The 576,716-nt window shown below is 41.1% G+C and overlaps 4 protein-coding genes, 7 long non-coding RNA genes and 1 other non-coding gene across 36 annotated transcripts in view; 5 read left to right on the top strand and 7 right to left on the bottom strand.

Annotated features, from left to right (window-relative positions):
- ST7 (suppression of tumorigenicity 7) overlaps window positions 1–189,730 on the top strand; it is a 241,685-nt gene extending 51,955 nt beyond the window's left edge. For 4 of the 18 annotated variants that reach the window (XM_072783321.1, XM_072783331.1, XM_072783332.1 and 1 more), the window contains exons 2-16: window positions 69,689–69,771; window positions 82,855–83,014; window positions 92,840–92,894; window positions 93,549–93,664; window positions 95,168–95,243; window positions 97,404–97,472; window positions 99,410–99,564; window positions 101,824–101,921; window positions 130,545–130,659; window positions 150,224–150,296; window positions 151,759–151,861; window positions 169,677–169,827; window positions 179,938–180,030; window positions 181,922–182,061; window positions 183,016–183,966. In XM_072783321.1, the coding sequence (XP_072639422.1) occupies window positions 69,689–69,771; window positions 82,855–83,014; window positions 92,840–92,894; window positions 93,549–93,664; window positions 95,168–95,243; window positions 97,404–97,472; window positions 99,410–99,564; window positions 101,824–101,921; window positions 130,545–130,659; window positions 150,224–150,296; window positions 151,759–151,861; window positions 169,677–169,827; window positions 179,938–180,030; window positions 181,922–182,061; window positions 183,016–183,135 (1,607 nt within the window). In that variant the 3' untranslated portion in view covers window positions 183,136–183,966. Of the gene's footprint in view, window positions 1–1,222; window positions 1,297–51,678; window positions 51,816–64,003; window positions 64,768–69,688; window positions 69,772–82,854; window positions 83,015–92,839; window positions 92,895–93,548; window positions 93,665–95,167; window positions 95,244–97,403; window positions 97,473–99,409; window positions 99,565–101,823; window positions 101,922–130,544; window positions 130,660–150,223; window positions 150,297–151,065; window positions 151,202–151,758; window positions 151,862–169,676; window positions 169,828–179,937; window positions 180,031–181,921; window positions 182,062–183,015; window positions 183,970–189,378 lie in introns of those variants that run through there. The other 14 variants (XM_072783323.1, XM_072783333.1, XR_012010577.1 and 11 more) reach the window with 13 other exon arrangements.
- On the bottom strand, window positions 47,168–62,577 carry LOC140608596 (uncharacterized). Its single transcript, XR_012010578.1, has 2 exons — window positions 62,388–62,577; window positions 47,168–52,142 (listed from the first exon to the last, which is right to left on the bottom strand). It is a non-coding gene; the product is annotated as an uncharacterized lncRNA (long non-coding RNA).
- Window positions 189,731–197,866: 8,136 nt separating the features above from the next.
- Window positions 197,867–205,231, bottom strand: LOC140609430 (uncharacterized). 2 transcript variants are annotated; one of them, XR_012011262.1, is made up of 3 exons: window positions 204,388–205,231; window positions 200,285–200,474; window positions 197,867–198,214 (listed from the first exon to the last, which is right to left on the bottom strand). It is a non-coding gene; the product is annotated as an uncharacterized lncRNA (long non-coding RNA). The 2 variants fall into 2 exon arrangements; XR_012011263.1 differs by lacking the exon at window positions 204,388–205,231 and adding an exon at window positions 201,421–201,817.
- Window positions 205,232–208,170: 2,939 nt separating this feature from the next.
- LOC140609661 (U6 spliceosomal RNA) lies at window positions 208,171–208,273 on the bottom strand. Its single transcript, XR_012011411.1, has one exon. It is a non-coding gene; the product is annotated as a U6 spliceosomal RNA (small nuclear RNA).
- Window positions 208,274–220,907: 12,634 nt separating this feature from the next.
- Window positions 220,908–269,748, bottom strand: WNT2 (Wnt family member 2). Of its 2 annotated transcripts, none has more exons than XM_072783319.1 (5): window positions 269,396–269,748; window positions 264,787–265,013; window positions 259,470–259,747; window positions 242,487–242,751; window positions 220,908–225,247 (listed from the first exon to the last, which is right to left on the bottom strand). In XM_072783319.1, the coding sequence occupies exons 1-5, from the start codon at window positions 269,596–269,598 to the stop codon at window positions 225,018–225,020; spliced, it is 1,203 nt and encodes a 400-aa protein (XP_072639420.1). In that variant the 5' UTR covers window positions 269,599–269,748; the 3' UTR covers window positions 220,908–225,017. The 2 variants fall into 2 exon arrangements, with proteins under 2 accessions (XP_072639420.1, XP_072639421.1); XM_072783320.1 differs by lacking the exon at window positions 269,396–269,748 and adding an exon at window positions 267,671–267,889.
- LOC140608592 (uncharacterized) lies at window positions 267,626–285,969 on the top strand. Of its 2 annotated transcripts, XR_012010575.1 has the most exons (4): window positions 267,626–267,778; window positions 269,418–269,521; window positions 278,122–278,179; window positions 285,728–285,969. It is a non-coding gene; the product is annotated as an uncharacterized lncRNA (long non-coding RNA). The 2 variants fall into 2 exon arrangements; XR_012010576.1 differs by lacking the exon at window positions 269,418–269,521.
- A 7,630-nt stretch (window positions 285,970–293,599) lies between these two features.
- Window positions 293,600–345,780, bottom strand: ASZ1 (ankyrin repeat, SAM and basic leucine zipper domain containing 1). The gene is made up of 13 exons (XM_072783318.1): window positions 345,665–345,780; window positions 344,912–345,011; window positions 342,489–342,611; window positions 340,360–340,471; window positions 306,874–306,985; window positions 306,202–306,336; window positions 304,940–305,064; window positions 304,113–304,188; window positions 303,064–303,120; window positions 301,982–302,091; window positions 298,369–298,474; window positions 297,390–297,503; window positions 293,600–294,126 (listed from the first exon to the last, which is right to left on the bottom strand). Exons 1-13 carry the CDS (start codon window positions 345,767–345,769, stop codon window positions 293,974–293,976), a joined length of 1,428 nt encoding a protein of 475 aa, XP_072639419.1. The 5' UTR covers window positions 345,770–345,780; the 3' UTR covers window positions 293,600–293,973.
- Window positions 345,781–347,022: 1,242 nt separating this feature from the next.
- On the top strand, window positions 347,023–358,084 carry LOC140608590 (uncharacterized). The gene is made up of 4 exons (XR_012010574.1): window positions 347,023–347,691; window positions 354,582–354,644; window positions 355,155–355,309; window positions 357,919–358,084. It is a non-coding gene; the product is annotated as an uncharacterized lncRNA (long non-coding RNA).
- Window positions 358,085–359,216: 1,132 nt separating this feature from the next.
- Window positions 359,217–380,275, top strand: LOC140608588 (uncharacterized). Of its 3 annotated transcripts, XR_012010571.1 has the most exons (7): window positions 359,217–359,262; window positions 364,910–364,957; window positions 365,680–365,795; window positions 367,346–367,454; window positions 369,812–369,879; window positions 374,161–374,240; window positions 378,894–380,275. It is a non-coding gene; the product is annotated as an uncharacterized lncRNA (long non-coding RNA). The 3 variants fall into 3 exon arrangements; XR_012010573.1 differs by lacking the exons at window positions 374,161–374,240; window positions 378,894–380,275 and adding an exon at window positions 372,136–373,107; XR_012010572.1 differs by lacking the exons at window positions 369,812–369,879; window positions 374,161–374,240; window positions 378,894–380,275 and adding an exon at window positions 367,623–368,417.
- Window positions 379,601–385,049, bottom strand: LOC140608587 (uncharacterized). The gene is made up of 4 exons (XR_012010570.1): window positions 384,782–385,049; window positions 384,056–384,229; window positions 381,403–381,540; window positions 379,601–380,084 (listed from the first exon to the last, which is right to left on the bottom strand). It is a non-coding gene; the product is annotated as an uncharacterized lncRNA (long non-coding RNA).
- A 1,000-nt stretch (window positions 385,050–386,049) lies between these two features.
- Window positions 386,050–550,101, top strand: CFTR (CF transmembrane conductance regulator). Its single transcript, XM_072783316.1, has 27 exons — window positions 386,050–386,188; window positions 413,268–413,378; window positions 417,163–417,271; window positions 432,233–432,448; window positions 436,231–436,320; window positions 437,425–437,588; window positions 438,435–438,560; window positions 442,352–442,598; window positions 444,516–444,608; window positions 450,685–450,867; window positions 456,317–456,508; window positions 476,205–476,299; window positions 479,383–479,469; window positions 481,152–481,878; window positions 483,887–484,015; window positions 491,796–491,833; window positions 492,297–492,547; window positions 494,079–494,158; window positions 499,827–499,977; window positions 500,914–501,141; window positions 503,495–503,595; window positions 512,799–513,053; window positions 528,754–528,909; window positions 537,809–537,898; window positions 546,076–546,248; window positions 547,070–547,175; window positions 548,430–550,101. The coding sequence occupies exons 1-27, from the start codon at window positions 386,136–386,138 to the stop codon at window positions 548,628–548,630; spliced, it is 4,452 nt and encodes a 1,483-aa protein (XP_072639417.1). The 5' UTR covers window positions 386,050–386,135; the 3' UTR covers window positions 548,631–550,101.
- Window positions 438,597–446,262, bottom strand: LOC140608586 (uncharacterized). Of its 3 annotated transcripts, none has more exons than XR_012010567.1 (3): window positions 446,157–446,262; window positions 444,993–445,137; window positions 438,597–438,790 (listed from the first exon to the last, which is right to left on the bottom strand). It is a non-coding gene; the product is annotated as an uncharacterized lncRNA (long non-coding RNA). The 3 variants fall into 3 exon arrangements; XR_012010569.1 differs by lacking the exon at window positions 438,597–438,790 and adding an exon at window positions 439,826–441,389; XR_012010568.1 differs by lacking the exon at window positions 438,597–438,790 and adding an exon at window positions 439,826–440,842.
- Window positions 550,102–576,716: the final 26,615 nt, after the last annotated feature.

Here is a 576,716-nt window from a genome sequence, read left to right as displayed (position 1 = left end):
AGTAGATTACAGAGAATGGTGTTGGTCCTGTACACCCACTGACACACTGGTGTATACACAGGTGTGTGCACACAGCTTTGAAATGACTGGGTTGCCCTGGAAAAGCACAGGAGTTCTCACAAGGCAAAACAAAGATAAGGCAAAAAGAACGGGATGAGAGAAATATATGTGGATAATATGTTCCTGGAGCTTCTCAGAAGGCAAAATGAATATAAGGCAAAAAGAATGGGATGAGAGAAATATATGTCAATAGTATGTTCCTAGAGCTTCTCACAAGGCAAAATGAAAATAAGGCAAAAACGATGGGATGAGAGAAATATATGTCGATCATATGTTCCTGGAGCTTCTCACAAGGCAAAATGAAATAAGGCAAAGAGAATGGGATGAGAGCAATACATGCCGATCATATGTTCCTCGAGCTGTGTTTCCCACATTGGAATAGTCGTTGCAGCATAATAGTGTGTCATCGGTGACATTCGAGTGCTCAGCCGTGCCCTAAGCACTCACGCTGTTATTCTCGCTGTTCATAGATGGGCGTCTGTGAGGGCATATTCCCGAGCCCGGCATGCGTGTGCAACCCTGTGCATATTTTCCCATACCTTCCGATGGAGCATGTAGCCCTTGATTTGTCAGCCAGAAACGGAAAAAAAAAAAAAAACAACAAAAAAAACCACCCGAGCTCCGCAGTCCTTTTTTTGCAAAGGCGGCTTATTTTCCCCCTTGCCCATATTCCTAATTCCCTGGAAAAGTTTGACTCGCTGCACGAAGGCGAGAGCCGAGGTCTGCGCGCTGTGCCGGTCGTTGCGGGGGGGGGGGGGGGGGCGCGTGCGTGCCCTTGAGGTCGCTCCGGGGGCGGGCGGGGGCGCAGCGCCGCAGCCGGGAGCCCCCCCGCCCCCCAGCCCCCGGGCCCGGCGCGGCCGGGCGGTGCAGAGCCTGTGACGTCAGCGCCGCCTGCACGAGCCCCGCTATTGTCTGGCTGCCTCGCGGGGCCGGGACTGCAGCCGCCGCCGCCGCCGCCCCGCCCGCGCCCCGCGCCCCGCGCCCCGCAGCCCCGGCGGCCGCTCCCGGGGCTCGAGCGGGGAGAGCGGCCCCGCAGCCCGCAGCCCGCGGCCCCAGCAGGCCGGCCCCGCCGCGCCCCCGCGACCCCGCCGCCCTCCCTCCGCTCGAGCCCTCCTGCTCCTCTGCCCTCCTGCTCTCTCCTCCCCCCGCCTCCTTTCTTCTAATCCCCCCCCCCTTTTTTTTTTTTTAAAAAAAAGCAGCCTCTGGAGCCAGCCATGTTTGGCACTGAATCTTCATGTAAGTAGACGCACCCCACTCCTGCGCTCCTTAGAAATCTGGCCGCTGCTGTCACGCTTCCCTGGCTCGGGCTCCTGTCGCTTTGCCTCGGGTGCTGAGCAGCCCTGGGTGCTCTGGGGGCTCTGACTGCGAAGGGATGGGCCCCCCACCCCCACCCCATCCCCACCCCACCCCGGGGAAGGGACTCGTCCTTAACGGGGTGTGTGTGTTCACCCTCCAGGGCCAGGGAGGTCGGGGCGCTCAAAACCAGGCCTCGGAGGGAGGGAGCCGGGGATCCAGGCAGTCCCCGCAGACCGTGCCCAGTGATGCCCTCGGGTCTGTCGCTGATCGCTGGTCGCTGGTGGGTTCCAGAACGGTCCTTAAGCCCCAGGCGGGAACTGGGAGGACCTGAGATGACAGTGCTGATTACAAAGGGGAAAAAAAAAAAAAAAAAAAGGTTTGCAGTCTTTACCTAAAAGGAGAAAAAGGTGTCATGACATCCTCTTCCTCCATATTTTTACAAAAGCTCGGGGACAGACATGATGTGGATGATGTACAGAAGATGGACATTCTGTAGATGTAGAGAAGAAGAAATAAGTCTTATGGTAGAGATTTCTTTCTTTTTTCTTCTTCTTCTTCTTCTTTTTTTTTTTAACACAATGGTTTCAATGTGGGTATGCTGGCTAGCGTCTCGGTCCAGCAGCTCCAGCCGCTCCAGCAGCATCGTATCTGTCTTAAAACTTGTACAGTGGAATCGCTTTGGTGCAGAGCAGGCCCTGCACAATGGGCTGGGCTGGACAGCACTTGTGGACAGCCACCATGGGTAGGTACAGCCTGGTGACCAGCCTGACTAGTCTGAGTACTATTTAACATTGAACGTAGAATAACACAACTAACCCATGCAGCCATACAGGCTCTGCAGAATATTTTGTCATTATTCATAAGCAAGGGTGACAGTTAAGTATTTCTTGAAGAGACTCAACCTGCTGGCCTAGAACATGAAAAACTGGCAAGATACCATCTTTGTGGGGAGAAGGGGGTTAGGGCAGGAATTTAGGAAATGCATTTCCTAAGAATTTATAATCTGACCTTTTCTCTCTGATCTAAGGTAATCAGTGTGCCTATTTGTGTGCAGCTCTCGATTATTCTAGAATAGTTGTGTTTCAAGAGAGCTTATAACCTTCAGGGTTTTTGTTTGTTTGTTTGTTTGTTTCCTGATTGGTTTTTTTAAAGGATTGATTATTTTTGTTGTTTCACATGGAAGCTTCTCACGGCTGAAATTAACCACTCTGACTAATGGAGGTCAACATATTATAACAGTGAGACGTGTTGTTCCATTCAGCATATGACAGCATTATTTTCCAATAATTTAAAAATATGTTTTTGAATTCACTTCATGGTGCATCTGGAATTATTGTTACCCCAGAAGTAGGAACAGATTATTGGAGTGACAAGGACTTACTACAGTTTCATTTTACTCATGGGGTTTTGTTTATGTAGGAACCTAGGTATGGACAGAGATATTTATCTACTAAAGGAAAATTAGTGTTACTACTTTGTTTAGCTAAAAATAGAAGCTGAAACTCAGTGTGGGAGTCTTTGGGCTCTTGGACTAGGGACTCTAACCCAACAATGTCTGGCCAGGTTTACTAAGCAGACACAACCTTTCTTGATTATCAAATCTGGTCTCTTAATAATGTCACCCGTGTGCTGTGTGGTATGTTTGAAAACTGCTGGTTGCTTTTGGTCTCCGTAGCTACCGGATTACTGAACAGACAAGAATCCCATTCAGAACACCATCATGCAGATTTTTGCTTTTTTTTTTTTTTTTTTACTTGATTGAGTATTAAGTATGCCTCTTGCTTATCCCTAGAAGACTATAGATAGGATTGTATTGTCAGTGATCATTAAGTGTTGAGAATGGACTGCCTCCTTTTGATAAGGAGATGCCTTAAATCTATACTCAGAGCTGAGACAGATGTATTTTTTTTTCTGTTTTGAGGCATAGCTTCCTAGGCCTCTAATTTCTGCCTTTTGGAGCCTTTAGAGGCTGAAACTGTCTATATTTAGGATGTTCAGGAAAATAAGTCATATTTGAAGTTCTAATTAGTTCAGAAGGGATCTTGACAACCAACTAAGGCATTCTCACTAAATTTTTATAATAAATACTTGTTCATCCACCCTGTGTACAATGCTATGCTAGATCCTGGAAAGGTTGGTTTTTTTTTTTTTTTTTTTCTTTTCCTAACATTTCTGATTTCATTATTCTTATTTTTGATTTTTGGTTGTATTACTTTGCTAGTATTGGATGCTTTTATTTTTTGAATTGAAGTATGGTTTACGTAGGATAAAATGTGTAAGTCCAAGTATGCAGCTCTATAAATTTCTGCCTATGTTTATTGCCATGGAACCACGCCCCAGATTAAGATACAGAATATTTATATTACTGGAGAAAAGTTCCTTTGTGACAACCTTTCCCAGTCAAAAGGAAATCACTATCCTGACTTCTTTTGCTTGTAGAGTCACATGTAAATGGCTCTGTAAATTTTCTCTCTCCCTTGCTCTTTGCCTGTAAGAGAGGGAAATGTCAATGTCCTCATTTTCAAGTACTAGAGTAAGTTGATTTTATGTTTCAGACCTTTGTAAGTCAGGAATTTTTAGTAGCTGGTATCACGTTATAACGTGTTCTGTGTCACTAAAATAGTATCGCTTGATTTAAATACCAAAAAGACCCTCCCTCCAACTACAAAAGCCTCGAAAGTGACAAAAAATTCACCTGGGAGAGTTGACCCTTCCTTGTTCTTCAAAGTTAAAGACCGACATAGCTACCCAGCAGAATTAATAAATGCCCTGTATTACCTTGTTTTGTGAGTATCTTCCGATAGCATTCTGGGGAGTGGCTTTAACAGCGCCAGTCTCCCTGTTCCTGACTCAGTGGGTCTGAATCTCCTTGGTTGTGTAGATTGGCCACCGTCTCTTTTAGGCCCGCTTGGAATGCGGGTGTCCTATGTCGTAGGTGGATTAATCCTTACAAAGCAGGAGGTGTAGCTTCTGGAGCTCTGTAACGTCTTGAAGTATTTCACAGAGTTTTTCCTTGACTGAAGTTTCCCACGTCTGAAACTGGGACCAGTATGTCTGCTCTTTATCTGCCTTGAGGAAATGCAATTTTAGTTTCTATCCTCGGAATAATTAAGTCTTTGGAGAAAAATACCACCAGTAAAGAGAATTGTTGAGGAGAGTAGTCATGAAAATTCATATCTTTGGTACTTCATTTGATTCAATGATATTTTGAAATCAAGTTGAATCCCACAAAAATTTGAAAATTCTACTTTTAAAATTTTATAAAGGGACAGAAAAAGGTCATCTTTTCTTCCGGTAGAATAAAGAAAACTAGTTTTGTACTACTGCCCTTTGATTACATCCTTCTTGATAAAGCTACTCATTCTCCAAAGTGTAAATACTTCAAGTACAATGAACGTTTATTCAATTAACATTTATCTGGCTCAGTCCTCCTCCTGTCTCCCCTCCCATGTTTAACTTTTTCAGGCCTCAAGGGTACCATTTAAGGTGTGCTGTGGTGGGAATTGTGCCTGGCTTAATACATTAATATGTCTTCCAAAGAACCTGCCTCATTAGTCCAGTGAAGAGAGCATCATCTTGCCTTTTGAGAAGCAGCATGCCTCTGGACAAATAATGTCGTTTAATCCTTCCTCCCCAAATTTTGTTGTAGTTGTAATAAATTGAAAAGAACATCTAGTGCATCTGTGAAAGGGAAAAATAAATTACTAACGTGCCAATAAAGCGGTAGGATTTAGTGAGCTCAGTGGTAATGGGGAAATGGTGGAGGTGGGTGTCAGTGTCAGCCCTCTTCAGCTCTGGTGTGGCTGGCCCTGCCCTTGTCTGGCTGCCCATATCACCTTGAGTAGGTAGCCGGATGCTGGCAAGGATTTGGGGTCCATGTGATGCGCCACGTGATCTCTTTGATGGGCACCAGAAGTTCAGCTGTCGCCTTTTGTTTTCGTTACTGATGAATGCATTAAGTTGCAACTGACAGCTTCTCAGTTCTAATGGTGAGTATGGTACCATGTTTCTAAGAATAATGTAATTATCTCAAATTTTGAGCCATTGTGTAGGGATAGTCAAAAGAATATACTCTAGCAATATTAGGTCACCAAGAAACTGTACAGTTAAACAGGCATCTCTTTGATAGAGAAACAAAAGAGTCACACTCCTTTCTTTACACGCGTTTCAGGGCCATTCTTGACAGCCAGTCATACGTGAGATTAAACTTGGGTCTATTGTTTTGCTGTAATTTCTGTGAATCAGTTGAGATGTTAATAGTTACCACGTTCATTCAAAAATGGCTATTTACAACTGGACCATTTTTCAATATAAGTCCTAGTTCTTATTACATGATTAGGTCGGAGTGCTGTTTTTGCTGTTAGTATGTTTGACATTCTAGTACACTATATTTTGTTTTCCCCTTTATTAGTTATTGTCATATGGAACAAGGTAATTTAGGAAGGCAGCCATTTCCCTTTCCTACAGCTTTAACTGGCTTTTAGTATTTAGCTGTATTGGATTTTAGATGCTTTCATCTTACTTAAGGCAAAAGTACAAATATGTGTACACAAAAAACTTACTTCTAAGTCAAGCAGTGAATGTAAAAGAAAAATATTATTCTACATGACTTCAGATAAGTAGAATGCCACAGATTGCTAATGTCACAAATTTGGGAAAATGATTATAGATAACAGAAATTTATGTTGGGACATGGTCATACAGCAGCCCGGGAAGCTAAATAAAGCTCATGTAGCATTTGACTAGTTTTGCTGCATCATCTTTTCTTTCCTTCTGACAATGTAAGTTCTGATGTGAAATTTCCTTTGGGTTTCTTGCCTGTTGAATAGTTGACATTATAATTTTTAGTATCAAGAAAATATTTTGAACTAAATAAGATAGAAAAATATTTTTCTTCTGAATATTTATATACTTTGTTAGTACAGAAATGGAATAAAAATACCTAGTGGTTATTTATAAATACTCAGATTACTTATTTTCACTTGAGTATTGGTTTCCCTAATTGTTAGTCTATAGTTTGTTTAGCAGAAATTACACATAAGTTTTCAGTGATCTGTTGTTTTCATTGTCACAATGGGCCAGATTCATATCCTGTATAAACCATGGGGAGTCTATGGGGAAAAATGACCATATATGGAAACTTTCCCCGTAGACTCCCTATGGAGTTACACAGGATGTGAATAGGATTCATTGTTGTTATGGATTCTGAGTTGGAAAAGTCACTGCTAATATGTATTTTTAACAATAATAATAGTCATTGCATTAATTTATGTTCAAATACTATTAAAATTTCAATATAGACTGTGGAGTAAGACAATATGAATTATCACTTAAAATTTTTTCCAAAGAGTGTTGCTATCCCATCATTTTCTCCTAATAAATATAAAGCATTTATTAACATGTTTATTAATGTGTTAATTAGGAAATGCACAAATTTTGAATTATTTACAGGTCCTGTGATGTAGTCATAATTGCTATGCTAGAATAGTTAATTATAATATTTTCCGCATGGAGATTTTGCTTGTGTTAATTGTGGATTCATGTAACTGTGAACTAAAAGACAAAGATACAGTTTAATACATGTTGTAGAAATGGCAGCAAGCATGTGTCAGGTTTAGTGACTAAGTGCAGATACTCTGGTGTTCGATTGCCTGGATTTCAAATCTTGGCTTTACCACATTGTACCAGAGTTTGGCCACCTATCATCATCTAAGCTCTCCTGGCCCAACATATGGCTTATCCAGTGAACTCTTGATGTTAGGGAATCTCAGTATTGAGGGAATCTCTTTTTTTTTGGGCCAGGACCTTTGTACCAAGGTGGCGCTTAGCAGGGGTTATCTGTGGAGAGTAGACTCCAGCAGTGGGAAAGACTGGCTAAAGAAAGGGAAATGTCACTTTCTAAAACTGGGTGGAAATTCTTTCATGGAAGTCTTTGAAGGGACTTAGCGGGAGATCTGAAGAGAGGAGACTGCTGAAACTGGATGAAACTGGTTAGAGTTGGCCAATGCCCAGGTATTTCTCACTACTGGTCACCCCCTACGGTAGGCATCACTAACTGGTCAAGCACTCCTGTAGGATTGGATTAAGCCACTAAAGTTTGGACTGTTTTCCTCTTTTTTTTTTTTTTTAGGATTTTACTTACTGATTCATAAGACACACACAGAGAGAGGCAGAGACATAGGCAGAGGGAGGAGCAGGCTTCTTGTGGGGAACCCAGTGCTGGACTTGATTGATCCCAGGACCCTGGGATCATGACCTGAGTCCAAAGCAGATGCTCAACCACTGAGCCACCTAGGTGCCCCTGGAATGATTTCCTCTTAAACCACTTTATCCGTATAAGTCTTTTCTACATTAGTGTGAATCATAGCCACATAAATAAATATTTAATCTTGCAAATAATTACTGAATTAAGAAAAAAATTAGGAATCTTAAGAGTTCTAGTAATATCCCTTTAGATATAAAATAAACACACCATCCTGTGACATACCATGGTTCTCTGAGATATCAGTAGGTCAATAATTCAGAGCCACCCTGGTCTCTTTTGAATGAAATTTATATCAATCAAAGACCTATCTCGCCAGAGTATGGCAGGGTACTTATCATGTACTAAGCACTCATTCTTCAAAATTTGAATCTGCTGTGGCTTAAGATAATATTATTGAAAATATGCTGTGTGGGCTTTACAGGATGTTCATATGGAGTTTATTTTTTATTTTTTATTTTTTTATTTATTTATTTATTTATTTATTTTTTTTTTAAATTTTTTTTTTAATTTTATTTATTTATGATAGTCACAGAGAGAGAGAGAGGCAGAGACACAGGCAGAGGGAGAAGCAGGCTCCATGCACCGGGAGCCTGATGTGGGATTCGATCCCGGGTCTCCAGGATCGTGCCCTGGGCCAAAGGCAGGCGCCAAACCACTGCGCCACCCAGGGATCCCCTATTTTTTTATTTATTTATGATAGTCACACACAGAGAGAGAGAGAGAGGCGGAGACACAGGCAGAGGGAGAAGCAGGCTCCATGCACCGGGAGCCCGATGTGGGATTCGATCCCGGGTCTCCAGGATCGCGCCCTGGGCCAAAGGCAGGCGCCAAACCGCTGCGCCACCCAGGGATCCCTCATATGGAGTTTAATTAAATATTCTAGAGCAAGGAGTATATTACACATAACTGGCACATATCAGAAACATCCAAGTGAATGACTCTTACCTGTCACCCTTTGGAACAGGAGCAGGTGACACAAGCAGAACAGCATGTGGATTTTTATTATTAAGCCCATATTTGTTATAGGTAAACTGTTATATACTGATACTTAGCCATATATTGATAATTGACTATGTTTCATCTAACTTCATTTATCAAGTTTTTAAGATTATTAAGTAAATATAATGAAGTATTATGATCACCAGTTTATTTACAGTATGGAAACTAAGAATTGTCTCTTTACCAATCCTGATATAATTTTAGCAATTGGAAAAATCATTTTCCTTTTTTTTTTTTTTTTTTTGAGAGTTTCAGACTTAAGATTCAGGCTTATTGGCATATTTTGAGGAGTACTGAGCCTCATTAGAGTGCATATAGATTAGGAAATCACAGTGATTCTGTTAGAGTATTATTTACTACTTGTCTCCTTCATTCTTAACTACTTCTAGAACACCGAGGGTTAGCAGGAGGCTCTGGTAGGGTTTGCTTTGGTGCTATGCATGGGCTTGAATCAGGAATCTGGAATTACTCATCTGAAACTTTCCTAGATTTGTTTTAGTATAATGGCGTTTCAGTTATCTTCTGCTGTATAACAAAGTACCCCAAAATGTAGTGGCTTAATATAATCATTTATTATCCTATTTCACAGTTCTATGGGTTGGCGGTACCCAGGGGTAGTTCTCTTGCGGAGCTCTCTAATGCAGCTGCAGTCAGATGTCTGCTGGGGCACAGTCATCTAAAGTCGTATCTGAACTGGAGGTCCAGGCTAGCTCTCCTACATGGATATCAGTTGAAGCCCGCTGTAGACTTGGGGCTCAGCTGGGGTTGTAGACAGTGTGCCTATACTTGGCTTCTCCATGAGCTTCGAGTTTCTCACAACATGGTGCTAGGTTCTCAGAGGAAGCATCCTATGATGGAGAATTCTAAGAATCCTAGGAGGAAGCTGCAAGGTTTCTTATGACCTAGTAGTCTTAGAAGTCTCAGGAGCCACATGTACCAAATTGTATTCATGAAGCAAGTCACCAGGACAAGCCCAGATTCACAGGGAAGGGAATTAGACTCCTCCTGGTGAGAGAGTGGTAAGGTCGCATTGCAGAAGAACAAGTAGGATGGAAAATATTGTGGTGGCCATCTTTGTAAAATGCAGTTTGCTATAAATAGTTTTTTTTTTTTAAAGATTTTATTTATTTATTCATGAGAGAGAGAGAGAGAGAGAGGCAGAGACACAGGCAGACAGAGAAGCAAGCTGCATGCAAGGAGCCTGATGTGGGACTTGAACCTGGGAATCCAGGATCACACATTGAGCCAAAGGCAAGCACTCAACCGCTGAGCCACCCAGGCGTCCCTATAAATAGTTTCTAAACTCTATCCCATGAGGTTGGTTCCCAAGAGTGCTGCTGGGATTCTCTAAGTCAGGGGTCCGCCATTTTTTTTTTCTGAAATGGGCCAAAGAGTGAATATTTTAGACTTGTGGACTATACAGTCGTTTTTGCAACTCTTCAACTCAGCCATTGTGGCAAATAAACAGCCATAGACAAAGGAGTATGGCTGTATTCCAGTAAAACTTTATTTATGAACACAGAAATTTGAATTTCATATAATTTTCACATACCAAAAGATGCTGTTTTTATTTTTTCCCCGACCACTTAAAAATTTAAAAACAAAACAAAATATTGTTAGATCGAGGGCTATAAAAAACCAGGTGGTAGGCAGGCCAGCCCCTGGGCCTTAGTTCAATGACCCCTGCTCTTAATATTTGATCTGAATTTCCTTTTTAAGAACTGCAAAACTAAAAGAGAAAGATATATTCACATATTAAAAATAACTACTTTTGACATCTGAGTCAAAAGTATGAGTACTACCGGTAGATGAACTTATGTTCTCATTGTTGATTGTTATTATTAAATGTTATAAATTTGAACTTATAAATGTAGTCTGTTTTACACATTGGGCCCCTGAACAGTAAATATTTTGTTTGAAAAAAGATTGTGTTAAAACTAAGTGAGAGAAAAAATAATAAAATAGACAAAATCCTGTGACATTTGAAGGCTTTATAAAATATTTTAGTTTGTTATCAGAATAACATTAGGTGACAAAAGACAGGATATAGAGACTGTGTGATTCAGTTTCACAAATACTTATTGAATGCAGAGGAGTAGCTTATGATATGAAATAAGAGCAAAAAGCTTTCAAGAAATTGAAAGTTCAACTGGATATGGAGGGTGAAGCAGTGAGAGAGGGAGAAGAGAGAGGTTAATAATACTAAAATTTTGTTTCTCATTTAGTTAAAACGGTGTAGATTTTTGATACCAGTGCCTATGAGTCAAAAAAATTGGTTCTTACTGGAATTGGCATTGCATAATATGCTGAATATGATAGGGAAAACAATGTTTTCTTTACATAATTTTATTGAAGAACAATTTACATATAATAAAATGTACCCATTTAAAGTGAACAGTTTGATGAATTTTGGCAAATATATACATATATGTAACCATCCTTATCATTACAATCAAGATAGATAACATTTCTATAACCCTAAAAAGTTCTCTCTTGTGTCCCTTTGCAGTCAATTTCCAAATCTCTAGAATTTCATTTAAATGGGAGCATACAATGTCTACTAGTTTTGTGTATAGCTTCTTTTGTTCAGTATAATGTTTTCAGCAGTGTTTGTGGCAGTTGGTCGCCATATCATAATTGGCTCAAACATATGCCTATTGATACCGAGTTGTTACCTGTTTTGAGTTCTTATGAATAAAGTTGCTATAATTGTAGAATTATCTGAGTGGACATATGGTTTCCTTTCTCTTGAGTAAAGATCTAGAAAGGCAAGTGTTGAGAAACTTCCAAACTGTTTTCCAAAATGATTATACTTTTTTACATTCCTTTCAGCAATGTGTGGGAGTTTAGTTGCTTTATATCCTTGTCTACACTTGGTATTGTCAGTCTTTTTAATTTTAGCTAATTTAGTGGATATGTAGTGATAAGATTTTGTGATACAATTTTAATTTGCATTTTCCTCATCCTTAAAGATGCTGAACATCTTTGCATGTGCTTATTGGCTGTTGGTATATCTTCACTGATGAAGTGTCTGTACTTTGCCAATTTTAAAAATTGGGTATTTGTCTTACTGAGTGTTAAGAGTTCTTTATATATTTTGATACAAGTACTTTGTTAGATATATGTATTGACAATGTTTTCTCAAAGTTTATAGCTTTTAGTTTTATTAATGATACTGTTTTGCATTTTGATAAGGTCCAGGTTTTCAATTTCTTGAGTTAGATATAAGAAATTTTTGCCTACCGAAGATTGTAAAGATTTTTTCCTTACATTTTCTCTTAAATGTTTTATATGTTTTGCTTCTCTGTGTATTATGATCTGTTTTGAGTAAAGTTTCATATATAGTTTGAAGTAAAGGTGGATATTCATCTTTTCCACCAAAATTCATTTGTTTCAGCACCATTTCTTTAAAAAAAAAACAATCCTTTCCCCATAGAATTTTATAAAATTTTAATGTATTTTTTATAAAATACTTCGTAAATATTTTTTTTATAATTTTTTTTAATAAAATACTGTGTGTGTTTATTCTCATGCCAATAGCATAGTTTTGATTGCTATGACTTTACCATCATTTTTGAAATCAGGTAGTGTAAGCCCTCCAGGTCAGTTCTTTATCAAAATTGCTTTGGTTATACTTGCTCCTTCCATATCCATAGCAATTTAAAAATTTGCTTGTCAATTTCTGCAAAAAGCCCTGATGGGATTTTGATTGAAAGTGTGTTTAATCTAGCAAGCCGCTTGGGTATAATTGACATTTTAACAATATTGGGCATTCCAGTTCATAAACATGGTATATCTATCCCTTCATATAATTTCTCCCAGCAATGTTAAAATGAGTTATGAAATTAAAAGGATAGGTGCTTTTTTTAACTGATAAAAGAATGCTTATCTGGAGTAGAGGAACTTATTGCACCCACTGAATATAAATAAGTTCCTTGGGAAAGTAGAGTAAAATGTAAAAGAGGTGGTATTTGTAAAATGCCGTTAATTTGAGTTTGGAGACTGGTTTGAACTTCTGAAAACATCTTACATAGCCGAAAACAAATATGGCCATCAAGAAGTTTTTTGGAGGTGTTTTAATAAGCAGGAATGGTTTGTTCCTAGAACACTTAAAATTATGTTCATGTAAAATGTTTTTATAGCCTCCAAAATGTTTGTTCTCTCAATAAGATAAATTATATCTTTCTTCCTCTTGTTTTTTATATCTTAGGAAATTACTTTATTATATTTTAGAAGTAATTTCACTTCAATTTTTGCCGAAATACCCACATTTCTTGAGTTAGAAGGATCTGAACTTACACATTTTTATATTTGGAAACAGGATCCCCCTTCTTATGAAACTGGTTCTGTAGTCTTGTTGAGTTATCAACCTTTTTATGAATCTGATAAATCTATGGATTCTTATGATTTCAAGAGATTTAAACTAGCCTTTTTCTAAAAACAGATTCAGGTTGGCATTTGTCATCTTTAAAAATTAAACTGAACTTAAATTGACTTTATTTAAGAACTTTTGTTTTTAAAAAAAGATTTTATTTATTTATTCATGAGAGACACAGAGAAAGAGGCAGAGAGACACAGGCACAGGGAGAAGCAGGCTCCCTGTGGGGAGCCTTATGCGGGACTTGATCCCAGGACCCCGGGGTCACACCCTGAGCCAAAGGCAAAGTGCTCAACCACTGAGCCACCCAGGTGCCCCTTAAGAACCTTTTCTAATTATTTGACAGTAGTTGTGATCATTTCCAAGTCTTTAAACTTAATAAAGCCAGATTCGATAGAGATTGAACTGATTAAAAATAGCATGCTAGATATATGTTTTATAAATATGAATCTATAAACATTTATCTGGTATCTAAAGTGACTAACATCAAGTCCTCCCACCCTCTTTTAGGTGGCTTATAAAATGACAGTCCTGTAATAACCCCCAGTTAACTAATGTCGTCTTTGAAAGCTGTGCAAATGTATGTACTTACTGGGTTAGGAGTTCAACTTGCTGACTTTCTCACCCTTTTTCTGTGTTGGTCCCAAGTATCCCTGTCTTGTTATTTTTGGTGTAAGTACCTAGTACAGTGCTTAAGAAGTAGGCTTTGAGATAAACAGACAAAAACATAGTTTTACTGTGTTTCCTTGGGCATCTTCTTTTTCAGCCTCAGTTTATTCATGTTAAAATGGGGATAATAGATTACCTCATGGCATTGTTGTAATGCTCAAATGAAATAGGTAGGTAGGATGACAAACCTTTAATGGCACATCATAAGTAATTGGTAGTTATTTTAAAAGTTTTCATGGCCAGAAACACTAGACAGTGCATGAATATTTGATATAAGATAGAGTATAATCGGGGATATATGATAACATCAAATGCATAGAAATTGAAAATAATGAGGAAAAATTGTTTTAAATGGAAAAACTTTTAAGTTTGGTCCCTGCCATCTGGCAGTCTACATTCTAAAGGGACAAGATGAATGAAATTGTTATTCATGCATATATACTTTATTTACATTGATATTGATTTATAGAAATGTTTTTACCCATGCACATATACACGTGAGCTGTCCTCTTCTTGCTTCTCTTTGCATCCACGGTCTTCTCACTTCTAGTATTATTCTCTTGGGTTTCTTTAATAGTCACCTTAACTTGTCTTCTTAGCTCCCCTTATTCTATACCTAGGCCATTCTACAGGTGGCTTTTTTGGCCTTTAAAAAAATTGAGATCTGGGGATCCCTGGATGGCTCAGCGGTTTAGTGCCTGCCTTCGGCCCAGGACATGATCCTGGAGTCCCGGGATCGAGTCCCACGTCGGGCTTCCTGCATGGAACCTGCTTCTCCCTCTGCCTGTGTCTCTGCCTCTCTCTCTCTCTCTCTCTCTCTCTGTGTGTTTCTCATGAATAAATAAATAAATAAAATCTTTAAAAAAATTGAGATCTAACTACTGTACAATAAAATACACAGATACTAAGTGTTCAACTCTATGAGTTTTGACAATTTCACACACTCCTGTAAGCACCACTCACATAAGATACAGAGCACTATCACTTTAGAAAGTTCCCTTGTGCCCCATCCAGTTTCCCTCTTTATGAGGCAATCAGTTTTTGATTTGTATTGTTTAGGATTACTTTTACTTTGGACTTCATATATATGTAATTATGCTATTTCTATTATTTTTATGCCAGTAGCTTTTCAGTTCCCAACACCTGTTCAAAGCACTCTCAAAGAACTCTTCATTGCTTTTAGAACTAAATAGAAACTTTTGCTCAGGTGTTCAAAGCTAGCCACCATGTGGTCCCTACTTTCCTTTCCCGGCTTAACTCCTGATACTACCCTGAGTGTATTACTTGCTTTTTCCTGTCTGCCTCTTCTCTTGGAAGGCCTTCTATTTGGATCTTACCCTTATTTCCAGCTATTCAAATCTCAGCCACTCTTCACTTTTTGAAGTTCATCTCACCAGTTACTCTATGACTTTCCCTGGTTCTTCTAATGTGATTCTCAACTACTTTTAAAAAAGTCATCCCTTGATCATCATAGACAATCCTTTTATATACAGAACAGTTGTTCTCAACTCCTTTTCCAAAGTCATCGTTTCCCTCTTCCCCCCTCTCCTGCCCCACCCTTGTAATCACTGCTCCCGACTGAAAAGCACCACACATTTTTGAATACCTTGTTGTACTTTTCTAAGATTTTATTTTTAAGTAATCTCTACACCCAACATGGGGCTCGAACTCATAACCCCGAGATCAAGAGTTGTGCACTGTACTGACTGAGCCAGCCAGGCGCCCCACCTTGTTGCACTTTCTAACACAAGTTGCATGGTTCCTGGTTTGCATGCTTTGGAGTCTGGCTTTCTGGGCTGGAATCCTCACTTTTGCAGCTTTGTGACCTTGGGTAGTTAACTAACTTCTCTTTATCTCAGGGTATTCTCTACAATGAGCGTATGTATAATACTGTTTTGAGTTTTAAATGCTGTAAAATGCTTATTACCTAGTAAAGGCTCAATGAATGTTACCTTTCACTAGAGTCTTTGATGTTATTGCCTTATCTTTCCAATTGCATTGTATTTCCCTAGGACTTGGGAAGTTTACTCACAAACTAAGTATTAAAAGTAATTTGTTCACTTAATAGTTTTTTTATGATAGTCTCTGATGTGTTGGGAGGAGCTATTTAAAGACAGAACATTGGTAGTTCTGGGTTTTATGCTTGCTTCACCTAATACCTGTGTTTAATCTCATTTCTCAGTGTCGTGCTTATTACATACAATAATGTCAGTATCTATCTCTTTATTGAGGAAAATGTGGAGTTCCTATCTGTGTAGTGGAACCATATTTAAACTTACCTCAGGGCAGTCCGGGTGGGCTTAGCGCTGGTTTAGCGGTTTAGTGCCGCCTTCGGCCCAGGGTGTGATCCTGGAGACCCGGGATCGAGTCCTACGTCGGGCTCCCTGCATGGAGCCTGCTTCTCCATCTGCCTGGGTCTCTGCCTTGCTCTCTGTCTCTGTGTCTCTCATGAATAAATAAATAAATAATCTAAAAAAAAAAAAAAACCCAAAACATCTCAAGCTTGATGTTTAAGGAGAATCTTTTAGATACAAATAATATTCCCCAATTTATTTGGTTTGTGTGTTTGTATTTTTGTTAGATTTTCTAAAAGTCCTATAATTCTTTCTTTTAGAGCATTATGATACTTTGATGTAGTTGCTGCAGCAAGCTATGCATTATTTAATCTCATTTAATTGGGTTAAATGGCATTTGATCAAGTCATCTTGATTCTCACATGGGGTGCACAGAATTATCACTATTTAAGGAGGAATAATAGGCAAACAAAAAGACTTATGAATTTACTTTTGAATTTATTTCCTTTAGGTTCTATACCAGCATGTTTCAGAGATGTTTTTGTTTGGCTAAGAAGAGGCAGGAGCATTCCCACTATACCCAGTAGTATGTGTCCATATTATGAAAGACTTTTACTGTGTTGTTGCAGCATGCCTTGTTTTCCTTCAAGCTTTCTCTAAGCAAAGACTCTGTGCCTACGTTTGATTCCATGCAGACGACTGGAGAGTTGGGGCTTTTGGATATAAAATACCTGGGTCTCTGAGTCCTTGGGTCTTCATCTGCTGGGTTGTCACCAGCTGCACACCTGACTATAGTCCATTTGTTTTCAATATTAAATTGACCTTTTCCAGGCTCTCTTGTTGAGGAAGTTGGAGTCTGCATAACACCAGCTGTGTGTGGTGTGAGAATGGAACAATAAGTCAGGGATGCAGAGTATGCCTCGCCTTTGTTTCCTGAAATTGTGCATTGATTTCTTTGGTTAGTAGAATATTTCAAATGAATGAAAGCAACATTTTCTATTTTTAGGGTTTCTTTTTTTGGGAGGGGGAGACCTCTTTAAAAAGCAAATCAGGGCACCTGGGTGGCTCAGCGGTTGAGTGTCTACCTTCAGCTCAGGGCTTGATCCCGGAGTTCCCAGATTGAGTCCCACATTGGGCTCCCTGCGTGGAGCCTGCTTCTCCCTCTGCCTGTGTCTCTGCCTCTCTCTCTCTGTGTCTCTCATGAATAAATAAATAAAATAAAAAAAAAGCAAATAATTTGTCTGAAAATTCAAATTTTATTCACTATGTCTAATTTGCTTAAAGTAAAACACACATATAGAGAACTTTTAACTTCAGTTTCATCACTTTCAAACCCTTTCACTTCACAGCAACTTGATTATTTAAAGTTGTTTTTTAGGCTTTTTCTTTTTTAATAAAGGAAATATCTTTATTTTAACCATTGCTGCCAGCATGAGAATAGCTTTTTCATAAATATTTTCAGAATTTTCTCTACTTGACAATTTTAAGCAGGATAAAACTCGACTGTGTACATAGAGTTAATTTTTCCTTACCTTTGGTACTGATTGAACTCTAACTTGTATCTTCAAAAAAAATTACGATTAGCTTTTGAGTAAATTCTTTGTAGAATAAACAATCCTTAAGGAATTTGCTAGTTCAGGATCTAATATGAACAACCAGATGATTGGAAATTTTTGAGATAACATACAAAGAAATATATAGCATCATGCCTGTTTTCATAAATCATTCTGGAGGTTTCTTAGGATATTAGCATTGAAAGCCTGAGATACTGATTTTTCTTTTTCTGACCTGGACTGCATTTGTGGAGGTCCCATGCTGACAAGTAAAATAGTTACTTTCTATTTAAGAAATCTCTCTGGGAATTGTTTATTATGGCTTGGGAAGCTCATTCCACACATTAAGGCTTGACTTCCCTGTGTTTTATTAGACCTCCTTACTCCTGAGGCACTAAAATTTCTGTTTTGCCTTCAGGCAGTGAGCCACCTCCCTAAGAGTGAAGGAGCGCTCTGTGACAGTCCACGTCACTGTGATCCATGATCGGCTGTCAGGCCAAATGATGCAGCATATTTTATCATTTGTATTGTATGGGGCCCCCCAAGATGTCATGTCTGGAACGAGGGACAGTGTGATATTTATTATGAATCCGTAGAATCTGGATAGGAGATTACTGGGTATTTTACTTATTTTGGTGACTGGACTTTATTTTTTTTTTTGCTTTGAAAAATTGGTAGAAATAAGGCTAAAGTAGCAGCTGTGCTAGGTTTCCTTAGTTTCCTTCCCAGCCACTGTGAAAATGAGATAATCATTTAAGCTGCCTTTTCTGAGAATCCTGTTGAAACAGAAAAAGGAAGTGGGGCCAGGAGTTTTTAGGTGGCAGTTATGTCTTTTCCTGGGGCAACCGTATATCATATTCATACCCTTTTGGGTTTGGATGCCTACTTTGTATTCTGAAATAGTAATTGTGTAATAGTAACATGCCCTGTATTGGGTGGGAAAGCCCCAGTTGCTTGAAACTTCCAATCCAATCTCAATTTAAAATCCCTTTCTACTTTCATGGTGTCAGGCTTTTTTTTCATTCCAGTGTTTAGCACTTTAGCCTAAAGGCCTGTTACACTCTTACAAAATTCAGTAGGTTGCTTTGTTTTAAGTTTCTTCCTTCTTCTAACCAGATTTCAAAGCTTTCGGTTGGACCCAGGACTCTGGCTCTAGGAAGGCTGGCAATACAGAGAGGAGAGAGCAGTGCTGCCCTGAACAGCTGCCACGGAAGCCGCATGGGCAGCAGAGCAATTGGCTGTGCCATGGTTTATGAGGCAGCTTCCCCCCAACATTGGTGTTTTATGCTGGTGATTAGAAGAGTTTGGCATTTGGGAGCAAGGTCCTGTGACCTTGTGTTTTGTATGCAAATACACAGCATTGCCTTTTTATGTTCTCCATACCCTTAATGTACAGTACTACCACAAAAGCTTCCTGAGCAGAGCCAATTTTAAGATGAAGAGGAAAAGATTTTATGATGCCATTTAAACTGAGCAAAGCACTCAGATGTGATGGATTAGAATGGACGGAAAACAGATAATCCTGTGGCAAAAGACTGATCCAGAAAAGTTCATCCTAGCCTCTGACCATCACCTCTTGCGTCAACTGGACCTGAGTTACCAATAGACAGTCTCTTTCAGAATCAAGATAATCAAGTGCTATCATCTTTTCAAATTCTCCTCTTGGAGATGGAAGGAATATTTTATTCCATTTTCATTATCTATTACATGTTCAGCGTACTGCGTTGCACTTAAAGATTGTTTTTAAGGAGTTTTAAAAAATTCATTAGAGAGAGAGAGAAAGAGAGAGAGAGAGAGAGACAGAGTACAAGCAAGAGGTGAGGCAGAGGCAGAGGGAGAAGCAGACTTCCCGCTGAGCTGGGAGCCCCATGTGGGGCTCAGTCCCAGGACAGGACCTGGAGATCATGACCTGACCCAAAGGCAGACACTTACCATCTGAGCCACGCAGGTGCCCCAACTTAAAGATTTTTTTAAAAAAAATCGTCCATATGTTCCCTACGAGTTTGTACTGCCAGCCTCTGCTTCTGAACGTGTGATGGAGAGATCACATGAGACTTTTAATTATATGGCAAGTAGCATAATCTTGAATTTCATGAAATTATTTCTAGTTGACGCCAATATCTGATATTAGACTTTAGCTCATCACTGCCCAACATTTAAGTTGTCAAGTTGGTGGTAAGTGGTTGCTTTGAGAAATAACTTACTGCAGTAGGCTTCTGGGGGACATTAGTCTATATAGGAGTGAGAATGACCCCAGAGCGCATTGAAATAGTTATTTCAGATCTTGTGGTTAGTGTGTGGAGATTTTGAGGGGAGATATTTTTTATAAAAATACTTAGTGCCCTATGTACTTTAAGGGAGGGGGACAATGGTGGGAGAGAAGAGCCACTATAGCTTTAAGTGGAAAATACTTGATAGATGCTAGGTGCTAAAAAGTACATGTAATGTGAGACCCTCTCTGTAGTTTACATGGAGTCCTCTTCATTGCCCATGATGATTCCTTAGCTACTTGGAAAAGACTTCTAATACACCAACTAGAGGGGCCCACGCAGATGGTAGGGTTTGGCAGTTGCTGTTGCTGAAAAAGACTTGCTCACTTGGGTTCCCGTATTAATCTTTGCTGACCAGCTTTAATCTTCCTTATAAATTAGACTTTCCTCTAGTGAGTATTGATTGATACCTAATGACATTTTTATTTCTCAAAGTTAGAGTGAGAGCTTTTTGAAAACATGAAACAATTGTAATCTTTTTGCATCTAAGATAACATGCTGTTTGCAGTAACACACCAGAGGTCATTTTCATCGTAGACATTTTAAGTCCTACAAATAGTGAGAAAAGGGAGGGAGAAGAGAAAGGAGGCTCTGAAGTTTAGAGTCCGTTAGATTTGGGATTGAATTTTTGTTCTGCCTATTACTGGGCAGGTAAGTTTGTGACCTTTCAGTTGAGGACAACACCCAGCCCATGCTGAAAGGGTGTATGCAAATGGTTTAAAACCCTGCTCCACATATACTAAGTGTTGAATGGGTAGTTATACAAGTATAAATACAAATAAACATGTACTGATTGGGCACGTATAGGGCATGTACTGAGAGGTTAATCTGTACATAGATTTATGTATATAAATCCCATACATATATATCTAGAGGGCTGTGTGTGTGTGTGTGTGTGTGTGTAAAATCTAGTGAACATTTCCAACTCTGTCTTTAAGGCGTTTAATAAGATCTCAAATCCTTCCACTTAGTGATAACTTATCTTAATCTGCTTTAACATAAAATAGTCTTTGAGTAATATGTATAAAAGGATGTCATTTGGGAAGCCCGGTTGGCTCAGCGGTTTAGCGCCTGCCTTTGGCCCAGGGTCCTGGGATTGAATCCCACATCGGGCTCCCTGCATGGAGCCTGCTTCTCCCTCTGCCTGTGTCCCTGCCTCTCTCTCTCCTGTGTCTCTCATGAATAAATAAATAAAATCTTAAAAAAAAAAAAAAAAGGATGTCATTTTGTAGGTAATACTTTGCAGTCTGCTTTTTTTTTCAATTAACAATATTTTATTTTGCCACCATAATTTTTTTTAAAGATTTATTTATTTGTGAGAGAGAGAGAAAGAGAGAGGGAGAAAGAGAGGGAGAATGCGTTCAAGCAGAGGGAGGGGAGAGGCAGAGGGACAGGGGAGAGAGAATCCTCAAGCCCTCTCTGTGCTTAGCCAGGAGCCCAATGCTGGGCTTGATCCCAGGTCCCTGAGGTCATGACAAGAGCTGAAATCCAGTCAGCTGCTTAATCGGAGCCACCCAGTGCTTCATATTTTGCTACAGAATTTTAATGGCATTTTGCCACAATACCAAATTTAACAGCCACAGATTATTTTGTTGTAGGTTGAAACATATTTTTAAACTAATCCTTTAGTAATGGTTATTTAGTATTTTTTTCTCCTATAAACAGATAAAATAAACATTCTTGTGGTTGAGTCATTGCACATAGCCATGCTTTTTACCTTAGGATGAATTCCTAGGAATAGAATTGGAGGACAAAAGGTATGAAAAGTTTAAAATATATAGATCCTATTACCTGATTACCTTGGGAATTTATTCCTTTCTTTGGTGTTTATTTAAAAATATTTGGGGGATCCCTGGGTGGAGCAGTGGTTTAGCGCCTGCCTTTGGCCCAGGGCACGATCCTGGAGACCCGGGATCGAATCCCACGTCGGGCTCCCGGTGCATGGAGCCTGCTTCTCCCTCTGCCTGTGTCTCTGCCTCTCTCTCTCACTGTGTGCCTATCATAAATAAATAATAAAAAAAAAATTAAAAAAAAATATCTGTGTAAATTCAGAAGTTATAAGGCCATGGAGGAATGCAATAATACTTTCTATCTTTTGTATAAGAGAAAAGAGAGCTTTTCATTTTATTTTTAAAAATTAATTTGTGTGTGTGTGTGTGTGTAAAGGAAAGGTGACTGAAATGAATCTCTCCTCCCTGTTCCCACCTGTGCAGACACCAGGGTGCTTGGGGCCTTTGGTTAGGCTGTAATCCTGGTGAGTTGGGCCTGTGTTCAGTTTGGGCCAGTTGACCCTCCTCTTTATGGTCATGGACCACACTGCTTAGTCCTACGAATCATCCTGCAAAGTTTGGACAGTGGTCCTAAGGGAAATAACTGGCCATGGGAGCTATACGAGAACCCAAGAAGTTTCATCCGTAACATGCTTGCATGTGGAAACCAGTTCATTTTAAGAACTTCAGACATGGTCAGTTGGTGGGGAAGTATATGTTTCCTCTGCACAGAAAATCCCCTCTCTGCATTGTGTAAACTGAACAGGTTGCTTCACAGTAAGTCTTTAGGGAATGGTTGGTTGTTGGTGACTTTATTTTAAAGATTAGAATCTTAATCTGCCGATCTAGTTCGTGTATTTACCAGTGGGTCTGGGTTTTTCACTATGGAGTGCTGATAGGTACCAGTTACCTTTTGGGAAACCATCACTGGTAGAAAATGTTGCTGATCTATATATATAGACTTTCACATTTGCACTTGATAGAGCTTGTGCAGTAATACTGTTGTCAAAAGGATCTGCAAATAACTGAATTAATCTAGTGACCTGAAGAATATTTTTCTCTAGTTTCATTCTATAAAACTTAATTCATGGAATTATATACACATACCCCATCAAACCTTCTTATTATTCATCTTTTTTTCCTCTCCTCTTCTTCCCGCTTCCCTCCACCATCTACTCCCTTTTGTCTGGATTGAAGCAGAGTTATCTTCAATAGAGGATGCTTTCTGGAATAATCAAAGACTTCTCAGGGGAAGTCTTCAGGGGCTGCGTCTGACTCGTGGTGTGAAGCCTCTTAACATGAGTAAGGAAGCCTGGGTGATGAGTGTGCAGATGTATTAGGTGATTTTCATTTAAAGGGCTTAGAAATGTGTCATCTTGAAATACAGGATTGAATTTCTGCTGCATATTCATTTATTTCTACATTGAGGATGAATGTAATTTTAATAGGTGAGGAAACAGATTGGTTACTCATTGCAGATTCTGCTGTTGCTGGAGTGTTGAGCTTTTCTCCTCCCGTGAAGCTTAGGGATGTTTATGTGCCAAGGATTCATGTTACAGTCACTAAATTAGCCAGAGCTGTAGAACAGTAGTATGGACACTTTAAAAGAATTCATATTAGCAAAAAAGGAAGGTCTGCAAAATGTTTGCTACTGGAAGAATTTGATTAATGCTTGGTGCTAGCCAGAATGTTCTCTTTTCCATACAGTTTTCTATACGTTGTTCCTCATTGCATTATTACTCTCTCTCCAACTATTTCCTCTTTTAAAAAGATCCTTTTTCTCATATATATAAATGCTCCTTCTGTCTGCATGCATACATATGTTCCCATTTTCCTAAAATAACTGGCTAGGCTATTTCAGCAAAGCATCTTTTGCCTTAAAGAAAAATAAGAAAATACTTTTCCCTAAACTGCATGCTCTTGCCTGTGGTAAGCAGAATAATGATCTCTAAAGATGTCCATGTCCTAATCTCTAGAACCTATAGATATACTTTAAATGACAGTGGGAAATTTTTAAGGTATTAGATGGAATTAGGGTTGCGAATAAGGTGACTTTAAACTATGGATTATCCTGGATTATCTAGGTGGCCCTAGTGTAATCACAAAGGTCCTTAAATGTGGAACACCACTGGAGCATTAGGGTGGGTCAGTTGGTTAAGTGAGTGACTCTTGATTTCAGCTCAGGTCATGATCTCAGGGTTGTGAAATCGAGCCACACGTTGGGGTTTGTGCTGAGCGTAGAGCCTTCTTAAGACTTTATCTCCCAGGGATCCCTGGGTGGCTCAGCGGTTGAGCAGCTGCCTTCAGCTCAGGGCATGATCCTGGAGTCCCAGGATCAAATCCCACATCAGGCTCCCTGCATGGAGCCTGCTTCTCCCTCTGCCTGTGTCTCTGCCTCTCTGTCTCTCTCTCTTTCATAAATAAAATCTTAAAAAAAAAAAAAAAAAAGACTTTCTCTCCCACTCCCTCATCTCCCCTCCTCTCCTGGTGCTCATTCTCTTTCTCTCTAATAAAATTTTTAAAAATGTGGAAGAGGAAGGCAGAAGAGGCCAGGATAATGCAATATGAGAACAACTCAACCTGCTGTTGCTGGCTTTGTAGATGGAGGAAGAGGGCTCTGAGCCAAGGAATGTGGGTGGCCATATGTAACCTTTCAGAAATATTCTTGCATAATAAATGCGTGTATATATTTTCTCTTTCTTTTACACAAATGGGAGCTTTTTAGCCATACTTTTATATTCCTTGAGTTATTGCTTTTTTGATCAATCAAGTGTTGAAAAAAAGGTGTAGAGACTTGCCATTTATGTTGATTGCATTCTTTTTATAAAACAGCTTTTTGAAAAAAATTCCTTTATATGACTGTACCCATTTTAAACTCCCCTGTTGATGGACTATTAAGTTGTCTACGGGTCTGGCTAACTGTAAGTTGTCTTAACCCATTTGGGTTGCTGTGTCAAAATGTTATAGACCTGGGTGGCTTATAAACAACAGAAATTTGTTTCTCGCATTTCTGGAGGCTGCACAGTCCAAGATCAAGGCACTGGCATGGATGGATTCTGGAGAGGACCTGCTTCCTGGTTCCTAGATGCCATCTTCTTGCCGTGTCCTCACATGGCACAGGGCAAGGGCACTTTTCGGGGGTCTCTTATAGAAGGCCATTAGTCCCATTCGTGAGGGTCCTGCCTTCATCAACTCATCACTTTTCAAAGGTGCTAACTCCAAATACCATAATTTTGGGCATTAGGACCCAACATTATCAATTTTTCTAGAGGGGATGCCAACATTGAGTTTCTGGTACAAGTCTTTGTGAACATGCACGAGTATATTTGCCATAAATTGTTCAAAGTGGTAAGAACGGGTAAGTTCATGAATTCAAAATCTTTTTTTTTTTTTTTTTTAAGATTTTATTTATTCTTGAGAGACCGAGAGAGAGAGAGAGAGAGGCAGAGACACAGGCAGAGGGAGGAGCAGGCTCCATGCAGGGAGCCCGACGTGGGACTTGATCCCAGTACTCCAGGATCACACCTTGGGCCTAAGGGAGGTGCTAAACCGCTGAACCCCCCGGGCTGCCCATGAATTCAAAATCTTGATCCGTGTTTCTGAATTCCTCTTCAAATGGGCCATCCAAGGTGTACTCTGTTTTTGTCTGGGCTGGATGGTACCTTGATTTTTAATCACGATAAAGTGGAAGGCGTAAGACACTAAGAGAGAGAGATCAGACCCACTGTTGCTCTCCCTTTATTCCCTGTTAAATACAACCCCGAGCATTGTTTTCTGATTGCCAGGCCTGAGTTTCGCCCATGCTCTGGGTCTTGGAGCCAGTGTAGTTCCTTTGGCAGTAACGAGAGCCTCGCGTGCGAGATGACCGAGCAGGCCTCAGCAGAGGAGAGGGAAGGTCTTGCGTTTTCCCTCTTTATGGGGGGTGCGGATGGACCCGAGAGCACAGTACTTAGCGAGCCTATGAGTCCTGCAGGTGGTTCTTCTGTATCAGAAATATATAGCCCATCTCTAGGAGAGGCACAAGACTTTGGTATATTATAATTTTTCAACAATAGATAAGCTATTGTCTCGTGAGCAGGAAAAATCATGTAGCACTTTCAGGGGCTATGCATATGAAATATATGATATTTTTCCCCGAGTCTTTCTCTGTCTCTCTGTCTCTCCAAAAAATCATCAACAATCATATGTGAAGATACGTGTTCACTTCACTTTCACCAGGGCTGCGTATGAACAAGCTTTAAAAAATGACCGTTCTCCCACTTTCTGTGATGTTAGATTACGTAATTTTCTTACCTATACAATAAAGGTAATAGTTCCTAGGAAGCATAATAATTTTATATAATTATCTTTGTCAGCCTGATGGGTAAAAATAATATCTCATTTAACTATGTTTAATGAATGAGGTTGAACATTGTTAAATGTATATAAAATCGGTTTTTAATTGATGGATAATTGTTTCTTTTATATTAAGAAAGTTAATATGATGCCATTTATTTTTCAAATAAAACTTTCCAGCTTGTCATTTGTCTTTCTTTTGTGTTTATTCATGGCATTCTTCTCTCATGCAGATATTTTAAATATTAATGTAGTCAGGCTTACAAATTTTTTTGTTTATGGCTCTTGTTTTGTGTCTTGCCTTCAAAGGCCTTCCCTTCTGCAAGATTTAAAAAAGATTATTAAAACCTCCCATATTGTCTCCTAGGACTTTCACACTTTTCTCGTTTGCTTTTGAATCTTTGATCCAAATGGATATTTTTCTCTTTTTGAGGAAAAATTTGTGTAGTTAAATATTAAAATGTGATTTGGCATAATTTATTGGGCCTTTATGTTGAATATATATTTTAGGCTGGTGGTTCCGCTCTGTATATATTCTTTTATGAATGATGGTAATTAATAATAATTGTTTTTGGAGTTTTCAGTATAACTGTTAAGGGTGGGATAAATAATGTTGTGAACCATCATTGCAACATGCAAAACAATTCACCTTTTTGTTTTAGAAGTATCATTGTAATCCATAAAAAAACTGGACATTCAAGAATGAGGTTTTTTTTCATTTTTTTTATTGGAGTTCAATTTGCCAACATATAGCATAACACCCAGTGCTCATCCCATCAAGTGCCCCCCTCAGTGCCCGTCACCCAGTCACCCCCATCCCCTGCCCACCTCCCCTTCCACCACCCCTTGTTCGTTTCCCAGAGTTAGGAGTCTCTCATGTTCTGTCTCCCTTTCTGATATTTCCCATTCATTTTTTTTATATAAAAAATAGTGAAAGGGAATAAAGGGGAAAGGAGAAAAAAATGAAAGAATGAGTTATCTTAAAAACATCACGAAACGCATGCCATTAATAATCAATCTTTGGAACACCTTGCTGTTGTCTCACTCTACTTCCTCATGTCTGATTATAGCAATTTGGGGGAGGAAATGTATTCAGCCTTAGTAATTTTTTATTTTGACTTAAGCTTCCCAGTGGGGGAAATAAAGATGAATTATTTAGCTCTATAGTTTTAGAGTTGTTGTTTAAAAATGGTGTTGATAAAAATAGTGACTAATGAAGCAAGCATTGGTATGCGTTGCTGGGGTGTTGGAGACTCTTCCTTTTCAGTTTTTCCACTGTGGCCTAACAAAATTCTGTTCTACTTGAAGAAGTCATATGTTTAAGACAAATTCTAAGGTCAAGAAACATCTTGATTAAACATGTATTACTTCCGTGATAACTGCCTCGTGTTACCAGGTTAACAGGACGTCTCAGAGAAGCCAGGGAGTTTCCTGTGTAAGTCAGTGAAGGCTTGTCGTGAGTGGGTTCTGACGGGGGCCTCAGGGCACCTCCAAGATGAGGAAGTGATCGTCTACACCATCCTAATACATAGATTTGCTATGCATTAAAGTCACTTAGAATATTTTGCCAATTTTATTTTAGTTCTTCAGATTTTAATGTTAATACTCTTTAAGTCAAAATCTTGCAAGTAGCACCACCACAGCCCTGTGCTATAGCAGATACTATTCTCTACACAGTTGTGGAGATTCCAGTCTAGTGAGCATTAGCTCCTGTTTCGCCTGGGATGTGTTTACTGAGTTTCTAGCCAGTTTTGCTTCATTACATTTTCATTTCTGAGGGTCAGAGAGGCTTTGAGAGGACAATAGAAAACCAAGGTCTTATCAGTGAGGGCTTCAACTCTGAAGAAAGTACATTGTCATACTCTGCCTCTGGACCACCCCTGCTTCTTGTCATTATTTAGTTTAGTTTTTGTTTTCGTTTTTTAAAGGTTCCATTTATTTATTCATGAGAGCCACAGAGAGAGAAAGAGGCAGAGACACAGGCAGAGGGAGAAGCAGGCTCCCTGCAGGGAGCCCGGTGTGGGACTCGATAATGGGACTCCGGGATCACATAGTTTTCAATATATATATATTTCTTTCTTTTTTTTTTTGAGTGCACAGCCCTGGGGTGGGTGCTTAAAGGGTGCTGCCTTTCCCCTTTTCTTCTCCCTTAGATGTCTCCTTTACTTGGCTTCATAAGGAGAAGAAAGGGGATTGTTGCCGTTTTGATTTATGTGTCTGATAGAACTTTCTGTTTTAGGGGGAGGGATTAGCAGGCCTAGGGGAGGTGGAAGAAATGAAAGAGGGAGAGAAGAACCTTTCTTTCTAATAAAACAAGTTGGATAAAACCACTCATTAGCTGAAAAACTGATGAACCCATACCATTTGAGAGCTTGACATGGACCAGGCACCATTTAGGTGCTTTGTGTTCTTAATTCACTTAATTCCAGAGGTAGGTTTTATTGTCCCATTGCACACAGGAGGAAATGAATTCAGAGAAGTGTTTTTGTTTTTATTTTTGTTTGTTTATTTATTTTTTTTTTGGAGAGGGAGGGTGAGTAGGGTAGGGGTAGAGGGAGAGAGAGAATCTTAAGCAGGCTCCATGCCCAGCACAGAACGCGACGTAGGGCTTGATCTCACAACCCTGAGTTTATGACCTTAGCCTAAATCAAGAGTCGGTTGCTCTTTGGGCTGAGCTACCCAAGAACCCAATGCAGAGAAGTTTTAAAGAAGCTGGTCTAAGGTCACACAGTGTCGGAGCCAAGAATCAAATCCAGAACTCTGTGACTCCCAAGTTAATGTTGGTTTACTCATCTATTTCTTATATCTCTAACTACAAATTTCCCAAGTTGTATCTCTAGATCTCTAGACTTGACCTGGACCTCTCTAGTTTAGACCTCTAGTCTAGTCTAGACTTCTCTGAACACTAGACCTGTTCATCCTGTGGCTTCTCAGCATCTCCACTGGGGTGGCACATAAATACATCAAACTCAATACATACCCAAATTCCTCATTTCTAGGGCCTCTTCCACCTACTACTCTCCCATCTGTTTCCTTCTCATCTCAAAACTGCTCCATCCTTTCTGTTGCTCAGGGCAAAAATGTCTTGAAGTCATCCATGACCCCTTTATATTCTTACTCTTCACACTGTCCACAAATCTTGTTGACTTTACCATCACAATTTCTGATACCATTTTCTGCCTGGATTACTGAAAAGGTTTCCTGGCTGGTGACCTCGCTTTCCACCCTCGCTTCCCAAATCTATTCTGAACACATCAGCTTGAGAGGGTCTTTTCAAACAATAGTCAGACGTCTCTCCTGCCAGCCCCCCGCCCCACCAGTTTCCTCACCCTCAGAGTAAAAGTCTTATGGGATCTGGTCCTGTTACCTCTCTGATCTTACCCTCCATCACATTCCTTCTCGCGGGCCACACGGGACTTCTCACTGTCCCTTTAACACACCAGGCACACAGCTGCCTTAGGATTTTTGCACTTCCTATTCTTTCTGGAATGTTCTCCCTCTAGATATCTACATGGCTTACTCCCTCTTTTCCTTCAAGTGTTTGAGCAAGTGGTACCCTCTCAGGGAGGCCTACCCTGACCACTCTTGCTGGCACTCCCCATCTCCTTACCCTGCTTGAATTTCTTCCGCTGTACTTATCACCTTCTAATAGAGTTTATCATTTCCTTATTACTGTGTATTGTCCGTTTCCCCTACCTTCTGATAGCCTCCCAACTGAAAGCTTCATAAAGGCAGGGATTGTTTTGGGGATGGGGGGCAGAGTCTGCACATGGTTAATTTTGTGTGCCTAACAATTCATGTCAAGGTCTGGCACGTCGTCGATGTTCAATAAAATCTCTGGAGTGATTACATTTATTCACAAACAGAGATGAAGCTCTGTGTGAAGAGTGAGGAATATAGGGACCTCCCGGCTCTCAGACTTTTAATTGATTACACTCACTTGATATTTCTACCTGTCAGTTTAAGGGAAATCAAGTTCTAGAGAGGTTGTAACTCCCAGTGGTGAAGGGAAGCCGGGCATGTTCAGGAGTTGCTTTGTGTCAGATATTTCATAGAGATACGAAGAACGCACTCATTCACACCCCCCAGCACCTCCACGAGAGCAATGTTATCTGGGTTTTGCAGGAAGGGGTTCAGGGATATTATGCATTCCACTTCAAGACTCAGGTCTTTTCCAGCTTGCCACGTTGCCTCTGTGCCTGGGCCCTGTCACCTGTGGGACGGGCCCTCTTGCCTGAGCATGGCATTAGAAGACTCTTTCTGTCTGCCTTTGGCCTGTCTGATGAGCCTTAGTTTTCTTCCTCTGTCCTCCGGACACTGTCAACTCCAGCTTCTCTTTAAAGTCTTGCTTTTTACCTAATAGGTCACATGCTTACAGTTTCACACTTCAGCGAAGTGCTTTTTCACTAACTGAAATGCTTTTTCTTCCCTTTTCTGCCTGGCAAACCAATGCTTGCCCGTAGAATCCCAGCTTTCGTGTTACGTCCTCCACGAAGCCTGTTTTAGCTTCTCTTGGGGAGGTAGTTGGTCACTGTACACTGCGTCCCAGAATGCTGCCCATCATGTGGTCGTTACTTCTCCTTTCCACGATGTTCCAGTTAGTCCCCAGGGATGGAGCTTTCTTCTGTTCTTCATAGTAGGACAGGGCCTACACACTTAATGGGGAAATGGAAGCTGGGATTTTGAATTAAAAAACAGAAGAACAACAGTTATAATCTGAGAAAAGTCTAGAAGACACCTCAGAAGTGTTCCATGGATGAAGCATTCATTCATATATTCATTGCTTTTGGGTAGTTATTAAGTACATGGACTTAATGGGTTCAGTATCTAGCTCAGCACTTACTTCAGGCGTAACCTTGTGAAGTTACTTATTTCTCTGAACCTCCACTTGATCTATGAAGTGGGGCATAACATTGGTGCCTACCTGTTAGTATTGCTAGGAGGATTTGATGCCATATATATATATACACACACACACATATATATGGACTATCATATATTAAGCACTAATATAAAGCAACAAAGTTTTCTGGAGTAGTTAATATATTTACTATATGGTCTTAGATTAAATTGCATTGAGTAGATTGAGCAAAATGCTAAACTAAGGACATCAGTCATGAAAAAAGTGTAAGCCAATTGTTTTTTGTGTTACCTTATGGGTTTGTCTTTCAGAATTATTTCTGAAACTCATCTTTTTTCTGCATAGAGTCCTTGTTTGAAGTGATAAATTGAACATTTTAAACATTAAAGTGGAAATAGAGCTTTTTTTTTTTAGTTTACGTAAATTAAATGAAAATTTTAAGAAATAATGCCACCCCTCTTCCCACTTTAAATGAAGGGGGTTTTGAAATGGTCCTTAAGACAGGGGAAGCAATTGGAACCTGAGAGTTGTGTGTTTCATCAGAACAATTTAATTACAGGCATATGGTAATCTTAGTGTTGTTTATGAGATGAGTTAGGGAGAAGTCTTTACCAAGCAGAGCATTTGATTGCAAGAACTGAAGCTCTCAGAATCTGCGTAGGTGGGCCTTGTGATACGGTGTCCATATGATAGAATTATGTTTAGAGTCTTCTATGAAAAATTTAAAACCATGCAAATGTGCATGTCCAGCTGCAATTTGATTTTACATTGATTTACTGTCTGGCACTTTTTACTTTTCTGTGCATTGTCAGAAAACTTCCTAGGCTGGCAATAATTAAAGGATTTGGATTAAACAGATGTAATGTGAAGTCTGTGACATCTGAGAGTAGGTTAGCCAGCTTAATACCAGGTGTTTGGAGGCGGGGGATATTTTTCATGGTTATGTTTCCAAGTCAAATTTTTATTCCAGAAATTGGCCTGGGAGGGTGTGCTTTGGATACAAACGCAGAAGTAAACAATGACTTAAGAAATTGGCTGGGGGGATCCCTGGGTGGCTCAGCGGTTTAGCGCCTGCCTTTGGCCCAAGGCGCGATCCTGGAGACCCGGGATCGAATCCCACATCGGGCTTCCGGTGCATGGAGCCTGCTTCTCCCTCTGCCTATGTCTCTGCCTCTCTCTCTCTCTCTCTCTCTCTCTCTCTCTCTCTCACTGTGTGCCTATCATAAATAAATAAAATTAAAAAAAAATCAAAAAAGAAGAGCTATTTTTAAAAAAAAAAAAAAAAGAAAAAAGAAATTGGCTGGGAAGTCAGGGATTTATTTTCTGTGTCCCACTCTGATACAGTTCTAGTAATACCACAACTATGGATAAACTATTCTTCAATTCTTATAACATATTGTGTTTGGCTACTAGAGATAGAAGAGTGAACAAGATGGAAATGGCCTGTACCCTCTCATGGAGCTTATAGTTTTATGGATAAGGCGGGCATCAAACAAATACCTAGCACATCCATATTTATCAGGAGGCGGGGGAGGATAATCAGGCTCTGACTGTGAGAAGGTGGTCAGGAAAAGCCTGAGGACTTGAAAGTTACAGTGCAGAATTCCAGAAAGTCAGCCTTTTGAAGGAAGGACCTTTCAGGCAGGGGCTTGGCTCACGCAAGAGCTCTGAGGAGGGAAGGAGCATGGGTCTTGCCGGGACAGGAGAGAGGCCAGTGGGGCTGCAGAGGTGGAGTGTGAGTGGAAGCAAGAGGCCCACCAGGAGGCCCACCAGGAGGCATGTGGGAGATGGGAGGTGATGGTGGCAAGGATCAGGGTGGGCGGGGTAGAGTGATGGTGTGTTCGGGATATAGATGCAGCGTAGAACTCGTGAGGCCTGTTGAGTTGGCCAAGGGGAGTGAGGTGGATGGAGAGATCGGGATGCTCCCAAGTCTCGCTTGAGGACCTGAATGGATGCGAGCGTCAGTAACCGACAGAGGGCATCATCTGAAGGGAACAGAGAAGAGCCCACAACAAAGGCCAAAGGAAATATGAAGGTTGGCAACCCTTAGTAGAGTCTAGCCACCCACATGTTTTTATTCCCATTCTCTTGCTTTTTACCAAAATAAAAGCTTTTCATCTGCTGCAGACTCTTTGAACACAGTGCAGTCTCTGTGTCATCAATAATTTATGCAGAGTTCTCAAGTAAAAGCATTAGTGTCCAAGGCCTTGTGATTCTGATCTAGTTTCCCAGAATATTTCACAGGGCAGATATGAAAGGGAAGATCTAAAAACAAAAAAATGCCATCATTTATTAGTATGACACAATTTAAAGGGCCATCATTAAATTTTATCCAGGGCCACTCTCCTTTTTGTAGGTGTGTAATTTAACTATAAAGGTTATCATTCTCCCAGGACCTGTTGTGCTAACATCTGCAACCTTATCTGTAGGAAACTAAACAGGTTGATTGGAATGTTTTGCTTTCAGCTGATTTTTCCCCCCATAACTACCAGAAAGGTTTTTGGACATACGGCTTTGTTACCTTCCATCTGACACTGACAGTTGTTTTTTCAGGGAATTCTTCTCATCTGTTCTTATTCTTTTCATAATAAATAAGTTTTTATATTATAAATAAACTGTCTTCATTGTAAATAGTTTGGAAAGTACTAAAAGTTGTACAATCACTTGTAATCCCATACCGAGAAGTAATTTTTTTCCAGTTTTTTTTTCTTACCAGCGTGATGCTCCACACTCTGTGTACAGTTTTGTATTCTCCATTTTTTCACTTACCATTTTATTATGACTCTTTTCTAGATCTCATTAACTGTTATTCAAAGATGACATTTTAAATGGCTGTGTACTATTTTATGGCATGGAGCGTTTAATCATTTCCTTATGTTAAGCATTTTTAGGTTATTTGCTGTTTTTCATAGAGAAGTTTTAATCGAAGGAAAAAAGTCAGTTTTCACAGAACACAGTGTTTTAACGAGAGAACCAACCCTGTACTCAAACCCAAATAATTGGTAAAGCCACAGTCTTCTCCAGGCAGCTTTAGAAGAATGACTGGGGCATCCGAACAATAGCAGTGACAGCCCTGGTCTGCTGGGCTCTCAGCTCTTGCAGTGCTTTTCTGTGTCCTGCGAGGTATGGGAGCTACACACAGGCTCCCTTTGCTAAGCTCCTCAACACCGTTACTCACTAGGATCTTTGCCCTGGTCCTTTGAAGCCTGTCTGTATTTCCATTAATGTCTGGCGCCCCTACATCTTGTTTGAGGCACTGGCTGGAATTAGGGAGAGATAGGCACAAGCCTCTTACCGCCGTTCTGGCCTGCTAAGTTGGCGCTGCTTCATCCACAGCCCAGTCCTCTTGTGTGTAGTCCCTCGGGTCTCAGCAGGTTACCTCCTTCTAGCCATCCAGCCACTTAACAACTGTTTACTGAGCACCTATTAAGTTCCAGGAATTGGGCTAGATATTGGGGATATGGTGGTCAGACAGAGACAGCTGCCTTCTAGTTTATGCGTGGTGGGAAGTAACTGCATGGGAGGGGGTAGAGATTGTTTCATAGGATTCGGGAGAGTGATGCACCCCTAGAGTGTTCTAGATAGTTCTGACCTTAGCAAGCTTTTCCATGCACACCGCACACCAACCACTTGGTACAGTTTATATTTTAAAACCTACACACCCATCCCTTTAGGTATGTGCTGCATGTGTCAAAACTATGAGACAGAAGAACACCATCAGTGGAGGAGAGGCATTGCTTGGTAATATCGTGTCTCTGCTGGCCTCTTGCGTGTTTGGGATTGCCAGGCTCTGTCTGGCTCAGGTGCTGCAGTGCAAGTCTGCTACAGTCATTTGAGGGTACGGAACTACTCTTGGCTGCTGTGCTTGCGACAGGATGCATGCCTGTGCTAACGGTGGAGGTGGTGGGCCTCGGCCTCAATCCTTCCAGGGTCAGCCTGGAAGGGGATGTTTTTTTCTTGGTGTGTTTCTCTCCTCTTCTTAAAAGTACACCATGAACACGGAGCATAGGTGAATTTTGCCTTTGGTCGTTCCTTTATTACACTCGCTCAGTACCTAGGTGTGCTGTGCTAGCCGGCAGGGTACCATGTTGTGTTTTTTTGTTTGTTTGCTTTGGTTTATTTGGTAAGTTGGCAAATACGTATTCATGGGTGAGGAACAGAACAGTTTCACCTGCCAGTTAAGTTCTGTGTGAGCAGTTTCCCAGCGCATTGATAAGTTTTTAAAAACAACCAGTACTTTTGATGGATGTAACTGCTATGGAATTCTCTGCTGGATATAGCAGGGACGTGTAGCAGACAACTACATTTGGATTTTAGCAATATGTCCATCTCAGGATACTCCTTTGCAAAGATGAAGACATACGGGCTAGATATAAGGAAAAGGAGATGAATTAGGAACATGAGCCATTGTATTGAGTGATGATGTGGTATGAGGAGCCCTTAGACACACATTCATTGCTTCTGAGTTGACGTTTTTACTTCACCTCTTCTTTGTCACGTGGCCTTGGACAGTTTAATAGTAATGATCATAGTTACGCATAACATAATTTAGTAATTGCTCAATTTCTAAAAAGTAATTCACTGTACTAAGGAGTAGATTTGATTGATTTAATTCTCTGAGTTGTAGGTACTGTTATTATTATTTTAAGATTTTATTTATTTATTCATGAGAGACACACAGAGAGAGAGAGAGAGGCAGAGACACAAGCAGGAGAAGCAGGCTCCATGCAGGGAGCCCAATGTGGGACTCGATCCCAGGACCCTGGGGTCACAACCTGAGCCAAAAGCAGACGCTCAACCGCTGAGCCACCCAGGCGTCCCTGTAGGATTATTCCCCGATTTGTATGTGAAGAAACTGAGGTGCAGATAAATTGAATGAAGAATCCCAGATCATATAGTTTGCTCTTGCTGGATCTGGGCTTTGTGCAGTACCTAACGTACCTAAGTCCCAATTTGCCCATTGGGGCAGTGGGAATTTATTTACCTGATAAAGTATGAGGTCCTGTTGACGTTCATATTTTGATCAATTCAAAGTCTCCACCTTTCTGGTACTCTTCCTGCTGTATGTTCAAATTGGCAGTTGGGAGTTTTTGTTCCAGCTTAACAAACCAGATGAGATGGGAATGTTGATTTGCATCAGGTGAAAAAAGGATTTCGGTGCATTACTGAAGAGTATGTTTCTTGCTCAGAGTTGTGAGACTTACATGAGATTAAGTGAGATAAAGTAGAAGAAAGTGTAAATTGGAATGAACTTTGCAAATATAAGGGATTCTTTTACATCAGAATCACCCTGGGGGAAGATTGCAGAGTCCTAACTTCAGTCCTGTCCATTTCAACATTGTGTCAGCATCTGGAATGAAGAAAATAAAGGGGATGCTTGTCATTGGCTTGTGGATGACCTAAAGCTGTAGATTTAGTTTTCATTGATTCCTTGTATTTTATTTTCTCTAATAATTTGAAAGGTACACTATTTAAGATATGATGATTTTGAACTCTGACGGGTTTAAAGCTTTTCGTAAATATACTTAGTGCTATACTGCACTAATTTATCTTGTTACATTTTCATTCATTCTTTTTAGAAATTGAAGTATAATTGACATAAAACATATGAGATTTAGGTATACAACATAATGATTCTATATATGTACATTCATTCTTAATATGTCTGAAAGTGCCTTTATTATGTCCTATGTATGAATAATAAATGCCCCAGGATAAAACGGAAACTAGAATTTTAAATTTGTTAGGCCAAGGACTGTTTTTGTTTTTGTTTTTGTTTTTACTTCTCTGGGTTTCATATAGTCCTCAACATTATGTTTTGGATATAACTGATGTTTTTTCCGTGGTGTTGATTTGATGTGAATTTTTTAAAGTTAAGCACTAGGCCTTAGGGAATTGCGAGATGTTTGTTTACATGCTTTGAGTTAGGGCTTCTCCTAAGAGGAGATTGTTTGAATGAATTATATACTAACACGTCTGTGCTTGATTAGTTGGCTTCAAATGCCTAAACATAGCAAAATAATGGCCCAGTTGAAGACCTCGAACATCAACTAGTTATTATGTTATTTCAGACCCATACTAAATCTTGAATTTGAATATAGTACAAGGAATGTCTTTATTAGGACTTATTTTTTCCTTTTAACAGAAGACTTTGAAAAAAGATAGTGATGTAGTAGAAAGAGTCAAGGCACCAGAGTTTTGTCACTGTGTAGTATGTGAACATGGGCCTGTCACTTTAATTTGTTGGGACCAACAATTTGTGCTATAAATATAAAGTTAAGAGGGTTAAAAATCAAGATCCCTTCCGATTCTTTTTCGGTCCTATTACCATCTGTAGAGTCTGGCAGCCATAGTAATCCTATCAAAGTGGGATGTTTTGCAGAGTCTCAGTTGGTTTGAGGCAGTGCCTGTGACTACACTGACTTAGGTTAACAGCTGTTTCTTGTGTGTGGGCTACAGATTCCAGGATTTATATAAGCTGTCATTGGGAAGCAAGCTCGTTTTTCCTTAGTTTTTATCTTTTTAATTCTTTATTATTATATTTGCAAGTGGGTGTCAAGAGTATCAGGAGTATTGACTAACTTGTGTGAGTGAGTGGTTGGAATCACATCTGCTTTTGCTTTTTTGAGAACAGATTATTCTTTAGCCAGTCAGGTTATCTAAGTAAGACAGGCAAATCGGTAACACATTTTGTTTTTGCAGAAGAGCAGTTATTTCCCAGAAGGTTTTGCATTTGTATTTTTTGTTTTTATTTCCTGGTAAAACCTAAGTGTTCAACTTTCTTTAGCTTTGTCCGTCTTCAGAAATTAATGAAGTCAATTTCCTAAGAAACAGTTAACATGGAAAACTTAAAATGTTTTTTTTTTTTAATTTTTAAGGATTTTATTTATTTATTCATGAGAATACACAGAGAGGAGAGAGAGAGAGAGAGAGAGAGAGAGAGAGAGAGGCAGAGACACACAGGCAGAGGGAGAAGCAGGCTCCATGCGGGGAGCCTGATGTGGGACTCAATCCTGGGTCTCCAGGATCATGCCCTGGGCTGAAGGCTGCGCTAAACTGCTGAGCCACCCGGGCTGCCCAAAATATATTTCATTTAATACCAGTTTGTGTTGTACATCTTTTTTGTTGGTTGTTAGTAGAAACCTCTTTTTCATGAAGACACATTGTTCTTATTTACTTGAAGCTAAATGTGCTTTGATTTCTTGGTTCATTGTGATGAAATTGAGTATCATAATTCTTTAAGAGGAAGTCAGGTATCAACAAATGCTTAAAAATTATAAATCCTATTTTCAAAAAAAAATCCTATTTTCATATCTATCCTGTATTTTATGAGACATTACAATATAAAAAAATTTTAACTCAGCTTTTAAGTCAATTGGCCATATTTATGCAACTGCTGTGTGATTGGTGTCATTATATGTGATTAGCACATATAATTCCTGCTCTTGAATAGATTCTTATCTAAAGGGAAAAGAGAAAGTGGTTTGTTTTTTTTTAAAGATTTTATTTATTTATTCATGAGAGACACAGGCAGAGGGAGAAGCAGGCTCCTTGCTTGATGTGGGACTTGATCCCGGGACCCCGGGGTCACGGCCTGAGCCAAAGGGAGATGCTCAACCACTGAACCACCCAGGCATCCTGAGAAAATGTTTAAGTCAAAAAGTGTTTATTTGCCTAACATGGGCTAGAATCAACACAGATCATGGTAAAGTTTCACTTGTGTATTTGTGTGTGTGCATTTAGTATTTTTGGTGTGTGTATATAAATATATATATATGAAGTTCATGCTAATTTTAGACATACAGATCTAGATTTATTATGGAATTGATAATTATGTCATTACTCAGACAATTTCATGGACGTTAGCGGCTCTGGTCAGAAGTACTGTGGATTATACTTTTGATATTGAATCGAATTCTTACAAACCAACTGATTGTTAGTTATATTTTAATTTATTTCTGACTGTGGGACTTAAGCTTCCACTAATTTCCATAATTTGTTTCATTACATGTTAAAATTTAGTTTTGCTATTTCATATTCATTTGATTAGTATGACCAGTTGATGCATGTGCAATGGGATTATTTGGTGTGAAGATCTAGGGGTAGCAGACAACCTGGACAGGGTAGGTTGGGTCCAGTAGAGAGAGACCGTAGGTGGAGCTAGATGCTGGCTGGTTAAAGAAGAGCCTGTGCGTAGTGGAGGTCAAAATGAGTCTGGAGGCTTTGGAATTGGGTGAAGCTGGAAATGCAAACAAGGCAAGCAGGCTGTCAGGTAACTCATGACTGCAACACCAGTGTAATTAAGGAAAGGTTTCTCATTACACTGCTAGAGCTGATTTCCCTCTAACTCTTTCATGATTCCAGCTGGAAACCTTGCCTCTTTCCAGGTGTTTTGTAGCTGGAAGAGATGGTGGGCCATCATGTATGTTCTGAAGTGAGGAAAGGTAGGCCATGAAAATAGAATTATAGAGAGTTTGTAATATCCAACAGAAGTCTCAGAAATGAGCATAAAGCTTCTTCACCCTGAAACTAAAAACAATATTAGAAAGCCAAAGCATTCCATGTGTATGCAGCATTTTAATTTGTAAATCCAACCCCATGACTTTGAAAGCTAATTTATGCATGTAGTACCAGTTCAGCCAAAATATTCTGGGATTTTGAGGGGGAACTTGAAAGGATGATCTAATGGAAAAATAAACACGGGAGCTTCCCAAGAAACTTTCCAAAAAGAAGAGCAATGAGTAATAATGATTATAAAGTACAAACAGAGATCTGTGGAACAATATTTGAGGCTAGAAATAGATTCAACAATATATAAATAATATAATAAAATATTTTCTCCAAAAAAGGCATGATTGTAGTGGTATTGGGAAACTGAGTAGCAGTTTTTAGAAAGGTCATTACATCAGTGTCCTTTGCTGTATACCGATACAAATTTAAAATAAATTAGTGAACTTGATGAATTAATGAAAATAATGAAAAGAATCATTTTCTAGAAGGACCAAAAGAAAATAGAATAGAATATATAATAGAACTATGAAAGGATTTTTTAAAAAGATTTATTTATTCATGATAGAGAGAGAGAGAGAGAGAGAGACAGGCAGAGGGAGAAGCAGGCTCCATGCTGGGAACCTGACACGGCACTCGATCCTGGGACTCCAGGATCACGCCCTGGGTCAAAGGCAGGCGCTGAACCACTGAGCCACCCAGGGATCCCCTGTTTTGTTTTTTTTTTTTAATATATTTATTTTTAGAGAGAGAGATTGTGCACAGGGAGGGACAGTGTGGAGAGGGAGAGGGAGAGAATCCTAAGCAGACTCCATGCTCAGCAAGGAACCCAGTGCAGTGGGGCTTGATCTGACCACCCTGAGATCATGACCTGATCTGAAACCAAGAGTCGGTTGCTCAACAGACTGAACCACCCAGGCACCCTTGAATTTCTTTTTTTTTTTTTTTTCTTTTGGTTTTAAAAGAATAGGAGAGGGACAACTGGTTGGCTCAGTTGGTTAAGCATCTGCCTTTGGCTAAGGTCATAATCTTGGGGTGCTGGAATCAAGCCCTGTGTCAGGCTCTCTGCTCAGGGGGGCATCTGCTTCTCCCTCTCCCTCAATGTTCTTCTTCCCTCACTCTCTCTCAGATAAATAAATAAAATATTTTTTATTTTATTTTATTTTTTTTAAAGATTTATTTTTTTTATTTGTTCATAGAGATACAGAGAGAAAGAGAGAGAGAGAGAGAGAGGCAGAGACACAGGCAGAGGGAGAAGCAGGCTCCATGCAGAGAGCCTGACATGGGACTCGATCCAGGGTCTCCAGGATCACACCCTGGGCTGCAGGCGGTACTAAACTGCTGCGCCAGCGGTGCTGCCCTAAATAAAATATTTTTTAAAAAATAAAATAATAGAATAAAGAAAAAGATAGATTTGAAAAATATTTAAAATATATGCTATCATCCAAGTATTAACTGGCCTGACCCTGCTTAGCTTCTGAGATTAGACAAGATCGAGCACTTGAGGGTGGTATGGCCGTACATATACACAATGGAATACTACTCAGCCATCAAAAGAGCAAATAGCAATGATGTGGATAGAACTAGAGGATATTACACTAAGTGAAATAAGTCAATCAGAGAAGGACAATTATGTGATCTCATTCATATGGGGGGATTTAAGAAACAAAACAACAAAACCAGAGGATCATAGAGGAAGAGAGGAAAGAATAAAACAAGATGAAATCAGAGAGGAAGACAAACTGTAAGAGATTCTTAATCATAGGAAACAAACAGGATCGCTGGAGGGGAAGGGGGTAGGGTAACTGAGTGATGGACATTAAGGAGGGCATGTGATATAATGAGCACTGGGTGTTATTTAAGACTGATGAATCACTGACCTCTACCTCTGAAACCAATAATACATTATATGTTAATTATTGGAGTTTAAATAAAAAAAATATGCTCAATGATAATAGACTTTTCAATAGGATAGTAGCAAAGTGGGAAGATAGATTTGTACCAATATGACTGAAAAAGAATATAAATTATAAAATGATTATTTATTTTCATCCCACAAACACTGAGACTTTTATAGATGAATGGCCCAAACAAATAATTAACACAAAGGGAAAAACAATTAATAAGGTGGACATGAAAAAATATTTATCGTAATTCATAATCAAAGATCACACTAAAGTTATAGCACATAGATATTTTATAATTGTTGAGGTCATCTCCCCCTCCCAAGAAAGAGAAGAGAACATCTTATGTAGGCAGACTTTCAGTAAATTTGCACAGCCCTTTTTGGCAAAAAAAAAATTCAAACCATAGGAAAAGTGAAAATGTTTTTCAAACCCTTTGGTTTAGTAATTCCATCTCTAGAAATCTTTCTTGTTTTAAAGGTTTTATTTATTCATGAGAGACACACAGAGAGAGAGAGGCAGAGACATAGGCAGAGGGAGAAGCAGGCTCCATGCAGGGAGCCCGATGTGGGACTCAATCCCAGGACCCTGGGATCACGACCTAAGCTGAAGGCAGATGCTCAACAACTGAGCCACCTACGTGCTCCCATCTCTAGGAATCCACCCCAAAGAAATATGTGTACATACCATGATTAGACCTTATGGTTTTCCATAAATAGCAGATAGATTGGAAATAACCTCAATGTTTATAGAAAAGGAATGGATGTATTATGTATTATGATGTTACATCAACATAATAAAATCTCATCGACTCATTACAATGAAAAGTATAAAGACTGAATACGTGACAAATACGTCTAAGGTGCAATATGTTGAATAGAATCTATAATATGATTTCAAGACAGGATAGTAAGTATGTGTGAAAGCTAAATAGGTAATAATGAAAATAATTCCATTTAAATGATGGTTTATAGGATATTTTAAAACAATTATAGTAATTTTTAAAGTAATATTGCCTTTCCAATAAACAAATAGGAAAAGGAATCTAATTCCTGCCCTTGTGAAGCATCATGAAATTGAAATTCCAGGATATGGAGTCTCAGGTCCTGAGGTGGATGGGTGGTAGGAATTAGACAGATGACCAGGTTTTTGTCCTGTAGTCCCAGTCACACAATTCAGCTCTGAAGACTCCTTCAGTAACAAGAGGAAATAGGGAGGGCAGGTTTCACAAGAATCAGGCTCATTAGCCCAAGCTTTTTTTACTGGCCAAATTGATGATTTATTTGAATTTTACTTTCTACAATTTGTGTATGTGTGTGTGTTGGGGGGGGGGAAGTGAGGGGATAGAAGTAACCTGTGATACTTTTTTAAAAAAAGATTTTATTTATTTATTTGAGAGAGAGTGAGAATGAGAGAGTGAGAGATTGAGAGAATGAGTGGGGGAAGGGGAGAGGGAGAAGCAGACTCCCTGCAGAGCAGGGATCCTGACACCTGGCTCAGTCCCCGGACCCTGGGATCATGACCTGAGCTGGAGGCAGATGCTTAACCTACTGAACCACCCAGGTGCCCACTTATGATGCTTTTACAAGTTGCTTGGTGCCAATGATTTATGTAATATAATTAGATACCCAAATAACATCTTCTATAAATGATCCTGAATCTCAGATTTACAGTTAAGAAAAAATAGATATAAACACTCTAGTTTCAGAAAACATCAGTCAGTGAGTTTGAATTTTACTTCTATGAAGGTACAGAGGAAGAATAGAAGTTGAGGTAGTACTACTGTAAATGGCAGGTCTGCAGCCATTGCTCTGCCAGAGAAGAAAATAAACAATAGTTACACTAGTTGTCATTTAGAAAATTGGTCTGCAGGACAGAGCTTAAAAATCCAAGCACATTTTCAGACCGTATTCTTAGTTTGTTTTCTATTCAGAAGGTAACCTTGTTTGTCATTGATTTGGTCGTGAGTATAGTCACCTTGGGTTGCCGTAACAAAATGTCATAGACTGCATGGCTTAAACAAGAGAATTTTTTTTTCTCAGTCTGAAGGTTGGAAATTCCAAGTTCAGAGTGCTTCACTTCCACGATGAGTGCTCTCTTCTGGTTTTCAGACGACGTCCTTCTTGCTGTCTCTTCACGTGGCAGAGAGAGAGACGGGGGTGAAAGCTGCAAGATACCTCTTTTTCTAAGGGCACTAATCCCATCAGGAAGCCTCCATTTTTATGACCTCATCTAAACGTGATTACCTCTCCAAAGCCCCATCTTTAAATATTATCACACTGGGGATAAGAGCTTTAACATATGAATTTTAGGGGGACACTATTCAGTCCATAGCAGATGTTAAGTACTCTTGCCTACAAGGACCTGTCTTAGACTTTCTTTAGCCTCTAAGCGGGGAGCTCGTTCTAATGATACATGTGCTGCATGGAGATCAGAATCAGTACTGGTTCATTAAAGGTGGTAGCTTGTTGGGGGTGCCTGGTGGCTCAGTCCGTGAAATGTCTGCCTCCGGCTCAGGTTATGATCCTGGAGTCCCGAGATGAAGCCCTGCATTGGGCTCCCTGCTCAGTTGGGGGGAGCTTCTCCCCCTGCCCGTCCCCCAACCTGTTCTCTCCATCTCTCTCTCTCTCTCCCAAATAAATAAATAAAATCTTTTAAAAATAGGTGGTAGCTTGTTAATCTTTTGTTCGTTGTGATATGAAATTGAATCACACTTTCATAGTAATCTATGGGATTTTGTCATTGGGTTGTCCTTTTGTTAGAATGCTAATAAGCAACAGTAGCAGTTCAGTTTATGCATTTATTCTCTTTTCCTTTTCTAGAACATTAACATTTAGTGTATGCTAAACTTTCTAGGATATGATAAATTTGTGAGATCTCCTCAAAATCTATAATTGCACTAGTTTATCATAGGTTAATGAAGTAAGTTCAGATTTTTTTTGCAGGGAAAAAGTGAATGTTTTTGTACTCTGTACATCAAACATTGAATAGATGTCAGGACCAGAGACAAAGGAAGAAATGGCATATCCTGAGGTTGGCCAGCACTCCTTATAACCAACCTCCTTTGTTTTTTCTGTGCCAAAATAGTGGGTTAGTTGAGTAACTTCAGTTAGAGAGTTTGGTGCCTTAATCCCCCCACATAGGCAGTCAGGTAGAGTGGAGCACAGAATGGTGGGAACTTTCTTTGAGGGTTTTTTTTTTTTTTTTACATCTTTCAAGAAGAAAAGAAAAAGTTAAGCAATCCCTTGGCTTTGACTTTGTTGAAACTCTAATGAATCTATGTATAATGATATTTCAAAGTACTGATTTTTTTTTAAGCATGCTATGATAGGGACATTGTCCTGAAAATGGAAAAATATCTCAAATAAAAATAAAGAATAACTGGAAGTAGAATCTTAAAGTCTTTGTTTTTGTTCTTGTTTTTGAATTTCACTCCGTGCTCTTTTGAGGTTCTAGACCATTAAATAAGAAAGAAAATGTGGGTGATAAGGTTCTTTTTATAATACGAGTGGTGATGTGATGAAAATGATAAAATACAACTCCAATTTGTTTTTCTTACGTTAAGCCTCGGACAAAGATAAAAAGTTTTCACAATGATAAAGCTTGTATTTCCGTTCATTGTGTTTTTCATTAAATTGAGAGGCAAGAAGATTTTTATTTTTGCATTTGTATAGTTACATCTGCTCCTTTCTTGGTTTCTTTCTGTATAGGAGCATAGTTTACTAAACACTAATTCAGAAAAAAAGCCATTATCCTTCGGTGTCTCCTTTACCCATGAGACATAATTTTATGCCAGTGTATGCCAGTTACAGCGACTTCTAATAGGTATTATTTATAATAATCTATATCACTGTCTGTCTGTAAGATTTGAAGTACACTCATTTTCAGAACACGAAATCCCTATTCAGGGAAAGAATTCGATTTCTTCATATTTACTTAATAATTAATATAGCTATGACAATATACTGTGGCATTTATTTAAAGATGTTTTTTGGTTGGCTACCTTGGCTTTTTAATGTGGTCTGTTACTAAACTGTAAAATAAAATTTATCTGGTTCTGTTGAAGATAAAAATTTATGGGATGATGTAAATGGGAAAGTTCTTTATTTTAGTTTATTTTTTTATTATCTGGTTCAACATACTGGTAAATAAACACATACACGTTTGCTTTTCCTAATTAACACTTTCTTAGGACATTTTTAAGAAGAAACGTGATGTAATTATCATAAAAAGCCAGCAAAAACATTAATGGAGTATCAAGGTAATTAAAAAACTACTTTCCTATAGGCTTCTGTCAGGGGCTTGCAGGAGAGTCTCCGAAGAATGCGCTTTTCCTCACAGCTACTTAATTAACTGGAGAAAAGTCCCAAGTGCCCCCTTAATACAAATATGCTTCACCAAAGGTGGTGGCTGGGCCGTGAGCAGGGGTGTCTCCGCCGGGGGCGCGCCCGGGCCTGGGTTTTTCAGGGGCGCCTCGTTGAGGATTCACGGAGCCGGCTCCGGGCCGGGCCACTCGCCCGTGCCGCCTGCTCCTGCGGGCGTGGGGGGCACCCGGGGCGCCCGCGGGGTTTCGGGGCGCCGGCCGGGGCGCAGGAGCGCGGGGTCTCGGTCTTGAAGGCCGTCTTTGTCTCAGGGGGCCCCGCAGGCGGCTCTGCCCTCAGGTCGTGACCCTCAGCTGCCTGAGCCTTCCCGGCGCGTGCCCTTGCCTCAGGGCGGCCTCCTCTAACCTGTTGGCCGAAGCCTCCTGATTTCTTTTGTAAATATTTTATTTCTGAGAGACACACACAGGGAGGGACAGTGGGGAGCGGTGGGACACCCACCCCGTTCCAGATCACTCGCTCCATTGCTGTACTTGTACGTCACCCGCTGTATTTATGTAGGCCTTGCAGTGTGGGGGTGCGAGTTTCCTGGCTTTTTTTTTTTTTTTTAATATTTTATATATTTATTCCTAAGAGACACAGAGAGAGGCAGAGACCCAGGCAGAGGGCGAAGCAGGCCCCCTGCGCGCAGCCCGAGGCGGGCCTCGATCCCGGGCCCCGGGGTCATGCCCTGGGCCGAAGGCGTTGCTCAGCCGCTGGGCCCGGCCGCCCGAAGCCGGAGCCGAAGCCGCCTTGGTTTGTTCGCAGCCTCCCTGGCTCCTGGCGCTTCGGGTTTGCTGTTCGCTCGGGGCCCGCGCCGCCGCCCTGCTGGCAGATGAGGCGGCGAGTGTGGGTCCAGCCCAGGCCGCCTCCTCGAGGCTCCGAGGCCTAGGGCCTAGGGCCCGGGGCCCAGTCTGTGGAGTTTTATATTCCCAGGCCCGGCGCGGCGCGGGCCCTCAGCACCTGGACCCACTGACCCCTCGTGGTGACCTGTCCTCACAGGAGCGTTCGGGAGATGCAGTTGACATACGTAAAATCCGCCCTTTCAAAGGGCGCAATTCAGTGGTTCTTCGTATTTCCAGAGTGGTGCAAGCTTCACCACTGTCTAATTTTAGAATGTTTGCATCACTCCTAAGAGAAAGCCTGCGCCCATTAACAGTCACTTCTCATTTCCCCCTTCCCCGTTCCCTGGAAACCACTAATCTACTTTCTGTCTCTGTGGATTTTCTTATTCTGGAAATTTCATGTAAATAGAATCACACGACATATGGCCTTTTGTGACTGGCTTTTTTTTTTCACTTAGCATAATCTTTTCAAGGTCCACCCATGTGATGGCATGTGGCAGCGCTCCATTTTTTTCCCCCTATGATTCTCTTATACGGCTGGAAATACTGCGTATCATTTATCCATTCATCACTTGATGGGGGATTTGAGTTGTGTCTACTCTTTGGCTTTAGGAACCACAGTGCTGTGGACGTTTGTGTACAGGCGTTCGTGAACATGTATGTTTTCAGTTCTCACGGGTGTAGACGTAGGAGTGGAATTGCTGGGCCTGCGGTCACTCTAACAGTTTGAAGAACTGACAAGCTGTTTTCCAGAGTGGCACAGTGACTCAGACCTGTCAAAGAAGCCCAGAGCTGGAGAGTAGTGAAAGGAGTAAAAACAAACTTTATTCAGAGCGGTAATGGAAGGAGACCTCACTGTACAAGTGAGCTCAATCCTGAACCCAACAAGGAAAAGGGGGGATTTATAGCCAAGGAGCAGGGCAGGGGTAAGGGGCGGAATCAGTGGTCGGAAAATCACTGGGAGGGCAGGGTTCTCTTTGCTGAACTGATGTAAGAGAATTCTTGGCTGAAGGCAGGCCAGGGTGAAATTACTTGGGGGATGGTGGATCTGATCAGATATCAAGGCTCAGGGACTCTGGCTAAACCTCCTTAACAGGATTCTTGCTAAAATTGGGCAATGCAAAGGCGGACACGAAAGTCCAAAAGTGAAGGCTTCGTGGGGAAGAGGATTCAGAGGAACCTGATTAAAATCTGGTCAAAGAGAGACTTGTCAGACCCTGAACAGATAATTCATGTTTTATCCCTCTAGTGTTTTTCCTCCACTGTATCACTAAGGAGGCTTCCAATAAAGTCTCTTAAATTCTACACAGTGACATTTCATTCAGGATCCAACAGATTTTTATTGACATGGTGTTGGCTGAGCTGGGATATGAGCGTATGAGTATTTTTTTTTTAACTGATAAAGCTGCTCAAATTTTTTATTCCATGTTTACACATTAGTATCTTTGTTGTGTTTTTAGATCTATATGGGAAGATTTGGCAAGTATGATGGTTTAGGCCTGTTTGGACATCTCACTTATGCTGGAAAGAGTGAAAGAGTGATAGCTGTACACACATCATCTATTATTGCAGGGTTCACGGTTTAGGACACTGGTCTCTTTTAAGTAAATTACTGTTCCCACCATAAATGCACATTTTAAGCATAAGGAATGTCTTTTCTTTCTTCCTTTTCCCTGTTTTACTATTCTTTCCTTTTATAAAAAAGCATTTTCTTCCTATGCCTCAGGGTGGGTAGTGGCTCTGATTCAGTACCAAGTCATTTTTTATTACTGTTATTATTTTATCCCACTCAATGCAACATGGTTGGAGTAGGTTGTTTATAAATTAACGAGCAGTTGCTAAGAATGGTTTTGACGTTCTCCTAAACTGTTTCATCCTGTGTTTTCCTGCTTTACCATCACTCATCTACAACGTGTCCCATATCTTCAATTAATGCAAATTCAGATTTCTTCTGAGACGTTAGCAGTGCTCCTGAAAATAACCATTGGCTGTCTTGGGCCGTTGGGAGTCCAGAGTTGTCACTCAATTAGAAAAATGAAGGCCTCCTCTGAGTGAGTAAAGCAGAGCTTCCTAACCTTCACCAAGGTTAACTGGAGCCTTTTCTGTGCGGTACGTAGCTGGTCTGTGCCAGCTCCCATTGTGATGATTATAATTGCTTGGGTTACATTAATATTCATGGCACATGCCTCGCACCTTATGTGGTGCTCATTCTCTGTGTCTTTGACTAATGTACCATTTTGCCTTTCACTTTGGCATGGGGAACCATGATTTTAGAGGATGTGAAGCAGAGAGCAGCTGAGGGAAGAATGAATACCCAGAACCCAGTGCCAGGATTAACATACTGATGTAGATATTCAGAGAAGGGATCTTTTGAGTCAGGTTAAAGGAAATGCCAAGTGGAGCTGAAGCCGACCTTGCCCTGGCACGTGATGTTAATCAAGGAGGTGCTTGGCTTCACTGTGCTACATTTTGTTCTCGGGTTGCCAGCTGCCTCGAGCCAGCTGCTTAGGCATAGCTAAAATAAAGGCAGGAAAATTTTCACTATATATTTCACATTTGAGAATCTGCCGGTGATTTCTAAAGCTTAGATTGTTGGCAGTGGCATATGAATGAAAGCTAATATCTTCAAGATCTGGAAGAAAAATAGCTTATCCTTCTTGCCTCTGCAGAATTATTTTTTAAAGGCTGCTCTTTGGAAAATTTTTAGGAGAAAGGGGGAAAACATGTTTCATTTTTACTCTTGTGTAATGTGATTACATATAACTGAATTTTAGTAAGTATATTGCTAAGATGAATGGGCAGTGTGGCTAGGCAAAGTTTCGTGGATTTAGAATCACAGGAAGAAGTAGCTACTGGAATTGAAATGCCATCCCACAGTGGACCTTCCAAGTAGAAACTTGATGTGTACCAGCTTCCCCATTTTATCCTAAACTTGGTGTCTGGCAACAGACAGTACCACTCCTTTTTGTGTTCTTTTGGTTGATTATTATTATTGGAAGGCTTCCCAACTTGTTCCTTCTCTGGAGCCTTTGGATGCTTATTGAGAAACACCGGCCTAGAAGAGCATCAGAATTGGCGTGAACCCCCCTGGTGCATGTGAAAGTAGTTTGGTTCATGGGTTTTCAGGGTGCCCCTCCCGAACTGGGTCCTACAGTAGATTTTAGGCTCTCCCCCTCAGTGCATGTTTTTTTGTCAGATGCTCTAGAGACAGATACTGGAATGGAGGCCCTAGGCAGATGGGGCCACAGGCCAAAGCTCACTGTAAAACAGAGTCCCCTTGAAGTCCTGTTAGGTTAATTTTGCAGCCTGCCTGTTAGTATATGCAGATTATTTTAGTATCAAAATATGTAATTGTCATTTAATCATCAAAATTGATGCTCCAGGAATGTATGGCATTTTTAAATCGGCGCTTCCCCATGTTACAGGTGGCCCAGTTTGGAGAATTGTGGCCTCAGTGTGACTTTGGGAAAATTTTTACCCAATACTTAGTCCTTTATTTGAAACGGACCTGGTACATAGCAGATATTTTCAGAGCCTGTGGTGGTAGAATTTGGGTAATTATTAACCTATTTCACCTGTCTATTCATACTGTTATGAAAAGAGGTCATACCAAAAGTCCAGAAGTCTGAGTTCTAGATTTGGCTCACTATTAACTTGTGACCTTGGGTAGGCCCATTTTCTCATCAATAAAATGAGGGGGTGAACTATCAGAGATAAGGCAGTATTTTCCAAAGTATATTTTGTGGATAATTACTTTCTAAAGATATTTTAAGGGTGGTTGCCAGGGGCCGGGAGGAGGGGGGCAATGGGGAGTTGTGGTTTAATGGGCTTGGAGTTCCGGTTTCGCAAGATGAAAAGTTCTGGTGATTGGTTGCACAACAGCGTGAACATACTTCATGCTATTGAACTATACACTTAAAAATGGTTAAGATGATACATTTTTGTTTGTATTTTACCGCAATTGAAAAAGTATTCTAAGAGCTCCACCCTTAAATAAACATAAATAATTGTAGTAAATTCCCTTTTTGGAGAGTTACCGTGCATCCAGAAGCTTCTGAGACATCTTGGACTGAAAACCAATCTACTTAACTTCCACCCAGTGTTTCTCGAATTGTTCTCCCCCAAGTAAACTAACATCTCTTAGCAGCCTGTGAAACTTGGATTTGGAAGAGTCCCCTTTGGGAAGTGGTGATCTGAGGTCTTTCCCAGCTCAGACATGTTACCGTTCTTCGAAGACGTCATATGATAATCTGGGCTATTTCAAAGTAGGGCCGAGGTAGCACAATTGAAAACGTTTAATTCGGGGTTTCCCAACCTTTTCCACATCGTGGCAGGCGTAGAAAGTAAGAATATTCGAATGACACAGCAGAGTAAACATAAGGTGGCTCAGAGCTGGGAGTTAACCCAATTGGCACACCAGTTGGATAAAGATCTAGTAATCAGACCTGTAAAAAGTTACGCTGAGCATGAAATGTCTTGTTCTTCAGATGTCATGTTCAGCCTGTGGAAGAGGCAGTAGAGACAAAATATACTAAATTGTGTTCCAGTTGCTTTTTCCTTGGCAACAAGTTTCCACTGTAGGTAAACTAGACACTCACCTGGCCTTTAGACCTAACTGGAAATCTCCAGTGGTGTGTGAGAGTGAGGGTAGCAGGTTTCTAGCAGGATAATACAGTTAATTTAATACACGTAAGTGAGTAATTCAACAGCCTCTTATTTTTAAAGTGAGAGCATATGTACTAATGTCATAAGCAGAATAATTTTCATTAACGGGAGACATTTTTTTCAACCTCACATTTCCTAGAGGAATAATTATCTGGAGCAGTGATATGGATTGGATATGGGGAAGAAAATCATATTTATATTAGTGCATTCTTAAATATGGTATAGCTCAGTGGGTGAAAGCAACCCTTCACATGAAGACCTCTTAACTAAAGTCATCCTTAGGCTTCACCCTTGACCCTCTTCCCCTCAGTTGCCATTATTCTAGCTTCTGAATGACTTACTTAAAAATTATAGACTGAAGGAAAAAACCAAGAGAACAGGTTAGATTTATAATCAACCCTCATCATTGTTCATTTTATGTTTCTATTCAGCTCACCTAGAAACAAAGATTGGTCAGGATCTACTTAGTAATAGATGTTTGATTTCAGGTCTTCTCTAGATTATCTTTTGCATTCATCGCCATTTTTCCCCTTAGAACAACTCTTATTTTTGTCTTTAACCACTCTTTACCATTTTTTCTAAGAATCCTGTTGGAGAAAGTTTTAAGTTTTAAAACTAAACATAAAATTACATCTTTGCTTACTGGCAGGGATCTACTGAGAAATCCCATTGACAATCCCTTCTGGACTTTGGAGGCAGGAGTTTAATTACTACCTATTGATCGTGTTTGAATTTGCACTTCTTGGGACCCAGGCAGGCAGAGCTAATTCCTTCTAGCAGAGCAAGGTAGGTGCACAAGAGCCAGAATTGGGAAAGAGATGCAGCCAATGCAATTGGTCCAGCTTCAGGGGTGGATGAAGGAAATGAAGTGTGTCACGTAGAGTCCGGAGTCCAAAGATGTGCTCAGGCAGTAAGGCAAGTGGGAGGCTGTTGCAGAAGGGAGCTTGAGACAAAGAAAGGGGGAGCACAGCAACTAAAGATTGTAGGCTTAGGATTCTCAGAAGTCCAGGCGGGTTGTGCCGGCACCCACCAGGGAGCACTGAAGCTGGCCTTCAGTCTTTGAAGAACAGGACCGAAAATGGAAGGGAAATTAGCAGGTTACTGGAACGAGACCTGGGGGGAAAAACAGAAGAAACTCAGTCATAAACAGTGGGAGAAATCAGTAGACTGTTTAACCATATTGCTAGGCCTCCACACAGTCTCCTGCTGCGTAGCATTTTAAATGAATGATGTAGGTCTGGATGTTCTGAAATAGAAAACCATCCAAGATCTTAAGTGAAAGTGAAAATTGTAGTATATTATATAACATGTCTTTTTTGGGGGGGCAAGAAGGGGAATGTCCTATCTGAGTGATAGGAACCTGGGGAAGTGAGTGAAGGAGAACTCTGTTCAGATGAATGATACAGACACCTTAGGCATCTTTGTGGAGACAGATGTGCTTGCCCTTGGTTTTTCCTTTTTCCTGTCTCCGTGAGAATGTCCATGATTATTGAATAATAACTGCCTAGAGCCACCGAAGGTCACTGGAACTCCGTAAGAGAGGCAGCAGGTCATGGAGGGCAGCGTGTGAGTGGTTAGGGCACACACCCCAGGTGCAGGCTGCCTGGGCGTAAATCTTGCTTCTACCCCAACTACTTGTTTGACTTTGAGTAAGTCACGTCACTTCTCGGCACCTGTTCTACCATCTGCAAAATGGGGACAATGGTACTTACTTTACTCAGTAGTTACGAGGATTAAATGAGCCAACGTTTGTAAAATGCACAGGACAGTGTCTGGCCCCTAATAAGTTCAATACAAATGTCCATTACGCAGGTAAGACACATTTTTTGTTGGCTTCTCAAGATCAGTCAGGAACTAACCTCAGACTTTTCTATTTCATGAAATGTCTTTCTCTTAGGGCAGTTATTTAAGAAAGTACTCAAGCACTGTGGAAAAAATAGAATTCTTGTTAGATCATTGGATTGGATTTTTTTTTAATGTTAATCCTTCTGAAATTAAGAGAAAAAAAATCACGCTAGTTAAACTGGCTGTTTCACACATTTGCCCTCTAATGGTGTAGTATGTAGATATTATTACATGATTTCTTATATACAGTTAATCTAGTATCTAGTTTAGATGGCTGGTCTTGTTTTCCCTCATGGATAATGCTTTGGCAGTTAAGAAAAGTAAACCACACGAAAACTGCTTCTGGCCTCCTGCCTTTCCTGTATTACCTGATAGAAGATAATACAGTTTATACATTGCCAGCGGCCAGGCGCGATGAGTACATGGGAAAGAAAAGTCATTACGTACCCTGAGACTTCAAATAATGAAGTAAAGTAATAGGCTTTTGTTTTAATAAGGCTTTGAGAAATTAAACTGCCTAGATCTTTGTAATGCCATCGGGTAAGCTTAAACCAGCCCTAGATAATAAATAAATAAATAATAGTGTTCTAGTTAGAATCCCTGCAAAATTTGGAAATTCGGCTTTTCTTACGTCAGTAAGCTATCCTTAGTGACATGTTTTTTGCCAGTAAGTAGTGATGCTTTGGTGAATAATGCTCTTTTTGTACTTGTACTCTCTTTGAGTACAGATATACAATTTCATGGAGTGATTTCAAATTAATTAGTACCGCAGCAGAACTATGAGATGATATCACAATTTGGGTTATTGAGTGAATTTAATAATTCTAAGTACAGTCAGTTCATTCTCTCTAGCTTAATTCCAAGAAACTTGAACACTTTAAAAAAAATGATACTAGTGATATGCTCATGTGGTGAAAGTAATTCTTACCCCTTCCTGAGAATTTTCAGGAAAAATAAAAATGAAAATAATTACTGTAAAATACATGGCAAATCTGTTCAAATATATTCTATTCAAAAAATTACACTGACTAGATCCTTCATGTTGCTTAAGTATGTAAGAACTCATAGTTTAAAAGTTGATAATTTAAAAAATTTTTGAGTATACATTGTAATGCCCATAGAATTCATCATGGTGAGAATTTTTACCTTGCCCCATTGGCAGAAATTCTAGGAGCTCATTATTAGTGAGGTGAGTCCTTTGCAATATGAATTGCAAACTTTGTATTTTTAGCTTAAATGCTATGCTGGATTTGTTATTAGAGATTTGTCATTTGCTTAGAGTTTAAAAGGACCTCAGAGTCCAAATCCTTCAATTTATCAATGAGAAAAATTAGCTCAGAGAGACATTATGCTTTTGACTCAAGAGACAGCAAATCTGATCCCTAGATCTTTTCTAGAAAGGAAAAAGTATTCCATTTAGCTGGAAGAAATTGAGAGACAGAGGGAAGAACTTTAGTTGCAGTATGTTTATGTAATGGTTTTATACAACACTGACATAGAATCCAAAGCATAGTTTGTAGCTTCTTAATGTGGAGAAGATACAACGTGGCATTTCACTAATTTAACAGTAGAGCAGAAAAAATAAGAATTTCAAGAACTATAATTGTTCTTTTTACAATCTTAGTCTTAGGAGCATTGCTGATTAGATGTATTAATTAATCTAGCCATCTGGTGACACCAATTAATTACACTTATTGGGTTATTATATAAACATTGTGAATCCAAGTTATCATGTTACTTTCATTCTTTCTAATGGAGTTATTATGCTCTTATCAACTTCTTATCATGCAGTAACTTGTATTATTTAAACCACACTGCTTAAAGCCCTTGATGAAGCACTGACGTTCATGCCCATCTGGAAATAGCCGAATGCCAAGAAGGATGCTCTGCGTCAGGGTCATCTACTGTTATAAAGCATGAAAAAGAATGTAACAACAAAGAGTCATGGTTGTATGGATGCCTTTATGGGTGATGAAGTTTGAATTAGCATATGCAGAGCATTTTAAGACAATTAATGTCCACTCTGTTAGTTAATTGGTTGGGGTGAATTCTTTCTAGTGTTTCATTTGCCTTATAATTAGCTGTAGCTCAGCAATTAAATCATGTCACCAGCCCACTGTGATACTGAAGGATGGTGATAGTGCTTGGGTGGGTGGCACAGCTCCATACAGACTGTGCATATTAAATAAGTGTTGCTGGCTTCTTAAATGGCTCTCCTTCTTGGCTTGGGAACATTCTTTTAAGTTCTTGAATAATCTGTGTGTTATCTGTATACAATTGTAAATGCACTGAAACAGTAATTCCATATAAGATTTTGACCAGCAAGACTGTAGCACTGTAAATGTCAAAAATCGTCCTTTTGTACCATCTTTCTGAAACTGGAATTCAGATACATATAAACATATATACATTTTCCTGTTTATTTCTCTTGGAAATCTTCTTAAGAAAGGTCGGAGAGTTTTGTTGCTATCGTTGTTGCTATTAATCTGTCAACATATCCTTGAGGATCCCATTTAAACCAAAATAAATGGAAATATTCTTTTAAAATTTCTCCTAAATTGATGCTTTAAAGAATGTCTCATTCATTGAAGTAAAAAAACAAGATGTATTGGTTATTTTTAAATCTATGTGTACATTGATTGGTTACCAGAATAATACACATGTAAAAGATTTCAGACTATAGAGAATAAAAAAAGTATAAGGTGAAAGTTCCATGTAATCCCACCTCCGAGGATGACTATTTTGTAGTTTCTAATTTTATGCCATGCATTGAAAATTTTTGCTCCCCCCACCTTGCCCCTGATTAAAAAACAGCAGTGCATATAGTAGAAAATTTCAAGTCTCCAGGGAAGGGAAAAAAACAAAAACAAAAACAACCCACATGTAATTCTACCAATCAGAGGTGAGCACTATTGGGATGCTTGTCTTGTAACCTCCTTGTGTTTTTCTGTGCTTAGAAACTGTACCTACATCGATAGCAAATGTATCATCTGTGAATTTTTAAATTAAAAGTTTTATGTTCTGTCTTTTTAAAAAATTTTATTTATTTATTTGAGAGAGAGAGAGAGAGAGAGCAAGTATAAGCTGGAGGTTGGGCAGAGGGAGAGGGACAAGCAGACTCCTCGCTGAGCAGGGAACCTGACACCGAGGGATCCCAGGGAACATGACACTGAGATCATGACCTGAGCCAAAGTCAGGCACTTAACTGACTGAGCCACCCACACAGCCTATATTCTGTTTTTTATACTAAAAGATGGTGATCATTTTTTATGTCATTTATAATGTGATCTTTAATGGCTGCATACTATTCTTTCATAATGGCCATATAGTATTTAACCATTTTTCTTGTTTTATATTTACTGTTTTTTCTGCTTTTAAAATAATATACTTATAAATATATTTTGCTGAATATCTTGAGTTCCTGGATGTGTAGTGATTAAAAAAAAAAGCTACAGAAATGTGCTCAGTTCACATGTACAAAACTTCTAGGATGGACAAGTGGATGAACAAGATTTCATCATAGTTTTAGGATGATGTTAGCAACTAAATTAGCAAATTCCAAGTTTAAGGTTATTAATTTATGTAGATAATCAATCTTCTAGGTTTAAACATTCTGGATTTAGGTTCTTCAGATCTTTTAGTTGGATGTATGTGTCACCACATTTGTGCAAGGGAAGCCTTGAAAGGTGTGTTTTTTTTTTAAAGATTTTATTTATTTATTCATGAGAGACACAGAGAGAGAGAGAGAGAGGCAGAGACACAGGCAGAGGGAGAAGCAGGCTCCATGCAGGGAGCCTGACGTGGGACTTGATCCTGGGTCTCCAGGATCACACCCTGGGCTGAAGGTGGCGCTAAACCGCTGAGCCACCTGGGCTGCCCAAAAGGTGTGTTTTTAATATATTCTTGTTTATGTCCCTGAGTTTTATGTCCATTGAATGCTTGGAGCTGTGTATATCACACCAATACCTGTAGTGAAAAAGGGTCAAACACAGGATTTAGGGGATTCTCAGTAACATGTATGACAGACTTTCTTGGGTATGGTAACTTTAGGATGCTTTCAGTTTCTTTCTTGTTTTAGCAGAGCTTACTCTAGGAGGAGAAAATATATTACTTATTTTGTTTCAAAATAAAAAAAATACTTGTAACTTGAAAATATAAAAGGATACTATCTCAAGTGTTGATTAAAGCAATAATTATATGATTAGTAGAACCACAGTTTTGTGATACAGTAACTGTAATAGCTGTTGCATAAGGAGCTAATATGATTTGGTGTCCAATACTGCCCTAGGACTCTCTTGCCCCTCTAAGTAATTCTCACGGAGGCCAGGATAATGGTATATGTATGGCAGGTCTGAATACTTTGGTTTTAGACATTTGACAGTGCTGCCTCTTTCTCTGTAAACTATCTGGCCCTGATATTGTCTTGACTCACGGTGAGGTAAATGAACGACATAGAGAATAAAATAGAATATAGCACAGAATGCATCAGAATGTGCAGACATCATCCTTCATTGCTAATAATAGCCTTAAGGGCGAGTTAGTTCTTTAACATGAGGTTTGTGTGGTAACGAATGGCTCAGTAATCAGCCACCGTCCTCCCTTACCCTCCACTCAGGAGGAAGTCATTGCTGGGCCGGCATGCCCTAGACTGAGACTGTGGTTTGGGGCAGCCCCTTGCTCTCAGACCCCAGAGGGCTTCCTGAGCCCAGCCATAGGGCCTGGCTTTGGAGCAAGCACCAGATTGCTGTTTCAGAAAAGTCAGTGAGCATTGGAAACCTCAAAAAGCAAATCTGAAACTTCGACATTTCTTCTCTTAGTTTTGTCTCCCCAAATGTAGGGTCAGTTACCCAAAAAAAAGGTATGTTCCCGAGGGGAAAGAGCCCGGGCTTTGGAATTAGGCAGAGCTGTGTTCAAATTAAGGCTCAGCCCTTAATAGCTGTATGTCCTTGAGTGAGTCATTTAACCTCAGGAAGCCTTGATTTCATCCATATTACATGAGGATAATTTAACTTTGCAGGGCTGTGGTGGGAATCAAATGATTAAAAATATACATTAAGCACCCAGTACAGTGCCTGACACATAGTAGCCCTCAGTGGATGGTCAGTAACTGTTAGCCTTTCCTTCCACCGTATTTGTTGAACTGAAACAAGTATTTACAAGTATGGCCTGATAAGACTTTTTTTTTTTTTTTGGCCCTATAACAATGACTTTGGACATTTTACAGATAACGATCTAAATGCTATTGAAGGTAGTATTTTTGCAAATCACTTACTGTACTTGCTTACTGAGTAGCCACGTTAAGTATTTCTTTATGCTCTAGTCTCTACATCTTTGGCTATAGCGTTATTTTATCTTAGCGAATTATTCCGAAGAGAAGCTTAGCACTTTGCGTGTTACCATTAGCAGTGCTGTGTGTGCTAGTTTTTCTTCTTTTTTTTTTTTTTCCTCTTGGCAGCTCTGGGTTGAGAGTGGTGGTGGTATTTTTTGAAAATTTTTCTGTATTTTTTAGAATGTTGGGGAAAAACAACCTTGAACATCAATCCACATTTTTTCTTTTAAAATGGGTTTGTTTTTATAGTAACATGATGATTGGCCTTTCAATGGTAATACCGTTTATAATACAGCTAGTTAGGGCTGCCTTCTGACTTTGTGACACAGGATTTCTTGGTATGAGGTTGACTGACTCAGATCAGACCCAGGACTGTGGCCTCATTAACCTTGGGTTTTAACCAACTACTGATCCCCATGGAGGTAGCCTGCCTGGGCTCTAGGATCTGTGCATTAGACAGTTGCTAATTAAAAACATCTTTTCTTTTTTCGTCTTTCTTTCTTTCTTTCTTTCTTTCTTTCTTTCTTTCTTTCTATGAATGGGTCATTCACAGTGAGGCTTGAGAAAGTCTCAACAGATTTAAAAGGGAGAGAAACTTTTAGGGATTGGGAGCGTTTGTATTAGGGATGACAAAGGGGTTCTGGAATTTAAATGCGTCTTTTAAATACATTTTAAGAAAAACTGGCTTACTGAGTTTTGAAAATACCAGTGCTCCAGTTTCCATTTACTGTCACCTATAGACCTTATTTAGAGCTAGGTGCATTTGTGATTTACCACTTATAATTTGCTATCAGCCCTGGACCTGGGGAGATAATTTTAGGTGCCCGTTGGAATAGTAACCAGGCATTTGATGCAAATGCAAAGCCAAATCTAGTTACTGGAATTGAAAATAATGTAGCCAGCCTTTGAACAACCAGGCAGTTGGAACAGCTGAATTCTTAAAATATTAGTCTGTCTAGTGGCTTCCCCTGTGGCTTCTTATCTCTGTTGGTTAGGCATCTCATTCAGAGAGAGAGAGAGAGAGAAAGAGAGAGCGCCTTAACAGAGCTTCCAGAAGACTTGCCCTAGCTTTTCACTCAGAAGAGAAGTAAATTAGTCATTGTAGTGTTAGAGAATATGATGAAAATAAAAACCTAACTTAAAATCAGATTTCAATTTTACTACCCCATGGAATGCAGTTGCTTCTTTGGCCTAAAATATTGTCTTCCTTTGAAGCAAACTCTTCAGCTATAAATTATCAGGTTTCAAAACAAAGCAAGTAAACTATTAGAAAGTCCAAAAATCAGAATCAATAGAATAGAAAGTTTATTTTTCTTTTGTCATTTAATCTCAACTGATCAAACAGGAACATACATATGTGTAACTGTCAGGTTCAGACTTAGGTCACTTAAAGTGCTTTAACTCTAATTATTCTTTTAAGATTCATTTAAAAAGAAGAATCTCAGAGAAAGTAAACACATTTCCAATGATTAATCATATGTCTTTATAAGTTTGGTATAAAAACGAGCCAGGATTAGATTTCTCAAGGTGGATCTTGTTGCAGTGGAATAAATTTAAATTTTATTCCTAATTCACTTGCTGGTTCATATGGTGCTATTTATATTTTCTTTTAACTTAAGTCCCACTTAATGATAAATTCTCTTCTTCTCTTTCCTGCCAGACTTCCTGTAGATGTAGCCTATGCTTGTTGCCATAATTCCTTACCACTTATTTTCTGGAATCACTTGCAGTTTGACTTTGGCCCCACTTTGCCAATGTTCTCCAGACTCTCATCCTTTATGTCACATTGGTTTTTTTCCCCCCCCCAAGATTTTATTTATTTATCCATGAGAGACACAGGCAGAGGGAGAAGCAGGCTCCATGCAGGAAGCCTGATGCGGGACTCGATCCCAGGTCACACTCTGGGCCGAAGGCAGACACTCAGCCACTGAGCCCCCCAGACGCCCCGTATGTCACATTGTTAAGAGCCACGTAGTGTCGCATTTACCTCTGCAAATCTGATATGCTCAGCCTCTCACCCTGGTGGTATTACAGGAGCTCCCCTCTAAGGCAACTCACCATTTCGCCGTAACTAGATATATGTCTTACATTGCTTTTCAGGGAGTATCTTCTCACTGTGTGCAAAGCCTGATTTTCTTGCCCTGGCGTTTGAGCCAGCATCTCCCACTGCCACTCCTCGTCCTGCCAGTAGGACGCCAACCCAGTCCTTTTGTGCAGGTGCTAGCGTCTGTGTGTCATCTGGACCTTTGCTTCACTTCTCTCTAGGCTAATGATAAAAGCTTATCCTTCTTCCAAAGCCCAGAGGGAAGGACATCTCATTTATTAAGCTTTTCTGACCCGAAGTAATATTTTCTTCCTCTAGATTTTGTCTCTAACCCTCTTCTGATAAGTTTTGCATCGTGTCCTGTGTGGGCATCTTCTTTTCCCTTCTCAAGGGGAGCATCAGTCTCATCGCATCATTTTATTTCCCAACTCCAGTATCTGGTTCAGTGTCTTGTATTTTTTATAAGTGAAGTACCTTTCGGACAGGTTAGGGGACCAGTCGATGTTCATAAACGCGGAGCGTTTGCCGAGTGGGGTTTAGGAACAGAGGGGGCTGCACCTGCGTGGAGCGCGCCGTGCGCTGGCTGCGGGGCGCGGTGGCAGCGAGCGCTCCTCCGTTCCAGGCTAGAAGTGCCTGGGCCTGCACAGCCGTGTCCGTTCGAGCCTCTGTCTCCGGCAGCGTAACCGTGAGGGAGGTTTTCGCCCCTCAGAGACAGGTACCTTTATTCTTCCTGATGGTAAATAGTTTATGAGAAACAGAAAGATTCATAAGATGATCTTCGACCCGGGGCCCCTGGGTGGCTCAGCTGGTTAAGCGTCTACCTTTGGCTCAGGTCACAATCCCAGGCTCTTGGGACTGAGCCCCACATCAGGGTCCCCACTCGGCGGGGAGCCTGCTTCTCCCTCTCCTTCTGCCTGCCACTCACCCTGCTTGTGCTCACTCTCTCTCTGTCAAATAAATAAATAAAATCTTTTTTTTTTTTTTTTAAAGGGTCTTCCACCCTAAATTCAAAAGTATTTTAAAGGGCTAAAATGGTAAGACTTCTACAATCCATTCTCCTGTTCTCAGCCAGGGCAGAGTTCCGCATTATTATCCTGTCTGTAAATAAAAGTGAACAGATCATCCGAGATCTTGCTCCACCGCCCTTGAGGGCTGGCTACTGAAGTTTGTATGTGACCAGGCTTTAGGCATTCCTTCATGGTTTGATGGAAGCAAGGGACAAGCAGCCATGAAGACTGACTGCTCTGATACAGTTTCCCAGGTCACAGCTGAGAAGGGAAAGAAGGAATGTGCTCGGCTCAACTCCTCAGTAGAGCCAGATGCCCAGCAAAGCAGAAATAGAACCCCTGTAAGGTCGCCAGGGCGACCTCAAGGGTAGAGAGGAGAACAGACAGCATGATTTATGAGGATTTCTTGCTGTTGGGATGGGTCTAAAATTATATCTCCATGTCTTTTCCTCACCAGGATAAATTCCCCAGGATTTATCAAGGGAATTGTGGTGCGTAAAAGCTTGAGATGCTCTCAGGAGACTGGGGTGAAGGGCAAGGAGAGGAGAAGCAAAAGCAACAGATGAGAAAACGTGCTTATGGTGTGCTTGTAATCTTCTCTTGAACCGATGCTGTGCCCAGATGTAAAACTGATTTTTTTTGGGGGGGGGTGGGGGAGCATGCAAATGTTGTATATTTAAAGTGTGCCTAGAAAAAAAAAGAAAGTCCTTTTACTGGGGTATAAAATAGAGATGCTTGATTTCCATATTGCAAAAAATTACTCTGAGCTTCTACTTTAACACTAGTTGGTTTACAAAAGACAATTACAGATCCGCGCGTGGAATGACATGTTGTCATGGCAACAGAGGTTGAAGTTGCATTTCATTTATGAGCAGTGCAAAAGGCAGCTCTGGGGCAGATAGAATTGGCATGTCTTAACAGCCTTTGTGGACAAACTGTCGTCAGCCACAGATACCAGGTATCCACACTGATTCTCACTTTCGTGAATCACGCACGATTGCATCTGTTTTATATTGCTGCGTGACAAATTACCACACATTTATTATCTTACGGTTTCCATGGGTCTAAGCTGGGATTTTTGCTCTGGGTGTTACCAGGCCATAATCAAGGTGTCGACAAGGCTGTGATCTTACCTGCAAGCTCTACTTCCGAGTTGACTCAGTCTATTGGCAGAAATCATCGTTGTCGAGCTGAGGCCTTCAGTTTCTTCCTTGCTGCCATCCTCAGCCCCTAGAGGCTGCTTCCAGTCCATTGTTGCATAGGCCTCTCGCATGGTCACTCTCTTCATTTCACTAGCACCGAGGATCTCCAGCACGTCTGCTACTGGGAGGGTATCTTACGTATATGTTTGCTGGAAGCAAATCCCATGTCCCACATTCAGGGGGAGGGAGTTACGTAAAGACATGAGCCACCAGGAGGTAGGGATCTTTATGGGTCACTTTAGAGTTTATCCATCACAGTGTCATTGTGAGAAAAAGGGCAGGTTCTTTCATTTTAAAAAGCTGTACCATCTGGAAATCTGTTCAAAATTAGCATATGTGTAACTTAGAATATTAAAGCTTATGGTTTTCATTCTTTTGTCCTTTGGTAAATGAGGAAGAGAAGTGAGGTTGTAACGCTATTTAGTGGAATCTGACAGGAGGGAAGAGAGAGGTTAGCTGGGTTGAAAGAACAGTAAAATGAAAGAAGGGAATATTCCCTGTTCTCACACAGAAAAATGCGAGTGATGGATTAAACTATTCCTGTGTGTTCCCTGACCCACTTTGGAGGTCTGAGAAAACAGTTTGAGAGACGATTCCTGCGAGACTAGCATGTGCCTTCATGCGCTTTATGTAGACGTGGGACTCTGCGTACTTTCTGTGATTAAATCGGAAATGTTGCTTTGCATGAAATGGACGATTTTCCAGTCCATCTTCATTATCACTTGTATACCTTGGAAGGTATCATGGCCTTAATTATTTGTTCTTTGTATTTAAAACATTGGTAAACCATCATACTTTTTAGGTTCTAGTTTAGGCTTTAATACAGCATATGTTCTAGGCCACATGGGGACTTGAAGACAACTAAGGAACGGGATTGCAGGTTTCCACGTGGCCTGTGGCTGAGTTCATTGATCCCACAGCAGGGCAGGGTTAGGGGGTCCACTAATTTCTTTGCCTTCTAAAATGGCCTCTTTCAGACTCACCCTCCAGTTTTTTACCACCTCTAGCAAGTAGAATTCAGTTAAAGGGACCCTTCTAATGCCTGGCACTTCATTTATCTTGTAGGGCATCCATGTTCAGCATAGGGCAAATCACGGTGCAGGTGATTTACTTCTTGGGCTGTGGCCTGTACCCCAGTGGCTGGCACAAGAAGCAGGTGCTGCTGCTACGACTACATTGATATTAGTGCAGTCAGCTGAGCTGCTTCTGCTTCCTACAGCGGGACCAGTGTGAGATGTCACTTCACAAAAGGAAGGGTAACGTAAACGTAAATAACAATGATAAACACGTATTACTTGCGGAGGTTTACCGTGTTAGGCAGTTTATCCGCACTAGTGCATTTAGTCCTCACAGCAACCCTGCAGCAAGAGAGATGTTATTCTGGTAAATTTTGTGGACAGTGAAACAGCCTCGGAAGTACAGATTTGGGCCTGTGTTGAGATAAATGTTACTTTCTTTACGAAGAAAAGTACGCAAACCAGAGTCCACTATTCCTTAGGTGATTTTTTGTTTGTTTTTTTGTTTTTTGTTTTTTTGTTTTGTTTTAGTTGGGCCACATTGCGCATCTACTCATTGCATGCAGTTGTTCGTGAGAAGAGCTCCATAGGTCATTTGGGAGGCCAAACAGCAGAGGACACCCTTAAGTTTAGAAATCCAGTTTGGACCCAAATTGGCGGACTTCTCATCCGAGAATAGCCACTTGCTGCTAGTCAGTCTGTATCCCATGTATTGGTAATGGTATGCCAGGCACTTTAGGAAGCAGCCTCCCATACTTCGTACTGATCCCCCACCGGTGCCTCCACATGGCCGGGCAACTCCGCGGCACTCGTCCTGCCTTCCCCGTCCCTTGTCCCCTGCCTGGGCTCACACGGGCGGGCCCCGCAGCTGCAGCGCCCTGTGGAATGCTCGACAGCTCTACCTCTCACGGGCCCTGTGCCCTCCAGCTGCAGGCAACATCTGGCTAACTCCTGATTCATCCTACGAGTCTCAGACAGGAGGCTTATTCTTGGCAGAAACTTCTCCTGATGCCCTAATCCCTTTGGGCTACCCTGCGCTTTTATAATTCTCTGCGATATTTGCTTAGCCATTTCCTTGGCTCTGTCACCCGTTGGGCTGTGAGCCCGGTGGGGGCAGGAACAGTGCTTCCCAGCATCCGGCCCAGGCTTGGTACCAGGAATCGGTGCCGACGTGTGGAGAGGATGCACGTGTCCTCTGGGCCTCGGGGCAGCAGCCCCTGGGAGAGGGTGGGCCTTTCCCGGGACCTCCCCACCACCGCCGGCTTCGCAGTTGCAGACCGAGGCTCCTAACCCAGGTATCTTTCCCAGGAAAATGCTTTTTACCCAAAGTCTCTTCAGTTCTTTTTCACCGAAATAAACTAAATAGCCTGAATAAACTTTGTTTTGTTTTTAAGATTTTGTTTATTCATGAGAGACACAGAGAGAGGCAGAGACACAGGCAGAGGGAGAAGCAGGCTCCCTGTGGGGAGCCCAACGCAGGACTCGATCCCAGGACCCCGGGGTCACGCCCTGAGCCCAAGGCAGACGCTCAGCCGCTGAGCCACCCCAGCGTCCCATGAACTTATTTCTTTAACTTTTCTTTCTAGGGACTTTATTTCTAACATTTTCAATGGTTGATGATGGTTATTTTATGACTTTCTGAAGTTTTCCTGTTTCACATGCCGTATTTTAGACAGGCTTTAAGAGGGACACAGGACAGATTCTGGGGTGTTGTAGACCTTTTCACACTACTTACTCAGCTGCCTTAGTCTTTTCGTTCCAGGGCTTCTCTGTGTGAGGTAGGATGTGTCTGAGGAGACGAACACAGGGTTTTGTGTTCCCTCTGGTTTGCAGGGGTCTCTTCCAGGCGTGTGGTTTGGGAGTCGCTTGTGCTCTAAGGACTGTGAGGGGAGGCACGTATGTGCTGGGAGACGGGGCTGTGGCCGCCCGGGGCCTTCCACGCGTCCTCAGTCAGCTCTGCTCACAGGACATAGGACCGATCCTTCACTTCCCCAGCGGACTCCTCAGCTCCTCTCTTCTCTGATCCGGGAGCTCATTTCATGCTCGTTAAAAAGAGAAAGTTTTGCCTTTTTTTTTTTTTTTTTTAATGAAGTCAGCCCTCCCCGAGAGCGGGCGCCCTCGGGTGGTGCAGCTGCCCTCCGTGTCCCCAGCCTCCGACCCAGCGTCTTCGCAGGCCGCGCTGCAGCCCTTCCCGCGGGCTCGTCGGTCAGGTGGGAGGACGGAACCGGTAACGTGGAGCGTCACCAGAAGGGCCCCGATGCGGTCCGGGGGCCGCCCCGAGCACCTACTGCAGGGGCTGGGAGCGGCCCCGGGGGTGTCCTGCCGCGGCACACGCAAGGCCTTTGCTTTGTCACTTTCTGTCTCTGGGCTGAAATAGGACGTTACTGAGATTTTATGAATCTGTTCTTCACAAGGCTAGATTAGTCTTTGTCTGTTTGTTCTTGAATCTGTTTTGCCAGCCCCAGCAGGTAGGGAGGAAACGGTGACGTGTCTGGAGATTTCCAGAAAAGCCAGTTTACCTTTCAAAGCGTATCCCCCGCCGTTTTCAGCTGCAGATCTTAGGTACTGTATCAGGCAGGCCCTCCTATGTTTCGACAGGTAATTGCTAGTAGCCCTCATCGCTGGTGAAGGAACACCTAGGCAAGGTATTCCTTGCTTCAAGGTATTCAGTGTGGTCTACAGGGTTCAGCCCTCCTAATTTAGGGAGGGAGTCTCCAACCAGAGCGCCGCCCTGCCTTTCCCCCCTGGGGCTGCTGGGGCTGCACCCACCCAAGATAACATCGTAGGGAACTTGTCTTTAAAGATCTGAGGTAAATATAAGTACAGTGTTAAAAACATCCAGTCTTTTAGTCTGATTTATCTAGAGTTCTTCTCCTTTTGTAATGAAGGGCTTTCCATGTGCTGCTTTGTTCCTTCATGCTTGGTAGCAATATCTTAGGCAGCCTAGGATCCCCTGAGCCTGAACTTTGGGGCAGGACTGCTGGCGTTGCCCACCTCTCTCTGAAATAACATGAATAATAGTATTGACCTCATAGAGCTGAAGTGGGAATGAAACTCTCTAGCTTGTGAAAGTGCTTTGTTACTGGCTTTAAGTACATAGATAGATGGAAATGGCAAGTATTAAGTATCAGTATTTATGCCCAGAGTTGCCAAATGCCACGTCTTAGTAATTTTAGCCAGGATATTCAGTAAGACCCATCTCCCACTCTCTGAAATGTTTGGTTCTTCTCTATGTGTGTCTCTATTTCTTTTTATGACTTCCATGATCTCTCAACTCTAGTAGCTTTCTACAACTGGATATAACAGAGAAGCATCTTTTAATAATTAATTACCGCTGCTGTATAATCTTAAGAAAAACCAAATGGGAACACTTTAATCTCTTTAGATAACTCACATTATTTATTTTTTTTTTTACTGATCAATTCTTTTTTTAAAAAAAATTTATTTATTTGATGGGATGGGGAGAGAGAGAGTGAGCTCACAAGTAGGGGGAGCAGGAGAGGGAGAAGCAGGTTCCTTGCTGATCGAGGAGCCCATCCTGGAGCTTGATCCCAGGACTTTGGGATCATGACCTGAGCCAAACGCAGACAGTTAGCTGAGCCACCCGGGAGTCCCTAATCAATTAATTTTTGAGTCTTTTGCCTACAGTGGACTCAATGATTTTCAGGAGAAAATCTTTCCCCTCCATTGATATATGCTTTTATTGCTGAGAAGTTTTAGTAGGGCTACTAAAGCACTTCTAATTCAGGCACACATCGTTTCCTCTTTCTTTTAGAAATGGGTTTCATAGAATTTTAAACTCACTTTGCCTCCAGAAACCTACTGAAAAATATATGATACAGATATGAGAGTTCATAACTATAAAATAAAGCAAAAACTGCTTTGGTGACTTTTTAAAAAATAATGGGGAATGTGGGGTCATTTATAGTGTGACGATGTGAATTTTGAGAATTTTAGGTACTTCAGAATCAGACTGGCAGTTACGAGCTCTACTTTTGTTTGTTTAATTTTTTCCCTTTAAAAAAATCTTCCTCTTTCCACTGACTTGCTTGGAAATGACAAATCACCACATCTTTGGTGTTTTTTTTTTCCCTTCATCTTTGGGTTTTTTAATGGCCAAGCAAACCCAGCCTTAACTCAGCTGTATGTCTGCAGTCCAAGGCTGGTTGCTCCTTCTGTGCCTTTCTCTCTCTCTCCAGAAGTCCTCTTAGTCAAATTGTGACTATCAACTGAACACATTGTATTAGTTCAGACTTTTGAGATTACAAGTGATAGTCCCGCAAGTCACACTCATTTAAGAGTGGGTGCAGGGGAAGGATGCCCTGTAGCCAGGAAGGATGACATCAGCGTGCCCTTCAACGTCTGCATCTCTGCAGAGGGCCCATAGCTCAAGTTCCTAACCCCCTCAACCTGTGCAACTGTTTGGAAAGGCTGTGATCTTTTCTCAGCACCTCAAAGCAGGCCTCTTATTCTATTGACCTTGCCCTTCTGTGTGTCCCTCCTTCTGTGTGCGCTGGTCTAGTAAACTCCTGCTTATTCTCCCGGACATGTTTTCCAACCCTCAGCCTGTGGTGTGTCCCTTTTAGGTGTTCTTTATAACCTATGCTCAGGACTTGTGCATGCACTTATCCAACGTTATGGTAATGGCTTGTTTATTTGTTCATTTCCTAACTAGTCTGTGGTCTTCTAGAGGGTGGGAACTGTGTCTGATTCATGCTTCCATTCCTTGTCCATGGTCTCATTCATAAATAGAGAGAACTGTTTGTTGAATGAGTGAACATGGGCTCTACGGTCATGTTGGTGACTTTGCTTTCTGGGCTGAGCTCAGGACAAATGCCAAAGCCTTTCCCCTAATGATATCCGAGCCCAGCTTCTAACGTCCTTCATTCTAAAGCCAGACCAACGTGATCCTCTTCCACAGACTCAGTAAAGAAATGTGAATATGCATGCAAAAAGCCCGTTAGGTAGTTGTTTTGGTAATAATTAAGGTTGCATGCAATATCTAGATACAAATGATAATGACTTAAAATATCTTTATAAAGTGTGGAAGTGACCCTTACTTAATGGGCAGCCAGATCAACTATATCAACAGTTGATATGAACAGAGTGGCAGAAATTGGTCAGGAAGGTGCTTGACTGCACATTCATTTTTAGTGGTTTATTTTTCATCTTTATTCCATTGACTTCAGTTCTTTTGATGAACAGCCTAACAGCTTTTTAAGTAAGGTGAAAAACCTTTTATTAATGCATGCAAACTTTGTCAATTTGTCCTTCCTTTTCAAGAGTAATAGTATTAAAATCTTTAATAACTGCCTAATACACAGTTGATCCTTGAACAACATGGGATCGTTCCTGGGTCCACTTACACCATATAGCACTGAAAATGTATTTTCTTTTCTTTACAGTTCTCTTAACCTTTTCTCTAGCTTACTTTATTGTAAGAATACAGTATGTAGTGCAAATAATATGCAAAATATGTGTTAATTGACTCTATGTTATTGGTAAGGCTTCAGGCAATAGTAGACTATTAGTAAAGTTTTGGGAAGAGTCCAAAGTTATATGCAGATTTTTGTCTGTGTGGGGGTTTGGTGCCTCTAATACCCACACATTCAAGGATCAACTTGAATATAGTTCTTTTCCATTTGTCCCAAAGTTGAAGTTTTCCTTGTTGGTTCATTAAGACCTTTAATGTGGGACATGTGGGGGTGCTCAGTCAGTTAAGCATCTGCCTTTGGCTGAGGTCATGATCCCAGGGTTCTGGGATCAAGTTCCACATCAGGCTCCCAGCTCAGCGGGGAGTCTGCTTCTCTCTCTGCCCTCTCCCTCCCATTTGTGCGCTCTCTCTCTCATCACTAAATAAAATCTTTAAAAAAGCCTCTAATGTGTGGGTCTCACAAAATAGATAAGGGTCTTCTCCTTCTGACATTTTAGTAACCAGCTGTGATTAGACTCCTCAGTGGTATGAGTCCATGAAAACCATTCACAACAATAGCTTTGGTAGATAGAAACTAAAAAGCTGCTTTTTTTCTTTTTTATGTGGTGATTTTCTTTATAGCCCTTGACACCTAGCATTCTGAGACTTTGTGATGCTGAACCATTTTTAATGGGACTTTGTTATGGTTCTAAGAATTTTTGTCATCGGAAACAAATGGAACAGTCTGTTTTATTGACCTACTTATGCTTATGCATTCCTTATTCTTCTCCTTTTTTTTTCAGTGAGCATGTTTTTGAACACATTAACACCGAAGTTCTACGTGGCCCTGACAGGCACTTCCTCACTAATATCAGGGCTCATATTGGTAAGTGGTAGTGTCCTTCCTATTTAAAAGCATGCTGATTACTAATATGTCAATATATGTACAGGAAATAATTCTGGAAGAATATATACCAGCAGTTTACAGTGATTTATCTTGCAAGTGTATATATGTGGGGTGGTTGGACTTACAGAAGCCTTCCATTGCTCAGATTACGTATTTCTAAAATATTTTAAACAAAATTTAAATAGTCACGTGTTACTTTTGTTGAAGGGGAAGAGCAACACATAAAATGGAACATAAGGGAAGACAATTCTGTGTCAAATTCTAGTGTCTGAGATAACTGAAAAATACGTGCAACTCAGTTCAACTACAAATGTTTTTCATCATTCTTTTCAAAATGGATTATTGGCCATAATCAAGATGAGCAGAAATATAGCCCAGTTTGTTTGTTTGTTTCTTCCTTTCATTTTGTTTTTTAGATTTTATTTAAATTCAGGTTAGTTAACGTATACTATACCTTTAGTTTCAGGGTAGAATTTAGTGATTGACCATTTGCATGTGACACCCAATGCTCATTACATCAAGTGCCCTCCTTAATGCCCAATTACCCCTTCCTGCCCATCTCTCATTCAGCACCCCTCAGACTGTTCTTTATAGGTAAGAGAGTCTGTTATGGTTTTTCTCTCTCTTTTTGTCTTATTTTATTTTTCCTTCCCTTCCCCAAGTTTATCAGTTTTGTTAAATTCCAAGTGAGTGAAATCAGAGGGTATTTGTCTTTCTTTGATTGACTTATTTCACTTAGCATAACACACTCTGGCTCCATCCAGCAAGATTTCATTCTTTTTGATAGGCTGGGTAATATTCCATTGTATGTATATATACCATATCTTCTTTATCCATTTGTCCATTGATGAACATCTGGGCTCTTTCCATCTTTTGGCTATTGTGGATAGTGACATTGGAGTGCATGTGCCCCTTCCCATCACTATTTTTATATCTTTTGGGTAAATACCCAGTAATGCGATTGCTGGGTCATGGGGTAGTTCTGTTTTTAACTTTTTGGGAAACCTCCATACTGTTTCCCACAGTGGCTGCTCCAGTTGACTGACATTCCCACCAACACTGTAAGAGGGTTCCCCTTTTTCTGCATCCTTGCCAACATTTGTTGTGGCTGCTCCAGTTGACTGACATTCCCACCAACACTGTAAGAGGGTTCCCCTTTTTCTGCATCCTTGCCAACATTTGTTGTTTACTGAGTTGTTAATTTTAGCCATTCTGACTGGTTTGAGGTGTTATCTCCTTGTGGTTAGCCCAGTTTCTTTAAATGTATTGAGGTGAATGTGGCACTTCTAAGCTTTTTGGCCCTTTATCTTCTTTTCCTTCAAAATTTACATTTCCCGGGCAGCCCTGGTGGCGCAGCGGTTTAGCGCCGCCTGCAGCCCGGGGTGTGATCATGGAGACCCAGGATCAAGTCCCACATCGGGCTTCCTGCAAGGAGCCTGCTTCTCCTTCTGCCTGTGTCTCTGCCCCTCTCTCTCTCTCTCTCTGAATAAAAAACAAAAAACAAAAAACAAAAAAACCCGAAATTTACATTTCCCTATTCCTTCCTTTCAAAAATTCCCAGTAGGCAAAAGCAATGATAATCATCTCATAGCTCCATTAGTTTATGCTCTAAATAATTACAAGTGTGATAAATTATAACACCTGACATAGTTCTTTTTTTAATTTAAGTGACCTTAAAGAGAAGTTTAAGAATTTTTTTTGTGTTTTTTTTTGTCTACACATAATGCTGTAATAACTAATTTTTATAGAGAGAAGAATAAGAAAAAAAGATATCACAGAATTAATGTTAAGAGAACAGCACTAGAAATACGCAAGTTTTAGGGGAAAAGGCCACAAAAATGTGAAACAAATACATAGATGAACCTAGAACAATGGAGAGTTTCAGACGCTTGAGCTTGTAGGAAGCCAGAGTAAGCAGATAGAGCAATGTATGCAGGGCAGAAACCTACAAACAGCTTAAAGAAGTGGTGGTGGTATGGCGAGCATTTTTGTGTGTGTGAGGTCAAAGCATATTCAGGTTAAGCGTGCTCTGCTGCATCACATGGGTTACTGGACTCAAGGGAGGAGATGTTTAAAGTTGATATTACTGGGCCAATAATGTGAAGAACATCAGCAAGAACCACTCCAAGATCGTTTTATAAATGGAATCCACATGGAAAGCCCGGTACTGACTGCAGAGACCAAGCCAAGGTGAAGGGAAGCATATTAAAACTTCTCCTTGAGGATCCGTGGGTGGCTCAGCAGTTTAGCACCTGCTTTCGGCCCAGGGTGTGATCCTGAGTTCCCGGGATCAAGTCCCACATCAGGCTCCCTGCATGGAGCCTGCTTTTCCCTCTGCCTGTGTCTCTGCCTTTCTCTCTCTGTGTCTCTCATGAATAAATAAAATCTTTTAAAAAAATAAAATAAAACTTCTCCTTGAAATGAGCTGAAATAAGAGATGTATAGTAATTTGTACCCTACTGCCTCTTAAATGCAGATCTACACACCCATCTGTGTCTCTGAAGTCCTCTGTTCTGTGGGGACATGAGAAAGGCAAAGATACTAGAGAGAGTTATTCAGTTGTTTGTAAAGCTAGAAGGTGATTTGCATAAGCTCATGCTAGTTTGTGGCAGAGCCAGGCCTAAAACCTAGGTCCTCAGGTTCCCACCTTGGTATTTTTAATGGACTGATGGAACTTCAAACTTAGAAAATACTTTCGAATGCTTGGTAAATGATTAATAAGTACATGCTGAATACATGGCAGCCTTTAAGCATGTATATTTTGGGGGGACATGGAGGAGGTATTACAAGTCTTCATCCAATAATTATTTACATTTAAAATAATGTTTTGATATCTTCTTTCTAAAATATCTTTGAAATATCTTTTGATTAAACAAAAAAAAAGGGAACTTTTGGATACAATTTCGATGCAATTTCGTGCTAAAATCAATAATCCACTCTGATGCAGAAAGTAGGTTTTTGTTTGCATAATCCTCTCTCAGGGATGTTTGCTTAAGAACGTTTACCCACTTAGGTGGTGCTTACTGTGTGCCAGGCACTGATCGAAGCACTTTATGTGCTTCCTTAATGCTCACAACAGTGCGAGGAGGTAATTGCCAGAGATGTTTCCCGTTTGCCACGGCGTAGGCGCCCCATAGGTAGCCCCTGCAGGTAAGCAGCCCGCCATAGGCCACACAGGCCCCGTAGGTAGCCCCTGCGGGTAAGCAGCCCGCTGTAGGTCACACAGGCCCCGTAGGTAGCCCCTGCAGGTAAGCAGCCTGCCGTAGGCCACACAGGCCCCGTAGGTAGCCCCTGCAGGTAAGCAGCCTGCGGTAGGTCACACAGGCCCCGTAGGTAGCCCCTGCAGGTAAGCAGCCTGCCGTAGGCCACACAGGCCCCGTAGGTAGCCCCTGCAGGTAAGCAGCCCGCCGTAGGCCACACAGGCCCCGTAGGTAGCCCCTGCAGGTAAGCAGCCCACCGTAGGCCACACAGGCCCCGTAGGTAGCCCCTGCAGGTAAGCAGCCCGCCGTAGGCCACACAGGCCCTGTAGGTAGCCCCTGCAGGTAAGCAGCCTGCCGTAGGCCACACAGGCCCCGTAGGTAGCCCCTGCAGGTAAGCAGCCCGCCGTAGGCCACACAGGCCCCGTAGGTAGCCCCTGCAGGTAAGCAGCCTGCCGTAGGTCACATCGCCAGCAGATGGAGCAAAGCAGGATCTCAGCCCCGGCGGGCTGTGGCTCCGTTCAGCACCTTTTGGTTACGTTCCCTGCGGTTCTCCCAGCTTGCTGAACAAACGGCGGGTCTGGATTTTACCTTGGTGTGGGTTCGCTGGGCTATAGATTGGTTGCCAGGGCGCGGATTATTCCCTTTCACCCTGGTCGGCTAGGCCAGCAGGCCTTCACCTTCTAAGTCGGGTTGGAGGGGGGTGAGGCCCCATCTGCTTCCTCTCCTGTCCTCCCGACGAAGGATTTCGGGATTTCGGCAGAGCACCTGTCTGCGTGCCGGGCACACCTGACCTGGGAGCCACTGCCCTGCGTCTCAGGCCGTTCGCCCCGCAGCCTTGGGGTGGGGAGGAGTGCAGGGGGCACCGGATACGCCTGATGTGAGGCTTCAGGCCTCAGAAACCCTCTGATGTTTGAAGATTTTGAAAGGCCTTTCTCAGAAATGCTTGGTCTGTACCGAGGCCAAAATCACTACGAGTAGGAATAGTTCCTGACAGCATTCGGCTCCCGCCTGAGAAGTTATGGGCATTGGTTGTCCTGCCTCTGGGGACCCGGCTTTGCCCGCTCTTGAAATGCACCCCGGGTGGAGGCTTCTATTCAGCGCCTGTTCCTTTCTGCCAAGTGCATTCAGGAGAGGCAGCATTGAGGTAAAGGATCAGGTGCTTAGCGGTTTGTTTCCTGGCTCCCAGAGACAATTAGCCAACTCCTGTCCCCTGAGCGATGGAAGGAGAGCCAGGCAGTGAGTGCTGGAAGCACCGGGATGCCCCTGGGGAAATGGTTGTTTGGGGACCTCAGGATTGCTATGCTGGAGACTGAAGTTGTCATGCAGTGTGATGTCTTAGAAGAAGAGGGGTAAATACAGACAAAACACCCTGAAAAAAGTCATCTAACTAACAAATAGGCATGAAAATAAAATGTGTTTGGCAAAGGCTAGTGTCTTTTACACTAATGTGTTTAAAAGTAAATGACTAATTGATGTATATTTTAGTAGATTTCACTGCTAGTTCTTAATTTTACAGGTTGAAAGCAAGCAAAGAGTTTGGTTTTACCACCTACCTTTCACTCTTCCCTTTTGGTCCTGTGCCCACATCCCCATCTGGCCAGATCTCTCCCTTGCTTAACTCCAAGCAGCCCCTCTTCCCTCTTGGCACAAGCCTTTCCCATCTCAGTCCAGTTCCAGCCACAGGAACTGCACCTGTCATCACAGTCCAAACCCACCAATTTAGTCTTTTAGTTGCTCTGGCAAGGACAGGCCCAGACTGCTTGAAGTAGTCTCTCTGAGCAATGTTTATTTCAATGGAGAAAATTTCTGGGTTTTGTTTTTGTTTTTGAGAATGTAAGGTGGTTATGTGGAGAAAATACTCCCCTTAATTTTCTCAAAATGTTGGTAGAATGGAGAAAATGCTGTATGTTGTGTGGGACATTTATACATAGATCCCCACATCCCCATTAACATGGATATAGACATGCTTTTACGCCTACATTTTACACATGTATTAAACAGATATAAAAAAGAGATATCTGAGGCATAATTTTAACAAGTGAGAATCAAGAACTAAAAAGGGAGGAAATCCATAAATAAAAGACTTAACTTGTAGATTACATGTAAAAAAAAATATGTTTTTGGGCAAGTGTAGATGAGAGGACAACTAGGAAGGAATAAGTTGTATCAAAAGGTCCATTTATTGAATTCCTACTCTATGCCAGATATTAAGCACTTTGCATATATTACTTGATTTAATTCTCTTAAAAATTCTAAGTGGTAGATATAGATAGAACAATGGCTTTATGCTGCTGAGTAGAAGCAGACACAGATGTTAAATGATTTGAACAAGGTTATATAGTAGACAGATGCTAAAATTTGAATCTGGATCTCTCTGACCATGTCCTCCATTCCCTCCTGTTCAAAAGTAAGTGAGTCAGATGATTGTTATGAATCCTTCCAACTTTTCCTTATTCGTCTAAAGAACTTAACTTGCACTTGAGATAGTGCTTTAATTGACAGACATGTGGATCACCCAAATGATGGTGATTTTGGAGCTGAGAGTAAAAAAAAAACTCCAGGAAACTTGATTGGAAGGGCTCTTGGGGTGTGGGAAACTGCATGTAAATGTCAGGCTGTGTTGATTATGAAGCAAGTTGTCTCTTTGTCTCTAGAATGAAGAAAGAGAGATGCTGTGGGGATCTCGTGGTAGGGGACCCTGCAGAGAGTGGGAGGAAACCCAGGCTCATTCAGCTTTAATGAGATTACAGCTTATGGGGGTCACCATAAAAATTAATGATTTTCCACAGGAGACAAAGTAAAGTGCAAGGCCAGAGAGTAGACCTATGCCTGTCAGGGTCTGACTGTACACATGAGTATTTCAGTGGATCAGATTAATGATTAGACATGATACAAGTGAAGAAGGTGAACAGGCGAATGGCAGATGAAGGAACAAAACTACCCTTTTGGCTTTATCAGTTTGCATTTGAGCACAAATTGAGAGGCTTGAAAATCATGTAGTGGCAGGGCTGAGGGAAGGAACCCTTAGAAGCCATCCAGCTTCAACCAGTAAAGACTTAAAGATGAGGCATCCAGAAAGCTTGTAACTCGCTTTGGTTACTTTAGTAGGTAAGGGTGGAGTGAGGACTGGAATTTAAATTTCCACAGCTTTGCCGTAGTATCATTCTGCCTCTCATAAAGGCACTGATCAAGCAGGTGGATAGCAGAAGCATCCAACAGTCGTTGTTTTCATTTTGACAGACCCACAGAAATGGGTCAAGTAGATAAGAAAGGGGGTGGAGGGAGAGAGGGAAGAGAAAAAGATAAAAGAAAAAAGAGAAGGGTGGACACTACAACCTTTTCTGGAGGAGACATTTTTTTCCTTATCCAGTTGGCCATGGATACCTCCCACAATGTATGTTTTATTTGTGTCATCATTTATTGCCTTTGTCCTTTCTATAACGGAAGCTTTGCGAAGACTGGGACCATATCTGTGTTTTTGTATACAATAATACAGTTCCTGGGTAGACTCCTATGAAATATTTGTTGAAAGCACAGAGATCCAGGGAGTTGAATGCATTAACCGATTGTGTTAGAATTATCTGGGGAGCTTGTTTATTTTATTTTTATTTATTTTTATTTTTTAAAGATTTTATTTATTTATTCATAGAGACACAGAGAGAGAGGCAGAGACACAGGCAGAAGGAGAAGCAGGCATCATACAGAGAGCCTGATGTGGGACTCGATCCAGGGTCTCCAGGATCACGCCCTGGGCTGCAGGCGGCGCTAAACCACTGAGCCACCGGGGCTGCCCTGGGGAGCTTGTTTAAAGTGATGGATCTGACCACCAACCCAGACAACTGAATCAGAATCTCTAAGAGAGGGACCACAGCACGACACGGTGCAGGATGGCTTCTCCCAGTGTCAGTAGTCTTCATGCTTTTACCCGAGGAGAGTGACCCTCCTCTCCAAGCCATTCTCAGTAATGCTACATTGGAAAACCTCATGCTATGAACATATAGACATGGAGATAGGGGTAGATCATTGACTATTGACCCTCCTTTCTTCTCTCTTTTCTTAAAACCTTGGTGGTAGGTGGGCAGGAAAGAGGATTGTGGGACATGAATACCAGTTTTTCACACAGCCCCTCTCAACTGTTTAGGGGAACGAGGAGGGGATTGACTGAAACCAAGGGAGTGGGAAGCTAAGACCCTCTTCCATAGCACGTCAGAATTCCTAAACAAAACATAACAGGAATCAAAAGAAAAAAAAAAAAAAACAGCCTGACATGTAGAGTTGGGGTGAGGTGAGGGGACTCTGAAAGGGTCATTGGGTACAGATAGAAAGGATGTAGTTCAGAATTCCAACAAGAAACCTAAAAGATTATGGATATTATATACTCTGTGCTCACTGTCTCGATTTATGTCATTTATGCCCAGAAGGTCCCCTTTTGCCAAACAAAACAAAAACAAAGACAAAAAAAAAAAAAAAAAAAAAAAAAAAAAAAAAAAAAAAAAAAAAAAAAAACACTGTTCACCACCAGCTGTGTTTCTGAAGACTTAGAGCAGGTGTCAATTTTGCAGCCTTTGCATTTGGGAGCAGACTGCGGGAAAGTTTCATATTTCCTCTTTAGTCTCCAGCATCACTGTATCTATTCTCCTGTGATATCATTACCCACTTTAATCCTTAGGAAGCACTTAGCCAATTTCAGGCTGAGACATCATTGTGTTTCCCGTGGGTTTAGTGGAATTGGTGTGGAATTACTGAGGTGCTGCTGTATGGGAATCTTGAAGCATTTATAAGTGTGGTATAGGGTATAGAAAAGTCCCCAATTCACAAGGAGGAGTATTTTATATATAAAAACTGCAGTTCAAGAAGAAGAGGGCTTATTGGCTAGGGAAAATCTAGGCATCTTCAGGAAGGACCTAGCTTTTAGGTGTGCAGGAAAGATGGAAGGGTCTTGTTTGTTTATACCTTTGCCAGATTTTTGTTCTTTCCCTGCGGGAGAGCATGAGACAAATTTGTACGTTAGTCCAGCTCCAAGCCTAGATCTCCACCCCTAGTCCCAGTGCTTTTTGGTCATCCTCTCTGCTTCCAAGAGTATGCCAAACAGTATGGAGGAAGTCACGAGGTGTTGCTAACTGGGTTCTTGACAAATGGGTCTCTATTTTTTTTTTTAAAGATTGTATTTATTTATTCATGAGAGACAGAGAGAAGCAGAGACACAACCAAGAGGGAGAAGCAGGGTCCCTGTTAGGACCCTGGGATCATGACCTGAGCAGAAGGCAGATGCTCAACCACTGAGCCATCCAGGTGCCCCAACAAATGGGTCTCTTTTAAAGATGATCTGAGTCCCATGTAGAGTTTTTGACCCTTCTGTCCTGCAAAGTATAGATCCAAACTACTACTTCAGCTCTCACATTCCCAGTTCCATCCCCACTTTCCTTATGCTCAAAAGACAAGCCTTACCTGCATCTCCACTGAGATCAGTGTCACCCACTTTAGCCCTTTGTTGCCTTATTACCAGCGAAACAGCTCATATCACACCCTACTTTCTAAAATAGAATGTTCCCCTCTATTCATTCACCCTTCCTTTTCTTATTGTCTCAGGGCAAGAAATGGTAGGTTCCTTTTGAAGGTGGAGCGGGTGTGCTTTCTTGGCTCTTGGCATCATGCCTCTTGGTTGTTTGTACTCTTTGGCCTCTTTAATGTCGCTCTTTTCACTAGATTCTTTACTCTTCCACAAATATGTGTAAGTCTCTCTCTCTTTTTTTTTTAGTAACAAACAAAAAGAATACAAGAATTTTTGTTGGTCCTGCCTGCTCTTGATTTAGACTATTTTCCATTAAATCACTGGGCCAGGCCTTGTCATCCATCCATTTAATTGTCCAAACCAACCATCCATCCATCCATCCATCCATCCATCCATCCATCCATCCAGTCTTGTAATCATTCATCTGTGTATCCATCCAACATTAACTGAGTGCTTACTGTGACCTTATTGTGCACATTAGATAATTGAGTCCCGGAGAATGAAGAGAACCGAACATGGTCACACCGCTTAGCTATCATGAAGTATATTTGGGTTTTGACCTTTCAACTAGATAGGAGGACCACTGTTGATTTCCCAAATGCCAAATCAAATTGATGCTTTTTAGTTCTCACCTTACTTGATCTGTATAATCTTTGGGGTGGAGCATGAGTTGGAAAAAAGCACTAGAGGGATTATGCTTTTAAGACTATGAAATAGTAAATTTATATTTGAATTCTGTGGATTAAAACCTGTTTTATTCCACCGAGGCCAGCCTACTAAGCTACTAGTTTGTGCAAGGACTAATTTTAAAATCTAAATTTGTTTATGAGAGCTTTGCTGTTTACATTGTAGGTTATGCACCAGGGAAAAGAATTCAAAGTGACACCAAATATGTGTGTGTTAAATAACACCATCTGCCCATTTGGATCTGTGCAGCTATTTAAAAACACTCTGAGGTGCTGGCCCCAAAACCTGTCATGTTTCTGGGTAAAGGGCAGTTATTATGTTAACCCCAAATTAGAAGACTTAGTTTGAGGTTTAAAAAGGCTTCAAGTCCTTTCCTACCTCCTTTTGCTGGTTGTTCCTTCAATACATATTAGAGTTTCTGTGCTAGGGTATTGGGGGTATTCATATAGTACGGAGAAGGACTGTGATAGGTAAGAAGCCATCTACTGCTATGAAAAGACAGGCCTGAGAAGACCCTCTCCGCCCCCTCCCCCGAATAGCTGCGTGAATAACCCAGTCCCAGTCTTGACTGAGATCAGTTAATCCTGCATTAGAAATACTGGGTGGAAGATCTGTCCCCTATTATAATGCAAATACCTCATTAATATGAATCATTTATACTTTAGGATGAATTATCCAGTCCCACTTGATAGACTCCTTCTGGATTAATTTTGATAGCTAAGAAAGCAAAGGGACAATGGAGTCGGCAGGCAGTGGGAAATAAAGATTAGCAAAGGGCAATGGTAGGCTGCACCTGTCTGTGTTTCAGTACACAGCAGAGCTACAAAAAGATGTCTTGTTGTAGAGCCCCGACGCGATTAGTGGCACAGAACTGGGGCTTCAGGCTGAGCAGCTACTTAATTTGCTTGCTGGGTGACTTTGGTCATTCCTCCTTTATTTTTATTTTTTTTTATTTATTTTTTTTTTAAATTTATTTATTTATGATAGTCACACACAGAGAGAGAGAGAGGCAGAGACATAGGCAGAGGGAGAAGCAGGCTCCATGCACCGGGAGCCCGACGTGGGATTCGATCCCGGGTCTCCAGGATCGTGCCCTGGGCCAAAGGCAGGCGCTAAACCTCTGTGCCACCCAGGGATCCCTCATTCCTCCTTTAAGTGGACACTGTGCATGGTCCTTTGAGGTCCCTTTTAGCACTGACGTTCTGTGATCCTTCTGGAGAAACTGAGAAATCTGGAGTTCCAAGGTGTTTGTGTGCATGCATGCGCGTGTGTAGGTGTGGGTGGGTTTTGTGATGGGTATAGGCTGTGAGAGGTGCCGTGGCCTGTGGTGTGGACTGGGAGTATCAGGGGCCACGTGTGCATTTATGTAACCCTGGGGCACAGCTCTTGCTGGTGTGGAGCCCTTCCTGCTACGTGACTAAATGAATGGACGAAGGGCTGGCAGGTGCCCAGCAGCGTGATGTAGAAAGCAGAGCAAAGCTTGGGGCAACAGAGGCTCCCGCCACGCTGATTGAGAGCCGGGGCCAGTTCTGGGCCCAGCGTTCCTGGGTCGCTCGGAGCCTGCCTTCTCGTCTAATAAAGGCGAAGCCGCGAATCTCTTAAGGGCTTTGTTGGGTGGGCAGAGCCGAGTGGGGAGCGGTACCCGTTTTTCACAATGATTTCTAGGGTTTTGAGCCAACAACTTGGTAACAGACAAGAAGATGCTGTACCGGCCTGAATCCTAGACTGGCGAAGGAGGGGGGCATCAGGACGGCAGGTGAGCTGTGCACGGGAGCTGTGTGCCTCGGCACAGAATAAATGCCAGCTTTGCTGGTGCTTGTGAGAACCAAACACGCGGTGGGCGCTCAACTGGCAATTTTACACGAGGAGTCAAACTAGGTGTTTTCAACGGCTGTGAAAATCGAGGACCCTTGAGGACAAATAATGAATATCATTTCCCCTTTACGATGGAAGAAACTGGTGTTCAAAGAGATGAAATAACTTGGCTGAGCTTACAAACTCCCTGGATTCATGGTTTATAAATTTACCATTCTTGAACTTTGCTCCATGCGTCAAGCAAGATCTCTTACTCCTAGTATTCCAAACGCTATAGACCAGTTTTGTCCCTTCTTAGCTTTCATATCACATTCTCCCGTCTGCCCGGTGAAATTACTCGAATGTCTTAACACAGTGAAAATTCATATAGTCAGAAGAGGTAACTTTTTGGAATTAAAGTTTTCTTAGAATTGGAAACATTAGGTTTGATCAGTGGCTCCTATGGCCATTCATAGATGTTCTTTCTTAGAAAAGGCTTTAAAAAAAAAAAAGGGCTTTTTTTTTTTTTGGGGGGGGGTAGAGCAAAAGAGAGAAAACATTGATTTTTAAATAACAGCCCCAAGTCCATTCCAGGGTAGGTCACAAAATCTTGTTTTTAAGAAATAGGTAAGGATGAAGGTAATTCACTCTATGTTAGCTCTGCATTCTGTATATTATAAAAATACGGTACGGTTAATCCTATGCAACTCTGGGAAATACCTGATTCTTAATTTTCTTCTGTGTGATTTGTGGCTACTTAAGGAACAAATCCCAGGTGAGGCAGGGAGGAGAAGGAAGAGTGTGGGAGAGAGCAGCTGTGAACAGTGGTGGGAAAAGGATTCACTGGAGGGACTCAGGGGCCAGGGAAGGAGGCTTGGGTGGGGAGGTCGCTTGCTTTCCCAGGGCTTAGAAGTCACGATTTCAGCCTCATCACATGAGCATTACTATTTCTTTCCTTTTATTAATGAAAGTCATTTCTTTTCTCCTTTGCAATGCATGGTCCACAATAATTGGTAAACTAGTGAATGAGGAGACATTAATGGTGTTCAACAGATGCTTGTGCTTATAAAGCACTTCTTAGCAGGTGGGACTTTGCAGAGTCTCAGTAGTAGGACCATCCATACAAGAAATGGAATGCCTTTCATTCTTTCTGCGAAACCAGCATTTCTCTAAGGGAATGCTTGTTCTTAAAATAAATACAAAATTTTGCTCTCTTAAAAATTTGCTGCAGGTATGGCTTTATCACAATGTAAGGTGCCAAGAATTGGAATATTTCATAAGCCATACTTCTAAAACTTGCTTACTTGCATACATTTCTGGAGTTGTCTTTCAACCATGGTGATTTTGTTAGAATACTATGTGAATTTGGAGGAAAATAAAATGAGGAGATCCCTGGGTGGCTCAGCGGTTTGGCCCCTACCTTCAGCCCAGGGTGTGATCCTGGAGACCCGGGATCGAGTCCCACGTTGGGCCCCCTGCATGGGGCCTGCTTCTGCCTCTGCCTGTGTCTCTGCCTCTCTCTTCCTTTATTTGTGTATCTCATGAATAAATAAATAAATTTTTTTTTTGAAAAAAGAAAAGAAAATGAGCAGCTCTTAACAGTGTTCTTTTATCCATGATTATAGTTATAGATTTTTCTTTGAAAGCCGGTGTTAAGTGGAGGAAACTATATGGAGGATTTAAAATGTAATTGGTGTTTTGATTTTATTAAACTCTTCAATTTTTAGAATAAATTCAGTAACACTTTTGGAACAAAAGATTAAGTAAGGTGGAGGCAGTTAGTAAATGCAACATATTTTCTGGGTATGTGAACGAAAATCATGAACAGTCACAAGGACTATAATCACGCTTACTATTTTTCTCTTCTAGATATTTGAATGGTGGTATTTTCGCAAGTACGGAACATCATTCATTGAACAAGTCTCCGTAAGCCACTTGCGCCCCCTCCTGGGTGGGGTTGACAACAACTCCTCCAACAATTCTAACTCCAGCAATGGGGACTCCGATTCCAACAGGCAAAGTGTCTCAGGTATGGAAAGTCCTGTCGTTTGAACATGATTTGCTAACTTTTACTAAATTACTATGATTATGAGACAGTAATAATGTTGTTGTTCAAATACTAGTCTCCAGAGGAAAAAAAAAAATGCAGTGTATTTTCCCAAGGAGTTGACAGCTTCTTACCCAGGAAGTAGCATATAATTATCACAGGGAAAGGAAATCTTTGTTTTGTTTAATTTCACTTTTTCTCCATTTTGGTTTAGCTAAGGATCATTTATTTCGGTCAGTGTGCCAAGCCTGAGTTTGCAGCCTCCTTGTCCCTCGTTTCTCGAACTTTATCGAATGTGTCCATTCTCTTCCATGCTAACTGCCGAACCTTCTGTCTAACTAGATGGGATCCTATCACTCCTTTGCTTAAAAGGCTGCTTTGGTTTCCACTCCACTGAAGATAAAGCCCAGATTCCTTAGCATAGCATGAGCTGCTTTCAACCTGTCTCACCAACTTTGGCTTCAGTCACAGTCGTGTCCCTCTCCTTTTCATTTATTGTTCACCATGCCATGTTTTCTCATGGCCCTCTTCCTACAAGTCTGTCTCCCTTTCCCGTGCATTTGCCCGTCTTTCGTAACCCAGCTCCAGGGTTACCTCTTGGGAAGCCTTCTCTGGTAGGTTGTACGATATCTCGTCACCTTTGTTGACTTGTAACATTTTTATTTTAGCAACATTTGTCCAATCACACTGTAATGTTTAAGCTTACTGCTGTATTGCAGTATTTCTAGCACAGTGTCTGCTCCATCATGAAGCTCAGTGAATGAACAAATGATTGCATGCAAGGCCTGTAATTTCTCCATTCATAAAAGAAGAGGGAGGAGGAGTATCATCTCCTAGCTTGGTCTCTTTATAGGCTCAGTAAACATTTCCCAGGTCCCTAATATGAACCTGGCCTTATACAGGTTCTTATGAATATGATGATTGCAAAAAAAGACAAAGTCCTTGTCCTCATGGAACCCTCATGTCTGCTGAAGGAGACATAGTGGTAAGTGCTCTGATTACATAAGGGGGACAGAGAATGCTGTGGAGAACAAAGGAGGGGTTTCTGACCCAAAGTGGGGGGAGAAGTCTGCTTCTTGAAGGGGAAGGCACAAGTTCTGATGCTTGATGGATGAAGAGGAAGAAATTAAAGAGCTAGATTAGATCTTTTTTTTTTTTTTCTTTCTCCTAGGATAACTCAGTCACATTTCATAACCGTCTAGCCAGGTGATAAGCATCAAGGAGCATTGCACATATATTTTATTCCTGTTACTGATCTCGTGCCCTTTCATTAGGCCCTTTGCCAGCCAGCTAGCTGTGAGTGGCAGTGGGCACCACCAGGTACACATTTATTTCATCTTAAAGGGTACACGTGTGGGAGATGGTACTAAGGTAACAAAATTGTCTGGGACTTACCCATTTTGTGAAAGAAACAGAGAGCCGAGCAAAGGGAAACATTAACCGCTATGCTAACAAGCGTAGCACATTATTCTCTAGATCATTCAGTCATCATCATATAAGCAGTTGTGGATGACTGCCATCACTTTGCACCTTCTGTGAAGACCTCTTGTCTGGTTAGAGTTACTGTAGTCTTTGAATGGTATAAAACGTTGTAGGAAATGAACATATTAGAAATGGAAGCAGCCTTATTTGAGGCCATTCTTCATTGCGAGTACATTTTTATTTTCATTAAAATTCTCTACCCAATTTAAATCTCTTGACATCATTCCTTAATGCAATGAAGAGTTCTTCTAACTATCACTATTATTTTGCTCTCTCTCTTTATGGCTATCTTGAAGTCAGCCTTATGCACCATATAAAATCTTGATGCTATTCTTAGTGCTTTTATGTCAGTTTTTAAAGGGAAGGCCCTAAATCCTTTATGAAATTACATTCAAAAATAATAATCATGGAAATTCCCACTTTTATAGGGACGGAGTTTTCACCTGGCTAAGACTGTGGTTTTTTTTTTTTTAAATTTTTATTTATTTATGATAGTCACACAGAGAGAGAGAGAGAGGCAGAGACATAGGCAGAGGGAGAAGCAGGCTCCATGCACCGGGAGCACGACGTGGGATTCGATCCCGGGTCTCCAGGATCACGCCCTGGGCCAAAGGCAGGTGCCAAACCGCTGCGCCACCCAGGGATCCCAAGACTGTGTTTTTGAATATTATTATTGATTCAGTTCCACTAGTATTTGTTTAATGTCTACTACTGTGCATGCAATATTTCTGTTCACTTCCCATATAATAGATACAGCGTTTATGATCAGATCTCGTAACAATTTTCAAATAGTTACATTTAGCAAAGTGGAAATTACCGTATCTAAGTCTGTTTAGGCCTCAATTTATCCTTTGCTACTTGACAGTTGGGTTTCTAACATTTGGCTAACTCAGTTCAACAGACACGTAAGCTGGTATGGAAGTACCAGATACATGGGACTAATACTGTTTTCCATTTCTCTTTTCCTGTGGTGATTTTTAGTTTTGAATAAGAAAAATATTATTAAAGGACATTGTCTTTTATCTCTACCCTTAATCACTTTCTATCTCATAGTCCGGTTTCAACTAAGTAAAGGAGAAAGAAAGTCTGAAATTGAGAGTAATTGATAATACATTTTCTTTCTTTCTTTTTTTTTTTTTTTTTTTAAGATTTTATTTATTTATTCATGAGAGACACAGAGAGAGGCAGAGATACAGGCAGAAGGAGAAGCAGGCTCCACGCAGGGAGCCCGATGCGGGACTTGATCCCAGATCCCGGGATCACACCCTGGGCCGAAGGGAGGCACTCAACTGCTGAGCCACCCAGGCATCCCGATAATACATTTTCTTAAAGTAGAGGAATTTAACAATTCCTATTCCCTTAATAATAATAAAAAAAGAGCTGTTGCCTTATTAACAAAAGGGTGAGTCTTTTGGTTTTCTTGGAGAGTAGTAAGATAGCTTTTCGCTAAATCTTACGTGAAATACATGGCTAACAGTCCCATGGGTATTGGAAAGGCAGTTTAATTGCTTATTTGAGAAAAATCTTTGAAAAAGCTTTAGAAAAATCCCTGAAAATACCAGTTATAAACATCGATCTATATGGGACTCATAGTGTTCATAGGACTTTTCTTAAGGAATCATTTGTTTTGGTTAAAAGCTGAAAGACCATAAAAAATAAAATAAAATAAAATAAAATAAATAAAATAAAATAAAGTAAAATAAAATAAATAAAAAATAAAAAATATAATATATAATATATAATATATAATATAAAATAAAATAACTGAAAGACCTGGCCTACTTAAGGATGATTTGGGGTGGGGAATGGAAAGTGGGAGGGTTGCGACTGTCACAGGGTGGGTTGTTTACCTTGTTTAACTTTTGTTTCTGTACAAACCGGCCCGAGTGTAGACTCTTCTAAAATCTGTAATCCTTGTCTGTGGATTGGAGAAGAAATGTAGTTAATTATGCAGCTTCTTAATCTAGCCAAATTTTAGGTTGTTTGGCTTAGGTTAACATTTATGAATATTTCACTTGTTTTGCTTTATTTGGGAGCTAGCCCACCATTTTTTTTCATAAATCCTGCTGATGTATTTGCCATGTTACCATGTTTCTCACTGCGATTTCTTAATTCAACTCCGTTTATGAGCTGATAATATGTAGGGAGTTACTTATTTATTTAAAGATTTCATTTATTTATTCATGAGAGACATAGAGACGCAGAGACATAGGCAGAGGTTGCCAAAGTCAGGTTTGCCTTCCTGTCTCAAATATTTCATTTTAGTTTCACTTAGTCTTAATGTATATCTTATATATGTGCATAATAGATATGTATATATATGTAAGAAGCAGATGCTCTTATTTTTTTAAAAGACTTTTATATATTTGAGACAGGAGGAAAGAGAACACTAGCAGGGGGGGAGAAGAGGGGCAGAGGGCGAGGAAGAGGGAAAAGCAGACTCCCCCTGAGCAGGGAGCCCGATAGGGGGCTTGATCCTGGGACGCTGAGATCATGACCTGAGCCAAAGGCAGATGCCTCACTGACTGAGCCACTCAGGTGTCCTGCAGATGCTGTTATTATCTCTGTGGTGTGGTTAAGGAAGCTAAGGTACAGCAGGCAAGTTAAGTCATCTGCCCAAGGTCATTCCGAGGTCACTTGCTGGTAACCTAGGTAGTCTTACTTTGGAGTCCAGAGTCTCAAGCACCAACTAAAAAATATAGTCTGAATCCTCTGTGAGGTCCATAAACTCAATACTAATATAATTACTAAACTGGTAAATTAAGTCCTTTCATTAAAAACCAATACTACCATACATGACATTATTTCAGAAGTGGCATTAGCCAAACTTACTTACACACAGCTCAGTGGTAGGATTGCTGATGGTTGAGAGCTTAGGCTCTGGGGTCACACAGATGTGGCCCTAATCTTGGCTCCATCACTTAACAGTGTGTGACCTTGGGTGAGTCACTTAACCTTCTTCGGTATCTTAATTTGCATACATGGGAATAAAAACAGTATCTACCTCACAGAGTACTTTGAGGAATAAACGAAATAGCAAGTCAGAGGACAACCATCAGGCAGTGTCCTCCACTTTTCTATGAATATGATAGGGAAGATGGCCCAGCCCCATGGAGATACGGCTATGGGTTTAGTGAGGTTTACTCATTAGCTCAGTGATTCACTTTTATGCCGGACTTTTGCTGCTTGCATTTCAAATATATCCCTTGGCTAAACTGCAAATTGCTACATGTCCAGAACCTCTGGGATTGCTCTTTAATCGTCTCAATTAGGGGAACCCAGTTGTCCTCACCACATCGATGTATGTGTTGAAGTGATTTTCTGAGCCAATGCTTATTACATCTTTTAAAATCTTTTGCCACTAAAATATATGTTCTAGTAGAAATTTGATCTCCAGTTGAATGGTGAAAATGCCTAAAACAGTTTTAGTCCCTGGTGAACATTTATTTAATAAACTTATTTCGCCATTTCCACATTACGATCGAGTTGAATGGCTTAGGTCAGAAATGATCAATGAGAAACATATCAGAGATACAATAAATATTTAGTCATCTTAGCAATACTTGAAGAGAGTAGAGTACCATCTTGACTAGAGCAGATCAATAAAAATGGTCTTGAAACATCATTATTTATAACTATCCTCATTCTGTCAAATTTGAGGGAATAACACATTTGTTGAGTTGAAAGCTACCTACGTGTTACTTTGTGCCTTTACTACTACTATTTTTTTCAAAATAATTATTTCAAAAGTTAAGAAAACTGCTAAAGTTTGATTACTTAAGATAGTGGATATTGTTACTCTTAATGATTGTTTAAGAGCTTGTATGAAGTAGACAATTGGGTATTTATTTCTGAGATATCAAAGCCAATAAATATATGTCAGAATCATGTGTCAGACGTTGACTGGCTTGGGGTTAATCTTGATTGTCATAATACATCTGATGAAACTTTATCTAGGGCCCTTTTCTGTTGTACTTTGGAACAAAATGTTTAAAAGTATTGTTAAAAGTGCCTAACATTTGCCCAGAGGAGTTTTTGAAACTTTTTCTAATGGAAAATTTGATTGATGAAGTCATAGAATTTTTTGAAATATGATGTTGCAGGGTCAACAGGTCTGTTGCATATAGTGGATAGTTGTTGGTCAATCTGGACACCAGCCTGTAATCTCATTTATTTTGAACTATAGGGGAAATTATATAGCTTCTGTTAAAGGGGCCTCTCACTAGCTTATGTAAAGAATATAGATGACTTGAGCTTTAAAGCCTCTCGTAGAGGGACTCCTGGGTGGCTCAGAGGTTGAGCATCTGCCTTCGGCTCAGGGCGTGATCCCCAGGGTCCTGGGATCGAGTCCCACATTTGGCTCCCCTGTAGAAGCCTGCTTCTCCCTCTGCCTGTGTCTCTGCCTCTCATTCTGTGTCCCATGAATAAATAAAATCTTAAAAAAAAAAAACTGATAGACTCAATGAAGATCAGGCTAATAGCTGTTTGTAATAATATTCCCATCATTATTAGATTTTAGATTCTGGGAAGAGGTGGTAACTTTTGAGTATAACAAGTCTTCTTGGACTATGAATGAATGAATAATTCATATATTTTAAGGCCCTGGAAGTGAAGATTATATATATATAATCATATATATATATTTATATATGATATATATAAATATATATATATTTTTAATTTTAGGAAAGAAAGGTTCTCAGAGTTGAAGAAATTGGACATAGAGTAATATTTTCTTCCATGTGAATAAAAGCCCTGTGACTTTGGAGCCTCTTGGTTTTTCTGAGAATTATTTCTCTTTTTCTTTGAGGACTGTGACAAAGGGAAATCTGTGGTTCTGTCGGTGCATTATTCCTTCTACAGAGCTTCTTCGGCTGGATGCCCTTTTTATTTTTGTTCCAAAGCTATAAGACCCTCCTCCCCCAGGGTCTAGCCCCAGGTCTAATGCAAATAGCCATTCTATGTATGTTTAAACCACACAGTCCTGTGAGCAGTGTGGAAGGCATTCTAGAGGAATGGATGAGTACAAAAGGGATGAAATAACTATTACTGGGATGGCAAGTTTTAGTAGGAAATGGTGAGAGAAAAGGCTGAAGACAAGACTGGAGCTTGATTTTAAAAGTCCTTGATAGCAGTAAGCATTTTTTTTTTTTTTATGTTCTTTGTCTCCTACGTAAAAACTTATACTCATCCTATTATGAGATCCCCTGCAAAGAGGGGTATCTGTTCTGCAGACTTGGGCAACTAAACAAGTCGTATTCCAATATTTATTGCTCCTCTTACTCTTTTTTTTTTTTTTTAAAGATTTTATTTATTTATTCATGAGAATACACAGAGAGGAAGAGAGAGAGGCAGAGACACAGGCAGAGGGAGAAGCAGGCCCCATGCAGGGAGCCGGATGTGGGACTCGATCCGGGTCTCTAGGATCAGGCCCTGGGCTGAAGGCAGGCTCTAAACTGCTGAGCCACCCAGGGATCCCCGCTCCTCTTCCTCTTGAACTGCATTCTTGCATGCGTGCTGAGGTCTGAATATTTTTCTCAACATCTGTAGATAGAGACTCTTCTGTGGGCTGCCACAGAGGGAATCATAGACAGTTTATTGCACTGGGGGCATATATTTAATTGAATATTAATGTCAGCAAGCCCTTGATGGAGTCCCTGGCAACTTTTAGGTCCTCTAAAGGGCACTGAAATTGTTGGTATTAATGGAAAAGGCAAATTTCCTTTTGGATGTAAAATTTTAATTCTGACTTAAATAAAAGAATTTATTACTCAAAGACACGAATAAGATAAGAAACTGGACCTCATGTAGAAAGACTTTTACCCTCTGGATATCTGAGTTTAACTTCTTGACTTAAATCTTCACATTCTAATACCTTTGGCACTTAGAACATCTGTCCTTTTCAGAAAAGCATCAGGCAATCTGATATTTATGGGCTATGTACTCTAGAGTAATTCCAGACTGGGAGGGTTTTTGTAGTAAGGGTAAGATTAGGAAACAGAGTTGCAAAGAAGAAATTAACGTAGCTATGATGTAATTCAAGGTAAAACTTTGACGGGTTCATATTCAACCTCTAGTCACTTGTTTCTTTAAAAAAATTATTTCTGTTTTGCCCCCATTTGAAGGATATAGCTAATGAAGACATTTCTTATGTAGTCCTATGTCACATATTTTTTTCTCATCCAGAATATTTTACATCTGTTATAGTTACTTAGATCCTCATTTTTTTTTTTTTTAAGTTTCAGGGATAGTTGAAGAAATTGAACACAGACCACATGTATGACACTAATGTTAACAGTGACTTTTTTTTTAAAGTTCAGTTCCCCGTTACAAGCTATAAAAAATTTCAAAATGTTTGTGGCACCCCCTGCTGGCTACCTTGTGGCACTTCCTAACTGAAGATTCAATCTTTAGGTTCTGCTCAAAAATACTTTAGGTATCCGTACTAAAGTCTCTTTGCAGTCATTTTTATTTAGAAACAATTTCATTTGTCTCAATATATAATAGAATTAAAATTTTAATTGAAGGCATTTTGCTTTATAATTTGTCAACTGATACTTGAACAGTGCTTGTCCTTCCAGGCAAATAGAGTAATGTATTCACTGGAGACAAATTGTTTGCCATAAGCTTTTTTACTAAGATTTCAGGTAAAAATTCAACAGGGCAGAAGCATATCCCTAAATGCTTCTGTTTTATTGCCAATAATGCTGCCACGAGCATCCTTTATACATAAATATGTGTGCATATTTGTTATGTGCTAAATACGAACCTTGCAATATTCATAAAGCTTTGAAGAAGAGCACTTGGATCTTGAAAGACATCCTCTGAGAAGATGATTGGAATGATGAGGACCTAAGAGTTATAATAGCCTAAAAGGCAGCGATCATGGTTGTTTGGCTCACTGGTGTGATTCAGGCCATGATCTGGAGTTCATTAGTGACCTCTCCAAAGGCCTTTACATTTCTTTTAAAAAAAGTAATTATTTAAGAAAAGCAATGTTTATAAACATTGAGCAAATTTTAGGCGAGCTCCAGCCCTACTTTAAAGATAAATTTATCTTCTTTAAATAAAAATATGTCTTCCTGTTATGTGTATACCCTTCGTTCACTATTTTAACAAGAATATATTGAGATTACACACAGTGTTTCTCTAGTGTTTTATGTTCTTCAATCTCATGCTGTATCGTAATAGATGATTTACTTGTTTGTTTTCTCCATTGAGTGCTCTGTGCTCATTGGATGGATGAATGGATGGGTGGATGGGTGGAAGGATGGATGTTGCATATAACAGGACTGAGAATCTTAATGAATCATCCGTGGCCTTTAATGTTCTTTTGATTTCTGCAGTAATTGCTCACTTTTGCGTGTATATGTCTTTGGGTGTGTTATTTTGGCTGACTACACACAGAGAGATATTTTAAGTACTGTTAACTGATTTTATTTTCTAATAAAACATTATTCATTCAAAGAAATGTATTCTGAATCAGTAGAAAGTCTTAATCATAGGCTGTTTAAGAATTGTAGCTTATTAGTCATACACTTATAAGACAGTCTTAAAAATTAATAATTGACATTTTTAAGTCCTGTGGTTCTAAATTTCTGTGGTCTTTGTATAAGAAAGATGTATAGTCTATTAGTCCATGCTAGAATTATAATGTTAGTATAATGATTAATATCTGTATCTGTGTAAGTAAACAGTGTTAAGGCTTTAAAACACTTTATTTTCATAGCATTTCTCCCTAAAATAATAACTTTATTAATTTTCTTATTACTACTTTATGGCAATGTGAAAAGAAGTCTGGTGAATTATCACAAGTTCACTATTAACATAGACCCTAAATAAAAATCTAGGGCACTTGCATATTATACTCTAGAGCTTAAGTTAGGTTTACTTTTGAAGTTATTTTAAGATTTTTTTTTTTGAGTAATAGAAAATAGTTTTACTTCTAGCTATATCTTCTACCTGTAATTTTAGAAATAAATTCATAGATTCTGTTTAGATCTCTTGATGACTATTGAAGTTATGAATCTGTTTAGATCTCTTGATGACTATTGAAGTTATGAACTAGCTGATTTTGGCATGTACCTTGATTTAGCGAATGAGGAAGCTTGGGCCCAGAGAGATTAGGGGAAATTTTCCAAAGTCCTGGTGCCTGAGCTTTATTTCCTGATTAACCACGCAGAGTTTTTTCCATGTTGCTTCCCATGTAGAGGATAGAGAATAAAATTATCTTATCAAATGGCCAGGAAGGGTGGTTTGCTGAATTAATTAGCTTGTAGTGTCTCTGGACTATGTGTAACATTTTCATATTTCTCTTTGTTGCAGAATGCAAAGTATGGCGAAATCCACTAAATTTATTTAGGGGTGCTGAATATAATCGGTAAGCATTTTGACAGCTTGGGAAACAAATGGGTCTAGTTCAGAGAGTAAAGACAGCAGCAAATGTTTTTGCTGGTTCACTTAGGGGTCATTGTAAGAGTCTGGGGAGTGCTTCTATTTTTTGATACAGTGCTCACATGTTTTGATTTTTCTGTTTTATAAATATTTTTGGGATTGGAATTGGGATAATATGTAAAAATGTGTAGTTTTTAGAAATTTTCTATTTACAGTTACTCTTTTCATTATGCATTACACAATCAAAATATTTTGAAGCTTATCTAGAACGTAAGTGGGTATGAAGATGTCACAAAAGTTACACTGGAATTTAATTTTGCAGAGTAATTAGGCATATCAGAATTTTCATGGCTTTTGGGAAATGTCTATTTATAATATGAATCAGAGAAAGTTTTCATTAGTTAGTACTAGTAAAATTTTTAGACAAAAAAATAAAGGAAAATGTTTCCTTCTTTTCTGCTGATATACTTCCTAAAGGGAGAACAGGATGATTATTAACAAAAAACTTTGTTCATTCGTTGGCAAAACTGCCTTAGTGTTTCAGTTGATGTTTTATAGTTCAACTCCTATGCAGCTTAATATTTTGTAGCTCTTGCTTTCTTCTCCCAGAGTGTCTGACCATCTATTTCCCCTTTACCAGGTATACTTGGGTGACAGGACGAGAGCCTTTGACTTACTATGACATGAATCTCTCTGCCCAAGACCACCAGACATTCTTTACTTGTGACTCAGACCACCTGCGTCCTGCAGATGCAAGTATGGACAATCTTTTAGATAGTTGCTGAGTGGGAGGGCTTTTTGGTTTAAGTACTAAGATTACTACTTTTAGAATATCTGCTGTATAAAAACAAATGTGTAAAATATCAAATTGGAGATTGACTAATAGAACCCAGAATTATGACACTTAAATAAAGGATTTATCACAATGAAGTATCAATGTAGAAATGAGTCTTCTTTTTAAAATTTAAAATACTGTTTAGAAAAATATACTGACATTGGATTTACATTTTCAACAAATATCAATCTTATATGAAGATAATTGAATCCTTGCTTGAGGTAGGATGAAGGGTCATGTCTCTCTGATGATACTGTAATTAGAAATTGGGATTCAGTGAATGTAAATGATAAATGAATATATTGTAGTGATTTGTATGCCTATTTATAGGTTCACTAGCATTGAGTGGAAGAATGGCTTTAGCTGTTGGAATCCATATTTGTTTTCCATCCTAGAAAAGGCTTTTGTTTGGCATACATTTCACATTGTTTGAGATACAAATAATTCCACTCATATTTTTTAAATTATCAGACCTAAAATAAATAGATGAAAAAAATCTTTAAAAAGAGGTATATGTACATACACCTAAGAAACTAAGAAGATATATATATATATATATATATATATATAAAACAAATATATACATATATATAAAACAAATATGAAGACTGTCACTTTTTTTTTTTTAAAGGTACTCTTTGCCATGGTGGAACATCATAGTCCAATAAATATTCCAGACATTGACCTTTCCACTGTGTGTGTGTGTGTGTGTGTGTGTGTATAAAAACTGTTTGCTGCAAACTTTGGAAACAGACATACTAAGCAAAAGGCCAAAGCACTTTTTTTCTGACCCAACTCCTAATTCTTCAAATGGTTTTAAAATGTCCTAATACCCAGAGCCTATAGAGTTTGAGAAAATAAGCAATAGAAATTATGTTGTGTCTAAGTAGAAGGAAGAGATTATTAGCAATCTCATCTCAAAAGAGGTAAAATAATATATGTGTCTTAACAACAAATGACACTAATGAGCAAAAGAGATATTAAATCTGTCTTAGAATATCTTTTCCTTTCTTGATTAAGAAACCATAAGCAGTGTGATGAGCATAGCGTAACATATAGACTTGGAGAATCACTATGTTACACTTGAAACTACTGTAACATTGTGAATCAACTAGTACTTCAGTAAAAAAAAAAAATCTTAATCAAGATTAAATCTCTGAAATTATAGACCACAGATTAACCTATAAGATTTAGATCTGTAATTTTATGAGCGCAAGAAGGGTTTGATATCATCAACTGAAGGACACGACGAGAATAGCAAATTAGAGAGTATTTGTGTGACTTTGGAGATTTGGGCTGATCTTAGTAAGTGAAATACTGTCTTGTATTCAGGCTGAAAGCTATTTATTTAACTATTGTCCTGTGTTGAGTCTTCCAAATTATGTGTATTGATGGACTTGCTTTTTTCTCTTTTTCTAAAACAGTAATGCAGAAAGCCTGGAGAGAGAGAAACCCCCAAGCTAGGATTTCTGCAGCTCATGAAGCCTTAGAGATAAATGAGTAAGTGGGGGGAAACTCTTGCTTTTAAAAAAGAAAACCTTATCCTTTGCGGAATGTATTCATGGATGGGATACTTACATGAAATTATGCATTTGGACTTGAGAATTGTTTGGAGGGGGTTATTAATTTGTCAAAAAAATTTTTTTGATGGTGGGTTTAGTCCTCTTAGAGAGCAGTTTAGTGGCTTTGTTATGACCCTAACTTAAACAGCCTCCAAGGGCTAGCTAGCCCTTTAAGGACTACCTGTGGGATACTGTAAAAACCTAAAACAAATACGGTTCTTGACATATCTAAAACATATTGATGGGGAGACTTTTTTTCAGATGTAGAATGCTCCTCTGTGCCATCACAGTTTTTAGGTAGAGCTACTGGGGAAAAGATAACAAAAACACAAGGTGAAAAAAATTACACTTTAAAAGTATTTCAAGATCAAGACAAAGATAAGAAGAAATGCTGCCTTTAGTGTTGTCAAACATGCTTTGGGTTACCAAGGAAGCCTGAGAAATATCTTCTGGAGATCTCAGAAAATGGGAAAGGTTCTTAAAACTGGAGTCATAAAATCTCAGGGTTGGCAGAGACCTTAAAGGTCATTTAGCTCAACCACCCATCTGGTGCTTGAATCACCTCGACACTCTCCCTGCCAAATGGTCATTGTTAAACTATTTTATGATTTTTTTTTTGAAGAAGGTTACAGAATCTTCTTCGGAGGTCTTAGAAACAAGATTCACTCGAGAGTTGGAAATCCTGCCATTGTAACCTGTTGATCTATTTGGTTTCTGATTCTGTCCATACAACATATTTATTTTCCAGTTTCTTGTCATCTACAAATTTGATATGCCTGCCTTCTGTGTGTCATCCATGTTTCTGATAAACATGTCAGGATCAGGGATAGAGCCCTGTGACGTGACATACAAACTATCCTCCAGGTTCATGTCTTCATGACTCCTCATCCTTCGGTATTGTTCAACCAATTACTAAGCCACCCAAGTTGCACTGTATTCAGCTCATATTTCTGCATTTTGATCTTAAGAATGCCAGTTGTAGCTGTGGATCTTTACTGTGCAGCAAAATTCTTTAAAGTAAATTAAGCTAGCACAACCTGATTTATTTATTCTTATTGGATTGAAGCTAGCTTCTAGTGTTCACGACTCTCTTTTAAAAATGCTTGGAGCCCATCCCTTTAATAATCCATTAGAATATCTTTCCCAGTCACTGTTCTGTAGTTTGGGAAGTCTCCCTTCTTCCCTTTTTGAACATTTTTATTGCATTTGTCATCTCATTCTTCTAGCACCTGTCCATTCTTTGTGATTCCTTAACTATCCACAGAGAGCACTTCCATGGCCTGCCTATGGGGTCTGTTGGCTTCCTGGGATTTGCCCATCCCAGCACAGTATTTCATTTAAAATAGATCAGTTATTTGCTATCTTACATCTTTGTACCCACATTAGAGTTTAATTTCTTCTCCCTTTTCCAGCCTGACCATCATGCTCCTTGATAGAGAAGCCAGAGAAAAATATAGGAGTTAGAGAGTTTTGCTTTCTCTCTATTATCTGCTGCTACTAACTATAAACTTTTCTTGTTTTGATGTGGTTGTTGTGTTGTTTGTCTTTTTTGCTTATTTATTTTTGCCATGGTCGTAGAGAAATGGGGGTGGTAATAGGGCTTTAAACATAATTTAAAAACGGGGAATAGATGGTTGTCTCTGGCATGTTGTTTTGTCTTTATTTTGCTTTGCAAGCCTCAGCTAATTTGGAGTTTTAGCTCTCCTGACATTACTCTTACTAGCTCATTCCACTCTCTTGTAGTCCTTCATTACATGCCTTCTTTCCATCTTTTTTTACATGTCCTTTAAAAATCTGACCTTGTGAGAGATCTCTGTGCAGCCGTATTGGTTACTCTATTGTCACCCCTCTTTTCTTCCTGAGAGGCTCATTTGTGACTACGGTTACAGCTGGACATTTGGAAGCTGCCCAACCCTCTTACACCATTTTTTTTTTCCTTCGGAGTCTCATGCCATTGAATCATACCTCTTTTCTTTGAAGTTTTTGAAAGTCCACCTTACCCTCTTTGATTACCCTGAACTCCAAAATGACATAGTAACTCTCTCTGAATGTTCCTATCAATTTCCATTTCACCAACTATTTTTTTCTTCTTGGTCAGAATTAGGTCCAGAGTTGAAGTTCCCCTAATTGCTTCCTCTACCATCTGGGAGATAAAATTGTTACCAAAGTAAGTCAAGAACCTGTCGGGTGCCCTACTTCTAACCAAATGAGACTTCTTCTAGCAGATATCTGGATGGTTGACACCCCCATCACCATACTTTCTTGCTTCTGTATGTGTACTGTGTTGTGACAAGGATGCATCATCTATATCTTCCATCGAGCTGAGCAGTCGTTCTGTACTCCCCAACCATTAGCACTTCTATTGCTCTTTCCTTTCTCCTTCACTCACAAGCTCTTAGCATGTTTCTACCCCAGACTCATGACTTTCCACATAGATATATGTTTTCTTGGCTAGTAGTGCTACTCTGCCTCTCCTCCTAAGAATACTGTTTGAAATATAAATAAATAAAGCAAGCAACTTGCCCTAACCTGTCTTGAATTCCCAGCCCACTGACTATAATCTTACAGCTAATTCCTCTGATACTATATCTACCACTCAGTATTATAGTCTCAATTTTCACTTCATTACCCTTGACCCATATTTATATGTCAGCATCTGAAGCCTTAAATGTTGCTTCCTGATGCCTGTCCCAGTTTTCTCCAGTGAATCGCTGGGCAGTTTCTGCATCATGATTGTTCTTTCTGAGCCATATATCTGCTGCCCTCCATAGTAATTGGTTTTACAGCATTTTTCTGGGCATTGTTTCTCCCTACAGCACTACATTATGTTTAAAGCCCCATTGATCAGTCCTGCATGAAATTAGAGGGATTGACTAAAGAATTGACAAGACCCCTCCTCAAGGCTAAGATTGACTGGTAACCCCAAACCTCCCATTAGCTGTAAGTTCAGCCTCCTTTTCTAGCTGGGCTGCCGTAGTTTATGAGCAGTAAAAGTAACATTTGGTTTCACTCTCTGTTTATTTTCTCTCTTGTGGTCTGATGGAGATTCTGATAAGTAGGGAAATGACCACAAGAGAGGTGGTGGAGAAGAAGGGAAGCAAAGGGATCCGTGCAGATCGGGACCTGTATGGTCTGCCCCGGCCTCACCGTTTCCTGTTACATTCCCTTTCTTTGGCGGTTGGGTTGTTATGATATGATTGGGAAGGTTGAGATTTCCAAGAGTTCCCCTTGTTTGTTAGTTAACTGCTTATCCTTTCTGGCTTCCTACCTTAGAGGTTGTTGAAAGGATTAAATGAGACGATATATGTTAAGTGCCTGGTACAGTGCTTACCGTCTACTAAGCAACAGGTGGTAGCTCTTACTGTTAAAGGCGTGAGATGGATGAACTCTTGTTCACTGCTGAGGCGGAATCAGATTTTGAGCTCTGCAGAAATAACATTACCTGTAGGTTCTTCTAGTGTTCTCTGACCAGAAAATCAGTGCTGACTATAATGAGATGGTGAAGCGCTGGTTTTTTTTTGTTTTTGTTTTTTTTTTTAATGAGTAACTGATCTGATTTAATGAACTTATCATTCTGAAGAAATCTTTAGACTGGAAAGAATTCGTGTTTAGTAAATAGAAGGAAACTTTCTGTAGGCTCTCAAACCTTGAGAGCTGGAAGGAGATCTTCCACAACAGCTATTGTCATTGCCTGCGTCAGTTGACGCTTACTGAGTGTGGACCCCGTGCCAGCTACTGTACTAAGCACTTCACATGCATCACCTTACTTAACCTTCGCAACAACACTGTGAACAGTTAGATTCCATGTCGTGCTCCAGCAGGGAGGCAGAGTAATAACTTGCCCAAAGTGATACACTAATAAGGGGCAGAGTCCCCTTGTGAGCCCCACGTTCCTAACACTACACATCCTACCTTTCAAGCTAAAATAGAGACATTTCTTTTGTGTCATTATTTTTGTGTCAACAACTACAAACCAGGGGTGCATGAACCAGTTGGCCACTCTGCATGTTTTGGCATAACTCCTTGCCCTTCTGCATGCACTCCTACAGCTGCTACAGTGTCCTTGGATTTGTAATTGATGGTGGCTATTATCTGAATGGACAGGTGTGCGACTGCTTATATTCTCTTGGCTGAAGAGGAAGCAACGACCATTGCTGAAGCAGAAAAGCTGTTCAAGCAGGCCCTGAAGGCTGGAGACGGCTGTTATCGGCGTTCACAGCAGCTACAGCATCACGGGTCCCAGTACGAAGCCCAACATAGTAAGGCTTTCTCCAGGCTGACGTGTTGGGGGGGTCAGACTGTGACATGATTAATCGGAACGAGAGGTTCAGGCCAGTTCAAAATGTGATTCTCATAGATGAGAGTAAATACTAGTTTTTCTTTCTTTTTTTTCTTTTTCTTTCTCTTTTTCTTTCTCCTTTCTTTCTTTCTTTCTTTCTTTCTTTCTTTCTTTCTTTCTTTTTCTTTTCTTCCTTTTTCCTTTCTATTAATTTTTTTCCTTCCCATAAGAGCACATTGCATAATTAATTTATAGCTTCATTACTGTTCACATTCATTTTCAGATTCTCTTTCCTAGTCTTTAGATTCTTAACTCCAGAAATAAATGGTAATAAGCTTTGATGGTAACCTTTTTTCTCCTCAGAATTCTTATGTATTTCTGTTTATTAGTTATTTCTCTGCCTCATAAGTTAGATAAGGCCTACTTGGGAAACAGGACTTAAATTCGTGTTAATGTAATCAGAGATTTTCTCTTCCAAGTCTTCTGCAGCATGGGTTTAAATAGGACAACTAAGAAAATCACAGTTATTGGTGATTATCTCAGTATTTAGCTCATTTGTATTGGTTTCCAGAGATTAAAAAAGCTGAGTTCCTAGTTATTTATCCTTTTTATATTAAAAATAGTGACCGCTTTTATTTAAAATTCCTGTTTAAAATGAGGTCTTTCACTTTAGTAAACAGAGGATCAGTTGATATTTTGGGGGGAAGGGTATAAAAACAAGACAACAAAATCATTTCTGGAATACCTGGAGCCTCTGACTTGTCAGATTTTTGATTGTCTAAAGTAGAAATGTAATAATCCTTCCATTGTCCATTCAGACTTCAGGTTGTTTCCTTCGGGTAGAATTTCTCACCTCATTTTTCCCACCTGCATCTTGGAGAGTAGGACTACATCTCCTTCGTATTTGAGATTATAAAATTGAATTTTAGTGCTAAACTTGGATTTGGTGCAGAGACTGAGTGCATTAGTCCTTAGGAAAGATCAAGTGAGATCCTTGATCTTTGTGTATATACATGAGTATGCCCACACAACATAATAATACATGAGTTTTATTTGCATTCTGCAGTATGTATGTTAATCAAGTCTCTAATCACATCTGTATCTTGCCTTTTTTTTTTTTAAAATGAATTTTGTAGGCATTGTATAGTAATATCTATTTTGTGAACTAAATGAGAATTAACACATAAAATTACATTATCTATAACCTTAGAAATTTTCTTTATTTCTTTTCTTCTGTAAATTAAATCCTTTCAACCTATTGCCTAAATCGATCCAAAAAATATAATCACATCTTTAAAATAATTTGTAGGCACTTGGCAGATTTTCAGCACACATCTTGTTCTCATTGTTTAAAACTTGAAATGTTAGGACTTGGGTCTTAACATCTTTTAATAGCTGCATATTATACATGTACTTAATCTATAACAGGTGTGTCATATTTTTCTAAAACATGGTAATTTTATTGAGGATTAAATGCATGCATGTTCTCACTGGTCTAGAAACCTATCCAAAAAGACACATAATTAAATAAAAGATTAAGATGAGAAGTCGTTAATGTACTTTTTAAGAGCCATTTTAGTGACTATTATTATAACCAGTTAGCTTGTCAGTGCTTTCTCTAACACTAGGGTAGTTTTCATTTTGTTGCGTACTCTATTGTCATATCTGGAATGTGTTATATTGCCATCTAAAATACACTGCTTCGGGGACCTGGAGATGATTATGATGTCACTGGTGTTAGAGGAAGAATAATATAAAACAGAAGTTCAAGATGAGGCTTCTCCAGACTTTAATGTCAAGAAGGAAAAAAAATAGTTCATCAAGATGCAACCTGAGATTCACCTCTTTGCATCTCCACCAAAAGCATGCAGATTTGAAGAATATGGAATTCTTGCTTATAAACCACATTCATTGTGGGTATGTTCATTTTCCCAGCACTTTGTGGCAGATGATTTTATTTATCAAATATTCAACATCCTGATTCAAAGGCATGGATTAGGTAATCAGTCATGTGAATTGACCTTTGGAAATCTAAGCACCTTGACTACACTGTATGCATTTTACTATTAGCACAGTTACTGTCAGTGCTCCTGGCACTAAGAAAAAGCCAGAGGAGCACTCTGTTCTCTCTGAGGTTTTCCTTTAAGGGCATGGCAAATGGACCTTTGTATTTTTTCTTGCTACTCAACTGAAAGCTTTTGTATTTTTAAATTTTGGTATTTTATATTTCCTTCTTCAGGACGAGATACCAATGTCTTGGTCTACATCAAAAGAAGGCTAGCAATGTGTGCCAGAAGACTCGGGAGGACCAGGGAAGCAGTGAAAATGATGAGAGATGTGAGTTTGAATTTGTGTTTGGGAACAGTAGCAATGCACCTGACTTAGAGAGGAGGAGCTGACTGAATAGCCTTTAGCAGAGAGCACCAGTGATGGTGCAGTGGTCCTGTGGGTGCTGGAGCGGCCAGTCTGGGATTCAGCTCTAGCTCCCAGTGTATTAGATGAGTGATCTTGGTTGGGCAAGTGACTCACTGCTCTGCGCCTGCTTCCTCATCTATAAAATGGGAATAGATAGTGAGAACTTTAACAGTAACAATATTAATAACAAAAATAATGACTGCTTAGGATTGTCGTGAAGATTAAATGAGATAATATATGCAGAGCTTTCCATAGAGTGACTGGCATATTTAAGGAAGTGTCAGTACATGTCCTTGTAATAAAACCTCTGGAGCTGTAGCCAGAAGCCAAGAATGACATCAGCCATTTTAGCTAACTGACTTTTTGTGTGTGTATGGTGTTAGGAAGATTTGAATAAACTGTGGATCTAATTGCTCCCCTCAAGTTTAATAATAGTATGATCTAATCTGATTGAAGTCATTTCAAGCATTTTCCTAGATTCTTGAATCAGGATATTTTATTAGTAGTAGTCAACAGAAGAAGAGAGGAAATAGCTAAGAGTTTTAAAATGAAAGGGAACTAAGGGAGGTTATTACTCGATAAAACGGTGGTTTTTAGGCAAACCGATAGAGGAACTTTGACTTCCACATTTCCTAAAATATTTCTTATTTTTTCATAAAGAAAGGACACCAATGGGAATTGTATTTATAAACCATTTTCTTTTTAAAAACAATTTCAGAAAACTTTTGCCAACATTTCATGCATCTACTGTCTTCCCAAAGTCAGGAGACACAGGTAACCTCCTCTTATAAAATTGAAAGAACCAAGGGGCAAGATAAAAGTGGCATCTTGCCCAGTTCTCAGCTTTTGGGTTTGAGAACAGGACTGTGTAAACCTAGTGAGCCTTTTGTCAGTTTATCCCTGGAAGGGCAGTTATTCATATAAATTCCCAGTTGCTCTGGCATGGGGCGGCTGCACTCCAGGCCCACCCCTAGTTATTTCTGCAACTTACAGCGTAATGTGGAGGTCGAGTGGGATCTGTGCCTGGGTCTGGCTCCTCCATAAAGCAGCATGATACCCCCCAAACCCGAGGAGAGGAACAAGAGGAGGGAGATTTCAAGATAATTCTGTTTGACTGAAGGTGATAGATGCTTCATGGGCAAAGCCACTGCAAAGGGGTTGTCCCAGGATTAAGTTCTTTTGGTTGGAGGAAGAATTTAAAGAATGTTTGTTATATAGTATAAGTGCTAATTTTTATAAAAGGAGAGTTCTGTAGAGACATGAACTTGCTCTCAAAGCTTTTTAAGTTGCAGAGAAATTTCATCTTTTGACCTAGTGTAAAAAATCGACCAGTTTCTTTGTCTCTGAAAGAGTTGAAAATTTTATGAAGGATGGGATATTTATCTTAAACTGGCCCAGCCACATTCAGCCTTCTAACAAGGCGTTTTAAATTTACCGCCTCATCTTAACCTTGGTTTAGCTTGGGACGGGCATGCACGGAGGAGCAGATATTGGTGATTTTCTTTATTATATGCTGAAGCAATTTCATAGGAGAAGCGAATTGGGGTGATTTTAATTCCAGTTTTTTCTGTCAGTCTCATTCCGATGGTCATCAGTTGTAGTATGTGCATATACGGTTTCACATGATTAAAACCCATACAGCTAAGCTATGGTTTGACTTTTTTTTAACACTATTTTATTTTATTTTTAAAAGATTTTATTTATTTATTTATTTATTCATTTATTCATGAGAGACACACAGAGAGAGGCAGAGACATAGGCAGAGGGAGAAGCAGGCTCCACACAGGAAGCCCGACGTGGGACTCGATCCCGGGTCTCCAGGATCACACCCTGGGCCGGAGGCGGCGCTAAACCACTGAGCCATCCTGGCTGTCCTTTAACATTATTTTATATTTACAATTCCATTTATTTGACTTAGTCCAAATATAGATCTTGGGAGAAAAATCTGGGATGCAGAGAGTAAGAATAAGCGCTGGGCAGAGAGTAAGAAAACTTAGATGTGAGTCTCAGCTTTGCTCTTTACTAGCTCTGTGACCCAGGGCAACTGTCTTCTTTTACGGGCTTTTCATTTGTCTTTTGTAAATTGTGGTTAGTGACTCTTACCTAAAAGGGTAATTGATGGAAAAATGAGGAGAATGAAATAAAATAATATGAACACACTTAGCATATGATAGACAGGCTTACATTTTTTTTCCCCTATTTTTTCCTCCATTATGTAAGTATGATGTAATTTGCTTGACCATTCCCCTGATGGGCATTTTGAGATATTTCTGATTTTTTTTCTTGAATTTATCTAACAGTAAGTCAAGCAATCTCTTTTTCTCTCTGTACACACACACAGATATATGTACATGTGTATCTGTATTTATATATGTATTTCTTGGGCTACTTTCCTTAAAAAAAAATCTGTTGTGTTACTGGAATACCAATACATGTTGCCTTTTGACTGGGTGTATAGAGCATCCAGTAGGTATGGGCCCTACTCTTGTACCAGTCCTGGGAGGGACACTGTGGGACATTGTGTAGATGTGTTTCTAAGAGAAATATTCATAGTGCTCTTTTCTTTACAAACTCCTGGCACCTGAACGGAGGAGCGGAGGTTGAGGACCTCTCTGTCTATTGAAGCTGCATCTGGTTTCAACCTGGTGGGAGACAATTGATGGTCAGACCTGACTCTTCTCAGGTCAGGGGTCACACATAAATGGGAACTTCAGTGGGGGTTTACTGCCTTAATAATATGCACATAAACCATCTTGCTGCAAAGGTTTCCCCTGATAAAACACACGCTGGATTCCAGGCAGCCTTGCTGATGAAGCATTAAGGCAGGAGGATCTAATTTCTCCTTAAGACACAGTAGTCCCACCCTCTGTGCATTGGTTGAAACCTTCCTGGAGCGGATTTTAAGGTGGAACCAGAAATGGTAGAGTCAGAATGCCTTCCCTGTAGAAAGTAGACTCTTCAAAAACAATTCCCTGGAAATCCCTTCAGGAAGGGAAACTGTTAATTGGTGAGATAGCCTGAAAGAGAACGAATGGGAATTCTGGGAAGGCCAACTGTAGATGATTATGGATCTAATAAAATATTGATACTGTGAGTAAAATATTAATGAAGTGAGAACACGGAAGTTCCTTAATGTCAAGATTCATGGCTTCTCATTTTAAAAGTAGCACATTAATATAAAAAAAATAAAAACAACAGATTAATTACTTTGAAGTCTCAAGATGTTTTCTCAAAAAAAAAAAAAAAACTCTAATTAGCTTCCTTTTGCAGTCAAGAATATGGAAGCACCTTATTGAAGGAATGTTTTTGGCAGTGGGTAGAGCTGCCAGAGAGCATGCTGGCTTTTGAATTTTACTATATGGTATTATTTATTATTCAAAATGAAAAGAGTTGCATTTTCTGCTTTTTTAAGTTTAAAGAAAAGTCTTTTTGTTCTAATTTTAATCTTGCCTCTTTAACATTTGATATAGGACACAATTTCTTCTTTCTTTTTAACTTTTTACTTTTTAGCTAACCTCAACTTTTGTTGCTGTCCCCCCCCACACCACCCCCCTAGTTTTCCTGGCCCTATTTGAGTAGATTTGGAATGGAATTCATAAGGCTGACTGTTTGGCCCCTTAGCCATACCCTGTCAGAACTATCGTAGAGAAACTGGCACGGATGGGATTGCTTGCCCATAGGAAAGAACCTAAGAGCTCCTCTTGCTCCAGGTCATTTGGTCTAGAGTAGGGCTTCTCAGTCTTTGTTCGATTGACATTTTAGGCCTGTAAGTCTTTGTTGTGGATATTCTGTGCCTTGTAGGGTATTTAGCAGCATGCCTGGCCTCTACCCACCAGATACCATAGCAACCTGCCCCCTTGTTACTCTCCAGTGTGACAACTAAAAATATCCCTAGATATCTCCTGGGGGGCAAAATCATTCCTGTTAAAAACCACTGACTCGGAGAATCCTAAAGCGAGTGTATCTGTTTTGGGGCAGACATTGGGTTTTTATTCAGTCTTACTGTTGGTAGTCTGAGCTCCTACTACTGTGAGCACAGTGTTTTTGTTTTTGTCTTTTAAGATTTTATTTATTTATTCACGAGAGACACAGAGAGAGAGAGAGAGAGGCAGAGGGAGAAGCAGGCTCCCCATCGGGAGCCCGACGTGTGGGACTCGATTCCGGGACCAGGATCACGCCCTGGGCCAAAGGCAGACGCTCAACCACTGAGCCATCCAGGCGTCCCGAGCACATCATTCTAAAGCATCCCTAGAATTGATCAGTTCCTGGGACCAGGCTGGTTTGGGAGGCTGTATGTCTTAGATGGGATTACCCAAAGAGATACTCCAGGGCATGAAGAGTAAATGAACTTGAAGATTTCGGTGGGATTGTGGTTGGAGTGAGGAGAGAGAGGGGGAGAACATGAGGGCCTGAGGTGGGGTAGTGACCTTCCTTGCCCCTTGTGCATGCTTCCACACCACTTTTTGCCTCTCTTCCCTAAAATCCACAGCTCCTTTGACAATCGACCATAGGCCCTCAGACTTTATCACCTGTTTCCCCGCTCTTTTGTAGTTTTCTGCAGATCTCTGTGTCATTCTCCCTCATTCTTCTTTCACTCTTTCTGCAGCACTGCCTCTTTCAATAGGTTGGCCTCTCATTTGACACAGATCATCACAACCTTCTTGAAACATTTTATTTACTTGCTTTTTAGGAGACCAGGCTTCTCTTCGTTCTCCTAGAGTGTCACAATCCATAGGAAAGTACCCCAAACTTGGTGGCTTAAAGAACAGAAGTGTATTCTCTCACAGTCATGAAGACCAGAAAGTCTGAAACCAAGGTGTGGGCGGGGCCATACTCCCTGTAAAGGCTCTAGGAAAGAGTCCGTTCTTGCCAATCCTTGGCGTTCCTTGACGTGTAGGCATATCACTCCAATCTCTGCCTCTGTCTTCACGTGGCATTCTTTCTTGCTGTTTATCTGTGTCTTTGTGGTCAAATTTCCATCTTCTTGTAAGGACACCACTCATGTTGGATTTAGAATTGGATATATGACCTCACCTTAATTTGTTACATCCACAAAGACCCTGTTTCCGAATAAAGTCACATTCACAGAATCCAGGGGTTAGGACTTCAAAATTTCTTTTGGGAGGACATAGTGCCATCCACAATACCAGGTCATATTCTATAAAAGCAAAATATAGGTATTCTGTATATATTTTCATTCTCTCTAAAAATAGGGTAGAAATGTGGATATCAAAGAAAAAAAATCCACCTACCTAAAATTTGAGCTTAAAACAAACCTGTGACTTGTTTATTACTATGCATATACATTCCCTAGGGAAGTAACATTATTTTTAAATTAATGTAAATTAAAGTGAGTTATATTTAGAGAATTATTATAGATGTTCATTATATATCCCTTTTAGGTCATTAGTGGTATCCTATGGTGGGAGCAATTGACTTTTGAGGATTAATTTAACAGCACTAATAGTAAGAGGATGCCCTTTAGATGATTTGTGAAGAGTAGCACTTCTGTTGAAAGCATACTTTAGAAAATATACACCTCTGGGACTAATCAGAGCCTTTGGAGCATTAAGGACTGTCGATTTGCATTTTTGCCTACTTATGATCATGAAGAAAAACCTTCATAAAATCAGTGATTTGTAAAAGAGAACTACTATGCCATTCCCAAGTTGTTTTAAAATCTCATTTTAGGGAATATTCTGTAACAGAAATTCTGTTTTTATTGCATAAAACAATTTTTTGGAAAAAACTTTCTAGGAGGAAGACTTTAAATGAGTATTTTGGGAGTTAATTTCTATTCTCTTTTATCATTTTCCTCAATCTTAAATTCTAGTTTTATTCCTTTCTTTTATCTTTCTATTCAGCAAGACATTATTTCCCTCTATCAATATCCCTCTTTTTTTTTTCCCCCTTAAAAGTGTCATGAGTTACTGTGGATAACTTGGCTGATGAATAAATTTAGAAGATGGTCAGTTGATTGTTGAAAGAAGTAAAGTACCATTATGTGGGGGCGGGGCATGGGAAGAGCAGTATTTTAATACCTTCAGGCAACCAGGTTGAGCACAGTTGCTTTCAGGCTCTTAAGAGAACCAGATAAATCATTGAACTAAAAACAAATTGTACAATGAAATACGTTCATTCCTAGTGAGTGTTCCTGTGGTGATTGTTGGCATGTTTCTAGATTCTGTCTTTGCTGAACTTACAAATAAAGAAAGAAATGAATCTTGAAAGCAAATGCTGTAAATAAAAACTCATTGATCTTCAAAGTTAGACTTTACATGAACCCTTGCTTTCTATCATGACTTGTTTTTCTGGATTGGCCTGAAACGTTATCTAAGATGACTTATTTAGTAAATAATTGGCAATTAGTGATTTACATAGAAAGGAAAAGTGTTTAAGAGCAAAAATGGCTTTATTAATTATTGATTTCCCTACTTGCATCAGTAAGGATGAACCATGGTTTTATCAGCATTGTATTCTGTATTCACTCTATGAAGCGCAGATGGTAACTAGTCCCCGACGCAGATGAGAATTGTTTAGAAATAGTGTTATTTGGGGCAGCCCGGGTGGCTCAGCGGTTTAGCGCCACTTTCAGCCCACGGCGTGATCCTGGAGACCCGGGATCGAGTCCCACGTCAGGCTCCCTGCATGGAGCCTGCTTCTCCCTCTGCCTGTGTCTCTGCCTCTCTCTCTCTCTCTCTCTCTGTGTCTCATGAATAAATAAATAAAATCTTAAAAAAAAAAAAAAAAGAAATAGTGTTATTTTATTTACCATTAGCTCTTATCATTTACACGGAAGTCTTACTTGGACATAATAAATACATGACTGATACATTAACTGTCACTCTCAGGCTTTTTCATATGCTGGGTCCAGATTTTTTGAGGTAGTGAGTAGTATTTACTGCTGAGTGAAACCTTCGATATATATGGCTGGCCCATGAGCAGTTCTAGGCATGTCAGGGCCTGTCCTCCGGGAGATTGATTTAGCGTCCCTCCTCCAAACTCCTCTTCTTGACCTCCTTTCCCAGGCATTGATCTTCTGCTTCTGCTTTATAGCTATGTCTATAACCAGTTCTCTTGGAGTCCTGCTCTTCTGCATTTCACCTTCCCCGTACTCAATCCTGGTTCTATTCAGTGGCTCCATTCATGCCCACCGGATAGACATCTGGTTCCACATCTTCTCTCTTTCTTTTTTACCCTACAGACCTGGTTTATTCTTGTGATACCCAGATTGCACCGAACCATTCATCCTTTGATTCATTCAATGAAAATGTATTAAATTTCATTTCATGCCAGGTGTATAATTAGTGAAAAAACAAAGACCCCTGACCTTATGCAGTTAACATTCTAGCAGGGAGAAGAGACAAAAAACAAACAAACAAAAAAAAAACACAAAAAGACCCACAGTAATTGTATATTTTTGTAATATTTAAAAAATTGATAAATTCTGGGAAAAACAAAGCAAAGTAGGAAAAGGAGGATTAGGAAAGCTAGCGGGCAGAGAATAAGGAGGCCATGGAAGTCCCAGGTTCGATAGGATCTGGTATGTGTCATTTTGCACAGCGAGCATCCTATTTAAAAAGATGACATTTTACCAAAGACCGAAGGAGGTGCAGAATTTAGTCATGTAATGTATGCTCCAAGGCTGTGAGGCAGGAGTATGCAAAAGAGTCCTGGGTGGATGGAGGGACAGGATAGGATTTGTGGACTGTAATGGGATAGGGTTTGTGGTCTGTAGTAAGGATTTCAGCTTTTTCTCTGGCTGAAATGGGGAACTTTGCAAGGTTTTGATCAGAAGAATGACAAGGCCATTTTTAATTTTTACAGGATGCTATGTGCAAGGGAGAAGCAGGGAGATAATCAGAAGGTTCTTATATTAATCTTGGTTAGAGACAATGGCTACTCGGGCCAGAGCAGTAGCAGAGGAGGTGGCAAGAAGTGGTCAGATTCTAGATATGTTTTGAATGCAGGGCCAACAGTATTCGCTAATTGATTAATATGCCCTGTGAGAAAAAGTCAAGGATAGTCCTAAGGATTTTGTCTTGGAAAGAGAAGAGTTTTTATCAGTTAGACGTGGAAGCCTGCAGATAGAACAGTTTTGGGGCAGGGGTGAAGGGGAGGAAGGTTAAGAAGGTTAGTTTTGAATATGTTAATTCGAGAGAACATATATTCATTTTTATCTTAAATAATTGCTTCTTGATCTTTCTGTGGACCATAGCAAATTTTTGCTTGATTGAGATGAGGAAACCATTAAAAAGACAAAGAGTAATAGAACGTCTGGGTTTGATGGACTCTCTTCTATAATACAGTTGGTGAGGAACTCTCATCACAAGTACCACTCCATTTCAAAATGCCAGCAAGATACACCTGAAGTGGTTGCAGAGAAACCATAACCATAACAATCTTGTAAAATATATAATACAGTGGCATGTGTATGTTTAGTTTGCATGTGTGTAGATTTCTGTTTCTTACCATTTTCACTTAATACTGTTTTTCAGGTCCGTCCATTTTTGCTCTAGGGACCTCTAGTATATAGTTTGTAGTGGGATTGCCGGATATGACGGCATATGCGTATGGGATTTCATTTCATTATGCCCTGTCAGTGCACGTTCCAGAATGGCTGTGTCTATGACTGTTTAAATTCTCATCAGTGATACATGACTGTGCCCTTATATCTCAATACGAGGCTGTTTTAAGCACTATATATGTTATATATATTTCAAATTTATTGCATATAACTATGCATAATTATTTCATCATTTAAAAATATCATGTAGGGCACCCCCTGTGGCGCAGCGGTTTAGCGCCGCCTGCACAGGCCCAGGGTGTGATCCTGGAGGCCCAGGATCGAGTCCCACATTGGGCTCTGCATGGAGCCTGCTTCTCCCTCTGCCTGTGTCTCTGCCTCTCTCTCTCTCTGTCTCTACGAATAAATAAATAAAATCTTAAAAAAAAAATACCATGTATTTTTTTCCTCTCTTTTTAGTTTGTATTCTGTTTCTTTGCTGCTTTTTACTTTTATTTTCCCTTGTTAGGGGTGTTTCTATTTTATTAATCTTTTCAAAGAACTAGGATTGGGTTTTATTTATTTTCTCAGCCATTGGCCTTGTCAGAAAAAGACATTTTTGTCTTTATTCCAGTTTTTTTCTACACATATTTGTACTATTTTGTTCTTTCTCTTCCCTCCTTCATCCTGTGTTTATTGCCTTGTTTTTTTTTTTTTTTTTTTTTTACCAATTTTTAGGTTGAACACTTAGCACCATTGAATTTGATTGAAATTGTATTCCCTTTCAATTTCATCTTATCCCATATAGTATGTGTTTAGTTCCTTGCCATTGATTTGTGATTTTTTTTTAATGTTATGCTTAGAGAACATAGATCATACAGTACTGATTTGGAGGGAATTTATGGATGCTTTCCTTTGAGGCCTAGTATATGGCCACTTTTTATAAATGTTATATCTATTTAAAAGTCGGTATGTATTTACTAGTTTGAACTTATTATTCATGTTATTTGAATCTTCTGTATGTTAACTTATTTTGTCTGCTTGCTCTATAAGTTTCAGAGAGATAGAATTCATAGATAGATAAGATTCAGAGATAGAATATTCACCATTTTTTCTTTGCTTTTCCTACATTGCTTAGTTAATTGTTGCTTTATATATTTTGATGCTGCATTGTTAGATGCGTTCATGTTGATTATTCTGTCTTACTGACATAGCATTAAGAGTATATAATGCCCCTCTTTTTGTCTCTTACTTTTTTCCTGCCTTGATTTTCTTTTTAACTTGTACTAAAAGTGAATGTTCTAGCTTATGTGGATTTATATTTAGTTCCAATTTTTTTTAAGGTTTTATTTATTTATTTTGGAGAAAGATAGAGAGCGTGAGCAGGGGGAGGGGCCAAGGGAGAGACAGAATCTCAAGCAGACTCCATGCAGAGCACAGAGCCTGATGTGAGGCTCAATCCCAGGACCCTGAGATCATGACCTGAGCTGAAACTAAGAGTCAGATGCTTAACCAACTGAGCCACCCAGGCACCCCCCCATTTTTTTTTAAGAGTGCATGGATATTAAGGGTGGGAGGGCAGAGGGAGAGGGCAAGAGAGAATCTTAAGCAGGCTCCATGCCCAGTGTAGAGCCCAACATAAGGCTCAATCTCAGGACCCTAAGATCATGACCTGAGCCAAAAATCATGGTTGGATGCTTAACTGACTGAGCCACTCCAGTTCCAAATTTTATAATCAAATTTTCTGTGACTTTTTGATGGACCATTTGGATCTGTGAAATTTTTGCCAAATACTGTCTTTACTAATTGTAGACTTTTGTACCTTTGGTTGATATGTTTTTCCCATTTGTGTTTATTGTCATTATTATTTCGTTTAGTCATTTTTGCTGTTTTTCATGTTTTGTATCTGTCATACTTTCTGTCTTCCTTTCTTCTCTTCCACTGAATGGATCTGCTGGTTAAACATTTAAAATTTTTGTTTCATTCTTTTTGTGGTCCCTACTTACTAAAATCTATACTTATATTTATGTTTCTTGATCAATTATTAAGCTTACCAATATATATTATCTTCTCCCTAATGATACACTTAACTTAGCCTATAATTGTCCCCTCTCTAGACTCATATAGCAACCAGGAAAACTTTATCCAGCTCTTTCCTCTGTGAAGATGTACAGGAAGGACCTGTGTCTCTCTTGAATAAATAAAAATAAAATCTTAAAAAAATAAGACAGTAATATAATTGAGAATGATAGTGTGTGTGAGTATCTACAGGAAGGGCAGTATCTGTGAGATGTACAGGAAGGACCAATATCTGACTGACTGTTGGTTTGGCAGAGCTGCCTCTGACCAGAAGCCAGTGAAGCTGTTGACTTCTAGGATGGACAGAGAGACAACTATTGGAAACAGACATACTGGCTGACCTGGCCTAGCAGGAACAGAAACCATAGAGACAGTAAAGCCAGCGATGCATGTGATGACCAGAGAGGCCAATGAACTCGGTCTCTCGGGTTTCCCTTTTTAATAATCGAAGCAAAAGTATTACATATATCTCCTTCCTGGACAGTTGTCTGTCCTACTTATGAAGAGCATATACTCTGACAGCTTTCTCCCTTTCCCTGGGCCAGGGAACACTGTTTTTGTGATTCAAGAGCCCATGGGTGCACAACGGTACTTTCTGAGACCTGAGTCTCATGGAGCCCTTTAAATATAAGCTTAGTCTCTAGTAGGGCACCCTCCTAATACTCTCCCACTAGTAACATTTTTATTGCTTAAGTAGAGTCAAAAAAGTTCTCAAATACTCTAGACTCCTCTCTTTGCTTCACTTTTCACATTCAGTTAACGTGTACAGGTCTTGTAGGCTTCTCTGCCAAAATGTGTACACAGTTGTACAACTGTGCTGCTGTGATCCTCATTCAGGTCACTGTCATCTTTCATCTGAACTATGCGGTTGGTTTCCAGGATTCTGCTCCTGCCCTTGTAGAGTCCTTTCTCAGGAAGTAGTGAGATGTGTTTTAAAACTCAGATCAGAACTAGTCATGTTCCTACCTAAAAGCCTTTAGTGATTTACTCTTACATTTAGAATGAAATGCAGACTCTTTATAAGGCCTATAAGGCCCTATATAATCTACTCCCTGCTTACTCTTCCGAATTCAGTTTATGCTTTTGTTTTCCCTCATTCACTAGGCTATAGCTACATTAGGTTCTTTTTGAGTATTCCTAGTTTACTTGTTCCTTCCTTAGGCACTTTGTGCAGACACTTGTCTTTGCCTGGAGTACTCTGCTCCAGATCCTCACTGGGCTGGGTCCAACTTGTCATTTAAGCTAACCTAGAATATCACCTTAGAAGAGCTTTCCCTGATACCCAGGTGTAGGAGCACGGTGCATATTGGGCCCACACCCGCCCCACGCACACACACTCATAGATACTCACACTATCATTCTCAATCATATTACTGTTGTTTTTTTTTTTAAGATTTTATTTTTATCTATTCATGAGAGACACACACAAAGAGGCAGAGACACAAGTAGAAGGAGAAGCAGGCTCCATGCAGCAAGCCTGATGCAGGACTCAACTCTGGACCCTGGAATTATGCCCTGAGCCAAAGGCGGATGCTCAATCGCTGAGCCACCCAGGTGTCCCAACTGTCTTTTTTTTTTTTTTTATTGCCCTTCCATTTTTGAAATCTTATTTATTTGTTCACCTACTTATTGTCTACATTGCCTACCTCCACCAGAAAGTAAACGCCACAAGGACAGGAACTTTATTTTGTTCCCTGGTACATGACAGCTTCTCATTTAATTTTGTTGAACGAATGGATGGATGTATAGTTGCCTGGGTGGGGAATAGACAGGAGTACTTCCCACCTACGTCCCACCAAATGCAAAAGTGAAGACCTGACTGAGAATCACAACCCCCCCACCTTAAGAGCTCTTTTCTGTCCTGAACAAATGGAAGTTTATTAAGTTTCTTTAGCAAATGCTTGTCTGATTATAGATTAGGCAAGATTTCATTTCTGTTGCTCTCTTGGGTAGGTATGAGAAGGCTGCTCAGCCCAACTGTTATATGGCCAGGTGTTCAGTTATGTATGGTTACTGTCCGAAAACCCACTCTTGCTCTCTGTCTCTGCCACTCCCAGTGTGGAGTCTCTCTGGAGAAGAGCTGCAGCTTCCTCAGCTTTCTCTGCTATGGTTTAATCAAGTCTCATTTGTACTTTAGGGAAATTTGTCTTAGGGAAGTAGTAGTCTTAGGGAAATTTGTTAAAATCTCTCATTCAGTGGCTCTGCCAGCCACTCCTCCTATCCCTGTTGTTTTCATCACAAATACAGATTTTTCTTCTTTTGTAACACTTCCCTATCATTTTCATAGGTTTGTGGGAGGGAGAGGAGGTAGACATATTTGTTTAGTTTTTCATCTCAATTTGTAAGTTTTCATCTCAATTTGAACTTTTCCTGAGTTCTTTTACTACAGTGATGTAGGATGTATACCAGCTTCTTTTTTTTTAAGATTTTAGTTATTTATTCATGAGAGAGAGAGAGAGAGGCAGAGACACAGGCAGAGGGAGAAGCAGGCTCCATGCGGGGAGCCCGATGTGGGACTTGATCCCGGGTCTCCAGGACCACATCCTGGGCCGAAGGCGGCACTAAACTGCTGAGCCACCCGGGCTGCTCTCGTAACAGCTTCTTGTGTAGACTTGGAGTCAATGTGTCAATAAATAACTCTGTTTGCTGTTCTCTTACACCCCTGATTTCAAAAAGGGAAATTTATTTAGACTTTTCTCTAAAGAGTAAGAGTTCATTTTATGCTGCTGCATCTGACAGTATGTCCCTTTCACAAACATAGAAATGTTACTCTTGTCTGCTGTAATTTCGTTTTTCGATCTTGCCTTCTATTCTTCAGTAATAGAAACACTCACATCCAAATGCTCTGGGTTTAACTTAATGGGTCTTGGTGGAACAATCTCAGTGGATTGTAAGTCCAGTTTGAGAGATTTAAGAGGTAGAGTTGAAAGAAATTGGAAATCCATTGTAAAATTTCTTCTGTTTTTGTTTTTACGTTCAGGGCATTGGTTGTAGTGTGAGAGAGCATGCAAGAAAACTCGTGGATGACTTGAATTTCTAGCTTGGAAAACTGGAGAGGCAATGGTACCATCATGAGGATTGAGATTGTAGTATAAGTACCTGGTTTGGGGGAGGTGGGAGGACAGGAGGAATTTAGATAATGCTACTTTTGCAGTAGCAGGTCATTGCAATGGAAATATCTAGTAGGTGGTGGGATATATAGACCTTGAGCAGAGGAGACCTGGGCTGGAAGAAGTTCTGGGAATGATCATCAGCATGGAAGGTGATTAAAACCATAAATGAGGATGAGGTCATCTAGGGAAGAGTGAATAAAGTTTAAAGGAAAAAAAAAAGACTGGAGAGGAGTGCAGAATAGGTTGATGAAAGGAGACTTGAAAAGAAGTGACTAGTGAAGTAGATAGAAAATCTAGGAGAATATTCTATTATGAAAACCATAAAGAAAGGAAAATGAATATGAGTTCAGAACAATTCTTATCATCATACTTGTCATAAATAACATATTCAGTGAATATTTATCACGGAGAAAATATTTATTACATCTTACTCCAAAGAAGTGGTTGGTAATTTGGCTAAAGCAAGATCAGTGAGATGTAAAGGCTGAAAATAGATGGCATTGTATCGTCAACTGTGAGGTAAACGTCTATTGGAGATGACTCTTGCAATAGGCTTTAAATATAAAAGGAGAAGAAAGAGGTGATCATAACTAGAAGGGAACATGAACCTGAGCACGTTGAGATGTTGATGGAAAAACACCGAGAAGAAAGGGAGAAGTTGAACATATATACACAATAGAGGGGCATCGTTGATAGAGTGAAGTCCTGAGGAGTGTACAGTGTTGAATTCCAGAGCACAGGAGGGAAGGAAGAGTCTAAAGGAGGGGTTCCATGCATGGCCGGCAGGGATACACAGGTCTGGATGCAGGTGGGGATTGTAATAGAGAGATAGGGCTAAAGAATGGAGGGGGGCCCTTCCTGTTGACTGGTTTTCTTGATTCAATTAGACGACAAGATGTTCTGCTGAGAGTTAATTGGGAGGACTGTGGAGGGAGTTATGGAATGTGGGAGAGAAGTCACCAGAGACATTTACTAGAGGTGTGCTAGGCAGTCTCAGCCCCGCAGAAGTTGGAGATCATTGTATTTTAGTTCTTTCAAACCTTACAGTTGTGTTCTTCAGCCTGGATGTTGGGGCAGAAGTGATAGACATCTGGTTTGACCCAAGGTCAGGTGTTACTGGGTGAGTGAAATGGACAGGTAAGGATGTCAGGTGCTTGTGGTAAGATGATGAGCCATGGGCTCTAGGTGGGAGAGGGGGAAGGGAGGCAAGGAAGGTAAGAAGGGACGATGGATTCATTGTTTCCAAAAACAGGCGTCTGTTGGGGATCCCTGGGTGGCGCAGCGGTTTGGCGCCTGCCTTTGGCCCAGGGCGCGATCCTGGAGACCCGGGATCGAATCCCACATCAGGCTCCCGGTGCATGGAGCCTGCTTCTCCCTCTGCCTATGTCTCTGCCTCTCTCTCTCTGTCTCTCTGTGACTATCATAAATAAATAAAAATTAAAAAAAAAAAAAAAAAACAGGCGTCTGTTGAGGGCCTGCAAGGTGGTGGTCCCACTTCTAGGCACCCAGTACGTCACGGAGAACAAGACAGCCAGCAATTACAGATGCCTTGAAACAATTATTACTGAAGAGGGGACGTGGGTGATAAAGACAATCACAGACTGTGGTGAGCACTATGAAAAAAATAAAAAGGCTGCTGTGACAGAGGGTAACCAGGAGGGGCTACAGAACAACTTGTTACAGAGAAAGCTCATTCAGAGACCCTGGAAAGAATTGGACAAGAATGAAAAAGAGTCTGAGGTGAGTAAGGGGAAGGACGGAATGAGATGAACTTGAAAAGGCAGGCAGGAGCTTTGTCACTTAGGGCTTTGCAGGAAATAAGGGTTTCGATTCATTGTTAAGTATAGGGGAAACTGGTTAACATATGTAATGCAGGGCGGGTATAACCTCACTGATGTTTTTTAGCTCCATTGTTGAGAATGGAGGGCGAGGATGAGAACGGGAATCCAGGTAAGCAGTTAGAATAGCAGTCTAGGCAAACCTGATGAGGGTTTAGAATTGGGGGTGGTCATGGAGAAGTGGATGATTTTGAGATATATTTGGACATAGAATCCATAGGATTTTACTAAGGCAAATTTTATTGGCTCTACTTTCAAAATATAGATTCCTACCACTTCTTACTGTGTCCACAGCCATCCCCTTAGTAGGGCCTGAGGTTAAAAGTAAGAATATGCAGGGATGCCTGGGTGGCTCACTGGATTAAGCACCTGACTCTTGATTTCAGCTCAGGTCATGATCTCAGGGTCATGAGATCGAGCCCCAAGTTGGCTCCCTTCTCATAGGCAGTCTGCATGAGATTCTCTGTTTCCCTCTGCTCCTCCCCACCCACATGCTGTCTCTCTCTTTCAAATAAAAATAAATTTTTGAAAAAAAAAAAAAGTATGCAGCCAGGTGACCAAATCCTCAGTGTATGAGGACTTGTTACCTGATAGAAAACATGATTGAATGATGGTGGCAAGTGCTGGAGCATTATGGCATGAGTTTCAGAAGAGGAGGAACTGTCACCCAAGGGCAGGGCTGAGCAGTAATGGCCTGGGTGTGCTTTGGGGAACTAGAAGAAGCCAGCCTGACATTCTTTGTGGTAGACACAAGGTTTTTTTGGGGGGCGGGAGGAATGGGGAATTAGCTGCAAGAAAAGCAGTGAACTTAGGTTTGTGTTGCATAAATGTTTCATGGAAGAGTGGGGGGAATTTGTATATCGTGAGCTCAGGTTCCAGCAATAGAGTGGAAAGACTTGGGGAGGAAAGGGAACACCAGAAGGCAGAGTGATGACAGAGCAGTGTGGGGATTAATGTCAAAGGTTGAGGTATTGACCTTCTGCCCGTTGCTATAAAAGAATCTTTCATAATACTTGACTTTCAGCATGACCCCGTTGTGAGATCTCTGCCAGGGCGAGTATTTGTTAACTGTGCCCCGGATAACCAAATGAGTTAATCTCCTGACTAGGGTTATTTACCATTACCCATGTGAATGTGGAAGGGTGTGTGCCAAACACAGTTATTGTGGTTTTGGCATAAAAAAGTCCTCTCTGACAGTGATTGTTGGCTGGTGTGTTCAGTTGCTCGTTGAGGCCACTCCTGGAACAGGAGAGCAATGCCATGTCATCACAGAGGGAAGGATGCTTATCGTCCTGTTTTCCGTTACTGGGCCTGCTTCCAAGCCATTTGAAATATGCATTAAGTCGTTCAGATTTGTTCATGATCTCAAGGCCAGGGTACAGCCCTATTGAATCTGTTTAAGATGATAAATGTTTTACTCAAACTGTTACCTGTCAGTTTTAAGGAGGGTACAAATCATTCTCTTCCTCCAAACAGGAAACTTCTTCCTGCCCTTGTCTCCAACTTCACCCTTGCAGAAATTTTACATTCACATGATAAGGTGGATAATACAATGGTGCTATCAGAACCTTGCTTTTGGAAAGGAAAGTTCTTAGACTTCTTCAAGGGCAGTAAAGAATTGCCAGTGAGGAGGGTAGAAGTTAAAGGAGAGAATCATCTTGAAAAAGATTCCTAAATTCTTTCATTTTTAAGATTTTATTTATTTATTCACGAGAGACACAGAGAGAGAGAGAGGCAGAGACACAGGCAGAGGGAGAAGCAGACTCACCACGGGGAGCCCGATGCGGGACTCGATCCCTAGACCCCGGGATCACGACCTGAGCCAAAGGCAGATGCTCAACCACTGAGCCACCCAGGGTCCCAGATTCCTAAATTCTGACCAGGGTTATGCTTTTATCCTTATCTGATTGAGGATTAAATGCACGAGAGCATTTTATATTGGAAATATTTTTGTTAGGATCTGCATAAATGCAAAACTTGTCTTGTTCACTAGCAAATCTAAGGAAGATTTCTCTTTCAGGAATGAATGGAGTGTACTTTTGATGAGAAAAGTAGATAAGTATTTAGGTAACCTTCCAACCCTCTGAGTCACTACAGAACTATCAGATGATTTGCATCGTGCCTACAACTGTTTCTGTCCTCAGTTCAGTTATTGGTGATGCGTTTATTTACATTGTGGGCTCAGTTTCATGAAGAACTAGCTAACTGGTGATGTAATTGTCCACACAGATCATGTATTGATCATATCACTTTTCAATAGATGCAGCTTAATATTTTCCTTTAGATCAGCTCTGAAAATGACATTTTCTTATTAATATCTATCCAAGCCTCTCACGTCTGCATTTGATAGTGATCTGTGCAAATGGAACTCTCCGAGTCTCTCAGGACTCTGGTAAACAATTCGTTCTTTCCTTTCACGGCCCTTAGTGTCAGTAAAAATCACTGATGAAATAATAGCCATGCGATACAAAGTGTCTTTTCTATTTTCTGTTTATGCCTTTTTTTTTTTTGAAGCTGTAATTAAATAATGTCAAACTTGCAAACATAACAAAATAGTATCTGCTGTTTGAATATAATACAGGCCAAATTCTATAAACTTTAATTAAGTCAAGCTTGCATTGACCTCAGAAGGAATCTGGTTGAGGATCTCTTTTAATTACCTCTGCCTTAAAATATGTAAGAATTTTCACATTGCTTTTCTCACTCATAGAACAATACACGGATAGCTAAACTAATAGATACAAATCAAACTTGAAAGGTTTAAACTGTTGTTTTCATCCTGTAAGTCAGCTGAGAAAAAGCATACAGACTGCAGTTCTAAATTATGTCCATAGAGTATTTCAAATCCAGTGAATTAACTCTCCTTTTTTTTTTCTATTTGAGCTCGTAAATGTTAACCTCAGAAGTGCCTCAGATTCTTCCATTGAAATAAACTTGAACTGACAATAGCCAGATGATGTAAAATTGAAACTGAAATTCTATCCTTGGCCCATCCCATGTTCTTCCCCATAGGTATTAGAAGAATCGTAGGAGAGTTAGTGTTTTCATTGTACGTGAACTGTAATATTTGGGCAAAGCAGGGCATATAAATTACTGACTGCCAGGAGAAAGCAATTACCAGCATAGAGAAGATAGCTGGCAATAAATAAACAGAACTATGCTAGATAGTGAGTGAGTTTAAAGATTTATTTAGAATGACTTAGTTTATAGGAAACAGGCCTTTATATTTATCATATGCCTTCATTCAAGTTTCTTAATAGAAAGGCTAATTACACCACCGAAGCCATTTCTTTTTTGTTCAGTATGCTTAAAATAAAGAAATAATTGGGGATATGCTATATTGCACAACTAAAACCACAAACAAAACTAGTCACAGCAAAACAAGCAAATAGCACTTGGGAAATGCAGTGTACCTGGGTACACATTGTGTAAGGCTGACGGCTCCCATTTGTCAAGCTCCCATGTGTGTCTGAGTGTGCTGTGAGCTAGGTGTTACCCCAGTCTTGCAGATGAGACAGATCGGCTCCAGTGGTGCTAAGAAACTACTGTCCCTGAATGGGAACCCCACCCCATCCGATTACGAAGGCGGCGGCGGTGCTCTTGGCTTCTATAATGTGCCACCACCTCTCCCACGATGAAGCCTTTCCAGCAACCCCACTGCTATGTCCAATGCCTTCTTTTTTATTTTGAAAACAATGTACCATGGGAACCTTTGTAGTTCTGGTGAAGAAGCAAGGGGAAATTTTATGAGGAAAGAGTTTTCTCTCAAGGTGCTCTACCCCAACCTCCACCCCCAATGCTAAGGGTTAGAGAGGGGGGGGTAACTTACCTTACAGTAGGCTTCACTCTGAAGCATCCCTCAAGGTGAAATGACACTCTTCATACCACATCTGTCAGTGGCCCTACTTTGGAATTCAGGTGGAGGAGAATTAAGAAGTGGGACTTGACACTGTGCTTCATCTGAGATTGGATAATTATCCTGCTTTCATAGGATTCAAGTGCAGTGTATTAAAATCTATTAGATCATTATTATTTTTTTTTGGAGGAAATTTTTTGAGGAAATTCTCTAAATGTTGTTTAGCCAGATATTGACTTTTTCTTAGATGCTATCAATACTTTAAGGAACTGCAGAGTCCACCCCTAAGGGGAAGTGATTGTGCTTCAAAAGGCAGTTAGAACATAGAAAACAAAGTGTAACTGATGAAAATTGAACTGTTCTCGACTTGAAGGATTACAAGTGAAAAGGATGGCTAATGAACTTCTAGTTTCAGGAAGCAACTTTAAAATACACACACACACACACACACACACAAAATAAATAAAAAAAAAATAAAATACACACACACATAAATACAGAGAATAATAAAAATAGCATCACTGCCCAGAATTGTGTAACTAATAATAAATAGTAATAAATTAATTAAAAATTCTGTCATCTTTGTTCATCTTTTCTGAAAAGAAATGAAACATTATAATAAAACATAAAGCTGTAGCCCCCAAGTGATCACTACCCGCAGGTGGCCTCCTTTGAAGCACCAGCAACTTTGTTATTTCCATTTGCTCTCCATATATTTCCATAATGTATTCCCATAAATGACATGTAGGATTGTATGCGTTTAAATATATGCTATATTCTATAGAGTATTTCTTAACATCACTTAGTATTTTTCTGCGTTGAGATATATTAGGCTTAGTCCATTCCTTTTGCGTGCTGAACAGCATTTCATCATGTGCATATACCCTACTCGATCAGTCCGTTCTACAGGTCATAATGGTGCTCCCCATTCTGCGTGGATATCACAGAAGGCACTGCTCAGAAACTTCTGTGGATGGTTTTTAGGGAACAGAGCTGGACGCAGAAGTATTGGGTTGTAGAGTTGGCCTTTCTCATTTCTTATTTTTATTACAGTCTGCCAAATCAGGTGTGTGTAAGAGATGTTATGTTTTCCAAATGTACTATCACTATGAAACTTTTCTTATGAAGAACTTTTATTTTTTAAAATTTATTCCCGTTAACCAGGAGTTCACAAACTAGCGCCTAAAGGCCAGATCTGGCCTCCTGCCTGTTTTGGTAAGTAACTGCTTACTGCCGCTTTTGTCCTACCACGTCAGAGTTGAGCAGTTGCAAGAGAGACCGTATGGCTCACAAAGCCCAAGACATTGACTCAGTGATCTAATATTCAGCCACATGAACTGATAAATAAGAGGAATTTAGAGGGTGACAGAAACCATGGGAAATAGGCATGTGAATGGGATGACGACATTAGAGAAGGCTGAGAGCGTGCCATATGAGCTGAGACCCAGGACATGAGGCATCCATGGCTCAGAGAGGTTAAGTGGTTTGTGATGTCACATGGGGAGTAAGTGGTAGGAGTGAATTTTAAGCTCAGGATAACCCCACCTATGGGGCTCTTTCCTCTATAATACAGTTGTCTTCTAATCTTATAAATGCAGAACAAAGCAGGTAGGTAAGTATAGCAGAGAAGCATAAGCAAAATGGTTTAGTTCTCCTGGACTTGGCAGGGCAGAGACTGGGGTGCAGATGTGTTGAAATTTGGAATCGGTACTGATGACTGGGTTTGAATCATAGTCCCAGCACTAACTTTGGCTGAATCACTTAAATTTGCAGCCTTCTTCTTCTTTTTTTTTTTTAGTGGGGCGGGGGTGGAAGGGAGCTCATCTGTAAACTGAGGAGGGTGTTTGGATGATCTCCACGGGCTCTTCTGGCTCTCACTTCCTCTGATGCTGTGACTTTAGGAGGTGGCATTTGATCTGGGCTTTGGAGGGTGGGGTGATTTTGACAGCCTGCCTTATAAATGACAGGAAAAGGTATTCCAGGTGGTGAGAACAATTTGAGCAAAAACACAGTGGATAGTAACTGTGTAGTTAGGAACACTATAGGAAGAGTTCTGGGAATGGTGTACAATAGCAATAGTCTGATCTGACAAGGCTGGGGTTTGATCCTATAGAAGACAGGAGACGCAGGATGCATCTGGCACTGAGCTGGGGGAGGGTCTAAAATTATGCTTAGGATCTGGGGACTTTGTCTTGGAATTTATAGGATTTGAAAGGTCTTGGGTCTTTTCTTAAGCATCTCTGCCCATTGACTAGTCTCTGTGTGACCAGTTCCAGTGATGAAGACTTCTTTAGATCATCTGTTCCATTTTCAGACAGCTTTAAGAGTTAAGACAGTTTTTCATTACATTGAGTCATAGTTTATGAGTTCTAATGATATCTTTTCCAAGGTGTAGATAAAGGCATTGGAACATTTTAAATGGTGGAGGAACATGTTCAGGGATATGTAACCCAAGGGCCTGAAGTAGGCCTGTTGCAGCACACATATAATATGTACCCCAGAGGTAGAGATAACTTTTAAAAGCCTTTATTTAGAAAGCATTCCATTCATGAAATGTGTATGCACTTATGTTGGATCAGTCAGTGACCAAGAATCTGGTGATAAGCCAGGATTCCTATTCTCACACTCTTCCCAGACTCATGGGGAAGATGGACCAGTAGACCATTGTGACAAGGCCTCTGGGATTTGGGGCAGGAGCACTTGACCTGGCAGATAAGAGGCGAAGAGTCAAAGGGTAGGTAAGGGTTCCTGGAAGTTAAGGAGCTGTCTAGATTGATCAAGGAGGTGGAAGGGCAAGCACTCCAGGGATGGGGAGCATGGAGATAGAAATGTGAATGAATGTATCCTATTTAAGGAACTAAAAACTGTTCTGTGGTGGGACCATGTGTCTGTGTAGGGAAGTAGCTGGGAATGAGGCTGGCCTAGTAGACGGAGACCGGTTGTGAGGGGCTGTGTTGCTATGATAAGGATTTTATATTCTGAATTTGATGAGAAGCCAATATTTTTTCATATGCATATGTATATATGTGTGTACATATATATACATATACATGTGTGTATATATGTATTTGAAATATATATATGAAAATACATGTATATATATATATTTTTTTTTTTTTTGAGAAAGAGAGAGAGAAAGGGTGAATGAGCACAAGTAGGGGAAGGAGCAGAGAGAGAGAGAGAGAGTCTTAAGCAGACTCCACACCCAGCAAGGAGCCCAGCGTGGAGCCCAGTTGCACAATCCTGAGATCATGACCTCAGCAAAATCAAGAGTTGGACGCTTAACCAACTGAGCCACCTTGGCACCCCACCAATATATTTTTTAATTGAAGTATAAATGACATATAATATCTTATTAGTTTCAGGTGTATATTATAGTGATTCAATATTTTTATACTGAATGAAATGATCCCCAAGATAACTTGCTACCCTCTGTCATCGTACAAAGCTATTACAATATTATTGACTTTACTACCTATACTGTACATTACATCCCCTTGACTGACTTCTTTTATAACTGGAAGTTTGTACCCCTTAATCCCCTTCTCCTTTTTTCTCCCACCCCCAGCCCTTCCCCACTCTAGTAACCAACAATGTGTTTCTTATATCTATGAGTCTGTTTCTGTTTTATTTTGTTTATTCACTTGTGTTGTTTTTTAGATTCCACATATAAATGAGATCATAGGGTATTTGTCTTTTGTTGACTTATTTCACTTAGCATAATCTTCTAAGTGAATCCATCCACGTGATTGCAAATGGTGAGGTTTCATTCTTTTTATAGCTGAGTAATACCTCCTTTATCCATTCATCTGTCAATGGACACTGAATTGCTTCCATATCTTTGCTATGGTAAACAATGCTGCAAACCTAAGGGTTTGCATCTCTTTCGGTGGGTATTTTCATCATCTTCAGTTAAATACCTAGAAGTAGAATTGCTGGATCATATGGTAATTTTATTTAAAATTTTTTTCCATACTGTTTTCCATAGTGGCTATACCAATTTACATTTCCTCCAGCAGTACACCAGGGCACCCTTTTCTCCACATTTTCACCAAAAACATGTTGTTTTATGTATTTTTGATAATATCTGACAGGTACGAAATGATATCTCATGGTGGTTTTGATTTACATTTCTCTGGTGATTAATGATGTTGAGCATCTTTTCATGTGCCTGTTAGCCATCTGTATTATCTTCTTTGGAAAATTTCTATTCACATTCCCTGTTTATTTTTAAAGTGAGTTACTTGTTTTTTTATATTAAAAGTCAGTATTCTCTTTTTTTCACTTCTTTATCCATTTTATTCTTTTTAAAATTTTAGTTTCAGTATAGTTAATATACAATTTTACATTTGTTTCAGGTGTATAATTTAGTGATTCAACAATTTTGTGCATTACTCTGCATCATGATAAGTGTACTCTTACTCCCCATTACCTATTTCACCCATCCCCCTAGCCACTTCCCCTCTGGTAACCATCATTTGTTCTCTATACTTAAGAGTTTATTTTTGGTTTGTCTTTTTCTTCCTTTGTTCATTAGTTTTGTTTCTTAAATTCTACATATGAGTGAAATCATATGGTATTTGTCTTTCTCTGACTTATTTCATTTAGCATTATACTCTCTAGATCCATCCGTGTTGTTGCAAATAGCAAGATTTCATTCTTTTTTACAGAGTAGCCAATATTTTTAAAAATAGTTTTTCCTCTCCAATTTATAGAATGTACATATACATTCCTCTTAAAGATATTAGAACATATGGAAAACATGAAGAAATAGAAATCATCTCTAATCTCACTAATCATAAATAACCACTGTTAAAACATTTTGCCATTTTTCCAACCAAGTGTGGTTCTATGCCTAGATACAGACGAAAAGCATGATCTTATTGCAAAGTAGAGTTTGTATCCTGCCTTTTCTATTATAATGCTGTGTGTCAGCATTTCCTAGGCTGTGTCATTAAAAATTGTTTGAGAATTTAACTATTAATGTTGACATATAAAAGCCCAAAAGAGGACTGTGCCTTATAGTTGAATGCCTTATAATGGGTTAAATTTTAAGTTTCTTGCATTTTTCACTATCTTTTTAAAAGATGTATTTATTTGAGAGAGAGAGAGAGCACATGTGTGCATGTGTACATGGTGGGGGAGGGTCGGAGGGAGAGGGAGTGAGAATCTTAAGCAGACTCCCTGCATTAGGGGGGAGCCCCAAACCGGGTTTGATCCCACCACCCCCAGATCACAACTTGAGTCAAGAGTTGGCTGCTTTCACCCACTGAGCCACCCAGGCACCCTGCATATTTCCACTATTATAAATAATGTGTTTGTAAATTTGGATTCACATCTGCCTATTTCCTTGAGGCCATGTCAGTGGTTGCCCCTTAAGCAAGAGTGTGATGGACTCAAGTGTGTATAAAGCCGTCTAACAGTGGTGTGAAGCATGGACCAGAGGCAAGCAGAGAAAAGATGCTGTTTGAACAATTTAGGCCAAATATAAGGGCGTGAACTAAGTTATTGGCAGCAGGTCAGAGAAAAGAGGACATGGTAAGATTCTTCAGGTGTTTGTTGTTGTTGTTGTTGTTGTTGTTGTTGTTTTATTTTGGAAGTGAATTTATTTTTAATTAATTTATTTTTTAATAATAAATTTATTTTTTATTGGTGTTCAGTTTACCAACATACAGAATAACACAGATTCTTCAGGTGTTTGCTTGAACACGTGTGAGAGAGCTCTCTGGGAACCTGCTGGAAGCTATTAGCCTTTGGTACATATTCGTTCAGGGGTTTGGGGACCTTTAGGGTGACTGTAGTTGGTAGGGCAAAGAAAGTAGTGGAGATTCATGGCTCTCTTCTCTGAGAAAGGAAATACCAAGAGGAAAGAACAAGTTTGAGGGGTTGGCTTGGGGAGGAGAAATTTATGAGACCAGTATTAGATGCACCAGGTAAAACTGTGAGGGAGACGGTTTACAAATTGAGTTAACAGCTTAGGAGAGAGGTCAGAGCCGATGTTGAGAACATGGGAGCCATCTTCACAAAGGTGGTAATATCGAGACCCTGAACACAAGAGCAGTCCTGGATATCCGGGTGTTTATGAGAAGAGTACTGGAGCAGGGAGGCTACTTGTTCCTAAGTAGGAGACAAGGGGGAAACTAGAGAAGGAGTGAGGAGCTAAGAATAGAGGAATTCAGAAGAGAATGGTGTTGAGGAAGCCAAAAGAGACAAGAATTTCAAGGAAAAAGTCATCAAACTGTCAAATGTTGCAGAGGTCAAGCAAGGAAAGGACTGGAAGGTATCCATAGGAGCAATTTAAGTCACGTGTAAATGTGGGAGGAGCAGGTTCCGAGGAGCTGTGGGGTGGAAGCCCGAGTACAGCTGTGCAGTGAGACAAGAAGGGAGCCGAGGGAGCAGAGTGTGCGTGGCTTTTTTTCTAAGAGAGCTTGTTGTGAAGGGCTGGGGAGGGCAAGGTGATAGCTCCAGTGAGATGGGGCAGTGGAAGTTTGCTTTTCTTTTCTTTTCTTTTTTTTTTTTTTTAAAGATTTTATTTATTTATTCATGAGATACACAGAGAGAGAGAGAGAGAGAGGCAGAGGGAGAAGCAGGCTCCATGCAGGGACCCTGACACGGGACTCGATCCCGGGACTCCAGGATCACGCCCTGGGCCGAAGGCAGGCGCCAAGCCACTGAGCCACCCGGGATCCCCAAGTTTGCTTTTCCTTATTTACATTTAAACAAGGAAAGCTAGATTTCCAGATCATATGACTTTGATTAGTTCTCTGACATTTGCTCTTTGCCATGTGTAAAATCTTTTTTTTTTTTTTTTTGGTGATTATTTTTTTGGATGCTGTATACTCTTTCCAAGCTTCCAATGAGCGCACTGCTGCCCAGACTGCTAGCATCCTGCTTCAAGTTCTGCTGAAACAGGCCGAGACTCCTGTGTTCGCTCACAGAGTCTCATTGGATCTTAGTAAGACTCCCCTCTCAGTTTTTAAGCTTCACCATGCTACTATTTGGAATTACAGTTTCAAAATTACAGAACATGACGTGTGTCCTTGAAGTTTGACCTTTACCTGAAGAATTGGTCAAAAATGGTAAATGTTTAAATGTTGCAGTTTAGAGAATGTCTTTATTGTGTTGCCAAATGCTGAATGACAGGGAGCTTTAATTCTAACAAGCTCTAATTAGAGAGAGGGGGGAAAAATCAAAGGGTGATGTCAACCAGAATCAAAGTGAACCAGAACAAGAAATACTTTTATTGGTTACAGAACATTAACAATGCGTGGTGTATAGTCTTATTCACTTCCTTTACTAGCAATGAAAGTACTGCAGGCGGTCTCTAGGGGGCTCAGACAGTCTTATTGAACACATAATCATTTTGATAGTTGTTTTTCGCTGGTAACACAATGCTGTTTGGGGCTGCAGAAAATTATTTTTAGAGATAGGCTAAAGAATTCTTAGCTTTAAAAAAAACAAGGCAACATGGCAAATATTTCCAATGTAGGAAGAAGTGGACAGTCAAGGCAACATATCCACTGGTTTCCTACTTAACGGTGAATTAGCCTATTTTTTTTTTAAAGATTTTATTTATTCATGAGAGACACAGAGAAAGAGAGGCAGAGACACAGGCAGAGGGAGAAGCAGGCTCCATGCAGGGCCCCGGATGCGAGACTTGATTCTGGGATCCCAGGATCACACCCTGGGCCGAAGGCAGACGCCCAACCGCTGAGTCACCCAGGCATCCCGAGTTAGCCTATTTTTGAGTATTATTTCTCTTACTTAGAAGAATTACTTTAAGGTTATTGACGTAAAAGGAGTTAAATAAAGGATACACACACGTACAAATACTTCAGTGCACGTCGACACGGGCATGTATACCATCTAGGTGCAGGATTGTGCTGTGTAAGGAACCCGGTTCTCTTTCTCTAGGATGGAGCTTACTTTGAAATTCTTGGTCCTTTCTTCTTCCTTTGCTTCCCAGTGAAGTTCAATATTACATCTTCTAACTCCCTTTGCGACCCCTCCTGCTCCCCTTCCTGTCTAGAACCTTCAGGCCATTCCTTTAATCATTCTTTCCTCATTCTAGCCAACTCTCCTTGCTCCTTGACTTTCTACGGGATCTGATTCAACCTGCCCGGGTGCACCTCCTCATGTCATCATGTGACTGTGCCGGGGCTGCTGAGCCCTGCTAGCTAGAACTGGACAAGCATGCCAGTTGTAGCCTCCGTGAACTCATGGGCCCCAGTTGGCTAAGCCCTCAAGGAGGCCTTAGCAATCCTAGATGGGCCCCCAAGCAGTTCTTCCCGGTATGGCTACTCTGCACGTCCACCCCCATCTTTAGACTTCCTCCCTGTCACCTGTTCCCTCTGTTTCAGAAAATGATCTTGACTCCTATCTTTTTGAGGCCACCAGCAGGAATTCCCGATCGTCCCTCCTTTCTGCTACTCTCTGTCGCTGCCTACACATTTTCTCAACCCTTCTATCGCCTTCTAGTTCTTTTCCTGCTTTTTCTCCAAAACTTTGTCACCAGGCTGCTCCAAAAGAAGAGTGCCTGCTTGCTTCCCTTTCTGTTCCCTGGCTCTCATCAAACTGCTCTTGACGAAGTTAAACTGTCAACGCCTATGAGGTATAGTGTTCAACCTTTACCTAATTTGCCGCTATCGTATTTTAATATTACTGAGCGCTAACTCTAAGCATCGTGTTCGGTTTTTATGAAACCTCCTCTCTTTGGGATTTTCTTTTTTTTTTTTTTTTTTTTTTAATTTATGATAGTCACACAGAGAGAGAGAGGCAGAGACATAGACAGAGGGAGAAGCAGGCTCCATGCACCGGGAGCCCGATGTGGGATTTGATCCCAGGACTCCAGGACCACACCCTGGGCCAAAGGCAGGCGCTAAACCGCTGAGCCACCCAGGGATCCCGTGGGGTTTTCTTCCATCTTAGGTTCTCGCTACTTCAAAGCTGCCATTTTCCCAAAGTAGCAGGAAAAGATTTGAACATTTAATTCTTCACAAAATAATAATTGTTATGAATGCTTGTAATTCAGTATCACCTATCCTTCTAAAACTATACTTTTTTTGTCATATGAATATATCATAGTTTAGTACTTGTGACACTTTTAGAAAGTAAGAAATATATATTAATTATCCTTGATTTCTTCTTTCCTAGTTAATGAAGGAGTTCCCCTTGCTGAGCATGTTCAACATCCATGAAAACCTTTTAGAAGCCCTTCTGGAACTACAAGCATATGCTGATGTTCAGGCAGTCTTAGCAAAGTATGATGGTAAGTTCCTGGTATCTTTATCTACTTGAGTATTAGAGAGTATTTTTCTCTTCTTGTTGTGTTTTGTGTGATTAGATCGGAAGGATCATTTCACATAGTACAGGACTTTGATAACGATCCACTTAGAGAATTTTCACCTACAGTTTTATGATGGCATTTTATAGGATCTGAGAGTTTAATGGTTGGTTAGTGGGGCCAGAAGTGTCCCGTGGTCTGCACTACATTCCTGTCCCCCCTCCCAGTAGGTTCCCTTTCTCCTCTTCCTGTCAACAGGAGCTATTTATGCACTGCTTTAGTGCCGCCATGGTCGGGATCGCTCAGAACCTCTGCAGGCCCCACATATCCTGTTGGGACAGCCCCGACTGTTCGAGCTCCTGCTAGGACCCCACGTCGGATGACTGTGACCACTCCTGTTTGGTCATGTTGATCCTTTGAAGCAACGTAGAACAGCTAGTAGCCCTTACTACAGCCCTTGCGACAGCTCAGGAAATATTTGAAGATAAAAGTAAGGTGCCCTTCATCCCAGGTCTTCTCCTTCTTAGCCTGTCACCTGTTCCCTCTGTTTCAGAAAATGATCTTGACTCCTATCTTTTTGAGGCCACCAGGCAGGAATTCCTGATCGTCCCCCCTTTCTGCTACACCTACACGTTTTCTCAACCCGGGAATATCCTCCCACCCCCCGGCCCCCATTTCTTTATGTGAAGGGCTTTGAAGTTACTTCACCATTCAGATTACTTACCCATGAGCTTATTTCATTTTGCCAGTTCTTAATAAACCAGAAAAATAAACTGACACATCTCAGAGATTTCCAAACTCTTGTGTTATGTTGCCATTGTCTGTGAATTCACTGATGAATTGCATATGAATTATCCACATAAACTCCCTGCCATGACGTAGCTCCTGGAATCTCTGCAGAATTTTATATTATTCTACCTATTTCGTTAACTCTCTCCCCAAGATAAACATGTCTGCTTATAGAATGGATGTTAGGGGGTGATTACTTTTACCATACGCTCATTTTTTGCTTTAAAAAGTATTCTGTTTTTAGTAAGCATCTTCAGGACATTTAAAGTACTACTCAGGTCAAAATTTCCAGGAATTCCTCAGACACATAGAACAAAGGATTTTATTTTAACACACAGTTCTTCATAAGGGATCCCTGAAGCAGGTTGGAGTTGTTACCTCCTACAGTTGGGGAAACTGAGGCACTGGGCGACTTAGCTGTGTTTTGTTTTGTTTTTTTTTTTTTTTTGTTAATTCCTGCTCAAATCAGTGGAAGCTATAAGCCCGCAGCCAGTGATGGCATTACTTGGCCTGTGCAAATATAAGCACCCCGTGTAACAAGATACAGGCTACCTAGTATGGAACTGATTTTAGGAAGAGAGAAAAGTATTTGTGGCGTGCTTGACAGTAAACAAAATAAATACTGTTTGGCCTTCATGTCAGCTCACTTTTGTTCTCTGTTTACTTGCTGGGATCTCACTATTTGGCTGGTCTTGGGAATCGAAGCCAGAAGGCTACCTCATAAGCAAAATGCTCATACACCGAGGGTCTTTTGGTACGAAAGGAACCCAGCCCCGTGTACCTGGGTTCAGGTGGCCGTGCACATTTCCCAGCTGCTCCCCTGTAGCCGTTGTGCCATAGCAGTGTTCTGGTGTTCTCATCCCTCGTGCTGACCTATGCTCAACCCACTACACACCAAGGCTTAGGAAAAAAGATCTAACTGGTAGAGCCTTTGATACCTCAAGTCTTGTAAGGCTCCTCTCGCAGCGATCTCAGCTCATTACAGACATCATCAGCTTTGTGTTATAAGACTGATTGTAAAATGGAGAAATGAACTCATTTGGAGCTTTCTGTGATCTCTATCAATCCCATTGCACAGCCTCGGCTCCACAACAACCAAACGCTGATTTATTAGATTCTGATAACATATGTTCACATTATTTGTTACAACAGCCCGTCCCACCCTCCGCTAAATCTTGGCTCACACTTTGCAAAATTCCTTCGTCGCGAATGGACAAACTCACCATACCAGGGCCCTTGTGTTGAGCTTTGTTTATGTTGTGTACCTGGCAACAGAGATGATGTTCTTATTCATTATTCATGGAAAAAGAGCCTCATTAGTGGCAGGACACAAACTGTTGCTGAGATGCCTTGGTAGGAGTTTTGAGTTCAGCAGTTGTCAATAGACTGCAGATGACCTAACCCCGACTGAATTCTGGAGGGTGTTTTGGTGAGGACTTGGCCCAGGCCTGTGTCATTTACAGTAGAAATATAATGAAGTGGCTGCTGAAGTTATTGTTCTTGTAGAATGAGCAGCAGCCACACAAGACTGTTAAAAAATCCGCCTCTTGTTTCTCACCCCACACCATGGCTTTTTCAAGGCCATCCCGGCTGCTTTTCCTGGAGACCCAAAGGATCTTGACTGGGTTGTTGCCTCATTTTTCTGGCCCCGTGCAAGAAAGTGTGGGTGCTTTAGAGGGCTTGGAGTACAGACAGCAGTTAGGGGCGCCCTGTTCGTCACCCTAGTTCGGATGTCATCAGTCTTATCCACGAGATGCTGGAGACAGTACTTTGAATCCCAGCCTCTCCATCCCTCTTGATGGAGCCACACCCAGAGCAGCAAGATTATATGTTATCTTTGCAAATTGGAATGCTCTGGTTGGGTAGCTATTTCTTGGATGGTTTATGGGTACAGCGGTCCTCCTTTATTACTTTTGCTAGGTGGCCGAATTTTTCAAATAGCGTGTTGGGAAGTGACACAGTGGGATTTGTGCTGCTTCCCTGACCTTTGCAGAAAGGATTTAGAAATACGACAAGGCAGGGGGGTGGGGGGTGCGGGGAGCCAACATGTTCAAAGGAAGGAGGGAGGTAACATATATCCCTTTGCCTCATTCTTTTTGCTCTCCATCTTTTAAAAAAATTTTTTTGGCTTTGAGTTTTCAAAGTGACATTTACAAACTCCTCTTACGGTGAAGCACCTGGATCCCTAGTAGGATGGCCAGTTAATTGGTCATACCTCCTTGTAATCTGTAGTCTAATTTTGATTTTGCCCTTGAGATAACTTCTCGTGTTATATTATTCCAGCCATTAGTCTGAAGTGCTGTCTTGCTGTCCTCAGGAGTTTTTATACTCTTTTTTCAATTCACTAACCCACATTATGGGTGGGCAGTTTTTTTTTTGTTTTTTTTAATTTTTTTTTTTTATTTATTTATGATAGAGAGAGAGAGAGGCAGAGACACAGGCAGAGGGAGAAGCAGGCTCCATGCACCAGGAGCCCGATGTGGGATCCGATCCGGGGTCTCCAGGATCGCGCCTGGGCCAAAGGCAGGCACCAAACCGCTGCGCCACCCAGGGATCCCGGTGGGCAGTTTTTTATCCAGGTCCTTCATACAACAGCAGCCACAACTAGCATTATTGAGTTCTTATATTTTGCCAGGGTCGGGTATGAGTCTAAGCTCCACAGATGAACTCACTTATTCTTACCACAGGCATACGAGGCCAACACTGTTATCACTCCTGTTTTATAGCGGTGGTAACTCTACAGAGATAAGTAACTTGTTCAAATGAAGAGCCTAAGAGTCAAAGTAAAGCCATGGAGACGTTATATTGTAAGAGAAGAGAGACAAACTGAGGTCAGTTTTTGTCTAATAAGATGTGAATTCGATGAGGGAAAGAAAGCCAGAATAAAAACTGAGGTGGTCTGACTCCAGGCCCACGGTCTTGGCCGTCATGCTTCCACTGTCTCTGCTGTTGGCAGTATCTTTTTTTTTTTTTTTTTTTGGGCGGTATCCTTTTAATTGCTTTTCATTAATGCCGTTCTTGTTATTATTAGCTTCAGTTTATCAAGAACCTACCGTGTGCCAAGCAGGTTATGCATATTACCCGTAACCCTCAATAACCTTGCAAGGAGATAGTTATTCCATTTCTGCAGATGCAGAAACTGAGGCTGGTGAGTTTAAGTAACTTTCAAGACCACATTCCTTGAAAACTGCAGAACTGGGATTCAAATCCAGGTCTATCTGGCTCTGAAAGCCCATGTGTTTTCCATAAATGTAAGCCTTGCTGAAATGACTTGCTCTGCCTCTCTCGCTCCTTTTAGAAAGGCATGAATGAGGTGGGCTGGAGCTGTGGTGCACACTTTCAGTGATGCCAGATTGTCTTTTAAGATTCCTTTTTAATCATTCCTTAAGAACTTGGTGTATCTCTGTTTGCTTGTCTTTCTGAAACTGCCTTCAAAAATGGCTTTCTCTTCTCAGTCACCCTGTGCCTCATTTCTTTGTCACAAAGGGAGTTTGATGTATGGTGTTGATTTAATTTGAGTTCGTCATCTTTTTTTTTTATTTCTAGTCATACATTAGTTATAAACACAAATGTTTTTAAGATCATTAAGTCATCAGAACCTTCTTTTAGAACCATCGAGAAAGTTGTTACAAGCTTTGGGTTGCCTTTCAAAGGAGCTTATAGGCCACCTACGTTGAAAACTGAAGTCTCAAAGATTAGGGTGATAATGTGGAAAAGAATTCATGCATTTTTTATTCATTATCATTTGTGCATTTCAACGTTAGAAGAATCTTATAGAGCAAGTGGATGCGAGTGTGATTGCTGCAAGTTACCTTTGGGAGCACCTAGTTTTGTCTGTCTCAAGTTAGCAAATTTGTCACGAGAATTAAAGAAGTTAATCCATGTTAAATGTTTAGAACAGTGCGGGGTACACGTTAAGCATTCAGTAACTCTTCGCCATTATGAAGAGCCAAGAGCCCTCCTGAACTTTACCACGTTCTCAATCAGTTTTGTTCGAAAGGAAGACCACATATAAACTGTCAGTTAAAATGAGAGAATAAGAGCCCTGGCTTGTGCCCAGTGTTAAGGCCTGTTACCAAAATGAATTATGGATCTAATAGGACATGTAGATAGATAAATATTTGATAAGAATGGAAATGCTGAATTGCATCTACAAACAATTCTTAAACTTTTGGAAAGCTGAAAAAAAACAATGCCAGAGATTTTCATTCCTGATCAAAAGACAAATTGTTTCAGCCTTGGGGCAGTTTGCACCAGTGGCGATATAAATCCAAGCTCTTTTGGATATTTACTCCATTAGGTGATTTAGTGATTGCCCTTAATTTGGTGACGGAAATTTCCCTGCGAGGGACAAACTGGTCTGCTATATAGTCATGAATGTTATATAAATGCAACAACTGTATCAAGACCATTTTTACGGTGCCATCAAGCCCATCCTAAATTAGCATTATTATCTGCCATCTGGTAATGTGCAGAGGGTATACTTTCAAGAACAGGACATATTTCTAACACTGGGGGAAATACTTTCATCTCAGTAGATTGAAAACAGAGTTTCTAAAGAAAGCATTAGGGAATTACTCTATGTTGAGACTATTCAGACAATAAGCTTTTTGCTGATACCGTTTTGCAGAGTCAGCATGTAGTTATAAGTAAAAATTTCGTAAACCGTGTTCATTGCCCAAGGCCTTATAACTAACACAGGCTACTCAACTATCATCACAGTTCCTTTGAAGTGGTCACCGGATACCCTGTCTTTTCATTAGGCTATTTTCCATTTATGTTTAAGGAATAGGCACGAATAAGAGGGATTGGAGATGCCAGGAGGACCAGTGAGTAAAATCTGTTTTCAGGTCCCCAGCGTCAGGCTTTGAGCCTCACGCAGTCCAGACTTCCGAAACAGTGCTTTTCAGTCAAGTGTGTAGTTCTGAGTTACGATGCCACCGGCACAACAGCTTCTGAGATTTATCTCCTACAAAACCAGGCTGCATTTAAGAAAGAAGGTTTGAAATGCAGTCAGTCCCCAGTGACAGACTGTAAGCCTGGTCTAGCACCCTTCTCTGGGCTGGCCCTTACGGAAAGATCAAGGATACCAAGATAAATGTTGAAGAGCATCTGTAAAAGTGGGCAAATGAATCACATCACTGCTTCAAAGAAGCACATAATTAGCACTGATACTGTGGGCTATGGCTTCAGGCTGCTAAGGATGAGTCACTGAGAAATGATGGCCCCTTTATAACTTTGCACTGGGTGCCCCGCTGACTTGGAAACCAACAGGTAGATCTGTCAAGCGAACTCGGCCTTTGAAGTTAGCAACTGATTGACTATCATATCATACATGCAGCGAGCAGGAGTTCTAACAATCGATGTTATTTTAATAAAGACTATATGCACGAGAAACTTCTATTGTCTCTGATGATGGAAATCGTTTATGAATGCATACATTTGTAATTCACATAGCTGGCACATGAGCAAACCCTTGAAATTTATATTGGCTTTAGTAATCCTTATTGCTTAGTTATCATAGTTTACCAACGTGACATCCCTCCCCAGCCAGCCATTACCGTCCTATAAACTGCTGTGTTTGACTCCGGGGCACTAGGCACACAAGGGCTCTGTGACACAGACCTTCTAGGGTAATCCAATCCAAAGTTGCAAATAACATCTGGTGTTTGGCTTTGTGGCATAAGATGAATTTTTCTGGGTGTAGTTGAGTCTGTGTCGGCTGCCCCTCCCCCTGCCCCAAATTACTAAGGTCACGTAGTATTTCCCGATTGAATCATTGAACTCCCAGGTGGCACATCTTTTTGAAGTTTTGTATATCAATCCTTTTTATTTCTTCAGTGCACTTTTTCCCTTTAGTTGAAAGGGGACCTTGGATTGGCTTTTTAAAGGTGGGACAAAGAGACCTCACACTGTCTGGAACCAAAAAAAAGAAAGAAAAAGAATTCTAAGGACAGAATTCTACATTTTTATTGTTTCCTTTGTATCACATCGTGTACGGAAGTAAACTGAGAAATTGTATTGAAGAAAGCCCCTTGGAGGACAGCCTCGCATAATGGGACGGTAGTAGCACATCTAGTCCAGACACAGGTCAGGAAGGAGAAATAGGCTATATTTTTTGTTTGTTTGGTCCTTCAGGTTAGGGCTCCGAAAATCTCTGTCAAGGCCAAGTGTGGTGGATTCATATAAACTGCCAGACTGTCAGTGTGTTACCTGACCGAGGAAAAGTACTTGATACTCCGTAATCTTAAATGATTACAGGGAGTATTAGGTTAATTTCTTTCCAAATTCATTCAGCAAGGATCCATCAAATCCTTATAATGAAAATACAAACTTTTAGGTGCGTTCAGAGTCAGAGATGAATATAATCTATTCTGTGTTGCCGAGAAGCCTTCAGTCTGGTAGGGAAAGATAGAAAATGTCAACAACCACAGAAAAACCCCAGAACCACCCACAGTAAATTGAGGTGGGATGAATCGGTGCTCGGTGAATCTCTTTCCAACATGCTAAAGTGGTGCAGAGAAGCTCTTTGAGAGCAAGCCCTGTGTTCTCTTCTTCTTGGACGCTCGTGTGCGAGGGTAGACGTTCAGAGCAGCTGTCGTGAGTGCGTGGCTTCTTAGGTGGAGATGCACCAGGACACAGTGTCCTTGCTTGCGGGGTGCTTGGCTTATTAATGAGAGCTGCTACCCTTGAAAATATTGTCTTGGAATCATCGATACGAAATTGACCCTCGATTGACCAAGCTCATGCATAGGAACAGTAACGATCCTTTTAAAATCACATCTTGATTATTATGAGTGTAGATGAACAAAAGGAAATTAGGTCAAAAAGATTATCACTGATAAAACTGTTCTCTGTAAAGTGTTGCCCCATGGGTTTTTCTGAGACACATCAAATTGACAGTTTTACTCCAAATTACATAAATTTATCCCAAGATTATTACACTGAATTTCAGTTTTGCTATTAGGAGCATTTATGGCTTTTGAAAACTTAAGAGTCATTCTCCCTGAGATGACCTTTCCCTTCAGTGGCCTTGTTCCCATAACGGGTCCTAGGGAGCCAGAAGAGGTGTGGTTTGCCTTCCTTGTTTTTGGCCCCAAACCCTTCTACTTCCCTTCAACCTTGTCAGCTTGTACTCTTGCTTTCTTCCTGCCTCATTTGTAAACTCCGCTGCTGTTGCAAACAGATATCTGGCTTTAGAACCAGTACAGTGTCATCTATTTTGCTGGAATGCCATAAGCAACAATAACTGCAGTGCACATGTTTGAGAAATAACAAGTTTCTGATTCCGTGTTAGTACACCCAGCAATCCTGACCCTTTTGGCTTCCAGAAGCTAAATTAGGGGTGAGTGTTTGCATATCAAAGGTGGCCAATACCAAAGGATTTGAGATGCTAGTACATCAGCTTGAGATTTCATTCAGCAAACACATCCACCATGTTTCGGACGTTGTTTTGGGGCAAGGGAACAAAGTGATGAAGAAACACACAGCTTTAACTCCTAACACACACCATGTAAGTAGGAAAGGGAAGTAAGAAAACAATTGCTGTAAAGACTGCAATAGTAACCCAATATGGAAGGGACACCCTACCCGGGGGGAAGTAAGGGAAGTCTTCCCGGGGGAGGTGGCATCTGAGTTGAGCCAGACAGTGAAAATATTAGAGACAAAGACCATATGGAAAGGTTCAAGAGGAGGATTGACCCAGGTTCCGTGGAGTATTCCATGTATCCTACAAAGCAGGGATGGTGGAGGGCTGCGGCAAAGCGCCGAAGATGCATTGTGTGAGTTGGGTAAGGACTGGACCTCACAGAGCTTTGGACCTAATTCTACAGGCCGCGGAGAGACCAGGAGGCAGTGTTAGCAGGGATGGGGTCCATCTGACCTCAGAGTGGAGAGAGCGGCACAGTAGATTCATACTCTGCCCTTTTTTGACTCGAGGTGGTTGAGGGAAGAGCACACGGTGTAGAGGGACTAGGACAGGAAGGGCTGCAGTGCCACTGAAGGGCACTGGGGACGTGGTTTCCGACCGCAGAGAAGCAGAATTCTATCTGTTAGGGAGATATCTGGTAGGCTTTCAACCAGAAAGTATAAAAGAACCATTAGAGTTTGGTTTTCTTCTTTAAACAACAAATGGGAATCCCAGTGCAGAAACTTTTTTATTTCCTGGGTTATCAGAGCTTCCTTTTTAAAGCTCTAAGCACTTAATTTCATTTGGTTTCCAGTGATCTCTTAACTATAGGAAATTGAGGTCTGTGTAGACCTAGTGTAACTGTAGATAATCTGCCAGGGGAGTGTAACTAAGACACAGTGAGAGCCTGCCGGGACTCCTGCAGCCCATTAACACCTAGCTACTTCTGCTCAGTCCGACAGGGACACGGGGAGAAGAAAATGTGGCATGTGGGGAACAGGTGGAGTGTCCCCCTAGGCTTTACAGGTTCTGAACTTGGAGACATGCCTGCCTGGGGATGCAGATCGACGTGTCTCATTTGCTAAAAGCAAAGCATCTGATCAATTCTTGCCATGCTGACTACTTGTTCAGCTGCTACTAAAGTAGGCAAAGCCTGAGAGTCATTAATATGCCGAATTTAACTTTTACCAAACTGGAAGAACCTTAAGAGAAGGAGATCGTGTTCTCTTACAGCTCATAGTAGTAAAAGAAGGGAGCGCTAGTCGTTGCCAGATTTCCTGAATCCAAAAACAAACAAAAGCCAAAAGCTATACCCTTTCTTTAAGTCGGAGGAAAGATAAATATAAACCTCTAACTTGAGATTCAGTGAACAGCTTTGTGCTGGCACCACCGGGCATAGGAGACCGAGAGATTTTTAAGTGGAAATAGTTCAAGAGAGATGGGAGATTCTCAAAGATGACATTATAGTTATTCCCAGTGGAAAGAAAATGTAAAGGAAACACAAATGATTAAAGTGTATGAAAGGTCAGAGTGACAAATAGTTGAATAAGTGTATACAAGCGGGGTAGAAACCTGTAAGCAGGTGTTTAGGGTTGTTAATGTCCAGAAGAACCTAAAGTCTCAAGACTGCCCTCGTGAAGTTGTTTTCTTTTTTTTTTCAATAATAAATTTATTTTTTATTGGTGTTCAATTTGCAAACATACAGAATAACACCCAGTGCTCATCCCGTAAAGTGCCCCCCTCAGTGCCCGTCACCCAGTCACCCTGACCCCCCGCCCTCCTCCCCTTCCACCACCCCTACTTCGTTTCCCAGAGTTAGGAGTCTTTATGCTCTGTCTCCCTTTCTGATGTTTCCCACTTATTTTTTCTCCCTCCCCCTTTATTCCTTTTCACTATTATTTATATTCCCCAAATGAATGAGACCATATAATGTTTGTCCTTGAAGTTGTTTTCCAAGCAAAATGATGAAGAAAGTACAAGAGAATGACAATAAAGAAAACAGAAGCAAGCATCGCGTTGGCAGTACAGGATGGTGATGGGACCTGGCATTGCAAGGCCAGTTCTATCACTAACTAGTTACCCGGCTCTTAAACATACCGTTTAGCTTTTCTGATCTTGTATTTTTTTCATCTGTAAAATAAAAGATTTTTGACCTTCATGGTTGTGTGCTGCTGTCCAATTCTTTGATCTATCTTGTAGAGCTCCTGTTTGGAGAAGATAGTTAATGTGTTAATAATTGGATGAAAATATACTTTTATTCATTCTTATTTATTATTTGCCCTCAATACTTTTGATTTTTTTGGGGGGGGGGTTAGAATTTCAACAAATAACTCAATCACAGTAAAATTCTAGGAGATGATCATGTGTTTTTTTAACATTTAGGAAGGAAAGAGATGATTGAAGCTCCAACATGGATTTACAAAGGAAGTTGTGCTAAATAGAAATAGTAGACGTAAAAATATTTGTAGTCTATACAATAGTCTTTAAATGTTTCTTACTAATTTGAATGGCCATCTTCTTCATATTTCTGAATTAGAGGAATGCCATAGACATATGTATTTATTTAATTAAAATATTTGATAATGTTTTGAATGGTACCTTGTTAGGTACTGTGGAGCAATATAGTCAGATGCCAATTGTATCGTGATAAATGGTGTGATTTAATGGTACAAGAGGTACATCTAATATCTATTAAAACTATTAGGGCAGCCCCGGTGGCGCAGCAGTTTTGCGCCGCCTGCAGCCCAGGGCGTGATCCTGGAGACCCTGGTTCGAGTCCCATGTCAGGCTCTCTGTATGATGCCTGCTTCTCCCTCTGCATCTCTGCCTCTCTCTCTCTCTCTCTCTGTGATTATCATAAATAAATAAAAATTAAAACAAAGAAAAAAACTATTAATAAATGGCAAAATTTAATGGTTTAAATAGTATATGTAATACCTGTTATTACCATTAATAAATGGCTGTGCAGACCACTGCAAATTTAGGGTGATCCCTAGAATACCATTCCTGGATCCTCTCCTTGGTATTGCCATGGTCAGTATTTTTTTTTTAAGATTTTATTTATTTATTTGGGGGAGAGAGAGAGTGCAGGCAGGGGGAGAGGGAGGATGAGGGACAGAGGGGGATGCAGGCTCCCCACTGAGCAGGGAGCCCAATGTGGGACTTGTTCCCAGGACCCTGGGGTCATGACCTGAGCCAAAGGCAAGAAGCTTAATGGATTGAGCCACCAGGCGTTCCCATAGTCAGTATCTTTATAAATCAGACCTTGTAGACAACATAGCACAGTTCAAAATCATGTGTTCGTATTTGTTTTAACTATGCGATATTGGCATATTTCTTAAACCATTATATGCCTCACTTTCCCCATCTATAAAAGAGGGCTGCTGGTAAGTCCTATCTCAGAGAGTTGCTCTGAGAATTAAGTAGAATAATGTATATAAGTGACTAGCACCTGTGCCTGGCACTTATTAAGCCCTTGATAAATGTTAGCAGTAATTTAGATGATGATAATGATCATTTGGTGAGGAAGGTAGGCTTATGAACTGTATGGAACAAAGCTGTGGGTGGTAGCTTGAGTCAGAATGATGACTAATAAGCTAGAAGGATATTCTGAAACCATTAGGACTTAATGGTTTAGGTTTCATTTTGAGATTTAAAATTGAATGGAATCAAATATTAAACCCTGCTTATAGGTTCATAAATTTTCATGGCTTAAGTAAAAGAGAAAAGACTTGGCTTTGGCTGAAATCAATTTGAATAGAACCTGGGGGATTTTGTTGACGACACCGTCACGGGAACCAGTAAAGACTTGTAGCTGCTGAACACCAGGGCCATCCTAGCTGTTATTCGGAGAGGTGGCATGGCTGTGGGTCCTCAGACTATACATTTCCCCTGAGCTCTGGGGGAGGTTTCTGAGATTTAGAAGATGATTTCCACTTCTGATTCTCATATTTTGAAATCATTCATGGCTCCATGCCAAAAATAAACGAAAAGTCCTGAAGAATTTAGAAGTATTTATCCTGGAACAGATTAGGTTTAGAGGAGATAGTGTCACCGTTTTAATATTTGAAAGGCTGGTGAGAAATAATCAGGTTCTGTTTCATTACGGAAGGCAAAACTAGTAAGTAATTTTTAGATAAGGATTCATGGAAGAGGGGTAGAATGATAAAAGGCAACTGAAATGTTATGGAAGTTAGGCTGAAGTAAGAGAAGACAGCTTCAGGTGGCACAGGACTATACGTTTGTGTTTTAAAAGTTTTTTTTTTTAATTGGCGTATAAATTATATACAGTAACATGCACAAATCTAAAGTGTAGAGCGAGATGACTTTTCTCTTTAATATACACGTGTGTTATCACCACCTGGGATCGTAGAACTTTCCATCATCTCCAAAGGTTGCCTCACGCCTCCCCTTCTGGCCAATAACTGCCCTCCAATCCAGAAGTAACCGTTTTTCGGGCCTCTGTCATCATAGATCCTGCGACAAACTCCCTACAACTACTTTGGAGCGCTGTGTACCAGTTTAAACATGTATCTGTTTTCTGACTCAGCAGTTCCATTTCCAACTACATATCTATGAGGATGCTCACAACCGCCTTATTCATAACAGCCCCGAACTGGGAAACAACCCAAACAGCCCATTTGCAAGAGAAGAAACATGTCGTGGTATATCCACACAATGAACTACTTCTCAGCAATAGAAAAGGATCAAGGACTGATACTTGCTACTGTAGGGACGAATCTCAGACCCGGGCCAGACCCGAAGGAGTACGTACTCGGTGATTCCAACTACAGGACGTTCAAAATTGTAGATTTTAATGAAATACTTTCGTGACAATTTGATTTTGAATACCTGGGACAGTTGGAGAAAACTTCCCTTTCAGAAAAGGGCCTGTATGAAACAAAAGATGGCCAAGAGGTGGAAGGAGATTTAAACTGAAGCCAGGAGTTCAGCTTTGCTTAAGTGACAAACATGTATTTAGCGTTCCTTGTTTTGGAATTATATGGTATCTCCTTATTTCCTTTCTATTTCCTTATTGTATTTGAATTGTTTGTTTGGATTTATTTTATTCTTCCTGAAATTCCCCCCCCCCTTATTCTTTTATAACAGCAAATATCTGTGCCATTACCTAAGATTATTTATTCCCTTAATCATATATTCCGTGACATCTACTTTCTTTTTTAAACCGTTCTTCCTGGAGCATTCTCCCCTCCAGCTCAGATATGGTCCAGTTTCACAGCTGTTTTTAGAATGACTTCTCTGAACATATTCCTTTGCTAAGAACATTATTTTTTTTTAAGATTTTATTTATTTATTCATGAGACACAGAGAGAGGCAGAGACACAGGCAGAGGGAGAAGCAGGCTCCCCACAGGGAGCACGATGTGGGACTCGATCCCGGGACCCTGGGATCACGGCCTGAGCCCAAGAGAGACACTCAACCACTGAGCCACCCAGGCGTCCCAAGAACATTATTTTATTAGCTAACATTTTTCTCATTCTTGGTTTCTTTTTATAATTAAAAACTTTTTAATTCCAGTATAGTTAACATACTATGTTATCTTAGTTTCAGGTGTCCAAAATAGTGATTCAACAGTTTTTTACATTACTCGGAGCTCATTATGGTAACTGTACTCTTAATCTCCTTCACCTATTTCGTCCATCCACCAACCTACCTCCCCTGTGGTCACCATCAGTTTGTTCTCTATAGTTATTGTTTATTTTTTAAATTCCACATGAGTGAAACTATATGGTATTTGTCTTTCTCTGACTTATTTCACTCAGCTCTTATACTCTAGATCCATCCATGTTGTTGCAAATGTCAAGATTTCGTTCTTTTTTATGGCTGAGTAATACTCCATTGTATGTATATGCCACATCTTTATTCACCTCTCAGTGGACACTTGGGTTGCTTCCATAATTTGTCTATTGCTGATAGTACTGCAATAACCATAGGGGTGCGTCTGTCTTTTCAAATCAGTGTTTTCATGTGCTTTGGGTAAATACTCAGTGGTGGAATTATTGGATCATATGGTAATTCTATTTTTAATTTTTTGAGGAACCTCCATACTGTTTTTCATGGTGGCTGTACCATTTTATATCCCCACCAACAGTGCATGAAAGTTCCTTTTGCTCCACATCTTTTGTAACACTTGTTTCTTGTATTTTTGAATTTAGCCATTCTGACAGGTATGGTTTGCATTTCCCTGATGATTCGGATGTTGAGCATCATTTCATGTGTCTGTTGGCCATCTGGTTGTCTTATTTAGAGAAATGTCTGTTCATGTCTTCTGCCCATTTTTGGATCGGATTATTTGTTTTTGTGTGTGTGTGTATTGAGTTGCTTAAGTTCTTTATGTATTTTGGATATTAACCCTTTATCTGATATGTCATTTGCAAATATCATCTCCCATTCAGGAAGTTGTCTTTTAGTTTTGTTGATTGTTTCTTTTGCTGTACAGAAGCTTTTTCTTTTGATGTAGTCCCAGTAGTTTATTTTTGCTTTTTGTTTCCTTTGCCTGAAGAGGCATATCTGGTAAAGCATTGCTATGGCCAATGACAGAGAAATTACTGCCTGTGCTCTTTATTACGATTTCTATGGTTTTAGGTCTCATATTTAAGTCCTTAACCCATTTTAAAATTATGTTTATGCATGGTGTAAAAAAGTGGTTAATTTTCATTCTTTTGCACAAAGCTGTCCTGTTTTCCCAACACCATTTGTTGAAGAGACTGTCTGGATTCTAATTCTTAGAAGGAATTTTTAGTAATAATAGTAGCCACATGGCACAAAAGACAGGGACTGTGTAGTTGGAGCATGTTCCTACAAAATTGGACTTAGAATGATCTTGAAGTGTCTTCTTCAAAATAACATTTCTGGATAAATTACAAGCAATATTGGAAAGCAGTTGACATTTTTGTTTTTTTTCCTGCTCAAAACTTCTGATACTACTACAAAACTTTTAATCACTACTGTTAAGCCACTCTGTTTCCCTTATCATTTTATCCATTTCCCTAGTGGTAAAAGCATAAAGTCATGGCAGGCAGACAAAACTACAGAAACAGGGAGCAGATTAGTGGTCACCAGGGGATGGGTGTGGATGGGAAGAGTACAAATAAAGGGATAACATAGGAGAGCTCCTTTGGAACAGTTGTGTATTTCTTTTTATTTAAAATTTTTATTTTATTTTATTTTATTTTTTTTGAGAGGGAGAGAGAGAGAGAGAGAGAGAGAGAGAGAGAATGAGTAGGGAGAGGAGCAGAGGGAGAGGGAGGAGAAAGAATCTCAGACAGACTCCGTGCTGAGCACAGACCTGATGCAGGGCTCCGTCCCAAGACCTTGAGATCGTGACCTGAGCCCAGACAGTCAGACGCTTAACCAACTGAGCCAGCTGGGTGTCCCAGAACAGTTGTGCATTTGGATGGTGATGGTGGTTAGATGAATCTAGCCGTGGGATAAAATTGCATAGAACTACACACACATGAAGGCACAGTGGGAACTGAACAAGGTCTGTAATTTCCTTAACAGTACTGTACCAAGGTCCGTTTCTTGGGTTTTGATATTATGCTGTAGTTATGTAAGATGTCACCGTCAGGGGAAGCTGAGAGAAGCATTCACAGAACTGTGTACTATTTTCACATCTCTCTGCGAGCCTATAAGCATTTCAAAATAATAAATTTCAAATTTAAAATAGGCAACAACAACCACGTCAAAGCATTTTTTAAAGAAATGAAAGAGGTACTGCTCATGAGCGAGCAGCCCATGATCAGGAGCTCCCCCTTAAAGATAGTGTATATAGTATTTCTTAAAAATGAGCCAGAACATGCAGTACTTGCCTCGGATTTAGATGTTAGGCAGTTACGAGATTAAAACGTGGCTAAGGAGCGCACACTGCAAAAGAAACACTAGCTTTCGTGAGGGTATGTGAGTATAAGCAGATTTCTGATCTGACTTCACTTCATGTATGTCCTGCCTTTGTGCTGTCTCTGGTTCCACAAGTGTATTTGCTCATGGACTTGCTTCAAATCATTTGTAGAACAGAATTCTTCTATACAGCATTATTGTTGTCTTTTAAAAAGTCACTTATTACATGTACATCACAGGAAGCTTTAGAAATACAGATCAACAGTAGAAAAAAACTGCCTTTAATCCCACCACTCCAAAATAAATACTGTTGATATTTTCTGTCTTTAATTTCAGTCTTATTATCTCTGTACATGTAAACGCTTTTCTTTTTTTTTCTTTTTTTAGTGCTTTTAAAAACTACATGAAATCCTAATTTTGTAAACTTGTTTTACTTATTGATGTATGTGTAGCAATGTGCCATTTTCCCAGATCATTAAATACTTTTCTCCCCACATGATTTATTGATTACATAGAATTGTATCTTGTGGATGAATAGCACCTTAACTAATCCTCGTGATTGGACATGTAGGCTGTTTCCAGTTTTCCACCATTAGAAACAAGGGTTATCATCAACATCCTTAAGGCTAAATCTTCAGACACAGTCATGATTATTTCTCTTAGGAAGAAATCTCAGAAGTGGAATTGCTGGAGTAGGCAAAATGTCAAAGCTTTTTATTTTTATTGTCAAAGATAAGCATCATTTAAAAAATATGTTGTAAACGAAAACCTTATTTGAACAACAAGACGCTTTACCCACAGGGAAACTCAGGATCAGTTTCTTTAGAGTGCTTCCTCACTTCTTAGAGACAACTGCCATTACCAAATAGATGAATTGTTTTGACAGAATTAAAAGAAAAACATTGAAACTATCTAAATAAACAAGTTATGCAAGAATTTTTTGCTATTTTTTATTTTTGTTAAATGATGAGAGCAAAATAATTTACTCAAACAAAAAGAAAACAAATGAAATCAACATGCCACTAGTGGGGAATGGGGTATTTACATTTCCCCCTTTTCCCATTTGATGTTGATTAAAGTATATTTTTGGTTATTTATTTTTTAAGCATTATGACTGTGCACGCATACCACCATCTTTACGTATGATGAAGGAGTAGGGGTAAAAAAATTTTATGGGAAAAACACACTATATAGTGTGTTTGTAATGTTGCAGAATTCTGTTGCATTTTTCTAGTTGTGAGTGTCCTGTTTGTAGGCACGAGGGGACCTGGTTCTGGATTAAAGATCATATTTGATTGGGCATCTGTAGTATTTTGCTGAAACACCTCAGTTGTATGTTTTTCGGCATTTCCAACTGAGTCACTGTGTCACTTTGCTTATCTAGGTAATCATCAAAACACGGTCTCATCTTTCCCATTTGGAAGCCAAATCCTTAACCACAGGTTTTCTTTACTTTACCAAGTGAGGCTCCGTCTTGTGTGCTTCCAGCTCCAGACATTTACGTCCATTGTCTTCAGCCTCCATCTCCTTTCTTGGACTTTTCATTGGTCCCTACTTCATGGGAAGATGTGAGGTTGACGCAGAAGGAACATTAGATCACACCATGAGTAGAAATAAGGCTTGGATACTTTTTAAATAAAATGTCTGAACTTTTAAGTAGAATGGTATTATCTATAGTTTTTTATTAACCTTTCAATGACAATGAGTGGACCCTAATAAATGAGATATTGGATTCTTGGATTAATTTCCCACACTGGGACACAATTAAAGGTTTAGATGTTGGAAAGGCAACAAGACAAATCCATGAGTGTTTGACATTCTTTTGCTCTTCTTCTTAGTCATGAACACATCATTTTACACTATGCATATGGTGGTGAAATTTTGTTTGAATATAATTTATGAGATCAGGGTTACAAAGACTTTTTTCCCTTTCAGCTCTGTGTTGGTGTTTTCAATGATCATTATTATTTTTTTTATCAATGGCATTGAAATTTCCCCTCAAAGAGAAATTCCTCTTGCTGGGATTGGTGATAAATACTTATTACTGGATTAGGGATTGTTTGTCTTTTATGAACCTCTTTTCTTCCGTGGTGTCTGTTGGCTAGCTCTGGGACTTCCCTTTTCATTCTTACTGTAATGTAATTCTTTCTTTTTAGGTTTTTAAGTTCCAGTTAGTTAACATACAGTATAAGAATAGTTTCAGGTGTACAATGTGGTGATTTAACACTTCCCTACAGCACCCAGTGCTTTTCACGACAAGCGCACCACTTAATCCTCATCACCTATTTCACCCATCCTCCTACCACCTCCCCTCCGGTACCATCAGTTGGTTCCATAGTTTAGAGTCTGTTTCTTGGTTTGTGTGTGTGTCTCTCTTCCCTTTTCTCCTTGGTTTTGTTTCTTAAATTCCACCGTAATGTAATACTTTTGAAGTTGAAAATAGCCCTGTGAAGAAACTGGCAGAGCGTTCCAAGTGGTAAGAGTTTCTCGAACCTACAGTGGATTTTGCTGCGCTAGGAATGGCATATTTTTATCTGGTCCGAATTGATGGCATTTCTCTGTCCTCAGCATAAACTCGGTTCAGTATTTAGGAAATACTATTCCTGTAAAAAATAGAGTCGTAATTTAAATACAAATTTTTCCTCGAAAGGGACTACCCTCTTTGAGTTTATCTATTCTGTTGTATCCCGTACTTTTATTTCTCTTTAAACTCATTTTATGAACCTGTTACCTGCTCCCACCTCTCCACGTGAAATTTTCTGTACAAACTGAGAGGAATTGTTTCTCAGAGAAACAAATTAGGCTTCATATGAAAGGGGATCTCCCATGGATTTGAATGAGCAAAAATTATACAGCTTTCTAAAGATTTCACATAAAAAAAAATAAAAAAAATAAAGATTTCACATATATATCCTTATTAATAAAGATTTCCCACATATGTTATATATATATACACATAATAAATGTTACCTTTCAAACAAAAAACTGAATATGAGCCTCTTGAAATTTAGTGCAAAGGAAGTCTGTTTTAAATATTACCACTAAAAAATAATTTATTTACATATGTTTTTTAAAAAAAGATTCAGGTAATATTAATTCTTCATATCCGCCTGTTGAAAATTTTTTATAAGTGACATAGAATCCTATATGCCTTTTATGATATCAGGGGCATTCCTGTAATATTTAAATTCATACACTTATAGCTCTTCCCTGCTTAATTAAACTCAATATATGAAAATCCATATCTTAGAAGATGACTGCCCAAGAGTCAGGCTGGTGGATTTTACACATGAATTATTCACAAAAATATGAATTACCCTTAGTTTCACATACCACCCTGACACATAGAAACAGCTGTGTATTGTATGTATTAAAATATTCTCAATTTATCCTTTATTAGACTTACGTGATTAGAATGCCAGTGAATTAAAAGATCATTGCTCTTTATTTCTCCAAACTTATAAGAGTTTCTACTTTCTTTTTCTCTAACAGATATAAGCTTACCAAAGTCGGCAACAATATGCTATACAGCTGCCTTGCTCAAAGCAAGAGCTGTCTCTGACAAGTAAGTGAATAATGACTTGTGTGGTACTAAATGTCTGACCCGACTTAAGGAGATGTGTTGCCTCCGAGGGCTTTCTCTGGAAGTTTCTCTCAGTCTATGAGACCCCTGCTTATGAGCATGCATTTTTCTAAAACCTGCTGATCTTTTCTTTCACTACTAGAAGGAGGGAATATATATCCCCAGGTATTGTAAGGGTGTATGGGTCCCTAAAGAGGGAATTATGTGAAATTCCATACCTCTGAGGTGACTTTTTTTTTTTTTTTTTTTTTTGCCAGACAGTAGATACCGAAAGGCCTGCTTGGGACTTACACAAATGCCTTCCTTTTATTCATTTTTCTTTTTTGCGTATTCCTCTTCCTTCAGCAGTCCAAGACTGGGTAGTAGTCCTAACAAACCTGTAAGATGGCACAGGGGATGATCATCTCCCATTCTTTGACTCCTCAGTTCCACACCAACCCCCCCAACCCAGGGTCCGTTTGCTTTGAGTTGTCATTTCAGTGGGACATTTGCCCATTTTATTCAGGCAGGTGACTATGGCATAGAGAATTTCCATGAGCAGCCGAGATGACTGGCAGGTGAAAGCGAACAGTTGGCTTCACTGTTTTTGAGTTCCTAAACGCTCACGTTGCCCGATACAATCCCTCTGAAGCGTTGAAAAGCAGTTAACAGGAAAAGAAAACAGCCTCTGCTATGTCAGACAGGTTTGCTGTTAAGTGTGTGTGCACTTCAAGACCGAAGTAATTTTCTTTCATTCTTTTTTATCCTGTAGATCGCCAGTACCTACTGCAACATCTTTTCTCCCTACACAGCGACTCCAGCTTGGGAGGGCAGGGCCAGGGTTGTCACAGCTTCCCCTGTGGTGTCTGCCTGCCAAGCACAGCTCTGGAGTTAGCCCTGGGTGTGAGGTGAGAAAGAGATTGCATGGTCTGGTTTTTTTCATTCACCTGGGCAGGTGTCTGGCCCGCAGTTTGGGCACGCACACCCCCTGCCGGCACGGCCCCAAGCAGGCTCGCCTGCGGTGGAAGCTGCATCGCAGCACTGACGTTGGGTTGGGAGCCTCCTGTAAAATTATCCCCAGTTCTGTTTTTAACCAAGTACGCTCTTCTGTAACCTAGTTTTCTCTTTTTCCTACACTGTCCGCCCTCGTCAGTCTCCCCCCCCCCCCTGCCCTGACCGAAGCAGGTACCTCACAGAAAATTTAGATTAGCTATTTAGACAGAGAGACTTGACAGCTGAATTTAATTCCTGCCAAGATTAGATGCAAGCACGCTTTCTGCTTCTGCGGGGGTTTTTGTTGGCCTCGGTCTGAGGGGTCGCTCAGAGGTTCCACGTAGTGGAGGTGTGGAGAGCTCATGCCATTGGCTCGCTGTGGTTTTATGGGCCCTTGACGTGTAGACGCCTGTCCGGGTTGATGCCCGAGCAGTGGTCCCAACTGGATGGTGTTTGTCTTTCTGCTTTTCAGATTCTCTCCCGAGGCTGCATCTCGGCGGGGGCTGAGCACAGCAGAGATGAATGCAGTAGAGGCCATTCACAGAGCCGTGGAATTCAATCCTCACGTGCCAAAAGTGAGTCCGTGGGATCCCCACAGGAGCTCGTTACACTAGCTAGTGGAGAAAAGTGTTCAGTGACCACGGTGTCGTGTCTCGAATACACCCCGTGGGGAAAAAAAAATGAAGTGCAGCCAGTGAACGCTGAGGCCTCTAGCCCATGGTCATCAGCTTCAGGCTTAAGCAAAAGCCACCTTCAGAGGCCTCGGGCCGGTTTGGGGGCCTTATGTACCCTTATGTAGGGTAAATGGATAGACCTCGCTGCGGCAGGTCAGGCCAGGACGCCAGCAATTGGCAAAATAGGGAGATCCCAAGAGTGTTGTCGATGCATCTGATAGGAATTTCACACCAGTTATACTCTAACTTAGACCTGACTCGGGAAATGAACCTAGTTTTGAATATAATTGGAAAAAAAAAAATACTGATTAACGTGACGTTCTGTGTCTATAAATAAATGATAGTTAATCAGTATTGGCAGGAAAGTAGTAAGGAGAACCTCACAGTATGAAGTAGTATTTTCTTTTGACTTGTGAGTGGCATATGTAGGTGTATGTAGTAGGAAGTGTTTGTCTTAATTGTTAACCACATGATTGACCAGTTTATAAAGACCTAGTATTTCCTATGTATTTTTTCCCTGAATTTGATTTTAAGGGAGTCCTATCACGATAGAGGATATTTCTATAATCTTTTATTTAGGAGATGGGTGTGTATTTATGATTTGCCTCTATTTGAGTACCTGCTATGCAATAGGCACATGGCTGAGGGCTATTTTCAGTTTCTCGATATTATAAAGCACATTTTGACCTGGGAAAACTATTCATACAGGGTACTACAGGCATAATTTTATTTCAGATTTCTGATGAAGACTTTCACTGTTGAAAAATGACAAAGGAAGGCTTCTTTGTTTTCTCGCAGTAATGTAGCAAAAGGGTGGTGTATATGTGCATCTACGTGTGTATGTGGGGATTTGTAGAGTTACCTACTTTATTTTGTTGATCTTCAGAGTGACACAGGTAGATGACCTAACATCATTTCTGAGATCGGGAATGCTCAGGGCATGCTCATTTTCCCACAAAACAGAAAACCGAAGGATGGTACACAGTGCCACAATTGGCGGGGGATAGATTTATCCACTTTAGTTCCAGTGGATAATGACCAACATAGTGTTTATAGACTTAGGTATTGTATATAGGGCGGTATAAAATACATCTCTTTATTTATTATCTTTTCAGCTAAGTTAAAAATGTTCATTCAGATTTGAATGAAATTTAAAGCTAATCATGAAAACATTGTCCTGAATTCCAGTCAACTTAGGTCATCAATATTTATTGAATGCTGCATTCAATACAGAGTTATTCTAAGAGCACAAATAAGCTCTTCTAGAAGTAGCATTGAACAACAGAGGCCTAGACTCTGAGACAAAGACAGGTTCAAGTTCTGGCTCTGTCACTTATTGGCCATGGGTACTTGGGGTTTAGCATTTCTGAACTCAAAGTTTTCCTTCATTTTTCTTTTTTTTTTAAATTTTTTAATTTAAATTCAATTTGCCAAGATATAACACCCAGTGCTCATCCTATCAAGTACCCTCCTCAGTGCCCATCACCCAGTTACCCCAACCCTCCACCTACCTCCCCTTCCGCAACCCTTTGTTTGTTTCCCAGAGTTAGGAGTCTCTTATGTTTTGCCTCCCTCTCTAATTTTTTCACCACTCAGCGTCCCTCCTTTCCCTTATAATCCCTTTCTCTATTTCTTATATTCCACATATGAGTGAAACCATATGATGGTTGTCCTTCTCCAGTTGACTTACTTCACTCAGCCTAATACACTCCAGTTGCATCCACGTCAAAGCAAATGGTGGGTATTGATCCTTCCTGATGGCTGAGTAATATTCCATGGTGTATATAGACCACATCTTCTTTATCCAGCCATCTGTCGAAGGACATTGTGGCTCCTTCCACAGCTTGGCTACTGTGGACATTGCTGCTGTGAACATGTCCTCATTTTTCAAATGAAGATAAATATAAACCTTACCTTTTGTGATAAAGACCCAACTGAGATAATATAGTCAAAGTTCTTTGAAAAACTTGACATCCTATATTCATGAAGTATTAAAATTATTGATACTTGACTTGTTGGAGGCCCCTTCAGCCTGGAAACTTGAGTCCTAACTCTTCCAGTTATACCAGAGCTTTGTAATCTTACTGCACGAGATAGAAAACTGGTACTTGTTGGTTAGATATTTTATTTTATTTTTTTTATTTATTTTTATAAATTTTTTTTTATTGGTGTTGAATTTGCCAACATATAGAATAACACCCAGTGCTCATCCCATCAAGTGCCCCCCTCAGTGCCCGTCACCCAGTCACCCCCACCCCCGCCCTCCTCCCCTTCCACTACCCCTAGTTAGATATTTTAGTTGAAGCTGCCGTGTAATTCTGTGATAAGGATCTTACATGGTTGATTGAGCCTCTAGAAGAGCATTAAAAGCTGTAAGAAATAGTTTAAGGCCACCTTGGAAGAATTTGACTCAGCTAGCACTCTTACCTGTAAGATAGAATTCTTTTAAAAAGTGAAAGTACTTGAAATATTTGTTTTCACTCTTTTTAATTATTAACTGGAGAAAAGATAGGGTGCATAGGTAAACTGATTCCACTGAAACCACTTTGCTTTGATGGTGATTGTGCTGAGGGGAAACTTGTTTCCAGATCTTCTTCATCTGTTGACATTTCTATGAGGGAAAAGCCCTGAGTCGCTGTTCAGAATTCTGTTCAGAATTAACCACAAACCTCTGGTGCATGTGTACTATATGCAGGCTGTTACAAACACCTTTTATGCATGATTTCTTGGACTGCTTGCCAATACTTTAATAAACACACACACATACACACGGGTCCCTTTTCAAGGAGAAAGTAGCCTTAATTCTAATGAGACATCAGTGAAAGATCTAAACTCCTGGACTCCTGGTGTAGGAAGGGACCTTAGAGATCATCTAGGACACCTTCCCATTCCCAGCTTGAATCTCTCTCCATAATGATACTGTGATGATTATTTTTAATACTGGTTTTCATTACGTGTTTGCTGTGTGCCAAGTGGATTACACATACCTTCTCCTTGATCTTTCACAACAACACCGGTGAGGTGTATCAGACTGCCACCCCTGGTACACGATGAGGGAGCTGCAGGTTTGGGGAGATTAAGTGACCCGCTCCTGGTCGTACAGCTAGTAAGTGATGGAGCCTGAACTAGTTCGGGGTTCTCTAACCCTTCAACATCATCCTCCACTGCCCCCCACCATCCCACCAGGTTGCAGACCAGCCTAGACTTGAAGCCTTCAAACGATGGCAGGCGCGTGACTTCCCAAGGCGCTTGTGGACAGTAGATGTTCCTTCGAGGTATTTACCGTATCCTAAACACTTCCATGGCTTCCTTTTCTTTGTCACAGGAAGTTGTCAGTGGCCTACCACAGGAATTTTCAACCACTGCATGCCGTTTTACCCAATTATAGTCTTTCGGAAGGAGAAAAAAAAGTATCAAGTAGAGTAGCTAAGAACCATTTGGGTTGCTGAAGAGGAGGTGGGTAGGGGATGGGGTACCTGGGTGACAGGCATTAAGGAGGCATGTGACGTGATGAGCACCTGGTATTACACTCTATGTTGGCAAATTGAAAAAAAAATTAAAAACAAAAAAAGAATAGCTGACAACTGCCTTTCATGAATGTCCAGCTTCAGTCTATCTGATATTCTATTAAGCAGAAGTAATAGTTAATATTTCTTTTTTTAAATAAATTTATTTTTTATTGGTGTTCAATTTGCCAACATATAGAATAACACCCAATGCTCATCCCATCAAGTGCCCCCCCTCAGTGCCCGTCACCCATTCACCCCCACCCCCCACCCACCTCCCTTTCTACCTCCCCTAGTTCGTTTCCCAGAGTTAGGAGTCTTTATGTTCTGTCTCCCTTTTTGATCTTTCCCACTCATTTTTTTTCCTCCTTTCCCCTTTATTCCCTTTCACTATTATCTATATTCCCCAAATGAATGAGACCATATAATGTTTGTCCTTCTCCGATTGACTTATTTCACTCAACATAATACCCTCCAGTTCCATCCACGTCGAAGCAAATGGTGGGTATTTGTCGTTTCTAATGGCTGAGGAATATTAATATTTCAACATCCACTGGAAAATATCAGTTACTTACTCCAGGAGGGTTACTCTTAGGAACGCTCTTCACCTGCAAACATGCGGAGTAGGGAGTATTTCTCCTCAACACACCACAGGACCACAAAGTAAAGCAGAATGGTGAAAAGCTGTGGGGCTTGGTTCTGAAGGGAGCCTTTTAAGCAGTCAGGCATATCTAAAATACACGGGTTTCTGAAGCTTAGATTACAGCAGGTTATAAGGAGGAAGCAGCCCGTAGGCTCATTATTACAAACTGAATTGTGTTACTCCCCTCCTGAGGAGCTGCAGCTGTGTCCCTAACCCTACAAAGGAAGATCTAAACTCCTTCAGTGGTTCTTTAGGACCCTTTATGATCTGACCCCAACTTGTTTTTCACTTTTTTTCAGCTACTTCTAACAGTCTGTTCGTTGTTCCAGAAACAATCTCCTCCTCTTCTTCCCTCTTTGCTTCCTCTGAGAATATCCTACTCCTCTTTCACCCCCACCATTAAAAGTCACCACCAGGAAACCTATTCCTTCCCCACCCCAAAATCGGCCTCTCCCCTCTGTGGTCTCTCTCTACAGTGCATTGATTATGGAATTACCATTTATCCCTTTTTGAGGATGACTAGTAGTTTTAGCATCTTAATGATGCTGGGGATTTTTAAGAACTGGGTACACAGTTCAAAACGATGAAAGCTCTAAACCTTTGGAGGATGTTTTCTATTAATGGGATTAAAATAAGAGCTTTGAATTTAAAGGGAATATTTTTCATCTTTTTTTTTTTTTTCAAATTTTTTTTTATTTGTGATAGTCATAGAGAGAGAGAGAGAGAGGCAGAGACACAGGCAGAGGGAGAAGCAGGCTCCATGCACCGGGAGCCCGACGTGGGATTCGATCCCGGGTCTCCAGGATCACGCCCTGGGCCAAAGGCAGGCGCTAAACGGCTGCACCACCCAGGGATCCCTATTTTTCATCTTTTAAAGAAAATTTCAGGCAGCCCGGGTGGCTCAGCGCCACGTTCAGCGCAGGGTGTGATCCTGGAGACCCGGGATCGAGTCCCACGTCCCCACGTCAGGCTCCCTGCATGGAACCTGCTTCTCCCTCTGCCTGGGTCTCTGCCCCTCTTGCTCTCTGCATGTCTCTCATAAGTAAATTTTTTAAAAATCTTAAAAAAAAAAAAAATTCACTCATGATGCTGGACAAATGAAGGGCCACATGCTCATCTCGGTTCTATACCTTCATCTATATGTAGTTATAGTTCACTGGATTTTTAGTTTTAGCTTTTTCTTCTACTTTCCCTGCAAGTCTGCTTCCCCCCCCCTCCCCCACGCTCCATTTTGCTTCCTTTGTGGCACAGGAGTTGTTTTTATTTTGATGTGGTCCCACTTTTATTTTGCTTTTGGTGTCCTATCCAAGAAATCATTAGCAATGTCGAGATTTACGTGGGAGGATGGTGCTTTTCTGATTCATTGCACAGATTTGAGTTTTCACTAATGCTACATAGTGTGCTGTATCTACACAGCAAGTCTGTCCCTGTGAAGAGACCCCTTTTGGGTATAGAGGATGTTTCATTAACTCCTTCAGGGTGCTAAAGATAAATTTCATTTTCTGATGTCTTTTCAAAACAAGACTAACTTACTGGTTTGTTACAAGCAGCGTTAGATTTTTTCCCCCTCTGTAGCGGTGGTCTAAAAATAAATTTCTTGGGACGCCTGGGTGGCTCAGCGGTTAAGCATCTGCCTTGGGCTCAGGGTGTGATCCTGGGGTCCCGGGATCAAGTCCCCGATAGGGTTCCCCGCAGGGAGCCTGCTTCTCCCTCTGCCTGTGTTTCTGCCTCTCTTTCTCTGTGTCTCTCATGAATAAATAAATAAAATCTTTAAAATAAAATAAATTTCTGTATTAGGAAAAAGTATAAAGAAATTTTTCATAGTCCTATCATCTAATCCTATTTAAGACTATTTCTTTGTAGCCTTACTTTCCCATGTATTTTTAATACTTAGGAATCACAGTCACGTGGCATATGCATATTTTTAAAAATTAACAGGGTACTCTAAACTTGAAATTTATGGTTGGGTGTTGTAGGTATATTTATTCTTTTTGGAGTAGGATCATCGGGTTTTCATGGTTCTTTCCCCTTAAAAAGGTTATCTTCTCACTTAACATTAAAGTCCAAGCCTTTTAGCCATGTGCCTTCAAACACTCTAAAATATTCCTAGTAACAGCTTTCTAGATGATTTACTTCCTTATTTTCTGTCATAAAAAATACACACCATGAAATCTACCTTCTTAACAAATTTTTAAGTATTAGTATTGTTAACTCTATGCACGTTGTTGTTGGAACTTTTTTATCTTGCATGCCGTGAAACCCCGTACCCACTGAACCAGGACCTCTCCATTTCCCACTCCCTCAGCCCTGGGTAACCACCATGCTACCTTCTACTTCTGGGAGTTTGAATGCTTTAGATACGTCCCATTGGTGGAATCATGCAGTGTTTGTCCTGTGACTGGCTTATCTCAGCGTAATGTCCTCTAGAGTCATCCATGTCACAACCCAGGACAGGATTCCCTTATTTTTAAGGCTGAATAGTATTCCATTGTGTACCTATATGATATTTTCATTATCATTCATCCATCGATGGAAATTTAGGTTGTTAAAAAAAAAAAAAAAGAAATTTAGGTTGTTTCCACTTCTTGGTATTTTGAATAATGCTGCAATGAGCATCGAAGTGCAAATATCTCTTCAAGATCCCGTTTTCAGTTCTTTTGGATGAATACCCACAGTGGCATTGCCGGATCATGGGGCGGTACTATTTTAATTTTTTGAGGGACCTCCATGTTGTTTTCCACAGCAGCTACACCAGTTTGCATTCCCACCAGCAGTGCACAGGGGTTCTAATTCCTTCACTCTCTCACTAACACTTGTTAGCATCTTTTTTTTTTTTTTTTTTTTTTGACAATGGCCTCACACATCCTAACTTGTATGAGGTGATAGATCATTGTGGCTTTGATTCAGATTTCCTGATAATTAGTGATGTTGAGCATCTTTGTTTTTTAAGAAAGGGAGTGAGCTGGGGAGGAGCAGAGGAAGGGAGGGAGAACCTTGGAGGGGAGCTCCATCTCACAACCCTGGGGTCATGACGTGAGCCAAAATCAGGAATTGGTCGCTTAACTGACTGAGCCCAGGTGCCCGTGAGCAACTTCTCATTTACCTGTTGGGCATCTGTACGTCTTCTTTGGAGAAATGTCTGTTCAGGTCTTTTGCCTATGTATTCAGGTTGTTTTTTTGTTTGTTTACTATTAGAATTTAGGAGTTTCCTGCATATTTTGGATGTTAACCCCTTATCAAATGTATACTTTGCAAATATTTACTCCCATTCTATAGGTTATTTTTCACTCTGTTTCCTATGCTGCACAGAGGCTCTTTATTTTGATATAGTCTCACTTACCTACTTTTACTTCTGTTACCTGTGCTTTTGGTGTCCTATCCAAGAAATTGTTGCCAAGACCAATGTTACAAAGCTTCTCCCTGTGTTTATTTCAGGGGTTTTATAGTTTCAGGTCTTACATTTAAATCTTTAATGCATTTTGAGTTGCTTTTTGTGTTTCATTTAAGATAAAGGTCCAGTTTCATTCTTGTGCATGTGGAATCCAGTTTTCCTTGCATTATTTGTTGAAGAGAGTGATTTAATTCTTGAGTCCTCTATTGTAGACACCGGGTGGTCAGCTCTAATAGCAAACCTTTTGAACATAAAGATACTGTGGTCTTTATGTTATCTCCTTAGGATAGATATACAGAATGAGAATTACTGAGTAACCTATAGAAGCACTTCAGGGCTCTTACTGTTTATTGCCAAGTTGGCTTGCCAAAAAAAATTGTAGTAGTTTATACCCCCATCTGCAGGTAACTCCTTCTTTACCATTTTGTCACACCCTCACCAGCATTCAGCAGTCTGTTTAAAACAGAAAAAAAGAAAACCAAAAAGGAAAACAAAAAACGTGTATGATTTTTATTAGGTTCAAATGGAATTCTCTTCTTTAGTATGCAGTTCTTTGCCACTAATAGTAAAGTGGAGCATCGGTAGCCGTGTGTGTTTATTCTTTTCTGAATTGTCAGGCCTATCACCTGGACTTCCTATTCATACCAGGAAAGCATATTAACATAACGATAGAGCAAGGGGTAGCGACACAAGGTAGGTCTGCACCTGCACAGTGTCACTGAAAGGGTCCAGAAGTATTGGCAACAAGGATTCTCTCTACTTCCAGTCCACGGGCTAAAGGGAACTGTGGGAAGGGGGAGTTGATTAGCTCCCTCTTTGCTTTTTGATAAAATGGGGATAAAAATAGAGGCTTCATAGGTCTGATGAAAAGTGAATGGAATTACGCTGTGTAACTCATCTAGTGCATAGTAGGCACTGGATGTACGTTGGGCCTTCATCATCTTTTCCCTGGGACTTTCAGCTCTATTTTTGCACTTGCAGGCTGGGCAGCAATAGATGCTGCCTAGAAAAATGCATAAACAAGTACTTTTTGGAACATCTTAGTGAGAAGAAGGACAGCTAGAGGGTGTAACAGTGGCACTGCCGTGCCCCTGACCTTGAGTGCCCACAGGGTCCCTTTAGGTCTACAGATTCGAGGGGAGGCTCTAGCATGTCCTGGCTACAGCTGTTGCCTTCTGGAATTCCCAGTTTGTAACTGTTGGTAGGTCCTTTGCTTGTGGCTGATTAAGAGTTACCCATTTCCACCTCTGTTCCTATCTTTTTTTCTTGTTTTCTGGAATAGCCATCCCTGCTCTTTGCCACCAAAACAACAATAATGACAAGTAACTGATAATGATTTTTTTTTTAAAGCAGCGATAAGCATTTTTTCCTTCCCAATACAATCTTAAAGGAAGGCTTAATGAACAAAGCAAGTAAAAGTAGAACTGCTATGATTGAAACCAGGATGAGAAAGCAGGTAACCCAGCAACCTCAAGGAACCTGTGCATACAGTTTAGAAAAGAACAGGTGCCTCGGACCCATCACTACCACCACAGGAAAGTCCCAAGCATTTGAGGTCCCACCCATAGACCTGGAGGCCGCACACCTGTTCTGATGAGTAGCAGGGGCTGAGGGAGCCCCAGGGGGCTTGAGATGCCTGGGTGCTGTGAGTGGAGACATTGAGGGGGAAGAAAATCAAGAAAAATCACCAGCACCAGTGAGGGGAAAGTTTTCATCTTCATCTTGCCTAAAATACCAGCCCTAGTAAGCCAGGGGCTCTTCCTGCTGGTGCCCCAGTGGGAGCAGCGGGCAGTCCCTGAGCTTGTTGGGGAAGGGGTTTGCTGTGTTCCTGGAGCTCCTTTAACTGGTCCGACAGCCCGGGCCTGACACAGTATTGACGTGAAGATCCAGCCTAATAGATGCATAGTTTTAAATCTTAAGTCTTGGAGTGTGGAAAGTCATAAGAAAATAATGAGGAAAGATAAAAAATGTTATGACAGAAATGCGTTACCAATGAAAATTTGCATTTAAAAAAAAAAACTCATCTAATGTTAATCTAGAAACTCTTATTTCATGGGGATTTTGAGAAGTTTGTGGGGGAAAATATCCTGGTAATTGTATATGCTAATGGAGTATCCACAGGACCTTGTTAGAGTGATGGAAATTCTATTTCATGCAAACACGAATGCAATCCTCCCTTTATGTCTTGGTAGAGCTGATTGACAGAGTATAAAATTGCTTTTTAATCCAATTTAGGAAACAAAAAGTGTAGTGGGTTTTAGCATTTAAAAGTGCTTGAAGCATGGAAGCAGAGACTCAGAATACGCTGGCAGATTGTCGGTGATATTGTATATCAATGGTACATTTCAGAAATATTATTTCAATATAAGTTTCTTTGAATTGAGACCTATTTTGTTCCAAAGCTTTTTTGGATGAGGGTAAGGGGAATGTAGTGTGGAAATACGACCCGGAGAAGAGTGAGCAGGAACCAGTTTTTAGCTCCGTTTCTCCGGAATGGACAGCTTCTAAAAGGTCTCTTTCTTTAACAAGAAGCACTATGGCTGTTCCACCCAGGCCACGGCCACCAGGGCCGCCCCTCCCTCGGTCTCCGTCACCAGGTCCGGTGGCCTCTTGTCGGACCCCATCCTGTTTCATCCTCCTCGGCCTTCTGTCCCACTGACCGCTTTTTCAACCTTGAGGCCGTCTTGGCTCCTGTTGCCTGCACTCTGGGTCGTTCCTGCATTTCTGGGCGCCCCCCCATAGTCCCCCCCCTCCCCCGCCCATCCCTCTGGTTCTCTGGGAGCATCGTGCACTCCCCACCTTTTCCCAGGCTGTCCTGGGAGATCCGTGCTCCTGCTGCTTCTGCTCCCGCCTCTCCCTGCACCCCCACCCCCCTGTGCCCAGCTTCTCCCCCAGGCTGCTGCCCTGCACCCCGCTGCCCTCAGGCCATCATACCAAGCAGGTCAGCTGTCCTCTGGTGTCTCAGCTGACTATCTCACGTTGTTCTGGTTTGCTAAGCCAGAAATTTCCCAGCCCCCTTGAATGCCTTTTCTTGCCTTCAGATTCAGCCAGGCACCAAGTCCCAGGGAAGCCAGCCCTGGTTTTGTCACCCCCTCACTCCGACCATGACAGAAGCTTTTTAAGACTTTGCTAATTGCAGCCACTTCCCTGTCCAGTGGTTCTACACACGACTCCTCTATTTCTTTCAAAACCACCAATGGCCCCACCTCACATCCCAACTGCCTGCTACAGCAGATGTCAAGCCGTCTTCCTAGGAGCCATAAGGACTCCTCGGACCTCTCTTGGGCCCCTTCCCAGGGTCCCCCCCTCCCAGCTTTACATCAATTTCATGTATTCTGAGTTGCTCTTTTTCTTTCTAACAAATTCTGTTTCTCAAAGTTTGAAAACTGTGGACTAACTCAGAGTGGAGGTCACACTCTGGAGCATGTGATGGAAGACCCTTTGCAGTCTACTTTTCCTGCTTCCTCGGAGAGTAGCGTAAAGCCTGAATTCCTTTGCAGCGTCTGTTACGTACCATTTGTGTGACCCTGGTCAAGCTACTTAATTTCCCAAAGCCTTCAATTTTCCATCTGTAAAATAAGAATCCTGTTCCCTCATAGAGATGTAAGGAGTACCTGAGATAATACTTGACACCTGTTGGTGCTTGGTCAGTGTTGGCAATGCCTATCATGTTAGTACTTAAGCACCTCGTTATGCCCTTTGATGCTTTGCCGCCTCTGCCCAGCCTTGCAGTGGCTTTTGCCTCCCCTCATCTTTGTAGGCGAATTAATTTATTTCCTAAGACTGGCTCCCACTTCCCTCTTTCTGTGAAACCTTCTGAGAGAGAGCACCCCTCATTTGCTTCCTTAGTACTAAGTCAAGTTGACCCTTGAACAATGCAGGGGTTAAGGATGCCAACCTCCCCACACAGTTGAAGATCATCTATAACTTTTGACTCCCTAAAAACTTTACTAATAGCCTACTACTGTTAACTAGAAGACTTACCGATGACATAAAGTCGATTAATGCATATTTTGTATGTTATATGTGTTACACACTATATTCTTACCATGAAGTAAGGAGGGGGAAGAATGTTAAAATCATAAGGGAAGATACGTTTATAGTACTGTACTGCATTTGTTGAAAAACAATCTGGGGGGGCGGGGCTTGGGTGGTTGGTCATTTAAGCGTCCGACTCTTGGTTTCAGCTCAGGTCCTAATCTCAGGGTTCTGAGATCGAGCCCTGTGTCAGGCTCTGTGCTCAACGCAGAGTCTGCTTGATATCCATTCTCCCTCTCCATCTGTCCTTCCTTGCTGAGTTCTCGCTCTCTCTCTCTCTCTCTCTCAAATAAATGAATAAATCTTTTCAAAAATCTGCACGTTAGTGGGCCCACACAATTCATACCCCTATTGTTCAAGGGTCAGCTGTATATACCTCTTACTGAGGCAGTCATCATGTTGAACTTTATTGTCTGTACACACACTACTACTACTACTACTACTACTACTACTACTACTACTACTACTACAAAGACTAGGGATCATTGAGATAGGGGCCCGACCAATCCATGTCCATGCCCTTGAGATGTCCTTAAGGTATACCGTGGGGGCTGCCATAGGTGGTCATTAGAGTACACTCTGAGCCCTACCAAATCTTTTCCTGGGATGCCCTGTGGACATTCCTATGTTTTTTGAAGGAAGCAGAGTAACTGAGGAATAGCTCAGTGGACCAGCAAGCAGCGGTTACCTTGTGAGGAGGCCCCGAGTAGTACTGCAGATCTCCAGGCGTAATTTGGCCGTTCAGCTTTGCGTTGTGCTCGTTTCCAGATTGGTTAGTGACCCCCCAGTAGCGGTTCTTTCCAGCTGACCTGTCACTACTGTAAAATTGCTCAAGTATTTTACCTAAAAACAGATTCAGCTATCTGTGGGACGTACACACACAACACAAATTATCTCCGCAGTACTATAAACATTCCCTTTTTTGGTTAGTAAAAATAATGGCTATTTAGTGAACACGTATGCGCCAGGTGCTCTATGAGTGCTTTACGTTTGTCATCCTACATAGTCTTCAACAGTTAAAGTTGGCGAGACGTGTATATTTTTTATTCCAACAGATGAACGGGCTGACGTTGAAAGAAATGAACTTGTCCAAGGTCTCAGAGTGGAACAGTAGGGCTGGGCTTCAAACAGTGGGTCCAAATGACAGAGGGTCATGAGGGGAGGGGCAGGTCAGCAGTGCCCTTCATTCCCCATCACAGCAGGCCTCAGCAGAACCATGGTCACTTGTGGTATTTTTGTCCTATTCCAATGTATGTCTTACTGAGTCCAGAGAATAGGCAACATGGAGACTCAAAATATATAGCTTATCTTCCAAAATAGGACTGATTTTATCCCCTGAATTCCTTACCGATAGATATTTTTAAAGCATCCATTCTGGGCTTCCAGCCTCTTTCAGATACCCAGTTGTAGCAAAGCACTGTAAACACATAAAAGTTGCTGTCTCTGTTTTGTTTTTTGTTTTTTTTTTTCATTTGGGTAGTCGGTTTTTTGTTTTTGGTGCAAGTCTAGAAAATAGTTTTGTCTTATATATACACATACATGTGTGCATATATACATTTATTGAGAGAAATAAAAATGACTTATTACAGGAAACTTAGGAAAAAAGCACAAAAGAAATTAATCTCCTATAAAATCAAATATTTAACCACCATTAACATTTGATCCGGGACTTTCCAAAGTTTCAATGTCTACATATCTGTTTTTAATGACCCAAGTCATAATCTGTATGGTACACTTACTTTCTCTTCATTTGGTAATATATCATGAACTTTTTTGTCATGCTAATATTTCGCTACCTGATTTTTGGGGAACACCCTGATAGCCATCATCTAAATGTGCTAAAATTTACCTAAATTTAAGTAAATTTAGGTACATGTGCTAAACTAACCTGTACTTACTCATTTGTTCCCATTTTTTTCTAATGATTTTCATATGACATCTGTTGTTGATACCGAAAATCCCCCCAAAAGAGTATGAATTAATTCCTGGACATGAATATCTATGTGAAGGCTAACTTTGGGATCATTTTCACTCAAATTATTATAGAATTTTAACCCCCCCCCCCCAGGAAGAGAACTGAGCGGTCCCCTGGGGTGGCCTCTGACAGGCCAGCTCTCTCCTGATGGACGGTCAGCCTCTGCTTACATACGTCCAGAAGAAGGCACTACTCGGCTCCTCTTTCTCTGTTCTGACGTGTGTTCCTATGGACATAAGGAACCAGATTCTGACAAATAGATTTTGAAAGTTGCTTCCGAAACCTTGAGACGCCTATATACTTCAAGATCAGTGTGATTTGAGAATCTGGAAGGAAGTGAGAGGCAGGGTAGCAGGCAAGATAGCACAGAATGCTGGCTTAGCTAATAGAAGCCAAGTAATTATTACAGACAGGCAGAGAGTGTTCCCTGATTTGCGAGCTACAGTTATTCTAATTGATTTCTGCATACTTGTGGATAGGGATCTGCCCTCTTCCATTTATTTTTCTCTTGACAAGTAAGATGTGAAATGTTGTTCCATGCCTTTCTAATTTAAACGTTGCACATGTTGAGAACTGATCTTGCCAGCCATTTTTAAGCCTGGCCAAAAACATAACACATTGTTGTTATTAGCCTTCATCATCTGGTTAGAGCCAACATTTTGTTTGGAACTATACCGGCTTATAAATCTCCTTTATAGGCATAACCTATTTCTGCCATCAAGCAGACTCAGTGAGGAGGCAACCAAGTGTCCTTGGTGAGTTGCTTTGGTTGGCCTCCTGAGGCTGACTAGAGCAAGGATGCTCATTTTGAGAGCCTTCTTAGGAAGCGAGATTCATGCTCTTGAGGATCTTACGATTCAGCGGAGGGGAAAGACGCAGATAACAGCTAATATAAGGCAACGTGTGAAAAGTACATGTACACAAAGAGCTGAGAGGCAGCTTAGAGGAAAAACAGAGCATTACCTCATGGCCTGATTTTAGGGCTGTGGACGATGGTGTCCTTGAAGCCATATGCAGCACATTCAGCTTGCAAGCTGAGTAAACCATCTGTCTCACGCACGTGTGTACTATTTTCCAAGTATATTTAGATGCCCTGGTGGCCAGCAAGGCTTTTAAATGAATTCCTGTTTTATTACATTGATTGTAGCTTTTTGCCATATTGTGTATTTTCAATCAGTGCTATACTTACGTCTCTAACATTTTTCTTTTTTTTTTTTTTAAGATTTTTATTTATTTATTCATGAGAGACAGAGAAGCATAGACATAGGGAGAGGGAGAAGCAAGCCCCCTGCGGGGAGCCTGATGCAGGATTCGATCCCAGGACCCTGGGATCACACCCTGAGTTGAAGGGAGACGTTCAACCACCGAGCCACCCAGGTGCCCCATCTAACGTTTTTTCATGTTAAAAAGTGTTTTAGTTACTTGAAGATTGGAAACTTCCATCGTCTGCAGGAGTGCCGTCCTATAGAACTTTCTGTGATAACAGAAATGCCTCTGCATTGTCCAGTAAAGTAGTCCTTAACTACGTGCCTCACCTGAGGACTTGAAATATGGCTAGTGGGACTGAGAAACTGAGTCTTTAATTTTATTAGGTTTTAATTGATTTTAATTCAAAGAGTCATGTGTGGTAGAGGCTACCATATTGGATAATGCAGATCTATTATATCTATTGTAATTATAAAATTATATAGGTAATTATCTCCCCTACCTGCAAACACGTTTTCTCTGCCCCACCCCCTCTGTTTCAAGTCTACCCTCAAGTGTGGATGGCTACCAGGCCCACTTCTTCTCAGAGGCCCCTATTCCTGAAGCTTCCGTAGGCCAAGGGAAGAGTTCTCTTACAGATGCTTAATGAAGTGACTTTGAAAGACTCTCCTCATCACAGAAATAAAAGGACTTGGTAGGTTATACTTTTCTTTCAGCCACCATCTTATTCTTAGGGACTTGAAGAAGTTTCTATATACCTGGGACACATGCACTAATGGTTTTCATATTTAGTTTGTTTCAGAGTTCATACAGCACGTTCGTCCTTTAAAAATTGACTATTTGGTAGGCGGGGTAACTATAAATAAATGTTAGAGACTCAGAAATGAAGTCTAACTCTAGGGCTCTTAGTAGACAAGAAAATGTCCCTTTGTTCTCCTGATGATTAGTAAGAGTAACCAGATGATTTTTCTTCTCTTACTCTGAAACAATTAATTAATACAATTTATAGCACTTGGCAGATTATATTGTTTTTCTCAAGACTTACTGCCTTGGAGTCTTTAAAGATCATCATGGGCAACATGCCGCATTAGCAGCTTCGATTAAGGTAGCATGATCACGAGAGGATAGCCAAATCACTCTGAACATAAAATTCACCTTTATATTTATATTATGGTTGCTATTCATTATAACTGTAGTGCTGGTTGGATTACTAGGTAACTGAAAAGTATCACATTTCCCATAAGATTTTTTTGTTCTGCACTGCTTTAGAACAAGATGAAGGGGGCAGCCTGGGTGGCTCAGCAGTTTAGCGCAGCCTTTGGCCCAGGGCCTGATCCTGGAGACCCGGGATCGAGTGCCATGTCCGGTTCCCTGCATGGAGCCTGCCTCTCCCTCTGCCTGTGCCTCTGCCTCTCTCTCTGTTTCTCATTATTAAATAAATAAAATCTTAAAAAAAAAAAAAAAAAAAAGAACAAGATGAAGGAGGAAGGCAGTGACTTGTGGAATTCAAAAAAACATATGACCAGAAAGTTCCCTCGGAACCCATGCTTGAGGAGTTCCCATCAATGTCACAGGCACCTTGGGGACGAGGTCTTCCCATGGAGGCCTTTCTATCAAAGGAGGGTCTTCTAGTCCCCGCCTCCCCCACCCCACCGCCGGGTGTGGTGGCCGCATCCCTCTTCTCTGCTGCACCCTGGATAGGCTCACTCACTTTTTTGGCTCTTACTGATTTGAGGCCTGAGGCTTAGAGAATTTTGTCAGGCAAGAGACCCAGAGTGAGAAAAGTTCCCTTTGCTGAACCAAGAGGCCGGAGTATGGTCCTGGCGCGGCCTGGCAGTGCACCCTGCAGGAGGGCAAGCTCGCAGGCAGCTATCCTCAGAGTGCCCCAAGCCCGTCAGTCCACAGTGCGATGATAACCCAACACTGAGAGGTGTGTCGTGGTCTCCGTTCTGTGTATCCGGATTCTTCCATTCGTCCCCCTCTTTCATAAATTCCACGGACAGATAAATCCTCAGGCAGTTGTTTCGGACATTAAAATTTGTGAACATCTCTTCCCATGGTGCTTCCTTCTGCTGTGTTTGTCCCATTTTAGCTCAACACATGCCTCCATCATCTCTAATCTCCATCTTCACGGAGGTGCTTGGATGGATGTGATGAGGTGGCTGGTGGTGGGGCGAATGTGTGAGTGGGTGAGGAGCGAGGCCCGGGGAGAAGCCAGCCAGCTAAAAGAAGGTTACGTTTGCAAATATAGAATCCCACCCCGAATTTCCTTCCCTCTCTATTCTGTAGTAAACGCCAGCGAACCCATTCTGTCCCTGTGCTCCCACCTCCCTCATAGAGGATAGGAATGAAGAGGCCTAAGCTGAGGACTCTTCAGTCTTTGGGGAGAGGATCTAAAAGAACAGTATAGTTTGGGGTCTGTCCTGCTCCTCTCCATGGGGTCTTCATGTGCTCACGTCTCTTCCCTCCAGCGTCCGAACAGCAAGGAATGGCTCTTTTCACAGGACCAAGTCCCTCTCCTTGGTAAATCTGGATAGAAAAAAAATAATGGGCAGTACTAGTGAGTCCCAAGTCTCTCTGGTATAGTTGGTTTAGTCATAGGACTTCTTAACCTTCATGTGTCCATTTTTATGTCATTTCTGGTTACGAAATTATACCAGCTTATTATGTCTTCTAAATTTTCCTTTTTGCTCTTGGGTCTAGATGTGTCTCGTTGATTAGAGTATCTTACCCTGAAAGCCCCTGGTCTGGCCGGTAGGACTCTAGCACAAGGCCAACTGGTAGCAAACCTCGGGTCACTGGGTGTTTTAGCAGTTGCCTTCAAATGTACCAACAAGGTTGCAGGTTTGAAGAAATGCTTATGAGCGGTGGCTTTAGGGAAATCAGCCTCTGTTCTCAATATTGAATTCCAAATTACTGTGTTTTAATGCATCTGTCTCCTGCCTTTTTTATTTCAGTACCTACTAGAAATGAAAAGCTTAATCCTACCCCCAGAACATATCCTGAAGCGAGGGGACAGTGAAGCGATAGCATATGCGTTCTTTCATCTGGCACACTGGAAGAGGGTGGAAGGGGCTTTGAATCTTTTGCATTGTACGTGGGAAGGCAGTAAGTAATTTTCTTTCTTTGAAATGTTTTTTTTAAGAGCGTGAAAAGATGCTAAAAGTGTTTCTATCCTGAGTGTTCATGATGAATAATGACGATTTGCATATGTATAGCTGCTCTTCTCTGCAATGTGCCATCACTGAGCCTTGATGGTTAATTACTGAGACTCTTCAGTTCCCCAGTGGTGGTGGGTGTTACTGAGATGATGCCATTCTGTACCTCGAAAAAGAAAAAGCAAGTTTATACAATGGGCGGGATGATTCTGTGTTCCGGCAGAGGAGCACTCTGTGACCGGAAAACCCCCTTTGGAGCCCTGGACAGCTCAGCATCGTGGGAATCGTTGACATGGGTTTTGGCCTTGTGCTGGGCTCTGACTACCACTCCTGGATGGCCTCTCCAGGTGGATTAGCTAAAGAACCATGGTTACCCTCCACCGGACCTAGTTTCTTGGCCAGACAAATGAGTAGCAGTTATGCTTCACAACAAGAGCAGTGGCCACAGGACCCTCGTGTTCAGTGGCAGGTGTAGCATTCGTGTATTAGTGGATAATGTCTGTCCGATGCACGTAGAGACCCATCAGTCCTATCAGTCCCAGCCGGTCCCAGGGGAAGAGACTTTAATTGCGGGTGGGACCTGCTTCCTGTCCTGGGGAAGCATCTCATCTAGTTGGGAGGAGTAACCAGCAAGCAGCAGCTGCTTGGTGATTTTTCAGAAGGGAGAGGTCAGTGGGGTGGAGCAGTCAGGGATAACCTTATGGGTCATAGGAGGTTTGAACCAAGCCTTGAAGAACTAGGACAGGGTCACGAGCAAGGACACGGTGCTGAGGGGTGGGGCTGTTTGGAAGAATGTAAATTGAGGGAAAAGGCCCAAGAGTACAGATTATTAGACAATATGTGCGTTGACACGCTGTTATTAGTTAAGCAAAACGAGTACAACATGCAGTGTGGGGTGTTTTTGCCCCCTTCATAGGGAAACAAAACAAGCGCTAGTCTTCTGATCATTTTGTCTTAGTTTACTCCTACTCTGATCGGCCTCACACAGGAATGTCTTTTTTAATCCCTTTTACTCTGTTTATCTTTGTTGCTTCCATTTGCATTTTGATAATCTCCTGCTCTTCCCTCTTCCTGCCCTTCCCAAACCCAGGAAAGGAATCCAAATTGATGCAGGAAGGGGGGGTGGGGCCAATGGAATGGGGTAAAAGTAAGTTGATAGAGAAAGAAGGGAGTCAAGCTGATTGAAAGTTTTTTTTGTTTGTTTAGTTTTGAAAACATTTCTTTAGAGAATCTCTAGTGAGTTGACTTAGATAATTTACTATTTACAACTTGAGGGATGTCGACTCGGTTGATGCTTCCACCCCGACTCTGTTAGGTGTAATAAACTACTCCAGGTGGCCTGGCCTAGGTGAGGGCACCTTGTGCTGGGGCATGTGTGGGCGTGTGGGCGCCCCGCTGCCTTGGGCTTATTGTTGCACCTAAGGAGTTCTACCCAAAAGAGACAAAAGGAATTTTTATTTAAACACGACCGAGAGCTCAAAAAAGCTCAGCAAGATTGGGCATGAGCGGCCTCACCCAGGGTTAGTTGTGGAAAAAAACTAAATGGATAGTTTGGCTTACCAAATAAAGCCTTACTTATAAGCTAGCATTTTGGAAACCCAGCAGAAGAAGCTTACCAGTTGGGACTGATTGATAAGAAAGGTACAGTTATATGGGAAGGATCGAAACAGGGAGCCCAGAAGTGACAGAGACATGGCATTAGGAATGGCATAACCATAGAAAAAAAAAAAAAAATCCCAATGAGGAGTAACTAGAAATTTTGTTTGGGAATTAGTTACCCGTATAATCAGGTAACAATGGGGAGATGCCCTGGATCAACCGGGAAGGACAATGGGATTCGGACGAACACAAAGTGACATAGCGAGCTCCAAAATCTAGAGGGTGGCGGTGTTGGGGGAATGTAATTAATTACCTCAGGTCCGATGGGAGGAACACTACTGGAATGAAGAGAGGAGGTGCATTTTTATTTATTTTATTTTATTTTATTTTATTTTATTTTATTTTATTTATTTATTTATTTATTTATTTATTTATTTATTTATTTATTTATTTATTTTTTGAGGTGCATTTTTAGACATAAACCAGGGTAGCAAGGCAGTCGGGGGCCTCCAGGAGGGGGAAGTTCTGCGTTGGATCCTTACAGATAAATAGAAACCATTCCAGGGAAGTCACACCACCGTCCCGTTTTTGGAAAGAGAGAGCTATACCCTCAATTCTAGACAAGCACGGTGGGAGTGCTTGGTAGGAACCTACCGCCTTGGGGAGCACCGCGCACCTCGGGGAGCATGCGGGTAAGGGGGTGAGTTGCCGAGGGTTTGCACGGCCCGCCTTTCATGGACTCTTCCCGACGACGTTCTAAGTCAGGCAGGAGGCCGGTGGCCGCCTCCCTTGAGGAGAGGAACAGCGTCCCTGAGGGTCTTGCAGCACCTGTGGGCAGAGCCAGGGGTAAACCCACGTTCGCTTTCCGTCCTGCCAGCTATTTGGACCTTTCCTGGAGGGAGCAAGCATCAGAGGAGCAGCACCTCTGAAACACTTGCCTGGAAGCCTTCAGTTAACCCTGCTGCTCGCGGCTCGGGTACACTCACTCCCCTTCTAGTGTTGAGAAAGTTCATCTTTCTCTATAAAACTCTATTTCTGTAGTTGAATACTGACTTAAGCATTTAACTAGAGAATGAGCCCAATTTCATAAAAAATCTGCATATAAACAAAGGAAAGAGAGAGGAAATAAAGACATCTTTAAGTGGATTTTAAGAGATTTTCGTTTTCCCCCTCATGTGTGTATTTTTCAAATTTTCTCAGCAAGCATAGGTTTTTTACTACAGGCACAGATATGTGTGTGAATGTACGTATATATGCACATTTATAAAAATGATAAGAGTAGTACAAAGTAGTTGTCCTTTTAAAAAACAAAGCTTACAAATCTCTCATGCAATTTAGAAGAAATACCCTTTGACCTCAAACTGTCACAGGCGATCTTTGGACGTCACTTCTAGATCTGTGTCCAGCCGAAGTCACACTGAGGCATCATCGGCATTTGGGTTTTCAATCAGAAGGCTTAGATCACGATTCTGATGTGGCTCCTTACACTGGTATTGACGTAACTTACCCAGGTTTTGGAAACCGTGACTCCCTGCTGCTGCTGAACGCCCCTGGCCCACCCCGGGTTGTTGGGCTTCCCGCGGGCAGTCGTGCCAGGCCAGCCTTGGAGGTGACAGGTGCCCTCTCCCTGCAGAGGTCCCCCAGACGGCCTGCGCCTGAGCACAGGAGGCTGCGCTTCCCCCAGCGCACCGCGTGGTGGCGCCTTTTGACATCGCCAGCCCCGTCCTTTAGGTTTTGTCCTTTACTGTCTTTTTTTGTTCATTCTGAAATTTAAGGCCATCCCCCAATTCCTTTCCAACTTCCCCCTTTTCATTAGAAAGAAAATTCAGGGGAGGAATGTCACAGTACCTAATTTCACCAGTTCCCATGTTAAAAAATGAATATTCTTTTAGTTGACCTTTTGGAGATTAAAAAAAAAAATTCTTCTGTCAGAAGTGTTAGTTTAGGAGTGGGGATGGAGATATGTTTTTCTTTGCTTTTTAATGAGTTTATTATGTCGGAGCGTTAGTCATCTTGTGGAATTAAGTGAGTTTCCCACCAATCAGGCTGAAATAACTCACATTTTTGATAAAACCCCAAAGTCCAGCTGATGCATGGCAGAGATTGTTTGGGTTTGAAACATATGGTGGTTAAGAAAAAAAACTGAGTCCTCAACCACAAATACATCAGCATTTCAAAGGTTTCTAAGATGTTTGATTCATCACTGTCCCGGCCCCTGAAATTACACAATATGTTCCTCAAAGTCAAGATAATCAAGAAAGGGGACAAGTTTTAATTTACAAGATTTAAAAATACATTTCTTAGTCCATCGTACAGCTGCCACCTTATCTGAATTATGCTTATTTTAAACAGTGTAGGTTCTGGTTATCCTCACGCACACAAACACACACATTGCTGCAAACATGAGTTGAATATACAAACCTTATATAAAGGAGGATCTCATTTGAACTGGGTCTATTTACAGCAGTGTCGCGCCTTATGAGGCTCTATTTTAAATGGCACATCTTCTCTTTTACCTATGTTAAATGCTGATGTGGCCCCATCTCCCTCCTGCCTCGATCTTTTCAAGGCTCACTTTGGCGGTATTTATTTTATAAAGCAGGAGAGTCTGCTGACCGCAACTGTGACCTTTAAGATTTAATTTTCTAGTTCTATATATCAGAAGACAAGTATGCCATGGGGTAAATCACTTAGCCTTTCTTTGTTTCCAGTTTTCTTTTTCCCCTTGACCAAGTAAGACTCTTTATTTTCTTTTTGGAGACTTTCCCCCCCCAAAAGAATTCACTAAATAATGTATAAGATTTGAAGGTGGTGTTTTTTAGGGGGACTAATGCAGAGTATTTCCTTTGAGAAGAGAAAATGGCCCATTGTTGAGGCATAGGATGAAATTCTGATTCTAATTTATTCTCTTTGAACCTGATGGTAAATGCGACTTGCTGTAATGTAAGCTGTGGTCCTTGGGGCATTTCCTCTAACCAAACCTTTCTTCCAAAAGGCTGGCACCTTTTGGACTGCTAAAGAGTGATTCCCCCGCTCCTCACCCGATAGATCTAGTGCTAAATTTTGTGATTTGGGAGAAAGCACTGGTCGTCGCTAACTTCCAGTAATGGCCAGTCTCCAGGTACGGCACAGAGCCTCCCCACCGACGACCCGGTGGACCCAGCTTGTCCCTTTCACTTATTCCCCCTTGGTGACTGGCCGTGATTTGGATCCACCTGACTTTTTAAAAGGAAAACCCTGTCTCTTCCTATTGTATTCATTCACGTACCCCTTCAGTCAGTGAGCACGTATGGAGGCCCTCCTTTGTGCCAAGCCTTGTGTTGGAGATGCTGGGGCAACTAGGACTCTGAAATGGAGAGAAACACTGATGTGTGTGCACACACACGCATGCACCTCCACGCACACACACGCACGCACGCACCTCCACGCGCACACACGCACGCACCTCCATGCACACACACATACCTCCATGCACACACACGCATGCACCTCCATGCACACACACGCACCTCCATGCACACACACGCATGCACCTCCATGCACACACACGCACCTCCATGCACACACACGCATGCACCTCCATGCGCACACACACGCACCTCCATGCACACACACGCATGCACCTCCATGCACGCACCCTGCATGGAGCCTGCTTCTCCCTCTGCCTGTGTACTCACGGGCACGTAAACACACACGTCTACGTAACCCGTAGTGTGCGTACAGGCAGTACCATCACGGAGGTAGGACCAGAGTGTTAGAGTGTGGAGGGTCGCCAACAGGTTAATGAACCTGCTATAAAACTCTGGAATTTCTCTGTGGAATTGGAATGGCGCATCATTGAACCAAGGGAAAGTGATTTTCCCAGGACGACAGAGCCAGGTAGTGAAAGAATGCAGATCAGTCCCCAGGCTCGTGGCTTTAGAACTTTTAATCTTTGTGCCTAAATGCCTCGCGAAGGACGAATGGCCTGTATGGCCGGTTACCTACTTTACGCTCAAAGATGAAAATGTAAAATTCTGGAAAAAAAAAAAAAGAAAAGGAAAATGTAAAATTTGTATTTCGATGATAATTTTCTGTTCTGTTGTTTGTACTTCCAGTTGTTCATAAGCAAAGCAGCATTTTTTACTTACAAGCAAGAGTATGACCTGATCGGGAAAGTAGGAACTTTGGGTTTGGTAGAAAGGGTATATAAAGGGAAGACTGACTTTGAGCCACACACAGCCCCTGTCTCAGGTCTGTCGCATTCTCATTCTCACAGCCAAAGAGACTGGACGCAGACTATGACCCAGCCAGCCGTATGGTTTTCAGCCGGGTCAAGTTCAGCCCGTTCTTAGCTGTCACCCCACCGCTCCTCCTTTCCGTACGAACTGCACGGAGGCGCTGCCGCAGGGAGACCTTTCACGCGGGTCTTCATGATTGTTGGGTCATGTGGTTCCTGCCCGAGGCACTGAGCTCCGTCACCGCGGACGGTGCGGTGCGTGGCCCCCCCTTCTACCCCCGCTGCGTGAGGAGCGCACCTGCGTTTTGACCAGGTGGGGCTGGCACTCAGGCTCCCTCGCTGCTGTCCTAAGGGCCCCGTCTCTCCCGGCCTCTGAGATCCTCTTTGAAAAGGCAACATGGACACAATGTCAGATATCCTCTCCCTGGCTGTGGCGTGGGTAGGATGCGAGGCCGTTAGAAATCATCGGGGACGGACGCCTGCGGGGCTCAGCGGTTGAGCACGTCCCTTCGGCCCAGGGCGTGATCCTGGAGACCCGGGATCGAGTCCCACGTCGGGCTCCCTGCATGGAGCCTGCTTCTGTGTCTCTGCCTCTCTCTGTCTCTGTGTCTCTCATGAATGAATAAATAAAAAAAAAAAAAAAAACCCTTAAAAAAATAAATAAAACTAAAAAAGAAATCGTCAGGGAAACTGGGGACTTGTTTGTTCCCGTACCCACCCTTCTGTCCCCTCTCGGATGCTCGTGACCTTTCCTCCAGGGTTAGCCCAGGGTCGCCGGTGACGCAGCACTGACAGGTGTGGGGCCTAGAGCACGCGTCTGGTCGGGCAGTGACGCCCCGACTTCAGTAGCGGGCCGCCAGCTTGCTGTGCCCCTTCCGCAGCGGCCCAGCAGAAGGCAGGGGAGGCCAACGCAGACGTGCCGTTCGGGCGCCGTGCGTTCACTCGGAGCGGCCCAGCTCTTTGGGTTTTTTTAACCAAATACACATACATTTTCAGTTCCCCCTGAACCGTATGTTTTTCCAGACCAAGGTCTTTAAGAAGAGCTCTGTGGTCCTTCACGGAATAGATAAAATCGATGAAACAGAGCGCCCTTTTTTCCACTCTTATTTGCACTGTCAAATCAGTGTGTCGCTACTTGCACTTGCACAATTCCTGGACGTGCGGCTAAAGCCACGAGGTTCTTGTGGGGCAGTTTGATGGCTTTTCAGCAAGAGGGCTCAGGAGGCGGGAGGTGGAGCTGGCAGGATTTCTGCAGTGCCTCTTCCTGCTCTCGCCAGACCTCCGCTGCTTATCTCACAGTCCGCTGGACCCTGCACAGCAGGGTGGGTAAAGGATAGAATTGCAAACAGAAATCGTATTTGCTTTTGTTTGGCGATGCCAAAAAGCTTAATCTTATTTTACGAACTCGATGTAAATGACAACTGACATGAGAAAGATTTTTAAGAGCACCCTGAGCATCTCTGCAGTCCTGGAGGTTGCCATGGGGGGCCGGGGGAGGACAGTGCGGGAAGACTGTGTGTGTGTGTGTTTAAAGTTGTGTATAATCACTGTCTCCACCCTCTCCAGAAAGACCAGAACTGATTAGAAGAAAAAGACTAACTCAATGCATGGAATTCTGTATGCGTGCCAAATACTGCAGCAAGAAAGATTTGGCATCTGAGTGAAAAGACACCAACCAACCATTTGATTTCTATGGTTGAACATACCCAAGCTCTTGCGCTCCTATATTTCATTTAAAAAAAATTGCTCCCTGAAGTACAAACTGACTTCAATTTTGAATAAAATTTAGCATTCAAATTTATAGCCACTTTGAAAACTGAGGGTTTACTTCTATCACGTGAACCTGAACGGATTCTCAATTACAGCAGCCCTGTTGCACGTAGAGAGCCTGGGTTTAAAACAAAAACAACAAACCCTCCAGGTGGGTTTTCCCACATTTTGGGGGATGCTTTCATAGCAGCCTTCGTTTATGGGAAACGGTATTTAAAACCGTGCCGTATTGGGGGATCCCTGGGTGGCTCAGCGGTTTGGCGCCTGCCTTCGGCCCAGGGCACGATCCTGGGGTCCCGGGATCGAGTCCCACGTCGGGCTCCCGGCGTGGAGCCTGCTTCTCCCTCTGCCTGTGTCTCTGCCTCTCTCTCTCTCTCTCTCTCTATGATGAATAAATAAATCTTTAAAATAAATACATAAATAAAAATAAATAAATAAAACCGTGGCATATTGCAGTTTAAATTTAAGGACGCTGGGGATCCCTGGGTGGCTCAGCGGTTTAGCGCCTGCCTTCAGCGCAGGGCGTGATCCTGGAGACCCGGGATCGAGTCCCACATCGGGCTCCCGGTGGTGCATGGAGTCTGCTTCTCCCTCTGCCTGTGTCTCTGCCTCTCTCTCTCTCTCATGAATGAATGAATGAATGAATGAATGAATAAATAAATAAATAAATAAATAAATAAATAAATAAATAAATAAAATCTTTAAAAAAAATAAAAAGATAAATTTAAGGACGCTACTTCCCAGAAGAGATGTTCGGTGTCTTCCATAAAGGCGCTAAAAGGGTCTTGTTGCTGTGGTTGTTCTGTAATATCTTCTCCCCCTCGTCTTGCAAAAACCTCTTGAGAGATACTGGTTCCTTGGCGTGATCTCTGTGCGTTAGCAACCTGTGCAGAGAACGGCCCGTGCGGGCGCTCCCACGGTCGGTCGCGGGCAAAAGTCATCTTTGTTTGCACGAAAGAAAAGTCTGATTGAACCAGGGGTGAGCCTTTCATTTTAAGAAGAGTTAAAGTCTGGGGTGTTTTTAATGTTTTAATCTCTGTTTAAGAGGTTTCTGTTACAAGAGGAAAATTGATAACATTTTTACCTCAGCCAACTGCCAGCAAACTGGCTCTGCTCTAATCCCACGTTCGTGGTGATTTATATTCTCCATGGCAATGTGCTGTAACCTCGGAGTGATACCACTGTGGTGCGGATTGACTGCATTCCAAATGCTGGACTCACATACATAATGTTTTTACTTTTAAATAATATTCAGACACCAGAATAAATACCATATGTGCACGGATGCCGGTTACAATGGAACCTTGTCATGTCTTGGGAGGGAGAACATTCTTTGTCTCTGATTCCTGTTTGAAACGAGTACGCAGAAGATGAATAGCGCACACCGATGGCATTTCGAGAAGGCGTAGGTAACCAGGCCGCCAAGGATGTAGCAAGGATTCCTTGAGCGATAGCATTTAAGGCCCGCAAGATTGCTGTGGTGGCCCCCCCTCCCCCGTCTTTGACACACACGAGGGCAAGGATTGTTATCTGGCATCGCCCACGTAGGGCGTAGTTCTTACATTTTATACGTGCGGCGTGCGGCGTGCTGCAGCTACGGGACATCTGCTGGAGAAGAATCACTCCGTGAGCCCTGCGTTCCTAGCAACAGTGAGACTAACATGCTGATGACATCGTAACAGGGAGGGTAACACCCGTGATAATGGAAAAGGGACGGCTTGATTGGAAAGCCATAATTCAGCGAGAGACCTAATGTTATCTGAAGCCACAAAGGCAGAACTTAGGTGGCCTGACATCATCAAAACACAGATAATCCATCTCTCCCGATCCACTCCCCCCCCCCCCATGATATTGAAGGTTGAAAAGTTTCCAACCGAGTTGAGAAATCGCTCCTAAGTCATGCGGGATTTTAGATTTTTGTTTGTGTGCATCTTGGTTGGAATTCTCATCCACCTGGACCTGTTTTTTTTTTTTTTTTTTTTTTAAATAGACGTAGTAGAATGCCTTTCGTATTTGTACATCTGCAATGAGCTTCCGCAAGTCCCTCCACCTGTGCTTCTTGGGGAAGCGTTTCCATCCACGTTTGTGTTATTAGCATCAGTTGAGCTAGATTGAGTCAGTGCTCTTGACATTTTAATGATACTTTATAGATGAGGAAATCCCGGGCACCGAAGCGATGGCTTCCCTGCTCCTCTGCACCCCAACCCACCCAGTGCTGTGAGGTTTGCCCAGAACATATAGTGTGAGATTAAGTGTGAGTCACACATCATACTGCACCTCTGACAGCTCCTCTGGCGTGGAGCTCGGGCTTTGGGTGACTCCTGCAGCCTTCCTGGGAGTTCCTTGTAGAACTGTTTATCATTATAAAAATGCTCAAAAAATAAAAAATAAAAATGCTCAAAAACCTCTCTTTGAAACTGAGAAGTTGGGAGACAAATATCGAACCTCTAACATATTGTCTCTTGTTTTCAGCTTTTCGGATGATCCCTTATCCCTTGGAAAAGGGGCATCTGTTTTACCCTTACCCCATCTGTACAGAAACAGCAGATCGAGAGCTGCTTCCGTGTAAGTGCTCCTTGCGTCCTCCCCTCTGGGGCCAGTGAGGGGGGGGCGCCGCAGTGGGGGGATGTGGGGGGCGGTGATAAATGCCCGTAGCCTTCCTTGACTTTCATGACTCTTCTCCCAACCCCTGTCCCCACTTGATGGCATATGTGCTAAAGTGAGTTATGGGAGCGGGTCTGGCATCCTGCCCTCAAGGCTGTCCAGGTTCATCAAAGGGAAAGACCTCGGGGCCCTGCAGTGTAGATGAGGCGTCATGTGCGGGCTGGCCTGAGCACAGACACCCCGGGTTCAGGGTGGGTGTGGGGGGCTGGCCTGAGCACAGAGAGCCCGGGTTCAGGGTGGGTGTGGGGAGCTGGCCTGAGCACAGACACCCCGGGTTCAGGGTGGGTGTCGGGGGCTGGCCTGAGCACAGACACCCCGGGTTCAGGGTGGATGTGGGGGGCTGGCCTGAGCACAGACACCCCGGGTTCAGGGTGGGTGTCGGGGGCTGGCCTGAGCACAGAGACCCCGGGTTCGGAGTGGGTGTTGGGGGCCAGGTGCAGTGTGGTGCCGAGCTGCCCGGCTGCTCCAATGCAGCCTCCCCGACTGGAGCTTGTAGAGGGAGCCCCGCCTTCAGAGGCCGCCGTGCGAGTCGGGGATGGGGGGCAGCACCAGCCGCCAGCGGCATCGCCCAAGGACGGTCACTGGGGCGGGGGTGCAGCCGTGTCCCCTGTGCTGATGCAGGCCCTGGATGGCGGGGGTCCCGGGAGCACCTGGTGAGGGTCCGCGGAGAGTCGGGGTGTGTGTGCGGCAGCAGGAGGGAGCCCCAGCCCTGAACCCCAGTGATGGGGTTTTGGGGTCCCCCCGCCATCCTGCCGAGCTGTTACCACATGCTCCCACGGTGGCGGCCAGGCTCTCCGGCCCGACTCCCGCTACCTCCCTCAGCGGAAGCCCCGCAGGTTGGCGGTGCCTCCTCCCTGCCCCCCCTGCCCCGCAGGAGAGCTCCGCACGGTGCCCCCCCACCCCCCCGGAAGGCCGGCTCTGGAAAGCGCCGTTTTAAAACGCTTAAGTCCGGTTTGTGTCCGCGGGAACAGCTTCGCTGGTAGGACAGGGTCGGGCGGGTTGTCCCCGTCCCCTGCTGTCGCCCCCCCAGGGGTGCACGCGGGCCCTGCCCCCCCCACCCGGGCTGTAAGTCGTGGGAGCTGAGCCCCGGAGGAGGGGCCTTTCCTGAAGAAAGCGGGCGCTTGGGGCCTTTCGGCTGGAGCGGTGGGCCCAGCCCTTGCCCCCCGCCCCCCGCCACCACCCAGCGTGCAGGCGCCCTGGGCCCGGAGCAGGGAGTCCAGCCGCTGCCGCCGCTGCCACCTGCTTTCCGGGTCCCCCAAACCCAACCGTTGAAACTGTAAAGTCGTGAAAGGAGCTCGGAGCCCCACGTGTGTCTGTGGGGTGCTCGCCGGAGCTTGGCGGAGAGTCCGCCGGGGCCGTGCGGGCGGGGCGGCCGGTGCGCCAGGTCCCCAGGGCGCCAGGTCCCCAAGTCCCCAGGGCACCGCTCACGACGCACCGACACAGCCTCCTGACACCGCTATGAAGCTACCGGAAAACGCCAAGTCTGGGGGAAGGGGTTTTGGCCCCCGGTATATTTATTTCTGGATTTTCCGGGTTTTGTCCAAGGAACATGTATTTCGTAAGGTGAGGGCGGTGCTGCTGGGCGCTGGGCAAGGACGGTGTCGCCGGCCCGCGGGTGCGGCGTCCTCGGTCGGCCTGCGGCCTGTGCACGGGCTGGGTGCTGGGTGCTGGGTGCTGGCTGGCCCCGGGCTGCACCTGCCTGCACCTGCCTGCACCCTCGGCTCCAGGAGGCCCCCCCCCCGCCCCGGGTGCTTCCCCGGCACTCACGCGGCCCTCTCCGTCTCCCCCGCAGCTTTCCACGAAGTCTCAGTTTACCCGAAGAAGGAGCTCCCCTTCTTCATTCTCTTCACTGCCGGGTTGTGCTCCTTCACAGCCATGCTGGCCCTCCTGACGCACCAGTTCCCGGAGCTCATGGGGGTCTTCGCGAAAGCCGTGAGTACTCGCCTGGGGGGGGGGGCGGTGGGGAGGGAGGGAAGGGGGGAGGCTGAGGCGGGGAGGCCCGAGGGATGAGGCGGCGAGGAGGGAGGGAGGCCGAAGGGATGAGGCCAGTGGGGGTGAGGGAGGCCCAGGGATGAGGCGGTGGCGGGGAGAGCCCCAAGAGACCAGGTGGGGTGGGAGCCCGAGGGATGAGGCGGCGGGGTGGGGGGGCGGCGGGGGGCCTAGGGGAACGGCGTCCGGGGACAGAGCATCGTGTGGGAAAGGACGTGCTGTGCTGATGCTCTGCTCGCTGCCTGGTTTGCGCCTTGTGAGCGGAGTCCCCGGCGGGGGCAGGACAGGGCCGGGGAGGGCAGGGCCGGGGAGGGCGCCCGGGGCCTCTTAGCGCCTGGCCGCGTTTCCCGAGACAGCTCCCACGTTTCAAAACCGCGCGTAGCGGGGAAGGGTTAGCCCAAGAGGGGCGGCCCAGCCCCCGAGAACCCAAGGGAGTGTGTGCAGCGTCGCCCCACCTGAACGGCACCGTCTCTGACCTTGACGTGTGGTGGCTCTTCCTCCAACGACCGTGAGACTCACATTTCCAAAGATGATCTGAGCAAACACCGTCTTATGGGCCTAAACTTTCGGCCTCCTCGGGCCACGACCCGAGGGGACGCGCGGGCTCGCAGTTGAGGGGCACCGGCAGGCGCGTAGGGAACGGCATCGGCTAAGGGCCCGCGGGAGGCTGGGAGGGGAGCCTTGATGAGGAGGGCCGTCTACGCCGACAGCCAAGGAGCCTTAGGCTGCGCGGGCGGAGGATGCGTGGCCTGATTGCGCCGCGGCCGAGCTCCCAGCGGCAGGCGTCGGGGACGCAGCATCGGGTGCCCGGCCCTGGACCTCCCTTCTGATCTGCAGGCGAGCGGAGTCCGGAGGGACCGCTTCTAACGGGGCTGGCCCCATTTAATCCCTTTCCAGATGATTGACATGTTCTGCTCGGCAGAGCTCAGGGACTGGAATTGCCAGAGTATTTTCATGCACCTTGAAGATGACCTGGAATTGCCACCGGCACCTCAATCTCCGCATTTCCAAAACTGAACGTACTCCCGCCCCTCCCCGCCCCGCCCGGTTACTGGAGCCAGAGACACAGCAGCCCTGGAGCCCCTGTCCCCGCCCCCATCCTGCCTGCCTCGGCCTCCACAGTGGCGGCCTCCGAGCTCCAGGCCCTCAGCGGCTCCCCCCTAGTGTAGGTCTTGGTGGTTTCTTGCTTGGACTCCTCCGCAGGAGTCTTCACTGGTCTCCCTGCCTCCGGTTTCCGCCCCTGCCGTCTTCCTTCCGCACTGACACAAGAACGGGCTTTCCAGACTGCAAGTCTGAGCCTGCCACTTCCCTGCCTGAGTTTCTCCCGAGGTTTCCCGCTGACTCGGGGATAAAGCCTCAGCTCTGTAGCCACGAGGCCCCTTCTGATCTGGTCTTTGCTTGCCTCTTGAGCCTCATCTCTCCCAGCTCTTGCACAGACACCGCTCTTGGGCCACAGTGAATTACTCACCATCCCAGATGCCCAGACTCTTGGGCACCCCGGTGCCTTTGCACATGCCGTTTGCTCTGCATGGAATGCCCTTCCCCGTCACCACTCCGGCTCGTCTGCTCGACTAACTCCTCTTCGTTCTTTCTCACTCAGCTTTCTTTCCGGGTTTCTCCTAAGCTGAGTTCGAGGTCTCTCCTCTGAGATCCCACAGTATTCCATGAATACCTATTTCATCACATTTCCTGTACTATATTATAACTATTGGAAACGTGTCTGTCCCCCTTTTAGAATGTGAGCTCCTTGAGAGCAGGACCGTGTCTTCCTCGTCTCTGTATCCCCAAAGCTTTGCACAGTGCCTTGCACTTAGTAGGTTTTCAATAAATGATTGTCAAATAAATAAACGGTAGTGGTTTCTGCAGAAAGAGGCAATGTGAAGAATCAGATACAGTTTAGCATTTCTCCTCTTGTTTTTTTTTTTTTTTTTTAAGATTTTATTCATTTATTCACGAGAGACACCGAGAGAGAGAGAGAGACAGAGACCCAGGCAGAGGGAGAAGCAGGCTCCACGCAGGGAGCCCGACGTGGGACTCGATCCCGGGTCTCCAGGATCATGCCCTGGGCTGAAGGCGGCGCCAACCCGCTGGGCCATCAGGGCTGCCCTCTCCTCTTGTTTTTGCAGTTTTAATCTTAGAGTTAGAGTTCAGAGGGACCTTAACCAAACTGCCTTCGGCAGTAATGTCAGGCAGGTCACATAGACTCTTCTTGATTGCTCTGATGGGGACTCCCCTACTTAACACCAAAGCCCGTTTCGTGGTTGGATTGCTCGGAAGGCGTCTTTCTGCGATCAGATCTGCCTCCCTCCGTCTTGCACGTTCTTAGGCAGCTAAGACCTTCACGGCCCCCCCCCCAAGCCCTACCGACTCTTGGTAGAACATCCCAAATTTCCTGAAGTCTCCCGTTTGGCCCGTGATCCCGGCCCCCAGGAGCCCCCTGGTTGGATGCCCCCCAGTCTGTGGGCCTCTGCTACTCATCGTCATCCCCCCAAGCCAACCTCTGAGTAAGAACCGTCGCCAAAATCCTGACTAGAGTTCAACTTAGTAAAATGTGAAACGAATATACTTACAACGCTAGGCCGTTATTCTTCCTCCTTCAAATGTTCTTCTCTTAAAGTTTTCAAGTCTTCTCTGTCAGAGTGTGTCACTGTCCCGGTGTTCCTCGTCTAACAAGCAGAGAGCACTTGGCGGGAGTTTCGGGTCAGGATGGACCCGAGGGGACATGGATCCGTTTGGCTCCACCCCCAGAAAGTCAGAACCTTGGGTGTCGGCCACCCCGCAATCCGTGTTTTCAACAAGGATTCCAGCAGGTTCTGAAGACGGACGGGGGTTGAGGGCTACGTTTGCTTCTAAGAACACCGGCCTGGGGCCAGCTGAACTTTTTAACAGCCACTTGCCCGTCCCGGGGTGAGCTGTTGAGGCGAAAGCTTTCTAGGCATCAGGGGTTTTGCCCTGGCTGCACCTGGAAGCATCCGGGAGGCTGACGAGTGCCTGGGGGTTGCCGCCTCCCCCTGGGGGTGCTGACCTCGGGGCCTGGGGTGCGGCAGGGGCACGTGAGTTTTCAGACGCCTCCCAGGCGATCCAGGTGTGCAGCCGGGCAAGACCACCAGGCCGAGCGGGGTGACGAGCCGCCTGAAAGGGCTCCAAGGCAGGGGGACTTGGGGGGTGGTAAGTGGAGGTCACCTGGGTCTTCTTTCGAAAAGACTCCAGAATTTCAGGGCGATGTGTTCATTAGGGATCCTTTCATGTTTCCAAGGCCTCGGTTTTGAGTCCAGATCAGATGATCGGATGAAATGTCACTTTGCCTTACGGCCCCCGTGGCTTGGACCCTGCAGGCTGTGGGGGTCGGTCGGCCGCTCGCGGTCTCCAGATGCGGTGCCGTCGGTGTGCCCTTAAAGCTCTGTCTGGAAGGCCACGCTCGTCTTGCCCTTCCCGAAGGTTTCACAGCTTCCAGAATGCCTGGAGAGCCTTCGTGGGGAAGGAAGGTGGATGGTCTGCGGGGGCCAGGCCCTCCCCACCCCACCGCACCCTCCCCCAGGCTGCAGGTCACTGCGGCCACCCCCAGGCCACCCCGCGGCCACTTGTAGCTGTGAAAGGACTCCGGCCTCGCCTGGGATCCCTGGGATGATGACTTTAGGAGGTGCAGGGAGCTGGCCCATGTGTTCATATGTGGAGACGCACACAGCAAGGCGCCAGCCCCTGGATGGCAGTCAGATGAGCGGCTTCAGCTGCCCCCCCACCCCCCCACCCCCGAATCTAATCTACCTCGAGGACTTAAGGCCGAGTCGTCCTAGAATGAGATAAGGTCGGTCGCTCATAGAAATAAGTCATGGTCCCCGGCCCAGCCCCTCACAGAATGTGGGAAGGTCAGCGTTCTGACCCCGCGGGCTTTGAAGGGCTCTGGCTTTCCTCCTCGCACCCCCTCCTTCGCCCCCGGCCCCCGACTCCCGGCCTCACTTACGGGCCCTGACCCCTTTGAAGTCTGACATTGATTACAGAGAAATGTCAATTGTCTGGTCGCAGCAGGGCACCTGGCACTTCTGGAGATAAGCGGCGGCAGCGCGGGGAGCCGTGAGCTGCCTCTACCCGATGGGGTTTCGGGAAAAGGAGGAGCAGGCGATTGAAGCGTCACGCTCACGCTCCTGTGGTTAGTCCAGTTGCCGTTTGTCACCCTAAGACGCTGATGGAGTCGTGTGCGTTTCGGACCACGTATCTCTGGCCTCCGGACGGCAGTTTTGGACATTGAGCCGGACGGGCCGTTCCGGGGCTGCCTGCTGTTGCTCATCCAGACTTAACTTCTCAGGCCATGGTGTCCCAAGTGCGCAGGTGGAACCGCTGTTCCTCTGTGCCTCGGCGGAGTCGCCGGCCAAAACCCGTACTCACTGATGTCCCTACGTGCGAAGAGGTCTAGGCGGACGTCCGAGCAGGGCCTGTCCCGCAGACGCCCCCTCCGTGGCTCCCGATGGGAGCCTCTAGCCTCCGTGTGGTCCCCAAGTGGGCGGGCTCAGCAGCCCCAGACACCCGTCCCCGCACTGCCTGCCTCCCCGCGGGGAGGGATGAGGATGAGGAGGCGGGAGGTGGGCCCAGGAGGAAGGCAGCCGCCGCCGGAGAATTAGCATCTTTAGGAAAGGCCCCTGGGGATCCTTTCCCTGCTCTCTGGAGGAGCACCCCGGACGGGAGGGGGACCCGAGAACCGAGGGCGTGGGGGTGTTGGGGCCCCCTCGTCGTGCGGGCCTCACGGAGGAGGCGGGGGGCGCTGCGTGGCGCGGGGTGGGAAGGGGGGCAGTGGCCGACATGGGCCGCACACGTCCCCCTTGAATTCCGGAGGCCTCACTGTGCCTTGTGATGCAAGTCGGCTGAGGCCCCAAACTGAGGCAGCAGGCCCTGTGGGCCCCCCGGGCTGAGGCTGCCTGACGCCCCAACGGCCCGGGCCCAGCCCGTGAGCAGTGCTTGTGCCCGCCGCCCCCGGCTGCCGCGGCTCTGACTCTGCCCTGGCTCAGGTACAGGGCGTGGTGACCTCACCCCAGTACCACCGCGCTGCGGGGCGCCCCGGCATCCCGTGGGGTGGCCGCTGACCGCTACCTGCGCGCCCAGCCCCTTTCTAGAGCTAGTACACGGTGGCCACGCGCTTGGTGGCCTCTGGTGACAAACAACATCTCGGAACTAGGGTTTTACGGACGCTGTCCTAGCAGCTTGGGCAGGGATTCTTGGTTCCTGGGCCGCACGGTGAGCCTCCCCGGGGGTTCTGTGCCCACAGCGAGGGACGGTTCCAGAAGGCGACCAAAGGGCCGTCCGCGTTTGCTCGGTGCTAACGCGGTGCCTGTTTAGCTGCAGAGGCAGCGCCGCTTGGCGCCCTCCCCGCATGCTCTGGAGGCCCGGGCCTCAGCAGGGCCTCAGCCGGGTCCTCAGCGGGGCCTCAGCCGGGCCTCAGCGGGGTCTCAGCGGGGTCTCAGCCGGGCCTCAGCCGGGTCCTCAGCCGGGCCTCAGCGGGGTCCTCAGCCGGGTCTCAGCCGGGCCTCAGCAGGGTCCTCAGCCGGGTCCAGCAGGGTCCTCAGCGGGGTCCTCAGCCGGGTCTCAGCAGGGCCTCAGCCGGGCCTCAGCCATCGCTCCGGGCGGAGGGAGCTGCGCACGGCCTCGTGGTCAGACCAGTGACTGCGCACCGAGCCCGGGCCTCGCCCACTCAGGTCTCTCCCGACCGACCGTCCTTTCCCGTCCTGTGCGGTGTGACGTCCCTGCCGTCCACTGCGGCTGCTGCGCTTGCCTGACTCTAAGCTCTTCCCGCTCCTTCCAGCAGAATGGATCCTCTCCCTTCTGTGAACCCTCCCGGTGCTCTCTTTGGGCTTCTGTCTCCCATCCTGCGGCCGTCTGTCTGTGTGGGTAGGACCTCGTGGGGTGGGGGGGCCCTTAGTGGCTGCCTGTCCCTTCCCTTGGCCCTGGGCTTTGGGCCTCCTGGCACTGGGAGTTTTGCCCCGGCCTCCTCTATGGAGAGCTCATCCAGCACTTGGCCGCCTTATAGACTAAATATATTTAATTGATGTAAAAGACACACCATGGGGAAGGATCCCCAAATCTTGAGTTTCCTTGACCCTAACGGTCAAGCTGCACTTACCGGTCCAGCTGTAACGTGTCACACACCTTCCCGGTTAGGATTCTACTGGTTCTTAAAAACAACAAAGAAGGCAAGATTCTGAGGTCGGGTGAATTTCGGAGACTCTGCCTCCCGTCGCCTTGAAGATCTGGAATCCGTAGAACATAGGGGCGGTGCAGGGGCCTGTTTTAACTTCATTAAAGACCCTCCTACCTCGACCCCAGAACCATGCCCCGCTCTGCGTGCGTGTTTCTGTGCCACACTGTACGTCTGTGGGAAATCCTTGGTGGTGGAGACAGCGTTTTGCCGGGAACAAGGGACTAGGACAGACGACTCCGCAGGGTAGGACCCAGGTATCGAGCCCTGGCGGGATAATAAGGTTCTGAACACTCAGGGAGCGAGGAGAGCACCCTCGTGCGGAGCTCTGCTGGGGGGCCTCTTCTCCCCGAGGCTGGCCGGCCTGTGGGATGAAGCTGAGCCTTCACAGAACATGATCAGAACAAATTTGGGGTTAGGGGCAGTGAGCCTCAGGCGGGCACTTGGCTTCCCTGAACAGGCCTGGTTAGCGAGCATTATTCTCCACACGAAAAGCAGAAAGGAGTTTAGAAACCAGATGAAAGAGATCCTAGAGATCTCAGGGCGGCGCTTCGATGAGGCCCTGTCATCCCCGGACCGGCCAGTGGGCTGCCCCCACCCCCGGCCCCGCGACCCACTCCATGGAGCGGAGGGTTCAGAGACCAGCACGGGCACCCAGGGCACCCCGGCAGTTCACAGCCCTATAACCCGACTTCCCAAAACCCTCTCCCCCTAAAGTGAGTTGTGTACCCAGCGAGGCGGCAGGTGGTCGGGGTTGTACCGTCTTGTAGCTCCTCTGCCTACTTGTCACCCCACTGCCTGAGTCACCTGCGCGGGATCGGACGGCCTGGGACCGGCGGGCCGGCTGTCAGGAGCGGAGGGGCTTCTCCCCGCTGTGTCGCGGCCGGGGGTGGGGGCTGGAGGGCAGGTGTGGCCATCAACCTGGGTTTCCTGTAGCAGAAATATAAAACTGCACCCTTTGAGACTTGCACGGCGCCGAGGTGTGGGGTGCAGGTGCGCGCACAGGTTGGAGAGGTCCGTTTTACAGTCTTGAACGGCGTCTGTCCTGACTCTGTGCCCTTCTGGTCTCCTTGCAGTTCCTCAGCACTTTGTTTGCCCCCTTGAACTTTGTCATGGAGAAAGTGGAAAGCATCCTCCCATCCAGCCTGTGGCACCAGCTGACGCGGATCTAGGGAAGCCCGCCCGCCCTTTCACGCGCCTCGCCCAGTGGGCTGCCACCATCTCTTCGTGCCAACTCCTCGTGGACCGCAAGAAAGCATGACTTTGAAAAAGGGAAGCCATTCCGAGATTTTAAATTGTTCATGGACTGTCTGTTCCATATTAAAAGCTGTTTTTGTTGTACAAAATTCATTGATGTTCGGTTCTATTATATTTTGCCTTCAGAAAAGAAAAAAAAAATAAAAAATAAACTTTTGTGTATTGCAGCAACCAGCGTGTCTTCCTGTGTCTCCCAACCCTAAAAGTGTTGGTGTCCCAAATACACCTGTGGGTTTACATTTAATTTACCGAGGACCCAGATCCTCTGAAGGCCCCACGGTGGTTTGCTTTGCTCATGGAAGTCCTCCCAGCGGGCCCTTAGGACACCTCTAGCTGGTGACTTGGAAAGTGGACTGTCTTTGGCTTAAAAGTACCATTTTTTCAGCCCTGAACTGTTGGTTCTTATAGACCAAATACCCAGGAACAGCTTCCACAAAGGATAACAGGAGTCATGGTGGAAACAGCATGGTGCCATGACGGGCTGTTCCAGGTCAGAGGCTCTACCCATTGAATAGAACTCAGTCCTACAGCTCGGTTTTGCTTGATGAGAATTTGTGGCGAGAAGAAAAATTTGATGAGAACCTGCAGACCCAGCAGTCCGTGGGAGACCTCGCCACTCTTCAGCATTGCCGTTCTTAAAATGTTTTCTCATAGGGGTGCCTTTTTTAAAAAAAAAAAAAAAAGTTTTCGTGTCCCTGATGCTTACACGTAAGTGTTCATGGAGTTCTTTCGTGACCCGAACCCAGATGGCCATGTGTCCTGACGGCCTTCGGAAGCCTGCGATTCACACCTGCTGCACATCCGGCTTTACTTAAGCAAAAGAAGAAAAATAACGTCGGGTCCTCTATCTGAAATGAAAGGCTCCTCTATTTGAGACCTCGGCCCTGTGCTCAAACAAACGACTGTCCTTTACAGTTTGTTTCCCATTGTCTTTAGATTCCTGAAAGGTTCCCGGTGAGCGGTAAGGCAGGCAGTGGGTGGGGAAGGCGCCACCAGCGCACCTCGTCCCCCGCTGCACGCCCTGCTGGCTGCTGTCCCTCCTGCAAGAGCCACGTAAGTGGGCAGGTGACAGGTGACGTTAGGTGCACAGGAGCTTCTCCTGCTTCGGGCAAGTTTTCCCTCTCCGCTGCATCTGTGCAGAGCCCCGGAGGGGAGATGCGGCTGGATCCCGCTCTGAGGAAACTACCCTGGAAGAGGCGGACCTCCTATATCCACGCCCGCAGCGCGACTCTTGGGGGCAGTGACCGTGTCTGCCTCGTTGGCCTCTTTGCTTCTTCCCCTAACGGAAATCCTGACCTGCGGTGATGTTCAAATGACTTGTCCAGCGAGGTGATGCAATTCCTGACAGACGCGAATAAAACTTCATGCACAGTCAGAGGAGAGGGGTTGGTGCCAACCGAGAAGGCCCAAGGGAGGCTTGGAACTGTAAATTCGTGCTGGAGGAGCATGTAGTGATTATCTACTATAATTATTTGATTCAACAGAGGAGAAAACCAAAGTCCCAGAGAGATCGTGACCTGCGTTGGGACTCCCGATTGCAGGGAGCTTAAGTGAACGTTTCCAGAGCCCGGGGGCTGGAGCAAGTGGAAGTGGCCCAGGACGAGTCGTTAGAAACCTCGGTTGCAGGGGACGCAGCAAAGAAATGAAACACGAGGGATTAGAAGCACCTCGTGAATTTATAATTAGGACTTTGAAGGGGTTTCTTGGAGAGGGGAGGCAAGAGTCAGACTTCGAGGGGGCAAGGGAGTGAATGGAGAGGGAAAGGTGGGGAAAAGATGGGGAAGATGGGGAAGATGGGTCCACCGTCCGTCCGCGAGTGGAGCTAATCACGGGAGGGGGCAGGGAGGCTTCTCCAAACTTGCTGCCACCTTAATAGACCTTTTCCCTTACAACCCAGGGTTGCTCCTCAAACAGGCTGTGACCCCAGTTGCTCTTTCCTCCACATCTCTGCTCAATTCCTCTGCTCAACTCGTGGGAGCAAAGGCGTGACTCACTCTTGCCCTTCTGGTCTCCCTGGGCCTGGACACTGGGGAGGGGGGGACCTGCTGTCCTTTCAGCTCCCGCCTTGTGCTGCTGCCCCTGAAGACAAGCCTCCGGCCCTTGTTAGGGCTTCCACGCAAGTGTACGGAGAGGCGGAGCCGGAGCAGCCCCTCGGGGACAGCGAGTTAAGATGATAGTTTTTTTATGTGGTTCTTACACATTTTGGCTCAAGGTCCACGGTTCCCGTCTTCTTGTTGCGATGGCGACTGGAATCCAAGTTGCGTTCCTGCTTTCTGCTCTTATTTCTAGGTGAGGGGACATCAAAACCCATTCTGATGGGCTTTCCTCGGTGAAGATCGTTCCTCCCAGCAGAACAAGAAGAAGGAAGAAGTCCTTTAGCGTCAACTTGTGTCTCCTGGGATTACAAATGCAAAGCTTCCAAGTTAAATACTAGCAAACTGAATCCCGCAAGGTACATAGGAAGAAATAGAACGTGACCAAACGGGACTGGTCTGGAGGGTGGTTTTGTTTTTTAACTTATCAGTGCTCAGTATCAATGTCATTCTGCCTTTATAAAAAGAATTGGGGAGCTTCCCATATTTTTATATGGCCCAGAATAACTAAGCGTTGACATTACTTGCTTTTCAAAAATTAGATAAAACTCAGATGTGCAACATCTGAGTTTTGTTAACGATAGATCTTTGTTAATGACGGTAGAGCTTTGATCAACTTTTTACTATCTGCAGTGGTGATTGCTCTGTGCAGATATTCCACTTCTTATGTTTAGTTGATAATTTTTCTAGGAAATTACCATTTTCTCTAGGCACTCAAGTGTGTTACCACAGGGTAATACACACACACACACGCATATATATCTAAATTAATTATATATCATCTATTTACTACCCTTTGTATCCGTGGTTCTCTTTATTTCTCATTTCATGTATTTTCCTCTCCTTTCCCCCGCTTGAATCAGCCTCACAAAATTTAGGTAATTTACTCTTTCAAAGAACCAAGTTTTAGACTTGCTGATACATTCAACCATACTTCTCACCTTGTATTTTCATATTTTAAGCTTTTTATCTTTATTTGCTCTTCTGGATTTCCCTTGTTTAGAAGAATTATAGTTTTTCTAATTTCTTTCGACAAACATTTGGCTTATTATTTTAAGAAAGAGGTATTTAAATCTATAAATTTCCCTCTAAGTGTAGCTTTCTTGTCCCTTACATTTTGCTGTGATGTGTTCTTTGTTCTTTCCTAGAAATTTCTGCTTTGGTTCCTGCTTGTCCAGGAATGATCACAGTTGGGTATTCCCTAATAATTGGGTTTCCTTCATGGCCTTCCATGAATTTATTTTTAAGGTCACTCTGCAATATCTAACGGACACAGCAAAGGTAGTCCACCGTGTGCCCCCGAATCCAGTAAACCCTAACACCTTACACCCATGGGCTACTGAGTAAACTTTTGATCTTTCTTTCCATTATTATTATTTTTTTAAATCACATCCATCTTCAATAAGACACTCCAGGGGCTCCATCAGCATGCTTAAGACACGTCTCTGCTCCTTGCGCTCTTTGGTACTGCTCTGCTGCTTGCCCTGTGACCACGCACTTCACCAGGCGGCCACGGATCTGTGTGCTGAGTCCCTGACACCTTGGACTGTCGAAGGGGAGGGGGCTGGAGCGAGTTAGTCACGCTGCTCTGGCTTGCGAGGGTCAGGATGCTTAGGCTGGCCAGAGAGGAGCTGGCCCTGACGACAGGGCCCAGCAGGAATGCTCTGGAGCGCTGCAGAGCATCGGGGACACACCTCAGCGAGCGCCCGTGTCTCTCCCCCGCCCCCCGAGTGTATCTCTGATCTCTGGCAGGTGCAGAGAGGGCAGACACGAAGCAGGCTCCCCCCCTTTCTGCAGCCTGTATCCAGCCCAGGGCCATGGGACAACCCCTCGGGTCCTCAGCCTTGGAGCTTGCGTGGGACCAGCCTTTGGAAGAAAACCTTCAGATGGGAAAACCCCAACTGGCCCTCATGTGAAGGCCAGCCGACCTCAGGTGGTGCGTGCTTTTCCAGGGACGGGCACAGGTGACAAGCGGAGAGCATGTGCAGTGAGCATAATTAACGGAAAAAGAAACCCCACCCAATGTTTGCAACCGCCTTCCTTCTGCTCGGAGCCCCCACGGCCCAAAAACTTCATTCCCCGGCCGTGTCCTGGTGCCTCCAGCGGTGGCATCAGCTAAGGCTGCCGGCCCCGAAGTCTGGGGGCCCCTGAGCCGCAGGGCCTGAGCCCCAGCCCCGCCGGCCCGCCTGTGTCTCCCTGCTGCACCTTCGGCTCTGGGCCCCCTGGTCACCAGGCGGCGTCACCCAGCAGCTCCCGCAGGTGGCTTCTCTGGTTGCTTTCGGGGCAAGGAACCGGAAATCTGCACTCCTGCTTGAAACAATAAAAAGGGAGAATGTGGGGAGAAGATGGGAGTTACCACTGCAGTGATACCCAGCCCCTCAGATCAAGGATGACCTCCCCCACCTCTGGCCCCGTGCTCATTCCTCCCATGGCTGATGTTTCCCGAAGACCTGCTGTGTGCCAGATATGTGGCCACATTTGCCCAAGCACCCCTGGAATTGCACCCCAGAATTGTACCCCTGGAATTGCACCTAGAATTGCACCCCTGGATTGTACCCCTGGAACTGCACCTGGAATTGCACCCCTGGACTGCACCCCCGGAATTGCACTGGAACTGCAGCGTGGGTCCCACTGGTGGTCTGTCCTGCCCGCCGCGCCAGGAGGAAGCCGCTTCCGCACTGCGGCCCTCGCCTCCTGGCCTGTTACCTAGCGCTGCCTGGAGCCACCAACGCTCTAGAACCCACGGGCTGCAAAGGTTGCCAGGACGGGCGAGGGGACCCGACCCTGTGCAGGAGAAGGCGGTGCTGGAGCGCACGCGGGCGTCACTTCCCTGAAGTCCAGGGAGAAAAGGAGTAAAATGAAATACAACGTGTTCATTCCGTGGTCGGGACCGCAGCTTGATGGGAGCTTCCGGGGACCGCTGCCGCTTTGCACGTCACGGGGCACCTGGTCCCTGGCGATCCCGCGGTGCGCAGGTGAGAGGTGTCCGCGCTCGAGGGCACCGGCCTGTGGCACCTGCTGCCGCGCGGGGCCTCCGAGCCGCCTGCTCCCCCACCCCACGGCCCCGTGGCCCGGCCACCCAAGAACAGCCCAGCGGTGACCCTCGGGAACTAGCACCCCCGGGGCCACCGGGTGGGGGGGGTCACCAGCCCTAAGGCCTCTGGGCCTTGTAACTAACAAAGTATATTTTGCTTTTCTTCCCCAGCTGGTGACAACTAGGACGGTCCATCTGCGGCTAGGATGGGACGTGGGAGCCAGAGAAGCCCTGCTCCCGTGGTCCCGCCGCACACTCTGTAGGGATGAGATTTGCTCGCCTCCTGCTTTTACTTTTAAAAAGCAGTTCCCCGGTTGCAGGGTCAGGTCAGGCACCTCCCGTGGTGCCCCCAAGTGGCTCACAGGCCGCTGCAGGTGGCGGCCACCGCTGGGGCTCCCAGTCGCCGGCCGGGCCGGGTCAGGGCGGTGGGGCTCCTGCGTCCCCAAGGCCTCTTCCCGGCCGTCCCTGTCCTCCGGGAGCTGTGCCCGCGGTGAGCAGGGTCAGCCTGGAGAGACGCAGAGCATTTTTCTTTAGAGTTTTCTGGACAGTTTGGAACATGAGTGGCCACACTGGCTACGGGAGGTAGGAGACGAGGGTGTCCGAATCCGTCCAGACCGTTGACCAAAAGCCGCAACATCTTTCCTCCCGCGGCCAGCGGATCCGAAGGAGCTTCCACCCCTCGGCCCGGGGTCCTGCCTCCTGCGGCCAGGCGCTCTTAGGCGGCCCCTGTGACGTCATGGCACACAGCTGGAGAGGTGGCCCAGGACAGAGTCCTTTTAGTCCCTTCACCGCGACCGTTTGTTCCAGTTCAGGGCCCAGGCCCGGGGGCCTGATGAGCCTCCATCTCCCTCCTTTGCTTCATTCGTTCTTGCAGTCCGAGGCCTGCACCGAGTTCCACAGCGCGTGCATCCCAGTGGCCGGCAAGGGCCACAGTCCTCGGGGGGACAGGCTCGCGCGCACCTGGTGCCAGGTAACACCGCAGCTCTCTCCTCCCGTGGGGCTTTCCCAAGTGGCAAACAGACCCGGCTGGACGGCCACACTGTCCTGCCAGGCTCGTGAGATTGTCCCCGCAGGACCCAAAGGCTCTCCAAAGGTGAGCAGGTCCAGAGCCACTTCTCCCACCCAACTCGCCAGTGCCGATGCCCCGCACGCCTTCCCTCCACCGTCCCCGTCACTGCCAGCACGGTGACGAGCGCCAGGCACCTCTCTTCAAGATAACGGGGCTCTTCAGAGGAAACGTGATGCCAGGGGGCCGGGCCGAGAGCCTCTGGAGCCGCCGCCGTCTCCCCCAGCTGCGAAGAGGAGGGCCTGAGACGCTTCCGAAATGAGGATCAGATTGTGTCCAAAATACATCTCAGCCTCTTGGGGCTGCCCGAGGCCATAAAAGGAGCCGGTCGAGAGCTAGTTATCACAAAGGTTCTTGAGGGTGAAGAGAACCTACGAGGCTCTTCGATTAGCCGAGCGGTGGTGGCTCAGCCCTGATGGGCCCACAGCTGTCACCAGAAAGGGTATCGGCGTTTGGCACCGGGATTGCCATTTCCTATGCAAGGACGGCAGAGCCCCCCCTCCTCTGTACTCCTCTCCTTCGGGTATCTTTGCCCATATTTGCACATTTGTCTTGGTTTCTGGACAATGTTAGAATCTAAAAATAGCCAAAGTATAGGCAAGTCGGTATTTTAATCATCTACTTAAATCAAAGTGTCAAATGAGATTGCCCAACAATCGCGGGTCACTTTAGCCAAAGACATGTCTTAAAAGGATCATTCAGGTAATCCACCTGCTTTTCCTACATGATCCAAGTAAGAACAGTGAATGTGAGTCATGACAGCTGCCCCAGGCCCTAATTTCTCTGTCTTGCTCCACTGCAGTTATATCTACTGACAGCCTGAGACTCAAGGGGCCGGATAGCATCCACAGCAGGACTCATATTTGAATTTCAGCAAGAAATGTTCTCCACGTGTAGATTTTTCAGGACTTAAATGTATACTTGCCTTAGAAAATATCTCTAGATTCTTTTAGTTTGGGAAGGTCTCAGCAGATACTTAAAAAGCACCTTGGACTTTCAGAAATTAGGAGCTCTACGGATCCCAATTTTCTGCTGCAGGAAGGACTGGAACAAGCTTTGAGATATTTGTTTCTATTTTATGCCTCCAGGAGGTTTCTTCATCTCTCCTGTGACATATCTGAATCCTGATTTGATTTTCCCCGTCATGTATAGGAAGCTTTAAAAAACAAACAAACAAACAAAAACTCTCCCACTGTTGATGCCATTGACGGCGCTCATAACTTCTCTATCAAATGATTAACTTATTTATCTTTGTGTTCCCAATGTTTAGTGTATTGTTTGCATTGGTTGTGGGCAGCAAATGCTGAGCAAAGGAAGGAGGAAGGACTGGGTAGAGAGAGAAGTGACTAGGGTCCTCGGAGTGTTTTCCTCTCAGGCTATATCATGTGAGAACTTAGGCTCTCAGAGCTCATGGCTTGGATACTGGCCCTCTGGGTACAATGTAGTTTGGTGGTCAGAATCGAACTTTGTCTTTGAGTGTGTTCAGAGCCCATTTACGGTAGTCGCCTGAAAACTCTCTGCATATGTGAGAGGTCAAGTTCAAGAAAGGTGTGAGGAGGGCAGCCCTGGTGGCCCAGCAGTTTGGCGCTGCCTTCGGCCTGGGGTGTGATCCTGGAGACTCGGGATCGAGTCCCATGTCAGGCTCCCTGCATGCACCTGCTTCTCTCCCTCTCCCTCTCCCTCTGCCTGTCTCTCTCTCTCTCTCTCTGTCATGAATAAATAAAATATTAAAAAAAAAAAAGAAAGAGAGGTGTGAAGCTGGGACTCCTGAGAAATCCCAGATCTTCTCCTTGTTCCTATATCCTACTTAAGTCAGTGTCATAGCCCGCATCCTACTGTAGACCACAGACATCTGGAACCAGAGGACATATAGTCCAGAAGGCTAACAATGAACTATCAAAAAAGAAGTTAAGAAAATAACCCCATTTACCAAAAATAATAAAATATTTAAGAATAAACTTAACCAAGGAGATTAAAGACTTAGTATTTCAAAACATAAAACGTTGACGAAAAGAATTAAAGAAGATGCAAACAAATGGAAAGACATCTCATGTTCATAAATTGGAAGATTTAATAACATTAAAATGTTCATACTACCCAAAATGACCTATAAATTTAGTGCAATCCCTATCAAAATACCAGCGGCATTTTTTTTTTTTTTTTTTTTTTACAGAAATAGAAAAAGCAATCCTAAAAGAATCCAAATACCAAATACACTCTTGAGAAAGAAGAATAAAGCTGGAAGCATCACACTTCCTGGTATAAAAATATATTACAAAGTCACAATAAGACAGCATGGTACTGGGGCACCTGGGTGGCTCAGTTAAGCGTCTGCCGGTGGCTCAGGTCATGATCTCAGGGTCCTGGGATTGAGGCCCTCATGAGGCTTCGTGCTCAGCGGGGAGTCTGCTTCTCCCTCTCCCTCTGCCCCTCCCTGCCGCTTGTATGCACTCACGCTGTCTCTGAGAAATAAATAAATAAAATATTTTTTAAAAACATAAAAAGACAGCATAAAGACCTATATTCAATTAAACTGAATCAACCCGTGCATACACAGTCAACTGAAACTCTCGTGGGTGCCAGGAATACACAGTGGGAAGAAGGAGAGTCTCTTCAATGAGTGGGACTGAGAAAACTGGAGATACACAGACAAATGAATAAAATTGCATCCTCGTCTTAGACTGTACACAATGACCAACTCAAGATGGATCAAAGACTTAAAAGTAGGACTTGAAACTGCAAGACTCCTAGAAGACAACACAGAGGGAAAGCTTCATGACATCGGTCTTAGCAATGACCTCTTGGATATGACACCAAAACCAAAAGCAACAGATGCAAATATAGACAAGTGGGATGATATCCAACTGAAAAGCTTCTGGTCTGCACAGGAAACCGTCAACAAAGTGAACAGACAACCTGCAGAGTGACGGAAAATTCTTGCAAACCATATAACCGATAAGGGTTTAATATCCAAAATCTATAAAGAACTCATGCAAGTCAATAGCAAAAGAACAAATAACTTGATTTAAAAATGAGCAAAAGGGGGATCCCTGGGGGGCTCATTGGTTTGGCGCCTGCCTTTGGCCCAGGGCGCGATCCTGGAGTCCCAGGATCGAGTCCCATGTCCGGCTCCTGCCATGGAGACTGCTTCTCCTTCCTCCTGTGTCTCTGCCTCTCTCTTTCTCTCTCTCTCTCATAAATCAATCAATCAATCAATCAATCAATCAATCTTAAAAAAAAATGAGCAAAGGGGGCAGCCCGGGTGGCTCAGGGGTTTAGCGCCGCCTTCAGCCCAGGGCCTGATCCTGGAGACCCGGGATCGAGTCCCACATCAGGCTCCCTGCATGGAGCCTGCTTCTCCCTCTGCCTGTGTCTCTGCCTCTCTCTCTTCCTCTCTGTGTATTCTCATGAATAAATAAATAAAATCTTTTAAAAAAATAAAAATGAGCAAAGGGTTTAAACAGACATTTCTCTGAAGAAGACAGATGGCCAATGAGTATATGAGAAGGTGTTCAGTATCATCAGGGAAATGCAATTCAAAATCAATGAGACAAAAACAAAATAATAAAATAAAAACCCCAGAGAAATATTCTGTTAGGTTAGCTATTATCAAAAAAACCCCAAAAGATAAATAGTGTCAGTAAGGTGTAGAGAAATCAGAAAATCGTACAGTGTTAGTGGGAATGCAAACCGGAACAGCTGCTGTGGAGAACAGCATGGAGGCTCCTCAAAAAGTCAAAAATAGAACTACCATAGGTAGTAAATACCCAGGAATTGGGTAGTAAATACCCAGGAATTCCATGGCCGGGTATTTATTCAAAAGAATTAAAATCAGGATCTTGAAGAGGTGTCTGCACTCCTAGGTTCGCTGTTGCATTTTCACGAAGGCCTAGAGGTGGAGACAACCTCAACGTCTATCAACAGACGAACGGATAAGGAAATTGTGGTCTACGTATATAATGAACTTCTATTTAGCCTGAAATAGGAAAGGAATCTTGGCTTATGTGACAACGTGGGTGAGCCCTGGGGACATTATTCCAGGCGAAGTAAGCTGGTCAGAGCAGATGCCTTTATATGAGGATCCAGAGTAGCCTAACTCAGAGAAGCAGAGAGTAGAATGGTGGTTGTCAGGGGATAGGGAGAGGGGGAAATGGGGAGTTGCTGTTTTTTGTTTTGTTTTTAGTTTTTATTCATTTATTTGAAAGAGCAAATGAGAGAGAGCGCGAGCGAGCATGAGCAGGGGAGGGGCAGAGGGAGAAGCAGACTCCCCGCTGAGCAGAGAGCCCCATGCCGGGCTCCATCCCAGGACCCTGAGATCATGACCTGCCCCGAAGGCAGATGCTCCACTGACTGAGCCACCCAGGTGCCCCCCCCCCACAAATTGCTGTTTTTAAAAGGGTATAAAGTTTCGGTTATGCAAGATGAAGACACTCCAGAGATCTGCTCTACAACACAGCCCTTACAGTTAGCAATACTGTCCTGCGCACCCAAAAATTTGTCAAGAGAGTAAATTTCATGTTATCTTTTCTTACCACAGTAACAAAAAAAAGCGTCCCGAAGGATTTGTGGAATGCCTCCTCCTTCCTTCTCCTGTTCTTACCCCAACGGAGAAGTGTGAGTAGCCTTCGTAGAACAAAAAAGGAAGCTGTTCCCTTAGAACTGGGCTTCTTGACCTCGTCGCTGTTGACGTTGCAGGCCAGATAATTGTGGTGAGGGACGGTCCTGCGCATCATAAAATATTTAGCAACATCCCCAGCCTCTACCCACCGGATGCCAGTAGCAACCCCCATCCCACAGTTATGACAACCCAAACTGTGTCCAGAAATTGTCAAATGTCCTCCGGGCGTCCAAACCCCTCCTGATTGCGAAGGAGAAGGACTGCCTCGGGAAGCGCCCCAGCACGCTAGAGCTTTGGCACCCAACGTGGCCACGGGGGCGGGGGGAGGGGGGAGTCAGATGTGGAGCTTGGCGGTGGTGGGACCCGGAAAGCCACCTTTCTCAGGAGCGCAGCATGGCCCTGAGAGCGTGAACGTGCCCCCTGGCTTCCAGCGCCCCGGTTGGCAAAGACCCCCCAAAAGCACAGCTTGTTTTCAGTCTACTTAGTTTTCCATCCCCAACGACATTACAGGGGAAAAGCATCCTGCATTCGTTCCCTGGGCTGGTAACAAATTACCACCAACCGGGTGGCTTAAAACAATAGAAATATCTTTTTTCTGGTTCTGGAGGCCGAAGTCTGCAATCGAGGTGTCAGGGGGGCTGTGCGCCCCCTCGGGGGTCTCGGGAGAGTCCTTGCATGCCTTTTATCATTCCTGGGAAAAGTGGCTCTGGGTGTACGTTGGCCTGGGGCTGCTGCACCCCAATCTGTGTCTCCGCCTCCACCTGGCTTGTCCTCTGTGTGTCTGGGGGTCTCTTGCAAGGACGCTAGTCATCGGGCTTAGGGCCGCTCGGACAGGCCGGGGTGCCCTCGTGCGACAGCCTTAACATCACTGCAGCTGCAAAGCGCCTACAGGTTCCGCGATGTGGACAGACTTTGTTGGGGGCCCCCATTCAACCCATTACATACCCTAAAGCAATGCTCCCTTTTTTTAAACCCAGAGACTGATCTTTCTATGGTTTATGGTTTTTAAGCCTGTGAAACAAAAAAGTGCAGAGAAGTGGGGAGTGCCACCTGTCGTCTGTCTGTCCGAAGGCCCTTTCCTGAGACTTGGCTGCTGACCGGGGCCGCGTCCGCCTCCGACACCTCAGTGTGTATCTCCTGCCGACGGGACGTGCCTCTACTTAACCGCGGCGTCCTCCCCAAACCGGAGAACCCAGCAGTCCCCGGCCCTCCCCAGCGGCCGCGCTCGCGCATGTGTTCCTGGCCCAACGATCCACCGCAGCACAGTCGCGCAGCGCCGCTGCCCCCTCAGTTTTCCTCCGTGTGAAGCAGCTGCTCAGACTCCCCTGAGCGTCAAAGCCCCGACGGGCCGCAGCCTGAGGGCCGGCCTCGTGGGCTTCCCCGGGGACCCGATGGCCCAGGACAGCTCCCCGGTCACGCGTGGGCTTCCCCATCACTCGGGCGACCTGTGCCCTCCGGGTGCACAATCGCTGGCCACGGAGGTGTGACCCTGTCCCCTCCCCCGCCCCCCTAATGAGTAGGAGGGCAGGACTCTGACACCAACTTGCCGCCTTCCATCGACTTGCAATTCATTCCTGGTTTATCTGTATCTGAAGGACCCACGACCTGGTGTCACCAGGAGGAGGGAGCCCGGCAGGACCACTAGCTACACTGGCGGCCGAGGGGTGGCCCCGGGGCTGTGTCCTTTAGACGTGTCCCCGTCCCTCCGTGCTCCCTTCCTCGCCCCCTGACCCGCCAGGCCTTCTACGCTTGCCTCTGCGCCCTCGGGGGCTCCGGGCTCCTCGGGGGGATCACGCAGGCCTTGGAGGAGGAGGGTGCATGTGCCGGGCATCCTGCAGACTCGGGGCGACCGGCGGGCGCGGCCCTGTCCCCCGCGCTGCCACCCGCCGCTGCCCTGCCGCCGAGCCTCCCTGGAGCCGGCCTCTGCTGGAGGGGGGCACTAGCTGGGGGGGGGCAGGCCTGGGGATGGCCACCTGCCGCGGGGGGACACTGGGGAGACATGGGAGGAGACACAGGGCGGGGGGATGTGGGGGGGAGAGAGATATGGGGGGGGAGACACGGAGGGGAGAGACACGGGCCAGGAGAGACCTGGGGGGAGAGACCTGGGTGGGGGAAAGAGACACGGGGGGAGAGAGAGATGTGGATCGGAGAGACGGGGGGGGCAGAGACCCGGGAGGGGCAGACACCCGGCGGAGGGAGAGAGACATGGGGGGGAGAGAGACCTGGCGGTGGGGGGAGAGACCTGGTGGGGAGAGAGACGGGGGGGAGACACGGACTGGGAGAGACCTGGGGGGGAAGACCGGGGTGGGGGGGAGAGAGACATGGGGGGAGAGAGACATGGATGGGAGAGACATGGGGGCGCAGAGAGACCCGGGGGGGCAGAGACGGGGCGGGGAGAGAGATACGGGGTGGGGGAGACACGAGGCGGGGGAGACATCCCTGGGAGCTGCAACCCGCCTGGACACCTGCCCGCTGCCACCCGCCCGGTGCCAGGGTCGGTCCCTGGGTGGCGCCGCCGGCCGGGCCGGGGATCAGCAGGTGAGGAGCGAGCGGGCGAGGGAAGGCGAGGCCAGGCGACTAGGCAGGTGAGGCCACGGCCCGGAGGGGAAGCGGACGGAGAGCTTGGTGGCCTCCGGCATCTAGAAGGACGTCGGTCCGTTGAAAGCCTCGCCGCCTTTGCTGCCCGCGCGGCGATTCCGCCGGGTTTCTGGCTTCCTGGAACCCGCTGCCCCTTTTGGTGCTGTTTCCAGTGCATTTCCACTTGTTGCCCTCAGAAGAGCCTCTCGAACATTCTCGATGGTCGTGTCGCCGTGCTTCTGTCCAGGGGAGGCTGTCCTCGTGCGTCCTGGGACAAGGACACACGCCTCTCGCCTCCCGGAGGCGCCTGCAGAACTCTCGAGAAGCAGCTCCCCCTCGGCCGGGCACACGAGGGCGGGGCCCTTGCCCACCGCCGCTCACACCCACAGGCCCGGCCCTGCCCCTGCCTCCCCGTCCCACCCCCTGTCCCTCCGAAACATAATGAAAACAGCATGTGAAAAAAAAAGCTCCATGTCCCAGAGCTTAGGGGCCACTTCTCAGTGCTAATCGCATTGTGCCCTGGCTTTGACCCCCGTCCCGAAGCCTCATCCCCCAAATCTGGAGGCCTCACCTCCCTTCCTGAGGCAGCCTGGGCTCCAGGCCCTTCCTTACCTGCTCCCAGGCAGCCTGTGTCGGGTTCGTGTCCCGCCCACGGGCCGGCCGCCTGCCCCCGGCTGCCCCCCGCCTGCCCCCTGCCTGCCCCCCGCCTGCCCCCAGCTGTCCCCCGGCTGCCCCCAGCGCCCTGCCCTCGCCCTCCCTGGGCCCTTCTCCCTCCAGCCAGGTCCCACAGCCCATTTAAAAATGCGTTTCATTAACGGAGCATTAACTCCCAGGCTCGGGTGTCTCCCCCTTGGGCCCAGCCCCCCTTCGAGCCGCACTCGCTCACCTGCTCCCTCTCCCCAGGACACGACCGCACCCGTTTTTCCTCTCTCTCTGCTGCCTCCTGTCGGTGTCCTCGTCGTGGATTTCAACGCGTGGTGCAATACGTCCACAGAAGCCAGTGCCGCTCCAGCCTTCCCTCTCCCCGTGGCCACCGTTCACCATCTCCCCACCCTCTTCTTGACAGAGTTTATGCCCAACACGGTCCCACATTCCCTCTCCAACCCCCAGATGCGGTCCCCACACGTCCTACTTTTTCAAAGGAAAACGACGACTGCCCGTCCCCTAATCCCAATCTGCCCACACGGCCCCGGGAAGCCTCCTCTTGTGACCTTCATGACTCTCCTTCCCCGGCTTCTCCTTGGGCTCTCTGACCCGTTTTCCTTTGTCGCTCTCTAAATGCGGGCCTCTCCCGAGGTGCTCCTCTTGGTCCCGGGAGGCCTTCTTGCTTTGCTTCCCTCCCGGCGGCCTGTCATTCTCCCCCTCAGCCTCAGCCTCACCCACACGCCGGTCGCTCCCCCGCCCACGCTGACTCCCCCAACTCCTCTGAGCGTGGCCTACATTTCCCACCGCGAGTGGGACACCTCACTTCACACTTGGCCTGTCTCCAACTGAACTCGGAGTCTTCACCCTAAAAGTCACCCGTCTTGTGCACATGACCCTACCGACCAGCCACGTACGTAGGAACCTTAGAGGGTGACGCCCCGGGTCATCAGCAGCTCATGCTCCCGGCGGCCGCGCGGCTGGTGTCCGGTCTGTGATTCGGGGCCTACTCCCTCCCCCAGCTCCACTGCCGCCGCCATCTTCCTGGTTCGCCCACCTCTAAACTCCTCGCTTTTCGCTTAAAAACAGAGATTTGATCATCCTGTCCCTGCCTCAGAGATAGCGCTGGTTGCTCATGGTGAGCAGGGAAAGGCCCAGGCTTCTTGGGAGGCCAAAGGCCTCCGTGGTATCCCCGGCACCCTGCCCACCGCGCCGTTGGTGCCCCTCGCTCCGGCCGCGTGGGCCTCCCCGTTGTTCCTCGAACCCGTTTTTCTTTATCCCACGCCCCCACCTGCTATTCCTTCTGTCAGATATATCTCTTCACTCTCTGCCACCCCAAATGGTCCCGCGGGTCAACATTCAGGTCGACGGTCATCTTTTCTGTGAAGCCTCCTTTGATCCTCCCCGGACAGCAGTTGCTTCTCCTGTTTCTCCTTAGGGGGTAACTTCTGGCCCTAGTTACTTCTAGGGGTTTTACTTCTCCCCGAGGTCACACAGCTCGGGAAGTGGAAGAATGAGAGCATGGACCCGGGGCTGGGTTACCCCCGAGCTCAGTGTCTTTGCTCTAGACCAGTTGTTCCCAATCTTCTCTGTGCCTTGAAATCACCTGGGGAGATGATTTCAAGACTATTGGTTTGCCCAGACATCGTGGCTGAGTCGGGATGGAGCGCAGCCAGGCGTCAGGGGGCGCGTTTCATTTCTCGAGCTGCCCAGGTAGTTCTAATAGGGAGCAAAGTCTGGGAAGCGCTGCCCTAGGCCCTTCAGCATCCAGCACACAGGTGCGTTTAAATATATGTTTGCCCTAAATATTTTCTCCGAATGCTTTTCTGCTCCACTGGACACTTTATCCCTAAATTCTAAGGTTGGCCAAAATTCAAATGCAAAAACAAGCAGAGAAAGAAATGAATTATCTGGCTAAAATCTCCAATTGAAACTTTCCAAATCAATATAAAGAAATTAGCACAGGCCAAAGTTGTGTGAACCGATTGATCTTCAATTGCCTTGCTCTGGGGAGAGACCCAGCCTCCTCCTGGGCACCCTCCCGCCCTTCTTCATTGTCATCACTCAGCTGCCACGCGTTGCCATGACTTGTCTCCACAGCCCGACCCCAAGGCAGAGCCTCCCTTCTTTGGAAGAGAAGTTGAGACGGGGCAGGGAAAGCATGTATAGAAGGTGTGGACCGTGGCAACGATCAGTTCACACTCCCTGAGTCGTCGTGTTGTCCCGTGGCAGGCTGTCACAGCCACGCACTGCTCCAGAAATTGCTGGAAAAAAAAAAAATCTCACTGGGTCCGTCGCTCCCTATACTGCAATTACTATCCTTTTTGCATAATTTAAGGTTATTTTATTAGAGCCAAATTTATGGAAAAAAATTGAAAACTGTACTTTAAAATGTTTTGTCCTATTTAAGACTTATTTATGACTTTTAGTATTAGATTCTATCAATGAGGAAACGTCACCTGATAAAACTGTGCCGTGAATTTATGTGAACTTCCTGTCTAATTAGTAGGATGCACGTTCTTATCGAATCCAGTTAGAGCTTCCGTTGTGCTGTGTATAAGAGGCCAACAGGAGACCTTCCAGCATCTATGAAGGCCGAACCCTCTTCTCCGACGTCTGTTGGATTCAGGTGTTGATTATTGCTAGCAATAATCTAGAACACATGAGAGATGTAGACGTCACTTATGCTCAAAGGTTGGGGCTAATTAGATCATTCATTCCCCGGACTCGATCTGGAGTCCTCCCGAGGAGGCCGCTGGGGCGCCCGGCGTGTAGCACAGAGCTCAGTGCCCTTTGAGCCTAGCGACTCGCAGAGGAGCGTCACTTTCTAAAGATGCCTAAAGCGAAGTCACAGGGTCTCAGCTAAGTGACCTGCTTGGGTGGTGATTGAGGAGACGTTGCAGGGCCTCAGGTGGTTGAAGGCCAAGTACCTGTGGGCCAGAGGGCGGGCAGGAGAGCCCGGTGGAGGCCCTGCTCTGACTCTCGGGCCTCAGCTGCTTCGATGATAAGATGAGAGAATCAGATCAGAAATGTATCCCAAGGCCACCCCATCCGTCCTCTGTGGGGACTCTGTGGGTGTGTGAGAGTTCGCGGGGTGCGTGGCCATGCAGGCCTTCCGGCCACGAGGTGTGTGTTCACCTGGAAGCCGGGAAGCGCTGGCAAGAGGATCAGCCAGGGGCCCGCTAGGAAACAAGCAGCGTACCCGCTGTGTTAACAGAGACTCTTTAATGGGGAGAGTTCGAGACCAGGTTCTGGAGACATAAAGGGGCCTCGGAGGTATTTCAGAGGCAGGAAGTTGGGGAAAGAGCAGCAGCCCGTAGGGGGTGGGGAACCGAGAGCAAAGGTTGGATCAGAAGTTAGAACCTTGGAGAAGAGGTCCCAGAGCTGGTACAGGGGTCCTGCCAGATGGTGCTGGTGCCTCTTAGAGCCACAGCGAGGATGGGGGCGGGGGAGGACCTGCACACGGGATGAGCTCCCGCTGCAGAAGGAACTCTTGCTGGACGGCCCTACCCCTCGCGGTGTCCCTGCAGTGCCTCCTTCTGGAAGAGCTGCCAAGGAGCAGCTGGCGAAACGGAACAGGGGTGTGCAGCCTGGGTGCAGCCTGGGTCCAGCCCCCAGCCCAGCCCAGAAGGGTGGGTTTGAGACCCAGAGACAGCAGTCTAATAACCAGTCCTGGAAGGAATGGAAACAGGGTCGACTACGAGCCGGGAAAATAATTTAGGCCAAATGGTAATAATATCTACTACGTCCAAGGGGCCACTTGGTATCGTTTTGCCCACTCACTCATGAGTCCTTACTGTGGCCTTAGGCGGTGAGTTCCATGACTCACCTAGGCTAAGTACCCCACCACCACCACCACCGCGCTGGCCCAGCACGCGGGGTGGACAGGGTCTGCCCACAGGGCTGTCCGATGGCGAAGCCCTGCCCTTCCCACGATGCACAGTGTTTGCTGAAAATGTGCTTGCGCATCCAGCCAGCCGTGAGCAGCTTGACTAGGAAGGTGCAGATAGACTTGGAAAGGTGGTTCGGGCTAATTTATGGAGGGGCAAGGGATCTGGGCCTTTTAGGTAATGGGAACCAGTGAAAATTTTGGGATACGGCAGTGAAATGGAGGGTTGTTTGGAGCAAGCAAGATGATTTATAGAGAGAGGCATCTGGGCCAGCGGGGCTCAGTGTGAATTATAGTCATTTAGAAGTGAGGTGAGCAGGGCCTCGGTCTAGGTGGTGACAATGAGAAAGAAAAGGAAGGATAGAACGAATGAGAATGGATAGACACAGATCTTGCCTGAGAAGCAGAACTCAGATAATTCTGAAGTTTTGGGATGTAGAAAACTAGCAGAATAATGACGCTGCCCTTTGAAGCAGGTCTGGGGATTCTGGAACGACTTCCCGCCGCCTGGCCCGCTGCCCCACTTCCCAACAGACCGTGACAGCACAGGGCCCCCAGGCTCTGCTGTCTCATCCTGGATTATCATCAGCAAAGTTGAAAATTTAGAATTAAGAGGTAACTACTTAAGGCATAGTCAGGGAAAAAATTTGGAGATAAGGAACCCGTTACTGCTGTATATTTTACTTTTTTAAAAAAATATGGAATGCTTCACGAATTTGCACCTGATCCTCGTGCAGAGGCAGTGCCAATATGGTCTGTATTGTGCCAGTTTTAGTATCGTGATGCTGAGCACGCTGTGTATTTTACTTTGTCCAAATTAGTTAACAGTGTGGCTACGAGTTAATTGGGATAATGGATGTCAATGGTTCTCTAACTTGTTTTCATCCTAATCACCAGGAGAAGTTTTAAATAATAGCTCATCTGGGCCCATCTTCAGAGTATCTGATTCAATTCATCTGGGACAGGACCTAATTTTATTATTTTTTTTGCAGAGAGCGGGGTCCTGGTGGGGGTGGGGCCAGCCGGGGGTGGGGGGTGGGGGGGTGGCGTGGTAGAGGGTGTGGCCGGGACCTAGTATTTAAAAACTTTTTTAAAATTAGCATCTCTGGTTATCTGTTCTAATGCCCTCTCACAGACATTCTCTACTGACCCCAAGGTGTCGCCAATGCAGACCCCAGGCCCAGGGTTGTCAGTGCAAGAGGACTCACCCAGGACTAGCTTACCCCCTTAAGGGCGGTGATGAGCATCTTGTAAGATAAAGTGGCCAGAGAAAAGATCCCTGCTTACCAGTAGAGGCACAGCCTGGTAGGCATTTTAGATTTGCATGGCCTCAACCAAAAAAACACATTTAAAAAAATTTATTTATTGACGAGAGACAGAGAGAGGCAGAGACCCAGGCAGAGGGAGAAGCATGCTCCCTGTGGGGGGCTGGATGTGGGACTCGATGCCAGGACCCCGGGTCACACCCTGGGCCCAAGGCAGATGCTCAACCACTGAGCTAAAAGAAGAGCAAGAACCTATTGCTCTCTTTTTAATTTTATGTGGCTCCTGCGGGGATCTCTGAGAGGGACGGACTCTGCATGGGACTGCAATTCTTAGAAGGGCGCCCGTTATATTTCAGCGGTCCCCATTCACCCAGGGGCAGGTACGAAGGTCAGCACTTAGGGCAAAGGATAATCAAAATTACCCTTGAAATCTCCTTATAAACATAGGAAGGGGGTGGAGCTCTGCTCTCCTTTCAACAGTTTTTTCTAGTATTAAAACAGATCCCTTCTCCTCTGAGCCCGTAGGAGATGGGTTGTGTTTAAAAAGGACCATTTGTGCCTAAAAAGAGTATCTTTAATACAAACTTCACACCCAGAGGGCTGAGAGGCTCAAGTCAAGAGAGGCTGAGTGCAGAGGGCCCAGATTAGCTGTTGAGGCTGGCGTATCTGGGTGCCGTGACTAGAAGGTTCTGGAACGAAGACCCAAGTCCCTCTTGTGGGAGCAGACTCCTTTCCTTATGAGAGGAATCATTGGTGTGGCTGGGCTTAGCTATGTTAATGTAAAGGCACCAGACTCTCCTTGCCTAAGAAAAAGATGTCATAATTAAAAAATTTTTTTTTGGCTTATCAGTTTGCAAAAGGAGCTCTGGAGCCTTCTAGGGAATGAATTCAAGACCTCATGTTCTTCTTCCGGAGTTGAAATTAGGGAATCCTGTTTTTAAGAGGGTGGCACTAACAAGTCATCTGCTGGCATGAGAGGACTCCAAAGCCCCAGAGGGGAATGTCTCATGAGAGTATCTGCTGGTGATACAGGATGGGCAAAAAAAGGAAAGTTCCAGCACAACACATGGTGAGACTGAGGAACCTCCGGCCCCAGCTGCTAGGATGTGCGGTCACTCTTCGAGGGCAATGGCTGTGAGTGGAAATGAAGAGCCGGAAACTTGGAGCCCAAGCATGAACTTTGGGTTGTGCACAGATCTGGCCAAGCTAGGGTGTCCCCTGGTTTTTGAGCCAGAGTCCCTGTGACTCCACAGGATCTGTGTTTAGTGATGACACGATACTTGTAAAAGCCACGGAAGCAAGGATGCCTATAGGCCCAAGAGACTCTCCAGGAATGCAGGTGGAAGTACCGACCCAGCAGGGAGTCCCTGGGATTCTTGGATGAGTTGAGGAAGGATTCCCAAAAGAGCCCCTGGATTCCTGCTAATTAGGAATGACTAAGCGGTAAAGGGGGGGAACATGTAAAGCTGATAAAGATACGGGACAACGATTCTTTTTTTTTTTTTTTTTTTTTTTGGGACGATTCTTAGTAATGTGTTAATATTTATGTGTTTCAAGAAAACCAGCTAATGATAGGGACCTAATGATAGGGATCATTAGACATTTGAAGTCTTTTTGATCATTTATAGGAAAAGTGATCAGAATGTGAATTTCTGATGCTTTCATGGGTGGATCATGTTATCTATATATGTACATATATATTATATATAGAAATATATAGAGAAATTGAAGACTTCTTGAGCTACATCATATTGAGGGAGCTACAGAAATTATTATAGAAAGTCAGAGTTTTGTTGACTTTAAGAAGTATTTAGAAAGAAATGAGTAATGGTCTTCTACCCTTATATTTTAATGTGCGTTACTTTCATCAGATTGATACTAAGAAGTCAATGTCATCTATTCGTGACTCTCAGGAACACATGTACAGTACTTTTCCAATTGTAATCAACTCACAAAACGTCCTTGGCAAAGGGCTGGCTCGCATACTCAGACAGAGATTCAAAGTTAGATATTATTTTGACATGTACTGTGTACCAGGCTCAATGGGAGTGTTTTTGAGAATGTAAACTAGAAATTGCTTACAGAACAGTTGAATCTTCATTCTTTTATATTAAAAGAATACTAATTTATTGAATATTTGCTACCTGCCTGGTGCTCTATAATTGAACCAAGAGTGAGAAGTAAAAGGGGAGCTGGTGCAGGGAAAAGGGGGGAAGGAAGGAGAGCCTGCCTAAGGAAACAATCATAATCATCTTTGGCTGGTCTTATATTAGAATTGTAGCTTTACAGATTAATTGTAGTGAATGTTGACATTTTACCATATTAGGTCTTTCTACTGTAATCTCTCCAAAGTATCCTTTATTTTTATTACTAAGTTTTTAGGGATGCCTGGGTGACTCAACCGTTGAGCATCTGCCTTTGTCTCAGGGCATGATCCTGGTCCTGGGATCGAGTCCCCCGTCGGGCTCCCTGCATGGAGCCTGCTTCTCTCTGCCTGTGTTTCTGCCTCTCTCTCTCTCTCTCTCATGAATAAATAAATAAAATCTTTTAAAAAAATAAAGTTTTTTAGATTTTTTTCTTATAATTCTGCACAGTCATTACTGTTTATACCCAGATATTTACATTACTATTATGAGCAATGTAGTCAATAAAGCAGCAAGCAAAAATGAGGAAAATTAAATCAGGATGCTGGAGACAGGGTGTGCCAGCTATGAATTTTGGAACTTAAAAAAAAAAACCAAAACACTGAATATGAATTTTTGACATGGGTACAATCTCCATTACATTTTAGAGAAAAGGATGGAACTGACAAACACTACAAATTTTTTTTTTACTTGAGAAAGAAATTGGATCTTCTGAGTTTTACACTTTTTTTTTTTTTGGTCTTTATATGCTTAAATAATGTTGATTATAATTTAAGCTAGGAAACTAGTCAGTTTCCCTACTTTTAGTCTAAGTCCTCCTGCATCCACACCTACAAATCTATCCTCTTTTTTGATTGAAGAGTTTTAAAATCATTTTTATCTCCTTACTAAAAAGGAAATTAAATATTTTTGTTTTAAAAATTATCCTTAAAATTGTGACATGTGTACCTAACAGTGCCTAAAGTTTATAATATTTCTGCCCTTCTTCCCAACAATATAAACAAGGTTAAAATGCTTAATTTTGGTCGCTTCCTTTTTATCTTGAAATCATTACCAACACTTCATGTTACCTTGTTCTGTCACCAGAAATGAGTAATTCCTAGTTATTTTTATATGTTCATTATTGCAAATTTCACTGCATGTGTATTAATTTATTTTCTCAACTTTTCCTCTTCATTTCTTTTGGAAAATATTTGTTTTGGAGTTGCGGTAGGTAGAATCTGTTCTTGGTAGATTTTGTTTGTCTGAAATGTCTTTATCTTACGCTTGTTCTTTGGTGATATTTCAGTTGGATATAAAGTTATGGATTTATTTTTTTCCCTCCAGAGTTTTGAAAATATGATTCCAGGGCCTTCTTGTTTCCATCATTGCTCTGGAAAAGTCTGCTTTTGGTATGATTTTCTCTTCTAGGTAATTTGTCTTTTCTCTTTGGTAGCTGTTGAAATCTTCATATTCTACTCTCTGTGCTTTTGCAACAATATATTTTTGTGTGGATTTATTTAATTTTGGAACTACTTAGAACTTGTGCTCCTTGACATTGAAGATTTATATCTTTCATCCATTCTGGAAATTGCTCATCTTTCTCAATTTCTCTCTTCTTTCTGGAATTCCTGTTATAAGACATATGATGGACCTACTAATTCTACTTTCCCTGTCCCTCAACTCCATTCATATTTCCCTTTAAAAAATATCTTGGGCAGAATTCTAGGTAATTTCCTTAGATCTATCTTCCATTTCACTAAATCTCTCTTTGGCTGTATCTACTTTTCTGTTTACCACATCCAATGAATTTTTTTAAAGCCACATTTAATCAGCATCATGATCAGACTATTATATTTATCAATTAACAGTATGTGAACAACAACCAAAAACTACATTAAAACTTTTTGTTGGAATGCTTTTCATTTTTCAGAGAAAAGTGAAACTAAGTACCTGTTTAGAAACTAAAACACCTGTCATATAATTAGTCACAAATACCACCTTATTTTTTTTTCTTTCTTGTAGCAGTTAGGCTCTGCCTCTATGGTTGGCTGAGTTCACAAACCTATTGGAACCCATAGCTTTTCGGTCACTTCTCTGGCTCTCCTCTTCTGCTAACTCTTTTCTCAGCAGTATGTAAAATCTCCGCCACTGTCATGATTACTGGCATTGCTTAGACACCCATAACCACCTTAGTTTTGTGGTTTGGCAAAGTACTGGCCTTCACCACCACAAGAACCAGAAGTTTCCTTTCTTCATGGGTTCAGAGTCTGAAGATTGTTGTAATTGCCAAAGCTATTGTAGCTTCTAACACCTCCAAAACTGCTTCTGTTATTACCAAATCAATTATTGCCATCATATTCACCACCACAAAACCCATAATAACAACCCTTGAAGTTTCTTCCATGACTAAAGTTGTCATTCCCTCTAAAGTGCCCACATTTAAAGAACTCCTGTGACCTAGATGAGACACTGGCTGTCCCTTGCTTTAGCAGGGCTCTCGTTTCTTCATAGTGATAGCTATTCACAGTAACAGTATCTGAATGACAGTCTTCTCCATGGTTATGGTCACCAAAGTTTACAAAAGCAAAACTCTCTTCTTGTCACTATCCTAGTCAGTAATGATTTCAGTCACCTCAGTCTTCCCCTATTACTCAAAATAACCCCTTATATGATGTTGCTCAGTGTCTTCTCTAATGCCACCAACAAAGGTCTTTTTCATAGGTAACTGTGAGCCTGTTCTTGAAACATCTCTTGAGACACCTCTTTGGTTCTATGACTCTTCCATCCATCTTGTGTGGCCTTGCATTCATGACTGCATATGCTTGTACCACAATGGCTTATGTGAGAAGCCCAAAGCTTCTAGATGCTTGGTGTTTAGATTTTTCCATTACCATACAACCTATGAGTGTTACTCATTCTCAGTCTGCCACTGGTAATTTCATTTTATTTTACAGATTTTATTTATTTATTCAGGAGAAACACAGAGAGAGAGGCAGAGATATAGGCAGAGGGAGAAACAAGCTCCCCAGGGGGAGCCTGATACAGGACTCCATCCCAGGACCCTAGGACCATGCCCTGACCCAAAGGTAGACACTCAACCACTGAGCCACCCAGGAATCCCTGCCACTGTTATTTTAAAGTTCAAATCTTTAATGAGGAGCTTTCATAGTTCTTTTTTTTAAAGCTTTTCTTTTTTTTAAAAGATTTTATTTATTTATTCATGAGAGACACAGAGAGAGAGGCAGAGACACAGGCAGTGGGAGAAGCAGGCTCCATGCAGGGAGCCCGACGTGGGACTCGATCCTGGGTCTCCAGGATCATGAGCTGGGCCAAAGGTGGTGCTAAACCACTGAGCCACCTGGGTTGCCCATGCTTCCATAGTTCTTTGGTCTCCTTGAGAGACTCTGAATTATACACGCTGATGGCTGTAGGAAAGAATTCAACAATGCTTCCTCAGCTGTGGCCACAGGCAGAAAATCAGTTTTAGTATCAGTGGTTATATTTTTAATTACTGGATGTTGTCTTTAGTTCTTTTTCAAATACTTTTTAGCTTAATCTTTTTTCCTTGAATTACTATGTATCTTATTCATAATTATCATTCATTTTGCTTTTTAAAATCATTCCTAAACAGATTTGTTTTATAGTCTGTGTATAGTGATTTTATTATCTGATATTCTTGGGAATCTAAATGTATGGTTTTGTTTTTTTGCTATGGTTTTGTTTTCCTGCTGGCTTGTTTTGTGGTGTGTTTTGTAATTTCAAATTATCAACTCAGATTTGGTGAAGTTTTATATGTAAGAATCCTCTGTAGCCTGGTTGAAAATGTGACCCTCAAAGACATTTTGTTCTTGTATCTGCTAGTTACCTCAATCTGAACTAATTTTTTTTTTTAGGCTAATTCATTGGTGGGGCAATTTCTGAAGTGTTTAGGTTCTGTTCATTCTAACATCAAACTAAACAAAGAGAGGCTGGTAGCTGTAAATGGCCAGAGCTATAAATTTATTTTAATTAATTTTTTCCTACCCTAATGATATTTCAGAGAAATATCAACTGGAAACTAGTTCCCAGTTGATTTCCTGTGCTCAGATTTTTTTCCTTTATTGCCCTCTGATAGCAATACATTCATGTGGGAAGAGATGGGATGCTGTATCCTGATTCTAACTCCTCACTTCAAGAAAGCCCAAACCCTGTTTCCTGCCCTGCCTTGGCCTTTAATTTAAAACTCAGTCTCCTAGGGGTACCTGAGTGGCTCAGTCAGTTAAGTGCCAAACTCTTTGTTTTGGCTCAGGTCATGATCTCCAGGTCATGAGATCGAGCCCTGCATCAAGCTCCGGGATCAGTGTGGAGTCTCTTTGAGACTGTCCCTCCCCCCCTTCCCCATTGTTCATATGTGTTCTCTCTCTCTCTCTCTAATTAACTAATTAATTAAAATAAAACCCAATCTTCTAGAGAGGCAAATTAATAAACCTCCACTGGGGCACCAAGGCTTGAGTTTTTAGCATTCTCTTCATTTTTGACCTTTGAAGCTTTCCTGTGTTTAAAGATGGGAATGGGGAGAGTTCACTTATATGTTTTAAAGGATGGTTATTTTACCTATGTTAAGTTTCTAAGCATTTGCATCAGAAGGCTTCTTTTGGGGACATTTGGTCTGCCATATTACCAGAAATAGAAGTCTCATTTATTTCATTTACTTTATCCATTGCTATTTCCCTGACACTGGGGAAAATATCTGGTTGATGGTAAATTATGCCAGATATTTTTGAATAAATAATTATTGAATTTAGGAAGAGACCTGAAAAACATTTATATGTATTAAAAGAAAAATTGTGAAAGGTAAATTCTTAACCCTCAGGTGCTTTGGTTAAAGGTGAGAATTTTAGGCCCAAGTCAAGGATGATGAAAGGAAAATGACATTTGGGGATGAGTTGTTTTATAATCATACATGGTTGTCAATATAATCTGTGTAGAGATCTTATTATGCTATGATTGTTATAAGGAAAAATGCTTACATGTCCAAGAAATAGGGAAATTGCTTTTGGACATCATCTCACTCTATTTATTGCTCCAAAAGAATGAATCACATTCTGTGTGGGATTATACTCCCTAGATTTTATTTATTTATTTTAAGGACCACCATCTCCATGATCTCACATTTCTCAGCAGCCTTCTCACAAATTAAAACCCATATTTGGAGACTTTTTTTCCTGCCATGAATAAACATGCATGTAAATCTATTCCATACACTTCTAGAATAATTGTGATAAATGTTCCACCCTCTCCCCTGGCCCATCATTTAAGATTCCTTTTAGACAAAGATTCTTTCTCACTCTCCTATATTCCTCAGATATTCATATAAGGTCTTGTCTTTGGTTCCCTCTATTCTGAAGAGACTTTTCTCTTTTGCTAATTTGGCCACCACCACCAAAAAAAAAAAAAATATCCCAACTACAAGTTTGGATTAAGTAAAGAGTTGATCTAAGATCAACTGAAAGTCAGAACCAGCAACATGTATTACTCCAGCCCTGCTGGATTGTTTCCACATTAGAAGGTTGAGGAAAGATCACCTTTTGTTTCTAGAGGCATTATCTAATAATCTAGGATTATACAAATCTCAGTTTGCTTTATGGAGAGAAAGACCACCTACACTTTATGTTAAGATGAAAATATTATTAATTAATATCATATTAGTATATGCACTTTGTACCTTTAAAAATATCTTAAAATACATTGTTACATTTATTACAATTCTGAAAATTTTTTTCTTGGGTATTGTTGCTAAGGAAATTTTAACTGTCTCTCTTCCTCAGTCTAAGAGGACAAGACTATGATGAAAATTATTTTTTAAAATTATTGACATGTTAATTCAACCTGAGTAATCAAGTATTAGGTAGAGGTTTGAGGAAAACTTAAATAAATCATGATATGTACAATGTTTGAGTTGGTCCATGATATTTTCAACCATCTTTAATGGTGGGTTGAATCTCCATATGATAAGGAAAGTATATTTCTTATGACCAGAAATCTCAGATTTTCTAGGAGGATTTATTTATTTATTTATTTTTAAAGATTTTTTTTATTATTCATAGAGACACACACACACACAGAGAGGCAGAGACACAGGCAGAGGGAGAAGCAGGCAGAGAGCCTGACGTGGGACTCGATCCAGGGTCTCCAGGATCAGGCCCCGGGCTGCAGGCGGCGCTAAACCGCTGAGCCACTCGGGCTGCCCTCTAGGAGGATTTAGAAGACATTTTATTTTAAATAAAAGTGCTTTATTAAATGTATAACTAAAAGTCACTTATATTCTGGTAGAGCTTTGTTAGATGTGTATCTACATATAATTTATTCTCCGGATTGCATATACATTTGATCAGAAATCATAGAAATATTTTGGCAATCCACACATCCTAATTTTTGTTTGGAAAATGTGGTCATTGAACCAACCAAGTCATTTTCAATAGCTCATTGGACAGAATACTTATGAGTTTTAATGAGAGGATGCTCTGATATACTAGAAATGACACTGGATCAAGAGTTAGAAGACAAATATTTGAGTCCAGGCCCTGCCTCCAATTACCAAATCTCTCTGAAATCTCTCTCATTTAAAAAAAAAGAGGATAATCATTTCTATATCTAAGGGTGGTTGTAAGGACTAAGTCCAACCGCGCACTCCTAAGTGCTTATAAGGTAAGAAGTGAAGCACACGTGTTCTGTGTTAGTCCTCCCAGAAGGCTCTGAGCAAGGGCACGTTTGTCTTAGTCACTGCTGCATTTCCAGGACTGTAGCACAGCAGTTGACTCATAGGAGATGCTCAATACACACTGATTGAGTGAATAATAACTGTTCTTCCCTGAAGATGATTCAGTGTCTTGCTTATATCACAGTCTGAACCACAAAATTTCTTTTGTCTTCCCAGGAATAAGATGTGGAGGTTAGGATAAATTGTGTGCATTGTTCCTTCCAAATGTGACATTCCGTGATTCCAATGACTCCTTGCTCTCATACCCTCAGAAGTGTCATGTAACCTCATTGCTCTGTTGAAGACAGAACAACATAATTCTTAGACACCATTTAATTGCATGTCTACAATACACAAACGAGAGGGACCATCCTAACCCAATCATTCAGTCAGTTCAGAAAAAAAATGAAAGAAAATCACCAGCAAATGAATGGTTAATAGCCAGACATATTCCAATTCATTTGTCTGTACAGAATACTGAGTAATTCTTACTCCAGTTACTAAGCCCTGTAGAAGAGGGAGATTTCTCATCTGTGAATCATGATTCTAATAAATTCTCCAAGGGCTGGTGTAAATACCCACAAAACACTGGTGCTTATTATTTCCCGAGAGTCACTGAGAAGATAAGGCATTGTTTATAGTTACAGCAATATATAAGAAAATTAAACCCGTACTCCCTTCTTCTACTTGTACTCTTAGGCTGGGGATATTTGTCTTGATTAAACCTGATTCCACAATGACAACTCAGAGTTCAAGGCCTTTCATGAAGTCTTCATTACTATTGGAGAATAATGATCAAGGGGCAGATGCCAAAGTTTATTTGGGCGGGTAGATTTTTGGAGACTCCAATTCAGATTTCGTTTTCTGTATTTCCTGCTATTTGTTCGGCTGGTGTGTGACCTCCACCTGTAACATGAGGCTCTGAAACACTCACAGATGGGTTCGCCGAGCTCCCCAAGCCTCTGCTGAAATAACCAGTGTGAGCAAGCTGGCTGACTGGACACTGGATGCATCTTCATCATTTAATCATTTGAATTGGGTTTACGGGCAGTAATATGATTCCTCTCTTCTGTGGAATTTAGGAAGGCCTGCAGTGCTATTAAAATAGGATTGGGTGGACTGCCTGGGGAAATCCAGAGCCTGTGATTCAATTACAGGGGCTTTTGCAGGGTCAGTCACTACACAGAAATTACAAAATCAAGTTAAGAGTCCAAAAATAGTGTAAATGGTAAATTGATCATGTTGATCAGATTTTAATCATGCTGTATTATCTAGAACTAGATAATAGCACGAGGGAACAGATGAAGTTATTTGTTCATCCAAATGGTTTAGTCCATTCTTTATTTCCACAGGCAGCCTAAAACATAAATTCAGTTGGGCCCATGAAAGATTGTCAAGAAGAAGATTGACTTTCCATTTCCTTCTTTCAGCCAGTTGTCACCGGCCCCCGGTCCTTTATCCAGCCAGGGTTATCCTTTATTTTGTCTGTCATCCAGGCTTACTTCGTTCTCCACTCTGCCCCATGTCTCATCCAGCATGGGCTCTCCTTTTCCCACTCTTCGCTGGCACACGTTGGAGAGCACTTAGATTGCTTCACTCTCCTCAAATACCGCCCATACAAGGCTAGGGTTCACCTGCAACAGGGACAATTGGCAGCGTGTGTGTGTCTGTGTGTGTTGTGGGGGGAGGTTCAGTGATCAACCTGCAAATGATACCCACCCTGGCCTGAAACTGGAGATTCTTTTTTGCCTGAAACTCAGTCTTTTCTCTATTTTTTGGTGCTCCCTCTCTATCAGTACCCTCCTCTCTGTCCTGAGAAACTCAAAACTACTCAACTAATCTATGCAGAGCTGTAACTTTCTCACTCTTCCACCTTCTGGGCCTTATCTTGGGGCTTTTTTTTTTTTTTTTCCCCCAGTGAGCATCATGAAATTGAGTTTCTAAGATTTTTGCCTCTAGCTTTTGAAACCACACTATTGTTTCTCCTTGCTAAGCTTCCATCCTTCCTTTGACTCCCTACAGGTAAGGCTTATCTGCAAAAACACAGTAGCCTCGTGCTTTCCTACCTCCCAGGACACACAGTGAGCTTCAGGTCGGCCTGTCTTGTTCTGCCCCATGCTGCCGAGGGGTTCCTAGATTCACCCATTCCAACAGATCCCTTCCCAGTCAGTCTGATGCACTAATACCAAGACTTAATCCCATTCAATTATCACTCCCAGTGAAGTGTTCCAGATTGAAAATGGCAGACGTGTTTATGGCTTGCATTTCAATAGAGGACTTGACCCAAAATGTTACGTCAGTGGTGCTCAACTGGAAAGGTTTTCTCTTATACCTTGCTTCTTCCTTCCCTCACCAGGAACACCTGGCAGTGTCCGGGGACACTTTCGGTGGTCACACCTGGGAAGTAGGAGAGTGCCTCTGGCATCTAGTGTGTAAAGACCAGGGTTGCTTTTAAAGACCTCACAATGTGTAGACAGTCCTCTCACTCAAAAGGTGAGAGAATAGGGGAATCTCATTGATAATGTTTGGGCAAAAATTTGGGGGGAAAATGTTCTTTGAAAAATACACACAGACACATGTGTCACCTCCTCTTCTGAAGATCCTCCAAGCATGGGAGTTTCTAAAGGGGTCAAAGGAATCCTAGAGGGGCAGCAAGCAACCTGGCTATCGGGCCACCCGGGGGGTACTGGAGTGCAGAGTCAGCACCTTGCTCAGTCAGGTCACCTAAAACAATTCATCAGGGAGGAGCCGATGTTGGATGGATTTTCTTTGCGGGAGGAGAGTTTATTTCCATGTTCTGAGCTTTCTCTACTAGTGTAGAAGTAGCACCCACAATCAGGACACAGAGATCTCAAGAAAGGAGCAAGGGGTCTTGTCTGTTTCTAATCAAGCTGAAAAATTACCATTTCAGCCAAAAGCAAGCACTTACATGGAAAGTAAGAATTTGGAGAGGTCAACGGGGCTGGGCCTAGCTGCTGTGGAGTGACACTGGATTTATAAACACGGCCAAAGCGTGCTGGCACCTAGAGGGGGTAAGCTGGCATCCAGGGGAGAACACAGGGTGAAAGTGTGTGTGGAAAATAATTTCTCCATCAGGAATAGGAGTCTTCCCCATAGACTCACCAGAGTACTTATCAGTAAGGTGAGCCAACTGTCTTCCCTGAAAATCTTTGCAGACTTGAGGGACACTTCTTGATCAGCAGTCCTGAGAGAGGACAAGGACAGAGTTCCCATAACCCGCAGGGATTTCTTTTCACCAGAGGGTTTGGCAAGACTGTGACAGGTTTAAAATAACAAAGTCAACACTGAAAATTCACTTTATTATGTTTTGATTTCACAGAAAATGCAGACTTGTAAATAACAATAGTTCTTTGTAACAATCTGCGTGACACTTTTATTAGCTCATGGAAGTGGGAGGCTTGGTTAAACAGGAATCATGTGAGTATCAGGGAAAAAAAGCTATAGAGTTGGAACAACGATGATTTAGAAAAATAATAATCATGTTGGGCTTTGCAAACCACCTGTCACCTTGCTGATCCCCTGAAAAATGTAAAGAACATTCTCATGGATGAGTGAAAGTTTTCTCTGCGTAGGTAAAGGGAAGGTCAAGGTGAGCCCGCCTCTGTGAGCTTATACCAGCGGATTGTTTTTCCAGAAGGTCAGCACAGACCTGACAAAAGCGATTTACCAGCTTCGGAACTGGCGCGGTTTATTTGCGAAGAGTACACTTCTCGCTCTTCAGATAAGGAAACCCAGGTTGAAGCACAGTAAATAGACACAAGAGAATGGTTCTGGTCCACTGGGCAGCTCTCCGGGCCTGTATCTGGAGAGCAGGCAAGAGGGGACACGGATGTTCTTCAGCTGAGACCACAGCAGCCCCAGGCCAGCCTTTAATAAATGAGAAGTAATAATAAGATCTGGGCCTGGAAACGCTGGCGAGGACAAGCACACGCGGTCATGTCGCCTGTCGCCGGGGTGGGGGTGGGGGCCCTGCTTTAGGTTTTGTAGACTTGATGTAGGATTCCTTAATAAATTAATCAGGCGGAGAAATGTCAATGGGAGGCTAGATTTTTCTGACTTTAAAGCTACTCCCTCTGAAAAAAAAAAAACGTGATGCCTGATGTGGTCAGGCTTCGTGATAAACCCAATAGAAAGGAACATGGTTTCGACGATCCAGAGGCCTCTTGAAACGAAGCGTGGCAGCTGGGTATGGGGACGTGAGCGGGGCCCGCACCTCTGGGCCCCCGAGGTCCTGGGAGGGGCCGGGGAAGCCACAGCAGGAGGAAGCACGGCAGTGACCCTGCAAGAGCGGGGGAAGCCACTCTTCACCACGGCCAAGCCCAGCCCGGCGTCGCCAACGGCCACCTGGCCCCTCCCGGTCAGTCCTCTCCCGTCCTCCAGCCCGGCTCTGAATGCACGGCCGTTTGACACATCCTTCGGGGCCGCTCCTTCCACTCTGGAGAAATCCGTATTAGGCCAGGGCCCCCGTCCTGGGGGTGCCGAGAGCCCAGCTGGCCGTGCTCACGGCACTCGGGGTTTCGGGCTGGAGCTTACGTGTGAGAGGCTGCCCAAGATGCAGCCGGGATGCCCCTTGCCAAGCATGCTCACAGGATACCAAGGTCAGTCCAGTCCAGCCTTGCCAAGCGCGGCCCAAGCCAGGCAGGCCAACTGACCGAGAAGACAACTCGCTGGCTGAGACTCAGAGTCACGTGCAGATTACGTCGTTATCGTAGAAAGCTCTACTAAGTCAAGATCTTGTATTGTGTCTGAACTCTTTCAGCTATTGCAGAATCTTAATGGGCATCCTTGTGGGCCTAGAAAGCTTGGTTTTATCATAAGATTTTCATTGAGAGGGAATTTGTAGGGGATCTGAACCGAATGGATTCTTTCATTTTGTTTGGCGTAAATTGTGCTGTAACATTCCCTTACGGACTTCAGGTATCCAGAGTCTCGTGGATCTTAGAATTATGGAACGCTGATCCTCAACCAAACCCTAAAGAAAATAAGTTTGAAGTGGTCTTCACCTGTTTTTTAATTTTTAATTTTTTCAAATAGTGGAGATTTCCTCTTTCAGAAGTAAAAGCAGATAAAAATACTTCACTCTGTGATTACACCCTCCCTAACGGCCACAGCCACTGGCACTTGAGCGGGCTGTCATGGTCTCCCACAGTCTCCTTCGTGGGTTTCTGCAGGGATATGCCTCGTGCCCTTGCCCCTTATGCCTCTCAGCATGAAAGTCAGATCAAAACATCCCAGGAATTAAAAGAAATAATGACCATCTCCTTTGGAAGCTAAAGCTACTTAGAATCTGCTTGGGTTAACTCTGAGACAAACCAGATAAAGTGCTTGGCTTTCCCGACTCCTCTGCTGACGATGGAACTTGGGGGCGATGCCAGATAACTGCAGGGACCTCTGCCCCTCTTGGCCTCCGCTTTCCCCAGATGCACACGGAAGGGAGCCAAGATGCCCTCTTCGATCCTTTCCATTTCTAGAGACACCCGCAGATTTATGATGTCATAGCACATCCAGCAGGTAGGAGGGCAAGCAGGTGGCTTGGGGACCACCGTGCGAGCTCCTACATCCCCCAGAGGCGTCCACAGGCAGCTTCCACGTAACCAGGACGGCTCACCTGCTGGCCGCCCCCTCGCCCCCGAAGGCCCACGCGGAGCTCAGGGCCACTGTGTCCCGCTCCATTGTTCCCGCCCTCTGAATCTATAGACTCAAAAAGAGGAAAGAGCTACTTTGGAAAAATCAGATTAAAAATTGGAGGATTTGGGAGTGAAGGGAAGGGGATGAAATCTGCCATTTTTATGAGGGCGAGGAGGTGAGCATCAGTGATGACCAAGAACTCCAGCGGGCAGCTGTCAGAGAAGGTCGGCGTAGCCGCCCTGCCGCAGAGCAAGGACAGAGGAACTGAGGCAGGCTGTCCCCGAACGAGCGTCAGCCACTGGTCACCAGAGGCACAGAAGGAAGCATCCCATGAATAAATGGGAAGAGGCCACATGGAGAAGCAGAGCCTAATTGAACCGGGGGACGGGGTGAGAAGTATCTTCGGTTATTTTGTCCTTCTTTCGCTTACGGCAGCCTCTCCACCTCCCCTGGACGTCACCTCTGGGCCCGTAATCACCGTAATCACCGCCGGGCCCCTTAAATACAGCCTCCAAATGACGATTTGTTTGTAACATGATACACTCGGGTTGCCAACTCTCCAAGCAAGGCTGTGTGTCATTTGCAAGGGCTAGGGCATCCTGTCACCTCGTCAGCCCCGGATGAGCACAGTTCAACGTGACAGCTCTTTGAAACGTGCTCGAAGGGCGATGGGTACGAGCGGGGGCTCCTCGGCACACGCGGCCAACGCGTGCTGGGCGCCTGCTTACGGTGGAGGCCGCCCAGGCTGCTGGGTCCCCGGTCGTGTCATCCGAAACGTTTGCTTTCTCAAAGCCACTTCAACTGCAAAACTCCATGGGCCGCGTGCGTCATACCAGATATGAATTGTATTGCCCCCCTTTGTACCTCATCTGTACAGGCACGTCTTCTGATATTCCACTAACTTATTTTCCTCCATTGCCCCCTCCTTGCCCCAATAGGTACCTTATCCTGCCAGACGATCAATCTTCTTTTAAATTCCCTTCAGGTCCTAAGTAAGAAGGAAGTCTCACTCCCTAAAGCTTGATATCAAGGGGGCACAGTAAGGCAAAGCAATCACTTTCTGAGGCTCTTGCTATCGTAGGGACTCCAAACTGTACCAAAGGACAACAGTCCCATCCTGTCACATCAGATTTTAATACGACAATAAATGCCTTGAAAAATATGTGTGTTAAACCTCAAGTTCATTGAAAGCCATCCTTCTCCAGGCGTTACCAGCTGCCCCTGGGGGTGGGGGGTTGGGGTGGGGAGGGAGGGCTGTGAAAAAAAAAAATCACTTGATCAGGCAAGAGCCTTGCTTGGTCTTCTTGAGATTTAAAGTTAATTCGGTGGCAGCTGGTCCTGCTGTCTTCACCCTCCAGAGAGAAGTGCAGAATTTCTGAACTGCGAGCATTTATTGTGAGACCCAGCAAAAGCTCCTTCGGGACGCTCTTCCCCCTCTGGTCGACTGCTCTAGAGGAGGGAACGTCCAGGCGGGTGGCGATGGGGATCAGGCCCCTCCGTGCCCCTGCCCCGCGTGGCAGTGCTGACCAGGAGGAGGGGTGCACCGGGGGCCGGAAGCCGGGGAGGGGAAGGCATCTTTATGGGCAGCACGTGGCCCCAGGCCCGGGGCCCCCGGGGATGGGGGGCTTCTGTCGAGACAAAGGTCACGTGCCTTAGGACAAGTCTCCCCCAGAAAACCCAGAGGCGCCGTGTCCTTGCAGATCCAGAGGAGTCCTTGTGGGAGGGAGGGAGGGAGGGCGGCGGTGGGGCCTCCGCCCGGGTCATGTGGGAGCCGCCCAGTCAGCGCTCGTGGGGGCCTTGCACGTGTGCACGTCTAGGGCCTCCAGGCAGTCCTGACAGCGCACGGCGCAGCACCAGTGGAACTTACACTCGCACTTGGTCATCCGCGTGACGCGGGACGTGTCGTAGCCTCTCCCGCAGCACATGACCTCGCAGCTGTCCATGCCGCGGGAAGTCAGGTTGCACACGCGGCCCGCCGTCCCCGGGGAGCCTGGAAGACAAGCCAGGGAGGGGTCACTGAGCCGGTGGGCGTGGGGTACCGGGTCTGCCTCGGCAGGAGGGCAGTCCTTGGGCCAGGCCCCCCACAGCACAGCCCCAGGCCACGGCCCCCCGGGGTCTGCGGTCCCCAGGTGCCCACCGTGGCCCAGGTGGCCATCCCCAGGCCTTGGCCTCCATGGGGTCTGTGGTCCCTAGGCGCCCACCATGGCCCAGGTGGTCGTCCCCAGGCTGTACCCCGCCCCGGGTCTGCGGTCCCCAGGTACCCACCATGGCCTGGATGGTCATCCCCAGGCCTTGGCCCCCATGGGGTCTGCAATCCTCAGGTGCCCACCGTGGCCCAGGTGGTTGTCCCCAGGCTGTGGCCCCCTCGCCCCGGGGTCTGCAGTCCCCAGGTGCCCACCGTGGCCCAGGTGGCCATCCCCAGGCCTTGGCCTCCATGGGGTCTGTGGTCCCTAGGCACCCACCATGGCCCAGGTGGTCGTCCCCAGGCTGTACCCCGCCCCGGGTCTGCGGTCCCCAGGTGCCCACCATGGCCTGGATGGTCATCCCCAGGCCTTGGACTCCATGGGGTCTGCAGTCCTCAAGTGTCCACCATGGCCCGGGTGGTTGTCCCCAGGCTGTGGCCCCCTCGCCCCGGGGTCTGCAGTCCCCAGGTGCCCACCATGGCCCAGGTGGCCGTCCTCAGGCTGCGGCCCCCCCGCCCCGGGGTCTGCGGTCCCCAGGTGCCCACCATGGCCTGGGTGGCAGTCCCCAGAGGCCGAGACCAGGAGAGGTGCCGCTCCTGAGCTAGATAAATGTGTGGGCCGATCCCTACCAGCGGGGCTGGTGTGGTGCAGAATGGGCAAGGCCGGGTCCGAAAGAAAGAAGGACGTGCCCTGGCTCCCTCTCACCTGCCGCCAAACCACGTCCAGGACGCAGGGACGCGGGTGAGCGCTCCAGCATTGTCGCCGCGCGGAACCCGCAAGGGGAGGGTTCTCTCTTCCAGGCCTGACTCTGCTGCCTTCTTAGCAAGAGGAGAGGACCTGGCTGCTGGGGGGGGGGGGGGGGGGCATTGCCGCCCTCCGAGCTGCCGCCGGGGGCCACCCAGAGGTGCGAGAGGCCCCTGGGGAGGCCAGACGCCAGGCCTTCAGCCAGCAGGACTGGCACAGAAACCTCCTGGGGACGACCGGGAGCGCCTGCGTGGCAGTTCATTTTTATGTGTTTGTCCCTGAAAAAGACTCTCCGAGGTAGGATGCCTCTCCACTTGATCTAGTCCTGGGGAAGCGCTCAGAACTCCGTTGCGGGAGCTTTATCGCACCCAGAACCACGGGGAGCGGGGCCTTCGTGGAGTTTGCTCAGCTTGCAAGGATCCTTCCTGCTTCTTCCTCTGGCGCGGAAACGGGCCCCTGGCAGCCACGGTGAGCATCATCACACTGCTGTGCCACCGGCAGGTGACAGCCCGGGCGTGGGGGCACCTGGCCCATGCTGGGCCGGGCAGGGAGACTTCCCTGGGGATTTGCGGGCTTGATGGGGCCGGGCAGTGTCACCAAATACACACGTGGTAGCCGCCGGCAGCCGCACACCTGATGAAGTGTGCAGGCGAGGGGAGGCCTCCGGACAGGTAAGAATGGGGCAGGTGGGCAGAGACAGCCAGGATGACAGGGCAAGAGGATGCTGCTCCGATCTGGGGCCATCTTCCTCGAGCTGCTTCCATTGCTCCCCGAGGCCCGGCTGCATTGCAACCTTTGGGGTCCTGGACAGCCTGTATCCTTAGGTCAAATCCCCCCTTTGAGCTGACATCGCTCCAGTTTCTATTACTTGCAATCGACAATCCTAAATACTTGACAAACCAAGAGTAGCTAAACTCATTATTTAAAATAATAATAATAATAATAATAATAATAATAATAATAATAATGATAGTATGTCAGGATAGAAAAGACAGTGACTTCATTCATTTTCAGTCCCTCTATCATTTACTGAGGAATTTCTCCTGCTTCCTCACTCCTGCCTCGTGACTGTCCCTCTGTTTATCACAACCCGAACCGTGTTTCAATTATCTGCCTAAATGTCACGTTGCCCTGCGGGGCAGGAATGACCCGGGAAGCAGCCGGGCTGCAGCAGGGCGCAGGGTCGAGGAGAAGAGGGGGGCGGCCCGAGCTCGTTCTGCGTGACCAGGCCACCGAGGGCAGGAAGAGCGGCAGGGATTTCACGATGACAGGAAGGATGGCGAAGGGCTGGGGTCGGGGTGGAGGGTGGGTCAGCCAGGGGAGGCCAGGAGCCTCCCTCGTGCTACAGCGGCACGGAGCCTGAGCGGCAGCGTCGGGGCGCCCGGGAGCTCGAAACTACCGTCTGTACAAGGAGGACTCCCCACTCCCGACGGCGCCTCTTCACAGCACACCCCTTAGCTCATCCTGCAGACACGCAATCAACGCGGACAGAGATGCTGCTGTTCGGTGGCTTAGACAGTTGGGTCTAGAGTTTTGCAAGATGCGGTGGCGGCGGAGAAATGAAGTAATTAGAATTCACTTCCTATTCTCGGAGAACTCGTGATATAACGAAGGGATTAACATGTAAGGAGGCATCTCCACTCCTTGAGCCGTGCCAGTGGGGGGAAGGCCTTCCGGAACCTCAGGAGAGCTCTGTACAAAGCGCCGCTGCAGACAAAGCTCAACGACGGTGGGATGAGGTTTCCTAGAGCTTGGACAGGTCAGGGGTCAAGTCCGAGCTTTGGGGTCTAGCCCCTGGGTGACCTCGGGCACGCTATTTAATCTCATTAGGCATCAGTTCCTTACCTGGCGAAATGGGGACAAAACCAGTCCCTTCCTCACAGGGCAGGGGTGAGGAGGGGGTGAGATAATGCAGGAAAAGCAGCTGGCCTGAGAAGGCCTCAGGGGACGCGGCCCTTCCATTCCGTTAGGCAGTGTTGGGGAGGTGCCTACTACGTGCTAAGCACGCTGGGGGGCGGGGCGGGGGGGCTCGGGATGTATCAGAGCAAAGTCAAGATCCTGGCCTTTGGAGCTCGTGTTCTAGAGGGAGTGAGCCAAGCCCGTGAAAGTAATGATAACTTTGCTCTCGATAAGGCTATAGCAGCAAGCGGGGTCAGACAAGCCGCTGTTGCCAGCACAGTTTCACGGAGGTGGCATCAGAGATCGGGCGTAGGGGGTAAGCAGAAGATGTGGAGGGAAAATGGGGCGAAAGGCATCCCGGCAGGCGTCCCGAGCCCACTGGCGAGGCCGCAGAGCCCGCGTAGGAGACAGGGGCTCGGAAGGGGAGTCGGAGCGCAGGTGTCGGGCCCTCCTGCCTTGCTGCAATTGGGTTTTCGTGCCACAGTGAGTGGGGAGCCTGTTCAGGCTTTTGCTCAGCAGAAACCCCGTGGGAACGAGAAGCCCGAAACAGCTCCCTGGGGCCGGGGGTAGAGGGGGGTATCCCTGAGGGCTGGATTGGTCCAGGCGGGAGAGAGAATGAGCGTGGGATGAACACGCATGGGGTTAGAGGGGAAAATCACTAGGGCTCGGGGACTTGCTGAATTGCAGGGACGGGGTCGAGGAGGAAAAGACTGGAGAGTGTTGACTTGGCCCAACAGTAAGGAGGTCACGGGTGCCTCTGATGAGAGCCGGGGGGTCGTGGAGCGAGGGGGACGCCAGGGCAGAGAGACGCCGTTAGGGTCCCAGAGCGTGGCCGGTGTTCAAGCAGCTTGGTGACAAAGCAGAGGAAAGAAGGTGGCTGCAGGGAGCCATGAGGCCCGAGGTAGGACTTGAAGGCTATTTTAGGCTGCGAGGTTTCCTGGCGGTTTGCTACGCAGCAGCAGACATGGGGCACATGCCGGTGGGTTTTAATTACATAAAGTACAAGAGTGGGAAAAAGCAGCCTGTGCCATCCCAGGTCACCGACTTCCCTCGGGGAATAGTGACAAGGGGCATGAAGGAGGCCTCTGGAAGGCTGGTCCTTGTCGGGTCTTGGTCTGGGGAGAGATGAGAGGGGTCTGGTCACCTGAGCTGTCCGTGAGACACGTGCGCTTTCCTGCATGTGTTTTATGTTCCAGGAACGAGAAGAGGGAGGAGGCCACATACGCAAAACTGTGACATGGGAGGAGCGGGAAGGTTTTAACGCGGCTGGGACGCAGCCTTCCCAGGGATGAGTGCGAGAGGTGAGGCTGGAGACGTGGGCAGAAGCCGAGACGCGGAAGGCCCTGCGTAATAGGGGAAGGCACCGAAACTTTAACCCAAGGACCACGGGGTGCTCCTGAGGGTTTTTACACAAGGGGGTGCAGGATGGATTTACATTCACAAGGGCCTGCTGCGGGTGCTGGCGTCGGATGGATTGACCCGAGCCGGGGTAAAGGCAAGGGGCCAAGTTAGGGAGCAGTGAAGTGCCCTGGGCAGGGCCCAGGGTGACCCTGGGACAAGGACAGTGGCGGTGGGCGTGGGGGCTGGACAGGTTAAAGGGCTCGGGGAGGGTGTGGAGGAGGCAGGATGGGCAGGACGTGGAGGCTGAGCGTCAGGAAGTGCTCCCAGGCGTCTGGCTCTAGCGACTGGGTTTATGCTGGTGACCTTCCTCGGGGTGGGAGCCCTGGGGACGGGCTGGCTTTGAGCTGAGATACTGAGTTTTGTTTTCAATATGTCGACTTTGTGGTGACAGTGGGTCGTCCAGGTAGAAACTGAGTGCACCGAAAATGCTGTCTGGGACTCCGGAGAGGGGTCAGCATGGAGACGCAGAGTAGGAAATCTACCCCAGAGGTGGCCAGGGAAGCCGTGGTGCCACCGAGACAGACCCCCAGCGGATGTGCAAAAGCACTGTCACCTGCCACCTTAGAGGCTGCTCCGAATCGTCACCTTTTTGTGCTTTGTCCATAAGCCCTGCACACCCACGAGCACTCTTCGCTTCCATCAATACGCATTCGTCAAAATACGAATACATGCGACGAGAATCCTCTCTCCCCGCTGGGGCTGTGAGGTGGGCGTGGGGGGTGCCCGGGGACGGGGGTGAAGAGTCTCATTCCCAGATCAGGCTGAGGGCATCTTATCGACATCGCACCCGGGGACGTCCCCACAGGGGCCCGACGCCTACGGAGGTCCTGAGCCGGTGGTGGGTGGTGTGACCCAGCTGCAGGGATGCTTGGGGGCGGTTTCCGTCTCTCAGATGTGGAAAAACTGAACCAGACTCTGTCTGAACAGGAGGGGTGCTCAGGGAAGTGACCTCAACACTGTCAAAACTCAGAGAAAAGCGGTCAGGGTGACGGCCACGGGCAAGAGCCTAACCTAGAAGTGGTTCAGTCAAGGAAGCGAAGCGTTGAGATCTCTCCCTGGCGTGGAGATGGCAGCAGCTCAGCGTTCGGCCGCAGGATGCTGGAGAACACCGCTGATCTGAACACAGCGCTGTCCACCGGCCGCCCCGACGGGGCGGAATAGGGCCCAGGAGAAGGAAGACGGCAGGGGTTTTTGAGGGCTGGGAGCCCCTGATGTGAGAGCAGCGCTGGGGCGACAGCCTGGAGGATGAGTGGCCCCTCCGAGGGCCCAGGGCCCCCAGGACCATGCCAGCTGACAGGTGCAGGGCAGGCTCCGTCGTCTGGGGAGGGGACCGGGCTACAGGACGGTGGGCTGCGAATCGGCCCTTCCTCTGGGGTTCGGAGCTCATCAGATCTAATGACAGACCGTAGGGCAGGAGGAGGACACTTGCTGCCATTTGAACAGAATATAGAGCCATTTCATCGAAGCCCTGGAAAGAACCTTTCTAGGCTGCAGAATCTATACAAAACTCCCTGGCTTCGCTTTCCTTTTTTTTTTTCATTGCTTTCCTTTATCACAATTATTATTATTAACGATGTTAACGATAGCAGAAGGGCTCTACTACTGTCTCCCCCCTCCACCCACCGTCCTTTGCAGAACAGAAGGCGTCACCGTCATTCTTAAAATAATTATGAGCTAAGAATCAAGACTGTAAATGTGTGTGTGTGTGTGAGCGAGCTCTGTGAAAGGGACCCTCTGAGTTTTAGGATCTTCCTGCTTGTTCTAAATATTTGAGACATACGTTTTTAAATCTTTTTTTTTTTCCCCAAATACTACACCAATTCATTAATGAGCCACCCTCCCTGTCTGGGCCGCAGCAGGAAGCCCCGTGTTCACAAGGCCGGCGCCACCTGTCAGCCCGAGGCCCGTGCGGCCTTGCCTCTTTCCTCTCTTCCCCTCGTTCTTCGTGCTTCCTTCCCCTCTCTTCTTCCCCATCCCCTTTCCATCCTTCTTTTCCGAACTCTCTCTCGTTGTCCTTCCGTTCGTAATTGGAGCCAGTGTTTCTGGGGAACCGACATGGGGTAGCCCTGGGAAAAGCCTTTTGCCCCTCCTGTCTCATTCCACTCCTATAAGCTTAGAAAGTAGGTACTGTTGTCCCAGGTTTGGAAATGAGGGGACGGGCGACGGGGAGTAACTTGCTCACGATCACACACGTCACACCGCTAGCAGGCGGCAGGTCAGGATCCGAAGCCGGGCTTGCGTGAGTCGGGGGCCAGGCCCTTGACCGTCGCGACATCCGGCAGGGAGCTCCCTCCCACAGCCCCGCCTGACCCCAGGAAGCACATCCCTTCCTGCTCTTTCCCTCCGTTATTTTATCAAATGAAGAACTGGCGGCGGCCCTGACGTGTAACCTTTTGGGAAGGGACTTTTCCCCCAGCGTATGCTTGGCCACAGACAACGAGGACACCCACCGTGACGTGAGAATGAGAAAGGCTAGTTCACGTGGTGTTAGCAGCCTGCGCTGCGCTCTTCCCCCACTGGCGTCCCCGTGGGAATCCTATCACTTTCTCTAATGACCTCGCAACACCGAGACGCACATCTCCAAAGCAGGTACGTGTCCTCGAGGAGGTTTTGATTTATGCCACGGATGGGGCCGTGGCTGAAAACTGGGAAGAACTCCCGCTAAGCAGAGCTTTCTGGTCCAGAAAAGCCAGTGGTGCCCATTTGCATTTCCCCAGGATGGCGCGCCTGAGCCCGTGCACTCCCCCAGCACCACCCCCCCAGACTCTAAGATTCGCCGAGACATTTCCAAAAACCAAATCGAGGGGCAGCCTGGGTGGCTCAGCGGTTTAGCGCTGCCTTCAGCCCGGGCCCTGATCCTGGAGACCCGGGATCGAGTCCCATGTCGTGCTCCCTGCATGGAGCCTGCTTCTCCCTCTGCCTGTGTCTCTGCCTCTCTCTCTCTCTCTCTCTCTCTCTCTCTCTGTGTGTTGCTCATGAATAAATAAATAAAATCTAAAAAAAAAAAAAACCAAATCGATCTTTAGAGGTCGACTGTTCGCATCATACAGTATCTACAAAAGCATGCGTGGCTGTCTTTACGAACACGTCAGAGGAAATGTTAAAAATATTTTAAGGGGGATCCCTGGGTGGCTCAGCAGTTTAGCGCCTGCCTTCGGCCCAGGGCGTGACCCCGGGGTCCTGGGATCGAGTCCCACGTCGGGCTCCCTGCATGGAGCCTGCTTCTCCCTCTGCCTGGGTCTCTGCCTCTCTCTCTCTCTGTCTCTCATAACTAAATAAATAAAATCTTGAAAAAAATATTTTGAGGAATGCCCCTATCATTAGTTTCCCAAATTGACGTGTTAAGAGGATAGACGCATAATGAGATGCTTCCCATTTATGTATTTTAAGCATCGTTCATGGTGATGTACAGTATCTCTTACTGCACTTTGACTTACTCGGTTAGGATGAGCGGCAGGTCAGAGGCTCTTTTCCCCGACATGCGCCCTGATGTGGTACGGATCCCGTCCCCGGACAGAGGGTGGCAGACTCGGGCTCGGTGGACCCCACCTTCCTCTGTCACCTTCACACCACAGCGTTAGGAGCTCATCTGCCGAGACTCTGTGCCCAGGAGACCCAGGCAGTCTGCAAGGTCTGTGGTGTGGGAAGGTGTGAGCTCCAGCCAGGTCTTCCTTTCTCTTCCCCGCAAGGGTTGTCCTCACCCTTCAGAGTTCAAATAGGCACAGGGCGGGGGGGGGGGGTGGTGGAGCAAGGAGGAAGAAGCATCGGGGTTCCTAAATCACCTCAGTTGGGGCCATCGAGCCCACTCTCGGCGGGGCAGCGCTGCGGGAACTTTGGAGTCGAGCGTCCCTTCCCTGGAGCTATAAAATTAATAATGGAGTCAGGGCTCCCAGTGCAAAAACATTTCTGTCTCCACCGACATGCATCTTCCTGACAGCAGAGGAGGACGGAGAGCTCTGGCTAATAGTTCCCAGACCCACGCCTCTGGGACCGTGGAGGAAGGGCGCGCTCTCGAGCGCCTTCTCTGTGGATGGGCCCGTGTCTTTGGAAATTCCTGCCACTCCAGGCTGACACGAGCCCATATGTTGACCATTAGGACGGAAAGCAAGATTCACTTCAGCCCGTCATCCAATCGGCTGTTTCTCCTCCGCTTGACTTACGTGTTGTCAGTAACGACACAGATTTATCGAGGGGAGAAAAGAATGTTCGAGCCAGCGCTGGAGAGCCCGCACATTCACCTCCTCGCACGGCTTGGCCCTCGCGCAGCAAGGGCTGCAAACCCCAAACTAGGAGACGCGGCATCTCCGCCTCCGTCGGAAGAGTTCAGCCGACGACTCTGTGAGAGGCAGGAGAAGCCTCCGGGCACGGGCAAGCGGGGCCGGTAAATGAGCGAATCCTATCGTGGAACTAAAACGCTACGATCGGCCTCTTCCAGGCTTTCCATGTCTGTCACGTCTAGTCTACCCAGCTCAGTGCCCGCTGCCCCCACCTGCACCCTCTGCGGCCGCGGAACCTCCCCGAGAGCACGTCCCATTACAAGCCTGTTTCGCCCAGCTTCTGCCCGGCCTCTCTATTCCACTTCACTACGGATCCCGTTAAACCTGACAAGGCCAACTCCTCGCGGGCCCGCTGAAGTGACTCTGACGTCCCAGCTGGGTGGGCCGATTCCTCACAGGAGCTACTCTCACCTGCTGTCCTCGCCTTTCCTCCCTCCACTGGATGGAAGGTCTTCCCATTCTTCGAGACTCAGGCCCACCTCTGCACCTTCTTCCATAGAGCTCTCCTTGTTCCTGCTCCAGGCCCCCCTGCCCCCCTTCTCAAGTCCTATAATGCCTACCACGCAGGAGAGCTCCTACGCTCTTTTGACGTGTTTGAGGATTCCTCGTGCATCTTGTCTCCCCAGGGACAGAGGTTAGAGCTTGTATTTCTTCAGGGGCACTGCAGAGTGCTCAGCCGTCAACACAGAAATTCCTGATTCATTAAATATTAAATTAAAAACAATTTCCTAAAAAATGAAGAGTTTGGCAAGCGTTTCCTTGCCAAAGGAGGACATACTTCCCGGGGAGTGGTCACCGAGTCCTCAGGCCCTGTGGTGAAGAGTAAACTAACTAAGGGCCTGGTTTCGACTCGAATGATCTCACTCGATACATAGAGAACACATGCAGAGCTTGAGAAAAACAAGTTAAGGGAGTCTGTGCCATCAAGGTCAGGATCTGTGATCGCAAACTTAGAGTGAAATGAATTAACGATTCACTCATTCATTTATGGAATCATAGTAACCTTGGGAAATTTCTAGGTAAAACACTAAAGAGACCCAGAGAAGTTAATTTATCCATGGCTACTCGATAGTCATTAGAAAATTAAGAGGAAGCAACGGGTAGCACCAAGTAGCACCAAAGTCTGCTGATCCATAATGTCAGGCTTTTTCCTTAGGAATCTGAGATTTGCATAGCTTTAAAAAAAAAAAAAAGAGAGATTTACCACACTAGCACAAGATAGGTTTCATGGGGAGAGGCTATATGAAGTAAGCAAATACGTTATTTGATGATATGTTAACATCATTCTTTTGTTTGTAACATATTATTTTTTTCTATTACAAAAAAGGACAATTTGAAAGTTTTTTGTTGGTGTTATGTCAAAGACTTGGAAAATAGGAACATGAAAATTTTGTTTCCTTTTTCCAGGAAAAAAAAAGTTGTGTTTTTTTTTTTTTCAATTTTTGCAAATTCAATCTGATTGCCACTGTTGATTCAAATTAGGGCCCTTTTCAGCGTACGCTAAAAGTTCAATAATTCTAGTACATCTACATTCTGAAAGGTAAGGCCGACTTACAGATCAGACCTATAGCATACTGAAGTACTGGATGTAAGAAGTATTTTGCTTGCGTTAGCAACAAAATCAGATGAAGTAACAAGTAGTCCCACAATAGTAGTAAATGAAAAAGGCCCTGCCCGGAGTAAAAGAACTGAGAATTTGGTGGCAACTAAAAGCAATCGATATAGTCTCCTGCTGCGTAGGAACCCTCATCTCTTCCAGGACAGTGGCCAACGAGCAACGTCTTAAACTCTTTAAATGGTCCCCTAACGCACGTGAACATGAGGAAAAATTCCATTTTACATTTCCGCTTAAATGGGGATTTTCATAGGCCGTGTGTTATCACCAGTGATGAAAAAACATGCTTAATAATCACCTGTCAAAGAAACCGAGTCATCTCTAACTTAGGACACTGCACCAACATGACTAAGAATTCAGACGAGGAACATACTTCATGTTGTTTGTAACTTGCCACTCAACTCAACTCAACTCATGTCTATGTGTTAGGTGCTGGGGATCCAGTGGTGAACAGATATAGCGTGCCTGCCATCACGGGATCAGAGTCCAGTGGGACAGACAGCTAACAAATTTTAAATTAACTAAAACTCATGGTAAGAGTCAAGGAACAAGGAAGGCTTTCTGAGCTACATCCCCCCGCCCATGCATTTTAGGAGGACCTGGCGATGGGCCGATACACAAGTGACCTGCAGGTTTATGGCCTGACCAGTGGCGTGGATGGCTCTGCTTTCTGAGAAGAGGAAGCTTGAGGAAAACAAGTTTTGGGAGTGGGACAAATCAAGAGTCCAGTTTTAACAGAATCAGGTGGACAGTGACGTGAGCCACCGAGAGGAGCTGCTAGGCGGCGGGTAGGACCCAGCTGAGGCCCGAGAAGCACTTAAAACCATCATGAAGGAGGAGGCCACTCAAGGAGAAAGAGCAGAAGCAGGAGGGGAAGAGGGCCCAACTGAACCCTGCAGATCTTCAAGATCTACAAGGAGAAGAGGAGAAACTAGCAACTGAAAGTGGGGAAGACGAGCTAGCAGGGCAGGAGGTTTCAGAACGGAGGCGCAGGCCGACCGTATTACATGCCGCGAAGGCTCTGAGAAGAGGGTCCTCTGGATAGTAAGAAATATTACTTATGCAGCGCAACCGACAACGGCCCACGGAAATGCTGGCCTACAGGCCTCACCAACACATCTTTCATTTCATTCTCTCCTGGTCTAGCTCCCTTGGCGCTTTTCAGATATCAGTTCACGAATTTCTAAAATAAATCTCCATGCAGAAAGGGATGAATAAATAACCTATTCTTGAACTTTCCAAATGACAAGTGTGTGGTAAGACCTCCTAACAGAGCCGTGGCGCGAAGGCCGAAACCCAGATGGCGCCCCCTCCCTGTCTCCCTGTCTGGGCGTGAGGACACCCCCCCCGCCCCACACCTGGCCCACGGCCCGCGGCCGCCAACCACCCGACTCATCTGCAGAGACCGGGAGGCCTGGTGAAGGCCGAGGGCAAGGACCGAGTCCGCTTCCCCAGCTGTGTGTTCCGGAGGCTTACCAAACAGTCTGACACAGGAGGGGCTCAAGAAATACTTGCCCCATGAAGCAGCGAGGGGCTGGGATGTACGTGGGCATGGTGCATCTACTACGGACATGAGGCCCACCCAGTCCGACGGCTGACGCGCCCTCCCCGCGTTTTCCATCAGGTCACCGGGCGCAGAGCTTCGGCAAACCGGGCGGCGCCACGGGCCGGCTACGCTGGCGAATCCCCTAAACCTGGGAAGTGCGGCCCGGGGCTGCACGCGGTCGGCCAGGTAGGCTGCGTGGAGGAAGCAGCGCCACCCTAGCGCCTGGCCTGGCCGCTCATGGGCCGCGGCCGCCTCGGCTTACAGCAAACAATAGGTTAAACGAAGGCTGAGGCTGATCTTTTGAACTTGACTGGAGAAGAGGCGGAGGGCGGCCTGTTTCCTACAGCTGGAGAGGAGACCTCGGGGTGACCCCTGGCCCGGGGCAGCGTTTGTACATCGTAACGGGTGAAAGTGGCCTGTGATGAGGCGCATTCGCTTCTCTGGAGAGGGCAGCGGCATTCCTTGGAGATGGACTATCTCTAACTTGAGGGCCTCTCTGACTTACAGACGCCTGGGGCAACAGCCGCAGTAGATAACCACACGGCCAGGAGAAGCCGGGAAAGCCCGCGGCCCGGATCTAGGCTGCAGCGCGGCCTGCACAGTGTCACCTGCACAGCGTCCCCGAGGCCGCCCGTTAGGAATCCGGGGGGAGTCTTTAGCGATGGGTATCGGAGCGCTCGCCGCCCTCCACTGAAGGCCAGTGGAAAGTGTCTTTCGCCGCTGTTGCCATAAGAATATCTTCCCTTATCGTTTTTGAGCTCATCATTTTTTTTTTTAAGGAACAGTTAAGGCCGTCGCTGCTCTGCAAGACCCGAGCAGCCTGCAATCGCACGGGGCCTGCAGGGAACCTGCGGGAACCTGAGCCAGTGTAAGCGTGAGCGTGAGGCAGGCGTAGGGCCGAGCACCTTCACCTCCTCCCCGGGGGCCCTGCTCTGTCCCCTTCCGCTCAGATTGCAGACAGTAAAGTGATATAGTGAGAAAAGTATCAAAACTTTTGTTTTGATCTCTCTTCATTTTATTTACCAGTTACAGACCACACAGCCTCGGGCAAGTTCAGCAGCTTTTCGGAGCCTCCGTTCCCTGCTCTATAAACGGAGGGGCCTGCGGGGCAGGTCCAGAGAAGATGCCCAGAAGGTGTGTAGCGGGGTCCGGGCTCTCAGAGGAACTCCCCTATGTTCCCACCACCCTTCTCCCCATGGGGTCTGGGTCTGTCCTCACCTAGGAACACCCCAGGCTCTTGACTCCCCCTTCCACCCTTCTCGTCAGAATTCCCTCCTCCGCCTGCTATCACTCTCGCAGGACGTCACTGAAGGGCCTGATCATCTCTGTCAAGCTAATTCCAGTGAAAGCCCGGATGGCTGAAATCATTTGAGTGTGTGGACTCACAGACAGTGCAAGAGGGTTCCTGAAAATGCAGGGCCTCCATGCAGAACGACACCCACTTGCACTGGGCAGGCCAGCGTGGGGGATATTTTGGGGTGCTACTTGTCTAGAACACCTTCAGTAAAGATTTATTTTTTCCTTTGTAAGAGATTAGGTATTCCAAAGAATGTGCAGTCTCCCGGGATTTCTTCTTACCTAATATTTCTGAAAATAAATAAATAAATAAGGACCCAGGGACCGGCCTACACATTGATGCTCCCGCTGTGCTGGCTGCAGTTTGGGATGCGCACAGAACCTCCGCAACAGTCCCCTGAGATTGTGATTCGATAGTTTTCAGAAGAGGCCCTCGCTTTGGATGATAGCGGACTAGACCTGTAGCCTTCATCCGTTCCACAAACCGAAACGGACAAAACAAGCGGGATCCCTTCAGTCATATAAGGAGTTCACCTGAGCAGGAAGCAGGTGCCGCCTACCGAGAGCGAAATGACAGGCATCTGTTACCTGGCCACATTCAATCCGCTCGCCACCACTGCTGTTCTAGCGCCAACAGGGGGAAGGTACCCAATCAGTTAAATAGGAAGTGTGTGCGATAGCTTACGAAGTGAAATAAAACAGTACGGCCACAATAAAGCAGATTGGGTGGCATGAGATGTGATCTAGGGAAAGCTGAGTGCGAATTTTAATAGAGAAAACGGGGAAAAAAAAAGATAATTTGCTGTAAGTTTTACTGCAACATTCTGATCCATTTTAGGGCCTTGACACTTTTGAAGGTAACCCGGTTCAGACATGTGGGAGTTCCGCTTAGCAGAAAGCAGGCCCTTCCCAAGGCGGTGGGATTCTAGCGAAGGGAAGCGAGTCGCTTAGTGATGGGCCCACTCAGGAGCACGCACGTGCCGGGAGCTTCTTTACTACAGACCGACAGGACGCCAGCCCTGTAACCACCACCACCTTCCCTCCGGGACAGGGGTGCAGGGCTCAGAGACGAGCAACACCGTGAGTTATAGGCAGGAGGCTCCCCCCTTCTAACATCCCCCTGGCTCTGCAAACGGAGGTTAGAGGCTGCTCCAGGATGATTCTGAACCACCCAGGTCTGTTTTGACCCACTTTCTAGAATGCACACTACAGGAGTTTCTAGTAGAAAGTGGCCAGGATAGATCTTCATCTTTAGGAGGCCGTAGGTTACACAGGCCAGTGCAAGGCCCTCGGCGGCTGTGTGAGTGAAGCAGGCTTTCTCCGGGGAAATCTGCATCTCGTACATGGGGCTGTGTATACGTGGATTCAAGTATGAAGGATGCAAACTCTACTCTTTCAATAGCTGGAACTTCCGCCTACACGATAGCAAACACCACTGAATCATATTTTCCCTACGACAGTCACCTGATGGTCCATAGAATTAAAAGGAAAAGCTTTATATGGGTGACTTTGGCATTTTCTTAGGCCCAGCTATAAAAGGATATGGAGTATAGCTCAAATAAGTTGTGCATAATCTAGGAATCTTAATGGAAATCTGATTTAATACCTCGGAAGTGGCTCCTTAAAAAAAAAAAATAACAACAGGGTGACTCCTGGTTAATCAACACCAACAAGATCCAATTCACAACTTTTTAAAGCTAAAATGAGCCGAAATAGAACAGAAATAAATTAGGAGTGAATAAACTGTAAAACTTCTCTCAGAAAGTCAGCACGTGGACACCTGGGTGGCTCAGCGGTTGAACATCTGCCTTTGGCTCAGCTCGTGATCCCGAGGTCCTGGGATCGAGACCCACATCGGGCTCCCTACATGGAGCCTGCTTCTCCCTCTGCCTGTCTCTCTCTCTCTCTGTGTCTCTTGTGAATAAATAAATGAAATCTTAAAAAAAGAAAGAAAGTCAGCACCTGCCATAAGATGCCTCGTAGCAGGTGCATCTGGAGACAGAATAAAATGGTTAAAAGGATGGACAGGCTCCAGTTCAAGTCCCTGTTCAGCCTCCTAACCAACTTAGAGTTTTTGAACAAATTCTATAACCTTTTTGACAGAACCTCATCTTTTCCTCCCATAAAATGGGACAATAACATACCCATTTATAGATTCTTTGTGAGAATCCTCGACAGAAGGCAGATCACGTGTTACTGAATAGCAGGTACTGCAGATGCGTTTGCTATTTTAGGATCAAGAAACAGAACTGTTCTGTCCTAATACCAGGAGGAGAAAAAGCAAAGTGTGGAAGAGTAACTTCAGTGTCCCGAAGAGGCGACAGGGAATAAGATTCAGAGTCTCCTCTGTGGGGAAGACAAGCAAGGTCTCTGTGCCACTGACTCTCCATGAGGCAGTTAAGAGGTCATCAAGCATAATAACTGTTCACGTCCCTGTGAAAACTGCTTCAATCCAAAAGCCCAGAAAAGATGTCCTGGGGAAGCGGGTCCTCTAAGATTTGGAATGGGGGGCTGGCTTCACCGTGTCTTTTCAGAGCTAGCTAGTGACAAGTTGTGGTGTCAGGGTCAGGTGTACAGGCCAAGGGGTCAGACAGCCAGACACCCATCCCCTCCAAGACCAGTGAGAGCTTGAGCCAGTCATTCCCTTTTCTCAGCCACACAATTGAGATGATGATATCCAGGGCTGCTTATCTGATCTCAAAAGCTAAGATGTGAATTTGGTTCCTTGTTGATCAGCCAAGAGCCACTCTTTTTCTCCCCCCTCCCCTTTTTTTCCCCAGGAACTGGTTCCAATGCGCTGAGATCATTGGGTGGCTCTACGGATTAAATAAGACCATGTGTGCAATGATCTGAGCCCAGTACCTGGCACACAGGGGTCAATCCGTTGTAATTCCTAAAGTGATCAAGATGTCATCATCCCCGTGTCCTGTCTGAGGAGCCAGACACTAAACGGCTAGTTAATGGCAAAGGGAAGCCAGACTTCTGGGACATTCCTGTAGCAAAGTACAGGTTTCATGGTGATTTGGCTGAAATTTTGGCCTGACGGTAGGAGGACTCGTTAGAGGTCCCAAAGCATGTCAGGAATGCGGCAGGGCACAGCATCTGGTCCTTGGGCTCGGTACTTGTTAATCCGTAGGCTGCAGGTACAAACCCGCCCAAATGCTGTAAAGAATGCTCTCATCAAACCAGGAAGGAAATTCAACCACTCGGGGACAAAGGAGAGGCTCTGGACTTCTTGTGACGTTCCCTGGTAATTGTCCCCGGTGGTCAGTCTAGTGTTAGGAGCTGGCTGTCATCTGCACTGTTTTACTGGTTTCTTTCCAATTACTTTAGAACCAAAAACAAATTTAGAATTTAAATGCAAGGATGTTTTTCCTGGTAATGAATTCCCTTGCTTTCTACTAAGGCTGAGGAGTTGGCTCGAGCCAGGAGTTGGCTGTGTGCTCTCCATCTCCTCCTATCCACTGAGACTTGCACTCGTTCTTATTTTGTAGGACTCTTTCGCAAAGACTGTGCTAAGCCTGGAGCTCAGCGCTGCCCAGAGAGGTGAGAGGTGAGAGCGGCAGGTGCGTAAAAACCACACTGGTGGGGACGGCTACGTTGAGGCTGATGGAGCTGCTCTTTGAGTGAGTTCAAGACAGATGAAGTGCTGTCTGCAAGGGAAGGGTGTGGCTTTAATGAACAAAATGCCTCAAACACAGCTCTCATCCACTGCCCACCAACGGCCAAGCCAGTGGGGATGAATTTTCGCTTTCTAGTATTTGGCAACTTCTCAGCATAATCGAAAGAACGAGAGAGCGGGACGTATGGCAGCTCTCAAAACAGGCTAACTTTACAGCCCTGGGCCCCCCCTTCCGTGGTCACAAAGGTGGGATTTGTGACGGAGAAGGTACAGCGCGTAGCTGTACTGCTCGGGGCTGAAGGATCACAAGAAAGATGGGGGGGTGGGCGTCCAGCATACGTGCGTCCACCAGGTAGAGTTCTGTCCAGGCTGAGGGGTTTGGCTACCCTGCGCATTTGGACTCTTTGCCACGTACTTTCTTGGGTTCACCTTTCTCCAGAATCTGCACATTGTCAACCCATTTCAGCAGCTGCTTAGGAAAGCTCTCTGCGTGCTTCACGAATCATAGCACAGAACTTTGAACCTGGTAGCAGCTGGCTGCCCTTACAGAGCCGTCCGGCTGAAAACACAGAAGAACCGCGTTTGGGCTGTGGAGCACCCATCAGTGAAGGAATCAGGTGCTGTGAATCACGCGTTTCGAACTCACCTGCGTCTCGGTCCCTGATACAATAGTCTGGAGAATTCTCGAAATACACGAGGTCATTTTTGGTTGGCTTCTTGAACCTCTTGTTAGCCACCGTGAACCCCGTGCCATCCTGGTTCATGACGACCTGGATGGCCCCGTTGTACTTCCTCCAGAGATAATCGCCCGTTTTTCTGAAGTCCGCCATGGCCAGCCAGCATGTCCTCAGCGTACACGAGCCACTCACGCCGTGACACTTGCATTCCTGCTTCAAGAACCGCTTCACCGCCTGCCGGGAGAGACGGGCAAGTTCAGAGCAGGCGGACTCAAGGCCCTGACCTGGGCTACACTTTTCCTTACATCTGAGCACTCAGGAAGGGACTCTGATGGCAGAGGGGCCCGGGGCTTAGGACTGGGAGATGGTGGAGGTCCCTCTGGCCACCCCACACTGACCACAGTAGGTGGGGTCCTGGGGGGAGTCGCGGTGGGGGCAGAGCCTTGACCATGAGCGCTGTTTGGCTAAAGGGATAATGGGAACCTCACTCATTGGAATTGAAGAGGGCCGAGGGCCAGTTTGAAGATGAGAGAATGAATCCGAGTCCTCCCTAAACACACGTGGCTTTATTATATTGAGCGTGTCCAGTACGGCTCAGTAATGGCTAAGCCTGTTGCTTTCGCTAAGCTGGTAATAAAGATCGGAACTATTCAGAGGCTGCCGTCCGTGTTCCAGGCGCTGGGCTAATGCTCTCCACGCTCTAGCTCAACGACCGCAATCTTCGCGACAATCCTGTGCCACCATATTTATTTTGCAGATGACGGAGGGGCAAGTCTGAGGGAGGTCACAGCATTTGCCCAAAGTGACACGGCTGGTTTAGGGCAGAGCCTGGGTGCACCGGAAGTCAGCTGATGCCAATACATTTGGGAGATTATCGCCCAACTGTGGCCAAATTATTCCACGTAGATAACAGGGCTGAGCTTGCTCGGTCCTTTAATGGAGGTGAAGCAAAGGCAGAGGGGACAAGCCCGTCTCAGCTGGTTCGCAGCACGGGCTCCCTCTTCGTGAGGCTGTAGGCTGAGGACAGGGCCCCGCGGGCCTGGACCTGCCCAGGGACACTTCCGCGTGGGTCCTGGGATTAGCCAGCACACCTGTGCAGCCCCAGCGCAATTTTATGAGTGTTACGAGGGCCTGACCCATTTCTCCTTGGCTCGGCTAAGTGAAGAGAGTCATCAGCACCCATGGTCCCCAGAGACACCCGGAGCTACTGTTCTTCCCATTTCACAAGCGAGGAAACTAGGGATCGGGGAAAGACGATGACTGGCCCAGACTCCGAGGCCAGGATGTGGAACGGCGGATGCAAACCCAGACTCTGGAGTCCTTCCAGCTCATAATACGGACAAATACATGGATTTCCTCTAAATATTTTCTAACGGCATGTTTTCTGACTACAAACCTTTCTGTGTTCCCGTTTTCATACGATTCACTACTTTAACAATTGTCATCCTCCTTCCCCAACAGAACTAACTTCTTGTTCAACCAGTTTTTCAAATTATTATAATATTGAAAGAGCTTTTTGTTGCCCATTGTTGATCACGACTGATGATTAGGGGCTCCCCCTCCATCAAATACCCAGAGCAAGGCGACACACAGAAGGGCCGTGGGGGCAACCAGCCTTGGAGGTCTCACCAAAACCAAGCCTTTGGTCCTTGGCTCAGTCATGCAGCAGAGGAGGAGAAACCTGCCTGCCGAGGGCTCCCACCCTCTCTATTTTTGTATCCCCAAGACTGCACCTATGAGGGGTGGAAGGCCTAGGCAGGGGGGACAGTGAACTCCCTTGATGCATTATCCAAGGTCATTCCAGGAGACCAGCCTTCCAGGCTGCCTCACCAGGGTTCTTACTTTGCCCAGACCTGGTTTTGCCTTTTCTACAGATTCAGTTGCTTTTCTACCCAAGTGTGCAGAAAGGTTCTTCATTCCAGAAGGTCAGTCTCAATGAAGTTATTCTAGAGCCAAGACATGTCACGGTGTCTCTACAGTTGTGAATTCACTCACGCTCCTCCCAGGTTGGGCCTTAGCACCCTGTGTTTCCCGCGTTGCACCTCGTGGTGAACTGTGCCATATTAACATTTGAAATCTGTCCTCTGCAGCATGAGCCTGCCTCGAAGGGCAAGGACAGAGAAGTGAGCAAGAGGAATGTCCCTAGTTTGGTCTTCTGGGTCACAGGGATCTGGGGATACTAAAAGGAAGTCTTAGAATGAATTCCTTTTCTGGCACGACGCTCCCCCGGGTGCCTCCTTCCCCTTCCCGTATCTTTATATTCTGGGTATTTGGTATGAGGTTCCCTGGGTGACCTAGACAGCAGGACACAGCCACAGACGCAGCCCCAGGAGGGCCATCTTGGATCCCTGACTGCCCCATTTGGGTCCCACCTGTTCGGGAGTTTTCTATCCTAAGATCTCAATAGAGCCACACAGAACTCACTCCATGCCAAGTGCTTGGGAACTGAATATCCATTCTTCAAGGCTTGTTCCTTTTAAAGCCATGTTATTTACTCATAAACAACACTCTTAGGGATGCCTGGGTGGCTCAGTGGTTGAGCGTCAGCCTTTGGCTCAGGTTGTGATCCTGTTGTCCCAGGATTGAGTCCCACATCGGAAGTCTGCTTCTTCTTCTTCTTTTTTTTTTTTTTTTTTTGCTGCAAGGGGAGTCTGCTTCTCCCTCTGCCTGTATCTCTGCCTCTCTCTGTGTGTGTCTAATGAATAAATAAATAAAATCTTTAAAAAAAAACCCACAACACTCTTAGCTTTAAAAATGACAGGAAATATTACTGCTCTCCCTTTGTAATGCTAAGTTTCCAGGCTGTAAAGCTCAAAGCTGGTATTTTAGAGGACTAACTGAAACATCTGCGTATTAATTTAAAATTGGATCTTAAAAATACGTCTTACACATGCACCCGGCAGTGGCACACACTGCTGACCACCACCATCACTGGCAACCACCATTCCCTTCTTCCTTCCTAAGTTCTGTTCAGGTGTTGGGCAGCCAAGTGCTTCAGAACCGGCTGAGCCTCTCTCTGACCCAGAGAGGCCCAAATCAGTAATAGTAATTCCACGGTCCTGCTCCTGATTCAGCTGAGGCCGATATGTCGTTAGGTGCAATGTACAGCAGGACTTGGGCTAAAGACTTCTTTACTCCTTAAAAGAGACGTGGGAGGAGAAGCTTCTCTGTCTCTGGATGCAGCTCGCCGCAGCAGCCCCCTTGGGACACGAGGCAGCCAACTCAAGGCCAGCAATAAGCTGCTGATGGTGGTATCGAAAGATGGGAAGGACTGGGTTCTGGAGGACGTTGCTGAGCTGCTTGAGTGAATCCACCTTGGCCCGGCCCCGCCTCTGTACTTCTTGAGATCCAAGATATTAAGTTTGTGCCCCCAGGGTCTATTACTTATAACTACAAGTATTTCGACTGGAACCATGGTCAGTTTTTGATTGTGGATTAATCACAGGCTCCATCTGACAGTTAACCTTGGGGGAAAGTGAGACCTTCTCTTGATGCTGGGTTTGCTCACAGCTCCAGGCCCTGCTCTTAACACACAGCCGGTTCTGGGGTGGGGGGGTGGGGGAGACGGGGGCTCCATCACAGCTCGGGGCCACCTCCGCCTCTGGGTTTGCAGACTTGAAATTCAAACTCGAAACTGAGAGGGGGACAACACCCTGCTCAATCAGAGAGGCACAGGGAAGGGGACCTAAGCCTAGGTGGCCTGATTTAGAGAGTAGCTAACACAAGAATAAGGAATGGGACTGAGCAACTCATGGTGACTTTAGGAGCTTCCTAGTTTAGAAGAATTCCCATGATCAAGTGTTACAATACCGTTGTCACAACCGCTGCCACCGCCACTTATCTGTCACAAGTGGCTTACACGTGTTATCGAATTACCACAATTAGGCAAAATAGGTTATGATTCCCATCCTATACTTATGAAAACCGGGGCTCTGGGAGGAAGTAAAACCCCCAGAGTTACCCAGATAGTCAGTGGGTCGGGACAGAACGAGGGTGTGAGTCCACGTCTCCCTCCCAGGTCTGCGTTCTTTCCAAAAACATTTAAAATCCTATAGAAATTGCATTGTGCTTTTCTGAAATTTTAAATCGTGCGTACTGTTTCCCTCCATTCTTTTGAATGAGTCAAAAATGAACAAGGCAAGATTGCCTGCATAATGGGGAGGAATTATACTAGAAAAAAAAAGAAGGGTCAAGCTCTGAATGGAATAGACTAAAACAACAGGAATCTGGGGATTGTTCCCTGGCATCTGCGGAGAGCAGACCAGTGATTCTTATTCCGGCCACACATTTAAATCCCCTGGGGATGGGTGCCAGGACCCAGACCCGCCTCTCCCTGGGCAGAAAGAAATCGGAACCTACAGGCTGGGAGCGGGGCGGGCCGTGCGGCTACCAGGGGTCTCAGGTGCTTCTAACAGGCAGCAGGGTGGAGGGTCCTGCACCCTGAGCCAGGCAGGCCCCACAGGAGGAAGGAAGCGGCTGCACAGCCTGAGTCCCATCCCATCGGGGGCCGGGGCGGAGCAGGGGAGCCGCTCCTACTGCAGGGAGCAGCATTACGTTTCTAGGAACAGGGATGGCTGGTTACGGAATTGAAGTGCCTACCCTGTGTCTCTGAAGTGTCCTAGTGTCCAGGAAGAAATGGCTACAAGCAACAGTGCTCATGCTGCTTTGGAGAGAATCAAAGATGGGGGTTGGAGCAAAACCCAAGTGCCTTTAGGGGACCGGGCTTCAGTGGGGGGCCTGACCCAGGGGACGAGCTCCGGGGAGTCTGCACAGGCAGGCGGCAGGAGGGGCACAGCCACAGACTTACCTGCGGGTAGAAGGAGGAGTGAGCAGGGCGCAGGGCATGGGGTCACCCAGGGGTTGGCCCACACTCGGGGCTTTTTGTGTTTGTTGGGTTTTAATCATGATTTTCAGAATTTTTAATTAAAGAGATATGTGCGCACGGTTTAAAAATATCAGCTAGTCCAGGAAAGATCAGGGCGGAAGGCAGGAACTTTCTGTTGTACCCTTCCCCCCCTCCCCCTGCTCCCAACTGCACAGCACAACCCCAGGGTTGGTCACTCAGAATGAATTCTGCTTTCACCCTGTCTGGCAGTTACCTAAATGCTTGTAGGACAGCTCTGCGCTTGGGGAGGAACAGAAAACGGCATCCCAAGGCACCAGAGGGACAACTGTCATAATAACTGAACAAACCCGAAGTAACCACGAGGTGCGGAGAGCCCCCTGGAGGGTGCCGTGCCAGACTGGCACAACCGAATGTGGCGGCCTCGTGTGTCCCTACTACTCCACACAGGGTATCGCCTAAGAGGCTTCCTACAGTGGTTGAGAATTTGACTGAGTCCTCACTTCCCCCACCCCGCCTCTCAATAGGGTTAGATCAACTAAAAGGGTTAGGCAACTAAAAGGCACGAAGCTGAACAGCCCCACCTGTTCTTGTTCCAAAAGTCCTAGGTACTGTGTCCGGTGAAGATTTTACAGTCCCTCGTCCCTCCTCCCCTTCTCCCCTTCTACTTCCCAGTCTTCGTCAGCGGCACCTGTCCTTCTACAGGGACAAAGATGAGAGCATTCAAGTCCTATCCCGTGACTCCAGGTGCCTCCCACATGTGTCTAGACATCGATGCTCAAAACTGAACACGATGGACATGGAGGAAAGAGTGTTAACTGCACAACCGAGGACCATGCCAGGACTGCAGGTCCTAATCCCTGATCCAGGATCACAGCCTCTGTGCCAAAGAAGAATGCTACTGGGGTGAAGTTTGGGGTTTTCCCATGTTCCTTGCTACCAACTGCACTTACTGTGACCTGATGTTTTGCGCCCTCACAATCCTTCCATCCGTCCCAACACTTCTCCCGTTTCCTGGGGCCTCCATGACCCTCCACGTTCTTCCGACCTGGACTGGCTACGCAGCTGAGACCCACATCATGCCCTCCCAGTTGGGACACACTACTCTGCTAGATGCCAGGCTGGCTCTTTTGTGGTATATTCCTTCTCTTTAGGGCAACTTCTTACCTCCTTCCAAGGTGCATGTGGGATACGTTGTCTGAATTTTATGTGTCTAAAATGTCTTCATTCAACCTTCATACTTGATTAATAGCTTGGCTGGGTATAGAATTTTGGAAATTCTACATGCACCCAAAAATTTCCCTCAAAACCGGAAAGTGTTGCCCCATAGGCTTTGGCTTCTAGTGGTGCAGATGGGGAGTCTGATGTCTGGCTGATTCTTGGGCAAGTGACGTTTGTTTTCATTTCACTTTGTCTTTTTTTTTTTTTCCTACATGGACGTCTCTAAAACTTGCCTTTATCCTAGGTGTTCTGAAATATCACCAAGATATTTAGGATTTTAAGAAAAAAAAAAATCAATCCTGCTCAGCTCTTAGTGGGCCCTTTCAATCTGGAAACTCCTGTCCTTCAGCACAGAGAGAGTCTCTTGATATTTTCGTCTCCCTTCCATTTTAAAAAACTTTCCTAACGGCATTCTAGTTAGTTGCTGAGCCTTCTCAATTGGTCCTTTATGTCTTTTATATTTTCTCGCTTATATTTTTAATTCTTTCTGGCTTCTTGAGGAAGAAATTCCATTAAAGTAACACTCCTGGCTCTCACCATTCATTCCCTTACTCATTTCTCTCCAGGGAGAAGTGACTTGCCCAGCTAGTGAGCTTAGAGGAAGGACAGGGCTTGTGTGCCTGGGTTCCTTCTTGTTGGGCATCTGCCAACCTGTGGAGAAGATGAGTTATGATCAGTTCCTACCCTCCAGCAAGGGGCTCCCTGCAGGGGCTCCAATGTGCAGCCTGTAACAGAGTGAGTAAGTCTGTCCGGTTCAGGGGTGGAGTGCTAGGCAGTGCTTTGAAGCTTTGAAGCTTTGAAGCTACATCCTCCAGTGCAGCTTTTTTTTTTTTTTTTTTTTTTTAAGTAGAGCAACAGACATTTTTATTCTATCCATCCATCTCCTTTATCCATTTTTCCAGTTGGTTTCAAATTCACGTGGGAAAGATGGGTATTGTTTATGGATCTCCTTAAACTCCACTTGTCTTTTGGGCTTCTTCTTCTTTCCTTTATTTATTTAGTTTGAAGCAAAATTGATATATAACATTATACAAGTTCCAGATGTACATTATAATTTGACATCTGTATACGTTACAAAGTGATCACCATCAAAAGTCTAGTTACCATCCATTCTATAATTGACCCCCGCTGCCCCACCCTGCTTCCCCTGTGGTAACCATCAACCTATTCTCTATCTGTGAGTTTGTTTTTGTATTGCTTTGCTTGTTCACTTTGTTATTTTAGATTCCACATATGAATGAAATCATATGGTATTTGTCTTTCTCAGTCTGACTCATTTCATTTTACATGATACCCTTAAGATCTATCCGTGTTGTCACACATGGAAATATTTCATTCTTTATGGCTGAGTAGTATTCCATGGTGCATCACTACCACTTACTACTTATCCATCCATCCACTGATGGTCACACGTTGGCTGCTTCTATATCCTGGCTGTCATAAATAATGCTGCAGAAACTTTTCAAATTAGTCTTTTAATATTCTTCAGATAAACACAGAGACATGAAATAGCTGGGTCCTATGGTGGATAGATCTAGTCTTAGTTTCCTAAGGAATCTCCACACTGCTTTCCTGGGCTTCTTGCTGTGCTTTTTGGGAGGTTTCTTTGACTTTCTCTTCCAAGTTCTTTCCTACTCTCTAGTTGTCACTTTTTCAAAGCATCCATTCTTGTAGTTGATGAATGTTAACATCTTCTGAAATATCTGTGAGGAGACTAATCAGGCTTCTAAAAAAACATCTTCTCCGGGAAGCCTGGATGGCTCAGTGGTTTAGCGCCACCTTCGGCCCAGGGCGTGATCCTGGAGACCCGGGATCGAGTCCCACATCGGGCCCCCTACATGGAGCCTGCTTGTGTCTCTGCCTCTCTCTCTGTGTCTCTTACGAATAAATAAATAAAATCTTAAAAAAGAAAAAGTCCTCTTCTCATTACTGAATTACTGGTTTTTTTTTTTTCTTGGTTCATTTTTTCCTGCAATTTTTTTTTCCTCTGCTGAATTTAATCAAATATATGATAATCCTTAGACACTCTCTTCATATTTAAGAATGAAGTCATGAAATGGTATTTAGGAACACTGGTTATATGAGTGGGGCTTGTGGGTCAGAGAGATTTGCTTTCTCGTGCACAGGTAGTACACTGGCGTTATACTGGAGACTAACTCCAGAAAGCCTGGGAGGCGAAGCCAGTACCAGGAGTTCCACTCAGCGGGGAGGAGAGTGGATGGGGTTCATTATTCCATCTACGGGTTTTTCAGTTAGTCCCAGTTTTCAGGCCTACGCTTCTCTCCAATGCTCATTAGTACTTGAGAATCTTGCTTCTCACGTTAGCTATTGTTCCATCTGCTTTTTCCTTTCCCCATCTGTTTGTATCCTTCTAGACCGTGACTTCTACATCCTTCTATATCAGTTAACAATTTCTTTACTTGGTTCCCACTTCCTAAAAATTTGTTGGGCTCTCTCATTTCTTTGACAATTCTCTTTACTGTTGTTGATTTAAACCATTTTATCCCATTGCTATAGTTTTAATGAGGTTTTGGGAGGAAGACGGGAAACACCATATGTCTTGTCCACAGCCTTGAGTCTATTTGCACTGAAATGTCTGTAAGGGGACAAGGACCGTGAGGCAGGGCCAGGGGGTGGGGAACTTCTCCATCTTCCATAGATAGACCTTCTGCACTGCTCAATCTACTTTTGTTTGGGCAAGTATGGTTTTACGTTCTCTTTTTCTCAAATCTTTCCAAAAGGGTCTCTTCTGCTTCTTTCTCTGATTGTTAATGGCTACTGCTTCAAGGTTGCTGTGAAGAGTCCATTTCCAGCCTTCCCTAGATCCTCTCTCACGTTCTCACGGTCCCGGTGGCTTTTCATATCACCAAACCGGCCAGCACGCTCGGCATCAACCCTTCGCCCCTCACCATTTGCTTAATCCCCTCTTGTTTTTATTTTGTGTCATCCAGTGAATAACTACTTGCTCATTTGACATGACTACTTTTAAAAAATAAATATGATTCCTAAGGACAACAGTGCTCTTTTGGTGTTTAGCCTCATGGAAACCATTTTTAGCTTGCCAGATAACTTTTCTCAAAAAAAAAAAAAAATCTTTAATAGGCTCATAATTGCTTCAGTGCTAAAATCGTACTTAGCAGATTCTTTATGTGGCCCTTAGATCTCTACTTTTGAACACTTTAAGCCTTTGGTCTGCAGGAGCTATTTTCTAGACTTAGAATTTCTTAGAATTTAGGAAACCTCTACATGTTAGCATTCTATACCAAAGAGACAAAAGTCTGAATGTTTAAAAACAAAGCTAGGGATGCCTGGGTTGTGCAGTGGTTGAGCGTCTGCCTTTGGCTCAGGTCGTGATCCTGGGGTTCTGGGATCAAGTCCCACATTGGGCTCCCCACAGGGAGCCTGCTTCTCTGCCTATGTCTCTGCCTCTTTCTGTGTCTCATGAATAAATAAATATAACCTTTTAAAAAAAAAGCTATAGAAGAAGGTAATACATGCATTCAGCAGGCTAGAATTACTCTATTTTATATTTATCCATCCAATTTACTGTCAGAGCATAATAATGAAGCATAACACTCATTAGGACCTTACCACATGTCGAACTATACTAAGCACTTTATACTCACTACTTACTTAACCCACCCAAGCACTCACATTCACTGTCTTATTTAATCCACACAAACATAGAAAGAATACACTATTTTAATCCCCATTTCACAGATGAGGATATTGAGATACCTGGCAGCTGAGAATTGTGCCCTAGGTCTCACAGGCGGTATGGCCGAGGCAGGATGTAACCCGAACCTGTCTGGCACCAAGTCCACACCTCAAATCACTCTACCAGCATCTGTCATACTAGAGTTTACCACTCCACCCTCCAGGGGTTCATGTTCTCGGAGTTCAGTGAGTTTTTTTTTTAATATTTTATTTATTTATTTATTTATTTATTTATTTATTTATTTATTTATGATAGTCACACAGAGAGAGAGAGGCAGAGACACAGGCAGAGGGAGAAGCAGGCTCCATGCACCGGGAGCCCGACGTGGGATTCGATCCCGGGTCTCCAGGATTGCACCCTGGGCCAAAGGCAGGTGCCAAACCACTGCGCCACCCTGGGATCCCGGTTCAGTGAGTTTTATAAAAGTTTTTACATGTAGTGTTTGTATATCTAATTATCGTCTACAAATAATTATTTGCCAGTTAGAAAGACTTCTCCCAAGGAGAATGAAATTTTGGTTTCTAAAGTCAGCTTTGCTGAAAATGGAGCCCAAACACCCCCAGGGTGTCTTTGTAAGACTTCTTTACAGGACATCTCTTCTGATCTGAACAAGGGCAATCCACCTTACCCTGTGTGTGAAATGTACGCCGGTTTAACTATTGACCTTGCCTTAGAAATTCAGCTTAGAATTTATTTTAGGTCCTTAGATGCTCTGTTTCAACTGAATTATTTAGTTAAACATGGGCATTCAATGAAGTGTCAGTGCTTTCACTTTTTTAGCTGGGTGTATTACCACAAAGCGACTAATGTATTTCTGGTCTTATATCCATTTTCCTGAGGGAAACACACATTAAAAGCATTTTATTTTCAGATGCTGACTTAAAGCCAAGTACATCTATTAACTCTTAAATCCTTTTGACAGGTCCACATCTCTAAGATAAGAGTGACCGAAAATCTACCTTCCAAACACGCAAGCTCTGGAACTAGGAAAACAAGGGACATTTATTAGCAACCTGTGCGGTTGATTTGCGTATGCAATCGTTTAGTGACTTAAACGAGACATTGGGATTTCTTGAGCACTGCCATCCTTCAAAAACAGTGACTGCGGGTGGGCTTAGGTAGGAAATATATGGTGTGGAATTTTTATTTGTGCAATTCAAGAACATTACCATTGGCTAACCACATACATAATAATTCTTATTGACTAATAATGAGGCCAGTCTTAAAAAAAAATTCTCAGTAATAGAACTTTACATCGAACCATAATAATTTTGTTAAAAGTTATTCTCTGCTTTGGGACTTTGATTCTGGTTAGTTTTTGATTCACATGCCACCTAAAGATCTACACTATCAAACACATACTATTTTTAGGTACAGGATGGGGTGAGGGTACAGAACTCATTTGCAAAATGCATTTAATTCTATGAACTAAGGAGACCCATCAGAAAACAAACACCTATGAAGTGAGATTTGTGCCTCATAAGGATGCTCAACGTTATTTAAAGGAGGGTTTATCCCCCTCTCCCTCCACCCCTCCCCACTGCAGCCTCTCTCAAGTAAATCTTCTGAAAATTAATAAAAAAATGAATAAATAAAAATAAAGGAGGGTTTAGATGAATAGGAGGTTAAAGCAACCTGGCTCTGTAGTTCAGTTTGATTTACCATTTTCTATCAATATTCCTTATTTTCTGAGAATGTGATTTCTTTTTAATCATGCCCAGTTCTCTTGGTTCAGAACCATTATTAATTATTTATCCTAAGGGGCATCACGGAAGTGCTATCTTGGAAGTTTTTATTAGGCCAAAAATTACTTGCCTAAAATAAGTCTGTGCTTATGTCTTGGGCAATATCCTTTTCTGTTGGACTTTGGACGTGTTTCCTATGGACAGAGCTATCTGCTTTGTCCCAGTGCCCCAGTGGGCCAAGCTCAGGGGCAGGCTGGAGTGCTCCAAGGTGCTGACCTGGAGTGGCCCTGGTTTGGGCAGGCCGTGGAACTAGAAACTCTGCATCCCTTGACCCTCCAAACTTCTCCCATATAAAGTACAGGATGCCAAGGTAAGTCTGGATTTGAGATGATTTCAGCGGGCAAGTAAATTCAATTTCTTTGCTAATTCCAGCCACCCTATTAGACCTCAGTCTCTTCATATGCAAAAGGTGAAGAGTAGTGTTGCCTGCCTTTTAGGCCTGCTTAAAACCTGGTGTATACATTTTATTTGATATGGAAATCCTGTTTGGGTAACCCATCTAAGGTCATACTTAAGTATTAGAGCCAATCTTTTGATTCTAGAGTCCCAGCTTCCATGCTGCCTCCGGTCAGGATGCCGTCAACAGCTAAGAACCCCTAATGAATAAGGTAGCCAATAGTAATATAAACATTATGTTAAAAATATAAACTTTGGGACACCTGGGTGGCCCAGCGGTTGAACATCTGCCTTCAGCTCAGGGCATGCTCTCGAGGTCCAGGATCGAGTCCTGCATCCAGCTCCCTACATGGAGACTGCTTCTCTCTCTGCCTGCCTCTGCCTCTCTTTCTGTGTCTCTCATGAATAAATAAATAATATCTAAAAAATAAAAAACTTCAACACAGTTGCCATATGCTAATTTTTTCTTAGGCTACATCAGAAAGCGTAGTATTTACTACTAAGTATCAGCCCTTAATATGTATATTTAAGGCTGAAAATAAAGTTCAGGGAAGCAAACATTTCTTGTATTTCCTGTTCTAGTTAAGGCATTAATTCGACCACATCATAGAACATCTGAACTTTGATATCTAAGTCTCAAGAAGGGGACTCCAGAGGAATTAGGAATGCGTAAGGGTGGAGCTTGGACATTTCCTCTGTGCCCCGGTGTTCAGTGCCTTGCTGTGGCTGCCCAGCGACATCCAAATCTCTCTGCATGGCGCTCAAGGCTGAGCTCTGGCCGACTCCAACTTGCAGCCTCAGCCCCGATTAAGTCCCAGTTATGAACTCCACCCTGGAGCCCTCGTCATTCCTCAGCTTTGACGTTCTTTCTGTTCCAGGATCTTGCTTGGCCCTGTAGCCCTTTCGTCCTGGAAAGCATCTCCCCTGTCATCTCAGTCCTGGGAAATCCTGATCTCCGGCGCAAACGCCCGTTCCGCTGTGACACAGCCCTTGTCCCCTGGGCTGGCGGCCCGCTGGCTGATTCTTCCCTCGCCGCCGCCGCCCGGAGCTGGCCGCCCCGTCGGGTCTCACTCGGCCCTGCTCGAAACGTCGTTCTCGGGGCCAGGAGCTTCTCTGTCTTCATTCTTCTCCCCATAGGACTTTGCGTTCCAAACTGTGGCTTACCCAGAGTAACTCTTTAATGATCTGTTGACTTAAGTTTAGTCCAACAGCATGCACGACTCGGAGACCGGCAACAGCACCATCAGCTGGAAGGTTCTGAATCCATGGAGTAAGGCGAGGTCGCTTCAGCGCGCTCACGGGTGACTAGCAGTTACGTTTCTGGGGTTGAAAACAGCCTCCCCCATTGTCAGAAAGTAATACTGATTCATCAGAGGGTGCTAGTGGGAGAAAGACCCACACAATACAATCTCTATTTGTAGCAAAAATACAAAGAATATGAGATTTAAAATCGGACCCACACAACATCATCATTAAGCTGCCTTCCAAGGGCAGCTGCTGCTCTTTTTTAAAATATGGAAATGCTCTGTTTTTCTCAGAAATGCTCGACAGAGACCACACAGAAGGTCCACCAGGACGTAAGGGAGAGCACAACCGGGCGTGAACCCCACGCCCTGTGTGTCAGGCCCGTGTGGTTCATTTGTCGCTGCATCCGGCCGGGTCCCCAGCCTGTCGTCTGGAAAGTAGGAATACTTAATGCTGGTTGATATTCGTACAGCGTTTTTTTGGAAGATCAAATTACAGGATGTTTGATGGTATTTTGTAAACTAGAAGATATTACATGCCTGTTAACTCGTATGTTTAACTGTACTGAGGATGAGTCTATGGATACGTGGAGCAATCAGACTGGAGCCCAAGTGACAGTTCCTACAGGATTCGTACCTAGCTCTGTTACTAAAGTTACGGATGAGAGGAGGAGAAAGGAATGAACTTTAATTGAGCACCACTGCATGTCAGGTTCTGAGCTATTTGCTTTATTGTCTTCCCACAGGACCAGGGAATGGCCTTTATGTATGAGAAAAATGGAATTTCAGTGAGCAAAGCCACTGATATTGCAAGATTAAAACTAAGGTGGGTCTGATTTTAAATCTCATATTCTTTGTATTTTTGCTACAGTAAGAGAGCTTGGGGAGAGGTTTTATAATGGAATTCTTATCATGCAAATTTCCAGTGATCGGAGGGCAGTATTTGATCGAATACATAGATTATTTGATATAGAATCTCTTAGAAAAGATCAACGAAAAAAAAAAAAGATCAACGAAGCTGTGATTATTTCGCCTAGTTGTGAGTACTTGTGACTATTTCTAAAGAGTAGACTAATGTAAAAGCTATTTTCAAACTTATGAAAGGGAGCAAATAGTGGATATCTACCAAGTAATCTTTCCTTGTAATTTGTACATTTTAAACTATTATTTAGAAGTTTTCATGGCATGGCATCTTTAGACTTAAAAAGAACCATTGAGAGAAACTGGAATTTCCTTCTTGATAGAAGGTTGGTTTTGAACAAGGTGGTTTATCTTTTTAGAATTTAATAATAATCTTATTTAGAGGTGGAAACTTAGTTGAGGAAGAATTTTCAAGTAAACGTGAAAGGAAAACACTATTATCACAAATTCGGAGGCTTGTGATCAAAATAAAATGAAATCACAGCACAAAGGATCGGAAATGATATTACAGTACAGAGACACATGAGGGTGCTCTAACCAGCTGCTATAATCGATGATTAAACCGTTCAAATATTAGGGGGAAATCAGGGTCCATTGTGAATAGCAGTGTTGAATTTGCTCTGTAGTGTCAGCTAAACATGATCTTGGAATCGATGTTTCTTCTTTTAAATAAAATGTACAGGTCTCCCGACCCATCTTCTAAAAAGTAGAAGATGTTTATAGTGGACAATTGGGGCAATGCTGAGAAGCACCAATGAGAAAGAAGAAGGAAACGGATGGTGCTTTCCAGTCTGGGAGGCTGGGCCTTTCTAGCCAGGCCAGTTGGAGGCTTAGCTCAGGAGGCCTGTCTTCAAACACGAGCCCAGCCTGTTCTCATTTTGATTCCACAGACCTTCTGCTGGTAGGAAGGGGGAGCAGAGACCGGGGGTCTAATGACCGCAAGAAGAGAATTAGAGACGCATGTTTATCTCAATACATTTACTCTCATTAAAGTTCATATTCACTGACATCATGCATCTCCTTGAAAAAGTCTGCCCACCCACCATTAATTAAAGCCACATTTTAAAAAGTCAGTGTGTGCACTTTTATTCCAATCAAAAGTAGCCTCCTAAGTTTTGCAGGCTAGGCAGGAGTATATCTGAGGCCTGACAGCTGTTCACCTCCACGCAGTGAAGAATCATGTGATTTATATTAAAAGTCACGTTAAATCAGGGCCTACAATATAATAGCTACGGTCTATTGTCTTGAGGAGGCGAAACATTCAAAACCTAATAGCGTCTGAAGCAAGATCAACCTGTCTTTTGATAAGTCGGCATTCCTCTGGTTACAGTGTACCTACCGCCATAGGCCTTGACCTTCACAAATACTCTGAGATCTAACTACGCACCCTGCTTGAATAATGAAGCAGCACACTCCTATCAAAAACACCACACTTTATAACTTATACGTGTGGTATCGGTGTCAAAACAAAGGTCAATGTAAAAATTTTTTTTTGAAATAAACCATTGCACAAACAGCAATTACCAATAGTTGGAGGATTACACAACCATAGGCTATATTCTTGGCAGCAGTCACGATAGGTTCATAAATTCATGAAAATAAGAAATGTTGATTTTTAAAGTTCAAGAAAGGTACTATTTGTAAACAGTTCAGGTCACACTCATTTTATTCCATGTGTTAAGCAAGACTTTCCTTCCAACTTCCTTTAAATGAGATTTGTTCTTTCCATGAGCCTAGTAAAAGGGTTTTCATCCAAACAGATCTGCATTCTTTTCGATTCTTTTTTTTTTTTTTTTTCCTATTAGAGCCCTCCTGGGGACCTTTCAATTTTATGCTGATCTTTCTTTATATATTAATGTCAAGCACATTTTTATTTTGTGTTGATAAAAGACAAATTACCATTATCTCTTCCCATTGGCAATTCGATTGTTCTAGAATGGTTCTGACCAAATATTTGATTAGCCTAGCCAGCTTTTGTTTTCTACACAAAGAGAGAATGAGTGGCATTCAGATTCTCTGGTTCTTCTGGTCCTGTTGCCACCTAGAAAGAAATGGCACAGCTACGGACCTGAGCACTAGCTCTGAGATGGTTTAATCTTGGGCCAACGCACCCCTAGGCCAGGAGTTGAACCTGAGTGCTAGTACTGACTTTTCTACTGACTCTCCATGTGACCTTGAGCACCTTAGGGCCTGTTGCCTCACCCAACAAATGGGGGCTAGGAGGTGAATAATGACTGGGTACCCACAGCCCAGGAAGTTAGTCAGGACTAGTGCATAAAGGGACCAGAGCACCCCTTTGGGGCAGGTCTTCCCCTGGTCCACTTACTCATCCAGTTACTGCAACTACAAGGTGGGGCTTTAAAGCACGAGACTTGGGTCTGGTTCTAAAAAGAGCATCTTTAAATCTAGACGTCAACAAGCCATGCCTGGTGGGTTGCTTTCCTGACGAGTTGGAGAGAAGACACTCTGGGTCTTGAACCCCCCCAGATACAAGCATTTTCAGTGTCCCGTTGGTATGTGGGATGAAGCCCTATCCTCACCCGCAGATTATATCTCCTGTCTAGATGATACGGTGTCCAGAGGGACCATAAAACACTTCACTCTGCACAATGCCAAAAGCAATGGGTGGACTCCAGCTCAGCTGTGGGAAGGAAGGTGGAGTGCGGGTGGAGACACGTCAACCCGGGCCCATGGTATTCTTTAGAATCTACGGCTGGGGGTGGGGGTGGGGGTGGGGGTGGGGGGCAGTGGGAAGTTGTGACCGTATAGCGCTTTATCAACTCTAGGAAAGCTTAAGATAAGCTTGGTCTAAGTGATTTATAAAGCCATGCAGCCTATAAAATGAGCGCCACTGGCGTCCATACCTTCCGGCCGGCTCTGTTGTTGTGAAGGTTCATCAGGGCTCTGGCATCCTTTCCCTTCCTTTCCTTGGCATCCACGAAGGCTCGGGCAAATTTGATCCCATAGTCAATGTTATCGCTGCAGCCACCCCAGTCGAAACTGCCCTTGCTGTCCTTGGCGGTTCCCTTCTTCTTTGGATCACAGGAACAGGATTTTAACTCTCCTTGGCTACAGGCCCTGGTGATGGCAAACACAACTCCAGCTGAGGAGACGGCGTAAACAAAGGCAGATTCCCGACTACCTGCAACAGAAATGCTTTTCTTAAACGCGGTCTGGAATTGCTGGTTCTGAAAGAGCTTTCACACTAGGGCTGTTGACGGCTCGCTCCACCTGTGGCACACGTCGCCACAGGGCAGGAAGGTTCTGGTGTTCTTGAAGGATTCTCTTCTAGAGCCAGGGCTCGCTTTCTAATAGGAATTAGGCCATAAAAGCTTTTTGTCAGATTAGGCGTCTGTGTGACAACCGTCCTTCCAGTTAAGTGTGTAAAGCGTCTAAAGGGAAATGCAGCCAGGCTGCCTGTCTCGCTGGCTCGCCCCTGGCTTTGCGCTCGCCTCCTGCCCCGGAGGAGAGGAGCCAGGCTTCTGGGACCTTCCTTCCATCTGTAACAGGGTCTGTGTCATGCCTCAAATTGGTCTGGTGTTCGCGCTACGGCAGCTCTCCTCGAAAAAACACCCCTTCCGAACGTGCAGGCCTCAGTGAGGACACTCCTGTCACATAGTGGAGACTGGAAGACCGGCTCAGGGACCCCCGCAGGGGCCGAGGCGCGAGGAGAAGCCGGCAGTACCCCGCCCCGTGCCTTGGCGCTGGGGAGCTCGGGCTCGGCATCGGCTTTCACGAGTCATTGAGAGACTGTTGAAGGCAACATGCAATATCCTTGAGTTACATACTGCGTCTGACTATTACGGTGAATTTACTTTCTTCTGGAACACCTGCACTAATCACCGGTATTGGGTAAAAGACAGCGAAAAGCTTTTCTTTGGTTTTTCTGGAAGGAAACAAATTTACCGCCTATAATTAGACTTGGGCAAGGACCCTTTGGGGTGCTTTCTTAGAATTGTTCTTTATTAGAGCCCAGGCTACTTTCCCTTACAGGCTGAAAGGTACATATTTCAGGGCAATAACTACATTAAATTATTTTAATAATCTGTAGTAACTCATAACACGGTGTTGCGGGATAGTGACAGATATAAGGCTCTTTAGGGTCCGAGCGCACCTCATTTTTCAAGTGGGGCTGTATTTCATTGTTATTAGCGTGCCTCTTTATTAATGGGTGCGGCGGCAAATATATCAACAATCAAAATAGAAGCTCAACAACCTGCTGCCAACGCAAGGCAGAGAACGGAGAGCCATTCAGCGACTCGGTATGTCAAGACGAGTGTGACTTTTTGAACCACACAGCTGGGAGAACAAACCACCTTTTCGCCTTGAAGCCCTGCTTGTTTCCGCCTGTCATTCGGTGCTAAAATTTATTATATGTCCCCTGCAATATTTGCTCTGCTAGTCTCATTATTAAAAATCAGGAAAACATATCTACACCATATTAAATGGCACTTACCTCAGCCTTCAAAAAGAAAAAAAAAAAAAATCTCCCTGAAACCTCTAACCATCAAAAAAGGAATCAATCATACCCTGTACTTTAGGTAAAATCAATTATACGAATATTTGCCATAGGTAGCAGGTAGCACTCTCCAGAGAGAAACGTGATGGTCAGAGAGCTGTTTTTAAAGAGTCCCAGGTTATATTACAAGGATCCCAGGTTGTCTATGTGAATGGAGATGTTTTACCAAAGAAGGTGATGAATAGATACTAATGTGGCTTAACCTCAGGTAGCGGCTTTCAGGTAAATAAAATTATGGTGACACCCATCCTAGAGGTGAGGAAAACGCCTTGTCCGTTATCACCCCCTTGACCTGCTAATGCCTGGTTTTGTATTTGGAGTGAGCTGCCTACGTTTAGAGATGCCACGGAGGGGGGAACTCGTAAACGCTTAACGTCTTTAGCGCTGGTCTTACTTTTCAAGGAGAAAGAAGAGCAATTTTATGAGGTGGTCTTTTAGGGGAAGGGAAAGGAAGATGTGGATGATAGAATGTCCGTGACCAGACACTACCGTGAAAGCAGGAGAGGAAAGCCATTGCCTCGGTGCAGAATTCATCCGGGCATAACTCGCAAACAATGACATTGACCTGTTGGCCCAAGGAAGAAAAGAATCACAGGAAGGCTGCTAGGATTCCGAAGTAATTTCCAAAGCGGAAACATCACCTTTCTGGATATCTGTCGTTTAGTCTCCGAACACATCACTAAGTAACTAGACGTCTCTAGATTTAAATACAAAACTTAGCACATTGACTGGCTTTTCATTTTACCTCCAGATGTTTTGGTATCACGTAGATTCGGCCTTAAGATGTTTTCAGTTAAGTGTCTTAGATGAATCACTAAAATGCTATGTGTGAAATAGTAGCACATTTCGAGAGTTGGCTTTGGAACAAGACAAAGTTTGATCTTGAGGCCTCTTAGAAAAACGGATTCTTTTTAAAGCCATCACAATACGAAACGAAATCCAAATCTAAAGGGTGGTGGTAATTTAACTTCCTAATGCGGTTGAAGTTTCACTAATTTGGAGATGGAGAGAAGTCAAGAAATGTCTATCAAGCGTGTAGGCATCATTTTTGTCCGAGGCGGGGTCTGGTCACCTGGGAGGGCAAAACACTTAGAAGCTACCCTTTCTGGAAGGTTATGGGTCATCTGGCTCTCTTGAAATGCTTGGTTGTTTTTTTTTTTTTTTTTTTTTTTAAGTACATTTGCAAGGATGAGACCTGAGACCTACTTGCATTTTTGTTTTTTAAGGCTTATGCTAGAATTCTGGAGGTATATTCTTGCAGGAATATTTCTGGGTTTACTAGTTTGGTCTTTAAGTTTCTCTGCCTGTGGCTGGTGACAGTCTGTGGAATGAGTGAATTATAAATGTTTCCAGAAATTGTCCTGTCTTCCTCTAGCTCTCTGGAGCAGAAGAGGCAGACAGATGTTCCCCTTTTCTCTATGACCAGGGAATATGTTTAGTGACTTACGCTCTCGCCCATCAGTGATGTTGGACTTTGCCTTTCCTATGCATCTATAAGGACACTGAGGTTTCCAAAAGAGAGTCCTTCACAACCTAAGATGTGAATTTCCCTCCAAGCGATTAATTGTAAAAATCTTTGGATAGCTTCATTGGAATTTCTTGATTATTTCCAGGATAAACTACGTTAGGCCAAATTCAGCCCTCCCATAACCAACACAAAAAAATCATCACAGACAGTCACAGGAGTTTTATATAAATGTGCAGGAAGAAATCTGGCCTTCTGTGAAGATTGGAAAGAAGCTGTGTAGCATGAGTGCCTTAAGTCTCGAGTACTTTGGAAAAGCGTTCAGCTTCCTCCGAAAGAACTCTCAAGGAAGTTCAGCTTAGACTCCCTTATTTACCTGAGGCTTGACACTAAGGCCAACTAGCGCTGCTTCCTCCCGTTCTAGCCTCTTCCCTCTCAGCAACCCTACAGCCAAGATGAAAAAGATTTTACAAATGAACTCCCGGCTTTGCTAGACATGCTCTCTTTAGGCTCCATGGGCAACATTGCTTCCTTTGATTGGTGATCGAAAGTTGTTGTTTTTTTTTTTTGTTTTTTTTTTTTCCCTATTCAATATGGAGTCACCTGAATGGATTTTTGCAGTCAGGGTTCGGAGGTGAGCATTTTGTCAACGAGAAGGATATCTGATTTGTAACGATGGGCAAATGACTGCGAGTACTTTGGAGAGTCCTGATACGGCTTCCACACTGAGAGCCTGTACACAATATGCCCAAAGATCACTTGTGTTAGCTATTTGTAAACTCTCTTTGACGAGGTCCAGCACTTTTTTATTTTATTTTTTTAGGTCCAGCACTTTAATTGATTCACTGGTGAGCTAATCTAGGTGAAGTCTTAAAATTCCATGTAGCTGAAATTCACTATTGACCTTTCAAAAATTTGCGATGTCATATTGAAACTCCAAAAGGAATGCACAAGAATATAGTTCTTAAACTAGAGAATAAAATTGCCGAATATCGCAGTAAATTAAGTTTAGGGATACACTGAGTGAGAGTACTACGCCCTTGGGGGATTTTAGAGACATTCAGTTATGCATTTGGCCTCATAAAACCCTAGGGCTGTGATGATTACATGATAGAAACACCCTCTGTTAAGCATTACCAAGTGTACAGCCTGGACGATTTTCTTAGGAATGGGGTGGTGGTGGTGGGCAAAAACAAGTGTATTTTCCTGTTTCTGGGGTTCACACGTAAACTCCTGTGTTTTCAGTGGGATTTCCCGAAAGCAAATGGACCATGCTACCTCTTGAAGGATGCTAACAATGCCAGGTTAAGGGATGAGTATTTTTGACGATGAAATCTAATTTTCAGTTCATTTGCTTTGATTGTATACCAGCCACTTCTTATGTTCAGAACTTTTAAGAAATGTATTATGTAATCAGATAGTGTTTACTTCTCCCTCTAAGTGAAACAGAAATGAAACATATATGTTTGAAAACTATGTGCTCACGGTTTTCACCCCTATTCTCCATAAATATTATTCTGCCTAAAATATGCCTGGAAAACAACAGCTGTTCACTCTGAGTTCATCCATTCATTCACCACTCAATGAGTGAATGATGCCTGCCACACAAGACACCGAGCAAGGGCGGGGATTTACAGATTTTACAACCTACTGGAAAAGAAAAATGTTGAATTTAGACACAGAGTGACCCAAGACTGAGTAGCTGAATGGGAGGTGAAAGGGGGTGGTTGGGGATTTGTCTCTGCTTCTTAATAAACATTTGGCTTATTTTTTTTTTAATACTTTTCGGTCAGTGAAAGTTCTGAGTAGTCTATCCTAATCTGCTCAAATCCTCTGGAAAGTTCAAATCCCAGAAAGAATCAGAAAGTCAAGAGAGCCCTGTGACTGCTTCCTCCTTTCTCCTGAAGACAGAATCTGATCCTGGAGGGACAGGCACGGTGGTGACAGGACACGGAAGGACAGAGCAAAGAGCGAAAAGACCCTTCATCCTAAATTACGACTGGCCTCCTTCGACACTTGAGGCAAGTTCCTTAATTTCTTTAGTCGTCATCTGCAAGATAGGGACAACGCCACCCAACAGGACAAGCTTCTGACTAACTAAATGCAAGAAGAGATGAGCGGGGTCTCGGAAGACCAAGTCAGGGGACTTGTGTGTGAGGGGACAGCCCGTGGAGCTCTGCAAAGGCGGGAGACTTACTTCGGAGCAGGACCCTGCCAAAGAGGCTGTGATCCCTGTCCAGCGTGTTGCAGTTCCAGCGGTGCTGGCGGAACTGGTGCTGGCACTCTGCTGTCCACTCGGCCACGCCCAGCCCAATGGCACGCATCACGTCCGGGTGTCGGTGGCACAGCTGGCGCTGGCGGCTCACCAGGCCTGGCACATTGTCACACATCACCCTGGAGGAGCCGCCTGTAGCTCTCATGTACCTGCAAAGGAGCAACACGGAGGTGGAAACACCATGAACGTCAGGGCTGGGGCCCTGTTTCCCGGGAGACTGAAGAGCTCAAAGCACAGTTCACGTATGAATCCTTATCCTTCTGGGGGATACTGGGAAGCAAGAAGGGGCGCAGCACGCATGGGAGTCGATGCCACCCCAACATGGAGCGAGGATTGTGTGTCTCGGACGTGAGGCCAGGGCCACCTGATGATGCTCTGGCCAGGGAAGGAGAGTCAAGGTCAAGAGTGAGGGAGGGGGCAGTGTGTGTGGGGAAGAGTGCTTCAAAGGCTTTTCCCAAGAGGGCTCCGATCTCTGTGACACAGTATGTCTGGGCTTCGCTTTGGGGGCGTCCTCCTTTAGAAGCAGCTTGCTCCCACTTCTTTGACCCAATGTTTAAGTGTCTTTAGAAACTGTATCTGTCCAACCAACACCTGCTGGTGGTATCTGATGTTACATCTCTCCTCGCAGACATGCCCTTCTTTCCTTACCAAAGAATCCTTTAAATATTCCCATTTTTTCCCCCCAGCTCTCTCTGGCTTTTATAGAGAAAAGCCTTTGGAAGAAAAAAAAAAATTCTTTCTATTGTTATTAAGGACACTAAATGTTTGGAAGAATCAAACAGTGTTATAGCTCCATAAAGTACTTTTGAAAAGAAACTTTAACAAAAAATTACATCATCATCTCTACCCAGATGTTCTCTATTAGTCGTGAAATGTTTAGAAAGGTACCTTTTATATAACCCAAGCTGCCATAGGTGTCTTTTGAAGCGATCAAACAAGGAGAATGTCTTTTTCTTGTATTTTCATTATTTTATATGATCATAAAATCGTTACAGCTGCGACTTCCAAAAAATATATTTAAGTGACAGCTGAGAGACAATGTGACAAAAAGCCCGGGCAATAAATAATGTTTATACACCCATGGAAACAGAAATAGTCATTTTATTGAAAAATGGTCACTCTGATAAATCAATCTTTGATCCTGTGTCAGCAGTGTCAAGGCTAAACGCCTTCCTGTTCAAAGCGGCTTAGGGAGGAATTGAACCCTTCTTCCCATCAACGCTTTGCCTTGCTCCTTTGAAGAGCTCCAAGGTCTTCCTCAAGTTCCCTCCTCTATGGTCTTTAATTTGGCCGATGCTCCTCACTTTTGCCAGATTCTTGAAAACAAAATACCCACCCACCCCTCCAGCAACACCAGCCCACCGTCCCTGGCATTCCTGAGTCCGTATTTTAGGATCTGCTCCGAAACTTGCAGGTTCAAGGGCGTCCCCCAGCTGCAACTCCACCTCTCCGGGACGCCAGGAGGGGGACGGAGCGGGAGGGTCTCGCCTCGGAGCGCCGCCGGGACCTGCTCCGTCTCGCGCCCGCCGCCCCTCCCCGCGCGCCCTGCCCCGGAGCCGCCGAGCGAGCGCCCCTGCAGTTACCCTCGCCGCGACCGCGCTTCCCAACGGGCGGCAGCGGGAGCCCCGGCGGGCGGCGGGCGGCGGGCGGCAGCAGGGGGCTGGGGGGAGCCCGGAGGGGGCACTGCAAGTCCTCACCTGCGGGCTGCGCGGCCCCGCACCGCCTGGGGGACCTGGGGGGACACTGCAAGTCCTCACCTGCGGGCTGCGTGGCCCCGCACCGCCTGGGGGACCTGGGGGGACCTGGGGGGTCACTGCAAGTCCTAACCTGAGAGCTGCGCGGCCTCGCACCGCCTGGGGGACCTGGGGGGACCTGGGGGGTCACTGCAAGTCCTAACCTGAGAGCTGCGCGGCCTCGCACCGCCTGGGGGACCTGGGGGGTCACCGCAAGTGCCCACCTGTGGGCTGCGCCGCTCTGCACCGCCCGGGGGACCTGGGGGGACACTGCAAGTCCTCACCTGCGGGCTGCGCGGCCCCGCACCGCCCAGGGAGACCTGGGGGGACCTGGGAGGGGGACACTGCAAGTCCTGTGGGATGCGCGGCCCCGCACCTCCCCGGGGGATCCCGGCGGGGGACACTGCAAGTGCCCACCTGCGGGCTGCGCGGCCCCGGACCGCCCCGGGGGTCCTGAGGGGTCACTGCAAGTCCTCACCTGAGGGCTGCGCGGCCCCGCACCGCCCCTGGGGGGGCCTGGGGGGACCTGGGAGGACACTGCAAGTGCCCACCTGCGGGCTGCGCCGCTCTGCACCGCCCGGGGTACCTGGGGGACCTGGGGCGGGGGGGACACTGCAAGTCCTCACCTGCGGGCTGCGCGGCCCCGCACCGCCCGGGGGGCCGGGGTGGGGGGCCCGGGCGGGGGAGACGGTTGCAGTTTTCACGCTGCATTTGCACACTCACGCACACACACGCCCGGGCTACAGAGCTAGGGCCCCGGCTGGCGCGTCTGTGTCACCGGGATGAGAAATTGGCTGGTTTTGCTGTCGCTCATCTGGATCCGAATCAACCAAACACCCGAGCTCTCTCGTTTGAGGGACGTTGTGGGTTTGGAATTTTTTTTTTTTTTTTTTTTTGGAGTTGTCAAAACTGGACTGGTCTTGGGGGAGAGGCAGGGCGGCGGGGGGGGCGGCGGGGGCGCAGCGGCCGGGGCGAGCGGGCGGGCGGGCGGGGGCGGCGGCGGCGGCAGGTCCCCGGGGCCGGTGCGCGCCCCGCTCCCCGCCTCCCCCCTGCGCCCGCGCGCGGGGACTTACCACCACGAGGCGCCGACCCCGGGGGCGAGCCAGGCCAGGAGCAGAGGGAGCCAGAGCCAGGTTCCACCGACAGGGGCGTTCATAGTAACCCCGCTGCGTCCGCATCAGGTCAGACTCCGTGCGCGGGCGCCATGCGAGCCCCGAGCAGAAGCGCTCAGCGCCGGGAGCGCCTCGTCACGGCCGCCGCGCCGCGCCCCCGCCCCCGCCCCCTGCTCGCGTCGGCGACGAGCCGCGGACCCGCCGAGAAAGTTTCAGACCCGCGGCGGGGCGAGCGAGGGGGGCCGGCCCGGGCCGCTCGCCCCAGCGCGGTCCCCGAGGCGCGGCGAGCGCGGGCGGCCCGAGAGCTCTGCGCGCCCCCTGCGCGCCCCAGTCCGCTCGGCTCCCCGCCCGCCGGGAGCGGCCGGGGGAGGGGGTGCGGCGGGGGCGGGCCGCGGGCGCGGGGAGCCGGGGGCGGGGGCGGGGGCGGGGGGCGCGGGCCGCGGGCGCGTGGAGCTGCAGGGGGGCGGGGGCGGGGCGGGGCGGGGCGGGCGGGCCGCGGGCGCGTGGAGCTGCAGGGGGCGGGGGGCGGGCGCGCGGCTCGGCTGGGCTCGGCGCGGGGGGCTGGCGCGCGGCCTCGGGGGCGGCGGGGGGCGCCGTGCGGGGCTGCGGGGCTGCGGGGCTGCTGGCCCGGGGGCATCGGGGCTCCCGCGCGCACACGAGGCCCGAGCGTGCGGCGGCGGCGGCGGCGGCGGCAGGGCGGGGAGGTGCGGGGAGGGCGAGGGCGGGAGCCCCGGGAGCGCTCGGGTCGCTGCTCCGCGACGCGCCGAGGAAGAGCGAGGGCAGGCGCGGGGCGGCTCGCGGGGGGGGGGCCGGGCCTGGAGCCGTCGGAGCGGGGAGCCGCGAGCCCGTGACCCCGCGGCCAAGGCGTCGGCGGGCGCGGGCCGGACGCACCTCGCGCCTCGCTCCGGGAGCCGCGGGGGCCGCGGGCGCCGGGGGGGTGGGGGGTGGGGGTGCGGGGCGCGGGCCCTGGGGAGAGGCCCCTGGGGCCTGCGCTGGGTCCCCGCTTGGCGCGGCCGACGGCGGCTCGGGCCCGGGGGGGAGCCTCTCCCGCGGCGACTGGCCTGCGGCCCCGCCGTCTGTCACCGGGCAGGAAGGAAGCCCGGGGGCCGGTGGCGGCCGCGAGCCGTTGCGTCGCCCCCTGCCTCCCCGGGGGCCCGGCCGTGCGCGCGGCGGAGGGCGAGCAGGGGCGGCCGCGCCCGCGCCGCCGGGGCAGGGGCTGGGGCCGGGGCCGGGGCCGGGGCAGGGGCCGGGGCCGGGGCCCGCCGGGCGCGAGTGCGGGGCGAGGCTGGACGGGGCCAAGCCCGGAAACGCCAGGAACCTGACAGATGCTGTCATCGCCCCCCTCCGCCCCGCCGGCCCCCGGCAGGTCCAGCCCCTCCCAGGCTGACCCAGATACATCCCTGGTCGGGTCCGGAAAGGGAGGGGAGGCAAACAAGCACCGCGCCACCCACGACTCGGGAAGAGCAGGGCCCCGCGCCAGGGCCGCTCCGTATCGCTGGGCCGCGACCCAAGGGAAGTTCGGGTCGGCCTGTGCCGGCCGCAGGGAGGGGCGCGGGGGCGCGGGGCTGCGCGTCTGCTCCGCGGGTGCACGCGCGGGTGGCGGCGGGCGAGGCGGGCGAGGCGGGCGAGGCGGGCGGGGGCCCGGGGTGGCCACCGAGCGGCAAGAAAGAGCCCTGCTTACCTTACCTCTCTCTGATGCTCATGACAGCGGCGGCCACCACTGACTGCCACTCCGCTCTGCCCAGTCTCTTGCGGTAAATGCAGACACCCGGGACTCGTGGAAGAAATGAGCGGCCCCAGAGGAGCCCCAAGGTGCCAAAAATTGCCCTCCTACCAGCACGTAATGTAGGGGTGTGTACGCGTATGCGGGGAAAGGTAGGCAGCTGCATGCTGCTCTTACGGACTGTGAGACCCGAAATCACCTAAAAACTCCTCAACTCCGAGTTCCACCCACCTCAGCACCTCCTGTCCTCACAGCTAAGGCGAGTTAGAAACACAAGGAGTGTGACCAGCAGCCTAGAGGTCCTTCCTCTCCGCCCAGGGGACTACTGAGTGGCCAGGACATCTGCCCTTCAGTTGTTGGTGAGGCCAATGGAATGACCTAAACCTGAAACAGACCTTCTGGAAAAAGAACGGACCATCCCCAATGCTAATTAAATCCACTCCAAGGACTTCGTCCTGGGGCAGAAGTACCACATGATTTGCAGAGAAGAAACAGGCTTGGTAAAAGGCAAAAAGCTCAAAAGTTCAAGAGAAGCTAAATCCAGATGTGAAAAAAAAAAAAAAAAAAAAAGGTCCACCCAAACACCCCTTCCTGACCTGTCCAGAGGCAGTCTGGAGCAGATGACTGGTCTCTTCCAGATGTGTGATTACATTTCCCTTCATTCTCCACCCCTGTGCACTTATGACCCGTTATGAGCCCTGTGCAACTTCTTCCTGCTAACAGGTCTGCCTCTCCTCCCTTCTCATACTGTACCTATTCTTCAGGTGGACCCTGAAGGAAGGGTCCTCAGGGTGGTCCCTGAGGAAGTTTGGAAATGCTCAAGAAACTCAGGGCAGTTATTACCATCCTCACTTCTCTCGCAATAAAAACTACCACCCTAAAGCAGAGTTAATAAATAATGAAGTAAATTGCATATGACTTCAGCTATGCTATAGCAGAGGATGAGGTAAGGAAAGGCAGGGTTCAGAGTGCCATTAGATCTATAGATGTCTGATTTTTAAAAAATTATTATTCAGTGAGAAATCTCAGAACTGACTGTAAAACTCATTTACAGTATACCGAGCCCGATTCTCTTTCTGAAGATTAATGTTAGTTTGCTTATAACTTCAGTATAGCATCGTAGCCAAATGAGTCAGTCTATTTTCTTAGTTAGATCCATTGTTTGTCTAATCTCCCAGGGCAGAGAGAGAACTAATTTACTACCAAACCATCTCCACCCTTTAAAAATGGAGAGTTACTTCTTCAACCAAATAGTCACTTGTGTTTCAGTCTGAACTGGCTTCTTCCTAAGGCCATGACTCCTAATTTAGCTACTCACTAACCAGTGATTCAAAGGTCTAGTATCTCAAACTTAGATTCAGTGACCTTAAGTGAGAACATTTTGAATTAACAGGATGGGTCAAAATAGGGAAGAAAAAAATATATCTTTTTATCTTCTAAATCTATGAGTATCATATACATTACAACATAGGTTATATATAAAATAACAACACAGAATATATATAATTACTTTTTTTTTACTTGCTAAGTCTATACAAGTAAGAGTATCATGCATATAACATAGGTTAGCTTTCAAATTTTGTTTTTAATGCCCTTAAGAGCATTGCCCCTTTCCCTCTTTAGTCATTCCTAACATGTTATTAAGTGCACTCTTACCTACTCTTGGTCAAAAGTTCCTCTTAGGAATAGTTAAAAGTATCAGTGATTTAAATCTCAGTGTGCATTTAAGTGTGCATCAAAGATTTGCTTCTAGCCACAAGAGAGTAATAGGTACCTGGCTTGTTCTCCTACTGGGAAAAAAAACTCTAAAACTACAGGTGACAAAGCTTTTCAGGCATTGGGTAACAGGCAGCCCACAGCTGTGATCTTTGAGAGAGAGGAAATATATGAGGTATGTTCCATAACTATCCCATAACTGTCCTGATTTTTCTGCTGAAAGGCACCTTTTTCCCTGGGGTGCAAGAAAGTGGAACCCATGCAGAGTAGTCTCATTTAAGGAGAAACTGGACTTTTGGGCCGTTGAAGCAGCTGAAATTGGCAGGATAGCATATCTGAAAGTAGGTAGCTGTGAAAAGGGGGGCCCTAGAAGTTTACACGGGGATTCACCATGGTTCCTTGGCTGAATGCTGAGATGAATAAGGACATGATAAGACTCCACAGCCTAGTAGAGATTGCCTGCTGCATATCATGCAGTGTTGAGAGACATGAGAGTTCCATCTCAGTGGGGGTGGAGAGACCTCATGAGGCACTCCAAGCATTCATTTTAGATTTTAGAAAGGCCATCCCTTTAAAGTAAGGGGCACACCTTAGTGTAAAAAGCATATTTTAGGTCCCATATTACATACTCAATAAAAACAAAGCAGATAGGCCAAGGGAAATTTACAAGAATTAAACCAAACTCATTAAAAGAAGACAACAGCAATGCCTGGGTGGCTCAGTGGTTGATTGTCTGCCTTTGGCTCAGGGTGTGGTCCCGGGGTCCTAGGATCAAGTCCCACATCCGCCTCCCCTCTGCCTATGTCTCTGCCTCTCTCTCTCTGTCTCTCATGAATGAATAAAATCTTTTAAAATGAAAGAAGATGACATAATCCAACACCCATTTAAGGAAGACCAGACTATATAATTTTCAGTGTAGAACATACAATAACAAAAATTAATAGGCAAGTGAAAAGCCAGAAAAATGTGACTCAGACTCAAGAAAAAGCAATCAAAAGAGACTGACTCTGAGATGGCCCAGTTGCAGGCACCGGTGGGAAAATGTTTTTGAATAATTTATAATTATGTTCAAGTATTTAAGGGAAAATATGATCACAATGAACAAATAGGTGGAAATTTCAGTAGAGAAATGAAAGCCCTAAGAAACAAAATCTAGGACCAAAAAGTCTAATGTCTGAAATGAAAAATTCACTGAATGGGTATAACAATGGAATGGAGTAGGAAAGAGAAAAGGATGATAAGCCTAAAGACAGACGTTATCTAATCTGAAGAACTGAGAGAAAAGATACTGAAAATTAAAGAAATGTAACCTCAGATATCTGTGGTACAATGCCAAGTAGTCTAATATATGTGCGAGTGGAATTCCAAAAAGAGAGAAAATGTGATATGTGAGATTACATATATGTATATGAAAAAATACTGCACCCTATTTGTCCAATATGATAGAACACATCCATTTATAGACCCCAGAGGGTCAGAAAGCCTCAAGTGGAATAAATACGAAGCATAGCATACCTACATACATTATGGTCAAACTGTTTAAAAGCAAAGATGAGAAAAATCTCTAAAGCGACCAAAGGGAAGAGATACATTAAATACAGGTGAACAAGAATATGAATTACAGGTAATTTTTTATTAGCAATAATGGAAGTCAAGAGACAACAAAGCAACTTTTTAAAAATGCTTAAAAAACAGTGGTTCCCACAGAATTCTATAAGTGAAAAATGTCCTTCAAAATTGAAAGAAGAGCTGTTCTTTGTTTCCTCTTCTTCCCCTTACCTTGGGAATAAGGACTATAGTTCATGAGTATGGGCAAAACTGAAACAGAGCAACCCCAATAAAGTCTAAAACCAACTCTTGACAGGACCAAAGTGAGCCATAAGAAAATTCAACTCTCCCTGTAAAGAACATAATATCATTTAGGGTCCCTATAAATTCTTATCCATTATATCCAGCATCAAACCTAAAAATTAAAACAAAACAAAACCCCAGAAGCAAATCAACAGAAAAGAGACCCAGAAGTAATTTAGAGTTTTGATTCGAGTTACCAAAATAACTTTTAAAAGTTCACAAAATAACAGATAATTTTAACAGAGAACTGGAACTCATACAGAAGACTTACATAAGAATCCTAGAACCGAGGGAGGGGAAAGGAAGCTGTGACCAGAATTAAGAATAGATAGACGGTTTGAGGAACTATCAGCAGAAGAGTGGACTAGTAAACAAGGAGAGAGGTCAATAAAGAGTCTCCAGGTAATGCACAGAGAGGATTAAAAGGATATAAAATATAGAAAGGAAAATAAGAGACAGAGTGAAAATGTCTAGAGGAGAGAGAGAATGGGACTAAAGAAATATTTTTGAAAATTTTCCAAAAAAAAAAAAAAGAAAATTTTCCAAAATGATGAAAGAAGGAAATCCACATACTTAAGAAATCTGTGAACGTGAAGCAGAACAAATACAGGGAAAACCATTCTTAGGTATATCACACTTAAACTGGTGACAAAGACAAGGAGAAAATATATTAAAGGTGCATGAAAAGACAGACATAGTAGCATTGTGGGACAAACCATAAGCTAGGGCTGGCTTTTCAATGCAAACTGTTGAAATCAGGGGACAGTAGAATGACATCTTTAAAAAACAAAAAAGGGGGAAACCTGGGTGGCTCGATGGGTTGAGCATCTGCTTTGGGATCAGGTCATGATCCCAGGGGTCTGGGATTGAGCCCCAGGTTGGGCTCCCTGCTGAATGGGGAGCCTGCTTCTCCCTCTCCCTCTATGCTCCTCCTATTCCACTCCTCCCCCATTTGTCAAATAAGTAAATCTTAAAACGAAATAAAAAATAAATAAATAAGAAGGGGTGGTGGGTGGGACTGCTAAACAGGAATTGTTTCTTTTTAAAGATCCTTCAAAAATGGAGACCAAAAAAAGATACTTTCAAACAAAAGCTAAGAAAGTAAGTATTAAGCTAGTTCTTTAGGCTGAAGGAAAAGTATACTATAGATGGTATTATGGAACTGCAGGAAAGAATGAACTCTGTGAAGGGTAAATTGTGGGAAGATATAAAATAGTATTAACTGTCAAAATGGTTATTAAGTGATTATAATATCTTGTGAGGTTTAAGACATGTAGAAGGAAAATGCATGACATCACTAGCATAAAAAGCAGGAGGGTGCTCTGATTCCAAGTTAGATGGAGTAGGTATACCTTGTATCTCCCACCGAATACAGAGATAAACTTGGAAAGGATGCATAGAGAAGCTATTGGAAGACTATGAAAAGTAAATGGTAGTGAGTGGACTGAAGAAAATGGGAATTTTAGGTACTAATAAGTAATGGTAAGTTTCTTATTTTGTATTTCCTGTAGCCTGGCCCCAAGGTAGCTAAACCCTTGAAGTGGGTACCTTGTATGAATAGAGAGACCCACAGAAGTCTCCAGAGAAGCTCTCTGGTTTTGATTCAAGGAACATGAAAGGGACTTCTAACATACCAGAGAGTGTGGGAGAAGTCCCCTCAGTGCTCTCACCCCACCCCATCTCTCTTATTTCTGGGTCTCCTGAAAAGTCCTATATTGGTGTTGTCAGTAGGGACAGTAGCATCAGTGAGAGCCCACATGTGCCTAAAACTTGGACAGAGGAGAAAATTCCTCTCCAAAAAGGGGAGCTGTGGTCTCAAGAAACCAGGACAAAATTCCATTGCCTCTTTTTCCCTCCTTTTCTTTCTTTTCTGTTGTGTGGCTCCAGAAATAGTTATAGTCACAGAAAGCAAATGGCAGAATGAGATAACTAAAGCCAGTTTCTGGTCATAGGACCAAGAAGGTAAGTCCTTTTTTTTAACATTTTTTATTTATTTATGATAGTCAGAGAGAGAGAGAGAGAGAGAGAGGCAGAGACACAGGCAGAGGGAGAAGCAGGCTCCATGCACCGGGAGCCCGACGTGGGACCGGGTCTCCAGGATCGCACCCTGGGCCAAAGGCAGGCGCCAAACCGCTGCGCCACCCAGGGATCCCCAAGAAGGTAAGTCCTTGAGAACCAGAAAATACCTCGGAAGTCAGAGAGAATGAGAAACCTGGAAGAGAGGCTCCATATCATTGTATTTAAACTCCTGTGCCTACTCCCAAGCTGTACACATGTGGATGTGACTCTAAATATCATACCAAAGACTTCTGAGAACAGAACTGTGAGATAGACCACCTCCCAGGATCTAGACAAACCACTGTGTCTTACATGTATGAGGTCGGCATGAAGAGCATTGCAAAGGCTTTGAAAATTGAAGTAACATCAGAACATGAGCCATGGAAAGCTAGTCAGAATTTTTAGCCTGAAACCAATTGGGTTGATTGTATGCTAAAACAAGACTATCAACAATCTCTAAAGGACTTAATCTAGACCCAGAATCTTCTTACGATCTATTCAAAATGTCCAAGATACAACGAAAATTATATGGCATACAAAGAACCAAGAAAATTCCAAGTCATATGGAAAAAGATAATCTACAGACACTAATTCGTAGATGACACAGGTGTTGAAATTATCAAAGACTTTTAAAGTTGTTATTATGAAACGACTCCAAGAGGTAACGATGAAACTTTTGAAACAAATGGATGATAGAAAATACCAGCAAAGAAACAGAAAACAGAAAGAGTAACAACACAGAAGTTTTATAACTAAAAATATACACACTGTCTTCCTTACACCGATATAGAAGTATCTCACTAGCCCAGACCAAGAGCAAAATGGAGATGAAAGTGTGAGTGAACGTGAAGACAGATCAGTAGAAATTATCCAGCCCTAAAAAGAGAAGGAAAAGAGATTGAAAGGAAATGAACAAAGCCTCAGGAATCTGTGAAACAATTCTACAAGGTGAAATATGTCATGGAATCCTAGAAGGAGATGAAAAACATCCCATTGAAACAAAAAATATTCACAAAAATAATACCTAAAAACTTGCTAAATTTTATCAAAGGTATAAACCTAGAGATTCTAAAAGCTCAGAAAACCCCAAACAGGAAAGATCCAAAGAGATCCATGCCAAGACACATCACAATAAAACCGCTGAAAGCTAAGAGCAAAGATAAAATCTTATAACCTGACAGAAACAGATGATGCATTATTTATGAAGAACAAAGGAGAATGATGATTTTAATGACTAGAGATTTCTCATCAGAAATTATGAAAGCAGAAGGAAGTTAAACAATGTTTTTATTATTTTAAATATCTTATTAGGAGAGTACGCAAGTGTGCATGCAAATGGGGGGAGGAGCAGGGAGAGAGAGAGAATCCTAAGCTGACTCCAAGCTGAGCTAGGAGCCTCCAGTCCACGAAATCAAGAGTTGGATGCTTAACTGACTGAGCCATCCAGGTGCCCTAGACAATATTTTTTTAAAGCTCTGAATGAAAAGAAAATTCAGCCTGGGTTGAATATCCTTCATTAATGAAAGTGAAATAAGGACACTCTCAGACGAAGGAAGATGAAGAATTTACCATCAGGAGACTTTTTTAAAATAAATGCTAAGAGAATTTTTGAAGACAAAAAGAAAATTATATAAGGAGACCTGAAAAACCTGGAGTGAAAGAAAGGCAAGGAAGCTGGGTAAATATTACAAACTACTTCTCTCCAGCTATTTAAAACATGTTTGAAAAAAAAAAATGATGATTGAAGGCAAAAAAGGGAACAGTCTGAAAGTGTTTTCATTGTGTATAGATATAGTACATAAGAAACTACAGTATCAGGTGGGGAGGGTAAAAGGACTTACATGGTGGTAACTTTCTACATCCCACCTGAATTTGTAAACTGTTTATGTTAGAATCAACTGCACAAAGTTATGCATATATAATACAACCCCACTAACAATGACTATACAGAGAGGAAAGAATGTAAAAAATTAAGATGTTCAAATAATCCAAAAGAAGGTAAGAAAGGGGACCAGAGCAATGAAAAAGAAAACTAGGAGGCAAATAACTAAATGATAGACACAAATCAAGATATTATCAATAATTATATAAAATATACATATATGGTCCCAACGCAAAAATTTAAAAGTAAAGATTGAAAAAATAAAAACACAAGACCCAACAATATGCTATCTATAAGAAACTCACTTCAAATATAATAATACAGGTAGATTAAAAGGAGAAGGAGAGGAGAAGATACATCACGCAAACACTAATTAAAGAAAAGATGAAGTGGATATGTCAATATCAGAGTAGGTATCTGAGCAAAAACACTTACCTGAGATGAAGAGGGGTGTGACCTAACTATAAAAGGGCCAATTTACACAGAAGACAGACAGTGCTAAATGTGTATGCACCAAACAACAGGCTTGCAAAACATATGAAGTAAAATTTGACCAAACTGAAAGAAAAAGCAGACAGATTAACAATCACAGTTGTTATCAACATTTCACTCTCAGTGGTCGGCAGAACGAGCAGAGAATTAAGATACAGAACTCAACAATACCATCAACCGACTGGATTTAGTTATTTATAGAATGTCACTCTACAACAGCAGAATATACATTCTTCTCAAGTGAAATGAAGCACTCACTAAGATAGAGGCTATGCTAGGTAGTAAACAGTAACAAATGAAAAGAAGCAAAATCATACCAAATATGTTCTCTGAGTGAAATGGAATGAAATGGAAAATCGATGAGGGAAAGAAATCAAGAAAACCTCCAAACTTCTGGAAATTAAGCAATATACACCTAAGTAACCTATAGGTCAAAAAAGTCTCAAAGGATATCAGGAAATACTTTGAACTGAGTAAAAAGGCATTAATATGAAGCCATGTTTAATACACATTCTAAGTCAGGAACAGATATTGTAATCTCTAGGTTAACCAATACAGAAATAACACAACAAATCACTTTTTCAGTTACCTATTGCTACATAACAGCCCGCCTTCCAAATTACTGCTTTTTAAAAATTGTTATCTATTTTTTTTAAATTCAAGTATAATTAACATCCAGTGTTTTATTAGTTCCAGGTGTTCAACATAGTGATTCAACAATTCTACACGTTACTCAGTGCTCATCAAGGTAAGTGTGCTCCTTAATCTCCTTCACCTACTCCATCCATCCCCCACCCATCTCTCTTCTGGCAACTACCAGTTTGTTCTCTATATTTGTCTTTTTTAAAAAATATCTTATTTATTTATTCATGAGACACACACAGAGAGAGGCAGAGACACAGGCAGAGAGAGAGAAGCAGGCTCCCTGCAGGGAGCCAGATGGGGGACTTAATCCCGTGACTCCAGGATCCTGCCCTGAGCCAAAGGCAGGCGCTAAACCGCTGAGCCACCCAGGGATCCCCTTTTGTCTTTTATATTTTGCTTTTTTCTTAAATTTCGTGGATGAATGAAATCATATGGCATTTGTCTTCCTCTGACTTATTTCACATAGCATAATACCCTCTAGGTCCATCCATGTGGTTTCAAATGGCAGGATTTCGTTCTTTTTTAATGACTGTATTTTCCATTTAAGTTCCTGGTTTTAAAAATTGAGATAGAATTAACATATGATTAATTTTAAGGGTACAACTTAATGATTTGATATGCGTATATATAATGAAATGACTACAATAACTTTAGTTCACGTCCATCACCACGCGTAAAATTTTTTTTCTCATTATGAGAACTTTTAAGCTTTACTGTATAACATCTTTCAAATATGCAATGCAATATGGTTCGCTATAGTCTCCAGGCTGTATGCTACAGCCCCAGGATTAATTTATTTTATAACTAGAAGTTTGTACTTTTAGATCACCTTTACCCATTTTATCTGTGCCTTATCCCATCAATGACAACCACCGTCTGTTTGTTGTATCTATGAGTCACTAAAAAAAAAAAAAATTTAGATTCCACGTATATGTAATGATACAGTATTTTCTTTGACTTATTTCACTTAGCATAATGATCTCAAGGTCCATCCATGTTGTTGCGAAAGACAAGATTTCCTCATTTTTAACGGCTGAATAATAACTCCATGATACACACACTCACATTTTATCTCCTAATGGACATTTAGGTTGTTTCCATGTCTTGGGAATTGTGAGTAATGCTGCAGTGAACATGGGAGTGCAGATATCTTTTTGAGATAGTGATTTAATTTCCTTCGGATAAATGGCCAGAAGTGAAATTCTTTGGTCATATGGTAGTTCTAATTTTATTTTTTTGAGGAACATCAATACTGTTTCCCATAGTGCTGTACCAGTTTGCATTCCCACAAACAGTGCACAGGGGTCCCTTTTCTTCACATCCTCATCAACACTTATTTCTTGTCTTTTTTTTATAATAGCTACTGTAACAGTGTAAAGTAATATCCCACTGTGGTTTCGATTTGCATTTCCCTGATTAGTGATGTTGAGCACCTTTTCCTGTACCTGTTGGCCATCTGTAGGTCTTCTTTGGAATAGCGTCTATCAAGGTACTTTTCTCATTTATTAATTGGATTTTTTTTTCCTATTGGGTTAAGTTCTTTATATATTTTGGATATTAATCCCTTATCAGATAAGTGATGTGCAAAGATTTTCTCTCATTCTGTAAGTTGTCTTTTCAAAGGCAACTTTCTTTGCTGACAGTTTTCTTTGCTGTACAAAACCTTTTTAGTATGATGTAGTCCTACTTAATTTATTTTTGCTTTTGTTGTCAAATCCAGAAAATTATCATCAAGACTGATGTCCAAGAACTTACCATCTATGTTTTCTTCTAGGAGTTTTGTGGTTTTAGGTATTACATTCATGTCTTTAATCCATTTTGAGTTGATTTTTGTAAAAAGTATAAGATAGTGGTTCAATTTCATTCTTTTTGTATGTGGCTGTCCAGTTTTTCCAGTACCATTTATTGAAGAGACTATCCCTTTTGTATGTCCCTGGCTCCTTTGTTATAAATTAATTGAGTAAATATGTGTGAGTTTATTTCTGGGCCCTATATTTGTTCCATTGGTCTATGTGCCTGTTTTTATGCCAGAATCATTGTTTTGGTTACCATAGCTTTGTAATACAGTTTGAAATTAGTTAAGTGTGATGCCTTCAGCTTTGTTCTTTCTCAAGATTATTTTGGCTACTTAGGGTCTTCGTGGTTCCACTCAAATTTTAGGATTGTTCTATTTTTGTGAAAATGCCATTAGAATTTTGATAGGGATTGCACTGAATCTATAGATTGTTTTAGGTTTGTATGGACATTTTAATAATGTTAATTCTTCTAATCCATGAACATGAAATATGTTGCCATTTACTGTGCCTTCCTCAATTTCTTTCATCATTGTCTTAGCATTTAGTGTACATGTCTTTAACCTCCTTGGTTAAATTTATTCTCAGGTATTGACACAATTGTAAATATGTTTTCATAATCCTCTTCTTGGTAGTTCATTACTAGTGTATGGAAATGTAACTGACTTTTGTATATTGATTTTGCATCCTGAAATTTTACTGAATTAATTTATCCTAACCGTTTTTTGGCGGAGTCTGTAGGCTTTTCTATGTATAATATGAAGTCATCCGCAAAATGAGATAGACTTCTTTCTTTCTGATTTGGATGACTTTTTTTCACCTTGCCTAATTGCTCTGGCTAGAACTTCCAGTACTATGTTGAATAAAAGTGGCAAGAGTGGGCATCTTTATCTTATTCTTGGTCTTAGAAGAAAACCTTTAATTTTTTCACTGCTGAGTACAATGCTAGCTTGGGCTTGTCATTATATGGTCTTCATTGTGTTGAGGTACATTCCCTCACTTTGTTTTTTTTTTTTTTTTTTTTTTTTTTTTACTTTGTTGAAAAGTTTTTTCAGGAATGGATGTTGAATTCTGTCAAATGCTTTTTCTGCATCTATTGAGATGATTATATGATTTTTTTTATCCTTTATTTGTTAATGTGGTATATCACATTGATTTGTGCATGTTGAAACATCCTTGCATCCTGGAATGAATCCTAATTGATCATCGTGTAAGATCATTTTAATGGGTTATTATATTTGGTTAGCTAATACTTCATTGAGGATTTTACACCTTTGTTCATCAGAGATATTGGGCTGTAATTTCTTTTCTTGTAGTGACCTTGGCTAGTTTTGGTATCAGGATAGTACTGGCCTTATAAGTTTCGAAGTATTCCCTCCTAATTTTTGAAAGAGTCTGAGTAGGATTGGTATCAATTAATCTTTAAATGTTTGGTAGAATTCACTGGTGAAGCCATGTGGTCCTGTCTTTTATTGTTTGGGAAGTTTTTGATTAATGTTTCAGTACAATCTTCTATCTAGTAATAGGTCTAACCAGATTTTCTCTTTCTTCATTATTCAATTTTAGTATGTTGCATGTTTCTAGGAATTTATCCATTTCTTCCAGGTTTTCCAATTTGTTGGTGCATAACTATTCATAGGACTCTAATGATCCTTTGTATCTCTGGGATCAGTTATAACATCTTTTTCATTTCTAATTTTGAGTCCTCTCTCTTTTTTTCTTGGTGAGCCTAAAGGTTGGCCAATTTTATCTTTTCAAGAAATCAGCTTTTAGTTTCATTGATCTTTTCTACTATCTTTTTAGTCTCTATTTATTTCCTGATCTTTGTTATCTCCTTCCTTTTACTAACTTTGGGCTTTATCCTTCTTTTTCTAGTTCCTTGAGGTGTAAAATTTCCTGTTGCTTAATGTAGGCATTATCACAATGAACTTCTCTTAGAACTGCTTTTGCTGCATCCTGTAAGTTTTGGTATGTTGTATTTCCATTGTTACCGGTCACAAGATATTTTCTATTTTCTGATTTCTCTTTTGATTTCTTTTCTGACCTATCATTTATTCAGTAGGATGATGTTTAATATCCACGTATTTGTGGATTTTCCAGTTTTCTTATAGTAACTGATTTCTACCATTTGTGGTTGGAAAAAAATGCTTACTATGATTTTAATCTTCTTAAATTTATGAAGACTTGCTTTGCGGATTAACATATGGTCTATCTTGGAGAATGTTCCATGTGCATGAAGAAGAATGTGCATTCTGCTGCTTTGGATAAAATATCCTGTAAATGTTTAAGTCTATCACTAGTAATCAGAAAACTACAAGAATAGAACAGAAATAATCAACCTTTGCATCCATCACATAGGAAGAAGTTAAGTCAGTAAATGTTGGTATGGCTGTGGGGTAGGTAATGGACACTCATATGCTGCTTATATGTCTGTAAATTAATAGAGGCTCCTTGAGGAGCAGTATAGGAGTGATGCAGTAAGACTCTGTAAACACATGGTAGGATAATTCAAGAATGTTTGATTTACAAAGAGACTATTTTTTGAAGGTGTAGGCAAAGGAGCTGTTACCACCCTCAGACTGGAAGGAACAGGAAGTGACGGTTCCTGGAACCCAGAAGGAGTGACTCTGGCAGGGGTGCAATCCCCTTCAGTTGAGGGACACAGAAATCTTGAGGGGAGGAGAAAGAGGTGAATAAATACATGAACCTTGCTCTACCTTAAGTATTCTGCTGGGGTTCTCTGCTGGATAAACCCAGTCAAGAGCTTAAAAGGCCTTTGATGTGGTTCATAGATTTAGCTTTTCAGTGTGGGTCTAGGGTGAGAGGAGATTTGGAGCGGTAAATGGAAATACCTGGCAACATCAGTAGTTAATGATGTTGAAAATATTTGTGCCCCCCAACTAGCTATTCCACTGCTAAATACAGCTAAGGAAACTTTGTCACATGTATACGAGGTCACATACACAAGCATGGACAGTAACACTATTGAGAATAATCCAAAATAACTCAAAATTTTATCAGTAGGGGAATGGGTGGTGAAATGTGAGATGGACATATGATGAAATATTGTACAGCATTTCAAAGGAATTAATCCACATCTTTGCTTTTTTACATGGATGTGTTGGAAAATGATGTTGAGGGAAGAAGCAAATTGAAGAACGAGGCAACATAAGTATAGCCCTGTATTAACTGGGAATACTTTTGGCACCATTATTAGAAAACCCAGCCACAGTGGTTTAATCAAAGAGGAGATTATTTTCCTCACATCCAAGAGTCAGACTACCCAGAGCTGGTGCAGCTGCTCCAGGATGTGTACGAGGACGGTTCTTTTGCTGCTCTTAGTGTATGGTGACACTTCTAGGTATTTGGTAGCATCCCCATGTCTGTGTTTAACGTGACATCAATGCAGATTACTTAGAAATTCAGCGAACTTAAGATTTTTCCATCTCTTTAGTATTAGTTTTCAAGTAGATGTGAAATGAGTAAATATTTTTCAGGTCAGGTGAATTTAATGAGTAAGAACCTGAGAAAATGTGTACCTTTCACATGGATGAACTATGGCACCCCTTTGGTGTATAATGTTTCAGGGAGGTGAGATCCTCTGTGACTTGGGAAGGTGAAGGCATATTAGCGTAGGTACCAAGCCCACAGTCTGACCACGACTGAGCCACGCACCTCCTTACGCCATCCAGTCCTCATAAGAGTGCAAACTCTAGCTCCTTCTACTATCACAAGAGGGTTTTAGTAAGTGTGGCTTTATAGACAAATGGTTTCTACCTCTGACTTGCGGCTGCTTGCATCTCTCTGTATTTGAGTGTGGTACAATCTGTTAAAAAGGGAAAGGGGAAATAGAGGCAGTCTTACCAGATAATTTATTAATAATAAGTATTTATTCTTATTATCTGCAAGACCTATTAACTGTTGTCTTGTGGATTGTGAATACTTCCGTATCAGTTTATACAATTTAAGTATTTTTAGTTAGTGTCACTACATGATAGAAAATATTTCTCTCAAAAACATGGTCCTGGCAATTAGAAAAATCTGATTTTTTCCCCCTCATGTAGACTACCATTTTTGTATATGTAAGGCACCATAATAAACGCTTTAGATAAATAGTAAACATTATATTGGCTACCATTTAAGTATGGCACACACTAGACATTGTAGAAACTATGCCTTAGTTCGCTAAACCTTGTAACAACCTTATAGGTTTAGTTCAATAGGTTTATTAAGAAATAGGTTTTGTTAAATTAGCTAAATGACTGGCATACAATAAATGCCCAATTAAAGATGATTTTTTTAGTATGATCATTATTGTTATGTTCACGTCATAGAGGCAGAGACCTGGAAGATTTTCTAAAAGCTGCACAGCAAGTAAGGAGCAGAGCTGGAACTGGAATTCAGGTCTGCCTGGCCACAAAGCTCAATTAATTATAAAACTTTACAACATCTTTTTTCAAAATAGGAAACTAAGTTTCAGAGAAAATAGTTATAAATAATAATCCTGTATTTCAGGATTTAGGAAAGACACTGCTGCGGACGGCTGGGTTCCTCAGAAAGCAGACACTGAGGCGGAGATGAGCACACTGGGCATTTCTTAGGGAGTGCTCTGGGCAGCGACACCTGTGCAAGGGAAGGAAGGAAGCAGGAGTGGGCCAAGGGAGGAGAAGGGCTGTGGCGCAGTCTCGGTGAAGGCCTCTGCCAGCAGGATGGCCCTTTAGGCTTCTCTGGAGTTGGGACGAGGTTCCCTGAAGCTGGGACCTTTAAACTCCTCGGCTGATTCGCCGTCCCTGCAAGCAGCTGGGGGAAGGCAGCTTGCTTTAATGGAGAGAACCCTCAAGGAGGCCCGTTTGCTCCCTGCACTCACGGCCGCTGGGGCAGGAAGTCCTTTACTCCTTAAAAGGAGGTCTCAAAGGAGCCTCACCACAGAGACCACTTCTGGAAACAAAACTTTAATAAGAACAAAATTTGCATTTTTTCCTTCCGTGCTATGATGCTATTCCTATTTATCTAGAAACTGATTTAGGGACTTTGCATATTAACTTTACTTTTTTATTTCCCCAATTTAAGTCCAGTCTTGGTTGGCCACAGCTAACCACGAATATGTTATAATCCTGCCACTGATATGAAAGGTAATGATATTACCCCTGACTGGATAGTTACAGTATTACTACTGAAGATCTTGGTGTCCCATTTTAATTCCTTACACGGGGGGGGGGGGGGCAGGGAAAATTGTACATCTGCAACTCCCAAAATTGGCTTAATGCTAATGAGACCTGAATCCGTGATGAGTAGAAATTTACTTTCAATTCAGTCTAAATCTCTTCTAAAAGATTTCACATGCTGGGAATTTTGCAGATTTTCCTCTTGTAACTGTGTTTTGTAGGAAGGCATAGTTGAGGTTGAGACCTAACCCCCACAAGGAAAGATAAGTCAATCTTTCACCATTCTCAAGTGTGGAAATTTAAATAAACAAACCACTTCACCACACTCTTTCTTATGATGCAGTCTCACAAAGTTTTATTTTTTCTAACATTTACATCCTTAAATAATAGTAATCCTATTGTCTCTCTTAATAATAAAGTAAGTTTTCCAATCTCATATAAAATACATAATGTATGGGTATGTATAATGTCTGACACATACTAAGCACTCAGTAACCATTAAATTAGTTGGTGTCATTATTCATAGTTTTGCCAAAAATATAAAATTGGCAGCAACCAAATGTTAAAATCAATTCTCACAATCAGATCTCTGAATGTGAAATCAAAAGCAAAACCATTCGAGGGGTTCAATTTTCAAATTGTTTAGTAAACATTGATTCTTGTAAAGGCCCTAAGGTTTTGTTCTTTTTTCAGAATTCCAAATTGGATCTATCTCTGAAGATGGCATTATTCTGAGTCCGTCTTAGGAACAATCTGTTTTGGGGCACCTGGTGGCTCAGCAGTGGAGCGTCTGCCCTTGGCTCAGGACGTGACCCCGGGGTCCCGGGATCGAGTCCCATGTCGGGCTCCCTGCATGGAGCCTGCTTCTCCCTCTGCCTGTGTCTCTGCCTCTCTCTGTGTGTGTCTCTCATGAACAAATAAATAAAATCTTAAAAAAAAAATCTATTTTACAGATGAGGAAATCAAGACCTGGAAAATGCACACACTAATGACAACAGAGCTGGAACCTAGGCTACTTTCTACTCATGGTCATTGGAGATGTGAGGGACATGTTAGGGGGCGAGAGGGAGGAGATAGCATAAAACAGTGACATGGATTTCAAAAGGGAAAAAAAAATAAAGGAGATTAAAGTGTCTGAAAGATTCCAGGAATAAAATTCATGGAAACAATTATGAAATAGCAGTTGAAAAGAAAAAGGTGATAACACTATTCTATTGAGAGAAAACCGGAGATGATGCCACTCCTGAAAATGTCCTCATTTTATTTCACGGTAAATTAAATACTGTAATGCAGTATTAAAAATTTGTTATTTTTTTTAGAATATTGATAAGATAGTCTGAACTTACAGGTACAGAAATATAACAGAGCATTGCTCAAATGGTTTAGAATTAGTTTCTCTAATAACTAACAAATGTGTCACATAAGTCCAGTATAACATTTTTATTGGCACTTGAAATAAATGTATTACTCACTAGTGGATGTGCCAGAAAGAAAATCCCCACCCTACTTCCACCCCCACAGAGCTACAAATGATTATTTATTAAGCAGTGACAGAGTGACTTGGAGTGCAAAACAGAAGTCATCATGGTTATCTGTGTTCCTAAAGATTAACTTTCACATAGCGTTGAAATCAAAAAAAGGTTGGGCACTAAGAAACCAAAAACTCAGTTTTGCTTCTGGTGCTTGCAATTGTAACTGGCTTAATTTCTAAGTGATACCCTTTTAGACTATTAAATATCCTGTTTCCCGTATTTACTAAATACAATGAAGTTAGGTATTAAGCTGAAATATCTCCCACAGGAAGGCTTTCAAAGTTGAGAGTGTAGCCTTCTTCACTCATCATTTATCCAACCATTATGTATCCTAGTCAAACCTGGGGGTGGGGGGTGTCTTTCCCTTCTGTTTCCAGTAGACTTAAGGTGTTCTGAGAATTTTCAGCATCCGATGATATTACCCTAGAACCAGGTAAAGTTTACATGAAAAGAATTTAGCTAAAGTTTCTGACTTCAAAAAAAATCTTGTACACTCTTCTGGACCAAGCACTATACTAAGCTATACATAGCTATTGGTTGGTTAGTACCCTAGAAATATTGGTTAAGGAATTTCTCTGTTAGGATGAAAGTGTGAGGAGCAGTATGGTATTACTCCCCAGAGAAACAAGCAAAGCTAAAGAAAGCTATAAAAATACAACCTTTATTTAAAGTCTCTGGAAAGAGTCCTAAGGGCTCAGAACCAATGAAGAAACATTTACTCAAGGAAATCTACTAAAACTCAGTAAGAATATTAAATCATGACCCATTCTCTCCCTTACCACCTGCCCCTTGCAGCCCCAAGTTAGCTCAGCTTGGCAGACACTCTGGGCGAAAATGGCCGAGAAGATGGGCTGCCTCTCCCCTCAGCTACCAGATAAGGGTCACCATATCTCATCTGAAGGACAAGCCACAGGCGTTTCTCATGCCCCCACCTCTGAGCGTAAGTGGCTACATTCTGGTGTGAAGCTGAGATAGTCGAGGGTTTTCTCCTTCCATTGAGCCCCACAGGATAACGACTGTATCCTGGAAACTGCAGACTGGAATATTGGGGCCCTGATCTCCCGCAAGCCAGCTCACTTACAGGGCAGCGTTGTGACAATCAGCCCGGAAGCCCAGGGGCTACTGCCCTATGCAGCACTCAGAAGAGCGGCTCAGATGTTGCTCAAGGGGAGAATCACTCCCTAAGAAAGGAGAGCTTGCGACTTCTCCCTAAAGGAGTGGACTCTATTTGAAAGAGAATGTGGAGAAAATCAAGCCAAAGTTTATCCTCAAAGACAATAGCTCTTTTTAATTAGCAACAAGCTAAACTACAAGGGAGAGAAACAGGGAAAGGGCTAAGAAGGGCCCTCTCCTGGTCAGAATACACCTCAAAATCTGGCTTCAAAGCTGCCCCTGTCCAAATTTAATTGTCAGATTGCTGGGCAATTCATGCCTTGGGGCATGTCATGAACAGTAGAGCCATCGAGCAGTAGGCAGTGGAACCCGAGCATTGGGTGTAGTACCAAACGCAGGAGATAGCCCATCAGACTAATCAGGAAAGGAGGCTGCTAAAACGGGGCCTGCTAAAACCACTGTCATCTCCAGAGGACTGTATATATGCCCACGACTATACTCTTGGAGGAGCAGCATCAGGGTTTCACACTCTGGGGGAAACAAACTTCACGAAAATAGTCTTGCCATGTCACTAAACAAATGAAAAAAAGCAAACAACATTAACAAAAATTCCATGCGGGGAGAAAGAGAGAGAGGAATCACTTTCCAAAGCTGCTGTATTGTCTAAAATACCCAGTTTTTTTTAAAAAAATTATTTATTTATTTATTTATTTATTTATTTATTTATTTATTTATGATAGACATAGAGTGAGAGAGAGAGAGAGAGAGAGAGAGAGAGAGATGCAGAGTGTGTCACAGGCAGAGGGAGAAGCAGGCTTCATGCTGGGAGCCCGATGCGGGACTTGATCCCGGGACTCCAGGATCGCGCCCTGGGCCAAAGGCAGGCGCTAAACCGCTGAGCCACCCAGGGATCCCCTAAAATACCCAGTTTTTAACAAAAAATTGTGACAACTCCAAAGAAACAGGTGAAGTGTAACCCATACACAAGAAAAAGAGCAGGCAATAGAAATTGTGAGAGGGACCGGAAGTTATATTTAAGTCTTTAAAGAAGCCATTATAAATATGTTCAAAGAACTAAAGGAAACCATGCTTAAAGAAGTAAAGGAAGTTACCTTTCTCTGATTGACTTGTTTCACTTAGCACAATACCCTCGAGGTTCCATCCATGCCTCTGCAAATGGCAAGATTTCATTTTTCGATGGCTGAGTAATATTCCACTGTACGTATATGTGTGTGTGTGTGTGTGTGTGTGTGTATCTCTATCTCACATCTTTATTCATTCATTTAATTGATGGACATCTGGGCTCTTTCTATAGACATCTCCCATTTTCCATTCAGTGATGTAATGAGCACTGGGTGTTATACACAACTGATGAATCACTGAACTCTAACCTCTGAAACTAATAATATACTATGTTAATTAACTGAATTTAAGTAAAATATTAAATTAAAAAGAGAGGTAAATGAAGCTCTGAAGAAAATATCAAGGAGACTATCAAAAAGAGGATTCAAATTCTGAAGTTGAAAAGTACAGTAACTGAAATAAATTCATTATAGTGGCTCAACAGTCAATTTGGGCAGAGGAGTCCTTAAAGATAATTATGTGGACAGAGGTTATGCAATCCACAGAGAAAAAAATGAAGAAAAATAAACAGAAAAAATGTGGGATACTTTTGGGTCCACCAATATAATGAAAATACCAGAAACTGAGGAGAAAAAGAAGGAAAGAGAAAAGACCTTCCAGAGAATAATGGCTGAAAACTTCCGTTTGATGAAAAACATTAATCAACACATCTAGGGAGCCTAATGTATTCCAAGTAGGAAAAATGCAGAGATCCACACCTTAACATATCCTCGGAAGAATGCTGAACGCCAAAGACAAGAGAGGAAGTCTTGAAAGGAGCAACAGGACTTGTCATGTACAAGGAACCCTGAAAAGTGAACAGCTGACTTCTTATTAAAAAACAGGGAGATTAGAAAGTAGTGGGATGGCTTATTCAGCGCTCAAACAAAACAAAATAAAATGAAACAAACAAAAATCCCTGTCAACCTAGAATCCTATATCTAGCAAGACTTTATTTCAGAGGTGAAGGCAAAACAAAGACATTTCCAAATAGACAAAAGCTTAGAGGATTAACTGCTAAGGCAACCCACCTCATAAGAGGTACTGAATACATTTCTTCAGATTGCAAGCAAGTAAACCCACATGGAAATCTAAATCCATACACAAAAAAACCAAAAAGCAGTGGTAAAGGTAACTATGTAATTATAAATATATATTTAATATTATATATGTAAATAAATATTATATATAAATTATTAAAAATATAAATGTACCTTTCTACTCATGATTTAAAAAGCGTTGATGTAAAGAAATATGTATATAATTGTTGGGCTTATAAGTGACAGAAATGCACCATATTTGACAATAATAACACGAAGGTGGTGAGTGGGAGCAGAGTTGTACTGGAGTTAGAGGTAATGCCAGATGGTAACTTGAACCCAGAGGAACAAATGAAGAGAACCAGAAATGATAAATAAAAATGTAAACAGAGCATCCTCTGTAAGTATAAACTTGATCGTTTTTCTTCAACAGACATACGATTACATAGAATAATTATATTCTGTAATGCATATAAGATGAAATACACATAACAATAATAGTATAAAAATGGAATATAATAAAGCTATATAGGAGGTAACATTTCCATATCTCACTGCAATTTAGTTTTAAGTCTAAAGAGATTCTTATAAGATGTATATATGGTAAGCCCCAGAGCAACCATGAAGAAAATAACTCAAAAATATGGTGAAAAATCATTAAAGTGGTTTTTTTCCTATGTGAAACAAAAGTAAAACGGTGGATACTTCTGTCCAATACACCAATAATCTACCAACAGTGAATATGAGTGGATTAAATAATCAAAAAGCAGAGGCTGTCAGACTGCATAAAAACAAATATAACTCCTAGTTGTAACTCTGTGACCTTCGACTAGGTTGGCAAACTCTATAGGTGGTGGTGGTGGTGGGGGGGGGTTAAATCTGGGCAACTACCTGTTTTCATAAACAAAATTTTATTGTACCACACTCACACCTATTTATGTATTGTCTACAGGTGCTTCTGCATTACAATAGCTGTGTTAAGAAGCTGTGACACAGACCTTATGGCTTATAAAGCCTAAAATACTTACTATCTGACACTTTACAATAAAGTTTGCTGACTTTTTTTCTTTTTTTTCTTTTAAGGTTTACTTATTTATTCATGAGAGACAGAGAGACAGAGAGAGAGAGAGACAGGCAGAGGGAGAAGCAGGCTCCTTGCAGGGAGCCCAATGTGGAACTCAATCCCAGGACCCCGGGATCATGACCTGAGCAGAAGGTAGATGCTCAACCACTGAGTCACCCAGGTGTTCCAGTCTGCTGACTTCTTATGTAAAGGAAACCCAGTGTAGAAATTCTTCTTCAACTGATTCTATTCCCCAGGAGAGTAAGAAGTAAGGCCATCATTTAAGAGTGAAACGAGGAAGTCTTAGAAGTTTGAGGACAGAGAATCATAAAATAGATAACCAGTGAAAAAGGTAGTAAATGTACCAGGGTAATCGAATAGAGTTGTCAGATGGCACTAAGCACCCCACTTAAGGAGAGTGGCAAGTGTGCATGTTTATCTTTCTTTGAAAGAGACCTGCATCCCAAGAGGTGCTTAAAATGGATTACTTGGGTTTCAAAATTGGTTCCAAAGATACAGGAACATTTTTGATCCCAACTAACTAAAAATTAAATGTTAATTTGAAACTTAAGTTTTTCTACTTTCAACTGCGTAAAATTGACACCTGGTTTACATTTTTATCTGTGTGGTTTTAGAGGGGTCAACGTGGAACTTTTTAAGAGAGAAGAAAAATGATTTGTGCTATCTTAGAATGAGTATTCCAGAAGACACACCCTTCTTGTGGTAAAGCATTGTAATCAAGTCAAACAGAGCAGGAAGAGACTTAAACTCTAGATAGAATTACCAATTTTTAAATGATAAGGAAAATCCTACTTATTCTGTTGATACTACGTGCAAGAAGGAAAACTTAATCACAACAAATGCTGCTCTATTTATTTTCAATCTATAATCTGAAAATTATACTGTATTTGTCATGGAAGTAAAAATATACTCAGAATATGCAGATAAAAATGGACTCTGTAGTATTTCTTTCCCTTGAAGTGCTCAAAGTACTTTGGGGCAGATCACTATTTTGAGGAATTCAATAATCTCTTTGGAAAGCAAGTATTTTATTATCAGTTTGCACAATTTTCATAGTTCATCCTAGTATTTGAGAAATGCAAATTAGTTTGATTAGAGGAAAAAAAAAAATAGTGACCTATTCAGCCAGTAAAGAAACGTGATCATCTTTAAGACGAACTGAGGTAAAAGGCTAGTTAAATAAACAGGTAGGGGATCCCTGGGTGGCGCAGCGGTTTAGCACCTGCCTTTGGCCCAGGGCGCGATCCTGGAGACCTGGGATCGAATCTCACGTTGGGCTCCCGGTGCATGGAGCCTGCTTCTCCCTCTGTCTATGTCTCTGCCTCTCTCTCTCTCTCACTGTGTGCCTATCATAAATAAATAAAATAAAAAATTAAAAAAAAAAACAGGTAGTAGTGGGTTTTTTTTTTGAAACTAACATTTATTAAACACCTTCTGTTTGCCTAAGTATGCTAGCAGTGAAACACGATCTGTGTAAAAAGAAGCACCTCTTCTCCTAGCCTATTCTAGTTTAGTTCTAACTCTTAAGCCCATTTATATTGAAGGATATCAGGGCAGCTCAGGTGGCTCAGCGGTTTAGCGCTGCCTTCAGCCCATGGTGTGATCCTGGAGACCCGGGATTGAGTCCTGTGTCGGGCTCCCTGCATGGAGCCTGCTTCTCCCTCTGCCTGTGTCTCTGCCTCTCTCTCTATATATTACTCTGTGTCTCTCATAAATTAATAAAATATTTAAAATAAATAAGTAAATTGAAGGATATCAGAAAAAGAAATGTCTTGATATTAATAAAATAAATAAATAAATTGAAGGATATCAGAAAAAGAAATGTCTTGGTATGGCACTTAGGATAAAATGTCGGACACCAATTCCTTCCAATTCCTTCCAGTGATACATGGTTGAGTATATTCTCAGAAAAGAAATGATGCAAGTCTTACTGCTTTGGTATAACCAAGAGCAGAAATTATCACTAATTATAGTTCCTTATGCTTTTCTTCTTTTCTACATGTTTTTTTCCCTTTGCTTGAGGTTTACTTTTCAATGTTTAGAGATCAACTGCATCTAAGTATGGTAGTAAGTCAAGCAAGATTTAACTATATTCCCTGTGAAAGTGGGCCTGCCCTTTTGTACCTTCACTTTTAAAATCTGAATATCATTTTGATTCTGAAAAAAAGCAAAATCTTGTATTACTTCTTTAGATTGATATGAGAAATTATTTGCCACATGCCACTTACTTACTTTCATAACATCTTTAAAAATGTTACACATAGGGACATGTCATAGTTCCCATAAGTGTATTACATAAAAAAAATTTAAGGTACTCTGTGCTTTCTATACTATTGTCAAAATTTTCTTTTTAAATTTACATTTTAAGTATTTTCCTTAGGCTTTTAATTCATAATGCAAAAGCTTTATGTTTTACAATATTTATCCTTTGCATTCTCTGAAATAGTTTAAGAATTATTAATTTCCTAGTGTAATATAACTAAAAAAAATAAATAAATTGCTTGTAATAATGGAAGGGGAAATGAGGACTAAATGAACAGTACTGGCTTATGAACACTTTATAAATTCTGTAGGATTCACTGTGACAAAGGAAAAGTTCTTTTTTGAAATTATTTTACTTTATTTTTTTCATCCTGATAAGTGCCCTCTTTAAGCCCCATCCCTATATTTGCCCCACCTCCCAACCACCTCCCCCTGGTAGCCACCAGTTCTACATAGTTAAGAGTCAGGATCACAATGTTTTTAAATGTCAAAGAATATTGGATAAAACTTTTATTTTGAATGTGATTTAAAATCACAGAATCAAACTTCAGAATCACTTATAATTTACTGCTTAATCAAAATTAACATAAAATGTAACAAATTATATTTTTAACTCAAACTGACAAACTACTTTCTAAAGAAACTTTCTGCTCTATGCTATCATAATTTCTCCTATGGAGTATCAGCAAATAATGTAGTTACACTGTGCCACAAATAGTTAAAAGCAACATTTGTAGATAATTTGAGTAAGATATACACATACATCACTCAAAACAAACATTAAGGTTATTTTCTCTGGAAAGTTAGCTTACAAACAAAAAGAAGAAACCCAAATCCACATATTGTAATAGCCGTCCTCTTCAAAATTCTACTATTCCATGTAGATACTTCTTCCATTAATGGGATATGAGTTGGATCATTTTCTCGCTCATTTTGCAACTAATATTTAGTACAAGAAAATGAAAAGAGTTAATGTAAAGTACACAAAATATTTTTGATTTTAAAAAATATAATATCCATGTTAATTTAGTTGATGTAGAGGCAGCCAATGCAAGATTCCCATGGAAGATTTAAAGTGAACACATATCTTAAAAGACAGTCTTTTCCCCCTAGGATCCCATTATAGTAAATTATTAGTTTCACATTAAGAATAAATGCTTTCATAGATTATTACATTTTAAAATCCTGTTTTTGTATCAGGAGATAAAGTTCCTTGAATGTGAAAGTTTCTATTTTTACCTACAAGCAATGACAACTGTTATTTTCCCTTCTATATTAATATCAAATGATTTCTTTAAAAAAGTGAACCATTCTTGTAGCATACCTACAATACATGAAATTTAACAGAAACTAGAAGATTTGATGCTACTGCTAGAAGTTTAACCCTTTATTTAAACATAATTGCAGGAACAAATACTAACAAAACTTAAGTGGTTCTTTTAGGACTTCTCAGCAATGAAAGTACACGGCCCAGTCAGTTTCTAAATACTCACACATAGAACTCTGTTGCTAAAGAGAAGGCCCCCCAACTCGTGTGTGTACGTTGTGTGTATGTGTATGTATGAGGAAAAGAAAAGGGGAAGATAGATAGTTCATGGGGGAGGGGCATAAGAGGGAGAATGAGGAGAAGCCAAAAGATCCTCAAAAGATAAAAAGAATCAAGCACATTTATAGAGTGATATATACTAGAAACATCCTGGGCTGGAGTGGTGACATAAATATTTTCAACATTAGCAAGAATAACTACTCCTAAAATCTACAGTGTAAATATTTAATTTAAAAAGCCTGCAAAATTAATTTTAAATTTACAGCAGAAAACAGACTTCAATGCCAATCTCATTAATACTGTATTCTTGGCCTAACTTCCAAATGGCTTCATTCAGTAACAGATTCCTTTTTGACACTGATGCTCCATTTACTGAATCCTGAGACAGCCATTCCTTTTATTAACCAATTACTTAGCATGACCCTTTCTGACAGGAGCCTGTCAGTGTGTTGCTTTGAAAGAGAGTGATGTGGTGTTAAAGTCTAGCCTTGACCTCTCCTACCCTCTCTCTTTGTTACCTACATCTATGGTATCTCATATATTTTTAAATTTGCTTCAATTATTATTGGTAAACTGAAATAGCCTAAGTTTAACAGGCATAATAGCATACTCCCAAATCTGGAAGCCGTCATAGTTCTCTAAATCAAATCTCATTATGGTGATTACTATTTAAGACTAATCCAGAAAAACCAATGAAATAGCTTGTTCCAAAATGAAGACTTTCCTGACCAAAGAACTGTATCTGCTATTATTATAAACCAATAAATGTGTTTTCAAGGCTGGTTCCTATATAGAAATGTATAAATTCAAGGTAGAGAATGCCAAAGAAAGAAGACTTTGCATTTAGCTACATAAAGCTAAAATTTCTCCTTATAGGTATACATTTTTAAAATAAATATTATGGTACCTGATTGAATTGTTTGTTTTAGAATCAAAGTCACCCCTAGAGAAGTGTTTCTTAATTTCATGCCTTTAGGAAAAACCTTTTCTCTCTCTCTAATTTCATCTCAGTCTTTCTTCCCTACTCCCCAAATGTTTTTAGTTCATCTTGAAGAAATCAAATAATTACCAATCCTGAGGCAAAGATGTCTTGGGGAATTTCCTACACTAAACATTAAAGGATGATGCTCTGCAGGAAGTATCTCTATGTAAGTCCTTCCAAATCTCCCCTGGATCCTCATGAAAAATATCATGCTAAGTAAAATCAATACCATTTTCCTTCACCTTCTTTGAGATGATGAAGGTAGTAGAGATGAGTGGTGCTGTAATTCTCAGGTTGTCAACAAGTTCAGAAAGTAGAAAATTAGATTTTTGTATGAGAAAGTTTGTTTGAGGAGTGGTGTGGATTAAAGGAACACAAAAGTGGAAGGAGAATAGTTAGGAGACTAATGTGTAGCACCGTTGCCTGACATACAGCAGGCACTTTTATGCCTGTGAATGAATAAATGTCAGGGATAATACAACTTCTAAGATGCCTCTTTCTCTAGAAAGAAGGCATCTTCTACAAGAGTCCTGAGATATATTGCTCATTTCCCCATTTAAAATGTATTTATTCCCCTATTATTTTGTAAAATTTGCTTCACAATTTTCTGTTCACTTTTTAAAAAGACTCCTTTTAATCGAGCATATGTTAATAGGCAGAATGACAAATTACCCGGAACACGTATAAAATTGATTTTGAGAAGAACTTTGATAAAATACTAATGAAAATATCAAATGACTTATGGTTGAAGATGCACAAATTGAATGCCTAATCTAACATTCATTTCAGCTTATAGATACCAAAGATACTTATTAAAACAGACTTGGGGAAATCAAAAGCAAGCTCTTTTGCCACATGAAAGTGTTTTCCTTTATTATCTGTCTTTAACAGAGTTCCCCATTTCAGCAACTTGGATCTTGTTATAGCCAATTTTTTTATAGCCAATTTTTTAAGGGGGGGAAATCATCTATCCTTAAATCCAAATACACAGTTCTTATGTGTACAGAAACAAAAAAAAGCCCATACTCTTTAAGTCTAGAAAATAGACTATTTCATCTAAAAATCTATCTTATCAATAGAACTGATAAATGTCATTTTCATAATTTTTCATCTGCATATTTATATGCAAATAAATTTTACAAATATAACTTCCTATCTTTAACAAGTTGATACTTGATTTGCATTATTTTTTTTTGACTGGCTGCATATCATTATAACAAACTGGTGTACCATAATTCATTAAATCATTCTCCTGGCATAGGCCATTATGATATATACAAATTTGAAATCATTAAACTATTGAAGGATACAAATATTTTTATGGTCCTTGGCACATCTTGCCAAACTGTTTCTGAAAGGGGTTGTGATACCAGTCTCACATGAAAATAGCAGATTGGTGAAGAACCAATAATGGGTAGGGTGATGGATTCTCTCTTGCTAATTTAAAAGGTGAAAATAATAGATCTTGTTCTTTTAGTCTGCATTCATAAGAATGAATGACCCACAAAGTTTGTTTCTTATATTTCTCCCTCCCTCCCTCCCTCCCTCCCTCCCTCCCTTCCTCCCTTCCTTCTTCCAATTGTCTAGTGGGAGCTTAACTTGCTCTTGTCCAAACTGCTTCATCATCTAACATATTATTTGTACATCATTTTAATCTTTTTAAATGTTAAATACCTTTTGAATTAAGTCTTTTAGTTTGCAGACCTCTTCACTCAAATCTTCAACATTACTAACCAGCTCTTCACAAACTGAAGTAAAATTCCGGGGAGAAGCCCATTCTAGTACTATCTGTGAATATTTTCAAAAGTTACATTTTAAAGAATGGGCAATGACTTTTTACAACTTTGTATCTACAAGAATTATATAGTATTCTCACCCACTAAATTATAATAACTAAAGAGCATTTTTTTGTTGTTGTTCAGGATAAATTCTTTTTTTTTTTTTTTTTTCAGGATAAATTCTGACACCAAAAAGAACTTAGTGATTTTTTTATACTCCTATTAGTTTCCTGAATACATTTACTAAATATATGTATATATGACTTTGTGGAAACTAATATTTAATAATAATAAAATTTATGGTGAACAAATACATTCGGGAAGGTTTTAAGAATATGACTTCTATATTAGTGTTATACAAAAGTCAGAGGAAAACAAGTGCATTAGAAATTTTTCGCTATAAACAAATAGCTTAAACCAAATCACATGAAAAAACTCTACAAAAAAAAGTTTGCTTTTACAGGTCACTTGCACTTTCTCTATTTAAATTTTCTTTCATTAAAAACTTTATATTGATATGGTTTTTTAAGAACACTCAACACATTGTTTTGTTTCAACTTTCACTTGGGTCTCCTGTCACTTTATATTTTAAACAACTAAATTCCCTTTAAGAACAAATGTTAATTAAGTTCAATACACAGATCAGTTTAATTTTTGGTCTGACTCACTTTCCTTTTCCTGAGAGCTAGAACACAGAGTTTTTCAATTAATTGGTATATAGAGGAGTAATAATTAAACTGGCTTCTTTAGATTTTCTGTGATTTTGTAGATGAAAGATACTATTTTTTACCAGATCAGTGTTTATTGAATTATCATTAACTTATCTGGAATGTTCTTTGGCACTCATACTTTTCTTAAAAACTTTTATAGAATACCTTGTGAGAATTTACAGGCAATTCAGTAATGATATTCTGTACAGCTGTTATTAAATGACCACATTGTTTGTTTAATTTCAGAAGAAAGTTGAGGAACTCATCACCACTAAAGAGAGGAAACAAACAAATAGGAATCACTACTATGAGCAATTTACTTCATTCTACTGGGTTACTCAATGTCTAGTCAAAATATTTACCTGATTCTTTAAAAAATATTTATAGAATAGCTAATATGTATTAGCTATGAAATAGACAGTGAGTATACAAAGAAAACAAGTCTCCAATATTGAGGATCTCAAGCTTCAGCATGAGAGGCATACAATTAGAATACCATAATTCAAAGGGACATGTAAAGAAGGACTAATAAAGGACCAACATCCGAGTATCTGTTACGTGAAGGTATTGCACTGGTTATTTTACACTTAGACTTTTAATTCCTCACAACAACTCCTATAAGGTAGATGTTAACATCAGCTTATAGTCGAGACATCCTAAAACTCAGAGATAATGAACTTTGTATAATGGGAATTGAGAATTTGTAACGCTTCACAGAGCTGGTACGTGAATATAGATGTACACAGTGTTAGTGAATAAAAGGAAGATACATACCTGTCTGGTGATGCATAATTTTCAGGGCCACTGAATATTGAAAGGCATGTTGTAAAAATTGTAAACTCTATAGTATGCATTCATCACATACTATGTGAATGGCGGCCCACTCCCCACCCCAGAGCTGTACAATATACCTCCTGTCACAAACAGGTCTCTCTTTTCCCTGTGCCATAAGAGCAACGTGTCCTGGGTGGGGCTGTTTCTCCAGCCTGGTCTCAGAAAATAACAAGAAGGAGATCCACTACAGGTGCAGCCATGATACAAGTACTCAAAAAAGAAATAAAATTTTAAATTTATTTCAAAAGAAATAAATTTTGTTATTACAAATCATTTAGGTTTAGAAGTTACTTCTTACTGCAGCATGACATAAACTGAAACAACAGGCCATGTTTTAAAAATGAGATGTCAAGTATTAGGATAAAATTTATACCTTCAATAAAGGTACTTCGTTTTTTTTAATAATTAATTTATTTTTTTATTGGTGTTCAATTTGCAATAAAGGTACTTCAAATAAAAGATAAAAATATCTGGAAAAATTAAAATTACCACTACTCTTACCACCTAAAAATAATGACTGGTACTATTTTCTTCTAGAGTATTTTCTTATACCAAATATTTTCTTTCAATATTTTTTTTTCTTTCAATATTTTTAATATGCACATATACAACTGGCATTATACCTCACGTTCCATTTTATTTTTTCTCTTTATACTTATTATGAGTATTTTTTCATGACCTTAAGTCTTAAAATAATTTGGAGGACAGAACAGATTAGTGCAATGTAATTCAACCATTCTCCTGATGCTAAATATTTAGAGTTTACAATTTTAGAATCTTTATAAATAATTGATGTGAACAAAATATTTTTATGTAAAATTCTGTATCTTTTGTTTTTGGAGGAGAAATAGTTTCCTTAATGGACACAGTCTTGAGATGCCTTTGATACATTTGAGTAGATGTCAGGTAGGCTCAGGAAAAGGTCTGGACAGAAACTGCTGAAATGTCAAGATATGGATGAAAGCTTACTTTTTTGGTTCAAAATATCTCAAGGTCCTAACACAATAGTTATTATTTTCAAATTGCATTCTCTAATTCTGCAAACATTGAAAGGCTAAGTGTAGGAAAAAGTAAATGTACTGTGAATATGTGTTCTTGTAACAGACTATTTTAGAAAATTTAACACAAAGTATCATAAAATAAATCAGTAGCTAGATTGCTGAAGTCACATTACCAGAAGATTATAATCAATCAGTTCAACTTTTCTTGCTGTTAGTTTTCTTATGACTTAATGACTAATTTCTTCTTTAAAGAATGACTTTGAACAAATGGGAAGTAAAACCTTTTTCATAACAGCATGTAAACAGAGTCTATGATTTAATAACAAGGTCAAATTCCTGGAATATATGTCTCCCAGTTATATTTTTTAAAAAATTCAGCAGTTTTAATAAGTGAACATTCAGGATTCTACACATTCTTTAAGTCTATTAAATTCCACAAAGTAAATTCTTACAGGTAACTCTGCCATCACATAAAGAAGTTACATTAAAAAAACTTCCAATTTAGTCATGTAGACCTTAGAATATTCCTTCACAGAGACAATAAGTTAAAAAGATTAAGAAAATTAACAGAGATTCAAGGTTTGCTGATTTTAAGTACTCGCAACTGAAATCTTTTTAAATATTTAAAAGCATTTAAATATTTAAGAGTTATGATGTTATTTTGAATAATGAGGCACTATTTTGAATAGTTCATCTTGTTACAAGATGATAGAGAAATAATTTAATTTTGCAATAAGCTTTTTAAAGAAATCTGGATCATTTAAATTATCCTATGGAAAACTTCTCTAAATTCTAAACTGGTGTGGAAATCTATCATTTGTTTGTTTAATTCATGTTTATTATAGTTGCAATGTTACTTTTAGATAGGATACATTAGTGATGATAGATAGTACTGCATTTTAAGTATATTTTATAAGATATAACTTGGATGAAACTCAAGGGAATTAGGATGCGTGAAAAAAAGGCAATCAAAAAAGGATACATACTGTATGATTCCATTTAGATAACATATGTGAATAATATCAAGATGGGATAACAAAATATTGGTTGTTAAGGATTGGGGGATGGGTGTGGCTATAAGGGAGTAGTGTGAGGGAACTTTATGGTAATGGTATGTTAAGTATACTGACTGGCAATGGTTACATTAAAAAACACGCTATAAAACTGAATACAGCTACACATATACATACAAATGAACACACGTTTAACTGGTGAACTACAAATAAACGATTGGATTATTTCACATATGTGGGTTTTTTGGTTTCAATATTGTCTTAGTTATACAAGATGTTAGTATGGGGCAAGACTGGGCAAAGGATGCTTGGGACCTCCCTGTACATCTTTGCAATTTCCTGTGATTCTCTAATTATTTCAAATAAAAAAGTTAAGCAATTTATTGTCCCACAAAATATTAATAAAATCAAATACAATTATTTTTAAGATAGGTTTTAGATTACTAACATTATTACAAATCAGTGGTTGACAAGTTCCTAAGACAGAAACCAAACTTTATATATTGGCAACATAATTTCTTAAAGAATAGGCTGAAAATAGAGCTGAGCTACATTAGAGATACTTTCTTATTGCCCTAAGTGAAAAAATTACTACTCTGAATTTTCAACGTTGACACTTAAAATGATTTAAAGAGAATAAGAGCTATACTATCAAAAGCAGGGGCTCTCATATAGTTCATTTAACAAAATGCAATGAAAAAATAAAAGAATGTTTCTAAGTGAGATGCACTGTTTTGCTTTTTGGTAAAACAACTTTACAAAAATTGATATTATAAAGTACCTCCCACCTCAGAACATAATATATTGTAAAATGAACTATTTCCTTGAGAAAATTATAGTATCAAGTAAAAAGACTCAGAAACTATGAAAATTAAACAGTTTAGTTCTTTTTTAAGAACAGCTGATTCTAAATACTAATATTAACTTTACCTGATTTCCAACTTTGCCACTTCAGGTAATTCTCCAAATTTTATCTCTTCTACCTCTAGTTCTTTAAGAGCAGCGAGAATTTTCTGCTGATCTCTACTGGTAATTCCATTCTAAGTAGAAATAATTTTTTTTTAAGTAGAAATAATTTTAAGATGCAACAAGACAGTAATACTTGAGTAATTTAATATGTAATATTACTAGATAAATTTTCTACTTGATTAATTCACACCTTGAAAAAACAAATACATATTAGAAAAATAAACACACTGAAAAATAGATGGCTTGCTTTTAACTGTGATTGATAAGGTTACATCATTCAAATATTTAGATATATACTATAGTCATTTTTTTCTGCAAAACTGGATTCTCAAAGCAATACTAGATATTAAAATATAATATTTCTAAAACCACCACAGTAAAACAATTTTTTCCTTTAAAGTTCTACTTAAAATATTATCAGTGGTTATATAAGGATTGTCTTCCATTTGTCTTTACCTTTAGTGTTAACTAAATTTTCTCTCCTGGACTTAGCTAAGTAGTATGTTTATTTTGACTTTTATTTTGTTTTTGTTTTTTGACTTTTAGTAATACTGAAGACTTCAAGTTTCCAATGTATTCATGGAGGAAGATTATTACCTTTTAGGTAGCCTATTAAAGTATCTCTAATATTTCCCAAGCTATTTTCAAATTGTTACTTAATAATACTAGATAGCAAAATAATAGGTCTTGATCTTTTGGAGAACCCAGCAAAAGGCAGTATCTGGATGACACATATCCATATCTATGTACACAAAAAGCCACCTCTTACAAAACTATTTCAGATTTAGAACTGAAGCTCCAGTTTTAGTTGAGATGTCATGATTAATCTGAAGGAAAAAAACCAACTCTAAGTCTTTAAATGTTCTTAAAGCAACTTAATACTATTACAGAAGATTTTAGATATGGGTATCCATAACCATATCTAATAAAAACCTAGCAAAAGATCATTTATAGTATGTACCCCTAGGATTTTAAAGTAGAAAAAGCATCCAGAATTCTTAAAATATGAAAGAATGTTTGGAGTTTTTGAAACTGATACTAACCTTTGTAAATTCATCTTTCTGCATGGTCAAAAGGTGTCTTAAGGTTATATCTCTTTCCTGTAGGAAAGAAAAAATGCCACCTTTCAATATAAATAAAACATCAGTAAGGGAAGTAAGCAAGTGTCATAAATTAGTCAGCTATACGCTACCCTCCTAAACAATTTTCAATTCTAAAAGGGGATAGGATATATAGGTATAGAACTATACTACTGGGTAGACAGTAATGAGTGTCTTAATATATATTATTATCTTAAAAAGTACATACATAGCCAGTTTCCCAGATTCAAAGAAAATCATTATAACTTAATTCACTCACATAGAGAAAGAGAGCTTTATAAAATTTGACAGAAATTACGTTTTCAGAATATTTTAAATTTCTAACTGCATATTAAACAATCAACATTTAGTTTTACTCAATATTTCTCAAATAGGAAGAAGTTTCAAGATTGTACAGTGAAGCCCAATTCTGAACTACCTAAACAGAATAGGCATATTTCTAAAGAGAGACTATCTGACATAGTGCTTTACTGCTTCATATCAGCTAAATGGCTGGTAATGGTCATCTATTCAAACTCCATAATACATACCTAAAGTATCTATAATGGTGCTAGGCATATGATTTAATTTAATCTCTATGATAATTCTAAACCATGTATTATACTTCTGAAAAAAAGAGATTTAAGTAACATATTTCAGTTAATAATCATTAGAGTTAGAATCTGATACCTGATTTGTTTGACTGAAAATCATGCTTCTAATATGGGAAGATCAGCAACTGTAAAAACAAACTAAGGGCTTAAATGTACAAGGAGTTCTATGAAGTTTTAGGCAGTGAATAAAAGCTGTTTATTCCAGCCAGATTCAAATTTATGTAAGTTTCTAGAATAAGAAATTTTCAAATGTTTTTTAAGTTTAAAATGAGATCTACTACAAGTTATGGAGAAATGTGAACTTGGTACTTTTATATAAACATACTTATGAATTAATATTTAGTTAACAAATAAACATATGTATGTAACTCACTATAGCTTGCTTACATAAAATCTTACCTTTAATAAATCCATCATATGTTCAAGTCCAAGACCATGTAAAAATATTTCCAGATCTCCAAATGCTGTATATGAACTATATATATTTATAGCAATGTCAATTTCAGAACAGACTATAAATGCACAATCAACATATATTTATAATACAGAAAGAGAAAATGAGAATAAGAATGAATAAGAATGGATCTATAGGAAACATGGTTGCAAATTCACACACTACATTTCTTTTTCAAAGAAAAAAGGAAAGTTTCTCCAGTGAAGATCTAAGTTAACAGAGAAAATGATGACAGTAAAATCTAGCTTGTCCTTCCTAAGAATGAAATTAATTAGTTGCTATTAGGTATATTTCTTGTGAGGTCTGTATATATGAAAATCACTTCAGTTGTAGGATGTAAAGATTTAATAATTTTAAATGTGGGTAGGTGAATAATTTTGTGGCCATGTACTGAACTCCATTCAGAAAAAAAAAATGTATTTTTAGTTTTAGCTTATAAAATCAGAAATCTAAAAAGAATTAGAAAGTAAGATGCAGTCTAGTTTGAACACTAACAAAAATATAATTTTAGACTCTTTTAGAAATAAATTTCATTATATTTTATTTAAAGCCAGAAATTATTTTCATTACTGTTAGTTCATATATAAAATTTTCCTAAAATTCTGAAAAAAAAGCATTTAAAATCCAGACCTTCCTCAGTGATATTTAAAAATGCTTGTTAAAGTAAAAAATATATTTTAAACATCATCACATTTACTAAAACTTATAAAAGCATGCATATTTTTTTACTTATTTATAGGTTATTTTGTTGAGCAAAAACATGTTATGTTACCTAAATATGTGATCTTTTTCTTTATCAGAATCCATTGTCAAGAGTTTACAAATAGTCTCTTCTTTGGTTAGATGTTGAAGCTTTCCCTCCAATGGATTTAAAGTTAAAGAAAGAAAACTGAAGATCTGCAAAAAGTTAACAAGCCATTCAAATATATTTAACATTATTATACACTATCACTTACACTTAGAATCTAACTTTGTAGTTATTCAAGGTTATGTCACTCAGAACACAAAATCAAATTTCTTTAAAAAACAATTTTTGACACAAAATAATCTTCGATGTTCATATATTTCTTAATATGTCAAGTTCAGTGTCATCTATCTTAATTTAATAATGCAGTAAACTGATTAGAAGTTTTTAAATTTTCAAAGCTTAGAAGAAAAATGGTAGATTTCTTTTTGAAGTGTTACAGGGCATCAGAAACTAGTAATTACTAGAATAATTGTGGAAATGCAGATTTGAGTCAGAAAATCAGAGCCATGTTTATTAGATTGCTTAAAAAAACAGAGAAAGTTATTTTCCATGCAATAAAAGTGGCATGGCCTGATTATTATGATGGAACTTCTGGAATGTTACATGCTTTCAAATTCAGAAACTCAGATGTAGAAGCTCTTGAACTATATAGATGTTAGTTTTACAGTTGTACTGTATTTGATCCTTCTTAAAAATTATAGGCCTTTGGCAAAAGCTTTAATATTCAGACCAAAAGTGTATATCAATAAAGTGATTTAATGTATGGCAAATATTTATTATTGACTTTAATATGTAACAGTAGACCATCTACCCAAGTATGTTATCACTTTATTATGTACCTTGTCACATGTATAGAAGTAAATGTGGCTGAAAGGATTTAATTTTTAAAATGTCTAATATGTATTAATTAAAATTAAAAAGCAACATTTTAATTACATGTTCAAATTTTGAACATTTTACTAGCTTTCTTAAAACACTAATTAATTTTTAAAAGTCTGGACCAGTTTGAATTGTTAAATGGTCCATTACAATTTTATTTCTAGAGCCAGAATAAGACTTTATTATTTCTTTATATAACTTTTAAATTACCACATTATAAATGCCTCTTATTTAGTAAAAGTGAATACTCTAGTAAAATAAAGTTTTCATTACCTGGCCAAAGGAAAATTACGTATTGAAACATTTAATAATAGCCAGATACACTATTATGACAGTTGTAAGTTCTAACAAAATAATACAAAAGTTTTGAAATGATAATGTAACATGCCATAGAATATACAGGATACCTCTAGATGTTTATTTCTTTTTGCAATCTCACTTGGTGTCTTTCCATCTTTGGTCTGTAGCATTTTATTAGCTCCAAGTTCAAGCAACTTCAAAACTACATTTTTATGACCCTGCCGTGCTGCCCATGTTAAAGCCTGTAAGTGGGGGGAAAAGAAGATTGTTTTAAGAGAGGGAGTGTATATGGGACAGAAAGGAAAACTTTTCAGCAGTATTTATGGCACAATAAAAAAGTGAACATGGTTAATTAACAGAATGATGCAATCTCTTCATTTTATAATATAATGTAAACATATTTCCCAGTTGGAATTACAAAGCAGACTGCCAGTGCTCACTGATTTATAAAGCCAAATAATGTTTTACATAGTCAAATGATGTTATAGAATGAAATAATTTATCTGCCAATCACTGAACTATTTTATGTAAAAACGAATTCTATGTGTATTCTAGAACCCAGGGTTTACTGTATGTTATAGCTTGTGTCAAGGGTGAGGACAGAAAGAGTCAGATGATTCCTTTTTTCCCCTGCTTCAGCTGTTTTCTTCACCAAACAGCAATTATGTCCTAGTCCCTCTATAATTTTTACTTCTTAAAAACTTTCTTGTGGACTACTGATAATGACAAGATACCAATGTCTTAGAAATAAAAATAAACACTGTATAATCAATTCTTACAGTATAACCATTCTCATCCTGGGTATTAACTTCTGCTCCATGAGCAACAAGGAGAGCAACAACCTGAGGGTGACCATCTCGTGCAGCATACATGATTGGAGTCATAAGTCTCCTGAAGAGGAAGAAGAAAAGACATCTGTGTTAATGCTGTCATTAACAGCTACTCAATTTCATGAATTTTACTATACCCAATACCAAAATATTGTTTTGAAAGCAAAGCAAATGAAAGCTTTTAATCAGGTGATTTAGAAATCCAATTTCTCAGCAAATAAATGTGAAGATGACACTTTCAAAGTATTGGATGCTTACACAGCACCCCCTAGTGAAGACATGTGTTTAAAAAAATTCACTAAATAATAAGCCATACTTTCTAATATGAGGTTTCATTAATTTACATATTCAAGTAGAAAAACAGCAGAATGCCCACTATGCTTATTCTGGGAATACAGTGATGAATAACACAAAGTCCCTGTCCGCTCAGCATTGCTGATACTTAATAAGTCCATGTTACATTTTGTTTATTACATTTAATAAAAATAAAAGTTTAACACTTTCTATTATTTCTTAGTGTAGTCTATTATGATTCTACTTTAGTTTAAGGCTGAAAGAATTTTACCCTGACTAGCCTGAATGAAGGCTTAGTCTAATTAAGAAAAATTATTTTAATAGTTTAGCCACTCTCTGAGACTATTTTCTGGGAGACCACTGTGGCTTCCCTCCCATGTATCATTTCTCGAAATAGAGTCTCAACCCCTCTCCTCCTGGAAGTTAGCTTCTGGTTCTATTACAAAGGATATCAGAATGATTCTATCAGTTCTCCTTCGGCTGAACTTAGTATCATGTTCTGTTTTAAAGGAGGTCTGGGATTCTGGGCTCAATCTTCCTGAGTTGCCTGAAATATCTGATTTATATGCAAAGAACTTCACAAAAGTACAAATTAAGTAACTTCTGAATTCTGTTTTAATCTCAATAAGGAAGTTCACCTTGGTTACTCACATACATGACCTGCAAACAGAATATTTCTCTATAAGGTTTGTTAACATCAGGTATATACTGAATCCAATCACGTCACACTAATGTCTTTAGCAGAAAAAGATTCACACACTTCTTTATTTCCTAGTATATTACAATTTCAATGTTTTACTGAAAATTATACACTAAGTAGCTGTCAAGAGTTGCCTCTTTAATCTTGAATATCTCCTATATAGTGGCTTCTTTAGAAAGACAATCTTTACAAAGTAAACAGTGAACTGCCTGGATAACTTAAGCAAACATGGAAAATACATACAATAGAACATCATTTGGGTCAACAATAGAACATCATTTGGGTCAACTACTTATTCAAATTCTCCACTAAGTCAAAATTAAACCTCTTGATGCCTTTTCTTCATCCCACCTTCCCTGTAAAAGCCCAAATCTGCTCCTTTCAACCTCCCCTATTTTACAAAGATACCACTGACCACATAACTCAGGCTAAGACTAAGCATCATTTATGACTCTTCTCCATGACTCCATTTATGACTCTTGGTATATAGAGCCATACACACAAGTCATCAGCTGGGCCCACTTGCTCTTTCTTCACAATATGTTCTGAATCTAACCACTTCACACCATCTTGTTAGCCACTGTAAGTAGTCATCATCCTTCTCTGACCTTTAGTATTACAATAGCCTCATAACTGCTCTCCATGTTCCTCCTCTTGCCCACTCAGAGTTTATTCTCTTTGAAAATGCCAAGTTCTTCCGCTTACAGATACTATGCAAGGGCTGTTTCCTCTACGCTTTCCTAGACTTTCATATTGCATACTCCTTCACCTTACTCAGATCTTCATTAAGAAGAGAAAAATCAATAAAACTAACAAGCATATAACCAAACTGAGTAAGATAAAAAAAAAAGACACAAATTACCAGTATCATGAATAAGAGAGGTGACATCAATACAGATTCTCCAATTTAAAAGCATAAGAGAGTATTATGAACATTCCTGCCAATAGACAACTTAGATGAAATGGACAAATTTCTCAAAAGATTCAAACTACCAACGCATACTCAAAAAAAAGAACCTGTATAGTCCTATATTTATAAAAAATTAAATCAGTAAATAAAAACTTCCCACAAAGAAAACAGTAGGCCCAGATGACTTCACTGGTGAATTCCACCAAACAGTTAATGAAAAAAAAAACTATACCAATTTCTACTCAAACTTTCAGTAAACTGAAACAGCATCCTTCCCAATTTGTTCTATTAGCAAGAATTACTCTAGTAACAAAAACAAGAGAGAAATACTGTAGGGAAAGAAAACAATAGACCAATAATCTTCACTGAACATAGATGCAAAAATTCTCAACAAATTTTGACAAACAGAATCTAAAAATACATAAAAAGGATAATACATCATAACGAAGTACAATTATCCTGGGAATGCAAGATGAGTTTGACATTTGACATTTGAATAAAAAAAAAAGAAAAAGCACAAGATTATCTCAATAAGTACAGAATGAATATTTTACAAAACCCAACATCTAATAAAATTCTTAGCAATGTAAAAGTAGAAAAGAACTCCCTCAACTGGAAAACTTTATAGCTAACATCATACTTAATGGTGAAACAGTGAATACTTTCCTCCTAAGATCAGAAACAAGACAAAGATGTCTGCTCTCATTGCTTCTATTCAACACTGTATTTCAAGTTCTAGCCAGTGCAATAAAACAAATAAAAACAGACATCTAGGTAGAAAAACAAGTAAAATTGTCTTTATTAACAGACAACACTGTCTATGTAGAAAAACCCAATGGGATCTACAAAAAAAGGTACTAGAACTAATAAATGAATTAGCAAGGTTGCAGGATACAAGATCTAATGGAATGCACACATTAGTTACAATAATTATTTCAACTTGCTGAACTCATGATAAGCCACCCCTGTATGAATTAAAATCAACAGGGCAGAGTCAGTTTTTTCTCATTTCTAAAAGTCTAGTTAATATAGTTCAACCCCTATAAAAAACAACTCATATGTAAACACCAATTTTAAAACACAGAGTCCTCAAAATTTTGTAACCTCAGCATTGACCATTAATTTGGATAAACGAAATCATTATGCAGGGCTAGGCAGTTACCTCATTTCCTGCTCAAGACAACCTTATGAAGTAGAAATTATTTTCACTTTAAATATGAGAAAACATAGGTTTGGAAATAAGTAATTTTGCTGAAAGATCACTGTTGGTGTGTTATTGAAGTACGATTTGTATATTATTCCCCCTCTAAAATCTCCTGAAAGTTACTTTTTATAATCTATCCTGATAAAGAGAAATCTAAAGTTCTCTTTCTCTAAATTTTTATGTATTTATAAAATATGCGATAAATTTCATAAACTCAATCCACAAAATGGCAAAACTGGAAACCTAAAAAATTTGAAGGAAGTGACACTCTGTGGCAGAGTATCTGAGAAGGTCCTGTTTGTTTGAACTGAAAACTCTAAGTGAAATTTCTGATTTTGTATTGAAATTTGTTCTGAAATTGTACAAAAAACTGCAGTCATCTGAAATATTAATTTCTCTTAGAATCTTGGAAACCAGAGATTGTAATTTTTGGTCAGTTCACATGGACATAAATTTCTTCTTAGAGATGTTTACTTCCTCCTAGATAAGAAAAGTACTGGACCAGCATAGTTTGCTTATGAAGCTTCAGATTACTAATGAAAAATGTGTTACAAAAATGTTGCACTGGTTTCTTGTAAGAAAAGGTGAATTTACCGAATGGAATGGCAAATTCCTGTAAAAGAGTCTACATTACACCCAGAAGGTTTATTATTTGGCTTCTAAAGAGTTTATTAAAGTTATTGATACCACCAATAATGTTGCATGACAATTTTGAGAGGGGAGGGAACAATTCTTTCAGTGGTTTTACATCTACAGAAATTTGTAACATCTGTAGTTTCCTGCCTGCTACTGATTAACAAAATTTACATGAATTATTCAATCTTACAAACTCTGATGAGCAACCTTAAGAACTCTTCAGGGAAATTATAAACTTTATAATTACTGGTCTACCCAGGTGACATGGTAGCAATTTGTGCTACTGATAACTTTACTTTCAGTATTAATTTCCATCTATTTCCTAAGATTTACTGTAAAGAATTCTTCCAATTCTCTCTTTAAATCATTGCATTTTGTTGTGTCTGCGCCTCTTCGTTCTCTTAGCATTTTGTGCTTAGTTTATCAGTTCAGCAATCAGGCCAAAATGTATTTGTTCATCTATTTTTTTCAACTAAACTGTAAGAAGAGGATAATGACCTTGACCTGTCTCTGTATCCACTCCCTATTCACCCAGAAACTGGTATAATCATGTGTTTTGTGTCATGCTTACATTTAATACAGGCAGGAGTTTCTCCTTATCTAGTCCATCATTACATGTATATTGACTATATTTTTTAATGTATCTATGTCCTTACTCATTTTAGATACATCTGCCTAATGAGAGATTATCTGTTGAAATTTCCTGCTGTAATTATATTTTGATCTACATCTCCTTGAATTTAATACGTTTCAATTTATGGATTTAGTGGCTAGTGTGTACAGGTTTATGCTTGTATTTTCATTGATTTTGCCTTTATTGTCATACACAGTTCCTTATTCTATGTACTGTATTTAATATTAGGAATATGTGATGCTGACAATCCTGATTTCTAGGAGTTTGCCTTCACTTGTAAAGGGTCTTTCATACTCCTTTCTCTTCAACTTTTTCTTGCAAATAGCCGTTAGCAATCTTTTGTTTTTATAAGCCAACATCTCAGTTGATAAATTCAGTCCATTCTCATTTAGTATATGACTGATAATTTCATTGACAATATTTCTTTTGTTGGTTCAATAAAATTGCTATTCACTTTATTTTTCTCCTTGAAAATCTGAGGACTCTGCTTTTCCTTTTTTAAAAAAATGTCATTAAATATTATCATCTTTTTCTGCTCTTACTAAAACACATATGAACTCTCATATGTAAGCAAGATAAGATCTATTTCTCCTAATAAGACTATGGTTTCCTCCACCACCATGCCATAATTCTCACATCTTCTACTCAAAGGGGTAAGATCTTTTGAATACTCTTAGGTTGTTCCCAACTCTTTATGAACCATAGCTCTTAGATTTTGTTGGCATAATTTAGTACGTATTAGACTTTTACTTAAAGTTTCTCTTGTCTGTTTCCAGAATCTTTATTTAGCACTCATACTTCACATTCCCAGACAGTCTAATATTATCCATTAAATGCACATATATCCAAGTTCATCTCTCTTTACTCCTCCTCCTTGTTTTCATCCTCTGCCTTCATGAGGTCTCTGTTCTGGTTGTTTGAGATTAGTCTTTTCTCAAGTATTCTCCCTCTGATGGGGCACTCAGGTAATGTACTTTCTGAGTTCCTGCATATCCTTGAACATCTTTCACCCTATCAGGCATATGATAGCTTGGCTAAGAATAAGATTTTCAGGCTGCAGGCCTTTATCTAAGAGAATATGTGTTTCCATTTTTTTCTATCTTGAGCTGTGCCCATGAGAAGTCTGATGCTACTCTGACCTTTTTTCTTCCTCTTGTTAAAAACTTAATTCTTTCTGCCTGGATTCTTGTAAAAATTTCCTCTTGGTTTTTTAGAGTTTACAGACTTTAGCCAGAATGTATGTCTCAGTGTACCTTTTCTTATCAATCCAAACTAAAACTCAGGAACTTTTCCAATATGTAGTCTTTCTTTCAATATGCAGTCTTCAGAGTTGTCAGCTCAGGAACCATTTCTTTTTTTCTAGAATGTGTGTGTGTGTGTGTTTTTTTAAGAATGTGTTTATTATCAACTTCCATTTGTTCCCTTTTCTTCCCTGAATTTTGAATTCAAATATCCCATTTTTTTTTAAGTTCCAAGAGATCTTTTTTCATGCTGCACTTAGAACTCCTTATATGCTCTTAATTTTTAATTCGGGTATTCACTATTCTGTCAGCAATTTTACTGTACTTAGGCAAGTATTTTAATTGCCAATCCTTTCTGTAGTTTCTGGGAAGTTTTTTCCATTGCCTTTTCAAAACTCAGATCTTAGTTGTTAGAATATTCTTTTTATTTATTTTTTTCATCATGATAAGTATATTCTTTAGTCCCTTTCACCACATCTTCCCCCACCTCCCTTCTTGTAACCATTAGTTCGTTCTCTATAGTTAAGAGTCTGTTTGTTGGTTTGTCTCTTTCTTGTTTTTTCCCCTTGGCTCATTTGTTTCCCAAATTCCATGTGAGTGAAATCATATGCTATTTTTCTCTTATTTTGCTTAGCATTATACTCTCTAGCTCCATCCATATTGCTGCAAATGGCAAGATTTCATCCTTTTTATGGGTGAATAGCATTCCATTGTGTGTGTGTGTGTATACACCACCTCTTCCTTTATCCATTCATCTATCAATGGACCCTTGGGCTGCTTCCACGGTTGGCTATTATAAATAATGCTTCAATAAACATAGGGATAAAAATTTAAAAAAAACATAGGGATGCATGTATCCCTTTGAATTAGTGATTTTGTATTTTGGGGGGCAAAGACGCAGTACTGTGATTTCTGGATTGTAAGGTAGTTCTACGATCTTTTTTGAGGAAGCTTCCATACTGTTTTTCACAGAGGCTGCACCAGTTTATATTCCCACCAACAGGGCAAGAGGGTTCCTTTTTCTCCATATCCTCGTCAACATTTGTTGTTTCTTGGATTTTTTATTTTAGCAATTCTGGCAGGCGTGAAGTGTTATGTTACTGTAGTTTATTTGCATTGATGAATAATGTTGAGCATCTTTTAACGTCTATTGGCCATCTGGATGTCTTCTTTGAAGAAATGTCTGTTCATGTCTTCTACCATTTTTTAAATTTGTGTTTTGGGTGTTGAGTTGTGTAAGTTCTTTATTGATTCTGGATAATAATCCTTTATCAGATATGTCATTTGCACATATTTCCTCCCATTCTCTAGGTGCCTTTTAGTTTTGTTGTTTCCTTAACTGTGCAAAACCTTTTTATTTTTATGTAGTCCCAATAGTTTATTTTTGGTTTTATTTTCCTTGTCTTGTCTCAAAAGATGTATATAGAAAAATGTTGCTATGGCCAATGCCAGAGAAATTACTGTCTGGGCTCTCTTCTAGGATTTTTATGGTTTCTTTTTTTTTTTTTTTAATTTAAAAATTTTTTTGATTTTTTGGCCTTTTATGGTTTCGAGTCTCACATTTAAGTTTTTAATACATTTTGAGTTTATTTTTGTGTATGGTGAAAGAAAGTGGTCCAGTTTCATTCTTTTGCATGTAGCTGTCCAGTTTTCCCAACGCCATTTGTTGAAGAGATTGTCCTTTTCCCAATGGATAGTCATACCTTCTTTGTCAAAGATTAATTGACCATATAATTGGAGGTTTATTTCTGAGTTTCCTGTTCTATTGGTCTCTGTGTCTATTTTTATGCCAGTACCATGTTGTTTAATTACTACTACTCTATAACTTGGGAGTCTGGAATTGTGATACCTCCAGTTTTTTGTTTTTTTTTTCAATATATATTTATTTATATAAGTGATACATATAAACCACTGAAATACTAGAGAAAAAACATTATCAACATGCAAAATATACACTTAAAAATAAGATAACTGAGGTCAATTGATAAGATTTTGATATACTGATAAATCTGGAATAAGTACATTTGAAGTAAATAACATTATAATACATTTTTAACTTATTTTATCTAGTAATGGTAGAAACTATTTTATTCAATAATACTATTGCAGTGAGCATAATGTGATTAGAACTGTTTTGTCATTCTTAGAATCTGTGTTTAATAATGTGTGATACAGCAATTTGAAGGTCATTCTTGATTTCAAGGGTTTTTTTTTCAAGCTTGGCTTTGAAGCTCTCAGCTTCCAAAGATAACTCACAATGGTATATAGATTCAGAATTCTTCCTGTAACTTAACTATTAAATTTCCATCTTCCTTGCTGTCAATAGGTTTATCTTGAAAATTATTTTGGAGTTGACAAAGGAACTACCTTAACAGTTTTAACACACTGTTTAAGTGATTTTTTTTTTAAAGACTACTGATAGTCTTCATTTGGAATGTTTTAAAAATAGAGAATACTTTTCACAAGTTTTTATATGTACTTCTATAATTTTTATAGGTAATACACATTATATTTTACCACAAAATTGAAGTGACAAAACATTTTCTAAAATGAATTTTAAAAATTCTAATGTCTTTATAAATATTATCTTGAAGGTCACATAAAATGTGTTCCCCAGTCCCACTCCATATGTGTCTTTGATGACATATAAATGTTGGCCAGTTACAATTCTAGAAAAAGCGAATTTGGAACACTTTTTTGTAAAACAAACAAACAAGAAAAACCCCAAAACAGAACCAAAAAAAAATTAATTCTTATATTCCCTTGCTTACCACTCCCTTATTTGTTAGGGATGGATAATTTTTTAAATATATAATTTATACAAGTAAATGAAAATGCACATGTATAATTTTAAAATAGTAAAATGTATAAACCCATATGGCCACTAGAAGCTCCTTATCTACTCCTTTACTAGCCCTCTTTCAATGCCATTCTTCACTCCCACCAGTTAACCATCACGCTGAATTCACTTGCTTTTCTTACAAATTATTTATTTTTACATTCTCATGGGCACTTGTTCTCTTATGGTTTGTCTCCCTCTCTGATTTCATCTTGTTTATTTTTCCCTCTCTTCCCCTATGATCCTGGGTTCTGTTTCTTAAATTCCACAAATGAGATATGATAATTACCCTTTTTCTGATTATTTCGCTTAGCATAATACTTTCTAGTTCCATCCATGTTGTTGCAAATGGCAAGATTTTTTTTTTGATGGTTGAGTAGTGTTCCATTGTGTATATATACCACTTCTTTATTCATTCATCTGTTGATGGACATCTGGGCTCTTTCCATAGTTTGGCTATTGTAGACATTGCTGCTATAAACACTGGGGTGCAGGTGCCCCATCAGATCACTACATTTGTATCTTTGGGGTAAATACTCAGTAGTACAATTGCTAACTTATAGGGTAGCTCTATTTTCAATTTTATGAGGAACCTATATGCTGTTTTCCAGACCGACTGCACTAGCTTGCATTCTCACCAACAATGTAGGAAGGTTCCCCTTTCTCTGCATCCTTGCCAAAATCAGTCATTTCCTGTCTTGTTAATTTTCACCATTCTGACTGGTGTGAGGTGTTTTAATTTCTAGTTCCCTGATGCCGAGTGATGTGAAACACTTTTTCATGTTTCTGTTGGCCATTTGTACATCTTCTTTGGAGAAATGTCTGTTCATGTCTTTTGCCCACTTCTTGATTGGATTATTTGTTCTTTGGGTGTTGAGTTTGATAAGGTCTTTATAGATTTTGGATCCTAGCCCTTTATTTCATATGTCATTTGCAAATATCTTCTCCTATCCTGTTGGTTGTGTTTTGGTTTTGTCAACTGTTTCTTTAGCTGTGCAAAAGCTTTTTATCTTGATGAAGCCTCAGTAATTAATTTTTGCCTTTGTTTCCATTGCCTTTGGAGACACGTCTAGCAAGAAGTTGCTGCAACCAAGGTCGTAGAAGTTGCTGCCTGTGTTCTCTTCCAGGATTTTGATGGATTCTTATCTCACATTTTGAGACATTCATTCGTTTTGAGTCTATTTTTGTGTATAAGGAAATGGTCCAGTTTCATTCTTCTGCATGGCTGTCCAATTCTCCCAGTACCATTTGTCGAAGAGACTTTTTTCCATGGACTATTCTTTCCTGCTTTGTTGAAGTTTAGCTGACCATAGAGATCGGGGTCCATTTCTGGGTTGTCAATTCTGTTCCATTGATCTTATAGTCTTTTGTGCCAGCATCATACTATCTTGATAATTACAGCTTTGTAATAGAGCTGAAATACAGAATTGTGATGCTATGAGTTTTGTTTTTCTTTCTCAAGATTGCTTTGGCTATTTAGGATCTTTTGTGGTTCCATACTAATTTTAGGACTGTTTGTTCTAGTTCTGTGAAAAATGCTATTGGTATTTTGACAGGGATTGCATTAAATATGTAGATTATTTTGGGTAGTATAGACATTTTAACAATATTTGTTCTTGCAATAGACGAGCATGGAATGTCTTTCCATATCTTTGCATTGTCTTGAATTTCATCAGTGCTTTATACTTTTTAGAGCCACCTCTTTTAAGTCTGTTCCTAAATATTTTATTGCTTTTGTGCAACTGTAAATGGGATTTTTAAAATTTTGCTTTCTGCTGCTTATTAGTGTATACAGGATTTCTGTACTCTGATTTTGTATTCTGCAGCTTTACTGAATTCATTTATCAGTTTTTTTAAAAGATTTTATTTATTTATTCATGAGAGAGAGAGAAACAGAGAGAGAGAGAGGCAGAGACACAGGCAGAGGGAAAAGCAGGCTCCATCTGGGACTCTATCCCAGGTCTCCAAGATCACGCCCTGGGCCAAAGGTGGGTGCTAAACCACTAAGCCACCCGGGCTGCCCTAATTTATCAGTTCTAATAGTTTTTTTGGTGGAGTCTTTAGGGTTTTTTATATATACCATATAATCTGCAAATAGTTAAGAGTTTTATTTCTTCCTTACCAATTGGGACTATTCTTAATGGCAGAAATCCTTACAGATTTTGAAAATGAAAAATTTTTTTGTGCAGTGGGTCCATATTTTAAGAGCAGGCTATCGGCTCCTTCCAGAAGTACCTGGAGCATTCTTCCTGCTTTCTTATCTTCCCAAATTGTCCCAACTCCAACAGAGCCAACTCAGCTCACTTGTTTAGCTCCAAGTCTTTAGGAGTTTGGAAACCTAAGATATTTGTGCAGAATTAGCTTCATCTCAGGTCCATAAATCTCCTAATGTTAAGCTTTTATGCTATTAGCTGTTCTCCATCTGGACTTATCCCTGATTTTCCCACCATTTTATAGCAATAGGAACAAGAACCTGAAACCTCATCAGCACCAAGCTGCCTTAAGGTCTCAGTAGTTGGAAATTCAAAGAAAGGCAAGTAGCTTAGAGTTGAGAACAAAGAGGAAGAGAATGTTCTGTGGCAATTTCCTAAATATCCTTGTGTCATGTATATAAGGACTTTTGCCAATCCAAAATATACTCATCCACATTTTCATTTGTTATGTTTTATTCAGTATTGGTGTCGCTTTATATTTTTTTAATATCTAAATATCTTGAGGCATATGAAATGATTTTGGTGAGGTTCAAATCCAGTACTTTTTATTCCTTCAAATAGCTATGCAAATCCCCAGCACCAAAATGATGATCTAGTTTCTTCCTCTAGTTTGGAATGCCATATTAATCATATATGGTAATTTCATATATTCTTGAATTCGCTTAGATTTTCTTTTCTGTTTTACATCTAGGGATCGGCAACAGACAGCTTTCCATTAATTCCACACTTAGTTAATTGTGACTTATTTTTAATATAAGGCTAATTCTATGCCATTACTCTTTAACAAGATGTATAAATTTTCAAAAATTACTGAATTCAGGGGTGCTCAGTTGGTTAAGTGCCTGACTCTTGATTTTGGCTCAGGCCATGATTTCAGGGTTGAGATGGAGCCTGCTTAAGATTCTCTTTCCCTCACTCTCTGTTCCTCTCCCTACTCTCTTTCTCAAAAAAAAAAAAAAAAAAAAATTTACTTAATTTATACATATTCACTTTTTCCTGAGAATACTAAGATAATCACTGATATGAGTTGGCTATCTTCCCAGATCTTAGCAAAGAAAAATTATAAATTTTACATGTATGAACATATGCAGAAAAATGGCATTTTTAAACATAAATATCATGCAGTTCATGCAATGCTTTAAATTCCCAATAAATGAATTTAAGATTCTTACTTTCCCCCTGAGTATTGCTTTGTCTCAGTCATACAAGTTTTGATATCAAGGCTTCAACTGTTCAGACCTGATTTTGAAAATGAAAATCTATTTTGATTTCTTTTTTAATCTACGAATTATTACAATGTATAATTTTAAGTACCCAATTTTATGCACTGAAGAGGCTTTTGGTTGTAAAATTCTAAATTCATTACACTGTGGTTAGTGAAAGTATTCTACAAGAGATCACCCTTTTTTCTAAAAGGTTTTATTTGTTTATTCATTAAAGACAGGCACAGGCAGAGACACAGGCAGAGGGAGAAGCAGACTCCTCGCAGGAGACTGATACAGGACTTGATCCCAGGACCCTGGGATCATGTCCTGAGCCAAAGGTAGATGCTCAACAGCTGAGCCACCCAGACGTCCCAAGAGATCACTCTGTTAAAAGGAATTTATTAAGGCTTCCTTTATGGCCTAGAAAATCACCATATTTTAAAAGCAATCCACGTATATTTAGAAAGAATCCATATGTATAAATTATGTTAGAATTCTAGGTAAGTATCGATTAGATATATGCTAACATGTTTTTTTATATTTCCTATATCTAACTTTTTTGCTTATATCTTTATTTTTTGTCTAATCTGTTTATTAAAAACTTCAAATATGATTACAGATTTTGTTATTTTAAAAAATTCTAGTAGTTTCATTTTACAAATTTTAAAGCCACACATTGAAACTATCTTGTTAAATTTTTGCTTTTTACCCCAGAGGTCTTTTTCGTCTTGGTATCTACCAGGTATAAATATTTGCTAAATGAGTATTTTTGACCATTTTATTTTCAACCATTAGGTATTATTTTGTCATTCTCACTGGATTTTGGTTTCAGCCAATGTGAGAGTTACTGTATTTTAGTCACTGAGTTTTACCTATTATATTCTTTTTCTGTCAATAAGGTTAGACTTATTTCTGACATTATGCTTTTTATTTACCATGTCTCCTCTCCAGTCTTATTGGACTGATCAAATTCTATTTGTTCTATCCACCTCTCACCCCTTGATCTGAAAGCTTACAATATCCTTACTTTAGTACTTACTTTTAATTCCTTCTCACCTTCTTCCCAACACTCTTCATCTTACCATTTAACAAAGACAAAAGTGAATCAATAACTGTGGTCTCATCTGAAGAGAGAAGTTTTCTTTTATTCTGTTTCATTTTCCCCTCAGCCACCCAAATTCCAAAACTGTTGGCATGGAAATTTAGTGTAACCTGTCATTTTATTATAAATGCTCTTTTTTTTAAGATTATATATTTATTTATTCATGATAGTCACAGAGAGGAGAGAGAGGCAGAGACACAGGCAGGCTCCACACCGGGAGCCCGACGTGGGATTTGATCCTGGGACTCCGGGATCGCTCCCTGGACCAAAGGCAGGCGCTAAATCGCTAAGCCACCCAGGGATCCCCTAAATACTCTTTTCTTTTAAACAGCTCATAGTTATTTAGGGGATCCCTGGCTGCCTCAGCGGTTCAGCGCCTGCCTTTGGCCCAGGGCGTGATCCCAGAGTCCCGGGATCGAGTCCCATGTCGGGCTCCTGGCGTGGAGCCTGCTTCTCCCTCCTTCTGTGTCTCTGCCTCTCTCTCTCTCTCTCTCTCTCATAAATAAATAAATAAATCTTAAAAAAAATAAATAGCTCGTAGTTATTTAGATTTACCATGTTTATTAATTTATTTGTCCAACATTATTTCTTGCATCGCATTATTTCTTCTGGCTTTTCTTTTTTCCCCATACTTAGTTAATTGTGATATATTTGTAATTGTGATAACTTTTTAGATGCTATTTTTAAGAGTCAGAAGAATAGTGGTTCTTGGCCAGGAACAGTTTTCTATGATATATGTGGAGGCATTTTAGTTTACCAAAATAACTGGAGGGAGTTATTGGTATTCAATGGGCAAGGGCCAGGGATGCTAAATATTCTGTAGTAATCAGTAAAACCTCACTCAAAATGTCAACTATGCCTGTATTGAAATAACTAAGTTTTCATATGCATGAAAATGCCTTTATTTTTCTTTCACTCTTGAAAGATAGAATAGCTAAATCTAGAATTACAGGTTCAGGGGATCCCTGGGGGGGAGCAGCGGTTTAGTGCCTGCCTTCGGCCAGGGGCGTGATCCTAGAGTCCCGGGATCGAGTCCCATGTTGGACTCCCCGCATGGAGCCTGCTTCTACTTCTGCCTGTGTCTCTGTGTCTCCCTCTGCCCCCCTCCCTCTCTGTCTCTCATAAATAAATAAATAAATAAATAAATAAATAAATAAATAAATAAATAAATAAATAAAATCTTAAAAAAAAAAAGAATTACAGGTTCAAAGTTTATTCCTCAGATCATTTATCTTCTTCTGCGTATAGTTGTTATTAAGAAACCTAATACTGAATGATCATTGCCTTTTCTACAGGTAAATTTTAGGATTTTTGCCTCTATTCTTGATATTCTTAAGTTCATTGTGATGTGTCCATATATTTTAGTTTTTAATTAAAAATGTTATAAATATTTATTTGTGTAGATGTATAAATCTTGCTTTCAAAGATCTTTCAATCCCAAGGTTTTGTGTTTTCAGTTTGAGAACATTCTATTCTGGCTACTAGCACTTCAAATATAGTCTCTTTAATTTTCTCCCTCTGGAAGTCTTATTAGATAGATGTTAGAGCTTCGTCAAGGTTCTCTATGTCTCATTTCTTTTTTCCTTTATAACCCATGGTGTCATATTCTAGGACATTTCCTTAAATCCATCTTCCAGTTCATTAATCAGCAATTCAGCTGAATCCCATCTGCTGTTATTCACATATACTTAGTTTAATATTCAACAAGTTTTCTTTTTTATAATTCATTGTATTTGATAATTTTTTAGTGGAGGCAAATCCTTCTTTTATTGCTCAAAAGAATAAAGTCTTTTTTAAATTCTTCTATTTTTTTCCACTTTCTCTAGTCTAAGTTACTCTTTTGTTGAATTTGTTGTCCCTGTTTTATGATGTTTACATTCTCCAGATTTTGATGATTTGTGATTGTGCACCATCTTCTGGCCTGAAAACGCCTCTCAAGCCAACAACCTTGGCCTTGCCTATCAGTGCTAAAGTTCTTAGGGATTGCCAGAAAGGGTTCCCATCTGTTTCTTTATTTAAAAAGTTACTCCTTTGGGCAGCCCGGGTGGCTAGCAGTTTAGTGCTGCCTTCAGCCAGGACCTGATCCTGGAGACCCAGGATCGAGTCCTGCGTTGGGCTCCCTGCATGGGGCCTGCTTCTCCCTCTGCCTGTGTCTCTGCCTCTCTCCCCCTCTGTCTCTCATTAATAAATAGAATCATAAAAAAAAAAAAAAGTTACTCCTTTCCCATTCCAGAGGTAATTCCCTTTCCTGTGTCAAAAAGAACTTTGCTAAAACTTCATGGATATCTAAAATTTGTTGTGGAGAGGCAAGACTTTAGCATTTGTTTACTTTAACATCTTGAAGTCATAAATCTATTTTTCAGAAAATTCCTGGTCTTTTCTTTGGCCATGTTTTTCTTTCAGAATTTGTAGAATCATTTCATCAAGTTAAAACAAGCCCCTTGGCAATCTGAATGAGATGTTTAATTTTACAGACTAATTCAGATAATAAATGAATGTTTTTAAATGCTGAGTCATCCCAGCCAAGAACATGACACATCTATTTAATTCAATATCCTTTTGTATCACTCAGCAGAGTTTTAAACTTTTATTCATTTGGGTCTTTCATATTTCTTGTACATTCACTTTTAGACATTTATGTTCTTTGCTTTTGACACTGGTATCTATTATCTCATTGTATTCCCAAGCTGGTTGTTATTTGTAAGTTGGAAATCAATTTTATTTGCCTATTAGTATTTAAAAAAATACATCATTTTATGATTACTATTTCTTTTTTAAAGATCTTATTTATTCATGAGAGACACACACACACACACAGAGAGAGAGAGAGAGAGAGAGAGGCAGAGACAGGCAGAGGGAGAAGCAGGCTCCATGTTGGGAGCCCGACGCGGGACTCGATCCCAGGACTCCAGCATCATGTCCTGGGCCAAAGGCAGGCGCTAAACTGCTGAGCCACCCAGGGACCCCCTGATCATTATTTCTAACAGTTTCTGGATTGATAATCTTGGGGTTTACCAAGCATATATTCATATAATCTAAAATACTAGAACTTTATCCCCTCTTTCCTAATAAAAAAGGCCTAATCAGGGATCCCTGGGTGGCGCAGCGGTTTGGCGCCTGCCTTTGGCCCAGGGCGCGGTCCTGGATATCCGGGATCGAATCCCACGTCAGGCTCTGAGCCTGCTTCTCCTTCTGCCTGTGTCTCTGCCTCTCTCTCTCTCACTGTGTGCCTATCATAAATAAATAAAAGTTAAAAAAAAATAAAAGTTTCTATTAAAAAAAAAAAAGAATTGAAAAAAAAAAAAGGCCTAATCAAAGGTAGTATAGTTCAATGGTTTAAAACGTGATTTGCCAAAATTTTTCTGTCACAAGCAAAGAGTAAATATTTTAGGTTTATAGGGCATACAAATCTGTGTCACAACTACTCAAATCCACGGTTGTAGCATGAAAACAGACACAGACAATACATAAGTGAATGAGCATGGCCCTGCTCCAGTCAATTTTAAAGGTTTGCAAACTCTTGGTTTAGAGCCGAAGTTGTATACTTATAAATATAAATGTAGTCATTCTGCCTAAGTTCAAATCTAATGTTCAGCATTTATTGGTTGTCTAACCTCAGGAAGTTTCTTAAACTCTTGCTGCCTCAGTTTAGGCATGTCTACAACTTTGTAGAGGCATGATAATAGTTTCTACATTTGTGGCACCTATTTGTGATACTACCATAATCTGTGGTAATGACATAATAATCTTCAATAACCAAAATAGTACTAAGCATGAAATAAATGATCTGTCATTATTAGCTACTTTTATTATTATTTGTATCTCTTGTTTTCTCCTTTTGCATAACTGAATTACCTTCCTAAAACAATGTTAAGACAAAAAGAGAGCTTATAATAAGCACTTTTGCCATCTTCTTGGCATCAATGCAAATGCCTCTATTGTTGCTCTGTTAAGCATACATGATTTGTTTTGGTTTCAGTTATATGTTTATGAAATTAAGGAACTATTCATCTAATCAAATTATACTAAGGCTATAAAAATTGGAATTTGATTTGAACTTTTACAAAAACACCATTTTGGCATCTATTATAATGGCAAACCCCCTTTAAAAAAATTCCTTGATCTGTTTATAAAATGCACTTCCCTAAAATAAATAAATAAATAAATAAATAAATAAATAAATAAATAAAATACACTTCCCTAATATTGACCATGTTTTTTGCAGTTGACATGAATACCATATAATCTCCACATATTATTTAATTTGCTGATAACATTCATTTCCCTGATACTTCATTAAGGATCTGGGATTTTTTAAATTTATATTTCTAATTGAGATTGATTTATAAAGTTTGTTAGATAATTTCTTTTAACTGGGTTTCAGAATCAGTTATGTTTGCTTTATAAAGAAGAACTGAAAGGTTTCTCCTTTTTTGATATACTCTGAACTATTTAAATTGTATTAGTGTAATTTATTTCCTAGAAATTTAAAAGTAGTAACCTGTTCAACTCTCTGAGCCTAGGACTTTTTTTTTGGATATTAGTTTTCTGACAATTTTTCTTAAAACAGAAATCACAACATAAAAATTAAAAATAACAAAAAATAGCACAAAGGAAAACATACTAGAAATAGCATCTTCAACACATAGAACAATAAAAAGCTAAAAGGTCCAATATACAAAAAGGTCTTATAAATCATTAAGAAACATGTGGGCCACCAAGTAAAAATAATGGCAAAGGTCACAGGCAATTAATAGACAAAGAAATATAAACACCTAACAAAAATGTGGAAGGCTAATCAATTAAGTATTAAAAATCATGCAAACTAAAATGAAGTATCACTGTTTACACGTCAGATTGGAGAATTTAGAACATCAAAAAAAGCCAGTGATATCACAGCATAGGTCTTCTCAAATAGTGAGGGAGGTAGTAACAGGTAAAACAAAATTTTTCAGAAGACAGTTTAGCAGTACCTATCTCAATTCTAAATAAACATATCTGAGTCAGCAACTCTACTTTAGGAATATGTTCCATGGAAAACCTACTCATGTTTCCAAAGATGTTCACCATAGCATTTTTGTAATACTAAAAAACTGAAAACAGTCTAGCTGTTTTTCAATAAAATATTAGGTTAAGCAATGATAACACATCCATTACAGTGGAATACTATGCATCCATTATAAAGAGAACTATAATAATACATACTGGCAGTGTAGTGTCTGAAAAACACGGATCAGTTAAAAAAGCAATTGCAATACAGTATATAGCATTTAACCCCATTTAAAAACAAAGGAAAACAAGAAAAATGCTAACACATGGAAGAAATTCATATATAACATGAATATATAACATATATAGCATATATAACAACCTGTTATGGATTAGGAAAAAAAAGACTTTTCACTTTCTAAATTACCTATTAAAAAATAAAACAGGAACCTTCTGTGATCAGAATTTTATTTTTTTAAAGATTTTATTTATTTATTCATGAGAGACACACAGAGAGAGGCAGAGACACAGGCAGAGGGAGTAGCAGGCTCCATGCAGGGAGCCTGACTTGGGACTTGATCCCAGGTCTCCAGGATCAGGCCCTAGGCCAAAGGTGGCACTAAACTACTAAGCCAGCTGGGCTGCCCTATGATCAGAATTTTATTTTATTATTTTATTTGTAAAGATTTATTTATTTATGAGAGAGAGAGAGAGAGAGGGAGGGAGGGGTGGGGGGCAGAGACACAGGCAGAGGGAGAAGCAGGCTCCATGCCGGGAGCCCGACGCGGGGACTCAACCCCGGGACTCTAGATCGTGCCCTGGGCCAAATGCAGGCGCTAAACCGCTGAGCCACCCAGGGATCCCCATGATCAGAATTTTAAATAAAAATACATTTTGGTAACTATCCTGAGGTACAATGGAACTAATGTTCTTCAAATTCAGGCAAAATTACTTGCTATTTTCAATCCTGGACATACTCCATGGCTCTGGCAAAAGCAACTGCCTTTTAACTGGATTTCCTAACTCCAACCAATCCTCAACCTAATATCAGAATAACTTTCATAAAATACTAACACATTCCTTGTTCCTAAAATTGTTTCATAGCTTTCAGATAAAATTCATATTTTCTAGCATGAATTATACAGATTATTATCTAGCCACGGCCAAATGACTCATTTTCTACTCTAATACTATATGATCTGGTTATATAACTTACAATTGCCTGAATAAAATATGCTCACTTACTCTCCTCTGTCTGCAGAGGCACCTCCCTCTATATTGAATATTCTCTTCTATCATCTTCATTTTACTAATTACTACTTATTTTTCAAGTCTCAATTCTAAAGATAAAACTATAGGAATGTTTCACTTGACATCTTCCTTCATCTCTGTTAAATTCTCCCCTAATTTCTATTTCTAGAGAGACCCTCTACTACCTCTGGCCCTAATACCTTGTAAATGTCTATAGTCTTATAATGTCTTCTACTATTTTGTCAAATTCTTGAGGCAGGAAACGAATCTGTTACCTTATATCTCCTAGTGCTTAGCATATACTGTTTAACTAAACCCAGTTGAATATACTAGATTATTTTTTCCTTCATCTACCAAAGTTCCTCAAGAAATTAAATTTACCTTTATTATATCCCCCATAATTACAATTATTTTTCTGGATGGTACAAAGCCTTTTATCTTTTAATTATTTCATTTCAATAAAACTTCCACTAGAGGGCATACAAGGAAAAGTAGAAACAAAACTTTCAATCTGACTGAGGAAAAAAAATGTACCCTCATAATGATAAATTTATTACTTCTCTGACCAAGGGCAAAATGGCTGGTGAGTCTGCATGTCACACTTTTATCATATAGTTCAGTATTATCTACTGTTTTTACTCTGCTTTAAAAAACAATCAAATTTTAGCTGGTGAGATTAATGAAATAATTATGAAAAAGAAGACTCTGACAATGATACAATTCTATGAATTGGACATCCATTTCCAGCTATCAGAATAGTTTTATTATATTAACCTTCCCACTAACAAAGGCTGTAAAAGCTAACACAATACAAAATATTTTTGAAGGCCTTGTAGAAAACTAATGCAGCCAGAATATGAGAAGCCAGTATCTTGGGGAGAAAGGCATTTGTTGAACTGAGTACTAAATGCCCTATCACTTTTTCTCTTGAGGCATTTACCAATTCCTGGGTAGCATAAGCAGAAAGTTGTACCTCTAGACCTTCTTGTGGAGGATAAAGACAAAAATTGGAGTTCAAGGGAACCAACCAAATACTTTAAGGATTAAGAGTCCAGAAAAAAGTGAGGAGCAGAAAGTAAAAGGGACCATGCAGAGAAGTGATCTGGTCTTTTATTTTCAGGGCATATACAGATTCCTAAGATACATAAAATATGTATGGAGAGGTAAGAGGAAGACCATAAAACAGCTGCTAAGAGACTGAAAAGAAGAGCTTTTAGCATTCCCATAAAACTGAGGAGACAAAATTTATCATTCATGATCCTTAAAAGGTAAGTGGCTTAGGTAAAATCCCAACTTTGAGTTGAGATCGCTGAAGGGCTATAAGGGAAATACAGATGAATCCTGAAACCCAACCTTGAGCCATCATAATCACTGATTAGATCAAGGTTTAACTTCCAGTCCGAAGAAAATATTTACTGGAAGCAAACAGACCTATATAAATGTTTATACATACTATCTAACATTCAATCAAAAATTACTAGGCATTCTAGAAGACAAACCAAGTGACCATAAGAGAAAGAGACAATTTAAAAAAGACTTATAGATGTTACTAGAAACATACTTTAAAATAAGTGACTAATACGCTTCAGAAAATAGAAGACAAAGAAAAAATTTAATTACAAACCTGAATTTTAGGGAATAAAAAAGAGTTAAGCAGAAATTCTAAAACTGAAAAATAGGATTACTGAAATTAAGTTAATAGATTATTTTAATAGCACATTAACTGCAGCAGCAGTTTAGTAACCTGAAGGTTAGGAGGAGGCCAGGAGAAAATACCCAGAGTGAAATATGGAGAGGAAAAACAATGGAAAATAAAAAAAAATAGTTAAGAGACATATGTGATATGGATATAATGGTCTAAATCTCAGGTGCGGGGCGGGGAGGGGAGAGAGAGAACATGAATGAATGAGGCAAAAGCAATTATCTGAAGATATATTGGCTGAAAAACTTCCCAGACTCACAAAATATATCAAACAACAGAATAGAAAAGTTCTATAAACCCCAAGCTGAACAAATTCAAAGAAAGATATACTTAGGAATATTACAGCAAAGTTGCTCAAAATAAAAAACAAACAGGGATCTCTGGGTGGCTTAGCGGTTCTTAGCGGTTGAGCACCTCACATTGGCTCGGGGCGTGATCTTGGAGTCCCGGGATAGAGTCCCACGTCAGGCTCCCTGCATGGAGCCTGCTTCTCCCTCTGCCTGTGTCTCTGCCTCTCTCTCTGTCTCTCATGAATGAACAAATAAATAAAATCCTTTAAAAAATACAAAAAAACCTCAGAAAATCATAAAACCCACCAAAGGATAAAATACAGTATCTTCAACAAGAAGACTAACAGCTTTTCTATAGAAACAAAGGAAGCAGGAGACAGCAAAATGTAGCTTTAAAATACCAAAAGTAAATAACATCTAACCTAGAAGCCTGTGCTCAATTAAAATGACTTTCAAAATTAAAGTAAAATAAAAAGGTTTCCAAACAAAAACAGACTTTGTCACCAGCAAATACAGTGAAGAAAGGTTTCAGAAGACAAATGATCCCTGATTGAAACATGAAACTATAGGATGGAATTAAGAATACCAGAGAGAGTAAAAAAAAAAAAAAAAAAAAAAAAAAGAATACCAGAGAGAGGGACACCTGACCTGGGATGGCTCAGCGGTTGGGCATCAGGGCGTGATTCTGGGGTTTGGGATCGAGTCCTGCATCAGGCTCCCCACAGGGAGCCTGCTTTTCCCTCTGTCTATGTCTCTGCCTCTCTCTGTGTCTCTTATGAATAGATAAGTAAAATCTATCTATCTATCTATCTATCTATCTATCTATCTATCTATCTAATCTATCTATCTATCTAGAATACCAGAGATAATACGTTAGATCTAAATAAGAATTCATAACAACATAATTGACGGCAATAATAAAATGATGATAATTATATGCTGTGAGGCTTAAAACACATAGAGATTTAAAATATATGACACCACCACCACAAAGGTAGGAGTGGGATGAGCAAATGGAGTTAAAATATTCTGATTCCTGACATTGTCCAGGAATTGGTAAAAGTATTCGTATATAATGGACTCATAAGTAAAAAGTACATGCTAACAATGTCTGTGGAGTAGCCACTCAAAGAACAACAGAAGAATGAATAACTAGCAAGATAGGAAACTGAATAAGAAAAGATAAAAATCTAAAAGCAATCTTGAGGAAAAAGAACACCAACGAAATGAAACATACATCAGTAAGTACCCTAAATGCCAGTGAACTAAATATTCCTATTAAAAGGAAACTATTGTTAATCAATCTGGATTTTTATTTATTTTAAAACATTAAAAAATTTATTTATTTATGATAGTCACAGAGAGAGAGAGAGAGAGGCAGAGACACAGGCAGAAGGAGAAGCAGGCTCAGAGCCTGACGTGGGATTCGATCCCGGATATCCAGGACCGCGCCCTGGGCCAAAGGCAGGCGCCAAACCGCTGCGCCACCCAGGGATCCCTCAATCTGGATTTAAAAAAAAGAATTGTCTGTTGCTAACTGTAAATAAAAGCACACACAAAGGCTGAAAGTAAAATGACGGAAAAAGATACTATACAAACACTAAAAGAAAGCTGAAACCACTCTACTAATAATCTTACATAAAGTATATTATAATAAAGGAGCATTACTAAACATGCAGAGGAATATACTTCATAAAAGGTTAATGTATCAGGAACACAGTGACCTTAAAACATAAGCAAAAGCTGATCAAGATAGAAATCATAGTAACTGACAGAACAAGTGAGCAAAAAACCTGTAGTCATTGAGTAGGTTTGAGTAACAGAACAAATAAATGTTGCCTAATTAATATACATGCACCATTATACCCACATATTGCCAAATTATTAGAAGTGAACATGAACATCAAAAACTGACCACACTCTGGGCCATAAAGAAAATATCAACAAACTGTAAAGATATGAAATCACACAAAATTGTGTTCTCTGACCACAGTGAAATTAAGACAGATCATTAACAAAAATAAAACTAAGAGATTAAAAAAAACCTGTGATATATTCAAACACTGGACTATTTATCAGCAATAAAAAGTAAACTACTGATATATAAAACATAGATATACCTCAAAAATCTTATGCTGAGTGAAGAATTCAGATACTAAGAGTATATACTGTATGATGCACTAAACAGAACACTAATCAGGGAAGAAAAAAAATAACAGTGGTTGCCTCTACGGTTCAGAGGATTGTCTTGGAAGGGACCTAAGGAACACCCCAGAATAATGGAAAAATGTTCTGTATTTTGAAAGGGATGTGAGCTGTGTGGGTATATTTATTTGTCATTCTCCAAATTGTACACTTAAGATCTGTACATTTCACTTTGTAAATCAGATTTCAATGAAAAAGTAGAATAAAAAATAGACCAAATGATGTGAGTTTTATAGATATATGGATGGATTACTATATCTAAGTACATGTGGATGATAATCAATCAATCCAACTTGGGCAGGACAAAAATACATAGAAATTATAAGACTTGTTACCTCTGGGGAAGAAAGAAGTGAAATGAATATGATTGGGGAGGATGCACAGCAGCCTTTAATCATAGCTTATTATTTTAAACATGTTTAAAGCAAAATTAGAATCATGAGGCAAAACATGGCTTTCCAAAGACTATATGAGTCACAGCTTTGTTATGTAGAAGTTTTATGTTTTTCTTAATTTTTAGTAAGTCGTAATGGCTTTAATAAGGGCCAATGAATATTAAAAATCAGTATCTTGACTAGATCCAGTAAATTCTTGACCAAGTAAAGGTCCTAATTAGTGTACAGTTCTACAAAGACATACTAACAGGAGATATTAAACTTTCCCAACAAAAATAGATCCACTTGTATATAGGTATTCATGAAGTTGCCATAACACTGGAAAGTGGGAAAAATTTTCAAAAGGAAATATAATTGTAGCAGTATGCTTCTTATTGACTAAAATACCATCTGTATGTGTACAAGATAAGCATAATGGAGAAATAAATCAATTCTTTTAGTCTTATGCTTCATTATATCAATTCATCCTTTTTCTTCAGCACAGACCATTAATATGTAGGAAGTAACCTATTCTGGTGGGAATCACTAAAATAGTGTATTTAAGTAACAAAAAAAACCCTTTCATTTTTGAAAGCTATGAAATCATGAGAGAAAGCTTAAAATGCTATTTTTACACTGTTCACTTCTTCCAGGACTTCTAATATTGGCGGACAACCTGAATACAAAACATATAAACCAAGACAACTATGAAATAAGTAACAAACCATATTTCATTTGATATATGACACCATCAATTTTAAGAGGCACACCAATTTCAGAGATATGTGAAAAAAAGTATCAGAATACATGAAATATGATTGGTTTTTATTTCAAATTAGTTTTTTTTTGTGTGTGTGAAAATGCATATGGTGACCTAAGCTTAATCAAAACTCAGAAAGAGACTTAAGAAGATGGGATTATAATTTCTAATTACAAAAAATTTGGAACAATTATACTCAAAAATTGGGTAATCCTTTTGAGGAGTGTTAGACAAACTACAGCTTCACTTAAAAAGAAAATCATTCCTTCAGCAGTTAGAACAGTTTAAAGACTAATCGCTGAAGTCAGAGTGTATCTAACTTTCCATTTAGCCAACATCCTGTATCATTGCTTTCTTTGCTAAGCTACTAGAAAGGGTGATTCACATCCATTCTTTCCATGTCCCCAACTCTCATTTACTCCGAATCCACCAAAATAATAATCCAGATATTTGCCATACTGAAATATTTAACTAATTTTTAAAGTTCAGTTAAAAGAATATCCTTATACATTTATGTACATTTTATTAAAGTGATAAAAATGTTTAAGTAAAAATAGTATATATACTTATTAGTTTAACTTTATAGATCAGTCAAAAATACGCATTTCAGAAATTGTGCTCTTATAATAAAGCACAGGAAATATTATCAATTTAAGTAAATGTGACATTTGGTAAGCATTTACTACGAAATGGCAGCATGTTAAACACTTTCATATTCATTATCTTGTTTTAATTCTCACAGCTACCCTGCTAGCTAGTTAGGTATCACATCTATAAATCACTGAATAAAATTAGCCTTAAATATTTCAAAAATACTTGATGACTATATTAGCTTGGACAAATTGGTGAGACAGTATCCGGACTTAGACCTTCAGCCTCTAAGTCATGTTTCATGTCTTCTATGGCATAAGTGGATTGACATATTATTACTTCACAAATAATGTTTCAGTTAAGTTTTGCAAATAAAACAAATGATCATTCTATCAAAGTCAGTAAGAACTTAATACCAAATGAAAGAACTGTGAAGGAATAAAAAAATACGTAGCCCTAGGGTAGTTAGGGTTCACAGGGAAATCAAGAGAACATGAAAGGACAACATATGAGATGTATAAAATGCGAACAAGATAGTCACCCATCCAAAATCATAGCTTATGAACAGAAGTACCCTTGTGGGCTTAATAACAAAAGAAAGCATCATACACTATTAACCTGGCACTTGAAGACACAATTTGAATGCAGTGAGGTAAGATGATGATATTCCACATTGAAGAGTAACAAAAGCAAAAAACATAGAGGCAGGAATGATTATGTATCTGAGGAACACTGCTGAAATGAAATGAAAAAGAAGTTAGACTTTCAGGAGTAGTGAAAAGTAATTAAGGTGGGATCAAATTACAGAGGGTTTGGCCTTTATCTAATAGACAAAAAGGAAGTGTGTTCTACAGTAACAGCACACAAGACTGAATAAAGAACAGACTTAGTGTAGTCAAAAATATCAATTAGGAGGCAATTAAAGTAGCCCTTAAGGTAGGATTAGAGATCAAAACTGCAATGAATTTAAGAGACAATATAAAGAACAAATTAGGGACAAATTATATATAAAAGTGCATGAAAAGTCTGAGCTAAGTATCAATTTTTCTTGCTACAAATTTATGCTCAAAATTCAAAATTAATAATTGCTTTAAGCATACAGTTAAAAGGAAATACAATTGTGGCCCTGAAGAAAATACATTTACATTTCAGGTGACATGGTAAATCATCAGACTGTCCACCCAATGTTGCTGATTCTCCTGTGCCACAGTAGATTATACTTCCTCCCTCCTCTGAAGCTAGATATGACCATGTGACCACAATTAAATAAAAGAAATGGCACAGGTCTCTTCGAAGTGGAAGCTGTAATAACTAACACACAACTTACCACTGGTCTTAGACCCCAATAAAACAAAGTCAAGTCAGAATTTGGAAGTTATTTTTATATATTTGTTTTAAAGTCTTGGTTTCTGTACATGTGTTTTCAGAGATCAGTGTCAAGGGCTTTCATCAAGTAGTTTTCACCTCTACCCTCTCCATTTCATGCTTTCAAAAGGACCAAAGAGATTTCCAGGTTTATGAATAGTAATATTAATGCCATGCCCTATGTATGCAAGGTAACACTAAGGTATTTGTCAATGTTCACATACATGTAAAACTGCTAACAACGGTAATTTCAGCTCCTGTATTCAGATAAAGAAAGAACAGGTAAATAAAAAGATGGGCAAAGAATATCGATAGGCAATTTATAAAGATATATAGGAAAAAGCCCCCAACAAAATAACAATTTCTAGTTTTCTAAATAAGCTGTTTTTAAAATTATTTCTGAAAATATTGTGACTTCAGTCTGTTTTCAGAGCAAAGATATGTCACATATTTACTTACAACTAGAAAACAAGTTAATCTTGTAATCCAAAATTACACCTCAATTTACCAAATGCTCCAGTGACATTTACAACTAAATTTATACTCAGGGAAAGTAAGTAACATTTTTCCCAGAGTATTTTCTGTCTATTAAAACAGGCAATAACATTCAACAAGTTAACAGTCACACAATGATTACGTCAAAACCTTAGATATCAGTTACTATGTGCTATCTTATCAACAGTAATAAAAACATCTATTGAAACTAAAATGCCACATCATTTTATAAAACCTTTATCTCATGTCTGAGCAATCCGAATACAATAAATTTCTCTGCCAGGAAAATTGCCTTCTAAATGTAAAAAAATATATATATTTTTTAATATAAGAAATGTTTCAAAAAATGGTTTCAGAAAATTTGATGAACCCATACCATTCCCGAAAACAGAAATTATAATTATATATACTTTCTGGAAACTTATTATTACTCTAACAATAAAAATCTCAACTCCAAATTTAAGGCTAGATTGAAGAAGTTTTCAAATTTTATTATATATCCAATCATCTATTACAGACCTTTTAGACTTTAATAATTTATAATGTCATTGGTTACTACATTATCAATATAAAAAGAAAAGTAAGGAACGGTAAGTCTATACCATGGCACAACTGCCAAGCTGCAAGTAATTAGACAGCAGGCCACCTTTTTTTCAGGGCTAAATATGACTAAGCTACACTAAAGTGATAATATTTTTGTGTTCACATACTCTCCTTTGACATCTATAGACTTTTAAAATCAAAACATTCAACTATCTACAATAATTTAGGAAAAAAGAAATCCCAAGATATAAGGCAGTTAACACAGACATGTTTTGCAACAATTAGAAAAGACCATGTTGTTTAAACTGGTCATGTTGAAAAATTCTAAATATAGATAGACAAGATGGGAAACATAAATACATTCCAATGGTGGGTTCTGTTTGGATTAACTGTTGTAAATTCCTTTATCAAACCTGTGCTACAGTCAAAGTTTTAAATACTTGGGGGACGCCTGGGTGGCTTAGCAGTTGAGCATCTGCCTTCTGTTCAGGGCATGATCCCGGAGTCTGGGGATCGAGTCCCACATCAGGCTCCTTGTAGAGAGCCTGCTTCTCCCTCTGCCTGTGTCTCTGCCTCTCTCTGTGTGTCTCTCATGAGCAAATAAAATCTTTAAAAAATAAAAATAAAAAAATAAATACATACATACAAACATACATACTTGGGAGCCACTTTTCTGTTCTGTAAAAACTATTATCTACCAAAGAGTTGTAAGGATTATATTAGAGAATATATTTAAGAGCAATCAACACACTGCCTGGTACAGTTTCATTTAAAAACATGCTAAAGAACTAACACCCCAAACAAATTCTAAAGCCAAAAAAAAAAAAAAAAAGCCAAAAACAAAACCCAAACCAGTATTAAATTTCCATATTTTGCTAGACACAGTACACTGTGCTAAGACTTGTCAGTAGCAAGGTCCAAAAGAAACATAAGATGTGATTTGTTATTAACTTTGAAATGGCTTTCAAGTTGTCATTTTTTTGACCATTTGTCTCATAGGAGGAAAAATAGAATTTTAAAAATTAAGAAAAAGTAATTTTAAAAAATCAAGATAGGTCTATACGTAGTAATATAGAAAGTTGATCATTAAATATTAAATTAGTTCTATTTTAAACATGATAAGCGTCTGCATGGAATACAAGGAATTAAAGAATTTTAAAAATTAAGAAAAAGTAATTTTAAAAAATCAAGATAGGTCTATACGTAGTAATATAGAAAGTTGATCATTAAATATTAAATTAGTTCTATTTTAAACATGATAAGCGTCTGCATGGAATACAAGGAATTAAAGAGCTAACAGAAAACCTGTAAGTAAAAAAACAAAACATTTAGAAGATGCAGATTTCTACTTCCAATTAATGCCAAGCTAATGTGTACCAGAACTGTGAAGGCATCAAAACAGCTAAATGAAATTTTAATTTCTTAAAAACTGAAGGACTAATAATATATTGAAGAACTACTAAGCCAAAATCTAGATGGCAAAAACCCAGAGGTAAATCAACTTAGCATTTGTGGTTGCTTTTGTCTGCAGGGCATTTGCCAGTCCAGAAGAACCCAATCGGAAAATGAGCTGTGGCGTTGGAGGTAGTGAACATGAAGAGGAAGAAAATCAAAGTTCTGGGCCTACACGAAGTAGAAAGTTTACTAAACCACACCCGACACACATTAAGCTGAGGCTCTAAGGGCTACACCTTCAAGGTAAGGATGAGCCAGAAATAAACTAGTATCCTTAGTATACATCACCAAATGATCCAGGGGACTTCAAACCCTGAACTTTAGTTAGGTTACATGAGTCCTGGACTGATGGTGCCCAGGGCACCTTTTGAAACACATAAATTCCTACCTGGTGGCCTCATATTGTTCCTACAAGTTTTAGAATATAATGACTAGCACCTAGTCATGAATCAGAAGCATGAAAAGCTATTGCTAACAGAAAGGATCAAGGGTCTTGGTGGATACCAAGACTTCAAATATTGTAATTATTTCATGTAGACTACAGTTGACCCTTCAACAACATGGACTTGAATTGCATGGGTCCACTTAGGCACAGATTTTTTTTTCAATAAATACAGGGGTGTCTGGGTGGCTCAGTTGGTTAAACATCCAACTCTTGATTTCGGCTCAGGTCATCATGATGTCAGGTTGTGGGACTGAGCTCTGGACATAGGGCTCAACACTCAGTGTGAAGTCTGCTGGAGATTCTTTCTCTCCCTCTCTCTGTGTTCCCCCCTCACTCTCTCTCTCTCAATATAGAAGTCAACAAAATTTTAAAAAAAAATACAGTACAGTATTATAAATATATTTTCTCTTATGATTTTCTCAACATTTTTTCTCTAGCTTACATCATTGTAAGAATACAGTATATAATACATATAACACACAAGTTAGTTGACTGTTCATGTTATTGGTAAGGTTTCTGCTCAACAGAAGGCTAGCAGTAAAGTTTTGGGGGAATCAAAAGTTACATGCAGATTTTCACCTTACAGGGGGTTGGTGTTCCCAATCCCTGCATTTGTTCAAGGGTCAATTGCATACATTTGTCATATTAAAGAAGTTCTAATTTAGAGCTTGAAAGTGTTTTCAGGGAACAAAGAGCTGTAAAAAAAGTGACACTGTCAGGGTGCCTGGGTGGCACAGTCAGTTGACTGTTCTATTCTTGGTTTTGGTTCAGGTACAGATGTCAGAGTCCTGGGATCAAGCCCCATGTCCAGCACCACACCCAGTGTGGAGTGTGCTTGGGATTCTCTCTGCCCCTCCCCCTGCATGCCCACACAGTGTTTGCTCTCTCAAATAAATAAATAAATCTTAAAAAAAAAAAGTGACACTGACAGTTAAAAAAAAATCAAACAGAATTTCTAGAAAGAAAGTAACTGAAATTATTATCTGAACTGTTGAGCTTAACAATAAATTAGAAGCAATAAATTAGAAGTGAGATTCAATGATGGAGAAGGTGAACTGAAAATTCTTATTCAGAATGTGACTCAGTGAAACAAAGACAAGAGGGAAAAAAGAGAGAACTGAGGTCTAACAGATATACAATTAGAGAGGAAAGAGGAAAGAACAGGGTAGAGATAATATTTGAAAATGAATGAGACTTTTCCAGAACTGAGGTATTAATCTAAACTTTAAAAAATGCTGGTCATACTGGGGCTTGGTGTGGGACATAAAGACACCTTAATGATTCCATGTTAAAGTGATGGATTTTTTTTTCATTAACCAATTTCAAGATGAAGCATAAGAAATGTCAGAAATGTTGGAAGAAGCTAAGAAAATTTCTCAGAGACACCTAGGAATCAAATGGTATTTGCAGATTTTAAAGTCTACTTACATACATTATTTGAAAGCAACATAAAATTTCAAAGCAGATGAGAGTTGCTCTTTCAAGTAATCTTTATCTAATACATTTGAATATTAATATATGTTCACCATAATAATGAACTAAAATGGCTAAAGTAGAAGAAAAGTTAAAAATAATATAGAGCATTTAGTGATATTGGTCTTCAACACACATATGCAAACAGCTTGCTTTATCAAAACAAACAGCAACAAACACCAAATGTGATTTCTCAAAAAACAATTCAGTAGGTAAAACAAAGCAGCAGATAGTCCACAGGTAACTGAGGAACAGATGTAAGCTGCTGGTCTCTAGCTTACCTGGGATCTCAGGCTAGTAAAGTGAGCAATGCTCAAAAAGACTGAAACTTCAGATGCTTGGGGCAGAACTTTACATTAGAAAAACATACTAAATTATACACTGAAAATGGTTAAAATGACAAGTTTTATGTTATGTATACTTTACATTTTTCTACCATAAAAAATTTTTCAAAAACGAAAAGGAAAAAAGGGAGGGAATAAGGATTGAAACTAAATTCCTAATATTTTAATAGGTTTTGATTTTTATCACTAATGAATTATCCATAAAATTCCCACCAAGTCTTAACTGCACTCTCCTGTGTCCTGAGATTTTTTTTCATTGCCACCACACTATCCCCATCTGTCCACTAATGCTATTCCTTCTTATAAAATCTGCAGCTGAAAAGCAGTATTTCCCATGACTTATTCTTTTCAGCTCTATCAAGATCCTCATTTTCTGCAAGAAAAGAGTTCAATTATTGCACTACTTTATGCTATGAGCTTAAAATAAAATAAAGTAAAAAAATTAAATCACATCTAAAAATGAATAATTTTTCAGGTATTTCTCACATTTGTTAATTAGATGCAAATTGTTCTTTTCTTCAACCATGCTGTAAAATTCTCTATTTTAGTTGAGAGCATTTCAATTCAAATTTCATGTTCTTTCAGATTCATCAGCTTTTCTGGGATTTTCAGTTTTGAAACTGTGGCTGCCTCATAGTTTTAGCTTGAGGTGCTAAGCTATTGTTATTTTAGTGCAAATGGATTTTTTTTCCCCTCAAATATACCTTGTATATACAAAAGGTACTTTCTAGTTCTTATGGAAGTAGAATAATCTAGAACCCATGACAATGACTTGCTTGACTTCTCCTTTGTGTGTTTACAAGATAATAAGTCATTGGAAGGGTAAAGATTTTGCTCTCTATAATACAGTGCAGAAGCAGTAGAAAAAAAATGAAGAGTACCAGCAAAAAGAAGTTCCCGTTGAACCCAGAATGGCAAATTATTTCATAAGCCACTTCTGAGGGTAAAAATTAAAATTGTAGGACTCATCAAGGCTTACTTCAGCTAGGTGTCTTGGAGTTCCCAATTCCTAAGTACAGTCAAATCCAAAGTAAAGCCTAACTAGGGATTATACCATATATGACAGAATAAAAGTTCCTGTGAATTGATTTGTTAAAAATCTGAAGGTAGTTTTCCAGATCTTTAAAAAAAAAAACCTGGTTGTTAAATACTGATTAACCACTCTATAAGCCTTGCCTTTTCTCACACTAGTTTCTCAACCAGAGCACTATGATATTTTGGGATGGGTACTTCTTTGTTTTGAGAGGCTATCCTACCTACTGTGGATGTTTAGCAGCATCCATTATGCCAGTAGCATACTCTAAGCCAGGGGAATCTCCTGGACGTGACAATCAAAAATATTTCCAGACATTACAACGTGTCCACTGGGAGACAAGATAGACACCTGCTGTCTAGGTGTCATAGAAATTAAACTCAATTAGGAGAAAAAAAAACCCTTCTAAAGTCAAGTATAGTTATTTCTATATATCAGGCACTAGATCATTATTATTTTAATGAATTATGCGTAATAATTCTATTCATGCTAGACATATTTCTGTTGGATAGTCTATTTCCTACTCTATTCATTTTGAAAATCAAATGAAACAGAGGTTAAATAAAACAGAAGACAGAGGGAGATGAGGAAAGACTTCAGAAAATTTAAGCTGATTCATTTTTTAAATTACTGACATTTCAACAGATCCAAGATACAGTTACTGCATGTTTTCAACACATCTAGATGCTATCACCTACATGATATAACATAAGTGGAAAAGTCTTAGGAAAATGAAAATATTTCAATATATCATTTTGGAATTCTTAATATTTGCATAGAACTATTTAGCAGGTAAGTGTTATACAAAAAGAACACTAAGAGGTTTTACTATTATAGCTTAATCACGGTTTTAAGTGTATGATTCATGAAAAATGATAGTTTATTACCTTCCTTTCCCCCTCATTTCAAATTCTTAAAACATTTCCCTAAAAATTAAAAGTTGAAAGACTACTTTCATGATATGCCCTTTCTTTTGATAATTTTATAAAACTGGAACCATGACCTTGTGACTTATTACCATTCCTCAACTTTATGGCCAAGTAAACACACACTGTGTATGATTTTTAAAAAATGATGCTATCAAATGTTTAGCAGGCTGATAACGAAAAATATCCATAGTTTTTAATAGATAAGGCTCTTACCTACAAGGAACATTTGGATCAGCATTTCTTGAAAGTAGTAGCTCTACACACTTTAAGATCTGTTCCTCTGAGCCACATGCAGAACACGCAGTTATCAAAATAGTTTGCTTATCTGTAGTGAAAAGAAAAGTGAGGAAATGCCCCCACACATCAAGAAATGTCTCTGACTTCTTTTATCATTCAAAAGATTCTAAATATTTACTGTACTCTTTAAAATTTTATAACCTATTCCCAAAGCTCTTACTCTCAGTAGATAACTGTTTTCTTTCACCAAAAAATGAGTTTAGGAATAAACTGCCTTAATCTCCAAAATATAGCTACATTTCTTAATTTCCCTTCCTTATTCCTTTTTTCCTTTTAAGAAAACAGGAGAGTGGTAAGAACATGGATGCTATATAAAGATACTGCTTGGAGTCGAACAGTTTTTGGTTGATTAAAATTTGCATTGCTGAACTTGTAGTTGAAAGTCAATACCCGATATTCTCTGATTTCACTTCTTTATTTCTCATTCATTTTACAGCTCAATGAAATCTGGCTTTTATCCAAACCATCCTACTGCAAATGACCTAACTGCCATATCCATTGGTTTCTTTTTGGTCCTTTTCTACTGGGATCTCTCTGAATTTCCTGTTTCCTAAAAACTTCTCTTGACCCCTATGGCACACAGAGATCACAGACCAAAAAAATAAAAACACTTTTCAGCTAAGAGTTGGGGAATTCAAATAGGTCATGGCAGCTACAGTTTATATCAGTGATATAATCCTGATAAGTATAAAAATTCTAATCCCAGTTCTGCCACTGATAAACTGTGACTACAGCGATTACTTAATATCTCAGTAGACCTAGTTTATAGATAGGAAGCTGCCCTCTTTACCTGATGGGGTTACTGCTGAATACATAAAAGAATTTATGTGAACATGCTAAGAAAAATATAAACTGTTTTATAACTGTAAATATTCCTCTGATTACAAGAACTAAAGAAAGAAAACTATTATTTTTTTAGTTTATTTTTTAGTTTTTATTTAAATTCCAGTTAACATACAGTGTAATCAGATTCAACACTTACATACAACACTTGGTGCTCATCACAAGTGCACTCCCCATCATCTGTTAACCCATCCCCCATCCATCTCTCCTCTGGTAACCATCAATTTGTTCTCTATGGTTAAGAAAACTATTATTTTTTTTTAAAGCAGAATATTTTATACACGTTCAGAAATCTCATTCCTAAGCCCAGTTTTCATTGGGTGATATTTTAAAATGACAAAATAAAAAGAAAAACCAATCACAGCAGCAGGTTAAATACAAAACTATTGATAAGATGCGAAATTACATAAAATAGAGAAGAAAACAGAGTAGAAATGGTTTTACAAATATCTAATGTAGATACAAAGTAAATGTGAAAATTAATTCTAAAGTGAAATCTATATTTAAATTATGGAATGAATTCAATAATTTACATACCTATTAGAAACATGTTAAAAATAAGCAATAATTCAATATAATAAACTGGATGTGCACATATACTTATTTTTCAAAAGCATTCAAAGCAATACAGAGTAGAAATTATCTAGTAACAGAAAAACATGTGGATTTAATAAGCTATCTTTGAAACAACCTTAGGTAACATAATTCAGAGTTGAGTTTTAAATTCTAAAGAGCGATTTTCAAGTAATTTTTGACAAAATTATCAGCTTTTGTTTTCTTTCAATGCATTTTTCCTTTGAAAAATAACCCAAGCCCTCCAGCAGAGAAGTTAAAGGTTCTATGGAAACTCTTTTGGAAAGAGAGGCTCCCCTCACCCCCCCCAAAAAAAGAATCTATGGTTTTTAACTTGATTTTGTATCTTAATCACAGAATATGATTGGAAAGTTTTTTAAATTGCTTTGCTTTTTTTCACTTTGCCTAACAGCTGCTTGGGAATCCAGAAAATCACAGAAAACAACATAATCAGTTGAGTTATCTCAACATCTTACCTTTTTTTTTTCAGGTGCAAAGGTTTGTTTTAAAGTAAACATATAAAAACTGAGCGTGGAAAGTGTGTATCACCACCCCTAAACAGACTATAATTAGGCTTCTAAACAGAGATACAAAGTAAATACATATTTTAAATGTTTAAAACATCTTACCCTTATCAAAGCTTGCATTAGCACCTTTGTCCAAAAGGACCCGAACCAGTTCTACATTGGAAACACTAGCAGCATACATAAGTGGAGTCCATCCATACCGAAAGCTGGAATCGACACTAATGCCTGTCAACATAAAAAGCAACCCTTTAACAGCCTTCCCCACCAAAATAAAAATCACAGCCACCTTCATAAAAAAGGTACTGTGCACAGTAACATATACCATGTACTTTACAACAGAAAGGAATTTCTTTGTAATAATGGCTTAAGTGTAAAAGGATCCACACAGTAAATGACTGTAGCTCAAAAACATTCAAAATAACACTATATGGTTGGGGATACACATATATTTAATAAAAATATACAGACATGCATAGAAATGATAAATACCAACTATAGTACAGTGATATCTCCAGGGTCAGGAGACAAACTGCTATACCATTTAGTATATCTGAAATATTTAGTAATTTAAAGAGAACCGAAGATATTAGCAGAATAACAAAACTAGAGCCATCTTCCAACTATTAGAAGCAGCTGACTCAAAGGGAACCTTCATTTTTTTTTTTATTAAGTTTCTCAACTGGTACAGAAATAGGTATCAAAACCAAGAATGACTTTGGAAGGCAAAAACCTAAAAATATTTTTTGAAGTGTAAAATGATGACACCTGGTAGGAAATGCTAAATTAAGAGTTACCTGTGGAAGTTAAGACTTCAGGGTACTGAGGGAGAAAGTGGGCACAAAGGTATCTTTCTATGTATACCTATATATTTATTAGTGGCTTTTGAAAATTAATTTAAAAAATTTGTAATTAAAAAAAATCTTTAAAGGTTGACTAAGTATCTACTTTACCAGTAGGTCTTTTCAAAATCTAATCTTTCAAGAGCCTCCATCATTTCACTGCACCTAGTTTTACTGCAAACTCAAGCCCCATGGTAAATTCTCTTTTCTAAAGCAAATTTCTGCCTATTCCATCCCAACCAGCACTATGCACGCTCTCGCATGTGTTCATATTAGGTATTAGGCCTGTTTCAATTATTCAAATTTTATTGTTTCATTCTTCAATTACAAACTCAAGCTCCATTATCCACAAAGTCACACAGATCCTTCTTTTTTGTTAGAGCAGCTAATATTTACTTAACGTCTGTATGTTTTATGTATTCTTTCATTCTAATACACCCCAAAACCCTTCGATATAATGCATCCCCAATTTAAAAAGGGGGAAATTAAAGCTTAAGGTTTGGTAATTTGGTCAAGATAATAGAACCATCAGTGGCAGGGTTAGTAATCAAACCTGGAGCTGTACTGTTTCCTAAATGATTGCTCTTTCACTAAGCCACGCAACGTCTCTAACATAAAAGGAAAACATATTGCTATATACATCATTTACCTATGGCCTGTGTGAATCTTTTGGATTTACAGGTACGTAGTAAATGTCTGTTACTCCTTTGGATAATTTCAATCATGATTATCAACAACTCATATATTCCTATTTTGGGTATTTTTTTTTTCTTTTAAAGATCTTTATTTATTTATTCATGAGAGACACAGAGAGAGGCAGAGACACAGGCAGAGGGAGAAGTAGGCTCCATGCAGGGAGCCAAGGATCATGCCCTGGGCCAAAGGCAGATGGATGCTCAACCACTGAGCCACCCAGGCGGCCCCAACAACAGGTAACTAAAAACAGAACATTTAATCTGATCACAGAAAAATGTTACAGGAACCTGGACAGAATTATGATACTTTGCATAAAGAAACTGATGCTCTGAAAGTTTAAATGACTTTCCCAGGAACCACAATGAATAGGCAATAAAGCTGGAATAGATATCCACAGCCTGTGATTCCTGCCTCAGGCCCCATTACACACATACACAACTAGCACGAAGAGAGAACAGAACTAAAATATATATTAACTAGAAACAATTCTGGAGACGTATAATATTACAGACAGGAAACGCTGAGAAAAACGTGTAAGAATCCCTGGTGTGAGGGCACCCGGGTGACTCAGCGGTTCAGCGACACCTTTGGCCCAGGGCGTGACCCCGGAGTCCCGGGGTCGAGTCCCACGTCGATCCTACTTCTGCATGGAGCCTACTTCTTCTCCTGCCTGTGTCTCTGCCTCTCTCTGTGTCTCTCATGAATAAATAAATAAAATCTTAAAAAAAAAAAAAAGATTACTGGAGTGGGGGTAGAACAGGCTTCTTGAAGGAAGTAGAACTGATGGAAGCGACAGGGTGGCGCTTCAGATTCAAGGAAGAAAAGAAGGCAGAATGACGTCCCAGTCACGCAGGATTATACACAACCCTCGATACGCTGAACGCTCCTCGGGCTTCCGCTAGACAAAGCAACTCCGAATCTTTTCCAAGAAGGGGAGGGAGACGAGCGTGTGCAAGGTGTACGAGGTCGAGACCATCCCTGGCGTCTCACCGGAATCCAGGAGCTCCTTGACCAATGAAGTATCTCCTGAGGTCAGTGCTTTTTTAAACGTCTCATTCTTTTCTTCGGGGAGTAACGGCCCTTTTAATTTCTAAAAACAAAAAAACACAACAACAAAAAAGGAGAAAGTAAAAAAAATTTTTAAAAAAATTATCCGTGTTTTCGTACATCAGAAAGCCAGGATTGGCTTCGGGGGCACGTTGGGGGCGGGGGGGGGTGGAGGGCAGGTCCGCACACAAGGCTTGTTAGGAATTCATGTCCGGAATGACCTTGGAAGGGATGGGTAATGGGGGGGAGGGGAGGGGAAAGGAGGGAGGGGGAGAGGAGGGACGGGGGATGGGAAAGGGTGAGGAGGAGAGGTGGGAGGGAGGGGGAGGGGAGACGAGGGGGGAAAGGGGAGAGGTGGGAGGCAGGACGGAGAGAGGAGGGGGAGGGGAGCGAGGGGAGAGGGGAGAGGGGGAGGGGAGAGGGGGAGGGGAGAGGCGGGAGGGGAGGGGGGAGGGGGAGGGGAGGGGAGAGGGGGGAGGGCAGGGGGGCAAAAGAGCTCCGTGGACCACCCAGAGAAGCACATTCGATGGAAAGACAACGCAGCAGAGGCCGGGAAATCCCGAGGGCTCGCGGGGCGTCTACGAGCCCGTTTCCACCGGGAAACACACGCAAGCAAGAAGCGTCACCAGGGAGCCCTCGAGGGCCCGGGGTGGGGGGCTGACCCAGGGGCGGCCAAAACGAGGCCTCGTGAGCTACCTGAACCGCCCGGTCGAGATACCCAATCTCCCAGCCGTCATCCTCGCTCTCGCTACTCTCGCCTCCACCGGCCACCGCCTGGCTGCGAAGCGCGCCGGCCGCCATGCCCGCCGTGCCCGCCGACGTCCCCCTCCGCGCCTGCGCACTGCGGGAGCACGCAGGGCAGTGAGAGTGAAGGCGCGCATGCGGAAGCCTTGGGCCCTCCTGCGCAGGCGCGTGGGCATGCGCAGTCGCGCGGGCATGCGCAGTCGCGCTCACTTGCCCTCGCTCGACCCGGTCGTCGCACCTGTGGTGGGCGGAAGTGGCTTGAGGACCCGGGGGGCTTGAGGTGGCGGCCCCGGCCTCCGGCGGTCGCGCTTCTGCTCCGTGCTGACGCTCCCTTTCAGGCACGGACTCGCTCTTCGTTCGGGGTAGGTGTAGAGTAGTCGTTTGATGAAGTTCCCGCCCTCTGAGGAGCGCCCGGGTCGTGGCGGACCGTGACGGGGACTGTGACGGCAAGTAGGACGGGGCTTCCTCCCTCCCTGCCAAAGCCGCCGCCACGCGGGGCCCGCGGAGACCGTCCTTCCCTTCAGAAAGCCCCCGGCACGGAGAGAACGCGGTCCCCGAAGGAAGAGGCCTCCTCTGAGTTTGACGTGACCTCAGGTCGCCGCCGCTGGGGTCTGGAAACGGCAACACGTTGATTGTCGCTGCCGCCGAGGAGATCCGTCGAGGGATGACGCCCGTCTGTGTCCCTCGAGACGATTTGAAAGGAAAATAGCCATAGACCGTTTTTTTTTTTTTTTAAGATTTTATTTATTTATTCATGAGAGACACACAAAGAGAAGCAGCTCCATGCAGGGAGCCTGAGGTGGGACTCGATCCCGAGACCCAAGATACGCCCTGGGTCAAAGGCAGATGCTCAACCACTGAGCCACCCAGGCGTCCCCATATACCACCCTTTAAAAGTTTGTGTAATACATTTTTTTTTCCTTAAAAAAATCTCCCAAGGGACCCCTGGGTGGTTCAGTGGTTCAGTATCTGCCTTCAGCCCAGGGTGTGACCCCGGAGACCCGGGATGGAGCCCGCATCGGGCTCCCTGCATGGGGCCTGCTTCTCCCTCTGCCTGTGTCTCTGCCTCTCTCTCTCTCTTTGTGTGTCTCTCATGAATAAATAAATCTTAAAAAAAAAAATCTCCAATATGAGATTTTGAAATTATTTCCTTCAGAGACTCTCACAGGTAAGTATTTTTAAGTAGTTTGGTTATTTGGGTCCCCACCTGTGTTTCCTAAATGCATTCCTTCGATAAGTATTACGGGTTCTTGAATCCAACCAGGCACAACTAGGTTTTGGGGAGACATCAGAGATAACACAAGCCTCTCAGCCGGGAAAGACCAGAAGCAAGTAAACAAATTAAGGCTATTGCAAATTAGAGTCACCACAAAGGAGGTAAGTGCCCTGGGTTTCTGGAATCAAACCATTTAGGTTTCCCAGCCACACCACTTATTGCCTTTAGCTGTGTGCCCTCCAGCAATTTAGCCTCTTTCTTCTGCTTCACTCTCCTAATCTGTGAAATGGAGATAGTGATAGTACCCAACACGCAGCATTCTTTGAGTAAAGTAAATAAAGTAATGAGCTTGGCGTTGACTTAGTCTCAATGTAAGAGGTAAATAAATTTCAGCTACTACTATTATGGTTATTTTAGATAAGGTAGGTAGACCTGAGTAGAGAATTCTGAATGACGAGGAGCCAGCCATAAAAAAAGTCGAAGCAGAGCTTTCCTGGCAGAGGAAATGGCTAGTACCAAAGCCTGAAGCCAGGAAAAAGCTTGCACTTAGGCCTGAGACTAAGGCAGGCAAGTGAGACTTTAAGCTGGTGGCATCCTGTTTTGCATCACAAGCAAAATTTAAGGAAGCACTTGTAATTCTTTTATTTTGTACCTGGGCACCTCATTCCATCTTCATCCCTGCCCTGCTTGGACCAAAAGGAGGCCTGAGGCTGGACTATCATGAAGGAAGGGGTGTATAACGAGAAGACCTTATGGGACTTACGTAAGTAGTTTGGATTTTACCGTAAGAAAAAATTGAACATTAAATATTTTTCAACTAATGAAAAACATTCTGGTGTGTGTCTTATTTGAAGACGAACTCTTCTGTAAAGAAGGTTTTTTGGTCTGAGCATTTGGCTGATTGGTGGTACCATTTACTAAGATGGGGCAAGACAAAGGATAAACCTAAAGATGAAATGAGCATCTCAAAATTAACATATTCAAAAGGAAACACTGAAGTGTAGCTGTCAGGTGGGTAGTTGGATGTTTGAGTATGGAGTTTAAGAGGAAGGCTGGTCTTGGAAATATAAATTTGGGAGTTATACACACACATATAATTGATTATTAAAAGTTGGGGATTTACACAACGAGGTTTTTTGTTTGTTTGTAAATTCAGATTCTATAGTTTGAATGTTTGTGTTTCCTTTCCCCTAAAGTTCATATATTGAGACTTAATCCCCAAAATGATGGTATTTGGAGGTGGGGCCTTTGGGAGGTGATTTCATGAATAGGATTAGTGCCCTTATAAAGGAGAACCCAGGAGCTCCCTTGCCCCTCCCACCATGCGAGGACACGACCAGATGCTCTATGAACTGGGAAGTGAGCTGTCACCAGGCACTGAATCTGTCAGCACCTCGATTTTGGACTTCCCAGCCTCCAGAACTGTGAGAAATAAATTTCTATTTATAAGTTATCCAATCTGTGGTACTCTGTTACAACAGTTCAAACAGACTATGACAATAGATAAGATTATTCTAGAATTTATATGGAAAGGTAAAGGAGCTAGATAGTTAAAACAGTTCCCAGAGGAATACGGTATTTTAAGTCTTATCAGGACAGGCAAGCTAGAAATAGACCCACACAAGTAAAGCCAAGTAATTTTTTGACAAAGGTGCAAGAACAATTGAGTGGAACTTCCTCAACATCTTCAACAAATGATGCTGAATCAACTGAATATCCGTAGGTTAAAAAAAAGAATCTACTTAACCCTCATGTCTTCTATAAAAATTAACTCAAAATGGATCATAAACATAAATGTTCATAGCAGCATTATTCCTACTAGCCGAAAAGTGGAAACAACTCAAATCCCCATCAACTGATGAGTAGAGAAACAAAATGTGATATCCATATGATATATATTAGTTTCCTAAAACTATAATAATTACTACAATAAGATCACAGGCACAGGTTCTAAGTGGCCATAAATTTGGGGGGGGGGGACATTATTTAATCCAGTCACTATACATGTCACTTAGCATAATGTTTTTCAGATCTACACAGTAGCATGTTCTATACTTCATTTCCTTTTTATGTTTAATCATGTGTGATATTGTTTGCCAAAGGTGATTTCAGGAGGTGGCAGGATCCATGAGAAGGTTACTGTAATTGTGGGGGCGCCTGGGCGGCTCAGTCAGTTAAGCATCTGACTCCTGGCTTTGGCTCAGGTCATGATCTCAGGGTTGTGAGATTGAGCCCTGTTTCAGGTTCTGCGCTCAGTGCAGAGTCTGCATGAGATACTCCACCCTTTACTCCCCCCCCCCCCCCCAGAGCCATGTGTGAATAATAAGTGAATAAATCTTTAAAAAAGAGCCATGTGCTTTCTCTCAAAATAAGTGAATAATAAGTGAATAAATCTTAAAAAAAAAAAAGTTATTGTGAGTGAACTGGAGAAGGACAGGAAAAATGGAGAGGAGAGAATGCGTTCACGAATTAAAATCAATAGAATTCAGTGACCATATGTGAAGGGGAGAGAGGAGTCAAAGCTGATCCAGTAAGAACACAGGAAGAAAATGTTTTGAGGAAACAGATAAATTTTGTTCTGCTCAAAGCCAGTCTAAAATGCTTGACGAATATCCATGTCCAGATAAGGTCGGCAGCTCCCCAGAGAGGCCTGAGATAACAATTCAGCCTAGAAATCATCTCCTGAGAGGTAATAATGGACATGTTAGAGCAATGATATTGTTACAGAAGGGATAGGATGAAATGACCAAAGGGCCAGGAATACATGCTTTGGGAATGACTATTCTTTTAGGAAGCCATCAAAGAAAAGGAAGCAACAAAGGGAACGAGAAACGATGAGAAACGATCATCTTAAAAGCAGAAAACTAGGAAGAAATCAGTGTCTGAAAAATCTTGCATTGAATTGTAGCCTGAAGATATAACAATAATAGCAATAATGATAATAAATTCATTTCATTGTACTTCTTATGTGCCAGTCACCATTCTAAGGGCTTTGCCTATACAAAATCAGTTAATACTCTCAGCCTATTGAGGTTCATACTATCTCAATTTTTCGGAAGGGGAAATGGAGGCACAGGGAGGCAAAGTCATCTTCTCAAGGTCGTCTACCTGGCAGGGCTGGGATTCTAACTCAGCAAGCAGCTCTGTAGTCCATGCTTTTAGTGATTAATTACTATCCAACGCTGATGTAGCACTTTCCTGTGCCCGGACACTCATCTAGGCATTCTATATCCAGTAATTCCCATAATCCTCCCTGTAACTTTTTGAGGTTGTGCTGTTTTAAAGACATCTAATAATATGTCTGTTTTATAGATGAGGAAACTGAAGTACAGAAGCAGCTGCTAAGTGGGGTGGTCAGAATTCACAGCAGGGTCTTAGGCTCCAGAGTGGGAAGGCGATGCCCACAAAAGCGGTATCTCCCTGGGGGAGTGGGGGATACACATTTCGCCTGTGGGTTTTCACTTTCACACTGTGGTGCTTCTTTCCCAAGCTGATTTCATCTGACTAATAAATCAGACTCGGAATAAATGTTGATTCATTTACAGGTTAATCACAGGCTTCATTCCTGGACAGATAAGAAATCGGTGATTGAGTTTTGTCTGAAGTGATTTGGGAATTCCCCCAGGGTGACTTCCTGGAGTGGGTCAGAAAGCCACCTACCCACATTGTTAATGACTACAGTGTTCTGCTTGGTTCACTGATGACAGGAGACTGGGAAAACAAAGAGGGCAAAAACCAGCTGGATCTGAGAAATAAATGTTCCTCAAATTTAGGTTCTCCTTAGTTCTGGCACTTTTTTTGTTTGTTGTTTAACTTTGAAGCTTTGACTCAGACATTAGGGATGATTAGCTAATACGACTCATTTTCCCATTACACAGGATGATGCTATATTTTGTAAGGAACTTGTTTTAAATTTAATGTTATCACATTTTTTTATGACTGGTTTATTTTCTGTGGTGATGTGTGTGGTATCGTTTTCAATTATTTGAAAATATTCTCTGGGGATCCTTAACTCTTAATCCTGTCTGTGATCCACTTGGGTTAACTGCTTCTTTTAGGGATAATTTTGGAGGCATAAAAATGGTAAATACATTTTTTTTGCATTATAAAAATTCATGTTGCATTATTAAAATTCACAAGACAGTCAAGGGGGGAGAGATAGGCAATATTTAAAAATTATTACATAGTATTAATCGATTCCACAAATACTTACTGTGCTATTACATTTTCTAAGCATGGAGGATGAAATTGCAAGGAAGACAGGCCAGATCCTTGATCTCCAAATGTTTGGAGTGGTAAGAGAAACAGACAGATATCCAAGTAAATATTAGGTAGTGATAAGTTCTTTGAAGAAAAATTAACCAGGTGAAGGGGATGGAGAGTAATGGAGGCAGGTGGGAATTTAAAATCAGGATTTCAGGGAAGACCTCTCTGAAGAAGTATTCTTAGTGGGATAGGAAGTTACAAGGATTTGATTTTTCATTTTTGAAAAAGAGTGAGAGAGAGAAAGCAGGGGGAGGGGCGGAGGGAGAGAATCTTTCAAGCAAACTTGGCACTGACTTGGGGCTTGATCCCATGACCCATGAGATCATAACCTGAGCCAAAACCAAGAGTCAGACACTTAACTGAGTCACCCAGGCACCTCTTGGTTTTCCATTTTATTTTATTTTTTAAAAGATTTTATTTATTTATTCATGAGAGACAGAGAGGCAGAGACATAGGCAGAGGGAGAAGCAGGCTCCTTGGAGGGAGCCTGATGTGGAACTCCATCCCAGGACTCCAGGATCACAACCCGAGCCAAAGGCAGACACTCAACCACTGAGCCACCCAGGTGCCCCAATTTTCCATTTTAAAAGGTCATTCTGGCTACAAGAAGAAAAGTAAGTAGGAGGACAAAAATAGAATTAGGAATACCAGTTAGGAGTCTGTTACAATATTCTAAGTCCTCAACCCTACCTATTAGAATCCTCTGGAAAGGATTCTAACTAGACCCAATCTAAACCAATTATGTAAGAATCTCTGGGAATAGGGTTCAGAAATTGATACTTCTCAGGGTTCCTCTGGTGATTTTAATATGCAGCCAGGGTTGGAAAGCATTGTGGAAAAAAGATGTCAGGGGCTGGGTCTAGAGCGGTTATCTATATCCAGCAGGAAAATATAAAAACCCAGAATGTTTAACTGAAGCTATTAAAACAGGAATGGATCTTTATCTAGAACTATTTTCTTCCTTAAGGAATATGGTTAGATCAAGGAACTAAATACATCCTTAAAGAGGAAAATAATTATCAGCAAATGATGAAAATGGATATTGCTTAACAAGCATTAACCAATATGATACCAAGAAGTAATGGTTAATGAAAATGTTTGTTTGTGTCATGTTTATTTCCTCAAATATTCTGACAGTTATCCCAGGTTTGAAAATGGTTATAGAAGGATATGGGAAGCTAGATCTAGAGCACTTGTCTTTGTAGGTGGTAAGGTGTCAGATTCAAGGTGTATATGTTTTGTGGAGACCGCAGGGAGATGTAAAGTGACATTAAAAGGAAAGATGGGGTCAGGGATCCCCTCCAAATTTAGCCCTGAAAAAGTGAGTGGTGACTGAATTTACTGTAATGGGAGAAAATGGGTGGAAGAGCAGTACTGTGTGTGTGTGTGTGTGTGTGTGTGTAGGTGTGGGTGGCTATTCAAATCAAGAATATTGATTTGAACTTCATAATGTAGAGAGTGCTAATCAACTGTATAGTGGAGTGTTATGTAGAGAGTTAGATGCAGGTTCACAACTGAATTATCAGTTTCCAAGAATAATTGTCTTCAATTTTGTACCTATTATTTTTATTAACTAGGAAATTTACTCTATTATTTACTTCACTTATAAAGGCAGCCTTTGTACATTAAAAAAATTTTCCAGGCAATTTTATTTATTTTACTTTTTCTTGCTGGACTTTTATTGAATACCCATAAAGCTACTGCACTGCAGATAGGCATCATTTAAAGAGTATCTTATGAGTATGGTAAGCCTTACTTCCAACAGAACATGGTTGTAGACTTCTGGGAAATAGTAGAAGGTCACAAATGCGTGAATGTTTTTTGCCTTGAAACACTGCAAAAAAACTATTTTTTAAGAGGTGATTAAAAGGTAGCTAGCTAATTATGAAATTCTGGAGCATCTTCTCCAAACCTAACATAACTCAAGAGGACCTTTAAGTTCATGACATATTAATAGTGAGAGGAGCTCAACAAATATAATGGGCTCTTAAATTAAAATAGACAGCAGAAAGTAGGCTTTTAGATGAATTGCTACAAGAAACAAATTTATCACGTACTTAAAATACAACAAATTTTAAATCATATTGCAGTTCTATATTGAAACTGTGAGACAAGATACACAGGCCAGACAAATACATATCATAGATTAATGAATATCCAGTGGGTGACATACAATATGTGATTAACTACAAAATAAAAGTTATAACTAAAATATTGAATATTTACCATAGCTAAGAACTATGCCAAGCATTTTACATGCATTAACTCTATGTCAGTTGGGAATACTGTTTGTTTGTTTTTTTCCAGTTGGGAATACTTTTAGCTACAAGTGATAATATTCAATAGCAGTTACTTAAAAACACACGGTTCATTTTTCTCATGTTAAAAGGAGTCTGGCAACTGGTGTTGGTTCAGTTACCGTGATTTCTGGTAGAATTTATCCCATTCTTTTGGCCTTATCCTCATTGCTGTAAGATGTCTCTCAGCTCCAAGCAGTGTATTTGTGTTAAAAGCCAGAGAATGCAAGAAAAAGATGGTCCCAGTCATATCCATCCTCTTTTATCAGGGAAGACAAAGCCTTCCAGAGGCTCCAACAGATTTCTGCTTTTCCTCTGCTGACACTGTCACCTAGCATCCCAAGTTGTAAAGGAGACTGAGAAATCAAGTATTGCACTTTTTTCAGGCTTTGCAGTGGAGCAGGAGAAGGGAAAAGAAGATTCAGGAAGGGTGTTGGGTTAAGGAGCCAATGGTGACTCACAAATCCGTGTCATCCTTATAAAAATCGTATCAAATTGGTACTGTTACTTATTGCCATTTTACAAATGGGGAACCAAGCTGTAGAGAAGTTGTGAAACTTGGCCAAGGTCAAATAACTAAGAAATGATAGAACCAAGAATCAACACAGAGGGTCTGCCTCCAGAGTTCATCCTTTTCTCAGCCACTCTTCTACATTATAGAAATAAAGCCTCGGGGATCCCTGGGTGGCTCAGTGGTTTAGCGCCTGCCTTTGGCCCAGGGTGCGATCCTGGAGTCCCGGGATCGGGTCCCACGTCGGGCTGCCGACATGGAGCCTGCTTCTCTCTCCTCCTGTGTCTCTGCCTCTCTCTCTCTCTTTCTATGTCTATCATAAATAAATAAATAAATCTTTAAAAAAAAGAAAAAGAAATAAAGTCTCACGTGATACTACATTGTGCCTTCTTGTGTGAATGATCTCTCATAATGTCCTAATCTGCTCATGAATGGCATGTTGTGTTTTATAATACTCAAAGTATTACCTAAAAATTAAATAAACGTTTGCTATTGCTGTTGTATTTTCTTATCTGACCAATAATAATAAACACCACAGGTAACTTAAATTTGTAAAGACTCTCTTTGAACGAATTCTAGGCATTTTCATGCGTATCTTCATACCTGTGATTTCTTCATAAATCCTGTAAGGAAGAGACAGAGGTAGGTATGGCCATTTGCATTTGATAATTGGGAAAACTAGATCAAAGTTTCGTCAAAGAAATCAGAGACTTAAATTCAGATCTACATAGAGCCAGGCCATTTTTCATTAGACACCTGCAAGTATAGATGTTTTTACTTTAGGACAGACTTTAATTAAATTTACAGAAAAATTGGAACCAGTGTTACATTAAAAAATGTCCCACCTAGGCAAAGGCTTAAAACTTTAAAATTGAGCACTTAAATATATCTTAATTTCTTTCTTAAAAATGGTCTCTGAGGTACTATATTTTATAAGAGCTAGTTCCATTGGTTGCTTGAAATTTTGACACATTTTTATGGCTCTATTTTATATAATCTAATACCCCCAAGTAATTGTAAATTCTCTGCAGGAAATGAATTATACACTTCGTTGTTATTGCTTGAAAGAAATTAAAAACTCATTGATATCATTTATGTTAAGTATTTTTTCTGTTGGAGTTAACCTTTTATTTTTCTTTTTTTTTAAAAAAGATTTTATTTATTCACGAAGACACAGAAAGAGAGAGGCAGAGACACAGGCAGAAGGAAAAGTAGGCTCCTTGCAGGGAGCCTGATGTGGGACTTGATCTAGGACCCCAGCATCAAGACCTGACCAAAGGCAGACGCTCAACCACTGAGCCACGCAGGTGCCCCTATTTTGTTTCTTAAAATCAAATGAGTTTTCTTCCTTACTAATTTTTTCCTGTTCTAATAGGCAACATTGATTTTTTACATTTCTACAAAGTTTTGTAAATAAACAAAATTTGTTATTTCTCTTTACTAGACTTCTCGTTTGTGTACTACCATGCCAAATAGTTTTCCTCTTTCAGTATTGAGAGTTTGTGGAAGATGTCAATTTAACTCTAGAAAATGGATTTATGCGTCATGGCTGCCATAGAATGCACATAAAACAGTTGCTATGAACTTGTAGAAAATGACGTCTGGCAATATCATTATTTTAAAAATTTGTATTTATATGTGTACAGTAATTAAAACTAACTGTAACTTACATGTATTTGGCTTAAAGCTATGTTCAGAATTGTTACATTAACATAGACCAGTAGTGTAGATAGAATTTCTTTGGCCTCCAAGAAAAATTTCAGAAATGTACCTCTCACAATTTGTTATTTGGAGAATAGATACAGATCTCCAAATGGGGCTATTTGAATGGCATTTATTATATTTTGGGAGTGAGAAGCAGCTGTCTCCTTGCTCTGACCTGGCTTTATGACTGTTTTTCTTATGTTTTTAGAGTATCCAGGTTGACTGGGCCTGAAGACTTATTAATACGTAATGAGCTAAAGAATAGATCTTCTGAAAGTCCATGGTTTTATGCTGAGTGTTATCAGTGAGATATATGGAAAGCAACAATATAAAGAGGAAAAAGCATATTTAAGGTGGAAATGGAATTACTACTAAGCACCTCCAATGTGTGGGGCCTTTTTTATGCTTTTCTGTTTAAGTCAGGAAATCACCCTGAGAATGATGTGTCAGCCCCATTTTGCTTGAGAAAACTGAGGCTTAGAAAGTTTAATTACCTTGACCAGAGTCACTACATCTGAGGCTTGGATTTGAACCTGGGTCTCATTTGTTCCACAATTGTGCAAATATTGCCTACCACCAAGATAGGCTTTGAGAGGGGCACCTGGCTGATTCAGTGGAATGAGCATGTGGCTCTGGATCTTGGGGTTGTCAGTCCAAGCCCCACGTTGGGTGTACAGCTTAAAAAAAAAAACAAAACTTTGAGAGACACAAAGAAGGGGTAGTTCATATTATACTGTAAATGTATTTACTATAATATATCATCTTCCAGAATACAGTGAGTTCATCAAATTCTCGATTTTTAGGATGCAAAGGTGAACAATTATTTTCTGGGCAAAGGTACACATAAAAACACTGTTTAATGCATTTATGTTTTTATGGGAGTAGCCTGAAAAGTCAGACTGTAGCACCACTACCTATCATGGTGAAGAATGCAATAGAGGAGTGCACTCAGACAAGGGGAGCATGGAGGTGGAAAGGCTAAGGAGAAAAATATGCTAGTTGTAGGAAAATCCCAGGAATGTCAAGAACCTGAGCAGGAGTTAGCACAGGGGATGGGAGAGAGAGTTTTGAGTTTAATCCGGTAGGCAAAACGCAACAGAAGACAACTGTAGGCAAAAGATAATACTCAACAACATAACGGAACAGCTGTGGCTTCTAGTCTTCTAATGAAGAGCAGGAGCCAGACTGCAGAAGAGAGAAGATGAGCAGTCAACCCTGCAGTGCCCCTCCACTTTCAGTCCCCTGCTACACGTGTCGCTTCTTCTTGTCACTCTTGTGACCTCATTTTGTAGCACTCTTCCCATTGCATATTCCTCTCTGCTTTTCCTTAGATATACTAGATTCCCTGCTGACTTTGCTCTGCTCTGGCTGTTCCTTCTACCTAAAATGGTCCCCACAGGACATCCAGTAAACCACTAAATGAATCATTTCACCTCCTTTATGTCTTTGCTCAAATCTTACCCTGTATGTATATTATATATAAGTGGGGGGGGGTGTGACATATTAACATTGTATTAGTTTTAGGTAATGACTTGACATATGTTTCTATTAAGAAATGATAACCACAATAAGCTTAGTTAATATCCATCACAACACAGTTATAGATTTTTTTCTTTGATGAGAACTTTAAAGGTCTACTCTTTTACCAACTTTCAAATTTATAATATAGTATTGTTAACTATAGTCATCATGCTGTACATTGCCTACCCACTTTATTAATACTCCAACCTGCTCCTTCATCCTCTGTAGTGCCTTACTCTGCTCTCTCTGTTTTAAATTCCATAGCATTTGCCACCTTCTCACATACTGCAGTGTATTAATGTTTATTTTTTATGTTTACCCCCTGCTAGGGTATATGCTATAGCAGGCATTTGTGTTTTATTCCTAATGTATCTTATGACCCTAGAATACTGCTCCAGGCAAGCCAACCGAACTTGATGGCAATCACAAATGTCACCGGTCAGCCTATACACTATACATGTAAGTTAGGCAAACATATCCAAACATTGATAAAAATGAGAGAGAAGTAGTCCCTAGGGATCTATGACTATTTTTCTTTATCCAACTCCATCACCATCCCCTTGCTATGGTAGGACCCGAGTCTTGTGTTGGGTGCAGCCTCCTCCCCCAGCATGTGTCTCACATGTCTTCAAAGGTAAATTTGGTCAGTTTGGCATGAGTTCAACTATTTTCTCTTTTCTTCCCATTTTAGTTCCCTTTTGCTGGGTGTTACAACGTCTGCTGGTTATTCCATCTCTTCTGGCTAATGCTATTATTGCTCCCAGTAGAATCACAGCACTCACCCCACCACCTCGACTCTTTCATTGAGCACTACTACTGGCTTACTGGAGACATGGTGATTACACAGATGTCTATAAAAACAGGCAAGATACCTTTATGTGTGTAATGCTTTGCAGGAGGGGGACTCCAGAATATTTCCTTACTTGTAGAACTTTGCTAAGCAGCATGTCCTATTGAAAGAAACCATACTATTCTTTCAATCACTTCTGCTTTCTAGTTCCTTAGCATTTTTAAAAACATGTTTGATTAGCACTAGACCAAGTGCTAGGTATGCATTTTTTTTTTAATTCTCAAAACAACCTTGAGAGACAAGTGTTATTTTCCAATTTTATAGATAAATAACCCAAGGTCAAAGAGCTAAATACTTTCCAAATGTTGTGTAGCTAGTAGCTCTGCGGTAGGATTCAAAGCCAGGATCAATTGGATCCTATAGTAGATAATTGATCCTGCCACCGGAGCTACTTTGCTGACCATCCCATCCTCCAGTAGATATGACTCAGTGAATTGCTGTCTCCCCGGAGACTATGATTATTCCTCTTCCTACAAGTAGCTCTTGACCAATGACTGAATTACATATGGGGTTACAAAGGGCTAACCCCTTGTTTCAAAGGGAAGCTAATTCTGTGGTGCAATTTACACTCCAGAGCTTCCTGTGAGAACAAACAGAAATTAGTCTCTATCCCAGACACATCTTTCACTTTTGAGAGGACACCCCAATGAAACTTATCTCTAAGGAACCTGACCTAGGATAGACTCCTAATCCTGTTCGTTCGTTCGTTCTTTCTTTCTTTCTTTCTTTCTTTCTTTCTTTCTTTCTTTCTTTCTTTCTTTTTCTTTCTTTCTTTCTTTCTTTCTTTCTTTCTTTCTTTCTTTCTTTCTTTCTTTTTTTTCTTTTCTTTCTTTCTTTTTTCCCTTCTTTCTTAGATTTATTTATTTGAAAGAGAGAGAGACAGAAGAGTGAGTGGGGTTGGGAGCTAAAAGGGGAGGGGGAGGGACAAGCAGACTCATACTGAGCTCAGAGCCCTGCACAGGGCTTGATGGCAGGACCCTGAGATCAAGACCTGAGCAGAAACGAAGAGCCAGATGCATAACTGACTGCGCCACCCAGGCACCCCTTCTAATCCCATTTTCTAACCACCATAATACACTGCCTTTTTTTTTTTTTTTTCCTGTTGGACCAAGAGGATTTACTCAGTTCTCTCTTTCCTTAGAATAAATTCTCTCTCAGAAGTTTCCTGGAGCACTCATGTAAATGGTAAGACAATAGATTGAAAGCCTGTGGTGAATACATCTTGTGATCAAGCTCAGTTGCTCTTATATTCTGTTCTTTATACTGAGAGTACTTTAGAGCCCAATATTGATACATTTTTGTAATCAAGCATGTGAACTGCTGGCCCAAGGATGTCCAGTGGCAATTTCAGAATGTATTCCTCTGGGTAGAATTGGGTTTAATATTTTGCATTTTTTCTGTTGATGAAATTAAATCACTAAAAACAAAATTGGAATACTTTCTGATAATAGAAAACTAGGTTCTGTGGAAGAAAATGTATTTTCTGTATTCAAAGAGTTGTGGGTTTTTGCATCTAGATCTTCAGGTGCCTCTTAAGTATTGGATGTAATAAATAGTTGTTGAGAAACAAGTTGCATGTAGATCCAGGGTTTTAAAATGTATATATAATGATAAGGATATTTTATAAAATGTCTAAGAATTGGAAATATTGAAGATGAAGAAAAAGTTTAGCCAAGTGGTGCTCATGAAGAACTTTGTTTTTTCAAGAACACAGTAATGTAACTACCATGGCTGACTAAACTGTGTATCTTATCATTACAAATAACTTCTGTGTAATCAATCCACACAAAGCATTCCATTGGAGGCCCTTTTTGATTACAGGTTGCTTGCTTTTACTTCAAGGTCAGGGAAGCTGGTAGAATTTGTTATGAATGGTATAATTGTTGAACATTTAAGCAAACATAATCTATCAGGGGATGAACACAATGATTTACGTAAGGGGAAATCATGCCACCCAATCACGGTGAGTTCAATGAAATGATAAATAGTTACCTGAAAAAAAGAGGAACAAGTAGATGTAACTTATTAACATTAGAAAAAAATGCCTTTGACAAAGTCTTCCTCCTCCCTAGTGTGTCCCACCATTCCCCACACATATGCGAAAACACATACACTACTCATCCATACCTGGAACTAACTCTTAAAATAGACTATAGGGTTGGAGGAAAAGCTTTGTTTTATTTAGGAACTGACTTAGAAGGCAGTAACAAAGATTTGGTACAGTTACTTGTTTAAAAAGAAAGCTTGGGGGGCCCCTGGGTGGCTCAGTCAGTTAAGCATCTGCCTTCGGCCCAGGTTATGATCCCAGGGTCCTGGGATGGAGCCCCACATTGGGCTCCCTGCTCGGCAGGGACCCTGCTTCTCCCTCTCCCTCTGCTGCTCCCCCTGCTTGTGCACACACTGTCTCTCTCTCTCATCAAATAAATAAATAAAATTGTAAAAAAAAAAAAAAGTTTGGGGGCGCTTGGCTGGCTCAGTTGCTAGAGCATGCAACGCTTGATCTTGAGGTTGTAAGTATGAACCCCACATTGGGTACAGAGATTATTTAAATAAAAAATAAAGAAAAATAATGATGAAGTTTGGTAGCTGGCTTTCTCAGTAAGAGGTACTGAGGTTAATGTTAAAAATCTATAAATCAGGCATTTATATTAAACCACCAAGTTCATAATCACATATCAAATGCTTTATGGATGTGATAGAAATTAACAAAGATGTTTTTTAAAGCCTGAAAAGCTAGGAGAGAAGATAGAAAAAAGATAGTTAAACTCTTGTATGGCTAAGATAAGGTGTATGTTTAGAAATAATCCGAATTATCATTATAGGGACATGATCTTATAAGAGTCAGCATAGACCTTCCTTAGAGATTTTGGGAAGGTAATAATGATGGCTCATTTAAGAAATTTAGAAATTTTATTTAGTTATTTTATTGTAAAATACATATAACACAATATTTACCACTTTAACATCTTAATGGTGTAATTAAATAGTGCTAAGTACTTCGTCATGTTTGTGTAAACATCACATAATTTTTTCCATTTCCCTAACTTTCATCATCCCAAACAGAAAGTCTACATCTATTAAACAATAAATCCCTATTTCCCTCTCCCCTTGGTGCCTGGTAACTTCTATTCTGCTTTCTGCGTCTACAAATTTCCTATTTTAGATAACTCATGTAAGTGGAATCATACAATAGTTTTTCTTTTGTGACTGGCTTCTTTCATGTAACATAATGTTTTCAAGGTTCGTTTCATGATGTGTAGTGTGTATCAGAACTTCATTCTTTTTAATGGCTGGATAATATTCCATTGTATTTGGCTTTTTTTTTTTTTAAAGAAAGTGTATGCTATCAGCCATGCACTGTGTTAGATATTTGATGGACAATATCTCACATCATCCTCACAACAATTGGCAGACAGGTAGTATTATTATCTCCAGTTATAGATGAGAGCACTGGGGCCTAGCAAGTTTAAGTGATATGTTCTAGTTAGTGGTAAGATGGAATTTGAGCTAGGCTCATCTGTCTCCAGGTCCAGTTGATTTAGCAGTACAGTACACTATTCTCTTACTGTTTGTTATGTTCTCTCTTGAAACACTCATGGATTTGATCAGTGAATTTCAGGAAATACGTAGAGCTTAGGAACATGTACAGAATGACATTTTAGAATAAACAAAGAATTGAAGAATATTTGCTGTCGCCCCTCCCAGCAATTTACAAATAGAGAATTTTTCTTCTGAGTAGATGAAGGTGGAAAGGGAAAGAACTGGAGTTAAAACCTGAAGGCCGGCAGCCTGGGTGGCTCAGCGGTTTAGTGCTGCCTTTAGCCCAGGGTGTGATCCTGGAGACCCGGGATTGAGTCCCATGTCGGGCTCCCTGCATGGACCCTGATTCTCCCTCTGCCTGTGTTTCTGCCTCTCTCTCTCTCTCTCTGTGTCTCTCATGAATAAAAAAATTAAAAAAAAAAAACCCTGAAGGCTATCCTTAGGACAAATAGAATCTTATTTGACAAATTGTGGAATATTAGAAATAGAGATTTTCCCTTAAAAACTTTCAAAGTGAAAATTTAAGGTAAAGAAAATAACTGTACCATTTTAAAAAGTGGAGGTCACAGAGACTGAAAATATAAATAAGAATTTACATGGGTTTATGTAACCTATTAAGAGAAAAATAAAGATGCTATGGGAGTTCTCTAACTTCTTTAAGCTGGTGGTACAGAGGGCAGCTATACTATTCTATATTGCATGCTGTAGCCACACTCTTAAAGCCAGATGTATTGACTTAAAGGTTATCTATTACAACATCCACTTGTAGCAAACTGTCCCTCAATCTGTATTTTAACACTTCCAGTGACAGGGAGAAAGTATAATCTCATTTCATTACTAGGCTGGTCAGACATACTTTATGTTGATAGTAGATCTTCCTTCTTTGGTTTTCCAGCCTGAGGTCTTTTTTTTTTTTTTTTTTTTTCCATGAGACTTTGCAGAAGCAGCCTAATGTTTTCATCCTATGATAGCCTTTCAACTATTTGAAGACTGCATCATGTCTCTCCTATACACATCTTCCCCAGCTTGAGATGATTAGCAGCCAGGACTTGAGAAGCCAAGATGCTAAATAAATAAGCCTGGATTTTGCTCTTAAGATCCTTGTATGTATCTAACAGGTTACAAAAGCTCTTAACTACAAAGTAAAATATTAATAAGTTGGACTTCATTAAGTACTTCTTTCACCAAATGATACCATTAAGAGAGTTAAAAGTCAACCTATTGAGGGGAAGAGGATATTTGCAATATATTATATCTGATGAAGGACTTCTACCAGAATATATAAAGAACTCCTAAAAATCAGTCAGAGAGAGGCACCTGGGTGGCTCAGTGGTTGAGTGTCTGCCTTTGGCTCAGAGCATGATCCTGGGGTCCTGGGATCGAGTCCCATATTGGGTTCCCCCTGCAGGGAGCCTGCTTCTCCCTCTGCCTGTATCTCTGCCTCTGTCTCTCATGAATAAATAAATCTTTTAAAAAATAAATAAATAAAATCAGAGAGAGGGAACACATAATCTAGTGGAAAACTGAGCAGATGAACTGAGTATTTCATGAATGACCATATTGAATTGGCCAGTAAATATAAAAATGTGTTCAAAGTCATTAACCATCAGAAAATGCAACTTAAAAAAAAAAAAAAAGAAAATGCAACTTAACACCACAATTAAATACTACTACTTACTCACCAAAATGACTAATGTTAAAAAAGAAAAAAAAAACAAACAAACCTGGTAATGCTAAGTATTATGTTGAATGTGGAGCAACTAGAGCTGCCATATGCTGTTGGTAGAATGTAGATTGTGAATTGGTACTAACACTTTGGAAAACTATTCCAATTTCTCCTAAAGCTGAACATATGCAAAACCCATGACCCAGATTTTCTACTTGTCCTCCCAGATACTCTAAAAAGATATGCAAAAACTGCAAACAATCCCAATGTTTGTTGGGAATAGAATGGATGATTTTATTAATATACACATACAGTGGGATACTATGAAGCAATGAAAATGAAGAGACTACTTTTACATACAACAACATGGATGAACCCCACAAACATAATTTGAGTGAAAGAAGCCACACGTCTAAGAGATCACACTGTAGAGCTCCATTTATGTGATATTCAGGCCACATAAACCTATGGTGGTAGGAATCAAAGTAGCAGTTTCTTTGGAGAGGAGATGAAGATTGAGAGGAGCCAGGAAGGAAGCTTCTGATTTGCCAGGACACCCTATTTCTTGATCTGGTGGTAGAACTTGAATTCCCTTTGTAAAAAGTCATTACGCTGAATTGCATATGTTTCTATATGTATACTAAATCTTTTTAAAAGGACAATAAATGGGTCTAAACATTCCAGTTACCCAAAATGCAGGGCTAACTGTGTGATTAAAGAGTCCATATTTTCATAGTAAGCACAATAGTAAAGACATCAAAACTTAACGCTTATACAAAATTTAAGTTTGTATAAAGTTGTACAGAGAGACTGTCATTTCTTAATCCTTAAAACTCCTTTTCCAGAAAATGAATTGTAGCTCATCCCTTTTAAAGAACGAGAGAGCTGGGCAATAAATGAGCCGTTCACAAATGTAAATTTGCATTATTTTGGGATTTTGTAATATATGTGAAGTGTTCAGGGGAGATCTGGTCCACACTCAGCACTCAGGGAAGGCACTTATTGTTAACCTTTTGGCACCGCATCACATGGTAAACTTCCTTTGGGTTTCCTAATGAGGGAAATGTCAAGGTCTCTTCCTCGAACCTGAACTACTGTGTTCAGGAGGCTCTTGCAAACTTTCAGACCTACATAGTAATTCCTGTTTTATTTTGTCTTGGTAAAAATTTCAACTTCCAGACTATTGAGATCTTTATGAACTGGAATTCACTGAGCTTCATTCTCAGCATCAATGGTCTTGTTACTTAGAAAGGACTAGAGCTAAAACCCAGCAGACCACCCTTATTCACCATTATCCTGGCCTCTATATGGTGACTAGTGATCAGACCCTTTTGGATGTGGTCATTCAGTCAGTTATAAATACCACCGGTGGAACTGCCAGTCCATGACACAATTCCCCCCGCCCCCCGCCCTATTCTGACATTTTCAGATATTTGTATACTTACTTTAATGCAGTTCATCAGGACTATGTTAAATAGTGAAATATTTCCCAAGTTAAAAACATTATTTTTTATGCTTTTTAACTCCTATGTGAGTGGCAGGATAATATGGCAAATTAATGTGGCTTTCAAAAATTTTATAACAATACACATTTCTCATCGTAAAATGTGCTTTTTTTCACTACAGGGGAAGCTTCCTTACTTTTCACTTTTCTCTTTTGCCACCAGAGGGCAGGTGAGTAAGAGAGAAGAAAATGAAAGCATCTCTTCTTCACGTTGATTCAAACTAAACACTTCTCTGAAATATTTACAAAGCAGGTTATTTTGTTTCTTTAATTATTCTATTTTGAAGCAATTTATCTAAGTAGAAGTTATAATTTTTAATAGATACATTTGGCCTAATAAATGACTTCCAAGTGAAATTATTTGAATTTTTAATCATTTTTGAATCAATGATTGTATTGAAAATATGAATGTTCTTTATATTTTGAGGCCATATGACCAAAGTGCCCTCTCTTAGTTTGGGTAATACTGATTAATTAGACTCATTTTATATTGGTCTTCTAATTTAGTTATGGATATGTTTATGTGTTTATTTTGCATATGTATCTTAATACAGCCATTTGGACATTACTTCAATATGCACAGTTGTTAAGCATAGTTTACAGTGTATTAATCAAATAATGAGTCTATATAATTGAAGGAAATCCCAGTGCAGAACTGTACACCCCAGCAATGTCTAAATATAATTTTAGTAGGTATATTAAGATGTTTTCTCTTGCAACTTTAAATTTGTTTAATCAATAGTAAAACATCCTTTTCAAAACATTAGATGGTATCATAAATGATGTAATTCAACAGCTCACGACAGCTTGCATGTAACCTTTGTTAAATCAGAAGTCAAGCGGCAGCTTGGAATTTTGCCTTCCCTCCTTGAATAACGCCTTTGTTCTGAAGGTGTAGGAGCAGATGAGAAAATGAATAGGTTCTCTCATGGGGAGGATAAATCTTCATACTGCTTATTCCATGTCCTGGGAATTCTTTCTTACTTCTCCTCATTGTGAACCTCATTGGTAAGAATCTTTTTTTATTTTTAACCTGTCAAACAAAATTCTGCATAGTGCTTGGAACACTGCTGGCACACAGTGAGTGCTTTATAAGCTTTAGCTGTTATCACACAGGTATCAACTCATCTTAACTTTAATCCAGTTACTGAATCAGCCAGGGGATCATGTAGAAAATTGAAAAAAAGTTGAAAAAAACTGTAAAAGGAAAAACTAGGAACTAGAAAAATAATCTCATTTCTCAGAAGTCCTAATTCTGTTCCTCATTCATTCAATGGGGAAAAAAACCTTGACTTGAGTGACTCTTCACATCTAACTCTATTGAGCAAATGGAAGCAATAATGTTTGTCACTTAGTTGTCTCAGACTAAATGCTTCCTGGTATTGTGAATTGGTGTTGAATTTCCTGACGGTGTGTGATGAATATGTTATGGGATAAGATCTGGTTGTTCTAGAAGGACTAAGCTGGATGAGGAAGAAAAATCTTACCTTTGATGAAGGAAGGATCCCCCTGGTCTCAATAAGGAGTTTTTTTAAAACGGTGAACAATAAAGTGTTGCTTTTGATTATCCCCCCGAGGTAGCTTATAGCTTGGGAAGCAGGTGGAGGGAGAATATAAGGAAAGGGTCTTCAGGACTCAGGAAAAAGGAAATTCTTCTGGTTGGCACAGTGAAGAACCCTCAGGCTGAGGGTTGCTGTGGCTTCCTCCTTACCAGTCCCCATATCATCTCTTCCTGCTCTGTCGAGCCACAGTGTATATTTATTCCAGTTTAATCCTCTCAAAATACAATGCACTGATGTTCTTCCATTGTCAAAACCCCATACTGACTCCTTTTTGCCAGTGATGATAGTACGAGTCACCTACTGCCATTTGTGACCCTAAACTACATGGTTCCAATCTGATTTCCCATGTTCACTTCCTTCTCTACTTTCCACACACCACCCCAACAGTGCCGTTCCTAAATAAGCATCTCTTTGCTTATGTCTTTCTCATTTCTTACTGTCAGTGGCTCCTTGTCTTTCAAGATCCGTCTTCAATGACATGTCCTCTGGAAGACATTCTAATTCTAACCTGGAAATGACCTTTGGTGCCATTGAGTCTCATGGCTATTTATATTTGTAGAATGACTCTTATCTTATCCTATCATCTATACTAGGTATTTTCATTTTTATTTCTTTTTTTTTTCTGCTGACAATAAGCTCTTTGAAAGCAGAGACTGTGTTTTGTCCTCAGAGATTAGTTTGATGCCCTGCAGAGTTTGTCAGATATTCAGAAAAGCCAAGGCCATTTGCATTTTTTTTTGAGGACTTCAGTATATTAAAAACTGAAGAAATGGCAGGGTGACAAAATTATGGTTGTATTTTAAATGTTGCATTAGGCAAGCAGATCAATTAAAACACACACATTCCCACGACAGTCACCAAAGGAACTGTGTTGTTAGTAAGTTGATCATAAGATTTCTAAAAAACTGAACTCATAGTATACTTAGGTTGATGTAGTCTGGTAACAGGACACAGGTTTAACGTTGACCAGTGACTATCTTCTTTCTGTCTTATCAGCATATCTGTGGAACTGTGCCTCATTTAAGGCCTGGGCCCAAGGACCCTCTGACTTTCTATGTGAGAGGCCCTCACAGATGGTCGACACCTGATAAATGTATTTACCGAAGTGAGTTAAATTTAATTATATGCCCCAAAGGTACTGTATATAAATATAATGCCTTTATTCCAATATTTTAATGTGGTCAGAATATTATTAGAAAATAAAATTGAAAGTTAATATTAACTTCTAATTTAATGTCTATAATTTAACTTTTACTTGTTTTACACTTGTCAGATCAAAGAACTAGACACTGGGGAGAAGAAGTACTCATTCTCACTGACTGACTGCCCATTTCCCTGTACTGTGTATGAGATGCATAATGAGAACTGTGTTTTCTGTGACTCTTCTGATTGAGTAACAAGGATGAACACTTGATGAGAATCAGAATAACTTATTTCTAGAAACTAGGCTAGGGCTAAAAAATAATGAAGATTCCAAAAATATTTGGAATTCATGGCTGCAGGGTTTAAAGTTGGTATCAACACTAAATAATTCTCTGCTATTAGTAGAGCTTAAATTTGCCTGGTTTAGAGGTACTCCCACTGAGCTACATAAATACATGAATTGGTATTTCTGTGATCCTCCTCCTAATACAGTGCATAGAAATCAGGCATGCCTAAAAGCGTGGACTCATTATTGGAATTACTACTGTTTACTTTTTGAAATGTATGTATGTATTTGTTTCTGATATAATCTCATTTTCTTAGACTAGTTAGTAGAATGGTGTGTTTCAGGCCCTTCCTTGCTATATTAATATAAACCTATTCTTTTCTATAAAACTATTTTATAATGAAAAGGAGAAGAAGAAATAAAGAGAACTCAGTTACTTGTGACAACTCAGTAGTAAGAAAGAAAATTTGGGGGATCCCTGGGTGGCGCAGTGGTTTAGTGCCTGCCTTTGGCCCAGGGCACGATCCTGGAGACCCAGGATCGAATCCCACGTCGGGCTCCCGGTGCATGGAGCCTGCTTCTCCCTCTGCCTAGGTCTCTGCCTCTCTCTCTCTCTATCATAAATAAATAAAAATTTAAAAAAAAAAAAAAGAAAGAAAATTTGGTTATTTAAACATCAGATATCAAGCTTTTCTTCTATTCCCATAAACCTGAGGGATTTGACATATTCCCACAATATCAGTGGTTCAAGAAGCAGGAATAGAGATGGGTCAGGAACCAAGGAGTGGTAAAGTAGAATTAATTAATTTATACAAGATATAGGTGATTCTGAAATGCCCTTCACAAAAATCATTCCTAAGAGATAATTAAATGCGTGAAAACTTAAAACATTAGATTATTTGTCAGATTTATCAATAATCTGAAGTATATTATTTATTTACAGTTATCTAAACTTTATTATACATTAAAAACATTAAAAAATCTGTAATAGCACTAAAGTTTTTTTAGTAACTGGAAGGAAATTGCTAAATGAATAACCTCATACCCATATATGTTTCATATTCTCATTTTTCACCTATAAAATTTTAAATGTATCAAGAGTTAAAAGCATTTTGTCATCCTACAATTTAACTGTAGCACATGAAAATGTTTAAGATCCAGTATAACTGAACTATTAATATGCAAATGTTATCAGTATAGAATTTTACAGAAAAAAATGAAGATGGTTTTATAAAAAACCTAAAGACAAACAACAGGGCTGGGTGCTGGGTGCTCAGTGGTTGAGAGTCTGCCTTTGGCTCAGGGTGTGATTCTGGACTGGGGATTGATTCCTACACTGGGCTCCATCCGAGGAACTTGCTTCTCCCTCTGCTTGTGTCTCTGCATCTCTCTGTGTGTCTCTTGTGAATAAATAAATAAAATCTTAAAAAATATATATAAACAATAGTTTGCATATGCATAAATATGCCTGAAGAGTGGTTCTCATAATGAATGACTTAATGACCAGCACTTTCTAGTTAAGTAGGAAGTACATATACTTGGCTAATAGGCATTTGAAAATACATATGTATTTGTGTGCAAAACTCTGTTAATTATATAGCTGTGGGGATCCCTGGGTGGCGTAGCGGTTTGGCGCCTGCCTTTGGCCCAGGGCGCGATCCTGGAGACCCGGGATCAAATCCCACGTTGGGCTCCCGGTGCATGGAGCCTGCTTCTCCCTCTGCCTGTGTCTCTGCGCCTCTCTCTCTCTCTGTGACTATCATAAATAAATAAGGAAAAAATATTTAAAAAAAAATTATATAGCTGTGAAACAAGCAATGCAGTCCCAACCCTAGCAAGGATTATAAAAAGAATTTAAATTTTGTCTTTTTTTTTAAAAGCTGTAAACTTACATATTTCTGTGCAGTGTTACAAAACAAAACCCTGTCCATGTCCTTATATACAGAAGACATGGAATTCCATGCTCAAGTGCAAGAAACTTCCATTACTCTCCATACTCATCATTCAGCCTTTACCCTTTCTGCCATTCACAGGCCCTGCAACATTGGTTTGAGCTCTGGCCTGAATTTCTGGATGAGAGGTGCCCCATCAACCGGAAAAGGTGACAAGAGGATATTTTTCCTTAATCCTCTCTTTACTTACCCTTTGTTCTATAGCATGGACTTCTTGGGACTCAAGGGAACAACCACACAGAATCCTTTTTTGCTAAATGCCAGAAATCTGTGATGCTAAGAGCCCAGTTGAATTTTCTAGTTTAAATGATTTCACAGGTATCACACAGTAAAAACTTAAAAAAATTTCTCTTCTTCATTAGGATCTCTTGTTAAAAATATAAAGGAAATTAATTCTACAATTTCCTATTCTCAATGATTTTGGTTCACTGAATAACATTTTATCCCATGACAATGTAGTGAAGGGACATGGTCTTGAGATCGGCTCGATCTAATCCAGGACTACCTGTACTAGATGTAAAGCTATAGATAAGTATGTTAAAGATTCTTTTGAAACTGATTTTCCTTAAGAGTAGAATGGCATAATAATAATGATCTCGTAAGTATACTGAGAGAGTTAAACGAGAGAAAAACACATAAAAGGCTTAAGCACTTTAGAGACTCCACACTAATTCCTTGCATTTAGTTTGTCCTGGATATACAGGTGGATTTGATTCAGATTGGAAAACAAGCCAGGTACAACCAAGTGAGGAACAAAGATGCATGTGCTTCAATGTCTTCTAATATTAGTGGATCCACAAAGAAAAATATTATTTTTGAAACGTGTTACTATACATTTTCCAACAGGGTTGTAAAAGCTATGGCTGAGCAGCTATTTCCAGAATACTTTTTTTGAGTGAAATGTGACAGCTCTTTGTCAGTTCACTGCAATCCATGGAAACATTTAAAGCTGAAAATCAGTAACAGTAACCACAGTATAGGAATAAGAGAGTGGGAAGGGAATTTCATGGATTGAATAGAATTATTTAAAATATTTTCCCAGAGAAAAGAGAGAATAGATCCTTAAAATTGCATGTTTTAATCTAATAATTTTTTTAAAAATCCAAATGGTTTTTACACAATACAATGGGAGCAAAAGTGTGTTACTACCCTGTGGGCAAATTCACTTTTATTTTTAAGTCCTACAACTTTTATAGTGAGTAGCTAGTATTATCTTGAAACTTTGGGGTGATTGAAGAATTCCATCTTCTTAGTATAGCTACAGGATTATTGAATAATTGCAGACCATTTTGATGGTCCTGAGTTGACACAGGAACATGAAGATTTTTTTTTTCTTGTGAACTTTTGTGAGATCGAAGAAATTTAGTAGAGGTTTTTTTTTTTTGTTGTTTGTTTGTTTTAGCTTTGATTTATTTTAAAGGAATATTCATTGGCCCTTGGTTTTTACATGATTTATCTCCCACTGGTGGTAGGAAGTTTTTTTTAAGGTCATGGAGTAACCCAATTTGAAGCCACTTTTCCAGACTTGTGAAGTTTTGTGTTCTGAGACCTGGATCCTATGGTCACCCTTGCAAAAGAAATAATTAATTGAGAATAATAAATGTAAAGGGTATTAACTTTGAAAATGCTAAATATGAGATAAAGGGATCTGACTTGGCTTGAGACATTATTATTAAATGTTATTTTTTAAAGATTTATTTATTTATTTAATATCTAGAGAGAGAGCAAGGGAGTGTGATGGGGGAAGAGAGAGAGAGAGAGAGAGAGAGAGAGAGAGAGAGAGAGAGACTCTTCAAACAGACTCCAGACTCCCAACTGAGTTTGGGGGCTGGTGAAGCTCAGGACCTATGAGATCATGACCTGAGCAGAAACCAAGTTGGATACTTAACGAACTGAGCCACCCACGTGTCCTTATTAAATATTATTCAAGTTGTTAATAATTTGTTGTAACATGGAAACTGTGCCACAGATCAGTAAAAATATTTCTTTAATTTTTAAATACAAATTAAAATTTTTATATTAAAGCAGTTTTAAATTTGCAGAAAAATTGTGAAGATACAACAGAGAGGTCCTGTATACCCCATACTCAGTTTCCACTATTATGAGCAGCCTGCATTAGTATGGTACATTTGTCACAATTCATGAACAAATATTAATAAATTATGATTAACTGAAGTCTATACTTTATTAAAATTTCCCAAGTTTTTACCTAATGATCCTTTTCCACTCCAGGTTCTCATCAAGGATAACACACTATATTTAGTTTTCATGTCTGCTTGGCTGTTACAGCTTCTCAGTTTTTCCTTATTTTGGAAGACTGAGAGTTTGGGATTTGTTTGTTTTTTTCGACTGAGATTATATTGGTCAGGTTACTTCTTAGTAAAGTTACTCTTTTCTCCCCTCAGTACTGTGCTCCCTGGAAGGAAGTCATCATGTATAGTCCACACTTAAGAGGAGTAAAGAGTTGAGCTCCACCTCCTTGAGAGTGAAGTATCTTCATAAATTATTTGAATTCTGTGTAAGAAATTTGTTTGTTTTCCCCTGTTAGTTTATTCAATTATTTGTTAATGTCAGCATGGACTTGTGGATATTATTTTATGATAACAATTGATTTATAATTATTTTATTGACAAATTGTTCCGGCTTTGACCATTGGGGTTTTTATATGTGACTCTTATGTCCTTTTGAAATACACCCCCCCATCATTGTATTTTGTTGTTGTTGTTTTAAGCACTTCCTTTCTGGCACTACAAGATGCTCCATGCTCATCTTGTACTTTTCCTGCCTCAGTCCTAAAAGTAATTCTGGTTTCTACTATTAAGGAGAATAGTATTACAAACCAAGATCTGGGTGCTAGGGTGTATATTGCTTGCCACTGAGATGTCCTTGCTTCTAGGCTGTCTCAGCTGACAGAGCAAGAAAATATATGCATGTGTACTGACTTTGTGTTTACACACATCTATAAATATTTCCACACGTAAGCATCTGTATCTTTATTAAGCTGAGCGTGAGTTTGTACTGCTGTCTCTAATTCTAATTCATGACCACAGGGATCATTCTAACCTCTTCCCCTTGCTTATCTGTAACTTCCCACTCCAACAGTAAGAAACCTGACTTCCACCCTCCACTGTCTGTTTGCTTAATTTTTCATTTCCATGATACGTGCATAGTGTTTTCAAAATTGTTAATCGGTACCCAGGGGATATTTTATCAGCCAGAGGTGCACTTCATGTTGGCTCTTCTACCGTCAGTTTTATGTACTCCACACATTTCCAGAGTTACTTAGTCCAGAGCCTTTTCCTCCCACTCCTTCCAGTGAGGTTGTTTCATATATTTGTAATATATTTAGATTCTCTTGTCACATTCTGCATTCCATCCTGGAGTTCCTCTGCATCCCCCATCTCCTAAATGATTTTTTAAAAAATTCACGTTTGGAATAGCTTTACTCCCCTAAAAATATTCCTTGTGCTTTACCTATTGTCAACCTTAAAAATAAAACTGTCAGTTATTTTACCGGTAAAATAGTTTATGGGGGCATAATTAAGAATGGCAATTCAGAACATTCCGGCCTATGGCAAAACCATAGGCAAGCCTGGAGTCCACTTTTATAGAGGAAAGGCAGGGGTGGGGTGTGAGAGAGGTTGACGGGGGAGTTGGGAGGGCCTATAATAAACAAAATGTCCATTAGACTAAACTGGGAGTTCCAAGTTTAGTGGCTTTTCATTGGCTATGTTTTGATAGTCTCTCATTGGCTGGGCTGTTGCTGAACAAGGAGAAAATCTTTCTTCTTCTGGATAGGGTAATAAAGTATCGACTTCTTCCTGTGAGGAATGCCAGGTAAGCCTCCTCCTGTTTGGGTCTGTAATTGAAGAGGAGTGTTAGGGGCATGAGAGCTCCCTCTTCTGACCTCCCTGTTCCAGGTGATTTTATTAATTTTCACACGATTTAACCCCCTCCTCATCCCAAACTCCTGGCAATCACTGATCTGTTAACCTCTCCCTGTAGTTGTATTTTTTTCTAAAATATGTGTAATTGAAATCGTACAGTATGTAGGCTTTTCACATTGGCTTCTTTCACTAGCAATACACATATACATTCATTCATGTCTTTTCATGGCTTAACAGTTCATTCCTTTTGGGGGGTCCTGAGTGACTCAGTAGGTTGAGCATCTGACTCTTGAGTGTGGCTCTGGTCATGGTCTCACTGAGATTGGGTCCGCCTGGGGCTCTGTGCCCACTGGTGTCTGCTGGAGATTCTTTCTCTACCTCTCCCTCTGCCCCTCCCCCTGCTCCTGCATGCTCTCTCTCTAAAAGAAATAAATAAATCCTTAAAAAAAAAGTTAATTCCTTACTGAGTAGTATTCCACTTTGTAGATGTACCACAATTTGTTTATCCGTTCACTGATTGAAGTATACCTTGTTTACTTCCAGGTTTTGGCAATTGTGAATGAAATCACCGTAAATATTCACATGGAGATTTTTGTGTGGACTGAAGTTTTCCAATCAGTTTGGTAAATACCTCAAAGTATGATTGCTAGATTATATAGTAAGACTATATATAGATAGCTTTGTAAGACACTGCCAACTTCATTCCCCAGGAACTATACCATTTTGCATTCCTACCAGCAATCCTCACCAGTGATTGGGATTGTCAGTTTTTTGGATTTTAGCCATTCCAAAGGGTGATTAGTGGTATCTAAACGCTTGTTTTCATTTGCAATTCCCTAATGGCAAATGATGATGAGCATCTTTTCATATGCTTATTGGCCATCTGTATATCTTCTTTGGTGTAGTATCTGTTCAGATGTTTGGCTTATTTTTTAAATTGGGCTGTTTGTTTTCTTATTGTTGAGTTTTAGTTTCCCCTTCTTTTGAAAGAACTACATAAACAAAAATGAAAACTGGTTGAGGAGATGCGCATTTAAAAAGTCATAAAAAATCATCCCATACACATTGCATTCTTTCTTGTAAACAACAACAACATGGAAGGACCAGTTTAGCCTTCAGTAAATCACTAATGTGAGGATGTGAAATTTGAAGCACACACATATTTATTGAGCATTTATTCTTTGTCAGGCAATGCATTAATTTTATTCCTTATATGAACTCATTTAATTTTCATAATAGTCCTATGTAATGGAAATTCTTGTTTCCCCCATTTTACAAATGAAGAAATCTCACCTCCCAGTGGAAGAGTTCTAACCCCCTGTGCCATACTATCTGATAGAAGATAAATTTGAAAATGAGATGATCTAGGGTTTGTTTTCTTACACAGCCAAATGAAACTATCTTAAAATTAACTCTTAGCGAACAGAAACAGATTCCAGAAAATAGCCCATTTTTCTTCAGATTGAGATTATTACAGATTGTTACAAGCCTCAAATTCGTTTGGGTTTGTGTGAGAATACATTCAGATCTACCCTTGAAGTGAGGTCTACACTTTTTCTCCCATCTTTAAATCTAAATCTATTTTGCAACTTAAAAAAAAAAATCTTCACTTTTTGAAAGCCAGCAAGATAAAATGTTAATAATCAAATAGGCTGTTTTTCCCCTGCCCTGTTTTAGGCCAGACAGATAATTTTCAAGACTCATTAGCTTTATTATTTAATAGGTGTCTAACAAAAGGAATTCCTACAGACAAGTAGAATCCTGACCAAAGTGGGTCTTGAAAAATAGAGCTGCACGGTTGCAGCCGGTGGCTGGCTGTGAGCCGGGCGATGAGCCTGCTGTGTGGGACTGGGTGTTCCACCCTGCCTGGCTGGCCTCCAGGGAGCTGTCAGTTACTGGGTTCTCACAGTGCCAAGCACTAGCAGGTGCAGCAAGGTTCAAGGTTTCTGTTCCCCAGTAGTGTGGAGAGCATGCAGGTTGTCTGACAGTAAACCTGATGAGTACCCTGTGGGCCCAGAGGGAATGAAGAGTGGAGCTTGAGCTTTGCTTTGGGGGATTGACATTTGCATTGACAGAGATTTGAGAACCTGCTGCTTCTCACAGGGCCTCTCCCTGGACTCTGAGAGGAGTGAGGAATTTGCACAGTCTTCTGGAGAAATAGAGGACTGGGACACTCCCATTTTGGAAGCTTTTAGTATTTGATTTTTTTTTTTAAGGAAAAAATTGCCAAGAAAGAGTTTTAAAAATTGTGTGTTTTTTAAAAGAGTTTATTTATTTATTCATGAGAGACAGAGAGAGGCAGAGACACAGGCAGAGGGAGAAGCAGGCTCTGTTCAGGGAGCCTGATGTGGGACTAGAACCGGGTCTCCAGGAACACGCCCTGGGCTGAAGGTGGTGCTAAACCCCTGAGCCACCTGGGTTGCCCTAAAATTTGTGTTTTATTTTATATGTTTGTGTTTTAGAAATTAATGCTCTTAAAAAAAAAAGGAAATTAATGCTCTTAACATGCAAAAAATAGAATGCTTGTGGCACTTACATTAGACATGTAAAGAGATGTGTAAAACTCCTAGGATTTATCAGGATAGTATCTTCTAATGAACTACTGGTGGCCTGAGCCAATTGTGAGTCAAACGCTTAAAATTACTTGATGGAAGTATTTTTTTTCTATTCCTCACAGGGTGTCTTTGTGACTAGACATAATGATCTCTGAGAAGATGTTGTTTTTCAGTCTTAAAACCAGGAATGGGGAAAGAATGCAGGCCTGTGGTGAGGGCAAAAGAAAGAGAGGTGAAAGAGATTTAGGGAGTTATTGTAGATTTTTCAGGACCAAAGAGAATCCAGAATAAATGACAGAAACATTGATGCTGGTCATTTCCTCTGGGCTCAGGCAACTAATGCTTTGCTTTGTCAGTCTGAGTAGCAATTTAAGATCCAAGAAGCCCTTAGAAAGTTCTAACAGAATTCTGTCTTGTTCACTTTTCCTGGCAAAGAGCTGGAACACTATAGGCTTTCCAAAAACATTTGTGGAATGGAGTCAGAAAGCCACTTTACTTCACTTTACTTTTGTTTGTTCTGCAAAAATACTTTAAATGTTTAGAAATTTGTGGCATAAACTGATGATGACACATATCCCTCCAAGCTTTTATTCAATGCTCATGCAAACACACATATGCAACTTGTCTGTCTCTTTTCACCTACTTCTTGAGATGCAAATAAGGTCACATGTCTTTTTTAACTTTTAATGTTGAAGTTAACAAGAAGTCCAGGAGCTTTTTCATAAGTTGGACTTTTGAAGTTCCTTCTTCAGTTTTGAGAGCCTACCCAGCATTCCACACTGGGTGCATAAAGTCAGCCTTCCAGTTTCATCTGCAAAGTGGCTCATCTCCCGCCAAGCAGTAAGCCCTGGCTGGCATTAACCTTTTTCTCTCATGGTGTGTCACGTTCTCCTCGGGCACGCTCCTTGGCATGCATATTTGAGCATTTCAGTCAGGGTCATCCCAATTCATGAAAGTTTCTGTTGGATCTCAAAAGAAAAGGAGAAGAAAAGATTTTCCTTGGTCCTTCCCTCCCCATGGATACCTACCTACTTTATATTCCTTTGTAAAATTTTTATTTTTTTTAAAGATTTTATTTATTCACTAGAGAGAGAGAGAAAGAGTGTGGGCCAGTGCATGAGTGTGGGGAGGGGCAGAGGGAGGAGTAGACTCCCCGCTGAACAGGAAGCCCCTGATCCCAGGACCCCCAGATCAGGACCTGAGCTGAAGACAGCTGCTTAACGGACTGAGCCACCCAGGCGTCCCACCAACTTTACATTCCTATCATGAATGGTCCTTTCAATGAATTCTGAATAAATGAAGAAAAAAAAAAGGAAAAAAAAGCAAAACCGAAAACTCCTTTGTGATAAGTACTTGTTTTCACCTAAACAGAGAAGCAAATGGACAAACTGTAAAAGGCAGCTCCTCTTAAAATAATCCTATATGGTTCGGTTTACACACTCAATGTGGTGATGAAGTGCTCAGCTCTAAAGCTTCATTCAAATTCTGGCTCTATTTTTGAAACTGGTGCTGTGCTGGCCATTTGCTAGTTTGCCATCGTCACTGAACCAGGAATTGGTGTTCAATCACTGTAGTTTCACCCATCGTATGGAGCTTGAAGATCAATAAATGACCAGCACAGTGTCCTAAGAGAATAAGATCTCATAGACTCTGTCTATGCAGGATTGGTTAAAGCAAATCGGAACCTGGGAATTTTCAAGTCCTAGCTTCCCGGGCTGAACAGAACTTCCCTTGAATAATTGACGTCATGTTGTGTCCTTAGTGTTAATCATGAATCAGTATAAGAAATGACCATAAAATAAACATTTCTGAAAAAAATTAGATCTAAAAATACTGCCTGGGTTGTCAGTCAATGGCAATTCTACAAGCCTTTCAATGGCAAACTCTTCCAAGATTGGGGTGAAGGGAGGGTGGCTTTTATTTCCAGATGAACCTATGTATCAACTTCTATCAAATATCAGACAGTGGGGGCAGCCCTGGTGGTGCAGCGGTTTAGCGCCGCCTGCAGCCCGGGGCGTGATCCTGGAGACCCTGGATCGAGTCCCACATCGGGCTCCCTGCATGGAGCCTGCTTCTCCCTCTGCCTGTGTCTCTGCCTCTCTCTCTCTCTCTGTGTCTCTATGAATAAATAAATAAAATCTTTAAAAACAATATCAGACAGTGGGAATAGTGCAACCTATTGGACTCTGAGGGCTGAGACATTCACGGTTTCTTTTAGTCCATAGATGCAATGACAGTCTCCCACTGAGTCTCTCTTATTCTTCATTTCACAAGTCTTCTTTATTTACATGTTGTTATTATAAATTATCTGTTTGGGAAAAAATAGCTTTAAGTAACTACTTACTGTACTCTACTGCTTTTTCAAATGCAACCCTTCCATGTAACATGTAAGTTAGTGTAGAATTCATCTGCAGAAAAAAGCCATCACTTGTCTTCTTACAGTCCATATATGCAAGACCATAGTTTTAATTCTATAGATAGCATCTAGCTTTCAGCATGATATCTGATGTGATACATTCTCTTGTTTCTAAAAAAGCTTCGGCGGGAAAATGAAAAGTGAATATAATTTATTCATATTATAAATAATGAAACTTTTCATGAACAGCAGTCTTAGAAAACCCCAGAATTTATTCGCTTTTATATCCGTGAAAAATTGTTCAAAATACTGTTCATAATCGTTCCAGTTTATTAATAACATTAATAAGTGCTCATTTTATACAGATTGAGGATCTTCAAGATTTCCTTTATGAGGAAGTCCCTTCAATTTACAGAAGACCCATCAGGGTGCCAACTTCCATCTGGACACAGTTGTTAAGAATATAACATGGGTGATGAGCTGAAAATTGGAGGAACTGAAAAACAGAGCTTTTAAATGTCATTTCTAGTTCTGCTCAAGATCAAAATTATCTTATAGTTGGGAGGGTACCTGAATCCTCCCCCACCCCACTTTTCATTTCATCTAAATACCAGCAAAGGAGAGGGAATGAGGCAATGCAATGTTCCTGAGAATTCAGATAATCTCAGGGAGTTCAGTTTTCTGCAGTATTTTCTATTGCAATGCTATACTGATTTCCGATGCATCACCAGTGACATGTAACAATAATTTCTAAAGTTCATCGAGGGCTTACTCAGTTTGAAATCCTTTATGCATTGTATATAAGTATGCTACATACATCATATTTAAGTAATTTCAGCCAGGGCTTCTCAACCAGGGGCAATTTTGCCCTCCCCACTCTCCAGGGGTTTTGGCAATCTCTGGAGACGGTTTTGGTTGTCACAACTTGGGTGGTGGCGGGGTGGCTAGCTCTAGCGGCATGCAGTGGGTAGAAGCTAGAGGTGCTGCTAAACATTCTGGGACAGGCCCCTGCATCAGAGATCACCTTAGCCCCAAATGTCAAAAGTACTGAGGTAGAAAGAACTTGACTTAATCCATTCAGCAACCCTGTGAGGTGGGTATTTTTATTACTTTTTGTCATTACAATATATTTGGCCTGTAACATTGCATATATTTAAATAGTACAAAATGTCAATTTGACACACTCACATTGTAATACGATTGCCACTGGATCAACAATTAGCACCTTCATCACCTCACCTAATTATTCTTTCTAATCATGGAATGATTAAATTCCAGTCTCTTAGCAAGTCTGATGATTACAGTACACTCTCGTTGTCTAGATTCACTGTGCTGTACGAGAGGTAGGTATCATTAACCTCATTTCCAGAAAAGAGAACTGTCACAGAGAAGTGATCCCACAGCCGAGTAAGTCGTGGTGCCAGGAGTGAAAATTTAGCTCTCCATTACTGTCTCCAGAGAATGTTGATGATCACCGGTAGGGTCTGAGTTTTGGGGCAGAGCACAGATCCCGCCTCATTCTGGGCACTGGCCTCAGCCAGGAGCTCTTCTTGCCGCTGCAAGATTAACAGAGGACAACATCCCAACTATCAGGCTAGGAAGTCCAAGAGACAGTTGTTACTTGATTGCATATCCTGTATGACTGAACAAAAGATGAGTAAAAGGAAAACAGAAGACACAATTCCTGTCCCTGAGGAGGTGGGGGGGGGGGGCGGCGAGAAACGGGTTATGTGTGTGTAGTTAAAAGTATGTGTTGTGGGGCAGCCTGGGTGGCTCAGTGGTTTAGCACTGCCTTCAGCCCAGGAAGTGATTCTGGAGACCCAGGATCGAGTCCCACATCGGGCTCCCTGCATGGAGCCTGCTAATGAAGAAAAAAAAAAAAAAAAAGAAAAAAAAAAAGAAAAAGTATGTGTTGTGTGTGTAAACGGCATTGGCAGGTCAAACGCAGTGTTGAAGATGGTAAAGGGTAGCCTGGCCTACTCGGGGACCAGGGCACCTCCGGCTGGGTCTGAAAAGCCTTTGTGAGACTGTAATGTGTGTTTACAGGCTTGCTCACCACGCCAGCATATGGTGGAAGGGCCTCGGCTGCTCTTGCCCTTCCAGCTGGGGTAAGTTTACAAGCAGAACCAGCCTGTGCATGCGAGGCTAATAAGGCCTGGCTTGGCTTTCCTTTCTCTTCTTTTTTAAAGATTTTTATTTATTCATAGGAGACAGAGAGAGGCAGAGACCCAGGCAGAGGGAGAAGCAGGCTTCATGGAGGGAGCCGGACCTAGGACTCGATCCCACGTCTCCAGGATCAGGCCCTGGGCTGAAGGCGGCGCTAAACCACTGAGCCACCCGGGCTGCCCTTCTCTGTTTTGATGAGCTTTCCTTCCTGAGGGGGGCGACTTTTTCCATCCTCCTTTTACTTGGCCATTTTTTAGTGCACTCAGGGCCACTACCCACCTATCGCTATTAAAGCCCATTCTCAGGAAAGAATCTGAGGAACACCCTCAAATGAAACTGAACATAATGGCTAAGTAAAGTATAGTGAAAGTGAAATTTCTCTCTGCTGATATCTAATGATGGGACTTCGGCCACCATCTGGCAGAGTGAATTAACATATGACAGGAAGGTTATCTTATAAGCTTTCATATATTGAGATCATTTGTAGGAAGCATGTGACACAATGCTGAACACATAGTAGGTGCTAAATAAATGTTGGCTTCCATTTTTTCTCTTCATCTTTTTTTTTAAAGTAATTAATTAAAAAAAAAAAAAAGGTAATTTCCACTCCCAACATGGGGCTTGAACTCACAACCCTGAGATCAAGAGTCACACACTCTTCCAACTGAGCCAGCCAGGTGCCCCTCTTCTTATTTCTTTTTAATGTACCTTTAAAATGTTGCCACACAGGGACACGCGGGTGCCTCAGTGTTGAGCATCTGCCTTCAGCTCAGGTTGGGATCCTGGGATACTGGGATGGAGCCCCACATCAGGCTCCCTGTGGAGAGCCTGCTCCTCTCTCTGTCTCTTAGGAATAAATAAATAAAATCGTTTTTTAAAAAATGATGCCTCACAATTTGTACACCAATATTTGTACAGCAGTATTAGTCACAATAGCTAAAACCCAAGTGTCCACCAATGGATGAATCAGTAAACAAGATGTGATACATACATACAAGGGAATACTGTTTCGCCCTAACAAGGGAAGAAATTCTACAATATGCTACAACCTGGATAAATCTTGAGGACATTATGCTAAGTGAAAAAAGCCAGTCACCAAAAAGACCAATTACTGTATGATCCTACCTATATGCAGGTACTTAGAAAAGTCAAAATCATAAAGATAAGAAAGTATAATGTGGTTGCCAGGGGCTGGGAGGAGGAGAGAATGGGGAGTTATCGTCTAATGAGTATAGTGTTTCAGTTTTACAAGATAAAAAGGGTTGTAGGGATGGATGGTAGTGATGATTGCACAACAACGTAAATGTATTTCCACTGAACTAACCGTACATTTTAAAAATGGCTTGGGATGATAAATTTGATATTGTGTATGTGCATTTTACCACAATAAACAAGTGCCATACCAAATGGCCACCTAATATTTTTTTTTAAGATTTTGTATTTGTAGGTAATCTCTATACCCAACATAAGGCTTGAACTTAGAACCCCCAAGATCAAGAGTTGCATGCTCCACTGACTGAGCCAGTCAGGCGTACCCGGTCACCTAATCTTCTAAACTGAATGTCAATTCTTCTTAAAACAATAGGAAATTCTGTAGGGGAAGTATGTGGAGTGGTAAAACACTTGGGCTCTGGCAACAGAATGTGTAGGTTCAAATCTGTGTTCTCTGTTATTATTTGCCGTGCAACTTGCTTGGGAAAATTGCTAATCTTTTTGTACCTTAGTTTCTTCACCTATAAGGTATAAATAATGAAGAAGACACCTGTCCCATGAAAGCATTATAAGGATTAAAAAAGGCATAGCATGCCATGTATTTGGCACGGCGCTTGGCAAAGTAAGTGGTCAAGAAATACAAGCTGTTATAATTTTCCGGGTTGATATTTAAGCAGCTTGGCAAGAAGAGCTTCATGGTTTCTGATTACCTCTTTCCATTCTCATCCTGGTCATTGATTTCTTTCCTATTCATGACATCTCAAAGCCACATTTAGGTTTCAGGCATGACCTTCAGCCACATTTGAACACTTTCTTGGAGCCTAAGTCTACATTCCCTCATTAGGTATGTACCTAGATGCAAATTTAGAGTATCCTGTCCCATTTCATTTGTTTGTATCTGCTAAATGTTAATGTTCTGAGTAATAGTGAAGTCTTACTTATGCCCAGAACAAATTTGGAATATAATCTTTTATGATAAAAATCTGGGATCTTCCTATATACGTGCATGTATACATGTTTCGAATGGGATATTATGATTAAATGTCATTTATTAAAAATAAAAAACTCTGGGCAGCCAGGGTGGCTCAGTGGTTTAGCGCCACCTTCAGCCCAGGGCGTGATCCTGGAGACCCGGGATCGAGTCCCACGTGGGGCTCCCTGCATGGAGCCTGCTTCTCCCTCTGCCGGTGTCTCTGCCTCTGTGTGTGTGTGTGTGTGTGTGTGTCTGTCTGTCTCTCATGAATACATAAATAAAAATCTTAAAAAAAAAAAAAAACTCCAGTAGCCACTGGGTTTGTAGATTTTTGCTTTCTTATCTCAGTCCTGAAGAGGTCTAGCAGTTAAGATTTCCCGAAGCCAATGTGAAGAGAAAAACTGGGTTGATGTGTAAGTACAGTATATCAATACAGGAGGGATGATTTTTAAAAAATTTTTTTTTTAAATTTTTATTTATTCATGATAGTCACAGAGAGAGAGAGAGAAAGAGGCAGAGACACAGGCAGAGGGAGAAGCAGGCTCCATGCACCGGGAGCCCGATGTGGGACTTGATCCCAGGTCTCCAGGATCGCGCCCTGGGCCAAAGGCAGGCGCCAAACTGCTGCGCAACCCAGGGATCCCCCAGGAGGGATGATTTGAAGTGTTACTGCTCACTGGTAGGAGTCATGGTTTGGAATTAGATCTGAGTTTGAATCTTAGCTCTACCATTACAGATATTTACCTAATTTTTTTTATCTATTTCCTTCCCTGAAAATTGGGGAAAATAATACCCAATTATTTAAATAATTGGGTATTAACAATTATTAATTATAATTGTTATAATTATTAACAATACCCTTATTGTTATAAGGTTTACATGAGGTGATGCCTGGCAAATAGTAAGAACTCAAGAAATAGTAATAATTTCATTTATTCTTTCCAGAGGAAGGAGATGGATTGACAAATACTTGGGGTCTTTTCAAACCATATATCACCTGGTCAGTTTCTGCGTTCTTTGAGACTTGTTAATCCCTTTATTATCACTTGCTCTTTGGTAACAAAGAGGAACTGATTGCCAATTCATTTCAGAATGTGTGTATTATATTTGATGGGTCATACTAGCAAACAATAGAGTGGGAGTGGGGAAATGGATGCAGTGAGTTCATTCACATACCTGGGAAAAGTCAATAATGAAGACAGACAGAGCCGTAATTTGTATGTCATACTGGAGAGAGGAAAACACGGGTACAGGATTTGAAGCAGGGATCACGAGTTAGAACTGCTGAAGTTCTTTCCTGGTATCTAACTCCATGCATTTTGGTTGTATCTTTGCTCCTATTTTCTCATACTGTTAAAATTTAGGATAATAGAATTTAGATGTTTGTACAACTCACATTAATATAGAAAAAAGGTGACATTGAAATTCAAGCGGAGCTATGAAAACGTGCTGAATGCATTCATTAATTTAAATGCGTGTACCTTGCTACTAGGGTGAAAGGCACCTTTTATTTGCACTGTACTCGGTGACCACAAATCAACCGTCTTGTAACTTACAAGTAGACACCCTTTCCTTAGTTGTGGAGGCAGTCAAGAGACCCACATTTTTACCCTCATTTTGGATACTTAAATTCACTGTGTCCTTGCTTCTACACAGCAGGATTCAGGACTCAATAAGCCTGGGCTCTTTAAAAACCATCATCCTGCAGGTGCACAGTCCACACACCCACACCTGCAGAGGCTTAGCTGCCCCCAGGCCCAGAGTGCAAGCCGGTGTCTCCGGCCCGGGTCGGGGTGAACCTCCCCTCAAAGCCTGGGTTCCCTCGGGTGTCTCAGGCACGACGTCTTGCTGCCCGAGACTAGGAAGTCCCTGGGGGGCGGGGGGGCGGGCTAGTTCACACACCTGGGCTCGTCCGCGCGGTCCCTAACGCGCACCTGGAGCCTGCCTTCGGGACGCACGCGGGACTGCAAAGGAGACCATGAAGCAAGTCCTGAGCGCGCCCGGGACCGAGCGGGGACGTCCCTCCTCCTGGGTTCCCCCGGGAGCGCGTGCGCCCGGGGCCTGGGCCCGCACCTGGGGACGCGGTCCCCTCCGGCGGCCGCGGAAGCCCCCGGGCCCCACCGCTGCACTTTGTCCCCGCTGCCGCATGCACCTTGCTAGCGTCGCACGGACCCGGCGAGGCTCTCGGAAGAAGGGTGAGCGAGGGGGCTCGGGAGTGGGCGGCCGCGTGGCGCAGGGGGGCGGCCCCGGGCCGGACGGGCTCCCGCGGAACGACGGGGACCCGACCGGGGACTGCGGCCGCCGCGGTAGGGATGCGGGGGGGTGGGGGTGGGGAGGGAGAGACCCGGAGCGGCCGGGGCGCAGGGTAGGGACGCGGGACAGGGGTGGGGGCTGGGGGTGGGGTTGGGAGGGAGACACCTGGAGCGGCCGGGGCGCACGGTAGGGACGCGGGACAGGGGTGGGGGCTGGGGGTGGGGTTGGGAGGGAGACACCTGGAGCGGCCGGGGCGCAGGGTAGGGACGCGGGACAGGGGTGGGGGCTGGGGGGGTTGGGAGGGAGACACCTGGAGCGGCCGGGGCGCAGGGTAGGGACGCGGGACAGGGGTGGGGGCTGGGGGGGTTGGGAGGGAGACACCTGGAGCGGCCGGGGCGCAGGGTAGGGACGCGGGACAGGGGTGGGGGCTGGGGGGGGGAGTCGGGAGGGAGAGACCCGGAGCTGCCGGGATGCGGGGGGCGGCCCCCCGCTGGACGGGCTCCCGCGGAGCGACGGGGACCCGACCCCGGACAGTGGCTGCCACGGTAGGGACGCGGGCGGGGGGGCGGGAGGGAGAGACCCGGAGCGGGGCGCGCGGTAGGGACGCGGGGCGGGGTTGGGGCCGGAGGGGGGCGCGGGAGGGAGACACCTGGAGCGGCGGGGGCGCACGGTAGGGAGGCGGGCGGGGGGGGGGTGGGGGCGTGGGGGCGGGAGGGAGCGACCCGGAGCGGCCGCGCGCGCAGGTGGAGGAAGCGGCTCGGGCAAGTTGGGGGCCGGGCCGGGCGGCGCCCAGCTTTTAACCTGGGCGTTGGAGGCGGGGGAAGCAGCGAAAGCAAAGGGGAGGTGTGCGGGGCAGGGGTGGGGGGAGGCTGGCGGCAAATGACATCACGGCAGGTCAGAGAAAAAGGGGCGAGCAGCCCGCGGCGGCGGGGCGGGAGCAGGGCGCTTGGCAGCAGGAGCTCGCGCCCGGCCTGCCCGGCGGCGCCCGACGCCCGCGGAGACCATGCAGAGGTCGCCCCTGGAAAAGGCCAGCGTCCTCTCCAAACTTTTCTTCAGGTGAGGGGGCGTCCTGCTGAGTTTTGGAAGGACACGTGCCCGCGAAAGAAGAGGGTGTGTGTGTAGTTGCTGGGTTTTGGGGAAAGAGGAATAGCTTTTTTTTATTTTTTTTATTTTTATTTATTTATTTTTTTTTGTAAGATGCGCTGTCATTCATTGTTGTGAAGGAGGCTGGGGATGTTGGGAACAAAATAGAAGGCGTTGGGAGGAGGAGATTAAAGACACACCGGAGCCAGTCGTTTGGATAGAGAGCTTCACCTTCACTTTGAAGGCTGAACTACTCGCAACTGGAAACTGTACTCTCAGGGCCCAGATGTACTACTGTGCAAGTGTTTTCTTAGGTTTTTCTAAGAAATTAATGAATTACAAACTTGTTGATAGGGGCACCTGGGTGGTTCGAGGGTTGAGCATCTGCCTTCGGCCCAGGGCGTGACCCCGGGGTCGCGGGAGCCTGCCTCTCCCTCTGCCTGTGTCTCTGCCTCTCTCTCTGTGTCTCATGAACAAATAAATGTCAAAAACAGAACAAAAACAACCTGTTGATAACAAATACTTAAGTTTGGTCCCTTGTTTCGCCCACTTCGTGCCTTGAAACTTGGATATCTTGTGGCCTGCCTATTCCAAGTGCCATGCTTGCATGTAGTAGGTGCTCAGAAAACATTTGTTGATTGAATATTGCACTTTTTCTTTAAGGGAGACGGGTGAAGTGGGTAATATGAGCTTAAAGTTTTTCTTGTTATGATACTGAGTAAATCTAACACTTATTTGCCAGTATTCCATTTTTCTTTTAAGGATGAAAACAAATCCTTTGAAATATCTGTCTTAAAAAAAAAGCCAATTCTACAAGTTATGCTTTTTTTTTTTTTTTTTTTTTTTTAAGAAGGAGGGGAGGGGCAGAGGGTGAAGGAGAGAAAAATCTTAAACGGGAAACACCAGTCAGCACCTACCTAACTTGGAGCTGGATCCCAGACCCAGAGATCATGACCTGAGCCAAAATCAAGAGTCCAGTGCTCAACTAACTGAGCCACCGAGGCGCCCCTACAAGTCATACATTTTTAAAGGGCAGAGGAGGATCAGAATTATCATGGAAATGTGAAGTCATAGGACTAGATCCTGAAGTTATACACAACTGACATGTAATACATTAAACTCTTATCCTACTTTGCATGTAATGAGCCATAAAAGCTTGCAAACTTCATCTAAGGATGTTTTTAAAAATGGAATCTAAGTTCAGAGTCTTAGGCAAAGTGTAATTAGATGTAGCATTTTAAATTTGAAGTGTTCTTTGCATACTGTATCTACTTTGTTCCTGTTATACTTATGTGGATGAATGAATAGGTGCAGCTCTGTCATGGAATGTTACTAGGCTCATAATTATCCAGTGAATCAGCATACTTAGGTATCAGAAAAGTCAAATATAAAAATGCCCACGTGTGTGTGTGTGTGTGTGTGTGAGGAGGAGAAGGTACTTTCATATTTTTCCATGTCTTCTCTGCATGTGCAGTAAGTGTGGAACTCAGGTGGTAAGGAATGGCCGTTGGCCATTGAAGGAAAGTTCGTCCCTGTGGATAAGACAGAAGGGCTTCACTCCTTGGAATTATCTTTTGTACTTACGTTTTCAGCACCTTTTGTTACTCTGTCTATAAAAATTGGATGATCTGTCCATTTATTTTCCTAGTAACAAAGAATGCTAATTGGCATAAATTGTAGACTTTTTTAGTAGAGCGTATTGAGGAACGTAAGTGCCAATCAGTCTAAAAATGCAGTTTTCAGAAAAATGAATATCCTAGGCCTACTTCTAATTGCTAAAGAACTTTTAATTAGCACATTGTTGATTTAAATTAGATCACTATTGATCTATTTTTCAATAGATCATCTTATAAGTTTTAGTATAGCTTAAAAAATGCTTTGAGGTTGATTTGTTTTTAAAAAAAATGTATTATAGGGATCCCTGGGTGGATCAGTGGTTTAATGCCTGCCTTTGGCCCAGGGTGCAATCCTGGAGTCCTGGGATCGAGTCCCACGTCGGGATCCCAGCGTGGAGCCTGCTTCTTCCTCTGCCTGTGTCTCTGCCTTTCTCTCTCTCTCTCTCTCTCTCTCTCTCATAAATAAATAAATCTTTAAAAAATGTATTATAATGGCTACTACATTTGTTAAGAACATACTCATTCCTCTTCTCCAAACTATTTCATAATCGCTCTAAGAAGAGGTGTATTTTAAAAAGTTAAGTTTCTACTATTTATGAGAATGACAATCACCTAAAATAGAAGTGATTATAAACTTTCTTCTTGGTTTTAATTCTAAAGGGGTAAGAAATTTATTTTCTGCATTGACCACTACTGCTTCGTGGTCAAGGGTGTTAGGCTTTGGATTCAGACTGTTGTGATTCAGAGTGTTTAGATTGAGCTGTGTGACCTGAGGCAAGTCCCTTAACATATCTGTGTTTGCGTGGCTTGACCTTTATAACTAGAGACTAATAGGACCTATGTCATTGGAGTTAATCTGTTGAGAAAATGCTTGTGAAGCGGTTAGCCCAGTAAATTTTAGCTATTATTATTATTATATTTTTACATTCATTACCATACCAAGTACTCTGTTTACATAAGATCCTCAATTCATCTTTATTGAATAAAATTTTATGACTATCAGTCTGTAAGATTATGGGCCTGGATGAGAATTTAATTCAGGTAAAATCTCATCTATCATGGCCTTACTAGATATATGAGGGGGGAAAAGTCATATGTTTATATCACAAATTGTTAAATACTTTAGAATTTAACTTTCTGGATATAACCCCTTTAGTTTCGAAGTAAAACTATTATGGCCTGGGTTATAGGTTATATTAAATCTCTTGGAAAAGCTAATAAAGTTTGGGATAATTTTAAGTACTTTCCTAATTTTGCATGGGCTTCACATCAAGTTCAAAATTTGAAAGGCATCTGAAGTCTTGAATACCTTGGATTTTAGTCATGGCATCCATACCAGGAGTCTAGATCAATGCTTCAAGAATTGTCAGAACCCCACGGAATCTAAGTGCCACAGATTCTTACAAAACTGGATGGGGTTCCTGATAAGCTCCGCAGAGAAGTCTCAAATAAGATCAGAGAGTCACTACAATACTATTAGGATCTAAGGCCAAGAATTGCATAAATCTCTGCTTAATAAGACCATTTAAGATATTTTTATAACTACTAAACACAAAGTGATGAGAGGTTTTTACACAAACTAGATTTATGTATTAGAATGGGTGTGGTGAATCAAAATAGCTATCAATGAAAACCAAACTCCTTCTAAAAATCCTGCCTCTGATCAAAATATTTTTGGATTCTTTTTCTGAAATTACCTTAAACACGGTATGGAAGTTTCTTCTCATGGGGAGCTAGTGGCTTCATTGCTTGTAGTCAGAACTTGCATTAGGTTATTAGTCCTATTACCCAGATTGATCACTTGAACTTCTAAATGACTTTTGACTGTATCTTGAAATCAAATCTGCCCTGTAGAGTAGATTCTTCATCATAATTTGCTTTGTTAACAGCCTAGTGCTACTTAAGTTTAGGTATTATCATTCAAAAACATGTATTGCAAGCTTAAAAAACATTTCCTAATGAAGAGAAACATTAAGTGCTTTTTTTTTTTTTAAACATTAAGTGCTTTGAGCAACAGAAGCATAATTACAATAAGCTTATAATGAAAGAACCATAAAGATCACAGTTTTGAAGAGGACCACCCTTGTTTGATCATACAAGTTATGGCACATTGTAAAAAAATCCATGGCGGTGATTTTGTATTTACATTGTGCTACTCGTTTGTAAGGCATGAGGAAATCTAAAATCATGGCAGAGTCATAAATATCTCTGCAGTTTGTTGGCAGGCATTCATAGAATTGCTGCCGAGAAAGACCACTCGGCCACTCAAACAAGGGTCTAGTCCTGTCCTGGTCAGTAAGCAGGCGCTGTGTCAGGTGTGTCTCTCGGACGAGGCTGGGCCTATCCAAACCAAAAGAACTAGAGATGCATGAAACAAAAGGCCAGTAGGAGATGCACAACTCCTCTTGAGATGTCCCGCTGCCAAAGGGGTCGGAGTACCAGGAGTCCGTTTAGTCAGTGAACAGATGTCATCCAGTGAGGACAGCGCAGGCTTTCCTCCTCTCCCATGGCTTTGTCTCCTGTAGAACCGAAGGAGACCACCTGTGGAACACACACCCCTTTCTCTTGGACAGCGTGGCCTGAGCACTGACAGATGTTAACTCCTACCGCGGTCCCTTGCTATTCCCTTCTATGCATCCACTTTTTGCTGATCGTGTTTTAATAATACAGTTCAGATTTTCCAACCTGGAAACATGTCAGTCTTGATTGGCTTTTACTTTCACCGTTCTAAGATGATCTCTTTGGCATGATATGGCTGAAATCGAATTTATGTATATTTTAATATATAAAGTATATGTATATATAATTAAATTTCTTTTAGTAGATATATATATATAATATGTATATATAATTAATTTTTTTAGTCAATTTGGCTAGTTTAAAAAATTTCCTCCTTGGTTTTGAACTATTTCAATAGTTCAAATTACTACTTACTTGACAGTCCAGAGGTATTCTTAATATACTTAAAAACACATGGCACAGATGGGTTAGCTTTAATGCTCAATTCTTTGTTAAACAGGAAGTGGAATCTATGTTTCTTAGCCCTTTCATCAATATTTTATGTTTGATGCAACAATCAAAATACCCTGTGGAGCCAACTGGTACACTAGGGAAATCATGGTTTTCCAGTTTTCCGGTTCTGTTTTGTGGGAGGAAGTAGGACTTAGTATGGTAATTGTCAACGCATAAATGCTCAAACTTGTTTAAAAGGCCCTTCAACGAGCACCCCTATAAGATGTATCATTATTGTTCGTGTCGTTTCACAGGAACCTGTAATTTCGGTGGCATAGAGCTGCCATGTAAGTATAGGATTGCAGAACCACCAGGGAAGGGTGTTAACCGTTTAGCAGGCAGCTATATGTTGTTTGTCAAACTTTTAAAAACACCTCTGACTCAGCAGCAATTTTGGCAATTTTGATTCCACTGATTCCTGACGCATCCGTGTAGAGCACATCCCTGGAACAAAATCCCTGGGATGCCATGAGGTCAAGAGGGGAAAACAGTATGACGGAGGTCTGGCTGCGGGGCCTGACTGAAGGTTAACGCATCACCCACGTTCAGTGCCTCATGGCAAAGCACAACATTGCCATCTCAGGTGCTCCTCACCTCACCAGCTCCCCCAGAATTGACCTGCTAGTTGTTTGAGAGGCAAATTAGCATTGCAAAGTGGCTTAACTATTGAGCTTTGTGTTGGCAAGGAGCTTAGGCTTCTTTCAGCAAGAAACCTGTAAAAATTCAATCAGGAGCCATGGTGTAGAGAAGGAATAGATTTCTTATGGGCTCTGAGCAAGCTGGCTTTGGCAGCTGTTTCCCAGGCGCAAGGCTTGTCCAGGTCGCAGCTCCATGGGCCTATTCCTGTCTTTTGACATCAGTGACTCCCCAAATTGTAAAGCCCTGGATGTCAGGGCCTTCTCGGGCTCGTTTAATACAGTATTCAGACCATAGCAAGACTCCTGCATGTGCTGGTTTAATAAATATTTCTTTGTGATGATCATTATTCTGTGGTGATCAACCTAAGAGGCTTATAGGTATTGTAGAACGATGACATTCAGCTGTTTTGCAGTGTGCCATCATTCTGATAAGACTTTTATTTTTTTATTTTTTAGATTTTTATTTATTTATTCATTCATGAGAGACACAGGGGGGGAGAGAGAGAGAGAGAGAGGCAGAGACACAATTAGAGGGAGAAGCAGGCTCCACGCAGGGAGCCTGACACGGCACTCGATCCCAGGTCCCCAGGATCACACCCTGGGCTGAAGGCGGCGCTAAACCGCTGAGCCACCCGGGGCTGCCCTCTGATAAGACTTAATTCTCAGAATAATTATTTTGTCAAATTTTTCTTGTGTCTCCTTATGGCCAGGTCTTATCCTTCCTGAGGAAGCTTATTTGCTAATTCCTTGCTCATGGGATCTAAAGAAATGATTTAAAGGTTTCTGCTAAGTTCTTAGAATTCTCAGTCCTGGAACGGGGCTTTACTATGATAAAATCAGAGAAGTCTCCCATAGGTTGCTGCAAGGAGCTGAATCAGAGCGGTACTTCCTCCATAGGTGATGACTCAGGGCAGCTTGGAATTCCCTAATTCATTTAGTTGCCACCTTCTATATTCTACGCAGGGCAATTAATAAAGCCGAGATGGGCAAGAAAGAAATTGGTGCTGCCTTCGTGGAATGAATTCTCTGAAACCCAGAGTCTCAGGGGCTTTTAGAAACACTCCATGGGCCATCGAATCTAGTCAAAGGCTGGCTAAGGAAGGCCTGCCGGAGAAGTGCCTCTTGAGTGGACACCTAAAGGAGATTGTCCATAGAGGCCTGGGATGGGTTAGGAAAAATGTAAACATGGGAGCAGCAGATTTTGTGTAGGACTGGCAGCAAGAGGGAGCATGACACCTTCAAAGAATTCAGAAATGTTCCCTGTGACCGGAGCATGCAGTGTATGACAGATTTGTGGGAGATGGGTCTGAAACTCTAGCCAGGGCCCAATTATAAGGAGCTCGGTGAGCTTCATTTGTACTTTGTCATATTGGAAGTGAAAAGCCATGGATTTTGAGCCGAGGAGTGACACGACCAGTTCAAAGCTGTTGTAGTTTTGCCGAGGGAACGGTGAGCTGTAGGGGTAGAAAAATGGATTTGAAAGACAGTTTGGGGGGGCCCCTGGCTGGCTCAGGCAGTAGACTGTGTGACTCTTGATTTCGAGGTCATGAGTTCTAGCCCCATGTTGGGTGTGTAGAGATTACTTAAAAGTAAAAAAAAATCTTAAACAGACATTTGGGAGTGGGAGTGGGATTGGCAACTGATTAGATGTGGAAGGTGAAGGAGAGAGAAGCATCGAGGATAAGGTCTAGATGTGCTGACTTGGGTGACAGGGTGGGTGACGATGACGTTGGCTGTGTGAGGAGTTTGGGAGGAGACTTGGGGGTGGGAGTGGGGGCCTGGCACTTCTCTTTAAGTAAAAGAGGAAATGATGCTTACGGCCCAAGGGCCAGGTAATGCGGTTGTTTGAAAATATATTAAAGTGAGAGGTGAAATGAAGGTGTCTGAGTGACAGGATTCTAAATACTGCCTTCCCCCGTTCAGTGAAGTCCAGGGTGGTGTTCAGGGAAGGATTTAAAGTGGCTACTTGTTTGGCTTTATTGTGCTATGGAGTCACCTTGAGAGTGTCAGGAATAAGCAGCTGCTATTCTAAGGATGGCACAAGTTAAGATCTACTTTGAAATTCTACTTGACACCCTCCGACTACCTCCCAGCCCTCCAAACCCACCAACTCAGGTGGGGTCTGCAGTGCCCCCACCTCCTCAGAACTTCACTTCTCTCACAGCGGGTTTTACACCTCGGAGTTCTAGGATAGAGACATTCAAGGAGGCATGAAAATCTCGGGGCTGCAGGTACTGTCTGCGGTGACTGAGTAAATAAAAGCACACCTACTAGCCTGAAATATTTTGTGTGTTTGTGTGTGTGTGTGTGTGTGTGTGTGCGCGCGCGCTAACAAAAGATTCTCATTCTGGAAGAGATTAGGTATCATTGTTTCATGTTAAAACTTTGAGTCAGTTAAAACACACAAGAGTTCTTTTTCTTAGCACTACCTACTGAGCTTCTACCCGACATCACACCCGCCCCGCAAATGCCTAGTGATGTTCTTAACTTTAAGGTTTTTTTTTTTTTAAAGATTTTATTTATTTATTCATGAGGGACACAGAGAGAGAGAGGGGCAGAGACACAGGGAGAGGGAGAAGCAGGCTCCTTGCAAGGAGCCCAATGTGGGACTCGATCCCAGGACCCTGGGATCATGACCTGAGCCGAAGGCAGATGCTGAACCGCTGAGCCACCCGGGTGCCCCTTAACTTTAAGTTCTTAATTTGAAAGAGACCCACAAATTTCATCTGGTACCAGTCAGATCAGTAGGTGGAAATTAAGCTGAAAAGGTAGAAGCCCGGAGGTCTGACAGCTGTGTTTAGAGGAATGCAAAGCCCAGTCTGGAGCCCAGTTGGTTGTGGGAGCAACAAGAGACTGAGTCTCTTGCTAGTGAGGGTTGCCAGTCCTACTTCTAGAGGCAGCATATGGGAGAAACTATTCAGAAGTTCTCGTTGTACGTTTATTTTAAACATCTCTGTGAACTTTGGAAAATAAAGCTACTAAGAAAGGTTCATTGCTATGCCCTATTGTTTTCATTTATTATTTTTTCCTTTTAAGTAGGCTCTATGTCTAACACAGAGCCCAGTGCAGGGCCCATTGGGGAGCTTGAACTCACAACCCTGAGATCAAGACCTGGGCCAAAATCAAGAGTCTGAAACCTAACCAACTGAGCCATCCAGGTGCCCCAAGTTCATTGCTATACTTTAGATCAGTTTCGCAAACTTTTTCTGTAAAGGGCCAGATAGTAAATATTTTCAACGCTGTGGGCCATGTGGTTTCTGCCATTGTGGGAAAGCAGCCAGAGACAATATGCAAACAAATGGGCATGGCTGTGTTCCAATAAAACTGCAGTTATGGGCACTGTATGGGAATTTCAGATAGTTTTCACATACAGCTTTCACCAGTGAGACATTAGGCGTTTACATAAATCAGCCACAAATATTCTTTTTTAAAAAGTCTATTGCAATAAGCTTCAAAATATGCAGCTTTAAAATTGCTTAAAGACCTATAGAAGAAAAAAATAAACAAAAAAAGACCTAGGATAAATTTTCAAGGCTCATGTGTAATTCACACTATTGTTATTCAGTATTTGGGTAATTTTAAAAGGAAGTGAAACAAACGTGCAAAATGGACTTTTCCGAAGAGAAAAATAGTAGCTTGAAAGCTGCTAGTTAATTTCTCAGAAGAGTTTTGTCTCATAGGGACCTATTGACTATAGGGACTTCTTGACATCCTGTTTGCATATGCACCTTTTGACGTGTCCTTCAAGGCAGAGGCTCTTATTCTTTTTTTTTTTTTTTTTTTTGTACCAAGCATCTCTCTGACTCCTTGGCTGAGGAGGCCCATAAAATATACTTGTTGAATTGAATAAAACTGGACTAATTCGGTTTATGGATATGCTTCTAAAATTTATTTATATTTTAAAGACTTTATTTATTTATTCATGAGAGAGAGAGAAAGAGAGAGAGAGGAGCAGAGACACAGGCAGGGGGAGAAGCAGGCTCCATGCCGGGAGCCCGATGTGGGACTTGATTCTGGGACTCCAGGATCACGCCCTGGGCCAAAGGCAGGCACTAAACCGCTGCGCCACCCAGGGACTCCTAAAATTTATTTTTTGATGGAAATGTTTAATTCTGAATAAAAAATCAGTTTTACCAAATCCATGTGTTCTAAAGTATAACATAAAATAGGAAAATAAGTTTCTTTTGCTTTCTTGTGTAATGTACAGGACGTCATAGGGAAATTCCAGCTTAGCATGCTATCATTTTCCTTTGGAAGATCGATGATAAACAACTTTGCCATAGATAGACTTTCCACCCCGAAATATTTTTCTCTTCAGATCTCATGTGAGTATTCAGGATGCCTGATAGTTTGATTTTAAACCAGATTGTCAAAATGATTATTTCCAAAATTGTTTCCTAAACGTATGTACCATATTTCATCTTTTAAAAAAAGAGGACCTTTAATTTCATTTTAGTCTTGGACCTCTGAGTACATTTTTCGATAAAATAATAAGTAGGCTGATGAAATATTTAGTATCAAAAATACTTCTCTTCAACTGAAAGAATTGACTTCTATAAACTCACATTAGCATCTTTTCCCATTTCTAATATAATAGGGTTACTCTCTTTTTTTCCAGAAATGTCAGCATATCACTTGTATATATGCACTGTGAATGAATGAAAGTACACAATGCAGATAAATCCCCCATGGGTTAATTTGACTATGGAGTCAATTGGGACCAACATCATTAAACAGACATAGGATATTTACATAAATCAGGTAATTCAGAGGATAAAATATAGAAAGAGAGAGAGAGAGGTGCAAACCAAGAAACAGACTCATTACTATAGAGAACAAAGTGATGGTTACCAGAAAGGAGGTGGGTGGAGGGATGGTTTAAAAAGGTGATGGAGATTAAGAAGAGCACTTGCATGAGCACAGGGTGATGTATGGAATTGTTGAATCACTATATTGTACAGTGGAAATGAATATGACATAGTGTATTAACTAACTGGAATTTAAATAAAAACTTAATATATACATATACATATATCTATGATGAGATGCAGAATTTTATTCATGTACTAAAGAGTTTATGAACTGATGAAATTAAAGCTCAAAAATAGCCATCCCAATAACAAGAGAACTAAGTTCTATGTAATGGAATTTTATTAGAATCACTACAAAATGAACTCATTAATGTAAAAGTAATGACTTTAAAATGTATATGTGATTTTCAGTCATTCATTCATGAACACATACTTGCATTTATTTAACATAAATATTGAGTGTCTGGTATGTTCCAGGAATATAGTACTTTGAAAACTTAGACCACATATCAAAACTTATTATACATTCTAATTATTCTTCTTTTACTAGAATTTTTATGTTAATATTTTTAAAGATGCAATTTTTTTCTTCCTTTGGGGCACAGAGGCCATTATATGCCTATAGATTTTTCCCTTGCCCATTTTAATGAAGGGCACTTATTTTTATTGATTTATAAAATAGACTGAAGATCATCTAATATAATAAAATTAACTTGAAGTCAACAATTCCTTGACAATAAAAATTTTTTGATGCAATTTTTAAAATAAAAATTTTTCCTATGAAATATAAATGTAAGGTGATTATATTTAGAAATATGTATCAGATTTTCTTTAAAGATTTTATTTATTTGACAGAGCAAGAGAGCACAAGCAGGGGGAGTGGCAGAGGGAGAGGGAGAAGCATTTGGGCTGTCTTAAAAGGGACCCTGGGATCACCACCTGAGCCCAAAGCAGATGCTTAACCAACTGAGCCACCCAGGTGTCCCTGGGTATATTAGATTTAATCCTTGAACAGTCTTTGGATCCCTTGAGATACTAATTTGGTAATTTCGCCGCCTTTTTGAACTCATTAAAAACTTGCTGATTCAGTTGCTTTTTAAAAAGATTTTATTTATTTATTTGAGAGGGTGAGCACACACGTACCTGCATGTGCAGGGGTGGGAGGAGCAGAGGGGGTGAGAGAGGGAGAGGGAGAGGATCCCAAGCAGGCTCTGGAGCTCAGTCTCAGAACCCCGAGATCATGACCTGAGTGGAAACCAAGAGTCAGAAGATGCTTAACTGACTGAGCCACCTAGGTGCCCCTGATTCAATTGTTTTTGCTGCTGTTAGGGTAGCGACACAACTTGCGTCTTCCCCAAGACACACTCTGTTACTCTGGCTGCTATTATTGCAGAATAGAGTCAAATTCTGGATTTGTGTAAGTTACTGTGAAAAAAACAATGAGCCACCAAATCTGCTCTTCTGGAAATTTTATTAAAATTTAGTTATTCTGTTTAAAGGGAAATCTAGCTAGAAACAGGATAAAGAAATTCTTTAGGTAAATACATATGCTCTGAAAATTAGGAGCCTCTTCATAATTAACAATATTTGTATAGCTTTAGAGAAGCACTTCTCAAACTGGTCTGCCAACTACCTGCTTTAAAAAATATTGATATATTAATTATTAATGAATTATGAATTAATTATTAAGTAAACTTAAGCTATATATATATATCATATGCATTCGATATATATATCACATCAAAATGCAGATTCTTAGATCCTGCTCCATCCTTACTAGGTCAAAATCTCTGGGAGAGGACAACCACATTTTTTTTTTTTCAACATTCCAAGTGATTCTTTTTGCCTACTAAAATCTGGGAGAATGGGTTAAAAGGGCACAACTACTGCTTCTCAACTGTAGTAAAAGATTGAAAAACTACAGATTTGAGGACAAATGACAGGATTCCAACACATAATCATAAAATGGGGGAGATGGAAGTGATTCCATCTCCCAGTTCCAGGAACCTTCTCTCTCCCAACATTCCTCATTTCCTTTTTCTTTCTTAGTGTGTCCAGGGAAGAGGATTTTGAAAGTTTACCATTTTTTTTTCAGTAAATTAACAATAGAAACATAGATATAGTTTAATATGCCACCGAATTCAAAATTTTCTCTTATGTACTTCTTGAAATCTGTACTTTGGTCTCCCACTACCTCCTAACGTTTGCCACGTACCGGGGATTGTCTATATGACCTCAGTGAATTCTTCAATTCCAAACAGATTCTACATCTAAGAATTATGTGGTTTAGAAAGATTATGAAGAGTCACCCAGCTAGTTTCTGTGAAGTCAAGATATGTATTTATATTGGTCTAAATCCAGAGCTCTGCTCTTAACTAGTATATCACACTATCCAAAAACCTAGAATGGAGTTGGTGAATTTTATGATTTCACTCGATTCTTATATAGATTTTCTTAACATTCTTGTCTCTGAAATGTATTGTTTTTGATACAAGCATTAGAAACAGTATCATTTATTTTTTTTTTTATTTATTTATTTATTTATTTATTTATTTATTTATTTATTTATTTATTTATTTTAAACAGTATCATTTAAATAAGGGGTCAGACTCTGTTCTTGGAAGTGCCAGAAGCAAGCCCTCCCACTTAGGTCCATGTGACAAGCTGCTTGTTGTTGGGGGTAGGGGGATGAGGAAGAGAGGAGGGGGGAGGGGGAAAGGGCACTGTCTTATCTTAGGTTAATGAGGTCTTCCTGTTGAAGAATGAAAGATGCAGTCAGCCGAAACTCACGCCAATAGCCAACTATTGTCACACGGGAATAGCTCGGTTGTACCAAACCAGCAGGCACTTTTTATCTTATCCTGATTCGTTCTATCTAGGTACTAGCCATCACCCCTCATTTTTCCCCCCAAATCTACCTTCCTGTTATTTTCCACTTCATCAAAGCTACTGCCTTAGGCTTTTTGTTGGAGGTTTGGCATTCACTCCTTCCATTACCGACTTCAGCCCTCAGCTGAGTTCCAGATTCAGTCACTGCAGTGTACCCCTCACCCCCATTTGCCCTCGTGGGGGTACTGCTGTGATCACCAATTCCTAGATGGTCATCATTTTTGTCTTCTGTTTCTTATGTTTACTCTTACTCTATTTCTTGGGACTGAAGCAAGAGGCAGAGTCACCTGTCGGATGGTGACGTTTGACATTTTGTATATGTATCTCAGGTTTTCCTAGTTGCAGTGGTTTTCACAACTTTTTTTTTTTTTTTTTGATAACAATAGTTTCATCAGTGAATCCCAATTTCCAAATGACATCTTCCTTTTTTTTTTCAAATGACATCTTCCATGGAACTGCAATATATGCAAATAAAAATGACGATGTAAGACAATAGGTCTTCCATAAATACAGAGATATAGGTAACGTCTTGCTCCCAAGTAAGGGCTGAAATGATTATCGAACATTTATGCACTGTTTTCTTGGTCCTATATGTTTGCCTTTTCCACAGTGTTACGTTTCTGAAATCGAGATGCCTCTTATAACTGATGTCAAAGGAAACTTGTCAGCCACCAGGCCCAGGAATGAATTGTAGTCTGGAAACTTGGCAATGTATTGAAGGTACAAGGAAGGTACAATTCCTGTGACCTCAGTTGAATTATTTGCACCCAGGTGCACCTCCCAAGATTGACTTTTAACTTAAATTTAGTTTCTTGCTTGAAATTTCTTGAGAAAGATTACTCGGTGATCTACTTTTGAAAGAAGGAAACAGTTAATATTTAGTGTGAAGTTTGTCAGCCCAGACTCTGTAATAAAAGTAGAAGTTGCTCAAGCTCAGCACTTCACTGGGCCTTGAATTCATACTGCCTGTTCCGTAAGTGAATGTGTTATGGATGCAGCTTGTTACTGTCACCCTGTTCATAGCTGTGAAGAGCCAAGAGTGAGTCACAAGAATATTTTTGATCTGAATATGAAGAAAGCTTAGAAGAAAACTTTAATTATGATGCTAATGAGAAAGTGGTAGGTAATGGTGTGAATAAGTGTGTAGTTATTGGAGATTTCTTTAAAAAAAAACCCTCCATTTTTAAGGTAGTGTTTCTTTTTTGAAAAGGCTGGAACTAAATTGATGCTGACTTTTATAATCAGTGTCACTGTACTGTTGTGTAAACATGATAAAGTATTGTAAAACCATGATGATATCTGATGTGGCTTGTTAGCATTCTCTGGAGATTGCACAATTCTTTTATGCAGGGATGAGATCTTGTGTGAGCAGGAATGCCAGAGATATGGTGGGTTGTTAACTGAGCTTGGTCCATGTGTATCTGCAGTGACACACTCTCTCATGAAGTGTGGAAATAATCAATGACACATTGTAATGTTTTTAAATCTGTGTGAAGAAATAGAAAAATAAATAAATCTGTGTGAAGAAATGTCAGGGGAACCTTTCCTATGCAGTGGACCCTCAATGAGTTAGCCTGACTGTCCAGGAAAATGTTTGGATGAATCCAGTATGCTAAAATGTTCATACAATACATGTAAAAAGGTGTGATGTTTTTAATTCCTATTTTTTTTAAAGATTTTATTTATTTATTCATGAGAAACACAGAGAGGAGAGAGAGAGAGAGAGGTAGAGACACAGGCAGAGGGAGAAGCAGGCTCCATGCAGGGAGCCCGATGTGGGACTCGATCCCGGGTCTCTAGGCTCACGTCCTGCGCTGAAAGTGGTGCTAAACTGCTGAGCCACCCGGGCTGCCCAATTCCTATTTTTAAAACAGTAAAACATGCTTAAAAATATTGACATCTCAGATCCAAAGTTGCTAAGCTCCTTAAAGTACCTCTGGGGAACAGTAGGTGGTAGGGCCCACAGTTTGAGAACCATGAGCTGGTTTTCCCTCCAGATTGGTTGTTCTTGACCTTTCCTTGAATTCCTTAGTTCATCCACTCTATACTCTGAGAAAATAGTCTCACATTCCACTTTGTGTCTAATCCTCATTGTCAACTCCTAGGTGGCAATATTGTAGTGGAAGATGTACTTTGGAATTAGACAAACCTGGCTGGAATCCTTACTTTGTGACTTATTAACAGTATGATCTGGGACAATTTACTTATCTTCCAGTGATGGCATTATGCTCCTCAGTACAGTCAGTTATCCTCATTTAACACAGCTCAGCATTATAATGATATCCAACAGTCATTGAGCGTTTACTATGTGTATTAGGCAAGTCCTCAGAGAAATAGACCAATAGGATCTATATACATATGATTTATTCTACGAATTGGCTCACATGATTAGAAAGGCTGGTAAGTACAAGGTCTGCAGAGTGGGCCAGCAGGCTGGGGACCCAGGAAAGCTCATGTTCCCATTTTATTCCGAAGGCAGTACACTGAAGGATTCTCTCTTGCTTCAGGAGGTCAGCCTTTTGTTCTATTCAGGCCGATAACTGACTGTATGAGGCCCACCAGTGTTATGAAGGGCAATCTGCTTTATCCGAAGAAGTTCATGGTTTATATATAGATCATATCCAAAAATATCCTCTAAGTTAACGCATTAAATTAAGTACTGTCCATGTATTAAATGACAGCAAGTAATGCCAGATACAGAGCAGTTCTGTAATAAGTGGTAAATACCATCATCAGCATGATTATTATAATTCATCCTTTTTCATCTTTACTACCAAGCTCTTAAAAAACACTTCTCTTCTCTAAATTTAACCCTTCTCTTTTGTGAACTAAGCCCAGTGAATTCTCTGAATTATGGAGATCACATTCCCCCAAATGCCCCTGTCTGATTTTACATCTGCAGCCTGTGCTTTGCCATTGGCTTTTATCTCCAACTTTTAACCTTATTTTAAATCTTTTAGAGTTATCACCATTGTTCAGTTGTCCCTCTGCATGCATTGTCCTAATATAGAGTTTTCCTGTTGCGGGGGCTCAGCATATTAGTTTGCTAGAGCTGCTGTAACAAAGCACCAAAAACTGAGTGGCTTAAACCGCAGATGTTTACTGTCTTACAGTTCTGAATTCACAAAGTCCAAGATCAGGGTGTCTGCAAGTTTGGTTTCTTCTGAGGCTGGGAAGGAGAATCTGTTCCATGCCTCTCTCCTGGTGATTTGCCAGCACTCTTTGACTTGCAGAGGCCTCACTTTGATATGTGCCCTCATCTTCACATGGTGTTCTCTTGGTGTCTCCATCTGTGTCCAAATCCCCTTTTCTAAATAAGGGTACTGGTCATATTGGGTTAGAGCCTACTCTAAATGAGCTCCTTTTAACATAATCACCTCTGTAAAGATCCTATCACCAAATAAGGTCATGTCCAGAGGTGCTGAGAGTTAGGATACCAACATCTCTTTTTGTGGGGGGAGTACAATTTAATTCCTTTTTTTTTTTTTTTTTTTACAATTTAATTCCTAATAGTAATAGTGTTCAGAAGTAGAATGAAATATAGAAGCAATTTCAAACTGTAAAGTAGAATACATATAAGGAGTTATGCATGTTCATGAACCTTTTAAAAAGCTATGCGTATCACGTCTCTACGGTACAGAAGTGACATGGATACAATGCAGAAGATGTCAGGTGCCATGATATGGGGATTGGCAAGGAGTGTAGAATAAATGAGACCATTTGCTCTTGAGGAGAATGAAGAATTACTTTTCATTTATAAAAGTTTGGTGCATCTCCATTAAGAATAAGTAGAATGAAGGTCAGACATTTGGAAGAATGTTTTGGGAAAGCAGGGTGTTAAATATAAAAATATTGTGTTGAGGGGGAATTAAACAATCGTGGCTAGAAACTTCAAGATTATTGAAGTTCTTGACTCAGAAATGTTATTCAAGGATGATCGCTGAGTAAGCCCTAACACTTGTGGGTTTATCATACGAGGGTATAGACACCTCGATAGACTTGAAAAATGTTTTGACTTCGTTTTTGCCTTTTAATCCATTTGAACAAGAGTACTGGCTGAACAACACATATTTGCAATCATATCAGTGTCCTCAGATGAGCCATGAACATGCCATCTTTGAGTAGTCAACATATTAACTTATTCTGTCTGTTGTCCCGAGCGCTGGAGAAGACAATGGAGATGTATATTTATATTACATTGTTCAAGAAGATAATCTTATAAGACAAGTAAACTAGCAAACTGATTGTAATGTGCTGATATTAATTTAACAATTTTGAAAATAATTGAGTGACAGTGATGTGCCATGCTGGGTGATATGTGCAGGGGAGACAGCAGTAAAATAAAAGAGCTATAAGGCATTTGCCCTAATGGAGCTTACAGTCCACTATGTTTGGAGAACATGGGGGATTTTGGACAAGTAAATAGACACTTTGTGGCTATGGCTCAGGTGGAGGAAGTACAGATGAGAATGAAGCACACAGGAAGAAAATTATACCCGGATTGAAGAGAGGCTCACGTATACATAATTTATATGCAATTATTTCAGTGCATTTGAGATTTCTTGGAAATAGAGGTCAGATTTTATTTCAAGGCATCTATATTTCTCTAGGGTAACCTGGCACCTAGTTGGTATTGGTACAAAACCAAAGAATACCCTGCTAGATGATGGGACTAGGAGAATCTTTTTAAAAAATTAAGATCCCCCTTATTACCAGTGGTTTCATCCAGTGGGAACTCCTGCAGAGTTCAAAAGGAAGAGACTCTGGCTCGATATTTCCTTTAAAGTTCATTTTCCTAAAGTGTTTGTGGAACCAAGAGATCATGACATTTTCAGATCGCAGTAATTCTTAGATGCCTATAAAATGACTTTCACTAAGTATCATGATTTGTGTTAGGATTTCTGTTTTCAATGACCCGATTGGAAAGGTGACCATTTGGAACTCTTCAGTTGCTTATTAGGATGAGTTAATAACTCAGTCATCTATTATTGTTGTGTTTTACTGTTGGGGGGAAAGAAGCTACTTAGGGTGTTTATGGATTTTCATTTACCCATGGTGTCACTTATATGATTAAAGATGTAAATATTAAGTGAAGGGGATTTAAAGTAAGGCGCTTAGAGTAGAGTTTTATTTCCTTGGTCAACCTTGAGCTGCTGGCTGTCTCCATGACCTGCCTCTGTCATGCTTCTTTTTTTCTGGAATTCACAGTGGCAAAGGGTGAGGGTACAGCCACCTCTATCTCCTCCTCCCTGCACCTCTAGGAGTTTTATGGTCAGTGTCCCTCCCAGTAACATCAAGTCTCCAAGAACATAAGAAATAGAATTAGCATTGCTCCACAACCTTCAAAACAGGATCTGAAACTTACGATCTTGAGTCATGCTATGTGTCACCAAAGGGAGAAGAAATAGGATACTGAATTTACCTTTCAATGCTATAATTTGCAATTTGCTTTCTAAGGGTGAAATAATGGCAATAGAAGAATAAAATGGGTCAAAATGCCACCAAGAACCAAATTCCACATACAGTTTGAAGATGGGAAAAATCATTTGAAGCTGGGAGGTCTGAATCCAATGCTATGCTACTCTGTGCATCATCCTGAGAAGTAATCATGAGTAACAGTAGGGTAGCACTGTAAGAAAGCAAACAGCATAAATAAAGTGAAGAGAGGGTTAAGATAAATGAGAAAAATTCTAAAATTTTACCGACCATGTATCTGGTTAGATGACTTCAAGCGGATCCTTGAGACCAACTTTATCATGACTGAATTTTTTTTTTAATTTTTTATCATGACTGAATTTTTTAAAAAAAATCATCAACTTTGTTTCCCTATGCCGTGTGTTTCAGTGTGGCCCTGGGAGTATTAGCTGTTAATGGGCTTTATCTTAGAACGTTTCCAAGGCGGCCTCCAACCTCCATTTTACCATTCGATCTATCAAGCAAAATAAACAAATAAATAAACGTCTTTGGATAAACAACTGGGTGGAATCACCCTGTATTTTATTTTTTTAATTTTGGGAGAAGTTTCATCAAGGCAGTAAGTAGTGAGCGGATTTCAGAGAGGATTTAATAAGTAGTGATGTTCGTGGACACATAGTGAGGGACCAGCAAGTGATTTGGAGGTTGAAGGTCATGAGAGTTAGCTTCTGCTCTGCCTATGGTGGCCTAGACCAAATAGATCCCCGACTCCACAGCCCAGAGCTTCTCAGAGGACTACTGGCCCCAGGAGAGGCATGTCATCTGCATATTATGAGAAACTCTTGAATGGGAAAAGTCAAGTACCTTTGATTCCAGATGTTGAGTTAACTCTAGAATGAAAACCAGGACCCAGAAAGGATGTGGATATTTGAAGCATTCTGGAGACTGTTTACTTTGGGTCCTAGTCATGATGTCCAAACAAAGAGCTTCAATGTTGAAGGATGCAGGGTTCTAGAAAAAGAGGGGGAATCATACTAGATAAATGCGATAACTATAAAACAAATACCAGCAAAGTTAAATCATTATACCATGTGTGTGATGTCCTTAGTCTGTCATTCCTGTGAAGTATGTGTTGCTCCTACCTTAGCGAGAAGGACACAGAACTCGTTTTCCTTCTTTGCCTCTCAGCTCCCACTGGGCATCCTTGGAACCGCTTCTCTGCTCTGTTCTCCAGAGTGCAGTTGTCTAAAATAACAGTAATAGTTGTGAGGTTCTGACAGTCACACAAGTTTCTCTCTGTGAGCTTTTACAAATGCCAGCCAGTAACCCAGTGGCATTTCTACCATAAAATCTTAAGGCCAATCCATTTCCCCGCTTCCTTATTTTCTTGGTTCCAAATCTATTTCTTACTGCCAATGGAAATAAAACCCAGAAATTAGAGAGTGATGGTGTCATTTGTCTTTCTTAGTAAAGAGCTCCTAAAAGTGAACTTACAGAGGATACAGCAATTTTATAGCGCAGTTAAATCATCCTATCTTTCTAGCCGGTTGTTCCAGCTGCAATAAAATTTGTGGCTTTTATTGGTGGCTTCGTGCCCAGATAGAATAAAAAGCAAACAAAAACCATGGAATACCACTCTGAGGCTGCTTTTTCAAAAGTACGTGGGCATGGGCTCTAAATCACAGTGCTTTGTTTCTTCTTTGTTATCTTTCAAGATGGGTGGGAATTCTCCATCCATTGCTTGTTGTCTCCCAACTGCTCGAGTCCCTGAAATCCAAGTCACATGGACGAATTAGGTAGAAATGGTACAAATGGTTTTTCGCCCATGGTACCCATTCCTCAGTTTCTTTACACTGTTAATGCCATGATCACTCTTATCTGTATTTATGGTGGTTACAGCTCTGAGTGCCTTGCTTGGAGGAGGGGGGTTCAGGAAATAAGCGATCCACATGCATGATCCTCTCATGGGAAGGGGGTGCTAATCACTTGCAGGGGCCGCCCAAGCACAAACCCATTTGAAAGAGCTTAAAGTGTCAAAGTCACCGTAATAAGAACTTACATTTCACGGTTCGAGGAATAAAATAAAATAAAATGTGGGAGAACTTTCCAAAATCGACACTGACAGTCAATTTCTGTGTGTCATTTGTCTTAAAACCAGCTTTAGTAGCTATAATTCACATATCAAACCATTTACCCATTTAAAATATTCAATTCCCTGGTTTGGGCAGGTTGGGGAACTCTCACTATCAATTTGAGAATACTTTCATCACTCTGAAAAGAAACTCCATACCCGTGAGCCGTCCTTCCCCGCCCTAGACAGCTGCTCATCTCCTTTGTGTGTCTGTAGATTTGCCTGTCCTGGGCATTTCTGTAAGCGGAACAATGTAGTTTTTGTGACTTTGTTCACTTAATGTGATGTTCTCAGGCTTCATCCATGTGTCCAGTAAATCATTTTTTTATCACTGAGTAATATTCTAGTTGAGGAATACCCATTTGTCTGTTCAGCAGTTGATATTTGGATTATTATTATTTCTTTTTTTTGCCTGTTGTAAAAAATGCCGCCATGAACATTTGTGTACAAGTTTTGGCACAGACCTATGTTTTCATTTCTCTTGGGCATGTACCAGCAAGTGGAATTGCTGGATCATAGGGTGACTTTAGATTTCATATTTTGAGGATCTTTAGGGCTTTTTCAAAGTGCCTGCCTCATTTTACATCCCCACCATAGGATGTAAAATGAAGGTTCTAGTTTTTCCACATCTTTTTCAACACTTATTATTACCTGTCTTTTTTTTATTATAACCATTCTAGGAGGTGTGACATGGATTCTCATTGTGGCTTTGATTTACATTTCCCCAATGGCTAATGAGCTTGAGAATCCTTTCATTTGCTTTTGTATATCTTTTTTTTTGGAGAAATATCTATTCAGATACTTTGCTTCTGGCTAAATTGAGTTGTCTTTTTTTGAATTATGAGAGTCCCTAAATACTCCAGGTAAAACTCTTTTTATCAGATATATGATTTGTAAAAATTTTCTCCAATTCTTTGGACTATTTTTTTGCTTTCTTGACAGTGTCCTTTGAGACATAAAAAGTGTTGGACTTTTATGAAGTCCAGTTAACTTTTATCTACTGTTACTTGTTCTTTTGGTGTTCTATATAAGTGCATGCAGTTGGTGCTAATATGGCACATTTGATACGAGGGTAGGTTTGGTGTCATATCTTATTTTTTAATTCAATCTTCTGTGGGAAAATTATTTTTAGCTTCCTCAGACTCAGTTACTCATCTGTAGGTGGGAGATAATACTAAGACTTATGAATTGTTGTGGGGGTTCAGATGACATAATGTATATGAAATCCCTAGCGTTTTGCAGGGCTGCACTAAAACCCTATTGATGTTAGCTGTTACTATTGTTATAATCCCAGTAATAATAAACTCCAGTGCTCTGAAAATTAAACTGAAGCCAAGCAATTTCTTAGATGAGGAAGCATGTAATAAGGGACATTTGTACTACTTTATAGACCGTATTGAATTTGGCTCCCATGAAAACCAGGTAAAGTTGTCATGGTAATTGTTCTATCAGGAGCTGCAGCTGAGAGAGCCAGAGCCTTTTCCAAGGTCACATGACTGGGAAATGATAGAGACAGGGTGAGACCTAGAGTTGTCTTTTCTTTTTAAAATCACTCCTTCAGTTTTTTCAGTGACAGATTTGTAGTAAGAGTCAGGTGACTGGTTTTGTAGTCTTTATGATGAAGTAGTGCCTCAGACATCCATATAAAGAGGAAAAAGTAATTTCGTGGGAAATTAGTACTGATAGTGAACATTGTGTGAATCATGGAGTTAGAACACAATTGACCAGAGGGGCATCTGGATGGCTCAGTCCATGAAGCGTCTGCCTTGGGCTCAGGTTATGATCCTAGGGGTCATAGGTATTGAGCCATGAGTTGGGCTTCTGGTTCAGTGGGGAGTCTGCTTCTCCCTCTGCCTCTCCCTTTGCTTTTGCTTGCTCTCTCTCTCTCTCTCAAATTAAATAAAAAATCTTTAAAAAAGATTGACTAGAAATTTTATGGTGGATAGCTATAATGAGTAATGCATTATAACTGTATGTTCCTTCTTAAATTAAAAAAAAAAAGTCCTCCTTATTTCCAAAGACATATATGCTCATAAACATTGGAGAAGATAGACAAGCAAAAAAGAAACTATGTTTTCAGACATTTCCTTAATATGCATGCATTCCTAATACACTTATATTTAGAAGCATCTTATAAAATGGGCAGATTGATTTTTCTATTCAATGTTTGGATTCTTTAGGCATGAAGTTAAACTAATTTATATTAGGATGCCTGTATGGCTATAAATTCTGGACATCCAGAAGATTTTTCAGAATTGGCTTGGTGTCTTTTGTTAAGCAGCAATTAATTATCTTCCCAGATTATCTGAAATTCATTGACTACATTTACTTTACTGTTCACTCATCTAGAGGAAGAAAAAGAACTTCTATAGTTCTCCTGGTAAAATTAGATCCTCGTGAGCTCTTAAACATAAACACGACTGATCTTTAGCAAAGCATGTTCTTCCTAAAGATTTTTGAGCTGACTCAAGTCGCTATTACTTATAAATTCACCAGTTTATGAATAAGAAGCAAACATTGTTTAAACACTTCTGGAATCAGAGGGCAAGGACTCCCTGGCCTGACCCTTACCCCAGAGCTATGACATTGGGGTGCAGTCTTGAAGCATGCCAGTTTTACACAAGACTTTTTGAGAGCCAGATACCACTACTGTCTCAAGCATTATTTTCACCAAAATTCACTGAGAAAAATACATCTGACTACGAGATAACATTGAATCTAAGTTGATAAAGCTGTGATGTTTGAAGTATTATTTTTATGACTTTTTTCTTTACATCCTTATAAAGATGAGAGACTTCTGGTCTCAAATCAATCCTTCCTGTCATACTCGTGGATCAAAAAACAAAAACCCCAACATCCTCCCCCACAAAAAAGAATCTAAAGCAAAATGATAGTGCTTTGCTGCAGAAATTTGAGATTTATTATCACAACATGTTCAAGTGAGTCTCCGTCTTTGCTTTGCGTTAAAGTTCAACATTTCCTTCAGTTGGGACTATCCAGATTAGTTGGGCTAGTTCAAACTCATGGTAAATAAGTTGAATGATGAGAAAACCTCTGGTGTATTTAAATATGTCTACACAAAATAGTTCAATTTCCACTTAGTTCCTTGAGTATTAATTGTTTCGTGCAAAAAGGAAAAAGGCTACTAGTCTTTGAGTGTATCAATTTGTCAGTCTTTGGGAGAAGTGTCATACAACCAGTGCTTGTCAAATTTTTTCTTTTACTTCATTTGGCCTGTTAAAGAAAATGTAAAGTTAAATACTGTGGAAGCGTGATTGTTTTATACAGACTAAATCATTTTGAACTGAAAAGGTCTAACACCTGACTTTCATCTTAGATTTTAGCACGTGAAAATGTCAGATGTTTCTGTTGGATTAATAAAAGCCAAAGGTCAAATGGAAAAAATGATTATAAACTTTAATTATGTGGTTTTAGAGGGATAGAGTTTATGAAAATCAAGGCTTTCATAGTGGCTATAATTGAAAAATTATTTTCATTATAAGAAATTACAAGTCGTTCTGTAAAAAAATTAGAAATGTTGTCCTAAGAAATGAAATTAATTAAAAACAATTTCTTGTGTGTGTGTATTTTTAAACAGTGAAGTGATAGCATCTTTCCTCAATAAAATCTGAAGCCTCTTACAGTTAAGTGAATAAAACAGTGTATCTGGGGTACCAGACCTTTTCTTTCAAAATCACTCTGGAACTTTTAAGTTCTAAAGAAGTGTATAACTTAGGGACCTCTGTTAACCCCCATAAGTAATAATTAGCTAGTTTGTTGGAAATGGCCAGAACTTTGGAAAGGGTCACAATTTCTAAGACCTTTTTTTAAAAGCCATTGTCACTATATAGTGACTGGTTATGAATGAAGGAGAAAATTAATTAGAGATGAGAGGAAGAGATGGTGGGAGCAAATTCGAAGAGGAGAAAGAACAGGGTTTACTGCTTGTAGTTATTCCAGTCATAATCTGCTTTGCTTCATGAACCACCTAATGCTTATTGATTTCCAATGGAGGAAATGTGGAAGTAGAAATCCTCACTGGGCTTTCCTAAATTCTATCTGAGTACATTTAACCTACTCAGGATTATGCAAATGGAGTGGTGGCTGGAGTCTTTCAATAAGTGATATTTCATAAAGTGTAGGTATCTGGGGAGTTTTTTGTTTTGTCTTTGTTTTTGTATTTCTAAGATTGGCTTGAGGCAGGCATGGAGAACTCATTGGAGCAGAAATTTCATTCAATGTTATCAGTTTAATCTAACAGGATACGTTTTTTTCCCTAGGGTGATTCTGGCGATTTCTAGGCAGCCTAAGGCGAACTAATTTTAGTTCTCATAATTCACTTTAAGCCAAGTTTCTATTTCGGGATACAAATATGGGTTTATTGTGACAACCTGTCAGGAAACACTAAATTTTATTGCTAATTAAAAATAGCTAACTTGAGTTTTAATCCTACCGAATACTTTGGTTTGATGATGCTGAGCTTTGGAACTCTTGATAATCAAACCTTGATTTCAAGGTACAATATACATATGAAAACAGGCACCAAAAGCTTTTAATACAGGCAGCCCACAAATTGTGTTACTTTAAAATGAGCGTGAGACTCATTCATGGGAATGATCATCAGATCTTAGATATGGACCAAAGGATGTTTGTTCATATATATTTTTTAAAAGATAAAAAGATTTATTTTTTAATTTCCTGCAAAATGTCTTATGGTATTTGGAATTTACAGAAAGTAAAATCCTGTTTATTTGTCAATTTGGTATCATATTTTAATAATTTCAAACATACTGAACATAGTTTATTAATGGATGGAATCTATTTTCCTTTTTACTAAACCTTCTTTAGACTCCTTCCTTTTTGTCTTCAATGCCATTGCCCTTGTTCCAAGTCTTTCCACCATTTGGTATTCAGTGACGTACTGCGGATGGCCCTTTCTGGCTGAGCAGATTGTTAAATTATCAGGAAATTTGTGAGCTGGTTGTTAAGTACACTAGTACTAAAAATTAAGTGATATACACTTATAATTAGATAAATTATATTAAAGGTAATAAAAATGCAACAGTTGTCACTACCTAATTTGACATTTCACTATTATCTTTGCTGTTTAGGTCATTTACTGTCATTGTAGCTGGAAGATAAACATACTATGTTATAACATGCACCTCTGTATCTCTTCCCAACTCTGTGTTCAATGACTTCACATTTACTAGCTTGAAACTGGTCATAGTGGGAGTATTTACACCACAGAAATGGGCAAATGACTGAAGTCACTTTTTTCTTCTTGGAGAAGGGGTGGTTAAAGATTTGCCAGGGTACCATCCTATGGCCTGCAGTTTGCCAGCTTTTAGCCTTCCTGCATCTAGATGCTTATCTCTATGAAGATTATTTTGTTTTATCTGTACTAGTTAGAAACAATATCCTTGAAAATAACTGAAGGAAAAGAAAAGAAAAGGAAAAGGAAAGAACTGGCATATCCTAATTATTGACCATACTAGCTTCACTAGTTTTCATCATAACTTGTTCTTTATTAGATGTGTAGGGGGCGGATGCTGTGGGGCAAGGAGACAAAATGTAAAGTTATGATCCCCACCCTCAAGTAATGATTCAGAAGTGATAATTAGGCCAATAAATTAATGCAAAGTATTCATTAATCCTTTAGCTATAGTCAACTCATTCAACAATAGTTTGTTGCTGAGAGCCATGTATAAGAACAACATTGTATGGGGATATTGGTTGAGGGTCCATCTTCTTTATCATTCATAGATAATTTTATATTTAAAGTGGTAGAGATGGGGCTTCAGTGATTCTAAACTCCTAGTATCTTGTTATTTGGGAGCAGCTTTTTTGGTTTGTTTGTTTAAGATTTATTTATTTGAGAGAGACAGAGTGCAGGATGGAGAGTAGGAGCACAGGGAGAGGGAGAGGGAAACTCAAGCAGACTCCATGCTGAGTGTGGAGCCCAGTGTGGGGCTCAATCTCATGACCAGGAGATCAGACCTGAGCCAAAACCAAGAGTCAGAAGTTTAACTGCCTGAGCCACCCAGGTGCCCTGGAATAGTTTGTTATTTTAAGAATACTTTATTTTATTTCTTTAAAAGATTTTATTTATTTATTTATGAGAGACACAGAGAGAGAGAGAGGCAGAGACATAGGCAGAGGGAGAAGCAGGCCTCTCGTAAGGAGCCCGACATGGGGCTCAATCCCGGATCCTGAGCTGAGGCATCTAGACACTCAACCATCAAGAATACTTATATATAGAATGTGTAGTGGCTTATTTTTTTCTGCTGGGAAGGATTCTACTATCATTTCTGATCCTTTCTCTTAGGCATGTTAGTTCAGAGGTATTGGTGTTTTATACAGATGTGTCCTATAAAATATGAAGCACTGTTATTTCTATAAGTTGACTTATTTTATTCTAGTATTTATGCACCCACCACTTCTCACCTGCCAGAAGATTTAAAATAGTATCGGATTCCAAGTCTATACTGGAGACCAAATCAAGTGAATATTGACATCTGTCCCTTCTCTTTGTTTCAGCTGGACCAGACCAATTTTGATAAAAGGCTATAGACAACGCCTGGAATTATCAGACATATACCAAGTCCCTTCTACTGATTCTGCTGATCATCTGTCTGAAAAATTGGAAAGGTACGTTCATGGACATTATTCATTAGTTGGAGGGAGGAATTAATACTATTAATTATTATTAATAATACTCTAATTATTTAAGTATTTAAAGGATAGAGAACTAGCTTATTAATGGCTTAATTCCTAAAATGACATATTTAAGATAGGAACATCTTATTTTCTCGTTGCAGTCTTGACCAATTAAAAATTAAACAATTAAAGTTTGAAAGATTAGCTATTTTCCTGATAAATGACTTTATTTTTTTTTCTGAAAAATAATTGTGAGAAGTTACCTGTCTTTAAAGGACATTAAAAAAAAAAAAAAAGGACATTAAGTGGATTTTGTGAAGACTGAAGTAACATCTTTATGAAGCAAATTGTTTATATTTGCCCTCAAAATCTTAATATGTGAATATGAATGTACTTACTTGGACATCCTAAGGTAATGGCCATTAGATAGCAAAGAAATGTAAAAATTTCTTTGAGTACGTATTGAATGCTGGGTATAGTATCTCCTCTCAGCTCTTGGAGGAGCACATCATCACTTCCATCTTGTAGAGAGTAAAGGAAGCTCAGAGAGATGATGCAGTTTTCCAGCTGATGACCAACAGAGCCACGATTCTAGGGCAGATCTGTACTTGCCACCTCCTCAGGATCAGTGCTTCCCATTGTAGACTAGTTCTCAGAGTTCCCTTTTCTACGAGTAATGGTTAGAACCCTTTTGATTACCAGTGACAGAAACCCAATTAACCAGCTTAATAGAAAAAGGGAATTTGTTGGCTCCTGTAGCCTACCTGTGTGAAGGGGTCTATGCAGAGGACTGGCCTTAGCGACTGAGTGGAACCAGAGACTCTGGTGCCATTTGGTATTTGCTTGTGCTGGTTTTATTCTCTCAGACCAGATTACCCCATGCAGTGGGTCCTTAGAACTCTGCTCATTTCCTTACAAATCACAAAGATAAGAGCCCTTTCTCCTTGGCCAAATGTGAAAAATCCCAGAGACTCTAGGGTCACATGCTCACTCCTTATACCAAAGGAAAAAAAAAAATAGAAAAGAAAAGAGAAGAAAAAGGAAAAGAAAAAGTAGCTACTAAATTATTGCCCCCAAATAAAAAAATGTTGGGACTTGTAACTTGTTTACCTTATTTTCATTAAACTCATTTCCCTTTAAAAAATATTTTCAAGGCAAAGTAAGATGTTCAGCCTTATTTTTTCTTGATTTTATTCAAATAATTAGGCTAGTGGGAATAAGAGATTCTTCTTTGCAATATCAGGGACCAATTCCTATTATTAGGCCCTAAGTAGGTGCAAGTGCCGAGAAAGCAAGGATATTTTGGTCTGTTTGGTTTGGTTTATTTATGATGTATTCCTCAGTGCTTAGAATAGGGTCTGGCATACAGTAGATGCTCAATAAAAATTTGCTAAGTGAATGATAATTGAATGTGAAATGACTAGCATTGTGTGAAAACCTTTAATATTGTTGCAAAGATAAAAATATATCAATTTAATACATTGTAGGAATATCAGCAAGTTCTCAATAAAACAATATATGTTGAATACCTAAGTTCTGAATGGATACCAAGGGAAAGATTAATCAGTGTAGGACTAGGTTAATAAGAATCTGTGTACTACAGATAAATTTTTATTTATTGCCAAATAGAGGACATTGGAATTGGTGGTATTATCTGGCCTAAGATTTTTTTTCCTGTTTTTATTGCATCTCCCATATCAATTCAAAGTATACCTAATTTTGTAAATTCAACAACTCTGTGCCAGTATAAGTCCATAAATTCTGTCTTTCTTACCCTTGTCTTTATTTTGTATCTCTTTTCACTCTATGCATTTCTTTTTGTAAAAAATAAAATTGTTATTTAGAATTTATTGAAACATTTTGGAAGAGTAACACGCCATTTATAGCACTTAGTACCTCTGCGCTCTTGGAAAGTGACCCTGGCCCCACATTTCATAATTGCCTGATGACAAAGGTCGGTAGGTGGTAACCACATAGCTGAGGCACACTGGCCCATCTGGTTCAGTTTGTAACATTGAACCCTCTGTACAGACTGTGCAGACTGCACATCCATTTTTACGAAAAGCTACAGAATTGGTAAATATAGAGCTTCTTCCCTTGTGATTTAACTCTCAGTGTTTGGGATTCTTACAGGGTCTGTTATGGTGCTACCACCTCCTCTCCCTGCAAACTCCTTCTCTCAGGCTATAAATGGTTCAAATCCTGATCATTAAAATAAATTTCACCCACCTTGCCTTTCCCTCAGGTTGCTGCTCTATTCTCCCATTCTTTCTCCTCCTCCTCCTGCTTCTCCTCCTCCACCTCCTCCTCTTCTTCCTCTACTTCTCCTTCTTCTCCTCCTTTCCTTCTCCTTCTCCTCCTCCTCCTTCTCCTTTTCCTTCTCCTTCTTCTTCTATAGCTATTATTCCTTTGTTCTGCTGGTCCCTCCACTTCTTCACCTTTCTTTTACATCTCAGCTCCCTGAAATATAGTTTCCGTGTCTACCATGTTGCCAAAACAACATTGACCAGGGTCACCAGAGGTCTCTTAATGTCAAATAAAATGGCCTCTTCCTACATGATTTCAGGTTGACCACTTCCTCCCACCTTGAAATCATTTCTTTGGTCTATGTACCACTTCTTTTTCCTGACTTTCTCATCTGACTCATTCTTCCTTTGAAAGAGAGGCTGAATCTGCCTCCATCTTTAGCTTCTTACCCTGTTGTGAGCCACTGGATGATATGGACGGGAGCAAGCCCTGTGTAGGTGTGAAAGAGTGGAGAGGTGGGTAGACGGGATAGGTAATTAGGTGTTGTAGATAGTGAGCTTCTTGGGGCAGCCGTTTTCCTTTGCACTGAGACTGCCAGTTGTGTGTTCTTCCTTTGGGGTAACTTAAAACCACCTCTAATTATCACAGATGAATAGTAATGGACCTAGCTCTTAATGAAACGCAAAATACTTATCTAGTTCTTGCCCGTGAAACTTTTCATCTCTGTACAGTTTAGTAATGCAGATCAGGGTGCCATTTAGAGATGTATTTTAACCACTGGGAAGAGAAAGGACTTTCATTAACAGACAGAAGTGCCTATAATGTAAATATAATCCACTGATGAATTTCCAGTTTTTAAAAGAAAGCTTATTTGATACCACCATTCCTTCAGACTATGTGGCTTCTTTTCCACAAAATATAGAATTTAATTCTCTTCTAGTTTTCCAAAGACTATTACTCTAATAACTGACTTTAATAGCTGAAAATGAAGTTTGGCAGTATTTGTTTTATACCCCTACATTCAAAAGCAGTCATTTAGACGAGTTCTTCTAATGTTAAATAAAAGAAAAATCCACCTGACTTTTATGTTGGGTTTTTTTGGCAGTTAAATTTTGTAAAATTCACTACAGGTCTAAACAAGTAAAGATCAAAAGGTGAAGGGGCGGGGTGAGAGTTGAATTTTTGTTTATTTTTCACTGTCTCAAGCACATTAACATATGTTCATAAGAGTCATACTCTATTTGTCCACCTCTTGCATTGCTTTTAAGAAGCCCAGTACCTTCCTTTAATACATAAATCTGGCCTTGTCACCAAGTCAACTCCCTGAAAATTGATCTATGGTAAAGCATCAAATTCTGCCAAATATCTGAGTGTTGGTGTTGGAAGATCTCCACAAGGTTTGTCTCTTCAGTCACTTGGGTTAATCTCCTTGGATGTCTTTGGGAGAGTAAAACTATATGAAGGGAAATAGAATAGCTCAAATATTTGCACATGCAACTTATTGGTCCTACTTTTTATTCTTTTGCAGAGAATGGGACAGAGAGCTGGCATCAAAGAAGAACCCCAAACTTATTAATGCCCTTCGGCGATGCTTTTTCTGGAGATTTGCGTTCTATGGAATCTTATTATATTTAGGGGTAAGGATCTGATTTGTAAATTCATTATGGATAATAAGTGTATTCATTATTACAATTTTCTTAATCTAAAGTAATTATATTCATTCTTATGACTAGGGTAGTCTCATGTTCAGATAAAAGGACTAATTCAACTCCAAATACAAAGAAACCACTATAATAAAGACAAGTAAAAATACACTAAGGTGCCCTGGAATCCAGGTGGCAGTCTACAAATTGAAATGGGTTTGAAATAAATAGAAAAATAAATAGGTTCAGTAAAATAAATTTCTTTGAAAAGATTTATTTTTTGTTATGATCCCAAATCACATTCTCTTACTAGTATATAAGATTGCTGGCACTTTTATTTTTCTGTATTTGACAGTATGTCATATGACACAATGTCAGAGGAGAATTAAGTCGTTTAACCAATTACCTATTTGAACATCTCCAATATTTTGGAATCCTATCTGCAGACTGAGTTTCAGGGAAAAATAGCAAAAGTTTTAAATTTGGCAGTGAGGTACTCTTGCAGTAGATTTTCTCAGCCTCCTATGACTTCATCAGTGAGAAGAGAGCTCCATGTCTGAAAGCTTCAGGCTTTCCGGTGTTTAAGTATAGTCTGGGATGTTTCCCAGCTGCTGTTAAGTGTGACTCAGATCTATTATTTTTTACATCATCTCAAATTCTCGGTTGTAACCTATAAAAGGCAAAGATGAGTTGCAAACTTAGTCAAAGTAAAAACCGTGCATGATATTTTCTTCGGTATAAGTACCATCTAGATTCACATGTATTCATATTGGTCTTGCATTGGAGAATTAGTGCCATAATGTCTCCCCAAAAGATGCCATTTCAAGTTGCATGTTTTTAAGCATTTGTAGTTTGTACATACCAAGAAAAATGCATTTAGAAATTTATCTTGACAAAGATGATCACATTTAGATCCCGAATGTTTTGTAATGCTGTTGATAGTCACCTGGAAAAATTCTTCTGTCTTTGGAAATTATCTGTCATCCATCCATCCATCCATCCACCCACATCTACCTACCTACCCGCCAACCCACCTGTCTTTCTACCTGTCTATTCCTATAGAAATCTGCAATGGTTTGGGGGGAGGGCGATATTTTGTTCATAACTATGAGTAAGGCAGCTCAAGATTAAGATGCCTTTGAGGTGGTTTTTCTCAGTGAGAGCACTCAGAACTTTGGAAAACAATTTCGTCTATAGCATCTGGCTCTATTTGACTTAATCAAAATCTTTTGTTGGTTGTTTTAATGATTATACTGTATACATTTGAGTCAATGTGCCGAAGTACAATTCACTCTGGTCATTTATAAGAATGTGACATTCTCAGTAAGTTATTGTTGGATTGAAACGAGTGACACTTCAAACAACTATGTCATGACCAAGACTCTAGGGTGGGGACTGACAGTTCTCCTTGGTCATGGTCTCCATCACATGCTGCTTCCATTGATTAACATAAGTGCTACTGTGTAGAACTGGAAAGAGAGGCCTCACGATCAAGCACTTTTTGTGCCCCGGTTTCTGAAATAATTTATCCAGCAGCATTGAAGTTTCATGCAAACAAAAGCACTCACCTAAATGTGAAAGTTGAGATGATAAATGAACATATTTACCTATTTTTTTTGGTCGTGTATACAAAACAAAAAAAAAAGTAGCATAATATAGTTTAATACTTATTGAGTTTAATGTTTATTGTACCTAATCTATTCCAGATTCAGCAGTAAGCCCTTTCTGCAGATTGTTTTATTTAATTCTTCTAGTAATTCCACGGAGCAGATGTTATTATCTCTAATATTCAGAAAAGGATATGGAAACTCAGGGAAATTATGAAAGTTCCCAGAGTCACACATATGGTAAATTTGAGTGAGAGGTCTTTTTAGCTCCAAAGCCTATGACCCTTCTGCAAAATCAGATCATAATTGCCGTATAATTACATGTGTAATGATTGTATTTACCAATCCACAGAATGGTGTCTGTAGTAACCAGTCTTGAGTCTGCTGAGTTTCTTTGCATCATCCCAGGAGATACAGGTTTCACAGAAGCTGAAAGATTGAGGCTTCTTCCAGGGTCACTTCTGGGGCAAAGATGAAGAAAGATCCCAGTAGAAAGCAGGATAGAAAGCAAAGAGAATCTTGTCCTTTACTTATTATGCTCCAGAAGGAACTGTGTGAAATCCACCCAAGGGCCAGTAGTGCTAGGGTCAAACTTACAAACAAAATTAGGGGGTAGACGAATGGAGTGGGTGTGGAGAAGGACTTATTCTTAAACTTCTCAAGTCTTAAACGTGTCCCAGCAAAAGGGATGGGTGGTAGTGAGGGATGAGGTGCTCTCCAGCTAGGCTGAGCCCTGAGCTGCAGGTCTGGAGCCATCACCAAGTGTGAAGGGCAGAGCTCACTCCTGCCAGCTCACCTGCTACTGGTAACCAAGGGGATATTGGTGAGGAGTAGGAGGGATGGGAAAAGCAGCTGAAATACGTGTGGTGGGAGAGGAAAATTTACATTGGTCGTGGAACAGGTGTTGTGAGGCTGGAGTTTTCTCACCTTTGTCACAGAGAAAAAAACCTCCCTGAGGTTGTGAAGTTCCAAGTCGTGAAAATGTTGAATACTTAAGTCTTAATAACTGTGTGGTCATTAAAATAAGTGCAGCTTTTCAGGGTGCCTCGTCTCGGGACCCCATGCTTCTTGTTACTTCCAGAAGAAAAGAGGGGGAGAAAATGTAGCCATCATTATAAGACTGCTGTCTTTTATACCAATGCCTTAGTATTGATGGTATTCTTTTTGGGCATCCCTTTTTTCCTCTGCATGTATCAGCTTGGTAATTGTTAAAGTCCATGAAATTAAAAAAAAAAAAAAAGGTCCATGAAATTGTCAAAATCTTTGGTAATTGTTAAAGTGAAGATCCTTTTTTTTTTTAAAAAAAAGTATTTTATTTAGATTCAATTTGCCAACATATAGTATCACACCCAGTGCTCATCCTGTCAAGTGCGCTCCTCAGTGCCTGTCACCCAGTTACCCCATCCCCCCCACCCACCTCCCCTCCACAACCCTCTGTGTGTTTCCCAGAGTTAGGAGTCTCTCATGGTTTGTCTTCCTCAATGAGTGAGGATCTTTGAGATTGCTATACCACTGCTCTTGGTAAAAGGTGGACATGCTTTCAAAATATCCTGTACGTTCTTGGTCTCCCTGAATCAGGGTAATTGTGATGTTAAAGAGGTTTTGGTTGGTTTCAGGGCTGATAGAAAAAGTACTATGAAATTTGCTTTTGACTGTGAAAGGTTAAGGAAAAAAGGAAATGCCATCATAAAGGAGCTTGTCTCTCTGCAACAGTTGATGTAACTTTAAATCATATTAGCTATGGCCTCTCTTCATGTACTTGTTTTTTCTCCATCTGACTCAGCAGCCAGATATAACATGATCGTCACATTTAGGACTCTTAGCACCAAAGAGACACTGGCTGTTGAAAAACTGATTATTAGAGTCAATTAAGGATAGTGAGAGGCAAGCCAAGTGGAGGGAGTTCTGTAAGCAGATTATGGCGAGCACATGGCTGTCCTTTCTTGGGTCCTAGGTAGCCCTGGGCGTATTTCCATCATCAACATGGGATGAGCATCAGTGCAACTTCGGTCAAACTCCTTTTATTCATTAAACCCCAAGAAGGTTAAGGACACAAAGGAGTCCAAGTACTAATGTTGCTAGAGTCCTCAAGTCCCATGCATGGTCTGTACTGCAGAAGGTCTTTGTCCCTTATGTTTTGACAAAGACGTTGAGTGGGGACTCGAACGCAAGCCCACGGCTAAGGAGAGTGTTTTGGGGGAATTCTGCACACGGTCCCTGGTTTAGACTTCGACTTGTGTATGTCCCTTTCACATAATTAGCTACCTAAAGACAGCCATCTCCAGCAGATCTCCTCCTTCTAGATGCCTGTAGGCTAGGACCTCTTTCTCATCTTCCTTCCCATCTCTACCTCTCCCCATATGTAGCAGCCTCTCTAGCCCTCCCAGTGACTTGCATGCTAGATCTCCTAAACTCCCCCCTATATACTATTTCTACTCCCTACTAGAACCCCCATCTCTAAACACACTTCCTTGTGCTACCCACCAGAATAAGCCATCTACACCTTTCTTCGGTTCTGGTGACAAGAAGAGTTTGAAGTTCTGGGTTTAGAGTTCTTTGAAATATAAGGAATTTTTATATCACTCTTTAAAGTATCCAGTAGCCCCACCCCAGATAATGTGATTTAATTGGTTTGGGATGGACCCTAGGATAATAGTAGCCTCATTAAGATCCCCACGTGATTCTGATTCAGGTAGATAAGCACCAACATTATCACTGAATGCGTCTGACTTTTGCTAGAATCTCAGGGGAGCGGTTGGGTGGCACTGAGGGAACTTTCTAGTTTGTTTTTTTTTCTTAATATAGAAAAGTTTAAAAACGAATATTAACTCTTTAATGACAGAAGAGCTATGTTTCTGAAACTTTAAGATGCATACCAGTGACTCGGGATGGAGCCAAGATGCAGATTCTGATTCGGGAGGATTCTGGAGAGACCCTGACATTCTAAAAGCTCTCAGGTGAAGGCTTTGGAGGACTGTGGGAGAAAAATAGTCATGGAAAGAGAAGTAAATAGATTCATTGGGACCAAGGAGCCCCTGAATAAAAGTGATGGGGGGGATCCACTGACACTAAAATGCAGCTGGAGGTATACTGGAAAGTCCCAAAGTGACTAGTGTTAACTTCCTGTGTCTTCCTGCGCCGCCACCCCCCAACCCCGCCCCCCCCAGACTGCACTGGAGAGAAGCAGATGACAGGGCGCACGGAGAAGGCAAAGATACATGGCTAAGAGGGACTCTGTTTCTCTTCCAAGATTGCAGTAGGGGGAGACATTACATCTTTTTCTGTAGAAACTTTGTTATACAGCTCGTTGGGTTTTATGTACCAAATTATTTGAATACTCTTTGGACAGAGTGATGCTCCAAGAACATTCGGCAGTATATGTACTTTTAAAAAAATATTTATTTGAGACAGAGAGAGAGAACAAGTGTGGGAAGTGGGGAAGGGGCAGAGGCAGAGGGAGAAGGAGAGACAGACTCTCAGAATCTCAAGCAGAGTCGCCACTGAGCAGAATGCCCGTCTCAGGGCTCAATCCCACAACCTTGAGACCGTGACCTGAGCCAAAGGCAAGCCAACGTTTAACCTACTGAGCCACCCAGGTGTCCCTAGCTGTATATGTGCTTTTTTTTTTTAAGGTTTATTTATATATGAGAGAGAGAGCGAGAGCAAGCAAGCATGAGTGGGAGGGGCAGAGGGAGAGGGAGAGAGAATTTCAAGCCGACTCTAGACTGAGCCCGGAGTCAACACGGGGATTGATCGCACAATAGAGTCTGAGGCTTACCCAACTGTGCCACCCAGCGCCCCCCCCCCACCCCGCCCCCCTTCCCCCTTGAAAGCTAACCTAGGAATCCAACACCATGTCCAGGAGAATCCTGTATGTAAGACAAAATGCATCTCCTGTTCTTTCATGTGGAATTTTGGAACAAAATTGACTTGTAAATTAGGAATTGTTTGTAATCATGTTTGTTTTTGTTTTGTTTTGTTTTGTTTTTAAACTTAAACTGGATATGAGGACATCCAGGCCTCCCATTCCTGGTAAGAATATGGTGCATTTTTAGCTCTTGTAGTTAACCAGCATCCAGTAGTGACTAATGAAAAAAATGGTGAAATAAAGTAAAATATATGTGGTGCACTCAAGCATGTATCTTTTTTCAAAGGTAGAACATTTTTGTTGTTGTTGTTTTTCCTTAACTCCCATGGGGCATGCTCATACCCTGTTGCCACAAGCTTGTTTTATGATCTTGGGGCAAATCAAAGAACTTGCCTGGATCTCCATTTCCTTGAGTATATTATAAAAAGGGGTTGTAGTAAAGTGTATCATCTCTATGATCTCTTCAGCCTTTTTTAAAAAAATATTTTATTTATTTATTCATGAAAGACACAGAGAGAGAAAGGCAGAGATGTAGGCAGAGGGAGAAGCAGGCTCCAGGCAGGGAGCCCAACGTGGGACTTGATCCTGAGACCGTGGATCATGCCCTGAGCCAGGGGCAGGTGCTCAACCGCTGAGCCACCCAGGCGTCCCTCTTCAGCCTTTTAAATTATATGTCCATGCTACAGGTCCCAGAGAGGTGGCATTTATCTAAATCAAGATGATCTAAACTTATAACTTGATCTTCCAGGTCGATGTTGAACTAATCATAATCCTTGCACTTATGTTTGAGAGAGAAACTGGCCTGTTAATAACTTTTCCATTTCAATTTATGGTTATGAATAAGATGACGGCTTTAGAGCCAAACGTTTGGTTCAAAGCCTAGCTTTGCCACCTAATAGCCTTGGAACACTGGGTAAGTTATTTAAACTTGAATAGATCTGGGTACGTAGCAAGTGCTTCATAAATGATAGCTATTCCTCTGTCTTTAAATAGAAAATAGGCCTACCTGCACAAATTATTTGCATTTTCCTCTAAATGCTATAAGTAATCTTAAAGTACCCTTTTGATTTTTATAGGGCACAGGACTGGGATCCCTGGGTGGCACAGCGGTTTGGCTCCTGCCTTTGGCCCAGGGCGTGATCCTGGAGATCCGGGATCGAATCCCACATCAGGCTCCCGGTGCATGGAGCCTGCTTCTCCCTCTGCCTATGTCTCTGCCCCTCTCTCTCTCTCTGTGACTATCATAAATGAATTAAAAAAAAATATAGGGCACAGGACTATGTTTCACCAGTGTTTAAAAATGATAGATTCTAAAAAAAAGAAAAAAAAGATGCTAAGCATTACTTCAGAAATTAAAAGCGATATTTTAACATGTCTTCCCTTCCCTTATTTCATTTTCTGGATTAATCCTACTATTCCACTATATCAACAAATCCAAGAACTTTTTCTTATAAACCATGAAGACTATAGGTTAGATTTCTAGTGAGAGCATCGCTGGTAAGTTAATGTATCAATAAACACTAAAAGAAAAATAGCGAAGCAAAACATTTTGAGTTAGGCATTGAATCTAAAAGCATGATTCGGAGGTAGACAGATGTTATGATAGTATTTTTTGAGATTCTATTCTTGATGTGGTATAGACATTTTAATAAAAACTAAACAACTGTGGTGGTGGATAGGTCTTATTTTCTATGCTTAATATGGAAAAATTCTTCCTTTAGCGCTCGTATAAAGCCAGGAATTACCACCAGACTCTGGTATATCAAGATAAACAAAAATTTGACACCCTTGTTCACTCTGTCAAAAGCCAAATCATAAGACTTTGCTTTGGTAATATAAGCACAGTACTCTTTTTGTCTTATCTAGCATACCTGTGTTTATTTTTTTTTTGTACGCGCGTTTTCTTTTTACCATCTATTAATTATCCTAAGTGATATGCAACTTCCTATCCAAAATTTTATTCTTTTAAGTATTTTTTTTAGATTATGAAAGTAATCAGATAATTTCTGGTAGATTTAGGTCTATCCACTTTCCCACCGCCCGCCCCCCCATGGGAATATATACTTAATAAAGGGAGAGGAATCCTTGCTTTATATAATACGTTATAAATCCACTTCCCTTCTTAATGTGTTGTGAATGCCTTTTCATACCATTATATACTTGCCTACTGAATCACCTTAATGTTTAATGAATCACGTGGCTGTGTCATAATTTACCAGTTCCCCATTGTTAAATATTTACTTATATTGCCTCTGATTTTTCATAATTACAAACAATCCTTCAATGCACATCCCTTTAAAAGCTAATTTTAGCAGATTTTCAAATTGCTTTCAAAAAGCAATTGTATTAACTGGCTTTCTTGCTACTCTACTGTGTAAATTCAATCCTCACCAATCACAGGTATTATCATTTAAAACATATTTTCAAATTGTTCAGTGAGAAAAAGTATTCTATTACTTTTACTTGCATTACCTTTGGTTTCCAGTGAGTTTAAACAGTTTTTATATATTAATTAAGCATTTACATATCTTTCTGCCTTTTTTTGCATTTTTCCTTTTAGCATTTGTCTTTTTCTTGTGGATATATGAGAGAATGTTTTCCCCAGCCTGTAATTTGTTTCTAGTGAGTTTTTACCCGTTTTAATTTTTAAAAACTTGTTGCCAAATCTATATACCTTTTCCTGTGTTCTCTGCTTTTTGTCATCAGACATTTTTAAAAGTCCTCCCCCCCCCCAAATATTTGTTTTTACATGAAAGTATCTAATCTATTTGGAATTTGTTTTAGTGGATGTTTGGGATAGAAATCTAATTTTAAAAATGAATATTCAGTTTCTTCATCATTTATTACATTATTTAGCCTTTCTCCACTGAATTAAAATGCCATATTATATATAAAATTATTATGGGTACTCTCTGTTCACAGATAAATCACTCTATTTCTTTGTCATGCCACATATTATAATAGCTATATAATATGACCTAATATCCAGTAATGTAAACCCTCTGACATTTTTCTTATTCCTCAAATGTTTTTGACTAGTTTCTCATTTTTTTCATATGGAATTTAGAATCATTTATTGACTCAACAAATATTTGCTGGGTGGATCTTCTGTGGTAGGTATTATATATCACGTTGAGGTTGTTTTAGAAATTTTTTTTTTTTTAATTTATGATAGTCACAGAGAGAGAGAGAGAGTGAGAGAGGCAGAGACACAGGCAGAGGGAGAAGCAGGCTCCATGCACCGGGAGCCTGACGTGGGATTCGATCCCGGGTCTCCAGGATCACGCCCTGGGCCAAAGGTAGGCGCCAAACCGCTGCGCCACCCAGGGATCCCTGTTTTAGAAATTAAAGCGAAGGGTCCCTACTACTTTGGTGCTGAAAGTTCAGTTCCAAAGAATCTACTTGAAATTCTGATGAGGATTGTGTTAGTCTTACAAAATAACTTGGAGGGGAATGTAATCTTCACAATATCTGTTTTTTTTCTTTATTGGGAATTTTTCAAACCTTAAGACTTTTATTTAAAACTTTATGTGTTACTAACATTTGTAAAATGTATTTAAGGTACATATATTAATTACTTGTATTTATAATGTTTCATGTATTAAATTGTTATATTATCGAGATAATTAATTAATTGATTATTATGCTTGGCATATAGGAATCTATTTTCTTAGTATAGTTAGTTTTTTTTTTTTTAAATTTTTTATTCATTTATGATAGTCACAGAGAGAGAGCGAGAGAGAGAGGCAGAGAGAGAAGCAGGCTCCATGCACCGGGAGCCTGATGTGGGATTCGATCCCGGATCTCCAGGATCGCGCCCTGGGCCAAAGGCAGGCGCCAAACCGCTGCGCCACCCAGGGATCCCAGTATAGTTAGGTTTTAAACCTCTACCTATTAAACTCTTGATTCACTTAAATTTCTGGAAAAATGTTAAATTGTTCTAATAGCCAGTATTCCTATTGTTTGCATTTGCCTAACCCTAAAAGTAACACTTCTAGAATTTTATTAATTAGTTTATTGGTATTAATTAATTTGGTGCTGATTGTGGTCTTGAGGGAGAATTTCTTTCTCAGGTTAACGAAACATCTTTATATCCAAGTATATTTAGAACATGTATCAGAAACCGGTATTGAAGTTTCATCAGATTTCTTGATAGTTGTTATTGAGATAACAATATTGGTATTCCATTAATTTTAATTGAAACCTTAACTTCTCAATATTTCTCAAATAATGTCCTAGTATTCCTGGGAATAAAGACATAAAATATGTTCAAGACAAGTTGACATAATGATGGTGATGATTTTTCTGGCTACACACCATAGAAAGTCATGTAATCTTAGAAGTTCTTCAACTAATCATGTACTTGTATCAGAATAATCAACTATACTTTGGGTTTAGAAGTGTAATTTTTAAGGCAATTGTGTAATTGCAAACCTAAACCAAGTTTCTTGTTTTCACCTGAACTTGCAATTTCGTAGTCTGAATATCAGACAGACTTCTCTTTCTCTAGAAGCTTCTGGCCCGTCCTAGTTATGCAGGTAGGACAGAAATGGTGAAAGGATTTACATTCAGCCACAGCTGATGTTGAGTTTTGCTGTGGAGGGTCCTATGAAAGATACGTCTCCCAGGAGGTCTTTTCAGCCTACTTAAGTTTTCTCTGGGAGGCTGATCTAAACTGGGACTCAAGATTATTCCCACCAGGAATGTGGTTCTCTAACCTGACTCTCTACCCAGATTGTCTTCTGAACCCACACTGTTCTGATCTGTATCTCCTTGAGTAGAAAATGCCAGTAGTCGTGGCAGGATGTGGGCCAGGACAATTGCCAAAGGAATCCCCAGTCTCTGTCAGGAGACTCCTCAGACTCAGATCATATAAACAGAGATGTTAGCACTGGAGGGGACCTTCAAGATCAGCTTGCCCCCACTTGGATTATCAATGAAGAACACATCAGAGAAAGGAAGAGACTAAGGTGACACAGATAGCATAGGTAATGTGGATAGGACCTTGGGTTTCATGACTTCTGAATTTCACTGTCACGCTAGCTTAAAAATAGATATCAGGCTTCTTATATTATCTAAATGAAACATTAGGTAAATTGCATCTTTATTTGTTCATAAAACATAATAAACATGTAATAATCAAGTAATGAAATGTAATCAAATTTTCAAATAAATTTATGTTACTCCTTGTGACATTCGAGTGTCAGTCTGCTTACATTATTTTATATGATGGCAAATTGGGAAATTTCTTGTATTTCAGAATAGTGCAAGCCATGGGTATACAAAACTTTCACATATTAAGAAGAGAGGACTTTGTTTTTCCCAGTCATTTTCAGGGATGATTTCTGTAAAGGACTCTACTTCATAGACTAAGCTGGTTACCATTGTTTTCCCTTCTAAAAAAAAAAAAAAAAAATCAGGTGCTATCTGTAAGTGGTTCCATTGTAAATATTAGAGAACACGCTGCTTCAAACAGATTAGGGAAAAACAGGGGTGGGGGGGCTGGGGGGGGGTTGGAGTGGTGATTTTGTCCTTGAATGTTGACGGTTCCATATTGTGGTGAGGTTTATGTCAGTTTGCTGTTTGCAGATGATGATGCTATTATTGGAATTTTTCTCTACCAAAAAGAAATTGCATTTTTTTTTGTATGAACATGTGCCCTCCCAGAGTACTACTACTGGTGTCTGTGGAATTGCCATTATTGTTCAAAGGATGAGCATGTCATCTGTCGATACAGGCAAGATGAGGACCAATTCAGCAATGAATATGTGTAAAATAGATCCCTGAATCAGACTAAGACACATTTTACTCATTTTGTTAAAAAATTGCAACTGAATAACTCCTTAGCAAGTAGGTCTGTTGTGATAGAGATGGCCGGTTATGGCAAAAATATACTGGCTAGACAGTGGTAGGGACTGTAGTTCAAATTACTCAGTAGGAAAAAAATTTCTACCTGTACATTTCCAATTCTAAAAATTCTGTGTATAGCTCAACTGCCAAAGTATTTTTCTTTTTTCCTCAGAATGCTCATTTTAACATTCCATGGGTAGATGTTGTTCCTTAGGAATACATACTGCGGTGTTGATCAGTGGTTCTGTATTCTCTGATGTATTATCAGGAGAATACCTATGTAGGCATATGGGCCTGGGAAAGGGTGAAAGATATTTGTGGAGATTATGATATAAGCATGGATTCCTGAGTAGCAATCAGAATCCTTACTTTCCCAGTTATTGTTGCCCTTTTTTTTTTTTTTTTAAAGATTTTACTTATTTATTCATGAGAGACACACAGAGAGAGAGAGAGAGAGAGAGGCAGAGACACAGGCAGAGGGAGAAGCAGGCTCCCTGCAGGAAGCCCGATGTAGGACTCGATCCCAGGACCCCGGGATCACACCCTGAGCCAAAGGCAGACACTCAGCCACTGAGCCACCCAGGCGTCCCCCCCAGTGATTGTCTTAAAATGAGTAAGGAATGATGTTTTATCTGGTATACGTGGTAAACACCAAGGATCCTTACTCTCCACTGGTTGATGACACAGTACTTCTAACAAGGGTAGTGCATACGAATCCAGTGTTCTTAACTTCAACTCCAGAAAGCGTTTTAGCCAAGTGCAAACCCAATATTTGAGGATAAGGAAATTAAAGTAAATGTGGTATTGGCATTTGTCTACAAAGAATAACATAATACAGAAAAACTCTAGAATGAAATATTGATCTAAAAGTTATTTTGAGGATGAAATATTACCAAACACACCATGAAAATTATATTTATAGTACAGATAAATTTATACCTATATTTTCAAATCTAAGATTTGTTTTGACAGTTCATTTTCCTAGTCTAAGGAGGTATTTTGAAATAAAGTTATCTATTTTAGACAAGTCTGGCATGGGTCTCTGAAACTTAAAAAGAAATAGCCAGGGCATCACTTGCACAGATTGTAGTAGTTTAAGAATGGAAACAACCCATCTGCCCCAATGTAAGGCAATTGGACAAATCTTGATTTATTCGAGGATACCCTATTGAGCAGCACTTAGAGTAAATGTGGTAGATATACAAGTATCAATGGAAATAAATGCTAAAAACCGTTAAATACAGAGTAGTTGCAAAAAGCATACTATGATACCATTTATATAAATATAAAACCTAAGAACTAATTCTTTTCTGTATATTCTAAAGATGGATACATGAGCCATAAAAGCATAAACCATACACAAAATGATATGCACCAACAAGCAATAATTTCTGCACTTATTTACTTTTTATTTTTAATTTTTTTCTTATTTAATTTTTTAAAAAATAAATGCTTTTTAGCAGATATGGCAACTATAAACATGGTATATCCAGGTAGGTAAGTGATTTTTCTTTTTAGTACTTTTCTGTTTGCTATAATTCAAAGTTTTTTAATTTTAATTTTTAATTTTTTAGTTATAATTCAAACATTTTGAGAATATGGCTATGTGAGATGAGAAAACTATAGCCCATCTTGTGATTAGTCTGGAAACTTTTTTTTTTTTTTAAAGATTTTATTTATTTATGATAGACATAGAGAGAGAGGCAGAGACACAGGCAGAGGGAGAAGCAGGCTCCATGCAGGGAGCCCGACGTGGGACTCGATCCCAGGATTCCAGGATCATGCCCTGGGCCAAAGGCAGGTGCTAAACCACACTGAGCCACCCAGGGATCCCCCAATAAGTTCTTTTTTTTTTTTTTTAAGATTTTATTTATTCATGAGAGACACAGAGAGAGAGAGAGAGAGAGAGAAAGAGAGAGAGAGAGAGAGAAAGAAAGAGAGAGAGAGAGAGAGAGAGAGAGGCAGAGACACAGGCAGAGGGAGAAGCAGGCTCCATGCAGGGAAGCTGATGTGGGACTTGATCCCGGGTCTCCAGGATCACACCTGGGCTGAAGGCGGCACTAAACCGCTGAGTCACCTGGGCTGTCCCAGTTTGGAAACTTTTTAAAAAAGGTTTGACTCTTTCCTTATATTCAGAGCCTTGGTCTACACAGTTAATTTGAAATGAAACATTGAATGTAAGGTATAGTATGAATAGCTAGTGGTCAATCAATAACGGCTCTGTATAGGCTAGGATTCCTAATGGGGATGATTGTTGGTAGAGAAAAGCATTTTTATTTATTGGGAATAAGAAAGCTTGTTGTATTGGGCACTTGAGGTTTAGAAAAGAGGTTGTAGAAAATGGGCGAATCAAAGCAAATTAAGGGTCGGGGAGAGTAAACTGAACAATGCTGGCTTACCAGTCTGGCTGGAAAATATATCTTTGAAATGGAATCAGTTAGCATTGCATCACGTCCCTGCAGGGTTTAGCCTCAGATCCCCATTTCACTGGGCCATCCTAGAACAAGGTGGGGAGATTATGTGTCTTTCCCTTTTGAAAGCAATTTAGTAAGATGGCCGAGACACCATTTGAATTCAAATCTATTCCCATATATTCAGGAGTGGTGGTAATGAATTTGATGGACAGTTTGATTTAGTAGTTAATTGAAGATCCTGATTAGATGCATTTGGAAACACAACTTTCGTCCTCCTGTGTTAACTCACAGGTCTTTGAAGAGTTGATAAACCACTGGAAACGGGCCTGAGGTTGGAATTGGTTATTTTGATTTAGTAGTTAATTGAAGATCCTGATTAGATGCATTTGGAAACACAACTTTCGTCCTCCTGTGTTAACTCACAGGTCTTTGAAGAGTTGATAAACCACTGGAAACGGGCCTGAGGTTGGAATTGGTTATTTTGATTTAGTAGTTAATTGAAGATCCTGATTAGATGCATTTGGAAACACAACTTTCGTCCTCCTGTGTTAACTCACAGGTCTTTGAAGAGTTGATAAACCACTGGAAACGGGCGTGAGGTTGGAATTGGTTATAATGCTCCTTCCCTGAAGTCCATACCTATTCCAGACCAGGAAGGACATGACACTGGACGTGGAAGTGGCTAAATTTAAATGCCACCGGTGCCTGCATGCAGCTCCCCTTTTTGTGGTTGCCTTGAGAAGCTATTTTATTATAGAAATGCCACTACTCAGAATGCTTCTAGTTCTTTATCAGGTCACTTGGTGTCTTCTGCCTTAGTTTCTTCTTCTGCAAAGTGAAAATAATAATGCCTACTCTGACTCCTAAAGTTGTCATGAAAATCAAATGAAAGTATTTCATAAACTGTTCAGTGCTATGTCAATGTTACCAATGAACACACTGTTCCAGAAACCATACCTTTACTTTATGGTCACTCTTCCCTTTTCAGAGATACCTTCCTTATATATAAACTTGTCTCCAAATGACTTTTGCTATAACCCAAATCAAATCTTATTTCAAAGTATAAAAATATTGATAATAATGTCAATATGGCATGGCTCTCAATGTAAGCCCATCTTAAATCCTTCTCTAAAGATGGAAATTTTTGTGTGGAAATTGTGGGGCCATTTTATGACAAGGAAATGAAATCTAATTTCTTTGTTTTTCCTCTTTTTAGGAAGTCACCAAAGCGGTCCAGCCTCTCTTACTTGGAAGAATCATAGCTTCCTATGATCCAGATAACAAGCAGGAACGCTCCATTGCAATCTACCTAGCCATTGGCTTATGCCTTCTCTTTATCATGAGGCCGCTGCTCCTGCACCCAGCCATTTTTGGCCTTCATCACATTGGAATGCAGATCAGAATAGCTATGTTTAGTTTGATTTATAAGAAGGTAATGCTTTCTTGCAGCATGTTTTAAATGTCATGTTGATACACATAAGGGGTAAATGCTGAAATCAATTTTATATGCCTGCGAAGTAAATGGCAACAATAATTAATGTTTCTAATTTTCCTTGGTAATCAATACAGTTCATGTCAGCTAATAATTATTGAACATCTTCTATAAACTGCCTGTATTATGGATTTTTAAAAAAACTAGTCATGTCATAATTTTTTAGAATCTATGGCTTCCATTAAAACAATGCTTATTATCTACATAAAAGTCATTGGCATAATATCGTCCTGTGGTAAAATGCCAGGTTATCTTTAGGTCTCAATAACAAGAGTATAGTATGTAATTGTTAGTGCTAATCCGAGCATTAACAGTTTCTGCTTTAATTAGTTAAGACACAGTGGTGGCATCTGCTCATTCACTGCTTTGAGTTAGATTTTTGTCATTCTGTGAGTCCTGTAAATTAAGAATTTTTGCAACAGCACATGCACGGGAGCCATCAGAACCTCCTCTGCTTTTCTGTGTGCGTTGTCCAGACAAGAGCCCAAGTTTCTGAAGCATGATTTAGGTGAATGCAGATTAAGACTTACCTACCTTAGAAACACAATGTAAGGTCATTTCCATGCATGGCTTTCTAGACAACGTGTGACTGCTTGGATCTACCATCTCATTTTAGAAAGCTCTTTTTGGCTGAATCATTGGGATATTGCTTTACCTTTCTTCTCTTTTTCTTCCCCCAATGTAAAAACTTTATATACTTGGCTTACAAGGGACATGGATCTGAAATCACCTCAAGCAAATAACCCATAACACTCCATAACATAGAGGCAAGGTCAGTTGTGTTGTAAAACCTTGATAGTCATACTTTATTGTTCAAAACAGCCTTTTATGGAGGCATAAGAAAAAAAATGGAGTCCACAGTTTAGTCGGATCACCTCAGTTACAATCTCATCAGTTCACAAGTACCAGGAAAAGATGGGCAATAAATCAACAGAATTTTATTTTGATCCAGAAATTTTATGTAAGTGAACAAATTATTAGATATCACTTAGGAGATAGAGTGGCACAGCATGCACACCAAAGGAAGTTCAATTCAATTTAAAAAATATTTATGAAAAGTGCATATTATCATAATGATGGATAATAGCTAAGGACGTCCATGACAAGCTTCTAGGTGAACTGGATATATTATTTCATTTGATCTTCTCCAAAACTCTCTATGGTAAGAACTATTATCCCTGTTTTATGCCTAAAATGTTTTAAGAAACTAAGACCTAAAAAGTATGGAGAACTGTGCAAAAACTTCGAAATTTCTGAAATGGGTAAATCATAGTCCTTGACATGGGGGATTATCTAGATATCAGAGCGGGGAAGTACTGGGGTGATAGAGCAAGGCAAATTGTGTTATACAGGAGGAGAGAGGTATGAAGTACTCTGGGCTCAAGGGAAGGGGGGATCAAAGAAGGAGAGGGTTAGTTTGTAAATAAGTCCCTATATAACATTTAGCACAAATACAGCAATCTATGTACTTACAGATCCAGAACACATTCAGGAAAAGTTAGAGGCTATTGTATCTCTCCTTCCTCCTCTCATTTTTGAATAGTTGTGTTATTACCCAGTTGGTTTACCCCTCTAGGCACACTTATTGGCCTGCGTTGGCATCATCACCAGAGAATGCAATTGTATCTTCACTGTGGCTGTGGTTTGGTCCCTAAAGTGAGCCTAAAGTTAACTGGTCCCATATCTGACCAGGTCCATCCACATGGCAGGCAGCCACGAACTCTTTCCTACAATATCCCAATGTTTGTACTACAGTGCTGTTCTGCATTGTTCTAAGATCTGTGACTATTATGCATTCACATTATATTGTATTTATTTTCTAAAAGATTTTATTCATTCATTCATGAAGACAGAGAGAGAGAGAGAGAGAGGCAGACACAGGCAGAGGGAGAAGCAGGCTCCCTGCGGGGAGCCCGATGTGGGGACTCAATCCAAGGACCCCAGGCAAAGGCAGATGCTCATCCCCTGAACCACCCAGGCACCCCCAAATTATATTTTAGATGATAAATCTAAATACATTTATAAATGTCAAATCATTATGTTGTACACCTGAAATTAAGACAGGATTGTATGTCAATTATATGTCGATTAAACTTTAAAAATGAAAGAAAATAATGAATACAAATTAAATTTATCCTTTGAATTCCTAGAAGATAGAGGTAATTAAAATGAACAAATATTCACTGAGTGCTCCCTGTGTGCATAGCTTCCTGTGAAGGCCTCTGGAGAGGACTCAAATCCCGAGACGGACAGTTTCTTACTGAGTCATGTATTAACCAGCTCGATAGAATTTTCCCTGTCCTTCTGTTCTAATAGTGATTTGAAATGAAGTGCTTTGATTCCTTCTTCATCTGTGCTAATCTAACTGCTGTTCATTATTCTCCACCCATCTTAAATTCTATCTCCTCAATAAAGTGCAGATTTTTATAACCAGATGTGTGAACCTTCTCTTACCTACCCTATTATGTTCTGCACCCTTTAGCTCATTTACCATACCATATGTGGTTGTGTATGCTCCACCCTGAGGCAAGAATTATGTATTAGTGGGGACGCCTGGGTGGCTCAGCAGTGGAGCGTCTGCCTTCAGCTCAGGGCGTGAACCCAGGGTCCTGGGATCCAGTCCCACATCGGGCTCCCCTCAGGGAGCCTGCTTTTCCCTCTGCCTGTGTCTCTGCCTCTTTCTGTGTCTCTCATGAATAAATAAATAAAATCTTTAAAAAAAGAACAATGCATTAGTAAATCCTAATAATAATCCCTGAGCCTTGACTCCAGTGATTTGCATCACTTAAGTGCTCAATATAGATACATTCAGTTGAAACAATGCTGGATGGGTACTCTCCAATCAAAGGCATCTAATGGCTAATCAATTCTTACTGAATTTTACAGCCTAAGTAAAACTGTGATCTTTCATAATTGTGTTTGATTTATCTACTTAACAATTATATTTGTGTATAGGGGTATATTTTTCTTTGTACTATTTAAGGATTTTGTATCGTTAATACAGTCTTTCACAAAAATCCTTAATGATTCATAATATACTTTTGTCGACTTCAACTGTAACTTCATTCAATAGAATTATTATAGAACTCTGTTATAGGTCAGTAGGGTTACTCTAAGGTTATGGTTTTTAAGTTTTTTATTTTAAAAGATTTTATTTATTTGTGAGGGAGAGAGAGTGTGTGAACACAAGCAGGGGGAAGAGGCAGAGAGAGAGGCTGAAGCACACTTCCCGCTGACCAGGGAGTCAGGGCTTGATTTCCTGACTCCTGGATTATGACCTGAGCTGAAGGCAGGCCCTTAACCCACTGGGCCACCCAAGTGTTCCAAAGTTATAGGTTTTAATCTCAAACTTTGCTTCCTATAAAAACAAAACAAAACAAAAAACCCTACCAAAACCTCTATACTATATAAATGGGCTGTATCATTCCTGTTTTGGAGTAGAAAACATGTCATTGCTGTCTAGATGCTGAAAAACGAAATAATCACAGGCATGCTAGTATAGTATTTTTTGTGAAGAGAAGTATTTATAAATCTGAGAAAATACCAAGGTAGATGAACATAAAGTAATAATTTTCATTACCTAAAAAAAAAAAAAATAAATAAAATAATTTTCATTACCTTTACTTAAAAATACCTAATTCTTTAGCTGTGGTACTATGTTACTTATTCCTATATTTGTCTTCTCTTTGTCCACATCACCTAACTTCCCATTTTCCTTTTAGACTTTAAAGCTGTCAAGCCGTGTTCTGGATAAAATAAGTATTGGACAACTTGTTAGTCTCCTTTCCAACAACCTGAACAAATTCGATGAAGTATGTACCTACTGATTTAATGTTTTATGCATTATTATTATAACTCCTACAACCCCAAGGGTTTTCCTGGGTCAGTTAACAGTATATATAATAATATATGTATATTATAATATATATCCCTACCTTCCCTATTTCTACAAGCTATGGTTGTATAGCAGAGTGTCATTCTGGGGTCTCATGGAACCACCCAATGCAAAGGCATCTCGGCTTGCTGAATATTTCATGAAGTTTTTTGAAATTTAATTTTTATCAGATCCCTTTTAATACTTTACTGTGTCCTTTTAATACTTTATTCTTTTTTTTTTTTTTAAAGATTTTATTTATTTGACACAGAGAGAAAGAGAGAGAGAGATAGGGAGCACAAGCAGGGGGAGCTACAGAGGGAGAGGGACATGCAGACTCCCTGCTAGGCCGGAAGCCCAACATGGGACTTGATCCCAGGACCTTGGGATGGTGACCTGAGCCAAAGGTAGACACTTAACTGACTAAGCCACCCAGGTGCCCTTCCTTTTAGTACTTTAAATCAGTTATTTACTTTGGCTGAATATGATATGCTGAGCACTTCATGTTCAGTGCTGTCTTATGACACAAATAAATACAAGGTCTTTGAGGTCAGACAGTGTGTTTTATTTATTTTAGCATTCTTAGTATTTAACACAGTGTTAAACCCACAGCAGGTGCTCAACAAATTACTATTGAATTAAGCATGTATTTATTCTTAATATTTTGTCAGGAGATAGAGTTGTTATACTGAGCCTTTGGAGACTCTTTTGCTCTTTCATGTTTACACCATGGCTCTTGCTTTATCCAGATAGAAGTAAGTTATTTAAAATAAACCCCTGACATGATACTTATGCTATTTAATCTTAATTCCACTGAATAAAAATACTTAAAAGTGCAATGACTTGAAATTTGTTCCTTGGGAAAACCTAGTCTATTTGCAGAATGTTTAAGCACATTGCTATGTGCTGCACATAGCAAACACCCTGATTTTAGCATGCTGGGAACCATGATGTGTTTGATTTTATGACCTTGCTGTGCTCACTTTTTCTCATTCAGGCTCATTTGTTTGTCACTGGTTTTCACTGTTATTTTATTTTCCAGGGACTTGCACTGGCGCATTTCGTGTGGATTGCTCCTCTACAAGTGACGCTCCTGATGGGGCTGCTCTGGGATTTGTTACAAGCCTCTGCCTTCTGTGGTCTTGCTTTCCTCATAGTCCTCGCCCTTGTCCAAGCTGGTTTGGGAAGAATGATAATGAAGTACAGGTAGCACTCTTGTTACAGAGCTTGATAGCTTGGAAGGGTCTTAAATCAGATTTCCAAAGAGTCAACTCTAGTAGAATCAGGCCTGCTCTATTTACTGAACCGGGATCTACGTACTGGGTGTCACTGAAAAAGGAATTGTTTTTAAGGTGTGAATAATACTCCCTATATCAACAGGACATTTTTTGGCTTATCAGTCTATAGAATTTCTTTTTAAATAGGTGAAGATTGAGTTCAGTTTTATAGATCATAAGGTTCAGGTAGAATGGATAAAGCATATACGTACATTGGAGGGAATGCATATATTTTAGGTAGAGTCTTCTAGGTTTTTCATACTCTGGTTCATAGATCATCATACCGGGGCCTTAGTTATTTTTTTATTGCAGAATGAATCAGTGATACCAGTCCCAGCTTGTGATAGAGGCCTTCTAGAATTTGTCAGCTAGAAGATGATAAAACATATACAAAATTTGGAGTGTCTTTGTTAGCACTTGGCTTGAATCCCAGATTGTACTCTTACTAGTTATGTGACCTGACTCAGGCTACTTTGCCTCACAGAGTCTCTGATTTTTCATCTTTAAAGTGGAGATAACCATTTCTCTTGGACTTCACCACCGTGAAGTGTCCTACACTGGACAGTCTATGGAATGTGTCTAGTAGTAAATAGCACATAGAGGGCATTTACTAAAAGATAGGTATTATTTTTGTTGTCATCTGTCAGATAATAACATAAATGTCCATCTGTTTAATAAGAAGTGTGGCTTTTTCTTTTTTTTTAAAGCTTTTATAGTTCTTGCTGACAGTTTAACTTGGTTTTACTAAGTATTTGATTGATTGATTGATTTACAGAGATCAGAGAGCTGGAAAGATCAATGAAAGACTCGTGATCACCTCAGAAGTGATTGAAAATATCCAATCTGTTAAGGCATACTGCTGGGAGGAAGCAATGGAAAAAATAATTGAAAACATAAGACAGTAAGTCTTTCTGATAATTTCAATATAATTAGCCTGTTAATGTTTAATATTTTATTTTTTAAGATTTTATTTATTTATTCATGAGAGACACAGAGAGAGAGGTTAGAGACACAGGCAGAGGGAGAAGCAGGCCCCATGCAGGGAGCCCGACGTGGGACTCGATCCCAGGACCCCAGGGTCACGATCTGAGCCGAAGGCAGGCACTCAACCTCTGAGCTATCCGGGTGTCCCTGTTTAATATTTTAAAAATAAGTATGTCACAACAGACTTACTCCCAGTTCATATTTGAAGTTTCTGACAATCAATTGTTTTAAGTTATATCAATATTCATGCATCAATATCAAGTGACATAAAGTCCTTTTCATGGGCTGTAGTTGTATATAGTTGGTTCAATATGTTATTTTTAATTCCAAGGATATTTATGCCTCATAAAAGAATTTCCTGTCTGAGTTTATAGCTGCTTATTATGCTTTATTTGACAAAAATAATGATCACAATGCTGGAAGCTGATTGAAACCTTAAATGAAACTACCAGAGTCATAATTCTGAACCAATGAAGTGATTTTTTGTTATTCCACTTCACTTATGTTATGGCTCATAAAAAAAAGAAAGAAATTCTTCTCTTTGGCTTAGATATCATTGTTTTTCCTTAACTTAATAATAATGCAGGGTAATATCCATAAATTGTGTTTCTAGAAACCCTGCATTTAAGAGGTCAGCTCAAGCAACAAAAGCCATCACCTGAGATAGAATCAGTGCTTGGCACCTGTCTCTAGCCTGTTTCAGGTCAGATAACCTCTCTTTCGCTGATTGGTAAAGATTATATCCAGCCAAAAAGTACAGCCCAGACTGAGGTATGGTAACTGTGACATATTTGGGGCACAATATAAATTAGGGTATTTCTGCAGCCACGAGACCATTTTTCTTTAGTCAAGGTCCATGTTTTACAAACTGCAATCAAAAAGGGTTCTAGAAAAAAAAAAAAAAGCGTTCTAGGAGACTCAGTAATAGACATACTACTGTTGAAGACCAGATCATTTCAGCTCCTATGGCACACAAGAGTTTCACAGGGAAAAATATACTAAAGAGCAGAGTACCCTTTTAGATAGTGTGAATATGGCTATGAGGAATTGGGGTTGCTGATTCTGGTAGAGGGTGGTAATTGAGCTGCAGGTGTGTGATTGGAACAACAAAAGAAATGCTGAAATATCAAGTCCTTTTGCCATGTAAATAGAAAGAGTGAAAGAGTAAATATTTCCCAAACATTATTGGTCACCTGTTTTTATTATGCTTTTCAAAGCAAATCCAGGAAAGGAATTGTATTTTCTTTCCAGAAACATCCTTAAAGATCTTGGGGAATTGTTTAGTTGGTTGAAGTTGTTTTTCTTATTAACAAGTGAGTTCTCCATCATACTTGTCCCCTTGGTCACTTCTATGCCTATGAGCACAGGCATCCCAAGAATGGGATGAAATGTTCATCAGAGCATCTGCTTGTCTCGGGCGTCAAGATAAACTCCTGTTCAGGACACTCTAGGTGCTGACTTTTCCTGACTTTGATTTTTATTTTTCCTCTTCCTCAAAAGATGAAATTCACCCTTTGTATTTTGTATTTCTGTCTGACCAATTCTAATAGCCAACGGTTGGTTGTAACTTGTATAATCTGGTTCCTTAACCTGGCATGAAATTGTTACCTGAAAAGGCTTGGAAGTGCTGACATAAATATGGGAAAGCAAGAATTGCTTCTGATACTCAAAAGAGCAAATATAATGTCTTGGAAGAGATTGGCAGGATGCGCTTCGAGGGGTGATTACCTCAGCCTGGGCCCAGATGGTCCTGGGCAGAGACTGTGTGAAACTCCTTGCCAATATATTTCTTTATTGCTCTCCTGTAATAAAGTCACTTTCAAGTTTTTTTTTTATAAGAAACTAATAAAATATTTTTATGACTCATAAAGTACAAGTGATTTTATTATGGAGAGTACTGCTTTCTGCGTGATCCTTATAAATGTTCGTGAGTCCATTATTTTTTTCTTGTCATACCACTTCTTCCATTTTCCTCAACTGTTTCTAATACATTTCAACAATTATCACAAACCTGTGAACATTTTTGTAAACACTCTTTCTAGCATTTTATTAACATCAACCTAGCCAATGTTTCTCCTTTTGTTTTTTTCTGTTGAAGATTAAGGATTCTAAGTGCTAGGCCATCCGCTGAGCTCTCATTAACCTTGGCAGTGACTCTTCCAGGGAGATGGTATTGTTTCCATTCCGCACAGGCGGATTCTGTAGCAACCAAAGGGAAGAGCAGTTTACCAAAGATGGGTTGGCTGTAACTGGCAGAGCCAGGGGTCAAACCCCAGTGAGATTCTAAAATCACAATCTGCCTTCAGCTCCAAGTGATTGAAATAAGTAAGCATTAGACCACATTAGATTGTGAATCACAGCCTGGGATGGACACATTGAATTTTGTTTTCTGTATCAGAGTGCTCAAGATTATACTTTTTTTCAGACTAAAAAAAAAATAAAAGATTTTTTTTTTCCCCTGAATTCTACTACTTGAGAATGAAAACTTCTCTGAATTCTACAAATGTGTGAACTAGCACCCTAAATGCCAGGCACAGCTATTGCTGTTGCTCTCTCCCTCCAGAACCCTCTGCTCATCTGTTCATTGCTGCTTTTTTTCTTGCAAGAGCTGAATAGGAGGATCTCAATTGACTCTAAGTTTTCTAGTCCTGGAAGAGTGGGCTGGAGGTTGAAGGCAGCATTGTTCTCTTTCATTAGCAGCATCTGCATTCCCCGTTTTCTACCTGCTGGAGCATTGAAACTTCTTCTACATGTGTTAAAAAAAAAAAAAAAAAAAGTTCACATTTACAGTTCAGACCAGAAGATCAGAAATAAAAATGATTGTTGCAGGGGCACTTGGCTGGCTCAGTCTGTGGAGTGTGTGACTCTTGATGTTGAGATTGTGGGTTCGAGCCCCATTTTGGTTGTAGAGATTACTTAGAAATAAAATCTTTTAAAAAATGATTTTTTTTTTTTTGCAAAGAATTATATAAAGTGAGAGACAGAAAGGATATAGTAGCTGTTCTTTTGTAATTTTTCAAGAACTACCTGCAACAGAATCACTTGGGTTCTTGTTTAAAGCATGGATGCTGGAAGCCTACGGACTTATTCAGTATCTCTGAGGGGTGGGCCTGAGACTGCATTTTAATAAGTTTCTCAGGTGATTTTCTCCTATGCTAAGATTTGGGAAACTATTCTTTTGTGGCTTCTATGTTATTTTTAGTGTTCTTCAAAGCCGAGCTAGCATTTCTAAAATGTTAAGAATCCACTAGGGAATCACAAAAGTGTATTTTTCCTTCATAAATCTGGCAATGCTGTCCTCATTTCCACGCTTAATTACTTAAAACACCACCCAACAAACAAAGCATTTGAATCAAAGTCTCACTAATCTTCCAAGTTAATGATGAAGTGACTCAAGATATTAAAATACTCTCATAATAGCAATAGTAATTATAATTAAGATTATAAATTATAACTTAAAAATAATATTTACAGGTAAGATGTCCAAGACACTGGTATATTCATTACTGCCCCCCTTTCAGAGAGGGTAACTGAGGCCCAGAGAGATTACATGTCTTGCCCGAGGTCACACAGCTCACATAGGATGGAGCTAGGATCAGAACACAGGCAGAAAGCCTTGAGAGCTTCTGTTCAGGTTTTACATTCCAAGATGCCTGGTATTTGAAAAGTTGATAAGCATCCCAAATTTTATATATTTTTTTTTTATAGAACAGAGCTGAAACTGACCCGGAAGGCAGCCCATGTGAGATACTTCAATAGCTCAGCCTTCTTCTTCTCAGGGTTCTTTGTGGTGTCTTTATCTGTGCTTCCCTATGCACTGATCAAAACAATCATCCTTCGCAAAATATTCACAACCATCTCATTCTGCATCGTTTTGCGCATGGCAGTCACTCGGCAATTTCCCTGGGCTGTACAAACATGGTATGACTCTCTTGGAGCAATAAACAAAATACAGGTAATGTACCCAACAGGGCATCATATGCAATGATTTTAGAACAGTTTTGAACTTTTCTAGTGAGCAACCTCTCTGGAGATGAAGTGTTGGTCTTGGGCCCGTTTGATGCTCAGGATTTCCTCTCTTGGTGTCTACATGTGGTCTAACAAGCCCTTGTGATGAAAACCTAGTGAAATAAAAACGAAGGCCTGAGATTCTCTTAAGTCAAAGGAGTTGACGGAAATATTGTTTCTGTATTCTGGAGAATTTTATTTAAGAAATCAACTAATAGATTGGTTCTCATGAGCTTGGCAAATGTGCAAAAGATGGTAACAGATTCACCAGGAAGTTAGAAAACATTCCAGCGAAAACTAAATATGTTCACCTTAAATTTTTCAAAACTTTACAACATACTTTCCAGAAAGTAAGATAGATGAGAATGGCATTTTATGCCACATCCTAGCAAAGCTGATGTAGCTGTAGCTTAGAAGAGAGGTTCTAAAGTCCTTGGGTGATTATGCCCAGTGTTTATTTAGCTAATTGAATCACCATCATGAATTTATGTGTGGTTATAATTTTTATAATTCATATGTAGATCAAACTGTCTTGTACTTTTTTGATGTCCATTTAAATATTTAACCAGAAAATAAATCACTGTGATAGAAATAAACAATGAGGCTGAAGGGTGAGCCACTTTTAGGTGGTTCTGCCCTTATGTGGTCTTGGCCAGACTTTGCCAGTGGTGACCCACGGACCGAAGTTTGGCCTTGGACCTGTTTCACTTGACCTTTAAATTTTAAAACAAACAAATAAACAAACCATTTGCATTAGTTCTCAGCGTTTAAAAGTTGGGAGATGTTACATATACAATAAATCATGTCTTCAGCCTCTTTTGAAGAGTCGGAATATGTAGTAACTGGGTCCTCTTCTCCTGTGAGCTGCGGCAGCCCCCCCCCCCCCCCCAAAGAGGGCCTGGCCTCTCCAGTTCTGTGCACTTTCCTCAGCCACCCTCCTTAAGTTTATCATCTTGAAGATGTGTGAGTTTGAGATCTGTGAGGTAGACGAACTGGGGAATGTAACTCAGAACCATAGCAGCTCTGGGACTAATCCTATTTCTTCTGTTAACCCTTCTCAACTGAGAGAGAGAGAGAGAGAGAGAATGAACACACATACAGACTCAAAGAGAGAACGTCACAAAGACCGGGAGAGTCACCAAACAGGAACACAGACAGAGAAACTAAACTGGGAGAAAAAGAGAGAAACCAAAATAGAGATAGAGGGTGAGAGAAGAGTAGAGGAGGAAAAGCAAAAGCAAGGCAAGGAGCAGGCTGTCCTCAATACCTGCTGTGCTGAGGACTTCAGGATATAGGTACTTAATTCTTCCCAATGCTCCCACCTTTCCCTCTAGAGCTCTAATAATGTCGAGTAGAGCCCTCCTTTAGAGTCAGGGTTTGATGCTTTAAAATCAGTTATATCAGATCTTCAAACCTGTACGTACACCAGAGAAGTGATGCTATCGATGCCTCTAATAAGGAGGGTGCTCTAGACGTGAAGACAGAAGCCTTCTCTCTGTCCTAATGTTGAATTGAGGCAGGCACACTGGAGGGTAACCAGGGAGGCCTCGTAAGTTCATCACCCAGGTTAGCATGTGAGCGTGGAGGGAAGAATCAATTGTGTGTTAAAAATCTAACGTAGGAAGAGAGTTTTATAAAATAGCACATGTTTTAAGAGTGCATTTCAAATGTGATAAATCCTAGTGCTTGGCAAATTGACTTTACAAAACTGTGAACGATTATTTTATTAAGAAGGGATTTCTAATCTGTACATAAATATATTCATAAATATTCATAAAATCCAAATACTGTTAGAGTGTAAAATAGATGTAATAATGCCATGATGCTCTTCGAGTACAATTTTTTTCCCTTCTTTTATAAACAGGATTTCTTACAAAAGCAAGAGTATAAGACGTTGGAATATAACTTAACAACTACGGAAGTAATGATGGAGAATGTAACAGCCTTCTGGGAGGAGGTCAGAATTTTTTTTTTTTAATTGTTTGCTGTAAATACTATGGCATTTTCTCCTTGTTGAATCTGGTTTTCATCTTACTAGACAAGAAAGAATGATAATTGAACTGGTTGTACTGGAAGGGGAACCAACCACTGCACTTAATCTATACATTAAGAACTCAAGGCCCAGGAATGTTAAATACACAGAAGCCTCTTCATTTTCTTCCAAGTCATGTGATTTGCTTGACACAACAGATTAGGAAGGGATACAAATCTCATAGGTTTTGGTGCCTGATAGGGCAGGGTGTGACTTCTGACTCTGCCATTTATTCTCTGTGTTAATCTAGATCGAATTACTTGTGGAACTTTTGGTTCTCCATCTATAAAGCAAAATACTGATATTTACCTTGCAACCGGTGCCTGGCTTCATGCAAATTTGTTGTGAAGTATGAAGTGCTCAGCAGAGTACCAAGCGCAGACTAGTTCTTCAATAGATCCTCCTTTCTCTGACCTCAAGTCCCAGTCCAATGTGTTATCATACATGGGTCATCCTAAAGATATATGAGATATATGATATATCTAAAAGATATATGAGAGCTACATCAGTGTGTTATTTTCTATTTTTATTTATTTCCATTCACTCTTAAAGATTGTCATATCTCAAAGCCAGAAAAATATTAGCAATGATATTCAGCCTCTCAAGAAGCAATATTTGATTATTGGGAACACCTATTGAGTCCCTATTACCTTATCACTTATATCTGCTGGGTAAAGAGAAGAGTTATTTTGACATTTTTCAAAATACCTGAAACTGGTTCTTATTTATATAAGCAACTTGACAGCCAGAGCTTCACTTTACTTCATTTTTGAAGGTACCGGTTAGAGAATAATTCTTTTTTTTTTTTTTTTTTTTTTGAGAATAATTCTTTATCTGCCTAGCAACATTGTTTTTTGGGAAAGTGTCAGGTCAGAAAGGGATCAGATCGATTTTACTTCTTTGTTTTGAGGAGTTTCAAAGGCCCTTCTAGGCAAAAATAAGTTTAACATTTTCCTTCCTAATTTCCAAGGCCCTTCTAGGCAAAAATAAGTTTAACATTTTCCTTCCTAAGACAAAATTGTTTCCCTGCTCTGCTGCAAAAATCTTCTACAATCTCTTCACCCAACTCTTGCCTCCCATCTGGCTATATCCTCATCATCCAGTCTTTGACCGTCACCTGCCGAACTCTGGACTCTTCTTGATCACATTTGCTCGGGATAGTGGCGCTTCTTAAACCTTTGCTGTGATGTCTGAAATTTCAACATCCACGAGCAGTCCCTCCAGTACTGTCCTAAGAACCTGTACTCTACGGTGACTTCTTCAGAAGCTTCCTGTCCGAGCACATCCTGAGCTTTGGGAGCACGTATGCTTCCTCCACTTTGGAAATGTTACACTCTGAAATCTCTTTCCTGGCCCAGAATTTCCTAACCATCCAGCCCCATCTGTCTCTAAATCCCACCTTTACTGTAGTCCTTCAGGTTCAAGATTTCTGGTCTCTTCCCTTGGACTCTACCTGGTTCAACCTCTGCTTACCTCAAGACCAGTCGTTTCAGTTCTCCTACAACTCTCTCAATTCCTGTTTCCTTCTACTGAATTCTTTGCTGCAAAACATTACTTTGTGGCCTTTGGTGAAGTAGGTGCTATCTGGGGAAAATCACAAACTTAGGTCATTTGTAAGCTTTACGCTGCTCTTGTTTCAACCTCAGTGGGATCCGTAAACCTTCTTGGGAAATCTTTTCATTTGTCTTTAGTTAATGTTCTTTACCATTTCCCCAGGAGCTGTGCCAGATTTTTACCACTTTCCCCAAAGCCCCTCCTTCTCTAAGGATCTTCATGGCCTTGCCTCCTACAAAACATAAAGAAAAGAGAAGCCATTATCAGTTACGAATGCTTCCGGTTTCCCTGTTCACCCTTGGAATTATGCTTTACTCCTTCCTTTATGTCTCAGAGAAAGATGTATGTTTCCTCCTGCCCTTGACTGAGCTATTACTACCTTGCTTCATCATCTTGGAACAGGCGGCCAGCAGTCTTCTCTCTAGAAGCTTCAACATTTCCTTTCAACTGACTCCTTTTCACATGTGAATATTTTCAAGTTAAAAAAATTCTTCTCTTGCTTTTGCCCACCCAGCTTTGTCCTCCCAACCTAACCCTGTCCTCTCCTTTGTTGTCACACCTTTGTCATTTTCTCATCTCTCATGGGCTCCTGCCTGCTGTAGTCTGGAGTCTGCCTTTGCCAACACACCAAAACTCTTCCATTCTTCTTGAATCCATCACTTAGCCTTAAGGTAACCACTCTTTTCATATTATTTTATCCTCAGACCATGACTTCTACCTCTTTCCTGCCTGCTACTTCCATGGTGATGGATACCGGGTCCCCACTTAGGCCTTCTTCTATCATTTCATGCCCTCTGTGGGTGACCTCAAGCTCAGGGCCAGCTGACATCAATGTGCTGCTGAGTCTCAAATGCAAATTTCTGGCCCCCGTTTCTTTCCTGAACTTCTTACATGTATTTCAAAATATCTTCCATGGTCCTCAAGGACTTCACATTACTTCACATTCATCACTCATCAGGCTTCACAAACCCGTTCCTTCCAGTGAATTTGCTATTTCCTTTGTTGGCATCATCATCCACCCAGTTACCCAAGGGGCAAGTCCCTGGTGAATTATATAGGACTCTGCCCTCCATCCAAACCTGGAAGTGGGTCAAATTACTACTGACTTATTAGGAAGAGGAAACTTAGAGAGTTTAAACAACTAGAACAAGGTTAGACAACTAATTAGGACAGAGCTAAAAGGTCAACCTAAGTTTCTCTGACTCCAAAATGCGTTACCACTCACCGTACTGCTCCTTATTTAAACAAAACAAAACAAAAAAGAGTGATTGCTGCTTTCCCATATATTGCTTTCACATATATTACCTCATTTAATACCCTCAACAATATAGGAGACTGAAGCTCAGAATGTTATAACAACTTGTCAACCATTAGCCACCTAGTTGAGAAGATGCCCTAAGAATGGGGTAAAGAGAAAACATATCATAACCATTTCATGCATGAATACACGGGACACGTAAACATGGAAAATGTTCAATCTTATTAGGGGGCAAATAAAAATAAGATCAATAGTGAGATTCCATTTTCACCTGTAAAATTATAAAAACAAAGTTAAATCCAAAACCAAAAAAACAGTGTTGATAAGGATTCTTGAAAACCAGCATTCTCATATATTTGTTGGAAGAAAATTTAGAATTACTATTGAAAATACTTGAAATTTCACATAATTTTTGCTCTGGAAACTCCATTTGTGGGAATTTAAACAAAAAAAAATGTGCTGCCCAATTTATAGCAAAGTATGTGCATACAGTTTATTCATACTTGGGTACTATCTTACAACTAGAAATTATATTAAAAATAATGTCTAATGGTATCTAAAAATATTGATGCTTTATTATAAGTCAGAAAAAAGTGGGTCACAACTTTATTTTTTCTTAATTTTATAAAAAAATGATATATATTTTATTGAAATATAGTTTCAAGTGCACAACATAGCAATTCAACAAGTATATACATTACAAATGCTCACCATGATGAGGGTGGTAACCATCTGTCACCATACAAAGTTATTACAATAATGTTGACTCTATTTCCTATGCTGCTGTACTCTTCATCCCTGGTAATATGTATATATTTATAAAAAATCATATTTGTTTATACTTATATGTAAGAAAGTGAAGGGATTTTTTTAAAAAGTTCTTTTTATTTATTCATTTGAGAGAGAAAGAGCGAGTGAGAGCATGAGTGGGGCAGAAGGAGAGGGAGAGGGAAAAGTAGGCTCCCTGCTGAGCTGGGAGGAGGGGGGACTCCAGCTGGATCTCAGGATTCTAGGATCATGACCTGAGCTGAAGGCAGGTGTTTAACTGACTGAGCCACCCAAGCACCCTGAGAAAGTGGAGGGATTTCAGTTGAAATGTTGAGTATGGTTTCTTCTCAGTGGTAGTACAAGTGATTTGTTTGTTCTGCTTTTCTGGATTTTCCAAATTTCTTGAAATACGTGTCTTACTTCTGTAATCAGAAATGAAGATTATTAGCAACAACAGCCTTCCATTGGTCCAAGTGCTTATGGGTCAAAGTCCTGCTTCTAAGCATGGTACAAGTTCTTCAACAGCCTGCATTGCCCTTTTTTTTTTCTTTTTAAAGATTTTATTTATTTATTCATGAGACAGAGAGAGAGAGAGAGAGAGAGAGAGAGAGAGAGAGAGGCAGAGACACAAGCAGAGGGAGAAGCAGGCTCCATGCAGGGAGCCCGGTGTGGGACTTGATCCTGGGACCCCAGGGTCATGCCCTGGGTCAAAGGCAGAGCTAAACCGCTGAGCCACCCGGGCTACCCATACACTGCCCATCTTTACCAAGGACTCCTTTTGTCATTTTGCCGTATATATCTGATTGGCTGTTTACCGTTTCTGAGATGTATTTTGTTTTTTAAGACTAAGTCATTGTATATACATATCTGTCTTCCTGGATCACCTATACCATTTCCTGGTCTTGTGCAATCCCCCTTCTGGCCCTCATAGCTCAGCTTGCAGGTCATTTACTTGGCCAAGCTCATTTACTTGGTCATTTACTTGTGCTTATTCTTTGTAATGTCCTCCTATAAGATTTGGTGTGATTTTCAGTTCTATCACTAGCAGTTTCAGTATTAATATCTATTCATTCATTATTCTCCTATGTGGGATTTTTAAAAAAGATTTTATTTATTCATTCATGAGAGACACACAGAGAGAGGCAGAGGCACAGGGAGAGGGAGAAGCAGGCTCTGCTTGGGGAACCCAATGCGAGACTCGATCCCAGGACCTCAGGATCATGACCTGAACTGAAGGCAGAAGCTCAACCACTGAGCCACCCAGGCGTCCCATGTGGGATTCTTGAAGTGGTCTTTAGTACAGAGGTGATGCTCAATAAATATCTGTGAGATAAATAAATGAGTAAGAGAGGGGCACCTGGGTAGCTCAGTCAGTTGAGGGTTGAACATCCAACTCTTGTTTTGGCTCAGGTCATGATCTCCGGGTCCTGAGCTTGAACCCTGGTCAGGCTCTGTGCTCAGTGGGGAATCTGCTTAATATTCTGTCCCCCTCCTTTCCCTTTATGCTGCCCCCTGCTCATGTGCTCTCTATCTAAAAGAAATAAATAAATCTTAAAAAAAAATGAATAAGAGAATAGCAAATGTTTTGTCCCATTTTATAAAGACCTTTTATCGTCTAAAAGCTTTGCTTTTAGTTGTTTGATGACTGAGGGGGATGTTAGCCATACATATCATGAGAACCCAAAGCAGTGGTCTTCAAACAATTGCTTATGTATGACCTAAAAGAATTTTGAAAAACTATGACACATACCTCTGACACATCGTTAAGTTGACATAAATTGTGTAGTTTTAAGTGGTGGCAAAAGATGATTAATCCCTGTTTTTTGTATATTGTCTTAGTGTGCTAAATGAGTTTTTGTCAGAACCTTGGCATTATGGGAGTGCATTCAGTTTATGGAAGATAAGTGAATTCACTCTGTCAGTTCTCATTATCAAGCCATTCAACTTGCTTTGTGCCAGAAAAAGTATAACAACCTTAAAATGTAGATAATTAATGTATATCAACTAGATTTATTAAATTATTAAGAATTGAGTAAATAATGAAGTAATTAGTCAATAAAAATGCCTTATACTGCCACTCATTTCTGCAATCTTATTCTAAGGGAGGCAAGACACATAGATTTCCTTTAGTGTGAAATTGGAGGAAATGAGATGTTACCTCCTTCAGTATTCCTGGCTTTTTACTTCAGGTAAAAAATTTGATGGTGAGCAACGATCTAGGATATTGAAATTATGTTTTCATTAAATGCTTTATTAAAATTTTTGTGTTTTACATCATGTACTCTAGAACCCACATGCTATATAATTAAATACCATAGGCTGTAGATCATGTGCCATGTGCTTTTCATAATATATAACAAATAGTTACTGAAAATACCTGAAAAGCCTACCTTTTTATTTTCTCTGTATCTATTTTTTCAGGGATTTGGGGAATTACTTGAGAAAGCAAAAGAAAACAGTAATGACAGAAAAATTTCCAATGGGGACAACAGCCTCTTCTTCAGCAACTTCTCACTTCTTGGTACTCCTGTCCTAAAAGACATCAATTTCAAGATAGAAAGAGGACAGTTGTTGGCGGTTGCTGGATCTACTGGAGCAGGCAAGGTAATCTCTTCTGTTCTTCACCATTGACAACTTAATTTGGCAGGCATTTCTTTCTTTTGCTAGTTTGTCTGTAGTGTAAGAAGGTATGTTGGAGAAATTTTCAATGTTGGTAGTAGGAGAACGCTTGGATATAGTGTCTCTTAGAATATAAATTGTTCTATTGATAATATTTTCTAGTCTTTTTTTTCTTCATATTACTTCCAGTGACTTTTTCTTCTGCGTCTTTATATGTTACATGGCACAGAACACAGTGTCTTTCTTTCCCCATGTGCTGATCTTTACATTTATTAAAATTTTTTCTCTTTTTTTCTTTTCTTCAATTGGGGCATAGTTGACACCCAATGTTATGTTAATTTCAGGTGTTCAACATAACAATTGAACACCTCTGTACTTCTGCTATGCTCACAAATGTAGCCACCATCTGTCATGATACAACTCTATTATAAGACCATTGATTATATTCCCTGCGCTGTACCTTTCATTGATGGTTCATTCCATACCTGGAAGTCTACATCTCCAACTCCCTTTTATCCATTTTGTCCATCCCCCCACAACCTCCCCCTCTGGCAAGCATCAGTTCTCTGTATTTTTGGGTCTGTTTTTGCCTTTTTTAATTTATTTATTCTTTCCTTTTGTTTTTTAAGTTTTACATATAAGTCAACACAGTGTTTTCTTCTTTTTTTTCTTTAAGATTTTTATTTATTTATTCACGAAAGGCACACAGAGAGAGAGAGAGAGAGAGAGGCAGAGACACAGGCAGAGGGAGAAGCAGGCTCCATGCAGGGAGCCTGATGTGGGACTCGATCCCGGGTCTCCAGGATCACGCCCTGGGCTGAAGGCGGCGCTAAACCTCTGAGCCACCTGGGCTGCCCGACAGTGTTTTATACATGGTAGAAATTCAGAAACTTTATTGAGTAAGTTAATCATTCATTTTTAACAATCTTTGGCACAGACATTTTTCAGAGCTGCTCCAGGAAAACCATGGCTTAGATTTTACCTCAGTAACCACATAGGCAAAAGGTCCCTATTTTGTTGATTTGGAATTTTATTTATTTATTTATGTATTTATGTATTTATGTATGTATGTATTTATTTATTTATTTAAATTTTGTTTTGTTGTGGAATTTTAGAGAATGGATTCAGGCTTGCTTAGGATTTATTATGAGGAAAAATTATTGAGTGGGATAGGTTTTTGAAAGAAACACGTAATGATGTTAATTTATTCAATGCTGGTCAGCTTCCTACTCCCTACCCCCAACTTATTATAAGCCAGGAATATTTAGAGATACACCTGAAAAAATTAACAGATTAAAAAACAAAGACAGGTAAAGGGTCTAACTCAAGGATGAAAGGAAAGGAGGAAGGGAGGGAGGAAGGAAGGAAGGAAGAAAGATACAAAGGGAGAAGCACTGCTGTTAATAAGACAAAAATGTAAATAAAAGTAGGTATTAAACATTCCTGAAAGACATTCATTAATATCTAATATAGGAAGAACCATATTTTTGGATTTAGTTTGAAACTTGGGAAATAAAATGCTGCAGAAAATGTCTAGTCATTGAGTTGGTGTCCACAATGGTGGTAATACAATTTGCTCATTTCTCTCTCCAATTATGTTTTTCTACATGTGAAACCGGCCTTTTAAATAAAGTAGCTGTAGTTGTATATTTTCTTCTTAGGAAAACTTGTTCCTCCTTTAAGTATTATTTTTCCTTCTATTATGTAATATTAGTAGCAATTTTCATTATTGAAAGGGAAAGATACCATAGGAGGAGGTGTTCATAAACAAATTAATAGGTGACCTAAACAAGAATGTTTGCTGGTGAGAGGTAATTATGTTTCATATAATTTTTAAAATTCTGTTTGTATGTTTGAATTACTTCTTTGAAAGGTGCACAAAAATAGCTTTGGAATTACAAATTACAAGCAATTAAACAAGTTACCAGCAATTAAATCTCAGGAAATTCTATTAAGAATTGATGAGCAGATAATTGCTGGCTGGAGTTGCAATTGCATTTTCTGGGAAGTAGCTCTGAAGATGGAGTCAGATGAAGGCAGTGATTCCTTAGGAATAATTAAACTCTTCTGAGGGTTTGGCAAGTCAATCCAGGAGGGAGCCCTTTCATAGTATTAGGATTGGAGTATTTTGTAATCTGGACAAGAGATCTAGCTAACATATAAGATTGAATAGTTGAAAGTATTAACATTTTAATCCAAATCCCATCTCACTCGATTTGGTATATCGAAAGCCTTAAGGATAATTAAATAATTCTTCTACGTGTATGACTTAACCTAGTGTGCTTGCAGAGATTTTATAACGTAAAGACATTCATCACAGCATTGTTTCAATAACCCAAGATTGGAGTGACCCCTAAATGTCTACTACTAGGGGATTGAGTAGATAAAGTTTGGTGTAGCTATAGAATGGCATGTTCTTCAGTCAGTAAAAAGGATGTTGAAAATGACTGTGAAGGATATGTATGATACACTGTTAAGTAAAGAAAGGACAAGTTATAGAATGTTACATACATAATGATTTGTGTTTTATAAAAACACACATATATGCATACATGTGTCTGGAAGGACATTTGTGGATCAAGTTGCTATCTCTGAGATTTTGGGTATATTTTGTATCTCTAGGTTTTCCAAAGTTACAACAATTTATATATGTATTAATATCAATTATTTTCTTAAAACACTAAGGCAGGTTTAATTTTATCACTCCTGTTATAATTGTCTAGATGGTAAGGGAGCCATATCTTCTTTAAACTGTATTCCAGGGACTATCCTAGTGTCCAGCATGTAATAAGTGCTTGACATAAATTTATTTAATTGAACATCTTTGGAAAAATACATTTTTTGTTCTAATCTACATTAAGTGCCTTTCATTTATGAAACTTCTGTGAATCATTTTAATTAAAGAAAATTGGTTTAAGGGCAGCCCTGGTGGCCTAGCGGTTTAGTGCTGCCTTCAGCCCAGGGTGTGATCCTGGAGTCCCAGGATCGAGTCCCATGTCGGGCTCCCTGCATGGAGCCTGCTTCTCCCACTGCTTGTCTCTGCCTCTCTCTCTCTCTGTGTGTGTTTTTCATGAATAGATAAATAAAATCTTAAAAAAAAAAAAAGAAAATAGGTTTAAGGGTCTGCACCACTGGGTATCCTGGACTGAAGGCTGGCTTTGTGACATCTCCCCCAGGGTGGAGGGACTTTCATTTTTCTGTTGTTCCACCACAGCTGAAGCAGTTCTGTGGCCTTGTGTTGTCAACCCCTGACACCACATAGTTTCTATCATCCATCCTGGCCTTACCCTGGTACTAAATTTTAGTTTGGTCTTATAATAGTTGGCAGCAGATATATAGAATAAACTATTAGCTCCTGCTTTTGTTTACATTTCAAATAAAATTTTGGAATAAAACACAAATGTCTGTGAGGTTTCATCAACATATATATTCAGTGATGGTTCCACTTAATGTCCTCTCCCTCAAAATGCCAAAATATGTAATGAATTGTTTTATATAATATTTTTATATAATATTAATATTTGTATTATTTTAGGAAATGGGAGGCCATTAGAGGGTTTTAAGCATAAAAGTAACATGACTCGACTTACTTTTTGATGGGGCCACTTTGAAAATAGGTTGTAGAGAGACAAGCATAGAAGCAAGGAGAGGAGTTAGGAGGCTATTGTGCTAACTGGGCAGGAGATGATGTTGGTTTAATCCAGATAGTGATGATGGAAGTAGCAGTCAGATTCAGAACATGTTTCTAAGAAAGATATCACAGAATTAGATTTTTTCATAGGTGGCCTATGAAAAAAATGGAGGAGTCAAGGATGAGTCCAAGGACTGAGTAATTGGAAGCATGAAGGTACCATTACCTGAGAAGATTATGGGAGAAACCGGTTTGGGCAGAGCTAGATTGTAAAACATTAAGTTTGTAATGCATATTCGACATCCAAGCTGAGATGTTAGTTGGATACACAGCTCTGATTTCAAGGAAGTAGGGGCTGGCAGTGGAAAAACTTGAGGCTAGATGAGATTCCAAAGGACGGAGTATGGATAAGAAGGGAAAGGAAAGGGGCCAAGGTGTGAGCCTAAGGGCATTCCAACTTTTTAGAGGTTGTGGAAGTGTTTTATTATAGTAGTTATATTTATAATAACTTTATTTTTAATATTTCCCTAATGTAAGCTGATAAAATCAATGCTTTTTTTTCTTTCTCTGCTGCCTCCTTTCCTTCTACTTAATGTTAGTCAATAGTATTATCTTTCTTAATGATTTATCTTTGTAGTGTTAAATATGTTTACACATCTATTACCCAGTGTGTTACATTGAAATGATATCCTTTGACTTCCAGTTTTTCTTGATAAAGCAATCAGCATATTTCCTTTATACCCCATTTCCTCTGTTTTGTTTGTATTTTACTTATTGTCGGGCATATAACGTATTGAAATTCTTTTCTTCAACTCTAATTGCCACATTAGTTTAAATTTTAGTTCACAGTCCTTTATATAAAATCTTTGCTCACTGATAGTCTTTTTGGTGAAGCTTCTTCAGTCATCTCTTGGATGATTTTTAAAAAAGATTTTGTTTATTTATTCATGAGAGACACAGAGGCAGAGACACAGGCAGAGGGAGAAGCAGGCTCCATGTCGGGAGTCCGATCCCAGGACCCCAGGATCACCCCCCTCAGCTGAAGGCAGACGCTGAATCACTGAGCCATCCAGGCGATCCATCTCTTGGATGATTTTATCCTTATTTCTTCAAGAAGGGCTCCTGGGAACAATATTATCTGATTATCTCTCTTTTTAACTGATACCTTGTTAGATGAAGATCATATTGAATCTGCCTTGTTGGGTTACTGTGAGGATTAAATAAATGAATGCAGTTAAATCACATAGAACAGCACCCAGTATAGACGAAGTACTCGGTGGATGTTAGCTGGGACTAATCTTTCCCTGACATCCTCCAAACTCATCCCATTGATCTGAATCAGGTGCTCCATCCCTGTGAACCTCTACCATAGCACTTATCACATCCACTGTAATTGTCTCTTTTATTCCTTTTTGTGTCTTTTGTGCTTAGCAGCATATCCAGAACAGGAAGTGCTTAATACATTTTGAATCAAATTAATATAGAATCCTTTATTTATTTTAAAAAAAATTTTTTTTTTATTTATTTATGATAGTCAGAGAGAGAGAGAGAGGCAGAGACATAGGCAGAGGGAGAAGCAGGCTCCATGCGGGGAGCCCGATGTGGGATTCGATCCCGGGTCTCCAGGATCACGCCCTGGGCCAAAGGCAGGCGCCAAACCTCTGCGCCACCCAGGGATCCCTAATATAGAATCCTTTAAAATCAGAATAGATACCTCTGCTTAGGATGATAGTTGGAGGCGGGTATACTCTGAGAGTGATTTGATCAAATGATTTAACTTAATAACCATGGCTTTATTTCCAGACTTCACTCCTAATGATGATTATGGGAGAACTGGAGCCTTCAGAGGGTAAAATTAAGCACAGTGGAAGAATTTCATTCTGCTCTCAGTTTTCTTGGATTATGCCTGGCACCATTAAAGAAAACATCATCTTTGGTGTTTCCTATGATGAGTATAGATATAGGAGTGTCATCAAAGCATGCCAACTAGAGGAGGTAAGTGACTATGTGACATACTTCTGATGATGTGTATGAAATCTTCAAACTACTTAAGGTATATAATTAGCCTCCTATTCAACAGTCAGCGTACATATATTAATCAAATTTCCAATATGGACAAACTACCCTGAGTAAATCAACTAATAAAATATATGACCCCTGCTTTAAGACATTTACCAAAACATAGAGAAAGTACAATTTATTTTTAAAATGAAAGGTTACGATAAAAACTCTATGAAATGGAGATAATTTTATTTACTCATCAGTGTGACACATGTCCTCAATGGACATTTATATGGCATGCGTTTTTAAAAAGATACTTCAAAATTACATGAGAGGATTTTAATAATTTTAATAATTACCATAGCCTAAATGTGTGAGCATTGACCTGTTAGTAGAGAATCAGAGGTAAAATTGTGATTATATTTTATCCTTTGGCCTTAAACATATAACCTCATGACCTCTAGTGACTGTCATTTTCTGAAACAGAGCCAAAATGAAGATGATACTGTTGACTCTTTTTATAATAATATTGGGGAATGGGCTAATTATCTGAAAATATGTGAAGTATTCTAAGGGAAGCCAGTATATGGATTCTTGTGCTATTTAATACATAAATTGTATGGTGGAGGTTTCAATAATTATTGATGTAAATGTTAAGGCAGGGAATATATCCTTATGAGGTTTATCAACAGTATTGCCTGAATAGTAATTGATTCAAAGTCACTATATTTAGCCATCTGGGTGGCTTAGTTGGTTAAGTGTCCTACTCCTGATTTTGGCTGTAATCATGGTCTCAGGGTTGTAAGATTGAGCCCCTCTCTTCCTCTCCGTCTCCCTCTTTACCCCTGCTCATGCTCTCTCTCTAAAAAACAAACAAAACACAAAGTCATTATCTTTGATAAGTGGGATTTGACTCTAGTGAATTCCTTTAAGTTATCTTTTATGAAAAAAAAATTGCCGTGGGAATAAAATGAAACTTAAATACAGTATACATAAAAAATAGAAAAAGTCTAATTGTCAAGTAGCTGCAGTTCTTACAAAAGAGGGATACATGCTTGTACAAGTGGCTCTTCCTGTAGATACTGACCCATTCAAAGGAGTTTTTTAGAGCTCCATTCTCTTATTTTGTGTACACGAAAACATAATAAAAACTACCCTGAAAAAGTATTGGATTTATCTTGAAGAAGATACTCTTCATTCCTCAAAAGCCCTTCTTCCAAGAATAGTATTTCACAACCTGGCGGGTGAAACTCTCAGGGGATTTGTTATTTTAAAAAAATCTGAGTGTTTTTAGAGACCAGAGATACTTATCTAGGTGGGGACTGGGATGTAGGAGTGGTAGTGTCTTGCAAGATAAATCATAGAGTTTATTTATTAGTTGAAAGGTGGTGGAAGGTTTCTGGTAGGCTTTATTTTTTTGCTTTGAATATACCTTTTCTCATAGAAATGATTTTGTAAATGGTGATTTGATTCCACCAAATAAAAGTATATTTAAACCAAATAGAGCATAGTTAAATTACTTATGGTAAATTCAGAGCTGTGGGTCCCTCATTCACGAAATGAGCATTTATTAACATGAATACTGTGCTAAGTGTGGGAAAACCAAGCTGAAAAATACACAATCCATTTTCTTTTCTTTTTTCTTTTTTTTAAGCAGGGAGAGACATGTCAGGTTATGGCTTTATTTATTTATTTTTTTAAGATTTTATTTATTTATTCCTGAGACACACAGGGAGAGAGAGGCAGAGACACAGGCAGAGGGAGAAGCAGGTTCCATGCAGGGAGCCCGACGTGGGACTAGATCCCGGGTCTCCAGGATCACGCCCTGGGGTGAAGGCAGTGCTAAACCGCTGAGCCACCCGGACTGCCCCCATTTTCTAAATGGTACTCATCATAGGGATCTGTGTTTTAGTGAACTATTGTATGGTAAGTGAATCATATCTCGATAAAGCTGCTAAAAATAATGAAAGAAAAGAGGTTAAGAGGAAGAAGAGCTTATTCTTTTTTTCTTTTTTGTGATTCTATGACCAACCTCAAAATTATTTTTAAGTGTATAAGTCAGTGTTTTTTAGTATAGTTACAGGGCCATATGCCCATCACATCTTCAACTCCTCTAAAAGAGGTGCTATTAGCAATCAGTTTCCATTTCTTCATACCTCCCCCACCACCCCCACCCCCGACACACACACCTGACTGTAAACAACCACTAATCTACCTTCTGTCTCTAAAGTTTTCCTGTTCTGGATATTTTACACAAGTGCAAACATTCAATATATGACCTTTTGTGCCCAAATAAATGATTAAACTAGAAAAAAAGTTAAGAAGTCTTCATTTTGTTTTTTAGATTTTTTAAAAATTTATTTATTCATGAGAGACACACACACACACATAGAGAGAGAGAGGGCTGAGCCACCCGGGCTGCCCAGAAAGTCTTCAGTTTGAAAACACTGGAGCCTTGCTGTATTTTATAAAAATATGAATAGAATAAGATCCTTATACTTGGGAGGTTAATGGACCAGTGGGGGAAAGAAACATATCAATAAAGAATGTAGTTGGTGTTCTAATAGAAAATGAAAGAGCCAGTTCTGTAGGAGCATAAGAATTGATCTGAGTTTGCCCAATGTAAGGAATAGGTACAGGGCTAATGTCCTCCCACAGTGGAATGATTCACTGCAGGATTCTAATGGTGACAGGAGTGAAATTTATGGGCTTGGAGTAATTTTTTTGACTAAGAACATTAGAGCTGACAATAAAGTAGAGAGAAGTTTAGGTTGGTGTGAAGAATTGGGAGATTGATGAATAAATGGTTACTGGATTATTGAGAAAATTAAAGGGGACAAATATAAGGTGTATAACATAGCACCTGGTGTAAATTAGCCATTCAGTAAATATTAGCTCATTTCTACTTCCTTTTTTAAAAAAAGATTTTATTTATTTATTCATGAGAGACACAGAGAGAGAGACAGAGACATAGGCAGAAGGAGAAGCAGGCACCATGCAGGAAGCCCCATGCGGGTCAATCCCAGGACCTCAGGATCACGACCTGAGCCACAGGCAGACGCTCAACCGCTGAGCCACCCACGTGCCCCTCTGCGTCCTTTTGAGGTGGAGAATACTGCTAGAGAGCGTGATGTAAGATGAATATGTTCTGAGAGTCAGTTCTTGTTAGTGAGTGACTACAATGGAAATGAGGTGGAACTTGGTGTAATTAAGATGGGAGAACCATGATGGAGAACCATGAAGAGTCATCAATGTGAACTTTGATGATGACAAAAGTAGCTATAAGAAAAAATTAGAAAAGTGGTTATCTGGAAATATGGTAGGTGTTGTTCATGACCCAATCAACAAAAGTTGGAGTATTCTGTGGAAGAAAACAGATGGCATCAGACAGTTTGGAGTTCAGGCACATTGGTTCCATGTTCCAGAAACGGCAGTGGGCTTGGGTGATGATTCCAGTTTCTATGTGCCTTTCAGACCACAAAACATGACTTATGTGATTACCCTGTACCAGACACTGTTCCCAGTGGTGGGGTCAGGGTGGGCACAAAATGAAAAAGTTATTCCCCCTTCCCTCAAATAACTTTCAGGCTGGTTGGGGGAAAACATCTGTAAAGAGACCTTTTCAATAAATAATAGCAAGTGTCGGGATAAAGGTGTTCTGAGGGCACTGCGGAAGCCCACTTGAGGGTTTTTGACTTGCCTCAGTGGTTCAGGAAAGACTTTCTCTAAAAGTGGACAGCTTGAAGAATGAGTAAAAATGGGAAAGGTATTCTGGACCAAAGAAACTGAGCAGAAACACAGGACATGAAACCACTCGGTTCGTGCAGGGAACCACAAGCTCTTGATCGGACCAAGGGGGACACTGAGTGCAGAGGGAGGAATGGACCTGGAGGACCATGTCCTCGGGACTTTGTACCCCAGGCTCAGGAATTGCTCCTTGGAGACCTTTAATCGGGGGAGGGATGCAGTCAGTTTTGCACTGTGGGTCTATCACTTTGGCTATGATACGAGGAACGGAATTAAGGCGGGTGCATTTTGGAAGTCTGTGGGCTCGCAGAAAGAGCATATATTTTGAAATCTGACAGAGTTGGGCTACTAAAGAAAGTTGCATAGTCCTATTATACACCGAGTGTTATCCTCTCTAATATGGAGATTATAGACTTATTTTGTAGAGTTTTGTAGATTTTTCTGGTGCACAGAAAGTACTTGATGAGCGAAACAGCCCGCAATGGTAGTGACAGTAGCAGCAGCAGTATTTGCTCTCGGACTAGCAGACAGGAGGCGAACAGGAGCGGGGTCAGCGATCCAGGAACAAGGGTTGTGAGGGACAAGAAGAAACAGGAGTTAAGGGGAGGGGCTGTGCGGAGCTCAGGAGGGCCGCATCTCTGTCCTATTCCATCCATAGGGAAGGGCCTTAGGGAAAAGGGGCCTTCAGGGGAAGGCTGAGGGTTTTTTTTTTCCCTAAAGAAATTAGAAGGAGAGAGAGATTGCTTTAGGATTAAGGGTTCCCAGAACAACAGGAACTGGAAAGGGGGACAGGTAGGATGCGATGGGTTTAGGAAGGACGCACAGAGAAGGAGACATCTGATGGAGGCTCTGCGTGTCCGGGACAGACTTCCCGGGGGAGGACACCGCGGGTGGCTTGAGCAAGCAGCTGCTACTGACAGTGATTGCGTGCATTTTGCTTTTGTGTGGTACACTTGGCTCTCCTTCCCCTTTGCCTGAGGTACACTTGGCTCTCCTTCCCCTTTAGCCACCGGGCTTTCCCGCCGCCCGGTAATAGGCCGAAGCATCCAGCTCCTGGCCTCTCTGTGCTTGTCGCGGGCACCTGCTGTCCGCACGCTGGGCATGCAGGCTCATGCTTGTCCTCTGGCTGTTGAATGTCCCCTGCCTGTTGTCATTTACCCAGCGCCGGTGAACTGCTGGAGAACCGTGGGTCCACCGGGCAGGTGCAGAGGCCGTGTGTGTATGCGTTTGGGTGGGGGGGAGGTTCTTAGCAGGTGACTATTGCACACGCAGCTGCGGTGAGCCCGCCGGGCAGGACGATTCTGCTCAGCGGGCCCCAGGCTGCGGCCCTAACAGCGGGGCTGGGGTGCTAGACTACTTCAGCCAAAGGCCAAGGGTGCCTCTGTTTTCAGCCCTCGGGGCTTTCCGATTTGGGTATCTTTTGTTGTTCTTGTTAAACAAGCGTCTCTCACCTTTGAAGAAGAGCCAGTGGGGGCCTTCCGAAGGGGGGGTGCTTATTTCTCCTCCTAAGTTTGGAGCCTTAGGGACGCGCAGCCCCCCGGGGGGCGGCCCAGGGGCCTCCAGCCCTTCCCGGTGGCCTCGCCCCCAGTGCAAACAGTGGGAGTCGGTCTGTTTTCGCTTTGCCTGCCAGCCTCCATCTGTTTCTCAACGTGCTCCGGGCCGACTTGGAACTGGAGATGAGAACGGGATAGTTTCTTCCTCATTTTTGTGTTTTTGTTCGGCTCTCCTGTGGACGGAGCGCTTGCGTGCACAGCGATGCTCACTGTCACAGGGGCAGGCAGACAGGTGCAAGCTGGAGGGGGGGGGCGCACGCACAGCATAGTTCACATAGTTTTCAGATTTCAGTTTGTTGAAAACTCTCCGCCGGCGGGTAGCTTGGAGCCTTTATCGCAGGGTAGGGCGTGGAGACACCCTGCGCCGGAGAACGGCCTGTGGGGAGCGAGTCAGGTGCATCCTTCGCCTTCCTTTCTTCTCCTTTAGGATCATCTCCGTGTCCTGCTGTGTCAACATTTCCTACTCAGGATCTAGATGAGAGTACAATGGATTCCTAGACCAGTGTAGAGGGTGTTTTTGTTTTTTGTTTTGTTTTAAATACTGTTTTATATCCCTGTGCCCATTAATGCATTCTTTTCTTTCCATGTCACCAGACTACCCTGAGGGTCCTTCTAAATATTTGTATGCTTCCCTAACCGGCACTGGAGATTTTGCTAGCCTCAAAAGAGGACTGAGTATAACTAGGCCCTTGTTGACTTATTTATTCCTTAAGGAAATTGTAACCCTGTTTCATTATTGAAAGAGGGATAGACTTCGCTGTTCTCTTATTTTATTTATTTATTTATTTATTTTTAAGCACTTCACCTCCCATTGAGCCCCGCAGCTGACAGCAAGAGAATTCTAGGCAGGTCGGTGTTTTGGTAATGAGTAGTTGGACTGACAATTTTCAGTGACTCACTCTCTTGTAAAAGCACCTGGGTTTGGCTTTTATGATAGTGCATGGTGGAAGGTAGGGTGTGGGATATGAGAAGAGGTTAGGGACTTAGGATATATAATCGGTTTCCACAAAGTTGTTGAGATCCTTTTGTAACCGCAAAATGGTCTTCATGAAGTATCTGTCTTGGCAGCCATTACATATGCATTGCAATAAAAATATTTACTAGGTAAGTTGCAGAAGTAAAGTTTGGTTTGTGTTTCCTCTACCACTGCTTGGCAGGTTTCATCTTTAAGTCACTAGAAGAAGACAAATTAGGAGGAAAATTGGCAAGAAGTTGTTAAAGGGAAAAAAAAAAACTTGGGAGGGAAATTGGCAAGAAGTATGAAGAACTTGGGAGGGAAGTAAGCAAAGAAATGAGTTAATGACTGTTCTGGAAAATAAATTCCATCATGCAGATACCACAAATCTAATTAAATTTGATTTTGACCTCTGAATCTCCAGATCTGGCCAAAACGAACCTGTATGAACAGAGGCCTAACCTTTGGATAGTCAGTCCATCACTACAGGAGAATTCAGGAATGTTCATTCGGGAGATCTGTAATGTAAATATAATGGGGCCATTGGAATTCACATTTGCGTTCAATAATAGCCAAGACATAATGGACACATAAAACCAATACCTGAAACACATTGAACTATGTCCCCTAAACCAGAAAAAAAAACACACTTAATGACTGTACCTTGAACCACCTGTAATTTTCTCCTAATAGGTAATTGAGTTGGAGAGCATTGCCATTTATTTACTGTAATATGAAGCAAGTACATTTATTTTATAGAACTATTGAACCAGAACCAACAGGAATGCCACAGGGTTTCCTGAACTGGATTGTTATTTCACTTCATTTGAGCCCTGGAACTTAAAAATAAACACTAGCTAACATCTGTCGAGAGAGCTAATCATGTCAGACCGCTGTGCTAAAGCTCTTTGGTCCATTGAATTCTCACTTTCTAGTTATCTAGTGACAACATTGCTTAGAGTGTGCAGTCAAAGAGAAACTGTGCTGAATCCTAAAAGCGTGAACTAGATTTTAGGAATTGAAATCGCAAATTCGGGAATTAATTGTTAGCTTAACAAAGGGGAGTTTCACATCTCTAATAAAACCAAAATAGCACTAGGACTGCTTGTCTCAGTAAGATTTGGGCAAGTCAACAGAACGGTATTTTTTTTTTTAATTTTCATTTATTTATTTGACAGAGAAAGAAAGCACATGCAGGGGAAGCAACAGGCAGAGGGAGAGGGAGAAGCAGGCTCCCTGCTGAGCAAGGAACCCCATGTGGGGCTCGATCCCAGGACCCTGGGATCATGACCTGAGCCAAAGGCAGATGCTTAACCGACTGAACTACCCAGGGGCCTCAACGGAACAGTATTATAAAAAATGTCATTATAATTGTCTGGGATCAGGCTCTCTCATGAATAAATAATGAAATCAAGATATTTAAGCTAGGTTTTCATATTAATACAAAACAAAGAACCCATGAAGTTTTCCAAAGGTAAGAACCATGATGTATCATGTGTCTATGCCTAAGGTTTCATCCCTCCAGAAGAACTGGGATTCTAAGCCCTGCACTCTTGGAAAACTCCCCCTTCCTCTTTGCAGCAGCAGCTAATGAAACAAGATCAACAGAAGATTTTACACTTATATTTTCATAGAACCTTAGAACTCAGTAATGTTCATAAAGGTCTTTGTAGGAAGGGAGGCTTGGTTTTTCTGAAAATTTTGAATACAAGTGTTCTTGAAATGGCAATTGTATTACCATTAATGTCTTTCAGAAAGAAGTCAGTAATACCTAATCTTTATTCAGAAGATTTAGCTAGCCTTGGTTCAGATTAACCAGATTAAAAACAAATATTTTAGTTCCTTCTGTGGGCACAGTAGTATGTTAGGCACTCTGGATGCTGCCTGCAAGTATAACAAGGGTCCTGTCTGCAATTAATTTCTGACCTACAGATATTTGAGGGGAGAGATCTATCTATCTATCTATCTATCTATCTATCTATCTATCTATACATCTTTTAGTAAAGATATTCACTCATTTAGTAAATATTTGTAAGTGCAAACATTGAACTAAGCACTCTGCCAAACTCTGGGAATTATTAATGAATCAGACACAGTCCAGGGACTGGACTTCCTTAAGGGGCTTTGAGTCTCGTGGAGATAACCAAGTAAAAACAAGAGTAGTTTAATGAATTCTATGATATCGGTTAGTATAGGGTCTTTAGATGAGCACAGAGAAGTAGCAATTAGTCTGATGTTAGATATTCAGGGAAGGTGTCCCTGGAGAACGTGACATTGCAGGTGAGAGATGATGGATAAACAGGAATCATTTGAGTGAAGAAAAACTGGGAGAACATTCCAGAAAGAGGACAGGATGTACAAGGCCTGCAGCCCAGAGGGAGCCCTGTATATTTGAGGAGGTATGGTCGGTCCTCTGTGGCTAGAGTGCATGATGAAATGGGCCTGGAGCAGGAGCTCCAGGTAGTGCAGCAAGACTGGGGTCTGGGATGACAGGGGTATGGGGTGATGGCTGAATTGGGAGAGGATTGTCAGCTCACGGTTTCTCAGGAATTTCTGTCCTTCCATTTGCCAGCAATTAAAAAAAAAAAAAAAAAAAAAAGGCTGAACGACAAAGTCATCCATTTCACTTCTGTGTTTCTTGTAAATCCAGTCAGTGGAATCCACTTCTCATATGGCATTCTAGCTGCAGAGAAGTCAGCGGAATGTAATTAGTGGGAGCCCAGGAGAGTACCCTGGGAGGGGAGCAAATGGCTCTACAGGTCTGCAGCATCCTCTGTGGTTGCTTTCCTCTACTGGGGGAAGTGTCATAATAGAAAGAATATTTTAGGAAGATTCATCTAATATAATATGCAAATTGGAGGGGGTGAGTGGAGATGTTGTGGTTAGAAGTTTATGAAATACTGTTTTTCCAATTTTAAAGAAAAAAGGAAGTAAAAGTTTTAAGAGACTTGTTGAAGATCCATAACGGATGGGACCAGCAAGGGAATCCAAGTCTTCTGATTCCTTATCTTTGTCCTCTACTTTATTAGGGTTATTCCTCATTAGAAAAGAAACTCTTAGGCTCTAATGACTTACCCACTGAACATTGCTGACTTTAGGTCAGAACTTCAGGCCACTTAATCTCACTATGATGTTAGCAGCATTATTAAACCATTAAAATTGTAAATCTGCCATTTGTGAAGGGAAAGATTATGATAACAAAGACTTGTGACCTAATAGAATTCCATGACACAGTTGTGAAGACTATTTGCAGACTATTTGTTTTCATAGAAATGATATGTCAAGCTACCTGGTCCTAAATTAGCATATCTTGGGGGAATGGCCTATATACTACCCACTTGATATTTAACTACGTCAGGAAATTTCTTTCCAGGTTCTCTTCCAAATTATCTTCTCCTTTTCCTTTCCTCTTGGGACAGCATCTCTTCTTCTTGCCTCCTATGGAAGTCCAAGGAGGTGGAGAGGAAGCCTGCTCAGGCCACATTGAGCAGCTGGTGCTCCAAAGCCAGGTCTTGAGAGAATAAGGATCATGGTGGGGTTACTTCAGAGGCTGGGTGAGTGAGTATTAAAGTCCATCTCCTAAGAAATTGAGTCACTAGGTACCAGGGACCTGGGAGCCAAGTTAGGAAGTCCAGAGCAGGGTCAATGGCAGGGTAGCAGAGTAATGTGCCGGCTAAGTACTGGGAAAGAAGTGCTTTATCAGGCATTGGATTTGTCCCAGAATCTTGGGTGGGTAGACGTAGAGGAGATAGTAAAGGAATTAACAAGCTTCCTAAGTGCCAATTCTTAGACCAGCTGAGTCAAAATCATTTAGGGAGCTCTTAAAATCCAGGTTTTTAAATCTCATTTCAGAGAATCTGAAATCTGGAGTCCAGAAGTTGAATAAATCTAATGTAGAGCGAGAATAAGAGAAACAAGATTCTTTTTGTTTGTTTTGAGTATCTTTTCTAACTTTACTTTCTTGGGAGCATTTACCCAGGGACACCTTAAATCATTGCATTTTATAGTTCTTCCTTTAAAAAGGCTTATGTTATTTTCCAATACAAGTCTAGACCTACATACATACAGAAATTAACACTAGGGGGCATAGAGATATTAGCAGAATTACATATACACTCACAAGCTCATACATAAAACCATATATATGGATGTACATATCTGAATGTTAAATAGGTGTTGAATATTGGTGACGAGACTGTAGCATCCATTACATAAAAGAACTAGCTTTTGTACTTTTGTTGCTGGCAATAAAATTCTATTGGAATTGGAGTTTTCTGCTATAAATTTGGTCAGCACCAAACCTCAATGAAAGAAGTGGTTTTATTTATTTATTTATTTATTTTTTCACATTGATAAACAGTTCTCACCTCCTGTGCTTTCTGGCAAGGATTAATCTTTAGCTGGTATTTCTATGGACAGCTATTTGTAATCAAGTTTGACTTGGGTCAACAAATTATCTTTCCTAATAAGCAGAACTCCAGGTTTTATTTATTTATTTTTAAAGATTTTATTTATTTATTCATGAGACACAGAGAGAGAGAGAGAGAGAGAGAGAGAGGCAGAGACACAGGCAGAGGGAGAAGCAGGCTTCCTGTGGGGAGCCCGATGCGGGACTCGATCCCAGGACCTTGGGATCACACCCTGAGCCCAAGGCAGATGCTCAACTGCTGAGCCACCCAGGCATCCCCAGAACACCAGGTTTTAGTTTATGAATTCATTCATGTGTATTCAATGCTGTAGAAGTCACCTTCTGTTGCTGTGTCACACAGAGCTACCCAGTGCTCTCAAGATAATTCATCCGTGTTTACAAAAGCTACGTGCAAAAATGGTTAATTCATTCTTTGGGTCTTTTTCTAGAATTAGCTTGACTTTCTTAACGTTTTCTCCTTCCCTTCCTGTGTCCTCCCTACCCCTTCTCTCTGTTCCCCCAACACTTCTTCTCCTTCCTTGCTCATGTTGCTTGTGCATACAGCACAAGTGCTTAGTAATTATTAAACATTAATAACACTGGCACCAAGCGTCCAATGATTTACTCTTACAAACCTGCTTTATTGCATGTTATTACCTCTAAAGTTCATGTTCCCTCAAACCAAGCTTCACACCCTTCTCCCTTACCACAAGCAGCTATATTGTCAAGGTTGTTCTAAAGAGTGATAAGATAGCTGTAAAATAAGGTTTATGATATTTTCCTATCTACAAAGCCACAGGAAGCTCAAATGTACTCAGCAAATATTGCAAAATTGCAATGAACATTAAATGTAACACTCCACCCTTAAAGCTCTCCCTCCCTTTAACGTAAGGACACCCTATATCAGTCCTCTGTTGGATGTTCACGTCGGGTAGTGATCTTTAGGTTAGCAATTCCTCTTTAAAAATTTCTGCTTTGTCTGGCTCAGGTGAATAATATTAGGCTTGTGATTAGCTGCATTTTTAAAAGATAAAATGACAAACATCTGTGTGAAAAGGGAATACAGCAGATTGGGTATATTATACATGTCTTAATAATAAGTTAATCTTTATTGCACGCTTATAGCATTACTTTGACCTTCTCTCATACTCTTTATCTAAGTATTTTCAGGTACTTTACGATCTCAAACAGACCTACTATACGCACAGACTCCTTTGAGGTTGGCATTTATCTTTCTGACTATTATGTTGTAAGGGAAGCTAGCCTTTACGTCAGCCTGGAGAGTAGTAAGGATCTGTTTGAGCAAGTGTAATAACTACAAGATGCAAATTCCCGGGCTCGTCTCTAATTCCTCTGAGTATGAGTGGGTACAGCATTTTGAATGAGCTCCCCAGGTGATTCTGAAATAGTTGGTCCACATACTTCACTTTGAGAACCAGTGCTCCACGTATTTGATTTTATCTGTAGATAAACTGTGCTGGGAAAATTATAAAAAAAAAAAAATGAGGGATGTCTGGGTGGCTGAGCGGTTGAGCACCTGCCATCGGCCTAGGGTGTGATCCTGGAGACCCGGGATCGAGTCCCGCATCGGGCTCCCTGCAGGGAACCTGCTTCTCCCTCTGCCTGTGTCTCTGCCTCTCTCTGTGTGTCTCTCATGAATAAATAAATAAAATATTAAAAAAAAAAAAAGATGGTGGTGTAGGAGGTGAAAAACCTTCATAAAAAGATATTTTAGGGTAGCTGGTAGCCTTCAACAAGAGAATGCAGCATAATGTTTAGAAGTTTATGTTTGATTTATGTTAAGACTTAGGTTTTTTTATTTAAAAATTTAGTAGTCAGGTTTTTTTTTTTTTTTAAAGATTTTATTTGTTTATTGGAGAGACAGGAGAGAGAATACAAGCAGGGGGAGTGGGAAGGGAGAAGCAGGCTCCCTGCTGAGCAGGGAACCCCACACGGGCTGACTCCCAGGACCCTGGGAGCATGACCTGAGCAGAAGGCAGATGCTTAACCCACTGAGTCACCAGGCGCCCAGGAGTCAGTTTATTTAAGAAATCACGTCGTGCCCAGCATCGTAATGGCACTGAATGACCTCCTCCAACAAGTCCTATGGATAGCTCCAGAGGAATTCAAGTTGTGTGCCAGTAAAGAGAAAGAGAATTTGTCGCTGTGCAAGCCTCCTCTCAGCAACACATGTCCTTACACTGCTTGTCAAACTCATGATGGTTCCAAGCGGGACACTTATTTTTTATTTAGTTTATAATTTTCACATAAAGGAAAATCTGCTGTGGAGGCTGAAAACTAACACCCTTAAGATAAATATATTACCAGATTTGGGTGCCCTTCGTAATCAGCAAAGATCAATATTTAACAATGTATACAAAACAAAGTGTTTTATGTTTAATCAAACAGAAATAGCCAAACACTAATAAAGAAATCTACAAATGAACAATAAACTAGGCAATCAGAGCAAGTCCTCACATCAGCAACAGGATATTGGTATCACTGACTTATTTGATCTTAAAATAATGAGCCTATTCACAATTCTCTTCAATGTAGCCTCGCTGCTTTGTTTGGTGCCAATCTCAGCTGTTTCCTATGAATTTCGCTCTCCGGGAAACTTATTAGAGTCTCCACATTTACACACTTCTCTTCATCAGTGGCTTCTGTCCAGAAAAGGAGGCCAAATATACTGGCTCAGTAGCTCAAATCTTGTCAGATATGGGAATCTTTTATTCTCATGCCTTTTGAAAGGTGGTCTGTATCACTAGCGTCCATTCTAGATGGGAGACCATCACGTGACAACCTTATGTGTCTCGGGATGGGAGACAAGGCCGTTTTCTACCTTCCTGGCGAGAGTCCTGGACAAATTTTAAGTAGAACCATATACCAGATCTTTCCACCATTACTTTCCCACAAGACCCCAAGCTTCAGGCAGTCACTATGATGAACGCGACAGGTACTTTTGTGATCCACTTAGTTGAACTTACACCTATTTATACACGTACTTATCAACAAACAATATTCAACAGTTTTGTTTGTGTGGCTTTAGAGACTAGCTAAGTGGTAGACTTCCCAGACATCATCCTTCAACCTCATGCTCCCCATGATCTCGTCGAGGTCTAGCCATGCTAGTTACACGTCCAGATTATGTCAGTCTTTTTTTTTTTTTTAATTTTTTTAAAAGATAGATTTATTTATTTATTTATTTATTCATTCATTCATTCATTCATTCATTCATGATAGACACAGAGATTCAGAGAGGCAGAGACACAGGAGGAGGGAGAAGCGGGCTCCACGCTGGGAGCCCGATGCGGAACTCGATCCTGGGTCTCCAGGATCACGCCCTGGGCCAAAGGCAGGCGCCCAACCACTGAGCCACCCAGGGATCCCCAGATTATGTCAGTCTTCTGCTCCTGTGTCACATTTGTTTTCTCCTTCTGCTACTGATGAACATTTAGAATGTTCCAAGGTTCTACACGTTACCGCAGTGGGAACCTCCGAGTATTTCTTTTTGTACATCTGCAAGAATTTCTCTGGAGAATAAATCTAGCAATTGAATTGTGATATTTTCAGGTACCTGTGCGCATTTCTCGTTTTACAAGACACCGCTCTTTAAAGTAGCTGGACCGGTTTACACTGCCACTAGTGATTTATGAGTGTTCCCACTGATTCACATCTTTAAAAGCCCTCGTTATTGACAGAGACTTTCATTTTTGCCATTCCAATATGTAAAAACTCCTCTCTCTCTCTCTCTCTCTCTCTCTCTCTCTCTCTCTCTCTCTCTTTTTCCTCATTTGTAGTTTCCTGATTGCTGATGAGAGTATATACATTTTCATGTTTGTTTGACAGGTTTGGGGGGTGCAGGATTGTGGTGGTTGTGAGATGTGCCTTAGGGACCACCATTGTGGGAAGTGGAACTGAACAATGGCCCCAGTTGCCATCCATTGAAATCCTTTACTCATTGAGTTTGTCTTGAGTCATCTCCTCATCCAGGCAGCTTCCTGTGGAGCTTTGAGTGTGGCAGGATACTAAAGCAGATTTGGGTTTAGAGGACGTGGGACTTACTTATGAACTGATTTCGGTTCAGAGACTCCCAGATGGCTTTCCAGAAGTTGGTTAGATTTAGACAGTGGTCTAGGGTCATTCCATCCAACCTCTTGTCTCTCTGTCCTTTCAGTCGGGGGTTGGACTTGCGTATCTGACCTATATCCCAGCCTTCCCTCCCCTTTAAATTTGAAGATCTCTTCTCTTAAGCTAAGACAGAATTAAACATTTAATGATTTTATTGAGGGAAATACTGGTGTATAAGGAAACAGGGAAGGGGGAGCGAAGGCTGGTCGCTAGTTTTTGTTTTTGCTAGGAACAAGCATCAAGAAATAAAAATGGAAAGCTATTCAATTCATAATAGTAGAAAAGCAAATATTGAGGGGTGCTGGTGGGAATGCAAATTGATACAGCGCCTGTGGGAAACGGTGTGGAGGCCTCAAAAAAATTAAAAATTACACTACCATATGACTTCACCATTGCACCTCGGTATTCAACCAAAAGAAGCAGAGGCACTATCCTGAAAAGGTATCTGTGTACCCCCATGTCCATTCCTGTATTACTTAGAATAGCCAACATGTGGAAGCAACATAAGTGTTCACCGACAGATGAATGGATAAAGAAGACGTTTTATCTATCATCTATCTATCTATCATCTATCATCTATCTATCTATCTATCTAATCTACCCACCTACCTACACATATATATAACAATATTATTTATTCATAAAAAAACATGAAATCTTTCGATTTGTGACATGAGTGGACCTAGAAGATATTATGCTAAGGGAAATAAATCACACAGAAAAAAAAGTACCATATCATCTCAATTACACATGGAATCTTAAAAAACCTGGACTCTTAGATACGGCAAACAGATTGGTGGTTGCCAGAAACAGGGGCAGGAAGGGGGGGAGAGGACGAAATGGATGAAGGTGGTCAAAAAGTGGAGACTCCCAGTTTTAAGGTAAATACGTCCTGGGGATGTAGTGTAGAGCAAGGTGACCATAGTTAATGGTACCATAGCATGTACTGGAAGATTACGAAGAGAGTAAATCTTGTGAGTTCCTTTCACAAGAAAGATAAATTTGTAATTGTGTGTGGTTATGGATGTTAAGTAAACTCATTGTGAGAATCACTTTGCAACATATACATGTATCAAATCTTGTTGTACACATGAAGCTAAAACAATGTTATACACCAATTATATCTCAATTTAAAAATATTAGGGACGGGGTACCTGGGGGGCTCCATCGGTTAAGGGTTTGACTCTTGGTGTCAGTTCAGGTCATGATCTTGGGGTCGTGAGATCGAACCCTGTATCTGGCTCCATGCTGGGTGTGGAGCCTGCTTAAGATTCTCTCTTTTGCTCTCCCTTTGCCCCTCCCTGCTGTGCACACATGTGCATGCTCTTTGTCTCTCTTAAAAAAAATTAAATACATACATATACACACACATATATTAGGGATAAATCTAATAGGAAATTTATGGGACATATATGAAGAACATTATAAACTCTTACTGAAGGAGCTAAAAACAAGATCTGCCTTGGTTTGAATCCTGACTCCAAACAAGCTGTGCTATTTTGCAATGATATTTACCTTTTCTAAATTTCAATTTCTTCATGTTTAAAATGAGGATAGGGCTGAGATGAATATTTTAAAAGTCTATATACATGTAAAGTGCTTAAATGGTATCTGAGCACTAAGTGCTCGGTATGTATTAGCTATTATTATTATTATTACTTTGTTGTTGGTGGTATTGTTATTATATAGAAAACTAAATGGACAAAAAGAGCCAAATGATTTATGAATAATAATTGTGCTTTTTCAGATATTAAATCGTACTTAATGCCATTAAAAGACCAAAACCAGAAAACCCAGCAGAGTATTAGTATAGGAATAGAAAATGGATCAGAGGAACCAGACAGAGAGCCCGGAAATAGATCTTTAAAAATATGAGAATTTATTTTAAAAGATTTATTTATTTATTCATGAGAGAGAGACACACAGAGAGAGGCAGAGACACAGGCAGAGGGAGAAGCAGGCTCAATGCAGGGGAGCCCAATGTGGGACTCCATTCCGGGACCCCAGACTTCTGAGCCAAAAGCAGATGCTCAACCGCTGAGCCACCCCAAGAATTTGATATATAGTAGTAGATGGTATACACATTCAGAGGAAAATCATTCAATGAATCGTGTCTGCTAGCCAACTAAGAGGAAAGAAGTTTAGATTCTTACACCATTGTACAAACAAAAATTGAACCTTGAATGTATTTTTTAAATTTTATAAGAATAATGAACATTTTCAGAGATAATTTGGGATATTACATGAACAACCTGAAAATGGAGTGGTGCTTTTTAACCAATATAGGGATTCTGGATAGATATATTGACTTCATGAAGATGAAAATTTTGCCTATCATGTGGTGTGAACACAGTGAAAACAAACAGCAGGAAATATTGTTAATACCTGTAACATACAAAGATGAGTGAGAGAAATTTGGCTGGAAGAGCCTCTTATTTATTGTCTTCAGAAAGTTAACGTAACAAAATTATTATTATTGAGCTCTTTGGACGCGTAAATTCATTAGGGAAAGTGGAAATGTTCATTTAAGATCTTCTATGGTTTCTTCTTTTCCCCTTCACTTTTCTTTTCTCTTTTATTGTGCCAATATCTTCTCGCCTTTTTCTAAAGACAGCTACATCTGACACTGTTCCTTTCCCATTTTCTTCCTCGACTCTGTACACTTCTCTTCATTTGCTTTTCTTATATGCGCCCCTTTCTTTGTTGCTTAGTGTTTGGTTACCCACCCTCCCTCCATTCTCTCTCTCTCTCTCTTCCTTCACTCCACCAATCTTCATTAAACATCAGTGCTGGGCTAGGATTTTGTATCCTCTAAATTCATAACCTATTTTCTAAGTGTAACTATGTCATAACATGCTATCAGCATGAATCCTGGTATTCCTAAATTTTAAAAATATTCAAAAAGCTTTTCACTGATTTAACCAGTATGGTATTGAGTTCAAATCTAGGGAAATGAAAACTCTAATAATTCCAGCAACCTCAGGCTTTTTCATAGCATGTTAGAAAATTTTCCTCCTTTATAGAAGCTTGTACTCAATACATTCACATAAGGAAAACTTTTTTTTTTTTTTTACTCTAAAAGATTCATTTTTTTTTTAAAAGAGAAAAGGATTTGGGGGGAGTAAATGTGCAGGAGAGAAATACACCCACAAGCGTTCTCGTTAGTTGCCCTAAGGTGAGGACAGAGGATGTGCTTCATCGAAAGGCTCAGTCAAAGCCTAAGGACCGAGGTGTTCCTGGAGGTGCTTCTTCAGTGAGGATAGAGATTTTGGACTCTGGAGTGTGGAATTCAGCCGTAGGCCTTGCATTTGGTTAGAATCCTAGATATGTGGCTTGGCCCATGAGTTGAAAAACATCATTTAGTTCAGTAGAAGCAAATGAAGCACTTGGTTCCATCTGCCTCAACGACAAAGGTCTTCTTCATGGGCAGGGCTGCTGGCTGTCGGCGACCTCTCCACATGACCGACTCCGCTGAGTCCTACTCATCTCCTCCAACATGTCAGCTTTTTATTTTTTTTTAAATCTCAGGCCTTTGGTCCCCCTTTGTCAGGAGTACTGACATTAAGAGTTCTTTGGGGGCAGGGGCCCATATGGTTCTAGGAGCTGCCAAATAGTTTTTAATATAAATGAATATTTGTTAATTTACCTGCATTTAATTTACCTGCAATTTACCTGGGCTTAGAGTTTTGTATATTGAGTTCTAGTTAACTTTCATAAGGTAGACAACAGACACAAGTGAATAACAGGTAACCATTCTGACAGCTTAAATTTTGATGATGGTGGTGGTAGGTCAAGGACAGATGGTGGATTGCTTCTGGATTGTGAAAGAAAAAGGGGAAATAGTATGGAAGTGGGTTTTTTGTTTGTTTTGGTAGAGGGAAGGAGAAGAAGGTGGTAACAGCAGAGAAGAGCAGATGTTTGGGGATGTGAAGAGCAGAGGGAGAGCAACTTTTTTTAAATTAAAGGGAAAGCACTACCTGTCTAACTCATTCTTCATGTGTCAGGTGAATGTCATCTCTTCCAGAAGGCCTTCTGGCATTTTCTATTATAGGCTACTTCTGTTGTCTGTACAATTAATTTGCCAATTAATTGTGTACTGTTTGGTAACTTATCTTAAAAGAATTAAGTCATTGGGATGTTTTTTAGCATGCTCCAGGATGATGGCTTATCTTCCAAATGAGACTTAACAATTGTGAGTCAAGGAATCCTTCTTATAAATTCTAATTTTCTTTTACAATGCCCGGCATGGTTGCTGCAAGGAGAAGTTCACTAACTGGGAATAAGGACGTTATGACCCCTGTGGACAGTGGTGACAGGAGAGGCAGCGTGCACGACAGGGGCATGAGGTGCTGAGGATGAATGGGGAGGAAGACGGTGATGGGTGGGTGAGAGACATATGGAAAAGAATTGCCTTGTATCCTTGGCCACCTACTGAATATGCTTCGGTACTATAGGACATGTGAATAGGATTCTTTTAGTTTTTCTTGCTAGGAGGTATATTCCTGTTGGAGATTTCCTTTTAAACGAGTGAGTTTACATTGAAAGGGAATGGCACTTTAGCATGTCAGTAGGACTTGGGTTTGTGTGCTGGGCCTTTGGATAATACACACATGTGTACATCCCCATGCATGTACCTATAGTTTACCTTTTGAGTTTTCTGTTTCTTATTTCGGATCATGAAGGACGTCTACAAAGTCAAAGAAAAATTTATTTCTGAAACTTCAGTCACGTTTTGCCCATTCGAAGTGGGTTTGAAATCATTGAGATGTGGGGTTTTAAAGTTCGGCTGTGGTTAGAGCAACGGTGTGACCTACGATTACATTTGAAGGAAAATGTGCCTTTCCAGTTCAGCCACATACTAACAATTCCTCTCTCACTTCCTCTTTTTGATAATAGGACATTTCCAAGTTTGCAGAGAAGGACAACATCGTTCTTGGAGAAGGTGGCGTCACGCTGAGCGGAGGGCAAAGAGCAAGAATTTCCCTAGCAAGGTGAATATCCGATGATTGGTTCGGCGAGCATTCGTTGTGGATATCATGCATGTAAAAATTATAGACATTTCTCTATTCTTTTATATTCTGCTTCTGGAATTGAAAAATGCCTGGGGTTTTATGATCAGAGGGTTGAGAATCACCTTTAAGAACTATAGATAACGATTTTGTATTCGTATTTGACGAAGGCAATGGATTTTTCAAATTGCACGCTCTCATTTTGCTATCTGTATATTAGTTTGCCTTACGGTATGATTTAATACAAAGTGGAAAACTCTGGGATGCTGCACAGCACAAGGAAAAACAAAAGTATTTTTGTGAAATCTATCATAGGGCCCCTCGCTTACTCCCATCCCACAATTCACTCACCTATTGATACCTCTTGGTTTAGATAAACATACATTTTCAAATTTTCAACATAATTAGTAATTTTCATGACAAAACTAGTGAGGCAAATGATGCCACTTGGCTTCAAGTCTGCAATCTTTAAGGAAAAATAAACAGGATAAGCAGCGTCTAACATTGTGGGGGACGGGGATGTCCCTTGGTAGAGACATTCTTAGTCTAAGCATTTGGAGCTGTCAAAGGGAAGTACATAAAGTTAATTCGTGTCAAGAATAAAAGTTTGTGGTTAACCTGTAACTTTCAGTTTTAAAAAATATTGGTGATATGAGACGTCAAACGCTCTTCTAGTTTTATTTGAATAGAATTCTTCTCGCTGTGTCGCCAAGGTTGTTAACAAGAAGTCACATGGACTTATCGGTATTTTGGTTCCCTTCCTTACTTTCTTCTACTTTCAAAGGCTGGAATGATAAATAACATACTGAGCACCTGCAATTGCCTGGTATTATTCTAGGTGGACTGTGTGTGTGTATGTATGTGTGTGCGAGTGTAATTTTACTTAATCCTTATATCCCTCTGCAAACAAAGAATTGTTCTCCCCACTTTATGGAAGAGATCATTAGATAATCAAGGCTGTTCAAGCTTCACTGGCCAAAAACTATACCAGGAAATTGTTGAGTCAGCCGGGTCCTCTTGACTCTTTTGACATTAGACCATGATTTGGTTTTGGGATTACTCGTGATGTAATACATCACTAGATATGGATAATTCACAGACAAAATCATGGCTTCTAAATAGTTGGAAATTGATTGATTAATCTGTGAGCCACAGTAAGACGTAACTTAAGCATTCCGTTTCGAACTTATGGTATGCTCCATGGCTTCTAGGCATTTAACACAGAATTGGGTTTGTCTTTACGAAAGTTTAACATTTGGTTTTATTGTGAGGTGTACACAATTTGAAGTACTACTGAAAGTGATTATTTATTCTTATTCTGATTGGAATGTGTCATATGTTGCCCGGTTTGGGATGGTGAGAATTTCCAATTCTTGAGAAACTGGTCCTAGAAGTGAGGGAGAGGGAAAAGTGAGAACTGAGTGGGGGGAGGAAAGATGTTGAAGGTCCATTTTGGCAGGGGTCTTTTTTTAAAATATTTTATTTATTTATTCATGAGAAACACACACACAGAGAGAGAGAGAGAGAGAGAGAGAGAGAGAGGCAGAGACACAGGCAGAGGGAGAAGCAGGCTCCTCGCAAGGAGCCCAATGTGGCACTGGATCCCGAATCCCAGGATCCAGCCCGGAGCTGAAAGCAGGTGCCCAACCACTGAGCCACCCAGGCGCCCCAATGACAGGGGTCTTTTATCTAGCTCTTGCATGGTATCTTCAAGAATAATTTACGCTGCAAAAGTTCTTTTAGATTCCACCTTTGCCTTTTTGCTATTTCTGATTTTTAAAAACCACTTCTTTTAGTTACAAACTAATTGAATAAAAGTTTAATAGAAACTACCAAGAATTAATTATACATGAAGGCCGAATCTTATGTGTGGGAGAGGATAGTGTCACTAACCACTGCACCTGAAAAATTGAAATGTTTGAAGATTTATTCATTTCTATTAATATGAGACTATATCTTCATCGTATTACTGTTCTAAGATCAAATGTTTTAAAAAGATATTATTTCTTTATTCATGAGAGACAGAGAGAGAGAGAGGCAGAGACACAGGCAGAGGGAGAAGAGGCTCCTTGTGGGACTCAATCCCAGACCCCGGGATCACACCCTGAGCCAAAGGCAGACCCTCCACCGCTGAGCCACCCAGGTGTCCTTCTAAGATCAAATTGATGAAGATTTTACTTGCTTATAGAATTTTTGTTCTTTAACTGAAAAAGCAAAGCTCAGATGGGTGTACATGTTTGTTGTGAATTATTTAACCTTCATTTGTTTGAAATTCTTAGAAATATGCTTCAGAGACTGAAACTCTGTGGAGCAAAATGCAAAGTATTATTACAGCCACAATTTGTTGGTGGCGGTCAACACTGCTGAAATGTTTTTCTTATGTATTGCTGCTATTTAGTTGTGGTCTCGGACATTTTACAGTTTTGAAAAAGTCTATTTTCCTCTTTGCTTTCCCACCAACATGCAAGATCTTTGAATCAGGGACTATGTAATTTTTACCATTGTATTCCCAGCACCTAGCATGGTGCTTGGCTCTCAACAGATACTATTATTCAAAATTTTCTTTTTTAAGGTGATACTTTAAATGGTGTGGTGTGGTGTGATTCAGTTTGTTGACTTCTGCTATTTATGCCACTTACATTTAGCAAAGCCGCTTCAGTCGTTCTTGGGATATTGTGAAAACCATTAAATCATTTACGGCTTACCTTTTTGATTCACCTTTAGAATTGCCTACACTAAATGACAGGAAATATTTTATTTTATTTTATTTTATTTTATTTTATTTTATTTTATTATTTTATTTATTTTATTTTATTTTATTTTATTAAGATTTTATTTATTTATTCATGATAGACATAGAGAGAGAGAGAGAGAGAGAGAGAGAGAGGTAGAGACACAGGCAGAGGGAGAAGCAGGCTCCATGCCGGGAGCCTGATGCGGGACTCGATCCTGGGATTCCAGGATCATGCCCTGGGCCTAAGGCAGGCGCTAAACCGCTGAGCCACCCAGGGATCCCCGACAAGGAATATTTTAAAAATCTGATTTAATATTTGTTTTCTTTTCAGAGCAGTATATAAAGATGCTGATTTATATCTCTTAGACTCTCCTTTTGGATACCTGGATGTTTTAACAGAAAAAGAAATATTTGAAAGGTATGTTCTTTGAATAGTTTATAATGCTCATGCTAAAAGATGAGAAAGAACAATTATCCCCTCATAGGCTGCATTTTACCTGTGAGAATTATGGCCACCATTGTGACTCATGGTGGCAGCATGTGGCTAGCATCACTCAAATCTGATCTTCGATTCAAGATCATGTCCATTAAAAGCTTTTCTGACCACCTCACAGGAGCCCAATTTCTTCCCTTGATTGTTGTAACGATCACTATCAATGTATTTTTTGCATTATTATTACCTGTGGCATATATTATTTTGATTGGTTATTACATTTAATGTTTTTACTTTTTTGTATGTTAGTATTTTATTCTTTCTTCTCCTTAAATTGGATTTTCTTAAGAAACTAAATAAGGTGAATGTGTTAATGCAGACAACTACTCAGACCATTGGTCTACCTTGATACCTCCTATAGAACGTCTTTCTTCATCACACAAAACTAGGGATATACATTTCATGGGAGCTCTCACTAGGGCTCAATGTGTGGAAAGTTCCTAAGAGGAGCAGTTTGTTATATGACTTGATTTCAGTTTCAAAATGATTTCCTGAACTATAAAGTAGTTTAATCAGAAGAGTTATTACAACACTCTTCTAAAATAAGGATTTTAAGCAATAAGGATGTGCGTGTGTGTGTGTATAAAATGGCTGCATTACCCCTAGATTTAAATTTAATACCTAAGATTTTTACAATCCTACGAGTATGATAAGTAACTTCTTACTAATATAAACTTTGTTAGCTCTGTTAGTATGTTAAGGTATAATCTAGAATGATGCCTCTTTCTTGTTTAAGACTTTATTTATTTGAGAAAGAGAGCAAGCATGAACATGTGGGGAGGAGCAGAGGGAGAGGGAGAAGCAGGCTCCCCACTGAGCAAGGATCCCAACAGGGGCTCAATCCCAGGACCCCGAAGTCCCAGGACCCCAAAGTCACGACCCGAGCCGAAGGCAGACATTTAACTGACTGGGCCACCCAGGTGCCCTGAGATTGATGCCTCCTCTCTCCATACAATTAATAATGTCTTAATGTCTAAAAGAATTTGATCTCCTTAGATGGTGCTAGTCAGGATTTATTTTTAAATTAAAAGGAAATTTTATTAGAGGAGAGTCAAATTTATTATTCAATTCTCAGCTTTAAAGATCAGATTAGTTTTATATATAAGCTCTTGAGAACTAAATTCATGGCCAACTTGAAATGTAAAAGGAAATTGATAGAAAATGTGAAGAACAAGAAAGCTCTGATATTTTAGAGGACACAGAAATATAGATTCTCAGGGATCTTGAAAAGTTATCTGGCAATTCTTTAATTTTTTAGATGAACAAACCAAGACCCATAGGGTAACCAATTTGCTCAACGTCCAACATTTATTTAACATCAGATACTTAATTTTGCTCTAGGTTTGTTAACATTCAACTTTATGATATAGCATACTCTAATAATTCAGTAATATATTTCATGCAATATTAATTCAAGAAGACACCAAATTAACTGCTTTTATTTACTTCTAGAATTACTTAAGTATAATAATGATATTGGATGATAGACATTTTACCTAAGAATACATTAATAAAATGTTAAAATGCAATACATAGACTGTAAAAGAGATTATATATTGATGTCTTATTTATATGTTTTTATATTCTTTTTTTTAATATTCTTAAAGCTGTGTCTGTAAATTGATGGCTAACAAAACTAGGATCTTGGTCACTTCTAAAATGGAACATTTAAAGAAAGCTGACAAAGTCTTAATTTTACATGAAGGTAGCTGCTATTTTTATGGGACATTTTCTGAATTACAAAGTCTCCGGCCCGACTTCAGCTCGAAGCTCATGGGCTATGATTCTTTTGACCAGTTCAGTCCAGAAAGAAGAAACTCCATCATCACTGAGACTTTACGGCGTTTCTCCTTAGAAGGAGATGCGGCCGTGCCCTGGAATGAAACAAAAAAGCAATCTTTTAAACAGACTGGAGAGTTTGGTGAAAAAAGGAAGAACTCTATTCTTAATCCAATCAACTCCATAAGAAAATTTTCAATTGTACAAAAGACCCCGTTACCCATGAATGGCATCGAAGGAGAGTCTGAGGTGCCAGTAGAGCGAAGGCTGTCCTTATTTCCTGACTGTGAGCAAGGAGAGGCCATCCTGCCTCGGAGCAACATGATCAACACTGGCCCCACGCTCCGGAGACAACGAAGACAGTCTGTTCTGAACCTGATGACGCGCTCCTCCGTGAACCAAGGTCAGAGCATTCACCGAAGGACAACAGCATCCACGCGAAAAATGTCACTGGCCCCTCAGGCAAATCTAACTGAAATGGATATATATTCCAGACGGTTATCTCAAGACAGTGGCTTGGAAATAAGTGAAGAAATTAATGAAGAGGATTTAAAGGTATGTATAAACCATCAGTGGTGTTGTTTTTAATTTTAGTTGTCACAGAATGCAACTGAAAGGCAATACGTAGCATGATATAAAACTTGTAAGTATTATTTTAGGATTCGGAAGGTCCAGAGTCCATAAATTACGTAAGCAACTTCAAAATGTACAAGAATAACCTATTTCCTTTGGCGATGGACATACCTCTTCCCGTGAAAGATATAGTGAGGCCTAGTGTTGGGTCCTTGAGTAGGCCAGTGATAATCGTTATTATGAATGAGAGGAATTGTGAATCATTACAAATCTGCTTTGTGACCACCTTCCAATCTCTGTGGAAGGAAGTGGGGTATAAATAAAGATACAAACAAATAACAGCTTCAGTCAGAGGCCCAAGAAGGGTTTTGTATAGAGGTAGCCCCTGTGAGGTACAAAAGCTGCTAGTCCCTTGACAGAACTACCTCGGTATTCCGGTTGGTACCTCAGTCTTACCCGAATTTGTGTGGGCTTCTTTTTATCTTTTAAATTTGCTTTGTAAGTTGGCCATCAGGATAGGTTTCTCTTAAAGAAGGTATATGAAACTCAACGTGTGCTGGTGCCAACCTTCAGATAGAAAGTCTTTTACACTAAGTTTTAAAGAATAAAATGCTTTTGTTCTTCAAGTAGGAAGCAACATAAAAAGAGGAGCGTTTTTGTTTATTGTGTTTTGCTTTTTTTTTACTAGGAAAATTCCCGATGTGCCTTGGATGAATCAGGCAGCAATGTAATGAACTGACATGTTTGATAGCGTAGATCACTTAAGAGTAGTGTGGCCTTTGGCAAGGCACAAGTCATGTGAGGTCTTTGGACCCAAATTTCCTCCTCTTGTAAAATGAGAAAACAAAACAGGTGATCTCTAAAATGTACACTTCCAGTATTTCTATAATTTTGCAAAGGTTTCCTAAGGAACAGTTTATCTGTATGGTTTTAATATCAATATGAATGAATTTCTCAAACCCAAACTGATAAATGTAGTTGTAAAGAATGATCTCTTTAAAAAAAAAGAAAAAAAAAGAATAATCTCTTTAACTGATAATTGTTATTACTTACTGATAACTTTGAGTGCCAGGCAGTGTATAATTAGTGCCCACCACTATTCTAGAAGGTGCATATCCATATCTTCATTTACAGATAAAAAATCAGAAATTTAGAGAAGTCCAGCTGCCTAAATTCAGGCAGCTTCTAGGAAGTCAATGGTGGAGTTCCAATTCAAATAAAGGTTCATTTGCTTCCAAAAATCCTTCTATCTAATCAGTGTGCTATATTCCCATTTCATAGAACCCCTTCTTTGAGTTTCTGGGGCCCCTTTTATGAATTTTGTTGACTTTGTAAGAAACAAAAATATCTTTTCCCTTAGGAATATCTGGACTTGCTCTTTTTCAAATTTTTGAAATGCATCTACCAAAGGACAAATAGACTTCTAGGGAAATACACGGAAGATTAGAATTTTATAACTTAAGTCATATCTGGAAAGAGAGAGGATCTTCACTACTGAGGAGCATACACACATCAGCGGGCCTTCACGTTATTGGGCAGACCTCTAGCCAGCAAACTCCAAACTGAGTGAAATAGCCAGCAAAACTCCAAACTGTATCTGTCCACAGACCCCTGAAGAAATGAATTAAATCAAGGGGAGTTCTAGGAAACTTCAGTTTAATGGTACTATTTGATAAAAGGTGTGACTCTGTTAAGCATTAAAATGATAAAACTGTCCAAAATCAATACAGTTGTATCATCAGTGATTTACTTTCAGAATTTTGAAAAATTATAGTGTTTCCCATTTTTGAAAACCTGTGTTGCTCCAGTGGACATTATACTGGCTATTGTGCGACATCATCTATGTCATTCACAATGGTTTATATTTGTTGAAATTCATTTAGCTTCAAATACTAGTATTCCTTTAATTTCCCACATTCAACATAAAACCACAATGGTGGTGTGAAACTGTGCTGTCTCCTCGTAGTAACCATGATTCTTTTTTTTTTAGGAGTGCTTTTTTGATGATGTCGAGAGCATACCACCAGTGACTACATGGAACACATACCTTCGATATATTACTGTCCACAAGAACTTAATTTTTGTGCTAATTTGGTGCTTAGTTATTTTTCTGGCTGAGGTAAGAACTTTCTGTTGTAAAATATTACTATGATTTAAAGTTACATTAAGAATAGTGTTTTTTTTTTTAAAGATTGTTATCTATTTATTCATGAGAGACAGAGAGAGAAAGGCAGAGGGAGAAGCAGACTCCCTGCAGGGAGCCCGATATGGGACTCGATCCCGGGACCCGGGATCATCACAACCGCTGAGCCACCCAGGTGTCCCCATTATATAAATACAAATATATGTGTATTTATAACCTTATATTATATAATGATATGCATACTTCCATATTCATATTCCTATATTTCATATATAGCATACAAAATAGATATGAAGAGCTTTTAGTGGAGTTGTTCAAAACTTCTAAGTAGAATACTTTTATATGGATTGAAATTAAGCAGTGAAAATTATTCTGTACTCAGTTTTAGGTTCATTTGATTATAGATATTGCATTATTGAATATGCAAGTGATGAATCACCACCTTTAAATGACTGTGTCTTCACAAAATGAAATAAATATGTATTAGTGGCTTAATAACCCTTTTAAACAATCCTTTTAGAGATCCCCATCACCCGCTTGCTTACAGATTTTGTCTGTCTTTGGTACCACCATCATGGTCTCTTTGTCATGCTTCTGCTGTCCTTCATGTCACCAGGATAAAACAACAAGGGAGGGGAGTGCAAGCAGCGTGCTAGGCTACAAGGGCAGGGCACAACGATGTTAGAAGTTCTCGAAGTGGCATGATGGATGAGGCTTCTCTCTGGATGAGGAGCAGCCACCTAACTGCCAAAAGGGGCTTGGCCAGAATGCCTGTGGGTGAGGTGGCTCTGAGGCTGGAGAGTATTTGTCCTCCAGTTGTCTAATGGGGCCAACGGAGATGCGGCACCAGCCAAACACTTGCCGTGAGGGAATTTAGGATCAATTTTGCTAAATCTTTTTGTCTACTGAGATAAGATAGAAGTCCAGATATTTTCTGTAAAGTCTTCCCCATTTTTGAAATGTAGATAGTTGATTAAATAAAAACAAACAAATGAACACTAGATGGGTTCAACAAAACACACAGGTGGATCGGGTTCCGCCTGGGATGACTGGTTACCCTAGATATTTATTCCAGGGGACATCAACCGCTGGATGGGCCCTAAGGTATGAGCTAAATCTGACATGAAGGCCCCACTGCCTTCAGGGTTTCTCCCCTGGTGAAGAGCTGCCTCTCCTGAGAAGTGCAAATGCATACGTAACTGAAACCCAGTCTTAGAGCTACATGTTGTTTCCTGTTGTTGGGCTGTTTCTAACCTCAGTGATGAGGTCTACATGAAATAGCATCCCTTTTCCCTGACCAACTAAGATAGTGTTCAATATCTAAAGGTATATACCAAAGAGTCGTACATACTGTTTCACCTCTAAACCATCAGTTTCCATTTGCTCTTGAGTCCTGGTGATATCCCTTCTTTTGCCCTATTATTGTAAATTCATACACCAACTGGAAGTTTGATGGGAATTGCAGTGTAGTACAGTCCCCACGGTGGCATCACACTGACTTGGCTGTGACCTCGGTCCATCTTGTTAACACAATGAAGCTGAGCAAGGTAAGTTAATCATGCTGAGCCTCAATATCCTCATCTACAAAATGGAGAGTTTATAATACCAACTTCCCAGGTCATGTTTGTGAGTGAAACCACATCAAGGTTATAAAGCCCTTAATGTAGGGTTTGGCGCATACTGAACAATGCTAGTTGCTGTTCTCATTGATACCCTTAATGTCATACCATTATAAAGCTCAAGATAGTTTGAGGTGAGCAAGTCCATAACCGAAATATAATGAAAGTTTCAATAATCCCTTTTATACTTTAACAAAAATATGCAGTTGGGTAATTTGACACTCTGACATAAGTAATAAAAATTGCTTTGAAATGTATCTTAAATTTACCTCATTAATCTCTGCTAGTCATGCCAAATGACTAACATTAATGGGAATGAGACCTAGTTTCATGCCACATTTAATCTCAAGCCAGCCTTTCATAACTGTTAATGATTTAAATCTCTGCACTGAAAGGTCACATATCTTGATTGTCTTCAATTTGTAGAGTTGTGTAAGAAAAAAAAAAAGGTCTTATCTGAATGTAGTGATGATTTATGTTAATTTACAGGATCTTTGTCCTATCCAGCTCCATAGAGCTGAACTTCTGTACCTCTCAAAATGGTGTATAATTAATTAACTAATTAGTGATTGAACACTGAGCTGCTGTGCGTGTGTACAGTATTACCGGCTCATTTAATCAAGAAGACAGTGGTCCTTTGTCTTTAAGCTTAAAACTAAATTACAAGAGAGGATGTAAATTATTAGTGGAGCCCTCACAGTTATTGCAAAAAAAAATGTCTTTTTAATGGGCAAAACACATTGATAATGCCATTTGCTAGACAAGACATTATATACTAGAATGTGGCACTTTGGCCAATGTCCTGGGGGCATCACCGATGAGCTGGCTGTCAAAACTTTAGGTAATAAAAACTTGGTGATAGTAGACGAATAGCAATTGTTTTAATTATGTGCACGGTTATATAGCTAAACACTGATTTCACAGTTCTGTCACCCTCTTCGAATCAAAATTTACACAGCTTTTCTTTTAGATCAAGCTTCTTTCTTAATACCAGTGTGCCCCTTTCTCAGTAACATCGACATATCTCATCAGCATGTATCATGGTGCAGGTGCTAATCCGGGAAGATAGTTTAGTTCTTTTAAACCTTTGCTAGAGCCTCATACTCATCATGATCAGAAAACTTGAAGAAAGGTTAAGATACGTGTCTCCCTTGATGACGTAATTTATCCATTTTTAGTTTTTCATGGATACCATACTCCAATTTAGATTTTGTGGTTTTATAGAGTAGGTTCCATATGCTTCCCTTTCTTATTTCTTCAAAGTGTGAAACTGAAAAAAATTAGTTTGATTTATGCAGTTTGTTACGACATATCATTAATGTGTTATTTTAATTAGGGAGTCAGTCTGCCTTTATATCTCTGGACCATTTTTTTCTATGCAGAGAAGTATTTTCTGTAAGTTCTTCGATATTGGCGCCAAGGATAAAGGCTATAAAATTTTTTTTTTAGAGAGAGAGAGAGAGAGAGAGAGCATGAGTAGGGGGATGGGAAGGGGCAGAGGGAGATGAACAGGGAGCCCGACTCGGGGCTTGATCCCAGGACTCTGGGATCGTGACCTGAGAGGAAAGTGGATGCTTAACTGGCTGAGCCACCCAGGTGCCCCAAGGCTATACAATTTCTATCACGTTGGGCTTTCTAGTGCTTCTGCTTGATGGTACATCACTGAGAAGAAATGCAAATAAGACTAGGAGACAGTTTCCTGCTTCTTACAACAACTGGTGGGTATTGTTCACTGGAGTATGTCAAGATCCTTTAGTGTTTTCATTCTGTAATTTTTAAGGAATGTGTCAAGAGTACTGCTCTATCCTATTCTCTTTGTTAAGAAGGAAGCTCTGGGTAACTTTTTATTTTTAGTAAAATGGACATGTGATATATTCCCTTAATATTCTTCTGTAACTGATTAATAATAATCCTTTGAAGGCAGTTCTACTTAGCATGGGTCTACGTTTCAGGGCATGATTTTGTGAAGCATTGAATTCTGTGTACGAAGTCATGACAAGGTGGCACTTTACTATTACGGCCTGCCGCTCGCTCATGCAGCCATTTACACATTCAACACAGATTTTTTAAGTCCTTTCAATGTGTCAGGCACAATTCTGTGCGTATAGTGTGGTTGCGTGTGTAGTGAACAAAACAGAGCTAATGGGTGGAATACGCTACCGCACTTATGTTTATACTGTTCACAGAACATTTAGGATACTGTGTTCCTTTGGTTAAAAACTCAAAATACCCATTGTGTTTTTAATAGGTATTGCTTTACAAACATCCCGTTGTGTGACTCAGGAGGTAGCTCTGAATTCTGTGTATATAAAAAACTTGTAGAATAAATTGGTTTGGCTTCTTTAACTTTACCCTATGTTACATGACAGGTTATCTGCTTTTTCAATTGTGTGTGTTTTAAGATTTATTAATTTATTTCAGAAAGAGAGAGAGAGAGTGTGTCAGGGAGGGGCAGATTCCCGCTGATCCCAGAGCCCAACACAGGGCTTAACCCGATGACCCTGAGATCATGACCTGAGCCGAAATCAAGAGCCCGATGCTCAAATCAAGAGCCCGATGCTCAACCAGCTGAGCCACCCGGGGACCCCAATACTGGCTACTTCTGTTTCATCTTGGGGACATTTGCACAGTTCATGAATCATCATCCTGGTCATTCATGGAGTTGTTTGTAGAGAATGCCATCATCAGATTTTGGATACTTAACATGAATATGTAATAAATACTCTGTCTACACCCCTATAGAACTAATAGTTATTATAACCTATGCATGCACTCTCTAATGCAGTAGCTGACAGCAATATATGAACATATAAATTAAATGAAATTAAATAAAATAAAATTTAAAATTCGGTCCCTCAGTCACACATTTCCTGTGACAAGTGTCCCATGTGATAAGCGGCAATAATATTGAACAAGGCAGGTATAGAACATTTTTATTATCGTAGATATTTCCCTTGGACAGTGCTGACTTAGACTGTACTGTTTTTTATGTGATATGGATTGAAGTTTAAAGCCCCAGAAAAATAAAATAAAATAAAGACCTTTTGCTTTTCCCTTTTAATGACCCAGAACTCTCACTCTATCATAAACTGCATAAACTTTACAACTTAAAACGTTTTGGAATGAAATGATAGAATTTGCTTAACCAATTGTTTCTGTATGCCCCCAAATATTTGTACTTATATCATTATATCAAGTCTTTGGAACTGTTTTTGTTCTAGTCAACAAAAATAGTTTGGATTGGCAGTTCTGTGTCTCCATCCACTAGTGGTCTCTTCACAAAAGCCAGGAAATAACTTTATATTACACTGACTAGACCAGTTCTTTGAAAACTACTTGGGTTATTGTTCATTAGTAAATATTATAAAATATTTGTTTCTGGGATTTATTCTTATACCAAGAATGTTGGCAATGCCAGCAATATTGACACTCCTTTGATTGGAACAAAGGGGGACTATAATAACCAAAGAGTGACTCAGAAAGATACCCTTATCTTGATTCTTGAATGATTTGATTAGTCTCAGGAAATAGGAAAGCATTCGTCCTGGGACAAAGCCTTTTGAAAAAGTCAGATTATTGCCTTGTTTGTTTTTTTTTTTTTTTTAAGATTTTATTTATTCATGATAGACACACGGGGGGAGGGGGGGAGGCAGTGATACAGGCAGAGGGAGAAGCAGGCGCCACGCAGGGAGCCTGATGTGGGACTCAATCCCGGGACTCCAGGATCATGCCTGGGCTGAAGGCAGGTGCCAAACTGCTGAGCCACCCAGGGATTCCCCCAGATTGTTGCCTTGTTTTGTGTCAATTTGAATTTCCTTAAATTTCAAGGAAACAGGAACTTTTTTTCTTTACTTTTACTGATATAGTGCATGGACGCTATGTGTGCAATGAAAAAAAAGTAGGAAAGAAAGAATGATGACATTAGATTTTTCATTATTATATTCCTAATATGTGAATTTAACTAAAACTTATACACCTCTTTAAAATATAGAACTTCATCATGTCATTTCTTAGTTAATGCCAATTGTTCTTTATAAAACATTTTTTAAAGGTTTTATTTATTTATTCATGAGAGACACAGAGAGAGAGGCAGGGACACAAGCAGAGGGGGAAGCAGGCTCCATGCAGGGAGCCCGACGTGGGACTCGATCATGACCTGAGCCGAAGGCAGACGCTCAACTGCTGAGCCACGCAGGCGTCCCTATAAATTTTTTATATAGTACTATTAGATACTTAAATTGAATATGAAAGAACACCTAGAAATTTCTTCTCTATTTTTATGCTGTATTAATTTTCAAATTATTTTATTCACAGTTTTTTTTTCCTATTAGATTCTCTGATAAAGTTAGTTTTGGGAGAGTCATATAATTACAGTCATTTCTAGTATTAGAGTTGTGATGGCAAACACAGGATTGTTGTGCTCGCTTCGACAGCACATATACAAACACCAGATTGTCTCTCCACAGGGTTTAGGAGAATAGAATACCAGATTGAAGTGGAACTGGGTGCATGGCTCTTAAATATTGAAGGAACTAAAAATACCATAGTGGTTAAAATTTTTTATTTTTTCAGTTATGATATATAATACTTATCCCTCAGACAAGAGCTTCTACCTTGAGAAAGCCTGAATAGTACTAGTAGTGTGTGTTTCAACCTAAAGTATGTGTTTTGTCTTTATAACAAAGTGAATTTATAACAAGCTAAATTTTTGTACCTTTGAGAATTGTTTTTTGGATGAATAATCTTTTTCTAGTTTTAATTAATTTATTTTTAAGTTTTTATTTTAATCACTCAGTGCTCATCAAAAGTGCACTCCTTAATCCTTATCACCTATTTCACCCACCCTCCCGCCGACCTCCCCTCTCAACCAACAGTTTGTTCTCTATAGTTAAGAGTCTGTTTCTTGGTTTGTTTCTCTCCTTTTCCCCCCCTTTGCTCATTTGTTTTGTTTCTTAAATTCCACAAATGAGTGAAATCATATGGTATTTGTCTTTCTCTTACTTCACTTAGCATTATACTCTCTAAGCTCCATCCATGTCATTGCAAATGGCAAGATTTCAGTCTTCTTTATGGATAAATAATATTCCATTATGTAGATATCTCTATCTCTATCTATCTGGCTATCTATCTACTATCTATCTATCTATCTATCTATCTATCTATCTATCTATCTATCTATCAATCTATCATCTATCTATCATCTACATTCATCAATCAGTAGACATTGGGCTGCTTCCATATCTTGGCTATTACATATAATGCTGCAATAAACATCAGGGTGCATGTACCCCTTGGATTAGTAAATTTTATTCTTTGGGTAAATTAGTGCAATTGCTGGATCTAATAGTAGGGTAGTTTTATTTTTAACTTTTTCGGGAACCTCCATACGGTTTCCCACAGTGGCTGCACCAGTTTGCATTCTACCCAACAGTGTAAGAGGGTTCCTTTTTCTCTGCATCCTTGCCAACACCTGTTGTTTCTTGTATTGTTGATTTGAGCCATTCTGACAGGTGTGAGGTGATACTTCATTGTGGTTTTGATTTACATTTCCCTATGGTAAGTTATAATGAGCACCTTTTCATGTGTCTGTTGGCCATCTGTATGTCTGTTCATGTCTTCTGCCCATTGTTATATTGGATTATTTGCTTTGGGGGTGTTGAGTTTTTATAACTTATTTAAATATTTCAGGTGCACTGTTGAGACTTTTATCTAATTTTCATAAATATGAACATCTTTTCCAATAATTAAGTGGTTTCATAGGAATTAATCCCTCATGTGCTGCATACTAAATGAAATTATTTATAACAGCTAAGTGAATTATCTGCCAATAGGCTATTCGTCTCTTTATAAGAAGCAAGATTTATTCTTTAAAACATTTAACTGCAATCCTAGCTCTTCTGTGAGGTTCCATGAATAGTTTCTATTGAATGAGGGAGAAAAATGACAAAGTATTTAATATAGTAGAATTTTAATTCTATTAACATGTTATAACCACAATATAATGGTTTTGAGAACAATCATTGCAGCTGCTGGACCCAGGAAAGTGAGGCAAAGGAAAATGAAATTGTGTGTGTTTTGATGGAGGAATAGGTAGAGATGTTGGAAAAGAAAATCAAGTGTGTATTGTTTTATTTCAGGTGGCTGTTTCATTGGTTGTATTGTGGATACTTAGAAAGTGAGTATTCCTTGTCCTATTGTAGATTATATTTTGTTTCTATTGATTATTTGGGTCTTATTAAATATTATAATATCCAGGATGCTTCATTTCCCCATACTGTTATAGAGATGGAAAATTCTTTGTTTAAAATTGCGAGCATGTGCAGTTTCTGCAACTGTTATCCAGTTCCTACAGAATTTAGCTGTATTTTGTTTCCAAAAAATACAATAAAAATATTGGAAACAGCATTTTACATTTAGTCCTTTCTCTGATTGTTTAATGATGGTCAACTTCATCTGTTTCAATGGTGAAAAAATGTAGTCTACTTCATTGCAATATTAGGTCCTTGAGATCAAAGGTCTTACTTCTGCTAGTGAAATATGTTGTGTTTCCTCAGACTCAAGTTCAGTTTTGTCTACATGTATCGGAAATTCAGCAGGGAAGTTTAGTTGACAAATAATGATTTCTTTTTGCTTTGCAGCTTGTCTTCTCAAGACAAAGGGAATAGCACTCAGAGCGTAAACAGCAGTTATGCAGTGATCTTCACCAGTACCAGCGCATATTATATTTTCTACATTTATGTGGGAGTAGCTGATACTTTGCTTGCTCTGGGACTCTTCAGAGGTTTACCACTGGTGCATACTCTAATCACAGTGTCGAAAATTTTACACCACAAAATGTTACATTCTGTTCTTCAAGCACCTATGTCAACCCTCAACACACTGAAAGCAGGTATTTGACTAAGTATACAAAATGGTGTTGCTGATCCATAGTCAAAAGGTCCTAGGATTTTGTTGGTTTTCTAGCAGTAGTGTTGGCTTTTGACGGAGGCATCTGCCCCGTTGAAGATTCGTAATGACTGGCGTGCACATTTCTTAGATATTGTAGGCTATCAGACCTTGAGGCTGCTCCTCATGTTTCTGTCTTGGCTAATTAGCCAATTTGTTATCCTGTGTTGCTGATGGGAGTGTAGCAACAGAAACAAGCCATTGGGTTAGCCATCCTTCTCGGTTCAAATATTTGGTCTAGCCCCCTTTCAGGCATCTTGTTGCCAATATACAGTCTCATTTAAAAGAGAAGATTTGAAATGACCAAAGAAAACCTAAAATTCTTTTACCTATGAAGGCTGTAGAATAGGATGGTATAGAATAATTTAGTTTCATGTAACTACTCAAAGGTGATCAAATAAATTCGTTTTAAGGTTTTGTTTTTTTGCTTTTTGGATTTTTTTTTTTTTTTTTTTTGGTGGAAGAGGAGGAATAAATTCCAAATGTATTTTTAAAGTATTTTTGACCCAACTATAGAGGTTGGTAAAAGGGCAAAAATTCATCCCTTTAAGATAAAGAAGGTCTGAGGAGCTAATGTATGACTTGGTGACCATAATTGAAAACACTATATTATGTAATTGAAATTTACTAAGAGAGTAAAACTTAAATGTTCCCCCTCCCCCCAAAAAAGGTAAATATGAGAGATTATGGAGATCTTAACTTTGTGTTGCATTAAGTATTAAATTAAGAATTTTGGACTTCATTATGTAGCTAATGGGGGGGGTTGAATGATAAGATTCAATATCACTTTTTTTGTACCATGGTATGTTTTATCTAATTGTGTCTTTATCCCTAGACAATGAATTCCTTAAGGGCAAGGAGCCCGGCTTATTCACCTCTGTTATCTCAGTGCCTAGCGTTACGTCTGGCACATCGTCAACATTCCATCTATAACTTTTCTTCGTTGAAGGAAAACATCATCAGATTTATAAACATAAGTCTGGAATTCAGAAGACAGGCTGACGCTCAAGTCGCTAGTAGAGAGGGTGGAAAGAGGGAACATGGAAAAGGGGGGGCCATACAACAAGGGGCAGAAATTAAGAGTAGCCAGGGGTTCTGCAGAGATGTCAGAAAGGCCTGGAAGTCGGAGGAGAGGTAGAGCCACACGTCGTGGAATACAGATGTAAAGCGATGATGATCGCACATCCGGGAAATCATCATTACGTTCAAGCTCGCACGTGTGAGGTGGTAGCAATAGGATGAATCTTACCACAATCCGTATTTTATAAAGGTTTAAACGTGGGAGACCATGACTCAACCACAGGGCTTAGAATCTCTGTACAACACGAGCGTTTTCTAAGTCTTTATTTATCATGTTACGTGCTGATTCTTATTTGAGTTTTGAATATTTCTGCTGTGATCCAGATGGAACAAATATTGATATGTCTTTTTAAGATTACTGTTTTCTGAGGAATTTCTCTTTCTTTATATTATAGGTGGGATTCTTAATAGATTCTCCAAAGATATAGCGATTTTGGATGATCTTCTGCCCCTTACCATATTTGACTTCATCCAGGTTTGTAAAAATAAGAACTATTAAGTGTCTTTACATTTGTCATACTTTTAAAAATAGTTAGAAAAATAAGTAGATTAAGTTATGCTTATTTTTCATTTTGGGAGTTGAAGGCCTATCTATTGTGGGAATTTTGTCAATATCAAAAGTCTTCAAAATCGGCATAAATTTAGTAAATTCAGTGGTGAGTCAGAGCAGTTTACCTGACCCGAACCTAGGGCAATTCCACATTTAGACGTGATAGCTGTGTACCTGGGAATGCTTTGAAAGACATAGTAGACCGCCTTTCCCTAACTGTCCACAAAGTGTGACATTTTTGACATTGGCATTACTGTTTGATGGAAGTCACCTACCTCCAAAGGGCGCGTGTTAGAAATGAAGACCTGTTAATCCTTGATGGGCTACAGTTTCAACCCATCCCACCCAGGAACACACTGGCCCAGGTTAGCTAGCCAGCAGCCTCAGGGTAGGGACCATAATACAGGGACTGTAGTACAGATACATTTTCAAGCAGATGAGAAGGGAAAGAAAAATCCAGGACTCGTGAGGACTGTCCTTGGGTGACACATCTGAAGGGGCCACCAGGACAGCCTGGCTCCGAGCATGTCTCCCTGGAGTGTGGTGATTTAGTGGAAGTTAGAATGAGAAGAAAAGGAGGAGATGGAGATGAAGGTGACCTAGGGGATGCACCTTAGGACTCTGCAAGTGGCAGGACTTAAGGAGGGCTGTGAGTTAATGACCTTGCTGTTGGACCTAGTTTGAAGACAACTCCTGTCTGGCTTAGGTCAAGCAAATGCCACAGTTTCAGTGATCTCCTTGGAGAGACAGCTGGAACATTGCAGCCCATCTTAGCATGAGTCATTCTCCCCCCCCCTTCCCAATCCCCTATAATAATACTTTATTTGAGAGGACCTCTAAAACAAAATAAAGGCTACCACATTTGTGTGTATATGCAACCGACATTGGCAGGTGCGGAAAAACCAGATTGTCAGTTTGCCTCATCTGAAATGACTGGAGCGATTAAAATGCATTAACTGTTCCTTGTGAACTTTAGCATTTTGGATTTCCTTCCATTGCTGTGTTTAGGGCTGTAACTCAGCAATAGCTGCTGGAATTCTTTCACTGATGTTTTGAGCTCAAACATTTGAAGGGACATGTCCTGTATCTTTCTTTAAATGTGGTTTATTTGTTCCTTGTTCCAGGAGTGTAAATGACCGATATCAAATATAATATTATTAAATTAGGTAAAAACTGGAACATGGATATTTTGACATGATTGCAAAACGACGACTCAAATGTTGGTCCTTGATGATGTACATATATATAAAAATTGTATATATAATTATATATATATATAAATTTTTTTTGTAGTTTACTATTTTCTGATTCAGTGTGAATCTCGCTTCAGAAATCCTGTGGGAGAAATATTTTTAAGTATTTATTTTATAAGTTAACACTTTTTAGACACATGCGATGGCTCTGAAATCCTTTCTGTTATGGCAATGCAAATAGTTTCTGCTCAATTTCTAATGTTGCAGCTCATTAGTTGTGCTTTCACAAGTAATTAGGCAGGGCTCTTTTATTTATTTAATTTCCCTATTTTATTTATAAGAGGGCCTCATATTAAGGAAGCATAGTATCTGACAATCAAATGGCAGTAAAAATCTGATTAGTTTTGATTTTATTTAATAATCAGTCATTGGGGCACCTGGGTGGCTCAGTAGTTGAGCATCTGCCTTTGTCTCAGGTCATGATCCTGGGGTCCTGGGTTCGAGTCCCACCTCAGGTTCCCTGCTCAGTGAGGAGTCTGTTTCTCCTTCTCCCTTTGTCCCCTCCCCACCTCAGCTTGTGTTCTGTCTTTCTTGCTCTCTCTCTCTCAAATAAATTCTTAAAAAAAAATAAAAATCAGTCATTCATCCTAGTTTTATTATAAAAAAAAATCCTCTAGATTGTGAGCTTCTCTAGCTATACTTAATTATGTTCACATTAAAGAAATGTTTTCGAGTTACAACATTACAGGAACAGATTTTTGCACAAAATAAGGCATACCTGTAAATTTCCTTTAAAAATAAATTTCTATTTACTCTTTGTCCTAACATTTAATAACGTTCTAGCAGAATTTGCTTTCTGGATTGGAACACTGTCTAATGGAAATGGAAGATCTGGATTCTATTTCTAACCTGTAAAATGAAGTAGATAAATCTGATGATGGTGTCTTTCGGTACTCAAGTTCTGTGCTTCAGACCAGCATACTAGCAGTGGCCCACCCATGACACATTTGCTGAGGTCAGAAGCTAATAATTTAACACCGGCTGCCAAACTTAAGGCACCGGTTTAATATACTTGAAATTCTCATTACACATAGAAACCTTAAATTCTGTCCTAGTTTTTAATTCAGAGGGGATACGAAACACGTCATTTTATGGGCAGCCCGGGTGGCTCAGCAGTTTAGCGCCGCCTTCAGTCCAGGGCGTGATCCTGGAGACCCAGGATTGAGTCCCACGTTGGGCTCCCTGCATGGAGCCTGCTTCTCCCTTTGCCTGTGTCTCTGCCTCTCTCTCTGTCTCTTATGAATGAATGAATGAATGAATGAATGAATGAATGAATAAATAAATAATCTAAAACAAAAACAAAAACAAGTCATTTTAGACCAGATATATTTGTGAGACAGAGAAAAACTGTCTTAGCATCCTGTTTATCTCCATATTTGGGTGAATGATTTTTTTTTTATTAAGTAGAAGCCTGTATATTTTAAAATACCAAAATCTTCTCTTTTCAGCCACAAAACCCTTAAGTCTCTTTTATTTCTTCTCTCTTATCTGAATATTTAATTATACCCAGAGTCCTACTACGATTTCTTCTGTATCTTTCACATCTCCCCCCACATTCATTCTATTAATCCCCTTAATCCCTTACTTAAAAATTCATTTGTGACTTAAATTCCGAATCTGCTCTTCATATCATAGTTTTAAATAGGTATCTATCTATCTATCTATCTATCTATCTATCTATCTATTCATTAACTTATCCCCGATTTCAGAGTGATCCTTCATTCTTCTCATCTGCTCTAGTTTCACAGGCAGTGCTATGTGCCCTTTAGCAGCAGGAATGCTTTTGAGCTGCTGTCAGTGGGTGAAAATGTGCTGCTTACCTCCTAGGACCATGAATGGGTTGTGCCTCGCAGGCTTTATGGCCTGTTGATTTTTTTTTCTTTTTTAATGAGGAAGTTTAGAATTTGGGTAAAGGTCATTGGCAATTAGACATCTGTGCTCCTGTTTCCATCCTGTCCTGAATTCCTTCTATTTATTTTGTTGTCCTCTCACTAATACACCTGATTGAAGTGACTTGTTTCGTACTCACTGTGAATCAAAAAAATCTAGGACAGAATTTAAGGTTTCTTTCGTGCTGAGAATATCATATATATTAAACTAGTGCCTTTAGTTTGGCACACAGAGCTAAATTATTAGCTTCTGACCTCAGTGCCAAAGGATGGCCTCTTATGTAGCAAATGGAATTATTTTTCTCAATGCTTAGACTCCTTTTTCACCTCCTTTTCAGTCTGAGCTATGTTCTGGATGATTATAATTCCTGGAAATTTATCTTGTGAGTGTTTCATAATTTCCAGTTGTAGCCACCTTCCTCATTCTTCACTAACCTCCTGTGATATCTTGGGTAGTCCGACTGTCCAATTATACCCATTTTATTGTAAGTTGCATTTTCATTCCTAAGAATCTCTAGCGCATCAGCAGTCATGGAAACAAAATGGTCACTTTCTGCAATGAGTGTTATAATCCAGCCACACCAGATTGGAATTATATGGTAAAAATAGCACTAGTCAAATGAACACAGTGCTCTTTACAACTGTCTGCAGCAAATACAAGACCCTGATCCTAATGGAGTAGCTGAATGTTTTCACGATGCCAGTGCAACAACATTTGTCTTTCAGACATCCTGGTATTTAATACGATAGTCTGCCTGATTAAATCATATTCCCTAATCATGCTTGGAACTTATCTCCCCCTACTCCCCCACCCCTGGCAAAGATCCTATTTCTAGGAAATAAATGTCTTTGGTTAAAAAACTAGTTTGCTATTGAAGTCTTGTCAGGGAGTAAGTAGGGCCTTTGGGGCTTTCTCATTGTATTGGTGGCTCTTGTAGGGCAAAGATGGACTAGGGAAGACTTTCCTTAGGTTTTTGAGGCATCATGTGTCCTTGGTCCAGTGCCTGGCACAGTAAAGATTTATCCAAGTATTTCTTGATGAGTGAGGGCTCTTAAGGCAGAATTAATTAGAGACATGGAGGCATTTCCCCTAGAGAGGTCACTGAGAGATTATCCTCTAATGTTTTAGATGGAAATAACAACACACTCGAAGAAGATTTATTCAGCTCTTAGCTACACCCCCACCCCCACTGCCATCTACCAAAATATTCTGCATTTCACTGCATATTCAGCTGCAAAAATGCATGTGTCACCCCTGGAAATTGGTAGAGAATTGGCTCACTGATTATCATTTGGATGTTCTAATAAGTTAATTTTTTAACCCTTGTTGTGACATTATTTATACTTATTCAAATTGATTACAGTGGAGCAAATGCTAGCAGACTCTTTTGCTTTTTAAAATGTATAGATTTGGGGATCCCTGGGTGGCGCAGCGGTTTGGCGCCTGCCTTTGGCCCAGGGCGCGATCCTGGAGACCCGGGATCGAATCCCACATCGGGCTCCCGGTGCATGGAGCCTGCTTCTCCCTCTGCCTGTGTCTCTGCCTCTCTCTCTTTCTCTCTCTGTGACTATCATAAATAAATAAAAATTAAAAAAAAATAAAAATAAAATGTATAGATTTGTTATCATGTGGGAATAATAGAATATAAGCTTTTAACTTGATTCCGAAGAAAAACCAGCATGGTTAGCTTGTTTCTTTGATGTTTTGATGGATAATGTGAAGAGATATCTCTAACTGATGGGCTTGACTGAAGCACGAAGTGCATTTTGACAACGTAGGAGATGGAAATAAAATTAAATCAATTAGCCATATCCCAAAATCTTTTTTTTTTTTTTTTGAGCCTTTAAGGTCATCTCCAATTATTTTAAGGAATAGGAACAGAAGAATTGGGGAGGGGAGTTACATTTATTAAATATAATTTTTAAAAATCTCAAACACGAGTCAACTATGCTTGAAAAAATTGTTTCATGCCTAAATGACCGAGTCTTCACTTAAACCAGATCTTTCTGACTCAAAAAGCTCCAAGATGAATGCCTGATTTTCAGGAATCATGTAAACAAAATAAAGGCTAAAATTTCACGTTTATACCAAAATCATTTCAAAATTAAATAAAATTATTTTAAAAGAAGGCCACATTAGGGAAAAAAAATCATATTCATCTACAATTGTTTATCGTACAGCCCTTTTAAGGCATGTGGGAAGTGAGACCATCCTGAGACCCAAGGGCACCATGTTTTCAAAACTTCAAGATGTTGTGCCAAGCAACCTGAGCAATTTCTTGAATTTTGATGGAACTTATGCAAAATGCTACTTTGCCAGGAAGATGCCCGCCCCTCGTTGAGAACGGAGCAGAGCGCGAAGAGCTTCTTTGGAGCTACACCTCTGGCGTACCTTGCGCGTTACCAACGTGAAAACATTCACTCACCAAAGTGTTGTCTTTGATCTTGCAGTTGTTATTAATTGTGATCGGAGCTGTGGCGGTGGTGTCAGTTTTACAGCCCTACATCTTCCTAGCGACAGTGCCAGTGATAGCGGCCTTTATTATCCTGCGGGCCTACTTCCTCCACACCTCACAGCAACTCAAGCAACTGGAATCTGAAGGTAGGGCCCTGCAAGGGCAGCCCTTGCCCTGGGAGATACCCACAAGGCTGTTTGTATTCTCTACCTGCTTCCCTCTGCCTACTCTTCCCATTCCCCCCAACCCCCACCTCCAACGGCTGTTAAACTCCTACATAATGTGACAATGACTTTTAAAAACACATGTATATGCAAAAGGGTACAATCAATTCCAAAGCACACATAGATGGTTTCTGCTAATGACCGTGAGACTTCATTCTGGCTTTAAAGCAAGTTATAAGGGTTGTAGTATACGATGCTCATTCATCATGAACTTGCGTAAATTCAACTATAAAACGATAGGGCTACTATTACTACTAAAGCTTTGTCTGGGCTCTCAAACAATACCGGGCACAATGTTTCACATACCCTTCCTGCTCTCCTGGGGTCTCTCTTTCTGTGTGCACCCCCCTACCCCGACCCCCGCCGCTCCCCGAGCACAGCCTGAGCTGTTGGGGAAGCACATGTCTCAGTAATGGCTTTGGCGCCAGTGCACCTTCAGGGTTAAATCTCCAATGTGTTTCTATTGAAGGTTATTGTCTAAATGAAGTCACATAAACTTAAATAAATGGTCCCAAAAGAAAAACATGGTCTCTCAGCAAGGATTAATATAGGATTGCTGGGGGCAGGGGGAAGCACGCAGTGAAAGCCAAGAAATATGAATAAAATATGGCATTGATTCTATAAAAAGTTCTCGTCCATGATGGCCTAGTAAAAAAGGAGGCTAATTCATTAAAAACAACAGCAACAAACCAAATTGCATCTACTCAAGGTATGGCCCCAGTACGAAAACCCTCTAACGAATGACATTTAGTGTACGATTACCCTTTTTGAAGCTAATCTTTTTCAGGTCCCTGGTAGTAAGAATTTGCATCACATCCTTACATGATTTGTGTTGTTTTCTATGGGAATATTTTGCAGGCAGGAGTCCAATTTTCACTCATCTTCTTACAAGTTTAAAAGGACTGTGGACACTTCGGGCCTTTGGACGCCAGCCTTACTTTGAGACTTTGTTTCACAAAGCTCTGAACTTACATACTGCCAACTGGTTCTTGTACCTGTCAACGCTGCGCTGGTTCCAAATGAGAATGGAAATTATTTTTGTCATATTCTTCATTGCTGTTACCTTCATCTCCATTTTAACAACAGGTGACATGAACTTTTTAACTATGTGACTGACCATTCAATTGCAAACTTTGTCAACCCCAAACTGCTACAGTCTTACTGGTTAAACATTTTAGGTATCTTTGAATAGATTTTTTTTTTGGGGGGAGAGGAGTTTATTAATCTTAAAATTCATCTATGGTGGGACAAATGATTTCTTTGAATTAGAGCTGTGTGATTTCAGCATTATAGTTCAAAAAGTAGACTCAGAGTGTACAGTAACAAATCTGTGATTGAGAGAAAAAAAATCATCTTTTGACTCATATTAGTAAAAGAATCCTGGCTTCAAAAATTATAGATCTCGTTTATTCAAGAGCTTGCTGAATAGGGGAAAAGAAACATCCCCATTTATACACATAAACACACAAAAATCCCCCTCCCTGGTAAATTGGTTTCTTTTAACCACCATTTGGTTCAATTCATTACCCTAATGTGAATTTTACACAATGAAAAACTACCCTAGGGCAGCCAGGGTGGCTCAGCGGTTTAGCACTGCCTTCAGTCCAGGGCCTGATCCTGGAGACTTGGGATCGAGTCCCACGTCGGGCTCCCTCCGTGGAGCCTGCTTCTCCCTCTGCCTGTGTCTGCCTCTCTCTGTGTGTCTCTCATGAATACACGGATAATATCTTTTTTAAAAAAAAAAGTCTTAAATTTTAGGGTCTTTGGGTGACAAACACAATACCTTTCACCATGAGTAAAATGAAAATCTATATGGACAAATAAGCTCTAATTTAAGAAGTTGAATTACTTTAAAAAAAAAAAAAAGTTGAATTACTGAGTTAGACATGTTGAAGTAGGCTATGTATGTGACAGCGGACCCGGATTCAGAGCACCTGCCACATCTAAGGGACAGTTTGGTTGTCCGAGTAGAATCCTGCTCCAGCGGAGTGCTGCATGTGCTGGGGTCGCAGGGATGCCCCACGAGGCCCAGGGCAGGAGGCCCAGGAGCCTGCAGGGGAAACGAAGTAGGCGTAGACGGAGTGTTGCAAGATGACTTTAGTTCAGGCCCTGTCCGTCAGAGCTGATTCTTAGCCAGGGTCAACGTTAGCCACACGTCTAATACCAGTCCTGCCTCTACTGGCCTTCAGCTCCGGTAACTTGTACACATTAATCAGCTTCGCTAAGGCCTTCATTTTCTTCATATGTAAACACACATAATAAGAGCACCTCTCCTATGGTTTGTGGTCTCTAGTGTTAAATGTGATCGTTTGTGCAAAACACTTAGTAGAGTGCCTGGTCCCTAGTAGACACCCATAAAGCTTATAGTATTTATTATTGTTATTATTATTAACATTTTATCTTACTCCCATCTTAACTTTCAGAATGAGTAATACACTGGGGCCCTGATAAATCTTACCTACTTAGAACAAGTGATTTAGTGTTAAAAGCACATGCCTTCTATCTGTGGTTTGTCTTCTGTCAGAGGAAACGTGGAAGAAAAAATCTCAATTGATAATAATAGGACAAATTACTTCTCCCAATTTTAGAACCCAGTGACAATAATCTTCTCCTGTATTCCAGTTGCCGGGACTGACTCTCAACCGAGACTTGATAACCTAAAGTTTTAAGACCTTTCCTGTTAGAAAATTTTTAGGACCATGAATTAGTGGTCCCCTCCAGCCCTGAAAACCATTTATTCTAATTAAACACTCAAGTATTGTTCTTCCTGGGTGAACTAGTCACTTTTTTGTTTCTTTGTTTAAACATAAAAGTCAAAAAAACAAACAAAAAAAAAACAAAAAAAACCCCCATAAAAGTCAGCTTTCTCCCTTTCTCAATGGCAGACCCATGAGTTTTCACTTCCCCATGAAACCTGAAGTCCGCTCCTCCCACCCCCTGCCACCAAAGCATCTGATTAGCAGAGAAAGTCCTCCTCACAAAGGCAGGAGACGTATCTAAACATCTTCTGGGTGCGGCTCAAACACACCTTTCTTCTGCTTTTGACTTCTTTGTGGAGGAGCTCATCTGGATATAGAAGTTTTTTTGCAACGTCCATCATAGTTGTTGAAGGTATGGTTACTTACAGAGTAGTAGAAGAGATGACCGCGGTATTGACCCGACACCAGCATCCCCTCAACAACTGAAACCTCTTCAAAAAAGGGCAACTCTTCCCTAATTGTCACTCTTTAATTTGAAACATTAGTTGAATACTTAACTGCATGCAGAACCTTATTACTGGTGGTACATGCTGTGGTGAACTGAGACGAAAGATGGTTGAGATGAGCACAAAACTGGAATGTAACTTGAATAGTTCATACGCCCTGGGAGCAGCACAAAGTGGCTCACCGAAGAGAGAAATAACTATAAAGCCTGTTTATATGTTTTTCCCCACCTATAGGTGAAGGAGAAGGAACAGTTGGTATTATTCTAACATTAGCCATGAATATCATGGGTACGTTGCAGTGGGCTGTAAACTCCAGCATAGAGGTGGACAGCTTGGTAAGTAATTATTATTTTTTAACTTTTGTGAAAAAGTTTGGACAAACCAAAAAGTATCGGTAATGACATAAGGGACAACTACTTACCCAACCCCCAGTTAAGGAACAGAACATCACCGATAAATCGAAGGCTACTGTGTCTCTCACATTAGACCCGTATCCTTTCCTTCCTCCACATAGACAGCCACTCTCAAGATCCTGTGCTGCGGTGAAAAATCCCGGGCAACGATTTTTCTGGGACAGATAGACAGGTGTGGCATGACTGGGTCCCAGAATTCACCCGCATTCAGCTTCACCACATGGGGCCGAATTGTTCTCAGATATCTGGTGTCAGGTCCTACTCCCATCAAGAGCGTGTAAGGATTCTCATTGGTCTGTAGCTTCTGCAACACTTGAGGTCGCTGGACCTCTTAATTTTGGCAGATGGGAAGTGATCACTAAGGAGATAGGGCTGCTTAATACATATTTATTGGCTTTCTCTTCCGTTAGCTTATTTCTGTCAACTGCTGAGTGTTTTTCTTAATTGGTTCACAAGAGTTTATGAATTCTGGGGTAACGGTCAGTCCTGTCTTTTTTAAAACACAGTCCTCTGGTCAATGGCTCAGCTTCCAGTGTCTTGACGAAAGGAAGCTTTTAAGTTGAATGAAGTTAATTTCATGAATCGTTCCCTTTATGTTTTGATGTCTTGTCTAAGAAACCCTTTTCTGTCTTGGGTTTTCCATTGCTCAGCATTGCATTTTTCATAGTATTCTTGGGTTTTTTTTTTTTTTTAATGTTTTAAATTTCCAGTCTTTAGCGATAGCTCCTTTCTCATTCCTAGAGTGTTTCTTTTTGCTTTCTCTCTTTTTGTTTAATACTCCCCCTCACTTTACGTACTCTGTTAGAGTGTACAAAGACTGTGTTTTGGTTTTGTTCTGTCTCTTGTCTTGGTTTCTTGGAATGCGCAGCCTGCAGTAGCATATAACTGAGTGAACACCATCAGGGGCACACACCCCATGGCAGCAAGAGTGGGAGAGAAAAGGAAGAAAGGCAGATTTCCCACTTTGAGTTAAAAAGATACATGGTTTTCATGAATCGCATTATCATTAACTTTTATTAGTCCGCCTGGAATAGTGTATTTAAAATCAATCATCCATTACTGCGTTTGCAGAGAGCCTAGAGGGCCAAGTTAATGACCGTATCTAAAACGCTGCCATCACACTTTCTCCTAAGTTCCTTCTCCATTCTCTGAGGTAGATCCCATGGTCCCAGGATGCATTCGTTCATTCAGCTGTGACAATTTTCTAACCCATTCCTATCAGAATGAGTATCCTCATAGGGCGTCTGGGTGGCTCAGGTGGTTGGAGGGACACCCTTGACTTTGGCTCAGGTCATGATCATGGGGTCCTGAGATTGAGCCCTCAGGGAAGAGTCTGCTTCTGTCCCCTCCCCCTTCCCCCTGTTCACATGCTCTCTCTCTCTAAAATAAATAAGTAAATAAATCTTAAAAAAAAAAAAAGAACAAATATCATCTTTAAAAATATCTCTAGGGGAAAAAACAAAACTCTTCATGCCCTCTTTCTCCCCACGTGTCTTAATATTTTATGTAAGCAAAGCATTTTAAAAATTCATTGACATGTAATTCAACCCTAACATGATTCATAACAGCGTCTCTCTCTTCTCCTGGAACATTATTTTTGGGGATTTGGCCAGCTTTTTCAGTGACTCCATTTATCTCTCTTCACTTAACTCTTAACGCTTTTGGGTTTGGATCTCATAGATGTACTTAGAAATGTTTCTGTTGGAAAATAGCAGGAGAAGAGTGGATCAGTATTGTGCCTGCATTTATTTAATTTTTTTGTTCAAACTTTCTACTATGTTGACTTTACAATTAAAATTCTCATATACTTCACTTCGTTATCTAAAACTATCTCTACACCTTGTATATTCCCAGTTCTTTTACTGAATTAATTTTCTTGGTTTATCGAGCCTCTATACATTTGATGTTGAAGCCTTTGGCCCATTTCTATTCTGCATATCCAATCTCCACTAAAGTTTCTTTCACTTTTTTTTTTCCCCACTAAAGTTTCTTTAAGGTATTTTTACTTCTCTGGTTTTGTGCATGGGCATCCTGAGCTTTGTAACCTGTGTTTTGACATTGTGTCTTTCATCTTTTGGCATAAAAGAATCTTTGCAAAGAACTATTTATTATGACACAGTCTATGGAAAGGATCAATATTTATATTTGATTTCATTTTAAAAAGTCGTGTTCTTTTGTTTGAGTATCAAAGTGATCATGTTCATTTTCATTTCCCTGCCAAATGGTACAAGCAGTCTTCCCTTGTAGGCATTCTTCTAATTATTGATTCCCATCATACTGCTTTTACCGACACACCTACCAGAGTGGTATAGTGATCTTTTCATTTTCACCTGACATGTGTTGAGGGTAGGAGAGGAGACAGCCGTGCCCTCAGATTTCACCTCTATGTGATGTTAACCCTGAAGGTTCTTGTGACCTCTGAGGGAGAAATCTGATGTGTTCTCACGTTACATTAGAGTGTCTTAACTGAATTTAGATCTGAGTTTAAATGCAGTAAACAGGGTGTTTCATTTGATTTCCATTTCCAGTTTTCCAGTATGGAGCTACTTAGGAAAAGAAAAAGTATCTTTAGACTTAGAATATTTCATTTACGTATCTGTCCTAGTTTAGACAGAGGCACGGAATCAAACATTAGCGGAACTATGAAGTAATAGAAACAGCAGGATGACTTTTCTTTCACTGCCCATCAGGTGCTTACACCAGGTGCCCAGCTGTTATTAGCCTTGGGCCAGTAAGGGCAGTAGTTGGGTGATAGCCCTTCCTCACTGTTACTTCATGTCCCTCTGTATTTGTAACTGCCTACTCATCTCGGTTATCGGCTCTCCAAGCTGACCAAAAGCCCTTCGACTGCATTTTCCTAATAAATTCTTTATTATAGTCCCTAAGATAGCTCTTTCCCACCTCCTTATCTTTTCTCGGGAGCTCCAGTAATTCCACTCCCTGTGCTCTCAGCCCTTGACCTTGCTACATACTTCATAGAAAGAACCAGATGCAACCAGAAAGGATTTCCTTGTTTCTCTCCACCAATTGTACCAGCCTGCTGCACCTCTCTACTCGTATGCTCTGCCTCTGTGTCCTTGTTCCTATTTCAAGGCCAATAATATGCAATTACCTGCTCTTTGTGGGGCCTCTCTCCCCATCATAAAACTACCTCCCCTTGATGTCTAACTAACACCTCTTTTCTTTGATCTATTTATAGCTCAACTGCTTGTAAGAGGGCCCGGCTCCATTTCCTCCTTCCCATTCTTGCCACAGCCACTTCACTTGGTTTGCATCAGCCCCATGACTCATGATCAACGTCTTGCCAGAGCTGATGTCTTCGTCTCGCTTACCGTCTCAGCAGTCCTTATGCCACGGACAAATCCCTCTTCTCTCACTACCATCATGCTCCTCTGGCCTGTCTCTGCTACCTCTCTGGTTCCTCCTTAGCTCTCCTTGCTGGGCCCTCCTCTTACAGATCTCTGGACATTAGCTGTATTCCAGCCGTCTTCTGTCTCTGTTCTCTAGCTGCTACCATCCAACTCCATGCTTTAGAAACCATCTCTCAGGACGCCCAGTTGGCTCCGTGGTTGAGCATCTGCCTTGGGCCCAGGGCGTGATCCTGGGGTCCTAGGATTGAGTCCCGCATTGGCCTCCCCACAGGGAGCCTGCTTCTTCCTCTGCCTCTCTGTGTCTCTCATGGATGAATAAATAAAATATTAAAAAAAAAAAAAAAGGTAAGCGACCGTCTCTCAATCACTCATTTGTAACTCTGGTTGAGACCATCCCCCTCCTCTCTGAAGATACACGACCAACTTGATGCCTCTGTATGGTTAGAAAGCACAGTGATAAGAATATCTTCCAGTAAGCTTGACATTTGGGGGCCTAAGTTCTTGTTTGGAATCTCCTCAAAATACCACACTGGGATATCAGGAGGCCATTAAAAGGGAACAAATCTTCTATTGTACCTACTAACTTGTCTGGCTTTATATAGTAGTGAAAAAAAATCATCTGAACATTGTCACCTTATGAATGACATAGTTTAATAGGTTGTGAATCACCCCAGAAATTTTTTAAAAATAGTAAAATTATCAGAGAGTCAAATTTAATAATGCCCACTGGAAACCCCCATTTTAGGGAATTTCCAGTTATTTCGGTTGATAGCATGATGTTTTAAACCGTGTTATTTCAAATTCACTCTTCATTTCAACATGAATCGTGTATATGTCTGTCTATTTCACTTGTGTATTTTATTCTATTTCATAGATGGGGTGAAAAAAGAAGTGTTAATTCATTTTAACTGCATACCTCAAGTACTATATGAATTACAGTTGTTATTGCTAAAGCTATTATTTTAACTTTTTTGTATTCTTAACAAATCTGTGTACTGATTTATATTCTTTGGATTCATGAGATACCTGCCATTTTTAGAACCCTAAAGCTTTTCTCTGTCCTGTTGTTAACTACACAAGCATTGTGTATCTTAAACAGGAATGTGTAACTATATTTCTGCCTCAGTGAAAGAATGAAAATAAAATAAATCAGAGTTAGAATGGGTGCAGAGGTGATGTTTCAACTTTAACAATACCAAGCCATCTGGTGACTAATAGATTACCCATGCTCCAAGTCTGTTTGAATGAGGCAGTTGACAATTCATGTATTTTCAGGACTATCACTTAGGGAGCACAACTTAGACATCTGAGCATAGGAATAGTGTCCTGCTTCCCTAATTCTCTAACTACAGCAGCTGATAAGACAGGCCTGTGGCACTGTGTGTTCCTAATAGCACAAGAAGAAGGAAGCCACCAAGATGAGCTGGGGAGGCTGTGTATCTGCAGGGCTCACATTTAGATTCCAGTTAAGGAGGCTCCAGAAAGTTCTTGCCAGAGTGATGCAATCTGAAAAGAGTTTTCTGTCAATAGAAACTCCCTGTTTCTCCTTTATCCTTTTATTGCCTGTGTTTATTTTGGATTCCAGGAAAGATCAAGTGACTGATGGTACAGTGGCCACCAAGAAATCTGGCTTCTCTTCGTTGGTTGCTTTTGGTGCCTAATTCTCTTGTATTGAAAGCAGTTTTTGCTCTAAGAATTTGAGGGGAGGATTCAGTTCCCCTATCTCTCCCCCTTCTTTCGATAGTCTCTTGATATTTCTCTTTGTTTTTCTGTTCTCACGAGGCTTTGCGACATGCTTCACCTTCATGACATCTGTCCCAAGACTTCTTTTCATCCAAAGATGTTCTTTCTGTCCCACAGAGTGGCTTTTCTACTCTGCATTCCACGCTGGCCTTAGGCAAGTCATGAGCCCCCTGAGGGCTTCACTTTTCTCTTTGTGAAAGGTAACAGTTTGGGTAGAAGTTTTCTAAGGTCCGTGTCAGCTTTGACATTCTTTTCTGAATCCTTTTCATATGAAAGATTTCAAGTCTTGATTGGCATGCATGCATGTAGGCCTGATGCCCCCAGGAATCAGACCTGTCACCCTCCCTGACAGCTAAACTCCAGTGATTAAGTCATCTACCACTGCACTTGTCAGAGCGGATCAAAGAACTGAACCCATGTGTTACTAGAGCCAACAAAGGGAGAGAAAGTGCCCTTGAGATGTTCTAGAGTCTTGAACTAGTAGGAGAGGCTGATGAGAGCCATAAAGGATTGCTAGAGTGTTAGAAAGTTTGGAAATTTTGTTGGCTTTGTGCATGTGACTTTAACTTCCTGGGTTTAGATTTTTTCACTTGTACCAAGAATGAATAGATCAGATCAGAGGTTCTCAACCTCAATGGCACACGAGGAACCTTTAGAAAAATACAGATTCCTCAGGGTCCTATAAGATCCATTATATCAGTCCTTTTGATCAGGGGCAGGGTGACGGACATGATGTCTATCTATATTTTGAAAAGTGTTTCAGGTAATCTAATGTGCACCTAGACTTGTGAATCACTGGATTAGATGATCTCCAATATTCATTTTACATCTGATTTTTTGGTGTATTGTAGCAGGGGGTCAGCAGATATTTTCTATAAAGGGTCAGATACTTACTGTTTTCAGCTTTTTGAGCTCTATGGTCTCTATGGCAACTACTCAGCCTTTGTAGGGCAAAGCTAATGTAAACAATTGGGTGTGACTGGTTTTGGCCATTGAGCCATAGTTTTGCTGATCTCTGGTCTATGGAATAGAATTTACTTTGGAATTGATGGAGGGGATCCCTGGGTGGCACAGTGGTTTAGCTCCTGCCTTTGGCCCAGGGGGCGATCCTGGAGACCCGGGATCGAATCCCATGTCAGGCTCCTGTGATGGCCTGTAATGTGCTTTTAAAAAATAATACCAGATAGAGTGTAAGTAAGTTCAGGTTCAAGTAATACTATTCATGTGGCTCAGAATTTTCAAACTATCCATCTCTGGCTCCAAAAGTTAATTTTTGACACTTGAAAGACCAGAATTGATTTTCTCTACTCTGGTTCTGTTGTGGCTTCTCCGTTAAAAAGCAGTGGAAGTAGAATGTGCCAGTTGGAGAGCCTGTGAGGTACAAGAAGTTAGTAATTTATAATATTGTCTGGCTGCATCATCTTTTCAGTAATAGCATTTCAGTGGTTGCAAAAGTGGCCACAGTTCAGGTGTCTGCACTAGCCACATTTTCTCTTCATCAGAAAATGTTCTAACCCGCTGAATTGAATGAGTTTCTGCTCAGATGCTGTGATGAGTGCCCATGGTTGAGGTGAACTTGTTCTTGGTCAGGGACATTGGCTATGCTGTGAGTAGCTATAATAGCCTGTCTCAGGGTCACTTTAAGCAAACTAGACTATATGAAAGATGATTGAGCTGAAAAGTTAGTTTTACATTCTATTTACTACATTTAAATGTCATTTTCTAATAATACTACATATAATTTTGAGTCATTTAGGTAACAATATTTAAGTGTTTTGCTTACCATATGGAAGTATTAAAATATGAAGGATTTTTGTTAGATTGTGTCTTTCTTGATATATTTAACAAAGACTAGTCTAGAATTCTTCACAGCATCGACATGCAAAAAATGTCTTTATTTTATGAAATTAAGTTTCATTTCTGCATTTCTTTCAATCATTTCAAGTACATAATATTATTCTTTTGCAGAATAAGTACAATAAAATATTTTAAATGCATTTGAGCTCTTTTTCTGGCAGTTCCATCTGAATGGTAGTTACAATTCTAACTGATCTTTCAGACCTTGTATAGGCTAGCAAATTTCTAGGAAAATTAATGACAATGTAATGCAAAAGTATGCTTTAATTAAAAAAAAAACTGAATCAGGATTTAACAACCTCTGAAAGTCACCTGTAATTTGGAATTGAAAACATTATGTGTGAGAGCCACTCTAGAGTTATTTATAATGGATGTGGGCTTTGGATACTTTTCCATTAACAATGGGTTTGATTTAAAAAAAATTCTCCTCTTGAATCTTGAAAAATTATTGAAGATGATATGAAGATTTTTCAAGATGAAAAAAAGTAAAGCAAGAAAATTACTAGATGGAAGAACTTCACAAACAGCAAACTTGATCAATAGCATGTGAAACCAGCAATACAATTACATTGCTAATAAGATGGAATTTTTTTTTTAATTTAAATTTTTTTTTTTTTTTTTTTTTTTTTTTTTTTTTTTTTTTATGATAGAGAGAGAGAGAGAGAGAGGCAGAGACACAGGCAGAGGGAGAAGCAGGCTCCATGTACCGGGAGCCTGACGTGGGATTCGATCCCGGGTCTCCAGGATCGTGCCCTGGGCCAAAGGCAGGCGCTAAACCGCTGCTCCACCCAGGGATCCCAATAAGATGGAATTTTTAATGTTCAATCAAGGATCAATATTTAAATTCTTCTGATTTATTTACCAATAATTCCACATTAAAGATGAAAACAATTTCCTGTCCCATGTTTTGATAATGAAAAATAGTAATAATAGAAGCAAATGCCCTGAATACATTTCTTTCCACCTTCCTTTATTTTGCAAAAGATATCATTTTTAATAATCTAAGCCTTAACTATAACTAAGGCTATAAACATTTAACATTGTAAAGGCGAGGGTTGAATTTTGACTGAGGAAAGCCAGAATCAGTAATTACTTTTCAGACAAAAAAAAAAAAAAAAAAAAAAAAAGCAATCAATTTCCTTGCAGGAAGCTAGTAATTCCTGGGAAGGGCTAAGTCATCAAGGACATCTATTAAAAATAGAAATTGAGTGAATTCAAAGTCTTCAACTCTCTTGTTATTAATTTATTTATTCATATATGTAATCATTCACATATTCATTCCTTTATGAATTTTTCAAATATTTATTAAGTGCCTATTATTTGCAAGGCTATTTTAAAAATTAAATTCCAAATTGCAATAAATCATAACTATCCAGAGGTATATGTTCTTTTCGAAGAATTTAAGCACCTTTAAGAAATACATGAGCTCTTTTATTTCTGTGTACATTAAAGGTGTACTTTATTAAATGTTACATGAATAGATTTATAGAGCAATTGTGTATTTAATTTCATATACAATTTTTATATACAGTGACATTTTCCTCAACAATGGAAATTGATCTGTAAGTAATTTGTATTAAAAATGTAACTATTTACCACAGATATAGAAGAGTGACTTAAATTTGTTTGAAGATTATTGTGAGGTCATTCAAAATTTACTGAGCATCAAGGGTCCACTTGCCACCCAACTGACCCAGAGAATTGTAGACAGTTTTTAAGGCAGTTTGAAAGGTGAGAATCTTCAGTAATGGTTTTGAGGTGTGGAATGTTTTATTATAATATACCAGTTGTACAACAGTGTGCAGTGTTGCTCATAGTTGAAGAAAAAAATTTCCCCTTGACATCATCTATTCCTTTGAGTATAGTTTGTCTATTGATGTGTGGCTTGCATAACTGAGAATTAAATGATCACAAAAATAAACAGGTCTATACAGAGCCCATTTATATAAATCCTAGTTAATTCTCTTTGGTTAAGCTTTTAATTATATCCAATTATTTCCTGTTAGTTCATTGAAAAACCTCCTGACAAATAACCAGGTGACGACAAGCAGCGTCACATCTTACATGTTATTTTGTAAGGAAACATCACACTAATTATGACATTGCCTGCAGGTATTAAGCAAACAAAAATAAAATATTGTTATTTCGTTTCAGATGCGATCGGTGAGCCGAGTCTTCAAGTTTATTGACATGCCTACAGAAGAAAGTAAACCACCTACCAAGTCATTCAAACCATCCAAGGATGCCCAACTCTCAAAAGTTACGATTACTGAGAATCGGCATGTGAGGGAAGATGATATCTGGCCCTCAGGGGGCCAAATGACTGTCAAAGACCTCACAGCAAAGTATATAGATGGTGGGAATGCCATATTAGAGAACATTTCCTTCTCAATAAGTCCTGGCCAGAGGGTGAGATTTAAATATTCTTTGCTTTGTTTGACCTGTGTTTAGTAAGTAAATCTCGGTAGCCTCAAGCAATGTCTTGGTAAAGTCCATTGGTAGCATTATTATTATTACAGACCAGGCCAATATTGAATACACATATTTCAAGTTATTAAATATGAAGCCATTATTTTTTCATGAAGACACATCTGGAAAGAAGTTGCTATAGCCGATGTCAAAGAGTTGACTGCCTGTGCTCTCTTCTAGGATTCTTATGGTTTCAGGTCTCACATTTAGGTCTTTGATCCATTTTGAATTTATTTTTGTGTCTATTGTAAGAAAGTGGTCCAGTTTCATTCTTCTGCATGTGGCTGTCTGTTTTCTCAGCATCCTTTGTTGAAGAGACGGTATTTCTTTTCATTGGATATTCTTTCCTGCTTTGTCAAAGATTAACTGACTACATAGCTGTGGGTCCAATTCGGAGTTTTCTATTGTGTTCCATTGATCTATATGTCTATTTTTATGCCAGTAAAATAATGTCTTGATCACTACAGCTTTGTATTGTAATATAACTTGAGATCTGGAATTGTGATTCCTCCAGCTTTGCTTTCTTTTTCAAGGTTGCGTTGGCTCTTCAGGGTCTTTTGTGGTTCCATAGAAATTTTAGGATTGTTCTAGCTCTGTGAAAAATGCTGTTGGTATTTTGATAAGGGATTGCATTAAAAGTGCAGATTGCTCTGGGTAGTAGAGACATTTTAGCAATATTTGTTTTTCCAATCCATGAGTGTGGAATGTCTTTTGATTTGTTGTGTCATCTTCTGTTTCTTTCATCAGTGTTTTCTAGTTTTCAGAGTACAAGTCTTTCACCTCTTTGGTTAGGTTTATTCCTAGGTATTTTACTATTTTTGGTACAGTTGTAAATGGGATTGTTTTCTGAATTTCTCTTTCTGCTGTTTCATTATTGGTGTATAGAAATGCAACAGATTTCTGTACATGCTTTTGTACCCTGCGACTTTACTGAATTTTTTTAGCAGTTTTTTTGGATAGGATCATGTGGATTTTCTATATAGAGTATTATGTCATCTGCAAATAGCGAAAGTTTTACTGCTTTTTACCAATGGATGCCTTTTATTTCTTTTTGTTGTCTGATTGCTGTAGCTAGGACTTCCAGTACTGTGTTTAATAAAAGTGGTGAGAGTGGGAGAGTGGACATCATTGTCTCGTTCCTGACCTTAGGGAAATACTCCTGTTTTTCCCCATTAAGTATGATATTGGCTATCCGTTTTTCATAGATGGCCTTTATAATGTTGGTATGTTACCTCTAAACCTACTTTGTAGAGGGTTTGTATCATGAATGGATGTTGTACTTCATCAAATGCTTTTTCTGTGTCTATTGAAATGTTCATATGGTTCTTCTCTCTTATTGACATGATGTATCATCGTTGATTAATGTTGACTGATATGTGAATATTGAACCATCCTTGCAACCGAGGAATAAATCCCACTTGGTCATGGTGAATAATTTGCAATTATGGTGCAATTTTTTTTAATGTATTGTTGAATTTTGTTTGCTAGTAGTTTGTTGAAGATTTTTGCATTTATGTTCATCAGTGATATTGACTTGTAGTTCTTTTTTTTTTGTGGTGTCCATATCTAGTTTTGGTATTAGGGTAATGGTGGCCTCATAGAATGAATTTGGATGGGTTTGTTTTTCTGTTGTTTGTTTTTCCTTTTCTATTTTCTCTTCTTGAGAAGATGTATTAACTCTTCTTTAAATGTTGGTAGAATTCACCTGTGAAGCCATATGGTTGGTCCTGGACTTTTGTTTTTTGGGAGTTTTTTGATTACTGATTCAATTTCTTTGCTGGTTATAATTCTGTTCAAATTTTCTATTTCTTCCTGTTTCAGTTTTGGTATTTATATGTTTGTAGGAATTGCTTATTTCTTCTAGGTTGTCCAATTTGGGGCATATACTTTTTGATGATATTCTCTTATGATTGTATTCCTGTGGTGTTGGTTGTTATTTCTCCTCTTTCATTTGTAATTTTAGAGTGAAAACAGTTTTAAATCAGCACAAATGGAAAGAGTAGGTTTTAGATTGAATTTGTCCCTTCTATTAGAATGAGGTTGTGTACATTAGAACTATGTAAAATTATTTGCCTTTGTCCCTCCCTTGTGTTGAGAAAACACACAATTAAGTTTTCTCTTTTGCTTTGCACATCAGTGAGTGCCACAAGTAGCTGAAAACGTCCTTGGGACCACCAGGACAGATTCCAAAAGTGATGTCAAGTTACAAACAATAGCAGCAAATAAGTTGACATAAACCAGAGTGAGAAGCCTTGGTAAATTATTTCCTTTCTCTCCTCCTGACATCTTCCCAACCCTTTGCTTCACTGATGCTAACTTGCTTGCTAAATTAAATCCAACCGAGTCCTACGAGTGTGACAATTTGCAGAGTCCTCATTTCTGTAGGTAGTTTCCTTGATGTGAGAGTAATAATAAGAGCTGCTGTAAAATGAGGAAGAAGCAGTATGCTTAGGCATTTAATGTTCTCAGAAACTTTATATAGAAAATAGGCCATATGTGTTCACTAAATATTCTTTGCAAGGAACGGTAGGTGCTCTGAGGGAATTGAAAATTACTTACGTAAGGCTATGGATCTTGCCATCCAAAGAGAGAAGCTAATGTTTATCAAGTGCTTATCATGTTCTAAGCACTGTCTAAAGACATTTATTTGCTATCACATTTGATCTTATTATAATCCCAAAGGTAGATACTATTACCCGTTTTGTGCAGTGGAAGAAACTGAAGTTCAATTAAGTGAGTGAGTTAGCAGGGATCTTAAACTCAGATCTGTCTGACTTTAAAGTTATTTTTCACTTGCTTCCCTTAAAAGTAGAAAAAGAAGGAGCCAAAGGAGAGAGAGAGAAAGGAAGAGAAAAAAAGAGATATCTGTCCCAGAAGATGCCCCTCTAAGGGGAAATGCAAGATCCAGTAAGAACTGAAGCAGATCACTGTGAAGTTAACAAAGCTTAAATTTCAGAGTTTACTTGCCTGAACCCCTTCCAAGGCCATGTACTTAATTTTATATTTCTAAGTATGAAATCTTTATTCTTGGAAATAACTCCTCCTCCATATTGTATAAGCCTCAGGTTCCAAAAACCCTTGTTATACCCTTGAATAAAAGATGCATAGGTATAATGCAGAGGCAAGGAGGAAGCAGTTAGTATCAGTTGGCTGGGAGTTGTGCTATTCAGGGAAAGTTTTCCACAGGAAGTGGCATTTAGAAGGAGACTTTGAGACTTGAGCTGTATATTTGAACAAGCAAAGGTGAGTGAAAAAGGGTAAGCAGAGGGAATAATCGAAGGCATGGGGCATGTACAGGAAACAATGACTAGTTTGGTCAGATTGGAGGATGCATAAAGGATAAAGTGGAAGGCATACCTAGAGCAAAATAATGAGAATTATTGATCTTGGGAGCTGAAGTAACAAAGGAAGTTGAAGACTCAGAAAATCTTACTCAGTTTTGCTCCTGAGTAGTCTTTGGTCATCTTCAAGAGAGCAGTGATTCTCAAAGTGTGGTTCCCTGGACCAGGATCATCTATATCACTCAGGAACTTGTGAGAAATGCATATTCTTTGGCCTCACTCAACCCTACTGAGTAAGAACTCTGGGTGTGTAGGGACAGTAGTCGGTATCACTGATACATTCCCTTCCAAGAATGAGAGCCCAGTTTAAGACAGTCATTGGGTGCAGAGAAATGAAGGTAGAAGTCCAACTGCAAAGTGTTAGGGAATGGGGGAGTACTGAAATGGAGAGTTCTGTAGAGCACTGACATTGGTGTGGGAAAGGGGTAGCAAGACCACCTGCCTAAGAGGATGGCTATATGGAGGCTCTTTTGCCTTTGCACTATAGAGATTTTGGTTGTTTTGTTTTGTTTTTTGAGACAGAAGGAAAGCAGATAACTGGGGTTAAAGAGAAAGATGAGTAAAGAGTTGGGCAATTAAGATCTTTAAAAAAAAAAAAAAGAGTTGGGAAACTGCAGGTGTTCATGTTATACAGCCTTGATCTTTTAAGTCCATGATAAGGCAAAGTCGTGGGAATTGAGTAATGTCAGTCCTGTAACTTTGTTTTTCTTCTTCAGTATTGTGTTGGTTACTCAAGATCTTTTGCATCTCCATATAAACTTTAGAATCAACTTGTCAGCTCCACAAAATAACTTGCTGAGATTTTTTTAAATTTCTTTTTTATTTATTTATGATAGTCACACACACACAGAGAGAGAGAGGCAGAGACACAGGCAGAGAGAGAAGCAGGCTCCATGCACCGGGAGCCCGACGTGGGATTCGATCCCGGATCTCCAGGATCACGCTCTGGGCCAAAGGCAGGCGCCAAACCGCTGTGCCACCCAGGGATCCCACTTGCTGAGATTTTGACTGGGATCACATTGAATCTATAGATCAAGTTGGGAAGAATCGATATCTTGACAATACTGAATCTTTCTTTTCACGAACATGGACCATTTCTCTATTTACCTACTTTTTCTTTGAGTTCATTCATCAGAATTTTGTGGTTTTTCTCATCTAGATTTTGTATATTATATTTTCTTACATTTATATCTAAGTATTTTGTTTTGGGAGTGCTAATGTAAATGGTAATATGTCTTTAATTTCAAATTCCACTTGTTCGTTGCTGGTATTTAGCAAAGGAATTGATTTTTGCATATTAACCTTGTATCCTACAACTTTGCTGTTAACACTTATTAGTTCCAGGAATTTTATTGCTGATCTTCTAGATTTTCTATGTATATGATGTCATTTGTGAACAAAGACAGTTTTGTTTCTTTCTCCCCAATCTGCATGCTTTTAATTTCCTTTTCTGGTCTTAATGCCTTAGCTGGACTTTCCAGTATAATGGTATAATGTGGAAAAGGAGTTATGAGAAAGGATATCCTTGCCTTGTTCCTGATCTTAGCAGGAAGTCTTTTGAGTTTCTCACCCTTACATGCAATGTTAACTAGAGGGTCATTATAGATGTCTTTTTCAAGTTAAGGAAGTTCCCCTTTATTCCTACTCTGCAGAGTTTTTCTCAGGAATTAGCATTGGATCTTGTCAAATGAGTTCTGCATCTATTGATACAAATTGTGATTTTTCTTAGTTTAGGGCATTGATAGAGTAGATTATATTCATTTTGAATTTTGAACCAACCTTGTGTATCTGGAATAAATTACACTTGGTCATGGTATATAATCTCTTTGTACGTTGTTGGATTGGATTTGCTAATATTTTGTTGAAGATTTTTGGTACTATGTTCATGAGAAGTGGTCTCTAATGTCTTTGCCTGCTTTTGGTTGTTGGTGGTGGTTGTTAATGTAGGCCTCATAGAATAGTTAGGAAGTATTCCCTCTGCTTCCATCTCCTGGAAGAATTTGTAGAGGATTGATAGAATTTCTACTTTAAATATTTGATAGAATTCACCAGTGAATGTATCTGGACCTGGAGATTTCTGAATTGGAAGGTTGTTAAGTATTGATAACATTTCTTTAAAAGATATATATGCCTATTTAGATTGTCTAATTCTTGTGTGAGTGTTGGAAGATTGTATCTTTTGAGGAATTGGTACATTTCATGTAGATTTTCAAATTGCTGGACATATAGTTGCTTATAGTATTACTTTATTATTCTCATATGATGGGATATGCAGTGATGTCCTCTCTTGCAATTCTAATATTAGTAATTTGTTTAATTACTAATTCCCTTGTTTTCTTAGTTAAGTCTGGCTAGAAGCTTATTAATTTTATTGATCTTTTTCTAAGAACCAGCTTTCACTGATTTTCTCTACTTATTTCCTATTTTCAACTAGATGATTCTGCACTAATTTTTACGATTTCTCTTCTGCTTTCTTTCAATGTAACTTACTCTTCTTTTTCTAGTTTCCCATAGTAGAAACTTAGACTATATAGAAACTTAGACTATTTTAGATTTGTCTTCTTTTCTAATATATGCCTTTAATGCTATAAATTTCCCTCTGTACTGCTTTCACTGCAGCCACAGGATGAACTGTGAATTGGAGTTGGGTATTTTCCTTCCCTAGATCAATTGGGTTCTAATAAAAACCCCAATAGGTTAAGCTCTCATAAAATAGTTTCTCTTGAAGGCAGTCTTATGAAGAACTGAATTCTCTAATGCTCTGGAGTATTACAAAATTGTTGCTTTCTCCCTCCTCCTACTGGATGCATCAGGGATTTTTCTGTGTTTTTCACTGTGAAATGGTAAACATCATTGGGCTCCTGGAGGTAATATTCACAAAATGGCCCTTCTACAAATGGCCTCCCCCTGACTTTTTTGCCCTCAGACTTGTCCACATTGATCCTCCAGTAATTTGTCAGTTACAGTTTAGAGATTTTTACCCTGATTCTAGTTTCTGTGAACTTTCTCTTTTTTTTATTTATTTTTTTATTCGTGTTCAATTTACCAACATACAGAATAACCCCCAGTGCCCGTCACCCATTCACTCCCACCCCCCCGCCCTCCTCCCCTTCTACCACCCCTAGTTTGTTTCCCAGAGTTAGGAGTCTTTATGTTCTGTCTCCCTTTCTGATATTTCCCACACATTTCTTCTCCCTTCCCTTATATTCCCTTTCACTATTATTTATATTCCCCTAATGAATGAGAACATATAATGTCTGTCCTTCTCCGATTGACTTACTTCACTCAGCATAATACCCTCCAGTTCCATCCACGTTGAAGCAAATGGTGGGTATTTGTCATTTCTAATGGCTGAGGAATATTCCATTGTATACATAAACCACAGCTTCTTTATCCATCATCTTTCGATGGACACCGAGGCTCCTTCCACAGTTTGGCTATTGTGGCCATTGCTGCTATAAACATCGGGGTGCAGGTGTCCCGGCGTTTCATTGCATTTGTATCTTTGGGGTAAATCCCCAACAGTGCAATTGCTGGGTCGTAGGGCAGGTCCATTTTTAACTCTTTGAGGAACCTCCACAGTTTTCCAGAGTGGCTGCACCAGTTCACATTCCCACCAACAGTGTAAGAGGGTTCCCTTTTCTCCACATCCTCTCCAACATTTGTGGTTTCCTGCCTTGTTAATGTTCCCCATTCTCACTGGTGTGAGGTGGTATCTCATTGTGGTTTTGATTTGTATTTCCCTGATGGCAAGTGATGCAGAGCATTTTCTCATGTGCATGTTGGCCATGTCTATGTCTTCCTCTGTGAGATTTCTCTTCATGTCTTTTGCCCATTTCATGATGGGATTGTTTGTTTCTTTGGTGTTGAGTTTAATAAGTTCTTTATAGATCTTGGAAACTAGCCCTTTATCTGATATGTCATTTGCAAATATCTTCTCCCATTCTGTAGGTTGTCTTTTAGTTTTGTTGACTGTATCCTTTGCTGTGCAAAAGCTTCTTATCTTGATGAAGTCCCAATAGTTCATTTTTGCTTTTGTTTCTTTTGCCTTCGTGGATGTATCTTGCAAGAAGTTACGTGGCCGAGTTCAAAAAGGGTGTTGCCCATGTTTTCCTCTAGGATTTTGATGGAATCTTGTCTCACATTTAGATCTTTCATCCATTTTGAGTTTATCTTTGTGTATGGTGAAAGAGAGTGGTCTAGTTTCATTCTTCTGCATGTGGATGTCCAATTTTCCCAGCAGCATTTATTGAAGAGACTGTCTTTCTTCCAATGGATAGTCTTTCCTCCTTTATCAAATATTAGTTGACCATAAAGTTGAGGGTCCACTTCTGGGTTCTCTATTCTGTTCCATTGATCTATGTGTCTGTTTTTGTGCCAGTACCACACTGTCTTGATGACCACAGCTTTGTAGTACAACCTGAAATCTGGCATTGTGATGCCCACAGATATGGTTTTCTTTTTTAAAATTCCCCTGGCTATTCGGGGTCTTTTCTGATTCCACACAAATCTTAAAATAATTTGTTCTAACTCTCTGAAGAAAGTCCATGGTATTTTGATAGGGATTGCATTAAACGTGTAAATTGCCCTGGGTAACATTGACATTTTCACAATATTAATTCTGCCAATCCCTGAGCATGGAATATTTTTCCATCTCTTTGTGTCTTCCTCAATTTCTTTCAGAAGTGTTCTATAGTTTTGAGGGTATAGATCCTTTACTTCTTTGGTTGGGTTTATTCCTAGGTATCTTATGCTTTTGGGTGCTATTGTAAATGGGATTGACTCCTTAATTTTTCTTTCTTCAGTCTCATTGTTAGTGTATAGAAATGCCACTGATTTCTGGGCATTGATTTTGTATCCTGCCACGCTACCAAATTGCTGTATGAGCTCTAGCAATCTTGGGGTGGAGGCTTTTGGGTTTTCTATGTAGAGTATCATGTCATCGGCAAAGAGGGAGAGTTTGACTTCTTCTTTGCCAATTTGAATGCCTTTAATGTCTTTTTGTTGTCTGATTGCTGAGGCTAGGACTTCTAGTACTATGTTGAATAGCAGTGGTAAGAGTGGACATCCCTGTCTTGTTCCTGATCTTAGGGGAAAGGCTCCCAGTGCTTCCCCATTGAGAATGATATTTGCTGTGGGCTTTTCATAGATGGCTTTTAAGATGTCGAGGAATGTTCCCTCTATCCCTACACTCTGAAGAGTTTTGATCAGAAATGGATGCTGTATTTTGTCAAATGCTTTCTCTGCATCTAATGAGAGGATCATATGGTTCTTGGTTTTTCTCTTGCTGATATGATGAATCACATTGATTGTTTTACGGGTGTTGAACCAGCCTTGTGTCCCGGGGATAAATCCTACTTGGTCATGGTGAACTTTCTGATCATGGTTTCTTCTCTCATAAATTGTGATTCTCTATATCTGTGTGTCTTTCCATTTATGGTGGTTATGGTTTGTTCCGTGTCTTCACTCTCTAACAGATGGAAGAATTTTGATTTTTCAGTTTGCTCAGCTTTTTACTTGTTAGGACAAAGTGATGACATTCAAGTTCCTTATATTTTGGTCCAGAAATCAGAAGTCCTATTTGCCATCTTTCAATCCCTTTGCTTAGCACGTTGCCTAGCTTACTATATGTTAAATGCATGCATGAATGAATAGCTTATACCTACTTCTCGTGATATGATTGATTAGAGTATGAACTGATTGTTAAAATATTATTTTGAGCAGGTCTGTTAAGATTGTTATTTCTACTGCCTTGCCCTTAGAACATATAAGAGCATCTTGCCGTCTATAACAAGATGTCCCAAACATACTTTTTGCATGCTGACTCAAGAATATACTAAAATTCAGTATATTATCTTGATTATTCAAGAATCCTACAAGATCAGCTGTGGTCTAATTCATCTTCTTGAAAAAAGAAAAAGAAGAAAAGATTTGAAAAGGACTTAAATAGGCATCTCTTGTTTAATTTTTAATGGATTTCAGCATTTTTGCTGGGATGGTGTGCCTGAGTCCATTTGAGCTGCTGTAACAAGATATCATAGGCTAGGTGGCTTATAAACAACAGAAATTTATTTCTCATAATTCTGTCTGGGAAGTCCAGGATCATGGTGCCAGCAGATTCATTGTCTGGTAAGAACCTACTTCCTCATAGATGTTTGTCTTGTCATTGTAACCTGATACAGTGAAAGAGGTGAGAGAGCTTTCTGGGATTTCTTTATAAGGGCATTAATCTCATTCATGAAGGTTCCACCCTTATGACCTAATCGCTTCCCAAAGGCTGACATATGAATTTGGGGGAGACACAAATATTCAGCTCATAGCATGGTGAAAGATTTTTTTAAAATTTATTTTTATTTATTTATGATAGAGAGAGAGAGAGAGAGAGAGAGAGGCAGAGACACAGGCAGAGGGAGAAGCAGGCTCCATGCACCGGGAGCCTGACGTGGGATTCGATCCCGGGTCTCCAGGATTGGGCCCTGGGCCAAAGGCAGGCGACAAACCGCTGCGCCACCCAGGGATCCCCAAAAGATTTTTAAAATCAGTATTTTATGTAAAAAAGTTATTCAGTCTTTATGTTAAAACATTTTGTCCGTAACAATTATCTTAGGGAAGAGGTGTCTTATTATCTTCTTTGCTCCTAATTTCGACCTTTACTTCACAGAATCTGTACTTTAAATTTTATTTTCAATGCATGAGAAATAGAGCAAGATTTTTACAACTTTTACTTTACTTTCAAGTAGTTGTTTTCTTAAAAGCTTTTGATTTTTTGCTGGAATTTTAATATCCAGATTACCTTCTCCCCAATAGAATATCTCTTCCTTTTTCCCTTTTCTTTTCCTCTCAAAATGCAGACTGGGATTCTAATTTGGAGCCAGGTCCTTCATGATAAACGTAGACTTATCAAAATGCCTTAGGTGGTAAATTGTGTCTAACACAGTACTGGATGGTCTTCTAGTTAAATAGGTATTTAATAGTACTTCAAGGTCTATTCTTTTGGGTGAGCTTCCCTGATTTCTTTATTTGTAGACTCTTCAAAATCCTGAGATGCCAGAAGCAATTTAAACAGTGTCAAGGGTAAAACAAACGAACAAACAAACAGTGCCAAGGGTTCAGATGATGTCTGTTTGATTTGTGAAACACATATGGCATCCTGTCGTGATAGAAATTGGTATTTAGTAGCTGAATCATTCAGTAATTAACCTTAGAGTTATGAGGAACATATTCTCAAGAACTTATGTTAAGAATTATAGTTCATTAATGGTAAATATATAAAAGGTACAGTAATTACCACTTTAGAGATCTAGATTTCATCTTACTTGGTATCTTGATTTCTGGAAACCACAGAAGATGAAAAATAAGTATAGTAGGTTTCCATCTGTTGCAATACTAAAATAGTGGCTCAAGCACTTTGAAAAGAATGTACTGAGACTGTTCTATTCATGGTACGGAGCAATTACAGCTAGCACCGAATTCAACATTGTGTAGCTGTCCACATAGTATTTTGATTTATCTTGATCCAAAATTCTCGGAAAGGAAGTTCACTGAAGTTACTAGAAATCACTGACTTGCAATTAGGATATACCTTAAAAGCTTACTTGCGGGAAGTACCCTGGCCTTATTCAATAGATCACTGAGAAGCCTGGAAAAACAAATCCCGGAAAAGAATTATTATGTGCCAATTATATAAACAAGAAAACTTTGTTAGATATGGACCAATAAGATTCCTTGCAGCTAGAAACATGTCAGACATGATGCAGTATCCTCAGTTCAATAATACAGAAGGATCAGAGAACAGCTACAAAACTGGAAAGCTAAACAAAAGATTTACAATTTGCCTCTCAATTAAGCCTTATATCAACATAAAAACTGAATTCTCTAGAACTTTCAGTATTTGCTTCTTGAAAGGGAACATGGTCATTTATCGTAGTTATTAGAACCTTGGCTAATGATATAGAGGTCTGGTCCTCAAGATGCTTTTGATAAAAAATTTGTAATATGGCTTTGTTATTTTTTATCTATTTTTTAAAGTTTTTATTTAAATTCCAGTTACTTAACATACAGTGTGATATTAGTTTCAGTTGCACATATAGTGATTCAAGACTTCCATACAACACCTGGTGCTCATCGCAAGTGTGCTCCTTAATCCCCATCACCTATTTCATCCATCCCCCACCCACCTCCCCTCTGGTAACCAGCAGTTGGTTCTCCGTAGTTGAGAGTCTGTTTCTTGGTTTGCCCCTCCCTCTTCTTTTTTCCCCCTTTGCTTATTTGTTTTGTTTCTTAAATTCCACATATGAGTGAAATCATGTGGTATTTCCTTTTCTCTGACTGACTTAGTTCACTTAGCGTAATACTCTAGCTCCAGGGGCACCTGAGTAGCTTAGTCAAGTAAGCATCTGACTCTTGATTTTGGTTCAGGTCATGATCTCAGGGTTGTGAGACTGACCCTGCATCAGGCTCCACACTATGGAGCCTGCTTAAGACTCTCTCTCTTCATCTTTCCCTCTGCTCCTTGCCTGCTCACGCTCTTTCTCTCTAAAAAACAAACAAACAAATAAATAAATAAATAGAATTAAATACTTGCTAGCTCCATCCGTGTTGATGAAAATAGCAAGATTCCATTCTTTTTTATGGCTAAGTAATATTTCTATATATATATATCACATTTTTATCCATCAGTTGTTGGACACTTAGGTTGTTTCCATAATTTGACTATTGTAGATAGTGCTGCTATAAACATCAGGGTGCATGTATCCCTTTGAGACAGTATATTTGTATTCTTTGGGCAAATACCTAGTAGTGCAATTGCTGGATCGTAGGGTAGCTCTATTTTTAACTTTTCGAGGAACCTCCAGACTGTTTCCACAGTGGCTGCACCAGTTTACATTCCCACCGATAGTGCATGAGGGTTCGTTTTCTCTGCATCCTTGCAAACACCTGTTGTTTCTTTTGTTGTTGCTTTCAGCCGTTCTGACAGGTATGAGGTGATACCTCTTTGTAGTTTTGATTTGTATTTCCCTGATGACTGATGATGCATCAACATCTTTTCAAATGTCTGTTGACTACCTGGGTGTCTTCTTTGGAGAAATGTCTATTCTTCTGTCCATTTTTAAATTGGGTTATTCACTTTTGAGTGTTGAGTTTTATAAGTTCTTTACAGATTTTTGATATTAACCCCTTATCAGATTTGTCATTTGCAAATACCTTCCCCCATTCTGTAGGTTGCCTTTTAGTTTTATCGATTGTTTCCTTCATTTTGATATAATCCCAAGAGTTTATTTTTGCTTTTGTTTCCCTTGCCTCAGGAGACACATCTGGAAAGAAGTTGCTATGGCTGATGTCAAAGAGTTGATTACCTGTGCTCTCTTCTAGGATTCTTATGGTTTCAGGTCTCACATTTAGGTCTTTAATCCATTTTGAATTTATTTTTGTGTCTGGTGTTAGAAAGTGGTCTAGTTTCATTCTTCTGCATGTGGCTGTCTGTTTTCTCAGCACGAATTGTTGAAGAGACAGGTTTTTTTTTTTTTTTTCCCAAGAGAATACTCTTTCCTACTTTGTCAAAGGTTTACTAACCACTAAGCTGTGGGTCCAATTCTGAGTTTTCTCAGAAAATTGGACATGTCTGTTTATGTGCCAGTACAATAATGTCTTGATCACTACAGCTTTGTAATATAACTTGAGATCTGGAATTGTGATTCCTCCAGCTTTGGTTTTCAAGGTTGCTTTTGCTATTTGGGGTCTTTTGTGGTTCCATAGAAATTTTAGGATTGTTTCTTCCAGCTCTGTGAAAAATAATCTTGGTATTTTGATAGGGATTGCATTAAAAGTGCAGATTGCTCTGGGTAGTAGACATTTTAGCAATATTTGTTTTTCCAATCCATGAGCATGGAATGTCTTTTGATTTCTTTGTGTCATCTTCTATTTCTTTCATCAGTGTTTTTTAGTTTTCAGAGTACAAGTCTTTCACCTCTTTGGTTAGGTTTATTCCTAACCAAAATCTTACTATTTTTGGTACAGTTGTAAATGAGATTGTTTTCTGAATTTCTCTTTCTGTTGTTTCATTATTGGTATATAGAAATGCAACAAATTTCTGCACATGCTTTTGTACCCTGTGACTTTACTGAATTTATCAGTTTTAGCAGTTTTTTTGGTGGGATCACTTAGGTTTTCTATATAGAGTATTATGTCACCTGCAAATAGTGAAAGTTTTCCTGCTTCCTACCAATCTGGTTGCCTTTTATTTCTTTTTGTTGTCTGATTAAATTTGTGATATGACTTTAAAGTAAATCACTTCCTCTTGTTGAACTTTCCTTCCCCCATACCTCACCTACACAAGGCATATTCAGATTGCTTATAAAAGCTTTATTGTTGTGGTTGAAAAATCATGACATATGATGAATATGTTTGTACAGCATGGGCTGAGTCAGAAATGGAGGTGTGTGTATTACATTTCACAAGATTTTTAAATGAAACTTGATATGATATTTGACCAAAATTAACTAAATTCATTTGTTTGTTAGGTCAACTAAATAAGTTTGTTCATTCATCTTCCTTCTCTCCCACTCCCCCTCCCTTTCCCTCTTTTCCTTCCTTCCTTCTTTCTATCCATCCATCCATCCATCCAACCATCCATCCATCCATCCTTCCATCTATCTGATCTGTATGTCATTTTTCCATTCGTTCATTCTTCCATCTGCCTGACCCTCAGTCAATCCGAACAACCATTTATTGAGCACTTTATGTATACCCACCCCTGTGGCAGGTGGTGAGAATTCAGTGGAAAAGAATATAGACCACCCTGTTCTTCCTGAACTTAAATTCTTGGGTTAACACAGGAATAATCAAGAAAAAATAAATACAATATTTACTGCTTCTGATCAGTAGTATGAGGAATGTCAAAAACATGTTGTGTATAACTTTTGGTTTATCTGATTTTATCAGTTGTCTCAGAAACTAAGCATCTGTGAAAGCCTCATTACGGAGCTCTTATGAACAAAAGACATGGTGTCATTATTGCTTACCAACTTATCCCAAAGGCCTAGTTTATTACCAGATTCCGAATAAAGCATAAGTTATTATCTAAATAAGTTATTATCTAAAGCATTCTTTGTGGTCCATGAATTGGTTCTGGCTTATGAGCAGTTAGTGGTCTTTGATAAGTATAAGAATTGAGAGTAAGTATGTAGAAATTCGTTTTTATTATCTTTTCTTTTGAAGTACTGATTTGCAGTGGATCGGAAACTAAAAAAGCCGAAACAACAACAACAACAGCAAAACAGGGCAACACAAAACTATTCTTTGCCACAGGTGGTGTAAAAAGCATTGCTCTAAAAGACCAGTAGCTCAGCTCTCCTATAAAAAAAAGCTAAATATAAAAGAGAAACAGGAGTCACGTAAGGGGAAGGAAGTAAACATTTATTCAGTGCTACTAAGTGTTGGGCCATATTTCAGTGATCAGCTTATGGTTGCAGCAATGTCTGCCCACTCAGAGCATCTTCCTCCAGGTGCTCGGCAGCCCCCCTGGAGCACAGAGGTGGGACCCCCATGGGCTGCCTGAGCACCCGCTCTCCCCTTGTGACACATGGCATTGGCACTTCCATTCTGTGCTCTTTGGTAACAAGAATAGGTTTTGTTTTTTCTTTCTTTCCTTAATATCCGTTTTGCTTCTCCAGGTTCTCTTCCTGCCAGCCAGGGTAGATGTAAGAACTTGATTTGACAACTATCCAGGTGCTTATCCACTGAGTGGCAAGGCTTGGCCTGCTTCTCTGGGAACACAGAGCTCACTGAACTCTTTCTTGTTTATTGCCAGGCCTAAACTGGTGCCTAATTTATTATGGACGGTATCTGAATGTTACAACTGTTTCAGATTCATTAATTTTCAATCTCATCTTCGCATTAGGAACTAGATCAAGCTTTATAGAGCCCAGCTTTTGGCTTGAGGCCACCCTTAGAAATGGTACACATGAAGACATTGTATCTTTGTTGTCCTTGGTGCAAAATGGGATCTTTCATCTATATGCCATTAGTAAAGGTCAGTGATAAATGAAGGGTCAGAATTAAGAGTCCAGCTCCCTCTGGCCAATTTCTATATTCTTTTTCCAGGATTGTTTTGCTTCAGATCACTATTGGTCAGAGTTGGGAGCATTACAGAAAGGTTTGAAAGAATAAGTTGAAATTCCCCCCTGGCGATAAAAAAACAAGACAGTTCCAGTGTTTTTTAGTGAAGTATAACGCCAGATTACATTTGTGGTATGGTATCTGTATGTCACTGGAGTAATTCTGTCTCTCTTGTTTTCTAGGTGGGCCTCTTGGGAAGAACTGGATCAGGGAAAAGTACTTTGTTATCTGCTCTTTTGAGACTGGTGAACACTGAGGGAGAAATCCAAATAGATGGCGTGTCTTGGGACTCAATCCCTTTGCAAGAATGGAGGAGAGCCTTTGGGGTGATCCCACAGGTAAGGCAGAAAGACTTAGTAAAAAAAAATAATAATAAAAAGAAAGAAAAATTAATAACTATTTTTTTACATTATTTGACACTTAAATTCCAGAAAATCACATTTCCCTGTAAAATATATTTATTATTTATTGCTTTCTTTTTTCCTGCAATGCAGTATTTCCACAGGGAAAAAGAAAACTATCTATAAAAGTTTGGAACTCTCTCCATCCAGTGATTGAACTATTAATAGTTTTGATCATCTCTCCCAGAAGACACAATCCACATGGGAGGATGGGACTTTCGTTTTTAATCAGTGTTTTTTTTTCACCCCCCCCCTTCAGTGGTCTGAGCTCCAAGTTAGCAATCCCAGCAGGTTGAGAAATGCTTTGCAAGATATAAATGATGCTGCTGAAATAAGAAACACTTGGAAGCATGAAGTAGTAGAATTGAAAATAGAAAGTATAATGACTGTTTTTTGTTCTTTGGATGAAACGAATCATGTCAGATTAATCTGTAGCCTCTTTTTTTTAATGTCACTCTTCGATTTGGGTCACAAAGGGTCTCTACTTCACTGGCTTAGTAGCATTCTATCTGTGTCATTGTAGAAGAAGATTTCTTATATATGAGAGAAATAGCAGATCCAGTTTAAAATGATCTCAATGGAAACCAAGGAATGTCTTTACTGGAGCCAAATCTGAAAGGCACATGTAGCATTTCTACTGGCATTTGCTTTCTTCTCTGTGGGCGCATTCACGGCTTGCTTTAGCTACCACATTGCTCCCTTTGTACTAATGAGCTGAATCCATTTCCACCAGCACATTCTAACAATTCTCTACATTTAACGCAAAATTAAAATGCCAGGAGCATCTCCAGATTGACCATAAATCTAGCCTGAAAAAAAAAGCTTGTATTTCTTGATAGATTACCGTAGTGGAACATTTGCTTTTTTTTTCACCTAAACAGGCACTAAATATTGTAACTGCTAGATTGATGCTTTTAATTTTTTTTGTCTAGTCTAGACTTTGCCATATTGCCAGAAGCTTAATCCTGGTTGAACTTTTGAAAAACAGTTTTGTTTTTCAGAAAGAAAAAAAAAAAGATTGTCAGATGGTCTAAAGATAAAGAAACACTGAGAATACAAGTATCCCGAGGTGATAGCCTTAGGCAAGATAACAATGTTGACGAACACAGAATAGAATCTGGGTGTCTGGTTGTCCAAGAAGCGTTGCTGTTCATTTGACTCTAAGTCTCCCGGCCCCATTTTTAACTGCAAGTAGTGAAGCTTTTGGGTTTTTTTGTTAGTATTATTCACACCAATCTATGCATGATCACAAGTACAGCTTTAAAAAATAATTTCACTGGGAATCCTTGAGTTTATCTGCCTGTGATAGATTTTTTAGAAATTAGATGTTCTATTTAGGGAACCTAAATGCAAGACCCGGAGAAAAACCAAATGAACCAGTTATGGAAATTCTGTGTCTTGCCTTTTTGCTGAAGTAAATCTTCCAAACCTGCCTTTATTTCATTTTCCCTCTTCTGTGGCTTCAAACATCATAAAATTATACAAACTAAACAAGATGTACTTTGATATGTGCCTTCAAAAATGCATGATCATGCTAATATAGATACATCTCATTATATGTTTTTATGACGCTGGTTTCTGGGACTGTCTCCTCGTATCACAGGGACATCTGTAGATAGGATATAAGGTTTTTTCTCCAGTGACATCTTAAGAACATTAAGAACATTAAGTGAATGCCCGAGGAAGAGAGGGCAAACTCCTTGTGCCTTTTTAATATCCTAAGTAGGAGATGCTTTTATTTTCCTAATTTTCCTTGAGAAGTTCAAATTAAGTAATTTTTTCTTCTTTGCCTGGAGTTTGATCTAAAAAAAAAGAAAGAAAGAAAGAAAGAAAGAAAGAAAGAAAGAAAGAAAGAAAGAAAGAAAGAAAGAAAGAAAGAAAGAAAGAAGAGAGGGTTAAAAATCCAAGAACTGTATTTTGTTTGCTTTTCCATCTCTCTTCCTTCCATCCTTCTGACCTTGCAAGGGCATCTCTGACATGGAAACATGAGATAGCTCTGGGTCAGTTAGTCCCTTGTTTTTAGACACACGAAACAGGAACAGACCAAACAGAACTTTGAACAAAACACTTTTTCTCTCCCTCATAGTGATCCTGAGGCATCAGTTGTGGCATCACAAGATGTCATTAGTTTAGGCAAGTTCTTGCTCCGCGTGTTTGTGTTTGTGTGTGTGCGCACACGTGTGCGTGCATGCATTCTCTCCTACAGCTGGAAAGCAATCTTGGAGAATGCACCAGCCTGGAGAAAAGGGTACGATGTACATTTCAAGGTGGAGCCTTCTTTAACTTGTCCCACTTTACCTGTGAGCTCGGTCTGGGGGCAGGGAGAGGAGGCAGGACAGCCTATAGTCAGACTCCCATTGCCTTAGGCAATTCGGACATTAAGACTAGACATTGTTTATTAGCCTTGAACTTTGTTAAGCACTTTATTATTGAAGGACAAAAAAGCAATTTTTTTTTTTAGGATTTTATTTATTCATGAAAGACACACAGAGAGGCAGAGACAGGCTCCCTGCAGGGGGCCCAATGTGGGATTCGATCCCAAGACCCTGGGATCATGACCTGAGCCAAAGGCAGGTGCTCAAGCAGTGAGCCACCCAGGTGCCCCCAGAAAAACAATTTTTAAGCATATTTGTAGAACTTCAATTATGACTTTGAAAGGCTGCAAGCTGTTTTAAGTAAATGATTAGGTCTATACTTGGAATGAGACCTTATGACCTGGAAATAACCCATGCCCGCATATGATTCCACCACAGGGTTGGAATGACTTTTGCTGTGAAGGGCATCAATAGGGCCAAGACACTGGTCTGTAGATTCAAGCAATGGTATTGGGAGTGCCTCAGTTCTCATTCAGTGTAATAATAATTAATGATTTCATAATTAGTTATGAAACTCCTATATGCTTAAAATTAGAGCATACTATCATTCTATATGCTATAGATTCTATAGTTATGTAAAAGGCATTGGGGTCTCCATCCCACCTATGAGCTTCCAATGAGAAGTTCAAAACTGATGTCAGAGAGTAGAAGAAGAAACCAAAATTACCGTTTTGGTTACCAAGGATAGTTAATTATACCTAGTCATGAGTCGAGGCATGGGTCTGCTCAGGGGTCATTGTGGGTAATTACGAGGGTGAGTACAGCCGTCAGCCCTGCTGTAGCTGCTCTAGCAGGTCACTGTCACTGTATCCTCCCTCTTTTCTCCTCCCACCGCTATGAACAGATGAGTACGGGCCCTTTCACAGAGCAGGTGGGAATTAAGGTGGGTCATAATGGGCCATAGCATTTGTAGATTTTGGAAAGGTTGGGGGCAGGGTGTTGTGGAAAGCATATTCCAGGATCCCAGACAGAAAGGGATATTATGAACAAGTACAGAGAAGGGGATTAGAAAGAGTTGGGGCGCAAAGGACAGGGGAGGCCACATGTTAGGGAGTATTAGGGGAAAGGGGAAAAGACCTGGTAAGTACTGATACACCCCAGTGGGGAATGAGTTCACTCTTGCTGGGCCAGGAAGAGGATGGTGAAAGGGTACTGGAAGCGCCTGCTGTGTGTGGAGGACTTCCAGAAGGCTCTGGAGAGGCAGGAAGTAGGGCTGAGAAACTCTCCAGATGTCACGTGGTAAAGTCCAGGACAATAATGAAGACCACAGTGAGGGCAGGGTGCCAAACTCAAGGGAAAAGAGAAGGGATGCCTGCCTGGCTCACTGGGTAGATCCTGTGGCTCTTGACCTCAGGCTCCTGAGTTTGAGCCCCACATTGCAGGGGGGGGAGGGGAGGGCGGGGTGTAAAGTTTGCTTGGAAAAAAGAGAAAAAAAAGGGAGAAGAGCAGAATAACCAGTGTGGATATTAGTATGACACAACCACTATTTCTGAGCTGAAAATTTTAGCAATTTTGTCTGATCTGAAAATCATTTTTAAAAATGCTCTCTCTCAATAAATAAATAAATAAATAAATAAATAAATAAATAAATATGCTCTCTCTCAACAAGTGTATACTGGAAAGTTGTAGTATAAAAGGTTGAGAAACATTAGATGACTTTCCAGGAAACAAATATCTGAACATCTTACGTGCACTCATTTACACATAAGTAAATTATATGTAACATGGTAAGATTATCCTCTATTCTAAATCTTAAACATTTTTGACTAATACTTTGTTTACCTTGCTCTCATTTAATAGATATTCTTCAGAGCCAAACAACACTTATTTTTTAGACATTCTATAATGCAACCTTAGAATCTTGATTTGTGGGAATTGGATAGATTTTTATTGTACACGTTCAATTTATAATAAAATTTTGCAGACATTGTCAGAAGGTAGGATCAGAGCCACTGTGATGCTTCTAAGCAGTGGGGCCACATTTTAACATAACTGTATGTGAACTTGTAAAACAAAACAGCATTATAAGCATAAGGAAAGGAGTCATTCCTCCCGCTTATTTAATTTATTCTATATTCAATCACCATGGAAGCCAGATTGCTTTTTTGTTTCGTTTGACACCCAAGCCTAACACACGCTGCCTGCTGCAGTGGTATGTGACCAGCTCTGAGCACCCCACAGAGGCTCGGCCACCTTCACTGAGTTTAGAAGTTGAGGAATCAGCTTCAGGAAAGAGATTAGTCAGCTGGTGAACAATGGTGCTCTCTTTATTCTTCCTGGAGTCCCAAGAATTGCTCTTTATGCCATACATCCATGACATTAAATAAATATCAAATATTTGCACATCCTCGTTTTCCTATTGGTGACCAGTTTCTTAGGGGATCATTGTGATTTTTAGTTTCAGGTGTATTTTTTGCTGTATAATCCATCTGACTGTGTCACCTTGGCCAAGCCACATAACTTCTTGGGGCCTTGGCTGTTTCATTTGTAAACCTGGGAGAAGGTGACCTGCAGGGACCTTTCAGCTTTAGAGATGCCTTTGTGGAAACTTCAGTTTAGAAAACAGAACCGAGACACCTGCTGGCATTTCTGAAAGGAAGAGATACTATTTATAAGACAGGAATGAAATGTTTAGTTAATTGTGTGAAATTTAATTCGAGCTGAACCAGTCCATTCAGTCAATTTTTTATAATTAAAATTAAAGCATTACTTTAATGCTAGAAATAAAGTATAAACAATAGGCCTACAGAGTTTCTGAGTGGGATCAAATCCACTACATCTGAGGCTACGGGATGTCTAATTTCCACGGCTTCCTTCCTTCACAATTTTGAATATGTTTCTATTTCAAATAAAATGAACATATAACATATTGCCATACACTTGACAAGTATTATATGTAAATTATTAAACTATAATGAGATAAAATGAGGCATACCATTTCCCAAAGATGATGTAAAAGGATCAAAGTTTTATTTTTTTAAGATCAAAGTTTTAATGGATAGTTAGTATTATTTCCTTAAAGACTGGCCATGGGAAGAATGTCCAGGCTGAAATTCTTAGAATGTATAAAAAACTGAAGTGAAATAAAGCCACGTGGCTGTGGTGGAAAAGGGGAAGGAATAGAGCAAGGTGCTAAATGAGCCAGAAGAGATACAAGGTGCTAAATCACGTAGGGTCTGCAGGCCATCTTCAGGATTTTACATTTTGCCTTGAGTGTTATGGAAAGCCAAAGGTTTTTAAAGATTGAGGACAATCCGACTTATATGTGTAGCAGTTGCGTTGGTTGCTAACTAAAAATAGACTGGAAGGGAGGCAAGAGTGAGAAGACGGATGTCAATTAAAGGTTCTTAACTGTTCCAGAGAGCCACATTGGCGTTTTGAACTATGTGGTGGTGGTAGGGATGGAGAAATAACTGGATTTGAGATACATCTGAGGGCAAAATCCACAGGACTGATGATTGATTCCATCTGGGAGGATCGAGGAGAAAGAAGACCTCTGGATTGAGGAAGTGAAGTTGCCATGCACTTATCAAAATGGGAAGGCCTATAGGTAGAGCAGGTTTGAGAGGAAAGGCGCCATTTCCCCATTTTACCATGAGAACACTGAGGCTCCGGAGCTTGGGCTCCTGTTTGCAGGTCGACCTCCTGGCCAGAGCTGCATGGTCACAGCATCTCAGTGAGCTCCATTACCTTTAATCCCTTCTGTGGCTGCTTTGTTGTTTTGATACCTTTGGCTTCCCCCCAGCGTCCTCCAGAATAATGACATTATTCTATTGGGTCAAATTAAAATTCCCTGTTGTTCTGTTCCAGGGGTTGGGTAAATGTCCTTGAAGGTTACAAAGACACTGTAGCCCATATAAAAACCCTTCCACTCAGGTGCTGCCTGGGGGGAGGAAGCCAACCGCTCCCTTCATGGTGTAGGAGCTGAGCCTGTAGCCAGGGTATGGCTAGCGATGCTCGCGCCAAGACTGTGATGCTGAGCACTGATCGGCCCCTTTCTAGGCCCACTGAGCTGCTTCTACACAACCTTACTCATTCCTGAGCTCCAGATCAGAGGTGAAAACTAGCTTGCGCAGGACTGGAGACGTAGTGCACGTACTTGGAACAGACACCCCTGGGCTTGAATTCCAGCTCTGCTATCTGCCAGCTGAGTGCTGTTAGAAAAGTCACTTAACCTCTCACAGGATCAGCTGTGAGATCCTTGTATCCCATAATAGGATTTATTCCATTAGGCTGATTGGAAGTTGAAAAGAGATAATGCGTGTAAAGGGCCGTACCTGGACTATGGTAAACGTGCCATAAAGTGAAGCTCTGTGTTCCAGATCTTGATGCCCAGTGGAGACAACGTCTCCAAAGCATGTAATGTATTGTCTGGTATTTCATAAACCCTCACAGTTGTTATTTTCTGTCTTTCTCTATAATGCAAGAAACCTTTTATACAAAGAACCACAATATTAGAGGAAAAAAAAATGTAAAAGACAGCAAATAGCAAAATTGCTTTGGTAAGCCTTTGAACTTTAGGTACTAGATAAGCCCAATTGCTAAATAATGAATTGATTCAGGTTTTCAGAGCCGCTTCTTATTTGATTCTTAGTTTATCAGAATTCCCCGATAATTCTCTTTGTCTGCTCTCTTTAGCTTCTTTGGACATTACTTTCATTTCCTGGGAAGCTTGGAGGAAGATGCACAAATATATCCATTATCTTAGGAGTCATATATTCATCCCTTATATCCGCCTCCGTAAAGCAATATAAGTTCCCCCTAAGGAAGATGGTTTTTTTCTTTTTAAGAGTGTGAGAGGGAGCACAGGAGCACAAGAAAGTGGGGGAAGCAGGGAGGGGCAGAGAGAGAGAATCCCAAGCAGGCTCCATGCCCAGCACAGAGCTGAGGTGGGGCTCGATCCTCACGACCCTGAGATCATGACCTGAGCAGAAATCAAGAGTCGGACACTTAACCCACTGAGCCACCCAGGCGCCCCTAGGAAGATGATGTTGATGCAGGTTAAGAAATACCAGTATAAGTCTTCCTGTTGCCCTCTCTAGAGTGTTCCTGAGATTTTTGGTGCAACTTTATTATTTAAGCCGTAAGACACTCCCTAGGGATTGAGGTCTTTAATGTGACCCTTTTTGGATCTTGCCGCCACAGTGAGGATACCCTGGTTCTGCCCAAGAGCCACAGAGACGGTTAATCTGGGGCCCTCCTGTCTTGTGCAGTTCCTTACGGATCAGATGGATGTTGAGCTTTCTCTCTGGCTAAGGCAATTTGTGGAAACTAAGAACTTCAAAAAATGTAGTGCTTAATTCTCTTCGGTGGATATAATCAAAGGCAAAAGAAAAAAGGCAAAGAAAATATTATCCTGAATGTTAACATCAAAAGTACTTTGCAGTTCGCTCATATGTACAAGGAGAGGACGCAAAATTAGTATTATTGTGTCATCAGCACTTCGCAGTGAGAGTGGTTTTCTTTTAAAAAAATATTTATAGCCACACGAGCAGACCTCAGTAACCGCGATATGGCAAGGAGGGTGTCTCAGGGTGACAGCTGTGCAGTGCTCCTTGCAGGGCATCACCTGGTCATCCCATCATCTCAGTGGGATCCACCTCCTCTGTTACGTGCACTCACCTAAACAAATACTTGATTTCCATTTTTTTTTCACTGATTTCTAAGTTGTGGCTTTCTCCTGGTTGTACAAGTAGAGATGTGCCTTGGTTTATAGACCAGATGAACATGTATGTTTAAATAAAGAGTCCGTAAATTCAAACAATTGCAAAATCCTCTAGGAAGCTAGATTTATCAAAGGAATCCAAGGAAAATATATGAATAAAATAGGAATTTGTTCTAACAAGTAAATTATAACTCATAAGCATACACTGTTTAACTGTTTGATTTTATGCTGTATTTACTCTAAGTAAGGAAAAGTGCTAGGAATAAAACAAAATTTTAATTTCCTACAACCTACAATCATCTTAGTGTCCTTCTCCTAAGGATATTGGGACTAGATAAGTGTTCACAGGGGGCTTCCAATGTAGCTGGGATGTTTTATTTCTTTAAAGAAGACACAAAACAACTATGGTAAATTTTTAAAATTTAAGAAAACCAGGGGTTCCTGGGTGGCACAGTGGGTTAAGCATCCAACTCTTCGTTTCGGCTTAAGTCGTGATCCCAGGGTCTTAAGATCGAGCCCCACGTTGGGCTCTGCAGTCTCCTGAAGACTCTTGCTCTCCCTCTGTCCCTCCCCCTTGCCCCCTGTGCATGTTCTCTTTCTCTTTCTCTCTTGCAAGTAAAAAAAATAAATAAATCTAAAAAATAAAATAAAATTTAAGAAAACTAGATGGTAAGTACATGGCTATTTGTTGTTTTAAAGTATTTTTTTCTGCTTCAAGTATTTTGCAATACAATAATGGAAACATACGAAGGTGTTTAGGTTATTCATACTTTCCTCTTTTTCTTTATTGCTATAGAAAGTATTTATATTCTCTGGAACATTTAGAAAAAACTTGGATCCCTATGGACAGTGGAATGATCAAGAAATATGGAAAGTTGCGGATGAGGTAAGGTTGCCAACTGAAGTAATTTTGAAAAAGATAGCTCAACCACACACACACAAGTGGTTGTCATAACCGAGATCACTTACACACTTACCTTTGTGCACATATGTGTGTGTACAACCTTGAAGTGGAGAATACTAACACACTTGGAGCCCCCACTACTTTGGACTAGACCTACCCTTTCTCTGTGTTGAGTCTTCAGCTCTTAGACCCCAGAGGCAGCACTGCGTCAGCCTTCTTCCTCAGTGTCCGTCAGGGGCAGACCCAGGAACTTTACAGGGCTCCAGGATTGTTTGTGATTCCAAGGACCATCTCTCCGCACCTTCTCGCCCACCCTCTCTGTCTGGGTCCTGAAGCATTCTCAGCCCTAGGAGAAGCTTTGGCATAACATGGAACACTTCTCTAGGAAGCATGGGTTTAGCTCAGAGAAATGACGATCCCTCTAGAGCACCTGCAAAAGGCTGCGGTTGTCTCTGGAAGTCACCAGAAGTCAGCTGCTTTCAGGGGATGTGGCTGTGAGCCTTTCTAGGCAGAGAGTCCCATGGCATGCTCCCTTCCTTGAGGTCGGTAGGACCATATAGGAAATATGTGGATTAAAATGGAATCAAAATTACCGAATAATACCTTGTATTTAGCCATTAGGGTGGTTCATTATAGTTGAAGGCATCAAGTGGAAGAATTTAGAGTGCTGGGAGCAAAATTCTTGATTTCCTTAACAGAATACCCCAGCTGTAAGGTGATTGTTCTTGGACATGGAGGCATTATATGGAAGAAAAGGAGAACATAAACTGTTCTATTTCATTACATTTGAGGCTTACATCCAAAGCCCTAGTTAGGGGCAGACTATAATTATGGGACCTAAGAACATTGAGATTCAAAGGTCTTCTTAGAGAACAACTTTATTCCACTATTTCCCATAGTTTGGCCCAATTCTGTTTTTCCCGAACGTTCTTCCCACCCTGTGGACTGGATCTTGCCAGGAGCTTTGACATGCTTGTGAGGGTGAAACACTTACCCCCTGAGTGCCCAACCTTAATATGCCCCTCATAAAATACACTTAGATTAGCTATTTTTATTATCAAAGTTTCCTTATTACCCAACAAACAGAAGTTTTAAAGAAAACATTAACTAAATTGCAAGTGGCACATTTGGAGATCTTTGATGTGACTTCAGAGAATGAGCTATAGGAACACGGTGTGGTGGGGCAGGACCTGGGGAGGAAGACATTAGACTTTATAAAATCAGCAACTGTTGCCAAGTCACAATCAAATTTACAGGAAGTCAAGATCATAAAAACCTAAAATTTTAGAAGACATGGTTAAAATTTTAAACACCAGTACAGTGCATACATATTACCTGTCTAGATATGCATTTGATAAACTCATATTTGGCTCTTTTTTTTTTTTACCTACTTTAAGAAATGCTTTGTCATTCATAAACCAAGATGATGATGCTGTCCTTACGTTCACGTCATGTGCTTTGAGTAGTGATGATAACTTTCTGTTGAGGAGGCCCAAAGGTAGCACACACATAAGCAACAGTCCAGAGGAGCAGAGAGGCAGAAAATCATTGGTTTAAAGAGTTACAAGTCCTGGGCTTTTGTCCACGTGGCTGGTCATACAATTTATCCAAACAGGAACATTTTGGGGTGTGTCAGTTTCTAAACTGGACAGGATACTGGGACCAAGGGCATAAACCGGTACTGTCCAGGGCAAACCGGGACGTATGGCATCTCATCCAGTCCTCTCTGTGACCTCGGTATGACTTGTGTCAATAGAGAGACATGAGCTGAGTAACAGCAGATTAGCCAAACACCTGACTCTTATCTCAACAGCGCCTCCTTCATAATTCCGCTTTCCCCCAAGTGAAAATCAGAAGTACGCACGATGACGCCACCAGGCCAAGAAACACTTCATTCCTACCTCGCAATTGTCCCCACACTCCAGCACGAAACTTTGTTCGTGTTGATGTGGATTAGGTTTCGTGAGGCCATGAGGATCGTGCCTCGTTACTGGTTCTAAGGCTTAGAAGCCGAGCGAGCGTAAATAGCCCACGTTCATCTCCGCACGCTGAGCCTCATCATTCTATGGGTGAAGTTAAAGCACGTGTGCATCCCAAAGTAGGGAAAGAGGGTGTCTATCTAAGATCTTGGACTGAGATGGTCTCATTTTCCCATCCCCAGATGACTCCAAGCCGGATAGCTTTTCCCCGGGAGCACTGACTCTATCAGTTGTGTAGACCAAAAGAATTTCAAGAGACTGGAAAAAAAAATAATAGACCCCTAACATTGTGGCTCAATAGATTGCTAAGGTTGTTGTGACTTTTGAGGCATACACGTTACGGACAAGCCCAGGGCCTGGCAAATAATAGGTATTAAGTGACTCTTCACTAGTATGATCCTGTTTCCATCTGATCTTCACCTGGCCATCTTTCAAATGTTGATGTTTCACAGAATCCTTTATAATAGTCTTATTTTACTTATTCTTCCTGGGAAATTTACCTCTCAGCTCGAACTAATGCCACTATGCTGAGACTCCCAAATCTGCCAGTCGGCTCCCTGCCTGACACCTCTGCGCGGACGAGCCCCTTGTCTCCATAGTGACTTTTTCTGCCCCAGTGTGCACAGCTGTCCTGTGTTCCTAATTCAGCAAATGGCACCAGCACCTTCTAGGTGCCCAAAGCCAAGACCTGGGACTTAACTCTTGATTCCCGACTTCTTCACCTCTCCCCACCTATCAAGTCCTATTAATGCCACTTCCTGCAAATATCTAGAATGTTCCCATCCCCATCTGACACCACTCTTAACTCTCATGGGGGAATTTGAAACAGACTCCTCACTGATTTCCCTCCCATTGGCTTCCTACAGTTCATTCTGCTCTTTGTGGCTCTGGTGATCTTTCTTAACCCTGTATCTGATCACTTGTTTCTCCCCTTCTGCTTCTTTGTCATCCTTTAGACAAAGTCCACCCTGGTTAAGGTGGTTTCCAAGGTCCTTCATGATTTGATCTTTGCTTGCTTTTCTAAACTCATGCCCCAGTCTCCCCTTGCTTACCACGGTCCAGCCTCTAAAGCAGCTTCTAAAGCATGTGCTCTCTGATGTCCAGAGGTTTTTTTTTTATCATGCTGTTCTCTGTACCTGGGAAATCCCACCAGCCCCTGCTCATTATTCAGGTCTTTTCTTCCCATATCACTTCTAGCAACCTTCCCTGAGGCTCCAATCCTGAGGGAGGAACCCCTCCTAGGTGTGTCCTATACCCTCAGCCCTTTCATAGCATTCTTCTCCCTGGATAGACTCACCTCTGACCTTGTTCACGTTCCCCACCAGACTGTAAATCCCTTGAGGGCAGGGGGGATGTCTCATTCACTGCAGTATTTCCAGGGTTTACGGTAGTGTCGGGATGTGGATGGTGGTCAGTAAATATTGGTTGATCAAATGAACAAATAAATGGCTTCATTGGGTTTTTTAAATGAAGGATTAGATTCATTTGTTTAGATGAATAAACAGATGATTTGCCTGTGATCCATCTCGAAGATAACCTTGTGATTGGTACACAACAGGTGTTGCCATTAGCAACGAGCACGCTGAGCCTTGAGAAGTCTGAGGGGCTTGGTGGATGCTGCACGGCCGCATCCTTAGACTTCGGGTTCACTGGCTCTTACCTCCATGAGCTTTCTTAGTTGTCTGTGGCTGAAGCAGCCTATCTGTTGGTTTTAGAACAAAGGCTTTTTGGTAACTGTTTGCTTTTTAGATAACTTATAAAATAGTTCCCTTCCTAACACATTGATAGCTAGATATTTTAAAGAGCAAGCTACATAGGAGACAGTGGCCTTTTAAGTGGAAAATCTGCCCTGGAAAACCTGCAGAGTAGCAGAAGCAGTGCTTAAAGGAGTTGAGAGTGTCTATTTTTATAACTACCTGCTAATGGACTATTCAGTCCAACCGCAATTCACTTTTCTGGTTTTTTCCCCCCATGTTTTCTTCTCACAAGAGCAAACTCTTGCCCCATAATAACATTCCAGAGTGTGGCAATAGCAAGAGTCAACATTTTGAAGAAAATATCTGGTCCTTTACAGACCATAATACATTTTGTTTAACCTGATATGTCACAAGACAAAATTTTTTCCTTGTAAATACATTTTTCAGCTCAACCGCATAAAGCTGGCAAAGTCTTCTGTTGTAAAGTTGTTTATATCCACAAACTGGTGATGATACTTTTATGTGTTTTTCATGCTAAGTTGGAATAAAAATGATAAGTGTTTGGATTCTAGTAGATTTTAATTTACCTTAATTTGGACAGAGGTAAGCTAAAATTTATATTTATTTTAAACTACTGAAAAATAATTTGTGATATATGTAACTAACATTATATCAGGAATATATATATATATACACACATATATATATATAAATGTGTATATGTTAATATATAAAGAATTCTGCTATTAAGCTACTAAATTAGATTATCTCTGTGGCAATTACCTTTTCAATCTGTTTTTTTTTTTTCTTTTCTCACAGCCCTATGAACAGTAATTTCTGACTTATTATTTTTCTCCCCACCTGGACCATGAGTTTCTTCAAGACAGGGCCTAGTGTTATTCATCTTTGAATCCCCAAGTCTGCCATAGTACCTAGAATTTAATAAACCCTCATTAAGAATCTATTAAAGACTGTGTGACTGAGCACTGAGCAGTCATTTACATTCAAATAATCATTAGGTTAATTTAAGCCGTTCTTACCAGCATATAAAGTTCGTTACACATAGAGTTATGGTAATAACTTTGTAACTTTCCAAAAACATTCATTAGTCTGTCTGGCCTCCCACTGTCTCTCCAAAACCTATCACAACATCTGGCAGAAAATAGGCAATTGATCAATTTGTCAAATATTTACTTACTTCAAAACTTAAAGCTTTGCTAACTCATGTTGATCTTTCTCTAGTGAATGTGATTTTTTTTTTTTTTACTAGATAGTGAGTAAAACAGTAAGATAGGAATGTTGCAAAATAGACCCTAGGTTGTTCTCACTGTCATTTATTTCTTATAATTTTGTTCTCCAAATATGGACAGTGATAAATATTTAGGTACTTAATTATTTTCTTAAGAAATAGTTTTCATCTGGGAAAAAACACACAAAAAATATAATATAGTATGGTGGCTAGGGAAATAATCATGTGATCGGTGTGGATCTAGAGGGAGAACACTGTATGTGCCATTACATTTTACCAATATCTCAACCTCGTTATTAGAGGTGTGATATAAATTAATAGTGTTGCAGTACTTCCTCCTAATGTCCTCCGCAAGGCAACTTGTGAAGGCAAAAATCTTACAAATCTTGTCATACCAGGGTAGTGTCTCAGTGACCAGGCCCATGTCCTTGGGATTTCCCAAGTTCTACTAGTAGTTAGGATGGATTAGGTGCTTACCATGCACCTCTCTGTGTGGCAACATCTTTCCAGAAATTAACTCACTTAATCCCCAAGTATAGTCCTTTGAAGTCCATACTATTATTTTCCCCATTTTTTTCAAGTGAGGTAAGTGAGACTTACAGTGACACATCTGATATCGTGAGCCCAGGAGAGGAGAAGTGCAGAGGTGAAGCCCCTTTTGTTTGACTTCAGAACTCCAACCTTTAATCAGCACTTTTACTTTTAATTAAAGTATAATTGACATTTGGCTGTATTAGTTTCAAGTGTGCAACGTAATGATTGGATAACTGTATACAATGTGAAATGATCACCGCAATAAGCTTTGTTAACATCCATCTAATCTGTACTTTTCCTGATGGTTAATTTGACTTAAATTTTTTTTAAAGTCCTTATTGGTGTTAAAGAACTTCTAATTTTATACTTCTATGTTTAAGGCATTTTATAGAGTCTTAAAGATGAGAAAAACACCCAGATAGGAAAGATGCTTGTCTTAGATTGCGCTCTATATCGGCAGGACAGAGTCAGCACTTGTTAACTTCTCATTTGTCACTCTTAAGTTTGGTTCATTTTTGAATTCTTCAAAACCATGTTTGGGTTTTTTCTGGCCAGCATTCTAGGGTCTCAGTACTTATTTGTTGAACAAATGGACGAATGTGTCAAAGCTGACGGCGCACCCAATATTGGCACTCGGGCGTGTGTTTTTACCCTCAAAAATCAGTCTAACAGGGGAAACTTCCACAAATACTACCATGGCTAAATTTCCACAAATACTACCATGGCTAGCTGCCTAACTGCCCTAAAGGATAACCAGGGACATTCAGAAGGGTGCGTCAAGGTGTATAGGGAACTACAAGCTGTTTGGTGCTGCTGGAAGCAAGGGTGGCAGGGATGCCATCCTGGATGCCTTTTATGTCATGTGAGAAGGCTCAGTTTTATTCTGTAAGGAAGAAGTTTCAAAGAGAGAAATGAGATGGTCAAACCTGTAATTTGAGAAGCGTCCCTGGGGTGTTTGTATGGTCACTTGACAGACTGATCACTTGGGATTTGCAGTGGGAAGCTTAAGGAATAATGATGGCCACCACAATGGGGTGAGCAAGGAGGAGGATTTAAGAAGTATTTGGAATATGGCCAGGGCTAGAGATAAAGATTCAAAAAATCCTTCACTTATCCATGGTAGTTGACACCCTAAGAACAAAGGAGCTCTCAGAAGGAGAGTTTGAAGAGTTAGGGGTGAGGAAGACATATTCAAGGGACAGGAAGAGGAAGAGCTGCCCACACGTGATAATAAGTGGCCATAGAGTTTGTGGCTTCTCATAAGCCAAGGAATAGGTGTTCAAAGAAGGAAAAAAAAATGTTCTGTGTTGTGAGACAGTGGAGACAAGAAACGCATGCTAATTTTTTTGAGATTTGTGCAAAGGAGGTGGATATGGAATATGAGCTAAAGGAGAACTCGGAGGTAAGTGATAGGAGAGACCGTAGCAGGTTCACAGGCTGAAGCCAAGAAAAAGCAAAAGGATGAAGAAGCAAAGAAAGAACACAGGTCTTCTGGCTCCTACCTGGTATCTTTATTCACATCTCAGAACCTTGGATCTGAAAGTAGTTTTACATTTGAGTCTTCCAGGGCACATCAGACTAGTCCCCCTCGTCCAATTAATATGTTTACATTCCCTACCATCTCAGAGACTCTTTTCAAAATTAATGGATTCTCACAAAGCGAGATTGCTTTAATGAGAAGCCAGTCAAGGAAAAAGAGCATCATTGGCAATCAGTATTTGCTGATCAAATATGGTGATATGGGCCATCTGTGAATTCATCACTGAACCCAGGAGTGTTTCCTAAAGCCATTATCCATCCCATTCTGCCTGTATTACAATGAGTATTATATCCTCCTTCCCAGGACTAAATCCCAGACTTCCCAAGAGTAGGGACAATCATCCATCTAGCTCTTTGGCTCTCAAACACTCAGCAACGTTTGGCAAACAAGAAACGTTAACACACGCTCATCCAAAAAAGCGATAAGAGCCGAGACTGGAATCACTGGTGTCTTATTTTGGAAGAGTTTGTTTCTATATCTTGTTCACATCCTCACCTGATTATTTTCCATCTAACTTAAAAACATAAGCCATTGGCCCTAACACAACTCTCATATTCCACCTCAATATCTAAGCACCTTTAAATCTTCTAGTTGTACACCACCATTCTTTTTTTTTTTTTTACTTCATAGTGGCATCAATTTCTTATCATCAGTTTTTATGAAGTGAAGAAGCTCCCCAATTGATTCTTTCCTGTTACTGTCCATGCTGTTAGGACAGAGAAGGGAATGGAAAGTAGAATAAAAGAAGCTGTTGAGATATGGCAAAGACCTGCATTTTATACATATTGTCTTTTCCAGCATGTGTTCAATCGTGTTGCAATTATCTATGTATGTCTTTATAGATCCTGAGCCTTGCAGGGGCCACGTGCCATTTATCATTTTTTCAATCCCCACGTGGAGCCCTTGGCGCAGAATAAGCACTCGTCGAAAATGTCCTGAATTAAGTACAGAGCTGAACCACGTCGTGGGCTCATCCTTTAGAGCTGCCAGGAGCCTATGTAGACTCTTGTTCAATCAAACCCAGATAGCGGGAGTGGTGGGTTGTTGATGTGAAATCTGGACTTTCAGGCTTTTAGATTGTCACTTCTCGAGTGTCTTTCACCTTGTGGGATCTACACTACCCTTCCAAGCACGGTGATTTCCCTCCTTCTTTTCTGCAGGTTGGACTCAGATCTGTGATAGAGCAGTTTCCTGGGAAGCTCGATTTCGTCCTGGTGGATGGGGGTTACGTCCTAAGCCATGGCCACAAGCAGTTGATGTGCTTGGCCAGATCTGTCCTCAGGAAGGCGAAAATCCTGCTGCTCGATGAGCCCAGTGCTCATTTGGATCCGATGTGAGTTTCAGAGTTCCTGCTCTTTATTGACACAACGGGAGCGAATCTGTGATGCCTCCTTCATGTTGACAGCGATTCCCAGTAGGCTGCCATGTCCGCAAGTGGAGGCCTCCCCAGCCCCCAGATGTGAAACGATTGCCCAGTGGAAAAGTCACTGTTTGACGTGAGCACGAGTGCTTATTTCCTGGGATAAGAGTCCCACGTTCTCTTCTGAGTGTGATTTTGGAATTTTGTAGAGACTCTCCCCCTTGCCAACACATGATGAAATATTTAGTTACCTAGGCATAATCTGATTCTTATGACTTTTCTTTCTATGCCATTTATATGGTAAGAAATTTTTTTAGGGGCGCCTGGATGGCTCGATCGACTGTCTCCCCTCGGCTCATGTCATGATCTCAGGATCCTGGGATCGAGCCCTGTGTCGGGCGCCCTACTTGGCGGTGGGAGTGGGGGTGGGGGATCTGTGTCTCCCTCTCCCTCTGCCTCCTCCCCACTGCTTATACTCATGCTCTGCCTCTCTGAAGAAATCTTCATAGCACAAGAGAAACACTCATGATTCCACATGATAATGAAATGTACTCACTTGCAAAACTTCCTTCAAAACATCTGTCCTATTCGTTCATGGAAACCTAGAATCTGCCCCGTGGTGGGAGAGCTGATGATGGCAGACTCTGCATCAGCACTGGGTTAACAAAAGTATTTGAAGAAAGATAAGTCATTTAAAGAACTAAACTGACAGGACAGGAGGTGTGTCATCAAGGGTAAAAGGCAGATTATTGACACTCTGTGATGTTACATGTGCCAGTTTCTTCCTTTTCTAGAACATACCAAATCATTCGAAGAACCCTAAAGCAAGCGTTTGCAGATTGCACAGTGATCCTCTCTGAACACAGGATAGAAGCGATGTTGGAATGTCAACGATTCTTGGTGAGCTTATAATTTGCTTAAGATCTTACTTCTCCTTTAATTCTCGTTAACAATAGCTGAGATGGGGGTTCCTGCAAATCACAACACAACAGTGTACAAGTGCTTCCTTCAAATAGGCGCCCCGCAGCCGTCCAGCTCTACTCAGGGTAGCTGCGCTCCTTTGGGCTCCGAGGTGAGGCGGGGATCCAGGAAATCTAACGTAGCAGCCAGCTATTGAGTTACATTAATCAACAGACACATCTGTACATTTGAACCCTTTATTTGGGGATCAAGTCATAAGAGAGTCTAAGTCCCGATGCTTTTAACAGCTAAGTCTCCTTGGATGGGCTCCAGGGCAGGCCTGGATCGCCGTGCAATCGACGTGTGGTTTTAATAGTGGTTGAAAGACTCACTTCATTCTTCTGCTCATTAGAGCTTAGAGCTCGGGTGAGCACCTCTCCCGTCCACCTCCTCATTGTGCTTGCAAAGCTGTCACAGAGCCTTTCGAGCCATGTTTACAAATTCCCTGGGGTTTAGTCACAAGGAAGTTCCGAGGAGGACATGTCACGTCATTCCTGTTAAGGCCTTCAAGGCTCCTGGAGGGACACGCTTTTCTTACTGAGGACTTGTTGTTACCTAGAAGCTTTACGTGACAAATGGGGTGGGGGTGGGGGGTGGCCCGCAATCTCTTGCCCTGCCGGGGCCAGGCCTTGGGGCTCCCGAGGGGCCCTCTGGTCCTCCCAGGAGGCGTCACCCGGGCACCTCCCGACCGCCACCTCGCTTGGAACGGTTGGGAGCTGTGAACAGGCTCGACTTTGTGTCACGCTCGGTGTTCACACCGGGTTTGAGGCAGTGGGTGAGGCCCTGCTGACCTGCCAGGCCCAGGGGTTCCTTTAAGGCTCTCAGAGGAGCCACAGGGCTCACGCCTCTACCATTAAGAAAGGAATTCCCGTCTTCCAGAGGCCAAGTAGAAAGTTAGAGCCCGGGACCCCTGGGTGGCCCAGTGGTTTGAAGCCCGGCTTGGGCCCGGGTATGATCCTGGGGGCCCGGGATTGAGTCCCACGTCGGGGTCCCCATAGGGAGCCTGCTTCTCCCTCTGCCTGGGTCTCTGCCTCTCTGTGTGTCTCTCATGAATAAATAAGTAAATCTTAAAAAATAGAAAAAGAAGGCTAGAGCCCCTTTCACACACAGAGGAGCCCCAGGAGGCCAGAGGCCCCGGGGACCGGGCTGAGGGCACCCTGGGCCCTGGGACGCGCTAACGGCTGCCCCCCCTAGGTCATCGAGGACAGCAGGCTGCGGCAGTTCGAGTCCATCCAGAGGCTGCTGAGCGAGAGGAGCGCCTTCCGGCAGGCCATCGGGCCCCCCGAGCGGCCCGGCCTCCTCCCGCACCGGCTCTCCAGCCGGCAGAGGTCCCCTTCCAGGATCGCGGCCCTGAAGGAGGAGACGGAAGACGAGGTGCAGGACACAAGGCTTTAGGGCGCCCCAGATCTTTGCGGGGGGCTTCGCTCATCAAGGTGGAGGAGGACGTGGGTTCGACTTCGGAAACCAAGGACGAGTCATGTGTATTTTTAAAAGGAAAAAAAAAATCTTGATAAGGGGAATTAAGGACACTCGGCTGGATCTGGATAAGTGACTTCTGGGCAGTGGTCAAATTGTGTGACAGGGACTTCAGACCCTTGAAGATTTGCCGTGTGGGCGCACGAGGCCGAGCTCCCAGGAAAGCCTTTCCTCTGGGAAGTGATGGGAGGGCTGCTGTGGGGGTCAGTCCGCTGAGCTGCTGGGCCTGCTGCTTGGGGACACACGCGCCCTGTGGCCCAGAGGGGGACGCGGCCCACTACCGGGAGCCTCGATTAAAGGAAGGCCCCTGGGAGCCTGGCTGGTGCGGAGACCTTCCTGCCCCTTTCCCCTGCCCTCCCCGACATGGCCCACAACATGACTCCATCCCCTGGGAGGCATCCCGGCTGTTCCACTGCGGGGCACGTGCTAGAGGCCCCAAGTCAGCTGGCCTGAGGCCACGTGCAACACGGGGTACCGGTCAGGAGTCCGAGGGAACCCCCTGTTTGTACCACTCACCGCTCCACCCAAAGCAAGCAATCCAGCCCATGAGAATGCGCCCCTTCCCGGGGAAGAGGGCGCTGGCACCCAGGTAGGGGGCAGGGTGACTCCCTTGGTGAAGAGGTTGACCTGACGTTCCCCAGCCTCCAGAAAGTAACAGGCTCTTAAGAGCTTGGGACAGAAAGACGTGGAGACAAACATGCTTTAGTGGGAAGTGGCACAGGAGACCCTCCTCCCCCGGGAGCTCTGGGAGGAGGGCATGGAAGCAGGCGGGTGGAAATACGGAGCTCCGAGGACGCAGGTGCATGTAGGGTTATGTCGCGCAGTTTCCGCCCAGCTCCAGGCCTGTCCTACTGTGGAGCCTGGCTGGGAGGGATTACGGGACGCCCGGGGGACCGTCGGTTCACTTTATATGCTTCTGTTTTTATAGTTTTTGTGATGCAAATAAAATTTTCTCTAGGAAATATTTATTTTAATACTACTTCAAACTCACAAATGGCTGTATTTTAAGATGATTGTATTAGGAATTATATTTGTATTGAAACAATTTTATATTTGAAATGTTGGCTTTTTATGGCACTAGCTACTTTTATGATGTGTTAAAAATGAAGGGAAAAAACGGGGGTGGGGGGTGGGGGGGAGGATATCGACCAGGGGTTACAAATTACCTTGATGGCATAGAGAGAAGCCTTAGGGTTCACAAAGATTTGCTCCTTTGATTCCCTGCCAGCACACAGGTTCCCTCTTAGCAAATGGTACCACGAAATCCGACTGCTTCTCTCAAGGACACATGCCTTCCCAACTCCAGACTAAACTATTAAGATTGCATTCTATTTATTACTGTAAGAAAATATCATGTGCCAATAAAATCCATATATTTGTGTGAAACTTAGCTGTTTTCAGACGTGTTCATTAATCATGCCTCATTCATCTCTTCAGTCTCTAAGGATCATGGAACCCAAAACACGAACCATTTCTTTAAATAAAGCTTCTTGAGAATCCCACATGAGTTGAAATGCTCCTAAAAAAAAAAAAATGATTTCTTCTTAAAAAATTTTGGTAAAATATACATAACCTACAATGTACCATTTGTGAGTGTACAATTCAGGGGCCTTCAGTGCCTTCCCGGTGTGCTGCAGTCGTCATCACCACCCCTCCACACGACTTTTTCATTTTGCAAAACTGAAACTCCGTAGCCGTTCGACAAAAATGTCCTATTCTTCCCCCCTCCCAGGCCCAGGCAATCACCATTTGTCTCCACCTTTTGACTCCATGAATGCGATGACTCTAAGTCAACTACGATGCAGGATTTCCCTCACACATTTCCTCGTGTGACCTGCAGTATTTGTTCTTTTGTGACGGGCTTAGTTCACGTATCACGTCTTCGTAGTATGTCATCTTACAGCGTATGTCCGAGTCCTCTGTTTTTTGAGCTGAGTATTCCAAATAAATTATTTCAAATAAATTTGTTCCAGATAAGCAAATACATCTCTTCCATTTGTCAACTTAGGTTGTTTCTACCTTTTGACTAGGTTGAATAATGGTTTTTTGAACAGGAGTATACGAATGTCTTTTTGTGTCCCCACTTTTATGGCTTAGGACACTTTTGAGGTTTTTTTTGTTTTTGTTTTTTAAAGATTTTATTTATTTATTCATAAGAGACACACACAGAGAGAGAGGCAGAGACACAGGCAGAGGGAGAAGCAGGCTCCATGCAGGGAGCCCGACGTGGGACTCGATCCTGGGTCTCCAGGATCACGCCCAGGGCCGAAGGCAGCGCTAAACCTCTGAGCCACCTGGGCTGCCCCAGAGGTTGTTTTTGTTTTAAAATCGAGGCTAATAGAATAATAAAAAAAAAGTATCTTCTGCAAGGGCCCATTTATTTATTTGAAAGCCTTTTCAAATCGTGGCAGTTATCTGATAGCTCTTGATAAGCAAATCTCATCAAGGAAAATAGTATTTCTGAAAGCTGAGTGGTTTTTCTTTGTTTCAATCCATGTTTTTAGTTGACAAAGCTTCTTTGGTACCTGTTGTTCCTTGCAGAGTTTCTTCATATAAGATGCAGGTGCCAGGGTGTGGTAGGTAGAAAGTAGACCCCTACTAAACCCTCCAATCTGGTCTTTCCTTATTTGAGGAGGTTCGTTTTCACACATGACCCCAAGAGGGCAGTCTCAGAGCATGCTCTACTCTAATCATTCTAATTTTTTCTAAAAAATTAATATGTGTTATATTTTAGGGCAGTTTTTAGTTCACAGTAAAACTGAGCAGAAGGTACAGAGTCCAATGAACTCCTTGCACCCCGCACATCCAGCCTCCCCCACTGTCAACATTCCACACCAGAGTGGTACATTTCTTACAATCAGCATATCATTATCACCCAAACTCCATGGTTGACACTAAGTTTTACTTTGGGCAAGCCCTTATTCATCTGCTCCTTCCCCTACTCCGAGGCAACAACCGATCTTTCCACTGCTTCCATGGTTTTGCTTTATCTAGAATGCACACAGTTGGAATCATACAGTCTGTCGTCTCTTCAGATTGGCTGCTCCTACGTAGTAATATGCATTTAAATTTCCTCTTTAGGACATGGAAGCCATGTCTTTTCGTGGCCTGGTATCTCCTCTCACTTTAGTGCAGAATAATATTCCATTACCTGGGTGTAGCTACTGAAGGACATCTTGGTTGCCTCTAGGTTTTGGCAATTATGAGTGAAGCTGCTGTAAACATCCTTGTGCAGGTTTCGTGTGGACATTAATTTTCAACTCCTTTGGGTAAATACCAGGGATCTTATGGTAAGAGTATATTTAAGTTTTGGAAGAAACTGTCACACTGTCTTCCAGAGTGACTGTCCTGTTTTGCATTTCCACCAGCAGGGAAGGAGCTCTGCAACCTCCCAGGCATTCTGCATCCTCAGTGTTTGGGAATTTGACCATTCTAGTGGAGTTGTGTGGTGCTATCTCTTTGTTGCTTTATTTTGCATTTCCCCACGACACATGCTTTTGAATGTGTTTTCACATGGTAACTTTCCATTTTTTATATCTTCTTTGGTGGGGTGTCTTTTCAGGTCTTCTGGGAATCTTTTAATTAGGCTATTTGTTTTCTTATTGGTGAATTTGAAGAGTCCTTTGTGTATTTTGGATAACGGTTCCTTTCCAGATACGTCTTTTGCAAATATTTTCTCCTAGTCTCAGGCTTGTCTTTTTATTCTCTTGACGTTGTCTCTTGCAGAGCACAAGTTTTAAATTTAAATGAAGCCCAGCTTATCAATTTTTCTTTCACTGATTGTACCTCTGGTGTTGTATCTAAAAAGTCATCATCATCTCCAGGGTCATCTAGGTTTTTTACTATGTTATCTTCTACAAGGTTGTGGTTCTGCATTTTACATTTAGGTCTGTGATCCATTTTGAGTTAATTTTTGTGAAGAGTATAAGATCTGGGTCTAGATTCACTTTTTTTGCATGAAAATGCCCAGGACTTCCAACACCATTTGTTGGGAAAAAAATCTATCTTTTCTCTATTATTGCCTTTCCTCATGATCACAGGTAAGTTGATTATATTGATGTGGGTCTAGTGCTGGGCTCTCTACTCTGTCCCGTAGAACTACTTATGTATTCTTTTGCCAACACTATACTCTTGATTACTATAGCTTTATAGTACCTTGAAGTTGGGTAGTGCCAAGTTCTTGGACTTTATTCTCTTCTTTATTGAGTCAGGTAGTCTAGGCCTTTATTTTCTCTGTGTAAACTTTAGAATTAGTTTGTTGATAACCAGAAGATAACTTGCTGGGATTATGTTAAAACTATAAATCAAGTTGGGAAGAACAGTATCTTGACAATATGGAGTCTTCTGACCCATGAACATAGATCTCTTCCCACTGAGTTCTTTTTAGATTTCATTCATCAAGTTTTTCATCAAAGTTCATTATGGTTTTCCTCATATATGGATCTTAGGTATATTTTGGTAAATTTGTAACTATTTCATTTTTGGAGGGCTGCTAATGTAACAGGCAATGTGTTTTTAATTTCTAATTCCACTTGTTTATTGCTAGAAATAGGAGAGTGATTGATTGAGTTCTGTATATTAACTTTGTATCCCGCAATCCTTGCTATCCTCACTTAATAGTTTCAAGAGAGTTTTTTTTCAGTTCTTTTGAATTTTCTACGTATATGATCATATCATCTGTGAGAAAAGACAGTTTTATTTCTTCGTTTTTGATCTGCATATCTTCCCTTAATTTTTATTTTCTTAGATTTATTTATTTGAGAGAAAGAACGAGAGAGTGTGTGAGCCAGCATGGAGTGGGGAGGGGCAGAGGGAGAGGGAAAGAGAGAATCTCAGATTCTCTCTCAATCATAATAAAGGAAAGTTATTATTTTAATTTCTTTAATAAGCCTATTCAGATTGACTATTCTTTCTACGTTTTAGCAGATTGTATCTTTCAAGGAATTGGTCCATTTCATCTAGGTTATCAAATGTATGGGCATAAAGTTTTCCCTAATATTATTTTATTATCCTTTTACTGTGTGTGGAATCAGTAGTGAGTTCCCCTCTTTCCTTTCTGATACTAGTAATTTATGTCCTCTCTGTTACTTTCTTAGCCTAGCTAGAGGCTTATCCAGTTTATTGATCTTTACAAAGAACCAGTTCTTTGTTTTGTTGATTTACTTTATTGATCTATTTTCAGTTTCATTAATTTCTGTTTTAATTTTAATTATTTCCATTCTTCCGCCTAATTTAGGTTTAATATGATCTTCTTTTTTAGTTTTATAAGATGGAAGCTTAGATAACTAAGTTTAGATCTTTCTTCTTTTCTAATATATTCATTCAATGCTATAAACTTCCACCTAAGCACTACTTTTTGCTTCATGCCACAAGTTGATAAGTTGTTTTTTATGTTTATATAGTTCAAGATATTTTTCATCTATGTTGTGATTTCTTCTTTAACTCATGTGTTATTTAGAAATGTAATGTTTAATCTCTAACTATTCTGGGATTTTTCCAGCTAATTTTTTTTTGTTGATTGCTAGTTTAATTCCATTGTGGTCTGACAACATGTACTTTCTATTCTTTTAAATTTGTTAGTGTTTTATGGCCCAGGATGTGGTCTAGCTCACTGAATATTTCATATGAGGTTGAAAAGAGTGTGTATTTTGCTGTTTTTTGGTTGCTGTGGCTGTCAACCCAGTTAATGGTACTGTTAAGTTCTATTTCCCTGCTGGTTTTCTTATGCTGAATCTGTTATTTATTTTGGAAGGATAATAAAGTCTCCAACTGTAATAGTAGATTCATTTATTTCATTTTCTCCCTTAAGTTCATCAGTTTTTGCTTCATTTACTTTTATGTGCAGCTGTTGTTAAGCACATATGCATTAATGAGTATCATGTTACCGTGCTATAACTTTATTCATGCTTTTATTTTTAATCTATGTTTCTTTATATTAAAAGTAGGTTTCTTGTAGGTAACATATAATTGGGTCTTAGTTTTTCATTCCCTCTGACAACCTCTTTTAACTGGTGTTTCTAGACCATTGAAATGTACAATGATTATTGGTATAGTTCAATTAATATTTGCTATACTTTTTACTATTTTCTTTTTTTTCTTACTATTTTCTATTGGCTATTTTTTATTTTCTCACTGTTTTTCCCTTTTGTGGCTTTGAGGATTTTATATGATTTCATTTTCTCTCCTTTCTTAGCATATCAATTCTCCTTCTTCTCCTTCCTTCTCCTTCTCCTTCTCCTTCTCCTTCTTCTCCTTCTCCTTCTCTTTCTCCTTCTCCTTCTTCTTCTTTTTTTTTAGTGGTCACCCTGAAATTTGCAATATATGTTTACATCTAATCCAAGTCCCCTTTAATCACACTATACCACTGCATTGGGAGTATAAGCACCTCATAATAACAAAATATTCCTAATTCCTCTCTCTTTTCCCTATATCATTGCTGTCATTAATTATTTCATTTATACATAAGCATATTTATATACATAGTATAGGTAATCAAATACATTGTTGTTACTACTTATTGAACAGCATACAAGTTTTTTTTTTTTGAGAGAGAGGGAGGGAGGGGGAGAGAGAGAGAGAGACAGAGAGAGAGAGAGAGAGAGAGCTCAAATAGGGTGGAGAGTCAGAGGAAGAGGAAGAGAAAGAATCCCAAGGAGGCTCCATGCCTAGCACAGAGCCTGGCATGAGGTTCAATCTCAGGACCCTGAGGTCATGACCTGAACTGAAATCACGTTGGATGCTTAACTTCCAGAGCCACCCAGGCACCCTCAGCCTATAATTTTTTGATCAATTAAGAACAAGAGGGACCCCTGGGTGGCTCAGCAGTTGAGCCTCTGCCTTCAGCTCAGGTCATGATCCCAGGGTCCCAGGATCCAGTCCTGCATCAGGACCCTTGTGTAGAGCCTGCTTCTCCCCCTGCCTGTGTCTCTGCCTCTTTCTCTGTGTCTGTCATAAATAAATAAAATCTTTAAAAAAAATTAAGAACAAGGAAAATAAGCCCTTCTTTTCTCTACCACTGTGGTGTGTGCAGTTGATTGTTCCTTGCCATGTCTAATCCCAGGATTTTCAGGAACAAGTGATTCCTGGCTAAGAAAAAAATGCAGAATTGTTCCAATCCCTAGTGGATCTTGATGAAAACTAGTAACAAAATCAGGTACAACTCCAATAAGAGACATTGGAGAAGAACCAAGAACCTGGGTTTATAAGGAATTGCACATGAGGTGTATAAGTATTGATGCTGCATGAAGGTCACTTGTTTGTAACATATCACTCTGTAAATATCACTATACTTGAACAATAGACATGTTTTATCAGGAAAATGATTTTTTCTGTTTGTTTCTGCACCAATTATGTTGACTCAGTAATAAATATGTGAGACCTTATATTTGGAAAAAACGAATGAGACAGGTAAACGTTTTTATTTTACCCTCACTTATTCATTCTCTGACGTTCTTCCTTTTTTTAATGTAGATCTGAGTTTCTGGCCTAAATAATTTTCTTTCCCTCTAAAGAACTTTTAACATTTCTTTCAAGTTAGGTCTGTTGGCTACAAATTCCCCCAGTTTTTGCTTGTGACTGTCTTTATTTCTCCTTTATTTGTGTAGGATAATTTTGCAGACTACTGAATTCTAGGTTGGTAGGGTTTTTTTCCCTCTAAATACTTTAACTATTTCACTCCACTTTTCTTACCTGCATGGTTTTGGAGGAGTAGTCAGATGTAATTCTTATTTTTTTTCCCCCTTGTATGTAAAGTGCTTTTTCCTCTGACTTCTTTTAACCTTTTTAAAATTGATTTTCTGTACTTTGAATCTGCCTATGTTTGGGGTGGGGTTTTTTTGGTATTTATCCTGTGTGTTGTTCACTGAGCTTCCTGGACCTGTGGTTTAGGTTTTGACATTAAGTTGGGGAAGTTCTCAGTCATTTTTGCCCCAAATATTTTTGTCTCCTCTCCCTCTTTCTTCTTCTGGCATTCCAGTTACAGATGTATTATACTTTTTGTAATTGTTCACAGTTCTTGGATATTCAGGGTTATATTTTTCCAGTCTACTTTTTCTATGCTCTTCAGCTTGGAGCTTTCTATCGTCATAGCCTCAAGCTCAGAGCTTCAGCCGTGTTCCACGTACTCATGAGCCCATCGAAGGCCTTCTTCATTTCTGTTACAGTGTTTTTGATCTTTGGCATCTTTTTTTTAAAATATTTATTTATTTATTCATGATAGATAGATAGAGAGAGAGAGAGAGGCAGAGACACAGGAGGAGGGAGAAGCAGGCTCTATGCCGAGAGCCCGATGTGGGACTTGATCCCGGGACTCCAGGATCGCGCCCTGGGCCAAAGGCAGGCACTAAACTGCTGAGCCACCCAGGGATCCCCGATCTTTGGCATCTTTTTTATTATTAGAATTTCCATCTCTCTGCTTATATTATCTACCTGTCTTTATATCTGGTCTACTTTCATATTAGAGTGCTTAGAATATCATAGTTTTTCTGCATGCCTGGTCTGATAATTCCAACATATCTGTCATATCTGACTCATCCTGATGCTTATTCAGGACTGGTTTTTTGCCTTTTAGTATGCCTTCTAACATTTGTTCAAAGTCAGACCTGATGTGGCAGGAAAAAGGGACTTTGGTAAAAGCATCTTTAGTTATGTAGTAATAATGTGTGGCGGGAGGTAAGCATTCTGCAGTCTTATAATTAGGCCTCAGTCTTTTGCTAAGCCTGTGTCTGTGGGCTATGAACTTCCCTAGTGCTTCTTAGCTTTTTCTCCTGGTAAGTGGAGGAGGATGGTTCACATAGACTGGAATAAGATATTTCTTTTCCCCAGGTAGGTTAGGCTCTGATAAAATAGTTTTCTCCTGAAGGTGGGCCTTAATAAGAAAAACAGAATGCTCTGGGTTTTTTTTTTTTTGTTTTTTTGTTTTTTAATAGTAAGTTTTCCCCTCACTCTGCTGGAAGCAAAAGGGGACTTTTACCCATTTTTACTGTACCTGTTCAAGTTCTTGGAGGTAAAATTCATGGAAGTGTGTCCCTCTCCTCTGAAGACTGGTTCTCCTTAAATCTTCCTCTCTCAGGCTTGTCCATCCTGAGCCTCTAGCAATTCATTAGTGATAGGTCAAGTTTTCCTAATCCAGTACAGGTTCCAGAGGTTTCTGCTTGGGGGTTTCTACCCAGGTAAGTTGTGTTTCTCTGTATCCACCTGTCTGTTTCTCCAACTGTGGGGTCAGCAGTTTGCCCTGTCGCCTACTTTCTGACATATCTAAGAAGAGTTATTGTTTTTTCAATTTGCTCAACTTTTTACTTATTGTTAGGTTGGTTGGAGTCATGACTTCTAAACTTCTTACATGCCAGATTTGAAGCCTGGAGTCTTTGTAGCTTATTATGAGTTAAAAAAATAGAGCTTTTCAGGTTATAAGGAGTCAAATGCAAATAAAATGTGACAAAAGGATCCCTAGTTTTGAAAGACCACTTGAAGAAGAAAAATACTGAAACAAGATGGAAAGTCAATGTTGGTCACTCAAGCTACATTGCTTAGCTTGGCTGTTGGCTCCTCTTTATGTCTGATTCTTTCCCTTTCTCTTTAACATTTAAAAAGATAGACTATTTTGGCCACAGACTTTTTACTTTTACCTAATTGTTTCTATATTCAAGTTGTGAGTTGGGTTTTACATGTCCCAGTCTATTCCCACTCCCATTTGACACACAATTTGTTTTCATTTATTTCTTAGCCCTTTTACTTTGTTCTTCCTCTTTATGAGAAAAAAAAAAAACACTAAAGCTTAAAACAAATATATTTCCTTCCAGTAACCAGGGCCCTTCCGGGCTGGGAAATTGTTACATATTAGAGTGAAAGGCTAATAAAACCCCCAATGTAAATATTTTAGTAGTTTGCTAAATAAAGAACCTCAAATACTATGTGGAAGACAGTTTAGAATGAGGTTTAAAAGGCTCAATATAAAAACCTGTCTGACCTGTTAAAACAGGTGTGGACAATCAATTCCTTATTAAAAGATACGATGAAAAAAACCCTTGTAAATGCAAGACAAATACATTAGGGCATGAGAACTCCAAATCAATAGGTTAGAAACTATAAGCTATCTCTAGTGTGCAGACCCAAAGAGACCCACGTCATTATTTGTCAGTTGAGAGGGAATTAGGGGAATTAGTATCTATATATCTCAGAGAAGGGAGATTCTTGGCAGAATTTTAAAGTTTATTCTTAATCCATTATGGTAAGAACACTCGCTTGTTTTTTAATAACTCAATTTCTCTAGCTGAAAATGAGATAGTGCATTGGTAAAGGTGGTAAAAATTTTTTGTTAAATGAATATGCTAATACTGGCCTTTAATTTCATGTAGCAAAATGGATTAATGCAACAATAATGCTGAATGGTAACTTGGATAAAAAGCTAAGACACAATTTACAGCTTTCATTCATCAAAGTACAGAATCTTCCAAATATTTGGAATCATCCAAACTTCCAAAGTCAAGGTACACACTGACCTTTAAGAACTGCCCCCTTGTGGATATTCCATTCTATTTTTAGGATAACTGATTTCCCCCAAAAAACACATATGCCAACTACTATACTGAGCACAGGAAGTCACACAGCAACATAAATGAACTTCTATGGCATTTTCTCCTTAAACCATTGTGAATATTGGAAATTAAGTGAAAAGTTTTGGTGTATAAACAATTCTTTAGCGATAGTCTCTTCCATTCACCTGGACATTGATGGAATAATAGCAATGATCTTTAATTATCAGGAATGACAGATATGCTGCTAAATGGAACTAAAACTGAATTGTATTTTGATTGGCAAGTATTGGCACAAATACTTCAAAAAATACAGAAATTTACCTTTTAATTAACTCCTATGAAATGAAAGTTGTAATTTACTGAAAATTTTAATATATAGAAATAAGCTTCTTCTGTTTTCTTTTTAAAAAAGAAAGATCAATACATTGAGTAAAATGGTGGTTACCAGGGCCTGGTATATAATCCCAGACATTATATAACTTTAGCTGTATATATCTTTAAAAGACAAGGATTTTCTCTCTTATTCTTTCCCTCACTTTTTGGTGACATATCCACAGTGCCACTGCCACAACTAAAAAAAGTCCTTAATATCCTCAAATATCCACTCAATATCCACATGTCATTGTCTCATTTCTTTTTAAACATAGATGGTCCTTATTTTGCACAGTAATATGGAACTATAAAAGTGACCATGCAAAGATAATATAAATAATTAAGGGGAAAAATTAAAATTGTTCCATGACCTTTAAATATATTAAACAATTAAACATTAAAAGTTTATACTTTTGGTTACTTTTGGTTATACATATGTAAGAAAATGAAAAATCTAGTAAAACTACTATTTACTTAGTGCACTGTAATTTAAAACATTAGACACATTGAGAATTAAAGTGTTTTAGTTTTTGGTAAAATACTTATCAAGAAGAGTTTGAGCAGTGCTTGTCTTCTTCTGGTCGAGAACCTTCTTGGCAGTATGAAGACATCATCTCTTCTGCATCTTGGCAACTCCTTCCTCAGTTTGGATCAGCTTCCAACATCTTATCCTTTGGGCCTCCAGCCTTATGAAGTATCTCCAAGATTTGCTTAATGTAAGGCTGTTTGCTGGTGTCACTTTTTTCTGGGACATCTTTGTCTTTTTGTCACAACCACTTTCCTCATGTCCCTATGTCTGCCTTCGCCAGGCTCTTCTGGCCGCGTATCTGGAGTCTCTTGAATGGCTGCACTGTCAACATGTGCTTGGCCGGCTCTTCTATAACTCGATTGAATCTCATTCCCGGCATGATCACTTTTTATCTCTGTTGCATTTTCAGCTTTGTTGGCCAATTGTCTCTTTGGATTCTCCATTTTTGTGAAGTACCGTGTAGGTTTATCACTGAGAGACAAGGAGGCAACATAACCACACACTCCACACACTGTTGTTTTTTGAGTGTACTGAGTAACAATTGCACAGTGACCAATTACCCACAGACTGTGAAAAAATATGATTGGCCACTGAGCATGGTGCAAATCTGTTATTTATATAGTGATTTGTGGCCTGAAAAGCTAGTAGTGACGTTTGTAGTTTATGCAGTAATTCACTGTGATAATACTGATAATACTGTGGTAACTGAAATTTGAACTGACAGTACAAAACATAGACTGCCTGTGGTTTGTTTGAATCAAGATCCAGTTTAGGTTTACATATTGTGATTGGTTCATATATATCTCCTAAGTCCTTTTATAGCGTGTCCCTACATTTTTTTTTCTTACAACTTACTCGTTGAAGAATGGGATTATCCTTTGCAGTTTTCCACAGTCTGGATTTTGCTATTTTCTTCTCTGTAGACTTGTGTAACAAGTTGCTATCCTTCATGTTTCCTATAAACTGGCAGTTAGATCCAAGGACTTCTTGGCTCCTGAGTCTTTTTGATTCACCCTAATAGGTTTTGGTAGTTTCATTGAGTTTTGGTATGAGAAGATATTCCAAGCTGACTCATCTATTCTAGGCTTACTTGCATACATGGAATTAACGATTCCTTCAAGGAGCCCTTGTTCCTTTCTGTGGGAAATGGTGTTTAAAACCCAAAATGTGGGGCAGCCTGGGTGGCTCAGTGGTTTAGTGCTGCCTTCAGCCCAGGGCCTGATCCTGGAGACTCGGGATCGAGTCCCGCGTCAGGCTCCCTGCATGGAGTCTGCTTATCCCTCTGCCTGTGTCTCTGCCGCTCTCTCTCTCTCTCTCTCTTTCTCTGTGTCTCTCATTAATAAATAAATAAAAATCTTAAATATATATATATATATATATATAAAATAAAAACCAAAATGTGCTCACTAGAGTTGCTCATTACTATTCTATTCAATTTGTCTTTAGATTAGTCTTTCCAATGGATTTACCTAAGACATGAATTAATATTTGGATTGACCAAATATAACAGATTTGAACTGAGCAAAGAAATACATCTCTGTATGTGTCCACTTTCACATTTATGCCTTTACTTAGTTTTATATTTACTATCCTGAAACTGTCATAAGTTTTTACTGTTACTTCCAATTCAAATCCTGTACTTCAGTGGTTTTGCTTACTCTCTTCTATCTTATATCTGCATTTTCTTTCTTACATGACAAGAGTCTCAGCTCTCAACAATACCCACAATGATAAGAATTGGGATCTTATATAATTTTTCACTTGTCCTATCCCATTCCAGTTTCAAAATAACAGTACAACACAACACCGACACTATGATTACTGAAGAATATTTAATTTCCTTTTTCTTATTTTCCCTCAAGTTATTTTCATCTTTAGAGTATACTCCACCAGAGAGATGCAGGAAAATTACTATGCTTTAAAATCATTTGGAAGAATCCCTCTCTGTGTGATTATGCTACCAACTGGAGATATATGCAGATTTATTAGTTTTATTTTATTTTTTCTTAGCTCTTTCCCCCTGATGCTCTCTGATAAATTAACTGGCCCAGGGGTTTGGCTTCTTGTGCTTGTTGTTCTGATGTAGTTACCAGCTTATTCCCAACTGTTTACCATCTAAATCTCCATTGTTTCTGAGTGTGTTTAGGCTTGAGCCTCCCCTAGTCTGTCCCAGATAAAGTCAGTTTTAGGAGGAAAAGTTCTCTGTCCTTATGGTGTGGCTTTCACCTTGGCAAAATATGGAAGCCCTGCTCCAGAACTGGGGGCAAATATAGTTTCCATTTCTCTTGGAGCTACACCCTAGCTGTATAGCAAAGGGTTGGGTAGCAGGGGGGTAGACTCTGGTCTTCTAAGCTTGCGTCTCCTGGCATAGAATTTCTATGCTATGAATGAGCTGGAGTGAGGGCAGTATCCTTGGCCTGCCATACCTGCGGTGATCTCTGCCCTACATGGGGACCGCATGGACGAAGGAAGCCCCTGAGCTCCCCGGTGCACTCATCTGTAGTTAGTCTTATGCAACACAGGACTGTGGGATGGGACAATGAGAAATGTTCTGGCCTGAAGCCTGAGGGAGATGCTGTGGTCCTAGACTGTGACCTCTGGGGAGAGGGAACCCCATCTTCTTGGCCACAACAGCTGGAGCAGAACTGTGTCACAGCTAGGGGAAGGAACAATCCTTCTTCCCTAGCCTTATGTGCCATAGACTTCTGTTGTTCTACTAAGATTTATATATATACTTGAATAAATGTTTCTTTCTTTGCTGTGTGCCATTAGGACAATTTCTAGAGAGTTTAAATGGTTGTTTGATAATTTTTACCAGTAATTCCTCCCCCCACCTCTCCCTGGGAAGCAGGTCTACAAAGCTCCTTGCTTTGGTGTTCTGGAAATTGTCTCCAGCTTAGTACTAATCCCTGTGGTTTCCCATTTTTTTCTGTCTTTCACCTCCTGAGTGACTCTTTGAATCAGCTCTTTATTTTTTTTAAACTATGTGCCAGTTGCATTATATATATAATTCTCCTTTTGTTTCTCACACCATGTAAGGAGGTTCTAAGAACTGTGAGGCTTAGAGAGGTTGCAGGTCTTTCCAGAAATCACATCTCACTCCTGGATATTGAGCCACTGGAAAATTTAGACTCATTTCTAATCAGAGGAAAGTGATCTGAATTAGCCACAAAAGATCTGAGTTAGCCACAAAAGCCACATTACTTCCTGGTTATGTGTTCATCTTTAGAGAGCCTACCAGCTCTTCTCTACACTCCCATGGTCTTCAACTGCAGAAATCTCTGAAAAACAGAAAGCTCACATACAATCAAACTCATGCTTTCCAGCACTACCAAGATTCGGGATTGTGTTTCTGTCATTGATTTTTAATAGTCTTTGCTGTCTGAGTGCTTCCTTTGAACATATTCCAAAGTCTATAAAGGTGTAATGACAAAGGGTTTGGATTCATCTGTATCAGTAGTTTCTCAGTCTGTTTAGTGGCCTGTTATAGGTTACTACTTGTAGTAGTAACCTCAGAGCCTATAATATGCATGGATGCGTTTTTTTACTCTGTAAGAGTGGAACAACATCTGCAACATTTCCCAGTGTATTTGGGCATGCAACCCTATTTCCATGTGCCCCTTACACTCTCTGTTTTGGGGGAAGGTTGGCTTAGAACATTTATTCAGCAAGGAAAGGACATGGGAAATCCTTCCCACTGGCTGGAAAATATTTGCATATCAGCAGCGTTTCCATCTGCTATCCTTTAGGGTCTGCTGAGGGAGGATATACCCACTTTTTGTCTCTTTAAGGTAGAGCTCTTGGACAAATTGCTATTAGCTGCTAGGGTCTGTGAGGACACACCCAGCTTCCCACTGAAGCCTAATCTGCATTCCCACCTGGAGAACTCTGGAACAATCCCATGGGCTGTTGATCCTTGGAAGGAATTCAGAAAAACACTTTGAGCAGGTGGTTAATTTTGCTATGGCAAGAACTTGTATTCTCCAGTGCCCAGCATGGTGCCTGGGGCATCATAGGAGTTTAATAAAATATTTGTAAAAATACTTTAAATAAATACTAAATCAACACATGATTCAGAGTCAGGCTTTTCAAAAAAGGAAAACTAGCTGCATCCTCATTACTGGGGGAGGGACTTATTTTGAGGAAAGGGAGAGTGAAAGAGCCTCAGCTGTGGGATCTCTAGGAGGAGGTGCATGGAGAGTATGGCCAGGATTGCAGGAAATGCTGTCCCAAAAAGAACTCCTAAACTCAGTCCCTGGAAAGATACTGAAATGACTCCACAGAGATCTTAATCAACCTGAAAGAACTAGACTAGTAGTTCTGAGAGCGTGGTTCTGAGGCCTGCAGCCTGTTACATTCCCCACGAGCTTAGAAACTCATGCTCCCCCTCTCCCGCTTCAACCTACTGAATTAAAATCATTCGGATTTGGCCAGGAAACTGTTTTAACAAACCCTCCAAGTGGTTACTATTCACATTCAAGTTTTTAAAAAAAACACTGACCTAGAGTATCCTTTTGAAGTGAAAGTGATTCCTATGGACTGAACATTTGTGTTTTCCTCCCACCCCAAATTCATATGTTAAAGCCCTAATACCAAGGTGATGCTATCAAGAGGTGGAACCTTTAGGAGGAAATTAGGTCATGAGGGTAGAGCTTTCACCATGAAATTGGGGACTTTATAAGAGATCCCAGAATGCTCCCTGGCCCTTTTTCCATGAGGATGCATTGAGAAGGTTGGTGTGAAGCAGGAAGCCAGTTCTCTAGAACCTTGACCTTAGACTTCCAACCTCCAGAAATGTAAGAGAGAATTCTGTTGTTTAGTTGGTCTTTTGTTACACAGCCTGAACTAAGGTGGTGGTAACCCTGAGAGCAGTCCTTGTGAAAACCTTGAGAACTTGAGGAAGCAGAGACAAGGCCCCAGCTCAAACCAATTAAAGATGAATCTTAGGAGAATGAGGTTAGGCTATTGATAGCTTAAAATGCTTTCCAGGTAATTCTAATGTGCTGCCAGCTGAGAACCATTGACCATGTAGATTGGGCTTTGAAGTGGGCTACAAGAGCTGTGATGCTCAGGAAACCAATGGAGCACAGCAGTAAATTGACTCCAGAGACTAAAGCTTCGACCAAGGATAGGAACAGTAGAGCAGTGCCTGGCACCTGAGGGTATTTATTTACTTATTTATGAATGAATGAATGAATGAATGAATGAATGAATGAAGAGGTAGGAGGGGAGGAGGGCAGAGTGAGAGTCTTAAGCTCCATGTCCAGCATGGAGCCCAATGTGGGGCTCGATCTCATGACCCTGAGATCATGACCTGAGCCAAAATCAAAAGTCAGGTGCTTAACTGACTGACCCACCGAGGTATCCCACCTGAGGGTACTTTAAAGGTACTTAGTAAAACATTGGTAGTGACATCAAGTGAGAATTGTTAACCAGAAACTCCACAGATTGAGCACCATCTATGTGTTCAAGGTGATAGGGATACAGCAGCAAACAAAAAGGGAAAGACCTCTGTCTCATGGGTCTTGCATTCCAGTGGGCAGGGACCGAAAATACAGGGTTAAACTTTGTAATATGACAGATGATAATGAAGGAGAAAAATAAGGCAGAGATTTAGAGAGAATTTTACATCACATAGTCAGAAAAGCCCTCATCAGTAAGGTGATAGTTCAGCAGAGACCTGAATGAAGAAGTCACCTGGTGTGCTGAAGAAGAATATTGGAGGCAGACGGAAGAACAAAAGCCAAGAATCACAGTCAGTCATTAGGTATAAGATAGAGGCGCCGTGTCCAGACTGGAGAGGAAAACAGTCCTAAGGACAAAGAAAGGTAGAGGGTTGGGGGAGGATGATAGGGGCTTCTATAGGAACACTGGCTTTAACTCCCGGTGGTAAGAGGGAACATAAACCACTGGAGTGTTTTGAGTGTGAAATGAAGCGATTGGCCTTATATTCTTCAGGGTCATTGCTGCTGCGTTGAGACGAGGCCGAAATACTTTGAGTGTAAATGTAGAGACCAGTTAGGAATCTCCTGCAACAGTCCTAGTGGGATGGCCGTCAGAAAGGATGGACACTTACCATTTAGATAGAACTGGAGAGTATTATGCTGAATGAAAGAAGTCAATGAAAAAAAAAAAAAGTCAATGAGAGAAGGACAGTTATGGTTTCACCTATGCCTGGAATATAAGGAACAGCATAGAGGATCATAGGAGAAGGGAGGGAAAACCGAATGGGAAGTCATCAGAGAGGGAGAACAACTATGGGAGACTCTTAATAGCAAACAAACTGAGGGTTGCTGGAGGGGAGGTGGGTGGGAGGATAGGGAAATTGGGTGATGGTGTGCACTGGGTGTTATACGCAACTGATGAATTATTGAACGCTACACCTGAAACTAATGATGTACTGTATGTTGGCGAATTGAATTTAAATTAAAAAAAAAATAGTCCTAATGAGAGACCAACCACTCAGACCAAACTGGAAAGTACGGTGTAGCTGAGAGGTGGTTGGACTCTGCACATATGTATCTTGCAGTAGAAGCAACAAAACTTGATAATAAACTGGATGTAGGATGAGAAGAAGACTCAAGGATGGTGCTAAGGTTTTTGGTCCAAGAAACTTTAGGGGTGAAATTGTTCTTTACTGAGATTAGGAAGACTGAAGGAGAAACTGGTTGAGGGGGAGGGCAGGATCCAGGACATTCTTTAAACATGTTAAGTCTGAGACATCCAAGTGAACAGGAGAAAAAAGTAGGTTGATAGATGTGGGAGAGAGAAATTATGAAAGTTTTCTTTTGATGGACTCAATTTGTATCAATTAAATAGAAGAAAAGATAGAAGTTGAGCATAAGGATAGGAAATCAAATATTGGGGATGTAAGGAGAAGGAAGTATGAATAATTTGTCTAAGACAGTTTTCCCAATCTTTTAAAGTCATGGTACACATGTATATATTTATTTTTTAATTTAATTTAATTTTATTATTTTATTTTTTATTATTATTTTTTCATGGTATGCATTTAAAAAAAGAGAACAGGGCAGCCCGGGTGGCTCAGCAGTTTAGCACCACTTTCAGCCCAGAATGTAATCCTGGAGACCCGGGATCAAGTCCTACATCGGGCTCCCTGCATGGAGCCTGCCTGTGTCTGTCTGTCTGTCTGTCTCTCTCTCTGTGTGTCTCTCATGAATAAATAAATAATATATTTTAAAAAATAAAATAATAAAATAAAAAGAATATTTGAGTGGCACACTTGGATGATTAGAAAGGTATTTGGAGCCCTGGACAAGGTTTTTGGTGTGGGAGGCCACTGGCTCAGAGGTTCTGATTGCTGTAGGTCCTGCCTAGATGCTAAAGAAAGTAGCACCTTCTAATATCCTGGTTCTGTCCTGGCTTCGGAGTAAGATGTGGGAATGAATGGACTGGAGAAAAGAAAAAAGATAACCAGGTAATGGATAAAAGGACCCATTTGCAACGGAGGTCACGAATTTTGAGACTAGTAAAGATGATTGTTTTTTAATTATCTTCAGCTACACATATATAATCATGCAAGAGGTAGAGAACTCGATTTAACTAGGTTTGGGGTTGTGCCAAGCAATTACAATGGGAAGAGAGAAAAGGTGAGCGAGTTGAAGGGAAAATTATATTTTGGGATCAGGTATTCTAAACTAAGTGAGGAGAGAAATTGAGACACTGAACGGGCAAGGTATATTGGAAAAGTGAGTGGTTCAAAGGACCGTGAATTTTGTGGGATCTCAATGTTTTTGGAGTTGGGATACCACAGAGGAGGGGATGATTGGAGAATAGAATGCTTGAAATTGAGGTTAGGAGTGGGATGCAGAGATCGGTAATGATGAAGCGAAGGTACTGCGTGGGCATGTAGCTGAGGGAAGGTGGAGGAAAGGAGGTTGCCAAGCGGAGACGTCAGGGTATCAGGTATCGACCTTAGTATTAAAATCACCAAAAATGATACCAGATGAGGGTAACAGTAAACCTGGAGATAAACTCTTCAACAAATGAGGGAGAGTAACCCTAAAGAAACATATACCAGGGAAAGAGCTGGTGTAGCGCGGTGGTAGAGTCGGGTGTTGGAACTTCGGTGGAGGGGGGTACAATGTGTGGACGGGACAGTGAGTGTCAAAGAGGACAGCATCCTCTACTTCCAGGTCTGGGGTACAAGATGCGTGGAAAAGAAAACATTCCACTCGAAGGGGCCCCAGATAAAAACAGTGTGGTCAGAAGGAGCCAGGTTTTCATTAAAACAATGTGATGAAAAGAACAGTTGGCCAAAATGAGAGGGCTGAGATCCCAAAGGGTAACAATGGGAGTATTTGAGGGAGTTTGGGAGATCTGAGACGTGGGATCACATTGGGGGCGGGGGTGGTGGTGTGTGGAGTCCGGCGGATGAGAGCTCAGATGACGAAGGGGTGCGCCTGTTCCTGTTCCTGCTGCTTTTGTGGTTACTGGTGAGCAACAACCCCAGAGAGTTCCTAGCTGTGCAGCTATACACGATCTAACATCACTTTTCAGAGAACCTATTTTAAAAAAGAATAGAAAATATTTTTCGTAGTCTAGCTAAGAAAACGGATTGGCCTTTTCTTAACTCTTTCTTGAAATTTTCTCCAAAATGATCAATTCCAGAAATGAGAAATGAGAGAATCTTGTCTAATCTCTTGCCTTCAAATAATTCATTCTAGAGAAGTGATTATCCATTTTCTCCAAGACTTTCTCTTTAAAGACTCTTTGAGGGGATCCCCGGGTGGCTCAGTGGTTTAGCGCCTGCCTTCAGCTCAGGGCGTGACCCCGGGGTCCTGGCATCGAGTCCCACGTCAGGCTCCCTGCATGGAGCCTGCTTCTCCCTCTGCCTGTGTCTCTCTTTCTGTGTGTGTGTGTGTGTGTCATGAATAAATAAAATCTTTAAAAAAAAAAGACTCTTTGAGTCTCCTTTTTGATTTGAACATTGATCTAAACCTCAAGTAACCCTGGTTCCATCTTAATCTTACATATCCAGACACGAGCCTTTGCTATGGACTCGAGGGCGTGTGTGAATACATATGTGTGGCGTCGGCGTGGAAATGGTAGCATCCGGTGCTCTGTAGACCTGATCTTTATGAATCTCCATGGTGTTTCTGTTTCCTGTGACCTCTGGAGCTTTGTGACTCATCTTGGCTAATACTCTTTTCAAAAACACTGTGTACTACAGGACAGCTAGAAAATTCTAGGAGTCTGTCCAAGTCCTAATTGAGATTCAATTCCCCACCCTCACAGCCTTTTATTAGGTAACCTTTATGAGCACTTGTTTTCCAAGTTACCAGATTACTCACTTCAGAGTTCAAGTACCCAGAAACTACGTGCTTCCATGGCCACAATAAGAGGCAACAACAGATGTCTGCAATAAAGCCAATCAGTATCTAGGATAAGAGCTGGCAAGGCGGGGGGTGATCCCGTCTTTGTTTGTGAACTTCCAGGGAAGAGGGGAGGAGAGAAGCCCGCCCTCCGGCAGGCAGCTGAGACACCCCACTGGGACATCCCATCTCCTATCTTGGCAGTTGTGTTAGTTTGGCTCTTCAAGGTCACAAGAAGTTCCGTACACATCACCTTAGTGATGGGGTTTTCTTGTCAGTGTACGTGAGAACATGAGGTAGGATGGGAAGTTTCTCATCAGCTTTACAATTTCTCTTGGTCTCAGGGCTGGGATGATGATGATGATACACAACATGGTTCTTACCTACCATCGAGGGGCAAGAGGTAATGGGTTTTCTCTCTGTTTCTCACCCCCACAAAACAGGGTGATTGAGTCCGCTTTTAGGTTCTGACTGTGGGGCTACCCAACCAGAAATGGGTCCCAACATTTCACCTCTTTGATGGTCAGCTTCTCTAGCATCAGGGATTTTTTTTTTTAATCTCTGGCTTTAGGGATCCATGCATCTCCCTACCCCCTGGAATTCTATGCCTGCATGTGGATCTGTCCATATGTCTATTTTCTTAGAGGATATGATAGTATATGGATTCCATTTTCAAAGGGGCCTTAGTCCTTCAATTAACTATGACTAGTATAACAGATTTGGATTTTACTCATGGCCCACGACAGAGTAGGCAGGAATGAGTTTGTTCAAATCACTACCCTCAGGGGGTGGGGGGGTGGTCCCTGTCCTGGCAGCAACCGGAGGCTTCAGAGACGCCTGCATAACTGGTCACATATTAAAATAGTATGTGAGGCAACTTTCTCAATTCGTTAAACTGATTTCTGATACCTCCTTCTGGTCCTTCCATTGGTCCCAGAGATTTCGCCATCTGTCTACAAGTGCTCATAGACCACCCCTGACTTAGTAACAGAATGCACAAAGTGTTTGCCATGTGCCTCTCGGGCCCAATAAACTCCTTTCAGGCTGTTCAAATAGACTCTGCTTTACGACCTTAACACCGGGATCCGTAGCTCCCCTTGGTTCTGTTTTTCTCCTGATGGAAGGTGAGTAAGTGAAAGGTATTCCAGGATTTTTGCTTCTTAGGATGTAGACCATTTAAATATCAGCCTCCCACCCTTTAGTAGCAAGGATTCTACATCTGGGTATACAAAAGAAATCCAGGCAACCCCAAAGGTTTTTCTGGCTCACTCCTTTGTGCAGAGGTAAATTTTTAACTACCTCCAACAGGGTTTTCAGTATTTCCAGTGTTGACTCAGACCTAGTTGACAACAGTATTAAAAAAAAAACAAAACCCCAAAACCAGCAAGTCTAAGAAGCCAGTCTAAATGGTGTTCTTCAGTCACACAGGTGGAAGGGTGACATGAACGTGTGTTGTTCTTTTTAGTCAGTTATTCTAAGTCCAATCCACCTCGCTCTCCATGTAATCAATCACTTTCATGGTCTGGCTGAGCTTCAGACTGATGAGTTCGAGAACATGGAAAGGAGATTTGAATGTTCTTTGGCTTTGGAGCGATGCAACACGTGGTTGAAATTCAACCTGATGTCATTAGCTCTGTAAATGAATTAATCGGTAGCACCTACCAAAGCTAGGAAATAAAATTTATTTCAAGAGTTTTCAGTTCACTGACAGCAAAATAGAGACTTGATAATGTGAATATATCATAAGCATCTTAAAAATTTTTAAAGACAAATCTGTGGAGAACAGGCATGGTTACTCTTCTATTAAATTCCATCAGCATCAAGGGCTATTTCTCATTCTTTTGGAACCTTTCTCATGTGAAGATCGATGTGATTTATAAGAAATACATTTATCCTTTGGGAAAGCTAAACTCTTTTTAAAAAGGGAATGAGAACTCATTTCAGTTAAAAGGGCCTTTAAGGACTTTCCTTTGTGTTTTCTGCATTTGTTTTGGAGGATTGTTTATAAATACCAAGTCTTTTATTACAATATTCTATCCTGTAGGGTGGGAAAAAAAAGAAAAAGGCTATTATTTCATCAACACGCTCTATACAAATCTTGAATACAGTTCCCATATAAATATGCAATAGCCTCCAGGAAAGGCATATAAAGCATGCTGATTACATTTTACTTTGCTCTTTAGGGTTGGAAGGGGCTGGAACAATATTTAAATTGGAACAAGTAGAGACAGTGCCCTTATGAAAGAAGACAGGTCCACACAACTGGCTGGCATTATGTTTATCTTCTCAGGATTTTTTTTTTAAATGTTTTTGGCTGTCTTCTAACCTTGCCTTTTATACTATTGTTCATTTTGTTTTCAGAGGGCTTGGTTCTTTTCATCTGAACAGACATCCTGTTTTGTTGGAAGAAGTTCCATTAAATTATCTTGTCAGCTCCCACCAAACTTTCTTTTCATCACTTCTGCTGTCTAGGTTATAAAAACCCATGGCAAACACAAGAGGCCCCAAAGGAATGTGTGTTGGATCTTCTGGAAACGTTATTGCTTGGGATCCTGTGAGATCTTTGCCTCTGGGACGGTAGCGAGGAGAAGGTAGGTTGGCCTGGTTAAATCTCTCCTAAAGGAAGGGATTTTTGTTAAGAGCAGCTGTATGAAGTCGTGGTGCCTCAGGCACAGACTGATACCGAGCTGAAAGGTTGGTCGGATGTTAGTAATAAATGTGAAATAAACAGCTCTCCTGTAGGTATTTCTTGGATGATTTCCATCTACTGCTGTTGAGTACATTCTCCTAGAATCCAGAAAGTTGCCTCCTTTCTCCCTCAAATATGAGTTATTACTTTCAAGATTTTTGCTATGAGACAAAGATAATAAAAACAGCTACGCCAGCCATATTTTACTTCAGTGACCAGTTTTATTTCCCCTAATGAACAGGTATGGTCAGTGTGACTGCATTAGGTTGGCCTGGCCAAGAGCACCAAGGAGATAATCAGCTGTCCCCAGGCAGGCTGCTGTCTTTGGAATGCGGCCTCTGGTAGGCAGTGACACCTCTTCCGGCTTACTTTAGGTTGGAAAAGAGATAAAATAATCTATATTTTCTTGTGCTTTTAAAACCAAAGGGTCATAGAAACCAAAGAGAGGATCATAGGGCAAGGGAGGGGAAAAATAAGATGAAATGGGAGGGAGACAAACCATGAGAGACTCTTAAATATAGGAACAAACTGAGGGCTGGTGGGGGGGATGGGGTAACTGGGTGGCGGGCGTTAAGGAGGTGATGTAATGAGCACTGGGAATTATGTAGCTGGTGAATTGCTGAACTCTCCATGTGAAGCTAATGATATACCATCTGTCAACTAATTGAATTTAAATAAGTAAAAATAATACAGTAAACAGATAATCTAAAACAAAATGATATACAAGTTAGATTTTAAAGATATAAAGACGGATCATCTTATAGGTTTGATTTATTTTTATTTTTAATTGAATTATACTTGATTTACTTATATTACTATTATATAATTGTACCATAATTAATAAAAAATGTACCACAATTAATACATTGTTCCATTAGTTTCAGGGGTACAACATAGCGTCTCAACGACTCCGGACGTTATGCTATTCTTACCATGAGGGTAGCTGCCACCTGTCACTTCACAGCACGATCACAATACCATTGACTATATTCCCTTGGTCGTACCTTTCATGGCTGTGACTTTCTCGTTCCACGACTTGACACCCGTGTGTCCCGCTCCCCTTCACCCACTGTGCTCATTCCCTCCCCTCTAGCAACCATCAGTTGTCTGTATCTATGGGTCTGTTTCTACTTTCAGTTACTTCGTTGGTTTTGTTTCTTAGATTCCACATAGAAGTGAAATCAGATGGTATTTGCTTTTCTCTGTCTGACTCCTTTCACTTGACATGATACCCTCTAGGGTATTAGCTTAATGTCCTCAAATGATAACATCTCATTCTCTTTTATGGTTGAAAAATATTCACCTTTAGGTGTCCCAAATTTTTTTTTTTTTTTCCCAAACCTAGGCTTTGGGATTGGTAGAGTTAGAGCGGAGTGTAGGTGGGGGTTAGGGTTAGGGCTCAGGAGCATGGAGGGTCCTATCTGCCTGCAGTGTGGAGACATCCCCTAAGGGCCCGGTTGAGGGCAAGCCTCAGGTTTAGGTTTTGTGTTGGCAGTGGGGCGGGGGCAAATGGGTGGGTTGGATTAAACTTTCATTCAAATTCCTCCCGCGCTAACCACATTTCTATCTTCCAAACAGCACGATTTCCATCTGTGTTGCTGGCTGCCTCTTCTAGTGTTGGTCAGGTGTCCCAAATCCCTTATTTTTCAGACCTAGAGCCAGAACTGTGGTAGAGCCATAACTAGTGTAGGGTTAGGGCCCAGGAGCATCGAGGTTCCTAACTGCCTACAGTTAGACGCATTCACGTCTTCAAAATGGCACAATGTCCTTCTTTGTTCCTGGCTCAGTCTTCTGGTGTGGGTCAGGGGTCCCCTGTTCCTTGGTTTTTAGAGTGATGTTTGGGTCATGGGGATGCCAGAACCAATTCTCCAGCTGGGGTAGTGCCCAGGAGCCTGGGGTGCCCTATCTGCCGACAATATAGTCATCTCCATGTAGGGCTGAGTTGAGGGGGACGGGGAGGGTGAAGGTCAGGCTTAGGCTTTGGGTTGAATATGTGGGTTGGCATAGGTTTCCATTCAGATTCCTCCTGCACTCGCCCCATCCCAGTCTTCCAGATGGCACAGTTTCCTTCTGTTTTGCTGAGTCTTCTAGGGTTGGTTGTGTCCCAAGTCCCTCGGTTTTCAGACCAGGGCTTAGGGCTTAGTAGTACCAGAAACAAATCTAGGGTTAGCGTTTGGGCCCAGGAGTGTGTGGGGTCTTGTCTGTGAGCAGTGTGATCCCGCCAGAGGGTCGATGGCATACATCAGGCTTAGGTGTTGGAGATTATATACATATATGTATACATATAAATATATATATGTGGTTATTCATGTAAGTGTGAGTATATATACATGCATATAGTCTACCGTGTGTGTGTGCGTGTATATGTCTATACATGTTTTTATCTCCATTCATCTTTCAGTGGACACTTGGGTTGCCTCTTATCTCTGTATCCTGCGTATTGTGAACAATGCTGCATTAAACACCGGGATGCATAGCTTTTGAAATTAGTGTTTTTGTTTCCTTTGGGTAAATACCCGGTGGTGGGATTACCAGATCCTATGGTAGTTCTATTTTTAATTTTTTGTGGAAACTCCATCCTGTTTCCCACATTGGCTGTAGCAGTTTACATTCCCACCAACGGTGCACGAAGGTTCTTTTTTCTCCACTTCTTTACCAACACTTGTTATTTTTTGTCTTTTGGATCCTAGCCATTCTGACCGGTGTGAGGTGATATCTCATTGTCGTTTTGATTTGCATTTCCCTGATCACTAGCGATAAGCATCACTCCAAATGTCCCTTGGTTCATTTCTGTGTCTTATTTAGAGAAATGTGTATTCAGATCCTCTGCCTATTTTAAATTGGATTGTTGGTGTTGTGCTGTATAAATTTTAACTGCTTCTCAGACCTATCATTTTCAATTATCTTTTCCCATTTAGTGAATTGCCTTTTTGTTTTATGGATGATTCCCTTCACTGTACAAAAGGTTTTCATTTTGGTGTAGTCCCAGTAGTTTAATTTTGCTCATTTCCCTTGGTCAAGGAGACATATCTAGAAATGCGTTGTGAAGGCTAATGTCAAAGGAATTACTGCCTATGTTTTCTTCTGGAGTTTTGTGGTTTCGAGTCTCACATTTAGGTCTTTATTTTGAGTTTATTTTTTGTGTATGTTGTAAGAAAGTAGTCCAGCTTCGTTCCTTTTGCATGTACCTGTCCAGTTTTTCCAGCACTGTTTACGAAGAGACTGTCTTTTCCTCATTGTATATTCTTGCCTCCTTTGTTGTAGGTTAATTGACTAAAATAATCTAATCAACCAAATAAGCATAGGTTCATTTCTGGGCTCACTTCCATCCCTCAGTGTGTCTGTTTTTGTGCCAGAACCATACTGTTTGGATTATTACAGCTTTATAGTATATCTTGAAATCTGGGATTATGATACCACCAGCTTTGTTCTTTTTTCTGAAGATTACTTTGGCTATTCAGGGTCTTGTGGTTCCATAGAAATTTTAGTATTATTTATTCTAGATCTGTGAAAAATGCTGTTGGTGTTTTGGTAGGCATGGTATTGAACCTGTAGATAGTTTTGGGTAGTATGGGAATTTTAACAATTTTCTTCCAACCTGTGTGCATGGAATAACTTTCCATGTATTTGTGTCATTTTCAGTTTCTTTCATCAATGTTTTACAGTTTTCAGTGTTTGGGTCTTTCACCTCCTTAGTTAAGTTTACACTGAGATATTTTATTCTCTTTGGTACAATTGTAAGTTAGATTTGATTTAAACATTTTCATTTCTAAAATTAAGGATCATTGAGCTTTGCTAATTTGGCATGGAAAGGTACAAAGTGAAACCTCTGCCACTCTGCATCAGGGGACTTGTTTACTAGTGTTATAGACCCTGGGAAAATCCTCACTTTGGGCTCAGTGTGAAAGTTACTCCTCTAACCAAAAGAAGCAGAGAAGAAAGTCCTCTCCCTACAAAGTCTAGGCAGACTGCATGAAGTTGAATCCTATGAAATTGTTGATACTGACCACCTTTGCCCAACAAAAGAGTAATTTCATATTATGCAGTACAATAGAATCAGCACCTCCTTCCATAAGGTAGGCTGTCTTGGCCTTTTCCACTTTGTCCACCCTCCCATGCTTGAGTAGAAATCCCCAGGAAGGCATAACATTCGCTCTGCCCCTAGAATACACAAGGAATAGTTGTGTTTTTTTTTTTTTCCTCTCCTCCTTCTGCAGTATCACAAAATATATTGGAGTATCCTGTGAGACCTCAACATTATTCCTGCTTTTTCCTGAGACCCAGCCTCCTTCATTCCAATTAATCCAGCCTCACACGTTGGGGGAGAGGGGAGGATCAGAGGGAGGATGTGGGCAGGGGGAAGGAGTGTTTTTCTCTACGTGTATAAAATCATTTTTCCTTGGGGTAGGTTTAATTCTCAGTTCTTGTCATTGTCAAATTTCTTGGGTTAAGGATCTCCTTTAGGTATTGTTAGTAATATATACCTACAACCTCAACTGATCATTTCAGTTAGGATTGTGTTCCCCAAAAAGTGTAGGCCAAGGA

The sequence above is a fragment of the Canis lupus genome, chromosome 18, assembly GCF_048164855.1.
Source record: "Canis lupus baileyi chromosome 18, mCanLup2.hap1, whole genome shotgun sequence".
In the NCBI taxonomy this organism is placed as follows: domain Eukaryota; kingdom Metazoa; phylum Chordata; class Mammalia; order Carnivora; family Canidae; genus Canis; species Canis lupus.
Note: the sequence above shows the minus strand (reverse complement) of the source record. Positions and strands in the feature narration are given on the sequence as shown.

Coding starts and splice junctions, on each gene's coding strand:
- WNT2 (XM_072783319.1), bottom strand. CDS start 269,598: ATGCAGCTGCCTACCTTTCCCCGCATACGCGTACACACCCCTACATTA. Junction 259,748..264,786: donor TGGCAGGGTCCTGCTCCGAA/GTAAGTCTCCCG, acceptor TTTCTGTTGCAG/GTAGTCGGGAATCTGCCTTT. Junction 225,248..242,486: donor TATCAGGGACCGAGACGCAG/GTGAGTTCGAAA, acceptor CTTGTCTTCCAG/GCTCCCCGGGGACGGCGGGC.
- ASZ1 (XM_072783318.1), bottom strand. CDS start 345,769: ATGGCGGCCGGCGCGCTTCGCAGCCAGGCGGTGGCCGGTGGAGGCGAG. Junction 345,012..345,664: donor ATCTCGACCGGGCGGTTCAG/GTAGCTCACGAG, acceptor TTTTGTTTTTAG/AAATTAAAAGGGCCGTTACT. Junction 298,475..301,981: donor GTGGCAAAGTTGGAAATCAG/GTAAAGTTAATA, acceptor TCCTCTCTTTAG/TGGTGATGAGTTCCTCAACT.
- CFTR (XM_072783316.1), top strand. CDS start 386,136: ATGCAGAGGTCGCCCCTGGAAAAGGCCAGCGTCCTCTCCAAACTTTTC. Junction 456,509..476,204: donor AAGCATGCCAACTAGAGGAG/GTAAGTGACTAT, acceptor TTTTGATAATAG/GACATTTCCAAGTTTGCAGA. Junction 484,016..491,795: donor TAGTTATTTTTCTGGCTGAG/GTAAGAACTTTC, acceptor GTTTTATTTCAG/GTGGCTGTTTCATTGGTTGT.